Raw genomic sequence first — 451,710 nt, 5'->3', positions numbered from 1 at the left:
AGTACATAATAAAAATGTTAGCCAGCTGAGGTAACAAATGTAGATAGGAAACTGCACTTAAGTTAGATGCACTTGCTTTACCAGAGTCCTGTGACATGGGAGACCTAGCTGCATGGAAGCTAAAGCAGCTTCCTGCCTTTGAGGTTGACCTGTATTTCCTAACCAGTGGGACCAGTGACTGCACAACATCTGCCGGCAGGGGCCTATAGTCTGCCGCTGCTGTACACACATCGCAGCAATAGCTGCCACCTGAATCACCTCCTCCATCGAGTATTGTCCTTCCAATGACGGATCCATGATCCGCACAACTTTCTCTCTATCCGTCAAGTGGGGGTAGTGCCTGTTGCACAGACGGTCAAATCTAACAAGGGCAATTTGCAGCTTTACAAATCTGATTTTGTGGTTAGATGTCCAGTTAAAGCATACCTGATGTGCAGTACACAAAAATAAATCACTCTTCATTCACTATTACCATTGAAAGAAGCACCGTATGATATAGATATAAACTCAATGAACATAGCATAATATTTACTGTCAAATGTCAAAGTAAACTAGAAAATAAAGGTTTCAAATATGAAATATAATCAGAGCTCGGAGTTAGTTCATACTCAGGATCAACATATCCCTGAGTGCCCAACACTCGAGTTGAAACATGCCCACCAGTCTTTTCCGATCCAAGCTTGGCCAGGCCAAGATCAGAGATTTTGGCATCGAAGTCTTTGTCCAACAGGATGTTGCCGCTTTTAAAATCTCTATGAATTGTTGGGGGGGCTAACATGTTGATGGAGATGTTCCAAACCCTTTGGAGCTTCAAGAGCTATTCGCAACCTAGTCCCTAGTCTAATTTTGAAGTAAGTGAAATAGAACCTACATATGTACAATCAAAGATAAAAGTCACCTATCCCGCAAAAATTTTCATGTAGAAACTCATAGAAGTGACGGTGCTGCAGTTTATCACACATGATCCATTAGCAGCTCCTTTATCGTTTCCTTTGTGGGAACTCTCCTATTTACGTGGCAAGCTGCTTTCTGTTTCAAGAAACTTTTGGCTCTATACGGTACAGTATAAAGTAGTATAAACTTATCTTTAATATTTTTTGAAGAGAGGGCATCAATAATTATTAGTTTGGGCATCACTTCATGGAACAAGAGAAATATTTTCAAGATGGGAACAGAAACCAAGTGAGGGATCAATTCTCATTTGCTTGATGAAAGACATTTCCAAGACTATGAGGGGAGGGGAATCGACACCAAGGTCAAATACTATCACTTGCCACTTCTCTATAAAAGTATTTTTTAAAATTTCCATCAGTATATGCATTTGAGGAACTAGTTATTGAGCATAGGAATAAAATATAATGTTTCATGCAATGTATGTACACATTATCATGCTAATACGGTTAGCAAAAGCATCCAATATATAGAAGGGAACAGATGTATGGGTTTGCAATCTAGCTGTTTTCTAGGGAGAGAAAAAAAGAATCAGCTCGTAGTGAGATGACTTTTCTTTAAGTTTTAACTCTCGGAATGTTTCATGTGATTTATTGAAGTAATCATTGAAATCAAAAGAACAAAGAAATGAGACTTCCGGTGTTGAGGGAATTGCACTTATAGAGATTCATAGAAAAAAGGGCGAGTACATAACCATTATACTAGCACAGTCAATTCTAAAATGACCAATGAACTACACCAAATGATTTAATTTTACATGCAATGAAATATACCCCAAAATAAAAACCAAAATCAGATAGTGAGATTAGACCTCCATTTTGAATTCCTCCTCTCCTTGCTTCCCGGCTTGATCCATGAACTCGATTGCAACTTTCCTCCGATCACTGAGCACTCCTTGGTATACTAACCCAAACGCACCATTTCCAATCATATTTGACTAAGTGAACCCCACCAGTGGCTGTGTGGGCTTGAAAGTGAACACCTGAAGCCCCTTCTCTTTATCAACTTGCACATAGCAAATCCACCTTTGTGCCCATGATTAACCTCTCCAAGCACAGTTCAATCATCAAGAATATGTCAACTAGTGTTCCATCAGATTTGTTATAACCTCCTACCCAAACTTTCCCAGCAACCAAATACTTCTTAGACTGTGTAAGTGAGATCATAATAACTACAGAGGTTATAACCTTAAGGCAATACCAACAATAAATAGCAGAATGAAAAAAAAAAAAAAAAAAAAAAAAAACCATTCCAGTTCTTGGAGCGGAGGCCTAGTAGCGAAACCGCAAACTCTAACAATGCTAAGTAAATAAAAAATTTCACGAAAAAAATAATTGAAACTTTGGAGATAAACCTTTACTCCGACTTTCAAGATCAAGACCAGGGAAGACAAAACACTTTCAAGATCCAGAAAACGGCAAAAATTACAAAAATAAAAAACGAGAATGTATACGCGACCTTTCGTTGCAGAGTCTCGGAAACCAAACAGGGGATTGAAAACGCAATGCATAATAATTGCAGTAATGAAATATGAAAGTGAGGCACTCTTTTTGTTCTTTAAGCGCTTGGCGACCTTGTTGCGTATGTAGCAGTAGTAACTAAATGCGACCAGCAAAGAAACCACCGCCAGTGAAGCGAGCACTACAATGGCCACCAGTGCAGTGCGCTCTTTCCTTCTATAATCATCGTCGCTCACCATTTTCAGTTTCAGGAGAAACTATCCTAACCCTAGAAAGTTGTAGCGAGGAAGCAATTCCGACGAAAGAGAGGTTTAAGCTCTGGAGTTCCGAGTCCTCCCTCTCGTGGACTTGTCTTGCACTCTTGCGACGCGGGGAATAGTTGAAGTGGCAGCGCATTTTTTGCAATTCGGTCCCTATAAATAGCGGAAACAAATCTCTGTATCTCTACTTCTTGCTAATTTCATAACTGGTAAGAATTAAAATAGTGCAATGTATTTACATATTATTAATCTCGGGCTGCGGGCCCATGGGCTCAACTCGGCCCATGTAACACAGAACAAGGACCCTGTTACGGTCGACCTACCTACCAATTCCTCCAAATGGTGCACTCTTCCAATAATTTTTTGGTGTCTTACGGGTCATGGTTTTGCTCTTCCTCGTTGGGCTAACTGCTAAGCCACATTTAGTCAGTTTAAAACAAAAGTTCAAATCATTCAAAATATTGTACAAGACAAATATTTTCAAGAATAAGTGAGTCTACCCGACTCAACATACATGACCACGAACTTTAAATAAGCAATGCAAAATCCAACTTATTATATTGAATACTACAAAAATGCTTAGACAAACCAGCCAATTACAACAGAGGTGAATCCTAGAAAGCATATAACTAACACCAAAATCTTGGTATTTAGGGGTGGAGGGCAGGTAAAAGACTAAATTTCAAAAACCTCGCGATGAGGAAAGGATGGGCGTCACTAGAAAAGAAGAATTGATGCATTCTCAACTCGTCGTAAAGCCACATCACTTCATATGAGCTTTTTTGTGTAGTGATCTACAGCCTTGGACAATGATTGTATTGAAATTGAATATCCAGGACCCAGCTGCATAGAATCAAACAAGGTAAACTTGGGGTAAGTATAAAAATGGTGTACAGAATAATAAACCTATGCATGCATTAAGCATTCAATTACATATGCATGCATTAAGCATTCAATTACATATTTACATGTAAGGGTATTACCAACATTTTTGCCCAAGTGCCAACCAACAATGCAAGATTCAGTAGGTAATCAGTAGAACGAAAACGCTGTCGTGTTGCCATGACAGGCCATTGACATTGGGTTTTGATCTTTGAGGCAAAGGTCACAAGAATACTAGTAATGTGGACAGCAAGAGGAGGCAATTTTTGCCTGATGTGATGTAAAAGTTAAAAAAAAAAAGGTATTACTCATCTGTTTAATCAAGGAAATATTTTATCCTAAATCATTGGGAAGCTTTTATCCCCTCCAATTTCAACTTGGATCTAGTGGGTCAATTCTGTGTCCCTGCTAAAGAGAGAGTCATCTTAGTCTATGCTTTGCTGGACATAATGCTGCCACCAGCATGCAAAGATGTGCTGCAGCAGAAGTTGCTTAGCAAATTCAGCATTGCCCCTTTTTTTTTTTTATCTTGTCTGGTATATTATTAATATTAGCCCTTCATATCATTTCAAATGGCCTAAACGAGAGTTTCATAGTAAAACTAAGTAGCAAAATAAAGTCCCACGGAGCACCACATCAGCATTGTCAGTTGAAAGTCACAGGCACGTGACAAACATGAAATGCAAAGTTGTAAACATAAATCAAATAAAATGTACAAAATAACTGCTTTAACTGCAACAAGGACTGGAAGCTTACCGTGCTACATATATGAAAGGAGTTCACGTACCCAGCATATTTGGAAGCTGCAAAAAAAAGTTAGCAGACGATTACTATTTCAATTTCCAAATTCCTTGCCCTTATTTTCTCCCCATTTATTCTTCAACTAAGCAAATCAATTGACTCAAATCAATTAGCATTATCACTCATTAGTTGTACTACCTGGTTATCCAAGACTACCAACCACCACTGGGAACAATCTCTTAACTGTACACAACCATTACCGATAAGCTAACTCACTATACAGTACCATGGCTGCATTATCACCATTGTACTTGGATTAGTTAGTCATATCTACCAGATGTCAGAAGATATTCTTTCATGAAAATTACTATATCAGCAAAAAAACAGAGCCTTAATGTCATTTTACGTTTCATCTTAATTCATTCGAGCTAACGATTACAAATTGGAAAAAAAACTTGTACATCACGAAAGCTACTTACTCTTCTTTAAGCCTGCAGGCTTTGCTTGCAAAAGAGCATTCATAAATGCACCTATATTCTGGCGCAAATGATCCTCTGAAAGATTCACCTGTAAATGGTAAGGTAGTAACGTAAGAAAGATAAGTACTAAGAAACCAATTTGGATTATTGAGTACCTTTCAAAATGAAATCTTATTTTGTGGATTAAGAAAATGATACCTTTCCAACTCCAACATGCACAATCGCTGTCCTATCCATTTTAAATTGAATGTGGCCCTCTTTGGCTCTCTTTACTGCAGTAGCAACATCCCTTGTCACAGTACCTTGCTAAACAGGATATGTGTGCAACTGTGAGAGAATTGTGAATAATCATACACTGGCAATCAATTAATTTAGAAATAGTATGTAAACTTACTTTGTTGTTTGGCATCAAACCAAGAGAATTGAGAGTCTTTGATATCTGCAAAGCAAAAATTAAAGTTCCTCTAAAAATTCATTAGCATTTAGTGTACCTTACACAAATTCACGAAACCTTTCTCAAATTCCCAAACCTTAAAAAGACGGCGCATGATTTGTGGAGTTGCATAACATTCATCGAAATCAATTTTTCCACCATCTGCTCAGATATAATATCAAATGAAATAATTAACTCCTGAAATGATATTTGAGCAATCGTTATGAGTGTTTAATGAAACAGCTTTCAGTTTAACCTACACAGCAAATTGTCTTCCATGTGCATACCAGTATAAACATATTAGCATTCCTTAACAAATATCAACTCTGGAGATAGAGAAATAACCTAATAATAACTAGTGGAAGGTCATCTTGAGCAAAATAAATATTTGTCCAGGAGGGTTTAGCAAAGTATTTTTATTCCCAATCCTTCATTCTCAGATTAACACCCTATATATTTATGAAGTGATAAAAAGACAGGGGGACTGACCAGAAGAGGAAAATTGACCATAAATGGATAGGTTAGAAAAAAGAAAAAAGAATAAAAGGTAAAAAAAAAGGGGAAAAGTGTTAGGGATACATCCATTCAGGAAAAGTTCCCGATTCATCTATAAACCGTATCCAGGTCACCTGACTAAATATGTCATATTTCTGACCATTCTCCTAAGCCTAATTAATACTAAGATGACAATGGAGTATCATTAAACTCAAGTTGTAACAACCACAAGATCTTGGATCAGTTAAACTTTTTGTGTGTATATATATAATTTAACATGGATTTTTTTGTAGACCAATCAACTATAACAAAGCGGTATCAAGATTTGTTCATACTTGCAATTTCTTCAATGAACTCATCGCTGCCAACAATATCAGCACCTGCAGCTCTTGCTTCATCTGCATCTGCCCCTTCAGCAAAGACTGCCACCCTGATAACCTGATCAATAAAAATGATCGTAGTAGTAATATTACTGAAGAGGAACACTAGTCCGAGTGGTCGAATTCCTCACCACTCTATGTAAGGGCAGGAATTTGAATTCCTTAGAAAAGTGAGTTATTACATACTAAGTTACCAAGCACAACCCCCTGATTTACCATCAATTCCCGTAAGTACCTTCTGAGAGCCATGAGGCAGTTTCATGGTACCACGAACTATCTGCAATAAAGTTCAGAGAGCATTAACTATAAACCAATTCATTCATTGAAGAACTGGATAAAAATGATGCCCTCTGATGCTGTTCAAAAAAATGATGATATGTGGGAGCAAAAGAGTCAATGATCAAAAAAGAGAAGAATTGATGAGAACTTTCATGTTTTTCCTTCTGCCTAGTAACTGTGTTTGCTTTTTGAGAAGATCATGTAACCCATACACATCCCTCCATATGGAAGATTCAATTGCATGTAATGTGAAGCAGTCAATAATTAACAAGAATAGACAGTGGTTCAAATGCATTAAGCAATTAGAAATTGTAAAATGGCATACATTACTGCACAATGAATCTATATAAAACTCTGCATATCTCCTTGGATAGAATTCATATCATGCATAGCGCACATAATCCTACCCAGAGAGGTCCTTTGTTATCAACAAAACCTCTCAAACAAATAGCACATAGAGAAAAGAATAAATAAAACTAATTTGAAATTCAGGCTCATGAAGCCTATCAGATTCTACCTCAACTTGCAAGATAAAGAACAAAGCATGAACAACAAACAAGGTTAACTGAAATATTTTTTGAGTGGAAGCTTAACCGAAATATACCAGATCAGATCGGCTTTTATCAATGCCCAATCTTACATGTGCTTCAACAGTCTCGACAAAGTTCGATTTGGCATTAGCCTGAGATGTTACAAGAAATAAACCAAATAAATTAGCAATAACTAAAAAGAGACATCATAAGATGCATTATTCCAAAAACATGGTGCTTATAATAAAGAATAGTGACACACTGTGAACAAGGCCCACTGACCCAGCCTTTAAACCAGTTAAAAAGTATATCTAGAAAGTAAAAGACTAAATAAAAACGATCACGTAGAAGAGGGAGATGAAGAGATTGAAATTCAACAAGAGCTAAAATTTCAATTTGGCTGACAAGGCAATGACCCCAGGAATAAGACTATTTCATAACCAATAGACAGCCAACCTATTCAAAAAAAATAAATTAATCAGTGACAATATTTGAAATTTAAGCGCTTAATCCTGGTTCACTTCATTCTAAAACCTTAAAAATGTGTAGTAGCTCGGAGACATAAATAATATCCATCAGCTCATAAAGTATCTAAAATAAATTCAGGTTAAGATAATCTCCATCTGATCTTAGAGTACATAAAATGAAACCATGGTATGATAAAAGATTAAAAGCAAAATAAAAAATAGAAAAATGAAGACAACCAGATTATAGCTTCGGCTCATCCACAAAATGGTGATGATTTAAGAATAACAAAACTACTCTGATGCTTAACCCAAGAATTATCCAAGATAGAGAAGAAGGGGCACAGATACACAAGCAGACATGTGAGCTCGATGTCTTGCCAATACCTATTGTAAAGCATTTTACACAATGCTTATCTCCCAGAATGGTCCTTACTAGAGAGGAAAACTTTGAAAAGTAAAGGACAGATCGTTGCTTCTACATTGCCTATGTCTGGGAGGGTCTCAGAGTAGATATTGGACTAGCTTTAGGTGGATAACATGAGAAGCTAAGGCCTCAATTGTCCTATCGATTTCAGCTTAACATGAAATCTTATTGAGCAAAGGGCATAATAATTTATCACTTGTGTATCCGGTCAAAGAATCGAAGAGTTCTCTTGCCAAGCTGAGTCCATTATGCCTTAATCTGATTGATACATTAATGGCTTCATCATAACTCTGAAAACTATTGTTAAGGGTACCTCATCTAGTAAACGGCACAACTTACACTCTCTAATTCTGTTGAAATGTCAATTAAAAGTCTTTATCACCACCTACTAAAATTGATGTAAGTATTCATGGAGACCAATATCCAGTCACACGCAGAAGAGGACAGCCAAACACCAATATGATCTTATAAACAAAGACACCTTCACAATTGAAATTACGAATTCTCCAAAACAATAAAAAGAAATGCAAAACATTCCTATTAGGCCAACTTCCTACGAACTATTTGTCCAGAGATGTATAGCCGATTATACATAGTAACTAGGAAACGGTACTGAATAGTCTCCTAAGAAACCTCAGGCAAAGTCCTCGATTAAACCATTTCATTCAAGCACATTCAAGCATTGAAAAAAAAAAAAAAGCATTCACACTGACCTTGACTTCGTGGATAGCGTCCATCAGATCAAATACCTGCCTCCCCTCCTTCTTCTCCGACTTGACCAATGTAGGGAACGGCACCACCACCTTCTCCTCCGCCTCCGCAATCCTAAAAGCCCTTCGGCCTCTTTCCCTAGCATCTACCCTCCTCCTCTCCCTCAGCATCTCCTCGCTCTCTTCCTTCACACTCTCTTCAACCGAATCCGAAGCTTTATCCTCGGGAAGCGGCGCAACACGCAAGGGATAAGAGACGGGCGCTATCGAGGGCACATCCTTGACATAACGAACGTCTTCCCGAGTCCAAGCAGTCCGAGTTTCCTGACTCGGCAAGTCTCGTGGCCTTCGAGGAGGCAGCGTTTGCTGTTGTTGATGTTCTGACTGTTGCGCTTGAGACTGGGGATTCTCAATTTCGGCTGTCGGATTCGGCTCCTTGGGTTTGACAGCGTAGGAGACCGGCTGGATGGGAACGGGTTCAGAGGGCCTTCTCGGGGCATTATAGGGAGGGGCTTCGGGGCTTGGTTCCGAGTTTGAATCAGAGGAGAAGGATCTCTGAAGGCATAGAAATGGAGGGGAATGGAGGGTCGATTGGTTTTTCGCGAGGCACTGGCGGCGAGCTTGAGATAGAAGAAGCTTCAAAGCTGCCATTGTGAGAGTCTGGAGCGTCTGGTTGTGATGTGGGCTTTTAGGAGGGTTTAACGCGACCGGGAAGGGAATTGATGGAAGCTCTCTCTCTGACTGAATCCTGCTTGCTTTTTCGAAAATAATTTCAATTAAATTTTCCCTAAAACTAATTTCACGAGGCTTTTTTCCCCCAGCCCACTGGGCTATATCCTTGAAAAATGGGCTGCGTCGGGCGTTTTACTTATTTAATGGGCCAACATAATGGGATCATTATTCACAGGAATAAAAGAAAAAGAGACCCTCAAGATGGCCCAAAAGATACCCCTCGGGCTCGGAGGTTCCTCTTCACTCTGTATCACGTGACCAATGGGACCGTGAATCTAATTGGATCGGCTACATCGCTGTAACCTCTGATGAGACTAGTCAAGTGACAGGGTAGAATGGAGGAGAGGAGTTTGAGTTGAGAGGAAGAAGAGTCATGCTTTGGTCAACAAATCATGTGAGTTTTTGAAGGACGAGTACAGACTACAGTCAGAGTGCCTGGTTCATGGTTATGGTGGGTGGTGAAGAACAAAAGAACGATGAGAGGTGAAGATGGAGAGTGGTTTTTGGGTCCAGAAGATGAGGATCTACCTGCCACTGAATTTTGAGAGGAGGTTCTCAATTATCTTCAGGTAGCATTCTCAATCATCGACTTCCAAAATTACAATATTGGTTGTACAGTGGGCCCAAATCATTGCTTTGATCTGAGAAGATGTGGTTTGTTGTTGATGTTTCTTGTTTGCCATACAAAAAAAAAAAAAAAAAGAGGTTTCTCGATTGGTCATCTCTGAAGTACCCGTTTTCTTCCTGCAAATTCTCGTGGATCAGCGATCACCAACCACAGCATGCAATTGAACTCTTGGCTTGAAATCTCGATAGAAAGGTGTAGAATGAAATAAAAATGCGAAGTGTGCGACGCTAGCTTATGCACCTGTCTGGGAGCAGGCAAAGACAGAGAATCATAATTTCACATGCAATGTCAAAAACACAGATTCTCGTTTCTCAAACAAGAAACAAAAGGAGGGACTCTAGAGTGGCGACTCCAGGAACTTTTCTTACAACAACGCAACTTTACTACGACACATTATTATATTGCAATTCATCAAGGTCTACAAGAAAGATCCAATCCACGATCAGGTAACTCATAATCTATATACAAGGATTCTTCTATTTTTTCCCACGCAATTTCACTCCAAGAGCCCTCTCCAGCTTGCCAATTATCTGTTGATTTGGAATAGCTTTTCCCGATTCATATTCCTGGATGACTTGAGGCTTCTCATTGATTATCTGCCAAAAGAAAATCTTAAATATTTACGACCGCTGCCCCATGAACGAGTATATGGAAAAACAAAACATCAAGGATTGAACCAGAGATGGAGCCAGCGAAAGACATTTAACCTGAGCAAGTTGAGCCTGTGTTAGCTTCTTATCCAGTCGAGCTTGCATAATGCTTTTCTTCAGCTCAGTGGGCACACGATCATCTGCACTCAAAACACAAATGCAAAGCAATAGACTCAGAATCGCTTTGGCATACGCATATTACAAGGGAGGAGGGACTGCCCAAGACAATCCACACAGTGTAATCTCCAAGGTAGAAAAGAGAAATAAGACAATAACAACAAGTAATCAGGACTAAACCTGACAGAGGAATGGAAATATAATCTCACTCATTGAGACAAATGGATATTTACTTAACCCTTCAACAATCAACACCAGACCATGAACTATAGACCAACTTGCCGAATGGCAAATCAGGTAGTTGTCACCAAAAAGTATGGCGGCAGAATCACAAACACAACATGACTGCAAGCATTTGATATGCAGCTCACAGATTGGACTCACGGCATTATTTACACATAGTAGTTGACTCACTTGACATGTTCGCAACCGACTTTCTTGCATATACTCTTCTTTCATTTCTTTATGCTTTTAAAAAAAATCTGTCAAGCATGTTATTAAAGGCTATTTGCACAATGGTGTACGCAGTGAACAAAGTATTTTGAGGAAAAGAAACCACTCAAAGGGGGATGGGCAGAGCAAAAAGGTAGCAGTTACAAAATATCAAACTGAATGTTTAGACATTTTGCCCTATCCATATGCTTACAATGACTTAAATATACCCTTGCATAGCTAAAAAGCATACTTTTTCTCAACAATTGAATCAGATTCGCCACTTCACTGAGGCATCAACATTCCTCTTTTTGAAAACTAAACTAATTAGCGAACGTATAATCAAGTGAATTCATTAATAAACAAAGTAATAAAAACAAGCACACAGAGCAAGGAGTGTTTTTTTTTTTTTTGAGAAGCAGAGCAGGGATGGTTCAGGAAGAGAGAGAGAGAGAGGGAGAAAGATTCTATAAAGCACTTCACATAAGTAATAATTTTATACAGACCACTTGTCCAAAGAAGAATTCATAAACAAAAGGTGAAGAAATTTGGTCTAAAAAATGCTGAGCTGACGGAATTGAAATATAAACTGGAGAGCACAAATTAAAATATTAAATAACATTATATTGAAAAATGTAAAAGATCATATGCACGTACGAGCAAGATTCTCTGTTTCATCGTCCAGCTTTCTCGTGTTCAAAGTAGTGCTGCTAGATGCTGCTTTGTTTCTCCCAGCAGTGGCTAGAACCAACACCAATAATCATCAGATTCAACCGTCCAGGATTATGTGCATTAATCACAATAAGAAGAAACTTTCAAACACATATGGTTTAATGCATTGAAATAATTTGGTAAATTACCTACACCAAAAGATAAGTATTAAAGCTTTTTTCAGCAACAGAAGATTTAGTAGATTTAGTCAGAAACGATAAATAAAATCTTAATTGGGATCTTTTATCAAAAGAAGAAAACCATGAGTCCAATCTCATGTCTTTTGGACTTTTAAGAGATCCCAAGAAACAGGGCTTCTGTTACCCCCAGAAAAGAATATTCAGCATGATCAAAAATTTCCGAACAGAATGCCTGAGAATGTCTAGGCCAAATTGGACAACACTAAATGGGATGAGAAGTTATTGACTATAACTACCTAAACGAATCCTAATATTGAAGAGTAATTAACAGTAATGAAGTCCAATAGCCTATGCTCGAACAAAGCAATTCTGACTCCTAGTCTGTCAATTCCAATCACAATAATAATTAAGGACAAATGAACAATCCTGACATGCCGTGCAAGCATTATTAATTTACCAGAACTCAATGGATATACTACGGAATTATTTTAACGATGTCAATGCTGGGACGTATTGACATGTGCTCCAATGCGACTATGTACTGATGAGAGAGTTAACCATACAACTTCTTGAACCGGGAGACCCTGTTACAACTTCCATTCAAATTCCCCCTAAAAGTTATCACTCAATATTCACAGTTCCCTCAATTGAACCGAAAGTCAGTACACTAGAATGAGAGATCTTTCATTTCTTGAACTCGTACATTAAATCATTGCTCTACTGGTAAATGAAGGCAAAAGCACCAATCGCTACACTACCGAACAGATCAACAACTTCAAAAGCGCAATTACATCAAAAAAAAAAATACTATCAAACAAAAATCCGTAGGACCGATTCCTTTTCTAGCATTCAAATGGCTCCATCTCACAAACGTCAATTCCTAAAAATTAATAATTACACACTCGAAAACGGCAAAACCTCATAAATCGATCAAAGATGATTACTCCAAAAGATTTTCGAATAAATAAAACTAACCCTTCTTGACGGTCTCGATTTCAGCTCCGGAGCGGCGAGCGGCGTTCACAGCTTTCTCGTCCTTCTTGGCAGCGGCGTTTGGGGCCTTCTTGCGGAGCACCACCGGTTCCCAGTCCTGCGAGATCGGTCCAGCCATTCTCTGCTTCCCGAGTGTGCTCTTTTGGTCTTGATCGTTTTCTAGGGTTTGTGATCCTTTGGATAACTCGTGTAGGAGACAACGTTGATGCGTCCTGCTCACGCTGGTTTATTGGTTTATTTTATAGACTTCTTTTTTCTCATATCGGATCCTTTTTCGGGTCGAAATTGGTGGGGGTTGCTTCCGGGATTTTTTACCCCGTTAAAAAATTGTTAATCAAAAAAATTCGAAAAGAAAGGGTTGTATGCTGTATTATCTTTAATATTACTACTCCGCATTGGTAGTACAGAGCTTTGGTGAATGGTAGAATTCGGACTCATACCTTATTAAATGGATGATTCCTTATATATAATATGATTGTCGTTCAACGAATGATTCACTTGTGGATTTGTAGTATTAACCATCTCATAGTTTTCAATGACAGAGTGTCTTTCTATAATTTTATTATTAAAACCATACCCTATAATTTTACCCAATATGTAACATTACGTGTATATTAGGCCTAAAACGTCTATCATATTAATACAAAACCAACCTGAATGAACATAGAGCTCACAATGCAATGATGACATATTATATTGATCACTTGAGCGATAGCTTAGTGGTGAATCTCTTTGAGATTGACTTCAATTCTCATTGAAGCAATCGGTGATGCTAGAGGTGTTTGGTGAGATTTTATTAGGGATTGTTGGTTTTGAGTGCTCTTGGAGTAGTGGTCCTCCAAGGGTTAGGGTGTTGTTGGTTTCCTCCGCAGCTGAGAGAACGGGTGAGGAAGAAGAGATTTTGTAAGAGAAAGAGTGAGAGGAGGAGAAAGGAGAGAGTAGGAAAGTAATAAGAGATGGAGAGGTCTAGTAAGAATTTGATTTGATGAAGAAGGTTGAAGTGATAGATGGAGAGGGAGAGAAGGGGATGGAAATAGGAGAGAGGAGGTTCACTTAGATTTTTTCCAATTGTAATCTGTTCTGAATTTTAAAAAAAAAAAAGAGTTAATTTTGATCATTAGATTAATCTTAGGGCTAGGAGTGATTCACTAGAGGGATCCGATGTTTTTTGACACTGAACCTCCCCTCAATCTTACTACAGCTCTATAAGGTTCTACTCTCGAAACTAATGTTTTAAAATACCGGTTCAATAGAAAATCGGAGGGGTCACCGTTATTATTTAATAAAATATCGATGAAATTTTGATTCAATTGGATGGTTTTCGGTATAAATATCAGTTGTTCGGTTTGAAAAATTGAAAATTGAGAATTTTTTGATAAAAAATAACAAAATATGAAATAAATAAGTTTTAAAAAAAACACAAGAGTAAAAGTTGAACCTAATTGAGATTTAAATGGTTATGTTGGATTTGGACTTTTATAATTTATATAATTATGTTGGACTTTCTTATAAGAATGTTTGTTAATTTGAGATTGAATTTGATAATATTGTGTTTAACTGAGATTGAGAGTATTATTATTGTGTTTATTATTGTATTTGGATGGATTTTAATTTATAATATATTTTTTTACTAATAATTTATAGGTTTTTATAATTTATTATGAATTATCAAAAAATTTACTTAATTAAATCAAACCGGTCGAATAATCAAACCGGATTATCGGTGGCCTACTGGCACGATTCGAAATCCGATTTTTAAAACATTGTTTGAACTTTGAAACGCTTACTACTTAATTGTGTCTAGTGAGTTTGAATTATGGATCCGCCGCCGCTACATTATTCTCTATATTAGTTATCTTTTCTAGCCGAATAAATAAAGATTAAAATATTTTATAATTTCTAAGCATATAAATACGTAGATGGAAATGACGGGTCCCCCACCCCACCAATACCGTCTTCTTCTGCCTCGCGTGGCTTGGTAGCTCGCTCGGTCCTTTCTTTGCTTGTTCTAGCTCCATAGTTCTGCTCCATCGCAATATTAGCGATCTCTACCTCTCTCTGTGTGCGAACCGCAGGTCCAGGTACATTCCATAACCTTTCAGCTTTCTCTCTCACACACACACGCAGACACACTGAGAAAAATACACTTTCTGATTCCCTTGATCTCATCAAGGGATTCCAGACCTTGATCGAAATTGGCTGTCAAAAGGTTATAGGTATTCTTCAAATTCCGTCAACGGTTCGTTTAATTTTTCCTTGTCAGTTATTTTTTTCGATTAAGATTTTGTTAATACGCGTGTGCGGATTTTTTTTTGATTAGCTGCGTGGTTTTAATTTTGCAAAATAGTGCTCTACTGCTCTATGCTTTCGTTTATTTGTTTAGCAGAAAAATTGATGGAATTGGAGGACAGTTTGGATGATTGTAGACTAGTTTCAGTGACGTAGTAACTAGTATGTAAAAATTATAGCACAGATGGAGCATGTGAATTTAGGTGCCTTACGGTATTGCAATTGAATGATATGATAAACTTCTCAAAATTCCATCTGATTTGGTGGTTAATATTTCCTCGTTTCTGTCCAATAGGCACTGGAAAATAAGAGTAACTGAGAGGGATGAGATAACTGCCATGCAGATTCATTAACCACAGCTGAATTCTATGGATAAGTGCCAGTCATTTTGGATTTGTATCTTTTATCGTGGACTCAGTTGATTTGTCCTGGAGGCGTTGACAGCTTACTGATACCAATCTGTTCCATTTAGTTGGTACCCAGAATTACACCATGCCATATTATATTCAAAGACTTTACAACACCTGCAGAGCGTCTTTTTCGCCAGAAGGACCCATATCAGAAGAGGCCCTCGAAAAAGTTCATGTTAAGTTAGGTTAGCAACGATCCTTGCTTATCAATTCTTATGTTGTTTTGAGCTTACGTAAATTCCTTGTGCCCGATCATTGATTGTGCATTCTGTTACCTTTTTGGATATTCAAGATGTAGCAATTATTTCATAAGAATAGCCAATATGATTTTTTGAGAATGTTGAAACTCTCCTAGGTTGGACCACATTGGACCCAACCCTGTAGGTTCAAACTCAGGCACTAGTACTCACACATAAACCACTACCATCATTTCAAATCTGATGCACCACATGAGATTCAAACCCCAAACATTTGAACTTTAGCTCTGGTTCTATAGTTCCATTTCCTTTCCACCATGCTACCCTATTCACTTTGTTAACAACGTTGCTATTACTGCTTATAGTTGTCTGATGAATCATTTTGAAATCCATCTGCCTGCGTCAGTTACTCGTTAATGTCCCTTTACTTTACTCTACTTTCTTCGATTCTTATTCACTTCACTTTATCATGGAAGAGTTATCAGAGAATGTCCAAGTTTACTTTATCAGAAAGGCAGACTTGACATTCATTTCTAGTTTCTGGCCCTCATTGAGATATTTACTTGTATATGCAACAAGAACAGGAGTGTTCTGATAGTTACTTGATTTACAATGTTGGACTGAGTATTCAATAGATACGTTCCAAAAGCTACAAGCCTACAACTATTCAGGTGTTGTATTAGAAGTTCTTTCCAGGCTTTCAAATCTCGTTTGTCCTTTTTTCCAGTACCATATTATAATATCATGTTTCTATCTTCTCCCCACTTATCTTTTGCTTTTGTTGCCTTTATATTTACAATTTGCTACTATGTATTATCTTGTAGCTTCAATAAGTATGGTCAGGCTATTATGTTGAAGACTTATTCAGTGTCCCCTTCATCACTATTTAGAAATTCTAATTTCTAAAAGCTGTCATGATCTGATCTGAACTTTAAAATTTATGCCTTACCGGCATAAATCCTTACATAAATATTTATATCCCAAGCCACTTAAGTTATATAGATATTTGGATGAGTTCATATATAATTAAGAGCCTAAAAGCTAGCTATTTAGTGCCTTTCTTTGTCATGGTAGTTGAAAATCTCATTAATTAAAATTTGTGCTAAACTATTTTTAAAAGAAAAATGCTAAATTAGAAAATAAAAGTTGACTAACGTATTTTGCAACAAACAAGGGAAAAAGAACTTTTAGTTAGAAAATCTCCACAAAAAATACGACTAAAAGCTTCATGAAAAGCTCTCATTGCCGAAGCTTTTTAGTGTTAAGTACTTCACATCAACTCCCACAATACAAAATCGGCCCTTGGTTTGTTTTTTCGTGTTGGGAGGAATTGGGGTGAGATTCCCAATGATGTTACTATTTCATTTGACATGGGATAACCAATTTTAAGAACTTTGCAATGCATTCATGTTTGAAGTTCGAATTATTAGCTTTAACTTGAATAATTGTGAAATTCTATATTATACTTGCTAATTAGGGTTCTTGACTTCAACTCTTTTTTTTGTTGTCCAAACCCCAACCCCTTTTTCCTGGTGCTTGCATGAATTTAAGCTCTCGTTGTGTCATCGCTGCCTCCTTATTGTAGCTCGCATATGACTTTTATTGCAGAGAAAATGAAGCCCTCTGATGTAGGTCTTGAACAGGAGGCACAAATAGTTCGTGATTGGGCTGTTCGTGAACGTAATGGAAGCCATCAGACATTGCCACCGATTAAATACCTGCATTTGCATGAGTGTGACAGCTTCTCTGTATGTGCATGCTTTATCTTTTTGTTGATCACAACCTTTTTGGTTTTCTAGGCTTGAAGTTTAACTGTGGTTTCAAAATTCAATGGCATTTACAATATCAATATTTCTTTGGTAAAATTTCCATTGAATAATTAGAACTGTAAAAACTTACCACAGAAGTTTTGGTTGCGGTTCAATTAATAGTGCTACTAATTTTTTTATTTTTCTCCACAGATGGGGATTTTCTGCATGCCACCCTCATCTATCATACCGCTTCATAACCATCCTGGAATGACTGTTTTGAGCAAGCTTATCTATGGATCATTGCATGTGAAGTCATACGACTGGATTGATTTACCTGCTCCTGACGACCCATTGGAAGGTTTGTCTTTCTGTTTTATATGTTTTTTCAACTCGATTATTGATGCAGATGACCTTGGAAGTTTTTGGGTTGAGGGTTTGCATTGTTTTGTTCTAGATGGGCCTTAGTATTCTTAATATTCACTATGTAAAGGTGTATGAACCGGACACTATCTGGTAGGGAGCTGAGAGTCCTAGGTAAGTGAAGACGAGGGAGATAGCATAAATTTTGTGGTATTAGATATTGACTCATTCTTGATAATTAAGGCAGGAATAATGCAATCCTAGTTATTCTAAGTAACAATTCTCAAATATTAAGTAAACAACCACCGCTAACACTGAATCCAACCACTTGTAATGTCACCAAGCAACACAGAAATATGGGAAATGGTCAATGAGAGAAGAGGTGAGAGAAGTAGCAACAATAAAGTGGTGTAGCTATGGCCATGAAAACAATTAGTAGTAATGCAGCAGGAGCTGAAGGCCTATAATTAACAGCAAAGGAGAGACCAAACTATAAGAGAGATTTACAACTGGGGGAAATTAGGAATTAAGTTGTCTATCATCTTTTCCATCCTCTCCCAAAAGTCAGCATCTAGGTTTATGTGGAAGGATAGGAATTAACCATAATTCCCTTGCTTAGTGTTGGCTACCTCAATTCACCTGAGTGGCCATGAGCTAGGATGTGACCGCAAATTATCAAGTGAGTAAGTGATCATATGGCTAGTATGTGAGCATAAGAAAGATCTGTGCATCCCCTGCGGCATAAGCTAAATGCCTAAATATAACATCACAAAAGTAATATTGACGGAATAAAAAATAGTAAGACCTAAAATAAACAAAACTGCATCGGATAGGTAGAAGCTAGGAAATGATAAGCTTATACGTGTTTGTGTGTGTGTGGGAGAGAGAATGTCTTTTGTAGTGTTACACAAATTGCTTAATTCATTTATGGTGGGCCTATGGAATGTGTGTGAAATGAGGATGTTTTGCCAGATGGATGGCATGTGTTAGAATGCCAAACATAGAAAGTTATGCATTTTCTGGAACATAGTGCATAATAACAGCGTTAGGTAGAGATGATTTCTTAATTGAGATTCTCTTTATTTAGGATTTTTTAAAAAAATTTCCTGCTACATGCGTAATGGTTTGTGCAGCTCCTGCTTCAATGCCAGATTGCAACATAATGGGACCTCCCAGCCTTGTGGGCGGTGGAGCATGGCAAGGATTTTTTTTTGGGTGTGAGGAGGTGTTAATTGTCTGATAAATTTGTTGAAAGTTTGGGTGAAAAAGATTTCCGCACTTGTGTGCCACATTCTTCATTCATTATTCATTATTTCCAACATTCTTAGCCAGGTTTCATTTCCATCTGGAGTTGTTCTCTGTCTTCAACGCGGACTATTTTATAGCCAATTGTTAGTGTGGTTATCTCTAATTAGTCTCTTAAGTGTTTTGATCGGTGGTTTGCAGCAAGACCTGCAAAGCTTGTAAAAGACACTGATATGACGGCTCCATCTGGGACAACAATTCTTTATCCAAACAGGGGAGGCAACATCCATTGTTTCAGAGCCATAACACCGTGTGCTATTTTTGATATCCTGTCTCCACCTTACTCTTCAGAGCTTGGACGACACTGCACTTATTTTGGAAGGTCCCCACGAAGGGATCTACCTGGTAGTAGAGTTTATTTGCATTTCTTCTTTACTGTGATTAGCGTTAAATTGCTTTTAAATTAAATGATGATTCTAGCACTAATTTTGTTCCCCTTTTATCTCATTGTCTAAATGAAGGTGAACTTGAAGTGAATGGTGAGACAATTTCTGGTGTTACTTGGCTAGAAGAGTTTCAACCCCCTGATGATTTTGTGATACGCAGAGGGCTATACAAGGGTCCTGTTATTAGAAAATGAGAGATGTAGAAGTGGTGTATCGTTCATTCGAAATGAGATTGGGTCTTCATTAGAAAAATATATTTAAAAGGAATATGGACCAGAATTTGCCAATAATCTTGATATGGATTTGAGTTTTTGATGAACTTTGGCAATAATTGATGGTTTTGCATATATGAAAGTTAGGCATGTGGCTGCTTGTACATGTTATTGTGCAGTCTGATTTAGTGGCCTCACTGTTAATAGTGAGAGAGCTGCTGGTAGTTTAGAATGCCTGTACGTATTATTTTACGGTCCTTTGATTTACTGACCTCACTGTTAAATAGTGAGAGAGCAACTGATCTATAATTGAATGGAAATAAATACTGGCTTAGACCCATCTTTGTGCTTGGTTTTATAACTAATCTGTTGCGAGGTATGGTGTTAGGTTGATCTATGGTTTTTAAATGGTACAATGCTTTTCTTATCTATGGTTCACAGGCAATCTTTGTCTTTTCTTTTCAACCTGAATTGCTATTATTGGCGAAATACCTTCGCTATCATAAGAAGCTGGGACCCTGCCCAAAGACTAACTGTGAACGTGTCTGATATTTTATCCCACTCTGTTCTATTAATTACCTGGTATGGAGTTTTAAGCTGCAATCACTTTGAAACAACTGCTTTGCTAATCAGTGAAAGCAAGAAAGATAATAGTTTTCTTATTACTACAATGATTGACAGCAAAATAGGTTATTTTGCTAATCAAGACACTAGGGGAGGTCGGAGACAGATAGGATGTACGCAGATATCTCACATGATATGTGTGGAGAGCCGGAGATTGTTTTTAGAAATTGACCATTGGGTCACATATTTCTACAGTTACACCAGTGGGTCATATGTTCCCATGTTAAACGGTGGACAACTAAATTAAGATGCGACAAGAAGGCACATGGGGATGAAGGAAGATGGTTCACGGGTGGTACTTCCATTGCTGCTACTTGACAATAATACACCTCCCTCCTCCCTCCCTCTCCCTCTGCGTCTCCTCGTGTGCCAAGAAAACAAAAGATTCACACACAAATAGGGAAGCACCACACATATACACCAGTTTTATTTACTCCAAAGTTTATAGCTAAGGATTTCATCAGTCCCCACCTCCATCACCACCTCCTCTTCCTCCACAACCACCACCCCCACCGTCACCTCCCTCGTCACCCCCGCCACCATCACCTCCATCAGATGATCTCTTGCGTTATTGTCACCACAAGCAAATATGACCATAGAAATAATTAAGAGCGAAACAACAACCATGCCAAGCATTAACAGTCCCCCAAAGTTGGCCATCATGAGACAAAGGGTCACCATTTGGCCCGCGGGACTAGGCTCAACCCGAGCCAGGCCCTGGTCATTTCTTGGGCCGAGGCTGGCCCAAAGCCCGACACCTCGGGTCGGCCGGAGCCCGAAGCCTGACCCGAGGCCCAATCAATGTTCTACATGTATATGTATATATATAATATATGTGTGTGTTTGTGTGTGTATATATATATGTTCTTCATGTATATATATGTTCTGTGTGTGTATATATATGTTTTGCGTGTGTATACATATCACACACACACATATATATCTACAGATATATATATATAGTTCATGGCATCTGCATTAAAAAAAATTAAAAAAAAAATGAAAGAGTATATCTAAAAAAAAAATTAAAACAATTAAAAAAAATGAAAGAGTATATCTAAAATTTTTTTTTAAAAATAGTTTAAGGCCCGAGCCCGGCTCGAAGGCCTGAGCTTTATGGGCTTGGGCTGCATTTTCCCGATAACCCAGTCCGAAGCCCGATGATCAATACCGAGCTTGGGCCTGGGCCTGAAAAAGTCTTTCCAGTCCGGCTCGGCCCGATGCCGAACCCTACATGAGACCTTTTGAATGTCTAGTATTGGAAGCCACCAACAATCGTGCCATTATTTGCCATTATTATTTTATTTCTTGGATAAGTTTTCTTGCAAGACCATATATATGCAAATTGTAGAAGACTACATAAATAAACAGACTGTTTAAATCATCTAGAATTTGAAAGACCTTCATTGCTCATGTCACACTTTTGACGTTTCAAAGTTCAAATTCCGTGTTGTATACGGATGGAAGTTTGTTTTTTAGTCAATTCATTCTTAAAACAATTTCGGAATACATTTATTTGCATAAGGAATTAAGTTGGCTAGTCTTAATTATTACATTTTTGAATATATAAAAACAACTGGCGAATTCAGACAATTGGATATATTTTATCGTCTGTTAAAGACACAATATCCCACATCGACATAGTGCTTCCAATGGTTTATATGTGCAAAGCCCCTCCGTACTTGATAACTAGCTAGGCATTTTCACGGGGTTAAGCGACTTGGGTCATGACCCAATTGTTGAGTCTATGAGGAACAAATTCATGAGGGTAATCTAATGGCAAAAAGATACTTTTCATCCCTCAACTATGGGGCGAGTTTCATTTTTGTCCCTAAGCTTTTTTTTCTCCCATTTGCGTCCCTCAACTATTGAAAAGTATCATTTTCGTCCTTTCAAGTGAGATTGAAGTTGGGAAAAATCTGATCTGACGAACGATATGATGCCACGTAGGATTTTTCAATGGCCGGATTTATTCGAGGGACAAACATGGTACTTTCCCATAGTTGGGGGACGAAAAAGGGAAAAAAAAAAGTTAAGGGACGAAAATGAAACCCGACCAATAGTTGAGGGATGAAAAGTACTCTTTTGCCGTAATCTAATGTATCCACGAAAATCAAACCTCCAAAGCGGACAATATAATTCGTATGTATGGGGTGTGGATTTCTAATATTATACAAGTTTAGTCTTATCACTTATGAGTTATGAGCACTATGATAAGAATATTTCTTTTTTCAATATACAAATAGGTGGACAGGAGGGTCGTGTTTGAAAATTCAATCCAAACACTACAAATGAATAACAATCCTTTGTTTAATTTTTCGCACTAAACAAACACTGAAATTAAAATACATATGAGGAGCTTGTTTAGTATAAAAAAAATTGTACAAAGGCTTGTTTCAACCTTTTATCCTTTTCAACACCTATCCCAATTGTTCTAGCCATTTAGTCAAGCAATTGAGATCAGACATCGAAAGTAAAACAACATATGTAGAGTGTAAACAGAAAATATTTACAGACAAAAGTACATATTATTATCTGATCTTTCTAAGTGCATATATATGATGTGTAATATAGATTTAGCAACAATATTTATTCTCTCCATAATCGCAACCATCTCAACCTCCACCTCCCCCGCCACAACCTCCACCTCCAGCAACGGCGCCCCCACCTCCACCTCCACCTCCACCTCCGCGACGTTTGTTAGGGACGTCATTATTAACCCCACAAGCGAATATGACCATAGAAAAAATCGTAAGTGACACGAGAACCACACCAAGCAAGGACAAGCACTCAAGCCTTCCCATCACAAAACCTTCTGTCTGTTGGCCACCAAAAAACACCAATTCTCTTGCCATTTGTTTTGGTATCCATTTTCGTTGCCATTGGTCTACCTTAATAGCTTCGAATTCAAAGAAAAGCCAAAATATAGTTACGATTGCTCCAATGTTTAATCTTTTATTTAATGAAAAAAGAAAAAGAAAAAATTATAGCGTCGACTACACCAATGTTTCAAACGAGATATCTCGTATTATTAATTTTGTATTTACCTAAGAAACAAAAAAAATATATTCTTAATTGTCGTTTGAAAGGACAATTGACACTAACCCCAAAATGCGAACCGGGCTTGTGATGTAGGACAACGTGATGAAAAGGACGTTCTACTTAAACTTCTTAAATTGGACTCGTGAATACCAGATTCAATCAATACTTTGTTAGATTTTAAAAGAATATCAAAATAATTAGAATTCAAAGACGACTCATTCTTAATTTTTTTTCAACTCAAAAACTGTTTTGCCTCAAGGAGGGTTAAAAACTTTAATAGTAAACTCTAAACCAAATCTTAAATTTTTTTTTTCTCCTCCTCTCTTTTTCAGTATGGAAGAAATCACGTACAGACTGGTAAACATAAATGCATCATCTGAAAGGAATTAAAATAAATAAATAATGAAACGGAGACCGAAAGTTAAATTCGCCATAAATAACAAAGGAATCTCTATTTATAAATTTATAATAAAAATGACAAATAAAATACTTAAATAGTAAACTGCACACTGAAAGTTAAATTCGCCATAAGTAACAAAGGAATCTTTATTTATAAATTTATAATAAAAATGACAAATAAAATATCTTAATTCATCTTCAAAATACAAAAGATAATTAAATTAGCGTGTTGAATCTAGTTGTTAAATTATCTAATTCGCTGACTTCTGGGTAAACTGAAGACTATATATATATGCAGTAGTGTCACTGAAAAATCCAAAACTTAAAAATTTGCAAAATTCAATACGTGTTGATTAGTGTAGATTCCCGTTAATTATGGGCAATGAAATGAGCTGGATAGGGTGTGCTGCCATCCTTACATTGCCGTTTACATTAATTTCTTGTACAAAATACTGCAAATTCTGATGAAAGAGTGGACCTGGCACATGATAAGTTCGTTAATCTGAATTTGGATCCCCACAATTGGTATCCACTTATTCCAGTAATTAATATCTCAGATTCTCAGTTATCATAGCTGCTAAATTAAATGCACAGAATTCAAGTGAATTCGTAACGAACAAACAAACATACCAAACATTAGTAATCCAAAATGTTCAATTTCTACTGGTCTTGTATGATAAAAATTGTAATTAAGCAAGCTAATAGATGTGGAAAGTAAAATATGTATAGTAGTGAATCATAATCTATATATATATATATATATAGTGATTACGTGATATACAAATCAAGATAAATGGTACGAAAGTACGCATACATATAACCATATGACGATCTCAACATCCACCACCTCCTCCACCACAACCGCCGCCACCCCCTCCACAACCTCCACCACCACCACCACCACCGCAACCCCCACCCCCAGCCATAACCCCAACCCCTCCTCCACCTCCACCTCCACCTCCACTTCCACCAGATTCATTATCATCTCCACAGGCGAAGATGACCATAGAAATAATTGAGAGTGAAACAAAAACCATGCCAAGCATGATCATTAGTCCACCGAAGTTGCCCACCATGAAAGCATCCGAATGGCCACCGGAAACCACCAACGCTCTCGCCATTTCTTTGTATATTAGTTTGGTTGCTCAGTTGCCGGCTTTGGGCGAATCCATCACCACTATTTATATTAGTCGGTGTCTTTGAATAATCCATAGTTGGAGTATTGGATAAGATTCGTGTCTCAGTCTGTAGACACTAAAATCTACAATCAATTTGTTGTCGATTGAGGCCTATGACAACCCTGCAAGATCAGAAAAGGTTGACCGTGAAACTTGAACACCGGTGTGGTGTCGACCGAACAAGCTCCGACGGTCAAGTCAGTCAACTGTTGGAAATATTTTTAGTGAGGGAAGTGAAGGGCTTTTTAGAGAGAGAAAGAGATAGATACCTGGTGGTCCAGAGAGCGTAATGAGGAGGACCCCTCCTCTATTTATAGTGTGCTCAATCACGTGTTCATCACATGCTAAACAGTACGGATTAGCTCCTTTGATGGGCTATTATTGGGCTTTTGATCCCATCTGATAATTACTGGACCCCATGGCACTGAGGTGCTTTTATACCCCATCCAAATATGGGCTTTGAGTGTTGCTAGGATTTGCAGATCAGACAGGCCCAGGAATGCACATCTGGGCTGATCTGTAATTGAAGTTTACGCTGGGCTTTTACTCGTGTCGGAATATTTCGGGCCAACGATTTTTGGCCCATACAGTTTGTCCCCCACTCTCGGAGTCAAGTTTCTTGACTCTGAGAGTAGTCAGGTCGTCGTTCACGGATCGCATGTTAAACTATCATGGTCTGGTTCGTTCTTACCAGATTTTCTGCCTCTTAGGCTTACTCGTTCGGACGAAAGTCCTTAACCTCTTGGGGCTGAACGTTAGACTCTCACGGGTCTAGTTGTTCGTTCGGACGAAAGTCCTTAACCGCTTGGGGCTGAACGTTAAACTCTCACGGGTCTAGTTGTTCGTTCGGACGAAAGTCCTTAACCTCTTGGGCCTGAACGTTAGACTCTCACGGGTCTAGTTGTTCGTTCGGACGAAAATCCTTAACCGCTTGGGGCTGAACGTTAAACTCTCACGGGTCTAGTTGTTCGTTCGGACGAAAGTCCTTAACCTCTTGGGCCTGAACATTAGACTCTCACGGGTCTAGTTGTTCGTTCGGACGAAAGTCCTTAACCGCTTGGGCCTGAACGTTAGACTCTCACGGTTCTAGTTGTTCGTTCGGACGAAAGTCCTTAACCGCTTGGGCCTGAACGTTAGACTCTCACGGGTCTAGTTGTTCGTTCGGACGAAAGTCCTTAACCTCTTGGGCCTGAACGTTAGACTCTCACGGGTCCAGTTGTTCGTTCGGACGAAAGTCCTTAACCGCTTGGGGCTGAACGTTAGACTCTCACGGGTCTAGTTGTTCGTTCGGACGAAAGTTCCTTGGCACGTGTCCGACGTATCTGATAGGATCTCTTGCATTGATTGTAGCTGCCAACTGTCTGACTTTTGGTCTACCGAAGGTACGCCTTTTAGGGTTTCGGGGCATTAAATGTATTCCCCCTTCGCACGTTTCTTGGGTTCTCAGTCTTTCTATGACGGCTGACGGTTCTTTCGTCAGTCATTAATGCCGTGTAATGATGTCCCTTGGTTTTCGTGTTTATCTTCTACATACACAACAATTTTTCGTTATCTTCACCAACTCCCCCATCAGAGATCTCCTTCTCCTCTTTTCTTGCTTGCAGGTTCTTTCTTCTCCAAGTTCAGGTGACTCCTAAAGTCTCTCTTCGACTTTTCTTTCTGTTTCTAGTTTCTTTCTTGCTTGCGTTCTCTCTGGTTGCTTTCTTTGATTTTTGCCCATCATTTGGCCGGTTTTTGTTTTTCCGGCGGTTTCCTGGTCTTTGTCTCCGCCGCGCCTTTGGTCCCCGGTGGGGCTCTCCGGTAAAGGTTTCCTATGGCTTCTGCTTCCCATTTGGAAGAAATCGCCAATCTTAGGGAATCTGATTTAGACGAAGTAAGTGGCGCGCGGTTTGGTGATGAAAGGGAAGAAGAGTCCGGACAACATCTGTTGGTTAATAAGTGCGTTACCGCGACCGGGGAAATTGATGAGCGAAGTGCTTCAAGTCGGCCCGCTCCTTTGAAAGTGGTTCGTCTTCCGAGGAGGACTTATCACGAGTCAGGGGTGCGTTTTGCGGAGCCTGTCGAGGAGGCTGGTACAAGTGATCATCAGTCTCTTCCACCCATCGGTATTGAAACGATCGAAGCGGACGGCCGGCCCTTGAACTTTCTGACGAAGACGGATGCTTCGGCTCTGAAAGGGAATGAACTTCTGAGGTTGAAGTATTGTTATAAATTTCCGTCCGGAGTGGAAGTGAAAGCTGCGACTTTTTATCAGAGAGTTGATTGGGATGTTCCGGGATGGGTGGCAATGTATGAAGCTCCGTTCAAACTGGGTCTACGTTTTCCGATGCCTACGTTAGTACGGGACGTTTTGCGTTACTTCCGCATTGCCCCAACGCAGCTCATGCCGAACGGTTGGAGGCTTCTCTTAGCAGTTGAATGTTTGAGTGAGAGGCTGGGACGTCCGTTCGGGTATCGGGAGCTGTTAAACTGCTATTATTTGAAGGAACATCCAGGAGACCCTGGCCGATATACTTTCAATTTGTTTAGAAAGAAACAGGGCCATCCGGTATTAAACTTGACAACAGCTGACCGAGGGTGGAAACCCTATTTCTTCTGGGTTCGAGGGGAGATGGTATTCGGTCCCGGCGGATCGGACGGAGTTCCTCTTTCTTGGAAGAAAGCTAGTAAGTATAGTATATTGTTCATTCCGTTCGCGATTGACTGACCCAGACTTATATTTTCCTTTTTGCAGGAAATTTGAGCATGAAGCCTGCTTGTGATAACTACGAGCGAGCTTTTAACAATTTCGTTGGGGACCTTACTGCCAAGGAGAGAGATTGGAAGGACATTTTGAAAGAAGCAAACCTCCGTAGGAGCTCTTTGTGGTCGCACGTACAAGACTTGCAAGAAGGTACTCCCGTACCTAAACTTAGAGATTTAAGTACTGTTTTGTGCGCTACAAGGTCGTTCGAACTATTAGGATACCAATTTTCTTTTATGCGAAATTTGAATTTAGAAGAAAGAGGGTTATCGGACGATACAATGGCTGGCCCGGTTGATGTTAAAAGTGCTGGTGAAGCCTTTGAGCGAAGGAAGAAAGCTGCTCAGGAAGCCAAAAAGAAGTCGTCCAGAGGAAAGTCTGGAAAGAAAGCAACAGATAAAACGAAAGACACTGTGGAACCGACCGATGGTGGCGTCGCAGAAGTCGAGCTTCCTCCTTCTCCCAGAGAGGCTAGACCAAAAAGGAGAGGAAAAGATTTGGAGGATTCGTCGGGTGCAGTCGTCTTTACCTTTCCCGAGGGGACGTCTGCTTTTGGCGACCCGGCCGCATTTATGAGTGCTGCGAGCGGTCTCGTATTCCCGGCTGACGTTGAAGAGTTTACAGATTTTACTACTGAGAGCATCGCGGACTTTAGTGCCACCCGTGCCTTTCAGGTATGTCTCTATCGGTCGAGACTTTGAGCATTTTCAAACCTCTATACGTAGGTTTTCCATGTTTTATATACACGAAGATTTAACAATATTTCTGTTGCAGGTTTTCGAGGGTTGTCTCTATATGCGTGAGCAGTACGGCGTGATGAAGCAAAAATATGTTAGCGCTTCGCTCAAACAGCGGGAACTCTCGGCCGAAATTTCATTAAGAAAGAAGAGAGAGTCCCTCGCGGTAGCCAATGCCAAGGCTTTGGAAGAGAAGATTGCGTCGTTCGAGAAGGAAATTGAGGATCTTAAAGCCCAGGTTCAGTCCTTGAACGTTAGTCACAAGTCTTCAGAGGATGAAATTGCGGATTTGAAGAAGCAACTGGAGTCCGCTGTTGACGACGCCGTTATTTGTACGACTGGGAATCTAATGAGGGAATTCAAGGAGGGGAAGTCCTCCGAGTGGGATGTTGACCTACATATCCGCAACCACGAGGAGTACCTCAAAATGTTTACTGAAGACGAAGAAGAAGCTGATGGTGATGAGATTGATGATGTGAATGATGGGAATTGCGATGCTCCCCCTTCGGCCTGAATGTTACATGGCCTTCATGTCACACCTTGCTGTCGTCCGGCTTTTGGAAATGTAATTTTTGGCCAATTAAGTGGTAATGTAGTTTTTGGTGATGAAACTTTGGACGTCGGTTCATTTTGTTAATATTAGTTTCGACCGTATTGATAATAGTGGTTGTACGTTTATTTTAATAGTTTGAACGAGATTTTAACAAAAGCAGGGACTTTATTTAGTTAAAAATGATACAATTTGAGATGGATAGCGTTCCAACTGTTGTTCAATTCCCGCCCGTCTTTGGCTGTCAGTTTGTATGCTCCTCGTCCGACAACTTCCCTAATCTGGTACGGTCCTTCCCAAGTTTGTCCGAGTTTTCCTGCCCCATGCTCTTTGGTGTTCTGAAAGACCTTTCTAAGTACGAAGTCTCCGACTCGAAATATTCGGGTTCTAACATTTTTGTTGTAGTGACGCGCCACTTTTTGCTGATAGATTGTCGTCCGAATCCTTGCCTCTTCTCTGAGTTCGTCAATCGTGTCTAAATTCTTTTCTAGTAATTCATCATTCGTGCTCTGGCTAATCCACTGACATCTGGCTGAGGGGAGACCGATCTCGACGGGAATGACCGCTTCCGACCCATATACGAGCGAAAAAGGAGTTTCCCCTGTTGGAGTTTTTGCCGTCGTTCGATAGGACCACAGTACTCCAGGTATAGTTCCTCCGCCCATTTTCCTTTGGCGTCCTCAAGCCTTTTCTTCAAAGTGTTCATGATAGTTTTGTTGGAGGACTCAGCCTGTCCGTTCGACTGGGGATTGCGCGGAGTGGAGTAGTGCAGATCGATTCCATATTTGTTGCAAAAAACTTGAAATTGATGGCTCAAGAATTGGGAGCCATTGTCGGTCGTTATCTTTTTTGGAATGCCGAACCTACAGATAATGTTTTTCCATATAAACGTCTTCACCTCATGGTCACGAATTTGCTTAAAAGCTTCTGCCTCGACCCATTTTGTGAAGTAATCCGTTAGGACGAGGACGTATACCCTTTGTCCGGAGGCGACCGGCAATTTACCAACGATATCCATTCCCCAGTGCATGAAAGGCCATGGTGCTAGCGTGGGATGAAGCTTCTCAGGATGAAGATGAGAAACTTGGGCGAATCGTTGACACTTATCGCATAATCGGACGAAGTTCGCAGCGTCTGCACGCATCGTAGGCCAAAAGTATCCGCTCGTTAGTGTTCGATTGGCCAGACTTCTTCCGCCCGAATGGTTTCCACACTCTCCCTCGTGTAATTCTGAAAGAATGTCTCCACCTTGCCTAGTAGTTACGCAGCGGAGCAGCGGACCCGAATACGATTTCCTGTAAAGCTGACTTTCATAAGTGGTGAACCGAACCGCTCCAGCCCTGAGTCTTCGGGCAGCATTCTTGTCAAGCGGCAATTCTCCTTTGTCAATGTATTTGATCAAGGGGGTCATCCAGCTATCTTCGGCAGAAATTGTTAGGACTTCATTAACGTCTTTGGTTGCCGGGGCCTCAAGGTGTACAACCGGTATCATTTGTGGCTCGTTTGTCTGTAGGGCAGATCCCAGATTGGCCAGTGCATCCGCATGTGAGTTTTCAAGACGTGGTACTTGAGCTATAACGAATTCCTCGAACGAGTCTCGAAGTCTTTTTGCCAACTCCAAATAAATAATCATGTTCGCTCCGCGAGCCTGATAAGATCCGAGCAGTTGGTTGACTACCAATTGTGAATCCGATCGAACAGAGATCTTTCTTACCTTGAGTTTTTTTGCGAGCTCCAATCCAGAAATAAGAGCTTCGTATTCGGCTTCATTGTTGGTAGCTCGGAACCCACAATGGATGGATTGCTGCAATATTTCCCCAGAGGGTGAAATGAGAACGATCCCGAGCCCGCTTCCGTTCACGTTGCTGGAACCATCAACCGAGAGAGACCACGTCCCTTCCGGATGCTTCGCTATATATAACAACTCGTGCTTCGCTTGGGCCTCTATTGGTTGAGTAAAGTCAGCTACGAAGTCGGCCAACACCTGAGACTTCATCGCCGTCCGGGGTTGGAATATAATGTCATGTTCACTGAGTTCCACGGCCCATTTTGTTAATCGGCCCGACAACTCGGGTTTGTGGAGTATGTTACGCAAAGGGAAGGTTGTGACAACCACGATCGGGTGGCATTGAAAATATGGACGTAATTTCCGGGCGGCTACCATAAGAGCCAAGGCTAACTTTTCAAGTTGGGAGTACCTCGTTTCTGCATCAAGCAGGCTTTTGCTGATATAGTAGACAGGCAACTGTCGACCATTTTCATCTCTGACTAAAACAGCGCTAACTGCTGTTTCTGAAACTGCAAGGTATAACAGAAGTGACTCACCCTGTTTTGGCTTGGAAAGTAGCGGTGCTGATACCAAATAGTGCTTCAATTGTTGTAAGGCTTCTTCCGACTCGACTGACCATTCAAAGTCCTTGCTTTTGCGTAGAATGTCGAAAAAGCTGTGGCATCGATCGGATGACCGAGAGATGAATTTGCTTAGCGCCGCTATTCTTTCGGTCAGCTTTTGCACGTCCTTCCTGCATCTTGGCGATGGGATATGGAGGACCGACCGAATTTGCTCCGGATTTGCTTCAATTCCCCTTTGAGTCACCATGAAACCGAGGAACTTTCCGGCCGACACGCCAAAAGAACATTTTGTTGGGTTAAGTTTCATATTGTATTTTCGAAGCACCTCGAATGCCTCTCGCAGGTGCCCCAGATGGGATTCAGCTTTCAGAGATTTTACCAGCATATCATCAATGTAGACTTCCATAGTTTTGCCCAGCATTGCGGCAAACATTTTGTTGACCAACCTTTGGTATGTTGATCCTGCATTTTTTAAACCGAACGGCATAACTTTATAACAAAAAATACCTCTTTCAGTTATGAATGATGTCTTCTCCTGATCATCTGGATGCATGAGAATTTGATTGTAGCCTGAGAAGGCATCCATGAAGCTGAGGAGTTCATGCCCGGCAGTCGAATCAACTAGCATATCGATGTGTGGGAGAGGGAAAGGATCCTTTGGGCATGCTTTGTTCAGATCAGTGAAGTCGATACAAACTCTCCATTTTCCGTTTTTCTTTTTAACAACCACCACATTTGCCAACCAATCCGGATATTGAACCTCACGAACAGAACCTACATCGATAAGCTTTTGAACTTCATCGTTTATAATACGATTGCGTTCGGCCGCAAACTTCCTTCTTTTCTGTCTGACGGGCTCGTGGTTCGGATCGACCTGGAGCCGATGGACAACAACTTCTGGATCTATCCCCACCATATCGGCATGTGACCATGCGAAGCAATCCTGATTTTCTGTAAGAAATTCGATGAGCTTCGTTCGAACATCATATTCGAGACGTGTACCAATCTGTACTTTACGATCGGGATAGTCCGGATGAATCTGAATGTCATCTAATTCTTCCATATCTGGCGAACCTTGGTCGACTATAGCAGCCTTGTCTGCCGGGGCTGTTAGTTGCTGTAATTGCTATAAGTCATTTGTTTTCCCTTTCAAGGCACTGGTGTAACAGTTCCGTGAAGCAAGTTGTTCTCCCCTAATCTCTTTGACTCCCCATTTCGTAGGGAAACGTATCAGTTGATGGTACGTCGAAGGGATTGCTTTCATCTCGTGGATCCATGGTCGACCGAGTATGATGTTATACGGCGAAGAGCCTTTTAACACTACGAAGTTAGTGTTGAGATTTATTCCTTCGGTATAAACCGGCAGAGCGATCTCCCCCAGACTGTATACCTGCTCCCCGCTGAACCCAAGGAGTATTGTTGACCGGCCAATGATATGGGATTCATCGATTTCCATTGCCTTGAGACAACCTAGGAATAGGACATTCGTCGAGCTGCCATTGTCAACCAAGACACGTTTAATAGTGTAATTAGCAACAAGAATAGATATTACCAAAGCGTCGTGATGTGGATTGAGTAATTGCGTGGCTTCATCATCAATAAAACTTATCATTTGTCCGGACGGTGGTACGACAAGTTCGGTGGATCGTAGGATTGGATTCACAGCCTTCCGGGCATTTCTCTTTGCAGCTGAATGCGATATGCCGCTGATCTCAGAACCACCGATAATGACTCCGACTGACCCTTTTGGCTTCGGGTGAGTCGGTGGTGTCAGCTCTCGATCAATCCTTCTGGCCATGGTTTCTTTACCCTTTGCGGTCAACACGTCTTTGAGGTGCCCACGGTTCAACAACTCGATAACTTCATCGTGTAAACCTCGACAATCCCGAGTGGTGTGGCCATGGTCTTGGTGGAAATCGCACCACTTCGATGAGTCCCGACGGTCAGCTGGGGACCTCATTTTGCTAGGCCACTGCACCTTGTTCCCCAAGCTCTTAAGAGTGGAGATCATCTCGGTCGGTTCAATGTTAAATGCGTATTCCGGCTTCGAAAACTGGACGATGCAGATCTAGATCGATCGTATTGTCGTCTATCATGGCGTGATCGATCCGACCCTCGAGGTCGATGATCTTGGCATTGATCCTTGCCGACCCCAGTGTGTCCGACGCTCCTCCCGGCCGGGGGTTGCTGTTGATTGCTTTCATCCTCGTCCCATTTAACCTGGGCCCACGCGCGCGCCAGCGCGTCTTCCATGTTGGTACACGGAAACTTCGTCAACTCTTTATAGAGTTCGTCGGAGGGTGACAGACCCTTTCTGAAAGCTGTGACAGCTGTCTCCACGTTACAGCTAGGGATCAGCACCTTCTCCGCCAGGAAGCGACCAATATAAGAGCGAAGAGATTCCTCCGACCCGCGTCTGATTTTGTAGAGATCGTCCGAAGCTTTGGGTAACCTCCTGCTGCTAGCAAACTGCTCTATGAAAAGATCTGTCAGTTGGGCGAACGAACTGATCGAGGCATTGGGGAGGTTAATGAACCATTGTAATGCTGGACCGGTGAGGCAACATCCGAACGCTTTGCACATGCATGCTTCACGAGATTCCCTTGACACGGTGAGGGTGAGCATTCTTTGTCTATACTGGGCCATATGGTCGTCCGGGTCGCTGGTGCCATCGAAGGAGCGCATGTTGGGAAGATGGAATTTCTTCGGCATTTCCACCGAAACGATGCGATCGGAGAACGGAGAGTCAGAATAACTGTCGGGTAGGCTTTTCCGGATTGGCACCGGTACTCCGGGAAGTCGTCTGAGGAATGTTTCGACTTCGGTTAGTCTCTGCGCGTCGGTTAAACCCTTGTCATAGGACAGCCCGACATTGGTTGTCATGGCCGAACGAGTTGGTGGGGGCGGAAGATCCCTATGATAGGCATTAGATTGCTCGCCGACCGATAAAGGTAGGTGTGGGACATTGAATGACTGAGATCGCGGCTGACAAGAAGTTTCAGCTGGATTAGGAGAGTCCAGTGACTGCATCGAGCCGATATTGAGACGACCTGTGAGGTCGGGGGCGGTGTGGAAAGCTGAGCCAACAACTGCTCTACTTTACCCCTCAAGGCAATGTTTTCTGCCCGGACGGAGGCACTTTCGGCCTTTGCTGCAGCCTTGTCCTCCGCCATTTGAGCCTTCAACGCTGCCAGTTGAGTAGCAAAATCATTTGAATCGTCCGAAGACATGATGGAGAGTCGTCCGGAAATGACTGATCTAGCCGAATGATTGTCAAGGCCCCACGGTGGGCGCCAAATTGTAGACACTAAAATCTACAATCAATTTGTTGTCGATTGAGGCCTATGACAACCCTGCAAGATCAGAAAAGGTTGACCGTGAAACTTGAACACCGGTGTGGTGTCGACCGAACAAGCTCCGACGGTCAAGTCAGTCAACTGTTGGAAATATTTTTAGTGAGGGAAGTGAAGGGCTTTTTAGAGAGAGAAAGAGATAGATACCTGGTGGTCCAGAGAGCGTAATGAGGAGGACCCCTCCTCTATTTATAGTGTGCTCAATCACGTGTTCAGCACATGCTAAACAGTACGGATTAGCTCCTTTGATGGGCTGTTATTGGGCTTTTGATCCCATCTGATAATTACTGGACCCCATGGCACTGAGGTGCTTTTATACCCCATCCAAATATGGGCTTTGAGTGTTGCTAGGATTTGCAGATCAGACAGGCCCAGGAATGCACATCTGGGCTGATCTGTAATTGAAGTTTACGCTGGGCTTTTACTCGTGTCGGAATATTTCGGGCCAACGATTTTTGGCCCATACACAGTCACAGTTTGATTTTTCAAAGTTTTAGTTTGTGTTGATTATTCGAATTACATAATGTTTATTTTAAAAGATTTTATTCTAAAATAATGAATAATAAATAACAAAACAAATTTTATAAGCATAACAAATAACAAATTGAGAGAGACAAAATTTGAGTTAGGTCTGATTTTATCAAAATTAAGGGCTATTAGATTGTCCTTAAAAATATCAGTGGATTTAAATAAATGTGAGATAATTATTATCTTTTAAGCTATGTATTCTACCTGTAACTAGAGATAGAGATTATTCTTTGTCTTGCAAAATCCAAATCATGCGTTTTTGCATTGAATCTCTTGCTTTGAAAACATTGATAATTGTTAGAAAATTCAATCCAAACATATATATGAAGGTGATATTATCTGTTTTGCATCAAACACATGGATTTATTCTCCTGAGTTGTCTCCGAAATATTTAGTCTCAAGAAACGCGTCACAAGTGTGAGAAGTGTTCAACCTTTTCTCTTATTCGTCTCACTTGAATTCGATATGAGATTACAAATCTTAACAATGAAGTGAAAGCATTATTTTATTTGAATTTAAAAATCATAGTTGTCTTGTTGCTATTTTTATAAATTTGACATGTTAATTTAAAGTTGACGAGATGGTGTTGAACGTTAGTAGCGCTGTAGCCATCCCATTGGTTTATGCTTTACAGCTGGGAATGGAAAGAAAAATCAACTTTCTTATTATTGGACCAAACAAATTGAAGAGAAATCTGATATTATTAATTGGGTCTATTACAAATTGGAGAAAAGACAGCTTTATTATTTATTGATCGCTCCTCCTAATTTTTTCGAAGTGAGATCTTATCAATAGTTCAAAACACGGAAAACAAACCCGCCACCGAGAAAAAATCTAGCAGGGCAAGAAACATTTCAACCGACCCACCCGGAACCAAACCAGACAACATGTTTGGCAAAGCTCACAAGTAAATTGGCTTTTCTGAATATATGACCAGCCCTCCAAGAGGAGGGGCATTTTTGTAAAGCTCTAGATAGGCCTGGTAGGATTATTCAAAGCTTCAATAACTTACAAAATATCACCCTCCACAACCACCCAACCTTATCCCATTCTTCAGCCTTAAGCCAATCCGTAGCTAAAGAAAATGCCATATCCATAAAAATTTGGATTGTACGTGAAAAGGAGCAACCCTCCTCTTGTTTCATTTTTGAGGTGTAAAATATTTTTAAAAAAATCTAAAAAAATAGAAAATATCTAAGATTCGGCAATAATAATTGCATCATGCATTCAACTTTGTAGGGGTGATTATGGTCAGTTTTCTCATATAAATTTAGTCGATCGATCGATCTGTTATTAATTATCGATTATTTCGATTTTTCAGTTTTCGATCGATTCTTTAAAGAAATATGTAAATTTTATTTGAAAATAACCGATCGATGAATTCGAGTATCGATAGATTCAGTTATTTGATTTAGTTTTTAATAGCACTTGCCCAATGCTCTATTTTTGTCCTTTTGGCTGTATAACCACAAAAAAAAAAAGTTTAATAGTTTCCGGATACTGTATTTTATTTTCGTTAGTTTGTATCTTTTAAATATCATGTATATTCGGTTTTGTCCAAGCATATCTGCTGGTGTCACAGCCCTGGAAATCTATTTCTAAAGGGCGAACAGGCTGGACTTTTTTAAACTATTGACCCGATCTCGCATCTACTAGCTTCTATTTCGACTCAATATTATTATTCGCATTTCAATAACTAACAAGTCACGTTATCATCGGCGACTTGTTATCATCGGCCCAAGTCGCCAATGAAATGTGTGGAAATAATTAAAACAACAATTTTACGGATCATTCTTTTTTTCATCCCATTTATATTAAATGTTGAGATGGACGTATAAGATTTCATATGGATCGTGCGGGGGGCCAGATTTCACATGGACTATATAGGGGATAGCTTAGACAAAAAAAAGAAGAAGAAGAGATGCTTAGCATTTTCATAGTTAAAAACCAGTTTATCATGTTAACTCACTACACAAAAAATTGAAAAGATAAAAAGAATTTTTAAAGAAAGAGGACTTTATTGCACATGAAAGATAGACTAATAAGCAAAACAAAACCAGGATTGCTGAACTACAAACTGTTAAAGATATTACCTTAGAGTCTGCAAAATAAGGAGATTGAATAGTAAATTGAAACCGGTGGCTTGAGTCACGAACTAGATCGCTCTTTTTAAGACGATTCGTGGCTCTGCCACTGGTGTGCAAGCAGTAAATCGACTACGTCGTCCCCAGGATAAAACAAGCCCAGAATACTCTCTCTGTAATAGCGATCTGTGCACATTCAGAACACTGTTTGAAATTTGTTGTGTTTCTTTTTTGTCTTTCTTTCTCAAAAACGACATATATAAAACCAGAGCTTTCACCTTGATATATATTAAAAAAAATAACGTTGGAATATATTTTTCAGTAAATCTGGGAAACGTTCACCATTAAGGAGAGAATCAACGTGTTTCAGTTATTGACAAAGTCAAATTAGAAAAAATAATTAAAGTAAAAATTAACACAAGTTAGGAGATTATATCAAAGACCTCAAGGCCCATCTTTGACCTATACATATATATATTGTAAGTACTGGGAACTTGGGTTGTCCTTAGGATAGTCCAAAACCTTTACCATTCTACTACCCTTCAACCTTTGTACATATAACACATAAAATTTGTAAGAAGATCAACACAAACAAAAACATTAACCCTCACAAAACAACAACAATAACTGCTGAAAATTTGCTCTGAAAATTTTCTTGATCAAAAATGGTAACGGTGGTAGCTCCAGCATTTGCGCGCGGCGGAGGTAGCAGCGTCACCATCATTGCGACCACCCTTTCTGTGTTCTCTGCTAGGTTTATCACCATCATCACCACAAGCAAATATAACCATTGAAATGATTGAGAGCGTCATCAAAATTGTTAGCAAGCAAACCAGGATCATCTGCCTTCCCCAAAACCACCACCACCTCCAAGAATTTTGAACTCTCTCGCCATGCTTAGATGCTTCAGTAATAGCCAATATATACCTGAAAACCAAATTTAACAACCTTATATATAAAAAAGATTAATCATGTGTGGGATATGTTAGTTAGTTAGTTAAAATAACCAAGCTTGCTTTATAGGTGATGACCTTTCTAAGGTAGAAATTAGAAAGCAATTTGTCGTTTTTTTGGCTGTGCTATAAATCAGTGAAACTTGTATCACTGCCTCTTGTAAGCAACCGGAGATTTTGATGGGAAAAATCATATATGTCTCAATTTCAGTCAAATACGAAAACATTCAGTCTTATCTTAAGTAACCCATCAAAATCATCGTGTTCGTGAGTTGGATTCATATCCAAATTCATCATAACAATTAAATAAGGTGTGCAACAGCGCTCAACAAAATAAATCCGAAAATTAGAAGTTTGACTTATTTTAGGAGTTTTCTTTGAGGTTTACGTGTTTTTTTATTATTGAAGGAAACCCTAGGAGGTTGGGGAGAGTTTCAAACATATATAAATACCTCATTACAAGTCAAAAAGGAGATCTTTGGAGGTTGACGGTAGAAAAAAAGAAGAAGAAGGGATTTCGGCAATCGGGTTCCATCATTCTTGTGTTTTCTTTCCTAGATTTCCATGGATTCTATTAGTTTTATTTTCTTTTGTTTTATCGCCTAAGTAGCTAAACCTTTTGCAAGGGGGACGAAGTAGCCTCTTTGATTGTGCTTAATGAATTTGGTTTGATTAATTATTAGTTTCTTTTTGCTATGCCAAGTGTTGATTGTTGTGCTTAATTGATGATTGAACCGTGATGCTTAGCTACCATCTAGGTGTGATTATTCTAATGCAATTCGTAGTAGACGCCATGCTCAGATTGGGAATAGCTTCTTGCAATTTAACACCATGACTACCTAGACATAGACGCCATATGCTAGGATTCATGTGATCGCTACATAAGTTTCCATAGATCCAATTGCGTTCTTGTTTGTTAAACTAGTCTAGAGGCCATGGATAGTTGCAAATTAAGAATAGACGTAGTAAGTTAGACGCCATGACTACTACATGAATCAAGGGACTTGGTATTTGACATACATGAAGGAATTGATAATTGACAACTAAAGGATTTAAGTACAATAAAGATAATGAAATCGGAACCCCAACTCACCCATTTATTTGTTCTTGCATGCTTCTTATAATTTTCTCTTTTAATTTCATAATTTTTCAATCATAAATAATATTTTGTTTTTATTCGGTGATGTCTATAGTGAATTTTAGAATTATGATAAAGTAATACTCAATTCTCGTGGATTCGGCACTTGTATTTGCTAAACTATACTACTATTGATTCGTGCATTTACAAGTATAAACTGAGTTTTGAATCGCTATAATTTTAGTGGTTCGAAATCTCACATCAGCGTGCTTTGGGCGAATCCATCACTACTATTTATATTAGTCAGAGTCTTCATGTGGTCCCCACACAAGCCAACAAAGTCCTGCAAAATAAACATTAACTTTTTAATCAATTTCAACAGATAGAAATAATTGAGAGACACAAAAACAACGCCAATCTGTTAAGAGTATTAAACTGGATTCTGACAGAGCATTTCGTGTGAAGCAATGCGAGAACCAGGATGAATCAATGCTGGGCTTCTATCTTAGTTCACCCTCTGGTTTCTCTGAACATTCATAGTTTTTTCAACTCGCTTATTGATGCAGATGACCTTGGAAGTTTTTGGGTTGAGGGTTTGCATTAATTGTTTAGTTCTATTATTGCTACGTGGGCGAGAATCACTGCTACCATCACCATAGACGAACATCATGATAGAAATAATTGAGATAGACACAAAATCAACGCCAATCAAAATCATAACCCCAAAGTCGCCCACTGGAAATTACTAATTCTCTCGCCATTATTTGGAATCTTGGATATCTAATTCGCTGACTTCAGGGAAAACTGAAGACTATATATATATAGCAGTGTCACTGAAAAATCCAAAACTTAAAATTTGCAAAATTCAATACGTGTTGATTAGTGTAGATTCTCGTTAATTATGGGCAATGAAATGAGCTGGAGACGGTGTGTTGTCATCCTTACATTGTCGTTTACATTAATTTCTTATACAAAATACTGCAAATTCTGATGAAAGAGTAGACCTGGCACATGATAACTTCGTTAATTTGAATTTGGATCCCCACAGCCGGTATCCACTTATTTCAGTAGTTAATATCCTAGTTATCACAGTTGCTGAATTAGATGCATAGAATTCAAGTGAATTCGTAACGAACAAACAAACATACCAAACAATAGAAATCCAAAATGTTCAATTTCTACTGGTCTTGTATGATAAAAAATTGTAATTAAGCAAGCTACTAGATGTGGAAAGTAAAATATGTATAGTGAATCTTAATCTATATATCTAGTGATTACATGATATACAAATCAAGATAAATGGTATGAAAGTACGCATACATATAACCATATGACAATCTCAACATCCACCACCTCCTCCACAACCGCCGCCACCCCCTCCACCCCCTCCACCACCACCACCGCAACCCCCACCCCCACCTCCACCTCCATGAAACCTACTCCTGCGCCGTTTGCCAGATTCATTATCATCTCCACAAGCGAAGATGACCATAGAAATAATTGAGATTGAAACAAAAACCATGCCAAGCATGATCATTAGTCCACCGAAATTGCCCACCATGAAAGCATCCGAATGGCCACCGGAAACCACCAACGCTCTCGCCATTTCTTTGTCTATTAGTTTGGTTGCTCAGTTGCCGGCTTTGGGCGAATCCATCACCACTATTTATATTAGTCAGTGTCTTTGAATAATCCATAGTTGGAGTATTGGAGAAGATTCGTGGTTTCTGTTACAGTTTGACTTTTCAAAGTTTTAGTTTGTGTTGATTATTCGAATTACATAATGTTTATTTTAAAAGATTTTATTGTAAAATAATGAATAATAAATAACAAATTGATAGATACAAAATTTGAGGTAGGTCTGATTATATCAAAATAAAGGACTATTAGATTTTCCTTAAAAAAGATTAGTGGATTTAAATAAATATGAGATAATTATTTTCTTTTAAGCTATGTATTCTACCTGTAACTAGGGGTTATTCTTTGTCTTGCAAAATCCAAATCATGGATTTCATTGTAAGATTTGTGTTTTTTTGTTTCTTTTGTACCTATTTTGATTGCATTAAAACTCTTGTTTTAAAAAAAAAAGACGATTCTTAGAAAATTAAACCCAAACATATGAAAGTGATATTATCCGTTCTAGGTCAAAAGCATATATTTGTTTTTCTGAGTCGTCTTCGAAGTATTTAGTCCCAAAAAATATATCATAAATATGAGACGTGTTCAGCCTTTTCTCTTATTCTACTCACCTAAATTCGATATGAGATTACAAGTCTTCACAATGAAGTGAAAGTATTATTTTACTTGAATTTAAAAATCATAGTTGTCATGTTGTTATTTTTAAAAATTTGACACGTTAATTTAAAGTTGACGAGATGGGGTTGAAGGTTAGTAGAGCTGTAGCCATCCCATTGGTTTATACTTTATAGCTGGGGGAATGGAAAGAAAAATCAACTTTGTTATTATTGGACCAAACAAATTGAAGAGAAGTCTGATATTATTAATTGGGTTTATTACAACTTGAAGAAATGTCAACTTCCTCATTTATTGTTCCTCCTCTCTTAATGTTCTCAATGTGCGATGTTATCAGTCTTCCAAAATACGAAAACAAAGCCGCCACCGAAAAAAAAATCCACTTGCCCAATGCCCAATGCTTTATTTATGCCCTTATTGCATTATAACCACAAAAAATAGTTTAATAGTTTTTGAATTTTATTTTCGTTATTTCATGTCTTTTAAATAGCATGCATACTCTATTTTGTCCAAGCATATCTGCTCGTGTCACAGCCCTGAAAATCTGTTTCTAACGGGTTAACAGGCTAGGCTTTTTCAAACTATTGGGCCGATCTCGCATCCACTAGATTTTTATTTGGACTCAATATTGTGATTCACATTTCAATAAGTAACAAGTCAGGTTATCATCGGCCCAAGTTGCCTCAATATTGTTTTAATTATGTGTGGATATAATTAAAACAACAATTTTACTTACCAAGTGTTTTTTTATCTTCTTTATGTCAAATGTTGAGATGCACGCATAAGATTTCATATGGATCATAAGAGATCAGATTTCACACGGACCATGTACGAAATAGCTTAGACAAAAAAAAAAACTGAGATTCTTAACATTTTCATTGTTAAAAATCAGTTTATCATGTTAACTCACTTCACAAAAAAATTGAAAAGGTTCGTAATTTTTAAAGGAATTGGACTTTATTGCACATGAAAGATTGAAGAACAAGCAAAACAAAACCAGGATTGCTGAACTAGAAACAGAAACATTAACCCTCACAAAACAACGACAATAACTGGTGAAAATTTGCTCTGAATATTTTATTGATCAGCAAACGGTAACGGTAGTAGTTCCAGCATTTGTCACGGAGGTAGCAGAGACAGAAGCAGCATTACCATCATTGCGGTCATGACGACCGCCTTTTCTGTGTTTTCTGCGAGGTTTATCACCATCATCACCACAACCAAATATAACCATTGAAATGATTGAGAGCGTCACCACAATTGCTAGCAAGCAAACCAGGATCATCTGCCCTTCCCAAAACCACCACCATGCACCTCCAAGAATTTTGAACTCTCGATCTCTCCATGCTTAGATGCTTCAGTAATAGCAAATTTATACCTCAAAACCAAATTTAACAATCTTATATATAAAAAAAAGATTAATCATGGATTGGATATGTTAGTCAATTAAAATAATCAAGCTTGCTATAATTTATAGGTGATGACCTTTCTAAGGTAGAAATTAGAAAGCAATTTGTTGTTTTCTTGGCTGTGCTATAAATCAGTGACACTTGTTCCACTACCTCTTGTAAGCAGCCGGTGATTTTGATATGGATATGAGAAAATCATATATGTCCTAATTTCAGTCAAATACAAAAACATTCAGTCTTATCTTAAGTAACCCATCAAACCAACTAGAGGTGGTTCAATTGACGATTACCTGGATTATATATATATGTGTGTCAAGGTTGCATTCTAAACAATATTTTTCTACGATATTTTTTTTATGAAAAAAAATCCATCAAAATCATCGGTGTTCTCGTGAATTGGATTCATATATATCCAAATTCATCATAACAATTAAATAAGGTGTTCTTTCTTATTACAATGTGCATTATCTCTCCGATTCAATGCTTGCATTAGTTATAACTTTTAAGGCATACAGAAAAATGCAGATTTAATTTGGACAGAGGTCTAGAAATTTGAAAGAAAATACTAATTACAAAAGACACCGAGAAAATATTATCAAAAACCACCCCCGCCACACCCGGCACCACCACCACCACTATCAAAACTATGACTATGGTGGCTGAATCCCCCGCCATGATCACTACTGTGGCTCTGATGATAGCCGCCGCCGCCGTCACCGCTGTAATAACTACTAACAAGGCCATGTTGATGGTGGCTGCCTCCGCCACCTCCTGAAGCACTACCATGGCTGTGATGGTCGCCAGCACCTGCACCTCCTCCTCCGGAAGCACCACCGTGGCAGTGATGATGGTGGTGGCCGCCGTCGAGGCCATATAGGATCAGTTGAGACGATGCCAGTTTAGTCGCATCTGAAGTCTTGTTCCAAGCATCTTCATATTCCGCTTTACAACGACGACGAGTGTAAGTGGCCCCGGCCGTCCCTGAACCCTTCTTGATCTTCTTCTCTCTTGCTAGACGTACGAGATTCATTACGCCCACCACAAACTAAAAGAGCCGCACCCATTTTGACGCTTATGGTTTTTCACCAACACCGATGATGGAGAATTTTCAGTTCCTCGCAATAAAACGCAAAAGCCTCTGAGTAAGAATATGAAGTATCAAGCATGTCATCTAGTCATATATATATATGTATGTATGTATACAAAGGTTCTAACTTGTAATTCAAATAGGATTCTCACGCGTAAAGGAAGGAAGTTTGTTAGGTTCCGGATAATCGACTCATATATCCAATGCAAAAACCAGTCAATCTTCTTAATTGGATATTATTGAATGTTGTAGCCTTATCTAAAATTTAAGTTTTAAGACAAGAATTAATTGATCATAAGAGCTAAATGAGTTTGATTGAGTCAATTAACATTTATTAAATATAATCATTCATTCATTTAATTTTGAATTGTTAAAAGAAGATTCGAATTATTTTTTTTCCCATTGTGTACACATGTAGGCCATCTAGTCTTATTCTAGATGAGTAGATGGCCTACATGTTTGCGACTTATTGTGAATCAAAACGGTGCGTTTAAATGATGCTGTTGATGGCACGAATTGGGTAATCTTCCTTTGCTTTGCAATTTGTATGCGATTGTTAGTTTTTGTTTAGGTTTTGATATTGTTTGGATCGTTCGTTCTATGTATATTTCCGTTCATACAATTTGGTTGATCCATAAGGTGTGAACTTTTCCCAATTTTGTGAATCTGATTGTGATTTGTGAGTCGTCTGGCCAACTATTGCTTCGTTGGACAAAAGTATTAGAATAAGTTCAATCCAAATTGAACTCAACAGGCCTAACCCTAGTAGACCTAGAACTAGTTAAGTCCTATTTATATTTCACACACAGGCCACCCACTCATGATTTCGCTTCCTTCTCCACTTCTTCCTCTCAAGTCGAAGCGCCTCCAGTTTGCGGAGAGTTGCGTTGGCTTGAGTTCCTTCCTTGGCTGCATGCATGGCTTCCTTCCTTGGCTGCATGGCTGATTCCGTGTTTCATATTTATACAAACTTAGGGGATTATCTGTCTTGGAGCAAGAGTCCATCTCCATCTTCCTTCATCAAGCAACGCTTGCTCAATGAAGTAAGTGATGACCATCGGACATGTTGGGAAGACCTACCAGATGACATAGTGAGGAATATCTTCCAGCGCTTATCGAATTTCGATCGCATCCGGGTGAGCTCTGTCAACAAGTCTTGCTTTTGGCTTGTTAAAACCATCCCTCCAGCCCCTCAATTCCCATTGTTAGTGACTGATGATGAAACCAAATTTTTCGACTTGTGCGATGGCAGAATTGGTTACCTTAAAATAAACAAAAGATTCAAGACGCCAGGATTGCTCGTCGGAATTTCAAAAGGTTGGTTGGTTTATGCCCCAAGAAGCTTTACCTACCTCCCATGGAGTCTGATATGCAAAGCCAAGGACTTTATAGAGACCAAATTTCCTTCTCTCACTTTTTTTTTTTTTTGATAGAATGATTGATTTTATTGATAAGCATGGCACAAAAACAATACAACCAAGTATAACAGAGTCCTAAAACACCAAAGCAATCATTGTAACCAAGCTACAAACATGTCACTCCTTAGAGCCCCCTGTTTTGCAAGACTATCAGCTACAGAATTAGCCTCTCTACACACATGATTGTATGTAATGGAAGAGTTTACTTTCCCAAATCAGTGGACCAGATATCGAAACCGACATCATTCTCTTCAATCCAATTACGAAGGCCTTACACCAACTCCCTTCCCTGTCAACCATCCCCAATTACCAACACCAGGAACATTCCTACTCAATATACTGCGATCGCAGTTGTTCTTTTAGGTATCTTACCGTGTCTTCTTCCGACATATCACAACTTATTGTTGCTGCTGAAATTAATATTAATAATACCACTAATTTTGTCCAAACATTGGCATTGTGTCGACCGGGAGACAAGCAATGGACCGTCATCAATGCTTATCAAGGCGAGAGGTTCCTTCACATATGTTTTTATAGAAGAACATTGTGTGTGTTATATTTTGCTAAGGTTCCTGTCAATAATTTTGAACGTGGAACTATGGAGTTAGAGTTAGGAGAAGGTGAAGTAGTAAGTATAATCTTTATTCGTTATAACAGATTTTACTCACAAGTGAAAAAACGTCGTCGGGCAGGAGTTATGGCCGCTAATGTTGTTCCATATTTGGTCGAATCAATGGCAGTTAAGGCCTCTCACGTTTCATATTTGGTGGAATCAATAGGGGGAGGGTTGCTTATTATTACCAAACTAATGTTCATTCTGGATGAAGATGAAGACCACAGGAAAACAGGTGGGTTTTATATATTCAAGATCGATATTGACACGGGTGATTATGAAAGGGTAGATAATATCGATAACGAATTGATATTTTTGAGTCGTGGTGGTTCTCAATCATTATCAACCAAAGGTCTACAGGGAATACGAGGAAACTGCATTTACTTTATAGAAGATTGGTTTCAGACTCGTGAATCGGGAATATATTACTTGGATAGTCGAAAACTTGAACGTTGTTTTCCCGTTCAGGATTTTCCATTTCCATGGCAAGTGGACCACCCATTTTGGTTCGTTCCAAATTCTTAGTCTCTTACTTTCTTATTTATAATTTCTGGTAACTTACATACAAATTTATGTAATTTTTGATTCATTTTAATGAGCGCAACATATCTCATTAAAAGAATTCAAATTTCGTTGATTAGACAATGTGCACCTTTGATTTGAAAATTTGCATTAGAGATTAACTTTTGATTGTATTGTTTTTGGGATAAGTAAGTACCCATGTACTTTTCAAAAGGTTCAATTATGTATGTTCAATTACGCATTCAGGTTTTGTTTTTTGCATGTGGGTTAAACGTGCCTCTCCTACTCAATAGGGTTATAACACTTTATAAAAAGTTCAATTAAGTTTTCTTCAGACTCTTGTTTTTTGCATGTTGGGTTAAACGTCAATCTCGTACTCAATTTTTTTTTATTTTTTTTTTAAAGAAACCAGAAAATCTCGTACTCAATTAGGTTATAATACTTTATTAGGTTTGGGAACACTATTCAAAGCAGGGTACATATTTTACATAGACAATTTTGAAATTAAACTAAAAGGAATTTTTTTTTTCTTTTTTGTGTTCCTTTATTGGAAATTAGTTAGGTCTGCTTAAATTGTCTACTTGGCTCTCAAGTCACGAGGTGATATGCCGGTTTTCTATAAACCATTGAGGGATTTAGGGAGAATGAAAGAGATGGGAAAGGGAAGGAAGAGAAGAAAAGAGAATGAAAGGGAAAATACATTTACATCTCTCATGTTTGGATATATAAAAAAAATAAAAATATATCTGGATGAAAGCTGATTCTGAATCGTCTGGCCAACTTTTCTTCATTGGACTAAAGTAGGAAAAAGTCCAATCCAAATTGAACTCAACGTACAGCCCTATCCCTACTAGAATTAGAAGTTAGAACTACTAGTTAACGCAGGGAAGTAGTCAGAGTCCTATATGTAGTATCTTTGCCAAAGGCCATCTACACCGATGTTCTTTTTACATCGTATATGCAGTATATATCTTTCTTTGCAAAAGTCGTACAAGAGAGTTCAAATTTAACCAAGAAAACAAAATATTCACACACAAATAGGAAAGCACCACATCCACCGACACCAGTGCTCTTTTATTTACTCCAAAGTTGTCGCTAAGCACTTCATCAGCCACCATAGTCGCCTGATCCTACGATTGTTGACTAGTTAACTTTGGTGATGTGGGTCCGCTGTCAGGACATGTTGTGGATGTCAGATTGTACGATACTTGACTTGGGTGGTTGGTGGGTCATGGGCCTTGGTCTTTGATGGACCTACAAAAATAAGTAAAGGTATTGGGCTTGAGCCCATGCTGATGGGCTGAAGGCTCTAAGTCTTCATGGACTTGTTCCGTTACTTTGAACTTTGAATATGTTGGGATTGGGCCCACGATTTTAGAGGCTAGTGCGACCAACCTATTTTTGGCCACTACCACCATCACCAACACCTCCACAACCATCCCCACCATCACCATCACCACTGCCTCCATCGCTATCCGCACCCCAATCATCATCTTAATTGGATCTTCTGTTACGACTTTTTTGAAGTTTGTATCGTCACCACAAACAAATACGACCATGGAAATAATTAAAAGCGAAACGAACAAAAACCATGCCAAGCATTAACAGTCCCCCAAAGTTACACACCATGCGACCTTCTGAATGCCCAGCACCATAAGCCACCAACAATCGTGCCATTACTATTTCTTGGACAAGCTTTGTTGCAAGACTTTATGCAAATTGTAACGACTACATAGATAAACAGAGTGTTTAAATCATTTAGAATTTGAGAGCCCTTCCTTGCTCATGTCACACTATTGACTTTTCATTGTTTTATAGGGTTGGAAGTTTGTTGCATAGTCAATTCATTCTTAGACACTTTGAGGATACATTTACAAGTAAGCTGGCTTGTCTTATGACATCTTTATAATAAAGCTAATGAATTCAGACAATTGGATGTATATATATATATATATGTGAGATGTACTTTCCTTGCATCATCCCTATCATTCCAGAGGCAGATTATTCTGATAGGATCCAATCTCTCACCAGTGGATTGGCTAAGATAGGTCCTTTCCATAGTCTACAAGGGCTGGCACATAGGGACATGGCTTTAACTCAATAGCTAACTCATCCCATTGGCTAGCGAGCTCATAAGGGGATGGCTGATGTGAGAGCCGGAATGAGAGTGCTTTGACTAGAAGGGCATAGCTGATGTGAGAGACCTTTTTCAATAAGCATAAGAAAAAGGAAAAGATATGGCGGGAGGGGCGCCCCCTGTCTAATCATCCTTGCTTACCATAATTGCCCCCTACCAAAGATATCACTCTTACATATTAAAAGAAAATTAGTGTTTCAATTTATACACAATTGTTTAAAACATTTTAATTTGATCATTCAATAATAAAATTATTTCAATGATAGCTTTTCTCACTTTGGGGCAGTTAAACTGCACATGTGGCAATCAATATTTGGGCAATCAACGTGTCACATGTGCAGTTTGCCTACCTCAAAGTGAGAAAATCTATCCGAGAGACCAAGTTGAAACAATTTTTGTCATTGGGTGACCAAATTGAAACATTTTAAACAACAATGTGTAAATTGAAACACTGACTATCTTTTAGTGTATAAATTTAACCTAATCATTTTATGCACTATGATAGAGTTTTTTTTTTTTTTCAATATACAAACAGGTGGCAGTAGGGATGGATGACAATTCTACTTACTATCAAATTCATATCTAACGGTGTATAAATAATATGATAGAATGATGTGACGTAGAAAGATCTCTCAAAGTGCTGTGACATACTTTCTCAATCGTTGGATGCAAATTTCAAACTACGAGAATTGAGGAATTGCATAGCCTTCAAATCCGGACAACAACGTCAAGTATTGCAATCTCGGTCCCTTAGGTGATATTCAATTTTAGTTATAACTAGGTGCGAAACCCGCGCTTTGCGCGGTCAGTGATAAAGAATTTCACTATCTCATATTAATCAACTAACATATATTGAGGAATTTGAGAAAGATCAATAAGTAAGACCAATAATGAATGGAAAGAAATGCATACCAAAGAAAATTAAGTGAAATATAAAATAGCATACAATAGGGATCACAAAGAAAAAATCACACCCAAAAAATAAGTTCTATAAATCCTCATCTAAATGAGCAATAGTTTGTTCAATCTTCACCATTACTCTGGCAAACACAATAATTCTATAAACCCTCGTCTACATGAGCCTCCTAGTAATATCATCTTCAATCATCACTGACCTGACAGTCCAAAAGAACCATATCAAGCATTATCAACTCGCCCGACTTTAGCTTTATCGACTCAGCCCCTCAACCTGTTTTGCAACCCCCTTCGCCGATGACATCTCTTCTGGTACCGTTGAATCCAGTTGCTTCATCTCTGATCGGCAACATGCACCCATCAATCCTCTGCTTGAATACAGAACAAAAGGCAAAAGAGGGACCTCAATCACATAGATCCCAAGTGTCTTGTCACAAAGCTAATTTGAAACGACGATAATGAGAAATCATATATAACTTTTCTGAGTCCCTTAATACTAATTACTAACGATAACTTTTCAATAAACTCACAATAATAGTTTGTACAAAATTAATTCTCATATATTTTAAAGCAAATTCCACTAACACCTCTTAGTGGGAATGCAAACCGTTAAATGTGAACGGCAGTTAAGATAAATTTAATATGATTTAATTTTATTTAAAACAATAAATAAATAAACGTATGCGAGCCGTTAAGTGTGAACGACAGTTAAGATAAATTTAATATGATTTAATTTGATTTAAAACAATAAATTTATAAACTTTATTTGTGTATGTAGGTAAAACTTGATTTTTATTTAGTATAATCTTTACCATAAATCCAAGTGACAATCATAGAGCTAATTGAGGAGACGTGACAGCACCAAAATCATTTACTTATTGTTGAAAGAGCAAGCCCGTCACCGCTGATTATTATTATAAAGTATTTACAGATTATCATATTGACATTTTAAGTATTGCCACCTCAAGAGAATATCAACAGTACCCCCAAAATGGGATCTGGGCTGACCGGCTGATGGGCTTGCATGTTGATTATTGCAGTAGATTTTGGGCCCGGGAAATGGGCTTGAAAGTTATAGTAAATGAGTAAATATTTTCTCACAATTCTTCTTTTCTTCTCTTCCTTTCTTTTTTAGTATGGATGAAATCACGGGCTTCGTAAAGCTTCACATTTTTCTCATTTCAGAATCAGCGTAAATGATAAATGCATCATCTGAGAGGAATTAAAAATAAATAATAAAACGGAGAAATACAATGAAAGAATTCTATATCAAAATATGGGGAAAGTTAAATAAACCGTTGTTTTTGTTAAATACAATACAACAAAATGTTGGAATTTTTTGGATAATAATATCACTTTACAAAATGGATAAAAAAAAATACATACTCAAATTTTAATATAAAAACAATGTTTGATGTTGTTAAATACAACCCTAAAGAGTTCTATTACTGCTAATGGGCAGTCGTGTACTCTCTTTTCTCCGTTGAAACTTTATATTGCATGTCATCATATGCGTTTTTTTTTTTCTTTTTTATAGACAATGAGATGCTTACATACTGGTGTCCTTGTTTTTTTTACATTTAACTTTCATGAGACTGCTGGTTTTATGCTTATTTTACAATGACCTCTTTGTTGTGGCCTCTCCAAACAAGATGCTGAGGATTTAAAGTCAATCGTAGAGCAAAAGTGATTATAGTCGAAGTATACTTGCGGTTATTACAATAAATATTGAGGTGTCAATCCCAGGAGGAAGTGTTTAGGGTAACACAAAATACAACACTCAAATGTAATTAAAAATAAGAAAAATGGATTACAAAAATTGTGTATGAAGCTTAGCTTAATTTTGAGAAAATGAATATGAAAAATTGAAAAGGCGTCGGGAATCCCTTTTAAGCTTCGTTATACCATTTCCACTTTGATTCGAAATTATAACTCAATTAAATGCTTCACATCCCAAGTAAATAATCGGAAGAAACTTGGCATGCAATTGGGCCGTATGAATGGTTGTTGGGCTTGAAATGAGATGGGTAGCAAGACATGGGCTTGGAAATGGCAAATTTCACATTGACATGGCTAATGGCGGTGGACTTCACAAAGATGGCTTTAAGTCTTTAACACATGCCGGTTCAATAAGAAAATCCATGTTCTTTAAATCACCAGTTCTAGGACTTCAACCGGACCGGGCAAGTGCCTGGTCACCGGTTGGACCGGTCTATCCGGTCCGGTTATATGTTCATATTTTGTGTAAATTTCCCCTCCCGCCCGATCGTCCGTCTTTCAGTTTGTTACTCGCTCTCTTCTTCTTCCTTCTCTGAGTTCTTCTCCTCCGATTCTTGCATCGTCAAAATATGAAATTCCATCTCCTCCTTTTCTTCTTGATCAGTGCATCATTCTTTGGTATCAAATGGAAGAAAAGCAAGGGTCAGCCTGACTCTCCCATTCATGCGGACGAAAACTCATTTGAGTTACTGCGGAAAGATGAAAACAATGACGACTCCGATGATGAAAATGAAAATCAAGATCCTTCCCCGGTCAATTTACCAGCTCCCGTGGAACACCTACATACCAAATATATGACCTATGCTCATGATCCCTCCGATTTTTACACATCCCCTCCACCTCCACCAGAACCCCAGCCCAAGAAACCCCAACCCAATTCACAAGGCGGACCGGTCTCCAAGAAAACCCATTCAAAACCGTCCAAAACTAAGGAAGAATCTTCCAAGAAAACCCATTCAAAACCGTCCAAAACTAAGAAAGAATCTTCCATTCCTGTTTCTTCCACCTCCGGCAGACGGCGGCGGTGGATCGGTACGATTTCACTTCTTATCATCATCTTGGGAGGATTTCACTCCTTATCATCATCAAGAGGTAAGCAATTAATGGAATAAAAATGGTTTTTGATGGACCAAAGGTCTTCCTTAGTACATGGGTTAGCTGTATCTACTCGACAATTACTTTTCAGTTTTCACCCCATTTAGTGTTCTCCAATTTGGCCTAGACATTCTTAGGCATTCGTCATGGCATTTTGTTCGGAAAATTTTGATTATGGGGAGTTTTCTTTTCAGGGAAAATAGAAGTCCTGTTTCTTGGCATCTCTTAAAAGTCAAAACTGCATGATTGGATTCATGTTTTTCTTTTTCTTTTGAAAATAGATCTCAGTTAGGATTTTATTTATCGTGTCTGACTAGATCTTCTACTGCTGGAAAAAAAGCTTTAATACTTATTGTTTTGGTGTTGGTAATTTACCAAATTATTTCAAATTATTTACCATATGTGTTTGAAAGTTGCCTCTTATTGTCATTAATGCATATAATCCTGGATGGTTTAATCTGATGATTACTGTTGTTGGTTCTAGCCACTGCTGGGAGAAACGAAGCAGCATCTAGCAGCACTACTTTGAACATGAGAAAGCTGGATGATGAAACAGAGAATCTTGCTCGTACGTGCATGTGATATTTAAATACGAAGTGATTTTAGAATCTCTCCCTCCCTCCCTACTTTGCTTCTCAAAAAAAAATATCCTTGCTATGTGTAAATAATGCCGTGTGTTCAATTTGTTAGCTGCATATTGAATGCCTGCGGTGTTGTGTTTGTGAGTCTGCTGCCATACTTTTTGGCTTCCATGACCTGATGCCATAGAGCAAATTAATCTATAGTTCATGGTCTGGTGTTGAAGGGTTAAGTAAATATTTATTTGTCTCGATGAATGAGATTATATTTCCATTACTCTGTCAGGTTTAACTTTGATTACTTCTTGTTATTGTCTTATTTCTTTTTTCTACCTTGAAGATTACATTGTGTGGATTGTCTTGTGCAGTCCCTCCTCCCTTGTAATATGCCAAAGCGATTCCGAGTCTATTGCTTTGCATTTGTGTTTTGAGTGCAGATGATCGCGTGCCCACTGAGCTGAAGAAAATCATTATGCATGCTCTACTGGATAAGAAGCCAACACAGGCTCAACTCGCTCAGGTAAAATGTTCTCTCTGGTTCGATCCTTTTTTTTTTCTTCCCCTCTTTACAGCCTTACCTTGATGTTTTGTTTGCCTTATACTCATTCATGGGACAGCGGTTATTAATATGTAGGATTTTTCTTTTGGCAGATAATCAATGAGAAGCCTCAAGTGATCCAGGAATATGAATCGGGAAAAGCTAGTCCAAATCAACAGATAATTGGCAAGCCCACTGAGCTGAAGAAAAACATTATGCAAGCTCGACTGGATAAGAAGCTAACACAGGCTCAACTTGCTCAGGTTAAATGTCTTTCGCTGGCTCTATCTCTGGTTCAATCCTTGATGTTTTGTTTTTCCTTATACTCGTTCATGGGGCAGGCAGCGGTTGTAAATATTAAGATTTTCTTTTGGCAGATAATCAATGAGAAGCCTCAAGTGATCCAGGAATATGAATCGGGAAAAGCTATTCCAAATCAACAGATAATTGGCAAGCCCATTGAGCTGAAGAAAATCATTATGCAAGCACGACTGGATAAGAAGCTAACACAGGCTCAACTTGCTCAGGTTAAATGTCTTTCGCTGGCTCTGTCTCTGGTTCAATCCTTGATGTCTTGTTTTTCGTTCATGGGGCAGGCAACAGTCGTAAATATTTAAGATTTTTCTTTTGGCAGATGATCAATGAGAAGCCTCAAGTGATCCAGGAATATGAATCGGGAAAAGCTATTCCCAATCAACAGATAATTGGCAAGCTGGAGAGGGCTCTTGGAGTGAAAATTGCGTGAGAAAAAATAAAATAATCCTTGTATATAGATGATCGTGCATGGGTTGGAACTTTCTTGTAGACCTTGGAATCTAATAACGTGTCATAGTAAGGTTGCGTTGTTGTAAGAAAAGTTCTGGAGTCGCCCACTCTAGAGTCTCTCCTTTTCTTTCTTGTTTGAGAAATGACAATCTGTGTTATTACCCTGCATGTGAGATTGTGCATAAGCTAGCGTCATAGTATTTGCTTGAGAATATATCTGATTTCCCACTTGATTGGTCTCATCATAGGGTACAGCCAGCGATGTAGCCGGTCCAATTAGACTCATGGTCCCATTGGCCCATTAAAACTAAATAAATGCCTGACGGCTGACGCAGCTCACTTGTCAAGGAGATTGGTCCATTGGGCTGAGGAAAAAGCCTCATGAAATTAGCAGCCCATTTGTCAAGGAGTAGGCTCATTGGGCTGAGGGAAAAAGCCTGAATTGAAATTATTTTCGAAAAACAGGCAGGATTCATAGTGATGAATATCAACCATCCCCAATTACCAACACTTTGAACATTCCTACTCAACAAACTGCACTCGCAGATGTTCTTTTACAGTGTCTTCTTCCGACATATCACAACTTATCGTTGCTGCCGAAATTGATACTAATAATATCACTAATTCTGTGCAAACATTGGCATTGTGTCGACCGGGAGACGAGCAATGGACCGCCATCAATGCTTATCAGGGCGAGATTTTCCTGCACATATATTTTTATGGAGGAACATTGTGTGTGCTACATCATGCTGTGACAAATCGTGCTAATTTTGAGCGTGGGACAATTGAATTAGAGTTGGGAGAAGGTGAAGCAGTCAGGATTATCTTTATTCCTTATAACAATCAAACTACATGTTCAAGTGCGAAACCAACTTTCAGCAGGAGTTAAGTCCGGTCACGCTCCATATCTGGCCGAATCAACAGCAGGGGAGTTGTTAGTTATTACCAAAGTAATGTTCATTGTGAATGAACCCCATCTGAAAACTGACAAATTAGGTGGGTTTTACATATTCAAGATCGATATTGATTCGGGTGATTATGAAAGGATATATAATATAGGTGATGATGAATTGATATTTCTGTGTTTTGGTGGTTCTCAATCATATTATCAACCAGAGGTCTACAAGGAATACGAGGAAACTGCATTACCTTTACAGCAGATTGGCGTCAGAGTAGTGAATCTGGAATATATTACTTGGATAGTGGCAAACTTGAGCGTTGTTTTCCTATTCAGAACTTTCCATAGCATGGGGAACCATTTTGGTTCGTGCCAAATTCATAGCTAATTTAATGTTAATTTCAGCAGCAGTGGGGATAAGCATGGCTCATGGGTTAGTTTACCATATCAAGAACAATAAGGTATCTAACTTTTCTAAAAAAATGATTCAATCATCATTTATACATACATACATATATATATACATACATATATATATACATATATATATATATACATATATATATATATATATATACAGAAATTCTCCTATGTGGACCAAAAGTGTGGACCAAGTTTGTGGACTTGTTTTTCAACCATAGATGTGGTGGGTCCCATAATAAATGTGTGGCCCCCACTTATGTTGTGATTGATTACAACCATTGGATTTTGGTCAACAAACTTGGTCCACACTTTTTGGTCCACATAGGAGAATTCCTCTATATATATATGCATGACAGTTCATATACATGGCTCAAATGAACTCTTCTTATAATACAGCTTAGCTTCCTTTATTTTCTTTCCAGACAATCACCACATATGAACGACTTGCTCAAAGATTTACAAGTAAATATATATATATATATATATATGCATGACAGTTCATATACATGGCTCAAATGAACTCTTTTTATAATACAGCTTAGCTTCCTTTATTTTCTTTCCAGACAATCACCACATATGAACGACTTGCCCAGAGATTTACAAGTAAACAACTGCTGTATAAAAAAGATGGGCATGTAGATTTACAGTTACCCGATTGTATAGTTGATTACAGCAACCGCAAAAAGATAGAACTGAAATGGATAGTCCAGCCAAAGCTACTGCTTGAGCCTATAGACTGAAGATGAAGATTTTAAGGCTTCTAAGCTTCTGGTATAGGAGCAAGTATTTCCTGATGCAATAATGATCAGAAGTTTGGTTAAGCATTAAGTAATCACAAATAGTAGATATAAGCAATGAAGAAGAGAATAGTAAAATTACCTCGGTATGTCGCAAATGCCCAAGCTGTACATTTTTAGTTCTAACAATCATTTCCCACTTGGGATCCAGAGCGGGTGTCTTGGAAGCCTGAGCTTTAGAGTGAAAATTCATACCAATGTGGGACCGTGATTGTAAAGATGAATTCCGCGAGGAAACAGTAGGCAGAGTACGCTTTAGCCATGACTCTGTTGGAGGTAAAGGAGGAGGAAGAGGAAGATCAAAACAACTTTCTTGTTTACGTAATTTAACTGCAAGCTGGTGTTCCAGATCGATCTTCCCATCATCTGTTGACATGATACATTCATGGTTGATAATCTGATTACTTTGCGGTTTATCTGATTTCCTGTGAAGTTGACTTTCTGAATCAATCTTCTCTTCTTCAGTCATTTTTTCACTTGCGATTGTGATAGAATCCTGCATAAGATCCTGCTTAGGAACATCCATTTGTACCTCATGAATGGATTTATCTGAAGAAGATTGGAAACAAGTGTCGACAGACTCCAAACTTTCAGGCTGCAGCTTTGCCTTTCCGCCCACCACATTCAGTTTTTCAATATCTTTAAAGAATGAATTCACCATAGAATTCTCATCACTCTCCCGACTTTTGAATGGCATCTGAGCATCATAACCTTGGTAATCAATGAGCCCCTTCATATCTGAAGAATTTGAACTTGAAACAGGAGATTTTACTTTATGTACAGAATCCACGTATAGAGTTTTCTCAACTAAAGGACTAGCCGAATCTGATTCCCATTTAGAGCTATCACAGGCCAACAATTCTCGAAAATTACGTGCACCTTTAGAGGATCTATCAGAGCTGCTCACTCCAGGATCCTTAGAATCTTCAGAAAGTGCAAGAGAACCTTTGTCGTCATGGTGGCAAGGTGATCCACCATCGCCTTGCAAGAGGTTGTACATAGATGACCTGTCCAGCTTCCGCGAATCACTTCCATACCTGATCTGGCTTAATTCTTCCCTCAGCTCAGTTGTAGTTGAGCATTGCACAAAACCAGAACCCTTACCATGCTGTAGGAAATGACAAAACAAACAAATGCTAGTATTAAGGCTGGAGTAATTAAAAGATAGCGATGAAAAAACGAATTGGTGAAATCAATGAAGATTATTGGAAAATAAAGAAAAGATGATGCCAATACCTCACTCTCACTTTCAGCACAAGAAGTGGCATATGAAGATTTAGCTCGTGCTCTGCGGACAGAAAATACAGGTCCATGGGTGTGCTTTTTCAGCCCGGGTACCGGGTTCAACTGCAAGCAAAACCGAGGAAGTAATCCACAAACCTTAATGGATGAACTCCTAGGTGCATTATAATCCTCATCCTCATCTTCACTTTCTTCCACTACATTTCTTTGCATGTAATGTGCCATATTATTTGGCCTATTCTGATTCAATGGACGCCGCTTTTCCACACTTACTAACTGTTTCATCTGCCTTGGTTGTTGCTCTCGTGCAACAGGTTGCTTCCTAAAGGTATACTGAGGCGATTCTGAAGCCATTGCCTTTGCTGCAGGCAAGAATCGACCCATCATTAGATCCCGAGTCTGAGGGTCAGTTGAGAAAATCCCATGGGGTTTCATATCTGGACCATCCAAACCACTCACTCCACTTACACTACAGTTAAAGAAAGATGATTCAGTCTGAGAAAGAGTATCAAGTGCATCAACATAGGCTTCATCACCATCATCTGAACTGGAACTCGTTGTCTCCTCCATTTCATTCTTTGAATTTCCATACTTAGCAACACTCTCATCCAAATAGGACGCATTTCCAGAACTGGATATGGTAGTGTCCCTATGGGATTGAGTAGCAGTTTTACCATCAGAACCTGTATTAGAAGTTTGTTGTTTAGCATAAAAAATCCGCCCTGGAGGACGTTGAAGAGCATGAGTTTGCAATTTTCTTTCATCCTTGGGTTTTCCTGGGGTTTTCTCCCATAAGAAAGGAACAGTTCCTGGGTTCCTTATTGGACCCGATTTCAATTCTGATCTGTAGGCAGGAAGAGACGGTATTTTAGGCTTCGAATTGTCTCTTTTCCTATTGTTCTTGGCTTCTGAGGAGGCAACTGTTGATGTGAACCGCCTTACTGATAGAAATGGTTGATTAAAATCCAATTGCTTCTCTTCCATCAGATTCTTTAGTAACATGCATTTGTCTGGCAAATACCACTATTGAATTAAACCACTTTGGAGTGAGCAATATTCAAGAACAGTAAACATGCATTTAGGACCAAAGAGTTCAATGTTACCTAAATAGATATAGCCAGAATCAATTTAAGCATCAGTTGAAGTACAGGCCTACAGGTACAAGTTTGAGTTCAAAGCTCAAAGTAATGCAAAGAAAACGAATTTGATTCAGAAAACCAATTTGATTGCTTTCTTGATTCATGGATTAGAGAACAAAACAAAACTTAGTCTTTTAATGCCTGAGAGGTTTAAAGCAATAATTTTTGGCTTGCTTGATTCAAAATCTCATCTATTGAAATTTCCGATCCTAAGAGCAGTTTCCCTTGTTTTCTCCGCCAATAGAGATAATCAAAGGACACAGTTTGCTTGCCCAACTGATTCCAGAAGCTCAAAGAAACAGAGCTTTCATTCATCAAGAGAAATTAAAATCTAATCAAAACCCAAAAACCCTCAATTTAATCTTTGACCAATACCCACTAGAGAAAACAACGGATTGAGCGACAAAGACTTGAATAGCTGTATAAATTTCTTTATTTAGAGTAAATGGGTATACAAAAGAACGTTTTTCCACAAGAAAGAAGCCCAATTTCCTGCTACAATAGCACCAATAACACAGAACAACAAGACACAGATCGCATTCTATTCTCTCTACCCAAATACAACAGCAATACCAGTAAGAAAGAGAGAGTACCGGAGAGATATGGCCGATCCAAAAACCAATTCAACGTGTCCTTGCAGAAGTTGAGTCAATCAATTAAAGCTGTCAAATTAGGCGCACAGAGGAGCGAGAGAATCAATGGCAAATCATAGACTAAAAGCTCAAGCGAGAATAAAGAATAGAGAGAAAGACAGAGTAGGGAGAGCAAGTGAAGGATAATCTATTTTGTACGCTTCTGCTTACTTGGCTGTGTAGTTGAAGGAGAGCTTACCCGCCTTTCATGGAAAATCTGCAATTCTTTTTTTTTTCTTTAAGAAAAGGAACTTTTGTATGAAGAACCATACGTTACTTGAATGAATGAATGAATGAAAAATGTCTCCTTTTTGTGAATATTTTTATGAGTCACTTGTTGGTTGGATCATGTGCTGACATCTATAAAGAAAGCTACTTTGGGTCCTTTGAAGTCATGATCATTGGATTATTGGATTATGAAAGCCGTTGGAACATTTTCTTTCTTTTATTTTCAATCATTGACGATATAAGTATTGAATGTTTTCTTTTAGGCCAAATTGGATTGATTTGTTTGGAAATATTGGGTATCAATTAAAATCAAAATAAAACATTAAATATCTTTTATTAAGAAATTAACCCGATAGTATTATAATTATAATTTTTTTTTTTCATTATGAGACTTTTTTAGTAACAGAGGATAACAACATACAAGTTTATCTTTTGAACTCCAATATGAGTCTAAAACTCGGGTTATCTTACTCACGTGTATAAAAATTTATCACTTAACGACATTATAAATTGGGTGGTGAAAACTCGATAAATCATCACTATGCTATTATCACTACGTTATTACCCAAGTGATTTCATTTACACACATTGCATACACATGGAATACAACTCATACTTGCTCTGCCAAATACCTAATCCTTATAAAGGCTACACTCAGTACCTATTTACATTAACTTAAGACGTGATCATAACATCAACTAATTAGTAAATCTTCCCCTTTTTGCTAAAATTACGAGTGTCCCACATCAATCTTACAATCAAATGATGCCTCCTTGATTCTAAGATTGAAGTGTGAAAAATGCATTGCATGCCTGATACCTCCCCGAAAACAAAAAATCTGTCTGGTGCGTGGGTGCGTGTGTCGGTGCTTCCGAGATCTCTCCTTAAAGTCTTCCAACGAAGTCACAGTTTGTGTGTGTAAAGCAACCTCTCCAGCCTGGTAGCTGGAGCCCACATAACAAAGGTCTAGTCATATTAGACAGCTCATTGGCATTGCTCCTATTCAAGAGTCAAGCCCAACCCTATAGGCCTTCTCTTTCAGCCCATGAAAATTATAATAAAGGTTCAACTTCAACACGCCTAGCCCAGGCCCATATGATAAAACGAATATTATTTTCGCTTTGTTATTAATCAACATTCAACAGCCCATTGTCGATTAATCCATTTAAAAGTGAAAGTCTTAATATAGATGCTCTCACTAATGAGAGGTGGCTCGGTTGAAAATCGATTGGGTTAAACATATGTATGTCTAATGTTCGATTTAAAAAAAAAATATATATATATATATATGGGTGCTCTCTTTTTCAAAAAATATATACAGAGATGCAATATCATGGTCAGGGGCAGATGCAGCTAAGGCCCATAGCCTACCCTCAAATTTTGAGAAAAAATTATCATATATGCTTCTAAATACCCAAATCTTAAATTAAATTCACTTGTTTAGATTTATTTAATAACTATATATATGTATGGTTAATTTAATAATTATTGATTGATACATGCACACTCATACATGATAGAAGATTTCCGCTCAATGAAAAATCATCTAGCACAATTTAAACGATTCTTATTCCCAATCATTGTTCAATATATAGATTTTGATGTGTAATTTAATGACTACATAAATATTTACTTAATGTAATAACTACGTAGATATTTGTTCATCTCCAGTCACTTTTCAGTAAATGTTCTAAAAAAATTTCGGAGACGTTGCCCCCGAACCCTGGTCAACCTTCAGCTTTCTTCTTATAAATTCCTACATCCCAACTAACTAAGCCGACCCTAAATTCATTTTCTAAATCCGCCCCTAATCATGGTGACACATGTAGCTTAGTACCTAAACATTCGAATATTGGGGGATCGAATTTAAACGTGTCAAACATGTCTAATATTTCAGTAACTAAAAGTTGCACCGTAGAACTACATATATGGATTTGGATGGTGATTTTATTGGAAGTGATGTAATCAATGGGGTTCCGAAAATGCAATGTAGTTGGTAGAGCTGCTTGATTCAACCACACAGGCAGGCAGGCATATATACATTGTAATCAAATTGGAATTATCTCCCATTTTGACTACTTTCTTTCTTCTTCTTTTTTTTTACTGATACTAGGCCAGTTGGCCTCATTCAATATGAATCGATTCTTTTAGCAATTAACCGGCCCACTGAACTCCAACGAGACGAAGGGGTGTGTGGATGTTGGTGAGACACCCTAATTGCCAGCTGGCTGTCGGAGAGAGGTCCCCAGATCAGATCCCCCAAAACCCCCGTGCCGCACGTGACTCTCCCCCGCTTAAATATTAAAAAACCTTCCTTCATTTTCTTTTTCTTGCTTGCTTGCTTTCATCTACCTTTAACCATAATTAATTAATTTCGATCCAAAAATTGAATCCATCTCCCTCTCTCACTTTAGGTACTATTACATATTCGGTTTTTATTTTCTCTCTCTTTCTCTCTGCAGTCTGCACTCGCTCTTTCTGACCTTGTCTCTTTCTCACTCTTTCTCGCTCGCATATGTTTGTTTTGATTTCTTCAATGGAGACCTGCTTCGAGATTCAAATGCTGTTGAATTGAAGGATTTGCTGCACTTTTGGATATTTGGATCTGCTGGTGGTGAGCCCTCTGATTTGTCTCGTTGCGATTGTTTATTTCAATTCTTGTCTTTCTTGATTCCAATTTTAGGTGCTTTTTTGGTTTCTTGTTTTGCTTCCCTGTTTCTTTGACTGTTGTTGGATTGGATCATTAGTCTTTGATATGCGGATTGGTTTGGCGTTGGATCTTTAGGTTAATTAACCATTTATTAGTAAAACGCAACTGCCGAATTTTCAAGTTTAATGACTGTTTTATTAGTGTGATTTAGGAATGCTTTATTCAGGAGATTTTGAGCTTCCAACGTTTTGGATTTCGTACCTGAACACCGGAATTCGATCCCAATTTGCTTTCCCTGGATTTTACTGATTTGAATGCAACTATCATTGGGAACCGAATTGCCTTGATAAGTAATAAAATAAACGTGACGAGATATTATAATGAAGTGTCTAGTGAATCATAATTTGTTGCAAGTATTTTAGGAGACAATTTAGTTATTTGGGTTTAGTTGCTATACCATCTCGGTAAGAGTAAGTTGCGTTAGGAGAAAATCTTTTGAACATTTATGTTATTCTTGTGCTGTGTTCGAAAATGGCTACCCTATGAAATCACTAGTTAACTTGCCTTTGATTCATTTACTTGCTGCTTCTGAGTTCTGACCAATTTAAGTATTTAGAAGAAACTACGGAAGATCTGAAGGACCTTCGGAAGTGGCATAGAGTATAACAAACAATTACGTAGTTAGTGCCTCGCTGAAAACATTCTACCATGTCAATGTTCTTGTGTTGACAAGCAGAAGTAATTTATTTTCATTTTCTTTATTAAGGAACCAGAGGAAGAGGAACTGAAAAATCTGGAGAAAACTGTTATGTTCTATTTTGTTCCTATCTCAACTTATACAATTGTTTCCTCAGCATCATCTCTTTCACTAAAGGTTTCCGAGTAGGCAGGAAAATGAGATTTGCCTTGTGAACATCAGACTTTGTCAAAATTTAGTCAACTTAATTGTGTAATTTTAAGAGCAGAAGTCCAGTGTATCTACTCTTCATATTGTTTATTTATTGAACTTCCTTATGTATTTAGTTTTTTGCATTGTTGCTTCTTTTTAGAAGGAATCTTGTGCTTCCATAATGGTCTGTCTCTGGTATTGGTAAATGAAGTTTAACCTCTTATTTTGGTAATTGTAGGTTAGATGACCTCCAGCCAAAAGAAGTTGGGCCACAAGGAGTTAGCGGTACAAAAATTTTTGTTGTCTAAGAACTACGTAGACGCTGAAAATGATTTTTGTGGGTTAAGAAGTAGTGGAAAATGGTTTCAGATTTGAAATATTCGACATGGAGGGGACAAGAGATGATGCAGGACCTGCCGAGCAAGGCCCTTCTAATTCTACATGGTGGCCTTCAGATTTTATGGAGAAATTTGGGTCTGTTTCATTCGGTTCTCAAGAAGAGAGTTTGAGTAATAGAGAATCACCTAGAAATTCTGAAGAAGATGGGAGTTTATCACGGGCAGCATCACAAGTACTTTGGAGCACAGGAATCCTTTCTGAGCCTATTCCCAATGGTTTCTATTCTGTCATTCCGGTAAGATTTGTTTGTTAAATATTTTAAATTGGTGTATATTCTTGTTATAATTGATGGCTTGCTGCAAGATTTATGCCAATCTAATTATTGCTGGATTTGTAGCACTCTGAGGGTTATATGACTGATTCCTTCCCCATTTGTAATTAAGCGTGCCTTCTAACTTGTCATCTGGTGCTGTTTGGTTGGATTCCACTTAGAAAGCAATAATTTTCTTCTTGTTATGATTTGATTGACAGTTTTTGTGATTGTGCACAGGATAAACGGCTCAAGGAACATTTTGATAGTATTCCTACTTTAGATGAGCTTTATGCATTGGGAGAAGGTTTCAAGGCTGATATCATTCTCGTAGATGCCAAGCGGGATAAAAAGCTATCTATGCTTAAGCAATTGATTGTGACACTGGTGAAAGGATTGAACTCAAATCCTGCTGCAGTGATAAAAAAGATTGCTGGATTGGTGAGAATCCTTGTATGACATTTTCTTTGTTCTTTATCTATATTTTATCGTCTTCTAATTGCGATTACTTGATTCACATTGGTGATGTGACTCCTAGAAAATCCTTTCCTTTTTGCCTGGGGATGGATATCTAATGGGCTTGTTTGTACATATTGTACATTTCCATACTTGTCTATGGAAGCAGGCTGACAAAACTGTTGATTCAATACTTTCAACTTTCAAGGCATGGGTTTCTATCTCATACAGCATATTCTATATGCCATCTAATGGGGTTGGTTTCCTTGTGTACTATTATTGTATTAGTAGTAGGTTGGAAGTTGTGCCAATAAGTTTCTATTTTGCAAGTGTTAAATTCGCGATTGCTCCAGGGTGGAACCAAACCCTTGATCTTGGAATTTACAAGTGATTCTGAAACCCTTCCCTTAACATTCTTACCTTAAAATCTCACTCCCGAAATAGGACTTTGCAGAAGATGAAACCAAAAAACAGGATGCTACTGCACTGTTTCTTAAACACTATCAAAATCAAATGTAATCCTTTCTCACCACAAACACCACATCTGAAGAATAGGTGGCAGTCTAACATTGCTCTACCTTAAGCCCACGCCTTAACACAACCGCACTCTACTACAGAAATTACGGTTTGTCTTACCTTTTGGATTTGAAAACAAGAAAAAACCATGCAACAACAGTCTTTGATAACTGTATATTGAAGCCATTGCATCTCTCTGCATTCATTTAGTGCTTAAACAATGAATATTAATTGCTTTCTTCATACTTCATTTAACATCCAAAATATAAGAAATGTTTTTTCCCCTCGACTTTATAATACCTCTTCTTTTTTTCACAAAATATCTACTTGGATATTGATTCTTGCTACTCTTAAAACAGGTGGCCGATTTTTACAAACGGCCAAATTCGGAAAGTCCAGCAAAAGCTGCACTAGAGGAAACCTCCCACATATTTGAGAATCGGGCTGTCCAGCTACTGGGCCAAATAAGACATGGATCATGCCGTTCTCGAGCGATCTTGTTCAAAGTTTTAGCTGATACTGTGGGGCTTGAAAGTAGGCTCATGGTGGTAGGCTTCTTCACTTGACAGCTTGAAAATGTTATTTATGTTTTCTTTTCCTATGGATGACAACATTATCTGGATCAAAAGAAGATGGTTCAATGTACTTTTTTTTTTGTTGCTCATCATGTATTTTATTTGAATGGCTTTGCTTTTTTTTTTCCTTTCTGCCTTAGGGTTTGCCAAGTGACGGAAATGTTGAGTGCCCAGACTCATATAAACATCTGTCTGTGATTGTTGTACTGAATTCTATGGAATTGCTGGTTGATCTTATGAAGTTTCCTGGTCAGTTGCTACCTCGAACAACCAAATCAATCTTTATGACCCATGTTTCAGCTGCAGGGGAGAGCGATTCTGCAGAAAATGACTCTTGTGACTCACCATTGGAGCCAAACAGTCCTCTGTACGGATTTTCTGAGAGATTGGATCCCGACAGGTTAGCTAATGGTGTTAGAAACATGTTAAAAGTTCAAACTGCTTGTATCGGTCACTTTTTAAACTTTTTTAATGTGATGTCTCTAGGTAAGAGATTTGTTATTTCCTTCAGTTTGTTTCTGTTCTTTTTCTTTGGTCCCTGCCCTGGTCCCTTTTGGTGTTATCGGACTTTCAATTATTTTATTAATGTCATTTATCTTCTCCTTGTCTGTTTGGCCACAGTGCGGAGAAAGATGAGAGTCAACAGTTACATAGGAAGCTAGAAGCTTCTTCAAATGTATCAGGCCTTTCACTGCGAAATATGATGTTACGATCGAACTCCTCTGTCGACAGGAAATTAAGGTAACACTTATCTTCATAAACTTTTTGTTACGGTGCCTTTTGGGGAAAAGTGCTTTCTCTTCATGAACTTGTAACTAGTTTTCATTTTATTTCACTAGTCTATCACATAGTGAACCAAATATTGCGAATACATTCTGGCGACGTGGCAGAAGAAAAGTTATTGCAGAACAACGGACTGCTAGTTCGAGGTTCCTCTTAATCCTTATTTTTGGTTTTGGATCAACATTTTTACTGAAATTACATCATATTATGTTACAAGTTTAAGTTTTCCTATTATTGATGGGAACTTTTACATCTTTGTCGCATTTTCCATGTTATGTTTCAAGTTACTAAAATTTTAAATTTTCCATACCGAGTTTTTTTCTTTTCCAAAGAAAGTTCTCTATCCGTCTATCAGAAGAAAGAAACATGGCCTATAATGTTAATTCTGTGTTCTTTAACCTTGCACCCCCTTAGTTGTTAGCGAAAATGTTTCTGTTGCATCGCTATTGATGAGTTAAGCGTGTTGGATATGTAAGTGGTATATTATCTACGAGCTTCAATGAGTCTATCTAAGAACTTGGAGTTTGCTGTCCATGTTCTGTTCAAGAAGAAACAGTCTGAAAAATGCCAAAAGTCATAGTCTTGAAAATCATTCACAAATCATTGTAAATACTTTCTCTGATGCTTTAGATACTGGTTGCTCTTTCATTGCTTTATCTACTCCATGAAATATCACTGATCAGGCTACTAGCATTGCAAAACTAGGAATTCAGCATGTTAATCTCAGGTTAGTTTATAGTTTACCATTTTTTTAATGATGGACAATGAATTTTTTTTATGAAGATGTGCCATGTTGCATATTAATGTCATACCAGACAATCTCCAGCTGGGTTTTGGGGGTGTAGGAGGTGGTTTACATGCTAGATAATGTAATATATCTAGGGAAGGAAATAGATGTTCAAAATGCATTTCTTGTTATCTCAAATTTCTTAGGTTGTAAGCTTAAAAGTATTTGTTGTATACCAATATCGCGACACTATTTGTTTGATTTGCTTCTTTGAATGCTCACAATTGTTTTGAATTGTGTTTTATATTCTGACTGATGCCTTAGATCTTGTGTGCTTTGCCTTTTATATTTATGCAATTTTTTAGATTTTTATCATTATTGCTTTTGCTTTTCTACAGCCCAGAGCATCCTTCATTCCGAGCACGTGGTCGGTCCATGCTTAGTGGGGATAGGAACTCAATGAGAGATTTTGGCGAAGATGTAGCTACATCAAGGTTCTTACCTCTTTAACCTTGCTACTGTCTGATTTTATATAATTGTAATGAGCGTTTACTTTCTTTCAAGTTTCAACATATTAATACCGGCAACAACCGTCTGTAGTTGGTTCATTAAATAGTTTGGATAATTCATTTCTGACTTGGATTTCATGGATAAATGTTGGTTTTGATGATAGACTGATTTGATGTGCTATCTCTCAAACCTTTTGCAATCTTAAACATGATGAAGTTGATTGACGGATTAAATTTAGTAAAACTTCCTGGGAATCATGATCATCTTGTTGATGATTCCAAATGATATCTTATGGTGATGTTTTCCTTCCTGTCTGTGAAACATCTGAATTTGAATCTTATTGAGACGCACAGCCATTCAGTATTGACGCAGGGAGGATCTATGTTACCTAATTTAGATGGAAAATTTGAGTAGAAAAGCCGCATGAGGTTAGGGCCGTTAGGCAAATATTTAAACTTTGGATATCAATATGTTGTATTGGATTAACCCCAAATGGCATGTTTGCTAGTGAGTATGTGATAATTTTTGGTTTCGACTGATTTTAAATTCCCGATGTATGAACTATTCGGAAAATTGCTTTACAGAGTCCCTTTAAATAGAACCTTTAACCCAGTTTCTTGATGTTATAAATGCCTAGCAAGGAAAGAAAAAACTGAACACTGCAAAAATACAAATAATTTTCGAGTTCATGACATCTGGCTCATCAGATAATCTTTTTAATCTGTTTCATTTTTCTAGTGGAATAGAGGATATTTGTAGTTACTCCAATCCTCTGATATATTACTTATGCTACTCTATCTTGATCGGGGGATTCCTGCTCGCTCAATGGAGCTATGTGGAATGATCTCCTCAATCTTTGTGCCACCCACATTCGAGACCACTCTTGTGATCTAATTTCTGTTTAAATAGACCACAGTAATTGGCTTTCTGACTTTATAAGTTATGTGCCCCTTTTGACATCTAATGATTCTTACATAAAATGAAATTTCGGAAGCTTCCTGAGGGTTCATGATGATTAAAAAAAATTTGGACTTTGTGAAACGATGCCACTGAATATTTGATATTGAAACCACCTTCACTGTGGTCTAGTAGTAAAATGACCATTCTTAGGGTTTAGGATATATGGAATACCTTCTGCCTATAGTAGCTATAAATTATATGCAGTGCGTAATCAGAGAAGCGTCTTCTATTTTGGCAATTACTTGGAGACTTGAACTGACATAGCTCAAGTTGATTTTAACTAAATTTCTATTTACTTGACGTTTGTCTTGCACATGAGCTATAATTTCTTACCTTGAGATTTTAGATGATGTCTTTGGTCTTGCAATTGTTTGCCGAGCCTAATGTGCTGTACTTTGACAGCGCTAATAATATAATCTTTATTGTTTAGGATACTGTTTTATTGTCATTGTGCGTGTATTCATGAGTGTTCTCATGTCAATTGCATCAGTCGTGGTTGGCTCTATGACATGGATTTTGAATAAATGTGGTGTTCGTTTTAGCTTTGATTGCTGATGGCTGTATGTAGCTGACTTTAATCTAGTAATTGTGTTTGTCTCTTCAAAAAGAAGAACTCCCATCCATAAATTGTGTTTGGTCAATATAATATTTTCTAAAAAAATATGTACAGTTCTTTTTATTTGTTTAGTTTTTAATTTTCTTTATAGTTGCAGGTCAGATGGTGCATCAACATTGGATGCTCGTAGAATAAGAAGAAGAAGCATAAGCATTACACCGGAGATTGGTGATGATATCGTAAGGTTGAATCTTGTTTCATTATGTATTGTAATGGCATTTCATTAATGTTTAATGCTCGACTAATGTTACAATTTTACGCATATCTTGTCATTTAAGCTACAGTTATTTTCCTTGAGTAATTATGTTTTAGAGAACGATTTTTGGTGAAAAATGCTGATGATGGAAATAACTTAATTGGCATGAAAAATGCTGGCAGACTGGTGGAAAAATGTTAGCTACCAAAATAACCCATACTCAGTAAACACCAGATGCTTGCAAACAATGCTTGAAACATGGAACACCTCCAATTTTACCCAACAATGTTTTGGAGTGGATGGGCTCAGACTTGGTTTTTCGCATGAAAACTGCCTACAAAACCACTATTGTCGCTCTAATCTCACTTTTAATGAATTAATGGACCGAATAGTCATACATGTGCTTTTCTTGTTTATTTTGTAGTTTTTTCCTCCCTTATTTCTTCTTCATTTTGTTTCTTTATATTGTTTTTGCTATTTTTTGGTGGGAGAAAGGGAGAGGGAGAAAAAGTGAAAATTTGAGCATTTTGGACTTTGGGGATATATATTTGTTTTGGAGCGGATGGGCTGAGACTTGGGTTTTGGCATGAAAACTGCCTACAAAACTATTATGTATGCAATTTGGAATCTGGGACCTGTCCGTTCCTTTTCTTGGAGGATTCAAGACTTAATGTCTACTTGATTTCTCTTGCCTTGTCCCTCCGGGCTGTAGTTTATGATGGATCAACTGGCCTTCATTCTGACATCTGCTCTTTGTACTACTAGACTGGGTTATAACTTGTTTGAATCGTGCACTGATGACTTCTCTAAGCCTGTCCTATCTAGATCTTGAAAAAAACCAGTGCGGATTAGATTTTGAATTATCATTTGTTCTTGTAGTGCTTGTACTATCCTGGCCATAAATATGCTAATCCTATTTCCAGTTAGTATTTTTGGCAGAACGTTTAGTGAAGTGTGTTTGGATCTGATAAATTTTGAACTTGGGTGCAAATAATTGTTCCTATGTGCACAATAATTCTGAGTATCATCAACTCTTACAGGGCTGTGCGGGCAATGAATGAAACATTGAAGCAAAACCGTCTTTTGAAGAAAAGGGGAGAGAATAGTTCTTTCAATCAATCTTCAAATGACAGGAATATTGGTTCAGATCTTCACAAAAGTGTATGCTTCTTCTCTTGTGGATTTGACGGTGTTTTTACTTGATTATTAGTTCTGGTCTGGATATACAGTTGATTCATTGAGCATGTTTGGCCAAGTATAGCATTTGTGAATCATAATACTTTATATTTGCCTTGATGCATGTCTTTTCTACTGTATTTGACATATTTCAAGGGAGCAGTTGTGTTGTGTCCCAATATTGAAATATAAACAAAGGGATGCATTTCGATTTTCTTGTGACATAGACTTTTTCCTTCTTTTGTTAAAGAGCTTTTTGTAATTTTCTGATAATTGTTTGATTTTATTTTAACCTGTTTTGTCATTGGTTTTGAATATGATTGCATTGATGGCCAAGCTAGGCAGCTTGTGCTCTTGGCTTGACTGATCTGGTGGATATGGTTTCCTCTTCAGTACAGTGGATGAACAAATTTCCACAAATACCTAGCTAGTCCTTTTTATGCAATGAAATGAAACTTGGATTTGGATATGAATACAGCATTGCAGCTATGCAACCTGAGTATGCAAAATCAAAATCCAAGCTGTCAAAATAGTTTGGAAGGACCACTATATGATGCAATTATACAAGTCTGGGGCTTTCGAGTTCCAGCGTGCCCTAGACCCTAGTAGAATAGTTTTACTCTTCATCTGCCAAGTTTAAGTATTGTAGACCAATGAGAGTTGGGATTGGATAATGAAACTCCTCAGGACACTACTGCCCAATTGTGACTGATTTTTTTCCAAGCGACACAAACTGTTAGATTTTTTATGTATTCATGTTTCTGAGTTTTTGTAGAATTGCTCATACTTGTGTGACATGAAACTATACCTCAATACTTTTTTATGTTCCGCATATTTGGCTCACAAAATTTCGCCCTTTTGAAGTTAAAAATTTATTGCCACTCTAAAGACATGGTTTTCTGTGACTGGTGTTGTTTTTAACTGGAGAGTTTTCTAATGATATAAATCATGAATGTTTCGCCTCATGTATAAAGTCCTTTTGTGGGGTGCTAAACAGCTACTACGACCAAGGCTTTTTTCCTGTTAAATTAAAGTGTTAAGTTCATTTGCAAAATCCATCTTCCTTGCATTATTTGCAATTATTAATTTTTGCTGCATTAATTCAGGTATCAAATCTCCATCTTGACGGTCACGATGAAATATCTGGTGGAAGATCTGCTTCATATAGTCATTCTAGGGACCAAATAAACTCTCAAAAAGCAGTCTCTTTGCCCTCATCTCCACATGAATATAGGAGTCAAACTCTTGAGAGAACTGATCCTTCAGACTATGCAGTAAACAATGAGTTGGTCTCAACATGGAATAAAGTTCTTGAGTCTCCTATGTTCCATAATCAGCCTTTGTTACCATTCAAAGAGTGGGATATTGAATTCTCTGAATTAACTGTTGGGACTCGTGTCGGGATTGGTAAGCACATCGTTATGATTCGCTCTATAATTGTAACCATCAAAATACATTCACCTTTCTTTTATATCCTTCTACTGAAGGTATAGGCAGTGTGTTTCTTATTTCACAGAATTTTTGTTTTCCACATTCTTGTTGATTGAATAGCCTCCTATTTGCAAATTGCATATTAGCATAATGGATGCGACCATGGAGCGCTACTTCAAAATTCTTGTCGGGAGTTTTTTTTTTCCTATAGCTTCTTCTTTAGAGCTCTTTTGTTTCTTTCTTTGCAGAGTACAGTATAGTTCTTATTACTACAAAAGAACAAAAGTGAACAAGAGAGAAATTTGAAATTGAATACTGCTCCTTCATTCTAATTGTTGGTTCACTTCCTGTTTCACTGTTATCAGCTGTTGTATTGCACCCCTATATATGACATATTCATCAATGTGTAAATTTAACCTCTAAACTTCTTGCTGCCATGAGAAACCTGTCGCTGATCATGATTGGTTTGCATGTTCAAGAATAATGTTTTACTCTGGTGTCAGTTTTGATTCAGACTATGGGGATTCACAGCATTAGTCGTACTGAAGAATATGGTGTTTTTGTAGACACCAGGCTTTGTCCAAATGACTCCTATAGAAAGATCAGTTGTTTTGGATTCTTTTGTTTCCTCCACTGACATTTGTTCAATGATAAATTCTAAGAACCCTGGAAGAATGCCCAACCTCTAACATTAAAGAATGTGAAGGTTTGACATCGAACTTAATGGATGCAACTTTTGATGCTTGTCCAGAAATTCAAGAATCAAGACCACACATTATGCGTTCTTCTTCTGGATGTCGCTTCAGCTTACAAATGCTGCAGTTGCTGCTTTATTGAGCTTTGCAAAGCAATGGGCATCCCTTTTGTTTTAAAGATATTTTTTCTGATTTATTTTATCTTCAAATTTGCATTTTCAAGTTTGTTTGTTTTATCGGTTATTCTCATGTGCTTGAAATTCATGAAATATTAGTTCCATTTGTTGCCTCTCTCTTCTTTCTAATGCTTAGATAGTGCTTTAAGTTAAGGTCCATGCTTATTTCAAGCCTTTTAAACCTTTGTTGAGTTGAGATATGTTTAATACCTTTTGCATCTAGGGTTCTTTGGAGAAGTTTTCCGTGGTGTCTGGAATGGAACAGAGGTCGCAATTAAGGTCTTCCTCGAGCAAGATCTGACGGCTGAAAACATGGAAGACTTCTGCAATGAGATATCCATTCTTAGGTATCTTGTTGTTTATTTGATTATCTTCTTAACTCTATGTTCTTGATCATTTTGCTGACTTAGTTTATATTGTGTTTTGTATGGCTATGTGTTCCATCAAAGCCGTCTTCGACATCCTAATGGTACTTCCCTTCACCTGCTACCTCCCTCTTAATTTTTTTTTTTGTAATATTTTACGTCCAATGTTGATGCAGAGTAGAAAAGTATTCTGTCAAACCATACTTTTTATTTGAGCTTCTCGAGTTCTCTCTCTCGTAAATTATGTAGCTATTGGGACTCAGTTTGGCTGGGATTGTTAGGAAATGAGCAGAATAGAAACTGATGGTGTAGCTATCAAATCATTTGAATTTCTTGGCTGTTAGTACATTGACCATTATTGGTTCTTGCAGTTATATTGTTTTTGGGTGCATGCACAAAGCCTCCACGCTTGTCAATGGTTACTGAATATATGGAAATGGGATCATTGTATTATTTGATCCATTTGAGTGGCCAGAAGAAGAAGCTTAGTTGGCGGAGGAGACTAAAGATGTTGCGTGATATATGCAGGTGTGTTTGATCTCTTAACTCGAGGATTTTTTTTATCACTTGGGTGGGAGTTTGGGAGGAGGGAAGGTGAACTTTGGGATCTACATTCTACTGTAATCCACACTTGCACCTGAAATGAGTAATTAGTACTTTTGGATGTTGAGACCGTCCTTCATTTGTTTTATTCAGATTTTCACTTCATCTCCTTGTTTAGGTTGCTTTGTGGTTCATATGTTCAAATGTGAATGGCATTATCGGGTAACTGAGATATACCCCTGTATTCTAGTTCGGACAGCCCCCCTTGTTGCCTGAAAAAGGTGCCAAAGATGGAGCAAAGCTAGATAAAGGAGGTTTGATATTATTGGTGAGGTGCTAAAGATGAAAGGATGTTTGAACATAGAGTAAATATAAGCCACTTGATCGTTGGGTTTTTTTTGACATATTGTTAGCAAATAGCTCATACCTATCAATCATAAGGTTGGCTCCAGTTCATCTCCATGATTTCATTGAAAATGACAACTACCAATAGGTGGTGGAACGAAAGGGACTTTGGTTATACTTTCTTTTTCCTGTGAGATATGAGCAAGATTATCAATTGTTTACTGGATAATAGTGGATGGCATAGCAATTGGTCTGAAGGTTAGAGATTGATGATATGCATACTTGTTATAACTAGACTCAAATGGTAGTCTTTATATTCACTTTTCAGTAATTGTTTGTACAAGTTTATTTTTGATCTCTTTGTAAGAAGATTTGAAACTGTTCGCTTATTGAAAGATATTTTTCTGGTGAGAAAGGGGGTTGATGTGCATGCATCGGATGAAGATAGTCCATCGTGACCTGAAAAGTGCAAACTGTCTTGTGAATAAGCATTGGACTGTCAAGATCTGCGATTTTGGGCTCTCCAGAATAATGACAGAGACACCCATAAGAGACTCTTCTTCTGCAGGAACTCCTGAGTGGATGGCTCCAGAACTTATTCGTAATGAACCCTTCAATGAAAAGTGTGATATTTTTAGCCTTGGGGTGATCATTTGGGAGCTATGCACTTTGAATAGACCCTGGGAAGGTGTACCACCAGAGAGGGTACGCTGACTGCATCTCCCCCTTCTCCAACTCTTTTTGCTGTGTCAATACTGAATGGTCCCTTGGGCTCAGTACAATTTCTCCTGTTCTGTAAATATTTAGTTACATTTTTTTGCTTGCATTTCAGGTGGTTTATGCTGTTGCCAACGAGGGATCACGTTTGGAGATTCCTGAAGGTCCCCTAGGCAGGCTAATTTCAGGTATCATCGCAAAAGATTAGGAATGAACTTTCAAAGATCTTTATTGCGATGTGTATGTCAGGCCTGAAATAACATTTTGTAATGCTTTAATTGCAGATTGTTGGGCAGAATCGCATGAACGGCCAAGCTGCGAGGAGATACTCTCTCGCTTGCTCGACTGCGAGTATTCTCTCTGCTAATATTCTGCTTCTTTTGTATAGTGAAAAAAATGGTAGAGGTGTCGCGATGTATTCTCGGCTTGTTATGTTGTGAACAGTCCATGAATTTTTTTCTGGGCACTGCATAAACGTAGAGTGGTTCGGAGTTCCAGTTTTTGATGAAACTATTCCATTTTTGTGCAATGAAAAAGAAATGTTGTGTAATTCTTGTCAATGGGAACGAAAACATCTATATTCTTTTTCCTTGATGGAATTTGCATATGCATATGATCTTAGCACTGGAAACCTGACTACCCTCGTCTCTACTCATGTCGATGGATACCGGGAATGGTTGAGGCCCAAGTGAATTGCTTCTTGATTCTGCATGTCCAACTGTGGCCCATGAACTAAATTACAAATAAATTTTTTATTGGATAGGTCCATTGTTCATTGGACCTATTGGGCTGGACTTCTCCCTAGTGGCCAGTTTTCATTTTTTAAGATTTTTATTTTGCCTCCAATTATCTATGTGTTTATCTTCTTTCGTACCAATCAATTTGGTTTTTATTAGAGAAGCTGTTTATTATCATCAACATTTGTATGTCAAGTGGACTGAATTTTCTCAATTATTTACAAACCAATCATAAAAGGAAGAAAAAAACATTGGTAGTTTGATAGATTTATGTATGTATTAAAGTTTTATATTATATTTTTGAAAAAGAAAACGGAGCCCGTATTGACTATTGGATCCTCGCCAAACCGTTTATAAGAACACAGGCAAAAAACCCGAGAGCCTCACCGTCGACGATTTTTGTACATGCACACCTCACGCCACCGCTTCCAACTCGCATTCCTATTCGCAAGTCGCAACCCAAACACGCCAACCCTTACCGACACTTCTATCAGCGACTGAGAGCCTACCATTTCAGCGCCGCTACCGATAATGGGTCCAGTCTACGGAGCTCTTCCGCTCCGGGAGGACTTGTGGAGTGAGGACGCCACACACACGCTCATCGAGGCATGGGGAGAACGTTATATCGCCGTAAACCGCGGCAACCTTCGTCAGAACCAGTGGCAGGAGATCGCCGACGCCGTTAACAATTACGTTAGCAGTTGCCGCAGTCGCAAAGTCATCGTCACCACGAAAGAGACGCCTCGTACGGACGTCCAGTGCAAGAACCGCATCGATACCCTCAAGAAGAAGTACAAGACGGAGAAGGCTAGGGTTCTTGACTCCAACGGAGCGTATATCAGCCAATGGCCTTTCTTCGAGAGCCTCGACGATCTCCTTCGGACTAGTTTCCAGGCCAATTCAACGCCGTCAACCGACCGGAGCCCGTTGCGGGCGGCGTGGTCATTTTCTCCGGTTCCTGTCGGCCCAAGGTCGGCGACTAAGAAACGGACGGCTCCGACGAAAATTCCGGCGGGCTGTGCTGACGATGGCTCGCTCTTCCTCCGGAATTTCTCAACGTTCAGTGCCTTCGCGTCGGCGGCGATCGAGGCGGAAGGTTCGGATGGGTGGAGGTCGAGGACAGGAAGTCGGAGAAAGGAGAAGACGCTAGGCACAGGTAATTGCAAGAAAGATGGGTACGGGGAGCTTGCAGAAGCCATAGAGAAGCTTGGCGACATGTACGAGAGAGTAGAGAGAGAGAAGCAGAGACAGATGATAGAGTTGGAGAAGCACAGGATGCTGTTTGCTAAGGAACTGGAGGTCCATAGAATGCAGCTTTTTGTGGACGCCCAGGTTCAGTTTCAGAAGATTAAGCGACATAAACGAGACAACGGAGTCGGTGAGAGTCTCTTCCATGACCAAATTTTGATCCTCTCTAACTTCATTTCGGATTATCTGCCTTCGTTGTCTCTTTGAATTTGTTGGTGATTTCACAGATAGATAGACTTTGGTTTCTCAAGTGTTCTGCATATGTGATATTATCTGGATGGATTGGCTTGGTATTAGTGGAGGAGGGCTCATATTTTCCTGCCTTTTGTTATTATATAATTTGAGGATAAAGGGATTCTTTTAATTGTAAATACATGAATATGCATGCAAACAGGACCCATTTGTTTCTAAGGGAATGTAAATGTCTATGATCTTTGCATTTGAATGTACTACTTTTGCTTATTCTTTCGATTATATGTTGCCTGTGAGATGGTAAAAATGCGACACAGCCTTCTAATTTCATAATTTTGATAGAGGTGCTTCTTAGAGGAAGAATGTAGCTACATTTCTTCACTTTGATCAACATATAACTTGTTAAACAGTCACTTGCTGTTTTTTGTTCCTGTAGACTTGTCGGGTGGCACCTTTCTCATATGCTGTTGGTGTATATTATACCCCTGTTCTTTTTAAATGAAATGGCCCATTTTCTACTTTTTATGGTGTATCCCCAATTATTTGGTTTTATTCTGTCTTTCCTTTCATTCTTTCCTTTTGGTTGTTATGATTTTCACTAGCCCATTTTCTACTTGGAGTTGGGGGCCTTCTTAAATTTTGAATGGGGGAACGTTCTTGAGTAGGCCTAAATTGTTTCTGTAGGGTTTTGTGGATATTTTAGACAGTCAGAATGTGTAGATCATTCCATTCGTTGATAGGCTGCAAATTGATATCACGCATCAGGGCCTGGCTGTTGAGACCATAGCCTTGTAGATGCTTGATCCTTTTGTGAATTTTAATTATTTTCCTTTGATAAGCCACACTGGCCTTTTTTTTCCCTGCTTTGAATTAGTTTCAGAGTGCTTGTCATCTGATTCCTTAATATGAATATTTTTGTTTTTTTTTTTGTCCCAGTACAATTTGCAGTAGAACAAGATGTAATGTCCCTAACTTTGTGGAGCTGTCATATTGGGCACTTCATCTCTTTGCTGATTATCAAATTTGATTTCATAATGTAGAAGAAAATTTTTCGTGGTTTTTTTATGAACTCTACCTCTCTCCTCTGGTATGGAATAATTCTGGAAGTTTTCCTGTAGTTGATAACTTATGCCTTTTTTTTGTTGACTAGTTTAATGTATTTTAGCTTTGGAAACATGTGCAGATGCTATGTTCTTTTCAAGTTACATTTACTCAATAGCCTTATCCATGTTATAGAGAACATTTTAGAGCTGTGAATTATGTTATTCTTGTGGTCGAGACTATAAATGGCAATATTGTGAATGGGGGTTAAGTTAGTTTGGTTTCTGTTTATTTTCAGCAAGGGTGGTCATTTTTCAAGTCGTTTAGATGACAAAGGCCATTCTCGAATACCAAGAAGTGGATCTGTAGCCTATACTATGTCAAATATGTTGTTACTCAAGAATTGCCCATACTGTCAGCATAGGTGGGTCAAACTTGTTTCTATCGAGTGGCAATATGAAAGGCAAGAAATGAAGCATTCATCCGTGACTGGGTTAAACACTGAGAGGCAGAGTGATTTTTATGTTCTGGGATTACTTTATTTACTCTTCTTTTTCCCTTACTGAGAGATGCCAATGGCAAAGGCCTTTCAATAAAGTGAAAATGAAGCCCTAGGTTTTGGAAAATGGCAAAAATGGAATCATGTGGCTGAGATGAGGCAGTTCATGAAATGAGAAAAGCTCATTATGGACATGCTCATGGAATGTTTATAAGTTCATTGAGACATCAGTAAACTAGTTGATATCATACTGATAAAAGACTCTTTAATTGTTTTGAAGTGTATGGTAATGATTTGTTTCTTGTTTCTTCGAAGCCTAATTGATGATTGTATTAATGATAATGAGCATTCATATGTTTTTCAATTGAAGAGCATTCATAGGCTGTTTGTCTGTTATAGGTACAGTGACTCAAATACTCTTCTCAAGAGAAGAAAAATGTTGCATTTCAAATACAAACATGTAATTCATTTTGTTACTAGTATTCACTTCACCGTTGCATTATACATCCATTGAACCTTCAACCTTTTGATGTGAGCTCTTAAAAGTAGTCAAGCATGTGTTTGAGTATTGAGTAAATTGTTGTTCTAACCAACTATTGATATTGAAAGTTATGGCCTTTAGACACTTTTGTTTTGGGAATTCATTTGTGCTTTTGCTTTTACTCTTGGAGGACCAAATGGGATACATCAAGTTACTAGGAATCATGGTTTTGTGAGTGGTACATTTGATATGTTAATGCTTGACCTAGATGTAGAGCTTCTCATGCACAATCAACTTAATCATACTTCTGGTGTTTCATTTTGCTTTATGACATCCTCGTTCTAGTTAGCAATTCCTGACCTGAACTTTTCTCTTTTTACAGCAGAACTACTCTACCCGTGGCAAATGCTGTAGATGGCCCCTGCCAAATATCAAGTTTGGTTTTCTGAGGTATAGGACAAACTTTAGGTTCAGCTTTAGATTCCAAATAGTATATGATTACAGCTTGTTTTGGTTAAAAGTGTATATATTGGCAGGGGTTCTTCAGAAGTAATCTCCTCAGTCAAATATTTCCTTTATTGTGGGAAGGTAGTTTATATATGTACATTCCATCAAAGTGGTATGGATGATGTGGTATTTTACACTCTTTTTTTTCCTTTTTTAACATAAGTGAAGAAAAGTTTTCTTAGAATTTTTTCACTTTTTCTCTCTTTTTTCTTTTTTTAAATTTGAAAGTTGAAAGTTGAAACCAATTCTCCAATCTCCATCCTTTTGGAATGTTGGTTGTTTGATAATGGGCTCAGAAGTGGCTTGGGCCTTGCCAGTCAAGTAAGTGGCTTTTGGACCGAGCTAAATTGTCCAAATACTGGGCCTGAGCAAGTTTGAGGCCGTTTTGAAATCGGGCTGGGCTTTGGATTGCCGGATTTTAGCGCTCCTGGACTGGGACTGGATAAATGGGTTATAAACTTACAAGGTTCTGCTAGCATCAGTCATCGTAACGGTTTGCCCTCATGATTGGGGTCGAATTTGGTGTTCATTCTTTTATTATTATTATTATTAATATTTAGTTTAATTTTAATCTTTTTCGCTGGAGTTTATGCTTAAAAGATATTAAAATAATGCAAAAATGAACACTCGAGAAAAGCAACGCAAACTTTTGGAAACTCACCTCAGAAAAACCACTCTCACGTAAAGTTGCCAGAGTATGATTTTTCTCTGGATTTGAAATCATTATTGCTTATATATACCTAGCATTGGTCATAATTCACAAGAATGTCATGTAGTCTTAGTAAGATGGGGAAGGATTAAGGATTTACCATGTGTGAGATATCATATTGTTCGAGCTCGAACCCTATCGGCGTAACAGATCGTCAACAAGGATTTGGCAATCGGTATAGGCAGCATGTGAAGCCCAAATTTGATACAAGTGACAAGAATGAAAGAGGTGTTTATATATGAAGACCAAACTTCAGGGCCGGTATTGAAGCAGGTTCTTGTGCACATTGTGGTTCCCATCCTTGCGGCTGAAGAGGTCTCCCTGTGTCTCGCATTTTGACAAAAAACAATAGTCAGTTGGTGTGAAAACAAGTTACAATAATATCTTCCAAATTATTTTCTGTCACCAATCGATCGGAGATTCGGAGTCAACAAAAGCAAAACAAAATAAAAAATGTCTTACCTTTTGCGATCCATAATGAGGCATTACAAACTTTATCCCTGTGAAGAATCTCTTTTGGTAGATTAAACAGAAAGAAGAAGAAAGAGAGGATCAATGAAGGCCCAATTATAGCCAATTGTGAATAAGGAGGGAGCTATAGGGTGGGGGTCCTTGTCTAGCAAAGTTGCATAAGAGAATTCATATTGATGCTCACCAACAGACCAACAATAAACCCCCCCACTCCCCCACCTATATTTGTAGGCCAGTAATGTTAAAGAAATTGAGGTGCCTCTTTTGTTTTGTGGGGTAAACTAGAGAGTAGAGACTCTCCACTTTCACTATCAACAAAAAAGAAAGAATTATGGGTCAGGTGCCCCTCCCCAAATACACCCACCAACAGCCCTATTTTTGTGAAAACAAAAGGGAACCACTTAACCCCATTTTAAAGTGTCCCTTTTTAGCTTTCTTGGCCCTTCCTTAGTAGGTAGGATTATGACAATACACACACCAAAACCAAAACCAAAACGAAAATGCTTTAGTATCTCACTATTTTTATCCTAATTATTATCGATGTTGAGATGAACGCACATGTTTAATGTGAAATCGTGAGTCCCACAAGATTCATATGAAAATCGTAAGTGTGCATCCATCTAACTGGGATAAAAAACATTGAGATCCGTAAGATTGCTTAAACCAAAATTTATGTGTTGCTACTCATCCAAGAGTGACCTTGCTAATAATTATTTGCAAATCTAGTTCTATTTTACCTTTCTTTCTGACAAAAGAGGGGCTGTTATATATATATTATTGCAGGCAAACAATAGCAGAAAAAGAAAAGGCAACCGAAATACTATCATATTATTGCCAATAGTGATATTTAAGGTTGATGAAAAGGTTGGTGTCATTTTCATAAAGAATTCTATGCATTTTCCCCTTAATCTCTTTTTGTTGAGAATTTTATACTCTCATAAAGCAATATCCTCTATTCTTTATTTTTTTTTCTAATTTTTAAGGCTTCCATCATCATTATTTTATCATTTAATTTGTGACATATATGTATTTAGATTAAAATTCAATAACCTACTTTCCATAAATCTGATTGCTTAACTTGAATATCAGGGAAATCAGGAGTAATTGGGGGGTTTTGAATGACTTTATATTGCCGACGATCGATTCATTTTGCTTTTCAAAGGGAAACAGAACCAAAAAAAATGATTAAAAATTGTTGTTCAAGTTTTAGCCTTTGGAATTCACTATACTTGGATGTTAATATGATTAGATTCCTTTCAACACCAATCTCAATTGTCGCCCAAAGTTAGAACCTGATTTTCACTAATTAGGTTTAGAGTACCCAGTACGTAAACTATAACGTATCATACAAGCATCGCATAAAGTTGAAATTCTCAGAGACTGACGTATGATCAGTAATCACACTATGAAGATTGATAGTTTGTAAAAGACGATTATTAGACAAGTATCGCATAAAGTTGATATTCTCAGAGACTGACGTATGATTAGTAATCGCACTATGAAGATTGATAGTTTGTAAAAGACGATTATTAGACAAGTATCGCATAAAGTTGATATTCTCAGAGACTGACGTATGATTAGTAATCGCACTATGAAGATTGATAGTTTGTAAAAGACGATTATTAGAAAAATATCGCATAAAGTTGAGATTCACATAGATGTGTGATTAGTAACCGCACTATGAAGATTGATATATAGTTTGTAAAAGACGATTATTAGACTAGTATCGCATAAAGTTGAGATTCACATAGATGTGTGATTTGTAAAAGACAGTAATTTTATTTTTCTTTTTAACAATAGACAATAACCCCCAATCACTGAGAAAAAATAAAATGATAACGATGACAACGATGATGATGATGATAATGTGAGACCAATATTAAAGCTACCACTAGTGCCTTCTCTCTAGCTCTAGGGTTCGAAAAGCCCTTAAATTGATAACTTCTATCATCGGGGTGCGCCGGACCGCCGACGAATAAGAGGTACCCCCACCCCAGGCAGAGTTAGTGAGCCGTGTAATAGGCGACCATTTCGCGCGGTTCGGGGGGCACTTTAGTCCGCCGCCGGCCAAAATATATTCTTCATTGTGCATTATTTACTTGGCATATGGGATGGACACATTTTGGTGCAATCACCCTAGTGAATTTTTATTTTATTTTTTTTGTCAAACTTATGGATTTACTATTCATCTTAATTAAGTCAAACAAGTTGCGTCTCAATTATTCTTGTCCTTCTAATACAATAATCAATATATATATATACAAGAAAATTAGGAAGATTACTGGTTGTTAGCAACTAAAATTACTTAATCAAATATATATTTTTGGGGAAAACCCTCACAAAACTTTTCCACATTAGAGGCAGCAAAAGTTCTCAAATTCTCTAAAACTGGGAGAAAAAAATAAATAAAAGCATAAATCCTGGTAAAGTAAATAGTACACCTGCATGATAAAAGGCACCAAAGTGAAAAACCTAGAAAACATCAAAGGAAAAAAGAAAAGGAGAATTTTCTCAATCATGTCCTAATAGCTCCAAAAGATTACAAAAAGAAAAAAGACCAGAGAGGAGCCAGAATTTTCAACTAGTAATTGTTGCTTGAATTATAAGAACTCAATATAAAAAGAAAATTAATTATTGTTTCACATGTTAGCCAATCTTGCCGACCATATATTATTTATACCGACAATGATTCGGTAGGTTGCAATCAAACCCTAAATCAATTTTCTTAATTTTTTTTTCTTTCTGTTCCACTTATAATTAATCGCTTGAGTTTCAATCTTGATTTGATCTCGGCAAGTAAGAATGAAAGAGAGATTTTTCTTGTTTAAATAGGGTGTTAAATTAATTTAGCTAATTTGATTCTCATCATTGAAATAGTAATTAATGACAGTGCTAGAGTAAGATTAATTAATGCTAAATGTATGAATAAAAAGTGATTTTATTCCAAAATTTAAGACACAGAAACAATAATATCATGATCGTATATAATAGAGCTATATATGCTTAGCTGTGTAACTCTGGGACTAATTAGAATCCCATATAATTATGGCTTGTTGAGTACAGAATAAAAAGAAGGAGAGGACGTGGCAATAGAGTAAGATTCTGACAGAAGGAAAATATATGCATATATATATACTTATTTTGGAATTTAGCTCTCATTATAATATGCCACCTAAACAACAGAACATCTTGAATTTTTTCCGCCAACATACACAGTAAATTGCAATATTGTAGGTAGATACATGAACTTTTAGTCTATTAATTGCAGAGACAGAAAGACTAGTTCAAGTTAGAATCTGAACTCACAAGAAGATTGAAATGATAATGACATATGTCAAAGTAGTCACAGTATCATATACATATACATACATATATATATACTTGTGTGTGTGAATATTGCTAAGTATACTTGCTACCTAGGGTTTGGTCCAGTTGTCTTGCTAGTTGCTAGTATCATCTCACATGGCATGATTTGATTTGCATCAGCATGAATTGTACGGCAGTTGAAGCTGCATGTGGAGACCAAGAACCAAAATAGCATATGTGAAGACATCATTAATTTCCCAAAAAAACTCAGACAAAATGCTAGTTTCTGGCAACCCTTCTGTCATAATTGTAAGAAAGTTGGATGAAAAAGGGGAAAAAATTGATCAAAAGGGACAAGAGATTGCCAATAATACACTATTATATTGGAATCTTTCATGTACTATCAACATTTTCAATGTGGGCAAACCCTCTTGTTCATCATAAATACTCATATTTTTTCGCCAAATTGGAAAGCATACACTCTCCCAACTTGAATTTGTTAAAACAAAGTTGTTTATAACAAAGTTACAAAACACCAAATATCAAGGTCAAAAACATATGTACGTATATATTGTTGAAATCCTCAGCTTAAACACATTGAAATTATTGTTCGCTCTAGGTTACGGGTCAATACATGTTTATTCTTCATGAACCGTCGTCATTAATTGGAAAGCATATACTCTCCCAACTTAATTTTTTTTTAATACAATTACAAATATAATATACGACACACCATCAGATCAAGCCTATGAAAGTACAGGTGTCAACAGGCCCTACATAGGAGGTACAAATCAAGCCCACACAGGGATAAACTATCAAGCCCACGCAGGGGTAGAGTAAGCCCACACACCTCCTTATAAATATTCGGAGGAGGTGAGACTAGAACTCATTACCTCAATCAGGGATATGCAAAGTCATTATCACTCAACCAATGACTCAAATGATGTTCACCCTCTTTGTTTACAATATTATAGGAGGAGGAGGAGGAATTGAAGGTTGATTAATAATGGGGTTGGCACTGTTGGTTTGAAAAAAGTGGATGATCACGACGGTAAGTCTTATAGGATGTCGACGGATCTCCACTTCCTTCTTGGGGGTATCTTCATCGTGGGACCCAATGAGATGGGTCGCCTATCAACTCTTCCATCAAATTTGACGTGTACCTCAGGTTTCCTATCCCTCGATCTCAAAACTAATAATCATGGCCACTAAGAATTCAATTGGTAATGTGTGTGCACAATGAACCGACTACATTTCCTAGTTTTATTGCAATATCACATGCTAACCTAATCCCATTTTTTTATTTTGAGCCAAAAAAATCAATTTATACTGTCTATTATGAGTCACAAACCTGCACGGATTTATTTTTTTGGGCCATCACATTGGTTTTTGGATTTAGAAAACACGTCAATTGTGTGAGAGGAGTTGAAAATTTTCTTATAATTAAATCATTCGATAGAATTATGTCAATCCGATATATGATATTAATTAGTCTCGACGATTATTACGAACTGCTTGTAATATGTCAAACGACCGATGGGAAAAAAAATCCTGAATCCACCATGACCTAGAGTCAAGTTAAACTAGATTTGAATTCTAACAAAGAATAATTGATCAAACTGATAATGTTTTCACACTATATTTATAGCAACTTGAACGTACATAAACATTACATATGTGATGTCATTTTTATAATGAACATTAATAGATGCATGCACCAAAGAAATAAGAGAGAGAGAGAGAAAAAAAAACAAGAAGGGGCCACTGGTTTTTGGCGTGCATGTTATTGTGCCTCCAAAAACCTGACATTGAAAGTATGAGTTATAGAGGAACTGGCTAGCTAGCTTCCTGAGGTTTGTATTTTAGGGTTTTATATATATATATATATATATATATATATATAAATTCTCCAATAAATACATAAAATAAGGACCTAAAATAAGTATAACTATTTTCATCATTGATTTAAGTGAAATGACTAGTGAGATCCACTATTATGATCCCATATATTTTAAATCAATGATGAAAAATATGTATATTTATTTTAGGTTTTTATTTTGTGTATTTATAGGCCAATATATATATATATTCCAGTTATCTCACCTTGAGAACGACAACCAAATACATAAATATTTATAGCAAACGTCAGATCTCAACAGTAGATCTCATTCACATCTACTTCTCTCTACCCATCTTTTATATATTCAATGAGTCAAATTATATATGGAAGAAATTTCACCATTCATAGTCTCCTCATCATAATAAGTCAAACTGCAACTCATTTTACTGAACAATAATTCTACTACCATGAAAATGACAAAAACAGTATTAATTTCTTGATATAAGCAGGAAAAAAAGAAGAAAGAAGTAATGATGACAAAAAAAATAATTTCAGGAGCTCTTGTGATCTACTAACAAGGACAAAAACAGTACTTTTTAGTATTCGGATGAATCTAATCGAGAATTATTTTAAAAAATTTGATAACCGAGAACGATATCATATAAATTTTCTCTTTGGATATTTGATATAGGTCTAAACTTGAGCTCTCAAACTCTGATGCACATAAGAGGAGACATATCATATCAAAATTAATTACAAGACAAATTAGCTAAGATGTAAAGAAGCAAATAAACCCTAAGCCCTAAGCCCTAAACCTAAATTGATGCGGTTGAGATCTAACATGATTTCCCACATCTATTGTTTCAAATGTGTGTGTGTAATATATAAGTCTAGTAAACCAAACATCTTTTTGCCCTTAGGGGCGACGTTTGGTTAGCTAGGTTTATTGTCCTGTGTGTGTGTTTGCTTCAAAAAAACTAACAATTGTGTTGTCCTAGTGTGTGTGAGTCTGTTATGATTGCTTAAACCCCTTGATGCGGTTGAGATCTAACATGAACTCCCACATCGGTTGTTTTCAAATGTGTGTGTAGTATATAAATCTAGTAAACCAAACATCTTTTTACTCTTAGGAGCGGTGTTTGATTAGTTAGGTTTATTGCTCGGTGTGTGTTTGCTTCAAAAGAAAAGTAAGAACCTACACTATGACTAGGTTTTATATATGTGGGCATGCGCTAGGGAGTAGGGATTACTAAATATAGCCTATTTGTAGCCAAATATTGTACTATTTGAAATGAATGAATGACAAAGGTTTGACAAAAAAGGACATACAATTATTGGATGTTTATTAGGGCACTTGTAATGGTAAAGTGTTATTGGACCAACAAAGATGTTGTCTTTTATTGATATTGTTGTATTGAGAAACATATTTTACTTATGTGGTTGTATTGGGAGAAGTGTTTTGCGAATGTCGATGTATTGGTATTTTGTATTTTAGTGTAGTTTTGTTGTGGATAATATGGAGGAATGGAATGTTGTTGGCCTCCATGTTGGGTGGGAAGAGAAAGTGTATAAAAATTTGTGTTTTGCTGATGTGGCTGTATTGGAAGATATCTTTTGCTGATGTGATTGTATTATAATATGTGTTGATTTGACTTTATGTGTAATAGAGATGAGACCCTGGATTAATTTTGTTGGAGACATTAACACTTGCATCATTGCAAGTGCCCTTATAGCCAAATGGATCGCGGCCAGGATCCTTTCTGACAGCATTTCTAATCATTTTCTTCCGATGATACAATTATGATTGGATACCAAACATGAGTCTACTGATCATTGTTTTAGTATTTCTCCTTTTTAGCTTGGCTTCTGTTTGTTTGTGCCTCTTAAAAAAATACATAAATTATTGTATGTTTATAGGAGGGGAAAACGTATAGTGAATGTTAATGGACACCCCAATTTAAAAAAAAGAAAAAAAAATAGAGTAAAAGAGAAGCAAAGAAAGCTACTCTAATATATATGCATGGCCCCATTGAATTTCAAATCTTCTCTCATCTATGATATGGTCTTGATGGTCATGATCATCTCATCCTCCACTCTCTCTAAAATTTATTCACACCTACTATTCCTTTCACCCTCTCTTCGCCCCCAAATTTCTTGCCTTATATAGCAAATCAAAAAAAACCCTCTTCAATCAATCTTTACAATCACACCATGTCAAGTGAAAGAGGTAAGGACATAGCAGAAGAATCAAGTGATCATCAACAGTCGGTGACACCGAGCCGATATGAGTCACAAAAGAGAAGGGATTGGAACACTTTTGGTCAGTACTTGAAGAACCAGAGGCCTCCAGTGGCACTCTCACAGTGCAATAGCAATCATGTGCTGGATTTCCTAAGGTACCTTGATCAGTTTGGAAAGACTAAGGTTCATGTACAAGGTTGTATGTTCTATGGACAACCCGACCCGCCCGCCCCGTGTACTTGCCCTTTAAGACAAGCTTGGGGAAGCCTTGATGCACTTATTGGAAGGCTTAGAGCTGCCTATGAAGAAAATGGAGGATCACCAGAGACTAATCCCTTCGCCAGTGGCGCTATTCGGGTTTATTTAAGGGAAGTGAGAGATTGTCAAGCTAAAGCAAGAGGGATTCCTTATAAGAAGAAGAAGAAGAAACCAACTAGTAGTCAAGGCAAAGGGAGTACTGCAGATGAATCAAGCTCCACAATGCACTTCTCTTGATCCATTAAAATATGGTACGTACGTAATTACTAATCAAACTTCATTAATTACATATATGATCTATTAATTTCTTTTGAATGTCTTAGTTCTTCCTGATCTGTCAATTAAACGGATAATTAACTAATTAATTAAGCAGTTCTTATACATTTACATGGAGTACTGTCAAATTGTGTTTGTACTCGAAACGTACATAAATTGTGTGTGGATAATTAACCATAGACTTCAAACAAACTAAGCATTTTTTAAGGACATGTAGAGTACTGGCCAGGGAGATTTGGGAATTCAATCATTAAGTATTGAGACAGATTCGATTGACTTGATAGATAATTTAATTAGAATCAGCATCTTGCACAATACGAGAACCCTAAAATTGCATAGCCACTCATGAAAATTATCTTGACTTTTTTTTGGTTCATATAATTCAAGCATTAATTTTATACGATTCAGGGCCAACAATCCCTCAGCTGAGGTGATTAAGGCATATACTCGAATTGAGTGATATTCAAGTTCGAGTCTCCACTCTCGCTTATCTATCCAAAAAAATCGATGTAGGCTTTACATTTAGGTATAATTGGAAATATTAATCAGTTGATTAATTACTTCAAACACTATAATTAGAGCAAACCACATGCAGTGCCACATAACACTGCAGCCACACTCACAGACAAACATGCAAATAGACTAATAGAGGGAGAAATCATTCAGGATTAACACTAACTACTATGTATTATATACTAATTAATTGTTCTCAGCTAAGTCTTTTAAGATTCTGCAAATACACAAATGATTGAGATTCCATGACGACTCTTCAAGGTTTAAGGTTTTAATTAGTTGTTGCTTAATTAGTCAAGTAGTATTTTAATGTTCATGCATGCTTTATCTGTAATTTAATATAACAAAGACATGATTGAGAATCTCTTGGATGATGAACTAATGCCAATATCATTCTTCTTTGATAATTTGCAACAAAACCCATATGAAGTTAATGCCCCACTGATTGGGTTTTCTTTAGCAGTACTGAAGATCTCTGTAGGGGCAGTTTTGAATTTTGTGTCTTCACTTTTTGTTGCCATTTTAGATTTCATGTTTTCCAGTCTCAGATTTTGTGGGACAGCACGTTCTATATTCCCATTTTACTGACAGTGCTTTTGATTAGCACTTCAAATCAGGTGAACCCTGAGAATAGGAGATAGCCTGATTGGTCAAGTTGTTTGCCCAGGACCTTGAGGTCCAGAGTTTTATTCTCATAAGGGGGTTGGGATTTGGGTAGTTTTCATCCGATGTGGTGGCCTTCATACCCCTCGGGCATGGATTAGCGTGTGTGTGGCCTATGGGCCTTTCAACAAATCAGGTGAACCCTAGCATTTATTCTACGTGTACATACACACACACACATATGGGGTTTATTGATACTTTATTCTTACTTTTCTGCATATATTACCTGGGCTCATAACCGTACCACGTCACGTGTTATTGTTTGTCTTCTGTTTTTTTTTAATCGAGAACAACCCAGCGGGCTCCATATCTTTTGGACAGTTCACTAAACCCAAATTTGAGCTAGGCTAAGCATGTACAAACCCGCTCGACAGGTTAGTGGGACCAATGCCTAGTGCAAAACACTTGAAAATAGATGTGTCAGCTTGGAATCGAACTCTCATCTTGGGTGAGATCCTTTACGACCTAAGTACGGAGAGATCGATAACCAACTAGACTATCGCCAAATATATGATTGTGCTATTGTCTCTCCTCTAATGATTTAAAGAAGACTTATCTTTATTAACATATGTCCCTGTGTGTGTGGTATGTATTAGGTTATTCATACAGATATTTATGTGTGTGGTATGTGTTATGTTAGCATAGATAACATACGTGTTTGTGGGCAATGTATGTCACAATCTGTTTGTGTTATAGAATTCTAGGTAGAGGCAGCAGGATTTGAACCCAGATCAAGATTAAATATACAGTATATACTAATCTTTTGCATTGGGGTTTGATTTGCTGATTAGTGTTACTCTTCTCTGCAGGATTCCTAGATAAAGTAACAAGTTTCCTAGTTCGACCTTCAGTAGGCAGAGCAAACTCCATTTATGAGTGTAAATTATATATATATATATATATATATATATATATATATATATATATATATATATATATATATATATATATACTTCTTAATCGAAAAGATGTGTTTAATAGTCCAAGCGCGCTACTGCATGTTCCATACGTACGTATAGCTTAGATTACATTTTCTTGACTGATTCCATTATGGTTTTATAACAAGTGGAGAGGTAGACTTACCTAGCTACATGCACAGCCAAAGTACTGGTATATATAAATGTCCCCTTTGATCGAGAGGTATGCATGCTTGAACTCGGAGAGGATCTGAATTAATGATCAAATTAAGGCTCTGATACCATGTGTTCTGGTATTTTATTTTATTTTTATATTTTCTATCTGGATGCTCTAAGATATCTAGAGAGGACAAATATTTATGAACTCCCACTGCTTCTTTGCTTTGAACTACTTCTTCATTTTAAAATGTACGTCAAGTCATTTACACTGTTTATTTTTTTTAAGAAATGTTTGATCTTCATTATTCTTACATGGTATGGTGACTAATGATGTTTGTTTATGCTGTCTTGCAGGATCATGCATTTTCATAAAAGTTGAACGATTTCATGCCTGTTTTCCTATTTTCAATATCCTGCCAACCCCATATATATATATATATATATATATATATATATATATATATAAACTGTGCACATGTCAAATATTAAACTGCACTTTTTGAATGCTTATATAAATATATATGAGTTTGTTTTTACATTTTTGTTTGAATAATTGAATGGAGCGTTTTATATATGGCTTCTCTCGTTGGTTCATCTCCATGCACAGGCCCTTATTAAATTCCATTCACAGAAGCTCGCATCACGGCAAGATACAGCTACTAGCCCAACCGTACTGGACTGGGTTGAGTCACAGAACTGGGCCTCTTTATTTTGGGTTTTAGAGAAGGCCCGCAAACTAATACGTACCCAGGCCGTTGGCCCACATGAATATGGCCTGATGTTTTATGGACGTAATCTTAATGGGCTTTTAACATGTATGCTATCTCAAAGTGAAAGCCTATAATAAGCCCAATGGTTAATATAAAGCAAATTAAAATAATTTGGATATATACGTCACATAAAATTGCATGCGCCACCCTAATCTTCTCATGTACTTATGTTCATCGTTAACAAGTCCTTTTTAATTAATTAATTAAAGCATAACTAATGCATATATAAATTTTAGTTTTTAGTTTTTTTGATAAGCTTCTGAGTGCGTATCTCATTTAGTAATTTAATTTGATTCTCATCTTTTTAACCCCTTTCCATATATGATATATATCATTGTTCTATATTGATTCTTTTATTAGCTAATCAAGCATATTCCATATGTTTTAGAGCTTATTCTTGCTTCTGGTTAAGTTTAGATTCGATTACATAAGTATATGCTTTATATGTTCTTTATTTGACATCAATTTAGATTACAAAGAAACAAAAGCTTGGTGTGTTTTAAGAAATTCCAACCCAAATAACTTGTTGAGATATTGTTCGATTTAGACCTCAAGGCCCGCAAGATTTTGTCCTTAAAAGGGTCATATACAATTGAGAGGTGCTAAATCTTATCTTATAAAGCACTTTGTTTTACCTCAACTTTCAGATGTGCTACTTTTATCTTAACACTCCCTCGCACTTGTAGGTTCGGTTATACGAGACTCAACAAGTGAACTACACGATTTAGGGTCCTATCACATATGGTTGGTTCATCCATTGGACGTCCGAAAAACTCTACAAATGCACATACGAGATTGAGGCACCCCTCACTCGTAAGTGATCCGTCTATAAAAACATCCGAAAGGCTCAACAAATGGAGGTAAGTGAATCTAAATTCGTAATTAGATCCTGCTCTAATACCATGTAATAAAAATCTAATCCAGATAATTTATAGATGTATTGTATTGTCTGCATTATACCTCAAATCACGCAAACACTTTGATTTCCCCTCACCAATACGGAATGATTTTTATGGACTCTATTGTTGATTGGATTCAATGAACAAGACTTTTAAATTTTCTCACATTTTTTATAAAAGATTACTTACTTTCTATTATGACATCCGATGCCATGGGCACCCGGAAGTCTTGGAGGACATTCATGTCATTGTTGATCCTGCAAGTGATGACATGATGGAACATGCGAGCTCCCAAAGTCAAAAGTCAACACAAAAAACTGTATTAATTATTATTGAAAAATAAATAGAAGGTCATTAATGTAAACGAATATTCCATTACCAATTCCATTTATTTCAAGTAACTCTACAGTACCAGGGAAAAAAGTAACTCTACAGTAATTTAAATATTTCATAAAAAAACACATTTGTAAATTAAGAAATAAAAAACAAAAAAAGATAATTACGTGCCGAGTATCACTTGTTGACTTCAAAGAATTATATATTTTATTTTCCTCTTTTTTTCAAACCACAAGTTTTTAATAAAAAAATATGACCATCCTACTCCTATCTCTATAAATAAATTCAGGAAGCCACGAGAGAGCTTCACAACTTCAGAGCCGTCTGTCTCTTTTTTTTCTGATCGAATCCGGAGATTTACTTTTGTCACTTTCTCGTGGTGGAGATCATAAGGTCCCCATTTCTCTTCACGAACCCGACCGCTCGATTTCTTCTTCTCCTTCTTCTGTGTATCACGAGATTCATTTCTCTTCGTTACTCACCTTTTGTTTTGTAATTAATATTGCTTTCGGATTTCAATTCCGTCTTCCTCTCAATTGGGTTTTAATCTCTTTTTGCTAATAACAATTTTAGCCCAAAAGAAGAACCTTTTTTTTTTCAAATACCCAGCACGGGAGAAGGTTAAAAAAACAGAGTGATAGTGATAGTGATTGTGTGAGTATTTGAGACAAAACAGGGAGAGAGATGGCCAGGAACTTTGAGAAAATGGCATCAATAGATGCCCAACTGAGGCTACTAGCGCCAAGGAAGGTGTCTGAGGATGACAAGTTGGTCGAGTATGATGCGTTGCTGTTGGATCGATTTCTTGATATAGTGCAGGATCTACATGGAGAGGGTATCAGAGAAACGGTAATGCTGCATCTGTTTGTTTTTTTCATTTTTCCTCTGTTTCTTTGTGGAATATATTCTTTACCGTGACTATTAATACGTCAATGATCAAAATTGTTATGATAATTTTTTTTTATGCGAACTTGGTTTCAATTATATTAAGTTTATGTTCCATGATGTTCAAGAACACTCAATTCCATTCAAAAAGAACGTCTTTTTGTTACTTTGTTGGTTTCGATCAAGTGCTATTGGTTTATGACTTGCTTGACTTTGTGAGTATCGTATCGGTTGGGTTCATCCATCTTATACGCTAGGCTTAGCTTCATTTCCTCATAATCGTCAAATACGAATAAGAATTTTGGTTGACTGAATTGAAGCTGATGGATTACAATTTGTAAAGGTACATGCGGAGTTTTCTATTCGGAGGTAGTTTTGTTAATGATGGGAATAGCTCATTTGCTTTACTAATAACTCTGGATTAGGTACAAGAATGTTACGAACTCTCCGCTGAGTATGAAGGGAAGCGTGACACTCAAAAGCTGGAGGAGCTTGGGAAGGTTCTAACAAGTTTGGATCCTGGCGATTCTATCGTTCTTTCCAAATCATTTTCCAATATGCTTAACTTGGCTAACTTGGCTGAGGAGGTTCAAATTGCTTACCGGCGTAGGATAAAGTTGAAGAAGGGGAATCTTGCTGATGAGAGTTCAGCAACAACTGAATCCGATATTGAAGAGACGATTAAGAGGCTTGTGGTTGATTTGAAGAAATCCCCTGAAGAAGTTTTCGATGCTTTGAAGAACCAGACTGTGGATTTAGTCTTCACTGCACATCCCACGCAATCTGTTCGCAGATCTTTGCTGCAAAAGCATGCAAGGTGTGTTCCCCAATTACGTTATGGTTCAATGATCTTTCACAATAGAAATTTTTTGAAGCCACATATAACAGGAATTTGTGAGGATGTGTATTTTGTTTTGCCAATGCTGTGATAATTAATTAGCAAGCGGAAACATAACTGCTTTTTAGCGATTTGTAGTTGTTAAGATACAATCTGCAGGGGGTTAGTTGTTCCCAAGTATCAGTTCATCTACTAATCGTGTTTTGTTCTTTGTCAGGGTACGGGATTGCTTGACTCAGTTGTATGCGAAGGACATTACTCCTGATGATAAGCAAGAACTTGACGAGGCTCTACAGAGAGAGGTATATGGATGCTGATGAAAATATTGTTTACGACGAGCTTGGATCATTTATTGTGTCTGTCTTGTATTATGCAGATTCAAGCTTGTTTTCGTACTGATGAAATCCGGAGGGCGCCTCCTACTCCACAAGATGAAATGAGAGCAGGAATGAGCTACTTCCATGAGACAATCTGGAAAGGCGTACCAAAATTCTTGCGCCGTGTTGATACTGCTCTGAAGAACATAGGGATAAATGAACGTATTCCTTACAATGCTCCCCTCATTCAATTCTCTTCTTGGATGGGTGGGGATCGTGATGGTATGCACTAATGATCAAGAATTCTTGCTATCTTTAGCTTCCGTTTGTTCTGAGCATCAGAACCTTTATTCTTTCTGATTTTTGTCACAGGTAACCCCAGAGTAACTCCTGAAGTTACACGGGATGTTTGTTTATTAGCTAGAATGATGGCCGCTAACTTGTACTTCTCCCAGATAGAGGATCTCATGTTTGAGGTATTGAGAAGATCATTTCAATCTGTAGAGACCATGGTCTTTTAATCTTTAGATATCTGCCATTGCTGTCTTTGGTTTCCAATTTTGCATCAATCTTAATTATATTGTGATATTATTTGCAGTTGTCCATGTGGCGCTGCAATGAAGAGCTCCGTGCTCGTGCTGATGAACTTCATAGGTCTTCAAAGAGAGATGCAAAACACTACATAGGTATGTAATGTTGGTTTTAATAGCATCTGCTTCGGACCTTGCTATTTAAGGTCTTGAATCTTCCAGAAATCTGTTTCCATTGGAATGTGAATTAATCGTTAATGATTTCGCAGAAAATTTACTTGGTTTTTTGAATTGTGGGGATAATGATGTGCTAGGGAGTTATCCATTAGTGTCGACATTGGTGATTGATACATATCTTGCATTTTGCTTGATTTTCATGTGTGCATATGTTCTATGCTGGATGCAGAATTCTGGAAACAGGTCCCCCCGAGTGAGCCTTATCGTGTTGTTCTTGGTGATGTGAGGGACAAGCTGTATAATACACGTGAACGTTCTCGTCAGTTGTTATCAAACGGGATTTCTGAGGTCCCCGAGGATGCAACTTTCACTGACATTGAGCAGGTCTTCCTTTTCGCTTTGGAAAATCTTGAAAAACTAATTATTATAAGTCTAATTAATAAGTATGATAAAGTTGTGTCAGTACTAATTGGTTTTCTGTGTTTCATGTAGTTCCTGGAGCCACTCGAGCTTTGCTACCGATCACTATGTGCTTGTGGTGATCGTCCAATAGCTGATGGAAGCCTTCTTGATTTTCTGCGACAAGTTTCTACTTTTGGCCTTTCACTTGTGAGACTTGATATTCGCCAAGAATCTGATAGGCATACTGATGTCATTGATGCGATCACAAAGCACCTGGGCATTGGATCTTATCGAGAATGGTCAGAGGAAAAGAGGCAGGAATGGCTCTTGGCTGAGCTCAGAGGCAAGCGCCCTCTTTTTGGCCATGATCTTCCCAAGACTGAAGAAATTGCTGATGTCCTAGACACATTCCATGTCCTCTCGGAGCTCCCTGCTGACAATTTTGGTGCGTATATAATCTCAATGGCAACAGCACCATCCGATGTACTTGCTGTCGAGCTTCTACAACGTGAATGTCATGTGAAGCAGGCATTAAGGGTTGTTCCATTGTTCGAAAAACTAGCTGATCTTGATGCTGCTCCTGCTGCTGTGGCTCGTCTCTTCTCAATAGATTGGTACAGGAATAGAATCAATGGGAAGCAAGAAGTTATGATAGGGTACTCTGACTCTGGAAAAGATGCTGGCCGTCTATCTGCAGCTTGGCAGTTATATAAGGCTCAAGAGGAGCTTATAAAGGTTGCAAAGCAGTATGGAGTTAAGCTGACAATGTTCCATGGCCGGGGAGGTACAGTTGGCAGAGGAGGAGGACCCACCCATCTCGCCATATTGTCTCAGCCACCCGACACAATTAACGGATCACTTCGCGTGACTGTTCAAGGTGAAGTTATTGAGCAGTCCTTTGGGGAGGAGCACTTGTGCTTTAGAACACTCCAGCGTTATACAGCTGCTACGCTAGAGCATGGAATGCATCCTCCCATCTCACCAAAGTCAGAATGGCGAGCACTCATGGATGAGATGGCCATTGCTGCAACGAAGGAATACCGTTCCATAGTATTCCAAGAGCCCCGATTTGTTGAATATTTCCGCCTTGTAAGTATTACACACATCCTTTGTTCTGTTCTCTGAATCTCCTTTAACTCTTGCAATTTGAATGTCGCAGGCAACACCAGAGTTGGAGTATGGTCGAATGAACATTGGCAGCCGTCCATCAAAAAGGAAGCCGAGTGGTGGCATTGAATCACTCCGTGCAATACCATGGATCTTCGCATGGACTCAGACCAGGTTCCATCTACCAGTATGGCTTGGCGTTGGCGCTGCTTTCAAGTATGCCATTGAGAAGGATAGCAAGAACCTTCCTATGCTTCAAGAGATGTACAATCAATGGCCGTTCTTCAGGGTCACAATTGACTTACTTGAGATGGTTTTTGCCAAGGGAGACCCAGGAATTGCAGCTTTATATGACCAACTTTTAGTGTCCAAGGACTTATGGTCGCTTGGAGAGCGCTTGAGGGCCAACTACGACGAAACCCGGTGCCTTCTTCTCCAGGTAATTTGTTGCAGGGCTTGCAATCTTGTTGAAGAGCATGTTTTAGACCAGTTTTTGTTACAGTAACACAAATTTTATCGTCCTTTCTTGCAGGTAGCTGGGCATAGAGATCTTCTTGAAGGAGATCCATACTTGAAGCAGAGGCTCAGTCTTCGTGATCCATACATCACCACCCTTAATGTTTGCCAAGTATACACTCTGAAGAGGATTCGGGACCCAAACTACAATGTGGAGGTGCGGCCGCACTTGTCAAAGGAGTACATGGAGTCTAAGGCAGCTGCAGAGCTCTTACAACTTAACCCTTCTAGCGAGTATGCTCCAGGTTTGGAAGACACCCTCATTTTGACCATGAAAGGCATTGCTGCTGGTCTGCAGAACACTGGTTAAGGGACTTGTCCAGTGCAGATTTAAAATACGGACTACTGAATCTCTGTTGATAAACAGTAGGTCCACTTATCATTTCTCGCATTTTAAATACTTTTATATTCGCACTTTAAGTCTACCTGTATGGAGAATTTATATATATATATATATTCAATAAATGCACTAGACAATCATCTGATAGATCTTCTCAGAATTTTTTCTCTGGGATTTTCATGGATATACGCTTTGGGACTTTGATGATGTTCTTTCTTAAGAGAGTATCAATGTTGTTAGGAGTTCCATCGCTCTCTCCGATCGAATAGAGTTACTAGCAGACTAGTTTTATCACTTGGATGATTCTCATACAGAGGTGCAACAATGATGACTTGATGAAAAATCATCACCCACTACACAAGGGTTATGAAAATTCATTACATTGGTAAGGGAAAAAGGTTGAAGGTTCATTCACCAGCATCACCCTTTTTAACCTTTAGAAGTTCCCATGAATAAAACATTTGAAACATATTCTAAGTTGAATGTGTCTCCTCAATCAAATTTTTACTATGAAGATGTCCTTGTAGATTATTTTTTTCCAATCTGAAAACCAAAATAAAATTCATTAGAGAATCTGCACAAGTCTTTAAGAGGGAAGTTTACATCAGCTGTGAAGATAAAATACCTTAAGCTTCCGACTTATTCCCGAGATCAGCGAATGTGTCTTCTAAAGCTTGAAAGAAAGTAGCAATTTTGTATGTGAAAAAACCGACTAACATTGGTATCAAATCCAAGTGCATAAATCCGTATTCCGGAACAAGGATCCTGCATCCATACACAAGTATGAAACTAGGGAGAGGAACTGCAGCTAAAATTGACAATATTTTTATAATAATGTAAATTAATAACCCATAGCAACTTTAGTTATACACCAATTTGCTTAAGATTACAAATTATCATCGGTACAGTAAAATACTCTGGGATAGTGCAAAAAACATTGTGGAATATTCTGAAATATATGACACCAGAATGGATAATCAAATTTATGCAAAACAAGACCTTAACTTGTTCCCGCTGTTACTTTAAAGCATATGTGTGGGACGAGAAAGTCCAAGCAGTGACTTGGACATGCTCATTGACGGTAAAAGAATGAATATATATATGACCTGCTCGTCAATATTTGTCAATTCAGGAAAAAAAATTCAAATCACATGTCCAAAATGTTCAGACCAAGGAGGCCCAACGAGAACTTTGGTCTTCATTATATAAAGGGGTGCAAATATATTGACAGCATTGTAACATGAAACCGGGCAGGGAAGCAAACCAGATTTGCGAGGGATTTATATACATAACCTAGCAAGTAAAAACTTGAAGAATTGAAAAGATTGATTAGTTTTAGCGAAACCATTTGATGAAATTTGTGAGAAATGTACAAAGAAGAGTAAACTACAGAAGTGCTTACCCATTCCACCGGTTAAAGACCATGACCAAGGCAACTGGAACAAGTAGTCTTGGTTGTGCAGCTGCTCCCCTGCAAGCACAATTCAATCAGCTACAAGCTGAAATCCAGTGTCCAGAGATTAATAGAGGACATACTAATAAGACATAACACCAGGTTCATCAGGTTTAACCTAGATAGAAAATAAGCTGATGAGAAAACAGATCTCCCAGCAGCCATGATCATTTAAGCTTTGACTTCAACCCCCACATTGAATTTCCAATAAGCGTCACACACTAAAAATGTTATTTCACAATAATTTATGTTTGCTAGTAGGATTTATAAAACCATCACAGCCTAGAACAAGGCATGATATCAGCATCTATAATATGTAGATATTAAACTTTTCTACAAAAATATCAGCAATAAGACTTATTGCTAAGGTGGAAGAAAAAAGTGAGAATTTAGTCATAAACTATTTCTTTTAGTTTGCTGTGCCGAATACTCATGACATTATGCTAGTCAATAACCCTAACCTATAAATAAGAAATCAACGTGAAAGACATCAATGATGTCAGGTACCAAACACACTGAGAGTCCAAGATTATCGATTGCACATATAAGGGGACATCATGAAAAAAGAAGAAAGTTAACTTCTGAGATAAAAGGATCAATATACTACATACTTGACGAGCCCCTTGGCTCCATCTGCCATGGAATCCACACTGTTTCCCAGCATACGCATATATGCTAAAGATCCAAGCAACCCCACACCAAAGCTGTGCAGAAAAAAAAAATCAGAGTTGAACTTACAAGAAGAAAGAAGAAGCTTTAGTCTTCCATACGTGTGTGAAAATATTTTGGATACTCTCAATCAGACTATTCCATGTTTCAAGCATGGAGGTACCTAGCTGCAACTTCAGGAGAGTAAGAGACATAAGCTGAGACTAATCCTACACCACCTATCCCCAGAGTGAGCATGTGCAACTTATTCTTTAACTGCTGACACAAAAAGGATTGAAAAAGAAAAAGTTTGTTACACTGGGAACATGAGTAGCAAAATGATGAGAAAAACAGAACTAAAAATATATTGCAATGAATACCTTAAAATATTGCGCCCTTGATTGAGCAGCCAACACTTCAGGGTCTCCTCTAGGCTGCCTAATTTCCCGAAACATCACATCCTATGCACCAGAGCTACATCAGGATATCAAACAGAGAACATCCCTCCAACAATATTGAGAAAATCCATTTTCTGTTAATTTTTACCAAGAAAATATCCAAGTCGATTTATGTGTCAACAGAAATGATGATGCAAGGCTAATAATTTAACAGCCACTGAAGTAAAGGAGATACATAGGTAGTTATGCACCTGTGAAATTCAAAAATTGTTCTGTATGATAATGCAAATGACTTACACTGCCCCCAGTAGCAGCCTTAGTTGCTTTATCCCACTTATCTTGTTCACGTCGTGTAGGTACAAATTTCCATTTTGTTGATGAGCTTGTTCTGCTCTGGATTATGTTTATGTCGACAAAAGAATAAGAAAATATGCAATACCATAACTATCCAAAGATCAAGAAATTCTGACTGTAAATGAAAAACCATTCTTACCTGACTTGCATCATCAGCTGGTTGTTCTAGCAGAGGCTTGGGGGATGCCATAAGCTCTTTGCTCAAATCAATTTCTAGACTATATGTATTAATGTATGTCAAACAAACTTTGGTAAGAAATATATAACACGTGCTTGAGGAAGAGAATGTAATTGAATGTAGTAACATCACAAGGAAATGAGAAGAAACCTGCCGAGGCTCATAACTCTATTCAAGCTCAGAAATCCTGAAGACTCTTCCTGCCAATACAAACGCATGGGAGATTAGTTTCAAACTAAGTCGGCAAACCTCTGAAATTCCTTCAATACATTTTTTGTTCAAGCCTATGCTTGGTGACAAAAAGAAAGTCTAAAAATGGAATACAAGGTTTCACTTCTTCACCGGTCAATTTCACAAAACACAAAATCCTGGTCTAACAGCATATGAACCATTTGATTTCAATAAAAAGGACAATTACCATTAAAATTGGTTAAAGCTCATCAACATTCAACGGTAACCAAGTTAAGACGGTAGCAAATTTGACAAACAAAAGCACCTTTTACCATGCTAGAATAGTTTGGTACATTAGAGTTCAGTGGCCAATACATTAAAATTGAGAATCAAGATGCATTTGAATTCTACAGCTAAAACATTAAAAGTCACGGCAAAACCACGCAATTAAGCAAAAAATTCGAGTTATACCGAGAAAAAAACCCATTTGAATTTATCACCACAACTCCAGAATTCAAAATCGAGAACACAAAATCAAGCAAAATAACACAAATAAACACGAAACAAGAGAACCCCATAAAGAAAAATTAATCTATGAGTCAAACTGAACCTTAACCGAAGCGGGTTCAGGGGAATCCTCAGGGTCTTGGATCAGTCTCTTCATCCTGTCCATGAAATCATTGTTCCAAATAAATTCGTCAGAGGTTATCGGGTCCTCTTTTTCACCTCCCCAGTACTTGCGCAGCTTGGTAGTCGTAGGAGGGCCTCCATACTCCCCTGGTGCCATCCCTGTCGACCATTTCAAAGGCTTATCCTTCGGCAAGATGATCTTGGTTGGTCTTGGGTTTGGCACTGATGGCGGTAAAGAGTCTGGAGAGATGGGTGTAGCTGATGAGATCACCGATATGTAGCTTAGAATTGCCATTGCTGGAATGTTGTGGTGTTAATTGAAAATGGTGATGTTGCAGTGACTGATAACAGAGAAACGAATATCTGCTCTTGTTTGTGTACAACAATTTTCCAACTTCTGGGTGTCAAATGGGCCTCAAGTCCGTCTGGGGCCGGGCAGCACGGCCCGTTGGCCGAGGTCAACATGCCATGCTGGGCCCGGCACAGAACCTCTTTGTGGGCTGGGCTGGGCTGAGGTTCACTCCATCTTCTACACATATACATACACACACAAGAAAGGCGCCATATATAGAACAATTTCAACCATGCATAGTTTTCAATGAACTGCTGTTAATAATAAGATGCTAACAATATCTAGAAAGATCCGAGTTAGGATTAAACATCCCACGAAAGACGACAATAACTAATCAAATAAAAGAAATTACTAAACCCTAAACTCCAAACCCTAAACACTTAGCAATAACTCATATAAGTAGCATATGTCGTCCTTGACATGTGTACGAGCAGCAAATTTTATACGTAGTTACTTTTCTGCAAGCGTGTTGCTGCTACTGCGCTCTCCAATGGCTTCTACGGTTTCTTCCAGCGAGCCACTGCTAGGAATCTCTGCAACGAGTTGAGAAGATGAGCTGGCGCCCTTTCCATTGGCTTCAGTAGATGAGCTACTACTACCACCCTTTCCTTTGGATTTTTCAACAATGACAAATGCAAAATGGAGTTTTCCATCAACTCGGAAAGAATATAACTGTATTAGATCCTCTGCCGACAATTTATTATTAAGCGCAAAATCGTTCCACTTGCTGCCCAATACATATGAAGGGCTGGATTTTCCAACCATCCATCTCTTGAACTTAATTTCACTCTCTTTAAGCTCCTTTGGTCCTATTATTTTTGCGCTTATGGTATTCACGAACCCATTCTTATATATCTCCAGCTCTGCCTTCTCGTCGTCGCTGATGAAATCCTGGCTCTTGACTTGATTCAGTGGTATCAACAGGCGAGATTGACCTAGATCTACATCAGAAGGCTTCAATCTCTTCTGTATAATTAACTTGCAATCATGAGTTGAGCCGTTCATCTCCCTTATAAGGTTCTTGTACGCTTGAGGCATATCAGGAATTGGCTCCTCATTAACTCTCACCTTGATCTTCTTTTGTTTCTTCGCGTATGGAACCTTCTTCTCTTCACTGTTGTCATCGCTTCTGTTTCTTCGCCTTCCGCCTGAATTACTGCCATTTTGTATCTGGAATTGCCGATGATCAATCTTCATGGGTTTCTTTAGGGCCTTTTCCCTTTCTAGTCTTTCCCTTTTCACTGTGTCAATATTCAAAAGCTCTGTCTCGTCATTTCTGCCATCTCCATGCAGAGGAGACTCGGTTATGGAAGGCCATAGAGAATGATGTTTCTTCAATAAATCATCAGCTTCCTTTGACCAACATTCATGAGAAGTGTTGTTGATCAGCAACAATGACGAAGGCTGCTTCTCCTTCAAACCATTAGGATTCCTTAAGAAATTTCTTTCCTTTGTTGATAAATTAGACGTATCCGTTGTCAAAGATGGCAGCGGCTTCTCCTTCAACTCATCATCTCGCAGCGCCAAACGATGGCTCCTTGGCATCAATATTGTCCCCTCCGACCGCCCATCAGCTCCCACCGGAGAAACAGGCGACAACGATGGAGACGGATTCTCACTAGTCCATAAGAGTTGTGGGGTCTTGCATGTGCCCCTGGATTTACTAGTCAGTTGTTGCGGGGTCTTACATGTGCCCCGAGGTTTACCAATCAGTTGGTCGGTGAGCAGCTGGTTGGGTTCCACATTATCAAAAAACGATGTAGACTGCTTCTCCTTCAAACCATTAGCATTCTTTAAGAAATTTCTTTCCTTTGCTGATAAAGACGTATTGATTGTCAAAGAAGGCAGCTGCTGCTCCTTCAATTCATCATCATCTCGCAGCACCAAACGATGATTAATTGGCATCAATTTCCCCTTGGACCTCCCATCAGTTCCCACCGGAGAAACAGGCTGTTCCGACCTTGACTTCTCGCCGGCCACAGAGCAAGCCTCTGTCAAGATATCAAGATTGTTCAACCCTTTCTTCACCTCCCCCCGCATCAACCTTTCCTTTTCCTCCGCCACAGAACAAACCTCCGCCAGGATATCAAGTTTGCTCCACCCTTTTTTCACCAGCCTCCCCTCAAAATCCTCCATTGACAACATCTTTAATTCACTATATATTATCAAAAACAACCCTTTCTTTTATCACTCTGTTTGTTTCTCTCCTTTTACAACGTCTTTTCCAGAAATTGGAGAAGAATAAATAAAAGAAAACTCCATTACTTGTGTTATATATAATGCGAATTTATCTCCGAATTGGATTTGAATTCCTTACGGCCAGCGCGCTGCAGGTGTGTATCTATTGGAGGACAATGTATAACTAAGTACTACCACTATAGTGGCATTTAATGAATTATATTTATGCATGTCAAAGGCTTTTCAGGTATTATAATATTAATTAACTATTACCTATATTTGTGGTAATTGGAGTCTTATTAGGTTTAGGTAAGTATTTGGGTGTAATAGGGACTTTATTCCTACTAAATCTCTAAAAGATACGAAAAGCCATCACTTGGATGTGTATGCATGTCTGTATTTCTGGAAAGAAAATTACAATTCTGGTCATAATTCCCATATGTTTAGAGAGCTTGCCCAATGTAAATTGGATTGAATTTTCATGATTTTGAAACTTGAAAATTCAAGAATAGAAACTAATGACAACGTTTATATATGTAAATTATATATCGGCTCTAATAAATTCCTGAAATGCATTCTATAAATATCGTAAATTGAAATATAAAACATCATATGTATATCATGTAACTTTTCAAAAGCCTTGAGAGAACCCACCCAAGAGTCGGTTTACCCCAAGACCCACTTCTGCATGGTGAAATGTCAATTATATTCATATAATTGTGCATCATTTTACATGAAATCTTGCATTGTTTAAGAGTTGTTTTGGACTATATGCTGCTGAAAGAGTGTTATGTGCGCATTTCAGGTGTCGGGGCACAAATGGAAGAAAAGCAGCTGAATGGATAGGAAAAAGCCAAATTATGGAGACAGAGAGAAAATCCGATCGATTAGCCTGATGGTCTGATTGATCGGACGCCATTGAAGCTGAATCAGACAGAGTTGAAGTCCGATCGATCGGACGTCTGTCCGATCGATCGGCCAGAATCGCGAAAGGATTTTGAAGTTTTGTAAAATGCCGATCTAGCTCTAAACTTAAATGGTCCCACTCAAAACGGCACAGACTTATTAGACAGAACGACTGAAGAGTTGTTAGGAGTATATAAGCTTAGATTTCTAGGGTTTTAGTGACTTTTCACTTTTTGAGCAAAACCAAGGGTTTTGGGAGGTTTCTCTACTGCAGCCATTGACGCAAGCGCAAGGGGGTTAAGGGGTTTTCCTTCTTTTCTTCTTTAATCTTGTATTTAATGTTTGCTATTTTGGATCTTGTGTTGTATTCCTTAGTTATGAGGAACTAATCCTTTAACTAAGGGTCCTAATGGAACCCTTCTTTGAAGATTAAATGAAATTGGTTTATTGTTCTTGAATCTCTTTTTATGTTGTTGATTTTCTGTGGATATGCTTATTGCTTTCAAATGCTTGATCATCATTTGAATGATTTCTAGTCTAGGTTGAGACCGGAAGGATAAACCTAGGGTTGCAAGAGTCCATAGAAAACCTAGGCTGTATGAACCATAGGAATATAGGTTCATGACTTATGCAATCATTAATTGATTTTCATTATGCTTAAGGGATTTTTGATATGAAACCGAATGTTAGGAATAACAGGGATTCTATTGAAAATACTTTCAGTGTATCTAGGAATAGAACATTGGATAGTTCGGGAAATCGATTGTCAACAACTAAATTGAGAAGTGAGAATTAATGAACCAATGGAGTTTAGTCGGATAAGAAGTGGTGACATTAGGAGCCTTAGTGTTTACTTTGCTTGAAACAAAATTTTCGGTTTGTTGCTTTGTTAATTATTCAATTTGTTATTTACTTAGTATCCTTTTAAATTACTTTTTTAGCGTTAGGTAAAACCAAATCAACGATTCGCTTGCCATTTTAGTGTGCTAATTGCTTATATTGTCATTGAGTTGAAATTGTCAAAACATCATTGTGGGACGATACTCTATTCACTCTTTATTACTTGCGCGATTTTGTCCGCTTGCGAATACATGGTAAACTCCAGAGACACGATACGTCCCAATACATATCTCAATTCAACCTTGAATATAATATCAAGCAGATAATCGAACCCGGATACGTGCGCCTAACCCACACCTACCAAGAGGCGTCTTACCATCCAAGCTACTCCAAGGAAACGAGTTTAAAACCAACTCCATAGTGTTTATATCTATTATTCGGATTTGGAGGCTTCGCAATTCGTTTAAAATTGTAGAGTCTACAAATGGTTTGGCAAGTGTGTCACATCATAACATATTTTTGTTTTTCTATTTTTAAAAATTACCTTACTTTTTCTCCATCATTAGATATGAATTGTAGATTTAGGGAATTGCAGAGTTCTCAAATCCCTATTATTCACTAATTATATGTGCGTCAATAGTCCGCTCTTTAATTTGTTGAGCTACTATAACAAAGAACTTATGATTATAATGTATCTGTTTAGTGTTTTCACCATGCATAACCTTGGTTTTTATTTGAGCAACTAAAATTTATCTTGGTCCAAACAAGTACTTCCATTAATTCGTTGAATTGTATCCTATTTTTGGAAATAAAAATGAAAAATCCACCATGAAATTGGCAATTGTCCTCGTAGAGTGAAAGAAGCTCCACCATGTCTCCTCCCCTCATTTTCAACCAATCAAAGTCTCCTCCTACTTCGGTGGCAAAGACTAGTTCACTAGCCTTCCATACAAATATAGATACATATAACCCTTTCAAATCCACTTATACTCTATATAAACTCAGCCTTTGAATCCCCTCTTCATCAACTAACTAATCTCCATCTTTGCCAAAAATGACTACTCTCAAGAAGCAAGAGGCATCGCTTATTTTCTTCTTCACATTCTTTGCTCTTTTCTCGAATATCTACTCCTTTAACATTACCAACACGCTTAGCCAATACAGTGATTTCAGCTCCTTTAGCGACTACTTGACCAAAACCCAACTCGTCTCCGAAATCAACAGCCGGAAAACCATCACCGTCCTCGCCGTCGACAATGGCAACATCTCCCCTATCTCAGGACAACCAACGGATACCATGAAGAAAATCTTGAGCCTACACGTGATCCTTGATTACTACGATGTCCAAAAGCTTCAAAAGTTATCAAACAAAACTGCCAAGCTCACCACATTGTTTCAAGCCAGTGGTCAGGCCACGGACCAACTTGGGTTCTTGAATGTAACCATTATGAGCGGTAACACGGTTGCGTTCGGATCAGCTGTTAAGGGTTCGAGCCTTGGATCTAATTTGGTTAAATCGGTTACTTCTCAGCCTTATAACATCTCCATCTTGCAAGTTAGCAGTGTAATAATGCCACCGGGAATTGGTAATTCGAATTCGACCTCGAAATCACCACCGCCACCTTCCCAAGCACCAAGCGATGCACCACCGTCTAAGGCTCCAACGCCATCAAAAGCACCGTCACCTAAGAAGTCCCCACCAAGCGAGGCTCCTTCACCATCTGATGATGCGGACGCACCTTCCGATGATGCGAATGCTCCAACCGCTGATTCTCCTGCCGGGACGCCTCCTGCTGAAGCTGATGGCCCCGCTGCGGATACTCCGGCAGCAGCGGATGGTCCGGCGGCGGACGCTGATGGTAAATCAGCTGCCAATGCTGTTGGGGCTAAAATTGGTGGTTTGTTGTCGATCTTTTTGTTCACATTTTATGCTGCCGTTACCATGACGTGATTCAAGAGTTAGGGGCGCTAGAGGGTCTCGTGCATTTTTGAATTTTGTGATTGAAATCGCTTTGCTAATAGTGATGAGTTGCATGCATGTACGTGTAAGACATGGTTCTAATAACTTTTATGTTATTTAGGGGGCATTCTGGTGTCTCTACTACAAGCCTGAACTGGGCCCTGTATACAGGGCTTTGTTTGGAATAATGTTGCAAGCAACTCATCTAATGGGCTAAGCCCAACATAAACGTGTAATAGAATGATCATGCATCCAATAAATATCTTCTTCAAAAGAAATATATGAAAAAAATAGGGCATTCCATCATGATGAAGCTGAAACGGTCCACCTTCTATGGGCCTAGTGAATATTATCCACTTTTGATCGGCCTATACTAACCCACATAGATTTATTCTCGTGGGCCCTTTGGCCATGAAAATGCGTTCACGAAGTTGGGAGATATGATATATTATATTATACACTTCACTTCTTCTCCTCATCGATGTGAGATTTAGAGCACCGTTCGCTACTCAATAGCTCATCCGCGCCATCAAACTTGATATTTTAGAGATTAGTGGTTCCACCCACTTGATTCGGGTGCTACAAAAATGACCCAATTGAATTATTTGTAAGTGAGACATTGATGAATATCATTTATTTCGAAAGTATAAATCATGGCACTGACCTCGCTGGTCTAACATGTGCAGTTGCAAAATCCTCAACTCCCTCTCCAACTTTCAATTGTGTCAATGATAGTGATACTATAAATTTTCTAATAGAGAATCACGTACATGATAAGTGATTAAATAACTACGAAGCACAAAGTCAAAGCCCCATGTTGATGGATTATACATTTACACTACCATTGCAGCCATGAATTCCCATGCAAGCAAGGCTTTATTCTATATAAATTCCCCCCCTTGCCTTTACTTCAAGATCCAATCTCATAATTTCGAAGAATTTTAGAATAGATAGTCGGTGAATTAAATCATAAACAATGCACAAACTATGGACTAATACATTTAATTAATTAACTAATGATCTATATATTGGCCCATACTTCTGTTACATGATCATATTCATAAATACACCAGTTTATACATCTTCGATTCAATTGTTCAATCCCTTCATTGATAAAGATCTTAATTTTAACACTTTGGGCGATCAAGATGACGGTTAGAAAAATCTCTCTTCTTCAATACTAGTACATTTTATTTAAAGTATTTGATGATGCTTAATTAATCTTATAATAAAGCATATATATTTTATCAAAACTAATGAATTACTCATTGATATAAACATATCTCAGGTCACAGAGATGAGAGTGCATATGGATTGTGCAGGATGTGAAAGCCGGGTGAAGAGTTCTCTTCAGAAACTAAATGGTACATATATGAAGAGCAATCTTATACGGATCCCAGCGTTTTTAATTTGTCTCAGTTATCTCAAATGCTGAGATGAACGCATACGATTTTATATGGATCTATCATGTGGGGGCGCATGATTTTATATGGATCATGTAGATCCATCTCATTATTTGAAATAGTTGGGACAAAAAACATTGGTATCTTTAGTATTTTTTATGTATTAAAGCCACATTAGTCAAATTGATCGTAACCTTAATTTGTTTCTTTTATGCTTTTGTTCATAATCTGATCAAATTAGGTTTTGATTGCAAATGCAGGTGTGGATGACATTGACATAGACATGGCTATGCAAAAGGTGACAGTCACCGGCTGGGCGGACCAGAAAAAGGTCCTCAAAACTGTCCGGAAAACCGGCCGGAGGGCGGAGCTATGGCAATTACCATACAATCCAGAGCATCAAATTTTGACAAATCAGTATTACAGTCTCCATCAATGTAATGGTCCATTGACATACCATGCACCCCAACCTTCATCTTCTTACAATTACTATAAGCATGGTTATGATAGCAGTGATCCTGGGTATTATCGCTACCCTGCACACTCTACAATCTTTAGCAGTCAGACTGGTTCAGCATTCAGCGATGAGAACCCTCATGGATGTTCTATAATGTGAAGCTATTGAAAAATTAGGCTTGGTTTTCAATGTACTTTCATTTTCTTCCCTTTGTGGTTTGGGAGAGATTGATCAACTGTACTTCAATTTCCTTACGCTCTAATATATTGGCAATTCATTACATTTTCCTTATGGTGTGTTTTTTTTTTTTTTTTCTCCTTTCTTATTATTACCTCATAATAAATTTTTAAATCAGGCATTGTAGTGGCTCTGCCACTGTGTCGTTTGAAAATAAAGTAAAATATTGATTGTGTGACACATCGTATTTTGGACATCTCTGCCACTGTGTCGTTTGAAAATAAAGTAAAATATTGATTGTGTGACACATCGTATTTTGGACATTTGTGATATTAATTTTTGAGATCTCTATTGATCAAATAATGAATCATCTTGATAAAAAGTATCATTCTTTAGGGTCTGATTGGTTACCCTTGTATTATAATGATAAATTGTATTCACATTATATAATAATGTTTAGTTTAATTTTAACTTTTTATTTTTAATAATCACATTATCAATAGCTGACATATGTTATAAAACTTGTAATCACAATACCTGTCAAAATTTCGTATTCTGATTTATATTGTAATTGTATCAACCAAACGAGACCTTAGTGCATTGGGGGTTGGTTATTATGGGTCCTGGGCCACACTGTTTGGACGAGAGAAGTAGTATTGGGCCCCAATTTCATGATTACGAATGGGCCGTAGTAGGTCGGGATTGGACCAGGTCCAAATAAGGCAATACCATTATACCAACCGCGTACTGACTTTCGTGTACCCATGATCGCGATGTTTAACGAAAAAAGACGACGTTTAATTCCATTTTAGCTGCCAAAACGTAATACGTGGCAGGCATTAATTCGCAGCAAAAACCAGGAGTTTGTTTTTTTTTTGTTCCGTGTTTTTTTTTGGGTTTTCTTCTCTCACTGTGGAGCAAGAGCGAGTGTGAATCTGTTTAAGACCACAGAACCCTCACTGTTAAATAGTAAAACACTGACTTACCCTTCTTGCTCAGGGATCGTCGTCGTCTTCATCGGCCATGGCCTACAACGAACGTGACAGCTTCGTCTACCTCGCTAAGCTTTCCGAGCAGGCTGAGCGCTACGATGGTTAGAATCTTGCGATATACGCGTATATGTTTAGTTTTCTGTCTTTATATGCTGATATTCTTTATATGCTGATATGATGTTTTGAAGTTTGATTTCTGAGTTTTTGTTATATTTTGCTGCGGTGATTGATGACGGATTTCCTTCTTTTTTGGTTCGATTAGATGTGTTGAGGTGAATTTGACTTTCTTGAGCTAGTATATTAGCGAGTTTTTGAAAATTTACTTGGATTATTATCATAGACTAGTTGTTTTGACTATGATTTGTCTGTCTGTCATAGTACTTTGATCGATTAACTTTCCTGGAAATTTTACACTGAGAATTAGTTTTTCGTGGAAGTTCGTCTAGAGCCATGTTAACGTTAAGATAATTGGTGGATTTATATTCTCGTGATTGGAAGATTTGGTCGGAATGTCGATATTGTTAATGTTTTTGAGGGAATAAGCAAAGTTAACAAAGTTTACCGTTGTCTGTGTGCTGAATTCACTTCTGGTCCCACTAATTTTGACAGAGATGGTGGATGCAATGAAGAAGGTTGCCAAGCTTGATGTCGAATTGACTGTTGAAGAGAGGAACTTGCTCTCTGTTGGATACAAGAATGTGATTGGGGCTCGCAGGGCCTCGTGGAGGATCCTCTCCTCCATAGAGCAGAAGGAAGAAGCAAAAGGGAATGATGTAAATGCAAAGAGGATCAAGGAGTACAGGCAAAAGGTTGAAGCAGAGCTCTCGAACATTTGTAGTGATATTATGACAGTGGTTGATGAACATCTCATCCCTTCTGCCTCTGCTGGTGAATCAGCAGTCTTCTTCTACAAGATGTGAGCAATTGTTTTTTTTACTAGCCAGTGTTTGCACAATTAGATATATGAATTTAAGTTTTTGGAAGTTACTGATTGCAGGAAGGGAGATTACTACCGTTATCTCGCTGAATTCAAGTCTGGCAATGAGAGGGAAGAGGCAGCTGATAATTCAATGAAAGCATATGAGGTAGCTTTTTTCTTTCCATTTTTATGTGTTTATCTTACTCATTTTTATGAATTGTCTTTTCTCCTTTTATTTGTTGATGATATGTTGTGATGGGTCTCTCATTGAGAATTATATACGTAACTCAAGCCCTTGATATTATGGATCTATTATACTTGGCCAGTGTGCCTCGCTGACAGTCTCGGTGATTGTTCATGATCATGATACTTACGATGTGTATTGAATTTTTTAATCAAACTATGTTACTAACCTGAGTTTAAAAAGCCTCCTGAAAATATGGAATCCAGTGATTTGTAGACGTAGGCACGTAGCCTTGTTCTTGGGTGAACCACGTAAAACTTTTCTCTTGATCTTTATTTTCTGGTCTTGATACTGTCATATTCCAAACACTATTTGCAGACAGCTACAAGGGCTTCAGAGGCTGAATTGCCTCCTACACATCCCATTCGGCTGGGCTTGGCTTTGAATTTCTCTGTCTTCTATTATGAGATAATGAATTCACCTGAAAGGTTTGTTGGGTTTTTTTGAGGGGTGCTAATAGTTTTGAACTCTGTTCTCGTGTATTTCTGACTTGCCAAATCTTATTTGTTTCTACCCTCTTCAGGGCATGCCACCTTGCCAAGCAAGCATTTGACGAAGCAATCGCTGAGCTTGACAACCTCAACGAAGAGTCATACAAAGATAGCACCTTAATTATGCAGCTTCTTAGGGACAACCTAACCTTGTGGACTTCCGACATCCCAGAGGATGGAGGTGATACAGACCTTAGACATTCAGCTAGAGTATAATTTTATAATTGCTTTTGAGGATTGGCCTGGTTGTTACATCAAAATTGGATTCTGGCGGCATTTTTATTGCAGTGCTATTTTAGTTGCATGTTAGTCATCATTTCACATGGATTTGAAACCTGGTTTTATTATAATTGTTTGGAATGTCTGCTTGGATTTGACTGTCTGCGTATATCCTCCTCGTCTTTTTCAAAAAAGAAAATAAATTGAAATGCATGACATGGGGCTCTTAAAGCTTTCCTCGACTGAATTCACCCGTATGATAATTTATTAAATGGTGGCATCATTTTGTTAGGAGATATTGGCATCCATATGAGTGCATAAGTTTAGTTGCAATCTCATAGAAGACAACCTCAATAGAATTGTACGTGCTGATATTAGCTAAATAATAACGTTGCATTGCAAGTTAATTAACTCCAATCCCTTGGCTCCTTTTGATAGCCTGCCCCATATCGCTAACCTTCTTTTTCTTTCTCACTTGTATCCATGTTCTTACGTACATTTTTTAAGTAAACCCTTGGTGATGAACTTATTTTGTTTTAGTTTTTCTTTTTCCTCAACCCATGGAATTAGGTTTATAGTGCCATACCTAGAATCTGAAGAGTTTCCATATCCTTTTTTATTGGAACGAACAATCACTGTGAGTATAAAATCATGTTTCTACAGTTCATTTTGCTCACAAAAAGCTTTAGAAAACACGCTAAGTTAACTTTTAAAGTTAATGATAATTTATGAGAAGTCCAAAACCTAGATTTAATTTGCAATCTGAAAAGAAAACAGTTTCCAAATTTTCTGATTATTGGGCATTTACAAGCCAAGTTGTCTGTCTGCATTTTCCGTGCAAAATATTTTATTTATCCTCTTAAGGGTCTTGGGAAAGAGATATATATTTTAAAGGAGATGTTATAAATTTTCCCACATGAGTATTTTGTCCCATGTTGGGAGTTACTTGTACGAGGGATCCTTTCAAGATATGCGTAGTACACTCCACTTTTTATTGAACCATTAACACTGTTGATCTTGGCATAGTGACTGTTCTTTCTTCCAAGCAATTGTTTTCTTTTGCTTATACCTTCTTGCTGAAACAGAAGATGCCCAGAAGACAAACGGCATTGCAAAGTTTGGTGCAGGAGAGGATGCTGAGGTAGTTTATCATTAATTATTGGCCTTGGTATTAAGATGTTTTGTTTCTTTGCTGATTGTTATCTGGTACTTCTACAGTGAAGCTGATATGGCCTGGGGATTTCCAACTGTCCAGGGAAACAAGGGCCTAATGGGACCTGATAGTCTGTCTTGGTTTTAGTTGAGGATAGAGTTCATTTGGGTTTATTTTGGTGTATGTTTTTATTTCTTAAGTACCATACTTTATTGTGCATTCTCATAGCGTGCGTGTCTGTGAACATTCTTGGCGCTATTAAGAGTCATTCCTGTTATAGTGGATGGATTGTAGAGCATTGGCATGATTGCCAAGGGTCGTTCATACTTTGAGATTTAAATGTCACACCTCTTGAGGAGGAATTCTGTTTGTCCGGTCTTCCTCTTTAATTAAAACCTGAATCTCATATTATTTGGTTGCTTGTCTTCTTTCTTCATCCTCTCTACCGCAGTGATTATCTTCTTCATTTCTGCATCTGCCTGGGTGATGATGACTAGTCACCATGAGGTAAAGCTGATTTGTGAACTTTTTTTTTAATAAAAAGAGAGTTGTGTTTAGCATGTTGTACTGCAAGGTTATGGATAGGATGCGAGCTACGGATGCATTTCCTATTTCGGAGGGCATTTGAAGCCAGTGCATTCCAATGTGCGAGAGCGAGACTATGAGTCCAGTGCACAGACCCGTATTCTAAGCAGAGCAATTTGATTGAGTTGTTTGTCAATGCCTTTTGGGTTAGTCTGAAAGGACTTGGATACTTTAGCTTGGCTTTAGATTATTTTTTTTAAGTGCTAGTTAACGTAGCTTTGTGCATTGAGTGTCATTTTCCATCACATATCAAGTTTCTGGTATATGACAAATTTTAAGGTTGCCATTCTCCACCACTAGTAAATGTATGATTCAGCTTCTCCTGGCTGCTACTTATCAAGATCTATTTTGCTATTTTTGTAGCAAATATGTATAATTGATAGATGGTTGTCGTGACAAATTGATGGTGCCTGTATTAGGCTTCACTTTTAGGCCAAGTTTGGTAGGAAAGTTGACATTAGTTAGAGAGGGGATGGTTTGAGATGGTTATCATAAATCTTACATATTTTTTTACGAGAACCTTCCTCAATTGTTAACTAACAAGTTTAGTCAGATATCTAAAACACAATAAATAGAGTATCATTTTTATGGACAAAATTCTCTGTTTTTTTTTTTATCCAATTTCGACACTTTTAACATCGTTTTGGTACGGAAAAGACCCTCCTCCCAAACTTAATTTTATTGAGTTTGGTAATTTACTGAGATGGTGACATTGCCTTGCACATTTTTGAACTTGAATATGTATTGTCTTATCCCACCATGATGGTCAAAATTCTTTGAATTTGCCATTTTTGTTGGCATAAATTCAAACATAATAAAATCAACTTTCATTGAACTATCATAACCTTCCTTCTATTGGCTATAATAAGTCTAAACAAGAATCTGTTCTCTGTCTCTCACATATGAAAAGCTTCCACTTGCCCATTTGCAATTGCAATCTCTATTTCTTTAGAAAGACGAAAAATAATAATAATCTTATTTGAAAATTCGAACCCGTGAAATATTTCTATAAAACTTTTATTTCTGCCTTGTTTCTATTGGTCATTCACCAATATTAGGTAAACAGGCTGTGATCGAAAAGTTTTCTCAATTCATGTATATTATGAACCGAACCGAATAATTGGCTCGACAACGAAAAAGAAGAATTGAAGTGGGTTTTGGCTTTTAAACGCTTTCTTCTTTTTCGACTGAGAGTCAATGGCGAACAGCAATCTTCCTCGAAGAATTATCAAGGTAACAGCCATGATCTCTCTATCTTGATCTCGCCTATTTTGGTTCCCGTATCATTAAGTTGGTTTGATTTTTGATTTTTGTGTTATTTATTGCCCAGGAAACGCAGAGGCTTCTCAGTGAACCCGGTCTCTCTCTTTCTCTCTATATTCGTCTTCTCTCGATGTTTTAGTTTTGGTTGTTTACTGATTTTATGGCCGTCGTTGCTTCGCTATGTAGTTTTAGCGGATGAATTTTGTCGACTTTGATTTAAGCTTCGCCTAGTGTGATTTTGAAATCGTAGCATAGACTGGAGATTTAGGTATTGTTGAAGTCATAAACAAGAAAAATTGAACGAACTGCACACTCTCGTGAGAGGAGGGAAGGGGTTAGAGGGCTAGCTGATATGCTGAGATCCTCGGGTCCCAAAATTTCCTTGTCACGCGAAATATTTTGTGTGTTTTAGCCTTCTACCAACGAGAGAGGTTCTGATTCATGAACTGCAGATATGTATTTTAGTGTCATTGTGACTTCTCATGATTTTAAATCGCCAGTGTTCCCTTTTCAGTATCTTTAGGTCACTACAGTTGTGACTTTTCATTATTTTTTTTTCATATGTTGTTTGAGTTGTTCATTGATCATATAGATTAGTTGCATAGAAATGTAGGGTATAGAAGCACTTTCAATACAAATTAATTTGCCTTGTGGCTATCGCATTTATATCCACGTTTTAAACATCTTAGTTTCACCGTGCTTATTAGATTCTAAAGATGAATTGTATTCTTTAAATGCAGCGCCAGGAATTAGTGCTTCTCCTTCAGAAGACAATATGCGGTACTTTAATGTAATGATCCTTGGTCCGTCCCAGTCTCCATATGAAGGTAACTAACTAACAACTTTGACTCCTACGTCGAAGAACTGAAAAGATTGTCTGTTCATTGAATGCACCAATGAGTAATTACTGTTGTGACTTACTAGTAAACGTTATTTTCATTGTCTACAAGTAAGTGCTCTTGGATTTGTAGATTTGGGATGTTTGGCAATGAGACTGTTGATGATAGGTATGGTGATGAATTTCTCATGGAAGTTTTTTAGATACTGTGGATTTTTTAGAATAACTTGAAGTGAAAGGCAAAGGTGAGTTGGATATGTATATTGGAGGAAAAAAATTTGTAGCGGATATTCTTATGGTTTTCTATAGGATTGTTTGGAAAGATCAGAATGAAAGTGCTTTTGAGAGACAAAAGCCTTCCTTAGGAGATCTGAAGACTTGATGGCTTAGTTGTTTATCTACTTGATGCATTATCGCGTTTTATTGAGAATTTGTGATACATATCAAAACTGGGAAAGACATTATAATGTTTCCTATTACCTGGCAGGCATTGGACAATCAGGGGTGGTAAGGTTGTGCCACTGCACATAAAAACGATTTTCCTTGAGACACTTAAAATTAATCTGAAACACTAGGTAGCAGGACATTGAAAGATCAAACTAATTATCAGATTTCATTCCTTTGTCAGTTGTCCTGCAAATATGGTAAGATGGTCTTCTTAGGTTGAGTTGCATTGGACATATTTATTGTGATACTTTGTCATTGAATTAAGAATTTTCCTTTTAAGGATATATATAGCATCTCTTATTTTCATGTTATTATGCTTTATAGCTGGATAGAGCAGTTTTCTTTGGTTTACCGTAAATGTATGTTGTTGGGAGAGTTTGAATCTCTTTTGGAATGTGATTTGCTTGATTGGTGGTGCCTGGTGTATACCTTGTTGTGACCATGTCTGTCATGAGCCACATGTCAACAAGGTTTTTTCCCCAGGGGAGTAGGGGACAGTGTGTCTGCTGGAGGAATTATGATAGTTTTTTACTTTTTGACTCGCCAATGACTAATCTATGTAGAATTTTTTTATGATCATATTTTATATCCTTATCTGATGAAGCAGTTTTTGTTTCTCGTGCCTTCACTAGTTGGATTATATGATGACATGATTTTTTTTTCACATTTGTTTAGGAGGGGTTTTCAAGTTGGAACTATTTTTGCCTGAGGAATACCCAATGGCAGCTCCCAAGGTACCCTGAAGCTCCTGTCAATTTTTTTTCCTTCACACATTATAATTATTGGTTGAACACCCGCTAATCAGTAGTTAACTGCGAATGTTTGCGGAAATCAAGACTATTTTGTAGATTGTTTCAGATAGTTTCTTTGTTCGAAGATGCACTTCCAGAATCATTTCCATGTATATTATACCTGTCCAATTGAAGACAGAGAGGAAGTAGAATGTTAATAAATGGCAGTCATGATAATTTGTCCAAATTACCTTTCTTATCTTTGTTTTTTTTTCAGCTTCACACGACTAGCATTACTTTTAACCATGGTTCTCTAACCTTCATTATTTCCTCCCTAAAAGGTTGCTTGAAGCTTACACTCCTTTTATTTATTTGGTTTTTCTGAGTAAGAACTGTTCTATTATACAAAGTGGTCGATTTGAAACTCTTATTCCCATCATATCCATTTCGCCAATTAACAGATTGCTAAAAGGGGATCAGATTTAATAGAAATGGCTGTCAAGTTTATATTTTTATGCAAAAGAGGAATCAGTAATCGAGGAATTATGTTTCCCTATTTAAATTCATGGTGGTGTTATTGATTATACCCGTAAGGAACCGATGATTGGTTACGTGTTAGGGACTTTTTAGCTTGACTGTTAATCAGCCATCATCCTATTGCTCTGCTGGACAGTCACACGGTTTTAGTTTAACTACTGGTTTTCCATCACAATCTTCATTTTTATTCATGCTTTCGGCACACTCATATTGAACGTCTATAATCTTTTGTTTCATCTATTTAGTTGAACCTCTATAATCTTTTGTTTAATCTATTTAGTTGCTTTCTTCTCAATATACCTGCTTATAAATGTCAAAAAGAAGCTAAGATTCTCAATGTACATGCTTATACATGAGTTGCGGCTACTGAATATTATTATGACATAAAAACTTATTATGATTTACCATATCTTTGTTTATTTGATGTCTAACACATGACGTTGACTTCTGGCCCCGCTTTTGTTGTCCTATTCTATATTTACTTGTTTCAGGTTCGCTTCTTGACCAAAATTTATCATCCCAACATTGATAAGGCAAGTTGTATTTGTTGCATTTCCATATATCTTGCTTTCAAAATGTTGTTTGTTTTTCCTTAGTCAATTGTCCTTTTGCAGCTTGGAAGAATATGCCTTGATATTCTGAAAGATAAATGGAGCCCTGCCCTCCAAATCCGAACAGTCTTGTTAAGGTGACGTTCTGTATCTCGCAATCACACAACATTTGATCACAATAACAAAGAATTTTAAATTGAAGTTCAAAATTGTTTATGGTTGTCTGGTTAGTATTAAAGCATCTTATCAGACTGGGTCTTATATGATCTTGTATAAACTGCATATCAAGCATTGGATATACTAAAAGCCTGTGTTTCAGTTGTATTACTTGGAGCAACATGAATTGAAAGTAATGAGCATATTGCATGATTTGTTGACTCAGCATCCAAGCACTGTTGAGCGCTCCAAACCCTGATGATCCACTCTCGGAGAACATTGCAAAACATTGGAAGACCAATGAAGCTGAGGCTGTGGAAACAGGTTCTCTTATAATTTGACTTCTTGTGCATTTTCATACGTCCTCAGCCGTCCATCCTTCATGCTTGTTATTACTTAGACGTCTAATTTGTTCTTTTGCATTGACTCTATTCCCTGAAAATTACTCATATATTTAATCTGATCGATATGTTAAGCCCATAAATATTTTCTACTTTCTAGGCTCACAATTGTGTTTTACTGATTTATATTTCTTAACTGAATCTTGCAGCCAAGGAATGGACTCGTTTGTACGCTACTGGTGCATGATAATGAGAGTGTTGGTTTCTCACAAGTATCATTTCTGCTACATATCAATGCCAGAGCAAGTGTCTATGTTGGGTCTAAAATTAGAAACGAAAAAGAACAAAAAAAAATGAAAGACAAATTGTCGAAGTTCAATATTTCTGGAGTAGACATTGTCGAAGTTATGCTGGAGTTGTAATTTTGTCTAACAGTTCAAAACTGCTGGCTGATAATGGTTTTCATCTCTTGAAAGACCATCCTTTGAGAATTGTATGATAAATGCGTGTTTAATTAGCTCCGTCTGTGTGCCCTTTCAAGCAGTTTGACATGCTGAGAATGTGTTCCATCTCATGGTGTTGAATTTTTATTTTTTTGAACCGATTAGGCGATAACTCAATAGGCGTGTCTTTTGGAAAGTGTTTACACACACTTACTTATATAGAACTTATTTATATAAACTTGCACGCTGTCCTATAGTTGTTTTTGTGAAGACCCTCCTCTTTTCTTTTTTGGGTCTTAAATTCAATTAGATATTAACGTAAATAAACCATAATTGTGCAGCCCTACTCCTAAATAACGTGTCCTTTTACTAACGGTAAAAAATTCAAGGGAATTGACAAGGGCTGGGGGGTACATTCCATGCAAAGCGAAGAATGTTTCCAACCTTATCCTCTTGAACGATGGGGGTGTATTCAATTAAGCAAATCAGAAATGTACGAAACTAGAAGTCTCTCAAGAACAACCACCATAGAAGATGCCACAGGGCAGTACGTACAAAAAGGTAATTCCTAGCTACAAAACAGCGTTGCAACTAGAAAAACACATAAGAAATAAGACCTTGCACCAGATCAAAATCGCAGATCCATTCCAAATGCCCGGCAATATTGAAAATAAAAGTAGCAAGAAACACTTTCAGTGCTGAACGAGAAACGATCAAGGAAAGAATTCTTACCCGTTGAATTCAACTTGATCCAAGAGATACAAATCTTTGCTGCTTCTCTTCGTCTTTGGCCTCAGTTTCCCTGCTTGCTTAGTTAAGTTTCCAGAAGCCTGATGTGATGATGAAGCAACTGCAGCAGATCCATCAACGCCACTGCCAGCAACTATCGATTGCAAGTGTGGAGGATCGATACCTTGGGGAATGGAATTCCGAGCGTAAGAGTAAGAGACGTTATGTGCTTTCCACGAGCTTAGGGTTTGGATCGAAGACACACAGCATTCTTGCCACTTGATCTCGTTGAGGTCTGCAATTGCGTCCTCTAGAGAGATGAATCCGTACGGCGAGATGTTTTCTTCAAGTGTGGAGCGACATGGAGCGATTAGATCGATCGTTTCCAGGGCTTCAGTTAAATGCATCTGTAGATAGACCTGATTAGAACCTTGTTTGCAAAGATAAGCAGGACAAATATGATTATACGAATCACAACAAAAATTCACAAAAACATTGGCTGAGTTCGAGCTAAACAGCATCCAATGTATGATTCGTTAGCAACTCATAGAAGTTGAGACTTGAGAGAGAGAGGATATGTTTGGTCGCTCTAGAAAAACCAGGAAAAACAAGAGAAAATTCATGGAAGCAAACAGATTCCTAAAGTGAAGTGAAAACGGATGGCCATATGAATTTCTGAAAGCAACAGAGTAAGAGAAGCAGAAACTACGTAACATCAATAATAACTAATGAAAGTTTCTGGTTTCCTTCTTTTTTTTCTCGGAAACCGAACAGAGAATGGAAGTCTGATATCACCTTGGGTTTGTGCAGCTTCCTGAACCCGTGCATCCATATGATCTGAAATAACAACATCGAAACAACACAATCAGAAGCCGATGAACTTGAATTCGCGAGCTGAAATTCGAAAACTAGATCTAACCTGATTGAGCTGAATTACGGTTAGATTGGTTTGCTTGTGAGAGCGAAGGAAGTTGAGGTAGTCTTCCAGAGAGATCTCTTTTCGCGCTCTCATTTTTTGCGCTCTGTGTTTCAAACTCTTTGAATACCGTGAGGCCAGTCACTGTTTTTGGCATTTATAGTTGAGGCTTGACATGCGATGGAGAATTAGAGTTAGAGGTCATCGAGCGCGTCCTGAGTTTGTTATACGGTTAGTTGCCACGTCAGCAGCCTTTTTTTGAGCTCACTCTTTTACGCGTATATAAGAATTTGAAACTCACGTACATTTTGGACCTTGAGAGCCCATATCACATGGGCCTAAAATTGGACTTACAAGGCAAGTTGTGGGTGGCCCATTCTTGCTAACAAAAGTACAAAACCATGGCTTGTCAATTGGATCTAAACACTTGCCTTTCATCATTACCGGCCTGTTGTGGAACTTCACCATACGGCCCTATCCCTATAACCTCTGCTCCGATATCATGTAGACATTTTCGACCTAGGAGAGAGTCTATATTAGACCGTTCAAAAATAATGGCTTACAAGGCAAATGAATAGTGGGGTCAACGTAAATATAATCAATATTATCATGACAATAAAGCATGAGCTTTACCCGCTGAATACAATGACACCCTGTGCACAGTACATCCACAGAGCCGTTAACATGACCATCTCTTTGGTTATGTTTGCCAAGCATTTTGGTTTCCAATGAGAATCTTGAGGAAGTTCCCAGTGCCTCATATGGCTCTATCCTAATAATCCATGCCCACCAACCATGAAACTTCATATTCAAAACCTATAAGGCCTGCAAGCTACATACCCTGCCATAATTTGTCACACCACCTTGGACCTCATCTTTAGGAACGAGACAGTACCCGTCTTTTGAGATCTTTTTTGGTCACTTCAGACAAGAATGGCTGAATGGGTAACATTTGTCCGTACAATGGGTAATGTCCAACTTTGACATGTACATAAAAAGAAATATGTTGCATATAAAGTTTTTCTTCTAAATGATAAAAAGGAATGGAATGGCAACTTATTTGAAACAAATCCAAAGATGGAGTGATAATTTGAAGAATATGAATTGAAAAAGAAAAATCTACCTCTGCCATTGCTTCTCTGCTTTGAAAGTCTAAAAACTATTTGTGTAGTGGATTATGTAATAGGTAAAACTTATAATCTTGCGACGACCTGACGACTGAAGGTGAACACTCAGGTACTGTCAACTCCGTGGATTTGGGGTGGGATAGAATGTGCATTTATAGGCAATAACTCCTGACTGAATCTTCCAAGAACTGATGACTAGGGCAAATCATCTCCTTCACCTTGTTTCCATTCCTGTAAATCTTAAATGCTGGAACATCTCGTATGCTCTCCACTTTTACTAATGCTGAGATTTCATCCACATCAACCTTCAAAATAATTACAAAATGGAAACTGGTTAAAGAAAATAGCTAAGGATTCCATAATACAAGTTTACATATATACTACTTGCGCCAAAGATCAGTCCAATTCCATTTCATTCACAATGCCATCAAAGGTTGGTTCTTCATCATGTAAAAGAAATTAAGGAACAGAGTTAAGTCGAATCAGGTAAACTTACGCAAAACCATTTCAAGTATTGCGTAGGTGAAACGAAAGTATCAATTCAGGGAAAATAAGGGCATTAAGTTACATACCTTAAAGAAACTAACAGATGGATACCGAATAGATAGTATATTTAAGAATGGAGATATATCTTGGCATTGTTCATTTGATGCCACTTTAAACTGAACTATTGAAACACCTGGAAGTTTGAAGTTCTCGCTTAGCAAATGAAGCGGAAGGAAGAAATAAATGGATAGTTCTATATCAAGACATATGCATCAAGCTCACCAGATGACGATATTGCAGCTTTAAACTTATCTATGGTACGAATTTCCTCTACTTCACCACAAACTTTCATGTTATTCACATCCACTCCACAAGTTTTCTTCGATGCAATTTGTGCACGTCGTAATGATCCAGTGACCTCGTTGTCTCCAGGAAGCTCCTTCCTCAAGACCTCGTAATCTCTCACAGCTTCTGCCCAATGTTCAAGCTATAGTCCCACAAAATAAAGAGGGGCAAAAAGTTACATAAGCATCAGCTCATAAAAACATAGAAAATGAGTGTAGGTAGACAAGCAGAACAAATCATACAATTGGAAATTCACCTTTTCGTTTGAGACTGCCCTCCGAAGAAGTGCCTTGGTGTAGTTGTGATGGATTCTAAGGGCTTGATCACAATCCTCTATTGATTTCTCCCACATTCCGAGCTTAGACCAACAAACAGCTCTATTGCAATAAAGCACAGAGTTAAAAATATCATATTTGAGGCCTTCCCCATATGCTGAGCATGCTTCAGCATATCTTCCAGCATTGAACAGATCATTGCCACTGGTACGGGCTATCGCCACCATTTTAACATTGTTCAACACCTTTGCGATTTCTATATTGCTGTAATCGATTTGCCAGGCCTTCTCAGCCGCTGAAACTGCATTCTCAAATCTGCACCATATCATAATTGCATTCTCACAACACTAGAAAAAAATTGCAAATTGGAGATTGGGTTTCATGATTGAGACCTCACCTTCCAAGTGCCATCTCAACCTGGGCTCGGACATATAGCACATAAGCTTCGGGAACCATGCCAAAGAACTTGGTCTGTGCCGGAGGATAGGGTTCAAGTTTTGGAATGTTTGATAAAGTGGACTCTGCCTCTTCAATTTGATGAAGCTTCAAAAAGGCTTCAGCTTTGCAAGCAACAATCTGTAGATAAAATTCCAATAAGTTCAGACAATCCGAGATTAAAAATAGGAGTCAGAGCCAGTTGCATACCTGAGGAGAATAATCCGCACCAATTGTAATGGCTGCATCACCTTCCCTCATGTCACTCTTCCAATCCCCAATCTTCCTCGCATCAGCACATCGTTTCAGATGTTTCTCCAAAGACTGTAACTTATGCAGCTCTTCTGTATCTGGCTGTTGCCCATGAAAACAGAAATGGCGTCGTGCATCTTCTACCCAACCCAACCTAAATAGAAAGGAATCACAATCACTAGTTATGAACTGTACAATGTGAAACACCTTGAGAAAAATACAAGATACTTTGCATAATCACAAACGCTCAATGCAAAAAAGCTTATAAATAACTCAAAAAACTTATGATGAATCAAAGAATATCCAGACAGACAGATACTGAAACTATTGAATAAAGTAGCTTGAAGCACATAGATCCTGTCATCACTAGGTTCAGTGATAAATAGAACGAAATCTTTCAACAAAACCAGTAATTTGGGAAGAGAACGTCGAAACAGCACAGACCGATCTAATTCTTTCAAGAAACTGGAATACGAGAGCAAAACAGAAGAAGAGAGAATCACCAACTCACCTGAGATAAAGAGAGCCCAATCTCTGGTGTGCCCTGCCATAAGAAGGGTCCAACTTTACCGCCTCCTCACACTCCCTCACGGCCTCACCCAACCTCCCAAGAGCCGTTAATGCCGCCGCCCTATTGCTCCTGTATGTCGCGTTCTCTGGGAAGAGCAATATTGTCTTATCATACAAGGCCAATGCTTCTACAAAGTCTCCCTTTTTGTACATCTCGTTCCCTGCTCTCTTCAACTCCTCTGCATCGCCTCCTAAATTTCCTCCACTCCCCAATTTAGCTCTGCCGCCGCCGCCACGTATTATGCTGCCATGTCCGTAGTTCCCTGTGCCCGTACCCAACGTGTCCGTCCTGCTTTGGAGCCGACTCGCCAAGCCAGTCTTCAGGATCTTGCCAGATGGGCAAATGTTGCCACTAGGCAGTAAATTAGCGCCCGAATTTGCGTGAGCCGAAGTGGCGCCACTACAATGGCTGCCGCTAACGACACCGAAGCTTGAACCCGAATAGATCAACGGGGCTCCCGCAGAGACGGATCTCCGATGACCCGGTTTCAAATTGCGGGTATTCGCGCCGGATCGGGAAGCTTCGGGTGCTGCTGGACTGGTTTCAGACATGCCCGAGAGCTCCCCAAAATGGGTTATTGCGCCATCGTCGGGTCGTTTGGGCAATTGGGTGTTATTGCTGGATTTTCCTGAGACTGAAACGGACGAGCCCGAGCTGCTGCCGGAGCTGGTAACGCCATTGTTGACCGAAGCACGAGTCTTTAATGTAGATACCGGTGAACCACCCAGATCGAGTTCTCTATAGTCCGGTCTGTTCTTTTCATATACATTGTTGTCGTCCTCCTCCAGCTTGCAACTCAGTGAGCTGCGGAATCGAAGGGCTAAAGAATCGTACGTTGTTTCATCCTCTGCGGACGTTTCAGTACGTAACATTTTTCCGATGTTAATTTTTTTTGTCTCTTCAACCTTCCTTTCTTTCTCACCTTGTATCAAAAATGAGCTTAAGCCAAAACTGCAAGAAATGAAAGTAGAACCGGAGAATTTTAGATGAAGATATGCAGAGAGAGAATAGATAAAGATCTCGTGAAGAATCAAAGAAGAATAGATGTCCTCTCTGGATTTCTTGTTTGCTTCACGAGAGACACCTCTTCATCTCCATACCACTCTGTCTCTACTCTCTACGGCTCTCACTTACTCATCTTTCAAAGTCGACCTATTTCTAAAGTTTTTGTTACTACACTTGCGGTCAAAGTAGATGTCATTGATTGGGCTTGTTTGGGAATGTTGTGAGGTGTGATGCTATGAGTTATAAAACTGTGGTGTTGTAAGGTGAGTCGAAACGTAAAAAGTTGTTTGACGCATCACTTTTAAAATTGTGGTGCGGTGCGATGAGGTGCGTTTGACGTATCTAAATTACGGTTATATTAGATGACTAATAATATTAATATAAAATCACTTAAGGTTTACATTGTACATTAATCTAAAATAAAATAATTGACCTTATTTGATTACGTATGACAATTCAACATATATTGTAAGCGTTTGGGAGTGTTGTGAGATGTGGTGAGGTAAAAAGCTGTGGTGCTGTGAGGTGAATTGGAACGCAAAAACTGTTTGACGTGTCACAAAAGACTATAGTGCTGTGAGGTGCTGCCAAACTCATACAATATATCACAACTTCAAATGCCTTATGCCATGTCACTCTTGAGTGTATTTGGATGAATTTTGTGATCTTTGAAGCATTGATGGATCTTGCTATGGACATTCTTTCCAATTGAGTTGTTCCTATCTTGAAAATTGTTTTGTCCATTGGGCCTTTGTGAATATGGAACACTTGATTGTGGGGTATGAAATATGACTTGACTTTGGCATTTGTGGTTGTTTGAGATCAATTTGATTCTAAGTAGCACTACTTGAGCAATGAAAAAGAGAAAAAAAATATATATAGAAAAGAGAAAAGAAATAGAAAAGAGAAGAAATTGTATTTATAAATAAATGGTTTCTTTCATAAGTTTTCTGCTGAGTAACCGGGCCTCTTGCCTAGCAAGCAATGAGTTTCGCGTAAAAAGGTAGGAAATGAATGTTAGAGTACCTTGGTGACTAGTTTAACCTCGTAGCCTTTTTGACTTGGGTAATTAGATCCGTTGGGGTGTCTTAACACCTAGTGCCCTAAGCCAACTGGATTGGGAGTCATTGGTCGAAAGCTCGTTACATGAGTCATTAAGAAAGCTTAAGGAGGTTGAACATTGCACAAGTCACCTTTGAGAAGAAAAAGAAAGGAAAAAAAAATGTGAATAAGAATGAAGTTTGAATAAATGCTCATTGTATTTGTTTTTTGATTCTTATTGTTCTTGGAAGACTACATGGCCATTGTTTAGGTCACTTTGAAGCCAAATATCAAGTGAAATCCATTATGTGCATCAATTCTTGAATTTATAAGCAAAGTGGATGAGATAAGATTCTTGAAGGAATGCTTTTATTGGTTTGAATGTCCTAATGTTTGGTTTGTTAGTGTGGATAGGGTTGCAATTGTGAGTTCATTTTATACTCTTGTTGATGGCATGAATTTTGGCATTGAAGTTGTTTAATGTTTGTGTGTATCATTCTGGTAAACCCTCAGGAGACACAACTCCTCCTACTAGGGGCACCTAGGGGTTTAAAGGCTTGTGGCACATGCTAAGTGTCATCGTGAGCCCTACGAAAGTGACATAGATTAGTTGCTTATTTAGAGTAGGTCTTAGTTGTTTTATTTTTCATTTGAGCTTAACAGAAAATACTCTTTCCCTCCTTTATTCATTCTCAATTTGCTCGAGGACGAGCAAAGGTTAAGTGTGGGGGTGTTTGATGTGCCAAATATATTCATACATTTGCACATCCTTTACACATAAGTTCATCCCATTTTGAGTTGATTAAGAGTTGATATTGCCTAAGAAAACTATATTTGTATATTGTAGGTGCTAAGGCAAAAAATGGAGGAAAAGAGTGCAAAATGAAGATTTGAACTCCAGAACTGATTTCCGATCGATCAGAGCCATTCCCGATCAATCGGACCTGCCAAAACACTAAAAAACTCGTGGAGGCAGATTGTATTTCTGATCGATCGGAACAGTGTCCGATCGATCGGAGGTACTATTCACAGCACGCGCAGTTTCGCGAAAAAGTTCCGAATTCACGTGTTTTTAAGCCAAAACGACCCCAACTTGTTTTGAAAACGACATAAGAGTTTGGGGAAGTATAAAAGGGCATAAAATAGGGTTTTGGGGGAGTTTTTGGAGCTGAATTTCATTCTACCACCATTGGAGAGCTTGGAGGCCACCATTGGAGCTTGGAGAAGAAGAGGGTGTACAAGAGGGTTTTCTCTCTCCTTTTCTATCCTAGTTTCTATGGTTGATTTCCTTTGTTTAATGATGTATTTTGCTTCCATGAGTGGCTAGATTTCTTACTAGGGTCTTAATGTAACCAAACCTTGAAGATTCAATAAACTTGGTTTCCTTATTTCTTGATTTCTCTCTCTCTATTGATTGTCTATGGGTGTGATTAATGCTTTTGAATGTTTGGCCATCATTCAATTGATTTGCTGCCTAGATTGAGACCGGAAGGAGATATCTAGGGTTTGCCTCAAGCCATAGATGACATAGGGTGCATGAACCATAGGAATATAGGTTTGTGGCTTATGCAATCGCTAAATGATTTCCATAATTCTTAAAGGGTTTTTGATATATTAATCCGATTGTTAGGAATAACAGGGATTTATGTTGAAAATACGTTTGATGTATCTAGGAATAGAACATTGAATAGGTTAGGAAATCGATTGTCATTATAAAGAGAGGAATTAGGGATTAAGAGACCAAGGGAATTGAATTGGATAGGTGAGGTGACATTAAGTACCCTAGTGCTTTCCATCCTTGACTTCACACTTGTGTTTGATTTGTCTTTGTTCTTTTTAATTAATTTAGTTAAAAATCAAAACAAACCGCAAAATCGTTCCCCAATTTGCATAGTTGTTACTAGTTTGACATTGATCTTGATTGCCAACACATCCCTAGTGGAAACGATAATTTACTCATCTCTTTATTACTTGTACGATTTGTGCGCTTGCAATTAAATCCATATCATAAGCGTTTGGGAGTGCTGTGAGATGTGGTGAGGTGCTGTGAGGTAAAAAGTTGTGGTGCTGTGAGGTGAATTGGAACGCAAAAACTGTTTAACGTGTCACAAAAAACTATGGTACTGTGAGGTGCTGCCAAACTCATACAATATATCACAACTTCATAAACATTAAATAATGACATTCAATTTTAGTAATAGTGTAAATGAATTAAACCCTATCTAATATGTATCATCAACCTCTAATTGTTACACAATCCAACCTCAAACACTACAAATTAATATTCGATTTATTCTTTCTTGAAGCGTCAAAAAAATATGTTGGCATACGAAAGTGACTGAACATTTGCTTATATAATACTCGATTAGGTTATGCTAATAAAATGCGAGATAAATTCTTAACTCTTAACACAAATAACTGGTCAAAAAAAACTTGAGTCAACACCAATAACTATGAGAAATCAATTTGGTTTTCCATAATAGACATCTCTCCATTAATTTCAACTAGAGGCTACATGGTGTTGTGGTCTTTAAATAGAAATAACAAACTAGGGTTTGTAAGTTTCATTAAGACAATATTACTACTTTTATGCATGTACTTGTATATAGGTATTGATAATAATAGCCTCCACTACAAGGTGTTTATCCCAACAAAATCCAAATCGAGGCATTCAATTCCCCTTTTGAAGGTTGTGCTGGGACATTGGGGCTAATGCTTCGAGGCCTACACTCTCCATATGGAGTAATTAGGTTGCTAATTATGTGTGCTTACATGTAACTTTATTTAATTAAACATTTCCCTCTTCACGCCCTTCCATAGATTCTGTACTTGCCTATGTTTTTACGAGGATGACTCTTCTCTGTTAAATTACTAACTCACCCCAACCCCCTAGTTCCGTAAATTAATCTTTTTTTTTTTTTTTTTTGAACCTTAAATCGAGCTAATTAATTTGTAATTTGTAATTTGATTGCCTTTTCTTTCCTAAAAACTATATCGGGGTATTTTAGTATTTTTCGATCTTAACATGGTTATTGTCAAGAATGTGCTCAAGAAGAGTTGAAACATTTCCTAATTTGGAATTAATACTATGTAATTGATTTTTTTTGCTTGGAGAAAACCCAACACAATTATTCTCAGGAACAAATCAAATATTCGTTTATATAAAATAAAATTCACAATTACTTCAATTAGACAACCAACCCTAATATTCTAATGGTTAATGCTAATGGAATCCCATGTTTCCTATTATAATATTTTTAAGGATTATGATGGGCCGATGTAGATAAACAATGGCCTACCCTAACATATGCAAAGCTCTCTCTATATTGAACCTTAGAAATAATGTACAGTGAAGTGTCCTGCTCATGAATTTTTAGTTCATCAATCTTAATTTACTCTGCACAGCAATCCATGCATGTGAAAATAAGACTCCTAACTCCGCTTTGAAAGTGATCCGAAAGCCCACAAGATTAAAAAAAAGATCTAGATAATACTCCTAATTGGTTCAAAATTCTCAACCTTGACGACATGTATTTTTCTTAGGCTTAGAGATATAACCAACTGAGCTATTGCTTTGTGGTTATGAAAATTTTACTGTTGTACCTTCTACTATGAATGCATTTTAACATATAGAGATGTTTATATAACGGAACCAATTAGTTCTTTCATCTTTTACATTGACAGGGTCAAAGTTACCCATAGCAAGTGTGCATGTGATGAAAAGTTTCAGCCAGATTAAGTTAATTCTATAATACTGAAACTAAGTATTTGAAGAAATCAGCTACAAGTATGGAAGTCAAGTCGGAATGCTTTAAACATTCACGAATATTAAGCAAATTAAGCCTCCCCCGACCACAACTCCAAAACAGCATGCATTGAAGTAGGACAATACTTGACCTATATATATATATATATATATATAACTAGTTCCAGAGTTATCCTACCACTTCAACACTTCCTTGCAACAACAAGAATCATTGTCTCGACAACCTTTGCTGATACAAATGGAATACTTGAGAAACATGTGTTTGGTTTTGATCTTGATTTTGGGAACCTGGGCTTCTCTCGCCGGGTCTCGCACTCTCCAAGATACATCCATGCTTGAGCAATACCAACAATGGATGTCTCAGCATGGACGAGTGTATAAAACTGATGCGGAGAAGGAGCAACGCTTCAAGATTTTCAGCGAAAACGTAGCTCGTATTGAAGCTTTCAACATGGCTGGAAACAAATCTTACAGGCTTGGCATCAATCAGTTTGCAGATCTCACAAATGAAGAGTTTAGGACATCAAGAAACAGATTCAGAGGTCATTTGGTGTCCTCCAAGGATGTTGTTTCATTCAAGTATCAGAATGTCACTGCAATTCCATCTGCAATGGACTGGAGAAGGAAAGGAGCTGTAACGCCTGTCAAGAATCAAGACAAATGTGGTACGTACATATATATATATATATACAATCAAAATTTTATGTGAATTTATACGATACATGAAATTAATCGTCTTCTCGATCATTTCTTGGATTGAAATAATGCAGGATGTTGCTGGGCTTTTTCGGCTGTTGCAGCAGTGGAAGGGATTACTAAGCTTAGAACTGAAAAACTGATCTCTCTTTCTGAGCAAGAGTTGGTGGATTGTGACGTCAAGGGTGAGGATAAAGGTTGCAACGGTGGATTAATGGACGATGCCTTCAAGTTCATCATCAAAAACCATGGTCTCACCACCGAAAGAAACTATCCTTACAAGGGAGCTGATGGCAAATGCAACACCAGAAGGGCAGCCAACCCCGCTGTCAAGATAAAAGGTTATCAAAACGTTCCTGCAAACAATGAGAATGCATTGCTGAATGCTGTCGCCCACCAACCAGTCTCCGTAGCCATTGATGCCGGAGGCTTTGAGTTTCAATTTTACTTTGGTGGAATCTTCAAAGGAGTCTGTGGGAATCAATTAAACCATGGAGTGGCTGCTGTGGGTTATGGGGTCACCGAGGACGGAACCAAGTACTGGCTGGTGAAGAACTCATGGGGACCAGAATGGGGTGAGAAAGGCTACATAAGGATGCAAAGAGATGTGGGACATGAGGGAGGCCTATGTGGCATTGCTATGATGGCCTCTTATCCTACTGCTTAGAATTCAATCTCTTCTATATGCCTTTTGATCTCAGTAGAGTCAAGAGTATAGCTGCTAATGTAGAGAAAAGCTTGTTTTCCAAATTCATTTGAATAAGATGGCCTCCAATTTTCAATCCAGTAGTGCTGATTTAAAATCAAACACAAGAAAAACGGCGAAGACAAGAAATCACTAGTACTGATACAGAGCCTACCAGGAATGATTATAAAACAAAAAAAAAAAGAAAAGAAAAAGCGGAGAGTATGACAGATATCAAAAACTCTTACCATTACTGCCATTATTCATGGTTCAAAACCTTCTTCCCAGTTTCCAACTTAACTAAAGACAGAGGGGCTTCAGAGCAAAAGACACGCAATTTGTCACGTTACAAATACAACTGGATAAACTGGACCCATAGTTTTGTAAGCTACGGCATTCAAGAAAACTACATTCTCCATGGTAAAGCATAGTATGATTAGCTCAAGCTAAAGGTTTTTAATGACCTTTAACCGCTGGATTGACGCAACTCAGGACGCACGAAATCAGCATCAGGGGGAACTGATATGTCCACTGTAGGTCTCAACTGGGCACAGACTTCAATGGCTCCATGCACCTGATCTGATAAGAAGTTGCTAATGAGATCACCGTTAACAGGGGTACCACTGTCCACAGCCACCATGGCTTGTTGGGTAAGGATGTAATCGAAGCGTGGAGCCCATTTCCTCGATCCCAATCTTGCTGTTGTTGAGCAGTTGTCGACCATAAAAGAAAGCCCACGAGCATGCATAAAAGGATTCAAAGAGTCCACCGACTCGATCACACTTTCATTGATGATCTCAGAATATGAATGACCTTTCTTTCTTAAGATCTCAATCTGATATAGAAACAGAAAACGAAAACTCAGGCAGGAGTAAAAAACAAATATTTTTTTTTAACTTCAACATGCACAAACCTTCTTGTTCCAACCAATTCTTAGAGGGAATTCTTTCTTACGACAGGGATTTCCATTCCTATGGCTCAAGGTGAACTGCTTAGTTCTTCAAAAAGGTTACAACATTTTGTGCCCCTTATAATTTATAACTGCCTGGTTATTCCAATTTCAAATTTAATTAAGCCCAAATGATTTCGAAAACCCCCAGAAACTGGTGAAAGAGTCCGGAGATGTACATCATTTTTTAGCACTAACAAAATAATTACATTAGAAGTCACCAAGTGGCTACATCATTTATGTAGTGTATGTTTACTTAGCATCACAATACCCTTTTAGTTGTTTACCAGAGACAGTCCAACATACCTGGGCCATCATTAGCGCCACATAGACTCCAGCTGTGAAGGGGTGCAATGGCCCCAGATCACCTGCTGGCCGTACTGATCTGACTCGTTCACCAACTTTCCACATTCTTGTCTGATCGATCTTCCCCATTGGAAAGGCTGGAAGACCATCCTTTTCCTGTAAGAGAAAGGTATAATCCAAGTAAGCAGCCAACATTTCGTAAGATTTATGATCTAGAGGCAAGATAAAGACAATCTGTATATATCAAGCAATGAGCAATCCAAATAGTACAATACTATCAGTAGCAAGAAACAACAGGACACTAATGGAAACCAGAGCAAGACATACATAAAAGCGGCGCCCTGCTAGTACAACACTGCGGATCTCACTACCACAAGCTACATCTTCATAGCACTCGTACAAGATGTCCATGAGTGGATAATATGATGCACTGTACGCAATCTCAAAATCCCTCTTCCCCTCTTCTGACAAGGAATTGTAAACAGCCAACATGCCCTGTTGGGGAAACACACATGATTAAGAAACCCGGGAGAAGTAACATGCAATGAGACAAAATCATAGAATTTGATCATAACGCAACCTGAGTTGAGATGGTCCTTGATATATTTCCCGTTATGCATTCAACAGTGTTCTTGTAAGCCGTTTCTTCACTCATTCCATGTTCAGTGAATCTTCTGAATAATGACTCCACAATTCCATGAACAGCACCAAGTAAAATGCCTACAGAAAATACCAGTGTAGGTAATGAGTCAGATTCAATCACTAAATACAGGGGTAGGGGGGGGGGGGGGGGCCCGCCCCCAAGATGGCATGGAGAGCTACACTCACCCCGCTCCCCAAAGATGTCACTCTTGTACTCCTGCTCCAGTGTAGTCGCAAATGTAAAAGGAGAACCAAGGGCCACCGACCACCCCAAGGCAACATCTGTAGCTCTACCATCTACATCCTGTATGCAATGTCAATATTCACCATCTTAGATCTAGTGCAAAGAGCCCAAGAATATTTGAGGGATATTGGGAAAGAGTGAGCAGAGAGAGGAAGGGGAGAGACGGAAAGAGAAACCTGGTGGACAGCAAAACTGGCATTGATTCCCGCACCATTGATCTCTTTGCCTTGAACGTAAAGCCTCCTCACAGATGGACCCATTCCCTTGGGACACACAGCGATAACACTAATATTCTTCGGGAAATCCAGTCCTATTGACTGTAAATGCCCAAGAAGAAATCCATGAGAAAGCCCAAGTATGCTTTTCGGCTTCATGTGGGAAAATATTTTTTCATAGTTATCAGCCTGCAGCACCAAAAAAAGAATTATCACAAAATTAAAAACCATTGAAAAAGGAAAATGGAAAATTGAATATAACTAGTGAGTAACTCTGACTGGACGAATGGAACTTCACAGCAAGAGACGAAGGCATGGAGAAAAAGTACAGAACTTATTACCTTGAAAAGTAGCCAATGTATTCAAGAGGGAAAAATTGAAGTACATAACCAACCAACCTGTGCAGCATCAGAGATCAACAGCAACACAAGATCACTGCCAGAAACAGTTTCCCAGATGTCACCCAAAGTCCCATTTTCTTCAGTAAAACCAGCAGCACGAGCATCAGCAAATGAACGAGAGCCCTTTCTTAGTCCAATCTAAGTCAAGAAAAGCACCCACAATAAATAAATATATAATCACATAAATTGATCAACCAAGTATAAGCAAGATGCCAAATTGCTAAAGACTCGGAAACAAAACAAAAATGTCCAACTGTGTGCACACTGCACATGTGTACATATATTTTAAAAAGGAAAAGAAAAAAAATATACCTTCACAACAACATCGGACTTAGCCTCAGCGAGAGAATCCCTTAAGTTCTGGGCTTGAGCAGGTCCCTAAAGCAACTCAAAAACAATCATATTCAAGGGGAACATGAACGCTACTCAATGAAAAGACTATTAGGTGTTACAGTAAGAATTAGAAGTCCATACAGCTACTTTTAGAAATTGGCATACATATTATCCCCTACTCATAATTCATAAGTTCTATATTTAGTCACGAAGACTAGATTGTTTTTTCCCCAAAAAGAGTTATTAAAATACTAATTCAACCAGAAACCATAATTAATGGGCTTGTTTGTTACACAATCCCTCGCATAAAGTTATTGGATCAGTTGATTGAGCTGGTAGAAATAAAGAGACAACGTACTTAATTACAAAATCAGAGCAAAGCCACAAAACTGAATTAGAACCAAAAGGAACAACTCAATATAAGGCCATGAATGTAAACATCCAAAAACCATAGTTAAGACATTCACCTGGGAACCCCAACCAATAACTCCAATCTGCTTAATCCCCTTCAATGCATCTGGCAGCAAAGGGAATAAATCCCTCCCTCCCCTCACAATGTACTGAAATTAATCACTAAAAATCATTAACAAATATACTTTATAGAAAGATCTAAAATTTACAGGAGAACAATATGTTAAGCAAAAAGAAATACACTAGGCTAAATGTAATAGCTTAAAGGAAAGTGAAAGTAACTTTTTTTAGTCTTTTAACAATATCATATCATACAAAGAAAAGGCCGAAAATTTCCAGTTCTGTTCTCCTCATCTCGGATATACTGTACATAGGCATACCTCGTCATGACCGGAAAGGGTGACCTTCTCTTTCTTAAATACAGAGGTCTCGAAGTCCAGCGAAGTCAATGGCTTCACGGAAGCAGGTACAGACACCATGAGAGCCGATCCGTTTCCCCCTCCAACGCAGTGGCTTGCTCTCAGTGGTTTCAAGGCCCTGGAACTCGAGGCAAGGGACCTCAAACTGACGGCACCAAGACTGGCTGGGCCTTTTAAGGCCTTGGATTTGGATGATGAAGATCGAGCAATAGAGATGGCAGGAGAGATAGAAGAGGTTGCTGCCGTCATTTAAGTCGGTACCAGAGGATATGACGGAAGCGGAGGAGAAGTGTTGGTACGGTTTTTATAGTGACGTTGGGCCATGGGCCAGCATTTCGGCCTTGTAGCGAGGAGGGACTGATCGAGTCCGGGCTCTTTAGTCTTTACATAGTTAAACAACAACAAGATTGGCATTGGGCCATGGACCGGCCTCTTTACATAGTTTATGAATTGACCCCCTCAAATTACATCTTTAACCCCCCTTAAATAAATGCCTAACCTGGTAGTTTTGCCATAAATAATTGCTATAACACACTTGCAGCAAGAAATTAATCAGTAACCAACTTTAATTGAATATGGAATTACACCATGTGAAGCAATTAATACGTATTCCATATATTTGACTCTCATTCATTAACTTATATTTGACAGTTACATGAATTTTGAGGTTCTGTAATTCTATATAGTTTACAATTCGTATTTAATGGTGGAGAAAAAAGTCAGACCAGTTTTTAAAATGAAAAAACAAAATTGTGGTGTGGAGTGGTGTGATGTGTCATACTTCTTAAACCATTTGATTTAAATAGTAAACTCTACAATTTAAAACGAATTGTGAAATCCTCATATCTTAGTGACGACACCACCCCTAAGCTGCTGCTTTTCCACTTAAATAGAATGGTGAAATAGATTTGGTCCAACCAAACTAATGAATTTCCCATAACTTTCATGCGATTTCTGCTTAGATTAATTGAAAGTTCACAAGAAAGAGGGTATACATCAGGTTTGCTTTGATATGGTTTACATGCATGTGAAAAAGACAAAATACAAATAGAATGTTCCCACTCCTAAACCGTTGTGCTACAGCGTCTTCTATCAACTTATTTGCTAAATATAAATACAAATACGTTACTATGGCCAAGTGGCAATTCCTAGAAGAAACAGGGTGTCGGCAAGCCATCTTGCCTCACCCGTTCTAAGGTAGGAGTATAGATAGAATACCTGCGCAATTAAGAAGGATGTGAAATTTGAGTAACCCTAAACCTGAACCCCCGCTTGGCTTGGCCTCTTCCGAGTCCTACATATGGATATAGCCACTTCTGGCGAAGAAAACTGAAGGAGATTTAGAGTGTGTTTGGATTGAGGGATTTGGGGGGAAGGGAAGGGAAGGGAAGAGAAGGGAGGGGAGGGGGAGAGAAGGGAAGGGAGGGGGAGGGGGACTATTTTTCCCTCTCCCATGTTTGGATAGATAAAAAAAAGAAGGAAAAAAAATTTGTTTAATTTACAAATTTATCCTTATTTTTATGTCAAAATATTATGTACAAGGGTAAAATAGATATTTAACTTACAAATGACTTAATTAGTAATTTCTTCCCTCCAAATGACTCCATTTTGGAGAGAAAGAATTTTAACAAAAATTTAATGAAATCTTCCTCCCAAATCCCCTCAAATCCCTCCCCTTAATTTTTAATAAACTATCCAAACAAGGGAATTGGAAGGAAACTCTATTTCCCTTCCTTTCCCTTCCCTCCAAATCCCTCAATCCAAACACACTCTTAGTAGCAAAATAAAATTGCCAATAAAATCGCTATTTTAAGGATTTCAATGACTCTGTCCGCGTATGGCAGTGATCTTGAGATGGAGGCGATTCCACCATTATTCTGCTCGGAACATATAGACTGGGCATTGGCTTCAATGGCTCCATGCACATGATCTGATAAGAACTTGCTAATGAGAGAACCGTCAACAGGGGTACCATTGTCCACGGCCACCAAGGCTTGTTCAGTAAGGATGTAATCGAAACGTCGAGCCCACTTCCCCGATCCCAATCTTGTTGTTGTTGAGCAGTTGTCATCCATAAAAGAAAGCCCACGAGCATGCATAAAAGGACTCAAAGAGTCCACCGACTCGATCACACTCTCATTGATGATCTCAGGATATGAATGGCCTTTCTTTCTTAAGATCTCAATCTGATATACAAACAGAAAACGATAAATCAATCAACAGTATACAAACAAGTATATTTTTCAATTTAACATGAACAAACCTTCTACTTATTCCAACCAATTCTTAGAAAGAATTCTTTCTAACAACAGGGATTTCGATTCCTATGGCTCAAGGTGAACTGCTTAGTTCTTCAAAAAGGTTACAGTGTAGTGTATGTTTACAAGTATATGTAATGTAGTGTATGTTTACTTAGCATCACAATTCCCTTTTAGTTTTTTACCAGGGACAGCGCAACATACCTGAGCCATCATTAGCGCCACATAGACTCCAGCTGTGAAGGGGTACAATGGCCCCAGATCACCTGCTGGCCGTACTGATCTGACTCGTTGACCAACTTCCCACATTCTTGTCTCATCGATCTTCTGCATTCGGAAAGCTGGAAGACCATCCTTTTCCTGTAAGAGAAAGGTATAATCCAAGTGAGCAGCCAAAATTTAGTAAGATTTATGATCTAGAGGCAAGAAAAAGACAAAAACTATGAACATCAAGCAATGAGCAATCCAAATAGTAGAATAATATCAGCAGCAAGAAACAACAGAACACTAATGGAAACCAGAGCAAGACATACATAAAAGCGGCGTCCGGCTAGTACAACACTGCGGATCTCACTACCACAAGCTATATCTTCATAGCACTCGTACAAGGTGTCCATAAGTGGATAATATGATGCACTGTACACAATCTCAAAATCCCTCTTCCCTTCTTCTGACAACGAATTGTAAACAGCCAACATGCCCTGTTGGGGAAACACACATGATTACGAAAAGAGGGAGAAGTAACATGCAATGAGACAAAGTCATAGAATTTGATCATAACGCAACCTGAGTTGAGATGGTCCTTGATATACTTCCCGTTATGCATTCAACAGTGTTCTTGTAAGCCATTTCTTCACTCATTCCATGTTCAGTGAATCTTCTGAATAATGATTCCACAATTCCATCAACAGCACCAAGTAAAATGCCGACATAAATTCCACCGCTCGTAACGAGTCAGGTTCAAGCAATAAATATATACAGGGAAAAATGGCATGGGCAACTACACTCACCCCGCTCCCCAAAAATGTCACTCTTGTACTCCTGCTCCAATGTAGTCGCAAATGTAAAAGGAGAACCAAGGGCCACTGACCACCCCAAGGCGACATCTGTAGCTCTACCATCTACATCCTGTATGCAATGTTGATATTCACTATCTCAGATCTAGTGCAAACTGCAAAGAGCCCTAGCATAATCGAGGGATATTGGGAAAGGATGAGTGGAAAGAGGAAGGGAGGGAGGCAGAAAGAGAAACCTTGTGGACTGCAAAACTGGCATTGATTCCCGCACCATTGATCTCTTTGTCTTGAACGTAAAGCCTCCTCACAGATGGACCCATTCCCATGGGACACACAGTGATAACACTAATATTCTTCGGGAAATCCAGTCCTATTGACTGTAAATGCCAAATAAGAAATCCATGGGAAAGCCCAAGTATGCTATTCGGCTTCATGTGGGAGAATACTTTTCCATAGTTATCAGCCTGCAGCATAAAAAAATCAGCATAAAATTAAACCATTGAAAAAGGAGAATGGTAAATGGGATGAATAAGAAAATATATACCTCGGACATATGAGCAGAAAACAAATGTCAAAACAAAGGAGCAAGCAAACAAAAAATAAAGAAGTTGCTTGGTAACCTATCAAGTTCAGAATTTTTTGCTCAGCATGCTTATTTTATGGAACAAAAAACAGTCTCACATATTATGTGAGGTAAGGTCTGTGTACGGGTGTTGTTTACCATGCCTATTTATAGGGGAAAAAAATTAACCACCCTTTGCTTCTTGAAAAGAAATTTGAAAAAGAAAATACTGAAATACTGTATGCTAGAGTAATTCACAGTGAACACACGGTACACAGTGCAAAATATACAGAGCATGACAGACAATGGTGAAAGTTATTAATGCTTGGCTTCACTTCAACCTTCTATCAAAATTTTCACTCTTCCATAAATCAAACTTGCATATTTGCACAGACAAGAGACAAGAAAAATAAGCAATGCAAGTTCTCTGGATAATGTTTCAATTCTAAACAAGTTAACATTACAAGCAGCAAGATGGTAAATTGAATATAATTGGTGAGTATATCTGACAGGAAGCATGCAACTTCACATTAAGAGACAAAGGCATGGACAAAAGTTGCAGACTTATGACCTTGAAAAGTAGCCAATGTATTCAAGAGCGGAAAATTATAGTACATAATCAACCAACCTGTGCAGCATCAGAGTTCAACAGCAACACAAGATCACTTCCAGAAATAGTTTCCCAGATGTCACCCAAAGTCCCATTTTCTTCAGTAAAACCAGCAGCACAAGCATCAGCAAATGAACGCGAGCCCTTTCTTAGTCCAATCTAAGTCAAGAAAAGCACATATAATCACCGAAATTGATCAACCAAGTATAAGCAAGGAGCCAAATTGCTAAAGACTCAGAAACAACATAAAAATGTACAACTGTGTGCACACTGCACATGTGTAGATATATTTAAAAAGGAAAAAAAGATACCTTCACAATAACATCAGACTTAGCCTCAGCAAGAGAATCCCTTAAGTTCTGGGCTTGAGCAGGTCCCTAAATAAAAGGTGGTAACATCAACTTGATATGCTAAGCAACTCAAAAACAATCATAGTCAAGGGGAACATGAACACTACTCAATGAAAAGACTATTAGGTATTAAAGTATGAAATTAGAAGTCGAAAAGGCTACTTTTATAAATTGGTTAAATAAGATGTCATCCCCTGCTACTCATAAATTCTATAATTATTCGGGAACACTAAAAAAAAATTTTCCCCAAAAAAGAGTTATTCAAATACTAATTCAATCAGAAACAATAATTAATGGGCTTTTTTGTTACATAATCCCTCTTATGTTATAACAGAAAGCATAAAGTTAATGGATGATGGATCAGTTTATTGAGCTAGAAATTTGCGCATAATCTGTAAGAATGAAAAGATAACGTACTCAATTCAAAAAACAGAGCAAAATCACAAAACTGAATTAGAACCAAAAGGAACAACTCAACATAAAACCATGAATGTAAACTCCAAACACCATAGTTAAAACACTCACCTGGGAACCCCAACCAATAACTCCAATCTGCTTAATCCCCTTGAATGCATCTGGCAGCAAAGGGAATAAATCCCTCCCTCCCCTCACAATGTACTGCAATTAAGCATCAAACTGCATTAACTAATACACTTTATTGAAAGATCTAAAATTTTCAAGAAACAACTGCAGCGCGGGAGCTCGCTAATCACATATACTAATACTATTCCGAACAATTTTGAGTTAAGTGTAAATTGCAAAAATAGAAAACGAATACTAAATACAGGTATACCTCGTCATGACCGGCAAGGGTGACCTTCTCTTTCTTAAATACAGAGGTCTCGAAGTCCAGCGAAGTCAGTGGCTTCGCCTTCACGGAATCAGTTGTCATGCTGACTCTGAGGGCCGAGCCATTTCCACCTCCAACGCAGCAGCTTGCTCTCAGGGGTTTCAAGGGCTTGAAGCTCGAGGAGAGGGACCCCAAACTGACGCCAGCAGGAGTAGCTGGGCCTTTTAAGGTTAAGGCATTGAATTTGAATGATGAAAATCGAGCAGTAGAGGTATAAGAGGTAGCCGCCGCCATTGCAGTGTTGAAGGAAGCGGATCAATGCAAATTTGGTAAGTGTCGCCTTGTTGGGATCGTTTTTATATGGAATGTTGTTATATGTGTCAGAGGTGCCTGTTAGGCGGCTTCTTCAGGCTATTTCTTACATTGGACTATCCGCGATCGCGTGGTCGCGCCCCGTCTGACGAACGAGAACGTAAACGTGGTGTTGGATCATGGTTTCAGCCCAATTTATGCTGACGTGGTGCACATGACCGTTGAATATTTAACACGTGGAAAATATCCCAGTAAAATGGCTCTCTGCAAATAAATAAATGTGACTGGAATTAAATAAATCTCATATATTTCTCTTCTTCTCTACAAATCTGGAGATATTCAGTCGGAGTAGGGTCGCCATATATGTATAGATCTTCACTCTTCAGTTGGAGTGTCGCCAGATTTGTAGAGATCTTAAGTCGCCATAGGTTTCTCTTCTAACTGGGATTAAATATATCCCATAGATTTGTAGAGATCTTCAGTCGAAGCGTCCTCACCGGAGACATTACTCCTGGTCGTCGCCAGATTTGTAGAGATTCGTCCCTATCACAGCCACTACGCCTGGTCATCACTGTCCTCAGCTCATCGGCAGAGCTCGGTCTCATCGAGACCTACAGAGGCTGCTCCGTCTGGCTCCGCCTTTTCTGTTCCGATCTATCAAATCAGAGGATGCAGCTTTTTTCGTTAAGACAATTGTGAAAAAGGACAAAATCAGTAAGATTTGTTCCAATAAAAACGCCTGAAAGAAAAATTGAAGAATAAAGACATAAAATTTTAAATTATTTATGTAAACCCATCTTATTTTGAAAAAATTATTTAAAAAAGACTGGTTCATTTCTCTCAACTTCAGTATTCGACTCTTTTTTTCCTTAAACAAAACTTTAAAATGATTTTCTGTCATAATAAATAATGAATTTTTTAAAAAATTACATATTTTAATTCAACATAAAAAGTCTTTCAAATAAGATTACTCATCGATATAATTTGAAATGGAAAAAATATCATCCATTCCAAAATATGAGTATATAGCATAGAATATATGTGCACTTAAGAATGATGTAAAATTTGAGTAACCCTAAAACAAACTCCAAAAAATATGTGGAGTGATACAACACTCCAACACTTAAGTTTGTTGCTAATGAGTCCTTTTTGAAAATAAGGCCTTGTAGGGATGGATAAGCCACGATATAAGACGCAATTTGTAGCTAACGCCTAATGGTTTCATGCAACTAGAGAGAGTCAAGCTTTGGAGGCTAAATTAAAATATGTTAAACCACATATCCCACATAAGTTGGGAATGTCCTAACCGAAGGGTATATATGGGCAAGCCTCTCCCTTACTAATCAATAATGTTTTTTTTTAACCTAAATGAGTTGGACTTTGATCCATATTAATTGAGTTTTGACATAGTGAATTAGGATTCGACCATTAATAGTTGGGTTAAGAAATCACAAAGTCATATTCACGTGAATCGAATAATCTAAAAGAGAGAATATTTTCGTTTATAAGTTGTTACTTTAAATAATATGTTTGTATGGTGATTGGTGAGTGGTGAGTGATGAGAACAAGGTTTTTTTTGAAACTAAAAGAGACGAAAGAGCATATACGATAACAAGGCATGGAGGCTCTAGATGCCAAATTAATCGAACCAAAAGACGATTCAAACGCTTGCGTTTATTTCTTGTCTTCTAGTGAGAGTTTGGGGAAAAATTGAGGGCAGAAAGCAATCAAAAAAATCCAGTGGGATTAAGTTGGCTTCCTTCCCATCCACGTGTAAGTATTTTATTGGTTAACCTTAGATACTACTGTATGACGTGGCGATAGAGAATTGACTTCATCACCTCAGCCGGCATCTCCGTCCCCAACCGCTCTACTCTAGTCTCTAGACCTGCTTACCTGGTTGTCTCCGAAGCTTCAATGGCCTTGTCTGTACAAGCCCAAAGTCTCTCTTATTTATCTACAGTAAAAATTACTCCTAACATCCATGAAAGAACAGTATCAAGAAGAAGAGATTCAGTGGTTGTTAGGATGGCTGCGACTTCTTCTGAGGTGGCTGGAGGTTATGAAGAGGGACAGCTTGAACGGCCCAAGTGGGCTGGTGAGACACCTCTCTCTCGCTTTGTTCAAGCTCTCATTTCCTTCAAGCCTCTTTATTCTATACTCAAGTTTGGTTCCAGACAAGTTTTTATCAGGTTCCCTTCTTTTCCCTTTACCCTTTGCACTTAAATGCCTGAGAAGTTATAGTGTTTGACTGAATGTCTATGTGGATCTGTGTGTTATTTTTGTCGAGGAAATTTGAAAGGATTTGTGGGTTTTGGAATTTTGACTAGAAATAATTTGGTGTGTGGAACAGTACAGCAGAGAAGAAGGACATTCCATGGAGAGACATGACAAGGGAGATTCTGGAATCTGATGTTTATAAGGAGTTAGAGAGTGTGCAGAACCCTTCAGTTATATACCCAGATTGTAAATTCTCTTGAACTTCTCTTCAAAATAATAAGAAGAATTCAATTTCAGATTGAGAAAATGGAACAATGGTCTTTCTGCTGTTATCTTTATAAGTCGCGTGGAATTTATGAATTAACGGCTTGTTTGCAGATTATCTAAATCCTTTTCATGCATATGAAGAGGGCAACCTCTCATGGCTGGTAAGCAGATGTCTTCTTTCTCAATTCTGTTGAATTTGCATTTGACATGTATTTCAGCAAAACAATAAAATTATTTTGCAGGTGAAGATTCTCTTCAATTAACCTGCATCTTTAACATTTAATAATGGTAGATGTATTTTCCATGGAAGTTTTAAGAAACAATGTGTAATGTGTAAGTAATTGTAATGGAGTCTGGAATTTATAGAGTATTGTTTATGAGAAAGAATGTTCTATGCATGTGTTACGGCAGGCTGCAGCAGAAGCAGAGGTTGCAACAATGTCGATGGCGATGCGAGCAATACCTGATGCTTCTTCACTGGACGAAGCCAATCAGATAGTGCGTGGGAATTGGCTTCAAGCAATCGATCAACACCATTTACAGTATTCAGGGAATTCTGGGATCAAAGATATTTTAGATATTGGATGCTCTGTTGGTGTGAGCACTAGATTTCTTGCTGACAAATTTCCTTCTGCTAAAGTAACTGTGAGTCCAAATTGATTTTTAGTTCACTGATTGGACTATCCTAAAATTTTATGATGAGATGTATACCACTGATATATTCTGTTTCTCAATACCATTGCTCTAGGGCTTGGATCTATCACCTTACTTTCTTTCCGTAGCGCAATTCAAGGAAAAAAGAGCCACGAGAGAGAATCCAATTACCTGGATACATGCCAATGGCGAAGACACAGGCCTTCTGTCCAAATCATTTGACCTTGTCTCCATTGCTCTAGTGGTATGCAATCTCATCTAATATGGTATTCCTCTTGAAGTTATTGAAAAGATTCAATGAACTGATCATTTTGTACTCTTAAAGAGCTATTTTGGGCAGTAAATGAGAGTCCAGCATCATGCTTAACACTGCTAGATACATTGGCAAATACTCATGCAATGTCTCAGGAGTCAGGGCTATTAAATCTCTCTGTAACATAGCTTAAAGAACTATTTAACTATGGCTGAACTTCTTGGCATACGTAAAATTTTCACTGACGTGTTTTCTGTGAGAACTCTTACTGCGAAATATCCTTCTCCTTAATTTATATGCAGTTTCATGAATGTCCTGAAAGAGCAATTGTTAGTATCCTAAAGGAAGCATATCGCCTGCTTCGACCTGGAGGCACTATTGCTTTGACAGATAATTCGGTAAAATACCATACCTGTTTAGTTCAATAATAATAACAGTATTTTCCGGTGCACTGACACTAACACCAACACCATTTATGTTGATTTTGCTCACACTTTTGCAGCCCAAATCAAAAATCCTTCAGGTACGGGTTCCTGTATACTCTACCATTAACATATTGGACTTAATCAACAATTGGAATAAATTAGAAGAGCATATTGATTAAAGTAAGGAAAACATTGATTCATTTTAAGATTATGAAGAGAATGTGAAGTTCAAACTTCTAATTGTTTCCAAAACATTGATTCTCTTTTAGAAGTTATCGATATTGCATTGACCTTCAAAGCATCATCACATATTAAGCTACCATTAGTGTATTATTTCTTTTTAGTATTATGCTTTTATTCTAACTGCTGTGTTTTTGATTACCATATTTTGTAGGAATTGTCACCAGTTCTGTTTACCTTAATGAAGAGTACGGAGCCATTCCTTGATGAATACTATTTGACTGATCTAGAAGGAAGAATGAAAGAAATTGGCTTTGCCAACATACACACAATGCTTACAGACCCAAGACACAGAACTGTGACTGCAACTGCTCCTCATTAACTTTTTCATTATCTGCTGAGCTTAAAAACTCCACTTGCTCTAAAAGATTACCAACTTAAGTTGTATTTCAGCGATGGAAAAGAATTTTTCTTCAATTTATCTGGGTCAGTGCACCCTAAACTTGAGTCCCACTAGTCTACTATTTGGTGTAAATATTACCGAGGTTTGCAAATTGCAATTGCATGCTCAACCATACTAACAAGTCCTCCAGATGATTTGGCCACTATGGTTGCTTTTGAGGATCTGTTTCTAATGAATTTCATGGACTACTGTGTTAGTTTTAAACAAATCTGTTTGTTAAAAATACTTCATGGAGAAAAACAAGATGATATTTTATTGCCATGTGTGTGCTTGGGAAAACACAAATGGGAATGTCTAATTTCTGTAGAGAGCCTGTCACTGCTTAATAGTTTGAATTACTGGATGACTAGTTCAAAAGGAGCTTTGGTTGAAAGGAATCATGGATATTGATCAATCATATGGGGCGTAGTTGGTGACGCAATGGGCACTTACGTTAGGCTTTGATCCAATTTATCTTGTTGTAAAGTGAGAAATTTCTCTATGCACGGGGCATGATGGCTTGAGTTTGAGTTTATGTCGATAAATTTATATAGTGTTATTCTCGATTAAAAAAATAAAAATTATAGATTAAAATTGGTTTTCGAACGTCCAGAGTTTTGTTAGGAATCAGGAAGTAACAAAAAAAAAAGGCTCTGTTTGGTGATGGATTTACCTGACAAATGATACCACCACTTCCTAAGCATATTCCCAACGAACTATTCCTTACAATTCAAGCAACACGTACACCAAATTCCAACCGCTCATACTAGCAATAAGTCCATAGTACACCTAATTCCAATCGCTCGCGCTAGGCAAGCCGTTCATCTTGTTGACTTAATGAATGGTGCAACCAATCATTGCCGTCCATTACATCTTTTCTACTACTAAACGCGTATATTTTCAAGCTACCATCGGCCCTTAACGAATAAAGAAGTAATCTAATCGGACGGCTCCAAATGGTTAACGAACGATGAAACAATTCTTCACGTCTCCAAACACTACATCCTCGTCCAGTGCAAAGAGAGGAAGCAACCGAATCCCCAATTCCCTGAAAAACCCAATTTTTTTTTTGCTAAATCCCATTAACTGCAAGCTCAGTGAAGCCTGTTTCAGTGTTTCAGATTGAAAGATTCTGCTTTCTCCTTGACTTTTCTGATCCAAATCCAAGTTGTAGATCATGGAGAAAGAGCATAAGGTGCCAGATGATCAGGAGAGCGATGAAATTGAGGCTCTAGAGATCGTTCTATTTCAAGTTTCTGAATGTTATGTCTATTTGGTAAGTATCCATCCAAATAGTTGATTTGTGGATTTGTATTTTTCCATTAATGGGTTTTGTGGTTCGTTCTGAATTTTTAGTGCTCTTTTATTTTGATTGATAACGAGTTGAAAAATCAAACAAGAATGGAAAGGCTTTCAATTTCTGGTATATAGTTGTGCATATGAACCTTGTGAGAGCGTTTTTTTGATAAGCAGACCTTTGTGAGATCAGTTGGTGTGTAAATATTTATTATGTGGCGGCATGTAAGTTTCAGCTGTATTTATCATTTTTTTTTGTAGATTAATGCAGAACTCAATGGAAATTACACCGATTGCAATCAATATAGCTGAGCTTCTTGGTTGTATAACTTGTATGTTCACTGTTGCAACCTTGTTCTTCTTGAAGGAGAAGACCAAGTAATGGCTGATGTTCTTTCTGGTCAAATTGGTTTCCGACGTGATTTTAATATAATTTTATATTACAAAGCCAAACTTCTATATTATGTATAAGGATGTCGTGTATTGCTGAGATTGGAAGAGTTAAATCATAAATATATGGTCCTTTGCATGAATGTTTAAATTACTCTGAGGTACATACACTGCATCATGTGGTTAGAAAGTTTAATGTCTTCCCAGATGAGTTTTTTGGTTTTGTACTTTCGATGTGATGTTCTGGTCATACGAGGCAAATGTAGTCTTCTCAGTCTTCGCATTGCGATTTTCCTATCACGGTAATGTCTTGCTTATTTTGCTTGTTACTTTTGCAGATCCCACCCAGGAAAAGTTCTGCATCTTACAGGTTTTTTTCTTTATTTCTTTTCTCGACTTGTCAAATATGATGCTTGATGTAATGATGTGCATAAGGCAGTAAATGGCATATTAGATTTATATCAACTCCTTCACTGCATTTTGTGCTTGACTCAAATACGAAGTTTGGTTGCCGTTTCTTTTATTTTTGCATCAGATGCTATATATCCGGAGAATCCATCGTCTTCTAAGCATCTTTTACTTTCTACTTCTTCGCAATTTTCTTTCTCTTCTTGGGGATCCAAAGAATTTCCTCTGCCTTGATGTGTTAATTCTTTGCAAGTTATAGCAACACTGAAATGCAGGGCCTGAGGCCTCTCTGGATATAGATGTGTGATGACAATCATTATTTTGAGGTTGAAGAATTATGTTTGTGGTTTGTAAAGAAGAGGGTGAATATATGGCTGGCGGAGAGTTATGTTTGTGTCACAAAGCTGACTGTTTCTGTTTGACAGTTTTTTCCCCTTGTCCTCCGATGATGCAACAGGTTAGGACGTAGGTTGTTGACTTCTTTTACATATAAATTTGATGCGGGCATCTTTCCCTTAATGCGTTGTTTTATTGTGGAAAGCTGTCTTTTGCTGCATATGCACCAAATGCTTGAGGTAATGGCAGTAAATAGTTTCTGGTAGAAGCTTTATTTGGTCCATTATGCTTTAGAATCATAAAAAGCATTGTGTTTATTTTATAAGATGAAGTATGAGTACCATGAAGGAATCTCTATTGTACAACCTGCTTGGTAAAATTTTCACAGCTCAGCTTTCCCTTCCACCCCCTCCCGTGACAAAATCTGTGTTTTTTAACCGAGACATGTTTTGAAAGTACATTTGATACTGATTTGTGATGTGTAAAAATCCTTTTGTCTATGCTCGATGTTGAAACTTTACTTTTCACATATTGTGGATGATTATTTGTATCACATGTTTTTTTAGGGCTGATGAGTGGAATGTCAACAAATGGGCATGGGAGGGAACATTAAAAGTCATTAGCAAAGGAGAAGAATGCATTATTAGGCTTGACGATAAAACTACTGGTGAGCTGTATGCACGGGCTTTTTTGAGGGAAGGAGAGCCGCATCCAGTGGAACCTGTAATAGATAGCAGCAGGTTGAGCTTATTTCTCATTGAAAGCATTCGCACTAATGTTTGAACATGACATAAACAGCAAAACAGAATCAAAATTCAAATTATAGTGTAACTTGTGTCAATTTTGCGTGAGAGTGTTTCTTGGCTTTCGATCATTATTGTTAAAACGCGATTTGTTTATGAATCTTCTTTTTGTGGCAGGTATTTTGTTCTTCGAATAGAGGAGAGCTTTGGTGAGCTACTGTGTCCATCTCTTGTTTTAAGTATTGTTTTCTGGAATGATGATTCCTCCAAAGATTCAAACCAAAATATCATAAATTTGAGAGAAGGGAAAGTCCTAACCATGTAATTGAGAATAGATGGATTGAATATCCTAGTTTCTAGTGCTCAGGGATTTCTAATGCTGATGAAAATCATCCTCCTCATGTAATTGACCTCTTACCTCTGTGATTAGTTCCCTCTTTGTACTTTTTTAAAGAACTTTCTTTTGCTTGAAAAAAACAATTGAGAGTTTCTGTCTATTGCAATGGTAAAAGTCTTGCTGGTGTTCAAGTATTAGAGCGGCCACTTCATGAAAAGAGGCTCAAGTGTGGGATTGTTCTTAAAAAAGGTTTGAATAAAGTCATTTACACATATATATTCCCTGGCTGCTATCTACTTCCTTCTTAATCTCAAACTAGGCACAATCTACTTGAGTTTTTGCATCCCACCTCTCCATATGCATACAATTTTTGACACAATGCATTTGTGGATTCATTTTTACTGCTTTTGTGATCCCCCCCCCCCCCAAAATACCTTTATAGGAACTGTAATTTTGGTTATGATGCGTGATTTATACTTCTGCTTGACTTTCTTTTGAATGGTATGTTTCCAACTTTTGTACTCATTAGTTTGGGAGTCATGCAGATGGTCGCATTCGCCATGCATTTATTGGAATTGGTTTTCGAGAAAGAACAGAGGCATATGACTTCCAAGCGGCTTTGCATGACCATATGAAGTACGTACACTATATGTCCCTCTCTATCCATGTTTTGTATTCCGCAAGTACTTAGTTGTTGCTACATCTGATAATATTCACTCAATGATGAAGTTTCCATCAATAAACTCCTTGTCAATAACTTTTTGTCTATGCATAAAAGATACCTGGACAAGAAGAAAACTGCTGAAGAGATGGAACAACATTTTCAGCATACATCCTCTGCTGACTATAGTTTGAAAGAAGGGGAAACCCTCGTGCTTCAGTTAAAAACTGTATGCTTATTTACTTTTCGTTTTAATCGTCTAGTTACCTGTGCTAAGACACTGGTATCTAAATATGATTTCCCTTTTCGATGCAAACAGAAAAGTGGCCGCAGCACAAAGTCAAAGTTTTGTGAGCAGGAAATGAGCAATCTCTCGTTGGAAGAGAAGGGTGACCGCAAAGAGCCTGTAATTAGTATCAAACCACCACCACCTCCTCCAGGACCACTTTCTCCCGCTGCCGCACAAGATTCTCCGTCCAAAGTGCCAGCGGAAGACAGTGCACCAGATGCAAGCAAGGAAGGCTCTATAGAACAACGTCCTCTTGAGAACAAACTAGATATACCAGATGACGATTTCGGGGATTTTCAAGCGGCAGGCTGATGCCTATTCTTTATAATCATACGCGGCTGAGTTTTTTCATTTTCTTTGTTTGTATCAACGTCCATACAAGAAAGAACTCAATGTCCAATGTGTCTGCATTATTGTGACAAACTTGCAAAGGTTAGACATGGTTCGGCAGAAACAATAGAGGACAAAGAATGTATTGGTATGGTTGATATGGATTTCAAAAAAAAATTATTTTAATTATTTCATTATGTGATTTCTATTCATAACATTAGTTGACGCTTTAGAAGCCTGCAACCATTTAGCAATAATCTAGCTGGTTATCTCTTGTAACTTATGACGTAAAAATCTCGTCCGAGATCGGGAGTTCAATTCTATGTCGGCGCCTCCTACTAATACAAATTTTTATAGTTGTTGCGGTATTTTTTCAACTTGAGAATTGAAATGCTGAATTCTTCAATTCATTGCGAGCTTTTTGGGTTGGGCTGCATTGCTTCAGTACGAGCATACTCATGAAGCCCAAATACACATACCAACTTCAAAATAAGGGCCGCAACGGCCCACTCACCAAAAAAGCAAGATAAACCTTGGGACCCACTTAAAGAATCCGTATAGATTGCCAAGTGTCAGTCAATGAGACACCGAAGAATACAAGTCCACTGTATCTTTACGTTACCTTTTTGGTTTTGGTTTTGGTTTACTTGGTTGGTTTTCTTCAGAGTCCTCTTCATCAAAGCTCAACTGAATTGGTTTATGTGCAGGACTCTTCAAAGCTTTCGCTTCTGGGTATGCACGCGATCATCTTCTACACCACGTTACTAGCTTAGCTTTCGAATTTAGCTTTTATTCTACGAAGAGGGTTCTCTGGCTTTTGTGCAAAAAGGGGTTTTTTGCTTTCTGCTTTATTTTATTTCGAATTTTTGTTGGGAGAGCTGCCAAAATTTCTTTTGGAGGAAACGTAAGTGTTAGAGAGAGAATTTTTATGCATTCATGTGGATAAATCATGGCTATGGTGAAACTTTTTCTTTGAAATTCTGCTTAAATGTAAACTTTTGAATTTGAGTCTGTGGCTTTTGTCTCAGTCGGGAATTTCAGGGGCTAAGTTTATTTTTTTAGTGATCTTATGCTGTTCTACGTGAAAAAATAATTTCCTTTTTCCTCTTTTGGATGCCATGAATACTTGGTGGTCTGATTGACTTGGCGAAAACTACGAATTTGTTAATTTTTTTTGATTAGGAGTAGTTCTTTGTTGAGGATCAGGCGATGATTTGGAGATCCCCATGGTCTTTGGTTTTAATTAGGTATTGACAGTGAGGTGAAATGTTTTTCATTCACTAAGGAGTGATTCATGTTTGGTTTTCATGAGCATATCCACTTCAATTTAAAGTTTTTCCGATGTAGTTTCTGAACGCTATATTGTTGCAGCAAGTAATAACTAATAAGGATGTTGCATATGTGTTGAGTCTGCAATAGAGATGATGCTGGAAATTGAACTAGTCGATCTAGAGTGTTGAGAGTATTGGGTGTGAAGTACTTTAATGAAGGTGATTTTTCATTCAATACATTACGGGTCCTATAATAGTAAACTGATATATTTTTTTCATTTGTTGGTGAACTTGTAAAACCAATTGGAATGGAAATCTGTTTGTTGTCTGCTGTGTATGGGTCAGGATTCTGAAACGATTGCTACTCTGATTTTAGGATTTTTCTTTCAATAGAAAAATACAAAAATTTATAACAATCTGGTTGAAAGTTCATAATACATTTTCCAGTACCAATGTCTTTTTCAGTTACTATATACATTTTCCCTATCCAGCATATTATAATGTCCCGAAACAGCAATTTTGAGATTGTTTCTTTTGATCCTTCACTGGTTTTAGTTTAATTTCCTGCATGACTAGTATTATTTTGGTGCAGGATTTGAAGTATTCTAATTTCTAAACGTACTCAAGAAAGAAAGACATCCAGCTTGTTTGGCAGGGGTGAACTTATGCTCACCATGGATCTAAAAGGGATAACTTGGGTTGGACATGTATACCAGAAGTTTGAATCTATGTGCTTGGAAATGGAAGAAGCTATGTATCAGGTATGTTCATTGATGTCTTTAGTCTTCAGTTATGAACTATCCCAACTTTTGGAGATTTTAGTTCCCCAAAGGACTTGTTTCTTATTCCAAGATAATGAGTTCTATACTGGGTCCACTAGACCAGTAAATCATTGATGGGCTTCTTTGGAGTTGCGGGGATGAATCCGTGTGGAGTTTGGCCGATGTGCCACATCAATAACAGATTAAATTGAGCCATTTCCTTGGCCTCAAAGAAAAACAAATGGAAAATAGAATTTATCTGCTGCTGATTGACATGGAATGGTCTCACATACTATCATCACCACCAAGGTTGAGAATCCAAATGATGGTCCTGGCTGAAACTTTGTAAATTCTAGATACAGGACCAGTCAATTCCATCTCCTTGGGCTACTATCAGCATATATTATGATTGTGGTGACTTGGTGGGATACTCTTCTTGTTCTACCATCAACCCATTTCTGCTTTTTTCAGGGAGGTGATATGCGATCATCTGAAGCATCAAGCATACGGTTAAATATGTACTTTTACATGATCTCATAGTTTCCCAATTCCCACTAGCAACTTATGATGTTATTCTTTTGGACAGGATACGGTTAAATATGTAGAAAATCAGGTGCAGACAGTTGGCGCTAATGTTAAAAGGTTCTATTCAGATGTCATGCAAGATTTGCTTCCTTCATCTGAGATGGATCCTGTGAAAGTGCCTGTGTCTGACTTGGCTGTTGGACAAAAAGCTGATATAGAGAAGAATCCGAAGCTAAATATAGATATGAAACAAGAGTGTGTGAGAGGTTACACTGAGAAATTTCTTAAGGATTCAAAAATGTTAACTAATCCCGTCAAAGTTGAAGGACAGCCAGCCTCTTCTGAAGGACTTTGTAGTGCAAAAGAATATTTTCCATCATCTGAAAGGGGTTCTATGGAAGGCGCATGCTCTGACTTGTGCGCAAAGCGATATTGTGATGGAAGTGACTATAAAAAACCGAATCTGGATCTTAAAGAAGAAAACTCTTGGATAGAGAATCATAAAGCTCCCATGGAGAAGGATTTCAATAAAGCATCCTTGCACACACTTTCTGTTGAAGATCGTGAAGCATTATGGGATCAGCAAGCTACAAATTCAACTCCAGAGTTTACCGAAGTTTCAGGACGTGACTTCATCTACAATAGTACTGAGATTGAAAACTCATGCAAGCACATGACCGCAAATGACAACCTGTCAACCGGTGCAACTACTTTGGTGGAATGTGACTGTTTTCAAAAGGTGGAGATGAACCCTTCTGCATGTCCTGATTCATCAACTGACTCAAATGGTAATTATTCACCAGGTGTGATTTTTGTTCTCTCTTATCTGTTGCCTTTTTACCTTTGCTGATTATTATCTGATTACTCATGTTGGCAGCTGCAGATGTTTGTACGGACACCAGAGCTTTTTCTCTTGTCGAATCTTTGGATGGAAATGAAAACGACAAATTTGCTGATCAGGAAGACTATTTGTCCCATCTAGGTATCAATTTATTCTACAGTATAGGTTGATGCTGGTAAACATCACTGTCATATGCCAGTGTTGTTTAGGAATAGATGAATCACGAATCTTTAGCTGCTCCTTTTTGTTTCTTTTTCTTGAATTCTCGTTTTCTTTGTAAGATATTGGAATTCGCTCCTAGAAATATAAAGAGTCACATTTAATTCACTGTGCCTAACTTATTGAATCATGAGTTGATTCAGAAGTAGGACTTGGTAGTTAGGTTCGGGCATCTAGAATATGGGTGTGTAGAATTTAAAATTTATTTAGTGAGTTTTCAGGTAATGCAAACAAGAGTAAGAAGTAGATGTAGAAAATGACAATCTTGCCTTAAGAACTTGTTAAAAAGAGTTTTCTACGTTGAAGTCACTGTCCAGAAGATTAAGCCAAGATACCTAAACCTTGGAGTTGCCCTAAGGGCACTGGCATTTCTATAGTTGACTTTTCTGTTCTCTTCTTCTGAGTACTCTATTTTCTTTTTCTACAGTGAAGGTTATGAATCTTATCCTACTTGTTTGTATACGTATACTTGCTCGCAGGGTCACTAGTTGTTTAATCTTGTGTTTGTATGTAGAATTAGAACTGGTACTTCATTGCTGATATAGACACCAATCTGAATGCAATTTTGCAGGAAGATCAGATGACACTAGCATGGATGAGATCAATGGTGATATTGCTTTCAAACAAGGAACGGGGACCATTCAGTTCCCAGGTAAATTGAAGCTCGAGGAAAGTTGTGTTTTGGTGGATAATGGTGAACCTTACTTTGCTTCTCAAAAAGAACAGAATCGCAAATCTTGCACGGTACTCTGCTGCTCCCTCTTGTATACACAAAGCCACTTTTGTCAAGCCTTTTTCACTTCATTTGATTGTATGTGCCTTTGAATGTTATTTTCAGAGAAAGATTAGGAATGCTCTCTCTTCGAGAATTAGGTCGACAAGGAAGCACGAATATAAACAGCTTGCACTAAGGTATGGAGGAGCTGACCCACAAATTATCAAGGAGAGTTCAGAAAATCCAACATCACCTCCCATGAAGGGTACAAAGACATTAACAAGTCCTGATTTCTGTGAATCTGAATGGGAGCTTCTTTAAATTCCAGTTAACAAGGTTGGGAAACTAGGTTGCTGCCCCGTATTTAAGTCGAATGAGTATAGCCAATATATATAATGCCTTTTATCCAGGCTCAAATAATTTATTACATGTGAAATATGCCTTGTGCACTGGAATGCAGGTTGAATTTCTTTTCTGGAAGGATATGATCCAACCCCATTTACAGAAACTTTGCCTTTTACTGTATACATAGAATTTTGTGGTGGCTGCATACTTGATATATCAGACATGATATAAAGTCCAAAGATTATATATATATACAAGTTAAAACAAAAAATCGTTTACTTTAAAAGAATATTGCCGATTATTATAAATTCAGTCCCTGTTTTGGATTTGTAGGTTGAAAAATGAACGTTATGTATATTCACTCTACCTCGCAGTTAGGGGTGAAAAAATTCTCTCCCATTCGGATGGCGGAATTTGTTTGACTCGGATTAAATCAAATTTGAATGTCAGTTATATATCCGAAATTTAAGTCCAAAAACAAATTTAACACAAAAATGTGTGGATGTCCACATATTCTTATATTAATCCCCCTGCTTCACACTTTCAACACATGCACACACTTCACAAACTTTACTATCCTTCCCCTCTATCTCTCCCTCCTTTCAACACATGCACACACTTCACAAACTTTACTATCCTTCCCCTCTATCTCTCCCTCTCCCTCTCCCTCCACTCCTTCCGCCTCCTCACTGATTAAACAAGAACTTTTCCAACTCTCCCTCTCCTGTTCACAATGTCTTCCCAGCACTATAGCTTCATATGTGTATTTCTCCTTGTAATTTGGGCTTCACAAGCTAGCCCACTTTCATCATCCGAAAGACATGAAAAATGGATTGTGAAGCATGGGGGTTGGTGTTCGAGAATGCGGAGGAGAAAGACACGCGACTCGATGTCTTTAGAGACAATGTCGCTTTCATCGAATCCTTCAATGCCGCTCTCGAGTAAAACTAAAAAAAATTAAGTTTGAAAGCGTTTACTCATCAAACAAATGAGGAGTTTAAGGTTTGGTGTAGATGAACTCACAGACAAAATGCGCCAACTTCAGTCGGAGCAACAACATTTAAATATGAAAATGTGATTCCACTTGCTAGCATAAACTGGAGGAAGAATGCTTTTACAATGTCTTCCCAGTACTATAGCTTGACTTGTTTAGTTTCCTTTACAATTGAAGTTTCACAAGCTAGCCCACTTTCATTATCTGAAAAATATGAAAACTGAATTGTGAAGTATGGGTTCGTGCTCGAAAATGGGAAGGAGAAGGACACACGACTCGATATCTTTAGAGGCAATGTCACATTCAGCGAGTCCTTCAATGCCGATCAGAGTAAAACTTACAAATTAAATTTGAATGCCTTTTGTTATTCATCAAACAAACAAGGAGTTTCAAGTTTGGGGTAGAGTAACTAACAGACAAAATGCGTCAATTTCAGTCGGAACAACCGCATTTAAATATGAAAACGTAATCCTTCGAAAAGATGAAAACCAGTGTTCTGCCAAGGCATCTCTTCTGTTCATCACCAGTAAGCTTAAACCACTCTTCTTTACACATCTTAGTTCTAGAAAGATATATAGGAAGCCCAAATCAATAGATTGGGCGCAGCCCAAGCCCGCCTGACATTTTGAGATGGTCCGGTCAAATCCCTTGAAAGACATTAGCCATGCAACTATTTGGGAGTGACTAGTCAAAAAGAAGCCACGTGTCCAAAACTTCTTCTATTCATAAACTTGTCGGAAAAATAATAATAAAAGCCCAAAATCTAATGTCTATCCCGGACTCCCATCTGTGTCCATTAATAAACAGCTTGAAAAGCTGAGTCACCTCCTTGACTCCCCGTGACCGACACGTGTCAAAAAATCACCCAACACATGTCCACTCCATGCACCCACGTCTATCTCGTCGAACCGCTGTTTCCTTCTTATAACACAAATCTCCTGCTTCCTTCTACCTCCCATCAAACGTCAAAACACAAAAACACAAATCTTCACAAAAATGGCTTCTGATAAACAACAAACCAGCAAAGACAACAAGGACATTGGAAGAGGAGGAGTAATCGGCCAACAGGAACACATTGTGCCCACAATGACAACCCATTTTGAGTCCTTCGCGATGGAAGGAAAAGATTCTAAGAACAGAGCCAAAGCAGAGGAATCAAGTGTTGGTGGCCAAGAAGGTCAGGAAGAGAGGGAGAGTCAGCAACCTTCATTTGAAGAGACAACGAAGCTCAGACAAACAGCGCAACAGAATTCTGCGGAGGCAATAAGAGCTGCGGAAGAGCGATATAATCAAGCCAAGGAAACAGCGGTTCAAAAAGCTCAACAAGCCAAGGAAACAGCGACTCACAAGGCTCAGCAGGTTAAGGAATTGGCTGCTCAAAAGGGTCAAGAGACCAAGGAAACGGCGGCTCAAAAGGCTCAACAAGCCAAGGAATTGGCAGCTCAAAAGGCTCAAGAGATCAAAGAAACTACGGCAGAGAAGACTGAACAAGTAAAGGGGACAGTTTCGCAAGCCAAGGAGTATGTTGTGGAGCAGGCAGTGGCGGCAAAAGATGCGACGGCGGAAAAGGCTGAGGTAGCCAAGGACAAGGCTGCTGCAACTGGTTGGACGGCGGCTCATTACACGACTGAGAAAACAGTGGACGGGACAAAGGCGGCTGCCGAGGCAGTTAAAGGGGCGGTTGAATATGTAGGTAGTAAGGCTGCAGAGTTAGTAAGCAAACCCCTGGGCGCTGCAAAGGAGGCTGCTGTCTCAACCGGTGAGAGCATGAAAGAGTACACGGCAAGGAAGAAAGAAGAGGCCGAGAGAGAGTTGGAGGCCAAGCAAGGCTCAACAACTGAATCACAGGTATATATCTACACATTCTGATATCAGTTATGATAAGAATCAGAACCCTAACAGCTGGTATCCAGTTATCCAATTGTCTTATGCATACAAAATTTGCAGATATTTTGTTTTGTAACCTAAAAATTTAGCATGTGAGATCGGTCTATTTATCTCATTATTTTTTGTTTTTTGTTGTTCAATTGAGGGCACTGAGAGGAGTTACTGGGAAGGAGAAGAGAAAGAAGAAGAAAGAGGAAGCAGAGGAAGGGAAAGTATCACCGAGGAGTACTTCGAGCATGGCCAAGATGAGCAACAACGCAATGCAAAGGGAGGAGGGGTTCTTGAGGCGATTGGCGAAACTATAGCCGAGATAGCACAGACAACGAAAGAGTTCGTCATCGGAAAGAGCAAAAATGTTTCAGGGGAGCAAGGTGGGGATGAATATGAACACAATGTGAACAAGTAGTAAATGTCTGGTCTTGAATAAGAACATAATATTATTAATTTGATCGTTTTGTTTCAGTTGTTTTCTTGAGAAGGGAATGAATAACTAGGGGTGGTTGTATGTATTTTGGTTTTAATAAGAGTTTGGATTAATTCTGGTCTTGGTATACAACATCAATGCATGTTTTGGTATGAGGATTTTTGTTTTGTTTTGTTTTGTTTTTGTCGTCAGAACCCTTCCTTCACTTCATTGATAGAAATTCTGATATATATACAACAGAATTTTGTACAGGCATCCTCTTAGGGAGCTATTAGGTTCACGTACAAGCTTGAAATAGATAAACATATAATCCATGGTAGTTTTGTAGTTTAGACAGTAGGGTAAGAGGAATCCATGGCAATGCCACACAGACCCTCCTTGGCATCAACATCTCTCTGCATTCTTATATATCCTTCCTCGCCCCATTCGGTTCCCCATGAATTCTTCACAATCCAATACTTGGTGCCATTAGTAGTAGTTCCATAGCCAACAGCTGTGACACCATGGTCGAGCATAGTTCCACACGCTCCACTGAAAACACCACTGGAGTAGAACTGGAAGGCAGAACCACTAGCGTCAATGGAGACCGACACTGGCTGGTTTGCCACTGCCTTCAGCAATGATGCCTCGCTGTTTGCAGGAACTTGTTCATATCCAGTGATACTGACATCGTGAGAAGCCTCTTCCTTCTTGTTACAAGAGTCATCTGTTGCTTTATAAGGGTATTTGGCTTCGGTGGTGATGCCCTTGTTGTGTATTATGAACTCAAATCCATCCTCCATTAGACCTCCCATGCATCCTTGATCTTCTCCTTGAGTGTCGCAGTCTACAAGCTCTTGCTCGGATAAGGAGATGAGTGTGCCTGCGTTGATTTGGTGGATTCCCTCCGTTGCTGCTATTGTTGAAAAGGCCCAGCAGCTGCCTATTTTTTCCTCGGGAAACAAACACAATTAGTCAAGAAATTTAAGGGTTGAGGTAGAAGGACAGTATATCTAGAATTGGTAATTGAAACTTACCACACTGGCCTTGGTCCTTGATGGGTGTAACAGCACCCTTCTTCCTCCAATCTAAGCTAGCAGGCACTGCAGTCACGTCTGCATACTTAAACGGTGTTGTTTTCACCGAACTTGGCGCATTTGTTCTCTTAAGTCCATTACGTGAAGCTCTGAACTCTTTGTTAGTTTGATCAGCAAATGCATTCATGCTTAGCTTGTAAAGTTTGTTCGGGTTAGCATTGAATGAATCTATGAACTGCACATTGTCTTTAAAGACATTGAACCGCCTATCCTTCTCCGCAGCATTCTCATACACCCGCCCATACTTGGCCATCCATTGTTCATGCCTCTCGGACATTGAAAGCTCTTGAAGCTTCCGTGAGCTGGTCTGCGAAGCCCAGATTGCCAAAACTAGGAAGAGAGCTAAGAGGAATTGCTTTTGGGAAGCCATTGTTTAGCAGACGGTTCTGATATGGAGTGTTTTCTAAGTTGAGTTGGTATTGCATTAAACACCTGGTTACAGTGACTTATATAGCACAGAGAACATGGGTTTGATCTCTTAATCTTCATGACTTTTTAGTAAAAACAAGACAATTATTAGCCTAAGAACTCATGGAGTGCCCGGCAATTTTATTGTGATTTGATATGCAAACAATTTTCCGTGTAATCTGCTCTGTTATGAAGTTCAGAACTCATTTTTAAAGCCAATTTGAATCTTCTTTTGTTGGCATTTTCTGAAACAGCAATGTCAGGTCATAGCTGACTCCATTATAGCTAGCTCAATATAAGGGTAATATTTCAGAACATTTTTTTAACTCACATGAACTAAAATAAGAGGGTAGAGTACATTGGCTGGTCCATGCAAGGACAAAGGAAAGATCCTTCATTGCCTTTTCTTTTTCCATCTCTGGAAGTGTCATTGTCTACCGTTACTTCAACGCTCAAACGAAAGCAAAAAGGGACGGTCTCTCTCAGTACTGATTCTATATCTGAGATTCCAGTTACAGGTTTATGATCCCACAAAGTATACTGGTATGGAGATTATAGACTTTGCAATTTCAATTGATCTTGGAGTCGAACTATTATTATCTTTCTGGAAAACGAAAAATATCTATTTCTTTGTCAGTTCCATTCCAGGCTTCCAGCACTACATACTGACTCCTGAACTTATCAAGCTTATTAAACACTTCTGTTATAGGTTAAATTGTTGAGTGATCATAGTTATCCAATTTAAACAGGACAGCCTCTGTTTCGCTCTGTTATTTGTCCTTTTCTTTTGGCGGAAAAAGAGAACTATACTACTAGGTCTAGGTGGTTGGTTGTTCCATGTTAATTTCTTCCAGTTTGCAGTGGTTGCTTTAACTACGTTGTTTTCGCTTCAGGGAGAAAATCAAAGCAATCAGAAATCATAATAACTTGTGATGAAATCAGAAAAAGTTTAACAGAAGCTATGCCAGCACATCCAACACAATATATGGTTTTGCTTGTTGAACCAGTGGAGTTCTTTTGTGTCCTGAAAAATGGACAGAATTGCTACAAATGAGTAGGTCATTAGCACAAAAAAGAAGAAGAAGATGTCAGATCAGAACCCTTCATTTCATTGATAGAAATTCTGATAAATACACAAGTACAACAGATATTTGTACAATCATCCTCTTAGGGAGCTATTAGGTTCACGTACAAGCTTGAAATAGACGGTATATAATAGGAGGAAGTCTTGTAGTTTAGGCAGTAGGGTAAGAAGAATCCATGGCAATGCCACACAGGCCTTCCTTGGCATCAATATCTCTCTGCATTCTTATATATCCTTCTTCACCCCATTCAGTTCCCCATGAATTCTTCACAATCCAATACTTGGTGCCATTAGTAGTAGTTCCGTATCCAACAGCTGTGACTCCATGGTCAAGCATAGTCCCACACGCTCCGCTGAAAACACCACTGGAGTAGAACTGGAAGGCAGAACCACTAGCGTCAATGGAGACCGACACTGGCTGGTTTGCCACTGCCTTCAACAATGCCTCCTCGCTGTTTGCAGGAACTTGTTCATATCCAGTGATACTGGCATCGTGAGAAGCCTCTTCCTTCTTGTTACAAGAGTCATCTGTTGCATTATAAGGGTATTTGGCTTCAGTGGTGATGCCCTTGTTGTGTATTATGAACTCAAATCCATCCTCCATTAGACCTCCCATGCATCCATGATCTTCTCCTTGAGTGTCGCAGTCTACAAGTTCTTGCTCAGATAAGGAGAGGAGTTTGCCTGTTTTGATTTGGTGGATTCCCTCCGTTGCTGCTATTGTTGAAAAGGCCCAGCAGCTGCCTATTTTTTTTCCCCGGGAAACAAACACAATTAGTCAAGAAATTCAAGTGTTGAGGTAAAAGGACAGTATGTCTAGAATTCGTATTTGAAACTTACCACATTGGCCTTGGTTCTTGATGGGTGTAACAGCACCCTTCTTCCTCCAATCTAAGCTAGCAGGCGCTGCAGTCACGTCTGCATACTTAAACGGTGTTGTTTTCACTGAACTTGGCGCATTTGTTCTCTTAAGTCCATTACGCGAAGCTCTGAACTCTTCATTAGTCTGATCGGCAAATGCATTCACGCTTAGCTTGTAAGGTTTGTTCACATCAGCATTGAATGACTCTATGAATTCCACATTGTCTTTAAATACATTGAACCGCCTATCCTTCTCCACAGCATTCTCGTACACCCGTCCATATTTGGTCATCCATTGTTCAAGTTTATCAGACATTGAAAGCTCTCGAAGCTTCCGCGAGCTAGTCTGCGAAGCCCAGATTGCCAAAATCAGGAATAAAGCCAAGAGGAATTGCTTTTGGGAAGCCATTGTTTAGGAGTTGGTTCTGATATGAAGTCTTCTCTAAGTTGAGTTAGTATTGCATTAAACACCTGGTTCCAGTGACTTATATAGCACAGAGAACATGGAGGTAATCCCTGAATCTTCATGACTTTTTAGTAAAAACAGGACAATTAGCCCTAAGAATTCATGGAGTACCCGGCAATCTGATTTTGATTTGATAAGCAAACTATTTTCCGTGTAATCTGCTCTGCTATGAAGTTCAGAACTCATTTCTAAAGCCAATTTGAATCTTCCATTGGCATTTTCTCAAACATCAATGTGAAGTCATAACAGACTCCATTATATAGCTCAATATAAGACGAAAGAAAGGTCCGTAGTTCAACATATTAAAGCTTCCAAGTACTGAGTTCTTAGAGCCTTTTCTTCATCCTTTGGAAGTGTCATCGTCTACCGTTACTTTCACGCTCAAACAAAAGCAAAAAAGGGAAGGTCTCTCTCAGCACTGATTCTATATCCACTGGGATTCCAACAGATTATACTGGTATGAGTTTACAGGCTTTGCAATTTAAATTGTTTAAATCTCTGTTTCTTTGTTAGTTCCAGCACTATATACTGGATTATCAGCATATCAAGCTTATTAAGCACTTCTGCACTTGTATTTTAGGTTAAAGTGTCAAGTGATCATAATTATCCAATATATAAGGAAGATTGCATAAAGCTCATGCTAGCTTTATGTGTCCATTCTAGAGCACTTGGTTCCATTGAGAGTAGTACTCTTGTGATCACGTGCTAAACTTTGTACCAACTTACCCTATCGTCTTGTACTCTAGAAGGCTTTAATATGTTGGACTCAGCATTGTTCTTACAACCTTCAATATATTGAACTAAGCACAATTAACAGTTCTCAAGTCCTCAAAACACTTTGTACTATCTTACGTAAAAATAAACACAGCCATCGTTCAAATGTTTGCCTATAACATACGGAGGAAACTCTTAGATCCTCTAGATATCTCCAATATGGAGATATGACTCAAGTAATGTACTCGATTGAAGACCACTTCTCCCGGGCTGGTTTAGCCATAGCAAATGCTTACAAGCATAGAACCCTTAAACAGTAAATACAAAGGAGGAAAAGCATATGGTAATCCATTACTATTTTCTCCTCCAACCCAAAAAAAAAAAAAAAAAAAGCGAAGAGAAAGTTGCGAAAAGAAATCATCTCTAATCGCGGAAGAAACATACTTTGAACGATATCGCTTCCATCATTATTTCATTTCAATGTAATGTCACAATCATCAAGAGAAACAAAAGGAGGAATGCAAAACCATTATACATGTTGTGTCAGAAAATTCACAACGACAGATCAACCAGGGAAAGATATACACAAGAATCATAGCCAGAAGAGTCCCAAAATTAGCGACAAAAGACAATCAACTCTATATGTGAAAATCCATAATAAACAGAAAGACCATGAAAATGAATCAACAGGGGATCTGAGAAGTGAACCACTCCATGACATGAATGGGTGCCTTGATCAGCTCCAAAGCCAGCTCCACTATTATTGTCACACACAGACAACAAGGACATATGCATGTCAGCAACAATCTGCACAAATCCCAACACAAGAATCAATCAAATCAATCCTGAAAGCAACTGAATTTAGTAAAGACAGACAAAAATGACAGTAGAATATCAAAAAACTTTCAATATGTGTCATCCCCAATCAAAACTTTCACTATAAAATTTAAGGAATTCAGAACACCCAGAAATTCTAATGTTCTAAAGATTGCTTCTATATACTAAAAAAATGATCCTTGTTATTCTCAAAATTCACAAATTCCAGTATAAGCTAAGAAGTTCTTAATATCCAGACCAGCGAAGCATTCAAGATTGCATCTTTACCCTAAATCTATATCAAGAAAAAAATATTCAAAAATAGCAGGCCAGAGAGAAAAAAGAGAGGAAACTAACCCGACGATCCAGACGACAACGCCAACGATGGAGATCAGAAGAGCAAGAAAAGCAAAGGGAAGTCCCAGAAGAAACCCAAGTGGCCTGCACTCGCCGTCTCCACAGCACATGATCGCTACTCACAATATCGCCTTCTTTGTTGCTCGAGTCTTTATTCTCGGATATGCTACAACCTAGAAGTTGTTCTGTTGGTTATGGCTAACTCTGATAAGTGCTTTTACTTTAAAATTGTTTTTCTTTTCTGGGAATCTCCTACTCCGATGATTGTATAATAAAAGACGACACACGTTCGCTGGCTTTTGCTTCAAAGCAAAGCTTGTGAATCCGAAAGTTCAGAAAAGGCCAAACCTTTTATCAAGATGATCCTCTGCTAATATCCTATCAAAAGGACTGAATTGCCACTGTCTCATAATATATTTACACATATAGCCACTTCCTCAGTAGGATGAATTGCAACGCAAGGTCAAAATTGGGAAATTCATCCTTTGTCGTTTAGACCAACAGGGTCAACTACATAGCGTAGACGATTCTTTAGATGATCTAAACAAGCTGTCTGAGTTCTGCTCATGATAAAAAAACAAACCCAATAACGCATAAGTAAATAGTAAGCAGCAAGTGAGCAAAATTATGAAGATCAGTGATGCAGCTTTTCATGATTTGGCCATTTTGCCCAATCCCATATATAATTATCCATGAAAGCTCCCAACAATACTAGAAATCCATCAATAGGCAGATCATAATCACAGAATTTCAATCAAACTGGATTGTTAGGGTGCTTGCAGAAGCATTCTAATAAAACTAAAATCTTACAGACTCTGTTAAGTTGAACAAGTAAGCAATAGTATTTATACAAGTGAATATAATGTATATAAAAATAATCTCCCAATGAACAGAGTGCCACAAAGTTCACCATCCTTCGATAGAATTTGTTGAAAAAGAAGTCGAAACTGCAGATTGGTAAAGCCCAGTGGTGCCAGAAACCTCTTCTCATCTGGGCTTCAGAATTTTCACAAGTGCATCGCGGCTGTTGTTAACCAACACAATTCACCATTAATTGTAATGGAAGCAACCAAACAGATAATTTTCGTCGGAGTTTTGCCTTACTGAGAAAAACATCGACATCACACAGGAGGCCTCAAACTCGAGTTCTCACTCTCCATGGAAATGATAGAAACAAGCCTTTCATAAACCTGTACCAATAGTAAAAAGAACTTCAGTATATATATGCTGGAAATATGAAATGTGACCTACATAACTATTATCTGTGTATATTCATTCAGAAAAGAAAAGGTGAAAGCCTCTCGTTTCACCATGTTTCAACACATGCAAAAAGGTAAATAAGTTTCAGTGTTTCACACTTCATACAGAAGTCTGGCATTTATTTTTATGATGCCATATCATTTGTTCTCTTGGTATATAAGAGTGAAATCATTAACCTTTAAGCATAAAGCAAATAGAGAAACTTCTTTCAGTGCCTGGAAAATGGCCAAACCCTTTTACTGCATCAGTTAGGTTGCTATTCGATCTGGAGCATCACCAAGTTGTGGTCTTCTAAGAACAGAGCGCAACAGCTTATTACCATGCTTTCCGATAGCAGAGGCATTACATATTCATTGAATGTCCACGATAACTGCCTCAACCCATATGTCAGCACCAATCCTTTCCAACTCTTCAATCTGTGGCCACCATCAGAGAGAAAAAGACTAAGCACTCCACATCCATTAATAATGTGTTCCAAGTTAACTAGAAGTAAATGGAACAAAAAAAATCCCAACTCAAAAGAGAGAGAAAAACAGATGTACTAGCTTCTACTGTTAGTATGCCAGCTGATAAGGAAAGAAAGGATTAGCAGAGTTTTTGAGGGGTCAAAAACTAGCTTAGTTGTAATTTGGTAGAGATGTTTGTATAAGCTTTGCTTTTTGGCTCAATGAAAAGTTGGTGTAAAACGAGCTTATACACTTTAGTATCTATTTTGCACTTTGTAATTGGTTTTGGCAGCCCCTTGGTGCTTTTATTTATGTTATCAAAAAACAAAAACAAAAAAAAACACACACACACACCCACACATCCCAGAACATCCATCTTTTGGGTCATATGACAATCTATACAGGGGTGGTAGCTAGGAGTATTCACAAGAAACTAAAAGGAACAGTCCTGCTGGAACAGCAAAAAGTCAGGGCATCATTACAAGTAAGAGTAAGTGCAAATTTCCACAATAACATTTTTTCAATCCATTACAATATGCTTTGAATCTGGCAACATATGAGCTACCAAACAAGGATCAAACTGTCAAAGAGACAAAGGAATTAGAGGTGCACGACAAATTTGATATATCAAGATAGTACATAATTAGGAAAGAAAACAAATTGAAATACATGAAGGAAAAATACTACATATGTGAACTTTGAGGAAAGCATAAAAGGATATCACTCTACCTGATCAGAATATGTCAAGTCCTAGGTGAATGCGCTGCATCAGACTCAGATGCTGAGGAGCTGTCGCTATCAGAATCTGGAATATTTATACATAGAAGTAATGAAGTATATTTCAGAAAAAGGAGATGGCAAAGACCTCAACTCAACATTTGATGTTATTACTTAAATAAAAAGATATGATGAACAAAACTAGATAGGAACTCAAGACTGTAGCAATTACCACTTGAAGAAGATCCAGTATCACTGCTAGAGCTGCTTGAACTACTTGAATTATCCCCTCCTTTCCCCCCTTGAACAGGTAAGGAAGAGGAACCATTCCTTCCATCTGCCGGGAAAAAATCAACAATCCAATTTAAAAGGCTACTCACAGTCTCAATTACATATTTATTCTCGTGTTCTGAAGACATTACCTATTTCCATTTCTTTTGGTGCCTCCGCCACAGCCGGGGCTGGGGGCTGAAAAGAAAAAATCACAAAAATACATTCAGTAACTACTCGGGAAATGATTTAGAATTAGAATATATGACTTAAGGCTTTACTTGTTGTCGGGCATTCTGCTCAGCCTCTGCTATTGCTTGTATGGCAAGTTCAGCCCTTCTCTTCTTCTTGCTCAAACTCTTTTTGTAGTTGGTTACTAACCTGTCAAGTTCCCATAGAGTCTCAGCATCAACACTATCAATATCAACTTCAATTTCATCATCATGTTGAGATAGTGTTGAATTCCTCTTCTTAATGATCTGTACAATGTTGTCCAGCTTCTCTGACGGTAAACTCTCAAGGTTTGTGCTAAGCTTCTGCTTCTCCTCATATGTCATATCCCTCTTATGTGGATCCTTTGCCTTTGGCTTCTTCGGGGCAGGAGTCCTAACTGAAGGAAGGGGAGGAGGATGTGTCATTGATTCTGATCTATCCAAGATCCTCCTCATATCAAGTGGAGGTGGCCGAGACGGAGGGGCCTTTCTTGAAGTTGGTGCATGAATTCCCATTGCATAATCAACACTAAGCAGCTTCATCTCACGATTATAATCTGACACTATAACAGCCCATTTCTCCTCAAATATCTTCGACAATTGCTCTGCCATTATGTGGACATCTTGCCCTTTTGAGTTATATGTCATTGCATTGCTAAATGTAAGCCTTACATCCTCTGCAAATTCTCTTGGTGAGTTATACCAGTTCTTATTCAGGTTCGACTTCACCGTGCCCAAGTCCATTGGATGCTTAATAATAGCGAAATAGTCATGTAAACCCAGAGATTTCACATCAACAGGCGTATTAAACACCCAACCATGCTTATGCTTCATCAATCTCTCAAGCAAAGCACTACATTTCTTAAAAACCTTACTACCAGGACTAAATCCATGTCCCACTTTCCCTCCTCCCTGCTTCTTCCCATTCAATTTCGCCCTTTTGTTGCTCTCAGCTGGAGGAAACTTGTCTTTTGCCAGCGAAAACTCTGAATTCCCATAGAACCGATTAGCATTTGGAAATCTCTTCTCTTTCTCCACATTTTCAACTGCATCCTGACTATTCTCCAACGTTGGTATACTCAATTGATTCAAGGACTTAGACTGCCCAGGAGTAACCCCCTCAACTGGAACTCCAACTGAGGCCACCTTAGAATGAACCCTATTCACTCCATGAATGGACCCAACATCCCCGCCACTATCACCACCCACAAAGACAACACCACCAATAGGCCCTTTTTTCTCTTCAACCTTCTTTGCCAAACTCCTCACCACATCCAACTCACCCTCCAGCTTCATCCTTAACTCCCGCACCTCATTCTTGGACAAAGAAGGCACATTTACTTTCCATCGATCCTCTGAGTCCTCCTTCACGGCCCCATTCTCTGAAGGTTGCTCACACGCGACAGGTGCCACCTCTTGCTGCCTGTTAAGGCTCGAAGTGTCATCCGACGCCTCATCTAGACGTGAAATATTGATCCACTGCTGGGAGGAATCCGCTCCCCGAGTGGTTAGGTCTTGGCGAAGTTCTTGAATCGAGTCACTCTTCTTCTTCTCGTCATTGTCGATGCTACCATCTTCACTGCTGATTTTATGGTTGTCCTCGTTGTTGTTCGCAGTATTGGCAGTGAAGCTGTTGTTGTTGTCAGCGTTCGCGTCGGTCGCAGTAGTCGGGGCAGCGGTGTTGTTCTTCTTGAGACCTTTAAAGGCCTTCCTCGTGTACACCTTGCTCTCCGTATAGCGCTGCTTCTCTTTGTTGCCTTCAGTTCCTTCTCCAACTATTGTCGCCGACGCCATACATGTGCCCCAAGAAAACCCTAACCCCCTCACTTTTCCTTGCACTAAAAAACAAATCTTTTAGGGCTTTTGTCTTTCCACCAAACCCCTAAAAAGTAAAAACCCTGATTTCACCAAGAATCGAAATTTCAATATGGGGTTTCTTTCCCTAAGCAGACCCTATATAGATAAAACGTCTCTCTCGAATCTTCCACAATTCACTGAATCTCGACCTCTACAACACAGATGGACAAAGAACTAGCTATATGTACAACCAATATATATAGAAGATACAGAACGATATAAGGTATTCCCAGGAAGAACACTGTAGTGCTTAGTTGTTGTTTTTTTTTAAATTAAATTCTATTTTATTATCAGGCACAACAGATATTACTGCGCGTGCATGCAATTCCCGGTGCCGGAGAGAATGGTCCGCACTCTGCAGTCATGCGGAGCGTGGGTCGTCGACGGGCTCTTGATTTCCAATCTAGGCCCAAACATTATTAAGCCCAATATATGATACCGTAGTACACTATTATGAACGACAGCGTATGGAGGATGCCATCCTCTCATCCTCCAACTTAAAACATCATCCATTTTTGTAGCTACTATTTCAGCCTTGCAATTTCTTGGTAGAATACGTTTCTTTGTTTGTTAAAAAGTTAACCACTCACTACAAATCAATTGTACACTCTAGGTCTGAGCCAAACAATGTTTACCGTTGCCTTTGATACTTAAGCTTAGTAAATACCGAACAGCTCCGATACCATTGATAAGAACCAAGCTCCTTCCCATACCTGGAAAAAGGGAGAACCAAGAAGGCCAGGTTCTTGAAAATTGTGTGTTTTACAGCTGCGAGGAGTGTAATTTTAACCTTCATGTGAATTGTGCATACTTACCTCGCACGGTTAAGCATGAAAGTCACATGGATACCCGTCACATGGATGCCCTCAGCCTCGCAGATTCCTCGCCAAATGGTGATCCAGATGCTGACGAGGTTTACTGTGATACTTGTGAGAAGAAAAGAGACCCAAAAGCGTGGATTTACCATTGCACAGAATGCTTCTTCATATCACATATAGAATGCGCTCTTGAAGAAAAGATGGCCAGCCCGTATACAGATGCTAATGAAGAAAAGGAGGATGAGAAAGAAGAAAATGAGTGTGAAAATGAAGAAAGTGAGAATGAAGTGGAGGATGACGAAGGAGAGGACGAATTTCCGTTGTTGGACGATAACGAGAGTGACTATATTGATACCCAGATAAGTTCTGCGATTTTCCGTTTAACGGAAAAGATTAACAGTCTGTCCAATGCAGAATAACTTTCTTTGGTTGGCTGTATGTACAAGATCGATGCTGCTAATCTTGTAAAAACCTTGTTTTAGGCAGCTTTGGTAGTTTTTTCATTGACAGGTAACTTGAGAATATATGTCTGGAAATGGTGGTACCTTGTTGTCTTTTTTTTGTGAATTAGTCGTTTTGTAAACATGATTGTAATGAATAATTAGTTACTCCTATCATTCTGTAATAAACACCAAAAAGATATATATGTTTTGTGTTCAAAGTCCAATAGGATCCACTCTAATACTTGGTTCAGTCAGATTTTTTTCTCAAGCATTCAAGTCGCTGGATATCAGAACTTGAAGAAGTGTTCTGTAACTTCTTGATATTTTATTTCTTGTTGAACATATTCTATATGATATTTTGTAACCATGTAGGTTCCACCTAACTGCCTTGGCCAGTTGTTCTAGCCTTTTAGAGAACTCTAAAGTCTTTGGTTTGACATTTCAAATAAACTAAATGCAGCCCTTAGTATTCCAACGATAAAAGGATTGAAGTCAACTTTATGTTTGGTCACTGAGGAAATAGAAAAAGACAAGGTCATAAGGACTTAGGATTTAACTAAGGTGGGCATGAACTTGTTGACAGGGTCACTGCAGGAAACTGTGTGTGATGTTTCTTGATTTCTTCAAAATACTTGTAAGGAATGCACTGATCAAATAATCAAGGCATCAGTGACCAAGGATGCCAAGGGCCTATTAGTAGCTGCTAGTATAATTGTTGTTATTTTAATAGTCGTTGGGTTTTAAGTCTTTACTTGTTTCTTTGTGGTGTTCCTAGTATTTTCCTAGTACTTGGAAACCCTTCCTTTTGCCTTATCTGAGGTCACGAAAGAGTGGGAGGGGTTGGTGGATGTTCACAGCTGCGGCAGTGTGTCCAATTGGGAAGCTCCTAGGGTCACTTCTGGCGTGGTGTTGCTATATCTCCAGAGTCCTTAACTAGTACCAAATTGTACTCTTGTATCTCAGGAAGGGGATCTTCTTGGATGGTGAGTTGGTCTGAACTTCAGGAGGTTGTTAGCAACCTGTTAACCTTGATTGTTTGTACTTTTGGATGTTATGTGGATGATCAATTTTATCGACTGGAACTTGGAACTGTTCTAATTACTTGTTGAACCCCATTGTTCCGGCATCAATCAGAGAATCAGAAGATCGAATCAAGTATTGAACGTTATCGCTGCCATCTTCACGACCTTCCAGGTAATTCATAGATGTAGAATTCCCAAAGTTTCCTTTCCTCTATATATAAATATACACATCATACATACATACATACATATATATATACACTGAGGTGTTTATTTTCATATTTTATTGTTGAATCAGTTTACTTTTGATGATGGAGGAAATATTGAAAGATGAAGAATCATTTGTAAAATTGTCAGAATCTATCAGATCGAAGCTTACAGAACTGTTTCCAATAACTTCAAAGTGGAGCATTTACAGGGTAAATGACAATCTTAGATCTGTAAACAACGATGCCTACAGCCCTCATATCATCTCCATAGGGCCTCTTCACCATGGAAAGGAAAACTTGGTAGTTATGGAAGAACAAAAGCTGAGGTACATGCAGTCCTTTCTTCAAAGAACAGAGGATCCAGAGAAAAGTTTGGAATATTGTGTGGAGACCATTCTAGGCTTCGGTGAAGAAGCCCGTGCCTGCTATTCGGGACCTATCACCGATTACAATGATGTTGAGCTTGGAGAAATGTTGTTGCTTGATGGTTGTTTTATAGTCGAATTATTTCTTAGGAACTCATATGATTCAGAAGAGAAACTTAATGATCCTATATTTACATCAGCTTGGATGATTCCAAGTCTGCAGCGCGACTTAGCGCTTCTTGAGAACCAAATTCCTTTCTTTGTTCTTGAATTTTTGTTTCAGGTCATAAGAAGGAAGAAACTTGATGATTACCTGATCACGCTTGTACTTCATTTCTTTAAGCCGATTTTGTGTATCAGTGAAGAAATGTTCATGAGAAAACGTTCACTGATCTCCACCAACAGCAGACATTTACTTGACGTAATACACTACAGCTTCCTCCCCCTAGACGACGATGATCTGAAGAAGAGACGGAGGAGGAATGGAGGATCCTGGGAACTCATACATTCCGCGACAGCTCTTAGGGAGGCTGGAATCAGATTCGAGAAGAAGAAAACAAACAATCTATTCGACTTCAAGTTCAGAAATGGTGTCTTCAAAATCCCACCGCTGCACGTCCACGTCTCAACAGATTCTCTATTCAGAAACATGATTGCTTTCGAACAATGTTGCCATGACCGATCATACATTGCCTCGTACTGCATCCTAATGGACCGACTCATCGATACTGCAAAAGATGTGGAGTTGCTTGAGCACCAGCAGATCATAGAAAATGGTTTAGGTGCCTGTGAAGATGTTGCTACACTCTTTAACAATATAAGCAAGCATGTGACGCTGAAAGAGTTCTATTTTGCTGGACTTTGTGATCAGGTTTATGAATACTATGACACTCCCTGGTACAGATACAAAGCAGCTTTGAGAAGAGATTATTTTACGAATCCATGGAGCATCATCTCATTCATTGCAGCCATTGTTCTTCTTTTTCTTACTGCATTGCAGTCAGCATATTCTGTATTTTCTTATTACCATCGATGATCAATTTTGACTTTTTTTCCGATGATAAAACCATAGATTACATGCAATAGCCCCAAACTACATGAATCAACTAAATCCTAGGTCGAAACCTAATGCGAAAATAATGTCAGACGCGCATCAAAGTGAATGTTAGAACTTGCGAGGCTGTGACCTCCTACGTATATGTGATAAGAGATTCAAACAACTAACTTAATCATACGATTGTTATCTCTTCTCAAAGCTGCTTTGTATTGACACTTGATGCACAAATCTGAAAAAGTAAAAAAGCTTGCAGTCTCAAAATAATAGTTTGGTCAAAGTCAACTAGGAAGCATTCTAGTCAAAGTCTTAATGCAAAAGCATTCAAAGTGTTTGCTTGACTATTTTTGCTTCTGAAACTTGGTTGTGAGATTTGCTATTTTGATCTTTATTGGAGTAATCCCATGAATTCAGATTTATGGTATTTTCAAATTATTAAATCACAAACTTTCTTTTTGAGAATAAAAAAAAGAAAGAACGCTTTCAAATGATTTCTTCGCAAGTTCGTATCAGTAATGTACTAATGGTTGTCTGCAATTGTTAATATTTAAAAAACAACCAGGGAATTCAACCTGTAGCGTTTGGATCATGTTGCCGTCCGAATCAACGACTCCCAATACGCATCCCATGAATCCAAACTCCTCCTTCTCCGGTTGGTCTCTCTGTTTGTCTCGTTATGCTCTGTCTGTGTCTCTGACTGCTATCTTTTTCTATTCTCTTTCAATAACTATCAAACTATAACTACAGCAAAGCCAGTCCTAATCTCAATTGAACAAAAAGATTGGCTCTTTCTTGTGTTAGTGTTCCTGGGTTTTGTTTGTTTTAGCATTTTTTGTTATTTGTTTGCAGTGATGAAAAGGTACAGGAATGGTGAAATCTGGGATTTTGAGCATGAAATGGCTGTGGCCAGTAATAGGCAAGTGATCCTAGGATTGGACGGCGGAACCACTAGCACTGTCTGTGTTTGTATGCCGATTTTTCCCTTCAAAGGACCCCTCCCCGACCCTCTTCCTGTACTGGCTCGTGCTACTGCCGGGTGCTCCAACCACAATAGTGTTGGCGGTAATCTCTGAGCTCCCCTTTTTCTTAACCTTTTTTCTTTACTCTTTCTTCTCAATTGTGTGGTTGATTGTAGATTGATTCACAATTTCTGTAATTTTTTTTTTAATTTCAAACTTACATAGTTTTTGGTGCATGGGATTGTGGAGAGTGAGTTAAACTTTTGGGGTTTGATGTTTTAGACTGATGAATGCAACAGTGGTGAGGTCCATACTTATTTTGATTGTCACAACTCACAAGTGTGCTTCATATGACATTGCTTACATAGTCACTCCAAGCTGTGGGTTTCTGCTGGTTGTTTTCTTTTGATTTTCAATTCCTGGTTTTTGGATTGATTTACGTCGGGTATTGGATTTTTTTGTTTGCTTGGGATATACTGAAAATGAATGGTAGTAATGAACTTGATTGTGTTTTGTGTACTGCTTTAGCTTGAGTTCTTGTTATACTACAACGAATTAATAAACATTTTTTTTGATTTCTTGTTATACTACAGAAATTGCTGCAAGGGAGACATTAGAGCAAGTTATGGCAGATGCACTAGCAAAGTCAAATTCGAATCGATTTGCGGTTCAAGCTGTTTGTCTTGCAGTATCGGGTGTTAACCATCCAAAAGATCAGCAAAGAATACTAAATTGGCTCAGGTTCACCCTCTATTTTAGTTTGAGCATAGTGACAATTTGCAGCTAGGATATTTATCTGTATGGCATATTATACTATGGGAGGTACCCTTTGGTGCCCTTTTCAGTAAATTTATTTTACTTCTAACAAAAGGGTGGTGAAAAAAACTTTACCTTGTGAACTTATGAACAGTGTAGAAGCTTCCAAGATCCGATGATTCATCATCATCGTAATCTTTATTCCAAACCATGTTGGAGTCGACTACACAAACCCATACGAGAAATGCTGAAGATTCCCGTGTTACATTGCTAAATTAAAGCGTTCTCCATAATATGTCAGATTTTTATGGCATGGTTTAGAAAACTCTTGTCAATTATTTCTAGAACAAGTTTCTGGCTCTGTATTACCTTTTATTTAATCTCTATTTTTCCCATATAGACGAACATGTGACCCCATGGTAGAGTTGCAAGGTGCAACCTAGAGGTAATAAGTTCAATTCCATAAACAGTCTCTCCACTCCCTGACCCCACCCATTGTGGAAGCCTTGTGCACTGTAGGTGTTTACTTTTTACAAGCGAACTTGTGATCCAGTAATAGTAATAGAGTTGCAGGGGTGCAACCTAGAGGTTACAGGTTCAATTCCTGTAAAGAGCCTCTACACATATTATGTGGGGTAAGGTTTGCGTTCATCCTACATGTCCCCGACCTCGCCCACCGCGGGAGTCTTGTACACGGGAGTTATTTACTTTTTTCATCTCAATTTTTCTCAACTACTCTAGCATTCTGACTTGCTTTTCATCAGCTGCTGCTTATCTGCCTATGTTACTTTGCTTGATTCCTTCGTCTGGTTCCAACATATGCTTCAAGCCACCCCTCTTCTCCCCCTCTTAAAGAAAATAGATTCCTAACTCACTCTCTTTGAACAGGAATGTTTAATTTAATCTGCTTTATGTTGATTCACACAGAGATATATTCCCCAGCCATGTAAGGCTGTACGTTCAGAATGATGCTGTGGCAGCTTTGGCATGTGGAACATTGGGAAAGCTTCATGGATGCGTATTAATAGCTGGTACAGGGACCATTGCATATGGATTCACTGAAGATGGCAGAGAAGCTCGGGCTGCTGGTGCAGGTCCTATATTAGGTGATTGGGGAAGGTATATACTTAAAGTCCTGTTCATGTTTTGTGTGCCCCCGTTTTTCTTGGTTCTTTTTAAAATTCATAGGATGTATGGGGGCAAATAAAAACATTGTAATGGTCATATTCAATCCAGTATTGCAATGTCTTTGGTATTTCTTACTTCTTATTTCTTAACGAGTGTTCTATTTGTTTTTCTGGTGTATTCTGCGAAATCTATATGACGGTGAAGTTTGTTACTGCAGTGGATATGGAATAGCTGCACAGGCATTAACTGCAGTAGTAAGGGCCTATGACGGTCGTGGTCCGCAGACGAACCTTACGACTAGTATGTTACAAAGGCTTGGTCTTTCTTCTCCAGATGAACTCATCGGGTAATGAAATAAACTTGTATTGTGATCTCCAGATATGTCCTTAAAGTTTTTCATTAGCAGTTTTGGGATTTTAGAGTCTGGACTTATTCTTTTTTATAAAAGTAGCCTACAGTTGTGATTTTTTCTTTTTTTAAGAACTATGTGTTGAGAAATTAAGAATTTAATAAACGAATAGTTTTGGGAGCTGCAGTTGGTGCAATTGGTTATTATTTGATTGGATGTTTGGTCTTCTTCTTATTTGACTTCAGGTGGACATATTTTGATCCATCTTGGGCACGCGTTGCGGCACTAGTTCCAGTTGTTGTATCTTGTGCAGAAGCAGGTGATCAGGTTGCAAATAAGGTTTTGCATGATTCAGTTGAGGAGCTAGCGTTAAGTGTGAAAGCTGTTGTTCAAAGACTCAATTTATGTGGTGAAGGTGTGTTATTTCGAATTAAAATTAGAAAGAAGGTGAATTGTGTTTCTCTGGCTTGTCTGAATGTGAAAATGTGGGGCTTGGCACCATATACATCAATTGATTTGGCGGTTTTGTTATTATTGATACTTCTAAAGTTGATTTGGTACTTGTTATAAGACTAAGAATATGATGGTTTGAACATGTTTGGCATAATTAATTCCATGATATGAGCATGTATTTGATAAGCTGATTATGGGCTGTAGAAGGAATTATTTTCTTGTCTTGTGGTGAAATATACTAATTTTATGTTTATTTTTCCATGGCTGCTACAAAAATACCGCCTGCATGGTCGATTTGATGACTTCTTTTGCTATGTGATTATCGTGACAATCTGATGTTGTGGAAGTAGCTTGTACAATTCAATGCATTTCTGGCTCACAAGAATGGCATTATTTCATTTCATACACTGATGCAATTACGAGTGAATAACTGGAATTTTTTTTTCCTGCTTGATGGCTCTTGCAGAGATATTCTTCAAATATTTTGACAGATTTTCATGTGTTGATGAAAAATATCATGCAGATGGTGAAAATCCCTTTCCTCTTGTCATGGTTGGGGGTGTTCTTGAAGCCAATAAGAGATGGGATATTGGTGAAGAAGTCATAAAGTGCATCTCTAGGGACTACCCTGGGGCGTTAGCTATTCATCCGAAGGTAAGTGCATTTTACTCTTTTCCACATTGCTGATTCTGTGAGTTATCCAATCACTTGATATAAGAGAGTATATTTTGTTCTTCTTGAGCTCTTGGTGTGTGACACTACTCATCCGCTCGCGTTCACTAATTAGCTTATGTGGTAACAAAATACGGTTTAGGTAATAATTTTGTTTCGAGGGGTGTGTATACAAATCCAAATTCACATTCTTTTCATAATCATTCAATGTCTTATATTAGTTTTGATGAAATTACAGCTTTTCTATCAATTTCAGGTGGAGCCTGCGGTCGGTGCAGCACTACTGGCTTGGAATTTCTTGATGACAGAATCCCAAAACTAAGCTTATAGAAGTTGTCTAGTTGCAACTCATTCTTCAATTGTATAGTGGCAAGGACATGAAGCTTTCTTCTTTAAGTCAACTATATGTCTTAACCACCTCAACTGAGAGGTTATTGGCACGTGAGGCTTACTTGGTAAAGCATAAATTGTTACGGTAGCCTAGTGTTTAGCAGGCCTTTTTCTTTGTTTTTTGTTGGAGATAATTTTCTTATTGAATCCAGAGAGTGTTCAATACTTGCGCTAGCATCTGCGTTTAACTTGTATACAATTTCCATGATTTATAGTGAAAAGCTCGGTTGCAGCTTGTCTTGCAATGCAGATCAAAGTGTGCTTAGTAGATTTGGATTGCACTTGTCCCTTTTTGAGATCTAACACTCTTTGATACGCATGTTAAGTCTTGAATTAGAAACAACACAGCTCAACCACCTTCAGTTACTTCCATTGAAAAGATTTTCTCCGAATTGACACCTATTATGGAAAAAGCTTCCCTACTACATTGACATGTATACAAACAAAGGGAGTAGGAAGCCATCAATGCACAAAAGAAATAGGACTCCTACTAACCCCTCCCTCGAAGTGGATAAACCCATGAAACCATAAATATTCCAAAGAAATACTTATGATTGGTTCGAACGCCAAAACCTTAACCTGACGTCCATGGTGAAGCCTTGGCAGGGCTTGAGTTGTATGCAGATTGAGTCAATATTGGTTCCATTCATGCCTTAGGAGCCTGCAGTCCTCTACTCCCACCACCAGGGCATAGATAGAGCCTGGTGCCGCCAGCCAGAGCCAGCTACCTAAGAAGTGGGGGCGCATGAGAAGCAAGATCTCACAGAAGGGCCCCTCCCCCTCATTCGAAGAGAAACAAGAGAATATGGAAAAATAAACTTTAGCCCATATCCTAAGAATCTGAATCCAAGATCTCAAATTCATAATTTTTTTTTCTTCATATATATGCATATATACAAACTCAAAATATTAAAAACTAAACCCTAATCTTCTTCACTCCATCATTATTAATTTATTATTACAAGTTGGATATACCTAACATTATTTTGGGGATATTTTGGCACGTGGCTTGCATACACTATTTATAGAAAACAGTTGATTCTGATTGGAGGGGTAGAGTAGAATAGATCTCAGCTAAGATTTGAGTTAGTAGGTCCCACATGGTAGCTTAATATCATGGATCAAGTGATCAAGATCTATGGTGAGTATGGTAGGTGAGACTGGAGAATACTAGAGTATCACCACCTGCAACTTCAGAACTTCCTTCCATTCCATCCTCTCTCTTCTGTCTCTCCCATTTTCCATTTCAAAGAAAAAAGAAAAAGAAAAGAAAAGGTGATTAAATAAACTATAGGAAAAAGCCATAAATAATGACCACTGTCTTTAATTGATTGATCTCAGTAAGACCAGACCAAGAAAGCACTTTCAAAGACTCTCTCTGTGGCTCAAAGCTCAGCATCTGCTTTCTCACTCCAATAAAAAAAATTCTTAAAAAACACACGAAATAAAATCCTTCTCAAGCTGTCATTTTCACGGCAGTGAGCTCCACCCATTTCTCTTTTCGCACTCTCAAAGCAACATTTTTCCTAATAGGATCAGTTTTTGGGATCTGGGTTAATTTAGGGTTTGTGTAAAGTTTTGAGCTTTTTTGGGAATTGTTGAGAGTTGGGGTCAGTGATTGATTTTTGGGTTGAATGCAGTGTTTCTTTCAGGGGGCTTTGTGGGTGGAGAAGATCTAAGCTGCATGAGGTTGAGGTGGATTATATGTTGTAGTGGCTTTGGATGAGATATTTTCTAGGTTTTCTTGGGAACTCTTTTGCTTTTGGGTGGGTGGGTGGGTTGGTTTTCATGCAATTTTGCGGTTATGGGTGTCAAAAATTTAGTGTTTAATGTGCTCGAGTAAGGAGGAGGGTGGCAATTGAAGATATTTGATTTCTGGGCTTTTTAGGGTAAGGGTGGTGTGGTCTTAGCTTGTCAAAAGTAGTTCTAATTTAGAGGATGAGACTTTCTCCAGCTGGGTTCAATCAGCAAACTCAGGAAGGTAAGCTCTTTGTTACTTCTAAATTTGGTTAGTTCTGTACGCATTATGTATGTCTTTTATGTAATAGTTCAGTTGGGCCTATTCTCTTAGTTAATGAATTACTTTGTGGAAGTTTGTTGCCATTTAGGTGTAGGTCGTTACCAATTTAGCATTTTTTAATGTTCGAAGAGGAATGCTTAAGGTGATCCGGGGCCATGTTGTAGGCTGTCTTTGCTAATCGCTTGCATGTATAAATGAACATGTTTTAAGGGTTTAGAGGTTAAGTTTGAGTAGTTTCGTGCCACATTATGTGTTGGAAATGGTTGAGCTCCAGGTTCAATTGAAATTAGAAAATCCATCAGTTTAAGACATTTTCTTGTGATAACGTATTTCTAACTTGAATATTGGTGCTGATGTATTGTAATTGTAGTTTTCTTTTGATTGGTTGGGGGGAGGGGGGTGTTCAAAGTCTAAATCCTTAATGTTGTAAACGTCAGGTGTTATGCGAATTCACATGGTTCTAAAAGTGTTTGTGTAGGGGAGAAGAAATGTTTGAATTCGGAGCTATGGCATGCATGTGCGGGTCCTCTTGTTTCTCTACCTCCTGTTGGAAGCCGCGTTGTATACTTTCCCCAGGGACACAGCGAACAGGTGAGTATCTGCTTGCTTGCCTCTTAGTGACAGTGTACTCAGTCTTGGACTATTGGGTATGTTTGAGATATAAGTAGAAGCGTAAGCTGACTCATTGTCGCTGTAGAACACTTAAGACCATACATGTGTATGTTTGAGACAGAATCGGGTTTTGGCTGCAAACTAATCTTTTTCAAGAGTGAAGTGTTTGGTGTGCTGCACCATATTCTGTGCCTTGAATTATACTACCCGCTCTCTTTCTATAAATATTTTCGATTGGTCTCGTCTTTTGTTGCTTGTCGGGGATAGAGCCAAACACCAAGTAGGCGGTCTAAAGCCCCTTGCGTAGGTTGGGGCTATGAATATTTCATTATTATTGTTAGAAGGAGAAGAAGCCCTTTCAGTTTTCAATTCTTGATGCAGGTTGCTGCGTCAACCAACAAGGAAGTAGATGCTCATATCCCTAACTACCCTAACTTACCTCCGCAACTTATCTGCCAGCTTCACAATGTGACTATGCATGTAAGTATCTGTTTAAATTGTATTTATGGATCACAGCATTTATGTGCTATTCCTTAGAGTGTAAACTGTTGAAAGTGCAGGCTGATGTGGAAACAGATGAAGTATATGCTCAAATGACCTTGCAACCATTGAGTCTGGTACTTATATTGCTTTTACATCTTAATCTATCATACTTGTGCTTTCCATTGTGTTTTAATTTAGACTTTCTTGCAGCAAGAGCAAAAAGATGTGTACCTGCTTCCTGCTGAACTGGGAACTTACAGCAAACAGCCAACCAACTATTTTTGTAAAACATTAACTGCTAGCGATACAAGTACTCATGGAGGATTCTCTGTTCCTCGCCGGGCAGCTGAGAAAGTCTTCCCTCCTCTTGTAGGTTGATTTGTGTTGAATGTGTTTAATTGATCAGTTTTATGCCGCTGATCAAATGTGGAATGGGAAGCCAGGTGGTTTTATTCTTAATTTTTTTTCCTTCAAATGCTTCAGGATTATTCCTTGCAACCTCCGGCTCAAGAACTTATAGCTAGAGATCTTCATGATAACGAATGGAAATTCAGACACATATTCCGCGGTGGGTTTTGAACTTATTCAGAAATTATGGTCTAGTTAGTATCCTTTGCTCAATTTATCTACTATGTCAGTTAATTAGCACTTGTACTGCTTGATTTTTATGCCCCATTTTTAAGTAACAGGTGAGGGATTATGTGTAAACGTGCGGGCTCTATTTGTTTTTACAATTCCTTTTTCCTTCTGGATAAATGGGGGCAGTGAGAGACTAACTATTACTTGTTATTGATTATGCTAACAATTAGACTTCAATTTATGCAAGCCCAGCATACTCGAATGAATGAACTTTCTTAAGATAGGGAGAATGATAGTGTGAGGGAAGTGTATAGTTCTGCCTTTGACTTGTACAGCCAAGTTGTGAATATGTAAGGAATGTCTTCCCGTCTCTAAAATGGTTTCCTTGTTTGCACATGCATGCAGGCCAGCCCAAGAGGCATCTGCTCACGACAGGATGGAGTGTGTTTGTTAGTGCAAAACGTCTTGTTGCCGGTGATGCTGTCCTTTTTATCTGGTAAATGGACACTTTTCTTTTACTGGATTATATTCGACTTCTCTTCTACTATAAGTTTCTGGTTTTAGATGGTGCATTGATTAAAAAAAAAAACCTAGCCAGAATATGCTGAGAATTCTAAATTTCCAGCTAAATGATTCTGCATGTCCATGGACTCTCTGATTTCTATTCAAGTTGGAAAGAGAGAAAAGTGCTCAAGTAAAAATAAGATTTCTTTTCTTTTCACACAATGTGTTGCATTTGTACCATTTGTGCATGTGTGGTACTTTTTTGAGGCCAGGTCTTCCCTTTGAGTCCCTTACCATTTCGAATCAATTAATTATGGAAAACAGCTGTACTAATCTTGTCTCTCTTATATGTTCTGTTGCGTTAGGAATGAAAAGAATCAATTGCTTTTGGGTATTCGGCGTGCGAATCGTCCGCAAACAGTCATGCCTTCATCAGTTTTATCAAGTGACAGCATGCACATTGGTCTTCTTGCTGCGGCTGCTCATGCAGCTGCCACAAATAGCCGCTTTACGATATTTTATAACCCAAGGTGGAAATTTAGGTCCTCTGTGGATTTGAAAAACTACTGTGGATATTATGTTATGTACATTTCATTTTAACATATATCTCATGTTTACATTGAACAATTCCAGGGCAAGCCCTTCGGAGTTTGTCATTCCCCTGGCAAAGTATGTTAAAGCAGTATATCATACTCGGGTTTCTGTGGGAATGCGATTTAGGATGCTTTTTGAGACAGAAGAGTCGAGTGTTCGGCGGTTAGTCTCTGATCACTTTGCAATTCAACATTTCTGTGTTATTCACTTAATTCTAGTTTAGTGGTCATCATAGCTACATTCAAAAAGATTCCATTCAAAGAAGGTTTTTAAAGTTACTGGCTCACTCTCAAAAGATGAAAATTTTGAGTGCAGAAAGGTAGTAGTCTGCATTGGAGAAATTTGCTAAGACCTTCAAAAAAGGTATCATGGGGGCTTTGGGCTACCCGCGTCATTGGTAGTTATCTCCCAGCTGGTAATCTGTGGTGAACTTATGGTAGAGAATTTCAATGGCATAATTCTATATGTCCCTATATTCTCTCATTATGGTACGGAGTTTACTCCATTCGCACTATTAGAATTGGCTTGTTGGTGTTCAAATTGACCTTTTCCTAGTTTAATGACTGAGGTTTTCTTTGTTGTCTGTTGTGAATTGGTGTAATACACAAACAATCAACTTTTATAGTGTGACGTAGTGTCTTACTTTGTTTTCCTTTCTTTTATTTTTTGAGTAAAAATTGACCGGTCCAAGTAAATGGTATATAGATTTACTACTAACCAGGGTATGTTTGCATCCAGGTACATGGGTACAATAACAGGCATTAGTGATTTGGATCCTGTTCGCTGGCCGAACTCACATTGGCGCTCTGTTAAGGTTCGCTGGAGTGTTTGCCTGCACTGATAGTTTATGCTACTGCTGCTGTTTTATGTATATTTTGCTTGAGCAATTATTACGACATGGTAGCGATAACTGTTCTCTGATGGTGCAGGTTGGCTGGGATGAATCCACTGCAGGTGAGAGGCAGCCAAGAGTATCCTTATGGGAAATTGAACCCTTAACAACGTTTCCTATGTATCCATCCCCCTTTCCCCTGCGACTAAAGCGACCATGGCCATCTGGACTGCCCTCATTCCACGGTATGCTTGTACATTGCTCTATATGGTGGAAAGCCTTGATATGTTTTCTCTATCCCTTTGCTAAAATTTGGTCATACATTATGTAGAATGAGTTTCATCTTTTTTGCTCAGGTTTCAAAGATGGTGATCTGAACATTAGTAGTCCTCTGATGTGGCTTCAAGGAGGTGTAGGAGATCATGGAATTCAATCTTTGAACTTTCCAGGCTTTGGGGTTTCACCTTGGATGCAGCCAAGGTTTGATGGTTCTATGTCTGGTCTTCAGCCTGATGTATACCAAGCCATGGCAGCTGCTGCTCTTCAGGAAATGCGGGCAGTTGATCCTTCCAAAATGGCTTCGCAATCGCTTCTGCAGTTTCAACAATCTCAAAATGCATCCAGTGGATCTGGCGCTTTGAGCCAGAGGCAGATGTTACAGCAGCAGTCCCATTCTCACAACAACTTTCCTCGGAGTTTCCAAGAAAACCAGGCGTTGGCTCAAACTCAGGCTCAGCTTCTGCAACAGCAGTTGCAGCGTCAGCAGTCGTATAATGATCAGCGGCAACAACACCATCCACAGCAGCAGGAACAGCAACCTCAGCAACTACATCAGTTACCTATGCAGCAGCAAATCCCGAGTTTCATCTCGGCTCTGCCGCATATGGCATCATCCACCCAGTCCCAGTCTGCAGCATTGCAGGCCATTCCTTCACAGTGCCAACAACAGACTTTTGGTGATTCTGTTGGGAGCACTGTAGCCACGGCAGATGTGTCCTCTATGCATAGTATCTTAGGTTCATTATCTCAGGAGGGAGCTTCCCATTTACTTAATATAAATGGATCAAACCCTGTCAATTCTTCTAGCTTGTTACCCAAGCAAGTTCCCATTGAATCTCAGCTTCTTTCTGGAGCTGTGAATTGTGTACTTCCCCAAGTGAAACAGTTGGGAACATCTCAGTCAAATGTCTCTGACCTCTCCAGTATGTTGCCTCCATTTCCAGAAAGGGATTACTCTGCTTACCAAGGTGCTACTGATCCACAAAACAATCTTTTCTTCAGGGTTAACAATGATTCCTCATCCCTTATGCTGCAGCATGGGATGTCAAACCTAAGAAACATTGGCAGTGAAAATGATCCATTGGCTATGCCGTTCACTGCTGCAAATTTTCCAAATGCTACTGGGAATGATTTTCCTCTTAATTCAGACATGACAACACCAAGTTGTGTAGATGAATCGGGTTTTTTGCAGTCTTCTGAAAATGTGGACCAAGTAAACCCTTCATCTGGAACCTTTGTCAAGGTAAATATCATTCTACTCGCATGCTTTTTACAAGCATCTCATGATTTTGGTTGTGGCACGAACATGCCTTACACTAGTCCATAATAAGTAAGAGAAATGAGTTGTAATCCACTATATGGATTCTCATATTTTTTGGCGCTGTTTGTGTAATCTCATCCCTGTATAATTTGAATTCCAATGATCACGAATGTATTTTGGACATCCTTCTCCTGTTCTTTTCTCCTGGCTTCTTATGTCCTGAAGCTCTTCGAATCCCATGCTTTCAATGTTGGCTGTGTAAATCTTGCTTTCATCTTTGATACTTTATTGGACATGATCTTTTGGATTAAATTTTTTGTTGGTAATGAAAGTTCTCCAGACATGTTCTATTTGGTTTGTTCAAATTTTTTGAGATACCGTGAACAGTCGAACACTTATTTTTCATACTTATTTACCTTTCCAAGTGGCTTAGGGAACCAACTTGTCTTATATACCCCAGTGTAATCATTTGGCAGCTATGTTAGTCTTTTCTTTTCACTTCACAGTTTCCTTATTCTGGCTCTACCTGTCTTGTTCCCTTCCAAATAAATATGAATACACCCATAGGCCCAACTTGGATTTAAACCATGGACCTAGCTCTCCGTTTCCTCTTATGGTCTAAAGAAGTTCCCTTAGGCTACAATGCATTGGCTAGATTTCTACTGTTCTTGTAAGTGTGATCTGTCCTATGTTTATGGCTTTGTACTGTAGGGCGCTATTACATGGCCTCCCATCTTTGGGCTGTTGATTTAATACTCTGTTTCTTACAGGTTCACAAATCTGGGTCCTTTGGGCGATCACTGGATATATCCAAGTTCAGCAGCTATGATGAGCTGCGCAGTGAGCTCGCACGCATGTTTGTCCTTGAAGGCCAATTGGAGGACCCTCAGAGATCAGGCTGGCAGCTTGTATTTGTTGACCGGGAGAATGATGTTCTTCTCCTCGGTGACGACCCTTGGCAGTAAGTTTCAACCTTGTTCATGCAGTTTTGTTTATTTTTGTTAACATTTAGAAGGATCTTAGGGGGAGCCCATGTTAAGGGGCCTAACATATGGTTTATCAAGCATTGGATGGTAGCCCACATATCTCAAAAACTCATGGCTCACGAGTCCAGGTCTGCCCAATGCCTTATAAACCATTCACAACTCTTGTTAATTTTCCATGTGGAACTTGTGTGGAGGCCTATGTCTCCAGCAATATTGTTAACTGTGATGCTTTACACCTGCTACTGTCAGTGCTACTATATTTACATCTTTCGTTTGGTTTTGTAAATCGGAAATTTTTGGTTATTTCTTTCATACTTGATTATTTTATTCATGCGAGTCTTTCCCTTTTGTCCTATGCAATGAGATAGTGCTCGTTATTGTTACACATCCATAACATGCTGGCTGTTTAACCCTTGGTTGCTAGCAGGTAAGTAAGACTGCAAACGAATACCAAAAAACTGCGGAGTCAAAGAAACCCTGTGCAGTTTGTTCAGTGGCGTAGATGTCTGATATTTGAGTTTTATATCCTGGTCTGCGTGCTAGTAAATGATTTTTTAAGCTTAGATAACCAACCATCTTTCTATGATTCTCTAGGATGGGCTTAACATGACTAAACATAGAGCTTTTTGTGTGTGCATTTTTAGTATATTGTCCAACTTTGGCTACACTGGATGTGTGATTGGAGGAAGATGTCTAATCTACTTTTGTTGATAATCCAGGGAGTTTGTGAACAATGTGTGGTATATCAAGATACTATCACCTTTGGAAGTACAACAAATGGGCAAAGAAGGCCTCAATCCTGCAGCTTCTGCCTCGACCCAAAGGCACACCAACAGCAGCTACAACTGTGATGGCTACATGAGTAGACGGGACGTGAGAAATTCGAGCAACGGAATTGCATCCATGGGGTCTATCGACTACTGATGAAGTGGAAATGACAATTGGCCGCTGATGGAAGTGTATAAATATCAGTTATGCATGTTAGCATTCTTTCTTTCGCTTTTGTTGGCACCCGAGTAAGCTTATCTAGACAACTGTATTTCATTTGTACTATTATAAGTTCTAGTAGGAGACTTCCCTTAACTGTCACTATAATAGTCAGAACAGAACAACAGGGATCCACTAGGAGAGGTGTCTTTTATCGTATAGGATGATATAAGATTTTCAAGTTATATGGACTCAAATGTGACCTTCCATGTTTAGATTATGGACGAGTTATATGCTTTGAAGCTAGACGTCTTATCTGAAGCTAATCTTTTTAGTTATATGGACTTCAAGATCTTGTTTTTAAGCAGTCATGATATTGACGGCTGTGTTTGATACTGGATGTTTTGAATGCTGAATGTCCATACTGATTTAGGCTTCTGGGTGATCCGAGTGGATGGAAGGATATATGATGGAACTCGGGCATTAAGAAATTGGGTTGTGTCAGTATCTCTTGCTTTCCTTTCCCTAGCTGGTTTGTCAAGGAAAGTTATCGTTTGCTTGGATGGAAGAAAAAAAATAATGTCAGCTGGTCTTCGGCCTGGTTAGGCGCTTGACTTGTGTGTGCGCAGGGTTCAAACCTAGATGTTTGCAATCTCTTGGTGGCCACCTGCGTTTGTGGGCTTGCTAATGGGTTTAGGTCTGCTAGCGGGTCTTAGTGCATTGGGCCTTAGCCCAGGATTTACTTTGTTGGCATGTGTGAAATTTGTGTGCGCGTTGGTTTGTCAGCTCGAGATTTATGTCCAATGGGGTAGGACATGTTAGTAGGCTGGGTGGTTGCTTGGTTATAAGAAAAGGAAAGGAATAATATTCAACCAACCTTCCTGATACTGCTAGCTGTATGTGGCAGAGGAAATAACTCTTGTTGAGAATACATTAACTCTCGTCTGTTTTCTTGGAAAATACATGAACCTAAACCGTTTTATATTGCATATTGAAAAAGATGGGTCGAAATAAAGAAGTTCAATGGACTTTTCAACTGCTGTTGAGCCTTCCCTTTCAGGAAAAACAGCAAGTTGCATCTAGAATCATGGCCTGCGGTTGGGCATCTATTACTCAATTATCTGCAGGAGTCTTGAATTCTTGATTTTCACCTCATCTGAGCTTTCGATCATTAATTACTCGAATGTAATTTTTTTTTTTAAAAAAAAAGAAAGAGTCAAATATGAGAGCTATAAAAGTATTGTTTATTGACTAAGACTATCCAAAATATCTATGAATTTTTAAATGGTTTTATAGGGTCTTGGTCAGATAGTTTTGTTTTTCTTCCTTACAAGCTTCTTGACCTGGTTCTATGTTTGCAGTCGTTGAAACGCTTGGGGAATCAAAGAGGGTACAAAGCAATATCAACTTCTTCCCCTTTAGATTCTCAACTGTCATTTGCTTTGCTTTCCTCTGCAATTCAAAATATTCAGGGAAGATGAGAGAAGAAACAACGATGGCGCTATTGGTTTTTCTGATGATGATTATGTTCACTTGGCCGATGCGTTCATCAGCGCAAGTAACATCTTGTCCATCCAGCTGTGGAAATGTTGAAATTCCATTCCCTTTTGGGGTTGGAGCTTCTTGTTCTGTTGACGATTACTGGTTCAAGATTGATTGCAAAGACAATAAGCCATTACTGGAAAGCATTGACCTTGAAGTTTTGGAGATTTCATTAGAAGGTACAATTCGAGTCAATCATCCGATATTCTCTGCGTGCCGTGACAGAACATCCAGCAATGTGAACTTGGAGGAGAGCCCATTTTCCTTCAGCCAGAATGCGACTAGATTCACTGGAATTGGCTGCAACAACCTTGCTTTCATGAGTTCAATAAACTCTGTCATCGGTGGATGCATGTCTATCTGCGACCAACGGAGTAGTTCTGACACTACTGAAGTAAATGGTTGCTATGGCATCAAATGCTGCCAAACTACAGTCCCTTCTTATCTCAAGCTGTTCAATGCAACTGTAAGTAGAATTAACGAAAATGAATCTAATGATGGGTGCCAATATGCCTTCTTGGTAGAACAGGAATGGTTCCAGCGGAACTTAATGAATCGCCAGGAAGCTCTCCAAAACATGACGCACGTTCCTGCTGTTTTGGATTGGGGGATATATGACTATGCATTTAATTTGTATGCAAGGAACAAATCAACTGCCTATAATGGTACCTCCAGCTGTGAGATTTATGTCGATGCTCGCCTTACCAATAATAACATTTCAATCCTGCGATGTTCCTGCAATCAGGGTTATCGAGGGAATCCCTATCTTCTGGAAGGCTGCCAAGGTGCACTTCTCTTGCAAAACAGTTTCTCTTCTGTTTTTTATCAGTTTCCATTACTAAATTCAGTTTTTTGTCTTTGTTTACCAGATATTGATGAATGTAAAGAGGGAAAGTGCCCGCCACATATGGCCTGTGAAAATTTTCCAGGATTCTACTACTGCTATGCAAAAAATCCCAAGAAAAATTATCTGGTTACTGTTTTTTCAGGTTTAATCTCTTTTTATTCTCATACTAAAGGATCATATACTGCAATATTATCCTATTTGATAACTAAAAGATCAGTTTTCCAAAACTTTTTTATGCAGTTGTTGGTGGAATACTTGGACTTCTGCTGATTCTTTTTGGATCTTTGTGGTCATACAAAGTAGTGAAGAAAAAAAGGATAATGAAACAAAAGGAGAAGTTCTTTAAGCAGAATGGTGGATTACTGCTACAGCAACAACTCTCTTCAGGCGAAGCCAATGTCGAAAAGATCAACATGTTTAACTCGAAGGAGTTGGAGAAGGCGACGAATTCCTTTAGCGTCGACAGAATGCTTGGTCAAGGAGGGCAAGGAACCGTTTACAAAGGAATGTTGGCAGACGGACGAATTGTAGCAGTGAAGAAGTCCAAAGTAGTTGATGAAGGACAAGTAGATCAATTCATCAATGAGGTTGTAATTCTTTCACAAACTAGTCATAGGAATGTGGTTAGGCTATTAGGTTGTTGCTTGGAGACTGAAGTTCCTTTATTAGTCTACGAATTCGTCCCCAACGGAACACTCTATCAGTATATCCATGACCAAAATGATGAGTTCCCGCTTACTTGGGAAAGGCGGCTACAAATTGCGACAGAAGTTGCAGGGGCTCTCTCCTATTTACATTCGTCAGTATCCTTGCCGATTTACCATCGAGATATTAAATCTTCTAACATTCTGTTAGATGATAAGTACAGAGCAAAAATTGCAGATTTTGGAACTTCAAGAACAGTAGCTCTTGATCAAACACATGTAACAACAAGAGTACAAGGCACATTTGGATATTTAGATCCAGAGTACTTCCAGTCCAATCAATTCACGGACAAGAGCGATGTGTACAGCTTTGGAGTGGTGCTTGTTGAGCTCTTAACGGGGAAAAAAGCCGTCCAGTCGATTCAATCACAAGAGTACAAGAGTTTGGTGTCACTGTTCATTCTTTCACTGGAGGAGAACAATCTGTTCGACATTCTTGATGCTCAAGTAATAAAACAAGGTCAGAAAGAGCATATAACAGCAGTTGCTGACCTTGCAAGAAGATGCTTGTACCTAAATGGCAAAAGACGTCCGACGATGAAAGAGGTCACGAAGGAGCTGGAGGGGATTCAAGCAAGCCAGAATCCTTCTGGTGTTCCAAATGATTATGATGAGCGTCCGGTGGCCGAAATGGTTGAGGTCTGGGATAGTTTTCCTGCATCAATAACTTCTAGTCTGGATAGTTCTGGTGTAGCCTCATCATCGGAAAAATCACCATTCCTATTTACTACCTAGCTCTTAGAGAAGCATTTGCGTAAGTAGAGATTCGATTCCTTAAACCAATGTTTCGTTGTTGTTTTCCCATTGAAAAAGTAGAAGGTATCGGGAGTCTGCTGCAGACTGCAGTGTTTTGTTTTGTTTAAGCTTTGTAGACAATTTAAAAATAAAAATTATAGAGGTATTGTAATAAGCAAGGTTATGAAAATCGAATCGGCCGGTCTGATCGGTCGACCGGTAACTGGCCCATTTGCCCGTTCTATTTTGTGGCATTTGAATTGAAATGATAGAAATCCTTGGTGGGCTAAGTTGAGTCTTTCGTCGAGGCCCATGTTCTAATCTGTTAGACGGTTACAGGGTTACTTCCTTCGAATGCTTTTTGACTAAGGCCCATCAACAAAGCCCACCAAGGCCCGGTTGAATACTCTGTTCCGTTGCGGCTGAACTAAACGACTAGTCAGTTTACCGGTCAGTTGAGGGTTCGTACTTCTTCCTCTTCGCAGCCTCAATGGCTATCTCGAAAACGAATTCCAAAATTATCTGGTTTGCGCCGAAATCCTTGGATTCCAGAGCCTCAGCGACGGTGAGATGACTCGGTTCATTTTCGCCTGCCATTGCAATTTTCGAAAACTCCTTCGGACTTGCTTCGCAGGTCTCTTCTTCATCTGATCAACTTAATATTATGTTTTGTTCGTTTCTGTCTGTATCTATTTACTTTGATAATTTAATTTTGTCTTCCTTTGTTGATTGAAAATGTGATCAAGTGTTGACATTTTTGCTGCATTGAGCAAAGCTTGCTTGTTCATGTTATTCTTTGTCAAAATATGTACAGATTGATCGAACCCCATAAAAAACAATAACCAGATAAGAGGACTTCCAGGTAAAACTATATTGTCAGTTATAATCAAAGCTGAGAAAGGCCTAGGGTCTCTGAAATTTGCAACCAACTAGCATCCCAAAGAAGCCAAAAGCTCCAGCTTTAATTCGATCAACAGTCCTTGAAAAACCATTCAGAAGTGAATTTGATAAATTATACTCTTAGTACATTTAGAAACACAAGTGTGATTAATTTTTAGACTGAGTACAGCAGTGGTTTTAAGTTTGTTGATGAATAGAGAAGCTCTCCATACCTGATGATTTTGTACTCGAAGTGGAAAGATTCTTCCAAGCCTTACTTGTTTCACCTCCTGCGTTTTTAAACTCTTGCTGATCATTATGATGTTGTGGAATTCTTGAAGTTGTTTGTTGTATTTGGATCTTTTCTAACCCAAGTCCGACTTCTTTCATTGTTGGTCTATTCTTCCCATTTAGGCTCAAGCATTTTTTTGCAAGATGAGCAACTGTCATTATATCTTCCTTCACTGGATGATTTAGAACTTGGGAGTCAATAATACTAAAGAGACTATCTTCTTCTATTGATGAATTGAATAATGCGACTAAACTTTCAGCCTCTTCAGATGTTGAAATGACTACTTTCTTTCCTGTTAGGAACTCAACAAGAACAACCCCAAAACTATAGACATCGCTCTTTTCTGTGAACTGGCTTGATTGGAAGTACTCAGGATCCACGTATCCAAAAGTGCCTTGCACTTTTGTGGTCACAAGAGTTTGATCAATGGCAAAGGATCTTGAAATTCCAAAATCCGCAATTTTGGCTTTATATTTATCATCTAAGAGAATGTTTGAAGATTTAATATCTCGGTGATAAATGGGTAAAGATGCTGCTGAGTGTAGATACGAGAGAGCCCCTGCAACGTCTATGGCAACCCCCAAACGCATCTCCCATGTAAATGGAAACTCATCATTTTGAGTATGTAAGTATTCATAGAGTGTTCCATTTGGAATGAATTCATAAACAAGTAAGGGAACTTCGGTCTCCAAGCAGCATCCCCGCACCTTAACCGCATTCATATGGAAAATCTGTGAAAGAATGGCAACCTCATTAATGAACTCTCTCACCTTTGTTTCGCCTACTACTTTTGACTTCTTCACGGCCACGATTCTTCCATCTGCCAATATTCCTTTATAAACAGCTCCTTGACCTCCCTGACCAAGCATCCTTTCTTTGCTGAAATTTTCTGTAGCCTTCTCTAACTCCTTTGAACCAAATATTTTTATCTCCTCCACATTGACTTGACTTGATGTTAGTTGTTGTTGTAAAAGTACACCACCATTTCGCTTGAAGTTCTTCTCCTTCAGCTTGGCCTTATTTCTTTTTTTCAATGCTTTATGAAAACACCATGACCCAAGAAGTGCAAATACAAGACCTGCACCTGCTCCAATACCTATATGCAATTGAATCAAATATAAAACATGTTACTTTTGCAATTAATTAAAAATTGACTGTCAAAAAAGAGATAATACCATGCAAAACTGTATAATCCCGTGATTCTCCAGTCTTAATGCTATAACATGTATAAGCCCCTGGAAGGTTCTTGCAAACCATTGAGGACGAGCAGATTGGAGGATATTGATTGCATTCATCTATATCTGATATATAGACACAAACAGAATAATTAGATATAATGTAGTCAAACTCCTATCAAATAGAGAAGAAATAATTGATTTGAATACTTGTGTATGTTTTATGTTTAGAATGTGTAAGAGTTTGGTCTGATTACAGATTTGTAGTAACAACAAAAATCTATGTGGATCAAGTTCCCTAAATTGCAATGGCCATATCAGTATATATGATAAATGTCTCCTGGTTTGAGTTAAGTAATAAGTCATTTGAATTTTCAACTGACATGGCTATATTCCAACATGCAGCATAAAGAGTTCTGGATCAAGTGTACTTACCTTGACAGCCTTCTAGAAGATACGGATTCCCCTTAGAGCCCTGGTGGCAAGAACATTGAATCATTGTGGACTCATTGTGATACGTGGGAAAAAATCTGCATCCTGAGGTTGAATTATATGCTCTGGATTTGATCTTCTCATATGATTTGAAAGGAGCATAGTAAAGACCTCAATCCAGCACCACCGGAACGTGTGTCATGTTAGGTTCAAGTTATTCTTTGTCAAAAAAAAAATTTTCCGCTGTCGTCTGGTTTATGTTTGCTTTAATATTTGGTGATTCAGCTCATTCTTCACTCCAGCAATGAATCTTTCTGCTCAATCACTCTACCAGAAGGCTCCGAAGCATCTCTCCCTAAAATTTAAGGTTCGTATGTTCGTTACAGTTTTTCTTTCTTTCTTTATTTTTTTCATTTTCCGAGAAGTATGTTCTTTACTGTCTTATACTTAGGTTTGATGCCTATTTAAGTTGCACACTAATCAAAGCTAGTTCAAGCACTTTCCCACAAAAGGCTCCCAACTTAATTAGAATTATAATACAACTTGAACTGCAGTTGAGCGATGAATTGAAAACTACAATCCAATTACTTACGATTAGAAAAAACAATTATGATTAATTTTACATTGTGTATGAAAATGGTTTGACATTCCAGGATGAATAAACACTGTCGTCCGAACTTGATCTCCTTGAAGTAGAGTCTTCCTCCCAACTCTTGCTCGTTTCACTTCCTATGTCTCGAAACTCTTCATCGTAATGTAGTGGAACACATGAACCTGTTTGCCACTGCCTGATGCTTTCCAAGTCCTGTGTGACCTCTTTCATTGTTGGTCTTTGCTTCCCATTTAGGTTCACACATTTTTTCGCAAGTTGAGCAACTGCAGCCATCTCTTCCTTCACATGATGTGAATTCAAAACTTGAGCATCCATAATATCAGAGAGAGTGTCTTCCTCCATAGATGAAAGGAACAAGGTTACTAAACTTAGACTTTCTTCTGATATTCTACTGATTGGTTTCTTCCCTGTCAAGAGCTCAACAAGAACTACTCCAAAACTATACACATCGCTCTTTTCCGTGAATTGGCTTGATTGAAAGTATTCAGGATCCAAGTATCCAAAAGTGCCTTGCACTCTTGTTGTCACATGAGTTTTATCAGGGGAAAACGATTTAGAAGTTCCGAAATCTGCAATCTTGGCTCTGTATTTATCATCTAGCAAAATGTTCGAAGACTTAATATCTCGGTGATAAATGGGAAAAGAGGCTGCTGTCAAGTGTAGGTACGTCAAAGCTCCTGCAACTTCCATGGCGATCCTCAAGCGCATCTCCCATGTAAATGGGAACTCATCATTTGGAGTATGTAAGTATTCGTAGAGCGTTCCATTCGGGATGAATTCATAAACAAGTAAGGGGACCTCTGTCTCCAAGCAACATCCCCATAGTTTAACCACATTCCTATGGCTAATCTGCGACAAAATGACAACTTCATTGATAAATTCTCTGATTTTTCTTTCGTCAACGATTTTGGATTTCTTTACTGCAACGATTCTTCCATCTCTCAACATTCCTTTATAAACAGTTCCTTGCCCTCCTCGACCAAGCATTCTTGCCATGTTGAAATTATCAGTAGCCTTTGCCAACTCCTTTGAATTGAAGATTTTGATCTTGTCAACATTGACTTCAATTGATGATAGTTGTTGCCGTAAAAGTAATCCGCCATTCTGCTTGAAGTTCTTCTCTTTTAGCTGCTGCTCCTTTCTTTTCTTCAATGCTTTGTGTAGCCACCATGCTCCGAGAAGTGCAAAGACAAGTCCAAGACCCCCTCCAATGCCTTTTCAATTGAAGGGAAATCTTTTTGGTGAAATTGACACAAGACTGAATGCTATCGCCGGTTAAATGCTTAAATGCTCCTATATAATAAATTAAACAGAAAACTAAACTTCAAGGTTTTACCTAATACCTGTCAAAATCACAGACTTTCGTGGAACTCTAGGCACATTGTAACCAGAACACTTGTACGTCCCGGGAAGGTTTTCACAGATCATTGACGACGGGCACACATCGATGTTTGGGGGCTGTTGATTACATTCATCTACATCTGATAGATTGAAAACAAAAACTCGTTCATAAGTCACACAAAACAACTAAACATTGATTCGTTTCTAAAAAAAAAAAGGAATAAGAGTTTTGCTTCATATATTTATTGTATCCTGTAGCTCTACCACCGGGCTACATGTTCGCCTGTATAATTTAGAATATAACTTTCAATAATATATGTATTATAAAGAAGACACTAGGGCAACGCCACAATAATAAACTTAAATTATTACATTTATTAAAGTAATTTCACTTTGTACTAACATCCATTAAGAATTTTGATGTATATTAATTAATTAATATCGATAAACTTTTTAAAGTTGGAGTCCTTTGAACCAAGTTTTATTACTGGCTTAGTGTAAAGTTTATATTTTGTGAGCGTCTAACTCTTTCATATGTGTACTTTTTGAGTGTTTAATTGTCCCGTGCCTTAAACCAATTAAAAATAATTAATTAAACATGATAAGTTTAATTTATAAAAGTAGTTTGAATACATTTTTAGTACTCAAAATTTGTTAACCATTTCTTTCTTCTTTTTTGTTTGTATTTTTTTTACTTATAAATAATTAATTATTTTTTAAAAAAAATCATGTAAAGAGATTAAAAAGGACATTAGACAAAGGCAACAATAATTATTTTGAATTACTAAATTCACATGCAACCGGACTAAACAGTCTAAACTGCAGGAAACATGCAGGTATAAACTAATCGCACATACCTTGACAGCCTTTGAGAAGGTATGGATTTCCCACATAGCCTTGTCTGCAAGAACATTGAATGATTGATAAAGAACTCCGGAACTGGTCAGAATTTCCACATTTGGAGGTGAAATTATATGCTTTGGATTTGCTACTCTCATACAGTCCAAACGATTGATAATATACCCCCCAATCGAGCGTCACTGGAACTTCTGTTGTGTAAGAAATTATTCGCATACGATTATTCATATATGTTTGGAACCAATTCTGTTGTACCAAGAAGCTGTACCTGCAACCTCGCTTGCAACTTTCGCTCATAGAGACCATAGTCGCATTAAACACCTTTAGATGTCGTGGGATTCTGGTTTGGCAGCAGTTGATACCAAAGCAGCCAACTTCTTCACTTTCATCTTTGTCACACTGAGACATACAACCTGCGATAGGTTCCTGATCTATTGTCATGAAGGCTGCATTGTTGCTACCTACTCCGGTGAATCTATTCTTCATTTGATTGAACTGGAAAGGACTTCCTTCCAGGTCTGTACTTGGATATGATCGTTTCTCTGGGTCCTCATTATCGTCGATATCACAATCGGAAAATATTGGATGGTTTACTAGCATAGTACCTTCTTCAAGTGAAATGCCGAGAACCTCCAAGCCAATCCCTTTGATGAAAGGTTTACTTCCATTTCTGCATTCGATCGCGTACCATTCATCGATTGAACAACCTGCTCCGACCCCAAAAGGAAATGGGATCTCGACGTCTCCACATTGGGTAGAACAACCAGGTTTTGCTAGAGGCGGTGGTGGTGCTTGTGCCAATACATAAACTGACCTTGTTAGCAAAATGAGCAAAGAAACCAATTGTGCAATCATGTTTCTTTTTTCTTTCTTTCTTTCTTCGGTTTTAATTGAATTTTCACATCTTCTCTTTTACTGCATAACATTTTATATATATAAATATGAAACTAGCTTGGTCATACCTTGTTTGCATGGTTGATGCTTCTTATGTTGCATGGTTTTTTAATTGTTTTTCAGCCGGATCCAGACCTGGATATGTATCACAAGAATGATAGGACTTAAGTTCCAATTCTCTGCCGTCGCTACAAGTAATTCTGAGTTTGTCGTAGGTGTGCAACTATTGGAAAGATGATGCTTCTTTCTAGGTTTTGACAAGAAGTAAATTCGAAACGCAACTAGACATAGTTGTCCTTCTTAGATATCTTTTCATTCTGAGAGGACATTTCTAGGGTACACAATCTCATTTGTTCATGTGTTTAGACTTTTCGGGTTAATTGTTCACTGTCGAGAATTAGATTCTAAAATATCTTGTCAAGTTATATTTGTAATCTTGATATGAATTTATGCGTTGCTCAACAATATCAGGGTGTTGCAAATGAGTCATTGGTTGAGTGGCAATGACTTTGCATGTCCCTGACTTCAGGTCATGGGTTCTAGTCTCACCTCCTCCGAATATTTATAAGGAGGTGTGTGAGTTTAGTCTGCCCCTGCGCGGGCATGGGACAGGTTAACACCTGTACTTTCATAGGTTTGATCTGGTGGTGTGTCGTATATTGTATTTGTATTTGTACTGAAAAAAAAAACAATATCATGGTGTCGTGTCAAGAATAAAAACCTCACATCGGTGTGATGAATGGTTTATAAGCAAAGCCCAACTTCTCTCACATTATAGACGCGTTTTCATGGACCTGAGTAGGGTTGTCCAAAAAAATAGTGTCAAACCGAACTGACCGTTTGGTCAGTTATTGTCAAATGTATATTAGTAAGGATCGATCAAAAAACCGACTAAACCGCCAATAATCGACTTGGGATCTGTTGACACCTGTACTTTCATAGGCTTGATCTGGTGGTGTGTCGTATATTGTATTTGTATTTGTACTAAAAAAAAAACAATATCATGGTGTCGTGTCAAGAATAAAAACCTCACATCGGTGTGATGAATGGTTTATAAGCAAAGCCCAACTTCTCTCACATTATAGACGCGTTTTCATAGACCTGAGTAGGGTTGTCCAAAAAAATAGTGTCAAACTGAACCAACCGTTTGGTCAGTTATTGTCAAATGTATGTTAGTAAGGATCGATCAAAAAACCAACTAAACCGTCAATAATCGACTGAACAATCAGTTAAATAACCGACTGAACAGTCGATTAAATTTATGTCAAACAATTGACAAAAATTGGCTAAAATCTACCGTTTACATCTCTAGGCCTTAGTACCAATGACGACAATCCATGAAAAATAAATTCGTACGGATTCGTGGCCCAGAGCAGACAATCTAGGCACATTTGACTATTTAGGGCATACACACATTTTAGACATCATGTCAACAATACTACGTCTAATGTATCTTTTGACTTTTTCGTCATGAATTGTTGCATGATTATTTAATTTTATGCTTTCCTCTAGAATTTTGTAGTTATTTTCTCTTTCTCTCTTCTACCAGTCCATCCAACTCTTCTTCCACATGATGAAGGATTGGGTACCTAACCTTCTCTTCCAAATGAAAGCGACCTGACTTTTTTGTTGACCCCTTAAATTTTTACAACGTACAGCAGCGCGCGGCCCTAAATTCTTTCTTTCTCAAAGGACAATCAAATATATTATATAGATCTTTTTTCATATATATTTTATTGGGTATATAATATAGAAAACCTAGGAGGATTGACACTTCTTACATAAAAAAAGAACATAAAAAGATTTTGACAAAGATTAGGTACACGTGCAAACCTAACTACAAAAGAAGACAACACACACTTTTCATGTGGATCTCGCATGACATATGTAGGCGGCCTGAGTTACCTCAACTAACTCCTCCAGAAGTATTTTAACAATCAATGGTTTTCCTCTTGATTTAAAACAGTTAGACAAAGTGGGAAAGTTGGCTTCAGCTACTAATCTTTGTTTTTTGTCGCTTGTAACTGCTACTATCTGTAGAATGGTAGATGAAAATTTTTAAGACATCCTCGCAAACACGAAAACAGATATATAATGAACTGTCCAAGGCTAAGCCTCTTTCAAATAGGACATTATATACTAAGGGACTGATATCTAGCACTCGATCAAGTTTGTGGCAAAAGAATCATGGGTTCAGCAGAGTACAGGCCACTACTACTTGGGCTAAGCTCACATTCTCAGATTTCAGATCTGTCATCCGCTGTGATCGAGGAGTTTTTGGAGAATAGGCCAGTGGCACTCCGATGGTGGCCGCGGCTTGTTGCCTGGGAGTCTAGGCTCCTCTGGCGCCTATCGGGGGCATCTATCACTGCCTCCATCTTTAATTACATGCTTAGCTTTGTGACTTTCATATTTTGTGGACATTTAGGGGCATTGGAACTTGCGGGCGCTTCTATTGCTAATGTTGGAATTCAAGGACTTGCTTATGGAATCATGGTATAACCCCCAGTATTTAAACTTGATGCAACTGAACAGTAATGATTACATTTTGTGGAGCCTTTGATTCATAATTGTTGTTCTTTTTATGTAGTTGGGCATGGCTAGTGCAGTGCAAACAGTTTGTGGGCAAGCCTATGGGGCCAAGAAATACTCAGCTATGGGCATTATATGCCAGAGAGCAATCATCTTACACTTGGGAGCAGCAATCCTCCTCTCATTTGTGTATTGGTTTTCTGGACCAATACTCAAAGCAATAGGACAAACAGATAGCATAGCCATGCAAGGCCAAATCTTTGCTCATGGATTGATCCCTCAACTTTTTGCATTTGCATTAAGCTGCCCAATGCAGAGGTTTCTCCAAGCACAGAACATTGTAAACCCTTTGGCATACATGGCTGTTGGGGTGCTCTTTTTGCACACTCTTCTGTCATGGATTGTTGTGTATGTCCTGGATTATGGACTTGTGGGAGCAGCTCTAACACTGAGTCTCTCTTGGTGGCTTCTTGTTATTTTAAACGGGCTCTACATTGTTCTGAGCCCATCTTGTAAGGAAACTTGGACTGGCTTATCTGTCAGAGCTTTTTCAGGGATTTGGCCTTATTTTAAGCTTACAGTTGCCTCTGCTGTCATGCTATGGTATGCACAATCTCTCTCTCTCTCAAGGTGTTTATTTGCTTTGAATGAAATCTATAGTGAGACAATTATACAAATACTTTCGTCAATGTAGTCTGGAGATATGGTACAATCAAGGATTGGTTCTTATCTCAGGCCTTTTGAGTAACCCAACTATCGCACTAGACTCCATTTCCATTTGGTATGTTAAAACCATCCCAAAATTCTTATTACATTTCCACATTTTCTTCTCTCCATTGAAAGCCTAATGTGAGTGCATTTCAGTATGAATTATTGGAACTGGACTCTGCAATTTATGTTGGGACTAAGCGCAGCTGCCAGGTTTGCTACAGATGATTTTTCTTATCATAAATTCTTTAAGATTGACATCATGTGTTGGTTTTGCTCTTCTTCGTATAATATAGCTGGGTTTTTTTTTTTTTTTGGCTAATTGCAGCGTAAGGGTTAGTAATGAGCTAGGGGCAGGCCGCCCAAGAGTCGCCAAATTTTCAGTGTTTGTAGTGACTGGAACAAGCATCCTGATAAGCATAGTTTTCAGCGCAATTATACTGATTTTCCGGGTTGACTTAGGCAAGATCTTCACAAGCGACGAGGAAGTTATGGCTGCAGTTACCAGTCTGAGTCCATTGCTTGCAATTTCTGTTTTCTTGAATGGCATTCAACCCATACTCTCAGGTAACAGTAGTGGTCAATTTATCTAAGTTCATTGTGATGGATGAGAAAGACTTGAAATGTATTATATCAATTTGCAGGTGTGGCTATTGGCAGTGGGTGGCAAGCTTTGGTGGCTTATGTTAACCTAACCACTTACTATATCATTGGTCTTCCCATTGGATGTGTTCTTGGCTTCAAAACCAGTTTAGGAGTAGCAGTAAGTCTCTCTTCCTCACTCTCCCATAGACATATATAACCACACATGAAGATGTTTCAAACTCTCAATGCTAATGAAATGTTGGCTTTTTATTCAGGGGATTTGGTGGGGGATGACCCTTGGAGTTTTCTTGCAAACAATTACTTTAATTATTCTTACAGCCAGAACAAATTGGGATGCTGAGGTAAATTTGATATGTCAAAAAAAAAAAGGGTAAATTAACTAAATGGAGTTGGACACTTTGTGTTATTGATAATTGTTTTTATAGGTTGTTAAGGCAACAGAGCGCATGCAGAAATCTGCAAATGAAGAGACCATTGATTTGGTGACCAGTGTGTGAAAAAAAAAAAACAGAGGACATCGGGGAATCAAAGGCAGAGAAGACCTACAATTCTTCAGTCATTAGAATAATTCATGGGCTGGGCTTCAGACTCGTTTCTTTGGGCTGTTGTTAAAGGGTAAGTTGAGCTTTTTAGGTCAGTTGGGTGGGCTCAAAAGACCCAACTTTTTCTCCTATTTGCAACATTTTCTTTATAGAGGATCACTCTCTTATTGTTTTTTCAAGTTGTCATCAGATGTAAAAATAATTTATTTTTGATTATGGAAGGTCACCATATATGAAATTATAATATTATTAAACCTTTCAATATATAATTACATATCTAATTGAATCAATACTAAATAGGGAAAAAAAAATTATGTCTTGGCTCTGTTTTAGTTATGATTATGAAATCAAAAAACAAGGTGCATTTTGAGAAAGACACTGCCAATGATTGATTAGATCAAGTGTCTGTGTAGGTAACAAAAAAATCAATTCAACCTTCAATTTATCAAATTGGTGTTACCGATAATGAAGATTGTAAGCATTGACCAAGCAGTAGAATTTTTCATTTTCTAGTGAATCTCTCAGGAACCAAACCCTAGATTAGGGAGGTTTTGAGTTTGATTTTCACTTGGAGTGATATCTTTGTGGTTACGAATTTACCCTGTCATCATGTGAGAAATTTATGTGTGCACAGGCCGAACTTAAGCTCACATCATATGTTGAAAGTATAAACTTGTATCATATCGTTATCAATTTAAAAAAAAAAACATATATATATTTGTTATTTTGATAAATTCCAACTTGATAGACATCAAGGCAACATGTGGCAATATCAACATTTATTTGTTGGACCCACATGTGGACATCAATTTTTTCCATCTCCAAGCATCAGGAAAAAGATTGGGGGAAGAAAAGAGAAGACAAAACAAATAATTATAATAATAACATCAAGTTACCTGTCAAACACACATAACCACCACCACATTTCAATGGCTCCTATTTAATATGTTATCTTGTTTTCCTTAGATCTCCTGTGGGTCTCTTTGTAATTACTCTCTCTCTCTCTCTCTAATATTGCAACTTGCCTTGAAAGAAATAATTTGGTTGAAGAGAGCTCACCAATATATTTATCTGCAAACAGTACATCAGTATCGTCTTATGTGGGAATGATGGTAAGGGAGAATATGTATGGAGTAGGGAATGATGTGATCTTTGATAAAGGTGGATTATTATTCTTTTTCTTTTTTCAAAAGTGCAACTTGAACAAAAAGTTCATAATTTGGTCCAAAAAATGAACACCAAATGATTAGTCTAAACTCAAAACAATTAGTTATTAATTCAAACATTAATTGCACTCCTGGCTAATTGGATTGTACTTGAACTGAATTAGTTTAAAATCAATGACAAGAATTCTTCCTTTTGATCACTGTGTGAAGAATGTGCACTATCATATTCAAAGGCTTTTGGATGACCAAAACTTCACTATCAAAAGAAACCACAATAAAGAAACAGTGCCCACAAGTGGTGGTTTCTGTCTTGAGGTGCAATGGACGAAGGCAACATCATCCCCAAGGCAAGCATAGGCACTACTGCACTAGGCAGGTGGGTTTGGTTGGGTAGCTTTAGTTCTGATGCCTTAGGACCATTGAGAATGTCAAGCCAATTGCACTTGTGAACCATACACAACAAGATAGAGGAACTGATAGAGAAGTAGAAATTCAAAATTCCTTCTCATCTCAAACTTTTTCAAGCCAAAGAGTTGTTTGCTGCTATTGATTCAACTTTCCCAATATTCTTTTAGTTGAAGCACCAAAGTTAAGTAAAAGGCATGCATAGTATGGCAAGAGTAAGAATATGTAGTTATTCATTTATATGATAATGAAAACAACTGCAAATGCTGCATTATTTTGGCAGATACAGAGAAACAGTTCCAAGTAACTGAATTGGTACTCTTGTTTCATCCTTGCAGTGTCGATAACATTTGAATCAAGAATCGATCACCGGGTTTCAGTAAAGTAGAATGCTTTTACATGGATATATATACGTAATTAGAGATACACGTCGTCTTCATTGGCATTGCTTGTACGCTGTCACAGATTCAAGATGGTTCAAAGACTCACCAAGAAGAACCTAATGGCTTCAACAATGTTGTAATGGTCCCATCTTTCTATGTGTCTAGGGACCATTGAGTTATAGATAACTATGACTGCGTCGTGGTTAACCTGTGAACATCAGAAAAAGAAAAGAAAAATGCTAAAATATGAAAATGATTGATGGCAGCACTTTGTGGCATCAGAGGAGCAGAACCAGAGAAACAAATTTAAATATTCGGACAGTATAATGCTCAAGAAATGCATGTTGACCATAGTAATGTTTTTAAGGACATCAGGAACGTGGCATTAAAAGATCCTCACAAGAGGGTCTTGGACCATTGGCTATTTGGCTGCTTTAAAGAGCAGCGGCTAAAGATTAAGAACAAGTTCATTCACTTGTTTCATTTAATTCTAATTAATGAATTTAATTTGACATCTACAATGCTTATGGGTTCAGGGAGCAGTAGATATTACGTTGAATCGGAGAGGCTCACCTACATTGCAGCATGAGAGGTGTCGCCATTTGCCACTCCACGGTCAAAGGGTCCAATGCTGCCACCCGGTGCTGCCATCATTTGACTTTGTTGCATTGGTTGGGAATTAGGTCTCGCCATATTCATGGGCTGTAAGGAGAAAAACCAATGCAAATTATTATACATCAATGCAGGGTAAAGGCAGCTCACAATTGCCCTTTCAAAAATAAAAAAAGCTGATAACTTTGTCATCATACACAAACCTGAGAGGCGGTCTGCAAGTGGTGGGAGGCCATGAACTGCGCATATTGGTCTGGAAAAGAGGGATTTTGCATCTGATGTTGACAGTTAACTGGATTAAACAATGGAGTTTGGCACATTGCAGCCTGGTTTTGTGCTGGAGCCATGGATATGGATTGAGGATCAACAAGTGGAACACGAGACAAATGTAGAGGATTTTGCATGGATGGGAAAGGAGGTGACCCCATTCCCACACTCATACGAGAAAGATAATGCTGAACCCCTGGAAAAACCATTGGGGCCATTCCGCTAGCCATCCACATTACCTGAAACACCAGCAGAGTGAAGACTGTTTTCATAGGCTTGAATGGCAAATGAAGACATTGATATTTAAATTAAGAAACTAAGATTCATACCTGAAGTTGCAACTGAAGAGACTTCAAGTATTCAATGGCCTCGTCTAGCATTGATGCTTTGTCTGTCTGCAACATTAGGACTAATTCTGTTGAGAATATCACAAAACTGAACTCTGAATTACAAACACTATGCAGATCAATTTAGCTAAACAATGGTGAAAAATACCTTGTTACAGTGTGGTATGAGCTCTTGCAATGCCTTCATTTTCTCATTGATCCTATCCCTCCGTCTCTGCACAGAATCACAAGAGAGGTTTAGTAAAAAAAAAAAAAAAAACAACATAATCAGCAACTTTGAAATGGTAGGAGTTCCTAATATTACTCTCTCTGAAAGATTATGCACTTCAGCCGCCCGGTTCCTGCGTGCAGCTGTTGATTTACGAGCAGACTTGTTTCCCGCAGCAGATTCAAGCTCAGCATCCTAAAACATTTACACATTACACGTCAAAAAAAAAGTTCGAAGGCATAGCAAGCCGGCAAGAAAGAGAGAGATATTAAATAACCTTGCTTTGGCACTCTGATTCTTCAGCATCTCTGCCCTTCCTCTTCTGACCGCTGACCCCAGAAAACTGATTGTCTGTTTTCCCAAAACTACTACCTGATCCACCCGATGATGAAGTAACAGCTGGCCCAAGTGTCTCTGCTTCCTCTCTGTCACTCTGAGGAACTACTTTCCTAGCTGTGTATTGCAAAGGACCAGCAGATAACCCATTAGTGCCAAAACCATTGCTCAAAGCTCGGCTAGTATCCAGATCATTTGGAATTTGATTGCTACCACAGTGGCTTGACCCAAGTGTCATCACCGAGCACTCTCTAAGCTCTCCTTGCTTAACATTCCCTGACATTTTACCTCTGAATTGTCCTCTAGGGGAATTTGACTCGCCCTTGATCGGCACTGCTACATGAGATGATTTTACAAAACCTCCTATATTATTATTATGCTGCGATTGAATGGGAATTTGCATTTTCGGAGGGGGCATAGAATTTCCAGTAAATGCAGGACCAACCGGATGCTTTATCTTTGTAGAATCAGAAGCACCAAACTTAAGAAAATTTTCATCATCAACTTGCCTGATTGATTTATCCATCTCTATAGGATCGACAGATGTCAATTCGGATAAAAAATTGGAACAGAACTCTTTATCAAAGGAATCATCAAGTGGGTATTGGATCCATGACACAGTCTCATCATCTTGAATCAAAGTAGTTGAATTCGCATACGAAGAGGTGTTATTACCTCTTAATGATGATTGATGATCAGGTTTGAGGACTTGTCTAGGCTCATTGGCACTTGGTTTTCTATGTGTTTGACTGTTGAAAACTACTTGTCCATTTCTCCATAGCAGCTCTATAAGCTCATTGTCTGGCCTGAAAATGTTGGCCAAATAAATCAAGATTAGTCAGATATGTTAAACAACTATATATAAAGAAAGAACAGATTAGATAGAGAGAAAGAGAGAAATACAGACCCCATAGCTTTCTTTTGATTGGAGATGGGGACATCACCCTCAAAATTCCAATCAGAAACATAATCATTCATGGCGGCTGTACTAAGCTAAGAAGAAACAGACTGATTCCCTGTAAATTCAAAAAAAAAAAAACACAGAAACAGCAAGTACTGATTATTATAAAGGGATTAATGATTACTAATCATGAGTGAGATATACTTAGCATCATAATTCATAAACTGAGCATAATAACAACCTACTATCAAAAGATTCCAAACCCACATTTAAGTTAGTGAATAATTAATTGGGTAAACAATAAAATAAATAGACCAACAGATTTAAATATCCTAAGTACTAAAAAAAGAAGTGACAATACATAATAAAAGTCTATTGAAAATTAAAAAAGCAATCTTAGATTTTAGCTTTAATTTAATGATCTATCATTTGGCAATGCAAGTTTGACGAAAATTAAAGAAACCCATTTTTAGAACTTTCTTAGACCATCAAAAGAATTGAAAATTACTCTTAGCAGAGATAAAAGAAGAACAGATTGCAAAAAAGAGCCCCTTTTTGTACATTCTCAGAACTGCACAAGCAAATTAAAGCAAACAAACCAGAAAAAAAAACCCAAAAACCAAATATAGATCAAACCCACAAAATTTTTCCGAAAATGAAAAAGAACCCATGATTTTTTTTAGCAATAGTAGCAAGGGAAAAACCAAAGGGAAGGTCTTTAAAAGGAAAATGGAAGTGAAGAATGAAAAAGCGAAGCACACCTGACTTTAAGCAAAAAGCCTCCAGAACTCTTTCTCATACAAGAAACTTAACGAAACCCATAACGCTCTCTCTTTCTCTTTTCTCTTTGAAAAGCTGTTTTTAAGTGTGAAAATGGGAGATTTCAGAGAAAAATACCCGAGAGAGAGAGAGAGAGAGTCTGCTTGAGGTCCAGTTGCAAAGACAGGGACGAGGTATGATTCTGTAGTGACAGTGTACATAGTGATTGTCCACGTGGCAGCTGATTAGAGACATGCCCAGGTCAAGTTGTGAATACTGTTTGATAGTGTGAGTTCTTTTTTTGGGGGGGGGGTTGACTGATGTTATTTTATTTTTCTTCATTTTGTAAAGAGTTAGGAAATCTAGAACTACATGGTCAGGGAAAGTAGGATCTGAATGTTCAAGAAAGTGGTGCCACCTGGAAGATGGCAGCCTTCTTTGTTGGGAACAAGATTGTCAGAGCATAGTGTTTTTGACAACTCATCCACAGAGTGGCCAATTAAGGCACAAAGATTTGCCATTTGGGTGTCTGTCTATGGGAAGTTGGGTTCTCATGGAAGAAGGGAAAAGTGTTAAAATGGTCCTCAAACTTTCATAAACGGATAAATTAAGCCTCTAAACTTTTTTTTTGGGTTATTTGAGCCCTTCAATTTATAATTTTGGCTCACGTTAGCCCTTACGGACATTTTCTGTTAAAAATTATTTATGTGGCAACTTTTTTGTAACATGGCTATGAAATTAAGAAAATAAAAAAAAAATTTGTGGAAATTATATGGTCCATAGACATAGAGCCATTGAAGGTATTATTAAAAAATAAAAACCTAAATACAATCAAACCCTAAAATTCCAAAATCGTTCTGTGCCGAACATTCCAATAAGAACAAAACTTCTTCTCGCGATAAACCAGTGCAACAAATCTTCTTCTCACGATCAACACTTGCAAACCGAAGGTGTGTTTTGGGTTGATTTTGAGTTGGATTCGGGGATTTTCTTAGGATATTTGTTTGATTTTGGGTTGGGTTAACTTATTTGAGTTGGGATTTGATGTGGGTTTCGATTCTGTTTTGATTTGGGTTTCGATTATGTTTTGACTTGGGTTTCGATTCACGTTTATGACCTTCCTTATAGACTATTTTCTTGGTTGCGATTCGAGTTAGGGTTTTAGTTGGGGTTTGATGTGGGTTTCGTTTACTGACATTGAATGTATTTTTCACATGTAGGACGGATTTTGTTGTATAATGTCTACCTCTGAAAGTGTGGACATCGATGACAGCAATGATGTCTTAGATGAGGAAGTGCCCCAGGAAGACAATTCATCAGAAGAAGATGAGGAAGTTCTTGTTGCTACACAGAAACTACGAACACACAGTAGGGGTTGGAGGGGTGTTGCACTACTGCAAGGTAGTGATTCAGAAGAGGATGAGGGATTGAATATACCCGATGCTGATATCAACGCAGAAGAGGATGAGGGATTGAATATCCCTGCTGCTGAAAACACTGCTGAAAATGAACATGATGGTCCAACTAGTGACTACTTTGACTCTTCTGAACCTGGGAGTTACAGAGATAGCATTGATGAAGACACGGACTTGAAAGAAGATGCAAAGAGAAAGAGAAGCAGGTTTCCAATGTATGTGAACCAGAAAGGTATCCCTAATTTTGAACTTAGCATGTTGTTCAACACAAATGCAAAATTTAAAGAAGCAGTGACCAGGCAAAAGGGATTAGTTGTTGTTGTTGCATATGTTTGGCCCAAAGTTGAGCATAGATTTTGTGCTAGACACTACTATGCAAATTGGTGCAAAACCTATAGTGGCAGACACTTGAAAACCCTATTCTGGAGCATAGCAAAATCAACAAATAAAGCTAATTTTGACATGAACTACAAGGAGCTGGAGAGAGTACATGTTGTTGCAGCCAAGGACCTAATGACTATTGATCCAAGGTTTTGGTGCAGAACATTCTTTAAACCAACCTCTAAATGTGACTCAGTGGATAACAATTTATGTGAAGCTTTTAATGGCACAATAGTGGAAGCTAGGAGTAAATCAATTATTTCAATGCTTGAAGACATAAGGAGAGCAATGATGAGAAGAATTAGAAACAAGAAAGTAGGTGTGAATACATGGAAGAATGACTATGGTCCACTTATTCAGAAAAAGATTAAAAAAATGTGAGGGAGAGTCATATGTGGGCATGTGAGTGGAATGGAGGTGGGAGTTATGAAGTCAAGTGTGAGAGAAATCAATATGTTGTCAAATTGAGAGAAGGGATATGCTCTTGTGGTGCTTGGGAATTGTCTGGTATCCCCTGCCTCCATGCAATGCGCGCAATACATGACTCTAGAGGCAAACCTGAAGACTACCTAGACTTATGGTACAAAACTCATACTTATTTAAGGGCCTATCAAATGCCAATTGAGCCAATTCGTGGAGAAAATATGTGGCCAAGAAGTGAGAATGATGTTGTACTTCCACCAAAGCTAAGAAATATGCCAGGGAAACCCAAAAAGAAGAGAAAGAGAGAACACCATGAAGCCATACTGAAGACCAAGATGACAAGGGAATGGAAGATTATGACTTGTCGTGTCTATAAAGGCAAGGGACATAATTCAAGGAACATGAATTGTCCTGGAAAAAGTGGCTCAAGCAACACTGGTATAGCTACAAGTGATGTTACTACCACTTCATCATTGGTGGCAGGGAGGGCACCTACACAGGCTTCCCAGACATCAGTGTCCTTGCCAACAAAGAGGAGATTTGACAAACAAGTTGCAGTAAGATGAAGATCACTACTGGTGGATGCAAGAAAAGGAAAGGAACAACAACCAGTCAGTAGTGGAGTAAACCCTAAATATGTGAGCCCTTACCATGCAGAGTGCAGGCCTAAGAGCAAGCAATACAAGGGGACAATGCTACATGGTCTTGGACTATACATTAATCCAGAAACTGGAAGATCCATCCTCAATGTAAGTTTTTCAAGTATATGTTCATGAGTCATGAAGCAAATGTATTATGACTAATGCAATTTTTTAAATTTGTTTTGTAGCCTGGAACTTCAATTTCTAGAGTCGTTGATCGAGGAACTACAAAGAAGAAGAAACCTTCTCAAGACGGACAAAGTGAGCAACAAGAGTAGCACGTAGTTTGCATTATGCCTATGTACTTCTAGATGATGTTTATGTGATATGTAATATTTTGGATCTTATTTGGGATTTATTTGGGATTTGCTTGATGTGCTGATGTTTGTTATGGATATCATTTTGTTATGGATATGCTGAATTTTGTTTTAGATATTGTGGATGTGCTAATGGATTTTTTGGTTGTTACGGTTCAGAGTATGTAAGGGCCTTTTTGAACCATTTTGTCAAACATCAGAGGCTTAAATGATTCATTTTCTAAAGTACGGGGTTATCTTTGAACTAAAATTGATGGAATAGTACAACATTAATAAGCGTACTTTATTTTATTATTAATAAATGACACGTGTCATCATCTAAATAGTAACTACAACTTAATTTCCACGTCAGATATTGTAAAAAAAATAAAAAGCCACATAATACACTTAACGGCATAATATTGCCACATAAGCACTTTTTAACAGAAAATGTTCGTAAAGGCTAACGTGAGCCAAAATTGTAAGTTAGAGGGCTCAAATAACCCAAAAAAAGTTCAAGGGCTTAATCGACCTGTTTGTGAAAGTTTGAGGGCCATTTTAGCACTTTTCCCCATGGAAGAATGAAGGGGTGAGGTCCATTTAAATTCTCACCAATTCACTTAAATTGGTCCATTGAATCAAAATTCAATAGAATAAGGTCACCTGTACCCAAAAAAATGGCCACAAAGATCTTAAATTGTGCAAGCACAAATAGACATAATTTCCCTCTCTAGTGCTTGGTGTCATGGCCCAATTTGGAACTAGATGCGTCACGCTCTTCACTAGCCGTGTGGTAACAAAACTTGTGCCAAGCAACAAACCAATGATTCTGTTTAGAGGTAAACGGAGCAGGGCCGTCGGCCCAGAATGGCCAAATATAGGGTAACGGCATATAAAGACCGACGGAGATTCTCTACCGACATGATAAATTGGGTCAAAACCCAACATGTCGACGTGTGACTGCAAGATATATGATTTACTATTACCTTAATGTCATAGTAATTTCAACAACATGCTTACATGCATAAAATTAAAACTACAAAAATTGTTGATGCAAATTAATAAATGTATATCCACGAGAATGGATGACACTAACAGGCTTGCTTTGCCTAATCAAAGTAGTATGCTAACCCCTTTTTGCCTAAGCAACTTATATGAGAGTCTCTTGCACTATTGTAAAACCAAACCCAAAGTGACCCAGTGAAGTGACAATGGATTCCAAGCTTCCAAAAACGAAATCAGTTCCTTTTCTTCATAAATTGAAGGGGCCAAGATCGAAGAGTAAGTCTAATAAAGACATCAAAAAAGCAAAGGAAGAAGCACCAACTAATTCAGACAAGAAGAATGAATTGTTAAACAAACCATGGATGTCTGAGATCAAGATTACAGAGCCAATTCCATCCGGCATCCTGGAACCCAGTCCGGGTATTAGTTACCTGAACAAGGATTTCTTGAAAGACATGCCGGATGGTTGAACTACTAACTAACAATAATGCTTTTGATGAAAATAGCAACTATTCCTTGATTCTTATATTGTTTTTCAATTTATTTAACTTGTGAATATGAATTTTACAATAAGATGGACCTTTTAAGGTATGAGGCAATTGCCAGTACAATTTCTCTATATTTTCAGTGCCATTAAAAGGAGCCTAATTCCTCAACCATCTATATCTTCTATCTAGATTAGTGTGTAGTGTACATACAGTTTAGAATTATAATCTCTCAACCGGGAAACCAATCGGTTGTCCTGCCTCGGACGCCAATGAGCGCAGCTCATTGATCTCGTCATCGGTTAATTGCCACCCAAGAACACCAGCGAATTCCTCTGCCTGTTGAGGAGTTTTAGCTCCAGGGATTGGTAGAACATTATCCTGGGATATGAGCCAGTTGAGAACGACCTGTAGACAGGAAAACCATATCCTCTAAGTCCAAGCAGAACAACATGTTTGATGAAGTTGTCACAATCTGGTGCAAGCCTTGGCTTCTTTATGTATGTAGTCGCATATACAAAAAAGCAACACTAACAAAAAAAAATGGTTTCACGGATTTGGAACTTCTATACTATAATTGAAAGGACTGTGCTAAGCAAGGAACGATGATAAACCTGTGTGTTACTTTTACCGTATTCCTCTCCTATTTCCCCAATTCTGTTTATCAGAGGTTGGAGCTACACAGCCAAACAAAGGGTTCAGTCATAGACTTGAAAAACTCGGGTTTTTCATGACTTTCCAACAGTCACTACCTTTATTAGATACTCAGGTGTGTAAATCCGGCCTCGAGGACCAGTTGGTGGATTTTCTGGTGTATATTTTCCCGTAAGAGCACCTGCATAAGTGAAAGAGTTCATAAGTCAGTCCCCACCCATGAGGAAAAGATAAGTGTCATATGACTCATATCAAACTGTATTTTTATTCAGTTCTGTCGTAGAAATTCACTAGGCTGCCTCTATCAGGTATTTATATATAATATTTGACGCTTCATTCCATAAATTTTATGGTTGGTCTATGTGTTGATTATATATCCATCTTTCTTGGTCAGAAGCCTTGTGTATTATAATAGAATAGACCGTTCTTTCTTCTAGCTCATCTTTGGTTGATTATTTATAAGTAGATGCTTTAAGTTTCAGTGATGAAGAAAAATGAACTGTGTGATGCAAAAGTGAGAACAGTAAAGCAAACATCGAATGATATTGGTTTTCACCTTGAGCAATGGGTGAATATGCTATCAAAGTCACCCCAAGTTCATCACAGGCTGCCTTTACCCCATTCTGCTCTGGAGCCCTGTAGATTAGGCTGTAATTCACTTGGTTCGAAGCAAGTGGGATACCTCTCTTCTTGAGCTTTTCATAAGCATCACGGAGTCGTTTCTCTGATCAAGGAACTCAGCATGTTATCATATACTATTGAGAGAGAGGTAAGAACCCGTGAACAAATATAAGAAATGGCCAAACATCATGTATGTACTTTCATAATTTTGAAGCAAGAAAAAAGTGTACCGCTGTAGTTTGAAACACCAACAGCTTGCACAAGCCCCTGCTCAAAAGCATCCCCAAGACCATCGAGATACCCTGAAAAAAAAATTATCAATGAAGTGACATCCTTCATAATCTGAATGCGACTTCAATAAAATTTTATATTCCAACATCTTTTGCTCAATGTAATGATAGTTTTAGGAATCAACAACCTTCATTTCCCCATAATCCAGGCCTGAAAATCAGCATAAACTTTCCACTTAGCAAATTTCAACAGATACTAATAGCAACAAAAGACCAGATAATAAAAAGCTCACAAAGCATACCAATGGAGTTGATATAGGTCTACTGAAGAAATTCCAAGGCGACACAAGGAATCCTTGAGGGCTTTTACGACACTTCCACGGCCAAGCCTCCATGGCAATGCTGCAAACTTGGTTGCAACAGCAACCTCCACATTAGGATCCATTTCTTTACGTTCCTTGATGAATCTTAAAGGAAATCAAAAGAATCGGACTTTAACCATAATGAGAATTTTTTTAAAATTGTCCTTGAAAAGTTATAATTAGAAATGTAATCAGTAGATGAATTCTGTAATCATACCTTCCTAGCAGAGTTTCAGAACTTTCGGCACCCAACGCAAGCTGCAATTATTCCATAAAGAAAATATCTTTCAGACTAAAACTGAGCAAAAATTTATGAAGATGAGGAGCAGAACAAAATGTCATATGCCTCTCACCCTAGAGCCATAGACTTCAGCAGTATCAAAGAAAGTTATACCAAGATCAATACTGACATCGAAAGCAGCCTTAGCAGCTTTCATTTTCCTATCTGTAATCATTGAAAAACAAGATTAGGTTTTTTTCTCAAACATTATGCAGCAATTCACACATTTGTGTTCTCATTTCATTCTACTGGATTTTTATCACACGGTTCTCCAATTTGCACCAGCAAATATGAATGCTATACAATAACTGGAAAGTGGAAACTTCACAAATAAAATAAAATAAACCCACAAATTATCATCTCACCTATCCTTTTCACTGGTCAATTAAACATCCAAGAATGATAACCAGAATAAATATAAAATTGAGTAAAAATTACAAATGGGTTCCATTCTTACCATCCCAATCAAAGTCATTCCAGTAGCTGGTGTCACCCCAAGACCAAGCTCCAATTCCAAGCCTTGTGACCCTCAATTCAGAACCTCCCAACTTGACCTTGTTCGCTTCCTCAGGTTTCACAGCAGCGAAATCTTCAGAGGCAACAGCTCTCACTCTAAAAACTTTCCTTTGACAGCTAAAAGCAGGGAGGCATGAACTGCTGACAAGCAAGGCCAAGGCCATGATTAACTACTCCTTAGATTTCTGAAACTCAGAGGAGACCAAAACGAATGACCCAGTTCAATAAGTGAAATGGGTCTTTGAGTTGAAGATTTTCTGGTCGAAACTCCTCAGTCAGAACTCCAAAATCTGTGGCAGGGATGAAGATAAAAAAAAAAATGTCTTTTGAGGGAAAGGAAAGGGATGAAAGCGTGCCGCACGTAGAGCCTGTGGGGATGGTAAAGCTGTTTTTTTGGATTAATGGGCTTAACCCAAAAAATGATAAAATGGGCCATAAAAAGCACACGGGCGGGACGATTCCCAATAATACGTTATCCAAGTCCAACCCACTATGATTGTTTCTTTTCTTTCTTTCTTTTCTTTTCTTCTTTTTTTTTTTTTCCCCTCTTTTCAATAAAATTTCTTACTAAAAAAATAACACTAAATAAACTCAAAGCTCAAACTATGGAAAACTAATATATGATGTTGAACTGTAAAAATGTACTTTTTGTTCCTCAATTATAGGGTGAGTTTCATTTTCGTTCCTAAACTTTTTTTTCTTCCATTTTTGTTTCTCAACTATTGAAAAGTACCATTTTCATCATTTCAAGTGAGATTGAGGTCAGAAAATACTTACATGACACCTATGTGGCACGCCGGAGAAATCTGATATGACGAACAATAGAATGTCACGTTGGATTTTTTCGTTACTGGATTTATTCGAGGACAAACGGTGTACTTTTTCATAATTGGGAGACGAAAAAGGGAGGAAAAAAAAGAGTTAAGGGACGAAAATGAAACTCGACCAATAATTAAGGGATAAAAAGTACATTTTTGCCGATGTTCAACCCATGACTCCATATGGTCAAAGAGATTAATTAAAGAAAGCTAATTAAGCCTCAAAGCCCACGGCTTACAGTAGATCATTAATTAAAGAAGTTAAACTTTCTTCTTGTTTTTGTAAATTTATTTCCAGTGCTCAAGGATGAAGTACAATCGGAATCAAAATAAAACCCTAGTCGGGACTCAGGAAGACTCCTCCGTACACAATGTGAGAAACAAAGTCTAAGAACATCCACAATGGTTTAAAATTTAACATCGTTAACAACACTTTTTGGAAAAATATAGTGTTATACCATCACAATGGATAGAATGGAGTGTATTTCAAGTACTTGAAATACGCTGTGGATGCTCTAAGCTATTGAGAATGCAGTTCACAAAGAGCACGGCCCATTGACCTAAATATAGGTCCTCCCCCATTACGTTTAAGAAGCAATTAATCAACCAAATTGATTCCAATTGGCATAAGATTACATAAAATTAAAGAAAAATACACAAAGGTTTAGGCTCTAAATCACTGAGTTTGCAAGAGAGGCTATCGTTGATGATCTGAGTTGTTTGTGCATGAATGAACCATGCGTTAGAGAGGATGAAAGACCAAGCCAAACCACAAACAACATACACCCACCCAAGTAGAATCATCCACCATTTGGATCTAGATCGGAAGATACCGAACCCAAGAGTACCAAATCCAAACACAATTAGCAATGGAGAAATTTTGGTACTCATTTTCCCACCTCTACGATGTCATGGATTTTAGTGGAGGAGATTGGAACAGTTTCTAAAGTAAATTCACAATGCCTTAACATTGGTACTGGTACATATGTCGCATGTAATCCTCATAAAGAGACCAAAGCTTCACCTCACATGGAAAGAGCTAGGCAAAGGGACACCAAAACATTTATTCCACAACAGTGTGTGGGGGTCTTAAAACGAAGTATGAAAGAAAGACTGAAAAGAAATGAAACTTATAACCATATATGGGAGAATAGTTAGGGTTTCGAGTACAATGATCGTGAAGCTGACCTCGACAGCTTGATCAATATATATATATATATATGATCCATGTATTTATATTGAGGTAATATGACATAATTTAATATAAAAAAACGATGACGACCGTTAATTAATAAAAAAAAAATAGAGATGACGATGTATATAATATTGCATAATTAACATTAGAACTAACTATTCATGGTCTCAAAATATATATAGAAACTCTGCCTTTAATAAAATATATTATTTCATTTCAGTAGCAACATACACATATACATATACACACACGCACATATACATATATATATAGAGCTTCGGCTTAAAATTCTAGGGTTCATCTCATGATCCTTCCCTAGTATTTATATATATATAGCAGAATTTTCATCCCCTAACACACACTCTAGCCAGAGAGCTCGCAAAAACACTCCATAAAACTATACTTTCTAATGATACTGATGGGGATTAGGGATCTCTCTCTCTCTCTCTCTCTCTCTAGATATATTCAAAAATGGGTTATGCTGCTGGTGCTACATCGCCAGAATCATCGTCGTCGTCGTCGTCCCCATCTTCTTCACGGACGTAAGCCCTTATCACAATCTGGTCTTGTGCGGTACTGACCAGCAATCCAGGTTTGAGCAGGAAATCAACATCAGGTTTTTTGCTCCCCACAATCACCATTTTTCAAATGACCAAAAAAACCCAACTCAACTAATAGGCTTATGCAGCAAAGAATGTGTATGCTTGGTGTTAGTTTCTGACCAACCAATCGATGTGCATTCTCCTATTTATAGTATAGTTGTAGTGATATCTTGCCAATTGATTCTGAAAGGAAAAAAAAAATCTCATGATTATGAACTTTGATAATGTGCTTTCCTTTTCTGAATTCCATTACAATTTTTCTGTGAATTGGAATTAATGGATGAAAAAGAGGAAAGTGGGTGACATGGTGGAGTTAGTCTCCATACATTTGTCCAAAATGGCACACTTGGGTTTGCCTCATGGATGTTGTCCGCATTTCACATTCTGCACGTGGATGGAGCAGCCAATGCACACTCTTAAAGTTCTATTGCTCGTGCACCTCTTTTGCCACCCTGGCTACTTATATATATATGTGTGTGTATATATGTAAATAATTTGGTTCAAGTGTATACATATCTCTCCACCTTTTTTGCACTCTTTTTGCAATTTAAGATAATGGGTGAGGCCCCAAATCAATGTCGGATAATAAGTAATGTGCGACAAAATGACATGTTACAACAAGTTTCTCAACTTGCATGATTAAGCTGTGTACTTATATATACATGAAATCATTACCAAAATCACTAATTCACAAGCCCGTTCTCAGAATGTACAATTCTCATTCAATGGTTTGTTCGATTGTGCTACATCATCAATTTTTTTTTGTTTTCTCCACCAGATTTATTCTTCATTATTGGATGAGAATTATTAACTCTATGGAATTTTAGAATTCCCTCATCTCGCCGCGGATATTGAATGTGTGTTACGTGACAGGTTTGATTTTTTGCTTTGGATTGAATATATATAGTGACTAATTTGAGTGCGTGTTGGAGGCGCACCAATCTCACTCTCCAATTTATCATGGAAATGTGTCTCCGAGTTGAATTGGGATCCCCTAGCTCTAATTCTTTTTCACCTCCAATTCTTTCCAATTGCACTACAACTACTTGTATGACTTCTTCACTCCATTACTGATATGGCTAGCATTAATAGTTTAATACCATTAAATGTATAATTGAAAATAACTAGAGGTGATAAGAATTGGAGGGAATCCGAATCAATAGGGATGACAGTGGGTCGAGGTCGACTTGCAGGGACGAAGCCAAAATTTTTTTGTAGCAGGGTCAAAAGAAAATTAAACTTAATAATTCTTCAACAATCAACAAGTATCAAAACCAATTAACCAAACTAATCAAAGTTCAAACGCCTATGCCTTAGGTACTTAGCCTGTTAGCCCCTGCATTTGAGGAGATCAAACTAGGATTAAAATGGATATGTAACCTATCTAGTCATATTATCATAATTGAAATAAAAATTGAAAAAATATACCTGGCTACAGTTGCACTTGGCGTTGTCTCATTGTCTGAAACCGTTGAATGATAGTTTCATTATCAATCCCATCCAAAATATCTTTCTCAATATATGCGACCAAACAAGCATTAAGCCACTCATCTCCAACACGACTATGCATCCGATTCTTGATAATTTTTATTGCAGAAAATGCTCTCTCTACGCTTGCAGTTGAGACTGGAAGAGTCAATGCCAAAGTAATCAACATATACACCAATGGGTATATCGTATGTTTTCGTGTTTGCACCATTTTATTTGCAAGGCCAATTATTCCCTCTACAATGAGAATTTAGAATTTTCACAAGGGTGTAACCAATAAACCAAATAATCAATTACCATTCAACTAGACAGCTATCAAGATTCAAGAACATGATTTTCTACAAATAACAGCTTAACAAGTTACATATCAAATAATTAAGAACTATTGAAATTTTAACCAAGTACAATAAATGAATCAAAGAATTACCTAAAGAATGACCCAATTTGAGGCTTTGAGCAAATTGGTTGATCTTTGATTGAGCCTTAATAATCATATGAATCAATAAGCACAAAATTGAACAAGAAATAGAGTGATTCCTACTTTACAAGGCTAGTTGACAGTTGGCGCATGCGACTCACTAACCACTTGTGTAGACTGTGAGTTGTGTTCTCGTCTTCTCGATTCACCTTGATGGGTGGTGTTCTCGTCTACACGTCTATGGAGTATTGACTGGGTTTTTTCCAACTTTACTTTTGCTTCTCTCGTGTTAGATATTGTAAATGTATATGACAACTTCAATTGGGCTTGTCGTTAAACATTTGAGTTGGACTTTTGACTTCTACTTAACCTAATTAAGGCCCATATTTTTAAACACATGAATTCATAACTTATTCACTTGGGCTTTTATTTAAACACATAAATTGATCAACTCTAAAAGCCCATATTAGTCACAATAATCATATTTAGACTACATATATATATGTATATTATATTTATTTTTTTACTTTTCCATGGGGGTCAATTGACCCCCAAGCCATAGCCTAGCTTCGTTCTTGTCGACTTCTATGATAAAAGAGCCGAGCTCGGGCCTATTTTGAAGCCCATTCATTTAAATGGGTTGAGTCCGAGCTTGAAGAAATTAACCCAGTTTGTAGGCCCTAGGGCCTAATATACATTAATATGTACATATATGTAACATCATTCTCAAGCGCGGACATCCATAACATGTAAATTATGGATGCCCGCTTAATTTCAAATCTGAAAAAGTGAACAAGAATGAGGCCCACTCTTTCGAGCCCAGTTGCTACAAATAAGAAACCAGCATCCGAACATCCATATAAGAGCAACGCTCCATATATGTGTGTATATATAACATAAGATTAACAACCAACCGCACTTTAGCTTAAGAATCAAGCCCAACTGTCCCAAGCCCACTAATTGTTAGCCACATATACATGGACCCTCCAAAAACAAAAAAGGAAAATGTCAAAATATAGAAGAAAATCAAGAAACTGTGAATTAGCTATTCCCGTTCTGAAAATTGAAGGAAGCAAACATGGATTTGCATGGCTGTGATAACGACCGGACCACCAACCTTCTTGTTATTCATATCGTATAACTATAGTACTCATGATTGATGATTGTGAACTTTGTTAAAACCCTTGAAATCTTGGTTATTGTTTACTTTGATTTTTGATTTACTTGACTATTTTTTTTTTGGTTCACAAGAGGGATCTAAATCGGCGCCCGAGAGATTTTTCATGAGTGGATTAAACGGGGCTCGATAATTTTTCTTTTTTTAACCTATCGATCTCGGGACCACTATAAAAGCAATGAGCCGAGCCTAGGACCCATCAAAGCCCAACTTAGCTAAGCCTGCTTTCATCACCAATCCAAAAGCAACAACCTTTTCTTATAAATGCTTAATTTCCAAAGATGCATTGATAAATATATATATATATATATATATATAAACATTTTCTTATTTTACTGAGAAAACAAAAAAGAAAATTTCTCATGCATCCATTATTGTCAATTTACAAGCTATTTTTAATTTGGCTACCAGCTCAACATTAATACATAAGGGAATCTTTAATAAATTACAATAAACTGTTTACTTGCAAACTCAGTTAACTAAAAGATTTGGCCAAGCCAATTCGATCCATAAATGGTTCATCTACTCATGCTTCTTACCCTTGAGCTTCCCCTTGGGAATCTTGCTTAGAACACCAGCATCCAGCTTCTGATAGTTATGTCGAAGCTGGTCAAAGACCTTGTATGCAAAGTCATCAACTTGGTCTTCATACTTCTCATACAGGACCGGTAACGTATGCGCAGCAACAAAACCTTTCAGGAATATCATAAGACCAGACCAGAGAGAATTAATATATATCACAACAATCAGCTGTCATTCATACTGCTTAGACACATATCGTAATTCGTAAAGGTATCTACCAAATGCTCCATCAATCTTGTTACCTAGCTTTATTCATCTATTTAGGATCAATGAGATCCATGATTCAGCCAGGACAAGCATAGCATAGCTTTACAAATGACCGATATTCAATTTTTCTTTCAACAGATATTCCACGTATTAACTCTACAATATCTAGAATCATGACCGATATGTCAGCAGCAACAATTTCAAAAGAAAAGGGAATGGCGTCTTACCAACGTACAGAACAGTCAGAAAATTGCACCAGCTTCCAATGATAGCGGCCACCCATAAGCTTACTAAAGCCTGGAAGTATTTACAGAATGAAGAAGTCTCAGAAAACTAAAGAGGTAAACTTTCCAGTATTCCAAATAATATCTACTGTCATTCTCCAAACACCCAGTGTTAATACTTAGTGTTGATGAGAAATGTAACAGTATAAGTTTACCAATTTAAACATACCACAAGAAAATGTTTCAAATTTCCTTCACAAGCCACATCCTGAAGAAAGCCCAAAGCTCTGTTAACTTCAGTGCTAACTGCTATGCCAATGTTGGCAAATATCTCATCAGGCAAAACAAGGCGAGGGACTTTAGATGGTGACCTGTTTCCATGGAGGCTATGTCATCACAACCGTACATCATATCATTGAAAAGATAGAAGAAGAGAAAATACGTCAAACCCACCTATTTAATAAACCTGAAGCGTTTGTCCAAACAAACTGAGCAAGCATACCGAAAATCAATGCAAAGCATACAAGGCTCAGAAAATTGTAATTTAGCCATTCAAAAAGCACCCAGATAGCTGTTGCACCAGTTAGAACACTGGCTGAAATTTTCTTGTTCCTCCACAATAGAACATCAGCGGCTACATGATTTCGGGTGAGATTAGTAAGCGCAAGAACAACAGTAACAAGAGTAAGGGAGGAGGGAAAACTAGAGAAAGAGAGTAGGTCAGGACATTCTTACATTTTCCACCCCCTAAAAGATGGTGTACAGGCTTCTGGCGCCCAAACAGTCGATTTAAACGAGGTGTGACCTTTTCGTCATCAAAAAATGATACAGATTTCTGCTTTGGAACATTTTCAGCAATGGTTTCTACCAGGTTGTTCAGTAAGTTCTGGGCTGTTATTTTCTCAGACATTGCTACTACAAATCCAGAATGAGTAAGAAATTTTTTGTCAGAAAAAACTAAAATGCTCAGGAATGCACATCCATAAAGTAGCATGCTAATAGATACGACTTAAAGAAAAACATATTTCTTGAATAGCAGGTCAAAGAGATCATAGGGCCACTATGAACTTCCATTAATTACTTGAATCCAATTAACCAAAATCAAATACCTTCAAAAATAAAGGAAAAGATCAATAGAAAAAGACAATCGCAGCAGTTTTATTGGCAAATAAACACATTTATTATTAGAAAAAAATTAAAATAAAAACAAAAGCAGAGTAAATGGAAATAAAAATTGTCTAAAGCAACTTAGATGCAATTGTTTATCTAATACTTCAAGCTTCCAAAGCTCTCCATCCAATATATATATATATATATATATAAGGAAACAACTCCCATACACAAGGCTCCCGCAATGGACAAGGTCAAGGAAAGATGAGATATACGCAAACCTTACACACACCCTCCCTCCACATAATATGTGAAGAGGTTAACTCTAGGTTGCACCCTTACAACTCTCCATCCAAGATACATTGAAAAGTAGAGAAACTAAAAGAACAATAATAGTAAAAAGGGTACAAAGAACCCATCTTGAAAGAAACAGATTGAGGATTCAATTCTTGTTAAGTATCCATTACTGGATATAGCCAAAACCCATGTATGAATTAGTCATGACTAATTTCCAGACGCCAATCTTCAGAAAGTGAAACAACCCAGAAATGAATTTTCCAAAAATTAGCCTTAAATCTTTCCTTAAAAGTAACTTTTACTATTGTTTACAAAGGGAAGCAAAACACAACTCATCAAAAAATCTTCCAAAGTAGAATACATAGCATCAAATCCGTAGAAGCGGATCATACCAATATAGGAGAGAGAGAATTGAAAATCAAAATCTAAGAAGAAATTAGAACAACCCAGAAACTAAAAACTCGCAAGTTTGAAATCAAAAAATCGAGAAACTCGAACAATAATATAATAAATAAAGAAAACCAAGCAGATATAGATAAAGAATGTTCATTCGTTAACAGTACATAGCATCAAAATCTTATCTTGCAAGTATCAACGTGCAAAAGAGGAAAGATTGAACATGAGGAGAAAGAGAATCAGAGAAAGACCCGTACCAGGAAGGGAAGATAGAAAGTTGAAGCTGAGAGGAATCAAATTCTGCGAGAAGAGAAAGTGGTTGGTTGGGGTCCTATAAATTCCAGTTATTGTCGCTTTTTATTCATTTCCCAATTTTTTTTTAATTTATTTTCCTAGTGTAAGAAACCAAAACGACTTTCTTTGAAAATAACTCCCAATTAAAAACAAAGCATGATCTAGGGATGACAACGGGTCGGGTACCCTTCAAATTAGGAAATACCAAAACCGTTTTCATTTAAGATACTCTTACCAAAACCGTTCCAAAACCATTTAAAAAATCATTTAAATTTCCAAACCTGGAACCATTCCATAACCGTTTATCATCGGGTACCCATTTACCATTTAACTTTTAATATTTTTATTTTTTTCTTTGATGATTATATTAATATAAATTAATATTGAGTATGATTTATATTAATTATGATTTTATAATTCAAATTAGTCTAATTTATAGTTTTATTAATATGCTTCTATAAATATATACGTTTTAATATGCTTTATCATGTTACAATTTAGTATCCTAATAGTATACCTTTTATACATGATTTATAATATTATTACTATAATGAATATTTTTATTAAACGGTTCGGATACCCTAAACCCTGCATCAAAAACCAAACCCGACCCTAAACCATGACGGGTTTGAAAACCAAAATCAAAACAGTTTCCAAAACCTATAGGATCGGTTTTCGGGTTTTAAACGGATTGGATACCCCAATGATAGTGCTCGGATCGATTTTTTTTGCCATCCCTAGCATGATCTAATTAAACACCTTATTATGCATGAATTTGGAACTTAATCACAAAATTTCGGTCAAAATAATCGCCACATATTAAACCAAGCTACAAGCTAAACATAATTATTGGACGAGCATTAATTTGACCATTTATGATTTCTTGGACTCCATTATTTAATTATTTTCAATTGGAAAACATCTTTGTTTCTTCTAAGAATTTTTTTTTTATTTAGGCGTATGAATTTTGAAAACTAAAATAGATTCTAGAAAATTAGGGTAAAAAAAAAAAAAAAGTCCAAGCAATACCAAAATAGACATTCAAACGTGTTACTTGTGAAATTTGATGAAGTGGTGGTTTTTCTTTCTCACCCAATCACCTTAACTATGTAGGTCCCCTAATTTCTCATTTTGGATCCATAAAATATTTCTAAAAAATTTATAAAAATAATATAGGAAAATGATAAGCATTTTTTTTTTTAATGTGGGAACTCTCCAAGGTGGACCATCGAGTAAACCTCGAACTTGTGCATCGTATTTTCAAAGATATCCTTACATGAGATTGGACTACTTTGTTGACATTTTATCAAGAGAAATGGTCCCAAAGTGTTACAAGATGTTTCAAATCTAGGATCCATGAGTTTAACTGAAATATTAGGAATTAACTCGGTCAATCCTTGGTGTTAATAATAAATTACAGGATTTTGAACATTGATCATGTGATCAAAAGTTAATTATTGGGAAAAAAAAACATAATATACACTCTGCATCTCACAATTCAAAACAACTCAAATTTATTATATTTTTCTATGAAATTTTTTTTCTTAGAAAAATAAAATATCTATGGATTCATAATCTTGCATGCATGCTTATCATTTATTTATTTTTTAAAATTTCTTTTAAAAAATTGAATATCAAAATGATGAGCCCTCATCAATTATGGCGGCTAGCAATAAATATAAGAACAATTATTACTTGTGAGTTGTGAAAAATAAAACTAGTTTTACACAACATGAAATGGTAGGAGTGCTATCATTTTCAACATTTATTAAATTAATAATCTGAAATTGAAAGAGATATACAATATATATATATATATATATATATATATATATATATTTGTGAAACTTGGATAACCAACAAGTCAAACATCAAACAGCAAGTCAAAAACCTGGTGCATTCATATATAAATAGGTAGGATTAACTAAAACACAATCAAATTAAGCTCAATTATATAATTATAACCAATACTATAACATCAAAATAAAAACCAAAAACCAAAAAGCCAACTAATATCCAAATATAAAGTGATTACTTAAGCAAAGCCAGACCCAATAATAATAATGTGAACTTATATGGGTGCAGTTGGGCCGCAGCATTCGGGTGATAGAAGGTGAATCCGGGAGGATACTGGTACCCGCCTGCTCCACCTGGAGGACACTCCGGCGGACCTTGAAACGTAGAAGGAGAAGGAGGCGGAGGAGAAAGAGTAGGAGTCTTGGGCTGCTGAGGAGGAGGAGGAGGAGGAGAAGTGTTGGTTTGAGGGGCTGAGTTGGTGACTTTAATAGCCATCTTGAGTCCGCTAGAGCAATGTCCGGGGAAGCCGCAGATGAAGAAGAAGGTTCCGGGAGTGTTGAAGATGAAGCCGTCGTTTCCGGTGGTGAAGGTGGCCTTCGGATGAGTGGTGCTGCATTTTACGTAGTCATCCTTGTCTACTTGCATCACATTGTGCAATTGTGGGTTGTAAGTAAAAACTGCCATTTTTAGTAAGAAATACAAAGGCATAATTAGCTCACTCACACTTAATTAAAACATAACAAAATTAATGATTGAAGACTTGTTGAATTACTATACGAAGGTATATTTACCCAGACACTACTCTCCACTCACGGTTTTATTTCATAAAATAATCTTATATCCCTAACTCGAATCCATAAACTCTTTAGTTTTGAAGGGTGAGTAAGGAATGCCCTTAGACGTATCCATTGTAGACAATACCATTAGATGCGAAAAAAAAAAACCATCCACAATACTTATAGAGAATTTATCAATATGAATTGAAAGCATATTAATTGTGTAACAAAACTAGAGGGAGGAGGAGGAGGAGATTAATCACCAATAGAGTCACCGACTTGCATATTCATAGAAGCAGCCCAACCATTATAATCAAAACTACCCAGACTGCTCCAACCGGTAGAATCTCCCACGTTATAAACAGAACCCAAAGAGTCTCCAAACAAAGCCATCACCAAGAACAAACCTAAACCAACCTTACTAGCAATAGCCATGGCACAACACATCATGAACAGAGAGAGAGACTAGTGTTAGACTTGACAAAATTTACCCTAGTTGACGCTTATATTTTTACATGTATTTAATATTCATAGGAGAATCACTCGTTAAGAAAGTAAAGAAATCAAATTACAATCTCAAATTATAGTTTGCAGAATGGGAAACAAACAAATTGGTTAAACATTGATTGCGGGCGTCTTTTGCAGGCCCATTTGGAAATTAATGCACAAAACTGGGCCAGAAACCGGCCCAGTAATGATGCCATTGTTTCAGGAAATGGGACGTTTGTCAAGAACAATTCAATTCAGAGGAGGGGTTAATACAATAAAGATAAAATCTTTTAAAATGAAATGAAAGTAAATTTATTATCGGAATGTTACTGCAAAATTCACATGCTTGTTTGAGGAATGCCAACCTGCAGTAGAGAAGATAAAAAGGTATTTACATAAAAGCGTTGACCAAAGGAGGAGGTATTTAACAGAAGATCCAATGTCTGTAGTTTTGTCCTAAGTTCCTCCATTGCAATAGTGGACACCATTGCCATGAGTATCCTTGCGCTTTATATGCAGATCATTTAAGCCCCATATCCGAATGGTACGATCATCACTGGCTGATGCCAACATGTGAGGGTTCGCTGGATTCCAGCTCACACAGTTAACAGCTCCAGAATGACCTGGCAACGCCTCTATGACCTCCCCGGAGCCTCTATGCCAAATATAAACCTGCATTTACATGTCAATTCACACTTGCAAATAAGCTAACAACAATAGTATCTTTAAAATGCAGGAACAATAAAGCACTGATGAAGATGAAGATGAAGCACAAAGCAACTTATCTGGAGGTATCAACCAGAAAACTCCCAACAGTTTTTATATAAAAGATAGATTATTTTTTTTTATATAAAAGATAGATTACACCAGAACAACAAATATAATAAGTATATGGAAACGCATAAAAACACCCGAAGCATATAATAAGGGCAAGAATATGGGGGCTTGACTCTAAGCCATTCGATAACTAGTATGCTTAAAACTATTTCTTGACTAACCCCTCAAGGTAACAAAGTGAGAAGTATGCAAAGTCAAGGATGGCACAACAATTGAACTGAAGAAGAGGGATGGTAGTTAAGGTCAAAGGCAAACTAGTTTCTTTATCACTTATTCAAGAACAAGAATCAGAGGGATGTAAAACTGACACGTACTTGGTATTATAATTTAGTTGTCTGGTTTAAAGGTTCTGTAGATTATGATTATAATTTGAAGGAGTTTGTGTTTTGACACGTTTATAGGGTAATTTTTGGCACCAACTTGGTGCGTGTTCAATGAAATTTTATTTTTTTAATTTAAAAGAAAACAGTGCAAATGTTATACAATTCAAAACAGTATTTATAAAGAGGGAATTTTCAGCGAGAGCCATCAGAGAATATGATGCATATTCCAAAGAATTACAAATGGCTTTACTCCTTTTATATTATGAAATCAAGAGTAAAGCGGAATTTGTACCTGTGAGTCCTCACTGCCACTGGCAACAAAAGCTTGCTTAAGTCCACCAAAACAAGACCTAATAATAAACCGGGAGCGCCTGTGACCTTTGTACTTGGCAATGAGCTTAATATCACCATCTATGCTCCAAAGGTGGATCTCTTGGTTCAGAAGGTTGACCAGCAAGAACCTATTATCCCCAGATAAAACAAATGAAGTTATTATTTGATCCTCTTCAATCAATCTCTCAACTTTTGCTTCCCTGTCAAGTAATAGTATGGCAGTTTCTCTGCAGATACTTATAATTTGCTTCCCATCACTAGTTATTTCCAAATCAGAAATCTTCAACGTTCGTTGCCCCTTCCAAGACTCCAGCTCTTTACCTTCCAATTCCCACATGCAGATACTCCTATCACTAACACCAGAGAATATCGATTTCCCATCTGGAAACCATCCACAAGATACCAGGCCAAGACCTGGCTTTTCGTAAACATGAAGGCATTCACCTGAGGCAACATCCCACCGCCTAACAGCCTCCTCCACCCCACAGGTTAGGAGTTGGCAGTCATCAGGACTCCATGAAACAGCACAGACAGGCTTTTGATGACCAGAAAGTCTATGCTTTAAAAAGACCCCACCATTCACATCAACCTAGGAAAAATTAGACCAAGTACCACTTATTACCGAAAGATATTCACCTGCACAAACTCTTAAGAAACAAAACAAAGAATTAAAAACAACCATCCTACATCTTCTCCTCTAACATGCCAGAGAAAATGCCAACAAAATATTTTTTTCTCTAGACCCCTCCATCCAACATTGAGAATTGAGGTTCACTTTGTGCCACCAAGAGGCAGCTTTCAACTTGAGTATTTATATGTCAGGCGATACGTGGAAGCAGCTTCACCGCAACATTGCAGAGAGGCTGTTCTCAGGATTTGAAAACATGACCCCTAAATTGCCATCAAGAAACTTTGCCAATAGGCCACTTGTTCACCCTGATAAACATCTATCGGCAGAATTAATTTCTTAGAGGTTGTCTATTATTAGAATTCTTCACTCCACAGACAAATGAAGAAAGCATCTTTAATTGCTCCTTTTGGCTATCAAAGCTCCATCCGCAGAAGTCTTTTTTACCTACCTCACTGGCTTAATTTAGGAATACTAAGGAAAAAAGAAACAAGAAAAAGGAAAAGGACCTTGAATATAACTCCCTTCCCTTTCCTACAATCCTCAATGTCCAAATTTGGTTTAACCCTGTGAATGGTATAACAAACAATTGCAGAAAAATTTTACTTGCCAATCTAAGGAAAAAGCATGTCAACCAATCAAATCAATTGAAAAATATATGATACCTCACCACTCCTAATTTTCCAGCCACATTGACTAAAACAGGAAATTGTGCTATCAAGTGACCGAAATGAGACATGCATTACCCAAAGAACGTTACGTGATAAAACAATTGGAAATCATTCCAAGTTAAAAAAATACCTCCCACATAATTGCTGACCAATCATTGGATGACGAAGCTAAGTATTTTCCATTATGTGAAAATTGCAGAAACCAAACCTCATCTGTATGGGCTTGTAATATCTATACCACCAAAAATGAAAACAACCTGTAAGATATTGATTCCAGTAAAATATGATACCAGAGTACATTAAAGAAAGCTTTCTATTGAAGGCAAATAAAATTGCAAAGGTAGAAATCAAAGTTTTAGAATCTTTAGAAAAATAGATATTTTTTTAACGGCTAAAAGTTAATTAACGCACCAAGGGTTGCAACCCAAAGAATTACAAGGTAGCTGGGATAAATGCCTCTTTAGAAAAATATAATGACATATATAGGTGAAAGAAGGTAGGGCACTGTCCACTGAGAAAGAACATAGTTAAACCTGTAAAGTTCGAGAGGGAATCTGATCTCTTCCACAGTGATGATCAGCATATAATGACATATCCTTATCCATGGAGTTGTGAAACATGCAAGCCTCTCGTTGCAAGGAAAGTGCCTGTTCAACTAAATGCTCCAGTCTTCTCTCAGGTATCATAACTGTAGGAGGAAGCAATCTCTGCAATTCCTCCAGCAGCCTAGGCCGAGACTTTTCCCTCACAATGTCTTGATTGGATGACCCCACTAAAGAATATTGTCCACAGAACACAATGCATGAAGAAAGCTCACGAACCCTACCATTATTGATGTTAAGAGGTGCAATCTCTGTCCTCAATGTTTTCAAAGCATCCATCACCTTCTCTCCATCCAAAAGTTCGAAAAACTTTTGCTCCAATATTAGAAAAGAGGCCGACTTTACAATGCTGTCATCAGATAAAACAATGTTATGTAATGTGGCCACACTTTCATCCCACTTACCATCAAGAATTTGCTGCATGAATAAATTTACTACAGAAGAATGTAAGGGTATTCCTGACTCCTCCTCTAGATGTGCACCACTCTTCTTATAACCCAGAGAATATAAGGCCTTCGCAATTATTTGAACGAATTCAACTTTTTTAATAACTCCTTTTGAACCAATAACCCCATCGTCCCCTTCAGATGGTAGGGGGCAAGCCATCAAGTCTCCAGAAGACCCAGCTATGGGCGACAAAGACGAACCGTTAGAAAGATCTCTCAATCCTCCAGAGGCAAATTTCAAGCGTTTTGAGGCTGGTTCATCATCCTCTAAACCTCCCATGAAATGTGCAGCTCAGCCCATATATTATAACAGTTGTAGAAAGACACTAAGAGGGATAGTTCTATAAGCTTCAACAAAAAATACGAGATAATTTCCTGCATAACATGGCAAAGCCAGGATTGAGGATTGAAAAATAGAAATGAACTCTTGAGACAAGACAAAGAACTTAACAGAGATGCTAAATGACAATGTCACCAACAAATACTATAAGAAATAAATAAATCAGAACCCGGCCAAAAAGCATGTCCTATCTTTTGTTAATTTAAATTTAGCAGTATCAAGGCTGATTTTAGATTGATTGTACAAGTAACCTTCCACAACCATTGTCTTATTTTTAGTCACACAAACTGGTCATGAACATGTACTAATAGAGATTTTTCTTAAATGTGTCAATCTCATTGAGTGTCTTCTCAAAATGTACAAGAGCATCTTTTAGAGTGAAAGGTTGACTGAACTTTCCTTATTAATCACAAAACACTCTGGCATTGATTACACTCCTTTTATTTTCTAGAAACTACAGCTTTCCATAACTAGTTAGACCTTGTCTTTCGACTTTCGAAGAGGAAAAAGATTTATCACAGCACCAAGATGGTACAAAAAGGAATCACAACAAGGCTACGCAAATGGCCTCAGAAGTGTTGTTACATATCTAAATAGGCTCTACTTCATCAGCTAGATATTGAGTTTCCCGTCATCAAAAGTGGCGTCACATAGGAGCAAAAAGTTAATCTAGTACCATTTCTGAGTTCAATACTGAGTTCTACAAGAATACATGCCACATATAAGTTCTCAAAATCCCACAAAGCACCATTATTTTCCAAACCAAGTCAAGCTAGGGAATTCAATCTCCCTTCCCAAATCAAAGAACATAGAAGGAGCATATGTCTCCAAAAAGATATACACCCAACCTAAAAGGTCTAATAAGATTGTGCAATTCATTTATGTATCTTTGAGTGCATATAAAAGACTATGAAGCTCTTAACTGTTTTAGGATGTGCAAACAAAGGCAAGAATGCACACAACAAAGAAAAGAAGCAGTATTAGCTATAAACAATTACGTAAAAAAAAAGAAAAGAAAACTATAAAAAATTTCCTAGGTAAGCCTCTGTGATGTTCTCATGCTAATTTATACAAAAACTGATCTTGTGAATATTTATTTCCATTCAAAAAACTGATTGCATTTAGAAAAAAATCTAATGTTAAACAGTCTAATGCCAAGACATCATAGTTGTTTTCAAGTCCATGGCTTTAGAATCAAGTGCCCATTTGATTGCTAAATTGTTGATACGACAAAATTGAAAAAATCCAAATGCAATTCAATAAACTAAATAACTCAATGAACCTACCCAAACAAACAATGCCCAATTTTAGATCCTTACGAGGAACACCGTAGACTAAGAGCAACGATAATTCAACAAGATAAACTAGCCGAACTTAAAATTTTCAGATTGAAAGGTACCCAAAAATTATCCATGGAGGTGAATAAGAAGGCTAAACTCATATGACACAACAGTTAAAACCCACCAGCACTTAGAATCAGTAATACATAATTGAACACACCCACACAAAGTACTGCAAGAAAACCGTAGCAGTAAAGCAAGATATCAGAACAGGACATACAACAACATCAATGAAAAAAGAAAGAAAAAAACATAATCAGATGAAGATTGGGGCAAAATAGCAATAAACAGAGCAGAATCGGAAACACCCAGAGCCAGATTTTCACTTATGGGGCCCGATTCAGATCAGAAGAAAATGAACCCACCACAGAAACCGATTGTTTAATCAAATATCAGAAATGGGTAAAGGTGAAAACAGCATTAAAGAGTCCGAAAAGAAGCCACACCGACTTCCACTGCATCTCATTTGTTAAAGCATAACAGCACTCCGGGCAGGCAAGCACTCTATTCAACCCAAATATAGTGATTAAATTAAATTAAATTAAAATACTGGTGTGAACAGCGAAAGGCATGAACAATTACTCATATTCAGGCACTCTATGGTCGAAAAGGTTGATTGTATAGGCAAGGGAAATGAAGGGAAAAAGGGTTTGATACCTTCGAGAGAGAGACGGAGAGAGCAAACCGAGTTATCTTTGCGTGGAGGAAACCAACTCAATTGGGAGGGTGGGTTATGTACTAGAGAGGGGGAAAGAGGTGCTGTGGTTACTGTCTTCTTCTTGCTGAGGCTTCACATGGGCTTGAAGTGGAACAACCAACATTAAGCCCATCTAACTGCTTACGCCATTTAGCCCAATTAGTCCAGCGATGAACTGGGCTGGCTAAAATGGCCCATCTTTATATTATGTAAGGATAACTTTAGTCACACCCCTGTTTTTTCTAAAGACACCCCAATCTAAGTTGACCATCCCTTGTAAAAATCAGTTGACGGGATGTCTTTAGAAAAAACCGAGGTGTGACTAGCTACCCATTATGTAATTTATGTACTACCATATTCAAAGGCCCAAAAAGGGCATATTCCGTGACCGATACAAAAGGATTCATCGGCACTCAAACATTAAGGACCGCTTATTTTTTTTTAAAAAAAAAAATTGTGATATGAAACCCACTCAAGTGCTCATCCAATTAGTAAATCTCAAACCAAATGAAAGAGCCCGCAACCCCATGAACCAATTGAAACATAGACCAAGACCCAACATGAGAAGATAGCCATCCACTGAACAACTAATTAATAAACCGTAGGTCACATGAAAATCCCCACAACTCTAATAAACCAGTTGAGACTTGGATCGAAACCCAATACAGAAAGATAATATATGATGACATTTGCACACTTTGAACTGAGCAAGAATTCATCTCACAAATTGCAACAATGAAAACACATAAAACTTCCACTTATGACCTCCCGCTTGGCTGATAACATAATGTGCTAGCATTGGACCCTATTTGTAACCTAGCTTATGATAAGCATCGGTACATCCTTCATGCTCCTCTCCAACATGCTGACTTGACAATTTACCGAACTGTAGGAAAATATGCACAGCTACATAATACATACACAGTTCAGTGTATGTAAAAGGTTCAGTTGTGATTCAACATGCACTAGATAACTGATTAAAACGGAGACGATGTGCTTACAATTAAGCTTGAATATATCACCATATCCATTCATGGAATGAAAATAAAACACAGCAGTTCTCAACCAGAACCATAACAAATCTGTCACTGAGTAGCATCTATTCAAAAAGACGTCCAAATGCAGCAACGGAAAACAAGTCTTCTGAGAATAATAGCAACTCTAAAACACTCAAAATTCCCTAGATTCAATATCAATAAGCAACATAGTCGGTCCATCTCGACTCAGTTTGACTTCAAGTGCTCCTGGACTACATTTAAAGCAGGAGTCTCTTCTCCAAAATCCTGCAACCAATCAGGTTTCAATATGAAATCAACTTTAAAAAAATTAAAATACTACAACATGCTATTAATTCATGTGGACTCATCATACCTTCACGACAACACAGGAACAACCAACCACCTTCCTGGCTTTTCCTTCAGAATCAATCTTACACAACTATATGATGACAGCACCCAAATATATTAGAAAAAATTTTACTCACCAACACCAATGTGATTACAAAATAATTATAAATGACACTTGATCAATCCCCAAAATAAAATCAAGCCAAAGAGGCAAGTTTTCATAAAGCACAACAAACTAATCAGGAACACATGATTAAATTAAACATGAAAACTGATCAAACTAATACAGTTCTTTTACTGCAATACAACTGACAATAAAGAAGCAAGCAGAGTTAAATTAAACAGTCAAACTTGAAGCAAAAGCAAAGAAGTCCAGAGAGAAAAGGCAACGTAGGAACCACCAATACCAAGCATGATAGTAAGAAGGCCATAATTAACCATTTGGCATTGCATTTGAGCATACATAAAGCACAACAGAACTAATCAAAGTCTTTTTTAATACTTACAGCAAAAAGATTATAAAAGAAATAAAATTGCATGGCAACAACAGAAACACTTACACCAGCCCATTCACCAAGGGTCTTAGCATCTTCGACAGTTAACAAGTGCACATTGTGATCAGCACAAAGTGCCTTGACCAGTTTGACATAGTCAGGCTGGTCACAACTCTCCGCCAGCACACACAGCTGGGCTGTATGCTTCTCGATCACTTTTGCACCTTCATGAAGACCCCTAGCAAGACCACCATGAGCAAGTGATTTCCTAAGCACAAGCTGCAAGGCTGTCATCAAGTCCATCGGCTCACCAAGAGCCGCTACTGGGGCCTCAGCAACTGGAGCAACTTCTTCACTGTAAATGCAGCAGATAAACCAAATGAGCATCGCAAATGCTTCCATCTAATTAGAAACAACAAACTCACCCACACCGGCACACCCCCAAAGCATCAAAAAACAAATAATTCAAAGGAAACCATACAAAACCACAGGCATTGATATCGCAAACTGGTCAATTCCTACCTACTAACATGCATTAATTCCTTGACCAAAAAACAATATAAAGCATGTGCATGCCACTATGGATTATCACATTTATCAGTCAAACATTCTCTTTCTTTAAGTGCCTTATTTAAAAATGAGGTCTAGAAAAATACACAAGGATCAGTGCTTCCTTTTCCCCCAACTATTGCAGATTGAAACTCCCTTTATGTCTATTTAATAGACAAACTTGCACTGTGCCAGAATTCATTGTTTAGGACTAGCTGTGAGAAGTAAAACTACCAACAACAACATGAGACCGCAACTTTGTTAGAAGCATCAAAAAACTGGATCTCCATTCAACATCAATTTTAAAAACGGGGTTTTACACTAATAGCTTTACTTTTCTTGGCTCAAATCACCTATTCGACCAAATCTAGAATAACCCCCAAAAAAAGTTCCTTAATTTCATACAAGTAGTATTTTTCTAATCATAAAGCTGGGTAAGAAAACAAATAACTATAAGCAATAAGCATCTTATTCGTTCAAACCAATTACTAACGTTGCACTAAAACTGGCAACTTTACAAAAAAGACTACCATAGAATTGAAATTTTGAAGGGATTGATCGATCAAACAATCAAAGAGTTACATACCCTGACATTATTGCTGTTGATGCGCAAGTACTTCCCTACAAAAGCAAAAACGATAAAATACCAATCAGATCCCGATTTTTGTGCGCTGTATATGGATGAATCGTCTGTGTATACAGGCAGACAGACGACGGAAAGATACCTGGAAGCTAAGAAGCAGAACAGCCTCTACGTGCGAGTGTCTGCGAAGCTAGTGCGAGAACCAGAAATAGGGCGACTTGCGATGTTTATATTATAAATTTATAATGCTCTAAAACCCTAATTCCCTATTCTGAACCACAATTACAGGTTTGTCCCTAATTTGGGCCTAGAATCTGTTAATGGATAGCCCAGCAGATGGTTGATTATTGGTATAGGCCCATTTTCTTTCCTGTATCCAAATTGCAGGTTTGAGTGTTTTTCCCTACTTTTAGGCCAACGATCGGTTAACGGACAGCCCAGCAGACGGTTTTCCAATTGCTACAGGCCCATTTTTCTTTACCTTTTTTTTTTTGTTTAAATCGATTTAATTGTTTTTTTTCCCATTTCTTTAACACAAGTAAATAATTTTCATATTATTTGCTTCATCTTTCATCTACTATTGCTTTTCTTTTTTTTTTTTTTTTTTGTAAGACAAGATTTTATTAAGCAAAAAGGGAAATTATGGAGACTACTCCTTACAAAAGTCCATACATTTTGTATTTTCAACGGATAATTAGTTCATTAAACCAATGCGGCCCATTTTGAATGAACATGAGCCAAATTGTTTCTTGATCTATGAATCTTCATGGCTTGCAATCCTTTTTAAAAAAAAAAAAAAAAACTAATGGATAAGAAAATTTCATAATGGAGACTAAATACGAACTCCACTTTGCTCTTTTTGTTTTTGATGTATATCAACCCCCCCCCCCCCCCCCTGTTTAGGTAATTAGGTGTCTGTACCAACTTCACTCTTCAATACCATTACCTCCCTTATACAAAGTAAGAAGCTTGACCATTTGAAGTACTACTGGTGGTGCTCATCAACCTCTGCCACTTCGCCACCGTCTTCTTCAATCCCTTGATGCTTGTCCAATACAGGGTCAAGTTCAAGACAAACTCTAGTAAAAGTAGCCCAAAAGTATGTGATCTCTTCACCTGTTCAACAAATAATAAAGTTCCACATTACAACCTAGACATCTCTTAGCATAAGAAATAAAACAATTCACTGCAGTTACCAGATGTTCATTATTACAGAATTACCCACAGAATTGTGAAGATATTGTCTGGTAAGGAAAATAATTCAATTCTTCCTGTTAATGACATGAACCACATAGAATTTGAGATCCTACACAAAGCAATATGAGACCCTAGAAAGCACATATTCCATAAATACAACATTGATCGACGTTCCTACAATTGCAGCGGTCTATGAAACGCCAGTTGTTTATATGCAACCTAATCTATGCATTTGGAGAAGCTGCTGCCATCAAAGTTTGAACTCGTGTCACGTCATGATGCAATAAAGTAAAAAGACAATGGCAAGCTAATTGTTGTATGCCAAGTAAACAAGTTTGGGTTTAATAGTTCTGATAATTATTAACTTTGCTACACCTGCCATTAAAATTAGATCATTATTTGCAACTGTAGTCATTACCCGTTCATAATCCACGTAGACACGGACAAACAGGTACATGGAAAAGAAGATTTGGGCAACCTGCAAAGAGTTCCATGCTTTAGTGAACATTTCTGACTTGCAGAAGGCATCTTCCACAAACAAGAGAATAGACAAATGAAAGAACGTAATTTTATAAATTCAATCCATTTAACCTACCAGGCTAAACAAGTATGCGAGAAGCTCCAGTACCACCGATGCATTTAACAACCTTAAACTCTTCATCTCAGCAGTGTCTAGATACCTTCACCAATCCAAGTTAGCTTAAAGTATGGAAAAACATGATCATGAAAATAAAACTGACAACTCCATCCATACCAACAAATCAAAATTGGTCATTTGTCATTTACTTAAAAAACCCAAATTTCCATATCAGCTTAACAATTAACCATCATACAAGTGCTACCACACAGAATTATCAATAAAACATCCACATCCACAGTCTATTTCATTAATCTGCATTTATCTAAAGTCAGCAACTAGAAATGGAACTATGACATATTTCCCCTTTCCCCAGGAAATTTTCAAATTCCAAAAAAACTACTACCTATTACAGAGAAAATAAAGCAGTATCCCCATTATATAGCAATCTTGAAACTGATCTTTACACTAGTGCTCCAACTTACCATCACTACTCAAAGATTTCTCCACATCCATACAAAAAGAAAGTATTTTTTGATTTCTCTATTCATTCAAGGGTAATTTTCTAAATCACACTATACAAGGAATTGCTAAACATGGTATATTATACATTCATACCATTGACTACTTCATACAAAAAGTAATTTAAGAAATACCTATCAAATAAGCAATGAATCTTAAGCATGAAATCAAACGTTCACATACCCTTTCATTTTATTTAGAAAAATAAAAACCATATCCTTTCATTTTTGCTGTTGATGTTCAAAATATTTGCAGAGAGAGATCGATGGAGAGACCTGGCAGTCGTTGAGAAGCAGAGAGGGATCTCTCTGTATGAGAGTATGAGTGCTTGCGAAGCAAGTTATGAGGGAATGAAGGGCGAGAGGAGATGAGAAGTATAAAAGCCCTAATTTTTTCTTTTGAAAAGGAAACTACGCGCATGTTTGTCTCCTATTTGGACCTGGATTATTACATGCTCGGCCCAGCCCATCACATGTTCCCTGATTCAAGCCCATTTGGTGCTATATCCTCAGACGACACTCTTTTAAGTTGGGTGGTTTGAAACCACTCAGTGGCTCAGCAAAAGATTGTTCTTGACCTCTCGAGAGGAGGAGGAGATGCCAACCTTGAATTTGTACACCAATGTGCCAGTAGATGCAGTGATAGCCTCTGATATTCTCAAGGATGCCACCAAAGCTGTTGCTAAAATCATTGGAAAACCTGAATCTGTAAGGCACTCTTTATCTGCGGCGCACAATTACATTCGGCTTTTGTTGTTCTGACTTGGTTGCATGTTTTTTTCCCTTTTTCATAATGACTTTCAACTCTTTGAAGAGTTTAATTGAATTTCATTTATGTTGAAAGTTGTTGGTCTAGAGGAAAGAGTTTGTTATTATTGTTGTTGTCTGGCGGTATGGTTTCCTTTTATATTGACCATCAGCTGTTTGAAGAATTTTCCATGTGAATACTTGTTGAATGTTGATGGTTGGTTCGGACACTAAAGTTGAAGATTCTAGGAAAGGCTGTATCTTTTTCTTAGCGTTCCTTCATACTTCGAATTGGACCCATTAATTTAATGAAGCAATTGGTTTACAACTTAGTTCTTCATTGGAGCTATGAAATTTTTATTCTATCTTTTGCTCATCAAGACAAGATCAAGTGATTGATTTAAGTCGAGTGATTATTTTAGAACTTGTTTCTGCAAAGTGAGCTCGGATTTTGGAAATTCTATTTTGCTCATAGGGAATGGATGTAATAATCTGAAATGTTTGGATATGAAATGGAAGGTTATTTCTTTCTCTATATCATGAATCTTTCCCCAATGAGAAAGTGAGCACCCCATTGTTAGGAACCGTGCAGTGCACAAGTATTCGAGCTAAAGACCAGTTCTTGGGTTGTATTTCCTAGATTGGGAGATAAGGCATACACGGCAATCTCTTTGGCAGACCTTTGCATTGAAGTATGAGATCCACGTAATGATAGCATGATTTTTTCGTTTTATAAGTGGTCGACTGGTTGTGCTGTTTTGTTGTCTGTTCATTTAGAGTATCGTTTGCCCTTTCGTCTTGTTCTTACGTTATTTCGATCTTCATCTGTATCACAATACTTGGTATGAGTTGATAAATGGAGTTCAAGAGTATGTACATGTCTTAGGTTAATAAAAAAGTTTTCTGTTTGCTTTTTATGATTTATTGAATATGAGCAGCATAACTGAGGTTGGTCGATTTTTCTTTTTCTTTTTCATTCTGTTATTTCTTCTTCCTTTTTTTCAAATGTTTTGAGCGACAATATTTTCACTGGCAAAGGCGCGTGTTTACTTCATCAGCCTACAAAATGATGGAGCGTTGGAAACTGAACAGAAGTATTATATTGAGTCCTGCGTGTTGTTTCTATTTGTTTTATATTTGGCAGGTTGTGTTCATACGCTTTCTTATTTAATCTTCTTATCTTCAGTATGTCATGGTTTTGCTAAATGGGGGAGTGCCTATCGCATTTGGGGGCACCGAGGCACCAGCTGCATATGGAGAATTGATTTCTATTGGGGGCCTTGGACCGAGTGTTAATGGAAAACTGAGTTCGACCATTGCAGATATACTTCAAACGAAGCTTTCGATTGATAGTTCCCGCTTTTATATCAAATTTTATGATGTTCAGGTAAGTACTTGGTTGGTTCTGTTAAAAACTTTTTTTGTTTTGTGCGTTAACTTTCCCGAGAACCATTTCCTTTTAGAGTTGGGCATGATCTGATTGCTGTTTAGAATAGGGCATTCACTTATAGTTCTTGTCCAAGCTTACATAATGAACTACTATACAGTTTCTTGATAAAAAGTTGTAGGCTTGGATTTTAATTCGGAAATGTTTCCGATTATAACCTCATTTATCAAGGTGAGAAGTCAAAGTCTCCACTCTGTTTCATTTGAAATAAACTTGGTTATTGGGTTTTATCAATCACATACACGAGTATTTCTCGCTTGCGCTGCATGTAAATGTAATAGATTGGCATTCTGCATTTCCTTTGATAATTGATTCCCTTCATTATTCAGGAAGTTTAATACTCAGTTCCAACATTTCTCGTTTGCCCTGAGTGGCTGACTCCACCTTATTATGGTGGAGTAGGCAGAGTTCAAAGGGTTTTAACAAATAATTAGTCAACATCTGAATCCTTGTGAGCATCTTTTCTCTGCGCTAGAAAAAAGGGGAAGAAAGAAAAGCTACATCAGTTTTGTGGCAATAATTTATGATTGCATATTAGTGATACTTAATACTATTGGCTTTGGTGCAGCGTCCATTCTTTGGGTTTAATGGCTCAACTTTCTGACCGGCTACAGATCCCGAATGCTCCTCTACTGGAACCATCGCAAGATGAAGTGATGCAGGTGAATGGATTATCATTCATCCCTAAAGTGGCACTTCACTTGTACCCCTTTTAAAAAGAAAAAACATGATTAGACCAATTTTACTGTTATTTCTGGATTGTAACAGAGTGTTGTATATTATGTGAAGTATTGTCGTTGTTTCTATTTCGATATTGACTTCTGTTTTAACCTTCTGCGATCCTACTCCTGTTATTGACCTGTGTTCCTTTGAGCATTTGCTGAGTTTTCGAGGATCACAGTGGAAGGCATTTCATGGAACTTAAGACGAAGTGGATAAACTATTCTACAAGGATATATGGCCGGTAATGGTGATTGAACATAAAAAGAAAAGCTAATAGGCTCTAAAAAAATAAGCTTCAAATTGAAGTTTATTTTAGAGTTTATGTTTGTTTTTTTCCATTTTTTTTGGTTTTTCTTTTTTATTAAGATAACATTATATATAATTATAAAAAAATTTATTTTATCTTTTTAATTAAATTTAAATAGACCTTTTTTTAGAGTTTTTAAGTTAGCCTATCTTATAAATTTCGTCAAACGCCTAACAATTTATCTCACATTTTATAAGTTAGTTAGTTTATTTTTTACAGTTTAAAAGCTAACTTATTTTGACAGTAAATAAACTCTACCAAATAGAATCATAAGTGATCAAATATAGGTCTCGTTTTAAAGTGATTTTAAATGATTTCCCCTTAAAAAAGAGGAAGGCTATTTCACTTCTTTCTCGTTCTAGAATTATAATTATTTGTATTAAATAAATATTTCTTTAACTATGTATTTTTTTTAACTATCCATTGATTCTTTGCCTTGTTTTGTCTCAAAACCTTAATTAATTTATTGAATGAAATTAACTAAATTAGATTAAAGTACATTATTATAGAAAATAAAAACTAAGAATAAGAGGAAAAAAACAACTATAAAAGCCGCACCAAGTCACCATCTTTCCCTCTACAAGGTTCACCTGATTTTCCCTCAACTCCCGGGTGCTTCAGGTGAGCGCCTCGTTAACCCTTTTGCCTGTCAATATCAAAATCATTATATTTTCTTTTTGGGTTTCTGTGTGTTTTCTTCCGCGTAGAGAGCCAATATTGTATAATTGTAGTTGGCTCTCGAGCTGTTGGTTTCCGGTCTTAAACAGTGCTCTTACTGGGTTTTTGGGTGTTTACGATTGAGAATAATGGCTTTTCTTCTTTACTTCGGATACCTTTTTTGTGGCGGTTGAGGAAGCAAATATCTAGTATTGTTTGTTTCTGTTGTGGCTTTTTCTGGATTGCTTTGCTTCATTGATTGTATAGGTCTGTGTGCTTATGTTTATCTGTGTCTTGAGGATACAATAATTCGCGGGTTTCATTTCGGGTTTTGAGTTTTTTTATGTGCGGCTGGTCAAATTGGTTGGTTCTCTCTCTTTGGACATGAGGTTTAGTAGTTGTCGATTATGGAAGTCATGATTATGGTAGTGTAAGATAAAGAATCGAAGAACAGCTGTCTTCGTAGGATATTGGAGATATGGATTTTTTTTTGTATCATGTATGTGGGGTTGTTGGAGTTCCTCTTCCAATAATTTCTGGGTAGCACATACAATACAAGCATGGAATTTGTCTTTCTCCAGGAGAAGAAGACCTTACATTTTCTCCAAATGTGCACGTTGTTTTCTTTACTTCATCCATGCGTCTTTGTCACATTTAGATTCACTTGAATTGATTTTACTGTTACTACGTGCTTACCTTCTGCTTTTCGAAGGTTTTTTTTTTTCAAGTCTTTTAATGTGATCTTTTCTTCGGTTGGATGATCAATGCTAGGATTACGACAATCAGGCATTGAAAGACTCTTCAACAGTTTTTGGTTAAGGATAATGCTGTATGCTGGTTTCTGACCAAAACACAATGGCAATGAAATCTTACCAAAATCAGGCAGAGGTGTTCTTAAATGGCTATTTACTCAATGATTCTTTTGTGCCATACATGTCTACTATTGGTGGCATTTTTGCGTGCAAGCTGGTGAGTTATCGCATCTCATATGTTTCATATTATTACACTTTCCATGTCCGTTCACTTACCGTGCCTTTCTTTTAAGGTTTACGATCTCACGCAGTTAATGAGTACTATTTACTTTAAAAGCTATTCCAACCTCACAAAAATCCAGCGAGTTGAGTGGAATAACAGGTGGTTGCAGATTTAAATCAATTAATTTATTTGTCTCTTCTTTTTCCATGTGAGTTATTGATATTATCTAACCTATTATTGCAGGGCCATATCAACTATACATGCCCTGTTCATCACAACCTTGTCGTTATACTTTGTCTTCATCTCAGATCTGTTTTCTGAAGAAAGACTGGCTGGACTTATTACACTTCGAAGTTCGGCGCTGTCTACATTTGCACTGGGAGTAAGAAAAATTTAGTTCTCTGCCCCCTCCAAATTATGATATGGGACTTGAGATAGTATTGATTAGAGTGCCTTTTTGTTCATTTCTCATCCATCTTTGAAAACACAGAAGCTTTTGTACTAGACATGCATACGTATGACTTAGGCTGTGGTCTTCTAGCCATTTATCATTTGTACACAGAAGAAAATTTTCCCTGTGTCTAAAATATCATTGATTGTGTTTTGATGGCCTCAAATTTCTTTCACACTCAAAATGATGAACACTTATAGCTTATACGAATTCCAACTTTGGCTTGCCAACAAAAAATTGCTGTTGAGGGCATTATTCTCTGAACATATGGCTACCTTCTATTTTACACTATTCAAGTATGTGTGGAATTTATTTGTAGAGGGGGCATCTAAGGATGTTGTTTCTTAGTGACTTTATGGTCCAGTTATAGAGAGTCCGGACTCCGGAACCTGTGCTCTGTTCCAATAATCTCTTAAGTCATGTTTTGCATGTGGAATTAATGGGGGGATTGGAGTACTTCCCCAACCTCCCATTTGGCAAGTACTGGGATATAGATTAGGGGTCATTTAATTGCTTTTGCGTAAATAATCCTCCAAAAAGGGGACTATTCAATCCCACCAAAATGATTGAGATTGTAATCTAGAGGATAAGTATAAAATCGTACTGGACTTTTATAAACATGGGCTCTCTCATTTCGCTGTTCACACAACTTTACTCAACTCCATCGCCGTCTATGCTCGCTCATTAAGTACCCATTCTTTTGTCGCTTGTCGTATCTTTCTGGTCAATTGTCATATTTCAGGACCGACTATCTGCTTCATGGTCATTTCTCGGTCATTTTTGCTGCAACTGGAGGATTCCATGGATTTGCCAAACAAGAATACTGTTTATATTTATAGACATAAAAAAAAGATACTGTTTCTGATGAATTTTATGGCCTAGGTGGAGAGAGTCCAGACTCCAGAACCCAATACCCTTTTGGCATCTCTTATCTGTTTTAATAATCTCTTATGGAAAAATTTAGGGGTGATTTTATGTTTTCTCTAGGTAGAAAATCAATCCTAAAAGCTACCATAGCTACAGACCATGCCACCGTGTTTCTTGAAATCTTTTCAATATTTTAATGTTTGCTCACAATTATGCCACCGTGTTGGAATTCCTATCGGCATTGTTTCCTCTTTTCCTCATTTCCTTCTCTTGTATTAGATATATGAATAATGCTGACAGATGTTATTATTGCCTTCTGGTGCATTTCTTTTTTGTTGGGAAATATTCTATTATTAGTCTTGCAGGTGTTCATTGTCTTCAGTCTTTTCTGCATTTTTGTAATCAAGAAATTTTACATCCCAGTCTTCTATACAATTTGACAGATTTCTGTTGGTTACTTCATTGCGGACATTGGGATGATCATTTGGTTTTATCCTTCTCTTGGTGGAATGGAGTATGTAAGTTCATTTCTGTAGGATGAAGAGTGTCAAATGAATTATGATGCTTTCTTTTTCTTTTTCTTTCTTTCTCTTCATTACGGTACTACTTTTTTTGTTAATTGGATATGTCCTCACTATTTCAGGTTATTCATCATTTACTATCTATGGCAGCTGTAGCTTATGCTATGTTGACAGGGGAAGGACAACTTTACACCTACATGGTTCTTATATCTGAGACAACCACCCCTGGTGTCAATCTGAGATGGTAATTTCATATCACCTAAGCAAGTTAATTTTTGGAATCATGTCATTTCCATTGTTTATGCTTATCTTGTATTTCATAGGTATCTGGACGCTGCTGGAATGAAGAAGTCTAAGACATACATTATTAACGGGGTAGTCATGTTCATTGCTTGGCTGGTAAGTAAAATGATTTCTGAAAATTTTCATTTTTCGATGCTCTTGTTTGTGGAAGATGCCTAAGGAAGATCTTACATTAATTTGTCTATTTATCTTGGATATGTTTACTAAAATATAAAACCGTTTGCAGGTTGCCAGAATACTCCTTTTCATGTACATGTTTTACCATGTCTACCTGCACTACGATCAGGTAGTGACTACATGCAAAATTAATGCTACGTAATTTGAACAACAGAAAGAAATTGTTATATTTTGTAGGCGTCGATGTCTTAAGTCGGCATGTTACTGTTTGGTTTTTTGGGAACAGGTGAAGGTATTGCATGGTTTTGGGCGGCTTCTGGTATTTGTGGTGCCTTTGGTGCTATCCATAATGAACTTGACGTGGCTTTGGAAGATTGTCAGGGGATTGAAGAAGACTTTAGCGAAGCGGCAGTGAAGATTGAGATAGAAAGTGTCATAAAAACTGGTGTTGATCTCCATGCAGTGTAAATTACACAAGAGTATAAAATAGTTGAAAACTGGTGGATCAACCATGGTTACTGAATCCAATATGATTCAGATGCAATGCAAAGATACATTTACACCCAGATTATGGGAACAGCATTTTGGCTGGAAATACCAAGGTTGAGTTTGGATTTTCATATGTTGGTTGCTAGTATACCAATGTTTGCAGGTTATTAAAGCAGAGTCGGGAAGCCACTTCCTGATGCTGCTAGTATGACTACCTGATACGTAGGGAAGACCCAGCGAGTCTTGGACTTGGTAAGAGGTGTTCTTAAGGTGAGAGAGAAAGTAACACTTTTTATTCCATGTTTACCCCTTTTTTAAGCCTTAAAATGAGATTATTGAGATAAAGAATAGTATTTAAGTAATATCTCACTTTATTCTCAATCAAGCACCAGAAATTTAAGAATCCAGCTTTATCGCAAAACAAGAAATGACTGGCAAAGTAAGGGTAAGCGGATCCATGGAGCTTCTACAATTATTACAACCCCAAAGCCAGTGTTTACACTGTGTCATCATTATAACTGGCAAGAGGTTGACTGCCAGAAGCAGCAGCAGCAGCAATCCCAGCCTCATCATGCCTTACTGGAGAACAATATTATATATATATATATACATTCTCCTGTAATTAATTAAAATAAAATAAAGATAATTAATTAATTTATAAAATAAATATAATTAATTTGTAAAATGGAAATTACAATACAATACACATGACAAAATAGGTATAAATGTGGAAATGCTATTGAAATGCTACAAAAAGCTCCCGGATTACATGTTCGGATATGCTCGTTTGACTAGCTGGTAAATTGTTTATCAAACGCAGCCTTAGTTTCTAACTAAATTTTAGTTGTAAATTATTTTTTTATTGACAAATTGCAAATTATTGTTTTGTTCTCCATCATTCAAAGAACCTGTGATTGTGTGACTCCCTTTCTCCCTAACAACAAACAACGAAACTGAATTAGTTATTTTAGGGTTTTGTATTTTAATGAGAAAAACTTGTAAACTTATTTATCTTCATATTTTTCTCTCTTGAGATCGCTCAACATTCCTTTTTTTTTTTTTTTTTTTTTTGCTCCACATGCTATTATAATTAGCAAAAGAAGATAAAAGATGATAGAATGTACATCATGCAAGAAATGAATTTGATACGAACGATAATTGTTTCAATTAAAGATGCACATCGGTTTTGTTCTCAATCATCATAAATCCACTAAAACGTAACTTAAAGCATGGTATTTACAGACTCTCCTAATTTAGAAGAAACCATGAAAAGTGACTGGAAAGCTTCAATTCCTCGCAAGCTTAGACAGTTTTGAAGGACCCATCAATGATCTGACATAAGCTACAGGCAACGATGCTAGTTTCTTTGATTTTTCTACGTATGCTCGCTTCGTGAAGTTGTTGTAACCATTTGCCTCAATGGAGTCTAATATTTGGCGATACAGAATCAAAGATGACCATACTGGCCATTTACTAGCTTGATTAAGCTCCGAAACACCCTTTTCGGACATGTCAAAGAACATCCGAGCACGTTTTATCTGTCCTTTCATGAAACTTCTCCATTTGTCTGTCACTTCTCCCCTGAAAATGTCTTCATCAGATAGTCCTGCTTGTGCTAGCTCGTCCTGTGGGAGGTAAATTCTTCCCCTCCGTGCACTGCATGAATCAAATCTTGTTACGGTCTCTCCTTACTCGCTTTACTCAAACACTAAACGAATTTCATAACAAACTCAAACTAAAATTTGTGGCAGTAAAAAACTTACTCTTCTCCGACGTCTCGGAGAATGTTTGTTAGTTGATTAGCAATGCCAAGAGCTAAAGCAGCATTGTAAACGCTTTCAGTCGAAGCCTTAGATTCTGGTGCAATCCCCATTACAGGAACACTCATTAATCCAACTGTTCCAGCAACATAGTAGCAGTAGAGATATAGCTCATCGAAGTTGTTATATCTTGTCTTATTCAAGTCTAATTTCATCCCTTGAATCATGTCTCTGAAAGGCTGTTCAAAGAGAGAGTAATTATTGAGTTGACAAGAAGCTAAGACTACAGAAAGTGATTATATAAGCTTGGGTTGTTGTTCATTTTACCTGGATGTCGACAGGGTACTTTGAGACAATATCAGATAGAGCAGCATCAAACATGTCGTAAGGTCGGCCTTCGAAAAGATCATTCAACCTTTCCTCCCATCTGTCAAGAGCTTTCGGTGTGATGTGGGATGCATTGGGTCCATCCACCAGTTCATCAGTCCTCCTGCACCATACTGTCACAGAAAATAATATTATTCTTCAAATGCCACAACAAAGATAAACTTGATAATCATTTCCAATCTTGCATCAGCTCCTATCTACTACTTTTTGGTATGCCATGTGTTCTTGTTCTGCATACCTGATTTGCCTATAAAGTACTTCACATATAATCGCCCAACACCCAAATATTGCATTTGCAGCCCGAGTTAATAGGCTCACAAGCATTGGACGGTGTTGGAGATAGGCAGACCTTACCCCAGACCTTACCCCACATAATATGTAGAGAGATACTACTTACTGGGTCACATGTAATCTGCCAAACAAGGCATCCCATTCAGAGCAAAAGTGGTAACAGAAGAAATGTGCTTGGAAAGTTGGATCAAACATATACCATAGATTGCCCAGACAGCTCTCCTCCTTTCAGGTGTCATGAGTAAAGTGCCTGAAACATTCAACCAATGATATCTTAATTGGTAATTGCTCAGTAATATAAAATTGATAATAATTAAAGGGTATATTGGTATGCTTCAGCGGAATTATACTTTTCTTTCTTTCCTCTGCAGCTCTGCTCAAGCGACCAAACAGAATCAGCAATTTGTCAAACAGAAAGCAAACAAGAAAAGAAGAGAAAATTAAATTACCCAAGTAGAAAGTCTTGGCATACTCAGCACAAACCTCACCACACCTTTCATATGCCTCATTCAAGATATCCCAACTGGATAAACCCTTGACAGCATCTACAGGTTCATCTACTTTCTTCTTCTTCTTAACCCACAAATCCCTCTCCCTCACCAAAGCCGCCTGCTTCAACACCACTTCATACACCCTCTCCTCTGAAGTCCTTGCTGGATTTGCAACAGCACTTGACAGAGCAGCAAAAGAACCACCATAAAAATCCAATCTTTTTGAAGAATAACAAAATCTGGACCTGCTCTCCCTCTTACTAATACTCCTGGGTATTAATATACTGCCTGCTGCAGCATTATCAAGTACACCTGCACCCATCTGCTTTCTTTCGGCCTCTTTTGGGACTCAAAAGTTTCAAGAGAGAAAATTAAGGTCGGTGAGTTGTGTGTTCTTAATAAAGGGTGGGATGAACCCATGGATTCATATATGTATGGAAGTGGAGATTCTTCTTAATTACCATATGCGAAAAAGACGAGCCTTTTGGAATATGCTTTAGGTACTTTTTCTTACCTCATCTTGACAGTTGGGTGTTTGTGTGGATGGTTTTGAAAGCTGATTGGACAACACCATATTTTCTCATGATCTCATCCAATACCAATAATTACCTTACTACCATTTCAGTTAAAACAAATACCATTGTTTAATAATAAAATATTAGGAAAAGAATGATTAGAAAAAGAAAAGTAAATATATAGTAAGTTGTTTTCAGATAGCAATTTAAAAATAAATTACTTTAATAAATTATGATTCTTTTGGGTACAACATGGATTTATTTTATCCAACTCATCCTATAAGTTTCTCAGCGACATCATAAATCGGATCGTACAAAGATGTTGCTCTTAATCAAAATCTCTCGAGTACAGATGATTTGACCTCAAAGAGATTCGTCAATTAAAATATCACCCAAATAGTTCAAGCTTCCTATATCTTGCTTCCATAGGAATTAGGCTAACTCTTTATCTATTGTCCAATCAAAACCTGGGTGGGTGAAGAAGAAAAGAAAGCTGAATTTACATTTTTGGGGAAAAACATAAGGCAACTAGTTAGAGATTGTTTTGGCAAATAAAAGCTCAAGCATAAGAAAGACAAAGAAATAGTGACAAAGACGTGACCAAAATTTCCCACGTGAGGGTGTTTCCTCCAAATGGAAAAAAAAAAAAAAAAAAAAAAGAGCGATCAGATACTACCACGTCCATTAAATGAGTGATAGGTATTGAGTGTTGAAAGCTTGACACACAAGTGGACGTGGTATTGTGCATCAAAACCAGGCAGCCGTAAAATGATGAGTGAACCTCCCTCCATCTCCATGTCTTTTCATGTCACTTTAGGTTTTGGTGGCCCTTCCCTTCCTCCATTCTGGAACATGCTATTGGATTTGGACCTGGTTTATTTTCTTTTTGCTTTTCGATTTGGACGTGCATGTATATTCTTTCTGCTAGATTTATACTGGTCTTTTTGTTTGTAATTAGGGTATTGGATTTGGACCTAGCGAAGTTTATCGGGCCTGGTTTCTGGCCCAGTTTTATTCTTTGCATAATTAAGAAGCCCGCAATCAATGTTAGAAGGAAGTAAATATTTGGTTTCTCTTCCCTTCTTCCAAACAATATTGTTGGTTTCTTTCCTTTCCTTTCCTAATTTCTTGAGCAGTTAAATCTTAGAATAATGTTGAAGGAAGTAAATGTTTGGTTTCCCTCTCTCCAAGCATAGTTTGAGTTTGTAATTTGATTTTCTTTCCTTTCTTGAGAAGTTGAATCATCCCTAGGACTACACACACACACATATATATAGAGTGAACTAGCTAGGTTAAACTAACTTTGTCACATCAACACCAGACTCTCTATTCTCTCTTGCTCTTGCTCTGCCGTTGGGTTCGGTGGTCGATTAAACATGCATAAACTAGCCATGTGTTCTGCGAATAACAAGGCTGCATTGAGTTTGGGTTTGGTGATTTGTTTGTTTGGAGTGTGTTTGGGTGCAGTTTATAATGTGGGAGACACTGTTGGTTGGACTAGTGTTGGTGGTGTCGATTACAACAATTGGGCTGCTTCAAAGAACTTTCAACTCGGTGACTCTATTGGTAATATATACATACCTTCTACATCATCATCATCATCATCTTCCTTATGGTTATTTAGAATTTTCAGTTAAATCGATCAGTTGTTCTTAAGGAAAATCTAAATATCTTCCTGTTGTCACATGCTATATATATATATATATATATATGCACGATGATTGATCATATATGAGTTGTCTAATATTGGTGTTTGACCATGTAACAGTATTTAATTACAACCCAAAATTCCACAACGTGAAGCAAGTAGACAGCAATGCCTACCAAGCCTGCGACGCAAGCCGTCCGATCGCCAGCTTGGCCTCCGGCAACGACAAGTTCATGCTGACGAATCCCGGAACATTCTTCTTCATATGTGGCGTCCCTGGACATTGCTCTAACGGACTCAAGATGGCTCTCAATGTCATAGGCTCAGCACCTCAAACCCGGCCTCAGACTCCTCCTCCTCCTCCATCTACGTATCAAACCCCGCCTCAGACTCCTCCTCCTCCTCCATCTACGTATCAAACCCCGCCTCAGACTCCTCCTCCTCCATCTACCTATCAAACTCCGCCGGATTGTCCCCCTGGTGGGTCCCAAAGTCATCCTGCTGGCAGCGGCGGGTCCCCATTGCCTCCCGGCTTCCAATATCCGCCTGCAGCGTTCAATTTATATCCCTTTGGAAATCAGATGAATGCTGCCGCGGAGCTGCACTACTCCTCCTATAAGCTTGCATGTCTTTTTCTTGCTCTAATTGCTCTTTAATTAGGATTAGCTTACATTGTATTCTTAGTTAATTTTTGGGTAATAGGTTATTTTTGGATATGATGTAATTATGAATTGATTAATACATAATTAATCCTAATTCTTATGCCTTTTTAGTTAATTTTCTAGCTAAATATTTGAAAATTTCATCATCAGCTCAATTCAAGGCCATTATAATATATATATATATACACACACACACACTTGTTGATTCAATGAACTAAAAAAAGAAAGACAAGAGACGAAGGTGATGAAAACAAATTAATGATTTGTTAATTTCTTGCCCCAGTAAAAACATGTATCATTGCAGCAGGCTTGCATTATCACTGGCACATTAATTAATATTAATTATATATCTCCAAAAATAGTATTAATATATGCTTATGATTTTGATATGATTGACCATATATATATATATATAATTATTATTTGGTACATGCAAACCACTCCATCAGATATGGATATATTTTATACTTTATATTGCAAGTAATAAACATAAATATATTTCTTTTGTAAGTGAAAAATAATATTTGTGTAAAGAATATTTGTGAAAATGAGGCCTTGTCAGGATTTCGACACAACAGCGCTCTGTATCTTACTCGGTCTCTATCTCGCGCGCTCTCTCTCTCTCTAATCTCTTGAAATAGGTAAAAAGAAAGGAAAGGGGGGAGAGAGAGAGAGAGGGTGGGTCGATGATATGCGCATTGTTGAATCGCGGGTTTGGGTTTGTTTGGAGATCGATTGTGAGGTTTCTTAGCAGCTCATTTTTCAGAGCCATGAACTTTTTCCTAGGTTGCTTCCGTGTCAGGGACAGTCGCCGCCGTCGAGGAGGCGTGATCGGCTCCGATTCTGTTTCTGCTCGATCGAAATCCACTGTACGTCATTCTCTCTCTCTTTCTTTCTGTTTGGTTGACGAGAGAAAAAGTAGAGAATTTTGTTTCTTATTTTCTTTTTCCGTAAAAAAGATATCAAAATGGAAGCTTTGTGCTTTCGTTTTCACGCCACGTCTGTTTGGCTTTATCATTGATTGCCAAGAAAATCCAAGTGAAGAAAATTGTTTTTCTTAGTATTTTTCCCCCTTTTAAGTAGAAGAAATGGATAAAGGTGGTGTCTTTTTGTTAAAGCGTTAGGAAATGTTTCTGTATTCTCTGGATCATTTGAAATCGAGACTGTCATGATTTTGGGCCTTCCATGTTTGGCTGTTGAGATTAGCTAAATTTGTTGAAGAAGAGAAAATTGAGCTTATGAGTAGAAATCGCTGTACACTCCTTCTTTTGCTGAGAAAATATAAACCAAAGATGAGAGAAATTATGTTTCTTTTTGGCCTTTTTGATATGGATAATCGGGAAATGGAGCTTCTTATGCGTGTATCCACACAAAAGAATTGGCCTTTGAGATATTTAAAACGAGGTGAAGAAACCACAATTGAGCCATGCAGATAACTTTGTTCAGTTAATATTAGCCAATCGAACATTCCAAGAGACGATTACAGCTGAAATTAAGAGATTTTGTGGTCATTTTCTGTTTGATTGTTTGAAAAGCTAGCAAAATATTGGACAAGCATTGGCTTGAGTTTCTGAGTTTTCTTTCCTTTGAAAAAAAACAGGAAGTGAGTTCTTGCGATTGCTTTCAACTTTTGAATAGATAACCAACCTAATTCTGCTTCCTGTTGAATTTTCTTGGTTGTATCATTTTTGAGGTTGCTTGAAATTCCAAGATGTGTATTTGTTTATACACAGTTACTTACTGCATAATGGAATTCATTTACTTATTTTGTGTCGAACTTGGTGATTCAGGAGACTGTTGTTTCAAAGAATCGCCTATCATCATTATTTTTATCAGAAGGTATAAATATTGATATTCCTATATCGTTATTTATGTTCTGATTTTGTTGGACCATATGTGAAATTTTGTCCTTATTTTTTTTGATCGTTCATAATGCTGCTTAATGGAATTTGTTTCTGTAGAGAGAGACGATTCTCCTGGCAGTAAAAGGGGAAATTTTTATTTGGAGTCTCTACAGATTGACAAGGAACTCAAGGAAGAGGTATTTAATCATGTTTCGGGAGTAATTTTCTTTGGAACATTTGTGCAAGTATTGGTCATCAGAAGGTTTGTAAATTGTTGTAATTTTAAGGTTGAACCAGACCTTATATTGAATTTTATCACATTTTATACTCCAAAGAGTGAATTGCTAAATATAAAAAAGAAGAACACTGTTTATTTCTTGGTTATTATACCTTATAATTTAACAGTATTATCAATAATGTTATTTTTCACTCGATTTTTCTTAAGCATTATCAATTTAAACTTGCAAGCTGAAATCTTTCTTCTTGATTATGCTTCTGTAGGCCAAGTTTCTCAAGGCTTGTGGTACATTGCCAGAGACTCCTGCTGAAATCCGAAAAGCCTCTGAAAGGTTGAAAGGTTCTTCTGTTTGCCACAGAGATTCAGAGCCTTTAGAGTTCCATTCTTGGCTACCCGACTCATCAATCCAGAAGCTGCAGTCGGACGAGCAACTCGATCTGCCCCCTACTCCTATTAAGCTTGGTGAAGAGCTGAGAAAGGACTTGGAATCTTTGGAGCACACACCTAGGAGGTTGGAATTTTTACCTTAGTAACTGTTATCAACTAATTGCTGCACATTATATTACGCATCCAGGGCACATGACATGGAATGAGTTAGTGGCGTTGATCAATCTAGTCTACCCTAAGTTGTATTACCTGTTAGCTCAGGAAACTAACTGAGGCCACCTAACTAAAAGTCTTTTTTGTCTTGGAAAATGAAGAATGTATCAAATTGTTAAATATGCTGCCCCTCTGGATTTTGGTGTAGTGGGGTCTCATAGAGATCTGAATACTTTGTCTGCATCTTTCATGGATGTTCTTACTTTTTAATTTGCCTTAATTTTTTTCCAACAATCACACAACTGCCTGATGTTTGCTTCATGTCTTTCTTTCTTTTTTTCTCTTTTTTTTTTTTTTTTTTTTTTTTTTTGTATATGCATATCCAGTGTGGAGAACACCAGGACTTCTATCAATTCTACCCAGGTCACTGAGACCCCGAGTACTAATGTTTTAAAGGCTGCTGCAGATCAGCTTGATACTATTCAGCGTGGGAACAAGTCTGTGCATTTTGAATGTGATATTGACGTATCATCCTCTAAAGGTTCCTCATCTGAAAATTATAGTCAATATTTTAGGGGACCTGGGTCTCCAGGTGATCTGAGTGTATCAAAGCCTTTACCTAATCCAACCCCATTGAAGCTTTCAGATGATTTGCAAATTCCTGGAACTGTTTTTCCTGCAAACCTAGAAAATTTAGCTGATGGCAAGCCTCGGATCAGATCACAGTATGTCTATTCAGTCTTAAACCCAGTTGAGAATGTATCTAAGTCGAAGGAACTGAAGAAAGGTGATCCTAACTTCCCTCAACTTTCAGGCGAGATAAGAGAATTTATTGAGCAGCCCGAGCACGCAACAACTACGTCAGAAGTGACTTCAAAAGACCCATCAGTCGACAATGATATGAAGGTAGATTCAAGCTCGTCTTCATGGCTTAAGCCGCCTTCTAACAGAGAGACTTGCTTCGGTAGAACTCTTGGGGACCGGCCTATCATTGGGCTTGTTGGTGCTCATTGGAATGAGAATGAGCAACCTCAAATCTCACCCAAGTGGTGGGATGGGAATGGAATCCCGAATTCAACTAACAAGTACAAGGAAGTATGTTTCAGGGCTTTCTTTATTCCCCTATTGTTGGCCTCTTGGAAACTGCATTTATGACATCTGCTTTTGTTGCAGGATCAGAAAGTTAGGTGGCATGCAACACCATTTGAGGAGAGGTTAGAAAAGGCACTGTCTGAAGAGAGCTTCATTTCTCAAAGGTATGCTTGCTGCCGTGTGCGCTGTTTTTGGATTAAGATGTTACTTTAGGTTGCTAGCAGTAGAAGCTAAGGTTGCTCTTTCTCCAAAAGATTATACTTTATACTTTATTCACTGAAACCGTATTGCAATTTTGCTCCATTTTCGCATATGATATTTGAAATGTAGCGAAATCTATGTTCGTAAATATATATATAGAGTTGCGTAACTTGCGTTGAAACTGCTACCCAATCATATACATCCAAATGCACGCCTTCATGTTGTTGACCTCAGACCTCATAGCTGGAGGATTAGGCTAAGGAGTGATCCGTTAGTTAAAAATAACCACTTGGGACCCATACTCTCGTGTCAATCTATTTAGTAGTGAGTAGGATTAGGAATGCAATTTTTTAGGCATTGTTCCAAGTAAAATTGTCAACGAAAGTAGGGTCAATTTCTATTAGTTTGCTGGTATCAGTTTGTTTTTATTTCCACTGTATGCACTCTGACTATAGTTTGTGAAATACAGGAAGCATGTCAATGGGAGACCCATGCTGTTTGAGGATTGTGATGAAAATGACACTGCTGTTTCTCAGTTGCAGCAACCTTCAACGCATTCTAAATCAGTTGTATCATTCTGAAGAATCAGTGGAAGGACTGCTGCCGAAACTGCATGAGGTTTGTTTCACCACCATTGGATGATGGGGAAGAATGTAGTCATGTTCCTTTAAACATGGAATGAAACCTTTGGGTGTTAATATTTGATGGACTGTGAGGAACCCTTGAATGAGAAATCCCATTCCAAAAGGGTCTGTGTGATAAGCAGGGTGTGTAAACTTGTTGAGCCGAGTTTCTTATAAAATATGTACACTTACCATGTGAATCTTGGATGCATATATTGAAAGGTCTTTTGATTGATTGATCATTCAATATATGCATATTATGTATGTTGTAGGATATTTTGTCTTTCTTGACTGAAAGATAACTCTCTTATCTATTTTGTCACAAAGTGCGACGAGGATAAACAGATTTTGTAGCATTGTTCATGGGAGGAAAGCTCCAATATTGGAATTAAAGCATACAGCTTCTTGCATCATTGAAGTTGGAGATTACTACAGGGCCAAGTAACTGTCGTGTTGCAAAGTTAACACGTGCAGCTCATGCAAATAGGGGAAACTCTTCAAAGACTGCGGATTATGTAGTTTTGTTCATCGAAGCAAAGTTCCAGCTTTGGGGTCAAAGGTACATCTCATTGTTGAAGATTTTTACAAGGATAGTGTACTTACTTCTGCCCCTCTCTCTCTCTCTCTCTCTCTCTCTCTCTCTCTCTCTAATTTGACTATGGTGACGGTGCAAGAGCATCTGCATCATATTAGAAAATGTTACTATTCTCTAGGTTATAGATTTTTTATGCAACCAATACTGCATCAGCGTACCCAAATGTAGTAGTTAGTTAAAATAAGTAATGTATGGCCCAAATGTGGTAGTTAGTTAAAATAGGTAATGTATGGGTAATCTGATGCGCATCTTATTGTAAATTAGTTCTTTATATTTGTTCTCTAAAATAAGAAAAGAATCATTTATAGGTAATCTAATGTGAATCCTCTAACACCCATACAATTTTAGGTTCATTCCCCCTAGCACAATTTTCTTTGTTACCATGACAAAAACGTTCATTTGGCTCGCCGCTCACAAATAGTAGAAGGGGCACGCCTCTACGACTACGAGGCATTATATAAGGAGAACCAACATAGACCCACTTGGAATATATCATTTGAAAGAGAGCGTGTGAGAAAAAAGAAAAAAGATGGTGGTGAAGGTCTATGGTCCTAATTATGCTTCACCCAAAAGGGTGATTGTGTGCCTTATTGAGAAGGGTATTGAATTTGAGACTGTACCAGTTGATCTCTTCAAGGGAGAAAACAAAAGCCCTGAATATCTCGAGTTACAGGTCGGTTTAATTCTTCTTCTTACTTTGCTTGATATTTAATCTGTTGAATGACCGATAACTTTTGAATCTGCTAAATATGCAGCCTTTTGGAGAGCTTCCTGTGATTCAGGATGGAGATTACATTTTATTTGGTATTCAATTAAGCCTTTTGCTGTCTGTTTCCTTTATTCTAATGTCCCAGATCATATTGATGATATATGGGTATTGAATATTTTTCTCAGAATCAAGAGCAATCATAAGGTACTATGCAGAGAAATACAAGTCCCAGGGAACTGATTTGCTTGGGAAGACAATAGAAGAGAAGGGTCTAGTGGATCAGTGGCTAGAAGTTGAGGCACACAAGTACCAGCCACCACTGTACGACATGGTGGTCCAGATCCTGTTTTTCCCCAAAATGGGAATTCCCAAAGACGAAAATAAGATGAAAGAGAATGAAGAGAAGTTGTCAAAAGTGCTGGATGTGTATGAGGAGAGGCTGTCAAAGAGCAAATACTTGGCTGGTGATTTCTTTAGCCTTGCAGATCTTAGTTACCTGCCATTCACTCAGTACTTGGTTGGTCCAATGGAGAAAGGGTATATGATAAGGAATAGGAAGCATGTGAGTGCTTGGTGGGATGATATTAGCAGCAGACCATCCTGGCAGAAGGTCCTCTCCTTCAACTTCAACCCTTAGATTCCTTATGGGGCTTGGTGGTGGTGGTTGTGGGTGTGTGTTTACTATGTTTTTTGTCTTGTAATAATCCCCTCCATTGTCTGGAAACACTTGCTTTGTGTTGCAGACACTAGTGGGGTTTGGTTGGAGTTTTGAAAAGTATGCATCACGGGGTTATAAATAAAGTTGTCGTTTTTCTTCTCTTATTTTTGTCCCTAATGAACATATGGTCTTCATAGCCCATGGGAGGAAGATGCGTATCAAATTTTGATTACGCTACTAAAATACACTTGAAAACGACAAAAAACCCTTGACCCCACACTACAGATAGGAATGTTCTTGTCATGTGAATTGGACCTAAACTTGGGCTTGAAATAAAGCAGGGCGTTTAAATGAACTCTAATTGGGCTTGATCCATTTACATATTGCATGCCTATCAGGACAACAGGACAAGACATCATCAAGTTAATTGGGCTTGGCTTCTATACTTAAATGCATCATATTATGTTTTTGAAGAATTCATAAGCCCATTGAATTGAATTGAATTGAATTATTTGAGAAAGAAAAAGGGCAAAAAAAGATATTTTCTTGAAAGTGTTAGGCAAAAGGCGCTGGAAAGAAAATGAACCTCCTTTACTTGGAAAATTCTGTGAGAGGAATGAATGAATATATTCATACCTGTGTGTGTTTGTTTTCTTCTTGTTCACATGGGTGTGTTGTGAAGTGCATACATGATACATGTACTGTAATTAAAACCCAACCCCCCAGGATTTATTCGGTGGATTATTATTATATTATAGCATGCATTAATAACATTATCTAAATTAGTTTTGGTGTGTACACACACATATATTATACGTAAGTCAACGTTTTTGGTTAATTAATCAACATCATTCTCGATTATTAAAAAAAAAATAACAATCAAGGGATTCATTTCATCTAAAGGTAGTCTCTTTTTTTTTTTTTTTTTTTCATCTGAAAGTAGTCTCTTAATTACCATACCGACAAAGGCAGGGGTAAATCGAAGAGAGAGTGAGTCAAATTTGTGTATTAAGACCTAATTATGCGCATGAAAATGACGTCAACAATTAATCATAATTAATTTAGACAAAGAGAGATTAGGACATTTGGTAACCCCAGATTATCGATGGAAATCCTACATTTTATTACAAAATCATGACAAATGAAAGTGAGAGTTTTGTTTTACAGCTGCCATTGATGTAAATAATAATAATATTCAAGAGGGATAGATACTTTGTATATGGCCAACTAACAACCCAACTTTAACTTTGGAAAGTGAAAGGGATTCATCTTGAACTTATTAACTTTCGCAATCGGCCTTACAATACCAACTTCTCTCAACTCCGACCCATTCGAGCTTTCAAATTTCCTACAACTTCTCTCAACTCCTTACGATATATTTCTCATCTCCTTCTTTATGCACTTTTCTCAACTCCTCCTGATCTTCGATTATCCACATTTTTTTTATGTGTTCTGACTACTTATATTTGGTTCATAGTGATGACACTCTCAAATCTGAGGGAGATCGGATTTTCTTGTTAAAGGGAAAGTCAAGATCCTTGATTTAGAACTATGATGTTGGTTGTTTGATATTTTTTTTGTTCAGTCTATGTAACTCAGTGTAGTCTGATGGAGTATGGTGTCATCTAGCGATGGCTATGGTTTGCATTTTCCTTTTTTTAGTTCTCCTGTAATCCATCTATATGATGGCTCGAGTGATTTAGAGACTCAAATTCTCTTATCCTTTGAGTAAATGACTACAATCTGATCCACGACCTTTTAAAAAAAAGAAGAAGAAACTTTCGCAATCATATATATATATATGATCAGATCTCGCCGGCCCCATTTTACTTTTGATTTATACGTACAGACATATGAAGAAGATGAATAGAATATATATATATATATATATATATATATATGTTGAAAATGACATGGAAATATTATATGCATGTTTAGTTTTTCTAGACATGGATCAATTTGTAAAGCATGGATCACAATACAATAGTGCTTATAGTAGCTTTCCTTACACGTACGTGTTACATGACTTACTATTTTTTCACACATGATGTTGCTCTTAATTAATTAATTAATAATCGCAATTACGTTAATTAATTGTTTAGTAGTTGTTGGGAAAAAAGAAGAAGGTTCGATCGCATTTCGTATAGACTTTGACAAATATTAGTCTGCCTCATCATATCATATCATATCAAAGACTTGACCTTTTCCTCCAAATTTGTTTTCAAAATTTTAATTTAATTTATCAAGAAAATTAATTTTCCTTACTTGGTTGACTACAAAATCATTTGTGGCCATAAAATTCCAACACCTGGACTATCTTTTTGCGAAATACTTTGGACCACCTTTAATTACAAGTTCTTCTTTTGTTTTTTCAAAAGGAATTAATTATATGTGGGGTCTAAAATATAATTCAAAGAAAATTATTTTCTTGGTGAATTTGGTGGGCAATAGCAATTAGCAATCATCAATGCATGCTTTTAGTTTTAGGATCTCAGTCCACACATGACACATGCATGCAAGGTTTGACAGACTTACCTCTATTTTTTTTTTCTTCTATTTTCTTGTTTGGATTTCACATATTTATTTATGAAATCATAGCTAGGTTATCAATTAAATTAATTTTCCAACATTGAGTTTTATTTTCTTTCAATTTGGAGAGATAATTAAGAGTTTGAAGAAAAAGGAGCAATGAAATTATTCACTGACAAACTATGTATATGTGTATATATATATATATAGAACCAACAAGTGAGAATGGAACAAGATCCTAATTATATGTGTAAATTCTTGTTTGTCATGATAACCAAATTAGTCATCTCATATATATATATATATATGTAACCATATGGAATTGGAAGTCATGGGCTTTTGTGTCAAAACTTTCAGCCTCTCATGATGAAATTTCCCTCATCTTGCGTATAGCAAGGAAAATAAAAAGAACAGAACAGAACATATATGTATGTGTGTATATATATATTCTCTTATGCGGATGTCCGCAACTTAATAATTTATACACTTTATTTTATTTATATATATATATATATAGACCATCTAGAGGATGATATATACAATGAACTGCAGCTTTGAGATTGAAATAAAATATTAAATTATTTGGACCTCTAGCTTGCTTATCCATCGATGACAATGATTAATAGTCCAATTAATATGAGACGTGGGCTAAATTGTTAGTCTAGCTAGCTACCTAATTAAGCCCAATAATCTTATCTTTAATTTTATTTTATTTATTATACTTCTTTTGAAAAATTGGTCGTCTGAATCATATCGATATATAGGCCTGGTCTTATAAGGGTTACATCAACATATGAACACTCAATATTAATCATGCTAAAAGACTTCAAGACTCGGATGTATATGAACTTCATTCTACAAAGATTCACGTTGATATGTTGGGATTTATTTATAATCGTTGTTAGCTAGCTACCTAATCAGTTGAGATATTATAGTTAATTATCTTGGTGCAATTCATTAGAAACTAAATAAGAACATACAAATAGCGATGAAGAGTTTTTTGGCCAAGGTAGTGTTCTTTTCTAAAATATATATGAGCTCGAGATGGTGGGTTCGAATCCAAATCAATGGGTTGTGGGGATGGTGAGCTTGTCATCGAGTCAATCATTTCGTTGATAGCCTAGTTAATTGGTGAATCTTTATGGGATCAAATTATATGGTCTTGGGAGGTTATGAGTTCGATTTTTATGCGAGTAATACTCTTGTGGTCATTTGTTGAGCTTTAGCCCAATTTAAAACTACATGTGAGAAATTTATATACGCACGGGCATGACAATCCGAGTTTATATCCATATCGAATGTTCAAATGACAAGTTTGTATGATATCATTATCGGTTATAGGAAAAAAAAAATGTTCGTTGAGTCAAGTCTTAAAACCTAATACGTACGTCTAGTGTTCACATGATCTTTAGAAAAAAAAAACTTAAAGTAATTAAGAAATTCCCTATCGCATAATTAAGCATTGGACGGAACCCCAACTCTCTTACTATATCTAAATGTTATGTATGTATGTATATCTAACCAATTGATGATCAAGAAATTAAGTAAGAGTAAAACTAATTTTGCTTTCGAGTTGAAATTAATAACCCCTAGGTCCCTAGTCCATAAAGGAGGCTAAATTTGGCACCTTTTGGTCATTGCCTAGCTAGCTCATGTTTTATGGATCTGGACCCCCATCTTTTTCCCCGATCGATATGTGTCATTTGAAAGCTTCTTCTTTGAATCTCTTTCCATACAAAAAAGTTAGCTAGGCTTGTTTAAGTCAAAGCTGGGGCCCATTTCAGGCTGACTATTATATATTTAAGTTTCAAGCTTATATAAGTCTCTATTTATCATCACATGTAAAGACTTTTTTCTGCTGGCTCTAGCTTACAGCTTTATATATACATAAATATCTTTAATCTATAACTATACATAAATACATATATGTACGAAGCTTCCATTTTTAAGCCCTAGAGAGAGATCATAGAGATCAAGAGAGAGATGGAGGCGGCAAAATTGATCAGTAGTAGAATTGAAGAGAAGAAGAAGGATGATCAAGAAGAAGAGATGCTTCCAGGGTTTCGATTCCATCCGACGGACGAAGAACTTGTCGGGTTTTATCTCCGGCGAAAGGTGGACAAGAAACCCATTAGTATTGAACTCATCAAACAAGTTGACATCTACAAATATGATCCATGGGATCTTCCAAGTAAGATTTCATTAATTCGATCGATCGGTTCCTTAATTATTTAGTATCTTTTATTTTATTTATTCATGCAATCTCTATCTTCTTTTATATAGTTTCAGTTCGGACTCACTGCAACTAATTAAGTCTAGAAAAAAAATAATTAAAGTTGATGAACATGAAGATCCAGTTATTGGATTATAAGAAATGAACAATATATACGAAAAAAATAAAAAAAAAAACGTTTATATCTTTCTATTTTAATGTCTTCAAAAAAGTAAGCTTAATTGACTTGATCCACTTTATACAGCTGCTATGAATGAAATTATATATTTCAATAATAATAATATATATGCCGACCTATAACTATAACTATAACTATATATCTTCATTCTCACCCAAGCATGCATGTGTAGATAAGATTAATTGCCGTATAATTTTTTCATAACCAGCGGATACGGTTTTTTCATATATATTTGATGCGCATGAACATACGTAATCTATTGTAGTGAATAGTGATGCTTATTGACTGTGCCTTAATTTCTTGGTTTGATTTTTGTTGTGGCAATGAAGAAGTAAGTAGTAGTGTTGGAGACAAGGAGTGCTACTTTTTTTGCATAAGAGGGAGGAAGTACAGGAACAGCATAAGGCCTAATAGGGTTACAGGATCCGGATTTTGGAAGGCCACCGGCATCGACAAGCCTATACATTCACTCAAAGATCCCCATGATTGCATTGGCCTCAAGAAATCCTTGGTCTACTATAGTGGAAGCGCCGGAAAAGGCACGAAAACCGATTGGATGATGCACGAGTTTCGACTCCCACCAAATGGGAAGAATATTAATGCCAATATTGTCTCTACCCCTCCTCATCATGTTAAGAACAATATTGCTGCTCAAGAAGCTGTAAGAATACAATATCCATCTCCTCATTTTTACCTTCTTTCAGCCTTAATTAATATGGTTTTTTGCTCATCACTTCTTAATCCTGAACTATACATACATACATATATATTCATATTTTGCAGGAAGTATGGACCTTGTGTAGAATCTTCAAGAGGATCTCATCTTACAAAAAGTACACACCCCACTGGAGAGAAACAGCAGCACCACATACTACAACTGATTCGAGTTCAAAAACATGCAGCCTTGAATCTGACCAAAACAGTTTTGGAGATTCTTCTTATAATAATAATGTTCTTAACTATGAAAGGAAACCTGCAGCTTTTACAGACCAAGTGATGAGTACTACTGATGTTCATCAGCGAAACCACAACTTTCTGATGAGTCATTTGGCAGCAGCACAAGCACAAGCTTCACATACTAATGCTACAATGGCGGCTTACACAAGCTTCTGCAATAACAACATTAATAATCCAACCAGTAATGATGGTTTCTTTGGGGAAGGAAATTGGGATGAGCTGAGTTCAGTTGTTGAGTTGGCGGTTGATCCATCTCAAGCTTATTATTGATGCAGATAATTACTTTCTTTTTGAAGTTAAAAATGAACACTAAATATATATAGCTTAGTTGGGCTGTTAGTTATTTTTTTTTCCCTTTCTTTAAAGGTTTCCTAGCTGGGGTTTACATTTTTGGTATAGTAACTGACAGAACTGATCTCTCTTTAATTTACAGATGCTATATATGTATATACCCCAACTGATAAATATATATTTTTTAATCTTATTATTGAGATTATTTCGCTAATATGTCCTATTAGTAATGTTACATACCTCCAAAATATGAATCCTATTTTACCCCAAATGAATATACCATCTAAATAGCTATTGATTATAAACATATATATAGGTTACGATTTAGTTTTGCAGGTTGGGCTTGCTCCATACTACATATTACAGGCCTCACTGATTTCAAAAAGCCCAGCTCAGGCAAAGAACCAAACCTGGAAATAATTGAGCATCAGATGTGGTCTATCCACCCAAGTTGGTTTAATTGCTGATTGGGAATATTGAAGGACGCAAAGCCCAAAACCCCTTCCTGGATTGGCCAAGTGGGTAATCGAGTTGGAGGCATTCCCAGTCATTATTTAGTATTTACACTCCCTGTAATGGTGGCTTGATAGCCATCACAACCTGCTGATCATGCTTTTCAAGGTTTACTCAAACACATGTATTTGCAGTTAGCACAAGTCCATTGAATTTCCATAAACATGGAAGTCAGACTGACATAACAACATAACAGGACTGGATGAAACCGTATACAATCAAAACGTGTGAATTGCTTTTACAATTTATCAATGCCAGATAACATGTAATTACACTCTGAATAAGTATCATAAACAGTTTATTCTGAGCCTATCAAAATACACTCGAGAAGGTAATCAAATTTCCATTCAACATGGAAGGACATACCAGCAACACTGATTCCAAATCAGCCTGTCAGTTACTTGATGCGGGGGAAAAAAGTAAAGTAAGTTTATAAATCTCCTCTAATTTGGCCAAATAAAAGAACACTTTTAATAGTGTGCCACTCCCTAGAGTTGATTTCCTTTGAACTCTGAAGTATCAAGTTTCATATTATGGCTGATGAAAGGCATTGCCTCCTTGGTCCTGGTGACTATTTACTGGTGAGCTAACAACAGGAATATCCAGGCTGCTTCCCTCTGTCTCTGGCGCAATTTCTCTTACATCAGCTATCGTAGCATCCGTGGCCTCAATATCACTCCATTCACCTTCGCTTATCATTCGGCGGTTGACCTGATCTGTTGCCATATGGACTACACTCTCTCCAGAGACTGAGACTTCTTTAGATACGCTAAGACAAGCTTTATCAACATTCTCTTCTGACAAGTCTACATCCTTTGTCTGGGGAAGATTGCCACCAACATTTGATGACTCACTCTTCTCCTCAAAAACTTGTTTTGTGTCAATCTGCTGTCTGCAAAATTCAGTCAGAACATGTGTCAAATCCCACAAGTAACAAGGACGTACTGTTCCTTCGATCTATGAAAAAAAATTGCTCTCTTCTATAGGTCTTTTCTATTTTTTTTTCTTTTCATTGAATGAGGGTACCTTGGGAAATTGTTCACCTCCAATGTCAAACAGGAAACGTTGGCAGCTAGATACTTAAAAAAATATTCATATATGAAGGCTCACTTTTTCTCCATATTTCTACTTAAAACATTCTCACAATACTCAATCTAATCATAATAATTTTCCAGTGTGTGTCCTCCATGCAAAGGATACTTGCATCCCAAAGCACTCTGATCTAGAACAAAAGTTGCAAGAATTACAAAAGGCATGAACATCCCTGTAAAGCTAAGTGGGGCAAGATGTTAAACCTTTGAAGCTGTGCTTGCAGCATATTTACATAGGCCAGAAGCTCTTGCTTGTCCTTCACTGTGGCAGCCTCTTTCTGCGCAGCCTCTTTGGTTCTAGCTTCAGCATCTGCCTCCACTACCCTGACCTTCTCCTCTGCTCTCACAACAGCAGCTTCTAATATGACAACACGCTCTCTAGCTTTTGCAAGCTCAGAACGCCATAAATGTGCCTCTTGGAAAGCGGAATCTCTCTGCTTAATAAGTTGTTCTTTGTCTTTACTTAGAGCCATCACCTTCTCTTCAGACTCCTTTAGCTAAGAAAATAGATACCTCAAATAAACAAGAAGCGCAAAACTATTGATAAAGCAGCAGTTCACTAAACTAAACTTCCTAATCTGTTAAGAAAATTACATTTGTTAAAGAATGGCAATAGATAATGAGTGAACATAAGGAAAACATATACTGGAAGTATCGAATTATATCTATAATGTGAATCAAGGATCCTTTTAATGAAACATCTTAAATTCAAATGCAAAATATTGCAAATATACACCCAGACCCCTTAGGAGGGTGACAATTTATCATTACCTTCAGCTTGGATGAATCCATCAGTTTCTCAGATTCTTTTGTCAAGCGCTCAATCTCAGCACAAGCGACCCTCCTTTGTTCATCCATTGTATGAGCTGCAGATGCGGCGGCCTCAGCAGCTTCAGCTGTCTCTGATAGTTTTTCTGCAATCGCTCTTATTGTTGAATCCCGAGCACGGAGATCCCGAGCCAAATTCTGCAGTTCCTCATCTTTTACTCTTAGTGTTTCCTGCAAGTAGGTTACTCAGAAAACTAAGGATATTGAACTAAGGAGATTTTCAATGCGCATAAAAATAGACTTCAAATTGACATAAGTAGCATGGACAGCCACAATGCACAGATGGATGTTACTAGCTTCAGCACAAGAATATCATTTAACATGGAAACAAGTAAACACCAAATAAATGAAAGAGATATCAGTATATTCAACCCTGTAAGTCTCAAGCCACGCTAAAGCATGAAATCATAGGTCATGACGATCAAAAATCTAAATTGCACAGGTAGAACCAGTATCAGCCACATTGTAACAACAAGGACAGTAAGTTCTGGTGTAAAAATAAAATAGATTAAAATAAAACAACAAATTCACTAAAAGACAAAGCAGCAGTTGGTGTATACCTTCATAATTGTCATGTCATCCATCGGACCATCATTTATTCTATTCGGCATCATTCCCAAAGCATTTCTCAAAGAAATTTGCATTGCTGCTTCAATTTCTTTAGAACACTCGAGGGCTGTCGAATTGGCAGCAGCAACTACAGTTGCAACGGTTCCTGTTCTTGAGGAACCATTTCCACTTAGGGAATTCACAGCCTCTTTATGGGCCTTTAGAACCAATTGTGTCGCACTGGTTATTAAAAGGAAAAACCAAGACAAGCATCAGAACAAATCAAATGGTCATGATTCCCAAATTAATGAATGCATCTTGCATGAAAGAACAAGAGTTCTACCAATTAGTACCTGTTCTAATTGTGGATGCGCGTCTATGAATGTTCTTATTTAGCTTATACAATTAGACTAGTTGGGTTATTAATTAATACATTGTTATAATATAGACTGCATGACGTGTTAACAAATGTTTTGCTAACTCGTTTTTCCATTACTATTAATTCATTTTAACAAGTTAATTTCTCAAATTCAGTATATGTTCTTGAATGACATGTTAGCACAGAATTACTTACCAAAAAAAAAACAGTATTTGGAATCGTCAGGGACGTTGAAAAATTCAAGGAACATGACCAAAATGAACTGGGATAACCATATCCTGCATCACATGTAATAAGTAGCAGATGACTTACTTTAAAGTTGCTACCCACGCTCTAGCCGCACCAGGAGTCTCCGCACAGAGAAAGTAGTCCTTTTTCAGAGGAGTACCAATATCTAAGGTTATGTAGTTAAGAAGCATTGAATCACACTAATAACAAAGGAACAATGTTGCCTAACAGGACAAACTTAAGAGGTTCTCACAATGCCAAATAAATATAATAGAAGGGCTTAATGTGGATACAGAAACAGCATCCATCATACTTGGGAAGTCCACTGGAACACAGTAAATTGGATAATGATGTTAGCAGTCGTTCAAATCAAGTATAAACAAGACAAACTCCTGGACGAAAATTTAAATTAGGTATGAATTAAACATTGATCTTACTGAAAATTGACAGGAGATAATGTAATTGTGCTATTTTCGTCAAATATAATAGATCCCTTGATAGTTGGCTCATTTCTCCTAGTCCTGAAACAAGTAAAAAAGTGGGGGACATTGAAGATTATGTGTTCTAACCATGTCATATGAAATTAGAGATTGATGCTGAGAAAAAAAAGAACATTAAATTATCCATATATTTCGATTATCTGCTCACTTGTAATCCATTTTCCCTGTCGTCGGGTCTAATATCACCCATCGTTCATTCCATTTCCTCAGCTGTTAAAATGAGTACAACACGGCTCGTCATCAGTATGATTTAAGAGAAAAAAGTGAATTAAGATAGTAACATACAACATATAAACATAAATATGCATCATTTGTAAACCGTCTGAAAATTTATGATATTTTGTTGCCTAAATTTTTTATCTTTTAAAGTTGCAATTCACAAGAACCATGTTACATAAAGGTGGCCCACATAGGGTAATGTTCTTTTTCAATTTCCTACGTTCTTGCCGAGCAAATCTAAATTCATAGTGCAGTTTCTGCCAAATAAAAATAACAATCTCTTTTGCACATGACCAGATCATGCTGTTTGATCTTTACTTCTCAATAACAATAATAACGCACACAGCTCTCTTAAAACATTCAAATACTTGAAGTAAACAAAACAGGAGATTAAGAACAATCTCTTTTACTTCGCATGATATATAGATGCTCTAGAATCAGGCCAAATCAGGGCAGACGCCAAAGAGCACTACGAAATTCTCTCCTTGCAGCTACAAGCCTACAATGATCTTCTTCAGTGATACTCCTCTAAAACTCCTATGAAATTTCATTGAACGCAGGCAATAGGCAATGTTAATTCTCTATCGAAGCTGTGGAGAATTTAGGGGTCAATCTTGAAAGCCAAATACTGACGTTGTGCTTGTAAGTAACAAGTTACACAAAATCCATCCGAGTGCTAATCCCGAAATCAACTCATTCGAACATCAAAATTTTAAAAATAAAGGAAGGGATATAGAGAAAATGATAGAATCATACTGTTTCAGATCTCTTAAGAAGTGGGCCCTGCAACAAGTTCTTTCCAGAACTTGACGCCAGCTGCCGTTTGATCTTCTCCAAGCTGTTTTGCATACCCGCAACTATCTATTGATACACAAATCAACAGTTCAATTGACTCATCGTGAAATCAAAACCCTTCTCGTTAAATTTGAACAAAGAAGGAGAAATACGTAAATCCAAGAAAAGAAGTGAGATGGATAATTGACTTACTGTGGAAGAACCATTGGAGGCCATGATCGATAGAATTAGGGCTTCTTCTTCGTCTTCAGGAAATGCTGGAGAGTACTTTGATTGGTTTTATGTGAAGAGAAGGCTGTTAGGTCTGTTAAACATTTGGACTTGTAGGTGTTGATGTTGCGGTTTGCGGAGGCTTCATCACGACTTTTAATTTGTTTTTCTTTTATTTATTTATTCCTATTTAGTACCTAATATGGTACCCGATCCGACCCGACCCGACCCGACCCGCGGTCGAGTTATATTCCCGTTCTCTGTTCGCCGTATACAAATTTGAAAAACCCTCGACAGATAGGACTTGGAAGAATTAGGAATGGCGGGGATTTTCAAGGGAGCGACAGGGGCGTTTGCGATGACGCCTCACAAGGTGTCGGTCTGTATAATGTTACAGATCTACGCCACCCCGGCGCAGATCACCGTGCCATTCCCTTTCTCCTCCGTCGCTCAGCATAACCGCCTCGGCCTCTACTTGTTGGCTCTCACTAAGGTACCCTCAATTACTATGCAAACTTTGATTCTGCTTTTCTTCTTAGTTTTAAGGTAACTTTGCTTTGTTGTGGCAGTCGTGTGATGATATTTTGGAGCCGAAGCTGGAAGATCTCTTAAATCAACTGAGGGATATTGGGGGTTCTTTAGATCATTGGTTGATGGATCACTTAACGAGCAGGCTATCGGCTTTATCTTCACCTGACGATTTGTTCAATTTCTTTAGTGAGATGCGCGGTGAGTAGTTAATTAGTTGTACATGTAGTTGCTGCCCTGTTTAGTTAACACTTCTCATTTGTGATTATATTTTAATGATCTTCTTTTCGCAAAACTTGTTCAGGAATTCTTGGAGGCTCTGATTATGGTGTTGTGGATGACGACCAAGTTATTTTGGACTCAAACAGCAATCTCGGGATGTTTCTCCGACGATGTGTACTTGCTTTTAACCTATTATCTTTTGAGGTATTGTATTTTCCCTTTCTTCTCATAGTTACAATCTGGTCTATGAGTTGTACCATCTGTGTTTGGTCAATAAGTAATTGCTTATGGGGTTAATACATTTTCTTCTGTAGTCACCTAATAAGAGCATTGAGCTACACAGCACAAAGTTGATGCATGAAAATTGAAGTATATGATGTATGCTGTACAGTAACTTCTAAACTTTAATGCAGGCCGTTTGCCATCTTTTAACAAATATAGGGATCTACTGTAAAGACGCTCTCTCGAGTTGCTCATCTTATGAGTTGCGTCGTTTAGATGATTCTAGTCACAATATGGAGACATTAACAGAGTATGAAAATATGGATCTCGAGAATTTCGTCTTTGAGAGAGTTACTGAAGAAATTGAAGCAAGAAAAAAGGCCAATGAAAAGGTTACTTTTCACCTTCATGCACCCAAAACCCTTTCTGGTTTGGTTGAAGGTATGATTATTCTATTCTTGTAAACCAGTAATAGATATCTGGATTCTCTTCATGCTCTGTTATTCATGACTGAGCAGACCCCTTTTGCAATATTTTTTTCAGAATATGGGCCAGATAATTAGATATCTGGAATCTCTTCATGCTCTGTTATTCATGACCGAGCAGACCCCTTTTGCATTATTGTTTCAGAATATGTGCCAGATAATAGATATCTGGAATCCCTTCATGCTCTGTTATTCATGAACTAGCAGACCCCTTTTGCAATATTGTTTCAGAATATGTGGCAGAACCATTGAAGCAATTGTGAATATTGGTTTACTATTAGGGTTTGTGAAGTTCCTCTGATGTCAAATGTGTAATTTATGTGTGTATGCTTTATCCTGCCTTGGGATTTGGAAGCTCTCGTTCACTGTCTCTAGTTTTGCTGGGACTCTATTGACAGTTGAAATAGGCATAACCACATAGTCTTATCTCTAAGCTCTTTTTTTGACAACGATACTCTTTTATTTACGTTTTGGCTTCTCAAATTATACCACTGTAAATTGTTTAGTTACCATTCGTGCCATTTTGGGTATTTATTTCATACACTATCAATGTAGCTTTATCCTTGTTGTAATCTTTCTCCTAAATTACTTGAAGGTGTTTTCGTTTATTAAATTTGGAATTAATTATGGTTTTTTACACGTGTTATTGTGTATGTACAATTTATTTGGTCTTAAATTTCTTGTGATATTTCCTTTCTGATGGAGATCATAATTTTACTGTTTGGAATGTTAGTCGAAATATTATTTCAATGACAAACTGGCTTTGTGTTGTGGAATGCGAACTAAACCTGCAGATTTAGGGGTTCCTGCTGACCCCCAATCCAGACTTGGTGACAAAGGCAGAGAACATCATTCAAATCCCCCTTGTGATGTATTGAGAGATATTGACTGCGAAAGTGGGGTATTCTTACGCACAATTTGGCAGGTGCAAGGCTATTTAATGGAGCAAGCTGATGCAATAGAGAAGTGAGTTTCTCATAGACTTGTTTGTATTCCCTCGTGCACTTTTTTCTTGGCTTGGCATAAATTTTTTATCTGTTAAACTGAATCTCAAGTAATTTTTGGGGCAGGCATGGCAGTTCTTTCTCTCTAAATGCCTTTGAACTTATTCTAAAGCAGCTTCAAAAGTTGGCCCCTGAACTACATCGAGTAAGTTAGACATGCTTTTTATGGTTACTCTCCTGTCCAAATCTGTCCATCCCCACCACCTTTCTCTACTCCCTATTTGCATTAGAAATGTGACTAGTTTTGACATCTGTTGTGACTAGTTTTGACATCTGTACCTTTTCCTTTCTTACATGTTGTTTCATAATGCAGGTTCACTACTTACGTTATCTGAATAGCCTTTATCACAATGATTATTTTTCTGCTTTGGAGAATCTTCACTGCTATTTTGATTACTGGTAAAGAAAAACTCTTGGTCTATGTTTGATTCCTGAGTGTTTCTCCCAGTGAACTGATGTTGTTAGTCACTTTACTTGCTTTTTGAAAAGTTCCTCAAACTACTGAGATATAATATGATTGGGATGGGTACATTTTGCAATTCTTTTGCTCTGTGGATCTTGTGTCTCAGAATTATCATGCTTTGGGAGCAATTTCTACCTGGAGTCTATAAACTAAAATTTTATGCTCTGGTTGCAATTCATGCTCCCCAAATCACAATTAATTTCAAAACTTGAATGAATTTCTTCATTTGTGGCCATTTCAACTTTCAAGCTGAAGCAATTTGTTGAGCCATGAAAAGCTAGGATTCTTTCGACTGATCTTGATGTCTTTTGTTTATGCTACCAAAACCAAGTGATATTGTCACATGATTACTCACATTATAATGCCTGGTTTGAAGTATTTTGTTTCATTTCTTCTTTTATCTTTGGATATCTTACAAGAAAGTGTAATCTTTCGATTAAAAAGTGTTCACCACTTCAACTCTGTGATTTATGATCCTTTTTCTTTTGGGTCTTAACTTTCAAAAATATTGTTTGCATGATGAAGCCTTATGATTTGAGAAGCAATTACTGGAACTGATTGGATGAATGTTGGCATAAAAGTGCAGGGACAGAAGGATTTGATTTTATTCCACCTGCTTCTGGATGCAATAGTTTTGGAAGATATGAGATCGCTTTACTTTGTTTGGGAATGTTGCATTTCCACTTTGGTCATCCTAGACAAGCTTTGGAGGTAATCATGTTAGGTCTCTGTCTCTCTTCCCCTATCCCCACACAAAAAAAAAGGAAATGGGATGGCAGAACAAGATATTTGTTTCTACTACATATTAATATTTTCAATTGGGTTGAGCTAGCCCATAGTGTTAGGCCAACATTTGTGGGTCGGGCACTTGATGAGTCAAACCTGGGTTGAGTTTTATCATAGGGTTCGGTTGGGTATGACACTCACTGCTTGTAATTCGATCTAAAATTATTTAATTGCTTATTGGATTTATTCTACCTCCTCTACAGTGGCCTAGTCTTGGGACTTATCAACTTGCTTTATTGGATAGTGATAAGGACCAGCCCACCAACTCATTATACCAAGGGCCCAACCCCCACCCACGCATGGGCTGGGCTGTTCCCATAGGCCAACAGGCCCACGGGCCAAAGATACCATCAGGTATCTTCCAGTGGGCTAAGCCCCCCATCAGAAAACCCTTGGTTCATGGGGGAAGGTGGCGGCCACGCTTATAAGCTGTATCATCTTGCCCACATCTTTCGATGTGGTACTTATCAATACCGCCCCCTTTGAAACCAACGCCCACGTTGGTCGAGCACCATGGTCGACATTGGGACGCATCCCGTCGAACCCCATGGCCGGCCACTCCGCAGGAGCGGCTCAAAGGGAAGGATCGACAATGCTCCGATCCCACTGATAAGGACCAGCCCACCAACTCATTATACCAAGGGCCCAACCCCCACCCACGCATGGGCTGGGCTGTTCCCATAGGCCAACAGGCCCACGGGCCAAAGATACCATCAGGTATCTTCCAGTGGGCGAAGCCCCCCATCCGATAAACCCTTGGTACAGGGGGAAGGTGGCGGCCACGCTTATAAGCTGTATCATCCTGCCCACATCTTTCGATGTGGTACTTATCAATACCGCCCCCTTTGAAACCAACGCCCACGTTGGTCGAGCACCATGGTCGACATTGGGACGCATCCCGTCGAACCCCATGGCCGGCCACTCCGCAGGAGCGGCTCAAAGGGAAGGATCGACAATGCTCCGATACCACTGATAAGGACCAGCCCACCAACTCATTATACCAAGGGCCCAACCCCCACCCACGCATGGGCTGGGCTGGGCTGTTCCCATAGGCCAACAGGCCCACGGGCCAAAGATACCATCAGGTATCTTCCAGTGGGCTAAGCCCCCCATCAGAAAACCCTTGGTACAGGGGGAAGGTGGCGGCCACGCTTATAAGCTGTATCATCCTGCCCACATCTTTCGATGTGGTACTTATCAATACCGCCCCCTTTGAAACCAACGCCCACGTTGGTCGAGCACCATGGTCGACATTGGGACGCATCCCGTCGAACCCCATGGCCGGCCACTCCGCAAGAGCGGCTCAAAGGGAAGGATCGACAATGCTCCGATACCACTGATAAGGACCAGCCCACCAACTCATTATACCAAGGGCCCAACCCCCACCCACGCATGGGCTGGGTGGGGGTATTGATAAGTACCACATCGAAAGATGTGGGCAGGATGATACAGCTTATAAGCGTGGCCGCCACCTTCCCCCTGTACCAAGGGTTTTCTGATGGGGGGCTTAGCCCACTGGAAGATACCTGATGGTATCTTTGGCCCGTGGGCCTGTTGGCCTATGGGAACAGCCCAGCCCATGCGTGGGTGGGGGTTGGGCCCTTGGTATAATGAGTTGGTGGGCTGGTCCTTATCAGTGGTATCGGAGCATTGTCGATCCTTCCCTTTGAGCCGCTCCTGCGGAGTGGCCGGCCATGGGGTTCGACGGGATGCGTCCCAATGTCGACCATGGTGCTTGACCAACGTGGGCGTTGGTTTCAAAGGGGGCGGTATTGATAAGTACCACATCGAAAGATGTGGGCAGGATGATACAGCTTATAAGCGTGGCCGCCACCTCCCCCATGTACCAAGGGTTTTCTGATGGGGGGCTTAGCCCACTGGAAGATACCTGATGGTATCTTTGGCCCGTTGGCCTATGCGAACAGCCCAGCCCAGCCCATGCGTGGGTGGGGGTTGGGCCCTTGGTATAATGAGTTGGTGGGCTGGTCCTTATCAGATAGTTAGCTTGAGAGAGTCTTAGGCGGAGTTTACAGAGAAATGGCTTGGCTTAGTCCCAGAATTACTGACACATATGGCATCCATCCTCGTAACACATGCTACCTTATTTAATCTATGCTTTCATTTACTGAAAAAAGTGTTTTTTTTATTGTGTTCAGGTTTTAACTGAAGCAGTTCGTGTCTCTCAACAGGTGATTTCCTTATTTTATCATTTTTACTTTTTTGCAAAAAATTTAATTTTCATAGTCGTGCACACCTTCATTCTTCCGAATGCCAGGCTTATGGTTTTGTGGGGAATCTTGTTTATATGGTTATTTCAATGAAGTTAAATAAGAGGTGTGTATTAAGCTTTATGGCTTAAATAGACTAGCAGTGGAACATATTCTTTTATTCTCCTGGAAAATAGTGCGACATAAGTATATATGTGTTATATGTATTGTAACCCTCAACGTTATGATGAGACTGTTTTGAGTATGGCCTTGATATTATTAATTTCCTGGGTCTAAAATTGTGGGAGAGTCCTCTCAGTGCCAGGTTCTTGGAGGAGAGCTCTTGTGCTCCATATGCTTTTTATTGTCTTAGATGATGTAGATGTTTGTCTTCATATCCTTGCTCTTTTATTTTCTGCTTAGTTATTGTGATAATTGGTTCTTATTTATTTATCCAATGTCTGATTCTTTCCTTTTTTTGCAGCACAGTAATGACACTTGTCTTGCATACACTCTAGCAGCTATCTGTCACTTGTTGTCTGAGATGGGTATCTCAAGTACATCTGGAATACTTGGAAGATCATACTCTCCTATGACCAACATAGGCACCTCTCTCTCTGTAAAGCAACAATTGTTTGTTCTCTTAAAAGGCTCACTAAAAAGAGCTGAAAATTTAAAGTTGAAACGATTGGTGGCTTCAAATCATCTTGCCATGGCCAAATTTAATTTAACGGTAAGGTGGGAAAAGCAAAATTTATTTCTAAAGTTTCATTGATTGTTTCTTCTCTTGAAGACTAAAGTGGCGGTGCATTTATTCCCTTCACGATGGAAATGGATTTATCTTGAATGGAATGATTTTTTGAACCACCAGTGCTCCTATTTTTCCATCTACTTTCATTTTGGTAATGTTTTTGCAATGTTTTTCCCCTTTTGTAGAAACGTTGAATTTGTTGTATTATAATGTGCAGCATGTGCAAAGGCCCCTGCTGTCATTTGGTCCCAAAGCTTCCATGAAGCTTAGAACATGTCCCATCAATGTTTGCAAGGTTAGTTTTTGTCTTTGATGATTCTGTGGTACACTTCGTTCTCATAAAAATGGCATTGGAATTATTTTATGGTTTGCTGCTAATTCTTTTTGTTTCCTGTAAACTATGCTTTTGGCAGGAAATAAGATTATGTTCTCGTTTAATTGGTGACTTTGACTCCGAAAGCGGTTTGATGACAACTGAAGGGGCCCTTAGTGCCGTATGGCTTAAGAATCTGCAGAAACCAGTGGGTTCACTAGTTTTAACCCAAGAGAATGGATCTGGAGTCAATTATAATTCTTTCCAGTTCTGTGGGCAGCAAAGTTCAATTCCTGGATCTGTGTTGCAATTAGTAGGTTCTTCGTATTTACTACGTGCCACTGCTTGGGAGATATATGGAAGGTGACCTTTAACAAGGATCTGTAGTTTTGTTTGTTCTTTAGTAGGCGAACTTAACCCTTGCAGCTTTTTGTTGCTGCTTGTATTATTTTATGTTCAAACAGCATCATGCAGGCTGTCTGATATTTGTTTCCTTTCTAATGAATATCTATAGCATTTCTTTTTAACTTTTACTTTAAACAACAAAAAAAAAAATCAAAATGAGTCATGTGCAGCTAAACTTCTTTATTTGCCTTTTCAGACTGTCTTATTTGATTGATTTTTTCCCTTCCCTTCCTCTCCTCTATCAGTGCCCCTCTTGCTCGAATAAATGCACTGCTTTATGCGACTTGCTTTGCTGATGCTTCAAGGTAATTGTTAGCTACATTACTCAAAGGCACTGTTCTATTTTGTTACTGATTTGACATGGAGTATTTTGCTCTTTGCATGCGAGTCTAATGTAAAATGAAATTGAACTCTTCTTGTTCCTCTTAGTTCATCTGATGCTGCATTGGTGCACATGAAGCTCATCCAACATTTGGCAATATCTAAAGGTTATAGAGGTGAGCTTCAGACAAATGCTTTAGTAATTTTCTCAGCCTTACACTGTATTCTTCAAAGATTGTTTAATGTTAAACGTCAACAAACAAAAGAAATGCCATTGACATATTATTAGTTACATATCTTTTTTATAATTAATGTTGGTAGATGATGCATCTAGCTTTACTTTTCTTTAAAAATCCAGGGTTGATCTTGTCATGATCACTCAAATGCCGAGATCCGATTATTCTTACTTGACTTGTGTTTTTTCTTCTTTTTCTATTTTTTTTTCATTCTACTTCCAGAGGCCTTTGCAGCTTTTCAAGTAGCAGAAGAGAAGTTTTTATCGGTCTCAAAATCAAGAATGTTGCTTCTAAAACTGCAGCTGCTCCATGAGTGTGCTTTACATAGGTTGGGTTGCTGAAGAAGTATTTATATCTCCCTTTAATTAATAAGATCATTCATCATTTTTAGAACACTGGTGATCTTTCAAACTACCTTTTTTCCCTGTCTTATAGAGGGCATTTAAAGCTTGCCCAACAAGTATGTGAGGAGCTTGGAGTTTTAGCATCCCCTGTTACTGGTGTCGACATGGAACTGAAGACAGAAGCCAGCCTTCGCCGTGCTCGCACATTGCTCGCTGCAAACCAGTTCAGCCAGGTTTTTGACGTGCCAAACTATTCTGTCAAGTTAATTTGCTCCATTTGCTATCCGGAAGAACGTTTTTGGGTTCTTCATACTGGTGGTTGTTGGAATTGAGAAATAATTAAAATACACATTTGTGATAAATAAACAACCAATTCGTCGTAATTTATATGTTATGCGATAGAAGTTGCTTATTTTTGTCAACTTTGTGATATTATGTACAAAGATACTATGATGTGCCGATAGACATGTCTTTAGGTAAGATTATGAGAATAATGTGCGAACTATTATGGCTTACATCCACAATTTGGGATTTTTTTGGGTATAGTATGGATGAGCTCGCAAGTATTATTATGTTCATAACTTGTGGGTGGATATTGGTAACTGAAGGGAGAAGCTAGGTTGGATTTCTACTAATTATGCTGCTCAGATACAAGGAGAATTTAGATGCATGTTTTAAGAACAAAAAAAATCATAATTCTTTGGAGCTAATATTAACTATTTATGACATTTCTGTTGATTAAATGATCCTGTGTCTAATTGATTGCTGGTGGCATGGCTCAAAATGCTGTATTCTATTGCCCAGCATTTCCTATTTCAATTTGTTGCTACATTCTTTGCAGGCCGCGGCTGTTGCACAATCGCTCTTTTGTATGTGTTACAAATACAATCTGCAGGTTGAGAATGCCACTGTGCTTCTTCTGCTTGCCGAAATTCATAAGGTATAATGTAACACTTGGTTTACCATGCTTGGAGATTACTCTACCTTGTAATCAAGTTGGCTATGTTTGATTGTTGTTGAATAAGTTACCCCCCCCCCCCCCTCTTCTCTCTCTCAAGAAGTGGGTGTGCTTAAGAGTCCCGTAATTTGATACTCTTATTTATTTATTAGTGTAGGATTGGATCTTTTGACTATGTGGCTGTGCATTATACAGTCTTCATTAAACAAAAAAGTTAAAAATGCAATAATGTGCTGCTAGCTAAAGATTTTCTATATGTTGTCACCAGAAATCTGGCAACGCGGTTTTAGGCCTTCCGTATGCTTTGGCCTGCCTCTCGTTTTGTCAATCATTGAACCTGGATCTTCTAAAAGCATCAGCAACCCTTACCCTTGCTGAGTTGTGGCTTTCGCTTGGCTCAAACCATGCAAAAAGGGCTCTAACCCTTGTACATGAGGCTCTGCCATTGGTTCTTGGTCATGGAGGTCTTGAACTTCGTGCAAGGGCATTTATTGTCGAAGTAAAATGTTATCTTTCAGATCCAAGCTTTTCAGGTACAAGTTCAACCTCCTCCCCATGATTTATATTCCCCATTCTCAAAAGCACAATTCTGTTTTTGTTCAAAGAGGTGGCATTACTTGTTAGGCTTTTAGGTATACTCAGGTTTGTAGTTGGGGATTACCTATGCTTTTTTGTTTATATATATATATATATATATATATTTAATTGGACTTCGGCTGTATACTTGGTTGTGTGGTCATGATGAAAATGTTACAACCTACAAAGACCATAGGTTGTTGGTAGGTCTTGGATTCAGTTTGGGACTAGCAAAGTTATGGTTTATCATTGCCATTATTCTTTTTGACGTTTGTAATTTAGGATCGTTTATATTATGTTCTGACCAAGCACTTGTTGACCCCTTCTTATGTTTACGTATTTATGCTTCTTTACCAATGTATTTATAAATTTTCATATGGAAACATGAATGAGGTTTTACCAAATTGAGCCTTTATTTATAATATCTGTTGAATTTTTCTTTTCAGTTTCTGAAGAGTTTGATATTGTGTTGGATCCTTTACAGCAAGCTTTAGAGGATCTCCAGGTTTTGGAGGTAAGTACTAATCCAAGTGGTTGGATAGCTGTTTTGTTGTTCAAGATTGCATGCATAGATATTGGATATTGTGAAGCGATGTTTTGTTCGAATTTTATGGTCGTCTTCCTTGGAAGTGTGCATTTCTTCATTCTTGATGTGATGTTTAGACTAGGCATAGGAGCAAGTGCTTTTGATTTGTTGTATAACTGCATAGGATTTTGGTATTATGGTATTTAAACCTATGTATTCTCTGTTCCGCTATATTTTTAGTTTCATTAGGTTTCTGGAGAAGCATATTTGCTAAAAAATAACTTTCCTATTAAAGTTAACAATCTTGATCGTGGTCTGGTGGTAAAGGTAGTTACCACTCGCACCTTCATGTTGAAATTCCCCTACATAAGAAAATGGAAGAGTACTAAAAAACGTTGAAAAAAAAATCCTATAACAGTTTTAACTACTTCCTGTGTCCAAGGCCATTGCAGTGGAGATGAATTGAGAAAAGGCAAGATCATGTAATGGAAGAGTACAAAAAAAATTCAAAAAATAAAAATAAAAAACCCTATCACAGTTTTAACTACTCCCTATGTCCAAGGCTATTGCAGTGGAGATGAGTTGAGAAAAAGGCAAGTTGTATGCAGTATTACACTAGCTTTTTGGAGAGGGCATATCTAAGCTAAGAACCCCTGGTCCCTAAGTTGCCTAACATACACCTTGTTGCCCCTTATTGTTCATCTATCTTTTATCATTTAAAGAGAAGGTGAGGCCTGAGGCTTCCCAGTCTTGAAATGGCAACATGCGTACTTTTGTCCACAATGTTTGCTATGTAAAATAAGTTTGCTCATCTTCTGTTGCTATCAGGCTGTGGCTTTGCTTTTTTCACTTGATTTGATAACTCTATTCCTACGTAACATGGTTTGTCTCAGATGTTCTGGATGAATTGTAGTGGTGTTATGATTATAAATTTTGATGGATATTGGCTCTGTTTGACAGTATCATGAATTGGCTGTTGAAGCCTTCTATTTAATGGCCATTATATACGATAAATTGGGACAACATGAGAAAAGAGAAGAAGCTGCTGCATCATTCAGGAAACACATTACCGCTCTGGAGAATCCAGAGAATAATGAAGATCATCTCCTCAATATGTTATGAAGATGATTCAAGTTGCATTTTCTTTTGCAATTCGTGCATATTATCGGATGGTGGCTGCTTTTACCCCAGTTTTGGTTGGATGTAAATCTTAATTTCGACTTTCTTCAGTTCTTGTCAAATCCCTAAGAGAATATGGCCACCTTGTGATCCGTTTTAAACTTGGCATGGTGATCCCGTGCGCACAGCAGACTATCAATTTAGTGCTGAGCCTAAAAGTCCAAGTTCGGTAATGTATCACAAATGTAATGTTGTACCAAGAAGTTGTAATTTGTGTATTATCCCTTGTATATCAAGGATTCTTTGGGACTCTAATTTCTTCTAATCGTGATTTTTTTTTTATTAATTATCCTAAGATAAGCATGATTAACCAAAAAAAAAAAGATAAGCATGGTTATGATAAACGTGACTAGTCAGCATGGCCGTTCGTCTTATCCATGGCAAGAAAGACGTGCGTATTCCGCTCTCACATGTGATCTTCGCCACGTGGTGGCTGATGCAAGAGTCCACTCAATTTAGCTCTGCTTCTCTCTCCTTCTCTCTCTCTTTCCTTTGGTTTATCTTCTACTACTCAACTGCAGCCGGAGACACACTGAAAGAGCGAGGGAGAACGATGGGCACAATAGGGAATGCCGTGTCACAGGAATCGGGGTTCAAGCTAGTCGGATTCTCCAACTTTGTGCGGACGAATCCTCGATCGGACCGTTTCAAGGTGAAGAGGTTCCACCACGTAGAGTTCTGGTGCTCGGATGCCACCAACACAGCTCGTCGCTTCGCGTGGGGCCTGGGCATGCCGATTGTCGCCAAGTCCGATCTTTCTACTGGTAACCTCACCCACGCCTCCTACCTCATTCGCTCCGGTGACCTCTGCTTCCTCTTCACTGCCCCTTACTCACCTTCCATCTCCGCTGCTGACAATCTGCCTCCTTCCGCCACTGCTTCTATCCCTACCTTTGATCGTGCCTCCTGCTGCGCCTTCTCCGCCACTCACGGCCTCGCCGTCCGTACTATTGCAATTGAGGTCGAGGACGCCGAGACTGCCTTCCGCACCAGCGTGTCCCATGGCGCGAAGCCCAGAGCAGAACCTGTACTTCTTGAAAATCGCGCTGTCATCGCCGAGGTTCAACTCTACGGCGATGTCGTCCTGCGCTATGTTAGCTACAAAAGTACTAGCAACGTTACAGCTGATAGTCCTGATTCGTGGTTTCTTCCTCGTTTTGAAGCCGTGGATGAATCGTCATCGTTTCCGCTAGATTACGGGATCCGCCGATTAGACCACGCCGTTGGGAACGTGCCGGAGTTGGCTCAGGTTGTCTCCTATGTGAAGCAATTCACTGGATTTCACGAATTTGCTGAATTTACGGCGGAGGATGTTGGGACCAGCGATAGCGGGCTGAATTCTGTGGTGTTAGCAAATAATGACGAAATGGTTTTGCTACCAATGAATGAGCCCGTGTTCGGGACTAAAAGGAAGAGTCAGATACAGACGTACTTGGAGCACAATGAGGGTCCAGGGCTGCAGCACTTAGCGCTGGTGAGCGAGGACATCTTCAGAACATTGAGGGAGATGAGGAAGTGTAGCTTTGTAGGTGGGTTCGAGTTCATGCCGTCTCCCCCACCTACTTACTACAAGAATCTGAAGAATCGAACAGGGGACGTGTTGAGTGATGAGCAGATAAAGGAATGCGAAGAGTTGGGGATTTTGGTGGATAGGGATGACCAGGGAACCTTGTTGCAGATATTCACTAAGCCAGTGGGAGATAGGTATGCTTACAGTTCTAATTATTGGTCCTTTATATGTTTTCTGGGTTCCTAATGATCTGCTCATTCGATAATTGACATGTATATTCATGCACTCCTTGTTGGTATAGGCTGAAATATTTTGGCTTTGAACTTGTTTTAGTCATTGGGATATCATGTGTGTTTCACCGGATTTGTAAAATTTGATGTTTCCTAATGTGTTGTAGTTTGGTTTGCTAATAGGCTATTGTTTATGGCATTAAAACTCGGGTGTTAATATGTAATATAACATGTTGAAAAGATAGTTTTGTAATAATTGAGGATGTTAAGTGGAGGTTTGGCAAAACAAGAGAGGCAGGTTAAGAAGCAAAGATATATAAGATGCTGCATGTTTGAACAAGATACTTTAAGAAGAAAATATTTTAAGAAGGGGTAACTCGTATAGTCATGTATTGTTTTCACCTTCTTTGGTGCCTGTGCAATAAAAATTTCTTGTCCATTAAGAAAGAAGTTTTTGTCCCTTCAGTCATCCGATAAAATTGGAACGATAAAGAAAGCAGCAGTTTTGTTTAAAGATTCTTGAAGCTCGTCCTTATTTTGAGATTGAAGCTTGTTTTCTTGCAGTCAACTTCAGAATAAAGTTTGTGAACTAATTGATTGTGTGGGAGCTTTGATGATTAATGAGGTCACCTTGCATGGGAAGATATTTATTGCGGGGAAACATCTTTTAGATCCTCATATTGCTACCATTTATGAGTTTCACTCATGTTTTCGCAGGCCAACTATTTTTATAGAGATTATCCAGAGAGTAGGTTGCATGCTCAGAGATGAACAAGGCAAGGTATACCAGAAGGGTGGATGTGGAGGGTTTGGAAAGGGAAACTTCTCAGAGCTCTTCAAGTCCATCGAAGAATATGAGAAGACACTTGAAGCCAAACGAGTTTCCCAACCAACAACTATGTGACGAGTGGATCATTTCTCTTGCTGCCGTGCATAAAATGTCTCTTGCTGCCTCCATAAAATAAGGTAGTTACTAGAACCAGGTAAGTTTAAATGCTTAAAGATTCTATGAATACAAGAGAGAATAAAGCACAGAATGATCATTGTGATAAACAGGAAGTCATAGTGCCTCTCATTAGCTTTGTTAACTTTTTTAAGTACAATGATCTTCTAAACTAGTTGATGGCTATGTGAATTGTTTGCCTATTCTCGGCAGCTTCTCTCAATCTCTCCACATATGCAGATTCTTACTATTCTTTATAGTGTTTCTTTGTTCTCATTCTGTTGATGCTCCTTAATTGTGTAGTAAAATTTTAGTAGCACCTGGTTAGGTACTCGTCACCCTATTATGAGGGCGTGGGTTCAAATCAACGAGACTAGTCAGTCCAAAAGGGGAAAAAAATAGTGTATTGAAATTATAGCATCTATTTTTTTTTTCCTTCTGGGAATTGAAACTTAAAATAAAATTTGTGAGAATGAACATGGCCCACCGGACATATTCTCTAGCCTAACTTGTTCCCTTTCCCTTTGGATGCTCCATGATAGAAGGGAAACTTATAAGCCCTTTGTTTTTGTTTTAATTACTTGTACTTGGGACAAAGATTCTGATGATGATTGGCTATGTGTGTTCGCAAGTAAACATATGGCCTAATAGTAGAGTTGCAAGTGCAACATATAGGTTAAAGGTTCAATTCCCGGGAGCAGTTTACCTTTTTATTGGTGATGTGTGGTTGTCACTTGTACCTTTTTATTGGTGATGTGTGATTGTCACTTGTTATTCTTTGAAGACTTTGTGGGAGGATATGAACGATGGCCATTGCCACTCTGTGAAATTATACTTGGGATGACATAGGGGCTGTTTATTGAGCTGCAGACTGCCCTGATACTTATTTAACATTCTTTGCCTAGAACCCGAAGTCTCAATTATGAGGAGATTCAGTTGGATATATCAGAAATCTTCATCTGTATTCATGACCTTCCTATTCAAATGCAATGATCCAGCTCAAGTATGATAAAACGTACAAAGTTTTGAGCTGAAAGTGGATGAATTGGTGGTAGAAAGATGAAGTTGCCTTGTGATTTTGGGTGAACAATGTACCTCTTGATTGGCTGGAAACGAAGTTTTTATATGTTGGTTTCTTCTTTCTTAAAAAATAAGTTTCAATGGTTGCCTTGCCTTAAAGGTCATTCAAGATTTGCCGATGATGATAAGCCGGAGATTCCATATGATTCCGACCAGTTATTCTAAGTTATATTTGTCGTCTTCTTTTCAAGGTCTTTCATTTCTTTTTGGTATCAATTCAATATAGACAACATTAGGTACAAGTTGTTTTCAATATGAGTCACAACTCACAAGCAAGCGACGTTGAAATGACAACATAAGTGGACCAGTGTTTACTTGTATAGGGATTCACCTGCCACCACCCATGAAAGAAAAATCATGGACAATTGATAAGGTTCACCACAGGCTGCTATTGCCACTCTTTGTCCATTGATCTACACCAAACATTTGTTTGATGCATAAAAAAAGAAGGATCATTCGAAGCAAGATGACCCCGAACACAATTTCCTTGATGTCTTTCCTTTTAAGTTTAAAGATTGGACCAAACTCCGCCATTTCAACCTCATCATCAACATCAACCGAGTCTTTATCTTAAAAATTTGAGGTCGGCTACATGAGTATATGAGAACATCATCGGAAATTCACGCCCCAATGATATTCTCATTTAGACTCGTGTTCATAAGTTTGACAAATCATGACTAGGAATCCACACCCCAATGAACATCACCGCAACCCTTATCCTTTATCCGGGCTTGAGATCAACAACAAGTCCAGGCGGATTTGTAAGTCATGGACAAGGGACCACCCCAAAACGCAAAAAATTGCATCTTTTGCTGATAAGGTGTAATGCCGTGAGAAGATGGGATAAGCAGGGACCTTGTCATCTTTTTGATAAGCTTTATGTGATCTTTTCATGGAGACTCGTATGTGGTTTGTATTGTTCATTTTTTCAGCAAAATTAGGTACCTGTAATTCTCCAACTTGATGCTCATACATCCTCGTGACCAAATAGCTACCATCACTTGTATGGGCGTACAAAAAAAAAAAGAATAAATGGACCATGCCTACTCCATGCACTATATATACAACTCCATATCTATATATATATACCTTATCCTTCTATCTTGTAATTAAGTACTGGTTTCCATAACCTTCCACCTTTCTTTCTTTCTTTGTTTCTTTTCTACAGCTCCAATCAATGTCTTTGGATTCCTTAGAGGGTGGTTCAAGCTATCAAATCGATGAACCGGAAGACCTAGAACTCACAGAAATTTGATGGTGCACTTCTGAGAGACTTACTTGAAGAGGAAGATGAAGAACCTTCTCTGGAAGTGCTGAAGAATGAGAACATGACAGCAACATATGAGCAGGAGTGGTTCAACTTGGAAGATAAGACTAGTATGGAAGAAAATAGCTTTTTTGATATGATGGAGATGATGAACCCAACACTGCCCAGCAATGAAGCAATGGCTTACATGTATATAGATGAGATGGTTGGATTTGGTTTTGTAGGAGATAGTTCAGAGTTGTTCAGTACTGGAGTTTCTGCTGATTCAAATACTACTAGTTACTGCTGCTTGTGGCAGGATTAGGTATATTGGTTATGGTGTCAAACAGGAATGTAACAGCAACAAGGGATGTTGTTCATTGCTTCATAATGGGAATATAAAACTTGCAAGTTCATAAAAACTCGCAAAAATCATTGAATTATCTCGGAGATATCAAAATTAATAAAATTGTAAATATTTAAATAAAAAAAAAACTCAAAAAGATAGAAAATTTGTCAATCAATATCACATTGAAGTGACGCCCGAGCCATTAATTAGAGTAGTAAGAATTATCTGTATCATCTTGATTAGTGATGACCATGATTGCTTCGAATATCCCTCCTTCCCTGTTTAAAAAAAAATCACATTGAAGTGGACCATCGCGGCCCAAATTTGAAATTCCCATTGAAGTGGGCTCAACCATCATTTGTGCAAGTAGAAGCCCACCCATTGGCTGTTGGTATTTCCGCCAACAGATGCCATGTCAGTTGTTTGTTTCTTGTTTCCTCCATTACTGAATAAAAAATTCCAGAGCAAGAAAATCGGCTCCATCGCCACATCAAAGACACGGACAAAAGATGATACTTCGAATGAATTTGAATCGACTCTCCATCTGCACTCACTCGCTCTCGCCAAGAATTTCTTCGTGGACTACGAGCTCTCTAGCGGCAAAGACAGGCTACCTGAAATCACCATCGCGAATGGCGTATTCTGCTCCATCTGGTGCTGCCTATACGACGTCTTCAGGGGAGGCGTCGCCTTTGAAGGATAATAAGCTCTTGTTTCGTCAACTGTTCGAGAAGGAATCGTCTACCTACACGTATTTGCTGGCAGACGTGGCTCACCCCGATAAGCCTGCTCTGGTTAGGGTCTATTGTATTGCAACCAAAATTTATCTTTTAGTCTTTCGCTTAATGCTTTTAATGGATTTGATTGCTGAGAAAGCAGGAGGAAATTGAAACAACGTGGAAATCAATTTGCGTTGACTATGTGAAAATTATTGTTCTTTCTTTGTTATTCTGATCTTTATTGAAAAATTGATTGACCAGTTGAGAAGACAGTGTGATCGTCTTATCTGTTTTTGTTGCTGAGAATTCCGGAAAAAAAGGAAAGAATTGGAATTGAGGTTGTGCTGAGAGAGTCTGCTTAATATTAATTTTCTTTTTTTTTTGTATCATTAACTATAATTACTATATTTGGTTGTGAAGTTGATTGATCCAGTTGACAAGACTGTAGAGAGGGACCTCTCCCTCGTGAAAGAGCTAGGATTGAAGCTAATTTATGCTATAAACACTCATGTTCATGCTGACCATGTCACTGGTACTGGTCTGTTGAAGGTTTGGAATTTCTTCCATATATGTTTCCATATTTCCTCTTTTGATGTCATATGACCGCAAATTGATTTGTTGCAGACTAAGTTTCCTGGTGTAAAATCTGTGATATCAAGAGCTAGCAATTCAAAAGCTGATCTTCATATTGAAGCTGGTGATAAAATATATTTTGGTGGTCTGTTTCTTGAGGTATGTGTCCGTTCCCTTTAGAATAGAGCAGAGAAAGTTTGTGTACTTTTTGTTGATGTCTTTAAACTGCATTAGCAATTCAGCAGTTGTTTTATGTATTGTTTAGAACTTTTGAATTCAATGTTTTTTTTTTTTTTTGTAAGGTTCGTGCTACTCCTGGACATACTCTAGGTTGTGTGACATATGTTACTGGAGATGGCCCTGATCAGCCCCAACCAAGGATGGCTTTCACGGGTGATGCCTTACTGATACGTGGGTGCGGGAGAACTGATTTTCAGGTTTAGCATATGCAGAGCTGTAGATTCAATTTTTCTTCAAAAAAAAAGGGTTGTGGATTATATCTTGATATGTTCAAAACGGATTTTTTTATAAAATGAGAATCATTGGTGAATAATCTTTCTAATTGTCAGAGCTTCAGTAATGGAATTAATACATTTACGGAGGCAATTCTTTCAAAGGAAATTGTAAATTGACAGTATTTTTAATCTCATTAATTTACTTGCAGGGAGGAAGTTCTGAGCAACTCTATAAATCAGTGCATTCGCAGGCAAGAACAATATCATGCTATACTTTCTAGTAGAAGATACAATTTGCACATTGTGATCTCCAGATATTTATTCTCTCTATTATGGACTCAGATTTTCACGCTGCCCAAGGATACTTTCATCTTTCCTGCTCATGATTACAAGGGATTCACCGTATGGTCTAATTTCTTTTATTTCGTAAGATTGTGAAATTGATTCAATCAGCAGCTAATGCCGTTTCTATCTGAGACCCAGGTTAGCACCGTAGGTGAGGAGATACTGTATAATCCAAGGCTTACAAAGGATGGGGTAATTGTCTTTTCACCTTACACGTGATAATCATACTCGTAAATTCATGTAACATTCATCTTGAATTGTTGAATATCGATGATCAATACATTGGAATTGTAACTTGAAATTTTTATGTTTGTTGTTTATTTTTTTCTTAATATTTCTCTGATGTGAAAATATATCTGAACTGTTTTATGCAGGAAACATTCAAGAATATCATGGAAAGTAAGTATACTTTTACGTAACTTGAAATTTTTTTCATGTGAACTGTCTTACTGAGGACTGAGTTTTTTGATATGTTTCTATGAACTTTTAGATGTGAACTAATTATTGTTATTATTTACAGATCTAAACCTCCCGTATCCAAAAATGATTGATGTAGCTGTTCCTGCAAATATGGTTTGTGGGCTGCAAGATCTGTCAGCTAAGAATGTTGAGGCCATGGCAAATTAGATATGGAAAGGTACAGTATTGGTGGCATTTTGAAGGAGGGATGCCTAACTTGCCTAAAATACAAAGTATTAAACATTCATGATATATATTGATTGCTCAAACATATATGTGATTTGAATGAGTTGAGAACGCATTTATCTAGAGCTCCATTTGTTTCCTATTAGCTATTTTTCATTTCTGATGGTATTAGAAGTATGTCAGTTTATTGGAGTATCTTAGTTGTTGGAAGTTTCTAGGACGCGTACTAGTTATTGGGTGTTACTTGTTCAAATAGTTAGCTAGAGTGTCTTTGTAAATCTTTTTCTTTTTCTTTGTTTTTTTTTCTGGACAACTGTGAATAACTCCCACATTCATATACTCCAAACGAACCCTTAATAGTTAGTAGTATTTGAAGCAATGATATTGCATATTGTGTGGTATCTTTGATTCTTTATACTTAAATCCAAATAGTCAAGTACGTATAGTCTGTATCATCTAATGGCCTTTCTTATTTGCAGGCAGATGTTCTCATTTCACTCACTGCCAAATTCTCTTATGTTATTTTGTGTGTCGTGAACTTACTCAGCAGATAGAAGAAAATAACACTCGTGGAATAAGAGAATAATTGAGCTAGTTACCATCTGGCATCAACGATGAACAATAGATATTTCATACCATGTAAACTTTACATTCACAATGTACCATGTAAGTAAGGCTGGCTACCCAGGGGGGCTCTTGCTACATACCACTGTGTATGAGTTTGAAGTTTGAATCCAATAAATTTGAGCTTGGTCACCGAGGGATCCTGATGATTTGATCTTGAATTTTTCTCTGTGCTACACCCTGGCCAGTTGGCTAGCCAGGAAATTTCTTGGGAAACATGTTGACCTTCTTTATAATATGATTTGAATCTTATAAATCTGATCACACTATTCTCTTAATATATAAATCTAGTTGAAAAGAGATTTTGGCATGAGCAGGAGTATGTTGTTATGATGTGAATTATTGTGAAATATACAATTCAATGCAGCCTTTGTTCAGCATCATTTGATTTCGCAGCTTGATTGATGTATTCTCAAGGTAAGGAGATAAGAGGAGTTGAAAACAATGTGAAGAAGAGTTTAAATGATCCAAGCAATAATGTATTGGATTTCCAAAGTCCATGGCATGTATTTATATTACATTGTATCTGTCTGTAAAGAAACAAATGCAAGGAGACAAGAGTTGCAATTGAAATTCTCAAAACCATGCATATTTTCCTTGAAAAATCTTTTGCTTCTCCGAAGAAACAACCAAGCATGCAATTGTTTATGTTATGAGATTGAGAGGCAAACCTAACGTGATTGCGTGTTCCGTTGGGGAATGCCACCTACTTTCCCCTCTTTTGTGTGTCAAACCTAAACAATTGGAAGAAAACCCCCCCCCCCCCCCCTCTCTGCTCAATAAGCTTATCTTTCTATTGCAATAATGTCAAAATATTTAACCTAAGTTGGGCTAGGGCTAGGGTTTCCACATACTAGAAGATAAAATAATAATAATAAAAAGCAGCTCTTGAATCCCTGAAATCATTCAACAAAACCCAGAAATCCTGTTCCCATTAACCCTCTTTCTATTTGGACTTCCGTTGTTTGCACAGAATGTAGGCACCCATTTCCACTTCCAAAGCCTAATATTTGGTCCAACATATTTTATTGCCATCATTTCTGGGAGTCAACAAAACACCATAATTCAATGGCCAAGTGGCCAACTGATAAAGGATAACTCTCTCTCTCTCTATATGCACACACACACATATCAAAGATAGCACTAAAAAGTTGATGGCGGCAACGGCATGTTTGTCTGCCTAGAAAGTAGAATCTCTGCCAATGCCTTTGAAATTTGTTATTTATACACATACACATACACACACTTTGTGTTGTTGTTATTTAGTTAATGTGTGTAATAATATTCATACACTATTGCGATTTGAAAATGTCCTAAACTATCTTTCTTTCTTGTGGTTAGGTGAAGATGATATCTATATTCATATTAAACTATATATATAGAATATATTGTAGTTGAACATCACATTATCAAACCCTAACACCATTATTTGGATTTTGGAAGAGACCTCTGAGTCAAAGCATCGTCACTCTTGATCATATTTTTTAGCGTTATATCAACACCTTACACCTGTCTCCAATAAATGCACAGAACAAATTAATATGGTTTTCTTGTAAGGAAATTTTCTGGGTCATTTCTAAAAAAAAGAGTTTAACGGGTCAAAATCTTGATTAAGAAAGTAAATTAAACAACACTTGATGAAATAGTGTTGCAAAAAGTCCAAAAAAAATTTTGGTTTTTCTTTTCCTTGGACAATCAAGTAAAGAAAATTTAACTTGTAATATCCGCCTCATATATGTATATATAACTATGGTTTTCATCGCTAATATATGTTTTTTTTCCAAGTGGTAATGAAAAAATTAGCTAGTAGAACATTTCACAGAGAAAAAAAATAAATAGTGCTTTCATAAAAGTTGTATATAAACATATTATGAATAGTTGAATTTGCAAGAAATTAATTCAAATTGAAATACTTTACAAATTAAAAATATTTTCTCTGTGTTAGTCTATTATATATTATTTTGATAGTCAATACTATTGACTGGGGAAAAGCAAGGCCAGAAACAGAACATATATAAAGACCAGCTAAGAAACCTTTTACCGAGTAAAAGAGTAAAGAAAAGTTGGAAAACCCCATTAGGACAGGGACTGGGGGAGGAATGGAACAGGAAACAGAGACGAAGATACTAAGCAGCACAAAGACCAGGTAAAAATCCACCATCTTCGCGCACATGCTGCGACTAGCAAAATTAATTTTGAAGTCAACTTTCCTTCTCATCCTTTTTTGTATTGAATTATATTACTCTCAACTGCATTACTTACTATTTTATCATGAAACCGCGTCTGAACCAGTGACTTTTCTTTGAATCACTGGCGTTCAAACTTCAAAGTCGAAGGCTTTGATTCCAACGAGAGGAAAAAACGCAATACCCAAATCAAAAGGCGTCTTCTTTACCATGGTTTCGCTTCCTTCTTTCGATATCTATTGAAAGAAAGACTCTTCTTTCGCATCAAGAACTGCGCTTCTCTATTTTTCTTAAGCTTTCTTGGGTTTTTTTTTTTTAATCTCCGTGATAGCAAATTGGGTTGCTTTTTCTGTTTCTGGGTTCGTCTCGTGATATCCTTCGTACATTTCCTTATCCCCTTTCTCCTCAAGTGCATTCATTTGTTGTTTGTTGTTTGTTGTAAAGACACTTCTTCCTCTCATTTTTTCCCCTCACTTCCCAGAAAATCCACTTCTCCAAGCCCTTAATTTGGTTTCTCTTTCTGGGGTTTTTGTGTTTGAAAGAATTAGATTGATTTTTCTGTTTCTGAGTTTTCCCTTCACGAGTTCTTTTGGACGTGGGGAGTTCTTGATTTTTGTTTCCCAAAGTACTTTATATCGTTTTTCTCTAGGAGAGATAACTGCTATGTGTTACAAGGTTTATCTCCTTTTGGTTCTTCTTTTTGCTGCCTCTGGAACATTTGAAGCCACTGGCAGCATCCATGACCATACAAGGAATCTCGATTCCAATTTCTCCTCTCTTGCTGGAATTGAGTTACCTGATCAGATATTCAATGCAGTTTCTTCTTCAACAAGCACCGGTTGCAGTCTCAAGTCCTCGAAGAAATCCAAGATAGTAGAAATTACTAGTCTTTCTAAAGAAGATAATGTCAACGAAGAAACTGATCGAGAGAATGCAATATCAGAGGAAAGCAATAAACAAACAGTGAGGCTGCACTTGAAGCACCGACCAATTGGGAAAAAATCGGAGGCTAAAGGTTCTGTGGCTGAGTCCACAGTAAGAGACCTGACTAGAATTGAGACTCTTCATACAAGGATCACAGAGAAGAAGAACCAAAACACCATTTCAAGGCTAAAAAAGGGTATGAAGCAGCCAGAAAAGGATATTAAGCGAGTGGTTGCCCCAGCAGGCTCACCAGAACGTAGTGGATTCTCTGGGCAGCTCATGGCCACTTTGGGGTCAGGTGTGAGCCTTGGCTCTGGAGAGTACTTCATGGATGTCTTTGTGGGTACACCTCCTAAGCACTTTTCTCTGATTCTTGATACTGGCAGTGACCTTAATTGGATTCAATGTGTGCCTTGTTATGATTGCTTTGAGCAGAATGGACCTTATTATGATCCTAAGGATTCCAATTCATTTAGGAACATAGGCTGCAATGATTCGAGGTGCCATTTGGTTTCATCACCTGATCCTCCTCAGCCTTGCAAAGCTGAGAATCAAACTTGTCCTTATTTTTATTGGTATGGCGATAGTTCTAATACAACTGGGGAATTTGCTCTGGAGACGTTTACAGTTAATCTCACGTCTTCTACTGGAAAATCCAAGTTCACGAGGGTCGAGAATGTGATGTTTGGTTGTGGTCACTGGAATAGAGGGCTATTTCATGGAGCTGCTGGTTTGTTAGGACTTGGGAGAGGGCCTCTCTCATTTTCCTCTCAGCTTCAGTCACTATATGGTCACTCCTTCTCATATTGTTTGGTGGATAGAAATAGTGATGCCAATGTCACTAGTAAGCTGATTTTTGGAGAGGACAAGGACCTCTTGAACCACCCAGAATTGAATTTCACTTCATTGGTTTCTGGGAAAGAAAACCCAGTTGATACATTCTATTATGTCCAGATAAAATCAATCATGGTTGGTGGAGAGGCTCTCAAGATACCAGAGGAGACTTGGCAGTTATCTGCTGATGGTAGTGGTGGAACTATCATTGATTCGGGTACTACACTGAGTTATTTTGCAAAACCAGCTTATGAGAAAATCAAGGAGGCCTTCTTGAAGAAGGTGAAAGGCTATCCATTGCTAAAAGACTTTCCTATTCTTGAACCTTGTTACAATGTATCAGGAGTTGAGAAGATGGAGGTGCCCGATTTTGGGATACTGTTTGCAGATGGAGCAGTGTGGAATTTTCCAGTGGAAAACTACTTTATCCGGCTGGACAAGGATGTTGTTTGCTTGGCGATTATGGCAACTCCACAATCTCCTCTTTCGATAATTGGCAATTATCAGCAGCAAAACTTTCACATCTTGTATGACACTAAGAAGTCAAGGCTGGGATATGCACCAGCAAATTGTGCTGACATTTGACATTGTTGAAGGGCTCAAAAGTGGTAGGAGGGAACCCGTAAACACAGTGTTTCGGTAGGGATATATATATATATATATTCTTTGGTTTTTCTTTTAAGATAGAGGTGAAATACACAGATTAGATTCATTGTTTTTCTTTCTTTTGAGGTTAATGACTCGTGTATTGACAAAGGATGCAGCAATTTTCAACTGCATTTGTATGCATAATTTACCTCTTCATTTTGTTACTAGCAAAGAAAACAGGGTTAAGTAATAAATCCCAAATTGCAAATGCTCTTCTATGCATTGCTTTGCCATTGTTGTTCAATTCTGTATTATTTCAACCAGGCATCGATCTGGGTTTCCTACATTGATCATGTTTTGCATGGTCTGTATCCTTATTGTGTTCACCATTTTCAAAATCCTAATGTAGTAATGTGTTCCATCATCGTCATCATTATGGTGATTGTTATTGAAGACGACATTCTGCTGGTTGTTTTCATTTCCTTATTGCCACAAATTAAAAACAGATCAACTGTTAGGCGTGCTCCTCATTTTGTGTATAATTACAGGAAGCGAGTAAGTTAAGTAATGAGAATCCTATGTTCTTTTCTTTTGTATGCACTCTGTCCTTTTTCCTTCCTTAAAAATTAGAATGACAGATTGTTGAATAACAATGAAAAACGGCCGGTAAATTTCCTTTTTTCCTTGTAACAGGCAGTTGTTTCAGCAATACCAGCAGAGTTGAATCGATTACAGCTTTATTATTATTTAGACTTTTTGTATTGATGTCGACTTAGTAGTTAATGCAAAGATGACATTAGCAAATTTGCTGTGACTCAGAAGCTTTTCCTGGTTTGCTGCCTCAAGATGCTTGTCTTTTACTACATTTATTACAGAATCATTTGAAATAATTATGATTCTAAACCAGTTCAGTATTATCCTAGACACCCTCTAAAACCCTTAAGAAGCATCTAAATTTCAACTTGCTGGATTACAATCAGAATTTAAACTTATTGCTTTAGCATTCAAGGCAAGGTTTGCTTGCTTTCATGATTCAAGGCAAGCCATTTCCGAGCTTCAACTTGGAAAGTTGAGTTAGGGCCTTGGAACATTTTCGGCCTTTAGAGAGTTCGTATCCATAAGCTAAAGCGAGTATTAAGATACATTTGGTTGGTTTGTTTTTTTCATTTCAGAGATTGGAAAACAAAAATGTCTATTTTTCGTTTTTTTATTTTCAAGTAATTTTAGTTATTTTTATATTTATTGTGTTTTCTAAAATGGACAACCAAACCTATTTTCAAGATTCTCTTATGTTTTTGTATAGAAAACAACGAAAATGATTTGTGTCCCTAAATTTCTCATCCATAAACTTACATAATCTATGTGGCTGTCCAACTCAACATGCCACATAGATATTCAATTAAAAAAAATATAATACTAACACATGATTTTCTTTGTTCTCTATCATCAGGGTTTTGTTTTTGTCTTATTCTTAATTTTCTCAACGCTGTCGCAACGTTTACCACATCATATGCGAACTAGGTTTAGCTCATATGTAGATCCAAGTTCAAAGTACTCATTCGCAGCAGATCACATGGCCTCACCCTTTTCCCATTCAAAGTACTCATTCGCACGACTCAGCTTTATGCAAGTGGGCTTCTTCCATGGCTTTCTATCTAATTTCAAAAGTCAAGCTTCTAAAGTTTCCTTATGCTCCAATTGGTTGATTCCCTTATTTTTCAGCCTCTTCAGCCCGAGACTCAAGCCCCTAAGCCATTTTTTTTTCCCTCTTTGCGGCATCCTCAACAGCATGAGGATAATTGTCAGCATCATCATAAGGCTCAACAGAGACTTAGAGAGGCTTAAAACATGGTTGATTGGAGATCAATGAGTCCTCCCAAATCTTTGTATTTGATATTGTTATGATTTGTGCCCCACACTATAAAATATGCCTGGAATGTACTAGATTTCCTCAAAACCAAGTGTCTGATGCTATAATTAAATCCAAAAAAATACATATCATCCCAAACTTAACGATATAAAGTCCATGACTACCAGTCAATGGCTAATTACATTGTGAAAATAGCACAATATAATAAATTATGTGAACAATGCAATTATTTACACGGTACAAACTCACAATGTAATTAACCCCTGGCTCATATCTATATAGACAACCACAATGGAATGTTCCTATTAAGCTGTTCAATTATCCACAAGTGGCTTATTACATTAATAGCGTAACTAATTACATTCAAAGTGTAATAAGCCCATGTCAAGCTTACTAAGACACCAATGCCAAGTTTAATCACAATACCAAGTTGACTAAGACACCAAGGTGTATAAAATGCAGAGTTTCATTGAATATTCAAGGTGAGCCTTGTCATGTTGGACAATTATGTCAACGTAACTTATTATATTGACAGCATAACTAATTACATTCAAAGTGTAATAAGTCCCTGTCATCGCCTTCGCCTTCTACTTGGGTCTGGTTCGAGACTACAAAGATGATGGAGAGCTATGTCATTGTTAAAACTTCTTCATTCGGTGGGTGTTTGTCATTGATTGATGTACCAAACAGAAACTTGTTTCACTATCATTCAGGATTACTATTCAACGCAAGAAAGAGGCACATATTTCTAATAAAAAAATGCATATTCCCTAGTTGGGAGCAACTGCTTGGACTGGATGTACGCCTTTAAAGAAAGAAAGTAGATAAAAGCTACCACTTCAGAGTGTAAGGCTATCTCTCAGTAAACAAAGTTCGTCGAAAGTCGAGTACCAAAATCCTCCATCTAGATTTTAATTCATCTAGATCCATTTTATTAATTAAGAGTGTAGGATAAAGTTTGTTGATGCCATAGATCTTGAGTAGAAGATCGTTGATGCCATGGATCTTGAGGAGGAGGGGGAGAGGTGGAGAGAGAAGAGACAGAATAAGGGGATTGGTGGAGGATAGGGAGAGAGGCAAGAGTGAGACACGAAGAGAGAGAAATTATTTTAAATTTTTTCTTTTGCTTTTATTCTATTTTTCTTTTACAGGTAACCTATTCAAATTTTTTTAAAATTGTTTTGTCATCATGTCTAGATGACATGCCACCTAGTTATCTAAGTTTAGGGATGTATATTTTAGGGATGTGTAGTACTACCGAGAAAACAAACATATCGGGTTAATACAACATATAGTCACTGAAAGATCATCACTTTTCCAATTTCATCACTGAATGTTAAAATGTTTCAAGTTGGTAACCCAAAGTTTGTATTTGTTCCAAACAGATCATTCGGGCAGATTTTGGTGATTTAGGTCAGTCAACTGGCCACGTGGCCAGTTGACCGTTAAATACACAAATCGTTATGTCAACGTGGCTAACGGCGTGTCAAAAAATAAGCGGGATTGAGTTTACCCTAAACCCAAATCCCTCTCTTTTCTTCGAAAAGAACAAAGATATTTTCTTTTAAGCTTCGATCACCAACACAAGTAACCCAACAAATCATCATATATGTTTTGCTCTGGTTTGCTATGAAACCCCACACTATTGAGTCATCGTGACTTCATACTTGGATCATTGGATTGCGATTTCAAACCCATTGCAAGGTGAGTTTTGAAGCGATTTATGATTTTGCAAGGTTTCATGGATGATTTTTTGAGTTTTCAGACTTGGATCGTTGCTTGTATTGCTTGTTTGTAGGTTATCTTTGTACTGTTATATTTTTCAGGTAATATTTGGTAGAATGACACCTGCTCCAAGGAGACCACTGACTAGGGCAAGCAATAGATTGAGAAGATCAATGCAGAGTTCTGGATTTTCAGGTATAGTTACAATTGATGATGATGATGATGAGATTCTGGCCTCATTCATGACTAGTTTGGAAGAAGATGTTAGTGGGTATGTCGCTGAAAACAACCAGACTGTTGATGGGCATGGTGATGGGTTAGATGGGGAATTGGGTGATATTGGAGGTGATGATGGTTTTCTTGCAGGTGATAGGATTGAAGGTGAGGGAGAAGTTGATGGGGGTAACACTGATTATGTTATGGGGGATGATCCAGATTTCAAAGAAGTGTATGAATCTGAAAATGAAGATATATTGTTGTATGAACATGACAGCGACGATGAAGTTAGGATGAAAAAGGGTGGAAATCCTAAATACAATCCAAAGATAAGTATTGAACAGTATGTTTTCGAACTTGGAATGGAGTTTAACTCAATTAAAGAGTTTAAGGAAGCTATTAGAAGTTACGCAATAGATGGGGGTTACCAAATTCATCTTACTAGGAATGAAAAAGAGCGTTGCCAAGCTAAATGTGATATTGGCTATCCATGGATGATATGGTGTTCCAAAATAAGTGGTGAGAAGACATTTCAGATAAAAACATATGAGAGGAGACATATGTGTAGTCGGAGGATGGATAATAAGCAAGCCAACAGCTCTTGGCTTGCACTTAGGTTAGTGGACAAAGTAAGGGGTGAACCAAAAGTGAGTGCAGGTAATCTGGTGACATTTGCAAAGGATAATATGTCTTTGGATATCTCAAGGACACATGCTTATAGAGCAAAGAAGAAAGCACTAGAAATCATCGATGGGAAGCATCAAGAACAATATGGTAAATTAAGAAGTTATATGGCTGAGGTTTTGAGGACTAATGTAGGCAGCACATGCAACATTCTAGTGGATAGGAATAGACATGAAGACCCTGCTGTGTTCAAAAGAATATACATGTGCTTGGCCCCTCTTAGAGATGGTTTTCTAGCTGGATGTAGACCTTTAATTGGTTTAGATGGCTGTTTTTTGAAAACATCATATGGAGGACAGCTCTTAACTACAGTTTCTCAAGATAGTTGCAATGGATAGACATGTGAAACTTAGGATAAAGATGGAAAGTAAACAAGGAAGGATTGTGCCAGAAGTACATGATAGGTTGGATAAGGAATTTCTCAAAAGTAGAACGTGGACAGCGAAATGGACTGGAGATGCTCGACAAGTTGTGTTCCAGGTAATTCCATTCATGTTTTAATGCATCTCTGGTAACAATGCTATGTTATGCAATATTGACTTATGTTTTAGCATTTGTCAGGTGTCCAAAAAACCATGGCAGTATGTTGTCAATTTAGATGATCATTCATGTACGTGTAGGGCATGAGACTTATCAGGGATACCATGCACACACGCTGTGGCAGCAATTAGTTTCTTACACAAAAATCCTGAGTATTATGTACATGAAGCTTATACAAGGGAAACTTACCTACGGATATATCAACACAATGTGGAACCAACTAATGGAGAAAATCTGTGGTTATCTACTGGAGGTGACAAAGTTCTTCCTCCTCCAATTCAAGTTGCCACTGTTGGTAGACCAACCACCAAAAGAAGAAGAGAACATGATGAGCCTAGAAGCAGCAGTAGATTGAGGAGGAGGTATCCTAAGATTAGGTGTACCAAATGTGGAGGACTAGGGCACAATAAAAGGGGTTGCAAGAATCCACCAATGGCCGAGGTAATATATTTTCTGCATTGGAACAAATATTATTTAATAATGTGTACTTATGACTTTATTATTCTGTAATTGTTTGCAGCAACCCAATGATAGTGTTAATGGCAGAGGAGGAGGTAGGATAGGGAATGCTGCAAGAGGGGTTGCTGCAAGAGGGGGTTCTGCAAGAGGGGGTGCAAGCAAAATGCCAGTACGGAGACGTGTTCTGCCACAAGGAATGGGTGGTTGTAGTCTCATTGAAAACAACCCTGAAGTTGGCTTTGAGAGGAGTTTCCATGAAAATACGTCACAGCCCTGTGTTGTTGGAATAAGTAAAAGTCCAGCAAAAGTACGTGCCATTAGAAGGATGCCAAACATAGGTTCAACAATTCAAGGGGCAACTTCGAGTTCCAGGTACATGTCAATGTTGAATGCTACACAAGAATCAGTGGCAAATACAAGCAAGAATATATAAATAGGCTTCAACTGTCTGTCACGTTTTGTTTTAGAGTTGGAGTAGCAAAGATGTAGTTATGTCTGCCATATTTTGTTTTAGTGTAGGTTTAGTAATGAAGTAGTTATCCTTTTTTGGCAGAATGGTATTTTGGGATGCTTTGGCATGTTTTATCCAATGTTTTGGACAATGTAAGATATTACCTTATTATCTACTTATTTGGGTATATATTTTTCTTTGCTATATGGTTTGAGGGGCAACATGAAACAATTAAGGTTTTTTAAGTGATTGATTTGGAACATATGTATATGTTGTATGCATTTAACGGTAAATAAAGGTGTATGGCCTTTATTTTGCCATATGTACTTATTATTTCAAAAAAAATTGTAAATTCCAACTATGAATTTTCTTTCCACGTCAAATCGTGTATTTAACGGTCAACTGGCCACGTGGCCAGTTGACTGACCTAAATCACCAAAATCTGCCCGAATGATCTGTTTGGAACAAATACAAACTTTGGGTTACCAACTTGAAACATTTTAACATTCAGTGATGAAATTGGAAAAGTGATGATCTTTCAGTGACTATATGTTGTATTAACCCCAAACATATCTAATAGAATTTAAAACCGCCACTTTTTTCAACTAGAAACTTTTTTCAACTAGAAAGGGAGATCGAGAGGGCTAGTCACCAAGCGACTCTCTCAGATAATAAAGATGGTTGTTTTTAAAGTAAATACGTCTATTTTTCACTTTTCTTATTTGTTTCTTCTATTAAAAATGTTATCGGAGGGCACCTTTTTTTTCCTCCTTTTTTGGTTTTCAATTAATTGTTAAATTTTGAGATATTGATTTTCAAAGAGTTATGATGAAAACTAATAATAATGAAGGCTAAACTCTATCTCGATCCAATGGATATTTTGATAAAGCATACCACGATTAGCAAAATCTAAAGATCTAAATACCATGTTTTCAACTGAAATTATTATTTTAATTAATCGATGGTGTATATCACTTAGTGACCATGTTCCAATCCCTCTTACCCGTTTAAAAAAAAAAAAAAAAGAAGATAACCAATTTCGAAACACAAATAGTTATGATTTATTCTATAAACAAACATAAAATGTCCAAGTGTGAGGCCTAATCGTGCCCCAGGCCCGCGCCACGCACAGGCTTAATTGGATTTGCATCGTCAGCGTTAAACACCTGATTCTGGTGCTGTAGGTCGGTAACTAAATGGTGGTGTGAGAACTCTGGCTGTGTGTCGGTGGGGTGGAGTTGGTAGCTATAACGACCCGAAATGACTCCACAGGTGGAGAGCGTGGAAAGAGGTGGTGGTAGGTACATCAAATAACATCAAACTTTGAAGTTTAAACTATTACTCGAGCTTACCAACCAGCCAACCCTGCAACTGCTTTTCCGTTACTGGTTCTGCATAAGACCCACCTAGTCTTCATTTCGACTTACATTTCTCCTGGAAGTTCAGTTGTTCGTTTCCTTTTCAATTTTGTTGGAATCCGTGGCATTTCTTCATTGTTGGGTATATATCTTTGTTTTACAAGTTTCTTACTACTGTTTTGACTATCAAGCTTGTAACTTTTGGTTCTGATTTCTGAGAGATTGAATGCACGGCTCTTTACTTAATTACCTAGAACTATATCTTTGCGCAGATAGTTGGTTAAGGATCGATTTATTTGTTTATCAATTCAATGGCTCAAGAAGTTGTGAACCCAGAAGAGCAGGTAACCTGATCTTCATGTGTTACTGTTGTTTTATCCTTTTCTGTGTTTCCCCTTTCTATGCCTCTTTTTATTTATTCTTCCAATTACACTGGTTATCTTCCCAAATGGGTTCAGAAAAAAAATTATACCTTTTAATTACATTATGGGTTCTTTTGTGAATATTGTTTAGGTTGTTCTCGGGGAAGAAATAGACAATATCGTGAGGATAATTACTTTGAACCGGTCTCGTCAACTGAATGTGATCAATTCAAAAGTGGTATGTCTGGATGATATCAAACTGGGTTTTCCCATGTTGCAGCTTAATTTAAGTACCTAGAATCATTTTGGATATGTAACTAACTTTTCCTTTTATTCCGATCAGGTTTATCTACTAGCTGAATACTTGGAAAAATGGGAGAGGGATGACAAAGCTAAGCTTATATTAGTCAAAGTTAGTTTTCGAAGATTCTTTGGAATTTCAAGTTGTTATTGGTGATTTAGGTTTTTTGCTTCCCTTTTTCATGATATAAATTGAATTAGATTGACTTATGGATGATGTTATGTAATTACTAAATTTGATGGTCTTGTGCAGGGAGCTGGCCGAGCTTTTTCTGCTGGAGGGGATTTGAAAATGTTCTATGATGGAAAAACAATAAGTAAATGCACTACCCTAAAATAGAAATTTTGAATTTCTGTTATTTGCACGATGTTCATTATGATCTTTCCATCCACAGACGACAATGCACATGTTGAACACCTCTCTGAGACATTATGATTTATGACATTGCTTTATTGGTTAGTAGCAAGGCTAAAATTTGTATTTGAATTAACTTTTGCAGAGGATTCTTGCCTTGAAGTGGTGTACAGAATGTATTGGCTATGCTATCACATCCATACATACAAGAAAACCCAGGCAACGTCCTGAAACCTCATCCTATTGTCCCACAATCTTCGTAGATTACAAGTTTCTGCTTCTTACAAAATGTTTTCTGCAGTAGACATTTACAATTGGCCGTTTGATTAACAGGTTGCCCTGGTTAATGGAATTGCAATGGGAGGAGGAGCGTCGTTGATGACTCCAATGAAATTTTCAGTTGTCACTGAGAAAACTGTGGGCATTCAATTCTTATTTTATTATTTCTCAACATGATCATTTGTTCTGGAAGGTTTACATGCAAGACTGATTTGGCATATACTTACTAGTTGCAATGTCTTTAATGTATTTATTTTATAGGTTTTTGCAACTCCAGAAGCAAGTATCGGGTTTCATGTTGATTGTGGCTTTTCGTACATTCTTTCCCATCTGCCTGGTCATTTGGGTAAGCATGCAATAGCCGATGGGTAGGAAACATGATTTTATAAATTAGAACGATTGAAGAGGAGAAACAACTATAGTTGTTGAAAACATCAAATCTATAATAATCTAACCAGAAATCATTGTCCTGCGTTGAATTGAACTAAAGAAAATAATTCACGTATCAGATTCCCTCTAGTTTTGAATCGAACTTGTTGGCTTCAGTTGAGTACTTGAGTATGATTTGCCTTACTTCTTATTTACTTTTGCAGGTGCCTAATATGTTGTTACTTGTTAGATTGAAGTCTTTCCAATTTAAATTTAGTCTTGTTCAGTACAAGAGCGAAGAGAATACTCTTCATGATGCCAAGCATTAAATTGATATGAGATGGATTTTCGTGCAGGGGAATACTTAGCCTTAACTGGGTCAAGGCTTAATGGTAAGGAACTGGTTGCAACCGGACTGGCAACCCATTTTGTCTCTTCTGAGGTGAGCTTGAACTTTTGCTTGCTTATAGTTCCCTTGCTAAATTACATAATCTTGTGTGGATGACGTTGTGTCTGTCGGTCAAAAATCCGTGCTTTTATATACTAGATGAAGAGCTGAACTGCTGGTTGGTGCTAGTCGTAAAAACTGCAATTTTTTAGCTCAATACTGGAACTGCAAAGGGTGATCTCTCTATTGAATAGGTTACATGTCAGACAATTACATATTCACTGTCTTCTATTTATCAGAAAATGGCAGATCTGGAGAAGTATCTGATTAAATTGAACTCTGGTGATGAGAGTGCAATCAAGTCTGCAATCGAAGAATTCTCCTGTGAAGTTCAGCCCAATGAAGACAGTGTTCTAAACAAGTAATAATCTGAACTGGGATACCTATTTACTTTTCCGTTAGCACCATTAAGCTTCATAACATTAAGACCATACATGCTTATCTATCAGGAAGTCGATAATTGATGAGTGCTTTTCCAAGGATACTGTGGAGGATATTATCAAATCATTTGTGAGTCCTTACTTGTTTTGTTCGTTGTAAATAGCATATATTTATATCTTCAGACCACAAGTTGGGTGAATGAGTGTGTACTCTACTCTACAGGATACCGAGGCAAGGAAAGAAGGAAATGAATGGGTAGGACCAGTCCTCAAGGGGTTGAAAAGATCATCTCCTATTGCACTGAAAATAACGCTAAGATCGGTATAGAAATCTTATTTTATTAGCACAACAGTTTCCATACAGAGTACATATGATCATAAGTTTACTAGATCTGGTGATAACCTCAAATGGACATACTTCAAGGCTTCTTCACCTAAATGGCTAATGTTTATGAAAACATATCATGTGCGTTATGGCTTGGTTTCTGGACGGACTGCATATACTGCCTCTTATTGGACTTTCTACTACATATTTACAGATTCGTGATGGAAGGAAGCAAACACTGGCTGAATGTCTGAAGAAAGAATTCAGGCTAACGATGAACATATTGCGAACCACAGTCTCGGCAGATGTGTATGAGGTAGAGTTCGAGTTACTAATAGGAATAGCAAGTGATAGAATTTTGGAGACACAATTTCCCCGCATATTAAATGAAGTTTTTGTTTTCTGATGAAGGGTATCAGAGCACTCACTATTGATAAGGGTACTGCTCCTAAGGTACTCTCTACTCCCTCTATGCGTGCATATGTGTGAAACTCCTATCATATCATTGGTGAAGTTGGGTTAGTTCAAGTTGAGTGTCAAATATTATCTTTTTTATGTGTCCTAATGAAATCTGACAGCTTGTGGTAAATAGAATTAGTTCAAAGTTTTGTCTCTGGCATGGTTTGACCTCATGCTTTTCCAATGTAATTGAGTTTTATTCCCGTTTTTTCGTGTATATTGAATAAAAGTTGAAACACCTTTCTTCTTTATCATATTCTATTATAGTTGCCTTGGTGATGCATTATCTACTTCTGACGCAGTGGGATCCACCAACGTTCGACCAAGTGGAAGAGGGGATGGTGGACTTGGTATTTCAGCCATTTGGAGAGGATCTGGAGCTCCAGCTACCAGAAAAGGAGGACTGCAGGTTAGTTTAGGTTTCAAAAGTTCTATATTCATAGTTGGATGCTCCATATAATTTGGTTCTTACTTTTTTCTTCTTCTTTTTTTTTGTTTTCTCCCCTGGTTTTGTTGAACCACATGACAGGTGGGATGGTAAGTACGAGTACTCCCCTTATGCAACGAAGGTGAGAGATGAAGAAAAGTAAACTTCTTTGTTGGAAATTAAGCTTTTTTATGAACCTGAACGGTTGTAGCTCTACGCAGCAGTAATGTGCACTTCAGCTGGCTTTTCTTTGCTCAGTTTTTCCTTCGTGTATTTAATGGAGTTGGTGTTTGCTAATAAAATTACTGCCTTAATCCTACAGACTCTTAACAATTATTGCACAAACCACAAGCTACAAAGCATTTACTCAAAATGACACAGAATTTTGTAAAACAAAACATTCTATTGAAACTGTTACATGATGTTACAACGCATTCACTCGCCAAAGGGGTACATATACAGAGGATATGATTGGCACAACCTTAAGCAATACAGAGGAGAAAGTTCTTTGCCCGTACACTACTACTTATCTTTCTATGAACTCAGGATATGCATACAGCACAATTTTATGAATTGTATGAGGACTATGAAACGCCTTGGGGAAGAATAGAAATGTTGCTTCAAAGTGAGTCATTTGGGCATAACCAAACTTGAGGAAGAATAGAAGTCCCACACTGGGTAATTAGGTGAACCAAGTCAACCAACTCTTGTATATGAGAGTGAGGTTTGAACTTATAGTTTGAGCTCCCAAGCTTTTGTGGAAAGAATGCACATTTTGAAAAAGTAACACACGTCGCCGCCCCCGCCTGATTCGGTTTGCATGTGTGTGGTGGGCCCAGTATAGGTCCTTTTTTTTGGCTCACAGACCAACGGACATCTCTTTACTCTAACTGTTCATTTTTGGTAATGTATTTTCAACTTGTTTATGTATGTTCATCTTTGGTGATAATGTATTTCCAACTTGTGTGGTGTGCGGTTGGCCATTCTAGTGAGTACGTAATCATGGATTCATGACTACGTAGACGTGGTTTAGAGCCCAGCCCACCCATTGCATGAAACAGCACTCCCTGCACTTTAGGCAGCATTTTTTCAGCATTTCAATCAAGTAGCAAGAAGACATTAGCGTTAGTTAGAGAGTTTTAATCCAAAGGAACCTTCTCTAAACACACCTAACTACTTGATTACAGTTTAAAGTCAATGTTGTCATAGAAATTCTCATATGATTGATGAGAATTAGTCTATCAAACAATCAATAGATTTGAAAATGTACTAATCTACTATAGTTTCACCATAGGAGAAAACTAGGGCAGCTTCCTCCTAGCTTAGGGCATCTCCAACAATGATATGTAAAATGAGTTTCCAAATGTGTACTATGCATACTTCAAAATGGTTTACATACTCATTTACAAACTTTGAAAAACTCTGCACTCCAACAATGATTCCCAAATTAACTAAGTCACTTTTACTCTCTAAAAAATATGCATACTCACTCTCTCTCCTCTTTGGGTTTGTATATTTGGGAACTCATTTGAGAAAATGTAAATTTACATATTGTGATGAGAACCCTGTTGGAATGATAAAAACTAAAAAATGAGAACGCATATTAACGGTTAGGATTTTACATACTCACATGCATCCTTTGTTGGAGTTGCCCTTCTGAATAAGATTTGCAATCAAGTTTCATGGGTATTTATGGAAAACATGTAATTACAGGTGAGATTAGTACATAAATGGTTTTCCAAACAGCAATCATGGAAAACATTGAATGAATCAAATTGTGATAAGAGAAAGGACCACATGCACATGCAGCTTTTTGTTTCAATTAACAGTATTAGATTTGTGTACAACTAAAAAGTAGCATGAGTGTTGTTGTTTCAGTATTGGGACTACTACTACAAATTTCTTCCTCCATTGAAAGTCTGACCTCTTTTTGCTCTAAGCATCCACTTTCTCCTCCATTGACCCCAAAAAAGCTTGTTTGAGTGAACCCCACATGGTTGGAAGGCAATCTATGCCCATCCCCCACCACCTTTCAATTCATACTCAAATCTTTTCACGTAAGTACCATATATACTGTATCAAGTTATCCATTCAATTATATGTATAACAAGTATGGCTTCTTTAAACTAAGTAAAGAAAGTTCATGATACACACTAAACTGCCACTTTTCAACATTCTTGTCATTCTGTTGGGTGTATGCTTGTTTTCTTGAGAGAGGAAAAATGCAGGTTCTGCTGAAGTTGATTTCTTTTGCAATTCATGCGAGTCTTATTACGCTTGTTTCACCATCAGTTGATTCTTCTCAAGAGAATTCGAAAACAATAAGCAATAATACAAGCAACAGCAGCATTCATAAGGTATATATAATTCAATTTTTATCATTCAGATTTTGATTTTATTTTCCAGTGTTTTTGTTAACTCTTTCTCATCTCTGCAAGCTTTTCCATAAAGTATGTGATATCCTAAGAGACTGGATTTTGATTACAGTTGAGTCCTAAGCTGCTATTTGAGATTACAGTTCATGGGTTTCTGCTCTGGGCTTCAGTGGGATTTCTGATGCCTGTTGGGATACTCATTATCAGAATGTCAAACAGAGAAGAATGTGGAAGAAGGCTCAAGATTCTGTTCTATCTTCATACAATTTCACAGGCGTGTTTCCTTCTCTCTCTCTTCCTCCTCCTGTTCTGCTGTGACATCTTGATGTTTTTCAAGAATCAAGATGGCCAGTGAGAATTTCTTTCTTATTGAAGCTTTTTAATTTGTTTATTAGGGGAAGTAAGATGCCCACTTTCTCATCATGAATACTTGAGAGGCAAGAAAAGTTATGAGCATAAGATATATAGAACATTATTATGAAGTTAGGTGTTGCAATCACAAATTACAGTTAAAACAGGTAAAACAAAGATCTGGGTCAGTTACCAGATCTAATTTAATTACCAAATGACTGCTATCTTTATAGTATATAATTAGTACTTTTTTCTTGTTGAACAGATGCTATCTGTACTTCTTGCGACGGCAGGAGCAGTAATGTCCATCAAAAACTTCAACAATTCCTTCAATAATAATCACCAGAGAATTGGGGTTGCACTCTATGGCATCATGTGGTTTCAAGCCCTGATGGGGTTTTTACGGCCACAAAGGTAAAGCCTTAAAGTTCATCACACTAAAGGCTTTTTTTAAGCCAACTGAATCAAAATCACAAAGAATAGATGCTCTTTAGAGTTTTAGATTATAAAGTTTGCTCATGAGCATAGGGTCTCTATTTCCATTATCTACAGGGGATCCAGAGGAAGAAGTGTATGGTTTTTTGTGCACTGGCTACTTGGAACTGCTATATCTCTGCTAGGAACCATCGACATATACACAGGATTGCAAGTCTATCATGAGAAAACATCAAAAAGTATAAGGCTATGGACAACAATTTTCACTATAGAAATCTCTCTCATTGCCTTCTTTTACCTGTTCCAGGAAAAATGGGTGTATATACAGAAGCAAGGAGTGATTTTGGGTGATGAACCAATACGACCCTCCAATAATGTGATTTCTCCACAAGACAGAAAGGAATTGGTGACTGCATCTTGTTAAGAAAGCAGAAGAAACAAATGACTGAATTTTTTTATTATTTTTTTGAATTCTATATATCATACATTTAGGAGAGTTGGTGTCTGGAATACAAGCTTCATTAATAAGATGAGTAATATATGACTCGGTTTAATATTACGTTAGAGAGCTAAGCTAGCTTAGTTAGTGAAGCAGTAAGCAGTAAGTGCTTAGATAGAGAGAGGTGTTGCTGAGAGCAGTTATGACTGAAGTTTCATTGTGCAAGAAACTTCCTAAAAGCAGAATTCTCAAAGAACAATTTTTGTTTGTTTTGAGATATGCTAGTAAAACACAGTGGCATCTACTCGTCAACTTTCTATATCAAGGTTCTGTACAAAATGATTTTCACAGCAGTAGAATCCAGTAAATACTTTCAAAAGATCGATACGATAATGATTTATGACAAAATATGAGAAGTAACTAAGTACATAATCTATACAAGCCCTATAGTTTCCGACGATTCTCTATAATGATGTAGTAAATAAATGTCATGGAAAAAGCTGCACATAACCAGTAATTATAGCAATTCCTAATATTATAAAAGGGGGAAGGATAACAAATGCTCCAATAGTAGCAAAGAAAACTGAGTCATTCCTTTGAGACACTTCATCTAGGTAGGCTTGTCTTCTGATATTTCTCTTTTGTGATATAGTCAAGAATTTGGCACTAACCTTCTTCAAATCCTTTCCCAAAGGAATGCTGAAGTCGCCTTCTCTTTCTCCAACTAGCTGCGCTAGCTGTTCTCGAATTGTAAGGTTTCGAGAAAGGCCATGGCCATCACTCTCATAACCTCCTGCTCATGCAAATAGTGGAATTCAGCTTCAATATGTAAGATGGTTTGCCCTTTTCGATTTGATATTTCTTAGTTCTTACTAGGAAAGAAATGTGTATGTGCAGTCATTATACTATTACTACTGACTTACCATCAACTGATGAACTAGTAGAAGTGAGTTGCTCCAAGAGATCTAACCGAGTTCGCACGGAAGAGAGAGTCCCTGTGAAGATAAACAGAAGTTCTACATTCAACAATAAGCTCCAAACTTCAAATTAAGCTTATCTAACAATTGAATAATATAAGACCTTCCCTTTTGAAGGGAAAAAAGAAAGGTAAGATTTCTGGCAACAGGATGCAGAAAGTGTGAAACAACTCATTTGTTCTTTTATCAATAGCTAGTGAAACTCAAACAAACCGATTTGATATGTTGATACTTTCTATCTGATTCATGTTAAAAAAAACTTCTATCAGAAGTGAACAAAGAGAGGAGAATTCTACTAGTAAATCCCTTTTTACTCACGTATACAAACCCATGAAATCAAAGCCAAAAAATTGAAAAATTTTCGGATCGATTTTGCATTGCACACCAGAAAAGGCAGCAGAAGATTCCTCCTCCGTTACTCCGCCTTGGGTCCTCTCAGACTGCGCGGATGCTCTATATGAAGAAGAAGAAGAAGAAGAAGAAAAAGAAGATAGCCTGGACTGGTGCTTGTGTTTTGGAATCAGACATGGAGGAAGAGGAAGACTGAGATTCAATGCCATGACACTATAATTCCAACAATCTGTGAGTTTTGAGGGTTTCAATTCTCATTGCTTCTTGTCTTCTGTTAATTTAGTTGAAATCTAAAAAAATTGAGTGGAATTGCATTTTTTTTAGAAAAACAAAATAAATACACCTAAAAATAGCTCCTCCACAAATAATAATAATATTCCCCAAATATTAGGTAAAAAATTATATTTTTTTAAGGATGTGATAATCTCATGCGGCTCAACCCACTAGCTACTATGGATGGACCACATGATTGGATTTGCAATGAAAAGGCTAAAAGATTCATGCTTTTCTGTTCACTTTCAACGCCAATTTTATTTTTTTATTTTCTGTAGTGTATTTTGTCCAATAAAAACAAGTGACTCATTACACCGGATTTCAAATACACTACTTTGTTGTTGAAGAGCATGATACGTTGTTGAAGAAGTTTAGGCATAAAGAAGCACTGGTTTCGGTGTTGACTGCAAAGAATCCGGAGAACGTAGGGATTTTTTTACATCCCTAGGATAGGAAGCTGGAAGCACAATGGATTGATGGAAGGACAGTGTTGTCATTCTACAAAATATGACCGTTAACAAAAGCCAAGCGATTTGTTGTTATTTTAATGCTTTAATTCGAAGACTTTATAGGAGGATGAAAATCCCCTACCAATGACGACCACCGAATCCGATACTGTGTAAAAGCTTCCACAGTCTTATAACCAAAAAGTGATAAAGTTGGGAAAGCGAATACTAAGAAGAGAAGAAGATTTGCTTATGGCAAAGCGAGGGGCAGATGAGATAACAAAGGAAGAGGTGATGGTGGAGAAGGAGGAAGCTCACCCATATGCATTTCACGTCTCTGGCCCTCGAAATGTTGCCTCTCCTACCTGGAAAGACCTCATCTATTCTAGTTGGTCAGTGCCCTGGACATCTAATTTCATCGTTCTGTTTTCAATTCGTTCAATTTTGTACCAGGTTCTGTGTCTCTTTTTGGGTGTCAGGGTTTTTTTTTTTTTTCCTTTCTCTAGTGTTGTTCGACTTGAGAATTATGTACCCATCTGCGACTGCAAAGATTTCACTGAGATATAAACTTGGTTTTGTTGAAGTTTTGTGCTTGGGCTCGGTTCGGTGCTCTGAGGTTTGAGTGATTAATCAAGCGATTATCTAGTAAACAGAGACATGAACTAGATTCGATATGGGAAGTTATTTGTTGGTTTATTTGTGTTTTATGACGAGCTTGACAAATTAGGAAATTGTGGCTTGGACGAGATCTGGGACTGATGATTTGTTTTGTGAAGTGGGTTTATGGAATGAATGATCTGTAAACTAGAGGGCGTAAGCAAGGAATTTTTTTGGTATTTCTGTGGAAATTAATTTATGGGTTTCTTGTGTTTGATGACAAGATTGATAATTGGGCGACGGCGTTTTTGAAGTCAAAGATCGGAGATCTGAGTGGACGGGGTTTGCTTTAGTTATATTTGGTAATTTTCCTGCTGAATGTATTTATGGAAATTGGGTTTCTGCTCTTTAAACCAATTAATCAAAGTGGCACTCTGCTGTCAATGATTATGTCAGTTTCTCATTTAACTTTATTGGGTTCTTATGTGTTTCCCTGTTGTGCTTTCTCTGCTTGTTTTTGTTTGGACCTTCACGTTTTTTACTCTCGTAGTAGCATTACTCAGTCATTTAGGGTCTGGAAAACGGTGTATGGTTGTAGTAGTTCCAATTTCTTATTAATTCATGATAGTTTTTTTTTTTTTTTAATCTAATTAGGCAAACGTCTAATTTTGTTATACTCTGTAATTTCTAGTGATTAATCTGTTCAACAGGAAGGATGCAAACTACAAGAGAACCGCTATGTCCTGCTTCATACAAGCAGTTTACTTGCTTGAACTTGACAGACAAGAAAACAGAACAGCAGAAAATGCCCTGGCTCCAGCATGGTGGATGATCTTCAAGTACAAGCTGGTTCAAATATTAATTGATGAAAGAGATGGATCTATATTTGGTGCAGTACTAGAATGGGATAGACCTGCAGCATTGGCTGATATGGTACTTATCAGACCCAGCGGAGCACCTAAGGCTGTTTTGGCACTTCGGGGGACTTTACTCAATCGCCCAACCATCCGAAGAGATATTGAAGATGACCTCCGGTTTCTAGCCTGGGAAAGCCTGAAGGGCTCTGTTAGGTTCAAAGGAGCATTTGAGGCTTTAAAATCCATGGCTGAAAGGTATGGGAGCCACAATATATGTGTTGCCGGTCATTCACTGGGTGCTGGCTTTGCTCTCCAAGTGGGCAAAGCATTAGCAAAAGAAGGGCTATATGTAGATGCACATTTATTTAACCCTCCTTCTGTTTCATTGGCTATGAGCTTGAAGAACATTGGGGAAAAAGCTGGCTTTGCTTGGAAGAGAATTAAATTGATGCTTCCTTCAACTAATGAAGCTCAGGGCATCGGTGATGAGGTGGAGAAGAATTCCACTGTTGGGTTAAAGAACTGGTTATTGAATTTTTATGGTGAGAAGTCTCCTGTGCAATTAAATAAATGGGTACCTCATTTATATGTGAACAATAGTGACTATATCTGTTGCTCTTATAATGATCCCGATCAACCGGAAGACAAAAGTGCAGAGAAGAAGAATATGGGTCCTACGAACGGGCAAGTAGCAGCAAAGCTTTTTGTGAAGTCCAAGGGAAAACAGAGGTTTCTCGAGGCCCATGGATTAGAACAGTGGTGGTCGGACGACTTGGAACTTCGACTAGCTCTCCATAATAGTAAGGTGATAAGCAGGCAGTTGAAGTCCCTGTATAGCCTCCCAGCTTCACAACAACCACTGGGAAAGCCACAATGACAAGGTTGTTGCTTTCTTTGCTTACCAAATAATCATTTCCTTTCCTTTTCTCAGATATCCTATTAACCAAAGTCCTCATATAGAGACTAATAAGCGTTCTCATTTACCAGAAGAAGAAATATCCTTTTATCTCTCTCAATCTATCTTCTTCATGGACTGTTCAAGGGCAAATGCTACGGCTTGTATTTACGTATAGAATGTGTAAAACCTGGTGAAAAAAGTTGCTGCTTTCAGGAATAAAAGTGAGAATTTTAAATAGTATTAGCTAATCTGCCTGTCTTTATCTCTTTGTTCTCTTCTGAGTTTCATCTATTTGATTTCTGGCTTTGAGTCATAGGGTTGTTATATAGTAGTGTCTCAGCGGTCCATGCTAGTCAAACCAAAATATGATACTTTTACTCTCTTTCTGTCCACTTTTACTCACTTTTGAAGGGGACAGGAATCGGATATTATATTCAATCAGTGCATTTTCTAAACAAATTATGTGAAAACTCCCCTTCCCTTGGAACTTTTTTACACTCATGCTCAGCAATGAAATTGGGCATCAGGCGGTATTGTAATAAACAAACTCAAAATGCTAAGTAATGTGAAAGTCTAGGAATCAAATTTCTACGATGTCTAAGAAGTCAGAATTAAATTTATGCTGGGTTAAAAAGTAATGTCAGAAATTTGTAGTTGACCTGCCGATAAATGATGGAGTGTCAGAAATTTGCAGTTGGCCTGCAGATAAATGATGGAGTGAGAGGATAGCAATACATACAGTCGATGAATGTTTTTCTGTACCTCTAAATTACATTACTTTTTTGAATCCACATGAACAATGTCCATGCATAAACTATTCTTATACATGAAGACTTGCTCATAGTGAGTGATCGAATAATTTCATATCAGCCCTGATAACTCATACTCGTATACGCTGATCTCCTGCTCAACCTGAGAAAAGGATGCATAACCGGTATAGAAAGAATTTGGTTCTGTCTCTAAGAGCCATGACTCCAGATCCCAATCGTTGAACAGACTCTCTAGCTGCATTGGTGATGATAAGTCACATGTCGTGCTGTTAATATTCATTTGATTATTTACCACATTTATCTCTTCGTTTGGAATCACTTGGTTGCAGGCATTAAATGGATTGAAAGATGCATTCACTGATTCCTCTGTGCTACTTTGAGGGTCTTCAATGTCTATGACTGGGATTGATGTCTCTATTGTTTGGGATGGCATGATTTGAGGTGGGGCTGAAGAAGTCGTGCTTCCATTGCCAGTAAGCTCTTGAACAAGTCTCTTGAAGTTACAACCGTCAGTGATGTACACCTTTGGCTTCAAAACTTTGATCAAACCATTGAATTGCTTCTTCTCATTCTTAGAAATCTCCATGGATGCTTGACTTGCTTTCTTCACCATAGTTTCAAAATCTTTAAATTGGTTGATTTGTTGCCCCCCTGACTAAATTTTGCCATGTTTATATAAGCAGAGGGTGAAGGTGATAGAAAAGAAACAAGTTAAAAGACATAAAGATGCTTAAAATGATGTTGATTCACCAATTAGGCTCACAATAGTAGTCCATGCCCACCAACTCCCTACCTTTCCATGACATATCTCTTCCTCTCTCTCTTCTTTTGATTTTAAAGCATGCATGATCATTTGAAGAATATGCTAAGGTTTGTAGTTACATGGATTTTTGTCACATTAAGTTGGTCAAGCTCTGAAGTTACATTCAGGAATAAAAATATATTTTATACCCTAAAAGTGAATGTTCAATGAGGGAAAAGGGCATGCAAACAACAAAGTCATGTTGAGAATCATAAAGCTTTCTAGGATCCTCTCAATTCATTATGTGAGTTGATTTTTTTCTTCTTTAGATTCCTTAGCTTATTCAATAAGATAAGCACCTTTAATGTTCTACTTTCTTATCATAACATGTTATCCCTCTTCAGCTCTCTCAATTCCTCTCTCTCTCTCATTGACTGTTCAAGGGAAAATGCTAAGGCTCGTAGTTACATGAAAAATGTGGAAACTTGTCAAGATTATACCTGCCTGTCTTTATCTCCCTGTTCTCTTCTGATTAAGTTAAATTAATAATTCAAAGTATAGCAATATTGTTGTTTTATTGTTAGAATGCTTTAGCAGATCTTTATAAGGAAGAAATTCAAAATCTATATTCAACTCAAGATGCAACTTTTTGGGTTATGTAGACCTTGAACTTTATCTTTTTAAGCTATAAAATATTGTCTGACATGGTGTGGAACTGATTATTCATAAGTGTTAAAAATACTGGACATGCATTAGGGATGTGTTTTCTTATTTTGGTCAAATGTTGATAGGAATTTATCTAAAAAGACACCAAGAGTTCGGCTGACAGTTTTTGATGTTCTACATTTCATCGTCATCAAAGTCTTACTTCCAAATTTTTGGGATCAGCTTTATGAATCTTTATTTATGTTAGTTTAAATGAACCTGGTATGAAACAGGGTTTGCTCTGCTATCATTTTTTTGTTACTCATTCATACTGAACTTTTCTATTTTGACTCATATTTCGATGAAGGGATTGAGCTTATATGAGTCTTGACCCAATTTAAAAGGTTTGGGCAGGGTTCCATTTTAGAAGAAACCTATTATTATTATTATTGGAAGTTATAGAGACAAAGACATTGCTCAATAAGGCAATACTCTGCTTTCCTGAAGAATTCACTTTGATTTCTTTCATTAATTTTCTAGTTTATTTTTTATTTTAAGTAAACCCATAAGTTGATTGCAATTCTGGGCAATCGCCAGTTAGCTACCCCACTACCTCAGGTTATATTAATATTTTCCTAAGCAAGTATTATGCATTTTCTTATGCATGGGGATAGAAAATCAATATATGAGACAAGCAGATATCAGAAAACCCAAAAGTCATAGTTCCACCAGTGCAAAATATACAAGAGTAGAGCAGCTAATTCTATACAGAGTATTTACATGGGACTATGTAACCCTTTTTTCTCCTATAATTATATATGTATATGTAGAGCAAAAACCACTCCTGGGTTTTGCTTCCTGTTATAAGTACTGGGGAAGAAACACCCCTCACATCAAGCCATGAAACCCATAATCATGAATGTTGATCCCTTGCTGTATTTGAGAAAAATCATCATAGACAGGAGATGGGTCCATGTCTAATAGCCATGACTCCAGCTCCAACAAGTCCACTTGTTGATTCACTGATAGAATTCCTGATATATGATCATACCCATGATTTGATTCTTCATTGAAAGATTCTTGGTTGCAGAACTCAAATGAATCAAAGGATGCATCAAGGGAACCTTCCATGCTACTTTCAGGTTCTTCTTGATATCCTAAATTGGTGAGCTCTTGATTCGCCTGTTGATTCATCGATAGAACTCCTGATATCTGACCATAGCCATGACTTGGTTCCTCATGGAAAGATACTTGGTTGCAGAACTCAAAGGAATCAGTGGATGCATCAATTGACCCTTCAATGCTAGTTTCAGGCTCTACCACTACTGGAACATACTCTGGCACTGTTTCTGCTATTGGAGATGATGTTGTGTTTCCTCCATTGCCTGTTAGCTCTTGAACAAGCCTCTTAAAGCTTGAGCTGTCTATGATATAAACTTTTGGCTTCAAAACCTTTATCAAACTGTTGAACTGTTTCTTCTGGGCACTATTCTTTGATATTCTGAAAGATTTTTGATTTACTTTCCTTCCCATTTTCTTGTGAATCTCCAGCTGTCTTTTGTTTGGATTCAATCTCCCCTTTCTACTTGCTTGAAATAAGTTAGCCTCCCCAATAGCCTATTTATATATTGAGCTTAATGAAATGACAAATTAATTCTGATTAATTGTTTTTTTAGTTGATGACGGACTAAACCCTTAAAAGATGCTGAAATGGATGTGTATTTCTACATATTAAAATGTTTACACAGGAATCCTTACCTTCTGAACAACCTATCCTATATTAAAATCTCTGTTTATCTTTCTCTCTATCATTTATCTCATTTTCTAAGTGTGAAACAGGGGAAATGCTAAGGTTTGTATTTACATGGAAGTTAATTAACAATTAGTCAATTAATGAAAGAGAGGTCTTACTGTCTAAGGTATCATAAAAAAACATTTAAATAGTATGGGGTAGGAGGGTTTTCAAGGCACGCAGATTTTACTATTGAAAATGCTGTCTTCTTCTGTTTGTTTGCACGTCATAGAGAAGAGAAGGAAAATGTAAAGAAAGAAGTACTTGTAAAGAGTGGGTGTCTGTACAGTACTTACCATGAAATACATACATATATTCCTATAACTTTCTGTTTATATGATGAAAAGTTTCTGGAACTTGAAGAACAAATGGAAATTATGTTGCTGTATACTAAAGGCATTCGTGTGGAAAGAAACAGGGGAGAAAAAGGAAGAGACGGTGAATAGGGAAAAAAGAGTCACCCTTCTTACAGGTTGGAGCTTTTTTTGCACATGATATCAGAGTTTTAAAGTTAACACTCGTTGGGTTGGGTCTCCCAAACAAAAGAGACAAAGTTGGGCTCAGTGAGGGAGGAGTGTGTGTTTTCACATGATATCAGAGTTTTAAAGTCTCAACACTTGTTGGGTTGAGTCTCCCAAAAGAGACAAAGTTGGGCTCAGTGAGGGAGGAGTATTAGAAACAAAAAATGTATTTGGTCCTTGAACGAAATCAGGCGAAAATGACAGTATAGAGATAGATGGTATGGAATGTATGTTGATTGGTATGCAAAAGAATTATTAAAAAGGTATAATCCATCACATTCATTCCAATATGTTACTTTCCATGTCCGCTGTCACAAATCAAAATAAATATCAAAAAGAGTTTTGGAGTTGGCTGTCTTCTTGAGAGTGAGAGGTATTAAGCCCATCAAGTTAAGTTAGTTAATTCAGACATCCTTAATCAAGTTAAGTTAGTTAATTTCTCCCACAGTCCCACCTCGACTGCTCTTGTTTGTTGGCAATTCTTAAAAAAAAAAATAAACGAAAAAGAGGGGATACTAAAATGAGCATAGATTTTGGACCGAACATGTCTAGTCTTGAGTCTACAATAAAATCGACATCGCATATTGGGTCTAAAATTTGGCCCACTGCCCTTTTGGGCCCACTAATGGTGTATCAGGCAGGCAGTATTAAATAAGGGGAATTCCATTTCCATCATGTTGTTTTTGATTGGGATTATGGGGTGGGTAGTCTTTGATATTATTAGATGACCCAATTAGAATCATCCCATGTCATATTCCAGAATCAAGCATGCATGGGACCATATCATACTGAAAATGGTGTAATGAAACACTTGGAGGCATGAAGGGTCACACAAATACATATACCAACATTTCACTCACATTAAAATCCACACAAAATTACAAATCTCTCTCTCTCTCTCACACACACACACACAAAAAAAAAAAAAGTGATAACTATGCATTAACCGTGAGCTACTTGCTTTTTCTTGACTTGTATTTTCATTTGATCTCACCATCGCCGCGTCCATGATTTCCCAATAACTATCTATCTATCTTTTTTATTTATATTATATTTTCATTTTTGTTTTGTGGTCTCTTAAGCATGTGTCAAATTAATAGGATATTTATATAGTAAAATGGGTAATTTAAGTAGTATATGTGTCAACTTGCCCCCTTGAGTAGAGTAATGGGCATGGGTTATGTCCATATATCACCACTCAACTCTCAGTGTTATTTTCTCTTCATGTCTAACACTATGGATGTATTGTACGTACTGTCCGATGATAAAATACCACAAATCTGAGTTTCCATCCCATTGAAAACAATCTAGTTATGTTGTTGTCAAACCATCAGTTTTTTTTTTTCTTCTAACATTCAAATTCATGAGTGGTCTTAAATCTTGATTTGCATGCACATTTAGACTATTCCGATCCATTTTTAATAAAAGCACAAGATATTATTATATCATGATATTCAAATCATACTCATACATTTAAGTCTTTAGAGAATCAACAAAAAGCAGTGGCCTCCATTTAGGTCTTAATCCACACTCCTTCTCAAACAAAAAAAAAAATAAAGGTCTTAATCCACACTAGTAATTGGGATTTTACTCACTACAGTATTATTTTCAATTACAATTTTATTAGGAAAATGAAAACTTCTTTTAAAACTATGGCAAGTGACAGGGCAAGTGGAGCCTATTGCCAAATAAAAAAAATACACACACATATATATATATATAAGTATAATAAACCACTAGAATAGAATATAGATTATAGAATATACAATATAGATTATAGAATAGTACTACGTACCAACCATCTTCCATCTACAAGAACTCAAAAAGTAGAAGGACTAAAAAGTCAATTTATTTTCTTAAAAAAATGATGAAAAACCCTCGTGACTCGTGATAACTACCACTATTTACTAATTACATCTCCCGTCTCCGCTGTCTGCAGTCTTTACACCCATAACCCAAGCAATCGCCTTCGTTACATACATACATACACACATAAACACCAAAAACCACAGTCCGCCATAAACACCCTCCATTCCCCCTTCCTCTCTATCACTTTATGTCTTTCTTGGTTTCTTTTCCCTTTCATGTTTCTATTCAGATAATTACCAAGATTTATTGATATTTGTTACTATAGAAACCAAAAGATGGGTCTTGGAGTCACCTGCTATCCCTTGGACTTGCTAGCTGTGAATATCTCTCTCGCATGCATTGATGCTCTTCTCACTTCAATTGCATTCTATCAGGTTTGTTTTTCATGCCCTTTTTCGATTCCTTCTTTTTTGTATCTGGGTATTCGATTCTGCTCGCTCGTCATTAGATTCCAATTTGACGATTTCGTCATGACGCAATTGGTAAATCCTTTTTGTTTTTGAGGGAATTTCGACGCTGTTTCTAGGCATTCAAGTATGACGATCGGATTGGATGTATGAATCGTGGCGGGGCATTTGTCCCGAGTTTGGTTTCCAAGTACATGTACGGAAAGATTCTTTTTTTTTTTCCCCACTGTGTTGAGAAAATTGACGATACCAATTAAATTAAAAGATGACCATCAATTAATTATAATTCACAGTACTTGGGTTGCGCCCCCCCATTGATTCTGTTAAGATTTAGCCTAGAAGTTGATCTGTCACCCGTTCACTAATGATAATGTCTTTATCGGCTACACTTAATTTTGTATTACAATTTGGCAGTTTAAATGCAGCTCCAAAATAGAGTTGGCAATTTGTACATTTTTGAGAAGTGCAAAAACAAGATAGCCATGTAAAGAACAGATTTAAGCATTTTGTTTGCTAGAATTGATAAATCTGCATGTTCCATTAATTCTATTGACAAAGAGATTATTTTGTTCCTTTGGTTTAACTGATCAAAAACTTGGAAGATAACATTTCAATGTAGTTTCTGGAAAATGTAGTTCTTTTTTTTTTCCATTTCTCTGCACTTACAACAATTCTGTTGTCAGCTAATAAGGATTCACATGGTAAATCGGCAAATTGGATGGACTCGCCAAAAAGTAAGTGGCATCTCCTCTTTGGTCATTATTAGTTTTTGCCAAATGATGAAAAAAATGGACAGTAGATTAAATTGAATCTTGAGAGTAATATTATATTAGCGGTTAAATTTACAAACACAAAATTCGTCTATGTATTACGATGTTCATAATTCCTAGTATGTTTATACGAACTCTTTGGGCACTATTGCAAGGATGTTGGCTTGGATAATCTGTTCACATTGTATATTCATCTTCAACTTTTTTTTTGTTTTGAGCCAAATTTATTATTTTTCGACTTGCTTTGGCTGTTTCTTATATCAAGGTAGAAATGCATATAATTATCAATCTACAAGTTGTATATTTAAGGTTTTTCGCTTTAAGATGCTATTCTACTCTTTATTTGTGGCATTGAGGTTTGAGGCTTCTCGTGGCTTTAAATCTTTGATATGTATAGCTCTCATCAAAATAATTGGTACTAGTATGTAAATCCCCTATTATATATATCCATTGACGAGATTGAATATCATTTCAGGTGCTTCATCTCATGATTGGCTCTTCCAATTTGGGTATGCTAACTTGCTAAGTGTGATGATTCTTGTTGTAAAGATTTCCCTTGCGTTGCATATAATGGGAGTTAAAATCATGACTGTTTTGACAGGTTACTTTGTTTATGTTTTATCTACTCTTGTTGCGACTTGTAATGGATGGCTTTGCTGGTCTAATGCATGTGGCTTTATCCTGATGGGTAGGTTTCCTCAAGCTAGGATAATAGATGTGACTCCATTTCTAGTTCCTGGGGTTTTTCTTTGAAGATCCTAATTATGAGATTTTGTTTCAGCCTTCCCTGAAATTCTGTTTCTTGCGGCATTTCTGCTGCTTCTATCTTTCTGGTATGTTCTGGCATGCTTTCAGTCTTAATATGTATGTCTTGGTTATGTATTCCTTTTATTCCCACTGCAATACTATTTACTTCTTAAACCTCTTACTAGTTGAGTAATGAAGTTGCTAACTATGTAATGCTCCTATAACTGTACCAGTTTATTTGATACCGACATACCGTAGTTATGTCAATGTCAACTTTAGCGTACGATGGAATCAGTTATCAGCCAACACTTTATTGAGTAATTACCACCAGTGTACAAATAGCGCTTGGCTGGGGTAGACTCTGTGGCAATGTAAATACACATGGCCGTGATTGAGTGCATATAACAGGCACTTAGTGTCTATATTACTGATAATTTTGACTTGTTTACCCATAACTAAATGTGGCTGTCAATGTAATCTTCTAGAGATATTCTAGGCTTACTTACCAATAGGTTTCAAGTGGTATTTTATATTTGATCAAACAATGACCATAAAAAAGATCACAGAAAACCAAATCTCGAAGTGTTCCCGTGTTATACTATACTTCTTTCTTATTCAAAAGTATGGAAATCTCACGTTTTCGTCCCTCCCTTTCTGTTTTTCGAAGTGTTCCCTTTCTGTGTTTGAACCATCATGATTACGTAGTCATCTCTTACGGTTCATAAAAATGAGATTTTGTCAATCTTCAATTAAATTAACTTATTGACATCATGATCTTAAGTTTTGAAAGAAGAGAGAAACTAAAAGGTGGCCGGGTTAGTTTGTGTTGAGAAATTCTCATTACTGCTGCTGAATGTACCTAAAAATCATCCGTTCATGTTTTTGTATGAGATATTTTATATTGTATAGTGCAATAAATTTTTTAAAATATATGTAGCATTTATGGCATTGAATCTATAGGGTCGACCTTTGCCATCAGACAAATGATGAAGAGGATGATGATGAAGAAAATACTACGCAACATCCTCTGTTGGAAAATTCCAAGAATCAACTGGCCTCTTCAAATGCGGATGGTCGTTGGAAATGTTGTTCACTTCAAGGTGTTCATGTTGGTAGCCGACAAAAATTTGTTATTGTGGTGCGAGACATAGAAGTATTTTGTTGATTCTCTTTTATAGTTGTTATTTGCACACTTGCTTTGTATGAAATATTGTTTCCTATTCTCTTTCATGATCATTTTATTTTGTGATTTTATATTTCTTTTGTCCTCAGGTTGTTGTGCTGATCTTCACATTAATGACATCTTTTGCTGTCGTTATCTGGATTGGTGCGGGGAAGAATCCAATTGATTCTTCCCTTGTTGCTCAGGTATGAATGTTTTCCTTCCCCCCACGCATGTAAAAATTTTGCTATAACCTGACAAAATACCTTCATTATCTAACCACCTATTTTGTTAACATCTCGTCTTCTTATTGTAACAATTCTGAAGATTAAATAGTTGTTAAAAGAGGACAAAATCTCCCTGAAACTCTACTACGAGCTTTCATCCAAGCCTCAATTTGTTGTTGCACAGGTATACGTCGATTTTTTTGCCATAGCATTGCTCTTATTGGGAGGAGCTCTAGGTTGCTATGGTGAGCGGCTGCTTTTTCTTTAGTTTGTTCGGTAGCATGTTATTTATGTCTTTTAATCTGGTGCTTGGTGCTGTACACCATATTCCCATATTAGTTGTTCTCATCCCTCTTCAGTCTACCATCTTTCTATGAAACTGACCTGTGCTTCAGCTCCTGTGAAATTCTCAAATTTATCTTATGTTAAGCTTATTTTTATGTGGAATTGGTTTAAATTTTGTGGAAGAACTCAATGTATGAAAATCTATTATCTATTTACCAGTTGTACTGGCGTCACATATCCCGCTAGAGCTACTGGGATGAAATTTCTTTGTGTAATTCGGAGGCTTGAGTTTTCTAGATCCTTTTAGCAGTTTATATGTGCAATTCTTGGGGCAAAGCAGCTTTGGCCTTTGTGCTTTGCATTAATGCTTTAAGTCTTTGTATGTGAAAGAAGGCAGGGTCATGCATTCTTGCAGTTCTATTTTTTTTTTCAGAAAAGTATCGTTTGCATGCAACAATGTGACTTATATTTTATATGTTGTAATTTTCCCCTTAATTTTTACTTGAATTTTCAGGTTTCATATTGTTTTCTAAATTGAGCAAAGTCAGATCTGAGAAAGGTTCATCAGAGAAGTGGAAGGTATTTACCTGGTAATTTTTTTAAAAAAATATTTATATTATTGTTTTTGACAAGTATTTCTTCACGATCTTCATTTTTATGCTCAACGACTTTTAAACTTATGGAATTTTTCCACCATATGTAGGTTGCTGGTTTAGCAATTGTTTCTGTTTTGTGTTTCATGTCAAGTGCTTTGGTAGCTCTTCTTACGAATATACCTGTAAGTGGAGTGGACAATGGCTCCAGATCTCACTAATTATCTATATGAATATTGAATAGGATTCTTTTTGTCTAGTATGGGTATTTCCTTTCTTATTATGCCTTATTTTCTTTCCGCAGCTTTTCTACCACTGGAATATGGAGAAAATAAATGGACTGAAGGCATTAGTTCTTCTGATTTTGTACTATTTTATAGGTACCTCATCTGTTGCAATATCATTTCTATGAAATTCAGATCATCTTCTTTCCTCATTTACAAGTTTTCTCATCTTAGTTATGTCCCAACAAGATGCGAGCTTGTTGCCTCTATATGGATGTGTTCTGCTAAGTGGCCCTGCTTAATGTTTTATACATCTTCATCTACAGTGATTATCTCAATCGCAGAATTCGGAGCCAACATAGTTTACTTTTTCTTAGTTGGAAAATAATGCACATAATGGAATAGGAACTTCTAATGCAAAGGATTTGCCAATGACAGAATGGGATTTAACTAGTCGAAGGACTGACTGATAACCAAAGCTACATGATTTATGATTTTATTGGGAGCAAGGCCTTTTATTGATCTAGTTTATGCTTTGTATGATTTGATTTGCTCTTTATGTGTCTTCTGGTTTGGTTTTGAATGAGTAGTGTTCCCTCTCTCTCCATCTCTCGTTCTCGCATCATCATCACTATCATGATGGAAGTTCACTAAGTTTTTCATCAAGTGTTGAGACCTGTGTTTATGAATTTGTCTCTTAAATTTTATAATATTATCGGTTCTTATGCTACTGCAGGTTCATCTGTGCCCTCAGCTTTTGTATTATGGTTCGTGAGAGAATTGCCTGCCCCAACTCCTACTAATAGACAAATACAGTCTAGAGAAGTAACTTTTATCAGCTATGGGACGGCAGAGGCACATTATCCTCGGCATTGGGCTGCTACGACAAGTTCAAAGAACCAGGTTTGTACAATGTATTTATATTTTCTTCAATATTCTATTTGATGCAAGTCACTTCCCAAATTTATCTTTAATTGCTTTAATAAATTCATGCATTTTGATCTGGGCCAAATTTACTCGACTACAGTGGACAAAAAATGTTTGGGGTCTGGAGTGGTGGTCAGTTGGGGGGGGGGGGGGGGGGTGGGTTGGGTTTTAAAAGGCATGGTTTTGTTTACTTTATTGAAGTTTTTGGACTCATCCAGTTAAAACTTACTGCAAAATAATTTTCATAGGTGTGAACTGATGATTTCTTGGATGGAACTTGCAATTTAGATGGGGGTTTCCCTGATTTTGACCAACCTGTGAATACAAACTGACCGGTGATCCTTGATGTTTTTGGTAATACAACTCCAAAATGCAGCAGAATTAGAACACCTTTGTCAAATGTGACAATTGTCAGTCATTATTGTCAGCAAGAGTTGGTCTAAAAGTTAGCTAGTGGCCTTTTTGGTTGCAGTCGCAGGTATCAAGAGCAAGTCCCATATAAGTTTGGCATCAGTTTTGGAGGATGGGCTATTTTCTCTGTGCTTTGTTTGTTGTTGGATGGAAGAAGGGACCAGGTCAGGTCAGGGTCCAGACGAGGAACGGGTGGCCTCAGATCTTTTTTGTGCAGGCATTTGAGTTGCATGCCATTTGATTTGATTTCATAGGTGTCTGCTGCATGTGAAAATATACTTAGTTAGAAAGGAAAAAGGATTCCACTTTATTGCAATGGAATCTCAAAGTTTGCTTTAGCATAATGTTGCTTGATAATACATACCCTTTCCTATATAATAAAAAAAAAAAAAATCGTTTAGATTTCCAGGAGTGATTCATATATATAAGTTTGGTTATATATGAACCACTCCTAGCAAGAGCTCGTGCTCTAAATTCTACAATTACTACACTTGCGTGTACAAATTGATTATGGATTTATGTACCAGAACTTTAATCTCAATGAGCCTAGCTTGTTCGTTAATGGATTCTATTTTTCTGAAACTTTGACTCAAATTGGAGAACAGTCCGGTCCCGACTTTTGTAATTGGATTTGGATGGTCGATGAAGAAACATTTTTAAATCGACGGGGCGGGTTTAACATTGACAAGTACTTACTTCCTCATTGGCAGAAAGAGAGTCCCTTTTGAGACTACTAATGAGAAACATTGGGGTCTTTGTTTGGTGAAATGTCATGAGTCGATTGGAAGGTGGCAAGCCACGGGTTGAACATCCGGAAGGTCAAGAGATTGGTCTTGGGTTGGCACATTCGGAAGCCTAGTAGGTGGTTAAAAAGAAGAATGAAATGAATGTGACCAGTTTGTTTGTGCAGACTTCAGTTCATACAAGTAGGAGGAAAAGGAAAGACGGCGTTATCATGGCCCAGTCCAACTGGAAGCCCATATTCGATAGGAAGACCCGTCAAGAGGATGATCCATATAGAAAAAAGATTAGGCCGGGAAGCAACTTGGAGTTCGAGGAGTTTGGGTTCTTACAAGCTTCAGACTTTGAGGGAAGAAGATTTTTCTCTTGAAGCTTCTCTTCATCTTCTGTGTCTCGAAGAATGAATGTGCAACAACAGCAGCAGCAGCAGCATAATCAATCGAATGCGAAAGTTCTCTCTTTTGATGACATCTCAAAATATTTCTCTCTGCCACTTTCTGACGCCGCTTCCAATCTCGGTACGTAAACCTCGGCCTTCTCTCTCTCTCTCTGCATATATGAATCAAGGGATTGACAATTTTGTGTGTATATTCTCGATTTCATCCACCTGAGTTTTCTTGCTTCTTCTTATTATTCTTCCCTGTCTGATGAATTATCCAACCGGGTTTTATACGAGTGGGGTTTCCCCTCCTCCTTCTCCTTCCGGTCTTCAGCAGAAACTGATGGATTATCTACTTCGCTTGGCATGAAAATTCAGTGGTGCTACTTTGTTTTGTATCTCAGTGTCAATACTGGGTCGTTGATATTGAACGAAGATGTGTCCAGTTGGGTTGTGTTTCTTCTCCATTCTCTTCCATGTAGTGTCCCATAGGGTTTTTGGCATGTAAATTCATTACCGATGCGTTTATATAATATCTCAGTTTCAGCCTTGTGTCATTTATATTAAATGGCAGTGGTGGTGCTCTTATATTCTACTTAAGTGGGTCTTCCTGCTTCTTTTTGTGAACTACCTAACTGGTTGTTAGCCCGCAAATTCATTTTTTCTACTTAAATAGCTTATTGTTGTCGATATCCCATTGAAATTGTATAAAATAGCTAGGTGGTCAGCCCATTCTATTCTATCCATATGGTTTTCCTTAGTCTTCTTATTAATGTTTAATGTCTTGGGTATATCCCATTGATAGTTTAGAAGATAGCTTAGCAGCTTGCATGTTCTATGTGTCCAACTTTTTTTTTCCCTTCGATTTTTTTATGGATAGTTTTGTTATGGTTATTGAAATTTGCTGTTTATTTTAACTGCTACTTATTGCTTTTTAGGTCAGGAATTAAGAGTATTTTAAGTGATTAGTAATTTAGTTAACAATGAATTAGTTTGACTTGATTTCCGTATTAAAGCGTTTCCCTAGTTCAATAAAATTACCAAAAAGAATCAATTAACCAAACTTATATTTGTTAATAACCTAAAAAAACTCGATAGCTTTCAAATTGATCGCCCGTCATGATTTTGTTTGTAACAACTTGAATTGGTTATCAGCATCGAATTCCGATTCACTGCTTGTTTTATGCCTCACGGTCAAGTCTGGATAATTCTGTATTCTGGATGAAGTAGCCATCAAGGTGGTGATGCCATTGCCCATTGGTGTTGGTGTGTTGCTTAATGTTTCCTTATTGCAGGTGTATGTGTAAGTGTTCTGAAGAAAATCTGTCGTGATAATGGACTTGATAGGTGGCCTTATCGGAAGGTAGGCTTTAAACCCCCCACCCCGAAATGTACTATTTTGACATCTTTTGACTTTTGAAAGTACAAAACGATATTTATTTTGCCTTTTTGTTATTGGTTCTTTATGACTCTAGTTTTTAGCTGGAAAGAGCATTGAAGAAATCAAAAGGCATGCTGCTAGAGAAAAGGCAAAAGAGCGTATTGCACTGGCAAAGGCCCTTAGACAGAGGTATTGAAAGTTCTACTGTTTTTTGAACCTGCAACTTGGTGAAAATCTTGTAGTCAACGCATACTTTTTCAAAGGTACAGTGATATTAGGTTCAGGTAACCTAGATGATGGCTCACAGCTGCCTAGGCACTAGATCTTCTGGCACGGTTGTGTTTTCATTTCTAAACTCTCATATGGAAACTGGATATTTTACTGCTGTTGATTGGCGAATTATCCTACGGAATGGATCAAGTCATTGTAGTAAATCTAAATAGGAAATTATCTTGGTGTTAAGAAGCATATTTGACTTATGCCAATGCAGTACATTAGAAGATAAAAGGGCTGGTGGAAAATGAAAAACTAATGGAAGTGCTGTAGTCAAAGAATTGAAAGGATCAGGTTACTGTCATGCATAATAGCAATTCAGTTAAAGAAGCAAGACGTGATGGAATCTACCTCTATTATCTTACTTACAGATTTAAATATTCATATTGAATCATTCTTGAAGAAACAGGGGGGACTGGATGAACTCATGGTTTAATTTAAGAATCATTCAGATTTCATCCAGCCTTTACTAAGAAGTATGAACCCTACCAAATATTGAATCTGTTGATTTATAGCGCAATGTTATTTTACTTTTCAACCTGAAAACATCTCGGTGCAACTGAAGAACAGGCAAGTGGAAAAAGGAAAGTGAAAAAAAAGGGCGAAGAGGCATGGATCACCAATGGGAGTTGGTTTTGATTTTGACCATTGGACCTCTGCTACTGTAGTATATTCATTTTTGTTTCATATGCCTTGTGCAGTTGATTTTCCTTATGGTAGTTTTTCAATGTGGGTAGTAAACTTTTTGTGCTGATGTAGTTTGTCATGTGGAAAATGGACACCTTTGTCGTTGATTATTTTGGTGACCCACTATGCTCTGTTTCTTTTTTCCCTTCTCTAAGTTCTCTTTCAAGTTGCTTAAGATATTATGGTCTTCTAGGCGGCATAAATTTTCAGCAATGGAAGTTTAATTGACACCTGGGTCCTTTGTTCACTGTCTCTTCTAACGCTTGTGATTTGTGGACAGTGGCTCAGAGTACCAAAACAATGATGTTTCCAAGTTACAGGGTATATCCTCTCCACCTCGTAAGCTTCCACAACCAGGAAGCAAGGAAATTCAAATTGGAAGGCCCCAAGTCTTAACTAAGGGGATGTCAACATTGGATGAATTCAAGCATGGATTCCCATCAGATGGGTTATCAAGTGTTACATACAAATGGTGGGGCAGCAGCAGTCCTCAGCGTGACGAGGGGATTGACAGCAGTGAAGCAAAATCTGATGAGCTAGAAAAACCTCAATCTGAAGGCAAGGCAGATACTGGTGCCTCATCAGTGAAAATGGATGAAGAAAAGCCTGGAAAAGGGGGTGTCAAGGTCCATAGTGGTTTGGAAGGGACTGGTTTATTGACAGCTGTTAGAAAAAAAGCTGCAGAAGAAGGAAGAGAAACACTTAAGCTTCATGTTCGTAGGAAATATGGCGTAAACAAGCTTGGCAGGAAAGATAGACGACTGTTGATTCGAATATTTGACTCTTCGTTGCCAAAAGGGTGGATTAATGGCCTTTGAAAATTTTTGGGCACTCTGATAATGTACAGGAACCTATCTTATGAAGATGGAGATTGTGTAGGATCGTTCTAAGTGGTCAGTCAATTCAATTACCAATTTTCAGTTCCTTGAGGATATGACCTCTCTTTGGGTTCTCTATTTTTGGAACACTATGGCTGTTGTTGCTGATTATCTATCGAATTTCTTGTACCAGGAAGAGATTCAATATGCAATTGTAATGTGCCTAGTTAGTAGTTGAGGTGTTAAGATTCTGGTTTGGAGTTTTATGGCTGATGTCTTTTTGCATATGAGTTACAACATGCCCTGTGTTCACATGATTGAGATATAACTCGTCTCTCCAAGCATTGGATTGGGTATGTTGACGCCAGGTTTCAAAGTACATTGAGAAAATGCCAGGTTTCGACTGCCGATGAGCTGCTATACTGCACCGAAATGCGTAGACAATGGCAAAACTGGGAAGAAATATATTTCTTGCAGTAAAGAAGAGTCACCAATTTGAACCTTTCTGCCACGAGTCTTAAATTTCCCTCACCGGGTTTATTCAACCTTGATCACTGACAATTTCCGGGCAAGGCAATGTTCATCTTTTCACTTTCCACACGCACTAGAGGAAAAAAGTAATCACGAAATGCATTTAACCTTCATTAGGAGATTCAATAGCCATGACACAATCCAATATAAAACTATTGCCTAGCCAAGGGTAATGCAAGAACAGTATGATCTTTCACCGCCCCTACATTATGTCCAATGACTGGGCAACTTTAAGAGAGTTTTACAGGAGTTTCTCCAAACATAACCATGTGCCTAAATCAGGCTTGAAAATCAAAGTGTTTAATGTAAAACAACATCAAATCACCCTAGAATACAACAGTATCAAGCATGGTTCCGAGGGTCTGAACTATATTTGAAGACATCAAGTTCGACACATGCTCTTCCAGATGCTTCTTAGCATCTTGCCTCCCAACATTTGCAATAGCAAGTTTCTCTGGGGACAATTCATCTTCTTCTTGAACTGCCTTGTTATATTTGATGGCCAAGTTGAGCATGTCCTGATTTCAATCAATAATCAAATTAGAATTAAGATTCTACTCAAGTAGAAATAAAACTCATGAAACCAGAGTGAAAAGGTTGGGAAAATGGAGCTCTGATCTAAGAAACAATAGTCAAAATATATAAACCAAACAGAACCACATTGAGGATGTCTTGGATCTCTCACAGAAGCTTATGAGGTAGAAAGCACAACTACATGAGGTACATAGATTGATAGATACATTAAGCACGAGCTTGCTAAAATGCAATAGTGGTACAAAACTATGAAAGGCCAATAACTCTTTGACCAGAATTCCAGCCAAGTAAAAAATAACATAGTAAAGCATATAGTTCGCCAGGTAAGGTCCAAATGCTAAGCTGGGACAGGAAACTCAGTGGAATTGGGAACCAAAAATACGAGTTGGCTTGGTTCAAAAAATGAAGCTTTACCGGTGTTTTTTTTTTTTTGAATGGAAAACTTTTATTAAATGAAGCAACAAAGGGGTGCAACCCCCAAATCACAAAGAAGAACAGTTTAAAAGATCAAACACACTTCCAGGGAGATAATAAGTCCAAACAATACTCCAGAAGAAGATATAATTTTGTAATCAAAGCAGAGTTCCTATGACTGAATCATGTTATGCTCACCAATTATTGGTTCATTAAAATTCCTCGACCTAGATTCAACAGTGACCCTCTAAGACATAATATATGCTTCAGCCTCTAATTCAATGACAGCCAAGACAGAGTGACAGCATCAGGCTCAACATTGGGAGGTGTTTCTTAAGGAAGAGAGAGTGATTTTGAGCGTGATATAAACTCAAACCAACATTGACAGAATGCTTACAGCCTTAAACCAACCACTCACCTGCACAGTTTGCTCATTTGTTTTAGAATGGGTATCAAATCGACGCAGGGTCAAGCCATCAGTCCACTTCTTCTTATGCAGGTTCAGAAGCATCTTCTCCTCAAGTTCATTTTTTCTATAGTTTATGGCTATGGAGTAGTAATGCCTGTTCAGCCCATGAATCAAAGCCTGACAAAGGGATAGGACATAAGGCATGAAATATGAAACATAATTAGATACATATTATTTTCATTTATTGCAGACACCCAAACCTGAATCGATGGTTTGTTCAGATGCCCAAGATTAGACGTTGTTTGACGTGGTTCTTGGCCGAGCATCATTGTTTGAGGGTTGATGAGACGGAATGCATCAATAACTACTTTCCCTTTAACACTCTGAATTGGATCGACCACCACAGCAACAGCTCTTTGATTCAATGCCTCAAAACTCTGAAAATAACACCACAATGATGAAACATGAATCAAAACATTCTCCAAGCATTTAAAAAATATCCAGAATGGATCTGGGATGGATATCAGGCTCATAGTAAAAATATAACTTCATTACAATGAACCGTACCAAACAAGGTTGTGATCAAAGCAGTATGTTTCAATCGGAAGGAATATTAAAATAAAAATTGACAGAGAGTAAACACTAAGGATTGCAAAATAGATGTATGTAATTCGAGCCTAAGATTCCCTTCCAATAACAATGCCACATCCCAAAAAATTCATCAATGGCATGACAGGCTACTGCTGTAGGTGAACAAAAGAAGAGATGAACAAAATAATTGTCCTAAATCAACACAACCACAGCATCCACGAGGTTCACTCTGAGACAAGAAGGTAGATACTATTGTACCACTCTCGAAAAGCCTTCATAATGCTCACACTTTAGTATTCTCCAAGAAGTGTATCAAAAGTAGTATTTTTGTGCAAATATTTATAGAATTTGAGAGCCTGTGTTAACTTTGGTACAGACATAAGACATTGCACATCCCAGCAGGCTACCACCAAAGTTACGCAACCCCATTATTTAACTGGTGCAGGAAAGTTTTGAATAACATCTCAACCAGGGAGGACCACCAAAACAAAGTTAAAGAACAATTATAACAATCAGAGGAAATTAGCAAAGAGAACATCCAGTCCATGGTATATTACCTGCTGAGTGTTTATATCAACACCAGAAAGCCAGCAACCAAATCCGGGATGTGAATGGTACCAACCAACAACCATCTCTGGTCTGCCATAGGAGAAATTACAAAGTAATTAATAAGCATAAAATTACAAGAGAACAGAATACGGGAGAAGTTTTGCATGAAAAGTAGAACCATCAACTATCATCTGGAAGAAAGTAACAGTTTGACAAGTAACAAAAAAGCCCTAATGCCAACTCTGTTAAACTAGGGCATTACCAGAAATATATAAAGGTTAGCTTCGGTAAAGCTTCAGAATTTGCAATTTAGGATTCTCAGCTGTCAGTATATGGAACACAACAGAAAATTAAATGAAATAGCTTGCCAAGATTTGAGTGGGCAGATGCAGTAAAATCGAAAGATTATTACAACCCCAATATCACACAAGATAAATTGGAAAGGACGGACCTGCCAGTCTGCTTGAGCATGTCAAGCATATCGGTCTGGAAGACGTGGTCGACGGCCTCGACACTAACGCCGGTACCGCTCTGGGGCATGGCGAAGACATCGACGACTCTGACAGTATACTCGTCGACGAACTCTCCAAGCATGAGGCCCATGACCTCCATCGGAACCCCGGCCCTCCCATGCTTCAGCATCTTGAGGAGCGCCAGCGACGATATGTAGACTTGCTCCGAGGAGTCGAGCAGCGGAGAATCGGGATGCGGCTGACCCATCCCTCCCATTCCTCCGCCAAATATCCTCTGCAATCTCTCCATCTTCTCTCTTTGTCTGCTGCTTCGATTGAGAGATTAATTGATTAGCAAGAAAGGTTGCCGAGATCTTGCTCCACCTTCAATTTTTTTAAATAGGGAGAACGGTGATGAGACGGGTCGGATGGAGGTTTTGGTAGATCGGAATGAAAACTTCCTGCGGCCCACTTGTGTAGGCCATTCTCTAAATAAATGGCCCATTTGTGTAGGCCATTCTCTAAATATATGGCCCATTTGTGTCGGTCATACTCTAAATAAATGGGCCAAGAATATCGTATTATTGGGTCACCAAATATCGGGCGAGGCATAAAAGGTCCAGAGCAGAAATGATAAACAAACAAAGAAATTAACAAGAAAGAGATGGCTTGGCCTTGATTGGTGAAGTTGAGGGCTAACAAGAAGCCACTAGCAGTGACTTGGAAAAAGAAGGTATCTTCACAGTGATTCATGTGCGCTGCATTTGGATGGGTGTTAAAGCCAAAGGCATATTTTACTTATTATGAAGTGGCTTTTGAAGAAAGAGTGCCATTTCATTCTAGTTCCTACTGCCTTTTGTTCATAATCTACGTAAAAATTATCAGTCAAAGTCAGGACGATAAGTTGAATGAAACTTGACTTAATTTTTGTGGACATAAAATAGCCCTATAGAGCATGGAGGAATTTATAATTGAGATATGATGTATAATTAATAAAAGTTTTACGGATTAGATTAGATTTTAAGAAAGAAAGAGGAGGGTGTTATTTTCAAGGAATAGCAAGATACCCAATGCAACCTCTGTTCACCTCATCTTTTTGCTTTTCCTTTACTGTTTCTCACACAATCTCTCTCCCTCTCTCTCGCTCTGGTTTCCTCCATTGCAAACCAAGCTTCCTTTCCAGCTTTCTGAGAGGTCCCTTTCTTCTCCACACACTCAAGACCCACCAACCATTTCACCCACCTTTGCTTTTCGTTCCCTCAAACCTCACCATTTTGACATATATTGATTTAATATACAGGTAACTCACCATTTTCCCTTTAAAGATTAGGTTTTTATCTGGCTTTCATTGCAATTTCTTTCTGTGGAATTTTTTTGGCCCACTAAAGGCTAACTTCTGCTTCTAAACTACTCCTTTCTGACACTCTGCCTTTCGGGGGCTACTGGGGTTTTGGTCGGATTGTGTTATTTTAGGTCTATGTTGGCCTATCTATGCTCATTGGGTCTCTCTTGGTTCCAAAAAGAGACGCCCTTTCTTTGCTCTTGTGGCTGCTCAGGGAAGAAGATCGAGGAGGTTAGCATAGATCACTGCAGAGGTAAATGGTTTCTTTTCTGCTAGACTTTTTTTTTTTACTCTGGAGATTCACATTATATATTTCTTGCGTCATAAGTGATGCTTTTTATACCCTTTTTCTGGAGTTCGATTTGTGATGCCCAAGCATCTGACTCATGGGTTTATGAATGTTGAATTTATGATCGTGTTTTGAAATATTATGAAACTTAATTATAGGGCACTTAGGATTTTCGTATTGAATTCACTATTTGTTCATATGGAACTGTCGATGTTAAAGTATCTGAACTTATTAGACTATTAATCCGATTCAATTTTACGCCCCTATTGTTCCATGCTTGTTTTAATCTTTTGAGTTGGTTTTGATGAAGTCAGGAATCTAACTAATACATTATTCTATAATAGAGATAGGCCACCTTTTGTTTTTTTTCCCCTATTTAATATTTATTTGAGTGTTGCTATTGGATATGTATGGTTTTTAGGTGTTAGGAAACTTGTGCCGTTCGCATTAGGATTCTCTCAAATTTTACTGCAATAGTTGAAATCATACGTCTTAGAACTTTAGACTTTGAGATGCTTGTTTGCCATTATAATTTTTATGGATTTTCATGACAAGGTTCTACTTCCCAGGCTGGAATGTGTTGATTGTGTGGCGCTTGAAGTAGGACCAAGTACAAGATCAAATTTTGATCTGGGAATATCAGCAATGTCTGAGAATTCCCTGAACAAGGATTTATCAAAGAAGACATCTATTTTGGGTCTAAAACTATGGGTTCTGATAGGAATTTCAGTTTGTGCATTTATAGTTGTGATTCTTTGTATCTTATCTGTGTGGTTTACATATCGGAGGAAAACCAGAAGATCAGTGGACAAGTTATCAATACCAAATGTTTCAAAAGATATCAAGGTCGACATGGTTGGGGCGCAGGGTTTGTATGATCATCCTGAAAGTGTATCTCTTACAGTCAATGATAAATTGAGTGACAAAAACTCGGAGAAGGTGCTAGCTCATCTGGGAATTAGTAAATCAACTGATGCTGATAACACCAGTCAGTGCAGCTCTATTTATCATCATGAGAGGGCGTGTAGTTCGCAGTCAGTTGAGGAGGGAAGCTCTGGGACTGTTCAGAAGCAATCTTCATTGTCACATGCAGGACTTGTTACTGCCTCCCCCTTGATTAGCTTGCCTGAAATTTCGGATCTTGGATGGGGCTATTGGTTTACTCTCAGAGATCTTCAATTTGCTACAAACCGTTTTGCTGCTGAAAATGTGCTTGGCGAGGGGGGATATGGTGTTGTATACAAGGGTATGCTGAGCAATGGAACTGAGATAGCTGTGAAGAAGCTTCTTAATAATCTGTAAGGCTATGCCAATGCACAATCCTTTACTGTTTTGGCCCTTATTTTTTCTTCTAATAAATTATATATTGAGGTTTTAGGGGACAGGCGGAAAAAGAATTTCGGGTCGAGGTGGAGGCTATAGGACATGTTCGACATAAGAATCTTGTTCGGCTTCTGGGGTACTGCATAGAAGGAGTTCACAGGTAGCTTCATTCTGCAAATATTTGTGTATTTATCACGTCATAGCATGTTATGTTTGTGAAGTTTCTAATATTTCCTTGTAATCCTTCTACATTAATTATTTCCCTGAAGAAGTTAGACTACCATTTTGGGTAAGAGCTTTGCAAAATGATATTTCACTGGCCTTTTGTATAGGATGTTGGTGTATGAATATGTGAATAATGGAAACTTAGAGCAATGGCTGCATGGTGCCATGCGGCAGCATGGTAGCCTTACATGGGAAGCTCGCATGAAGGTTCTTCTTGGTACTGCTAGGGCGTAAGTTCATTTATCTACTCAAAAGTGTTAATATTCAAAATCATACTTCTAAATTATTTTCAATTTGGACAAGAAGTCACTGTTTATGAGGGTTCCTTGTTAAAACTTGAAAATTTGGACATATAATGAATACTAAATGGAAATTGTTAACCTTCTCTATTTTTTTTTTTAGAATTTATGCTGGAACTGAAGGTTTAGCAGATTTTGCTATGTTTAGTTCATTAAAAGAAATGGTTTTTCATGCTTGGGTGGCAGGCTTGCTTATTTGCATGAAGCAATAGAACCAAAAGTTGTTCACCGAGATATTAAATCGAGCAACATCTTGATTGATGATAAGTTCAGCGCCAAAGTTTCTGATTTTGGATTGGCCAAGCTCCTGGGATCGGGAGAGAGTCACATCACAACCCGTGTTATGGGAACATTTGGGTATGTCTGGATATCGACTCCATCCATCAGTGGTTTCTAATTGAAGTATCTTCTGACAGGAGTCTCTCTTTCTTGAAATGCAGTTATGTTGCTCCAGAATATGCCAATACCGGCTTGCTAAATGAAAAGAGTGACATTTACAGCTTTGGAGTTCTCCTGCTTGAAGCAGTGACTGGAAGGGACCCTGTGGACTATGGTCGCCCAGCTAATGAGGTGCTTAACTATTCTTTTTTTTTTTATTGCTGCCTCTTGATATATGCTTATTTCTGTATTTGGTGGGTTGAATCTCACTTAATACAAAAGTAGATGGGTGGAGGATTTTTTTTTTTTTTTGTGAATAGGATATGTATCTTGTATTCAAGCCAATGGTGCTGGTCTTTGTGCTGCTCCGATTGTTTCCCTGGTCAACTCATTCACACCATTGAAACCGTAGCGTATTGGAATTATGTGAAAATCTAGAGGAGCAGAATTTTAATTTATTTGCTGGTGTTGATGACTTGATGCTGGTTACTTCTTTCTGCATGTGAACAGAAGGTGACTTCATCTAGGAAGAAATTCTAGTAACAACTTCATATTCATATGGCAGGTCAATCTTGTTGAATGGTTAAAGATGATGGTTGGGACGAAAAGAGCTGAGGAAGTAGTGGACCCGAATCTCGAAATCAAACCAGCAACACGTGCCCTGAAACGTGCCCTTCTGGTTGCGCTTAGATGTGTTGACCCAGATGCAGAAAAGAGACCGAAAATGAGTCATGTCGTACGAATGCTTGAAGCTGATGAGTATCCATATCGGGAGGTATCGACTTTCTCCCAGGATAATAGGACTGTTTACCAAAACTGACTTTTATGACTTTTATGAGTCCGGTGTCCTTAGATGGCATTTTTATCTGGTCTGATAAATGCCTTGTATCTCTTTAGATGGCTTAAAGCCATAGAGTTGAAGATGTTTACTCTTTCAATAAGGCAAGACCTTTTGTCTCTTGCATGGCTATTGTTTTGTCCTTTTAGCCGATGAGACTGACTTGTTTCAAGTTATGCAAATGTCTTCACAATTAAGAATTCAGAATCTTTTACCATGTTTATGGAGAAGTCCGTCCTCCATAGTTTAGCATCTTTTTCTTCTTACTCTCTCTCTTTTTTTTTAAATTTGAAGGATCGGAGGAATAGAAAGAGCCGAACAGCAAGTATGGAGCAGGAGCTTGAATGTATGAAAGAAACAAGAGACTTGGAGAACAAGGTAGGCGGTTCAGAGAGTAATGCATGAGTGACTGAAAAATGACGTTAGGACTGACAAAGACGAGATGGCCGGGAGAATAATATCTCACCCAGCTTAGACTCATTGATTATACATAATTGTGAGAAAGTTTGTTGCATGTTTATCTATGTAAGGGACTGAGGGAGGAATTTGATTGAGGATGGCCCATTTTTGGTTGGCGAGTAATTGACTTGTGAGGCATATGGATGAAGAGAGGTAGAGTTTCTTGTACAGGGAGGGTGGGAGGGATCAGTGACAGTGGGCTATCCTTTATTGGTTGGTCTTTGTTGTTTGTTTTTCACTTGATCATTATTCGTACTCATGGCCATGGCCATGGGTGAATTACTCGTTTGGTTTCACTATCCCATTTATGGATGTATCAAAATTCAATGATGGTTCTTGGTTTTCTTTGAATTTTCCTGTCTCTGTCTGTGTCTTTGTTGGAGTTTGATTTGAATTGATTTGAGTTACTCCCACTCCCACTCCCACTCCCACTACGGCACTACCACTAATGTAGTTTCAGTTAATTACCATTTGACCAATGGTATGGGTGTCATATTTTGTGGCGCACCCGCAGTGCAGACAACTTCTTTGTGAGTGATTGTCATCCTCTCACATTTTCTTTGATGGGTTCAAGCTTATGTTTAGCTCAAAGGCCAAAGCCCACTTCCCCGGCCCAAGACGAGCGAGGGCTTCCTGTCCCCTTGGGCTATTTTGGAGGACCAATATTTATTTGTGAATCGGAAGTGCGAAGAAGGATTCAAGTTCCAACCAAAAGGCAATGTAGTAATACATCCTGATGTGCTGTAGTCTGTAGAAATAGAATCATCCAGAATTATTAACAAAAAAATAAAAATAAAAAGAATGACTTTAATAACAAAGACTCGTTGCATGTTTAACAATTAATTGTATCAGGCAGTCTAGAGATTGAGATTCATTGAAAATATTTGATTTGCGTCCGTATAGTATATTAACGCCAAAAAAAAAAACGAACTAATTAATTTCATTATATATGATTTAAGGTTGTGACAAACAAAGTTATCATCTCTCTCAAAGCTAAGGTCTCCAAACTCTCTCAACTTGTGAAGCTATTTTTTCAAGGTAAGGGGAGGAGGATGGCGACGAGTCTAGCTCCTACCTTTCCTCCTCCTCCCCTATCATAAATCTACCATTCCCTTGTATGGATATGTCGTTTTTTCACCACATCGTCTTCATGAAGGTGAAATATGAATCTTCTCATCCATTTATCGTGGATTCCTCACCACACCGGTTCTTCTGGTGTGTTTCAAAGACACATATTTGATCTTTTTTTATAAAGGGGAAGTATATATAAGAACCTAGATCCAATCCATGTGTGTTGTGTCCAAGACAATGTTGTCTGGTGATTTTTTTTTGTTCTTAGTCTTTTAGTGCCTACTTTCCTTGGCTTCGGTTTGTAATTTCCTATGCCACTTTACGGCACTAGGTGTAACTTTGTTATCATGAAATGAATTGTTGGGGTTTATACTTTTTTTTAAAAAAAAAAAACAAAGTTATCATATTTAAAGGAATATCTCGTCTACAACTGGAGATTGTCTTTTGTTTTAGTGTCATCGAGAAGTTGGATGATAATTTACGGGTCATTTGATTCATAATTGAATGAGTGTGAGTGTGAGCATGTTCAATATGAAATAAAGAGTAAAATAGTCTTTTACATATCAAAACTTATTCTCTCGTGGAGAATAGTCATTCTCACAATCTCACCGTTTTGGTGAGCTTGACTATTCTCCAAAAAGGGATAATAGATGGTGGAAATGTGGAATGAGTTTGGGATTCCACCCTTTCAAAATCAACCAAACAAGAGAATTGACGTTGATTCTCATTTGACCCTCTAAATACCAACATATAAATATATATTTGTTATTCAGCTCTAGCTCGATCCTCCATATGTCAACAATATTCATATATTGCAAGAGGAGTAGGTGGATGGGAAATAGAATATTGATCATGCAATCAATCAAGTAGTAGGATACGGATCAAGGGAGAGAGATGACAATTAATGTCCATGATATGTATTTCACATAAAAGCTTAAGCAGGCGTGCCTAATAAGGCTCATCCCCATACAGTCACTATCAAAGTGGTATAAAAAATCCTTGAAAGGAAACCTTGAGAGCACTCACTTTTTTGACAGAAGTGGGTTTTCAATTGCCAAAGAGAAAGACTACACCATCATCCATGAATGCATATATATCAAGTGAAATATAACAAGTCAAGGATATATACGCATTGAATGGCATGTGTGAGCCATACTGGCAGGCATTAGTTCATGCATCATCATCCATGAAATAATTAGTGAGTGACATACATACATATAAATATGAAAACTCACTATAAATAGGTACCTAATTCTCTAGTTATGGCTCCTGGGGGAGAAAGAGGGAACTAAATCCTGCAACAAGCCATAGTCAGGAGGAAAATAGAGCTGTCCTTCATGTTGATGTTGATGATGGGCCATAGTAGTATTGTTTTGGTACAGCATGGTGGAAGTAGTGGGAACAGCTGCAGCTCGGTTTGGAAACAAGCGAGTGAGGAGGAGTTGTTGGGGAAAGGCCCTATGCCTGGAGGCGGCGAGAAGAGAAGGGGACAGCATTGGCATTGCTGCGTTGCCACGGAGAGTTGCGGGACAATGGTGGTTGTGCTGGCCTTCGTAAGTGGTGATCACAGTTGATGGGTCTTGGTATGATCTCTCTACTCTTTTCTTCACCCTGCACTTCTGGCTGGTGCATCTGTAGTAACTTCTGCAATTTGAATTTTATAATTAATTAATCAATTAAGACAACATATATACCATAGAGGAGGATAGGAGATCATGCATAATGCTAATTGGACTAATTAACTTGGCATATATCGGCCTCTGAAATCTCAAACTAAGCTACTTGCAACTGTACATCATATCCTTTTAGTAAATATTTAACCAATTCTCAATTGAACTCATCTTCGACCGAAAACAACACAAGGTTTCCAAGGTGAGGGGTTCATATATATACATAGCTTGGTGTGAATCCATCTATAGCAAGTGTGGATATTGTCCTCATCCTTCTTTTATTGTTATTTACTCACCAAAGTTTAGTGGTGATCCTTCAAACAAACATCTATAATTTGGACAACAAGATACAAGGAAAACTAGCAATCAAAGATGGATGTTTGAAACATTAATCTGTAGTCTATTGTTTAGTACGTACCTATCTATACACATATATACCAAACACAAACACAATAAGTAAAAAATGAATTATACCTTGGATAAGGGCTATTCTTGACAGCCTTTTGTCCATATTTTCTCCATCTGTAACCATCATCCAGATTATCAATCTCGCTCTTGGTCTGAAATGCAAATCGAGGCTCCCTCGGCCTTTTCTCTTTCTTTTTAGCATTGTTTTTCCTGACAAACATTCCAAAATCAAGGTCAGTATCAAAATTAATCTTGTAATCTGAAATACATATTCAACAGCGGACAGCCCCAAATAGATGGACATTAAACGCCTCTACGGGTGTGTATATATATATTAGGGTTTGAAACTCAGAGGCTAGTTCTATGGCATTTCAAGGAAATAATATTTGTTGATAAGAATCATTGGAAGGTAGTGGAAGTAGTCTTCTGACCTAGGAAAATAGTCATTGGAGAGATTTTGAGAAAGTCTACCTTGAAAATTAAACAGACAAAACCCTATTGAGCAAGTCCTCTCAAAATTAATTAAGCTTGTTTGAAAAGAAAAAAATTAAAGCAAATAATTAAAAAGCCCAAACACTTTCTTAGATTTGTCATCTGCTGCATCTTCATGAGTATTAATCTCTCTGGGATGCTTGTCCTTGATCTTGTCTGAATCATCTTCAGGTCCGGCCTCGTTGGAAGAGGAAGAGACTGATGAATTTGGAGTTGAAGGTGGGATTTGATCCCCAACAGCAAATCTCTTCAAGTTAGCATCTTCTTCAACATTGGGATCAGTGATAACATCAGATGAAGAGCAAGACATGTCAAAGGCTCTTGAGAGGGTGTTGTAGTCCATGGAAAGACTTAAGGAGTCAGTGAAGCTCGTGTTTGAGGGGGGAGCCACCGAAGGATCGAACCCTGCAGCTGCAGGTTGTATGTGATTTTGTGTGGGTGTGATGTTGAAGAATGGAAAGACTGACGAATCATTATAGTAAAAAGGATCATAATTATGAAATGGATCTTGTTTTTGATCATTATTTGACATGGATCAAGGAGGAGGAGGAGAAGAAGAGGAGGAGGAGGATGAAGAAGAAAAAGCTTAAGGTGTTAGGTGTGTGTGAGATGTGAAAGAAAGCTAGTTTGAATTATGGTCTTGAATTTGTTCTTACAAGAAAAAAGACTTTTTCTAGTGATTGTGTGTGTGATAGAGAGAGAGAGAGAGAGAGAGAGAGAGATTTAGATGGTAGGTTTTGGCTAGTTCACTGTGTTTTTGTTCTTTTGCAGTAAAATATGTCAAACTTGTCCTATAAACACCTACATCTACATACATGTATACATATATATTATCATCGGTTAATTATTACGTCAACGTTTAAATTTGAAAGCTATATAGTAATTGCATTAGTAGCTAGGTTTAATGAATATTTTGTTTTCCCCAACATTTGATTAGTTATTGGTTTTCAAAGTTGACATACATTTGATATGTTGTATCCATAACTAGCAAGTAGCAACCTTCATATATAGTCCAATAGCATATTTAATAACTTATGTTTGGATTCCATATATAAAACTACAATATTTTGGCTTTTTAATAATATATAATTAAAAGGGGAATGAAGGAGAATAGGAAATTGGAGGAGAATTATAATCACGAGTGGTGGTCAATGTATTATTCCAACTTTACGGTTTCTTTCAAGTCTATATATAATGATAGTCGAGATTACACACGTGTCCAGTATTGACAGTAACAGGCACGTGGGATTCTCATACATCATCGCCGTTACAATACATATTGGCGTAGTTTGCGGCAAACTTTGTGTGTTTCATGAAAAAGCAATTAAGCAAAGCTTAATTGGTCAAACATTAACATCCTCTTCCATCCAAACAAAAGCTTGGTTATATAACTCCATTTGACATATATGCATCTCGTCTCTACTCTCATGATCAGTCGTCTCCTGTTGTTTTTCTTCTTCCGTTTTGTCTTTTTGACCTAGCTTAGCTAGCACCTTTTTTGTTACCCTTTGTACATGATGTTCGGCATTCTGCACACCTGTACCTGTACATAATCGATACAAATACACCATTTCACCACAAGAAATATATCATCCCCACACATGCATACTATTTACGTGTAGCTTTCTGAGGTTAATTAGGATTGGGCATGTTTCCACCACGACCCATATTATGATGGGCGAATCCGGCCGCCCTCGGGATGTAGACCCATTATAAATATTCTCATTGTGAAATCCTAAACAAAAGAATGAATATGTATTCAGAGAGAATTCGTGAGAAATAGCTTGTAATTTCATCAATGATATTTATCATCATTGCTCATGTATGTAAGTAAGATTGGTCGACCCACGTAAATTTATTTATCTCTTTGTGTCCGATTGATCTTGATTTTTTTCAAAAGCTCTATTTTTCCGCATCGACTATTTGCTAATCATATTCATATATGGTGAACGTTTGTTTCCGCATAAGATAAGATGAAGTAGTAGTACTCTAATGGTGTCTCTCAAAAACACGCGCGCCGAAAGTAGGACAATTGATAAGACACAAACATACCCACACACACACACACATATATATATAGATGAGATAGTGGCATGATTTGGGGTCGGCATCACTTACAATCATGGAGATGATAATAGTCGACGTACAGAAAACCTGCAAGATGAAGAGGGTATAAATGAAGTGGGAATAATTAATAGCATTCTCGGGTAAAATAAATTTGTCATATCCATATCCCACCGTACGTTAAGGTTTTTTTTTGACAGTAAACCATAAATATTTACTAGTTAACAATTTGAAGCCTTTCTAAGCACTGTCTAACAAGTTAATTAACATGCATGCATGCTAGCTGTTAAGTCATTAAAATGATCATATGAAGCTTTATTTATTAGAAATGTTATTTACTAGCTAATGGATCCATGAATTGCAAGGATGGTTGATTTGTGGTTTACATGAGAGGCTCACCATCATGTCATATGGCATGGCATGCTCCATGTACGATCTCAATCACGAGTCCAATTAAAAATGGACAGCTTTATGTCTATATATAATGGTACAGTTAGAGCTGAGGTAGATGATAGCAAGGCGGGATGAGTGGGTCTCATACGGAATTTGATGATCCACGTCTGTATATATGTATGGCTGTAGGGTGTGAAGACTTTTTCTCTTTTTGCGCGAAAACAATTATTATAACCCCACCAATGAAGAGCTTGATATTGTTGACTTTGCATGCAATTTATATATATATAATAGTATATATGGTTCTATGTATTAATTATTATTAATATTTAAGTGGTCTAGTGTGATAGATAGTTAATGGAGAGCAGGTTGTTTTGTTAGGTCCAATTAAGAAATTACATGAAGAATCTTTTATAGTCGTGTAGGTGTATACATCACACAGAAACAGAATGTGATGGAGATGTTTCTAAAAACAAAAACAAAAAAGAAGTAGAAAATAAAAATCAGCATTTTGACGATATTCCATTTTGACAAATCAGAGAGAGAGAGAGAGAGAGAGAGTAATAATTAATATATATGTAATCAACAATCCCCTGCGCGCTAATAATTGTAAGATTTTGAAGAATATATACTCGATCTCTCTGAGTCTCTAACTAATATATAAGGCTTTGAATCATTATTGGCTTTGGCTGTTTAATTCCAACCACTGAAGTAGAAGTCCTTAGTGGAATCATCAAGCACTCAACGTAAGCCTTTTTTATTAATCAAAATATTGATACATGTTAAACAGTATGTAATAGTTTTATGATGGATCCTGATGTGAATGTCGACCCAGTTGCAATTTCTAGGTTTTTATCAAGGACTTGACTACATATATATACACTTGATGTTTCTCTCTCTCTCTATATATATTTTTAATAAACTAGAGGCTTGCAGAAACTAATTAAGGCCAAAGTAGTTCACTTATGAATTGAATCATTTGATTGCTTAATTAATTAATTTATTTTTGTCAGTTTTGAAGCTGCATGCATGTTTATCTCGTTAATTAGTTTATTTTTTTTAAAAAAAAAATTGAAAACTAATTAAGTAGTTATGCAGCATATGATATGAGCTAACAAAGCAAGCAATAGCAGATGTGAAGTCAACCCTAAGGCCTAAACCTGAATTTCTTTCAATACAAGACAAAACTAATTGTGTCTGTCAACCGCAAACAATAAAGATAGGTTTTCCTTTCCTTGGCCTTGGAGATTACCTACTTGATGTCTTACTCTCAACAACTACGTCTACGTACAAATTCATTACTATTTGACAACAATATTTCAACAATTATATATATATATATATATATAATCTCATTGCTAGGCGATAGCTCTTGTGTATGAATTACAGAATTAGGATATTGTCAAAATCAAATTGATTTTAAATTTTTAATAATGAGAATGAGAAGGAGAATTGAGAATTGAGAATTGCTAGCTGTTGGTCATTTAGATTAGATGCAGTCATGGGCTCAAAATCTTATTCGTGTCCTTTCATGTGGGCCCGAGATTTGATAGCTTCATCTTACCAAAGCCCATAAAAGGAGAGACGTATTTAATAATTTAATTACAAATGGCCCCACACAACCACGAGCCACGCCAACGTCAAGTTTTCCTTTCCACATCAAAACAAACTACTCCAATAAATAGAAATAGTTTGGTATCAGTCTAATAATTACTAACACACAGGACGCTCAAAACGTCACATTTTGATTTTGTGGGGTTCATTTCATCTTCAGGCCTTTACAACATACATACATATATCCATTCTTTTTCTTTTCCGTGGAATAGGCGAATAGCCAAATCATGTTAGAATGGGCCGGGTTGGCTCTCCACTCTTTTCACATGTGCCCAGCCTACTAACTCCTGCTTTTGGGCCCTTATGGGCTTGCCTTGCCAACTTCAAAGGCCTCTTCTTCCTAAGAGATTGAGACAGACGGACGGACGGACAGGGTGGGAGGAGAGATGAGCATCAAGTGTGGTAGTATTGCTATGGTGGCATCGTCGAGGCCTGTACTGAGACCCATGTTCGTGGCTTCCAATACCAAGACTAACACAGAGCAGCTTCGAACCCAACTCGATCAACTTCACACAGAAGCACAGACCACCAGAGCCAAAGGTAAATCAACTCTATTCGTTTGCTCTTTCCACTGCAAAATCACTTTACTAGTCTAAGGCTCTAAGCTTAATTTGGAAAAATATATTCTTTTTGCTGTTGACACTGATATTTTTGTGTGGATGGGCTTGAGGGTGTGTGCCACTGTAAGGGAAGCTGGAAAGGATACAACTTTAATGTTGAGTATTGGAGAATAGATTGATTAAAATATGATAAATCTCTATTGCCGAGCTCCAAGAGGCTTAATAACCAGTTTTTCCTTCTAAATTCAACTTTCTTAATGTTGGAAAATGTCACGTAAGAAATGGGCTTCATTGTTGTTTCATTGATTTGATATGACTGACTTAGAAGACTCTCAGATATGCATTTATCCTTGAATCTTTTTGTTTTTGGTTTTCCAACTATTTTTCTTTAGTATTCATTTAGCATATTTAACCTTTCTCATTCAGCAGATCCAAAATGTTTTGGAACAAGTTTTTGATGATGATGTTTGTGGTTATTTGTTGCAACTGTTGGTTCAGAATTTCCAGGTTGATGATGAACTTTTGTTTTAACTATTCCAATCCAATGCTCTGCCATTGCTTAGATTTGTCCAAGTGAGAATATTTTCTTTTTCTTTCCTTTTCTTTTGGGGTGGGGGGGTTGTGGAAGTCTACAGAGTTGGGTTGGTTTGGAAGATGTGTTGGGTTGTTTCTGCCATTTTTTTAGATGATCGTAACTCTTTCTTGTCCATTCAGCAAACAATGCAAGAATGAGACTTTTGCGATTGTCAGAGGCAGCAGAAAAGCTTAAACGTCAAGCAGTTGTCAGTGTCCATACTGGGAATGAAGATGATGCGAGGGAGCTACTTTTTCAGAAGAAGAAGATTATGCAGTCTATGGAAAGATCAAAGAGTCGCATTGAATTGCTTGATAAACTTTCTGCAAAACTTACTGAGGTATATGAATGGTGTGGTGATAATTTGTGCCGACTTTTATGACTCAAAGCTTGATCGATTCATCTCTCAAATATATACTTTGAATTGCTACAATGAAATTATGTAATTACTTGCAATTCCATCTCTAAATAAACTTTTTGTTAATCTACAAAAAGGTAGGAATCATTATGCGAACTTTATAACTCTTACAAAGAAATCATAGCAGTTCAAGGCGAAGAATAAGCTTTCACATGTGAAGTATGAGATTTCCAAATGATACAGTAATTAGCTCCACTGGCTCAAGACAATCATTTTTGCATCTAAGTGTATAATTTCACTCACAGTTCAATTTTACCGAATTAGACTCTGTAGCATCAGCAGTGTAGAGGATGCAAGGTTGTTGGAAACTTTAAAGCTTCATTCATGTTTTTGAAGGTTATCCCTTTGTTAAGTGAATGTTTGTTCAACCATTTCTTATTCTCAGTTGAAAGATGTGGGATTATTTTATCACATCACTCCCCATTATTTCTTGTTGTGAACATTTAGATATCCTATGAAAATTGAATTGACTGTAGGACAATGAATCTGTCCTCGGCCGTTTAAAATACACTTTGTACAGTTGAAATGGTGCTAGGGAGGAAAATGGGCATCCTTCCTGCTGTATTTCCTACAGTCATACAATCTATTCACCAATCACGGCTGGAGAAAGGTAAAGTTTGAAACAACTGTCTTGTTCATTTTTTAGGGCCTGAAAATGCAATTTATGTGGCAGTGAAGTGATGCAGGAAAATGAGGCTATATATCTTTTGGTTCGTGCTCTAAGTGAAGCACACCATTTCTCATTTTATATTTACTTTTGGTTTCTACTTTCAAATGTGTCATTGAATCCAGTTGAGAAATTAATGTTAAAGCTTATCATATGATCAGAAGCCAAATTTGGTTTCAGGCAATTTCCGTGAAAGAGACTCAACTAATTGGGAATGTAGCTTTAGATCTTGAAGTGGACAGAGAAGACTCTTCTGGTCCAATTCGAGTTGTGTCTCCGAAGGAAGATTTTATAGATGACAGAGACGATGCCGAAGAATTTGGTCCCAAGAGCCTGAAACTTGAAAATGATGACTTGCAGTTCCATTCAGATGATGAAGCAAACCCGCCTGTAGCCAAGGAGAGAGAGGATTTTGGGGGATATCTTAGGAGGTCAATTGGTAATGAAGAAGGAAGCATAATCAGTAGCTTGAAGGGAATATCCTCTTATGGAGATTTCTTGGAGCATGTGGATCAACAACTCAACAAAATTGAAGTAGAACTTGTCACTGTTTTGAATGTATCAACCTTGGTGATGAATGATAAAGAGAAGCCCAAAATTTAAAGGTGCAACAGACCATGGAACTTCTTGAGAACATCTGTAGCATTAGGCAGAGGTAATTATGAAAAAAAATCGTGTTGATTTTGTGTATGTATGTAGTTGGAATTTCATGGTTGAAGATCCTCTCTTGACAGGATTGCAGGAATCACACGGGAAACGGTGAAGTCCATATAAAGCTTCATTATTAAGTATCATGATCGTCACAAGGTGATGCTTTACATTCTGCGTGAAATCCACGTATTGCAGCTAATATGTTACTCAATTTCAATGAACGTTCAGTTTTTCCACAGCAAGCAATCATAAATTCGTATACAACTTCCCCCTCCCTTTTCTTCACCCCTAACTTGTACTGCAACTATTCAAATTGCAGGTGAAAGGAGGAATCTTTTGGGACACCTTGTTTACACATATATCAGCATAAAGCTCCCTAGAATTAATCCAGATTGATTGTATACTTCATTCAATCTGTCATGGGTTCAGATTGAGGTCATCATAGGCAGAATCTAAACGATTAGGTGCACTGAGGAAGCTTCAGTGGAGTCTGTGCCCGCCTTCTTGAGCTTACATTCAACACATTCAGTTTAACTGCAACACTAGTGATGAAATTTGCATTTATCATCTCATGCAGTCCATTGCATCAGAATGTAGAGAAAATTGCAGGTGGAAGAAGGAATCTTAATGTTTGTTTGTCTTGTACATCTATTATCAAATTTTTATTTTTTTTGATATGTTAAATTTATGTTTAAGTGATGTAACCATGAGAGAGCTTTTTCCTCAGAAAGTAGAGGCAATCTACCCTCTCCATGCCGTAGTGAAAAGCTGATTCCTTTAGAAAATCAGCCATTGACTGAACAAATAACATAAAGTGAAATGAGATACATATTTCCAGAGAAGCTTTGGCAACTTTATATGCAAATTTGTTGACTTTGGGTGTGAAATAAACAATGGTAATGAAATCATATGTCCTCTCCAATAGTGATAAAAATTAGAGTCCATCTGCCTTCTTCTATATTTAGAAGAAAATGCAGAATCAATTTTTGTTTTAGACAAATTCGAGTTGAAGTCATTTCTGAGCCAACACCGGGAAGCCTCATGCAAGTCAAGCACTTCCCATAAGATCAGCAAGAGTGATTTTACCATGATTGCTGTTGTCTATTGAATCAAATTGCTTGCATATCTCCAAGATATCTTTCTCTGCTATCTTTCCCATCTCCCTGAGCTTGAATATAACGAATTCAGATTTACTGCCACAACGAACGAAGTTAACAATGTAGTCTCACGTAGTCAATTGAGAGTGGATAAAATATTGAAGCTTGTTGAAGTAAAATGTAAAACACCAAAAGTGAAAGTTGCAGACACTTTATGAACTTCTATGGTAACTAGATTTAAAATCTCTTATATTCTTCATTATAAGCAAGCTATATTGCATACCGGCTATATTTAGAACATCAATCAAACTATCAAATTTTTAATCACTATGGATGTACCTGATGCATCCATCATTATCAAGGTCTGCAGCTACCAAATCCCCCAGAGTCATTTTCTTCTGAAGAACCCATTGTGCGATCCTGCGATTCCGCCTGTCGCTCCTAAGCTCAGCTAAGTATAGAAAGGCCCTGGCCACAGCCAGAGTGCTAACTAATAGCCATATAATGGCAAAACATCTCCCTGTTAATGTTGTGAAAGCATAATCCCCATAACCTACAGTTGTCACAGAAGTAACAGAAAGGTAAAAGCTATCAACCCAATTTAAATCCTCCAGGAAATGCACCATTACCGTACCTACAGCAATGCAGCCAATGACAACTGCCAATGCTAAACCCACTTTCATTCTAATCCTCATCCTTCCTTTTGCTTTATCGATCATATATGTTTGCATCATTGTGTTGAATCGATTCTCATCGACAGTACTCAACAGAACAGCCTCTTGCCTATCACAAATGTATGTGACCAACCCATTAAGCAAGATATCAATGAATCCGAAACCCACCAAGATAAAAGCACAAGTAAAGAGCTTGGTGAATGTTGTGTCTGGAACAATGTCTCCGTAGCCAATAGTGCAGAGTGTGACCACACTGAAGTAGGCGGCATCCACTGGCTTGAATGTGGTAGTACCTTTGAAGCTTCCACTAGTCAAGTAAAATACAATACCTGCAATTATGTATAAGATCACAACGACGAATGCTTGCCGTACAATCCAAGGAGTTGATTTAGGAGGTGCTCTCTGATCCAAGTCATCCGAAAAGGCCTCTTGTTTGATGTCAGTGAATACTGATGGAGCTGAGTGTGACCTGCGGGTGAGTGTTCCCTTTCTATTCTTGCTCAAGTTGCCTATAAGGTTTACAAAGGAAGCTGAAGACTTTGGTGTTGTGATGATAGGGATAATTGCATCGTTTGTGATGAAATCAAGGTAACCCGGAGGGAATTCTCTTCGTGGTGATGGTCTGCTAGATTCTGCTTCAAATCCTGTACTCTTGGAGAGAAAGAGTTCATCCATCTCGATTCTCGACTCACCATTATTGTTTCCAAAGAAGAAGGAAACTAGTCAATATCTGCCTGCACTTGAGTTATTGGGTATTAGCTAGCTTAATATGTCATATGCCATCTATCAGTCAATGTGCTCCAGATCGAGTGGGAGTAGGGCTTTGATTGGTGGTTCATCTAATGGTCAGTAATTATTAACGTGATAAAAAGTAAGCATAACTGACATATATATATATATATATGCTGCTGATATATGTTTGTTTTTTTTTTTTTTTTTCGGGAAGAATATGCTGATATATGTTTTGATAAAAAGGATCACAGTCACAGATATGTCGTCATTCATGCATATGTTTGAGAAAAAGGATATCCTTTGTGATATATTCTCTTGCCTCTTCATTTCATTGCTCACGGCTATTGGACGATCACCACCCCATTACTCCGATATTGCCTTGAACTAGAAAGAAAGACAAAGGAAGTAACTGTTTAGATTTTCATCAAAAAAAAGAAGAAGAAAGTGATGCATACACAGATCATCATCAAATAACAGAACATACCAGAACCAGGATAGTAAACGCCATGTCAATAAATTTAGCCTAGAGCATCTCTATCTCTATCAATATCAAGGTGAACTAGTCAACATGGTTTTTTTCTTTTATTTACTCGATCGAGAATTCGAGATCGATCGATCTTATCGAACCGGGCCGTGAGAAAAAAGGCAATGAACTGGGCTGATAAAGTGGGCTGATATTGGCCCAAAATAGAATTATTTAATAAAAAATATAGCACAGTATTTGTTAATATCCCCGCGACTGACGTAGCATAATCCCAACTGACTGACTTTGTTATTACTATTCAGTCCACGCCAGGAAAGGAAAGGAAAGGAAAGAGAAAACAAGAGAAGAAGGAGAATTCCATCCTCATTTTCATTTTCTTTTTTTAATTAATTTTTTTTTAGGTTTAATTGTTTGGATTTTATAATGTGGCAAATCCTGAAGCAGTGACTCACTCACCCACCGAGAGCCGCAGAGAGAAAAGAGAGCGAGAGATGGGTAGCGAGAGAAGGAATGTCGGTGGTGGAGGGGGATTGGAGGTACCTGCGGCGGAGAGGAAACTCGTACACACCGTCAGAGAAGTATTGAACAAGAACTCTACGGATTCCGAGATCTACTCTGTTCTTCGCGACTGTAATATGGACCCAAACGAAGCCGTTCAACGCCTCCTTTCTCAAGGTTGTCCCTCTTTCGTTTCTTGCCCCGATTACCTTCTGCTCTCGCTTTTCATTTCCCTTCTTATACATTTACATGTTGGCTTGCTTGTAAAACAAACTGTGGCTACCAAAATGGCGGCTTATGTTTTTTCTTTTTATTGTGCACTATTGATAAGTTCCAACATTTCTGAATTTCTTATGATAAAGGCCTTGTCTTGTTCTTTTCTTCGTCCTTCTATGAATAAGGTGATGACTTTTGCCAGTGGAACATCGTTTCCTTATACATTCTGTTTCTGTTGTCTACAAAGTTGAGACTAAAACTGAACTCTTATCTTTACTTTTCAGTTTTCCTGTGTGAGTTATTACAGGGTATGAGCAAATTGGATGACCTCTGTCTCCTTGAATTTCCTTAAATGCTTTATTAGGTACATGGTGGGATTTTTTCTGGGTTTCGGTCGACCACATACGTATTTTATTGTTTGCATCTTGTTCTTTTACTGATCAAACATATTTGTTTTCTTTTCTTTTCTTGGCTAGTTTACACTTGCCTAGTGTAGTCCAGTTTCACATCTAACAAATAAAACTTTGATTGTTCCCCCACTTATTTCCATAGTCACAGGATAAGGGTTGTCATTAAACTAGTATTATTCAATTTTGTAGATACTTTTCAAGAAGTGAAGAGCAAACGTGAAAGAAGAAAAGAGGTACCCTAGTAAAAATCTGCCTAATATTCCTATTTCCTTGGGTCTAATTTTTACTATTTTCGTTTTTTAAGCCTTAATATTATTTTCATCTAGGTTTTATTTACCCTGGGTGTTCTCCATGTCTTAACTTTGGGTTAGAAGTTTTGTTTAGCAATTTTTCTCTGTAGTTTTCAAGAAAATTTTTCTTTTGTGATCGTGTGTTTTGACTTTATAAGATGAAAGAGATGCAAGACTCGAGGCCTCGAGGTCACCACAATGGTTCTCTGGGGGTTAGAGTTGGCGGTGAGCATGATGTTAGATGTGGTGGAACATCTCCACTCAGTTATAATGGTATATTTATTTAACTTTAACCTTGTAATTCCAGATGTTTTGCTACTTGAATTTCATTTTTGAATGGAATATTTACTTGGAATTTTACGTTGTAATTCGGCTGGATAATTTTTTTTTTCTCTTTTGGTAGAGGATAATGAAGCTGCATATAAATATAAGGGAGAGGATGAGACAGTTGACCCTTCATTATCTTCTTTTTCGACTTCTGAAACGACCTTTACAGGAAAATCTACGAACGAGCAGTCTTTACCTCTAAGGTTAGTTCTTTAACAATACTTAAGTGTTTATGTTTTTTTCCTCTCTTTTTACAAAATACTAGTAGCTTTATATCTTTGACTCATTCTTCACCTTACTTATAGCTTTTCCTTACCTGGTAAGATTTTATGAAAGGGTGAAGTTGTGGGTCTGATTCTTCCGTTCTGCATCTGATCCTTGTTTGGTTCTGTGATATACTTTTGTGATAGAAAGCAGAATTAAAGAATTACAGATTCAGTTGAAGCCCTGCTGTTCTTTTTTTTTTTCCCCTTAGGTTCTTGTATGCCTTTGTACATTTCATTCTACGTTTTCTATTTGTTAATCCTTTTTCATGGAGCTAGCTTATTCTAGGTTTCTTAGGGCACTTGCAATGGTGCAAGTGCTAATGTCCCCAACAAAATTAATCTTGGGTCCCACCTCTATTACACAAAAAGTCTAGTCAAACACGTATTCTAATACAGCCACATCAGCAAAAGACATATTTCAATATAGCCACATCAACAAAACACAAATTTCTATAAACTTTCTCTTCCCACCCAACATAGAAGCCAACAACATTCCATTCCTCCATATTATCCACAACAAAACTACACCAAAACACAAAATACCAATACATCCACATCAACAAAACATTTCTCCCAATACAACCACATAAGCAAAACACGTTTCACAATACAACCACAACAGCTAAAGACAACATCTTTGTTGGCCCAATAACACTTTACCATTGCAAGTGCCCTAGATGTGGGAGATAATATTTACATATTTTGCCTCACACCATCTAAGACCCAATAATATATGACAGCATACTGTGGTGGAGTGAGAAAGGGAAAATGCCATATTGCCATATAATCGTCGATAATGTCTTTACTTTCCTTAATTCCAATGTATTCCTGTCATGAAGAACTTAGCAAGTGAAATCCCCAGCCCCAAGTATAGGAAAGAGTGAAATTTTGCTTTTGTTGTTGTAGAGACCTGGTGCTTAGGTGATTGGGCTATGGGTGTCTATGCTCCATGGGTACCGATGAAATTTTCCTATGAGTAGCATATTGGTTTGGAAACCTCTTATGAATGTATGATGATGTACACTGCTGTTGAAATTTCTGGTTTTGATTTTCGGTTTTTGCAAGTAATGAATGCAATTTTGATTATTCCTATGATGCAAAATTGCAAACTCTGTGAGTTTGTTGCCTAGTCAAATGTCTAATTGTTCATTGTGAGATATTTCAAACTCTGCTGCAGCTATTCTTTTAATGCTGACAACCGGAGACAGTCAATAGAAACGGGTGTCACTGTGTCTTCATCTGGGCAACGGTCTCCAGGACTTCAACCTGCTTGGTTAAGAGCTGCCACAGATCATATGTCTATGGCTGATATTGTTAGGATGGGTGGGCTAAAAGTAAAGAGTTCAGAAATGTTAACCCCTCTGGATGCAGTGGCTCCATATTTGTCTGACGACAGTACCAAACTTCCTGTTTCTGCACCTATGCTATCCGAATTGCACAGAGATTTACACTCTCAGCACTCTTCTAATGTGAAAGAGGTGATTCATGAATGCATTAACGCTGGCCGGCAAAATTTCTATAACGAATGGAATTTAAGTGGGTTGCGTGATGCTACTGATGGGATGTCTGAATTAGATGCATATGATGGCTTAGAGCCTAACACATGTTCTAAGCAGTCTTATGGGCATAATAAAAGAGCCAACTGGTCTGATAACTGGCATTCAGATGAGGTCCCTGTTCCAAAGGGGGATGTGGCTGCTGATAATGTAAATATTGACTGCAGTGTGTCTTCTGCATCTTCTCAAGCAATCACCACAAGTTGTGATGGCTCACTGAAGGGTATTGGTTTCTATGATTCTCATACGTGCATGTTTGAGCAGCAGGAAGGTAACTTTTCATGTTATTCATTTGATGTATTTGATTAGAAAATAAAGAATTGCTGTATATATTGCTTGAGCGATCACAAGGATTTTCTGTTCCCTTAATATTTTGCTTTACATGTAGCCGATATACTTCCAGCTATGATTAAGTTTATTCTTTTTTTTATTTTTCTCAGTTGACTGTTGTTTTGTACCAGGGAGAAGTTTCCATGCATTTATATTATGATTGATATCCTTGTCTTTTATCCTCCTAATCAGGGGTAGTTAGTGTATCAAATTTATCTTCTCTGGCTGATTTGGTGTCTTTGATGGTGTCAACTCAGCATTATCATCAGATACTGCAAACGAGCATTGTGTAAATCTTGAAAAGGAGCAAACTAGGCCTCCAAAAGAGGATGGAAATTCTGTTGTGCTTCCACATTATTTGCGAGAACAAGTTGCTGACTGCTCACATTTGAGTTTTGGAACATATAAACCTGGAAATGCTGCAAATTTTGGATTGCTGGCATCAAACCACTTAAAAAATGATGTAGCAGAGGCCTCTGCATCAGTATATGGTTCATCTGCTGGGCATGGGGACAGAAGGCATGATTCTTTCTGCTTAGATCTTGAATACATTACATTGTTGTTTTTCATGGCTCATATTACTTCTTTATGCACAGAAGTTTGGGGTACACTGGTGAGCAGCTTGGATCCATGCATGATGCTAAGAATGCAATGGCTCATGCTAGAAATTATGATGGGCCTCTATCTTCACAGCCAGAGGGATCAAAACTTAATATTTCTGGACAACTTCATGAGAATGAATACATCTCACTGTCATCAATATGTGATTCCAAATTTAACAATATCCAGCACCTGAGTTCTGCATTGTCGTTTGTGACAGATCCAAATGCTAGAAATCATTCTCTTCATCCAAGCGAAGAGGTAAAATATCACAACTCCCATGCTTTTGTTATTCATGTTCTAGCTACTGTTCACTTATGGTTACAAGTTTACAACCAGTTCTTTCATTGCTTATAGTGAACTGGGTTATTGCTTGCTAGTCATTGCACAGTTAGTTCACAATTTACTTCTTTGTTTCTCTTGAACTTTGAGCTGTTGTCATATGTTTTGGCCTGGAAGCTGATTTTTTGAATTTTTTACAGCATGCATACACCACTTCTGTACCCCTTGATTTTTTGGCGACAAATGTTCAATCTTCTAGAGATTTTGATCATCTCCATTCACCTTTCTTTGCACCAACAGAATCTGCAAGGTACAATAGTGCCCTTTCATCCCTAAGCAGTCAAAGTATTGCCATATCAGAGGTATGTAATGAAGGATCGATAAAGTTCTGTACCTGATAGATCTTGTATGATAAAGTTTTTTCATCTGTCTGTTTGAGTACATTAGAAGCCATTTTTGTATTTGAAGCCACCATGCAAGTTAAAAATATTCCGGATTAATAATTTCATAATCTTGATGTATTGCTGAAATCATCCAGGTTTTGAATTCTGGTACCTTCGCTACACCTCATTCATCCTCACAATCCATGTCTGGCACCAGTCGTATCATGAGACCTATACTTCCCCAGCAACTGTCAGCATATTCATACTCCCAGCCCTCACATCCATCTGCGGAATTAGAAAATTTGGTTGGCTATTCTGCCATGCGTCAAAACAACACGTACATGCCACATGCAACACAACAAGTATATCCAGATGGCAATGCATTATATGATTCTTTGTCAGACCTGAGGGACAGCCTTCCACAATATGAAAGTGGTGCCTCTAGGAGTAACTTGCTTCCGTCCAATGCTGGGGCATCTGGTTATGGAGGTTTTAGGAGGGGTTCTCTTGCTCCTGGAAGCTTTCGGCATAGCCTACCGCCTACTGGCCCGATTGGTACTGGAGTTGGTTATGATGATGTACTACACTCTCAGTACAAAGAGAGAAGTAATTTAATGATGCTTCAACAGGTGAAGTAACTGTTTATAAAGTTTTCGAGTTTTTCTGCTCTTACAATTAGGAAAATAGTAATCAGCATTTGCTTTTTGGTATTTATATAATCATTCCTGTTGTGCTTGATGACATATGATATACCACTATTGTATTGTAAAGGTGGTGAAGTAATATGGTATTTGAGGTTAATGACCATCCTACTTCCTTTTCAAAATCGTGGAAAAGTGGTGGATGCTCTCCTTTTCCAAGGGTTGATTTTGTTATACTACTTTGATCATATTGTCTGAGAGTGGAGTTTGAAACTTGACGTCACAAGTTCTTCCATGAAAGGATGTCTAAATGTTGAAATTAGTCAGATTATTTTTTTTATTCTTTGGTTTTCTGTTCAGATTTTTAGCCCAAATATATTAAAATTTTGGGAGTCTTAAGTCCCTAGGTTTTTTTTTTTTCGGTCTTCTGAACATATGTTTATCTGCTCATTGTTTTATTACCAGAGTGGTAGCTCTTCCGCATGGGATTATGCTCCAGGTTCAAGGATGATGCCAAATGATTTGGAGAGCAGATATTCGAGCTTCATGGGACAAAATCAACAGCTTTCTGCATATCAACAAGGCCAGCAGTCTTCAGAGTCTTATGGAGGAAGTGCAGGTTACCTGAATTTGTGTCCTTCTCAAACAGAAATTGCACAGGAACAGAAACTACAGAAATTGAGGGATTTTATATTACATGGTAATCAAGAACCATCTTCACAAGAAGTCGGCCAATTTTTGCAGCGAAAACATTAAATCTCATAATCCTTCATCCAATCAACTCCTCCTAATTTTGGCTAATGATTTTCAGTTGTGGACTATGTGATCAATGACACCAAACTTGGTTGCATAGTTGCTGATGTTGGATATGTCTTCCTTCCCATTTTGTTAAGAGAGTTTTAAAGCGGCAACTTAGATTTTGGCGTGTGTAGTAAAGGGGATCAGATTTAATGATTGTTACGAGTGTTTGGCTTTGTCCAACTGACCTGTACTTACTTGAGAAGAGATATCGAGTGTGTTCTGGCTGGGCCTCAGTGCTGAAGTTTTATTGTATAATGTATTGAGGCACCGCATGGTGTATGAAATAGGTGTGTTGGTTGGATGATAGAATGCAGTTTTTAACATCTTCTTAGGTATTTCAAGCTAAGTTTAATAGAGGTGGGCTGGGCTGGGCGGGTTCTGCTGTGAAGGGTATTCACTTCAAATTCAGATTGCATGATTGTACCTTTCTTTAATATGTTGGGTTGGGTATTCTGCATTCATTTAGTACCCAAACAAACTATGGCCATCTACGCAATTTAAACTTTGCTTTGCTTGGGGCTAAATTCACATTTACTCTGTTTCCTTCCCGCTAGCAGCGCAGCGACGGAAGTCTGTATTATTATTATGTAATTAATTGTCCGAGTAATAAGTGCCTGAATGCTGAAGTTTCCTTTGGGTGGTACGCATCTATGCGACGCTTTATTTAAAAAAAAAAACTGAAAACCGGCATAACTTGAATAAAGTTTTTATACTCTCCGTCTCTCTCTCTCTCTCTCTCTCTCTAGTCGGAACAGAGAATTTTCCTCACTGCTCTGCTCTCGTCCTCTATCTCGATCTCTCGCTGGGCCTCTCTCTCGAACGCGCGCTCTTTTCTCTGTCTCTAGGCGATTCGTATATTTAGGTATGTGATCACTGTTTCAGATTGTTTGCGATTCATTGTTATATTTGTAATCATGATTTTAAATTTAGTTCTGGTTTGAGTGTTGGTGTGCGTGGACTTAGATTTAGGTTTTGTTTGAGAGTTGATTATATTTCCAATCGATTCGTCTTTACTCTTATGGTTCAGATTGTGGGTAGATGTCGGATCTCTGTGCTTTTCTCTCTCAGTTGAAGCAATTTAGTTACACATGGTGATATGCATCTAGATTTTAGGCATAGCATAACATGGATAGTAATTACCTGTTTTAATTGTGTTCTTTTCTGAATTCATAGATGTTATCTTTTTGTGTTCAAATTAGTGCATACAATTTCTGTGTTCTAAATACCTTACTGGGGGTATATTTCCTAGCCCTATTTGTGGAGATTAGTGAATGCCCCCGACCTGATCCTTTTGATATTTTTCGCTTTTGGGTTCAGATATAGATAAAGATGTCGGGCCAAAGTCAGCGCTTGAATGTAGTTCCTACTGCTACGATGCTGGGAGTCGTGAAAGCTCGCTTTGTTGGCGCTACAAGAGGTCATGCCCCTTTGAAAAAGACGAATGATGCCCTTACTGTCAGTTCCGTCAAATTCTCAAGAAGATCGTTTCGACAAAGGAATCCATGGGAGAGATCATGAAAGCATCATCTTTCGCACTAACTGAAGCAAAGTATGCTGCTGGGGAGAACATCAAGCATAGTGTTCTTGAGAATGTTCATGATGCCTCTCTGAAGGTTCGCTCTCGACAGGAGAATGTTGCTGGCGTGAAGCTTCCTAAGTTTGAGTATTTCACTGAGGGCGATACAAAAAATGCCCTGACGGGATTAGCCAGAGGTGGGCAACAGGTGCAGCAATGTCGTGCTGCTTATGTAAAAGCAATTGAGGTTCTAGTTGAGCTTGCTTCATTGCAGACATCTTTTCTAACACTCGATGAAGCCATAAAGACCACAAATCGCAGAGTCAATGCTTTGGAGAATGTTGTGAAGCCGAGGTTGGAGAACACAATAAGTTATATCAAAGGAGAGTTGGATGAGCTTGAGAGGGAGGACTTCTTCTGGTTAAAGAAGATCCAAGGCTATAAGAAGAGGGAAATTGAAAGGCAGACTGCAGCTGCTAAGGAGTTTGCTGAGGAGAAGTTTGTAGAGAAGGTGTCTTTGCAGAAGGCTATTTCACTAAATTCAGCACACAATTTGTTGTCTGCTGGTATGGAGAAGGATGAGGATATAATTTTCTGATGTGGAGTAAGGCTGATTTGTTCTTAGGATGGGTGGCTTTGTGGCTGTTTTCCATGACAAGTTGCAATTATTTAAATGGCGATCCTGTGATTCAAATAAAAGTTTCAGAATGCTTTCTATTTATTTTGTATTAATTGGATGGGAGTTTTTCATCATTTCAGAGATTTTAGTAGCTGTTGCCTCCACAGCTTTGTTTGATCAATTAAATATGTTATATTGGATTGGTTCTTGAGTAGTATGCTCTTTGGTGTTGCAAAATAGTAATACTATGATTTTGTCTTGTCAAACTGTTTTAGGAAAAGTTGCGTATTACAGGAAGAAGATTGGTTTCCCCTTTACTTTTTTTTTCCCATAAGTTTGGCTATGTGCCTTTACCTCTATGAAACCCCAAATGATAGCATCTCGAGCATTGAAGTAAATAATGCATGGGAGCTGTGTCGCTTGGGCAAGTATCATCAACATTATTTCCAGTCACAGTTAAAATGCTAGAAATGCTTATATCACTCAGACACAAGTGAAATTACGGAAGAATGTTCTTCTTGTCCTTTCACTTGAACAATAAGAAGAGACCAGCCTCTAAATTGAGGACATCAATTCCTATCTTTATGAAATAAAACTAGAGGAGTATTCATTGACTTGAAAGCTCAAAGAGCTTTAACAACCAATGGGATAATCATCATTCCCATCTTCAGGAGTTCTTTTTCCTTACTATTATTATTTGCAATTATACAGCCCATCTGATTTCAAAATGATGATGTCAAATTATAACAATCTGCAGTTGCTTTCTCCACGGCAGGAAGACTGGCAAAAGCATGCTATTAAGATCTCCCATGTCGAGATGTTGAAGCTAAATTCTTCACAGCCAACCCACCTGGTTTTATCATTGGAGATGTGCTGTAAAGGAAGCCACAGATAATATTATGGATCAAAGAAAAATGGCAATAGTAATTTGGACAAACAATTATAATACAAATTATGAATACTACCGACTATTTCTTTGCACGGCATTGTTCCTCATGGCTGCAATATTTTTCACTTCTCGGCTGTTCAGAAGGACAAAAAGAAAACAACCCTGTTATTAGCAAACATCCGGAGGGAGTTTAATCTATTTCAGGAAGGAACTGCAAGCGTAAAAACTCTGCTGCACATTATAAGAGCTACATTTACCTGTTAAGGAATTCCAACTTTGATTTCCTCATCAAGTTGCTCTACACATTGGAAAGATTGCCAGGTCCACTCCCTACAGATTAATATCAAGAGTAAAACAACTCAAGCACATACCATGATGCATCCTCACTGTGGAGGGCTGGAAGTTGCTCAAATACGCAACAGAATACTGGACAAGGTTGAAGTTGAACCATGAGAGAATCCATCACAAGGATTAAAACAAAAACCTTACCTCCATAAAATCTTCTTTTATTATTAGGAGGAACTTTTGAACAAAGCTGAATAGTTCGCTTTTGCTTTCCTACAAAAGTTTTAACACTAAGTAAGAATTATGTTTAGACTCAGAGCTGTTACATTACCCTGTTCACGGAACTGAATTGCTGAAAATATTGAACCGTAAGGTAATTGTTAGAGTAACCACAAAGTAAGATTTAACTCTGCAAAGGAATAAAACTGGACTAACACATGCAAGTTGCCAACACAAAGTTTTTTTTACTTTCTCCTTCCCTTTGTTGCAGAAGCCCATTTGTCATATTACGTATGGAAAGATTGCTGACAAAATATTCATTTCCCTCATTTGGATTCATAATTTTTTCTTGAGAAATAAAAGTCGCCATATGCATCCCATTAAAACACTCGTTAAATTACTCATAACTGTTGTTCTTTTTTGAACATATGAAAACAGACAATCCAGTGCACACATAAGAACTCAGTCATTGAAAAGACATGATTATATGATAGCAAGACTCATGTAAAATTTTCCAAATCAAGTATAATGTGAATACTCCAGAAACACAGCAGCTGCAACTATCATTTGAAGAGGCCCCCATCACAACACCGTCACCACTACAGGCTATGGAAGTCAGATATGGAAATGGTCTTTTCATCAAATATCTCTAGGTTTTACTAACCAAGGATAGTCCTCCTGGGGAATTGAGGCAGACAGAGACTGGAAATAAATTGCTTATGAAACTCAATTTGCACGGACTAGACATGCCCACGTATGATCCAGTAGCAATCATAGGCCACTGCTTAATGGTTCTACAAAAGCGATACCCAGGTAGGTGTTTAGGAGATGATGGTCTCAACCTTCAGCTCATTTTGTAGATGCTTGGTAGAGTGGGACTTATATGTAGCACAGATAATGCCATGGCAACGGGGATTTAATCAGAGAATATATCAAATGCATGGTTGAGTACTCTAGTGAAAAAATTCCATAAGGCAGAATAAATCAAAAGGCCAGAGTCCATGAAACATATGCTCTTTGAGATTTTTGGATAAAGAACATACGAGCATCTTCATTCTTGTACAGTTGCTTAAGTCGATCAACTGATTTATCTATAGCCTCGGTCATATTCTTCATTTTGGCCTACAATAAGATCACTCTAGTTAGTGGGGCAGTTGATAATCCACTTTCTAGTTTTTAAAAAAAGTAAGGTTGATCATTTCCCAATAAAAAATACACAATGACCAAAATAAATATAAAATTCAATGAATACAAGAGAGAAAGAGGTCGAGAAAAGTTTACCTCATATAATTGTATCCATCTAAATGACACATTCTTCTGCTTCATCCTCTCAACCACAAGGTCTGTGCTCTCATGACCAAACTGTCGTTCATAGAATTTCTTCCACAGCTTATCGGTCACTGGACCTAAATCTCTTCCCTAAAAAGAATTGTCGACGTTGAAATTTTTTTACTTGAACAAAATCCACATACCCAATTGGTGTAATTTAAAACACAAAATGTGTGTGAAAAAGAACAATCAAAACATGCAATTCAAGATAACCACAAGAGCTTAGCCGAAACAAGTAATTATAGAACACAAAATTAGCGTCTTACTACTGTATTCTTCTCCACATGCATCAACTGGTCAAGCGTACAATGTGGCAGAATACGGTCAAGAAGATCCGCATCAGTTTCTCCAACATCCCCTAGATACCTTACATTATCTATAGCCGTAAAAATACAAAGATCTAACAATGAGGGAGCTTTCTCTTTGGCATGATACTTATGTTGTGCATGTTCATTGATCTCTTGTTATCCATTTCTCTTCTGTTATGCTAATACACTGTTAAAGGAAATACAAAAAGAATACGCAATTAGTTTCTTCAAAATCAAGAATGGTAAACATCATTAAATCTTCGGGAACTTAGATGAATAATTGTTCAGGACCTAAAGCATGAGCATCCAAGCAAACTTCGGATAATAAAACAAAATTTAACCATATTCAATTCAGATAAGTTCAGCTTTGTCGTAGCGCCAGTACAAATATCCGAAGAAGTTGACTCTTCTTTGGAGAAGCAAAAGAATTTATCAAATAAGGCACCAAGGGGGTGCCACCCAACAATACCATTTTTTTTTAATTATTGTGTACAATGTGTATCAATAAATGTAGGCGAGTATATCCCTAATATAGAAATGTAATTGAGATATCGCTGATATATACCCGGATATGGATGGCGACTTGGCCAGCTTATACTTGATGTCAACTACTCAGGCAACATCATTGTATAAATATTCATCGACAAAACTTATATGTCTTGAAACTGGCAAATTACATGAAATAGATAAATTTGTTATTTTTTTTTTACTTCTTGTCAATGAACATGGTATTGGAGCTCAGTTTATGATCTGACGCCACAAACCAAGTGAATCGGCGGCATTTGGAAGCTAAGACCTCTGTCCAATACCTTTTCGAAATTGCCAACCCAATATTACTTGTAACTATCTTGGTGCCTAAATAGCCGATGACTGAACCTCAGCCTCTCCAGACAAGACATAGTTTGTGGAACTGTTAATATGCAATACCTTTCCCCTTAATCCAGATGCAGGCATTTATACAAAAGGCACATCTCCCTGGGCATTTTGAGATTCAGTTAAAACTCAAGTTGTTTAAGCTCTCCCAAATTAGGTTTCAGAGGGATATTAATGTCTATCATTAAACATAGGTGTTTACGGCATTAATGTAGCCGTGTAGTTAAGATACACTGACAAATAGTTGAGATATTGCCAGCGTTGGCTGGGATATGGACATCACAACTATATCAAGAAACATCCATGATTATACATAGACTGTTATAGTTAAGAAATATAAAATTTGACTTCAATCAGCTTAGGCTTTTGGGTTATATGGTGTTTCACATGGCATTGGAACAAGTTAAAACATTTAATTTTTTGGCAAATGCTTGCCATGGGAACGGTGGCCATTTAATCATTAAAAACTTCCCTAAGTTTGTAACATGGGACTTGTGCATGTTGAAATTTGAAATAGGCAAAAAAACATACAATATAAAATCTTCTCCAGTCTATTCGCTTCTTTTTCATACATTAACATTTGAGTTTAAAAGAACATAAACAGGAAAACAATGAAGTTTATCTCAGTTTTCTCAGCAACCACACAATATAATGAAGTTTATATCAGTTTCCTCAGCAACCAAACAATATCAGCAAAATTTAAAATCCATGTCAAATCATATACAACAGTATAAGAAATTTTTCCAATCATGGAGGCAAAAAAAATCGGTGCTACTTATCACATGAAAATACCATCGAACTAAGAATAGATAAATCCATAGAAATCAGATTCAACAACTTGATTGCTTTAATCAAAGCATCTCGTGATAGGAAAAAAAAAACCCCTCCAAAACATTTAATCAATAACTATACTTTCAATTATATGTATTGAAATAGACAAAATTTAGATGGGGATTTGAAAAGATTGGAACTTCACTCATACGTGATAAAAAATAAACGAAATTCAGATTAAAATTCGAAAAGACTAAAGCTTTGGCTTTGGAGAGAATTACCCTGGCGTTATCGGAGACCGATTCGACGGAGTCCAATGTAATCGGAATATTCCAATAGCCTCTGCTTCTATGATGACAGGGCCATCCCGCTTCTATGATTATGCCTATGCTAACCTGCGCAAGGGCAAGGATGACAGCTGCGGGTTTTTCGTGTCTTCGCTCGCAACCACCACGTCACCGCTTGCCATGTCAGGCTCTCAGCATTACGTGTACACAAAATACTCTTTTTTTTTTTTTTAAATGGTTGAAATCATCCTCTGTAGAGCATGCTAGGAAATTACAAACACGGAACTATAGAACTACAACTTAAAACTATACTTAATTTATTTTTGTTAAAGAAAAAATTATGCCAAAAAAATATGACATATAGACGAGTAAAATCATGAGATATAAGGTCTTCCTAAGAGTCAATGGAGGAGGAAAGACGCATGCCGTGCAAGTAATGAGTAGAACGTGGAATCAATTGCATGACCTCACGTCTAAGCTAGAGGATCGATCATAATCCCACGTTCAAGCTAAGGGATTGGCCATAATCACACATTCAAGCTAGGGGATCGGCCGTAAGGGATTGGTCAGTTAAATCTAAATCTTGATATCATAGAGTAAATCTCGCAATCAGTTATTAATGGAATAATAAATCCCTTTATTTAAGGAGAATGAGTATACTATAAATAGTATAAGAAAACTCAAGGTATGGTATTCTTTTTCTATTTATAAAAATATTCACACTTATAATAATTGGAGAAACTCAAGGTATGGTATTCTTTTTCTATTTATAAAAATATTCACACTTATAATAATTGGAGTCTGACTTGAACATCGGAACATCCATGACCATCATGGTGACCATTAGACCCACGGACTTGTCATTGTTGTAGGAGGTCAACGTTTGACGACAAGCTTTTCTTACTTGGTGGAAGGATTCAAGCTCGAGAACCCATTTTACATCGGGCCCAAGAAGATAAAATTATTGTTCCACTGCATAGCGCTTTTTTTTTTTTTTTTTTTTTTTGTAAATTATGAGGGATTTCGGGAGCTTCTCATGGTTTTTATGTAATGTATCTATTTCTTTCTCTCCCCGTGAATCATATGTTTAAGGTTTGCTGTGAAAGGTATTCAATTCTTGCATTATCACTTCAAATTCAGATTGCATGCTTGCACCTTTAATATTAGTACCCAAACTATGGCCATCCACGCATTTAAACTTTGCTTTGGCTAAATATTTGTATAAGATATTGCATCTGTTGGAGAAGCCAATTGACATGAAGGAGGCAAGTTGGGAGGAAGTAGGAAGCATAAAAATACTAGTGTTATTTTGAAGTTTGGTAACACTTAACTGCCGCCTACTCTTCAATCATTCTTTCTGGTTTTTGTAATAAAATTATTGGCACAACTCCGCTACTTAAAGCACACATGCTGAATAGAATTCATCATATATTCCTGTGAGTTGTTTGTGAACAACTGGATTAGCAGGTGCTCTAGCAAGTGAATCAATGACTGGAGGTGGTGACCTAACTGTTCCTCAAGTTGGCATGAAAAAGATAATATTGGACCGCAACCAAGAAGCAGATCAGAAATTTAATCACCATAAGGCTGCGCCACCAGTTTCATCAGCAGCTGAGGGTGAGAGCATTAGACGCCCCCGTGGCAGGCCAGCCGGCTCTAAAAATAAGCCAAAGCCACCCATTATTGTCACTAGAGACAGTGCAAATGCCCTCAGGGCTCATACCATGGAAGTGAGCTCAGGCTGTGATGTGGGCGAGAGTCTAGTGAACTTTGCTAGAAGAAAGCTAAGAGGCATTTGTGTCCTTGCTGGAACTGGGTTTGTAACCAACGTTACCCTACGGCAACCTGCCTCGCAGGGGGGTGTTGTGACCCTCCATGGCCGGTTCGAGATTCTGTCGTTGCTTGGATCAATCTTGCCCCCACCAGCCCCACCAGGAATCACAGGTTTAACCATTTACTTGGCAGGGGGTCAGGGGCAGGTGGTTGGTGGTGGTGTTGTCGGTGCACTCATTGCTTCAGGCCCTGTTGTGATCATGGCTGCATCTTTCATGAATGCAACTTTTGATCGTTTGCCATTGGCTGATGATGATATTATTGCCGCAGCTGTGCAGAATCAGCATTATCAGAATGGTCGTCACCACCATCTTGACATTTCAGATTTATGTGGGATGCCCCAGAACTTGCTCACTAATGGCACTGTGCCTCATGAGATACATAGTTGGGCTCCAGGACGAACCATGTCAAAATCCTGATCTGTTTTTCATCAAAATGATTAGTCTCTGTTATTTCAGGGTCTTCATATTTAATTAATTTTCTCTGAGAGCATTAGCTTTGTAGCTTCACTTGCCTAATCCACTTGAAAAACACTGGATATAATTTCTCTTTGTAAAAGAATTTTGCATTGTAAATTCTGATATACGTAGAGTGTGTATATTACATAAAATTCAGGCCCTGAAGGCATCCACACAAACATAAGGTTTGCAGCCTTCACTCTTTTCGTGATTTGAACTGATTATACCAAACGTCAGCTAACCAATTAATGAATTCAAGGGCATAAGAATTTCTTTGGGGCCTTCAAACATCATTAAGCAGATGGTAAATCTCTTGGGCTTTAGAATTCAATCTTCCTCCAGCTATAAGCTCCTGAACTTCTCCACCCACTTCAATCAAACTACATCCAGGCTCTCTCTATCTGCTTCTCTTTCAAGTAAATTTTTCAGATTCAATGATCAATCCGGTTTTCAAAATCTTGATGGGGTCTTCCATGTAACCTAGGGTTTACCAGTCAGTTGTCTGGTAAACAAACTTAAAAATGTTTCACAACTCTCCCATGAAGCTGCGCTCCAACGTATGGGCTAGACCAATTGGGCATTGTAGTGGATAAAAATGGTTTAGGTCCAATAACTCATATATGACCAAACTCAGTCAACTATTCTGGCTAACATGCCCAGAGCCCATAATTGACGCAGGCACACAGTCCAACATGTTGATTTTCAGCCTTTGCCACGAATTCAACACAGGGACCGAGCCTATAGTTTGTCTCACTTATGACAGCTAAGACTCCAACCTTTTTTCGTTTGCATTACGTGCATGTCAGATCCTTTTGTCCAAAACCACCGAATTCAAACAACTTGCCACCCAACTTTCCCTCATCATTCATTTTGGCCTTGATCCCTCTAGGTTCAACCAATCACAGCTCACTCTTGAGTCGTGAGATTGTTTTGGTCACCTACTCCAAACAACCTCGAAACTTGCACCCACCCTATCTCAGAGTACGAGTCGTGATAAAGGACTTATTCCTTCATTCACCAATTACATCCGCCCCCTTTTTTAACACATGCCATTTACAAATCATTCATTTCTAAATCATCGTTGAGATATGTCCCCACATGGTGTGATGTCATCCCAATTTTTACCTTACATAAACTATAAATAATCCTTCTTTGAGGAACTAAATTCTCAATTTAATAAAATCACGAATGAGTTGTTTATATGTGTTTTATGTCTAAACTCATTTGACTAATTAAAATCAAAAGTAGATTCATCTTACCCAATTTTATTCAAAAGATTTCTCTAAATAGAATTTTTGACACTTTCAAATCAACTTAATATTTTTGTTATCTAAAAAAAATCTGGAGATGTCAGAACTTTGTCTCCCTTGCGATAAAATCATGCGTCTATTGTTGGTGTGTTTTTATCTTTATCTCTCTATCTATAATTAAATCATCGGGTATCAAGATCTATATCATTCATCCTTACGAGCACATGAATCGTATGGTAAGACTTGATTTTTTTTTTTCTGTCTCACCACTTGGCCGGCCCTACATGAATGTGATACGTCATTTCTCCTGTTCCATGTTTTTAAAAATATATATATGTAATATTATCTAGTTGAAGTGCTGAAAATTCTTGCTTTAATGATACTCCTTTATGGATAATCAACCCCTCTTATCCACCACCACCGTCACAGCCACAACCACCATAATATTTCAAGACGGTAACAATAGTACTAATAATAATTCAGGTGGCATCCTTTTGCGGTTTCTCCTAATAATTTCCGTGGGAATAATCTCCCTATGGGCAAACTACGAAGCATCTAAAGGCTTTGACATTGCAATCATCAACGACGCCGGAGACTCTCCCGCAGGAAAACGATTCAAGCTCTTCTACACATCCAATGACAAAGCCGTATGACCGACACCAAAATGTGTGTGTACTTACCCCAAGTGTAGGGTATCGTCAAGTAATAAACCGGTGAGTCCGGTATCGATCCACGAGGAAGCAATGCAAATTTGAAGTGAATGATATGCAAATGACTAGCTAACACTAATAAACACAATGAATATCAAATAAAAGCAAGTAAAAGAAATGGGCTGAATGACTCGGTAGCATGAGCGATTTTGTAATCAAAGTAAGCACAAATTGGATTTAAAACAATTAATTAAAAACCTAGTCTCTAATCCGTCCCGGTGGTTACTCGGTTCTCATACTCAAGGTATCATTGCAAACACACACAACCATACACAATGCATTGTGTGATACTATCAATCATGCATATGCAAAGAGAATTGGGTTATAAGACTTCAATTCATACATGTAGGTCATCGGGTCTCTTAATCTACGATGAACGCAAAGGGATAAACACCTAATATTATGAATTAATATTCCCCCTTGGGGCTTGGCTTGGCTTGGCTAACACCCTAGTTTCACACTCAAAGATCAATTAACCATAACTCTCCCATGCACATTCCTAATTTAACCCAAAACCCCATCATCAATACACATAATTAATAGCTATGCAATGAAAAACTCAATTAATTAAGGAAATCATGCAATGGGTTTAACAATTCTCAATCGAACGCATTAGATGCAATCCCTAGACTAGACAATCCAAGAATACAAGCAAATATGTCATTCCCATAGATCCAATCACACAACTATCACGAAATTAAAAGAGAGAAATCGAAGCTACGATTCTTTGAGCATACCTTAAGTAATCGAAACCGAGTACCCACCGTTTGGGACTAGAAACTAGAAAGAGAACTTAGCCACTCATGATTGTTGCAAAAAACATCCAATCTATTGTCATCTAAATCAGAGTTTATACAAAATCAAGAGAAAGCACCAAAAACAACAAAGAAAACTTCGAGATAGAAAACTAGATCTACACTACTCCTATGGTGGCTTCCTCTTGGAGAAGTCAATGAATTATTCTGGAAGCCAACCAAATCTTAGGGTTTTCTTCTCTTTTTACAATAGAAAATACCTAACTACCCTTATAAAATCGTTTCCCATTGGTTACATACATGATTTACCCCAAATGCCCTTGAAATTTCGGTGCAGAAAATTGCAGATTCGCCGTAGGTGTCCGGACGGGGGTCCGGACGCTTCATGCCTCCAACTTTGTGAGAACAAGGTCTGATTCCAAGCTCTTGTGATTTCCACCATTGGATCTTTTTCCATCTTCAAATCTCGACCTTCAATTACATGTGCAAATCTTGACCATTGAATGAATAGATCATTAAATCTCAACCTTGCAATATGTAGCCGTTGCACTTGCATTATTTTCCAAGTCTAGCTTTGCAAGATTTGAGTTGTCATGTGCACTTGCAGCCATCTTTGACCATTTGATTAAACTTGCACCAAATCTTGACCTTGGTATCTCCAACAATTTTGTCATCTTTGACAATTTGATCAAACTTGCACCAAATCTTGGCATTGGTATCTTCAACAATTTCCTTTTAAATGTGTAGCAACTTGCAGCCATCTTTGACTCCAAAAATCAAGTAAGATCTTCTTTTAAGTCAAAAATTGCAAGCAAGAATGTTGTCTTATGCACAACCATTGGATTCACCTTTAAATGATCATCTTAACCCTTCAAGTCTTGTTGTAATCTAATACATTCATAATTCAAAACAATTCAATCTCGGCCATAGATTAGTGTACCGTTGGAGCTTGTAGTCTTCAAGAATATCTTCATAATCTAAGTCCCGACACCTCACAGCAAAAAGTGCCCAAAAAGTGCTCCAACTTGCCCAATTCAGTCATTTAAGCCCGATTTCCTGCAGAATCAACGGGAAACATGTATAAGGGTAAAATTACTTTATTTAAACACAAATGAATTACTATAAGCACTAGAACCTCCTAATTAGATAGTATTAGGACCTCAAAATAGAGGTCCGGTCACCGTACGCATACTCCAAGACGCCAGTACTGTTGTCCAAACCGTTCTCTACACAAACAATAAGATCCGGCCACCACCGCCGCAACACGTCACCCTCAGGCTGCTTCCTACCGATGAGTTGAAGTTGAACAACACGGTGACGGTGGAGCCCATAGAAAACAATGGTTTAATGTTCAGTATTAATATAAGCCCATCCATGCTATCAATGGAGGGCCGTGATGATGGTGCTTTCATCAGGACCGTTCAACGGGGGATGGCTCGCGTGTGGGTATTGTATTTGTATTCCAGGGCTCCGTCGTGGGCGGTTGATGGTATGGTGGAGTATGTAAGTATGATGGGTGGTTTTGGTAGTACTGTTGGGGAGTTCCTGCATTAATTATTAATTATTGTGATCGATCAGGGTTTGTCAAATGTCAATCCAAGGGTTGATGGATGGTTTGGATGATCGGACAGTAGAAGATAAAGTATGTGAGGCACAGGCACGGCCATGATGTACTTCGCTGGCATATACATATATACATGTTATATGTATTGTGTAATGTCTGTAGATCTGTCCCTTCCCTTCGCCACGTGGAAGAGAATGGTTTTAAATAGATAAGGACTACTACGCCAATAATCAATATCATTTACATGGATTCTTTTTAATTTTTTTGTAAATATATACCAGGCATTTGTTGTTTTCTTAAATTTTAAAATAATATTTTCGAATTCAAATAGCTAGGCTTTATATGGACAATAAAATCCCTTATTTATTGCGAGAGAAAAGAAAAAAAAAAGCACCAACTGTTTGGAGCCTTGTAACTGTATGGGGAATAGCCTAATAGGAATAGGAGTTTTTTTTAACTTTTTTTAAATGTCATGACCAACTGATTATATTCATTTACTCAAAGATTAAGAGAATCCGTCTCTCAAAGAGTAAGAGAATCTGAAGCGGTTAGATGGATTACAAGAGAACTAAAAAAAGAAAAATACAAACAATGGACATCGCCGCCGCCAAACACTCTTGAACAATGACAATGTTCTCTACTGGACTACGCCAAATTATATAGACTGAATGAAAAAAAAATCAAATAAACAACATAATGGTTCTAGATCAAGGATTTTGGTTTTTCCTTCAACAAGAGATGTTGATATTTCTCAGATCTAGGAGTCTTATCACTATGGATCAAATATATATCGTCGGAACAAACTAGAAACACTAGTGATCGAAGATTCACGACAGATGGAGGAGATTTAGAACTGAAGAGAAGAAACCATGAATCAAACTCAAAACATGAAAGAAGTGCATAAAGAATGAGATCGGAAACAATAGCAGGGAAAGAGGAAGTGGAGAAGAATGATCTCACCCCTCCTTAAACATATCTAGAGGAGTTGAGAGGTTTTTTTAGAGAGAGAAGAAGTGTTAATAGGAATAGGATTGAGTAATTATGTTGGACAAAAAGCAACTTTTAGTGCCTCAAATATGGGTCGGGTTTCACTTTCGTCCCTAAGCTTTTTTTTTTCCCCTTTTTAGTGCCCCAACTATTGAAAAGTACCCCAGTTGTCCTTTAGTTAGATCCAGCCACCGGAAAAGCTAATGTGTCATATGACCTGGATTTTGGTTTCCATTATTTATGTACGTGTAAATTCCACATAAGATATATTATACACGTGGCTAGTAAATGACTATTATAACCCTAAGAGAGATGAAATTAGGCCTGAGCTTCTCATCCCCTTCTCATTCGAACCTTGCACACTCCATTGTAGCCGCTGAGAGAGAGACACCATCTTCAACCTCTTATTCATTTTCGAAGCAGCTCGCATTACTCTAATCTTGAAGATCGCACATCACAGTTCTCGGTTTATCAAGTCTTCTGTTCGAGGACGAAAGGTATGTTAGGTTTCCAAACTTCTAGTTTTTGTTTCCCCTTCTCCCTTAAATTTTTGCCCCAATTTCTGTTAGTGTTAGATGTTGAGGTCACATGTAACTTCTGGGTAATGTAGAAATCGACCCAATTCGTTTATTCTTCATGTGATCCCGATTCAATGTGAAAAGTAGGTTATGCAATTGTTCTTGCAGATGGTGAAAACACGTGCTTCCAGAAAAAGGTCTGCTACATTATCTACTAGTGATGAAGCTGAAAACACTAGACAGAATGCAAATATTGATGATGAGGTTGAAAGCGATGATTGCTCTGATTCTGATAATGATGACGGTATCATGAATGTGAGGTTCAATGACAGTGATGAAGACAACATGGATGATGATTTGTTCACGAGGTACACTAATGAGGGAGTTGAGGGTGATCAAGGTGGGCAAGATAGGAGTTATGAGTTGAATTTTACGTCTAATGAAGATGCAATTTTCAGTGATGCAGAGTACGCCTCAGACTCATTACAGAGTTATGATGGCTCTATTGAAGAGGAACAAGGTGAGAAAAGGGAATCTCATCCACTATTTAAGCCCATTAAGAACATGGACAGTTACAAGTGGCATATTGGTATCAGATTTCCATGCAGAGATTCGTTTAAGGATGTAGTTGCTACGTATGCAATTCAAGGAGGATGGTCTCTGAAATGGATCAAGTTTGACAATGTGAGAGCATGGGTAGGTTATGTGGATGGGTGTAACTTCTTGCGATTTTGTTCCAAGCTTAGTGGGGTGACAACTTGGGAGTTGAAGACTGTTTTGACTGAGCATTCTTGTGAGAGGACAAATGGGAACAAGATGTTAAATTCAAAGTGGCTTGCGAATAGATTGGTGGACAAAATGAGAAGAAACCCAAAAATGAAGCTTGTGGAGATAATGCAAAAGGTGCGAGACAAGTACACAATAGACATTAGCAAGACTGTGGCATCTAGAGCTAGGAAAAGGGCTTTAGAGGTGGTTTATGGAAGTTACTCAGAACAATACAAAAGGTTGAATGATTTTTGTGCTGAAATATTAAGATCAAATCCTGGCAGCACATGAATGGTGAAGGTAGATAGACCACCAGAATATGCAATGGAGGTGGAGAATCCTACACCTTCAAGGGTGTTGAATCCGAAGTTTGACAGATTGTATATGTGTCTGGACGCAAGTAAGAAGACATTTCTATCTGCTTGTAGGCCAAGTTGGACTGGATGGTTGCTTTCTTAAAGGTATGTATCGTGGCCAATTGCTAGCAGCTGTAAGGAGAGATCCTAATGATGGGATGCTACCAATTACAATTGCAGTTGTGAGGGTGGAGAACACAGAGACATGGGACTAGTTTATGACAAGGTTGTTGGAAGACATTGGTTCCAAAGGGAAGATAACTTTCATAAGTGACAGACAGAAGCATGGGAAAACGACATGAAGGAGATCGAAAAGGTTAATCCTGGTGCATATGCAGAACTGAATGGAATTGATCCTAGATTGTGGTGTAAGTCACATTTTAGTGGTTATGCCAAGTGTGATACCTTGTTGAACAATATGTCAGAGACCTTCAACTCAACCATCATGAAATTCAGAGAGAAATCAATAGCAACAATGTTGGATGAGATCAAAGGATACTTCATGACAAGGTGGGCAGAGAATAGGATCAAGATCAATAGGTATCAAGGCAATGTCCTGCCAAAGATAAAGAAGAAATTAGAGATTGAGCATAAAGAATGTGGGAAGTGGTTGCCAAAATGGGTAGGAGATATGAAATTTGAGGTCATTTGCATGCAACAGAAGTTTATGGTTGATCTTGATGCCATGTATTGTAGTTGTAGGAAATGGGATCTAACAGGAATACCATGTAGGCATGATGTTAGCTGCATATATAGTAGAAGGAGGAAGATTGAGGAGTTCATGCCTGATGGTTTCAAAGGGAGGCATTTAATCTATGCTATTCTTATCTGATATACCCAACAGAAGGGCCAAAGAGATGGCCAAAAACATAACACGATGATATTCTGCCCACATCTGTACAGAAGGCTATTGGGAGGCCTAAAAAGAAGAGGAGAAGAGAAGTTGGTGAACCATTGAATGGGAAAGCATCAAAGGCTGGCATGAAGATGAGGTGCAGCAAATGTGGTGGTGATAAGCACAATGCAAAGACATGTAGTGTTGTTATAGTTCTGCCTCAAACTGTGAATCCTATTGCAGGTGTACCTCCAGTGGGAGTTAATACTGCTGGAAATAGTGTGAGGTCTAGGGTAACTGTACCTCCAATCTCTCCAATTAGTGCTGCAAATAATGTGAGGCCTAGGGTAGGTACACATGCATTGGCTTTTACTGGTGCTGGAAAGAGTCTGAGGCCTAGGGTAGGTTTACCACCAGTGAGAGGAATTGCTGCTGCCACCAGTGTGAGGCTTGGGGCAATAATACCTCCAGTGGCAGGAGTTAGACCTGATAGGCCACTTACCAGGCAAGCTGCCGAACAATGGAGGCCATTTAGCACTATTGGTGGTGATGGTAAAACTAGATACTTTGTGAAACCCACTAGAAGGAGCAACATGCAACCTGCTGTACCAAAAATCCCTGTTTTTAGGCCTCAGACAAGGTCAACCAAATACTGTGGCCCTAACACTTACACCGTCAAGGATCCACGTATTGGGGCTGTAAGTTTTATTCAAGGTCCAAGTTATTCAGAAAGTATGGTCTCTGCCACAACAAAATAGGTACTATTGTATGCAATTGTTATGCATTTAAGCACTTTTGATTGAAGTATGCCATTGACTCATAAACTTATCATAGGCTTCTACTATAGCATATGAGAAGGGCAATGCTGCTAGATCGTCTTCGAGATCCACAACTGGCACTCAACAATCTGTGAACAAGTGAGGAGCTTTGCAGATTTGGAGGGTCTTCGATTTGTAGTGTTTTATGTTCTTGTTCGAAGCAGCTATTGAATTCAATGCATGTTGTTGTTAACTAGGTTTGTCGTGACTTTTGTTATGGTGTGTAATGTTTGCACTATTTCTATTTTTTATGTTATGTGCTATTGGATCTCGTTACTTGTGGAATCTGAATTGCAATGCAGTTTGTTTTAAATATACACTGCAAATTGTGCATTGATTTGCAGGTCGAAAGTTTATGTGAACAGGGACAAAGCAGAAATTTCTCAGAAAGGTCGGGGACGAAAAGTCACTAACTTAAATATTTTAGGGACATATCGTTCATATGTTCAATAGTTGGTCACATAGTATATCTCCGATCCACCACATAGGCGCCACGTCAGATTTTTCAGACTTCAATCCCACTTTAAGGATAAAAGTGGTACTTTTCAATAGTGTTGGCACTAAAAAAAAAAAAAAAAAGCTTAGGGATGAAAGTGAAACTCGGCCTATAGTTGAGGGACTAAAAGTTGTTTTTTTACCAATTATGTTGTGTTGTGGCAGTTTTAGGCCCATCTCAGACACTAGTTGCTTTTCTAAATTGGTAAAAGTCCAATACACCGTCCAGTCCGACTTCAAGTTGTTTAATGTTTAGTTGTGTTAGATGGGCTTAGACTTTTGCTCAGTTGGGGCCATTTCCATTTACTTGGTAGGCCTTCCCCCGGGCTAGATTTGGTCCATCTTTTGTGCAATGTGCATGTGCATGTGCAGTGTGTATATACGACATGACATGCGATGCGGGAGGGCTCAAGATTTGACTCCAATGCACATTAAAATCTTGTGTAGAGACTAGAGAGAGAATGAACAAGACAGAGACTGGATTTTTCCCAAGCCTTCATTAATTAATTAATTAACAAATGTATATATATATAGCAGTATACAATACATACAGGCATACAGCATGATCTTCCTATATATATTAAATTATTCTTTAATTAATTACCAGAAGAAATTAATAAAATTCTGAGAGAAAATAAATTTCAAGTGTCAGCACTCAGCACTGAGTAGGAGCTGCACTGCACCATCATGTGTAGATATCCCCCACCCTCACCCTATTAAAAGCTTCCATCCATCCTTGAATGCTCAAACCGCCATCACCAATTGACCATGCCTGTATGTATTATGTACACATTACTTGCGTTCTCCAAGCAACCTATTCAATTCTTAACATTACTCCATACCTTGTCACTGCTCATAAATTATTATTAAGTAAATACCTCATATATATATATATATATATATATATATATCTATCTCATGGCGTAGAAAAATTAAATAACCATCACTGAAAAATTAAATGGTTAATTAAGAATCTTTTAGGGGAAAAAGAAGGATTCATAAAATTAATGGGATCGATATTAGACGAGTAATTAACACTTTCTCTCACGATGTTTGTTGGACAATCCCTTCATGACCTGCTAGCATCAAGTACTTGTCCTTCCTAGTAAGATTGGTGCACTCAAATCCCAAAGTAAGACCCAGTTGTTTTTGGATGTAGTTTGCTACTTCACAGCTTGATTTTCCACCAGCACATGTCAACCGTCTAGGGACCTTCCCAAGGATTTGAACATGGTAGGAAGGTCTTGGATTCATCAAGAAGAAGATTGGATCCAAGCATTTAAACCCACTTGCTGTTGTCCCATAGAACATGCTCACTTGTGTGTTCATTGCCACTGGGACTATCTCCTCTGCCAATTCTGCAAATAGAGAGCTGAATCTCAACAAATATGGCTCTCTACATGTTGTTCCTTCTGGACACACCACCAAATCTCCCTCACCAAGCAGCCTCTCCATTGTCTCTCCATCTTTCTTTCTGTCCCTTGTAAGCCTCACCGTTCTAATAGGAGCTATGATTTCAGACATTTTGCTCAGACTGTATGTGACTGCAGTTAATGGTTTCCCCAAGGAAGTGCTTAGAAAAACTGGGTCTAGGAGTGTTCTGTGAGTGCAAACATAGAGGACTCCCTTTTTGGAAGTTTTTGAAGGGTTCAGTTTGCAGCCTTTGACACATATTCTCACACCACTCAATGTAGCCAAAAAGTTGGCTAAGTTGTATGGAAGGAAGATTCCCACGAAGAGTCTGAATATGGAAAGGATTATTCCAATGGGAAGCCACATGAACATTGCTAGTGTTGCCAAGGGAGTAGGCAAGAATGCAAGCCTTCCATCATGGAATACAAGAGGCTTTGGGTACTTGTGCCTTGGCATTGCTGAATTGATTTTGCCATCCTCCTTGTTTATCACATAACCTTCCTGTTAATATTTATATATCAACAGTATTAGTATAGATTATCACTTAATTAAAAGGATATATACTTAATCAGTTCTTAATCAAAGTCATGTGCATGCAAGAAACATAGATTTAAAGACAGAGAATGAAGGAATATTCTTAGGGCCGGGGTTTTATTTAGAAGGCAGCCTCGATTGAAATCTAAAATCCATAAGATGATAAGAGTCATAGAGGAAATTAATGATAACCAAAATTGGAATAAATCACAAATGGGTCAGTTAACTGAAATGTAAGGCAGAATTATTTTTTTCTTCTTTAATCATCCACATTGGTGGGCAAAAGAAATTAAGAGAAATATTTTATTAAGCTGAAACCTGAGAGGATGAATACCTTGCATAGTGAGAGAAAGAGGAGGTCATGTTGGCTTGAACATCCAAGTCCAATATCAGGCTTTTTGTCTCCAAAATGCTCCTTAACTGCTGTGTGCTTCGAAAGTAAACCAGAACCAGAAACCAAACCAGTAAACAGGTGCCCAAGAGTGTGCAACTCAGTGCCTATAACCTTATTAACACTTAAATATTCCTTAAGAAATCCTTCAACCATTATTTTTGGAACATTGGTGACTACAACTTTAGAACCAGCAGAAGCCAAAAGCTCATAGGCTTGAAGATTGAGATTCTCAAGATAAAACTTAGGCAAAACAGCCCTGCTAACACTTTTCATGTCCTTGACTCTAAGCCCACAGAAGGTAATAAAGATCATGACTTTCAATTGAAGCTCATTGTTCAAAACCCACAAAAAAGAACACGACAACAACAGCAAAAATGCCCTCAAAATGCAACCACCTTCAAAGGCAACTAGCATGAAATAAGGGAAGAAAGATTTGTTTCTCAACAGAACACCAGGAATGTCACATACTAGTATTTTATCAGCAGACCCTCTACCCTCCAAACTACACTTGGTAACACTCGGAAAACAATTCTGCTGTGACAGTTGTGATGATTTAAAAGATGGGTTTTTGAGAAAGAAACCATAGCTTCTCATCTTTGTTGCAGCTCTGTAACATGAGTTGGCTAAGAGTTGGTACAATACCCACTCTGCTAGTTTCAGAAGCACCATTGGGAACACCATCTTTTTTGTTTGTTTTACTTCAATCTTGGGGAAGGAAAGACAGAGTGAGAGACAGGGGAAGGAAAGGATTAATTGCGGATGAGAAGAAGAAAAGATGCAGGTCAATATTTATAGAGGAAGAGCCCAGAATGGTTGACCATATCACACATGCACCGTTTGCATTAACTACTAGTAATAACAATTATCTCTTATTTTCCATTTCTGGGTTTCTTTCTTTTTTAATAATTAATAGTTTTTTCTTGATTAGTGCTCTGTTCATGGATATTGGGTATAACAGTATTTCATTCAATTAGCTAGAAGTAGGTGAAATTGTTGGTGTACTGGTGACCGTCTCAGTGTGATCTCTGTGACCTGTGTTTGAAAATGGAGGTTTAGGAACGTGTGCACTTTTTTCTTTGTTCAAAGTATATTACTATATCGCCATATGCATATACATCTATTAAAGTGTATATATTCACACAAAACAGCCTGTCGTTAACGAGGGGGGCTTCATCAACGTTGATTTTTAATGAGAGTTCAATTTGTATACACTATAAAGAGCAATCCAGAGTTAGATTACCCATACCCATCTCACTAACGTGGACTTTTAAAGGATTCTGTAATGGGTCAAGTAACATGCATAGTAATGACTTTTCCTTCTTGATTGATTGATCTCTCACTCACTATGTCCAATGATCATCTCTCTAAAGCTGTCAGTCAAGGAACTCTGTTTCATTGGTGAAAATATAGGCAGTTCTTTGTTTTGTCTGGTGGGTTGTTAAGATCTCAACAGTATATGGTTCACCAACAATAATATTAGGACTTCTAGTTTGCTGGGTTTTTTTCTCTGATTAATGTGAGATGACCCACAAGCCCAATCCACATCATTTTGGTAAAGAATCTAGAAAGTTTTGTTTTGTGTGGGTTATAATTGTGATGATATGGAAGTTAAGATCATGCAAACATTGCTAATGGGGTTTGGTAGAGTTTCAATCATTTGATATCTATGTTTAGATTGTCATGCCTATAATGTTTGCATGGTAAATTTGAACATTCATACCTAACCCGGTCAATGGAATGATTGTGCATCTCTTAATTAAATTGAGTCGTCTTACTCTTGCATTTACATATCTGGTCCATTTTAATATTGTTTCCAACCCTCAATATGGTATTATGGTGTACTAATGAGACTCGAGCCTGGGAAGAAATAACACAAGCACCAGCCTTACAGATAGATAGCAAAGATATTTAGTAAATCCAAATGTAGATATATCATATATAGGCATTAATTGATAAAAAGTGACCCATGTCACTAATGTGTTCCCCATATCCAATGAAATATATATGCAGTAGTCAGTCGAATAAGTAAGCGATGGGTCTCACTACTTGATCATTTTGATAGCAACTCCTCACTCAGCATGCCCCATACATCCTCCAGTCCCTTCACAAATCACACACCTGTACCCTCTCTTTTTTTCTTCTCTTTTTGATACTATGGCATGAAATCACATGATCATCAAGTTTAATATTGATGATACCAAAATGACCTCCTCTCAAAACCTGTCACGTGTCTTCACACCTGGCACAAAGAGTGAACACTAAAGGATGAGCATCCAAGAAAATGAGGATGAGATCTCCTCGGCAAGACCAAAGAGCCACACCCTCGGTGTGTCATCCGAGCACACATGCTCAATATCCCAAAAACCAAGAATCCCCAAGAGCATCAAAGTAGGGTGAGGAGGAGAGCTCTTTGCATGATTGATCGAAGAGCCACCCTTGGTACCCCACCAACACACATGCTTGATTTAATGAAGATGCCATGTCCCGATGTGAAAGGGCCCACAAGAAGAAAGGAATCAATAAATCATGGATCCACTCACCCACGATCTCAGCATTAACAAGGAGAGACCCATGATATTCCATAACGGACTCTCTTCTAGCTCATATAAAATGCCCCCGCCTCAGGTTAACATTCTAAGCTCAAGTTGAAAGGTTGAATCCCAACTCATGCAGTGTAGCACACTTACTTCCTTAGCGGATCCGCTTCTACTTCCGCTCTGCCAAACAGCACAGCGGAACCAGCGAATTCGCTGACGCAAAAGAAGCTCCCTTAGGGATCTTCTTTTCCAGCGGGAATTCCACTGTAGCTTTTTATTTTGTTTTAATTTTTTAAAGTGTGGGTCCCACACTTTTATATAAAATATTATTATTTAATGATTTAAATATAATTATATTTTAATAAAAAATATAAATTATTTATAATTATGCATTTATAATTATTATAACAATAAATTTAATATTGAAATAAAATAATTAAAATTTGAAAATACAAATAAAATATCTATACTTTAAGACTTTTAATTTAATACATAATGATAAATTAAAAAATGCAATAAATGTAACAAAATTTATTGATTAATTAAATATAAATTAAAAAATACAATAAATGTAAGTTTAATTAATTTGATTAATTAAAAAAATACTTAAAATTAATTTTAAATATAAATTATATTTGATTAATTAAATTAATACTTAAAATTAATTTTAATAAGAATTATATTTATTAGATTAATTTTAATATAAAAATAAAAATAATATTATAATACTTTATTTCAACAGTTTTTCCGCTAGCGTCAGTTTTTCCGCTAGCGTCAGTTTTTCCGCTCTGCCAAACAGAGCCTTAATAGCAGATTGAGAGAAGAGAGCTCCGAGGACCGAGTACTCTCCCTTTTTGACTATTTACCCACTTGAGCGTCAAAGAGGTTCTCCGAACACACCCTCGGGGCCCTCCATAGCTTATATACTTTTTGTGTAGATCAGCTTTTGGTGCGACCAAGATGATCCTGACTTCAACCCTACCATCGATGACCCGCTCAAATATGGTTATTCAAATGTTTTATCATGGTATTTGGAATTTGCTTCCCAAAACAAAATGTTCACTAAAAACATAACTTGGCGTAGAGTTTATATAGACTTTCACTTTGTTGTTAAAAATCAAAAAGAAATACTATAAACCGATAAAAGTAATGTGAAATGCATTATATATGACTTTATACATTTTCGTAGATGGAGGCAGTAAATATATCATAGGATAATGCTTGAGATCCCAAAAAATTACCCCAAAAGACCCCATTTAATATGGAATGTTGAATGTGAAGTGGGTCCTACAGGTGTGTTTTTAATCAATGGTCATTTTAATGCCATATAGATAATTTGAGGAACTTTTGGGGGTCACATTTTTTTGGGTCTCTTGCATTGTCCATATCTCATAGTACTTGTTTAGGGATTTTATTTTCCTCTTCGATCTTCTTCTCAGTCAATCCCAGGCCTTCCGACCTCGATCGCGTTTGATAGCATCAACACCATCATCGCCACTCAAGCGATTCGTCTTCCACACAGACACAGCGCATGCATCCTTAAATTAATACTATTGTGTTTTTGTATAATCTTAAAAAGAATTATAGAGACGTTCCTTAATTTGTTATATATATAGACGCGCCTACTTAAAGAATGATATAGGCAAATACATACATACATACATACATGATGAACATATTTATATATACTGGACTTGGGATCCTTATTTCGTCTCATGCACCCATGGCCATATCATACAAATTAAGAAGAAATTAAAGCTTCTTGGTTAATTTGATGATGTTCATGCAATCATGCATGCTATTACAATATCACTCAATTCATTTAAGGACCGGGATTACTATATAATCGTATTTGCTAACTCACAAGGCTAAGGATAATGACTTTTGATGTAGTGTTCATTTTTAGATGACATATGCCAAACTAATACATGCATGAATGAATACAATTTGTATAGTGAAATCGACCACCCCACCCAAGAAGCAAACACAACCAACAATTCCCAGTCAACAAAGTCAAGAGCCATAGTCAATCAGTCAACCTAGACTTTTGCATAATCTTTACCTGAAACAAAATCTTTATACGTTCAAAACCAAGTCTAACTGAAAAGAAGAATCGAAACGTTTCTTTGGGGGCACAAAGATCGTTGCTTTATGAGTATACACGTTTCGGAGAAAACTCTTGCAAGTCCAAAAAGACCACGCTTTGGTTTGATTCCCCGTAAGAGAAGGACCAGAAGAGAAGGGATTTGATTGGTTCCAATTGAAGAGATGCAATCATAGCCGTTCACTTAAAGGATGTGATGTCATGCCTTTCTCAATTCGATTATTTATCAGCCACAGCCGGCAGGGATATCCTATCAGGGGATAAGACCATCACCGTCCCGATAACCAAACAGAACCCAAACATTTTACTACATTTACTACTCCAATTGAGAATTGAGACATTCGCTACTGTTTTTGTCCCCTCTCCCTAAATCCCTTTCCTCTTCTCCGACTCCGAATATCATATTCAAACAAACATCTTCCGTCTGTCTGCGACTGAAAAGAGGAAAGTGAAAAGTTAATTCAAGAATGGAGAAAGGGAAGAAGCAAGTGCGTCTCTTCTACTGCGTAGAGTGCGAAGAGCTTGCTCGCAAAGTCGCCGCACATTCCGAGCTTATCACTCTCCAGTCAATCAATTGGAGGTCTGCCTCTCTCTGTCTCCGTTTCTCTATATGCTCTACTATATACATATAGATGCACAAAGGTGATTGCTTGTTCGTTTTTACATATAATTGTCATTGTGTTTTTAGTTGAATTATCTTCAAGGGCTCTTGTTTTTATGGCTTGGTGTTCCTCCTTTTTCTGTTTCTCCCTGCTTTCGCTCCACCATGAACTATTCGAGAACGAGCTAGTTTAATTGAAATGCTTCCCAAATCCCAAATGATTTTGTGTATCATGTTGCAAATGCTCTATCCTTGGAGCATGGAGGGCATTGAATACTAACTGTTGTCAACATCTAAAAATTAAATCTTGATTCAGACTGTCTTCTTTACCAAGTTGCTGAACATCCTGTGTTGCCAAGTTACCCGTTGTTTTAAGATTCATAGTTCAGTTGGGATTTCTTGGTTTATTTTTTTCGTGGTCAAATCTTCATGCTTTGAGGTTGGTTATAATCTAATTAGGGGTGGGTTCTATGGGAAGAGCGATTCCACTTGTATGAGTTACAAATAAGCTTGCAAACATGTGCAATTAACTCGGCTACAATTCCTTCACAATTTTTTTTTTCTTTGTACTGTAAATGATTATTTCACTCTGAAAGACCAATTGAAATTTCACTGGAAGTTTGAACTCCAAATTCTGCTGTCCACTGGCTTGTTCAATGATTTAGATTTTGGAAAACCTCTTCAATACTATTCATTTTCCCCTGATAAGAAAGTAGCTAACTAACTAGATATGCTGATACATAAACTCAAATTTATTGGCAATTAACATCCTTTGTTTAGAGGGAGATTGAATGATGATCTCTTTTTTGATTTATCAGGAGCTTTGATGATGGATTTCCAAATCTCTATATAAACAATGCAGAGGATATCCGAGGTCAACATGTTGCCTTTCTTGCATCCTTTAGTTCCCCAGGAGTTATATTTGAACAGCTTTCAGTCATATATGCCCTCCCGCGTCTTTTCGTGGCTTCCTTCACATTGATTTTTCCTTTCTTTCCTACTGGCTCCTTTGAGCGCATGGAAGAAGAAGGAGATGTAGCAACTGCATTTACCATGGCAAGAATACTGTCCAACATTCCCATATCAAGGGGTGGTCCAACTAGTCTAGTCATCTATGACATACATGCTTTACAGGTTTGATTTGCTTTGAGGCAGTGACAATAGTAGTTATTTGGTTATTTGATTTCTTTTTAAAGACTTATATTCTCACTTTTCAACAAAGTATGACCTCTGGTTCGACTGTATGCGTATGTTTGAAAATATATTTTTACAGTTGCTTTGCACTCTTATTGTCACATTCGTACATCAGCCACAAGGAATTGATCTCTTTTTCCGAATTTTCCCTCTTATACCAGGAAAGATTCTACTTTGGAGACCATGTCTTGCCTCTATTTGAGACTGGGATTCCTCTGCTAAAGCAACGGCTTCACCAGCTTCCTGTTGATGATAAAGTATTATCTGCATTTATCATCAAAATATTCGACCAGCTTGCATCAGCTTAATTTCCAGCCCATTATAACCTCTTCAATTTAATCATTGCCATATTTCAGATAATTGTTGCATTTCCTGATGATGGAGCCTGGAAGCGATTCCACAAACAGTTGGACCATTTTCCAACGGTACGGAGTTCTTTTTAAATGTATTTGTTATTATACTCGGTGTTCATTCTTTTCTGTCATTTTTTGTGATAAATTGTGTGGTTATATTATTAATTTTTTTGAGGGATTGGAGAATCGTACATTGCACCCTGTGCAACTTATAAGGAGTAAGCCAACCCTTGCCCCTTACACAAGTTCATTCTTATGTTTGTTACTGTGTGTCATTGAATGGCAGGTGGTATGTACAAAGGTTCGCGAAGGTGATAAGAGGATAGTCCGGCTGAAGGAGGGAAATCCTGCTGGTTGTCATGTTGTTATCGTTGATGATTTGGTTCAATCTGGTGGAACCCTTATTGAATGCCAGGTATTGATTATACACTAAATAAGTCCAACCCAACTGTAGACGATGTAAAAATCCTACATGTGGACTTTCTTATGGGCTTTCTTGGCCTGGGGGGGGGGGGGGGGGGGGCTGTTGAGACCGATGTAAAGGGTTTTAGTATTTTTGAAACCCAAAAGCCCATGTTGGATATTTCGCAAATGGCTCGATAGTCAATACTATATATGTGTAAGCTCGTTTTTGAGGTCTTTGTTGTTTCAGAAAGTGTTGGCAGCTCATGGTGCTGCGAAGGTGAGTGCTTATGTTACCCATGGCGTGTTTCCAAAGCGTTCTTGGGAGCGGTTCCTTCACAATGGTAAATACCTTTGAGTTCTTTTTCCTTGTCTTTTCCCCTAATATGGGTGTTGTGTGGCTAAATTCCTTATTATTCAGGCTCGGAGAAGGCATTTGAATACTTTTGGATCACTGATTCTTGTCCTACCACGGTCAAGGCAGTAGCAAATAAAGGTCCTTTTGAAGTTCTGAGTCTCGCTGGATCCATTGCCAGTGCTCTACAAATTTGAGGGAATAGTTTTAGCCTGAGGTTCTCAATATGTGTTCTCACATTGTTGGGGAAATATTGTTTGCATCGCGTTCTGTTGTTGAAGACCACTAAATTGATCATTCATTCCAGCCAATTATTTATTGTATCATTGGACCTCTCTTTTTAGAGGTTGCACTGAAGAAATTAGTTGTGATGATGTTTGAATGTGATACTTACAATAGAGAGGAATGGTTAGTTTGTCTGCTTGTGGTTGCCAACTTGCCATCTGCATAAACATTTTGGCATGGCCCTTGTTGGTTATTATCCTTATTATATTATGTATTAACTTTGGCATATTCATTGACCGGATTTTAATGCAGACTTTTGAAGTGCTCACTTGTGGCATCTACAATCTCACTAGTTTACCAACCAATGCGACTCTTAATTTTAATTTAACAAGTCCTTTTAAGGCCGACATGCATACATGAATATGATATATCATATATCTATCTAGCTATTTGGCTCTCTGTGTTTTTTTTTTTTTTGTGATAAAAATAACGTGGTTATGCCGTTGACCTTTCAATTGGCATGTCATGGAAATGTTTGGAATTTGGATTACTACCTAAAATTAAATACTCGTCAATTCATCATCCATTGCAATTATAGTAAAAAATATATACATTTATTCTAAGATTAATGGATTTGTTTATTGGGTGTAATTATTCTTCATTTCATGATAGAACAGAACAATTCAATAATACTCCATTAGATTATATTTAGAATTTAGATGGATGAAAAGAAGATGAGAAATGAAGTGGAGGTGAGTCTTTAAGTTTGAACAAATAAGAATGAGGAGGACCACGATTTCAATAGAGAGAGAGAGAGAGAGAGCCAGAGAGGAGGTTGGCAAGTCAGGCTTCACTTGAAGCCGAAGATGGTGTACTACTTCTCACCAACCCAATTACCCCAGTACCCAACCCTTCCCTTCGCTTGTATCAAATCTATCAATCCTTAATTGCTTTAAACTTTAAACACAACACAATATATTTATAATTATATATATATATATATCTATCACGTTGACAACATGCTTTTTTATTCTTTTACAAAATTTAATTAATTAATAACACCAAACCCCACCCTTGCAACCTGCCCTACCGTAATTGATAACCTGCCGTTATTTCCCAAGCAGAGCTACAAAAAAACAAAAACAAAAATCCAACCCAAGATTCATTTAATTGATAATTGAAATCCAACCATGGCCATGGGATATTGGGATCAACAGTTTTACCATTCCACCCCTACAACTGTATCATTTCCACAACACTGCCACTTCTCTATCTACCTACGTTTCTGGCCCCAAGCCCCACTATATTCCTGCCGCTCTCCCTTCTCTGTCTCTCCCCCCCCCCTCTCTCTCTCTCTCTCTCTCTCTCTCATTTTCCTATCTGTCTGTTGGTGTTCAGATCTTGCAGCTTCTACACTCCACAGCCTCAGCCACACCTCTGTCTAGGTTGCTTCAAGATCCAACCACCGCACACAACAACACCCTCCCCATATTACTCTCTCAAAGTTTCGTCTTTTTTTCCCCTTTCCATTGAACCAATCGATGCCCCGGCTCTGGTTGGTTTATGATACCTGTTTGCGTTGTTGTTGAGCTGAGCGAGGGAGATTGCAAGGAAGGAGGGTGCATGAGTAGGGATTTCATCTGGAGCTTACGTTCAAGGTGGGATTGCGCCTTTGTCATCCGGAGCAGGGGTAGATGGGGCAAATGTGGCTAATCATCCCATCCTCATTTTGTCTCCTCAAATACTAACTTGTCTTCTTCACCTAATCAAATCGGCTCTTCTCCCTGTTGTTTACTGAGTTTGTTGTGTTTGGGGATTATTGAAGACTATGCACCAGGATCATCAGAAGAAGGTGATTTTATCATCCCAGATTGGAGTCCTAATTGTTTTCGTATACGTTCACCATCATCTGATTAATACGTGTGGATTCGCACTGTTTCGTGGCTAGCTTAGCTGAAATCATATGTATGTACTGTGTATGTGTTTTGGGGGTATTTTGATGCCTTTTATGCGTTCGATTGAGTTTAGAATTTAATTATCTTCGTTATGCGTAATGGGGAGTGAATAACGCCGCTATTCAATGCGGACTCTTTTTTTTTTTTCCCTTTTCTTTTAGGGGAAGTGGATTTCATTCTGGTTATGGAATGCTATCCATGGAAGTTAGTGCGTTTTAGCTATGCTCCTTCATTTTTCATTTTATGTCACTTGTCAGATCTGATTCTTTTACTTGTTATGTTATGCCTATTTGTCTTTCGATTTTCTGCTGGTGGAAATGGGTGAACTGTCTGTTTCTTAGATTCTAAATTAAGCGGATGGCATAGATTATATGGCTGTTCTGCTAGTCAGATAGGCAATTTGAGGTACTCTTGGCCTTCAGAGTTGTAGCTTTTGTTGAAGAATTATGTCATTCAATAGTGCCGACGAATCATTTGCTTTTTTTTTGTGTTCATTCTGGTTCTTTGTTTCCATGAATTCACTAATTTACCACATGATCCTCCTACTCCCCCTTGATTCCTTAATCACAAATGGCTTGGTGTCAGTTACTTGTTTCTATAAAATAATAATTCATCTTATGATATGACTTTTAAAAAAGAATAATTCATCTTGTGATGTTACTTTTATAATCTTCTATCCTGTTGGTTTGTGTCTCAATTTGAGAGGAAACTGTGATAATTGATTAAATTTTCTTATTTGGATGTATCTATCATGTGTACATGTACATTACACGTCTGTATTTCTGAATGACAATGTTCTAGACTGACCGCTGTAGGCTTCTAGGGAATCTTCAGGGTTTTTTTTAAAAAAAATATTCTTACTGTGTCTATACCATACAGAGCTCGACAGAGATGGACTTCTTCTCTGAATATGGTGATGCTAATCGGTATAAAATCCAGGAAGTTATTGGGAAAGGCAGCTATGGCGTTGTTTGTTCAGCCATTGATACTCGCACTGGGGAAAAAGTGGCAATTAAAAAGATACATGATATTTTTGAACACATATCTGATGCTGCCCGTATCCTTCGTGAGATAAAGCTGCTTAGACTTCTACGACATCCAGATATTGTTGAAATAAAACATATTATGCTACCACCTTCGAGAAGGGACTTTAAAGATATTTATGTCGTCTTTGAGCTCATGGAGTCTGATCTTCATCAAGTCATCAAAGCCAATGATGACTTAACTCGAGAGCACTACCAATTTTTTCTTTACCAACTGCTTCGGGCGTTAAAATATATTCACACAGGTACCTATAATTTCTTTAGCTGACATTTGAGAGTTTATTGAGTTAATATCAAATGTAGTAGGATTGCTCACCATCTTAATCCTGAATGGCATGTATTGTAGTGAATACTGTCATATAATTCTTTGTCTAGTCTATCTATTTTAGGCTAATGATAGTTTTATAGTTTATGCTAAATAGTACCCATTTTTGGGCAATGCCTGTTTTTTACACTAGAGTTGCTGGTTACTAACTACTGTCAATGTTATTCTTTTTCCCTTTTCTTGCTTTTCCCCTATCTCTCAAGTCTCTCTTCTTATGGAGGGTGGGAGGGGGTTTTAGTTTCTTTTCGATGTTTCCGTGGGTTGGGGAATTTATTGGATTCTTTTATGATTGGTTGTAGCGAATGTCTATCATCGTGATTTGAAACCTAAGAATATATTGGCAAATGCGAACTGCAAACTTAAGATCTGCGATTTCGGGCTGGCGAGAGTTGCTTTCAGTGATACGCCAACCACAATCTTTTGGACGGTAATTCATTCTCATAGAACGGGACAACACATTTGCATCATTGTTTTGCATTTATGCTCTATAAATCTCTTAATATTATGAAGCTGACACTTATTGGAATTTTATGATACATTCACAGGACTATGTTGCTACAAGATGGTATAGAGCTCCTGAACTCTGTGGATCATTTTTCTCAAAGGTATGGTATTGCATGCGTTGTGGTTGAGCTGAGTTTACTTGAGGTTTATGAGAACTTAACATAAGCTGCTTATCTACTTCAGTCCTTAAATATATGAAGATTGTAAGATCCTGCTTGCATATATGAGCTTGATTCTTATAACATATCAGTATATCACGTTTAGCAGTGTATCTGTATCATGCCTACTTTTTTGTTTGGGGCCAAAACCGCTGTGCACGCCCTTTGGTGTCTTTTTAATATTTGGATCTCCCTCCCAAGATGCTGACTTCTCCATACCAAAAAATCTATATAAGCTCGTTTCATATTTGCATTATCTTCTAGATTGTTTGTGAGTGAATTAGTAGGTTGATGTGGTAAGTGAGACATTTAACCTTTTTGGCAGTTTGCATGGTATGCTAAAAGGACAGCCTCTAAGGCCTCAAAATGATTGTCAGTTTCCTTTTTCTAGCTGAATGGTTATCTAATGAAAGCTCCCATGATAGTTCCAGTTCATTAGTTCTGTGCTTCGGTGCTGTTACTTTACGTCATATTCCTTCCATAGTTCCATATGTCATTATGTCGTTGACTCAATTTTTTATGCAACTGCTAAGCTATGAGATGAGAACTTCGCTGTTGAGCTCCTCTTCCATTACAAACTCGTGATAATGGATGATGCTGCTCTGCTTATGTATTACAAATACTTCCTTTTCTTGAAATGAGGGAAACCTGGTGCTATGAGAAGGAACCTGGTCATGAAAAATTTGGAAGTAATAATTTTAATTCTGTCCATTCAAAAAAAAATATATGTCTAGTGATGTAAAGTTTATGTATTCTCAAGCAATCTCATACCAAAAAGAATACATCTTATTGCAAAAGAGAATTTACTGGAAAAGTGAGAAATGATTGCATTTTCTGTCTCAGTTTTGTTACGTGATAATCGTAGTTGCAGTTGTATTGTGTTCTTTGTTGTAAATGTTATTCTCCATCTTGAGCGTATAGCAATCTTTGTTGGCATCTGGATGCAGTATACACCTGCAATTGACATATGGAGTATTGGCTGCATCTTTGCTGAAGCACTAACAGGGAAACCTCTATTTCCTGGAAAGAATGTTGTTCACCAGCTGGATTTAATGACGGATCTACTTGGGACACCTTCATTAGATACAATCTCCCGGGTAGGTCAATAGTGCTAACCTTTTCATGCAGAATAGGGTCATATTACTCATGTTTGAGTTTTGACCTAGAATTTCCCTCTCCCTGTCCCTCTCTTATTTTCTTTCCTATTCTAGGTTCGAAATGAGAAGGCAAGACGATACTTAACAACCATGAGGAAGAAACAGCTGGTGCCCTTTGCACACAAATTTCCAAATGCTGATCCGTTAGCCCTGCGACTCTTGGAAAGGTTGCTTGCGTTTGATCCGAAAGACCGACCTACTGCTCAGGAGGTTTGTCTTGGTGTACAAATTCACCTCCGTATTCCTCAAGTTATAATGCTGATATCACTTTTCTCTTCACTGGGTTTGACCTTTTTGATTAAGTATGATTAATTTAGGCTATGCAGTCTTGACCTGTTTTTTGTTTTAAATTAGGCATTGGCAGATCCTTACTTCAAGGGATTGTCGAAAGTTGAGAGGGAACCTTCCTGTCAGCCAATTACAAAAATGGAGTTTGAGTTTGAGAGACGAAGGGTTACTAAGGAGGACATAAGAGAGCTAATTTTTCGTGAGATCCTTGAATACCATCCCCAGCTGCTCAAAGACTATATGAATGGAACTGAGAGGACTAATTTCCTTTACCCTAGGTTCTGCTTGGTTCTGCTTTCTTGGTTTAGGGATTAGTTAATGATATTGCGCTGCCACTTCGTCCTGACTTTCTAACTTCTATTCTGTACGCAGTGCTGTTGATCAATTTAGAAAGCAATTTGCGCATCTTGAGGAAAATGGTGGTAAAAGTGGTCCAGTTATTCCGCTAGAAAGGAAGCATGTTTCTCTTCCTAGGTATTGATTTTGTTTTTCACCTATTATCTTTTTTATTTAATCTTTATTTTTTTGCTTTCTTGGTTCTTGTTCTTCGTGTGCACTTGCGAACGAACAACACACTCCTACTATAGTTCTCTGCTATTGGTACAAGTCAAATAATGATAGAAATATTTAGTTGTGACTCGTGAGTATGCTACTAGCTACTCATTAGAGAAAATTATAGTTCTTTTGCATGGCAAAGAGTTGATGTTGTTCTCATTATCGCCCTGCACGTATAAATGATTTGCTTTTCCATCCAATGACATCTGTAGGTCTACGATAGTACATTCCAATACAGTCCCTCCAAAAGAGCAAGCAAATGTCACTTCTTTCAAAGATCGGCAAGTTGCTGAAGATCTGTACCACAGAAATTCTAGAGATGCAGTGGGAATTTCCGTAAATCCGTCTAGAGCTTTGCATGTGGCCCAAAGAATTCCACTTGGTACTTTTGATGTTTTTGCAGCCAATTCTCTTTTATTGTTTCATTTCTTCCTTTTGGATTTACTTGTTTTCCTTTTCAGCCAAACCTGGAAAAGTTGTGGGACCAGTTGCTCCATATGAGAATGGAAGCATTATGAAGGATAGTTATGATCCAAGAGCATTTGGTAGAAGCACAGTCCACCCTCCTAATGCTGTTCCTCCCACTTATTGGCATCACAAGTCTAGCTATGTCAAGCAGGAGAAGTCCGTAACAGAAGCTGAGAGGAACTAGTCCTCTCAAGCAAAATAAGTCAATGTGGTGTGGCAAACAAATTTGCTCCTGATGTAGCCGTCAACATAGACTCGAACCCTTTTTTCATGACACGTGCTGGGATTAACAAGGCAGAACATGTGAATGATCGTGTAACAGTCTATGCAAAATTGTTGCAGGCGGCTAAGTAACTGTATAGTGGTCTAGGTGTTGCGGCCAGTGCTGCAGCAACTGCAGCTGCTCATCGAAAAATTGGGAGCGTGCAGTGTTGCGTGACAATTGACAAGGATGTATCAAGGAAAAAAGGGTTTTATGGTTGTTGGCTGAGTCAAGTAACCTATGTGGAGATAAGGGGGCTCTTTCTAGAAAATCAATTGCCCCTTTCCTTGGTGTGTACTGCAGAAGAAGAGGGGTAAAGGAGGAAGGAAAAGAAGGTTTAAACTCTCAAGATTCGAGAGCCGCCAGCAAAGCTCAGGTTATGTAAACAATTGCGGCCATCAAATTATACTTTCATTTTTAACACAAAGGATTTTTTTTACTTTCATCCCCAGAATAGTATGTGATTGGATAATTGGAGATGATGTCTGGAGAATGTTTATATTTGATAGGCTATCTTGTGAGATAAATAAAATAACCTGCAATACGTAGTATGTGTGTTATACGAGAAATCCTATACATAAGTGGATGAATATTGTTGTCTTGGAACTTGGTGGCTTCATCCACTGCCTGCAACCCTTATGAGAAATCCTATACAGTATACACTGAGTCTCTTAGCTTGACCTATTATCGTGTCTATCCATCCATTTACCCAAACTTCAATGACACGCATAAAACCAGAGAGAAAATTCACATCCATAAAAGGGGGGCGAGATTGCTGGAGTCGAAAAAACACATGAGATTTAATGATGTTTGAGTGAGGTGAGTATAAGGCAGTCACCTACCTGAGTCATTAGGGCCCTCGAGCAAAATCTTAAAAATAAATTTTAAATGTGGGCCATCTTGGGGAAAAAAAAAATTTAGTGTCATCCATTACTTAAAAATATGAATTTTTTAACGTTTTGAAATGTAAAATCACCTATTATGTTGGTTCAATCAATTTGTTCCGTCAAATCAGTTTTAATAGACAATATAACTAACTTATTTAACATTTCATGTGATTATTATATTATTAATAGTATGATATTTTTCAAAAATATAAGGTCCTGGGCAACCGCCCGTCTCGCCCACCTCCAAAGACACCGTTGGTATATGGAGTTTAGCATAATGATTAGTAAGGATTAGAGAGCCTTCCCTTTCTATATAGCACACATGAGTAGTAATTGTTTTTTCAATAGGGAAGTCTATGAGTTTTTTTTTTTAAAAAAGAATGAAGTATATATAATTATTATATATGGGTTTTTTTTTGATAAGGAGATGGGGGATTCAAACTCAGGTGATCAAGATGATACACACCATCTTTATCATGCAAATTAATCGTGGAAATTCTCGAAAATGCAGAGCAGTTAAAACTATAAATATGTCTGAAATATTTTATTCGTAGTGTATTATCTTGATTTTCAAGAATATAAAGAAAAATATATATATTTATAAAAAATGCGGGGCACAAAACCGATACGACGTACCTATTTCGAGCACGTGCTATCATTGGGGTGCAAGTGCAACCCGATCGTCGTTAACCATTCGTTTCTAGTATATTTGAAGAAAAACCCTAATCTCATCAAAATCGGATTTACGCACACCAGAAAGAAAGGAAAGGAGAGGAAAGGAAAGGAAGGAAGGAAGGAAGAAAGGTGTGGTCTTTTTCGTCCCTTTCCTCTTTACTTAATTGTCCAAAAAATTCTCCATAGACATCTTCCAAGGTTGAACCTAGTAACTTCACTGTTTGGCTGCCGATCCCTTCATTTCTTTCTCCCAATCTCACGCTTGCCTGCCTATCAGACAGACTGTATGTCACTCACTAAGTTTTTGCTTTTGTTATTATTGATTCCGTTTTTGATTCGCACTTGACTCTAATTTGTAGACTAAAGCAATGGCAGAGAAGACGATCAATAACGGCGTGGCATCGGACGCTGAAGATCAGGCCGCGGAAAACTTTTATGATATCAACGACACTAACAACGGCGACACCAAAGTTTCCGAGATGACGCGGAAGATCGAAGCTTTGGAGAACGAGAAGCTCCGGCTGGTTCGTGACAACGGGGAAATCAAGGACCAAATCACCAACCTTACATCTGAGATTGAAGGATTAAGTACCGAGAATGAGCAATTGAGGAACCGATTGGGAGAATTGGAGGGACAAGTGGCTGAATCAGAACAAGGGAAAAGGGCTCTCGAATCAATTGCTGCGAGAGCCGTGGATCTCGAAACAGAGGTTTCCAGGCTTCAGCATGATCTTATCTCTGCGATGAGTGATGGAGAGGAAGCCAATTCCGAGTTAGCAGAGTTAAAGAAGGTTTTGGGAGAGAAAGAAAGCAAACTTGAGGGTTTGGAGTCGGAGGTGGAGAGTTTGAAGAAAGCAAATGCTGAGAGCGAAAAGAAAGTGAGAGAATTGGAGAGGAAGATCGGGATTTTGGAGGTGAAGGAGATTGAGGAGAAGAGCAAAAAAATTAGGGGGGAGGAGGAGATGAGAGAGAAAATCAAAGAAAAAGAGAGCGAAATCAGTGGTTTCAAGAAAAAAATTGAGGACTTGGAGTATGGAGTCGCCCAAAATGGGGTGGAATTGGAGAAGATTACGGTAGATAAGAAGGTTTTAGAGGAGGCGCTGAGGGAGTCAGAGGAAAAGGTGAAGGCAATGGAACTGAAGATGGTGGAGCTGCAAAGCGAGGCTGAGGAGGCTGGAAAGGTGATCAGTGGCTTGAAAGAGAGCACAATCCAGGCTGTTAATGGGACTGCTTCTGAGATATTAGAGAATGGAGAAGGTGGAGAGAAGGGATACAAGGGATTGAAGGTGCAGTGGCCAGTGGTTGCCTTGGGTTCTACAGGAGCTATCGCTGCTACAGCTGCTGTGCTCTATGTTTGCTATGCTAGGCGGAGATAGAGATGAGGTTGGGTTCTAATTATGACTTTAGTTTTGTTGGATAAGTCTCTTGGCATTGTTTTTGAGCCTACGGGCTCTAGTTTACTATGATTTTGGCATGTCTGTGTTGTTTGCTTGCTAAGCTTTGTAAGCTTTGTAGTTTTTCATTGGGAAACCTGAATGACTTATATACTTACTTACTTAGACAAGTGTTGCTGAAGTTTGGCCTTTTGTTGCTTTTGAGATACTGGATATGCTAGTTCTCTAATGTGTATTGGCTGTCAAATAAATGTGGTTTGATAACGCAAGCTAGGGCATGAAAGATACCGGATATGCTAGTTGAATGGTTCATTATGTTTCCCATTCATTATGCAATCCTGCCTTCATGAGGATGCAAATGAATAACATATTTAGATTTTTGTTTCATTAAGATCTTTTGGCATCTAAAGCAAATTTTATATTTCATAAGCAGCTTGGGGGGGGGGGGGGGGTGGTTGAGTAAGTAGATGATTGTGTAACCTTAGCACAATTATGAAATTGATAAGCAGCTGCGACCATTTCTACCGGGTTGCATCACTATTTGCTTGCTTATGATTGGCTGGTTTGTAGTATTATCTAGAATGCTAATAAACTCGACTTATTTTTCCTCATCCTTGTGTTTGTTTTTGACAATTTCCTTGGTATTCTTAGTACAAAGTTGCTCCCCCGTTTTGTTTCTTTCTTCGTCCTCAAAAATACTTGGGGTTGAGGGGGTTTACTACAAACATAAAGTATAATCAGACACCAAAGGTCAATGTCATGAAATAGGGGATGAGACTGGCGCGACTGCAACGTTGTTTGGGATGAAGGCTTTGTTGTTGATGATGATTGGCATGTCTGGTGGCAGTACTCTATTATGATATTATCTTACATTTTCCATTCCATGTGATTATTCCAACTAAATCATGTCGTTAATTTTGATGGTTGTTTAACATTCTCTTTTCCTTCAAAACATAAGATATTTTGTTTCCTGCATGTGGTTGGATCTTGATTCCGAAGTATTGGTTTGTTTCCTATGGATTAGGATCATGGAACTGTACAAGACAACCATTCGTACTTCTTTTGACATGTTGCAGCTCTGAATGAATTTTCATTCTTTTACAGAGTTCTTTAGATGATAGTCGGTCTTAAAGTTGGCCATGGCTTGCAACCTGGTGTTTGTTGGGCTGTTTAGCCAGCAAACAGCTTAACACACCAGTTGGACACGGTAAAAACTTATCTATACAGAAAGGAAAAGAAAAAAGTCCATTTCAAATTAGGATGATACTCAGCAATACTATTGGGAAATGATACTTGTGTAAAATGCACTTTTCTGTTTCGCTTACAAACATCAGAATCGAATTTAAGATTTGTTTCAAACAATGCATATGATGTACAAAATGCAACAAATAAAGCAGCACAATCTGTAACACAACGAATTCTGAGTCACGAATAGCAAGGATTATCTTCTACTGCTGTAAGCCAGGCGAAGAGGGGGAATAGACGAGTTACATATAATTCCTCTTTCAACTAAAAAGTGGGTGGATGCAAACAAAATGCTAAAGCGTTTTCCCAAACCAAAACCAAACGCAAGTAAACAACAATAAGGAATATGCAGATAGTGATACTTTTTCTCAGCTTTAGGATCGTCGTAAAACTTGTAGAAGTCCACAGCAGCTCCTCCAAGAAGTAGAAGTTGGTCGCAGAGTGCGTTGAGTTAGAGATATAACAGGCTGTCATCAACAATATCCCAACTTGGTAGATGTTTCATGCTGTTAAAAAGAATCACTAAGGATTGAAGTCTAGGGATTACTTACAGAATTTTCTGATCTTTCAGTGATTTTGGCCTTGTCATCCTGATCACCACCATCAGCGCTTCCCACACCAGGAATATCTGCCGATTGGTTTAATAATAAAGCATCAGCATTGTTTACAGCTTCCTCGTCAAAAATGGCTGATGACTCTCCAGTGCTCGCAACAACAGCTGTGCGTTCTGCTTCTCTGACTCCCTTTGGAGGACTCTCACCATTTTCTTTCTCCTCAATTCCCCTTGGCGTCTCATCTGCTATATCTGAAGGAGTGCTTCCGTATTCATCTGCCGCAGTTGGAGCGGTTTTTGCCTTCTCATCTGAAGCTGCTTGTGTGGTCCCGTCAATACCATTCATTCCCACATCTGGATTTGCAATTGAAGATTTCCCTACTTTCTCTTCTGGATATGGTAAAGTCTTGTCTTCCACTCCCTTGTTTGCAACTTCAATAGTTGCATCTGGCTCCACTGATTTGGCGACTGCTTCAGGCAGAGACATAAGAGGCTCCACAACTGACTTAACATCCTCTTTCTCCGCCTCCAGTGCCACTGAATCCTCTGCTTGATGACTCTTCTCATCAGATTCCTTGTCTTCCTCTGAAATTTTCACTTGTTGGGCATCAGACATACCATCATCTACAACAGAATTGAACTCCTTAACATCCCCAAGACTCAGCTTCTTGTCATGATTCTGTGACGGTTCCATATCTTGGGTCTTCTCGACTATGCCATTTAATTGGGAGTCCTCCATTGATACCACAGTTGCTGAATATGTCTCTTTTATCTTCCTCCTCTGGCTAAATTTTTAATGGAAAACAACCCAATAAGTGGAGGACAGAAAAATAAAGGAAAGAAGCAAGTCAAAGATGAGAAAATAAATATAAACCCATCAGAGGGGGAAATGTAAGCAAATAATTGAATTGAATGTTAGGTGGGGAATGGGAGATGGGAGTGTTCTTTCTTTTTGGTTCTTCTTTGAAAGCAGGGGAGACACTATTTGACTTGCTGTTGTGCTTGATACACAAAGAATGGTAGATAATTACAGAATGGTAGACACTTCTTCCATTCTCGGGTTTTATGACAATGGCAATGGTTGTTGTTAGAGTTCATATTTTGGAATCTTCCATCGAGCGGGGTTCGACTGCTTAATGCTTATCATATACTTGCTACTAAGAAAAAAAATACAGATAATGAGAAAAAGAAAAAAGAAAAACGAATTTGTGGCTTTTTTTAGAAGGATTTGTGGTTAATGGAGTTTACTAGACTCGTAATAATGCTAAGCTAGAAAATTGGGAAAATTTCAAGCCAATACCACTTGTGAAATATTTGGATACTTACGTTCAGTTCAAAAAACTTTATCCTTCTAACATATCACTAGTATGCTAATTATTTTTTTTACATTTATCTTCTTCCTCCAACAACAACTACACTTCTCTTCTTCTTCTCTCTCATTACTGTTGTCCGTTGGTATCCAACCTAAACTGAAACTCACATCACCATGTACATACTCCGATCGACCTTCCATCACCACCAATGGCTTTTCCATTTGGTTGGAAAACGATTGGAAAGTCGAGACCACCGCAAGACAAAAGCCTTAGATCTGGCCGATTCTGGAGACGGTTCGCTACACCATCACTATCGTTGGACTCCCCTCACTGAGACGCATAATGCCCAGCCAGATATGACCCAAAACAATCACCGGATATAATTGTTTTAAAACAGTAACATTGATTGGTTGATATTACTATTTCAAAACAATGACATTGGTCGGCCAATGTTACTATTTGGAAAAAACTTCAGATCCAGTCAATTTTGGCAACAGTTTGCCATACCATCATCATTATTGGACTCCTCTCATTAAAGCACACAATGCCTAGTCATATACGGTCCAAAACGACCACTAGATATGCTCGTTTTAAAATAGTAACCTTGGTCGGCTAACATTACTATTTGAAAAACTTCAAATTTGACTGATTCCGATGACAATTCGCAACACCACCATCACCGTTGGACTCCCCTCACAGAGACGCATAATGCACAGTCATGTTTAGACCAAAATGATAGGTATGAAAAAAGATGAGAGAGAGAGAAAGATGTAGTAATGAGAGAGATGTAGCAAAGAAAGAGAGATGCAACAGGAGAGAAAAAATTGTTATGATGAGAGAGAGATGCAGTAGAGAGAGAAGATGCAATGAGATAAGAGAGATGTAGCATATAGAGACTAAGAAGAGAAATAAAGCATATTAAATCTAATCCTTTTTGAGAAAAGGGCAAAAAAGAAATCAAATAAAATTTAAATGATTTAAATATTATAAAAAATAAAAATGGATTTATGAGGGATAAAATTTTTTAGAGTGGACTCCAATAATTTTGAAAGTGGTATTAATATGTCACTTTCCATAGAAAATTTACAACAATAATAATAATTTTTTTTCAAAAAAAGGAGTAACAAGACCACAAACATTGAGCCGCAGTGGGCCTAACTGCCAAGCCCACACAGTCTTGTAAAACGGCAAAACCTCACCCGCTTGGCCTTTGTTTTATTGTTTATGCTTAAACCCTAGAACTGCTTGTCTATCTTCTTCGCCTCTCTCGGTAGCAGCTTCGATGGCCGCCACCAATCCACCTACGTCTTCGACGCTCTCTAAGGCGAGTCCCAGAGTTTTAGAGAAAGCTGTCAATGCGCTTATCAGGTGGAGAGATTCCAAATTGAAGACACAGAAACCTCAACTCCTCGAACATGACGAGTTTGTATACCTGATTCTGACGCTCAAGAAGATCCCACAGAAAAGCCGCACCAATGCTCACAAAATTCCCCTCCCTCATCCTCTCACCGACCCCGCCATCTCGGAGCTCTGCCTCATCATTGACGATCGCTCCAAATCCAATCTCACCAAGGAATCGGCCCTGAAGAAGATCAAGGGCGAGAATATCCCCATCTCCAAGGTCTTGAAGCTTTCTAAGCTTAAGACCGATTACCGACCTTTCGAGGCCAAGCGGAAGCTCTGTGATTCGTACGACATTTTCTTTGCGGATAAGAGGGTGATTCCCTTGTTGCCTAGGCTGCTGGGGAAGCAGTTCTTTAAGAAGAAAAAGATTCCAGTGCCGGTGGAATTGAAGCACCAGAACTGGAAAGAGCAGATTGAGAAGTCATGTGCTTCTGCAATGCTGTATTTGAGTACAGGAACTTGTAGTGTCGTGAAGGTGGCTAGGCTGTCGATGGGGAAAGAGGAAATTGTGGAGAATTTGGTGGCTGCCGTTAATGGGATTGCTGAAACTGTGCCGAAAAAGTGGGGAAATGTGAGGTCTTTCCATTTGAAGTTGCTTGAGAGCGTGGCATTGCCTATATATCAGGCTGCCCCAGGCATTGATGATATCAAGCTGAAGATTGAGGGAGTGAAGGATCAAGAAGAGGATTTCAAAGAGGAAGAGGGTGGAGAAGATAAGAAAGTGGAGATGAAGAAGAAAAAGAAGGGGAGGATACACGAGGTCAGGTACATGGATAGGAATGTTGGCGACATTTTTAATGAGGATGAATTGGGTAGTGATGTTGAGGGCGAGGATGGTATGGATGATGTGAATGGTGAGATGGGTGGTAGTGAATTAGTGAGTAAGAAGAGAAAGGCAGATAAGGGGAGTGTTGTGGATGGTAAAGTAGCAAGGAAGGCAGTTAAGGTGGAGAAAGATGGGTTGCCCATTAATGTGGAGAGTGAGGATCGCATCAAACATAAGAAACAGAAAAAAGGCGGGTTTTCATTGAAGACTGAGGAAGTGAAGGACAAGGAAAAGAAGAAGAAGAAAAAAGTTTAATGCCTTGATGATTTTGTCTCTTCTCTGGGGCATTCTAGAGGAGCTTATCATGGTAACTGCTAAACAGTGTTTTTTTTGGTTGCTTGTTATATTTATGAAATTGAGTTGGCCGATTACTTTATCTTGTTACTTGATTGGGAGATATTGTAGAAACAGGCCGCTTTGGTTGCTTGTTATATTTATGAAATTGACTTGGCGGATTAACTTGATTTTGAGATTGTCCTATCAATAATTTCCTTGCCTGGTTGCATCCTAAACACAATCTCACGTTTTTCTGCTTAGGTCTTTGTCTCTTTAAGAATTTAAGTGAATTGATCTTTAACATGATAAAGTCTTGTACTGAGTATGGCAGATTGATATTCTGTTGAAGGAATGACGGCAAGAGTTGCCTGGTCAACCTGTTAGTATTAGGATTTGGAAATTCAATCTCAGCTCGTCGTTTGTGCAGCATATGACATAAATCTCCATTTATTTACTGGCACTTTGAAGCCAAAAAGAATATTTGTTTGGTGTATAATGTTGGGATTTAAGACCTTACTAACAGATGAACTGCCTTAAATTTTCCAGTGGTTGCTTCTGCTGTGCATTTTCCTATGATTTCTGATTAATCAGTTGAGACTTCAAATTTCATACTGACTTTACTCGGATCTTTCTCATTTTCTTTTGGAAGTTTGGAAAATCTGTAGAAAGCTCATGAGTTTCCTTGTTTACCACAAATCTTAAGTTCAAGTACCTGTTGTGCATTTGTCCCACATTGCTTAGATGTGGGAGTTAAGTGCGATTTATAAGGCGGGTTAATGCCTTCCTTACTTAGTCCATAAGTTTTAGGCCTGTTGGTTACAGTTGGGTCGGGCCTGGGCGTAGGTCTATGCTGGGCTTGTTGGTTGGGCTAGGGGTATTGGTCCTTAACCTTATCAGTTGGTATCGGAGCGAGGCCCATGCTGATGACATAGATGCATGTGGGTTCATGGGGTGGACCATCACACGTGGGACACGTGTTTTTTTGGGAGGGAGGGAATTGACGCAGTGTGCTAGTCGTTCCCTTATCCCACATCAGGTAGGTTTTTTTGGGAGGGAGAGAATTGGCGCAGTGTGTTAGTCGTTCCCTTATCCCACATCAGGTAGGTGAAGTGCTTTATATGGGTGGGGCAATCCTCAACCTTGCAAGCCACGTGTTTTTTGGGGTTTTTTTGGGAGGGAGGGAATTGACGCAGTGCGCTAGTCGTTCCCTTATCCCACATCGGGTAGGTGAAGTGCTTTATATGGGTGGGGCAATCCTCAACCTTGCAAGCCACGTGTTTTTTGGGGAGGGAGGGAATTGACGCAGTGCGTTGGTCGTTCCCTTATCCCATATCGGGTAGGTGAAGTGCTTTATATGGGTGTGGCAATCCTCAACCTTGCAAGCCACGTGTTTTTTGGGGAGAGAGGGAATTGATGCAGTGCGCTGGTCGTTCCCGAGGGAATTGACGCGGTGCGCTAGTCGTTCCCTTATCCCACATCAGATAGGTGAAGTGCTTTATATGGGTGGGGCAATCCTCAACCTTGCAAGCCACGTGTTTTTTGGGGAGGGAGGGAATTGATGCAGTGCGCCGGTCGTTCCCGAGGGAATTGACGCAGTGCGCTAGTCGTTCCCTTATCCCACATCGGGTAGGTGAAGTGCTTTATATGGGTGGGGCAATCCTCAACCTTGCAAGCCACGTGTTTTTTGGGGAGGGAGGGAATTGACGCAGTGCGCTGGTCGTTCCCTTATCCCACATCGGGTAGGTGAAGTGCTTTATATGGGTGTGGCAATCCTCAACCTTGCAAGCCACGTGTTTTTTGGGGAGGGAGGGAATTGATGTAGTGCGCTGGTCGTTCCCGAGGGAATTGACGCAGTGCGCTAGTCGTTCCTTTATCCCACATTGGGTAGGTGAAGTGCTTTATATGGGTGGGGCAATCCTCAACCTTGCAAGCCACATGTTTTTTGGGGAGGGAGGGAATTGATGCAGTGCGCTGGTCGTTCCCTTGTCCCACATTGCGTAGGTGGGAGCCCTTATCCCACATCGGGTAGGTGGAAGTGAGTGAAGTGTTTTATATGGGTGGGGCAATCCTCTACCTTGCAAACCGGTTATGGATGGTTCAATTGGTGGTGTGCTAGTTGGGTTCAATTGGTGGTGTGCTAGTTGCCGTTCATTATTCCTTTCTAGTGTTGTCATGTACTCTTCTTTTAGTGGTCAGTTATCATCTTATTGTGTCTTAGGTGTGCCCAAGTTTCATGGGTTAGTGGTGTGGGTAAGTTATTTGTTCAGTTATCATCTTATTGTGTCTTAGGTGTGCCCAAGTTTCATGGGTTAGTGGTGTGGGTAAGTTATTTGTTCAGTTATCATCTTATTGTGTCTTAGGTGTGCCCAAGTTTCATGGGTTAGTGGTGTGGGTAAGTTATTTGTTTGGCAGAGGTTATGGTCACGTTGGATGGCTGCAATTTCTCAAACTGTTACGTATTTAAGTTCATGCGAAGGTGAATGAGATAATCAAAAAATTGCTTGGCACTTGTGTCTTATGGAGGCTTGGTTTTCTTGAATTAAACCTACTTATCTTTGTCTTTGAATTCACAAAATTGGGAAACACAAAAATCACAACTCCAAAAGGGACTTGTGTTCCTCCAATAGACCAATTACAAGATGAATCACCCCAGGTTCCATCAGTAGGGTGCCGGGGCTCTGCTGTAAAAAAATTACAGCAGGCCCCGCTGTAATAACAATTTGAGACGAAATTTTTTTTTTATTTTAAAAAAATTATAGATGTGTAGTTTATGATCTAACGAATCCAACGATATATTTTTTGTTCAAAACAAAAATCATATGCTACATGAAAAATGCTTAACAATTTTAGACCGTCGGATATAAACTCAAAACATTCGATGTCTGGATCACGATGAATTTGATTTTTGTTTCTAACAAAAAATATATCGTTGGATTTGTTAGATCATAAACTGCACATTTATAATTTTTTCAAAATAAAATAAAAAATTTTAAGGATCCAAATTACCTACAGTGAGATCTATTGTAGTTTTTACTACAGCAGACCACTGCCACCTCCATCAGTACCCCTGTTTTTATTTTCTTGTTCTCTCTTTTAGAACTTCAATCTTCTAGGGCTGAACAACGCACATGCATTTTGTGACCTTCAAAATAAGTTAGCATTTTATTCAATCAACGTCTTCTTGCTCCGCAACTCCAAAGAGGTAGTCATGACGAGACGCTGGATAAAGAGAAACAGAGGAGGGAGAATCCACAGAGCTGGCCAGGTCAAGTCTGGAGTTTTCTTAATATAGAGGCAGTTGCTTGAGCTATGACATTTCTATTCAACAGAAAACTGATTACCTCCTTGATTAGCAAAAAGTTAATTAGACAAGGATTTACTTATCCATGTCTGTCAATCGATTAACAATAATTGTGTGCAAGTGTTGGGTGGCCATTGACTCGTCGGAGTAATATGCTTATATCAATGAAACTAATCTTTTTCTTTTGGAAAGAAAATAAGAGAAACAGAAAAAGCTATGACCGCTTGACACTGAAGTTTTTTCTCCTCGTCTTCGGTGAGGCCAAGTGCAGAGGCAGAACACAAGGGAAACAAAACAAAAAACCAAGGCATGAGCATGAAGGAGCGAGTGCTACTGTGCCAGTCTCAACAGAGGAAGATGGCCTTCCAATAATCTCTGGAATATGCAAAATTGCAAACAATATTTTAATGTGAAAAGAAAAGGAATAAAGGCAGTGAATCTAGTATTCTCTTCTTCTTTTGGCAAATCTAGTATTCTTTTGCAAATTGCAGAGCTATTGCCAGGGAAGTAACAATGCTTCCTAGCGTAGGACAATTACTGGTAAAGTAAACTAGCAAAGAGAAATGCTCTCATTTAAAATAAGAAAAAATAAAAAGGAAAGAAAATACAGATCCTGCTCCTACTCTTTTTTTAAAAAGTACTATTAGAAAATTTAAAATTAAAAAAAAACAAAACAAAACCGAAGCTTGGAAATGCAGTCCGCCTCCGTTACTTCCTTGCAGAGCTACTGCCACTGCATCGTCTCCAACCCTTTTCGTCAACCCGGCCGCAAGAGTCGAAGCCCCACTTCCGTTACACTTCCCAACTATCAAACTCATCTTGGACACGTATGCTCTTTCGTTCTCCTCGCCACAAACAACTTGAGCAAACAACGCCACACAAACCAAAACATTGCGCACCCAAATCGCATACCCCCAGCATTTCAACACCACTTCCGCTTTTCTTCCGACTCCAATACATCCAACAACCAAACCCCAGAAATCCAACCCCAAGGAGGACAGCTAAGAACAGAGAGCAGCGCCACAAGGGTTTGTGAACCTTCTGCAAGCATGTGGTGGCCGGACTTGAAAGCGGCGTTGGGCCAAAGAATCAATATTGAGGGCATCGTTTCTTCAGTGACAGTGTTCGCTAAAGATCGACACTTGGCTCTACCTCATGTTGCAGTACCCGATATAAGGCACGTTGATTGGGCTGAGCTGCATAGACGGGGTTTTAAGGGTGTTGTGTTTGATAAAGATAACACCCTTACGGCACCTTACTCGTTGACACTCTGGGATCCTCTTGGGTCTTCGATTGAGCGGTGCAAATCGGTGTTTGGGCACAATATCGCGGTGTTTAGTAACTCTGCTGGTAATTTTTGTCCGACCCAATTGCAACTCAATTTTACTTCTGTTGTTGGTATGGTGTTGTTTCTTCTCCTTTTTCATGTTACGACGTTCTTTGGTGCTAATAAATTAGGTCTTTTTGAGTACGATCATGATGGTTCAAGAGCCAGGGCGCTTGAGGCAACAATTGGTATTAAAGTGATAAGGCATAGTGAGTGTTTATTGCTTGGAGCTTTTTATTCTATACTAAAATCGTTAGAAAGTCCTATGACCAAAGTGATTTGTGCTCTAATTTGAAAACGCTAAATTAGCAGCATTTGAGTAACTCTTGTTGAGCTGGTTAAGGCATATCCTCAACTTGGTGTACCCAAGTTCCAGTCCCCCACCCCGCTTACTTAACAAAAAGAACAGTAACTCTTGTTGCCTTCAAATTTGTGCTAAAAATGATTCCTTTGATTAGCATTGATGTGAGTATTTGCACGTTGTGCTCTAGGGGTGAAAAAACCAGCTGGGGTAGCAGAAGAAATAGAGCAGCATTTTGGCTGTGAATCCTCACAGCTTATAATGGTAAATGAGGTTTTTCCGATCCAGTTTTGAATGGTTTTATCTTGGGTTGAAGGGATGACATGGTTATGGTTGTGGCAGGTGGGTGATCGGCCTTTCACTGACATTGTTTATGGTAATCGAAATGGGTTTCTGACTATACTAACTGCACCGTTGAGTCTTGCTGGGGAGCCATTCGTCGTCAGACAGGTTGGTCTTCTTTATCTTCATTTTCTACTATGTGAATTCTTTTTTGCCATTCATTCAAGTTTTTTTACTACCCTCGTATTGGTGTTAAGCAGTACATTATACATATTCCAGAGAGATAATCTTCCAGTTCTTACTATCCTCATATTTATTCCGCCTCTTGCAGAGTAGACGCCAGATGAAAATACTCTTAATTGCTTTGTTTTGTGAACTCTTTTCTTTTAAGTACATCAAACTCATTTAGTCATTCTTAAGTGATCCAACATCAGTGAAACTTAAGTCGCCTCCTGTTATCTTTCAAATTGGCGATATCCGAGATGTTGTGTACTGTTATAGGTTCATTCCCTTTGCATATACAAAAGACGAGGTCAAGATCCTATTCCACTTTGGAGACATACGTAGGAGGAAGGGTATTTATATTTTTCTTAAGGAAGGTTATTTGTGTTAACAAAGATATTGTAACTACTAGCAAAATGCTCAGCTGGAAAATGGTTCCTATCTCTTTTTTATTAATAGAAAAATATTATATAACTAGCACCAAGGGGATGCAATCCAAACTAGAATTACAAATTAGAGATATTCAGGCTTTAAAAAAAATTGGAACTAGTTCCATTTGACCACTGCTTAAGTACAGTAAGCCAGCCATCCAAAAAGACTAAAGTCGAACATTCTTTTTCCTGAAAAATTCTAGAATTGCGTTCTTTCCAAATTAACCAACAAGTGGCCCTAAGGGTCAAAACCAAAAATTTTTGCCTGGATTTGTCATGCCTCCACCTCTGAGTTCAGGTTCCTAGAAGGCACCCAGTTAACACCCATCAAATTCCAAATCTCACCCCAAACCTGAGTGGAGATGTAATCTTATAAAAAGGTAAACAACTCCCGTGTCAAATATTCTCGTAATGGACGGCGTTGGGGACATACATGTTACTATTATTGGTTCATTTCCTTTGCATATCCAAAAGACAAGGTGAACATCATATTCCACTTTGGATACATAGGTAGGAGGATGGTTATTTATATTTTTCTTAAGGAAGGTTATTTGTGTTAACAAAGATATGGTAACTACTACCAAAATGCTCAACTGGAAAATGGTTACTATCTCACTACTTTAGAGGGGGGATGTAATCTTATGAAGCGATAAAGAACTCCCGAGCACAAAGTTCCTGCAGTGGAGGGGTCGGGGACATATAGGATGTACGCTTACCTTACCCCCCGCATAATATATCTGTGACCTTTTAGTTGCACCACTACAACTCTACGGCTGGGCACATGTTCGATTATTGGACTACTTCCTTGCACAGAATATTGAGGGACGATGCAATGAGGAACGACATAAAATATAAGTTTGTGTTGTAGAATAAAATTCTTAATAAATGCCCTTGTCTTTTCTACCTTAAAATGATGTAGATAATAATTGGACTTGGTCGACTGTTGTCATAGATATGGGTGTCTTACCTATGAAGACTATTGATTTTATGCTGGTATTTTTATCAAAAAGAAAAAGAGTTAATGGCTTGCCAATATTTTTGTTCATCTGTAATAGCTTTGCTTTTATGTTGGTGATACAATGGATGTTCTTCTGTTGCTTCACTCTGTCACTTGATTATTCGTGATGTTAATATGTTTGCAGGTTCGGTGTGTGGAAGTAGCCATCGTGAAACATTGGTTTGAGAGAGGTTTGACACCAATCGGTCATAAGCTAATTTCAGATCCCCAGCTCTGTGCTAAAGATCCATCTTCTCCGTAAAACTTTTGTTGTTGCAAAGTGATTATAGCTGTAACTATCAACAAAATTTTGGTTACCATTATAGGGAACTGAATGGCCATTTATTTGTTTACTCATCAAGGTCTCTTAGATTCAGTAAAATTAATCAACATTTTGGACTAAAGTGTTCACTGAGAGTGGAGAAAGTTGAGTCTCTCAATGTTTCATTGGTGGTGTCGTCCTCCTGCTCTGTTGGATTGCATTTGTAGGGTACAGTTGTTTCGTCCTTAAAATCAAACCTAGAAGTTAGAATGACTGGTGGTGCTATGAAGTAGTTACACCCGTATGATTCTCCCTGGATTAAATGGAATCTATATGTTTTTAGTGTCACGAAAACAAGTGTGCATAATGAGACATGTTTCTTTATTCTTTTGTTTAATTAACTCTGCATCATCTTGTGAAAATGCTCATTACATGCAGAGCCAGAAAAATTTTGTTTGCTCAATTGTGAAGATTTTTTTTTTTTTTTTTTTAAATCTGGATGCTTAGTCATGCTTCTAACTTGAGCAGCACCACTAGTTGAAGTGGTCAAACTCCGCACCATCCTATTAGGGCATTTGCAATGGTATATAATTATTGGGCCAACAAAGATGTTGTCTTTTATTGTGAAACGTGTTTTGCTTATGTGACTGTATTGAGAGAAGTGTTTTTCTGATGTGGATGTATTGGTATTTGGTGTTTTGGTGTAGTTTTGTTGTGAATAATATGGAGAAATGAAACGTTGTTGGCCTCCATGTTAGGTGGGAAGAGAAAATGTATAAAAATTTGTGTTTTATTGATGTGGCTGTATTGAAATATGTGTTTCGCTGATGTGGTTGTATTAGAATACGTGTTTGATTTGATTTTTCGTGTAATAGAGATGATACCCAAAATTAATTTTGTTGGGGGCATTAGCACTTGCACATTGCAAGTGCCCTTAAATGGCAGGAATTTGGATCCCCAACCCTGTCGAATAATCGGCAAAAGTTATGCTTTCTATTCCTGTCAACACACTTGAGAGGTAAATATCAGATAAATATAGCTTCTTGGTGTGTGTGCGCGCTTTTACGTCTGCATCAAACCACACACGAACTTCTGTTTTTTTTTTTTTTCTTTTGTGGCACACACGAACTTCTGTTATTCTAGCTGGATAACACCTAATTTTTTAGACAATATTTCTTGCCAAATTGTGTTTCCGTCAGTAACAAATATGCTGAATGCGTAGCGGATTGTTGGCTTGCCTTTCCTCCTGAACTATTTTCTCTTAACAGAAGATACTAAGATGTACATCATTGTAGAGTTTTCACATTCGAATTGGATAACAGTATTGTCTGAAGAACTACTTAAGCCTTGCTTGTTTCAGCAGTAATGTGTATAAAATCTGTAGTTTGAGTGTGTAAAAGGGAAGTGTGTTAATACTATTACAACTTGGAAGAGATCTTGATGGGCATTCCAAGGGAGGGAAATGGGAGAGGATCTTTGGTAATTTCCTCATCTGGATGCAGCAAGGACCAATTGTATCGAGTGACAACATGGTGCACAAAAATGAGGATATTGAGCTTGGCCAGTTGATGTCCTACACAAAGCCGTGGTCCTCCTCCAAATGGAAGGTAAGCATATTGGGGAACAGGCTCCTCAAACCTATTTGGATTGAAGCTTAATGGATCCTGGAAATACTCTTTACTATAGTGAGTTCCATATGCCGTCCACAGAACCTGTACAAATGTACCACAGCAAGTTGTTCTTATATGTCAGGAAAAAAAAAAGGCACTTGGATTGGTTAAAGTATAGAACAGACGATGTGATATTCACCTTCCATCCTTTCGGGATGGTGAAGCCACCATATTGGATGTCAGCAATTGCTTTCCTGAAGGAGCCGAAGATGGGAGGGAAGAGACGCATGCTTTCACGTGCAACTTGCCAGGTATAGTTCATCTTCTTCATGTCTTCTAATGTTAGATTTTCACCAGCTCTTTTCTTGCTGTTTATATCAAACTGTTCTGTTGGTAATGATATAATTTCTGTTGACTAGATTGCTAAAACTGAATGAAATTGAGGAGCATAATTAGATGCAGTGAGAAGGTACCTTGGATCAGGAGAGAGTGGCAGTTTGGGTGGTGAGCCAACATTTTGAATGTCATGGCAATGGCGAAAGAAGTGGTGTCGTGAGCTGCAAATACAAGCAAAACCACATTGTCAATAACCTCTTCTTCACTAATCTCTCCTCGGATCATCCCAGCCACCAACCGCGTTAGCAGCGACCCTTCCTTCTCATCCGTTAGCACATTTTCCATCTCTTTTCGCTTATCCCTCACTATTATAGCCAACATATTCTCTATCTGCTGCCTTGCTTTCTTGGCTCTTGAAAATCTAGAGCCAGGAAGTTTGACTGGTGCTGCAAATACCCCTTGCAGAACTCTTTCAAAAATACTCAGCATTCCAGGCTCCACTTTGATTCCTAGTAGGCACTCGAAAACTATGGTAAATGTCACTACTTTTGTTGAACGATAAAGGCTTACCATTTCTTGGCCATCCCAATTAGTATCCAAGTGCAATTGTACTGACTCGCACATCTTGGGGACTAAAGCCTCTAGTCCTGCATGGCTTAGAGAGGTGGCTATGAGGCCCCGGAGACAGCGGTGCTGCTCCCCTTGCTTTTCCATGATAGAGTTCTTCCCCATGAGCTGAACTGAAGCTGCAGGCCAAGAGCTTATCACCAACTTGAACTCGTTGGATAAGAAGAACCGATTAGCCTCGGCTCCATTCACCACAACTGTTGGTGAACCCATTAGCCTTGTTTTGAAGATGTTTCCGTAGTTGGATATCCGAGGTTGAACAAAGTCCTCAAATAATCGGTCCTTGTGTTGAGCTTTGTAGAACTCCATTGTTTCTCCAATCCAAGGAAGTCCCATTTCCCCTGGTGGTAGCATATTCTTTGTTCTATTGCGGCTTTTCTTGTTCTTCAGCACGAGGAGGAATGCCAGTGCGGCCAGGAAAAGGAAAACCCAAGAGAGAACAACTTTGACCTCCGTGGCCATCTTTATGAAGGTGGGAGTTGAAGATACAGATTAAGAAGTTAAATTGGTTGCTAGAATATGTTGTTTTGGCCTTGTATCAGGTGACTAGTGTTGAGATGCATACATAGATGTGGAATGAAGATGGTTATTTTAAAGTGCAAAGAATGTTAATATTTGTATAAAGTCAAAGCCAATAATGTGTTAATTTATATATAAGAGCATGATGGAAGAGCTGACTTTGAGTGAAGAATGGCATCGGTAAGGTATTTATCAATAATAACAGTGATGTTGCATGTGGGCACTAGGGGTGATAATTTATTTTTGGTTGCCGACCTAATACTAACACCAACACTAAAGGCCCGTTTGGTTCAATATATGCCGATAGTAATTGTAATTCATTTACAAGTAATTCAATTGTGGTAATGTGATTACAATGTAATCCTATTAAAGTGTTTGGTTTATAAAAGGAAAATGTATTCCATTTTTTAGTGTTTTCCAAAATTACCTTCATATACCTTTACATATTTTAAAAATATTATTGAAAAAAATCAAGAGCTAGTTCTGATGCCTAGCCTGGGCTCGATCCTAGACCCCGACATGACCCAGACTCGATCCTAGACCCCCGCATGACCCCGACCCCTATCCCGATCCCAATCACGACCTGACCCTAGTTCGATCCAGATCCTCGACCTAATCCGGTCTCAATCCTAGACCCCGACATGACCTGGGCTCGATCCTAATCCTAAACCTGACCCGGGTCCGATCCTGAATCTCGGGCCTGACCATAGCCCGAGACCCTGATCGGAACTGGGTTCGATCTCGGATCCCGATATGACCCGAAATCAATCCCAGACCCCGGCTTGATTGGACCCTATCCCAGCAGGCTCAATCATGTATCCTGGGCATGATCCCGGATCCTTGCCCCTATCCCGGATCTCAACCTCGATCCTTGATCCCGGGTTTGATCTCGGATCCCAGCCTCAATCCTAAATCTTGGGTTCGATCTTAGATTCCGGATCCCAGGTCCGATCCGGGCCTTGATCCTAGATCCCGGCCCCGATCCCGGCCCCGTAGTTCGATCTCAGATTTCAACCCGGATCCCAGATCTCGAGTCCGATCCTGGATCTCGGTCTCGATCCCGAATCCCAGGTTCGATCTCTGGTTCGGGCCCCGATCCTCGATCCAAGGTCCGATCCCAGATCCCAGGTTTGATCCCGGATCCTGGGTTGAATCTCGAGTTCGATCTCGGATTCCGACCCCTATCCCTGACCCCTGCCCCCATCTCATATCTCGGATCCCAAGCCCGATCCAGGGTCCCAACATCAATCTAGGATCCCAGCCTCGATCCAGGATCTCGACTTCTATCCCGTATCCTGAGCCCGATCGCGACCTCGATCCCTAATCCCGGACACAACCAAACTCTATTTTGATGCCCGACCCAGGCTTGAGGAGTTTAATATGTAAGGATCCCGACTTAATATGTAAGGATACAATTGTAAATAATTTATAATTATTGGGGATATATTTGTTTGAGGAATAAATATTTTATTTTGTAATCACAATACCAAATTTTAGATGGTATTTGGATTACTTGTTTTTGTAAGGAACTCAATTACCAAGTAATTGGATTACATTACATTTTTAAATTAATGGATACCAAACATTGTAATGTAATGTGAATTATTACCATTATATTACATAGGTAACTGAACTAGCTCTAAGAGATTGTAATAGAAAGCAATCGTCATTTTTTTCTTTCTTTATTAGAGTTTGAAAGATATTCTCATGGTCATGGTCATGGTCATGGGTATCCCTAAAAATCTGCTGTGTTTCATTTCTTTTATAGAAAGTCAAAAATCTATACCGAAATGAAATCTTTTTCCCACTAATCCTGCTTTGCTGATGGCCACAAGTCTTATTAGTATATAAACTACAGGAGCAGCCATGTTGATTAGGCAGCAAGATTTGTGGATCTGCATTCTCCACCGCCACAACAGGATTATTTATAATGGTTTTTTTTTTTCCTGACAGACGAGTAGTTCATCCATATTCCTTTCCTTTGCAAACAATCAAGTGAGTCATGGCTGTTCTTGGACAGCAAACAAAATTTTATTCGGTGTTTTAGTTGGGTCTAAATTAACCTTACTAGTAAGTGTACTAGTCGGCGACTACAACACAATGATAAGCAAGGGTCGAATCCACAGGGACGGTGTTATGTTTAATTCAAATGTCTATTTGTATGTATATATGGACAATGCAATCAAAAGTAAAATTCAACTCAAGATTGTTTGGTTTGGTAATTAAACTAAAACAAGCAAAGAGCAAAGTGTTTTTGGTATTTTCTTAGAATTAGGATGCAACTAATGCAAATGAGATGATTTAACAAATATGAGATGAACACCAAGGCTTCGGAATCCCCCTTGGGAAATGACTTGGAATGACATAAATTCACACACATATTTGCTAATTCGGGCATAACGAATCCGTACCTAAGTCGGTTTTAGCGCACTTAAGCCAAATCTCCCTAAAATCGATTACTAGCCATCTTATTGGTCTAGGTCGGATATTCCTAAATACATTCTAGCCATCTTATTGGTCTAAACATGCATAGGAATTTATGGAGTTCTATGGAGATTAGGATTCATACAAAATTGTCACCTAATTAAAGGGAGACACATTCATAATCAAGTGTTTCAAGAAGCATAATCTACTTGACATATTATTGTCTAAGCAAATTCTCCAAACAATTTCATCCAAAAACCTAAAGTGTTGGCCAAACACCACAAGCATGAAGAAATTGCAATCAAACATAGAAACACAAGATTTATACCCAAATCAACTCATATATATGTAAATCAAGTCATAAACAAAGTCATCAAACCCAAGCCTTCATCCTAGCCTTGGCACAAGAGATTTAGTTACACATAATGAGAGAAAAACACAAAAGGAGAGATGAGAAAATCATGAATAAACCCAATTAGTTGAGTAGATCCAAGTTGAGCTGAAGAATCTCTCCTCCTAGCTCCAAGAATCGCCTTCCCCCTCTGGTTTCGCTCCCCAGAAAATCAGTTCTAGGTTCAAAAGTGTCCTGCGGCTCGGCAAGTTCGCGAATTAAAACATCCCAAAAAACTGTCTTGTGCGCCTAGGCGCGTTGTATTCACGCCTAGCCATGTTGATTAGGCAGCAAGATTTGTGGATCTGCATTCTCCACCGCCACAACAGGATTATTTATAATGGTTTTTTTTTTTCCTGACAGACGAGTAGTTCATCCATATTCCTTTCCTTTGCAAACAATCAAGTGAGTCATGGCTGTTCTTGGACAGCAAACAAAATTCTATTCGGTGTTTTAGATGTTTCAAAAGATAGGGTTGTTTCGTGTATGTGAAGTTCTCAGACGACAAAAATAATTTGAAAAATAGCAGTGACTTCCAATTGATTATTGATGCAAACGTCCACTGCATCTAGACTAGACGGTGGAAATATTATCAGAATAACTTGTGTCAAATCAAATGTCGGCATCTCTTCTTTTTTATCAGATAAACAGGGCGCATCATCATGTTAAAGCTTAAAACTTGAAAGAGCAGGGGATTAATGAGGCTTCTGACGCCGCTGCATCAACGAAAAAGTAGTTGTGATATATACATTCAAGAGCCAAAAAAAAAAATTATTTTAAAAAAATAAGAATTAGTTGAATTTCAGAGTTTGGGATTAAGAGCATGTCCAATGAACACTTGATAACACATTTTCAAGTGTTGAAAAGTGAATTTTATGAAAAATTTAGAGTGCTGGAGTTCTACAATGGAAGAAAATGAACACTTGAAAACACAATTTCTTGATAATGACACTTGAAATATAGGTTGTTGTTACAAATGACACTTGAAATATGAAGTATGTATATAGTTGACGAATAGTGAAGAGAGATGATAAAAAGAAAGAGAGAGATGATGAAAAGTAAAAAAGAGATGATAAAAAGTAAGAGAGAGAAAATAAAGAAGATGAGTATGAAGTGTTGAAAAGTATGAAGTGTTGATGAATAATGTATATTGTAAGACCCATTCACCCAATTAAATTATGCCACATACGAGAGAGTAGAAGAGAGAGAATGATTTTGAAGTGCTTGATATAGTTTTTACCACTGGAGTTGCTCTTACTGATGAACATGTGAAAACAGGGACAAACACACGATTTTTGGTGTTATTGTTTTCTTCTTCGTCTATGTGTTGGTACATATACAAGTAAGGTCATGATGGCCTACACTTGTAGACATTTCCTAGTCTAAAATGACGGTCATGATGGCCTACACATGTGGACATTTCCTAGTCTAAAATGACGGCTTAATGTGGACATTTCCTAGTCTAAAATGACGGCCATGATGGCCTACACATGTAGACATTTCCTAGTCTAAAATGACGGCCATGATGGCCTACACATGTGGACAAATCAATGTCATGACAAACATATCTTAGTCAACTTTGTGTGTCCGGATTATTCTACTTGACATCCTGAATATCTGCTCTAACATCCTTGACATCTGTTTTAACACTCCCCCTCAAGTGGGAATAAATGTTGATGATTCCCAACTTGTTAATCAAGGCCAAGAATTGTGAAATCCCTACTGATTTGGTAAAAATATCTGCCGGCTGTTTCAAAGTTGGAACATGGAAAGTTTTGATCAATCCAGCTTGAATCTTCTCTCTCACAAGGTGGCAGTCAATTTCTATGTGTTTGGTTCGCTCGTGGAACACAGGGTTTGATGCAATGTGTAGGGCTGCCTGGTTGTCACAATGCAGCCTAGCTGGTTGTGAATGTTTAATACCAAGGTCATGTAAAATATATCGTACCCAAGTTATCTCACAGCATGCTGATGCCATCGAGCGATATTCCGCTTCTGCGCTTGATCGTGAAACCGTGTGTTGTTTCTTGGTTTTCCAAGAGATTAGTGAATGTCCAAGGAAGACACAATATCCCGTAGTTGAGCGTCTTGTGTCACGACACCTTGCCCAATCTGAATCACAATAAGCATTAATCTGCATGAGACTGGTTGCCGAAAATAGAATTCCTTGTCCTGGTGCCTGCTTGATGTAACGTAACACTCGGTGAGTTGCTTCCAGATGAGGAGTACGTGGTTTGTCCATGTACTGACTAAGTATATGAACAGCATATACCAGATCCGGTCGAGTAATCGTCAAGTATATCAATCTTCCAACTAGTCTTCGGTAGGAAGTGGGATCACTGATGTACTCTCCTTCATTCTTGCTAAGTGACAAATTATGTTCCATAGGAGTATTAACTGGCTTGGCACCAAGGTAACCTGCATCTTCCAGTAACTCAAGGGCATATTTACGCTGTGAAATTGCAATCCCTTTGTTGGAGCGAGCAATTTCTATTCCTAGAAAATACTTCAATGCACCGAGATTCTTGAGTTTGAACTGTCTCATGAGATCGGTTGTGGTCTCTTCGATGTCTTGTAAGCTGCTTCCTGTGAGGATTATGTCATCAACGTAAACAAGCAAAGCAGTAAAGCTTCTACCTCGGGTTCGGATGAATAATTAGTGATCTGATTTAGATTGAGAGAAACCAGCCAATTTGAGTGCAGTAGTCAACTTAATAAACCATTGACGAGAGGCCTGCTTCAATCCGTATAAAGATTTGTGTAATTTACATACTCGAGTCTCCCCCTTTCGTCCGAATCCCGGAGGTAAAGACATGTAAACTTCTTCCTCGAGATCACCATGAAGAAAGGCGTTGTTGATATCAAGTTGGCGAAGATGCCAGTGTTGGGTGGCTGCCACAGCGAGGAGAATGCGGACTGTAACAAGTTTGGCAACTGGGGCAAAGGTCTCACGGTAGTCAAAGCCGACAACTTGATTGTACCCTTTGGCAACCAATCGGGCTTTGTAGCGTTCAACAGTACCATCAGGATTAAGTTTGATCTTGTAGACCCATTTGCATCCAATGGCTTTCTTGTGTGGGGGAAGGGATTGTAGAGACCATGTGTTGTTGTCTTGAAGGGCCCGAAGTTCTTGATCCATAGCTTGACGCCATTGAGGATCCTGAACTGCTTGGGAGAAGGTGTTTGGTGTTTTGATGGCAGAGATGGAAGTAACAAAAGCTCTGTACAAGGGAGACAACTGATTATAGGAAACAACATGAGAAAGAGAGTGATAAATACCTGCATGTCCAGCCAATGAAGAGGTTGATGTTGGTGGAGATCGAGCGGGCAATGAAGCTTCTACATGGTAGTCTTGGAGATAGCTGGGTACACGAGTTGGGCGTTGTGATCGAGTGGAAGGCAGAGACTGTAGGGAAGTAGATTCTGATGTGGTGGTGTTGGGTGGAATAGGTTCAGGTGTAGGAGAGGAATGTAGTTGTTGCTCATGAATAGGAAGTGTCGGTGGCTGGATGTTTGCATGAGAAGGATGGGGTTCTTGGTAAGTATCGGATGAAGAAGGAAATAAAGGTGAAGTAGTGGGAGGAATGGCAGCGGAAGTGGAATGAGGGAATATTTGTTCATAGAATATGACATCCCGAGAGATAAAAAACTTTCCAGTTTCTAAGTTATAGACTCGGTACCCCTTTGTCCCATATGGATATCCAAGAAATATGCAACGGATGGAACGGACATCAAATTTAGTAGGGCGATGGTGATGTGTGGAGGCAAAGCATAGGCAATCGAATACGCGCAGATGCATATAGGAGGGTGGTTTCTTGAAGAGAATTTCATATGGCGTTTTACCTTGAAGGACAGCAGTGGGTGTCCGATTGATAAGGTAAGCAGCTGTAAGAATGGAATCCCCCCAAAATGTTTTGGGAAGTTGGGCTTGAAACAAGAGTGCACGGGCAACATTTAGAAGGTGGCGATGCTTGCGCTCGGCGACTCCATTTTGTTGTGGAGTGAAAACGCAACTGGTTTGATGTAAGATTCCCTTGTTAGAAAAAAAATCTTGCATTGAAAATTCTGGGCCATTGTCACTACGGATAATTTTGATGCAAGATGAGAATTGTGTTTCAACAAAATTGATGAATGAAACAAGGAATTTCCGTGCATCTGATTTGGCATGCAAAAGGTAAACCCATGTGCAGCGAGAAAAATCGTCAACAATGGTAAGGAAATATTTGTCTCCATTGAATGTTGGAATGTGATAGCCCCCCCAAATATCAACATGGATTAACTCGAATGGTATTTTTGTAGTAATAGAACTTAAATGAAAAGGTTTACGAGTTTGTTTGGCAAGGGGACAAATAACACAATCATCAATAGAGCAAAAATCAATATTCTTGGTAGACAAGGAAATAGCATGTAGGCTTTTATTGGACAAATGACCTAAACGTTGATGCCAGAAATTGGAGGAAGTTGAGGCTGCTTTGGAGACAGAGTGACACCCAGATATCTTCGAAACGTCCAAATAGTAAAGCCCATTGTGCTCAGTTCCCATCCCAATCATCTTCCCCGATCGTTGGTCCTGAACAAAACAAGATGTATCAGAAAACGTTGCACAACATAAGGAGGTCTTAGCAAGTTTGGCTACGGAAATTAAATTCAGTTTGAATGAAGGAACACAGAGTACATTATAGAGAACGAATGTATCTGAAAGGCGGATGGTCCCGATGTGTGTTACAAGAGCAAGTGCATGGTTGGGTAGATGTACATGTTGGTTAAGGACTGGTGTCTTGGTGGTCAGAAAGGTCGGTGAACATACCATGTGATCGGTTGCCCCTGTGTCAAAAATCCATTGGGTATCTGGAGTAAAATTGTTTGCACAAACTTTGTTACCTGACATGTTGCTCATGGTGGTGGCTGCACTCACTTGACTTGCCATGTTTCCAATTTTGTTTTGATTTATGAGGGCAATGAGATCATGATATTGTTCTGCCGTGAGATTGTAAGGAGTGGATGGTGTATCAGTTCTTTCTGATTGGGAATCAACATGATGTGCCTTTGAGCGGAAATTGGAATTGACATTGGATTGGTTGTTCCTATCACCGTGATTATTGGCTCGCTTCAACTTTCGACAAATATCAACAGTGTGTCCTTTGTGACCACAGTATTCACACTTGAGGTGTGCACGACAGTCTTCAGCAGTGTGCCCTATGAGATTGCAGCGGTGGCAACGCACATTGTTGTTTTGCTTCGAGAATCTCTTTTCAGCCGAACTGAAACTATTCCTTGCAGCAAAGGCTGCTGCTTCCGGTGTCTTTCCCAAGACTTGGGATGATACAACTCGCTGTTTTTCATCCTGGTTAATGAGGGAAAACACTTTGTTGACTGGAGGTAAAGGTTCCATGAGTAAAATCTGTCCACGTGCGGCTGCGTAGACCTCATTGAGTCCCATGAGGAACTTGATGGAACGTTGTGTTTGTTGGTACTGCAGCAGTGTCTTGGCGATATCTCCACTGCAAGATGGCATAGGACATAGAGCATCTCGCTTATCCCATAAACTTTTCAATTTAGTATAGTACTCGCCAATGGTCATGTTACCTTGTAGGCAATCATGAATTTGTTGTTCAATTTGAAATAAGTATACACTGTTGGAAAGGCCAAGTCGATCCTTCAACTCATTCCAAAGATCATGCGCGTCTTCATTATACATGACGTTTTGTCCAATGTCAGGTGATATTGTGTTGAGGATCCATCCTTTGACAAGAAGGTTGCATCGAATCCATTGTTTCATCTCCACTACGGACTCTGCAGGTGGTTTAGTCACAGTCCCATCAATGAAACCATCCTTGTTCTTTGCAATGAGAGCCATGAGCATCGCATGACTCCAAAGAGAGTAGTTGTCTTGATTTAGTGTTTGATTCACTAGGACAAGACCAGGTTGATCCGAGTGATGAAGATAGAGAGGATTGCTTGGGTCGTCATACTTGTGTGATTGAACTTTGGTCATCTCAGATTTTTCTGGAGTGCCGTCGTTGTTCTTGGCCATTGGTGCTGTTGGCAGTGATGGAAGAAGATGGTTTGTTGCTGGTTTTGTTTATGTGGTGTGTTCTTGAACCTGCTCCGATACCATGTGAAAACAGGGACAAACACACGATTTTTGGTGTTATTGTTTTCTTCTTCGTCTATGTGCTGGTACATATACAAGTAAGGTCATGATGGCTTACACTTGTAGACATTTCCTAGTCTAAAATGACGGCCATGATGGCCTACACATGTGGACATTTCCTAGTCTAAAATGACGGCTTAATGTGGACATTTCCTAGTCTAAAATGACGGCCATGATGGCCTACACATGTAGACATTTCCTAGTCTAAAATGACGGCCATGAGCCTACACATGTGGACAAATCAATGTCATGACAAACATATCTTAATCAACTTTGTGTGTCCGGATTATTCTCCTTGACATCCTGAATATCTGCTCTAACATCCTTGACATCTGTTTTAACAGAACATCATGACCGAGGTAGGCTCTTGAAAAATGCGTACAATCGGACAAGGAGAGCAAAGATCAAGGAGGCCAAGGAAAGGGATCCATATCAACCTGGTTTCTTGCAAACCCAATAAATAAATCCACAAATAGATATATACATACGTTAAAAACAAATGAATGAAACCCATGAATTTTGTTCAAAAATTTGCCCTCCTTGGGATGTCTTTAAAAACAAAAGAAAAATGGTCAAAAAGAGTTTCGACAGACAGATCAAATGGCCAGGCTTTTGCTGTCTTCCTTAACTCCTCCATTTGATACCTCCGCCTACTTCCCTGTCGAGTTCATTTATGTTTTCTTTGAGATAGCATTTGCAACATTGCAGAATTAATTACGGGTCCCCTCTATCCAATGCTTGCCAGCTCTCACGTTTCTCTTTGTTTTACTTCAATTTCGTTATCATTCACCGCATGCATGGACCATTTATTATTGTGGGCAAATCAGAAACTCATTTTACATCCCCGTATTTCATTTTCTTTGTATAAGAAGAAGGTTAGAAGATTGAAAAAATTTCCAACTTTATTGTTGTCATCGGAACAAAGAGAGATTGAAACTGGAACCTCGCCCTAGTAAATAGTTTCTCCATCTCGTGAAGGACATATAAGCAGACCAGACTACCTCTGTGGTGATCAGCTGAGTCTTTCAAGCTTCGTTGACCATCATCTTCTGAGGCCAAGAAACAACAGATATGGGGCATTAGGATTTATGGTTGCGCCAGCAGGCCCAACTACATGTCAGAAATAAAGTGATCAACTATATATATAATGTTTTTCCTGACGTAACATTAAAACTTTAACCATCAATGTTTCCTGCAATCACTCCACTCCTCTACCTCACAGTGTGCATGTGCCAATGCCATGCATATTTTTCTTTTTCTTTTTTATCTAAACTAATCAATCCACTACCGTAAGAACTAAGAATGATTTTCTCATGATTTGAAAAACTTGTCCATCACAATCAAAATGTTTCAAACATTTGCTCTCAGGTCTCTTAACAATTCAAATCTGCATTAATCTTCCAAAGGTTAGACCCTCTCAAATTCTCAACATGATTTTATTATGTAGATAGGCCTTCAAAAGATAAGAGAAGAATGAATGATTTGGCACAAACTTAAACAGCTCCTAATCATGCCTAGTCATGATGGAAACAAAACTAAGAAATCTGAATAAGATGACAGACATGAGATGAGGGAAACAACTAGCTAGCGCCTAGCAGCAAGGGTACGTAGAGATTCGACAAAGTTCATGTGTAGAGTGTGCCAATCTCGACTATGGTATTATTGCTACAGTGTGGGGTAATTAATAGGATATATAAATGCTCCTGAAACATGCTAACTAACCACATACCCCTCTACCTGCTTTATTTACTTCACCTCCTCTTATATTCCCCCTCCCCCTCCCCCTGGTTCCTCCACTTGAGGCACATATATAGCTTTCTTTCCTCCTCCTCCTTATTCATTTTTTTGTTTTTGAGTCCAAACAAAAAAACAAGAGAGATGAGGAACAAGCAGGAAGGATCCGTGTTGATATGGTTTTTGGTTGTGGGGTTGCTTGCCCAGAACTTGGCTGTTCCTGTTATGTCTCGAAGCTTTGAGAATCAAAAGAACTACTACTCTCCCCCAGACCCACATTCAGGAACTCCACCAAGTGGTTTCTCTTTCTCTCTCTGTCTGTCTCTCTCTCTCTCTCACAGACACACTAAAACACACACCATTGCTTCACTGCACTTTATACAGTGAATTTGTAGCTAAAGATGGCCAACTTTTTCTTGAGTTACTTGGTTTAGCATTGTAACAGTCTTTCCATAACTGTGGGAAGTGATCAACCATTTCTCCCACCTTTAGTAGCGGTAGTCCAAACTAAATACCTCAAACTATTTTCACTCAAAAAAATGACTCACTGCGCATAACTCTCCCATCATTGTCCGCAAGTGTGGCCTAGAGAGACAACTATGCACAATCATATGCAAAAGTCAAGTGCTAACCCTTGTTTTTTGGCCTAAATCAGGTTCTCATGGCAGTTCACCACACGGAACCACTCCCTCACATGGTTCGGGATCACATGGTTCGGGTTCACATGGTTCAGGATGCAGCTCTGGGGGCACACCACCCTCCCATGGAGGATGCGATCCAACACCAACACCAGCATCTCCACCTCCTTCAAGTAGCAACTGTGGAACTCCACCTAGCGTGCCTACACCATCCAGGCCATCTCACAACCCCCCTCCTTCAGGAGGTGGCGGGAGCTACTACCCTCCCCCAACTTCAAGCGGAGGTAGTCCCCCAACCCCAGTCATCGTAAGCCCCCCAACCACTCCAAGTATCGTTCCCAGTCCACCTTTCATCCCAGATCCAAACACACCCTTCGGTGGTACATGCAAGTGAGTTGAAATTTAAAACTTTCACGTCCATCGGACCACGAAGCAAGAGATCTAACATATTGTTATTATCATGAACTGGTCTTGTTAAATACCTTCTCTGCTTGTGCAGTTACTGGAGTACTCATCCGACGGTTGTCTGGGGTCTGTTGGGATGGTGGTGCACGTTGGGAAGTGCCTTCGGAGTGCCTAGCGTTCCGGTCGTTGGCCCGAGCATGAATGTCTTGCAAGCACTTTCAAATACACGTGCAGATGGGCTTGGAGCTCTCTACAGAGAAGGGACAGCTTCACTGCTCAACTCCATGGTGAATAGCAGGTTCCCTTTCACCACTAAGCAAGTCAGGGACAACTTCATCACTGCACTTGGCTCAAACAAGGCTGCAGCAGCTCAGGCCAGGGTCTTCAAGCTGGCCAATGAAGGCCACCTCAAGCCCAGAACCTGAAAGTGGTCATCAACTTTATTTGGTCTCAGAATTTCATGAAAGCATTTTATCTGCTTGTGTGTGCTACTTAATTAGGGTTTTATGTGATTCTTCGTATCTTATTGTGATATCTCTCATGCTACATTATATATTAAATGTTTTTAAACATTATTGGCGTTAAATAAGATTTGCATGTTTCCTTAAAGTTTGAAATCTTCATGTTTCCTTAGCCGGTAAAGGAAATAGATGTCCCCTATAAAGAACCTTCAACGGGAAGGAAACGGTGGAACATCAACTGTTCCCTCTTCAAGGACTTGTCTAACTAAAATTTTAACAATTCAGAACATCTCGCTCGTCCCAAATAATCAGATCAAGTCACTGTTTGTGCAAATTAATAGCGAAATTGGCTAGTTTAGAAAAAGGACTGCTTTTAAAAACGTGTTATCATACCATTTTGAGTAATTATTACATTTAACACAGAAAAGTAAAGTACAACTATCTTCGACAATGGAACATATAATCGAACACTAATCATTTCAAATAATTCTACTTTCTCACTTCAAATATATATGATATCAAAATACCGAAAGCACCTTCTTCATATTCAGAAGTTTGTGAAAATTTTTGGGTCCTAGACACATTCGCCAGGATATTAAAGTAAAACGGCACAACCTAAAGCAAATAAAAAGCGAGGCTGATTAAGAAACAACTTCAGAAGCAGAGATAAGACACAACTATAAAAAACTGTACAGCATCACAAAAAGAAGACGAAGTAACTGCACAGAAAACCCTAAAAAAATACATGGCCTTCTATTGTGATAACCATTATTTATGACTATAGAACCTGCAACTCTATCTCCATTCTGAATTTCACTTGTAACACTCTTCAATTTACTGATCACATTTCCATCTTGGTAAACTACAATGTAAATCATATCCAATTAATTAATAGCATGTGGAGAGAATAAAAAATAACAGGGTTCGTGTGAAACATCATGTATATACTGCATATTTAAAATGCTTCAATTATTCAAATTTAGGAAGTATAGGCTAGAATTAGAGACAAACCATGTACATCGTGGGGAACGTATGCGACACATGATGAAGTCCTTGAGTAGCTTTGAATCCCCGATTAGCTCATATGAGACTCAAACCATTTAAAGATCTGGTCTGATTGCATCTTGTCATTTCTTGGTACGCAAAAGCAAGATTTAATTAGCTCCTCCTGAACATGATGGAACAAACTCGTATCCACCAAAAGATTCTTATTTTCAAGGAGAGACTCCCTCCAACGTGTTGCACATCCATCCTTCTTCATGTACCCTTTCTCATCGAAAAAGCCCTAGTGTCGGAATGGCTCAAACAACTGAGCAGAGTCCGTTCGATCCAGACCCGGGATTCTTTCGGCCAAGAAATTTGGCAACAAGGGAAATTCGATGCATTCAACTTCAGCAACATCAATCCCTCTATTCCTTAGAACTTCCCTGCATTCACTTATCTTTAGCTGCCTATACAGATCTTTGGCCATGTGACTGAAAAGGATAGGTGGATAATCCATGGTAATATCTATTTGATCGAACATCCCTTCGGCAATCATGAGTGTAATGCTACTAAACCACAAAACAGTTGCAAGCACAGACAAAGTATCCACCAAAAGAAGCTCCTAAAGCCACAAGAGGGAGCTTTTCAAGTTGTTTTTTTTTTTTGCAACCCACCATTTAATGATGTCTCTAACCAGACAATTCCTTCCCAAATGTCCAGCATCTGCAAACGTTAGATATGGTAACAACAGAAAATTTCCGAGCAAGGGTGTAACGAACTAGAAGCCTTTCCTAAGGTAAGCCAATGCACTCTGGGAAGCTAGGGGATCGATCCCTGAAGTCAACAGCTCTACCATTACATCTATGAGCAACCAACAGAAGTGCCTTAAGAGAATCAGGTATTTGCCATATCAATTTTATCCCATTCCTCAACTCTACTGGTTGGGTTAAATTGCATCGGAGAGTCGAAATTTTCCGGCTTCTCCCCCGGAATTGAGGGCAAAGAAGTAAGATTTTGTCCGTTATTGTGAAAGAAGAAAATCAAAACTACAAGGCTTAGAATCACATAAATGATAAGATCTGTGAACCTGCTGCTTTGAATTGCATGCGGCGCCTTTGATTTATTCACACGCTTCATCATTACTGTAACTGAGAAAATAACTCCTGTTAGAGGAAAAATTCTTCTCCTACTGATATTGAATTGTGTAAATAGTAAATACGGATCGATTCTTGAGTTTCTATCTGGACAAAATTCATTTTCTTTGGTTTCCCGTCAAACCAACCAGACCCAGAGGGGAAAAGGGGGCTGCAATGTACATTGCAGCATTTATTAGAAATTGTTTTAAGCTTAACCATTCATTTCATCCAATGATTAATATTAAACAAGGTAAATAACACTGAAAAAAAAAATGCTCCTTTTCTCTTTCCGCTTTATCTCTTCCCTCTTCCTTTCCATTATTTGAAATCCTTGGCTTGACATCGTCAATAACCCATTCCACTGACGAAAGACCTCAGGCACTTTCTTCCCCTGAAGTGTTGCTCTTTCTAATGTGTTTTTTTTCTTTAAATAATTTTGATATAACTGAATTCCACCGTGAGCTTTTGTGACTTCAAAGGACTTGGGCATTTCTAATACAGCTTGATAATAAGCATTATTTTTAGAGTCGTTTTGAGTTTGTCTCATATTCTCCAATGATTGTAAACATTTTCGATGATGATATTACAGGTTTAAGCCTATGGAACAGAAGGGGAGAGGGAGGAGACGGAAGGATCTGTATCTGATTTTTTTTTTAGACAAGTTTAATCTTAACCATTGGATGAAAGGAATGGTTGAGATTAAAACAATTTATAGTAAATGCTGCAATCCACATTGCAGCCCCCCTATCCCGACCCAGAGACGAATTCGTAAAATGACGTAGAACTCCTAATTTTCATAAAACCATCATTGATTCATAAAAAAAAAAAACAATTATTCATAGCTCAAGATCAAAGCTTTCAACATATTGAATTGCTTAATTTGATCCATAGGAGTAAGGACTAGTGTGGGTAGAGCTCGAAGAGTTCAGTGTATCAGAGCAGAAAGAAACGGCTACGGTGACATATAGCCGTGGCGGTTTTTAATGAGTTATTAAAGCATTCAATTATCTGATTTCCTATTTTACCTATTTAAATATTCTATATTCAAGAACAATTAGTGTACGCAAATGAGCCATTGGTTGAGTGACAATGACTTTGCATGTCCCTGACTAAGGTCATGGGTTCTAGTCTCACCTCCTCCGAATATTTATAAGGAGGTGTGTGGGCTTAGTCATGGGTTCTAGTCTCACATCTTCCGAATATTTATAAGTCTGCCCCTACGTGGGCTTGATTTGTGCCTCCTGCGTGGGGCCTGTTGACACCTGTACTTTCATAGGCTTGATCTGCTGGTGTGTCGTATATTGTATTTGTACTTGTATTCAAAAAAAAAAAAAACAATTAGTGTACCATAATATTAAAAACTATTAATTTCTTCTTATTTATTATTACAATATTATTTGATTTCAATTAAAAATTAAAGTGTTTTCGACATATATTCTAATTTATATATTAATTTAAGAAAAATAATTAAATTGAATTATAAATAAAAATTAATTTGTAAAAAATTAATTTATAATTAACTAAAATTATATATTAATTTATAATAAACTAAAAACAAATATTCCCAATAATTATATTTTAAAAACATAAATTCTTAACTGTTACATTTGAAAAGTAAAGATTCTCACCGAACATTGAAGACCTATATGATCAGGCTGAAGATGGTCTTCTTACACCTCTACTAGAACACTTACAAACTCATGGGTTTCGAGAATTTATTGATCAATACATCCGCATCCAAGATATATAGAGAAATACTTACTCAACTTCAAGTTGATCTTGTGGAGTATTTATGGAACATTCATAGCAATGTCTGGTAATGTTGTTGTTCGATATATTTATTTTCACAAATGTCATTATTTGAATGGATGTTCCATGCGTGTAAGTAAAAAATTATTTGATTTTATTCCAGCAATTTCACCCCATCTCCACCATCTAATGCAAAAATATATTGATTTGACAACACTATACTTAATGCATTCAATGGTGGAGATGAGGTGAAATTACTGGAATCATTCCAGCAAATCCCTTTCCAAATTTGACAAGGAAACAAATGAAAACAAATGCATTAAATGATATTATTTACATCCGTGTCAAATTATATATTAATAAATAATAAATTAAAATTGTTGATGCAGGTTTTTGTTCGCCTGGCATCAACGCCTCCGTGCGTCGAACCCTTGATCTCGATGATGTGGGGGAGAGACACTACCACCACACCAGCTTGATATGAAAATAACACAATAATTATTAATTGAAAAAAACACAATAACAATCAAGAAACAACAATGATATGAAAAGCACAGAAATAAATATTTCAAAAGAAGCCGGGCATATTTATAAATAGCCTCCCCCGCACTTCCCTCCTCACAGATCTCTGATCTCTCGCTCACCCTTGCGCACACTTTCTCTGTGATCTCTTTGTTCCTCCTCTTGTCTCAAATGCCTAAAACCCAACAAACCCATTAAAGCTTGGAGGAGAAGGAATAAGAAGCGCATTTGTCTCTAACAATACCAAGATCCAGGGACTGCAGCCGTACAACATCCTGTGAGTTTTTCTCTCTCAAATATGGCAAATTTCACTTCTAATATCTCCTCGTAATCATGATTTTCCGTTAAATTCTTCAAATGTTGAGGTAGATCTCGATAAAGTTGTAATCTTTAATTTAATCTAGTTACGATTTTGTGTTTTTATCACTCAACGTGGTTGCTTAATGCTTGGGATTGCGGATGCAATGAATTGGTTTTACATATTTACTTATCCGATTCCTTGCATGCCAGAGATCTGGCTTGTTTTGGCTCCAGTTTTGAAGATCTGGCGATGGGCGGAATAATTGTTTTCATTTTATTTACTTGATTTTTCTTAATATTTATTTGGAATCGAATGAATTTTTAATTGTTAGTCTCTTTGCAATTTTTAAAAGGAAGATAGTGTTAATAACAGATATCTCTGAGAAAAAAAGAATCCTTATGTGTAATCTCACTTTGTGTTGTAACGGGATTACAAGATAGAGCTTCATATTTTTGGTGGACCGTTCTTATCAGGTACTAATATGGAAGCTAATTGGATTTTAACTAATATGAAAGCAAAGATTTTTTATATATATATACTATTGTCAAATGAAGCCAATTGAACTCAAATATGTTCACTCTGATCTTTATCATGTAACTCTTGGGGAAGAAATATGTGTTCATTTTCTTGTCGTTCCTTTTTGTTTTAAACAGAAATTACCTCCATCTTTGGAGGTTTGGAATTGATTTGATATTTTGTGTCCTACTCGCTAGTGATGTTTTATTTTGGCCTTGTTCATATGAAAACTTGTTTCCCCAAGGCTATTGGAGATGCTTTGTTCAGTAGTATTTGCTTTCAAATTTTTGTCTACTGTTCAAGTGTTCAGTTTTTTTTCTTTTTCTTTTTTTTCCCCAAATCTCTACTCCCTTATCTTCAAGTTCTTGGTTAATGTGCTCTCTGGTGGAAATACAAAAGGTGTAGATGGCTGCTCCATACACACCAAAGAACATCCTCATCACAGGAGCTGCTGGCTTCATTGCATCCCATGTATGCAACCGGCTCATCCGTAACTACCCCGGCTACAAGATTGTTGTCCTCGACAAACTTGATTACTGTTCAGGCCTGAAGAATCTCAACCCCTCACAATCATCTCCCAACTTCAAGTTTATTAAGGGTGACATAGGCAGCGTTGACCTGGTCAATTTCATCCTTCTGACTGAGTCCATTGACACAATTATGCATTTTGCAGCTCAGACTCATGTTGATAACTCCTTTGGCAACAGCTTTGAGTTCACCAAGAACAATATCTATGGCACTCACATTCTCTTGGAAGCATGCAAAGTCACTGGCCAAGTCAAGAGGTTCATCCACGTGAGCACGGATGAGGTTTACGGGGAGACAGACGAGGATGCCATTGTTGGAGACCATGAGGCTTCCCAGCTGCTGCTAACAAATCCATATTCTGCCACTAAAGCTGGGGCAGAGATGCTTGTTATGGCATATGGGCGTTCCTATGGGCTGCCTGTGATAACCACCCGAGGAAACAATGTTTATGGACCCAATCAATTTCCTGAAAAGCTTATTCCAAAATTCATCCTTTTGGCAATGAAGGGAAGGCCTCTTCCAATTCATGGGGATGGTTCAAATGTATGGAGTTATCTCTATTGTGAGGATGTTGCAGAGGCATTTGAAACTGTTCTCCACAGAGGCGAAGTTGATCATGTATACAATATCGGAACGAAGAAAGAGAGGAGAGTGATTGATGTGGCCAAGGATATATGCAAACTTTTCTCCTTGAAGCCAGATACAAATATTAAGTTTGTGGAGAACAGGCCATTTAATGACCAGAGATATTTCTTGGATGATCAGAGGCTGAAGAACTTGGGATGGTTTGAACGGACTTCATGGGAGGAGGGTCTAAGGAAGACAATGGAATGGTATGTTAGCAATCCTAATTGGTGGGGAGATGTCTCTGGAGCACTGCTTCCTCATCCAAGAATGTTAATGGTTCCTGGAATTGAAAAAAAATCTGTTGGTTCTGATATAAGCAATTCTGGTTCCTCCTTTTCCAAGGATAATTTGAGCCAGAGTCGGGTGATGGTTCCAGCTTCCAAGAACAATTCTTCACCTCAAAAACCTTCTCTGAAGTTCTTAATTTATGGTAGGACGGGTTGGATAGGAGGCCTCCTCGGAAAGATTTGTTCGAAGCAAGGGATACCCTTTGCTTATGGAAAGGGGCGTTTGGAGGAACGATCCCAGCTGCTAGCAGATATCAAGACCGTTAAGCCAACTCATGTTTTCAATGCTGCTGGGGTGACTGGTAGACCTAATATAGATTGGTGTGAAAGTCACAAAACACAGACAATACGCACAAATGTTGTAGGTACATTGACCTTGGCAGATGTTTGTAGAGAGCATGGCCTCTTAATGATGAACTACGCTACTGGTTGTATTTTTGAGTATGATGCCACACATTCATTAGGGTCGGAAATTGGGTTCAAAGAGGAAGACAAACCCAACTTCGCTGGCTCTTTCTATTCTAAGACCAAAGCCATGGTAATTGATGCTAAGTAGTAATTCTCTTTTGACTTCTGTTTCCATCTAGTAACACTGCAGATTTTTTTTTTTGCTGCCATACTGTAACTTTTTAGTCTTCTGTATGCTAGGTTGAAGAGCTGTTGAAGGAATATGATAACGTGTGCATGCTCAGAGTGTGAATGCCGATATCGTCTGATCTCAGCAACCAGCGCAACTTTATCACGAAGATTGCTCGATACGATAAAGTGGTTAACATCCCAAACAGCATGACTATCTTGGATGAGCTTCTGCCCATTTCAATAGAGATGGCCAAAAGGAACTTGAAGGGTATTTGGAACTTTACGAATCCTGGGTTGTGAGTCACAATGAGATCTTGGAGATGTATAATAAGTACATTAACCACGATTTCAAGTGGACTAATTTTACTCTGGAAGAACAGGCAAAGGTTATAGTCGCCCCAAGAAGCAACAATGAAATGGATGCATCAAAGTTGGGAAAAGAGTTCCCTGATATGCTGCCAATTAAGGACTATCTGATCAAATATGTCTTTGAACCCAACAATAACAGCTATGCTGGTGGAGCGGCAGAATAAGCAATTAGAGAGATGAAGAACACAATAAGGATTTAACGCTTAACGCAAGTTTCTCTGGTCTGAAGGTTGGTAGCACTTTGGTATCATCACCATTCTTTGTTATGATTCATCTACTTTATTCCCGTCAGCTATATTATTTTATTTTGATAGATAGCACTTAGCAGCATCCTCCTGTAGGTTGTTAGTTTCCATTTTTTACATGGATGAATTTGCATGGCAGGCTAACGATCATGTATTGTTGTATTGCTATGTTTTTAAGATTATGAAACTATTGATCTCAATAAAGATTGTTTACAATATTTTTGAGTCCTATAATCCCTCTATACAGATATATCCGTCCACATCAATCCCTTGCTCCGTAGTTTATGTTGATAATAAACCAGCAATATGGATGGATCTGAGTTCTTTTTGCCATTTTCTTTGCATAGAAATTATTTTTGTAGATTTGCAAGTTGATATTAGAATATTATACTTGAAGATTCAAAAAGTATAAAATGATATATGTCATAAATCACATATATTTAAGAATGAGCACGAAGAAAGAAAACATTGAGAAGACGGTGTTTCGTGTACATGTAATGGGCTAGTTTGGTAGAGCATTTGTAAAGTAGCAGATATGTCAGTAGAAATGGTGATAACAGAAATGCTAGACAATTTTAGTAGCAGATATGCTGCTTGAATGCTGGATAGGTGTTTGGTTAAACTTTTACTGTTGACATTTGTGCTGTATAACATATTGGATAAATTACGTACAGGGGTATTATGCATTTTAGTGTAACATGCACATATAAATGTAAACAAAAAATTTATAAAATAAAGCTAAATAAAGATTATTATTTACAAATAAATTTACTCCATTTATAATAATTATCATAAACATTTTAATGTCCATAAATATTAAAGATTATTATTTAAAATATCATATATAAGAGAAAAAAAGAGAAGATAAACCCAAACAAAAAAGACCAAGGAGGAGACTCATTTCACCAACAGGTTTCGACTAAATTGTCCCATTTCATCGGGCCTTGTGGACAATCTTCTCAATGTTCTCTTCGACTTGCTTGTCTCATTTCACCAGTTGGTTCCCGAAAATCGACCCACATCCCATTGTAATTTGGTGTCATTTGCCATTTCGTGTCGGGGAGGAAGTGTAAGAAGTCGGGGTGATGCAGCGGTGGGAATAGGCGGTGGTGACTGGTTGCTCATCCAGATGGCGATGGGAGTAGGATCGGCGATGGTGACTAGTCGCTCATCCAGATGGCGGTGGGAGTAGGACCGATAGTGGTGATTGGTTGCTCAACCAGATGGCAGTGGGATAGCTTGCAGGGTATTTTTCGGAATTCCATTAATTTGGTGAGGACAATATGGGGATAAATGTTAAATGCTAGTAAAATTATCCCAAGAGGAGGGAGCATTTTGAAAAAAGAGCTTCAAAACGCTAGAGAAATTGCCTTGGAATTGATGTCCGGAAATGGTTGTTTGACATACCCAAAGCATTTATATTAAAAAGTAGTAGAAATGCTCCCCAAAAAGCTATACCAAACTGACCCAATATGTCTAAACTAAATAGATTAAATCTACAAAAAAAAAAATTGTCTATTATTAGTTTTTTTTTTTTTGAAAGCAACAAGACTAGCTAAACAAACACCTCCCTAAGAGCAAAAAGATGTTTGGTTTACTAGACTTATATACAACACACACTTGAAACAAACAATGTGGGATTTTTACTTTGGCTTTTTAAGTGGAAACCTAAACAATTTTGGAATCACACACACCGGATGAGACAGGTTTTTAGTTTTTTTGAAAGCAATAAGACTAGCTAGCCAAACACTGCCCCTAAGGGCAAAAAGATGTTTGGTTTACTAGATTTATATACAACACACACACTTGAAACAAACGATGTGGGATTTTTACCCAGGCTTTTTAATTGGAACACCTAAATAATTTTGGAATCACACACACTTAAGTGAAACACCTAAACAATTTTGGAATCACACACCGGACGAGACAAGTTTTTAGTTTTTTCAAAAGCAATAAGACTAGCTAACCAAACATTGCCCCTAAGGGCAAAAAGATGTTTGGTTTTCTAGACTTATATACAACACAAACACTTGAAACAAATGATGTAGGACTTTTACCCAGGCTTTTTAAGTGTAACATCTAAACAATTTTGGAATCACACACACCGGACGAGACAGGTTTTTAGTTTTTTTGAAAGCAATAAGACTAGTTAACCAAACACCGTCCCTAAGGGCAAAAAGATGTTTGGTTTACTAAACTTATATACAACACACACACTTGAAACAAACGATGTGGAATTTTTACCCAGGCTTTTTAAGTGGGACACCTAAACAATTTTGGAATCACACACACCGGACAAGACATGTTTTTAGTTTTTTTGAAAGCAATAAGACTAACTAACCAAACACCGCCCCTAAGGGCAAAAAGATGTTTGGTTTACTAGACTTATATATACAACACACACTTTAAACAAACGATGTGGGATTTTTACCCAAGCTTTTTAAGTGGAACTCCTAAACAATTTTGGAATCACACACACCGGACGAGACAGATTTTTAGTTTTTTTGAAAGCAATAAGACTAGCTAACCAAACACCACCCCTAAGAGCAAAAAAATATTTGGTTTACTGGACTTATATACAACACACACTTGAAACAAACGATGTGAGATTTTTACCCAAGCTTTTTAAGTGTTTTTTAAGTGTTGGAGATTGAAAGGCCACTAATATACAAATATGCAGACGGCATGGATTGGTGGGGGCACAGGCAGTAGTAGCAAATCCTTCAATATATGAAGATTTTGACAAATATTGATCAACGGGGTTTGCCATATGAATCATGTTATGTGATACAGTTTGTGTTAATAATCTTTGCAAATGTAATATGGATGTACCGTGAAGAAACTCAGAGAAGAGCTTACAAGAGCACTGTTAAGAGGCAAACGAAGACAGCATTAATCGATAATGGATTGGAGAAGGATACTGAACAGATACTACTTGTGCAGGAGAAGACGTCAAAACGACAAGACAGACCACTAACACTCACTTCACCACTCCTATTTTTGTCTCCATACAGAGTTCTTTTCACCCTTATCTTAATTCTGTTTCTTGCAGAAATGGAGGTATGATCCTGTCCAACTAGCTACGGGTCTATAGGACTTGAAGAAAGGACCCCATGCCTAGGCTGTCATCAGGCAAATATATATCAGTCACCAAACACAATTCCTCCATAGAGACCCCATATAATCTTAAATCTAACTACTAACAATCAATCTTTCACGGTCTGACAGTTTGCAGACGAAGAACCAAACTCTGGACAGTTTGCTGGAGAACCAAACTCGATTTCCAGTGACAACATTGACTCGCCAACAGCATAGAATGAATCGGACCAAAAAAAAAAAAAACAGCATAGAATGAATCAAAAAAAAAAAATCTGAATTGTCTAAATGTATACACATCAACTGGGAAAAATCAAAACTACTTACATGAATAAAAACAATTAGAGGATGGTTAAAAATAGAAACAACAGGGGGCCCTGCAATGCAACTGACTCACTACGCTGTGAATAGGGTAACGCTGGCTGGTTTGAGCAGATAAATCAACTTCCGACTTCAGTCAAGTACGGATCTCAACAATACTACCCAAATGGACAAGCAAGCAAAAAAATTGTTCAACCTTCCAGTTCGCTCCTTATCCAATCTTGTGAACACATCAAAGCTTGCACTGTAGTTGAAGACAGCGAACTCCACTCACGATCAAGCACTCTTCCTCTAGTGCTAAAAGCACATTCGAATGGAGCTTTTGACATTGGAACCCCTAAAATATTGCGTGCCATCATGGATAGAATAGGATATCTTGGAGTATGAACTTTCCACCAATTTAATATGTTAAAATCAACAACGCGAGGAAAGAGCGGTTCTTCCAAGTACTTGTCCAAATCAGACTTTGTGCCTTGACCCTTGGAAGTTTCATGGAGGTACTTATCAAATCCCATCAACCTATCCCTCGAGTCCTTTACAGAGGAAGGTAAGCCGCCAGCACTACCATTCATTTCCCAAGCTAACCCCTGGTCAAGAGAAGCTAACGGGGATCCAATGGAGTGTTCATTGTATAGTGCCTTGATGCACTCAGCAACATCATCAATGAGCTCAGCAGCGCTATTACCATGCAATTGTGTGTAGTAATACTCCAAAAGCTTCATTTTAAATCGAGGGTCCAACATGGCTGCGACTGCCAAACCCGTGCTGCATTTCCCCCAATATTCATCAAACTTGATTCTCATCTTTGTAGCCAAAGAACTCAAAAAATCATCAGCATTCTTGCACCATTCAATAAGTTGCAAGTGAAATTCACAGACCTCAGAAAAATATATATTTGCAGTCGGATACTTGCTCCTTGTGAAAACATTAGTAACTTCAACAAATTGCTTTAAGTAGCTAGTAACAGAGCGTGTTCTCTCCCATTCTAGATCAGATGGAAACATCATGAAGCCAGGATCCTGTTCTCTTAGAAGAGAGAATGCTCCCCTGTACTCTAAAGCAGTTTCAAGCATCATGTATGTTGAGTTCCATTGCAACGAATTATCAAGACATAAGCATTTTTCACTTGAGACACCAGCATGTTTGGCAATCTCATTGAACTTCGCCAGTGTTGCTTGCGAACTTTGAACACATCGTATGCTTTCGCGAATTTTTTGCGTTACTTCAAACAATGCTTCCAAAGCATCATGAACCATAAGATTAAGAACATTTGAAACACATCGTACATCAAACAATTGGCCATTGCAATAAAGGAACCTATTCAGGGACAGCCGATCTCTGATTCTGTTGACAATACCGTCGTTTGTCAAACCATTATCAAATGTCATAGAGAACAGTTTGCGGTCTATATCCCAATCCATTAAACATGTCATGACAACTTCTGCATGCGAGTCTTCCGTTTGAGAAGGATCAATCATTATGAAACTCAAAATCTTTTTTCTCAGATGCCACGTGTCATCGGTGTAGTACGCTGTCAAACACAAGTACTCGGCATTATCTAAAGCAGCCCACACATCAGCAGCAATGCTGATTTTACCAGGTAGTTTATCCAGCACTTCATAAACTTTCTGTTTCTCCTTGGCAAAGATTTCCATACAATCAGCCTCGACTCTGTTTAGTGATACGAGTTCAAATGATGGCTGCAGATTTTTCACAAATACTCTGAATCCAACATCTTCAACCATAGCCAGTGGGTAGCCATGTAAAATAATCATTCTTGCAAGATCATATCGGCTTCGCCTTTGATCCAAGTTGTTATTTGCAATGCTGAAGATGTCATCTTTCATCTGTTCATGATCAAATTTATAATTAGCTATGCTAACCACTTCATCTTTTCTCTGATCTTGATCAGGATTTATATTTGCAAGAGCTAGGCTGTTTTCCTTTTTCTTATCCCTTGCTGAAAAAAATTGAGCAATGCCATGATTAGATCTTTTCTGACACCTGATTAAATGGTTCCTCAAATGTGATGTTCCACTAGTACTCGATCCACTAAGTTTCTTTTTACAGTGCCTACAAATAGCCACACAAGTGTCGCCTTTTTTCACCCTATCAAAATCATTCCAGACAACAGATTTCAATCTGCTAGATTTGACTATGACTGCATCGGAGAAATCCATTGCAAGAGTTTTATAGTATCACCAAATATCTGCGCATCATCAATTTATCCAGTCATTGTTACAAAAGAAAACCAAGTGTAAATAATACAACTTATTTAGAGCTACAAACCACACCCACAAATAACCAAGGTAAGGACTAGTCAAAATGGAGTTCAAGAAAGAAATCCAGAGGTCGTAAGCCTTCTCCAGCATTTCACACAAGTGACAAAATGTCCACCAAATGCACTTAAAAGTTAAAACCAACCATAGAAATCGGAACAAATTCACAAAGGCATCTACAGCTTCTGTGCAACCAACGACAGACAATTAAATGACACTTAAATCCTCAAGTGTTAAAAACAGTTGACCAATTTCGTCAAAGTTTGAACATGGGTAGCACACAGAATTCATGAGTTGGCGGAGTGGACAAGCTAACTAAACTCCGCCCCAGTGATTTTCTTTTCAATGTATGAAATCATTAGAAGACCTTAAAAATAATATGAGAATCACGCCCCAAGCAAAATTAGGAATTTCTTAACTTAATTGTATATAGAACCATCTACACAATGTGCAACTAGAAACCCCAAGTAAAACATAAGCTTTTATATTAGATTCAATATATTTAACCCACCTATGTTTGTGAGACAGTGACGAAATATGAGTATAATTGCATTAGTGTAAAATCATAGAGGAACCTGAGTAATAAAAAAACCATGACCAAAAGCTATGTCAAAGAAAAGACACTTGATCCAGTTCAATGGATTGTCGCCGCTGACCAAAAATTATGTCACGAGAAAACTTCATTTCACAGGAATTCTTCGAGAAACACATGATGAATGACACTAACACTAAAAATATTTCTAAAACACGTCCCTTGATCCATTGTGCAAATGTGAGCAATTTGGCCTAGCTTCAAAAATACAAGCTTAAAGGTTCATTTCTAGTAGTCCATCCCTTGTTCTTCTTCTCGCCCACGCAAAATTAAATACAACCTGACGCATAACATTCCTCTTGCAATTTAGTGTCTACACGGTTATACTTAAATGCGTACATAATTACTGAAAGGGAAACCAATATAGAACACCGGGCACTCAATAATTTTTCACCAACCCAATTCGCAGCTAAAATGGAACAACAGTAAAACACTCAAAAAATACACAAATTAGAGAAACCACCCAAATGAACAAGACATCAAATTTAATCCGGAAGGGTATATATTTGAAACAATATGAAAATAAATCATAGTTTTGGGTTAAATAATAACGAAATTTCTGGTGTTCAGACCCAGAACGAGGTCCATCATTCCCGAACCCAGAAAAGGCCTCGTAACAAGGAAGGAACAAACTAGCAAAGTGGTACAGGCGGACCCGTTAAATTTGGGTTAAACATGATGAGCCGAGCCCCATGTTCGGCGGTTCAAAACAACCCGCCTTACAAGAACGGGTGCGAACTGATCGGGTCAAAAGAGCAAACCAGAACCCGACGGGTTTCGGATCGGAATCGCGATACATAAATAGAAGGCTGATACCTAATTAACTAAACACGAAATAGAATCCGGATTCGAAGCCTGCATCAGCATAGTTAGTAATTAGAGAGAGAAAAAAGAGGAATAGGGTAGAGGAGCTCACAGTGAGGGAGGGAGCTGAAGTTGCACCCAAGTGGAGACCGCGGGTACTTGGATTAGGGTTTGGTTACAGAGCCATCGAGATAAAAAGATATGGAAACGGGTGGGAATCTGGTAAGAGGTGCGTAAAGGAGTTTTGGAGAAACCGGGTGTGAAAGTACTATTGCACCCTTTCGGTTTCCCCAAATCCACGAAATGGGACCTTCTTAAATGCGAATATATATATAGTCATAAATAAAAGGCACGCCCTTCTCAAAAAAAATAAATAAATAAATAAAAGGCACGCATCTATAAACTATAATAGTATAATCCATTGAGCGAAATTCTTAAAATTAATTACAGAAGAAAATATTTAAATCAGGCATGCACTTGCTTATATATATGTATATTATTCGGATTATTAAACCAATTAAGTTATGTATTTGAGTTTTTTTTTTTTTCGTCTCTTGCAGGACAGAAAGAATAGCTAGAGAGTTGGTTTCGTTCGGCACAAGAGCCCGTGAATATTGGAGCACCTATGGGTTTTCTAGGAGCAGTTCTAAGTATTGTGATTCAATTATTCGGGTATTATTATGCACATATGTCATATTTTAAGTCATATATATTTATTCTCAAAATTGAATTTCCCATCTGCATACATATCTAATTTTATATATATATGTATGTATGTATATATGTTTACTATTATGCACATATGAGTTGCTTCTTTCTTTTGTTTTGCTTTTCTCATCCTCATATTAATGTGTTCATTATTTCAGTTTACACAAGTTTTAATTAACTTGGATGATATATTGTTGCTTCTTTCTCCTTTTTTTTTAAACCAGGACTGCAGTGATGCTTGTTTATCCTCTGTAAGTAAATTATATTAATTCTCTTTTTTTGAAATTTTATTTTAGAAAATAGCTATAGTGAAGCTCCATGGGATGATGGATTAATGATCGATTGAACATGCATGCACATATGCAGATGTGCATCAATAAAAGCAATTGAGACAAGGTCAGAGAGAGAGATGGTGCAGTGGGTATCATATTGGATCATATACTCATTCATAGCCTTATTCGAGCTATTATTTTGGGACATCCTTGTTTGGTTTCCGTTGTGGCCATTGACAAAGCTCGCTATTTGCTGCTGGTTGGTGCTGCCAGGTTTTCATGGAGCAACTTATGTCTACAGGAATTTGTTGCCACGCTTTGTCAAGGACAAGCTTAATTAGTTGCCTATTCAATGTTTAACTGGATATTTATTTATTGTAATGTTATATATATATATGCGTGTGATTTTACCTCTATCAACTATTAGCATAAGGTATTAAGGATCTATCTATATTCTATCACCACCTCTATAAATGATATTTTCTCCTTCAAAGGAGTAGTACATATATATATATATATATATATATATATAAATTAGTATTGGTACAGACTACAGAAGATGCATGCACGTGTGTCTGTCAGTCGAGAATGTTGTATGTACTGAAGTTACAATATCTATATATATATATCTATAACTGTCTCATTATTCATGTCCCATGCACGTCATGTATCTATATAACTGTACTAAATTCATCAAAAAAACAAAAATCAATATCTGTCTTGTGTCCTCAATTATTGAGACAGATTTCTCTTTTCTCGTTTAGATTTCTTCACGTGATGGCATCGTACTTCATACATAATCCCATGCATGTCATGTATCTTTAAATTATAATAACCAGGTCCATGCGTGCATACATACGTGATATCACTAATTAAGAAACAATACAGAATACATCATGTGATAATTTTATCTATCCAATGATAGACGAAACTCATGAAAACAAACTAAACCCTATCGGTGTCAACGGACACCAAATGTATACAAACAGAGATCTCTTGTCTTCACACTGAGGTATGATTAAAACAATAAAGTTGCATCTACATAACCAAATCTTTCAGCTTGAAGCCGCATCCAAGATAGATATGACAATTTGAGACAGCATCAAAGCAGATATGAAAACAGAAGCAGATCTGAGGTTATATCAGAAGAAATCGACCATCATCATCATCTTCTTCTTCATTGTCGCAATAATGTTGTCAATCGTTAAATCCACAGGTAGAACACTAAGAGAACTTAAATTATTCGACAAGCATAATAAGGCTGCCCCACGAGAAACAAAGAAAACAAAGGGGGAGGAGGTGGAGAAGAAGGTTCTCCACCCCCTCCAATTCAGATTGTCGGTTTGGAGAGTTTGGAGAAGCTGAGAGAGCTTTTGAGAAATTGAGGAATGTTTTGAGAAGTTGAGAGAACTTTTTTATTTTTATTTTTTTTTTCTGATTGCAAAACGTTTGGATGCATTGTTGGGAAAATATTACAATATTGTCCTTGTTTTTCTTTGATCATTTAATTTGCAGAGTTTAAAATAGAAATGCTAAAAATGATAGGGATCCTAAATTTATGGTTTCCCAAATATGATTTGTCAAATAATTAATGAGTGAATTTGTCTAGGCTCTTGCATTTAAGTTTAAACCAATCATTGTGTGACATGTAATATTTGGGATACTTGGAATATTAATTTTTGGGATCTTTTATTATTACTTGTTAAATGCTTGTGGTACATCGTCCTCTATATATGTATGAATAGAACATTAATTAGTTTGCTTTCAATGATGAATTATATATGAGCAGATATGCATAACTGCGAGCCATTGAAAGACCGTCAACCCTAGATGAGCAGCAATGGCTAACTTAATGGATTATAGACCCAAGCTTGATACCTCTCTTGGAGTTGGAGCTATATATATAGATATAGATCCTGTTACAAGATACTAGTTTGGTTTTCATTGTGGGGGTACATGAAGCTGCTGTTGTGGTTGGTGCTTCAAGGAGGCAGCTAGCTTATATCTACGAGAAGCGCGTCAGGAGAGGAGATACGTCGTCAAAAGTTATATTACTAATTATTGGATTCGGTGGGAGACTCAGACTAGTCGTGTCATCATCATCGTCCGCTGCTTACTCCGATCGAGAACCAAAGGAAACTTCTTCAGATGATGACTTTCGACGCAAGAAAAGCTGTTGTTCAATACGTTGATTGATAAGTATGGACGAGAGAGTCTGTTGAACGAGCTATCAAAGCCGTAAGAACACACAATCTCTCTACCTGATCTACCTCTCTCTCTCTCTCTCTCTCTCTCTCTCTCTCTCTCTCTATATATATATATATATATATAGATATATATAATGTATTTATTATTACAATCATATATGTACACTAACTAATACTATATTCATTTATAATTTCATTAATTGATAATGTTTGTAATTCGTTTGGCTTTTGTGAACATTTCTCATCAGGTTGAAAGAGAAACCAAGAAGCACTTAAGCTCCGCCTCTTCAACCTACTAATTTCATGTCATCATCGTGTATGTATTAATGTACGTATATATACATAACATAGAGCCATTCTCCATTTCTCTCTTATCTATAAGTACACACACATGCACATAGAAGACAGGCAGAGAGAGATATAGGGATAGGCATCTGTAAACATCAAATAGAAAATTAAGTAAGCTTCAACGGTGTTTGCAATTACTATGAATCATCAATACATTTTATATTTTTGACAAATTGATGTTCATTACATATATAGAAAATGGGTGTATATAAGTCTATAATATGATGTGAAAATTTAACACGCATACAAATATGACTAGACAAAACTCGGATTCAGAAATGCCGTTACTCTCTTTTTTTTGCTTCTATTCCTACTATTTGTTTGATCCGAGCCACACAATACTTATCTAATGGTTTCAAAATAATATAACTTATCAAATCAACTTTAACTCAAAATATATTCATTTTCCCTCGAAAGTTCTCATTGGTTACACAATATAACTACTCTTCAACAATTACACTCATGACTACTAAGGAAAAAAGAAACTAATTAAATTTTTTCAAAAAAATACTCTATGAAATAGTTGTAAACACCAACTTGAAAGTGAAATAACCATTAAAACTTTGGTCGTTTCCACGCACACAAAATCAGATCTCGGGTGCTGTGGAGAATCCAAATATATATCAATTACTCCCGTAGACCAGTCGAAAAAAAGAGTTATTTTGTCATCTCATTGCCTCGTGAAGGGGCCAAAAACCCATGACGTAAAGCATAGACAAGATGAAAAATCCACACCCACACATATGTATCTATATTAGTTTATTGAAAAATCTGTAAGAGTAAAGCTTCTAAAAAGAAAAGGGTAAGAGCAAGGAGTGAAGTTGCCAGAGGGAGTAGGCGGCTTGATGATCACTTTTGCATGCCTTTATTTTATGAGAGAGTTTTATCAGGAAAAAAAAAAGAAAAAAAAAACGCCACAAGTTAGAAAGAGAAGGTGATGCCAAAAACATTACATGAAACAACTTGCATATATAGTCACAACATACTACACCAAAAAGAACAGAAATTAGCGTAGACGACCTCATGTCGCGGATCCAAGCCATTGGCCAAAGCCTAAAAACAATTATTACAAATGCCTGCCTCTTCAACTGCAAATTCACCACCAGCAATACTGAAAGCAGAAACACCTGGACATATTACAATGCGATGCTTAATTTCTTTGAATTCCAAAACAAGAGCTCTTGGACTTGAGTAGTCTTCGATCCTGTCATGTTCATACATGCATGATTGTGTCAGTAATTAATTAGTTTACATTTCACATGCAGCAGAAATTATATACACCTACACAGTTACTGAATTAAATACTCACTCCTAAAATCTGAAAATTTTGCCTCTTTTGTTCTGGGGTTCGAAGAAGCTACCACCATCAGTGACTGAAACAATGGGGACAGTTGAATAGGTTGGATTGCCAACATCCTCATCCATACTCAGACTGGGCTTCAGAATGTGCTTTGCTCCTGCACTAAGTTTAATAGGACCTGGCCCGCTTCCTGCATTATCTGCTGCTCTAGACGAATCAATGACAGGTAAAGTTCTAAGCTGATCATGTTGAGTCCCATTTAAGTGGCATCGTTCACCACATGCTTCATTTCTGCATGACTTGATTGCCGGAACGTCTACGTTACACTGCAATTTACTGCTAAATTGTCCTCTTTTCGACCATGACATGGCACTTCCGTTTGGTAACTTTGTGGGCCTTGCTGAATCATCCGGTTTAGCTGCAGCTCTCTTCTTGGCTTTTAGGCGGCGATCAAAACCTTCAACATCAAGATCTTTGCTCCTCATTTTTTCTTTAGCTGTGACTGTGTTTCTGCAGTCGAGGGAAGTCATTTTGGCTACTGGAATGACTTTAGCAAGTGTAGGATGGACGTTCGGTACCGGACCAAGTGAACTCTTCACATATGACTCAGAAATTGCCAGATTTTGAGGGAGTGAAACTACTGAAAATGGATCCATGCAATAGGGATATTGTTTACCATCCACATCAGGAAAAGGTTGAGTAGTCATTGATATGGTTTCCGATTGCCTAGCACATACCAACCACGGTGGCAGATTCTTAGCAGAGCTGGAAAACCAAAATGGCAATTCTTGTTCTGTACAGTGTGGATACAAGAAAGGGAAGCCAATTACTGATCTTGCGGAATGAGGTAGGTTCTGTACGGGATTGAGTTCAACTGGGATTTCACCTATTTGCCGATAGGTACTCTGAGAAGTTAACACTAGTGGTAGCTGAGAGCTGACCCTTGGACCATCTGATCTAGAAGGAAAAGGCCCGCAGAAGTTGTTGACCTTGCAATTAGGCATTGCAGGATAACTGTGAGGATGAGAAAAGGGGGGTAAACTAAGATCACAATTCCTCTTAAAGGAAAGGCTGAAACTTTGTTCTCCAGCATCAGTGTGCTGGTTGCCTTGCATTCCTAATGGCTGCACTTGAGCTCTTCTAGGAATTCCGTCTGATGGGTTAAAAAGCTGCTCCAGTTGAAAATGTGCTTTCGCTAAAGAATTTTCTATGGCATCTTTTGGAAGATGATCCACTACGATTTCCTTATCAGTCCAAATGCTATTGTCCTCAAATTCTTGCATTTCTCTCCTACTGCCACTGACCACAACATCCTTCCCCATTAATCGCATTGTCAGTTGAGACATGTTTAGCATTGTGTGATCTATGTTTTCTGTTGGCAGAACCAATCCATTTTGCCGTTGGTTAGGAACCGGGTCACATTGCCTACTTCCATTGAGAGGGAAGTTTGTCAAATTCAGGTCGGAATTCAAAGGGTGGCTGGAGTAGTTCATTCCCCTCCTAGACTCAGGACTCTTAACGCCTTCTCTTCGAGCACTTTTTTTGGTAAGTTCTCTTGGAGCACTCGACTCAGTACAGCCTGTTTTACTGGGCATGTGCATGTTTACGATCTCTTTCAAATGATTATGAGCAGAAAAAGAATTGATCAGATCTTTCTTAGGCACTCTGTCAGTAAATTGCTCCATCTCCACACTTGAATGATCTCTCATACTTCGCTGATGAAGTAGTTCGTGCAAAGGAAATTTATAGTGAGAAGCTGTATTCAAGCTCTTATGCAGATGGGTACACCCACCGCTAGTCCTGGAATTAAGACGGATCAGCTCTCCTTGCGAATTGAGAGGCAAACCAAAATATTCCTCATTGGCACACTGTTCTCTTGAGTTCATTGCTCGTTTCCAGTCTGGAAATTGAAAAAAACTACTCAATACTTCCCCAGGTGACAGAAGATTCCCCGAAGCATTATTGACATTATCCATGGAAGCTTCAGTCGAAAATGGAACTGTCCAATTTGGATTTCCTTTTATTGCAAACTCATATGACAAGGCAAGCGGAAATGCAGGCCTGTAACCTGTTGCAGCAGCCCCACGCCTGTGATATTGAAAATAATCAATTAAATTTTTATTGGAATTGGAATCTCTACGATCATTACCATCTACAGCAAAGCTCAAGCAGGGAATATCATTTGCTTCTGGAACTGCAGAACTGGATTTTCCAGAGCCGGTATATGAGGGCCTATATGCTGTACTTTGGTTCCTCGAACTAAACAAACACAATTTATCATTAAAAGAATCTTGACCTTGGCATACAGGTTGATTGCAGAAATGCCTCGCTTTTTCTTGACAACTGTTATGGGGCTTCAGAAAAGTTGGCACCCCAACATGACCACAGATATCAGGCAAGTGATTCTTTTCAATAACGGACTGTATCTCACTTCCCATTTCCTGACTAATGGAAACATGATCAGCTGTTCCATTTGCATCCATAATCACTAGTTCCTTATCAAGTTCAGCAGACTTGGCATTCTCTAGTGTAGGAATGGGGACATCTGGACATAATTGGCCTGCTCTTTGGTCAGAGAAAGAAATATTTCTCTTTGCAGGACCGCAAATGTCATCCTCACCTAAGAACCTAGCATGCCTATCCAAATGTTGAATGTCACAATCATTTACCTGTCGACCATCATGCACATCATGAACAGCAAATTTCCGTCCTGAAGTAACTCTCACATTCTTTTTAACAACACCTTGAACAGGAAGTACTGTTTTTTGTTTCTTCGCAATCATTTTGCTTCTTTGAGCATTCTTCGGCTTCTTTGGTGCAGATAAGCATTTCACACCTGATTTCGTTCTTACAATACAACTATCATCTGAAACATTCTTCACAAATCCTGAACTGCATGATGAATCGTTCACGTTTCTGATAAAACTGGCTGGATTTGGCAGTTTTAGCTTATGATTATTTTCCTGGAATATACTAGAAGGTTATAACACCAATATGCATGCCATAAAATGCTTTGAACGTAAAGAAATCAATAATTCATAAATTACTCCATGAGTTTTGAAAGAAAAAGGTAGAATTCAAGCATAAATACCACTAGCCATCATACTAAAGGAATTTTTATAAATGTATAAACCAAAGATTAGCATTGCTCTAATATTTCTAACCGCAAAAGATGTGAAACAAATGTACCGACACATTTTTCCACATATACATACATACATACATACATACATACACACATACATACATACACACATATACATATACATATACACACACACAAATATATATATATATATATATATATATATGACAATATGGAAATTTTGCTAGATTATGTGGAGTTGAGGGAAAATAGAGAGACCAAATAAAACTAGTCCTAAGTACATATATTGATAGCTCGATTCATAAATCCAAAAGTTTGAAACTTAGAATTAATGAACCCTAATTTCTTAGCTTTGTTGTACTTAGGCAGTAAAAGTTGACCATCACAAAACAGGTTGGACTCCTGTGTTAGTTTCATTCACATACTGCTACCATACAGTACCAAGTATTATCATGCCTTATATATTATTATGAAAATTAACCTAGCCAATTAATTAACATGAAAGTATACACACTACGTAATTTTCCAAAATAGTTGAACACCAATAGTGAAGCAGCATTATATGTCTATCAGGAATTAAAACCAACTCTGGGACTTGTATTCTCAATTGGTTAACATATTTCTTCCTTTTTCTAACAATTTTTGACACACTTTAGTGTTCTTATAGAATAATCACAAAAGGAGGGTTTTTGCAGCAAATTTCACACTTTAAAACACAGTCAGCATAGCCTAGGACGGAATTTTCATAAGTATCATTTTTATTACTGTATCTGAAAAATGAGGGGAAGGAAAAAAAGAAGAAAGGGAAGAAAAAGGAATTTGATAGCTAAAGCTTCCTATATTAAGAAATAAAAAAGTTAAAACCAAATGAAACAGAATAAAGCAAGCATTGAGAAGAGATTGGCGAAAAAGATTGAAACCCCAGTCATCCAAACATCATCTTGATATGCATATAGACACTGTTTTGCATCATAAATGACATCTAATTAAGTAATAAGAAAAATGAAACAGACTTGCATGAGATTCAGATAACACCGAGAAACATCAATGTAGGGATGGACATCCCTCAAACACAGCACATACAGCCAATTTCCATATTATGAGCTTATAATAGTATAAATGTTTCATCCAAGGATTTAATCATCTATTGCGAAAAAAAAAAACTAGCAAGGCAATGATTATTTATTAAAGACACTGGTCCTTCTAGGAATCTAGGAATAATTATCAACAAAAATGTAATGAAATGAGCAGCAATTAGCTACTTAATTATCATCTGAAATTGTTTATCAGTCCATCAAAATTCAAAACATAGACATCGATCTGACATACAACTAGTCCATGTGTGATTAAACACAAAAGTAGGTGTCTCGTGTTAAATATTTGGAAAGAACAATGCGCTAATTAAGTAGATGATGGTAATTGAGAAAGAAATAGAGTAGTACATGCATGTAGCGCATAATTGTAGGATTATGGGTTAGATGGAAATGATGGGGATCCAAACTTGAAGACTCCCAAACATGCATGTACACCCACGTAATTATAATTACATTGTTGAAGAGTCCCAAACTAGCTAGAACAAGTTTTGGTTGGGTGAGTGGAGTTAATTAGTAATGGGGGTTTGGTGCGAGTGTTGAGGAGTGGACAGCTTTTTGAGAGGTAATTTTACAAGCAGACAGCGTTAAAAAAGATACATAGCAGAACCCCACCCCATATTTACCGTACTACTGAGTACTGGAGAACTGTTGCTTTTGCTCAAAATCGTAATCATTAGCTAGCATCAGCTATGGATGGTATCAAATTTCACAAGCCAGCAGTTGTCAATATAGTTTCAAGAATAAATCAAAACTAAATATTGTTTTATATATGTAATATATATTTTTAAACGTAAATTAACTAGTTAGTTAGGTACCTTGGTAGCAATTGATTCTTGGGGAGGCTTGTTCTTATTGTTGTTGTTGATCTTCTTGTTGATGAGGAAGTAGTTGTGCTTTTTCTTCATAGTCTTAGTCTTATTAATGGAAATTTGATCAACTTTCTCCTCCATCATCTTCGAGTGGTTGTTGTTTCTGTTGACTGAATGGTTTTCGATCTTGGGGGAGACAGCGAAAATGTCAAGGATGGATCTTTTCTTGGTGGGTCTGGGCAGAGGCCTCCTCCTCTTCCTCAGCTGGGGGCGGGAAGTAGTGGTAGCAGTACCCATAGTAGTCTGTGTCTGTGAGTCCAGTTTGGGTTTGGGGTCGTCCTCCTCATCGAGGTGGTGACGTGGCAGCGGATATGCATGGTCGGACCACCAGCGGAACTTGGGGGCGGCCATGGGAGGCAGGATGGACTCTTCTGGGTCTCCACTGAAAGGCCAGCACTTCCCCACGTCCACAGCCCTCATCTTGGATACGTAATCCCTAAAACCAAATTAATTAAACACAACCCAGACCAAACTACTTAACTTTATCTCATATACATTCCATTAAAGATAAAGATTCAAGAAGAGCAGGAAAGAAAGAAGATACATACCTGATGGAGAAGCCCCCAAAGGCAGCCATGTTTACAACCCTTTGGAGAAACCCCAACCCACAACGCCCACTGAGTGTGTGAGAGAGAGAGAGAGAGAGAGAGAGGGGGGGGGGATGTGTTGGTGATGGTGCTTTTTCCCGCTTTGGGACAGTGAAGGCCACCTCCTTTTCTCTTAATTTATGACTGACAGCGACTTATGACACCTCCCTCCACCCAAACCCCACATCACATTTCTCTCTCCCTTTTTTTTTCCTCATTCTCTAAATATTTATCTTCTACTTCTGTTATTCATTATTATTATTTATTTAATTATCATCACAGGATGATACTACTATTTGTTCTAGTTTTATTTTATCTTCTTGTCAGATATTGTAATTATGCAGTGTTGTGGTCCACCCTACTTGTCGGCTCATTATATAATAATCCAACCAATTAAGAGAGTTCTTTGCATAAATAAAATATTAACACTTGATTATCCTCCCACTCCAAATCCCATGCAGCAATAGAATGGCGTGTTGTATTAGTATACTTGTGCATTTAAAGACGTTTTTAAAGCTATGGGATAAGTAGAGAAGATACAAGTCTGTCCGGTTATGAGGCCAATTAACACTATTCACTATTGTTTCATATAAAACTAATAATATTTGAAAAACAAATGAGGAATAAAATTTTCATGTTATTTCTTTCAAGTTAATTTTATTATGTAAATACTTATTTAAGAATTGGTTCTTAACATAAGTGGTATGGTATATGGATGGACTGTGGAGAAACATAAAAGGCAGAGTTTATGATGAGTTGAAGTACGTGGCCGGGGTTTGTGAATTAATGAGGTTCACCACTTTGTTTTTAATTTACTAACTTGGGACGTGTATGCATCATACGATGCATGCATCATCATCTTTCATGCATTTATATTTTTTTTTAACATGGAGCCCACTCAATTACCCATCAAACATTTAACTGATAAATCCTCGATTACATGAAAGACCTCGTAATCCCATGAATCAATTGAAACACATGGGACACATATCGTTGAATAAGGGTCCATCTCGTAAATAACGATATTGAAAATATCCATGGGACTTGAGCTCCCAACCTCCAACTTGTGCTAAGAATTATATATTTATATACCGTGATCAAGTTCACCATCTCCATTAATGACCCGTTGTTTCATGCATTCATATGGCTTATTGGGTTTTTTTTTTTTTTTTGTCAATGGTTCAAATTTCAAATTTTCAAACACACTAGTTGCATACATGACTTATATGTAATTCATATGGTAAATACATGTAGAAGAAAATATGTTGAAATAATCTCGTTAGTCTCTCTCCATCAGATAT

At 38.0% G+C, this 451,710-nt stretch overlaps 84 protein-coding genes, 1 long non-coding RNA gene and 3 pseudogenes across 142 annotated transcripts; 51 read left to right on the top strand and 37 right to left on the bottom strand.

Annotated features, from left to right (window-relative positions):
- Positions 1 to 3,101: 3,101 nt before the first annotated feature.
- On the bottom strand, positions 3,102 to 9,250 carry LOC119982765 (50S ribosomal protein L1). The gene is made up of 10 exons (XM_038826308.1): positions 8,495 to 9,250; positions 6,965 to 7,042; positions 6,317 to 6,358; positions 6,037 to 6,139; positions 5,304 to 5,368; positions 5,168 to 5,212; positions 4,972 to 5,079; positions 4,774 to 4,861; positions 4,310 to 4,356; positions 3,102 to 3,514 (listed from the first exon to the last, which is right to left on the bottom strand). Exons 1-10 carry the CDS (start codon positions 9,140 to 9,142, stop codon positions 3,440 to 3,442), a joined length of 1,299 nt encoding a protein of 432 aa, XP_038682236.1. The 5' UTR covers positions 9,143 to 9,250; the 3' UTR covers positions 3,102 to 3,439.
- Positions 9,251 to 10,083: 833 nt separating this feature from the next.
- On the bottom strand, positions 10,084 to 13,116 carry LOC119982766 (multiprotein-bridging factor 1b-like). Its single transcript, XM_038826309.1, has 4 exons — positions 12,877 to 13,116; positions 11,708 to 11,791; positions 10,559 to 10,641; positions 10,084 to 10,447 (listed from the first exon to the last, which is right to left on the bottom strand). Exons 1-4 carry the CDS (start codon positions 13,010 to 13,012, stop codon positions 10,328 to 10,330), a joined length of 423 nt encoding a protein of 140 aa, XP_038682237.1. The 5' UTR covers positions 13,013 to 13,116; the 3' UTR covers positions 10,084 to 10,327.
- A 1,705-nt stretch (positions 13,117 to 14,821) lies between these two features.
- LOC119981661 (plant cysteine oxidase 5-like) lies at positions 14,822 to 20,144 on the top strand. Of its 3 annotated transcripts, XM_038824745.1 has the most exons (7): positions 14,839 to 14,975; positions 15,077 to 15,110; positions 15,479 to 15,778; positions 17,399 to 17,538; positions 17,752 to 17,899; positions 19,348 to 19,551; positions 19,668 to 20,144. In XM_038824745.1, the coding sequence occupies exons 3-7, from the start codon at positions 15,676 to 15,678 to the stop codon at positions 19,784 to 19,786; spliced, it is 714 nt and encodes a 237-aa protein (XP_038680673.1). In that variant the 5' UTR covers positions 14,839 to 14,975; positions 15,077 to 15,110; positions 15,479 to 15,675; the 3' UTR covers positions 19,787 to 20,144. The 3 variants fall into 3 exon arrangements, with proteins under 3 accessions (XP_038680671.1, XP_038680673.1, XP_038680672.1); XM_038824743.1 differs by lacking the exon at positions 15,077 to 15,110 and having other exon boundaries at positions 14,822 to 14,975; XM_038824744.1 differs by lacking the exons at positions 14,839 to 14,975; positions 15,077 to 15,110 and adding an exon at positions 15,111 to 15,133.
- Positions 20,145 to 23,043: 2,899 nt separating this feature from the next.
- Positions 23,044 to 24,990, bottom strand: LOC119982625 (ctenidin-1-like). Its single transcript, XM_038826106.1, has 2 exons — positions 24,708 to 24,990; positions 23,044 to 23,327 (listed from the first exon to the last, which is right to left on the bottom strand). Exons 1-2 carry the CDS (start codon positions 24,988 to 24,990, stop codon positions 23,044 to 23,046), a joined length of 567 nt encoding a protein of 188 aa, XP_038682034.1.
- Positions 24,991 to 26,860: 1,870 nt separating this feature from the next.
- LOC119982624 lies at positions 26,861 to 29,041 on the top strand. The gene is made up of 4 exons (XM_038826105.1): positions 26,861 to 27,713; positions 27,782 to 27,940; positions 28,046 to 28,464; positions 28,565 to 29,041. The coding sequence occupies exons 1-4, from the start codon at positions 26,861 to 26,863 to the stop codon at positions 29,039 to 29,041; spliced, it is 1,908 nt and encodes a 635-aa protein (XP_038682033.1).
- A 3,514-nt stretch (positions 29,042 to 32,555) lies between these two features.
- On the bottom strand, positions 32,556 to 33,440 carry LOC119982623. The gene has a single exon (XM_038826103.1). It carries the CDS (start codon positions 33,438 to 33,440, stop codon positions 32,556 to 32,558), a length of 885 nt encoding a protein of 294 aa, XP_038682031.1.
- A 9,519-nt stretch (positions 33,441 to 42,959) lies between these two features.
- Positions 42,960 to 44,117, bottom strand: LOC119982622 (RNA-binding protein cabeza-like). The gene is made up of 2 exons (XM_038826102.1): positions 43,705 to 44,117; positions 42,960 to 43,077 (listed from the first exon to the last, which is right to left on the bottom strand). The coding sequence occupies exons 1-2, from the start codon at positions 44,115 to 44,117 to the stop codon at positions 42,960 to 42,962; spliced, it is 531 nt and encodes a 176-aa protein (XP_038682030.1).
- Positions 44,118 to 52,127: 8,010 nt separating this feature from the next.
- On the top strand, positions 52,128 to 54,756 carry LOC119982621. Its single transcript, XM_038826101.1, has 6 exons — positions 52,128 to 52,650; positions 53,138 to 53,221; positions 53,669 to 53,751; positions 53,883 to 54,032; positions 54,147 to 54,296; positions 54,404 to 54,756. Exons 1-6 carry the CDS (start codon positions 52,128 to 52,130, stop codon positions 54,512 to 54,514), a joined length of 1,101 nt encoding a protein of 366 aa, XP_038682029.1. The 3' UTR covers positions 54,515 to 54,756.
- A 1,606-nt stretch (positions 54,757 to 56,362) lies between these two features.
- On the bottom strand, positions 56,363 to 59,995 carry LOC119983053. Of its 3 annotated transcripts, XM_038826709.1 has the most exons (6): positions 59,837 to 59,995; positions 59,627 to 59,695; positions 58,998 to 59,046; positions 57,889 to 58,904; positions 56,735 to 57,760; positions 56,363 to 56,645 (listed from the first exon to the last, which is right to left on the bottom strand). In XM_038826709.1, the coding sequence occupies exons 4-6, from the start codon at positions 58,894 to 58,896 to the stop codon at positions 56,616 to 56,618; spliced, it is 2,064 nt and encodes a 687-aa protein (XP_038682637.1). In that variant the 5' UTR covers positions 58,897 to 58,904; positions 58,998 to 59,046; positions 59,627 to 59,695; positions 59,837 to 59,995; the 3' UTR covers positions 56,363 to 56,615. The 3 variants fall into 3 exon arrangements, with proteins under 3 accessions (XP_038682637.1, XP_038682636.1, XP_038682638.1); XM_038826708.1 differs by lacking the exon at positions 58,998 to 59,046; XM_038826710.1 differs by lacking the exon at positions 58,998 to 59,046 and having other exon boundaries at positions 59,865 to 59,940.
- A 2,314-nt stretch (positions 59,996 to 62,309) lies between these two features.
- On the top strand, positions 62,310 to 75,460 carry LOC119982842 (serine/threonine-protein kinase EDR1-like). Of its 3 annotated transcripts, XM_038826419.1 has the most exons (18): positions 62,325 to 62,507; positions 63,671 to 63,717; positions 63,802 to 64,066; positions 64,322 to 64,522; positions 65,413 to 65,601; positions 65,769 to 66,028; positions 66,250 to 66,369; positions 66,468 to 66,557; positions 67,537 to 67,632; positions 69,316 to 69,408; positions 70,461 to 70,581; positions 71,703 to 72,003; positions 73,122 to 73,245; positions 73,348 to 73,367; positions 73,635 to 73,791; positions 74,568 to 74,856; positions 74,984 to 75,056; positions 75,153 to 75,460. In XM_038826419.1, the coding sequence occupies exons 3-18, from the start codon at positions 63,818 to 63,820 to the stop codon at positions 75,233 to 75,235; spliced, it is 2,466 nt and encodes an 821-aa protein (XP_038682347.1). In that variant the 5' UTR covers positions 62,325 to 62,507; positions 63,671 to 63,717; positions 63,802 to 63,817; the 3' UTR covers positions 75,236 to 75,460. The 3 variants fall into 3 exon arrangements, with proteins under 3 accessions (XP_038682349.1, XP_038682347.1, XP_038682348.1); XM_038826420.1 differs by having other exon boundaries at positions 62,330 to 62,507; positions 63,671 to 64,066; positions 69,322 to 69,408; XM_038826421.1 differs by lacking the exons at positions 74,568 to 74,856; positions 74,984 to 75,056; positions 75,153 to 75,460 and adding an exon at positions 73,985 to 74,556 and having other exon boundaries at positions 62,310 to 62,507; positions 63,671 to 64,066.
- A 466-nt stretch (positions 75,461 to 75,926) lies between these two features.
- On the top strand, positions 75,927 to 79,757 carry LOC119982010 (trihelix transcription factor ASIL1-like). 6 transcript variants are annotated; one of them, XR_005464259.1, is made up of 3 exons: positions 75,929 to 76,983; positions 78,385 to 78,510; positions 79,452 to 79,757. XR_005464259.1 is itself a non-coding variant. In XM_038825156.1 (2 exons), the coding sequence occupies exons 1-2, from the start codon at positions 76,137 to 76,139 to the stop codon at positions 78,083 to 78,085; spliced, it is 951 nt and encodes a 316-aa protein (XP_038681084.1). In that variant the 5' UTR covers positions 75,927 to 76,136; the 3' UTR covers positions 78,086 to 78,321. The 6 variants fall into 6 exon arrangements, 4 of the variants coding, with proteins under 4 accessions (XP_038681084.1, XP_038681088.1, XP_038681086.1 ...); XR_005464258.1 differs by having other exon boundaries at positions 79,449 to 79,757; XM_038825156.1 differs by lacking the exons at positions 78,385 to 78,510; positions 79,452 to 79,757 and adding an exon at positions 77,982 to 78,321 and having other exon boundaries at positions 75,927 to 76,983.
- A 449-nt stretch (positions 79,758 to 80,206) lies between these two features.
- Positions 80,207 to 80,937, bottom strand: LOC119981704. Of its 2 annotated transcripts, none has more exons than XR_005464226.1 (2): positions 80,745 to 80,937; positions 80,207 to 80,609 (listed from the first exon to the last, which is right to left on the bottom strand). It is a non-coding gene; the product is annotated as an uncharacterized LOC119981704 (long non-coding RNA). The 2 variants fall into 2 exon arrangements; XR_005464227.1 differs by having other exon boundaries at positions 80,207 to 80,603.
- A 7,014-nt stretch (positions 80,938 to 87,951) lies between these two features.
- On the top strand, positions 87,952 to 91,462 carry LOC119982016 (protein LIGHT-DEPENDENT SHORT HYPOCOTYLS 10-like). Of its 2 annotated transcripts, XR_005464261.1 has the most exons (3): positions 87,952 to 88,649; positions 90,660 to 90,735; positions 90,782 to 91,232. XR_005464261.1 is itself a non-coding variant. In XM_038825164.1 (2 exons), the coding sequence occupies exon 1, from the start codon at positions 88,111 to 88,113 to the stop codon at positions 88,633 to 88,635; it is 525 nt and encodes a 174-aa protein (XP_038681092.1). In that variant the 5' UTR covers positions 87,953 to 88,110; the 3' UTR covers positions 88,636 to 88,649; positions 91,281 to 91,462. The 2 variants fall into 2 exon arrangements, 1 of the variants encoding a protein (XP_038681092.1); XM_038825164.1 differs by lacking the exons at positions 90,660 to 90,735; positions 90,782 to 91,232 and adding an exon at positions 91,281 to 91,462 and having other exon boundaries at positions 87,953 to 88,649.
- Positions 91,463 to 93,230: 1,768 nt separating this feature from the next.
- On the top strand, positions 93,231 to 98,183 carry LOC119982176 (phosphoenolpyruvate carboxylase-like). The gene is made up of 10 exons (XM_038825411.1): positions 93,231 to 93,780; positions 94,242 to 94,633; positions 94,872 to 94,956; positions 95,031 to 95,253; positions 95,344 to 95,447; positions 95,570 to 95,657; positions 95,908 to 96,062; positions 96,171 to 97,169; positions 97,240 to 97,626; positions 97,720 to 98,183. Exons 1-10 carry the CDS (start codon positions 93,616 to 93,618, stop codon positions 98,011 to 98,013), a joined length of 2,892 nt encoding a protein of 963 aa, XP_038681339.1. The 5' UTR covers positions 93,231 to 93,615; the 3' UTR covers positions 98,014 to 98,183.
- Positions 98,184 to 98,334: 151 nt separating this feature from the next.
- LOC119982177 (protein CONSERVED ONLY IN THE GREEN LINEAGE 160, chloroplastic) lies at positions 98,335 to 102,211 on the bottom strand. 2 transcript variants are annotated; one of them, XM_038825412.1, is made up of 10 exons: positions 101,856 to 102,211; positions 101,225 to 101,274; positions 101,036 to 101,114; positions 100,840 to 100,935; positions 100,525 to 100,605; positions 100,329 to 100,420; positions 100,108 to 100,200; positions 99,446 to 99,514; positions 98,669 to 98,808; positions 98,335 to 98,586 (listed from the first exon to the last, which is right to left on the bottom strand). In XM_038825412.1, the coding sequence occupies exons 1-9, from the start codon at positions 102,168 to 102,170 to the stop codon at positions 98,670 to 98,672; spliced, it is 1,014 nt and encodes a 337-aa protein (XP_038681340.1). In that variant the 5' UTR covers positions 102,171 to 102,211; the 3' UTR covers positions 98,335 to 98,586; position 98,669. The 2 variants fall into 2 exon arrangements, with proteins under 2 accessions (XP_038681340.1, XP_038681341.1); XM_038825413.1 differs by lacking the exons at positions 98,335 to 98,586; positions 98,669 to 98,808 and adding an exon at positions 98,829 to 99,350.
- Positions 102,212 to 107,205: 4,994 nt separating this feature from the next.
- On the top strand, positions 107,206 to 108,103 carry LOC119982620 (fasciclin-like arabinogalactan protein 14). The gene has a single exon (XM_038826100.1). It carries the CDS (start codon positions 107,206 to 107,208, stop codon positions 108,100 to 108,102), a length of 897 nt encoding a protein of 298 aa, XP_038682028.1. The 3' UTR covers position 108,103.
- A 1,293-nt stretch (positions 108,104 to 109,396) lies between these two features.
- Positions 109,397 to 110,130, top strand: LOC119981735 (heavy metal-associated isoprenylated plant protein 28). The gene is made up of 2 exons (XM_038824848.1): positions 109,397 to 109,475; positions 109,775 to 110,130. The coding sequence occupies exons 1-2, from the start codon at positions 109,409 to 109,411 to the stop codon at positions 110,128 to 110,130; spliced, it is 423 nt and encodes a 140-aa protein (XP_038680776.1). The 5' UTR covers positions 109,397 to 109,408.
- Positions 110,131 to 111,039: 909 nt separating this feature from the next.
- LOC119982238 (14-3-3-like protein D) lies at positions 111,040 to 114,587 on the top strand. Of its 2 annotated transcripts, none has more exons than XM_038825509.1 (7): positions 111,040 to 111,241; positions 111,750 to 112,056; positions 112,138 to 112,225; positions 112,622 to 112,731; positions 112,827 to 112,975; positions 114,102 to 114,154; positions 114,232 to 114,587. In XM_038825509.1, the coding sequence occupies exons 1-7, from the start codon at positions 111,172 to 111,174 to the stop codon at positions 114,232 to 114,234; spliced, it is 780 nt and encodes a 259-aa protein (XP_038681437.1). In that variant the 5' UTR covers positions 111,040 to 111,171; the 3' UTR covers positions 114,235 to 114,587. The 2 variants fall into 2 exon arrangements, with proteins under 2 accessions (XP_038681437.1, XP_038681436.1); XM_038825508.1 differs by having other exon boundaries at positions 111,042 to 111,241; positions 114,099 to 114,154.
- A 1,258-nt stretch (positions 114,588 to 115,845) lies between these two features.
- LOC119982240 (ubiquitin-conjugating enzyme E2 36-like) lies at positions 115,846 to 120,134 on the top strand. Its single transcript, XM_038825511.1, has 8 exons — positions 115,846 to 115,984; positions 116,082 to 116,109; positions 116,755 to 116,841; positions 117,975 to 118,033; positions 119,059 to 119,100; positions 119,182 to 119,255; positions 119,501 to 119,598; positions 119,825 to 120,134. The coding sequence occupies exons 1-8, from the start codon at positions 115,949 to 115,951 to the stop codon at positions 119,860 to 119,862; spliced, it is 462 nt and encodes a 153-aa protein (XP_038681439.1). The 5' UTR covers positions 115,846 to 115,948; the 3' UTR covers positions 119,863 to 120,134.
- Positions 120,135 to 120,570: 436 nt separating this feature from the next.
- On the bottom strand, positions 120,571 to 121,894 carry LOC119982239. The gene is made up of 3 exons (XM_038825510.1): positions 121,707 to 121,894; positions 121,583 to 121,624; positions 120,571 to 121,194 (listed from the first exon to the last, which is right to left on the bottom strand). The coding sequence occupies exons 1-3, from the start codon at positions 121,797 to 121,799 to the stop codon at positions 120,787 to 120,789; spliced, it is 543 nt and encodes a 180-aa protein (XP_038681438.1). The 5' UTR covers positions 121,800 to 121,894; the 3' UTR covers positions 120,571 to 120,786.
- An 815-nt stretch (positions 121,895 to 122,709) lies between these two features.
- On the bottom strand, positions 122,710 to 126,332 carry LOC119982412 (inactive TPR repeat-containing thioredoxin TTL3-like). 2 transcript variants are annotated; one of them, XM_038825771.1, is made up of 7 exons: positions 125,135 to 126,331; positions 124,582 to 124,777; positions 124,334 to 124,512; positions 123,918 to 124,251; positions 123,599 to 123,803; positions 123,403 to 123,509; positions 122,710 to 123,135 (listed from the first exon to the last, which is right to left on the bottom strand). In XM_038825771.1, exons 1-7 carry the CDS (start codon positions 126,064 to 126,066, stop codon positions 122,983 to 122,985), a joined length of 2,106 nt encoding a protein of 701 aa, XP_038681699.1. In that variant the 5' UTR covers positions 126,067 to 126,331; the 3' UTR covers positions 122,710 to 122,982. The 2 variants fall into 2 exon arrangements, with proteins under 2 accessions (XP_038681699.1, XP_038681700.1); XM_038825772.1 differs by lacking the exon at positions 123,403 to 123,509 and having other exon boundaries at positions 123,004 to 123,135; positions 125,135 to 126,332.
- A 4,842-nt stretch (positions 126,333 to 131,174) lies between these two features.
- LOC119982414 (senescence-specific cysteine protease SAG39-like) lies at positions 131,175 to 132,472 on the top strand. The gene is made up of 2 exons (XM_038825774.1): positions 131,175 to 131,671; positions 131,777 to 132,472. The coding sequence occupies exons 1-2, from the start codon at positions 131,245 to 131,247 to the stop codon at positions 132,367 to 132,369; spliced, it is 1,020 nt and encodes a 339-aa protein (XP_038681702.1). The 5' UTR covers positions 131,175 to 131,244; the 3' UTR covers positions 132,370 to 132,472.
- A 145-nt stretch (positions 132,473 to 132,617) lies between these two features.
- LOC119982413 (ketol-acid reductoisomerase, chloroplastic-like) lies at positions 132,618 to 136,587 on the bottom strand. Its single transcript, XM_038825773.1, has 10 exons — positions 136,269 to 136,587; positions 135,945 to 136,037; positions 135,457 to 135,522; positions 135,142 to 135,282; positions 134,705 to 134,932; positions 134,471 to 134,588; positions 134,223 to 134,362; positions 133,970 to 134,137; positions 133,643 to 133,798; positions 132,618 to 133,222 (listed from the first exon to the last, which is right to left on the bottom strand). The coding sequence occupies exons 1-10, from the start codon at positions 136,554 to 136,556 to the stop codon at positions 132,854 to 132,856; spliced, it is 1,767 nt and encodes a 588-aa protein (XP_038681701.1). The 5' UTR covers positions 136,557 to 136,587; the 3' UTR covers positions 132,618 to 132,853.
- A 650-nt stretch (positions 136,588 to 137,237) lies between these two features.
- LOC119982089 (ketol-acid reductoisomerase, chloroplastic-like) lies at positions 137,238 to 143,034 on the bottom strand. Of its 2 annotated transcripts, none has more exons than XM_038825280.1 (11): positions 141,897 to 143,034; positions 141,629 to 141,721; positions 141,065 to 141,130; positions 140,772 to 140,912; positions 139,818 to 140,045; positions 139,577 to 139,693; positions 139,352 to 139,492; positions 139,099 to 139,266; positions 138,770 to 138,925; positions 138,080 to 138,493; positions 137,238 to 137,647 (listed from the first exon to the last, which is right to left on the bottom strand). In XM_038825280.1, the coding sequence occupies exons 1-10, from the start codon at positions 142,185 to 142,187 to the stop codon at positions 138,080 to 138,082; spliced, it is 1,815 nt and encodes a 604-aa protein (XP_038681208.1). In that variant the 5' UTR covers positions 142,188 to 143,034; the 3' UTR covers positions 137,238 to 137,647. The 2 variants fall into 2 exon arrangements, with proteins under 2 accessions (XP_038681208.1, XP_038681209.1); XM_038825281.1 differs by having other exon boundaries at positions 137,238 to 137,651; positions 138,084 to 138,493.
- A 1,030-nt stretch (positions 143,035 to 144,064) lies between these two features.
- Positions 144,065 to 151,653, top strand: LOC119982769. The gene is made up of 14 exons (XM_038826322.1): positions 144,065 to 144,397; positions 144,559 to 144,671; positions 144,804 to 144,853; positions 145,104 to 145,337; positions 145,441 to 145,590; positions 145,902 to 145,997; positions 146,102 to 146,122; positions 147,821 to 147,922; positions 148,671 to 148,702; positions 149,643 to 149,816; positions 149,997 to 150,028; positions 150,702 to 150,792; positions 150,935 to 151,046; positions 151,137 to 151,653. Exons 1-14 carry the CDS (start codon positions 144,123 to 144,125, stop codon positions 151,416 to 151,418), a joined length of 1,764 nt encoding a protein of 587 aa, XP_038682250.1. The 5' UTR covers positions 144,065 to 144,122; the 3' UTR covers positions 151,419 to 151,653.
- A 378-nt stretch (positions 151,654 to 152,031) lies between these two features.
- LOC119983154 lies at positions 152,032 to 156,276 on the top strand. 7 transcript variants are annotated; one of them, XM_038826845.1, is made up of 7 exons: positions 152,032 to 152,168; positions 153,300 to 153,468; positions 153,593 to 153,943; positions 154,055 to 154,796; positions 154,871 to 154,975; positions 155,625 to 155,797; positions 155,892 to 156,276. In XM_038826845.1, the coding sequence occupies exons 4-7, from the start codon at positions 154,127 to 154,129 to the stop codon at positions 156,087 to 156,089; spliced, it is 1,146 nt and encodes a 381-aa protein (XP_038682773.1). In that variant the 5' UTR covers positions 152,032 to 152,168; positions 153,300 to 153,468; positions 153,593 to 153,943; positions 154,055 to 154,126; the 3' UTR covers positions 156,090 to 156,276. The 7 variants fall into 7 exon arrangements, with proteins under 7 accessions (XP_038682773.1, XP_038682772.1, XP_038682771.1 ...); XM_038826844.1 differs by having other exon boundaries at positions 153,588 to 153,943; XM_038826843.1 differs by lacking the exon at positions 153,593 to 153,943 and having other exon boundaries at positions 154,055 to 154,781; positions 154,877 to 154,975.
- Positions 156,277 to 158,086: 1,810 nt separating this feature from the next.
- Positions 158,087 to 159,555, top strand: LOC119983188 (seed biotin-containing protein SBP65). Its single transcript, XM_038826893.1, has 2 exons — positions 158,087 to 158,955; positions 159,140 to 159,555. Exons 1-2 carry the CDS (start codon positions 158,104 to 158,106, stop codon positions 159,398 to 159,400), a joined length of 1,113 nt encoding a protein of 370 aa, XP_038682821.1. The 5' UTR covers positions 158,087 to 158,103; the 3' UTR covers positions 159,401 to 159,555.
- A 66-nt stretch (positions 159,556 to 159,621) lies between these two features.
- LOC119982255 (senescence-specific cysteine protease SAG39-like) lies at positions 159,622 to 160,868 on the bottom strand. The gene is made up of 2 exons (XM_038825545.1): positions 160,435 to 160,868; positions 159,622 to 160,340 (listed from the first exon to the last, which is right to left on the bottom strand). The coding sequence occupies exons 1-2, from the start codon at positions 160,862 to 160,864 to the stop codon at positions 159,748 to 159,750; spliced, it is 1,023 nt and encodes a 340-aa protein (XP_038681473.1). The 5' UTR covers positions 160,865 to 160,868; the 3' UTR covers positions 159,622 to 159,747.
- Positions 160,869 to 161,990: 1,122 nt separating this feature from the next.
- On the bottom strand, positions 161,991 to 163,735 carry LOC119982254 (senescence-specific cysteine protease SAG39-like). Its single transcript, XM_038825544.1, has 2 exons — positions 162,827 to 163,735; positions 161,991 to 162,730 (listed from the first exon to the last, which is right to left on the bottom strand). Exons 1-2 carry the CDS (start codon positions 163,254 to 163,256, stop codon positions 162,138 to 162,140), a joined length of 1,023 nt encoding a protein of 340 aa, XP_038681472.1. The 5' UTR covers positions 163,257 to 163,735; the 3' UTR covers positions 161,991 to 162,137.
- A 733-nt stretch (positions 163,736 to 164,468) lies between these two features.
- On the bottom strand, positions 164,469 to 165,553 carry LOC119982791 (signaling peptide TAXIMIN 1). The gene is made up of 2 exons (XM_038826353.1): positions 165,201 to 165,553; positions 164,469 to 164,834 (listed from the first exon to the last, which is right to left on the bottom strand). Exons 1-2 carry the CDS (start codon positions 165,308 to 165,310, stop codon positions 164,711 to 164,713), a joined length of 234 nt encoding a protein of 77 aa, XP_038682281.1. The 5' UTR covers positions 165,311 to 165,553; the 3' UTR covers positions 164,469 to 164,710.
- Positions 165,554 to 165,994: 441 nt separating this feature from the next.
- On the bottom strand, positions 165,995 to 170,181 carry LOC119982790 (transcription factor GTE4-like). Of its 3 annotated transcripts, XM_038826351.1 has the most exons (7): positions 168,175 to 170,181; positions 168,046 to 168,091; positions 167,856 to 167,960; positions 167,636 to 167,711; positions 166,637 to 166,876; positions 166,305 to 166,390; positions 165,995 to 166,224 (listed from the first exon to the last, which is right to left on the bottom strand). In XM_038826351.1, exons 1-4 carry the CDS (start codon positions 169,897 to 169,899, stop codon positions 167,650 to 167,652), a joined length of 1,938 nt encoding a protein of 645 aa, XP_038682279.1. In that variant the 5' UTR covers positions 169,900 to 170,181; the 3' UTR covers positions 165,995 to 166,224; positions 166,305 to 166,390; positions 166,637 to 166,876; positions 167,636 to 167,649. The 3 variants fall into 3 exon arrangements, with proteins under 3 accessions (XP_038682279.1, XP_038682277.1, XP_038682278.1); XM_038826349.1 differs by having other exon boundaries at positions 165,995 to 166,390; XM_038826350.1 differs by having other exon boundaries at positions 165,995 to 166,390; positions 166,693 to 166,876.
- Positions 170,125 to 171,390, top strand: LOC119982616. The gene is made up of 3 exons (XM_038826094.1): positions 170,125 to 170,146; positions 170,257 to 170,334; positions 170,637 to 171,390. Exons 1-3 carry the CDS (start codon positions 170,125 to 170,127, stop codon positions 171,197 to 171,199), a joined length of 663 nt encoding a protein of 220 aa, XP_038682022.1. The 3' UTR covers positions 171,200 to 171,390.
- A 469-nt stretch (positions 171,391 to 171,859) lies between these two features.
- Positions 171,860 to 173,877, top strand: LOC119982871 (UPF0481 protein At3g47200-like). 2 transcript variants are annotated; one of them, XM_038826460.1, is made up of 3 exons: positions 171,860 to 172,206; positions 172,358 to 172,417; positions 172,544 to 173,877. In XM_038826460.1, the coding sequence occupies exon 3, from the start codon at positions 172,554 to 172,556 to the stop codon at positions 173,853 to 173,855; it is 1,302 nt and encodes a 433-aa protein (XP_038682388.1). In that variant the 5' UTR covers positions 171,860 to 172,206; positions 172,358 to 172,417; positions 172,544 to 172,553; the 3' UTR covers positions 173,856 to 173,877. The 2 variants fall into 2 exon arrangements, with proteins under 2 accessions (XP_038682388.1, XP_038682387.1); XM_038826459.1 differs by having other exon boundaries at positions 171,860 to 172,417.
- Positions 173,878 to 174,299: 422 nt separating this feature from the next.
- LOC119982121 (N-acetyl-D-glucosamine kinase-like) lies at positions 174,300 to 178,836 on the top strand. Its single transcript, XM_038825328.1, has 8 exons — positions 174,300 to 174,525; positions 174,723 to 174,935; positions 175,426 to 175,573; positions 176,516 to 176,707; positions 176,934 to 177,062; positions 177,311 to 177,480; positions 178,042 to 178,172; positions 178,447 to 178,836. The coding sequence occupies exons 1-8, from the start codon at positions 174,462 to 174,464 to the stop codon at positions 178,510 to 178,512; spliced, it is 1,113 nt and encodes a 370-aa protein (XP_038681256.1). The 5' UTR covers positions 174,300 to 174,461; the 3' UTR covers positions 178,513 to 178,836.
- A 1,072-nt stretch (positions 178,837 to 179,908) lies between these two features.
- On the top strand, positions 179,909 to 187,999 carry LOC119982650 (auxin response factor 6-like). The gene is made up of 14 exons (XM_038826132.1): positions 179,909 to 180,561; positions 181,079 to 181,191; positions 181,594 to 181,692; positions 181,773 to 181,829; positions 181,906 to 182,064; positions 182,179 to 182,263; positions 182,680 to 182,770; positions 183,144 to 183,308; positions 183,412 to 183,534; positions 184,111 to 184,186; positions 184,302 to 184,449; positions 184,561 to 185,726; positions 186,515 to 186,705; positions 187,450 to 187,999. The coding sequence occupies exons 1-14, from the start codon at positions 180,519 to 180,521 to the stop codon at positions 187,652 to 187,654; spliced, it is 2,721 nt and encodes a 906-aa protein (XP_038682060.1). The 5' UTR covers positions 179,909 to 180,518; the 3' UTR covers positions 187,655 to 187,999.
- Positions 188,000 to 188,752: 753 nt separating this feature from the next.
- LOC119982651 (wall-associated receptor kinase-like 8) lies at positions 188,753 to 194,354 on the top strand. Its single transcript, XM_038826133.1, has 4 exons — positions 188,753 to 189,984; positions 190,069 to 190,188; positions 190,287 to 192,119; positions 194,237 to 194,354. Exons 1-3 carry the CDS (start codon positions 189,009 to 189,011, stop codon positions 191,483 to 191,485), a joined length of 2,295 nt encoding a protein of 764 aa, XP_038682061.1. The 5' UTR covers positions 188,753 to 189,008; the 3' UTR covers positions 191,486 to 192,119; positions 194,237 to 194,354.
- On the bottom strand, positions 192,303 to 194,330 carry LOC119982614 (putative wall-associated receptor kinase-like 11). Its single transcript, XM_038826093.1, has 3 exons — positions 194,267 to 194,330; positions 193,832 to 193,957; positions 192,303 to 193,773 (listed from the first exon to the last, which is right to left on the bottom strand). The coding sequence occupies exons 1-3, from the start codon at positions 194,328 to 194,330 to the stop codon at positions 192,563 to 192,565; spliced, it is 1,401 nt and encodes a 466-aa protein (XP_038682021.1). The 3' UTR covers positions 192,303 to 192,562.
- Positions 194,355 to 194,695: 341 nt separating the features above from the next.
- Positions 194,696 to 198,493, bottom strand: LOC119982652 (wall-associated receptor kinase-like 1). Of its 2 annotated transcripts, XM_038826135.1 has the most exons (4): positions 198,038 to 198,493; positions 197,075 to 197,866; positions 196,220 to 196,357; positions 194,696 to 196,090 (listed from the first exon to the last, which is right to left on the bottom strand). In XM_038826135.1, the coding sequence occupies exons 1-4, from the start codon at positions 198,069 to 198,071 to the stop codon at positions 194,883 to 194,885; spliced, it is 2,172 nt and encodes a 723-aa protein (XP_038682063.1). In that variant the 5' UTR covers positions 198,072 to 198,493; the 3' UTR covers positions 194,696 to 194,882. The 2 variants fall into 2 exon arrangements, with proteins under 2 accessions (XP_038682063.1, XP_038682062.1); XM_038826134.1 differs by lacking the exon at positions 198,038 to 198,493 and having other exon boundaries at positions 194,698 to 196,090; positions 197,075 to 198,031.
- Positions 198,494 to 200,088: 1,595 nt separating this feature from the next.
- On the top strand, positions 200,089 to 202,606 carry LOC119982654 (protein DETOXIFICATION 41-like). The gene is made up of 8 exons (XM_038826136.1): positions 200,089 to 200,465; positions 200,560 to 201,104; positions 201,196 to 201,282; positions 201,366 to 201,422; positions 201,538 to 201,776; positions 201,854 to 201,972; positions 202,070 to 202,156; positions 202,241 to 202,606. The coding sequence occupies exons 1-8, from the start codon at positions 200,157 to 200,159 to the stop codon at positions 202,310 to 202,312; spliced, it is 1,515 nt and encodes a 504-aa protein (XP_038682064.1). The 5' UTR covers positions 200,089 to 200,156; the 3' UTR covers positions 202,313 to 202,606.
- A 1,529-nt stretch (positions 202,607 to 204,135) lies between these two features.
- On the bottom strand, positions 204,136 to 207,909 carry LOC119981743 (transcription factor PIF4-like). 2 transcript variants are annotated; one of them, XM_038824857.1, is made up of 9 exons: positions 207,744 to 207,909; positions 206,989 to 207,097; positions 206,023 to 206,887; positions 205,842 to 205,940; positions 205,686 to 205,751; positions 205,520 to 205,585; positions 205,127 to 205,429; positions 204,885 to 205,013; positions 204,136 to 204,519 (listed from the first exon to the last, which is right to left on the bottom strand). In XM_038824857.1, the coding sequence occupies exons 2-8, from the start codon at positions 207,057 to 207,059 to the stop codon at positions 204,885 to 204,887; spliced, it is 1,599 nt and encodes a 532-aa protein (XP_038680785.1). In that variant the 5' UTR covers positions 207,060 to 207,097; positions 207,744 to 207,909; the 3' UTR covers positions 204,136 to 204,519. The 2 variants fall into 2 exon arrangements, with proteins under 2 accessions (XP_038680785.1, XP_038680784.1); XM_038824856.1 differs by having other exon boundaries at positions 204,889 to 205,013.
- Positions 207,910 to 212,418: 4,509 nt separating this feature from the next.
- LOC119982135 (uncharacterized oxidoreductase At1g06690, chloroplastic-like) lies at positions 212,419 to 215,397 on the bottom strand. The gene is made up of 10 exons (XM_038825342.1): positions 214,992 to 215,397; positions 214,608 to 214,699; positions 214,472 to 214,512; positions 214,195 to 214,359; positions 214,081 to 214,103; positions 213,893 to 213,964; positions 213,598 to 213,765; positions 213,140 to 213,222; positions 213,002 to 213,064; positions 212,419 to 212,795 (listed from the first exon to the last, which is right to left on the bottom strand). The coding sequence occupies exons 1-10, from the start codon at positions 215,212 to 215,214 to the stop codon at positions 212,610 to 212,612; spliced, it is 1,116 nt and encodes a 371-aa protein (XP_038681270.1). The 5' UTR covers positions 215,215 to 215,397; the 3' UTR covers positions 212,419 to 212,609.
- Positions 215,398 to 221,062: 5,665 nt separating this feature from the next.
- LOC119982105 (reticulon-like protein B8) lies at positions 221,063 to 223,977 on the bottom strand. 2 transcript variants are annotated; one of them, XM_038825307.1, is made up of 6 exons: positions 223,822 to 223,977; positions 222,497 to 222,676; positions 222,215 to 222,395; positions 221,991 to 222,132; positions 221,765 to 221,834; positions 221,063 to 221,440 (listed from the first exon to the last, which is right to left on the bottom strand). In XM_038825307.1, the coding sequence occupies exons 2-6, from the start codon at positions 222,669 to 222,671 to the stop codon at positions 221,271 to 221,273; spliced, it is 738 nt and encodes a 245-aa protein (XP_038681235.1). In that variant the 5' UTR covers positions 222,672 to 222,676; positions 223,822 to 223,977; the 3' UTR covers positions 221,063 to 221,270. The 2 variants fall into 2 exon arrangements, with proteins under 2 accessions (XP_038681235.1, XP_038681236.1); XM_038825308.1 differs by having other exon boundaries at positions 222,497 to 222,673; positions 223,822 to 223,944.
- Positions 223,978 to 225,829: 1,852 nt separating this feature from the next.
- LOC119981663 (mavicyanin-like) lies at positions 225,830 to 226,834 on the bottom strand. Its single transcript, XM_038824747.1, has 2 exons — positions 226,695 to 226,834; positions 225,830 to 226,332 (listed from the first exon to the last, which is right to left on the bottom strand). The coding sequence occupies exons 1-2, from the start codon at positions 226,822 to 226,824 to the stop codon at positions 225,890 to 225,892; spliced, it is 573 nt and encodes a 190-aa protein (XP_038680675.1). The 5' UTR covers positions 226,825 to 226,834; the 3' UTR covers positions 225,830 to 225,889.
- Positions 226,835 to 227,203: 369 nt separating this feature from the next.
- On the bottom strand, positions 227,204 to 233,219 carry LOC119982750 (WD repeat-containing protein 26 homolog). Of its 3 annotated transcripts, none has more exons than XM_038826280.1 (5): positions 233,098 to 233,219; positions 230,246 to 231,135; positions 229,843 to 229,944; positions 228,373 to 229,002; positions 227,204 to 227,592 (listed from the first exon to the last, which is right to left on the bottom strand). In XM_038826280.1, the coding sequence occupies exons 2-5, from the start codon at positions 231,038 to 231,040 to the stop codon at positions 227,377 to 227,379; spliced, it is 1,743 nt and encodes a 580-aa protein (XP_038682208.1). In that variant the 5' UTR covers positions 231,041 to 231,135; positions 233,098 to 233,219; the 3' UTR covers positions 227,204 to 227,376. The 3 variants fall into 3 exon arrangements, with proteins under 3 accessions (XP_038682208.1, XP_038682209.1, XP_038682210.1); XM_038826281.1 differs by lacking the exon at positions 233,098 to 233,219 and adding an exon at positions 232,887 to 233,008; XM_038826282.1 differs by lacking the exon at positions 233,098 to 233,219 and adding an exon at positions 232,806 to 232,826.
- An 866-nt stretch (positions 233,220 to 234,085) lies between these two features.
- On the bottom strand, positions 234,086 to 236,370 carry LOC119981686 (40S ribosomal protein S12-like). Its single transcript, XM_038824776.1, has 5 exons — positions 236,252 to 236,370; positions 236,113 to 236,147; positions 235,044 to 235,332; positions 234,509 to 234,574; positions 234,086 to 234,420 (listed from the first exon to the last, which is right to left on the bottom strand). Exons 2-5 carry the CDS (start codon positions 236,118 to 236,120, stop codon positions 234,361 to 234,363), a joined length of 423 nt encoding a protein of 140 aa, XP_038680704.1. The 5' UTR covers positions 236,121 to 236,147; positions 236,252 to 236,370; the 3' UTR covers positions 234,086 to 234,360.
- Positions 236,371 to 236,982: 612 nt separating this feature from the next.
- Positions 236,983 to 238,777, bottom strand: LOC119983041. 3 transcript variants are annotated; one of them, XM_038826698.1, is made up of 4 exons: positions 238,589 to 238,777; positions 237,902 to 237,978; positions 237,725 to 237,784; positions 236,983 to 237,225 (listed from the first exon to the last, which is right to left on the bottom strand). In XM_038826698.1, exons 2-4 carry the CDS (start codon positions 237,965 to 237,967, stop codon positions 237,061 to 237,063), a joined length of 291 nt encoding a protein of 96 aa, XP_038682626.1. In that variant the 5' UTR covers positions 237,968 to 237,978; positions 238,589 to 238,777; the 3' UTR covers positions 236,983 to 237,060. The 3 variants fall into 3 exon arrangements, with proteins under 3 accessions (XP_038682626.1, XP_038682625.1, XP_038682624.1); XM_038826697.1 differs by having other exon boundaries at positions 237,902 to 237,986; positions 238,681 to 238,757; XM_038826696.1 differs by having other exon boundaries at positions 236,984 to 237,225; positions 237,902 to 237,986.
- Positions 238,778 to 238,941: 164 nt separating this feature from the next.
- On the top strand, positions 238,942 to 241,438 carry LOC119981986 (macrophage migration inhibitory factor homolog). The gene is made up of 3 exons (XM_038825126.1): positions 238,942 to 239,112; positions 240,338 to 240,538; positions 241,167 to 241,438. The coding sequence occupies exons 1-3, from the start codon at positions 239,002 to 239,004 to the stop codon at positions 241,200 to 241,202; spliced, it is 348 nt and encodes a 115-aa protein (XP_038681054.1). The 5' UTR covers positions 238,942 to 239,001; the 3' UTR covers positions 241,203 to 241,438.
- Positions 241,439 to 242,124: 686 nt separating this feature from the next.
- On the top strand, positions 242,125 to 246,141 carry LOC119981985 (TLC domain-containing protein 4-B-like). 2 transcript variants are annotated; one of them, XM_038825124.1, is made up of 9 exons: positions 242,125 to 242,249; positions 243,057 to 243,254; positions 243,331 to 243,419; positions 243,504 to 243,642; positions 245,022 to 245,096; positions 245,222 to 245,343; positions 245,423 to 245,498; positions 245,629 to 245,688; positions 245,806 to 245,997. In XM_038825124.1, the coding sequence occupies exons 2-9, from the start codon at positions 243,117 to 243,119 to the stop codon at positions 245,932 to 245,934; spliced, it is 828 nt and encodes a 275-aa protein (XP_038681052.1). In that variant the 5' UTR covers positions 242,125 to 242,249; positions 243,057 to 243,116; the 3' UTR covers positions 245,935 to 245,997. The 2 variants fall into 2 exon arrangements, with proteins under 2 accessions (XP_038681052.1, XP_038681053.1); XM_038825125.1 differs by lacking the exon at positions 242,125 to 242,249 and having other exon boundaries at positions 243,117 to 243,254; positions 245,806 to 246,141.
- Positions 246,142 to 247,133: 992 nt separating this feature from the next.
- On the bottom strand, positions 247,134 to 249,384 carry LOC119982279 (phytoene synthase 2, chloroplastic-like). Its single transcript, XM_038825580.1, has 5 exons — positions 248,896 to 249,384; positions 248,646 to 248,696; positions 248,096 to 248,268; positions 247,772 to 248,007; positions 247,134 to 247,664 (listed from the first exon to the last, which is right to left on the bottom strand). Exons 1-5 carry the CDS (start codon positions 249,257 to 249,259, stop codon positions 247,295 to 247,297), a joined length of 1,194 nt encoding a protein of 397 aa, XP_038681508.1. The 5' UTR covers positions 249,260 to 249,384; the 3' UTR covers positions 247,134 to 247,294.
- An 836-nt stretch (positions 249,385 to 250,220) lies between these two features.
- Positions 250,221 to 251,756, top strand: LOC119982608 (uclacyanin-3-like). Its single transcript, XM_038826080.1, has 3 exons — positions 250,221 to 250,362; positions 250,920 to 251,018; positions 251,221 to 251,756. The coding sequence occupies exons 1-3, from the start codon at positions 250,221 to 250,223 to the stop codon at positions 251,754 to 251,756; spliced, it is 777 nt and encodes a 258-aa protein (XP_038682008.1).
- Positions 251,757 to 252,335: 579 nt separating this feature from the next.
- On the top strand, positions 252,336 to 256,608 carry LOC119982563 (protein JASON-like). Its single transcript, XM_038826019.1, has 7 exons — positions 252,336 to 252,631; positions 253,553 to 253,601; positions 253,724 to 253,803; positions 254,108 to 254,355; positions 254,771 to 255,479; positions 255,558 to 255,640; positions 256,147 to 256,608. The coding sequence occupies exons 1-7, from the start codon at positions 252,449 to 252,451 to the stop codon at positions 256,256 to 256,258; spliced, it is 1,464 nt and encodes a 487-aa protein (XP_038681947.1). The 5' UTR covers positions 252,336 to 252,448; the 3' UTR covers positions 256,259 to 256,608.
- Positions 256,609 to 257,383: 775 nt separating this feature from the next.
- Positions 257,384 to 258,426, top strand: LOC119982564 (glutathione S-transferase F9-like). The gene is made up of 3 exons (XM_038826020.1): positions 257,384 to 257,568; positions 257,651 to 257,699; positions 257,790 to 258,426. The coding sequence occupies exons 1-3, from the start codon at positions 257,425 to 257,427 to the stop codon at positions 258,239 to 258,241; spliced, it is 645 nt and encodes a 214-aa protein (XP_038681948.1). The 5' UTR covers positions 257,384 to 257,424; the 3' UTR covers positions 258,242 to 258,426.
- Positions 258,427 to 262,631: 4,205 nt separating this feature from the next.
- Positions 262,632 to 264,685, top strand: LOC119981766 (transcription factor JUNGBRUNNEN 1-like). 2 transcript variants are annotated; one of them, XM_038824887.1, is made up of 3 exons: positions 262,632 to 262,982; positions 263,535 to 263,863; positions 263,986 to 264,685. In XM_038824887.1, the coding sequence occupies exons 1-3, from the start codon at positions 262,775 to 262,777 to the stop codon at positions 264,427 to 264,429; spliced, it is 981 nt and encodes a 326-aa protein (XP_038680815.1). In that variant the 5' UTR covers positions 262,632 to 262,774; the 3' UTR covers positions 264,430 to 264,685. The 2 variants fall into 2 exon arrangements, with proteins under 2 accessions (XP_038680815.1, XP_038680814.1); XM_038824886.1 differs by having other exon boundaries at positions 263,532 to 263,863; positions 263,986 to 264,666.
- A 483-nt stretch (positions 264,686 to 265,168) lies between these two features.
- LOC119981764 (switch-associated protein 70) lies at positions 265,169 to 269,905 on the bottom strand. 2 transcript variants are annotated; one of them, XM_038824884.1, is made up of 10 exons: positions 269,745 to 269,905; positions 269,514 to 269,618; positions 268,687 to 268,748; positions 268,476 to 268,559; positions 268,332 to 268,363; positions 268,123 to 268,204; positions 267,443 to 267,671; positions 266,826 to 267,053; positions 266,259 to 266,551; positions 265,169 to 265,855 (listed from the first exon to the last, which is right to left on the bottom strand). In XM_038824884.1, exons 1-10 carry the CDS (start codon positions 269,766 to 269,768, stop codon positions 265,495 to 265,497), a joined length of 1,500 nt encoding a protein of 499 aa, XP_038680812.1. In that variant the 5' UTR covers positions 269,769 to 269,905; the 3' UTR covers positions 265,169 to 265,494. The 2 variants fall into 2 exon arrangements, with proteins under 2 accessions (XP_038680812.1, XP_038680813.1); XM_038824885.1 differs by having other exon boundaries at positions 266,259 to 266,545.
- A 140-nt stretch (positions 269,906 to 270,045) lies between these two features.
- On the top strand, positions 270,046 to 281,572 carry LOC119981762 (anaphase-promoting complex subunit 5). The gene is made up of 20 exons (XM_038824882.1): positions 270,046 to 270,255; positions 270,332 to 270,491; positions 270,595 to 270,716; positions 270,926 to 271,175; positions 272,014 to 272,185; positions 272,290 to 272,368; positions 272,537 to 272,622; positions 273,268 to 273,397; positions 275,629 to 275,661; positions 276,164 to 276,412; positions 276,648 to 276,725; positions 276,844 to 277,106; positions 277,394 to 277,453; positions 277,578 to 277,645; positions 277,928 to 278,033; positions 278,141 to 278,282; positions 278,891 to 278,989; positions 279,276 to 279,540; positions 280,030 to 280,097; positions 281,070 to 281,572. Exons 1-20 carry the CDS (start codon positions 270,082 to 270,084, stop codon positions 281,229 to 281,231), a joined length of 2,766 nt encoding a protein of 921 aa, XP_038680810.1. The 5' UTR covers positions 270,046 to 270,081; the 3' UTR covers positions 281,232 to 281,572.
- Positions 281,573 to 281,631: 59 nt separating this feature from the next.
- On the top strand, positions 281,632 to 284,221 carry LOC119981763 (4-hydroxyphenylpyruvate dioxygenase). Its single transcript, XM_038824883.1, has 2 exons — positions 281,632 to 282,992; positions 283,746 to 284,221. The coding sequence occupies exons 1-2, from the start codon at positions 281,647 to 281,649 to the stop codon at positions 283,930 to 283,932; spliced, it is 1,533 nt and encodes a 510-aa protein (XP_038680811.1). The 5' UTR covers positions 281,632 to 281,646; the 3' UTR covers positions 283,933 to 284,221.
- Positions 284,222 to 287,068: 2,847 nt separating this feature from the next.
- Positions 287,069 to 290,263, top strand: LOC119981767 (persulfide dioxygenase ETHE1 homolog, mitochondrial-like). Of its 2 annotated transcripts, none has more exons than XM_038824889.1 (10): positions 287,069 to 287,440; positions 287,786 to 287,914; positions 287,990 to 288,097; positions 288,241 to 288,375; positions 288,603 to 288,644; positions 288,736 to 288,795; positions 288,877 to 288,930; positions 289,113 to 289,137; positions 289,259 to 289,375; positions 289,867 to 290,263. In XM_038824889.1, the coding sequence occupies exons 1-9, from the start codon at positions 287,156 to 287,158 to the stop codon at positions 289,363 to 289,365; spliced, it is 945 nt and encodes a 314-aa protein (XP_038680817.1). In that variant the 5' UTR covers positions 287,069 to 287,155; the 3' UTR covers positions 289,366 to 289,375; positions 289,867 to 290,263. The 2 variants fall into 2 exon arrangements, with proteins under 2 accessions (XP_038680817.1, XP_038680816.1); XM_038824888.1 differs by having other exon boundaries at positions 287,070 to 287,440; positions 289,863 to 290,263.
- A 1,952-nt stretch (positions 290,264 to 292,215) lies between these two features.
- Positions 292,216 to 294,830, top strand: LOC119982657 (aspartyl protease family protein 2-like). The gene has a single exon (XM_038826140.1). It carries the CDS (start codon positions 292,857 to 292,859, stop codon positions 294,534 to 294,536), a length of 1,680 nt encoding a protein of 559 aa, XP_038682068.1. The 5' UTR covers positions 292,216 to 292,856; the 3' UTR covers positions 294,537 to 294,830.
- A 2,865-nt stretch (positions 294,831 to 297,695) lies between these two features.
- LOC119982974 lies at positions 297,696 to 300,688 on the top strand. 4 transcript variants are annotated; one of them, XM_038826599.1, is made up of 4 exons: positions 297,696 to 298,113; positions 298,236 to 299,514; positions 299,596 to 300,015; positions 300,121 to 300,688. In XM_038826599.1, the coding sequence occupies exon 2, from the start codon at positions 298,251 to 298,253 to the stop codon at positions 299,370 to 299,372; it is 1,122 nt and encodes a 373-aa protein (XP_038682527.1). In that variant the 5' UTR covers positions 297,696 to 298,113; positions 298,236 to 298,250; the 3' UTR covers positions 299,373 to 299,514; positions 299,596 to 300,015; positions 300,121 to 300,688. The 4 variants fall into 4 exon arrangements, with proteins under 4 accessions (XP_038682527.1, XP_038682526.1, XP_038682524.1 ...); XM_038826598.1 differs by having other exon boundaries at positions 300,109 to 300,688; XM_038826596.1 differs by having other exon boundaries at positions 300,095 to 300,688.
- A 923-nt stretch (positions 300,689 to 301,611) lies between these two features.
- LOC119982328 (3-hydroxyisobutyryl-CoA hydrolase-like protein 5) lies at positions 301,612 to 305,865 on the top strand. Of its 4 annotated transcripts, none has more exons than XM_038825641.1 (16): positions 301,612 to 301,785; positions 302,115 to 302,186; positions 302,356 to 302,442; positions 302,548 to 302,616; positions 302,758 to 302,821; positions 303,005 to 303,078; positions 303,193 to 303,276; positions 303,400 to 303,484; positions 303,864 to 303,949; positions 304,195 to 304,316; positions 304,405 to 304,465; positions 304,559 to 304,657; positions 304,875 to 304,976; positions 305,072 to 305,113; positions 305,422 to 305,528; positions 305,649 to 305,865. In XM_038825641.1, exons 2-16 carry the CDS (start codon positions 302,154 to 302,156, stop codon positions 305,707 to 305,709), a joined length of 1,176 nt encoding a protein of 391 aa, XP_038681569.1. In that variant the 5' UTR covers positions 301,612 to 301,785; positions 302,115 to 302,153; the 3' UTR covers positions 305,710 to 305,865. The 4 variants fall into 4 exon arrangements, with proteins under 4 accessions (XP_038681569.1, XP_038681570.1, XP_038681568.1 ...); XM_038825640.1 differs by having other exon boundaries at positions 301,775 to 301,984; XM_038825642.1 differs by lacking the exon at positions 305,649 to 305,865 and having other exon boundaries at positions 301,771 to 301,984; positions 305,387 to 305,515.
- Positions 305,866 to 306,284: 419 nt separating this feature from the next.
- Positions 306,285 to 309,341, top strand: LOC119982331 (cytochrome b561 domain-containing protein At2g30890-like). The gene is made up of 4 exons (XM_038825646.1): positions 306,285 to 307,903; positions 308,034 to 308,195; positions 308,538 to 308,686; positions 308,825 to 309,341. Exons 1-4 carry the CDS (start codon positions 307,769 to 307,771, stop codon positions 309,129 to 309,131), a joined length of 753 nt encoding a protein of 250 aa, XP_038681574.1. The 5' UTR covers positions 306,285 to 307,768; the 3' UTR covers positions 309,132 to 309,341.
- A 159-nt stretch (positions 309,342 to 309,500) lies between these two features.
- On the bottom strand, positions 309,501 to 310,891 carry LOC119982332. The gene is made up of 3 exons (XM_038825647.1): positions 310,509 to 310,891; positions 310,070 to 310,141; positions 309,501 to 309,939 (listed from the first exon to the last, which is right to left on the bottom strand). Exons 1-3 carry the CDS (start codon positions 310,681 to 310,683, stop codon positions 309,635 to 309,637), a joined length of 552 nt encoding a protein of 183 aa, XP_038681575.1. The 5' UTR covers positions 310,684 to 310,891; the 3' UTR covers positions 309,501 to 309,634.
- Positions 310,892 to 311,326: 435 nt separating this feature from the next.
- LOC119982330 (GDSL esterase/lipase At4g10955-like) lies at positions 311,327 to 313,785 on the top strand. Of its 2 annotated transcripts, none has more exons than XM_038825644.1 (2): positions 311,327 to 311,585; positions 312,501 to 313,785. In XM_038825644.1, the coding sequence occupies exons 1-2, from the start codon at positions 311,446 to 311,448 to the stop codon at positions 313,522 to 313,524; spliced, it is 1,164 nt and encodes a 387-aa protein (XP_038681572.1). In that variant the 5' UTR covers positions 311,327 to 311,445; the 3' UTR covers positions 313,525 to 313,785. The 2 variants fall into 2 exon arrangements, with proteins under 2 accessions (XP_038681572.1, XP_038681573.1); XM_038825645.1 differs by having other exon boundaries at positions 311,447 to 311,585; positions 312,482 to 313,785.
- A 6,153-nt stretch (positions 313,786 to 319,938) lies between these two features.
- LOC119982334 (tobamovirus multiplication protein 1) lies at positions 319,939 to 326,042 on the top strand. Of its 3 annotated transcripts, none has more exons than XM_038825650.1 (13): positions 319,939 to 320,258; positions 320,975 to 321,025; positions 321,537 to 321,570; positions 321,663 to 321,749; positions 321,843 to 321,894; positions 322,769 to 322,946; positions 323,081 to 323,176; positions 323,382 to 323,442; positions 323,997 to 324,061; positions 324,186 to 324,260; positions 324,380 to 324,455; positions 325,036 to 325,202; positions 325,699 to 326,042. In XM_038825650.1, the coding sequence occupies exons 1-13, from the start codon at positions 320,160 to 320,162 to the stop codon at positions 325,726 to 325,728; spliced, it is 1,071 nt and encodes a 356-aa protein (XP_038681578.1). In that variant the 5' UTR covers positions 319,939 to 320,159; the 3' UTR covers positions 325,729 to 326,042. The 3 variants fall into 3 exon arrangements, with proteins under 3 accessions (XP_038681578.1, XP_038681577.1, XP_038681579.1); XM_038825649.1 differs by having other exon boundaries at positions 322,769 to 322,961; XM_038825651.1 differs by having other exon boundaries at positions 322,769 to 322,961; positions 325,475 to 326,042.
- A 145-nt stretch (positions 326,043 to 326,187) lies between these two features.
- On the top strand, positions 326,188 to 330,201 carry LOC119982336. Its single transcript, XM_038825653.1, has 4 exons — positions 326,188 to 326,896; positions 328,053 to 328,120; positions 328,233 to 328,327; positions 329,379 to 330,201. The coding sequence occupies exons 1-4, from the start codon at positions 326,779 to 326,781 to the stop codon at positions 329,914 to 329,916; spliced, it is 819 nt and encodes a 272-aa protein (XP_038681581.1). The 5' UTR covers positions 326,188 to 326,778; the 3' UTR covers positions 329,917 to 330,201.
- Positions 330,202 to 330,527: 326 nt separating this feature from the next.
- Positions 330,528 to 333,794, bottom strand: LOC119982335 (26S proteasome non-ATPase regulatory subunit 14 homolog). The gene is made up of 5 exons (XM_038825652.1): positions 333,396 to 333,794; positions 332,953 to 333,034; positions 332,065 to 332,241; positions 331,814 to 331,981; positions 330,528 to 330,965 (listed from the first exon to the last, which is right to left on the bottom strand). The coding sequence occupies exons 1-5, from the start codon at positions 333,704 to 333,706 to the stop codon at positions 330,774 to 330,776; spliced, it is 930 nt and encodes a 309-aa protein (XP_038681580.1). The 5' UTR covers positions 333,707 to 333,794; the 3' UTR covers positions 330,528 to 330,773.
- A 653-nt stretch (positions 333,795 to 334,447) lies between these two features.
- On the top strand, positions 334,448 to 338,900 carry LOC119982460 (probable receptor-like protein kinase At2g42960). 2 transcript variants are annotated; one of them, XM_038825841.1, is made up of 9 exons: positions 334,448 to 334,696; positions 334,870 to 334,991; positions 335,597 to 336,325; positions 336,406 to 336,510; positions 336,683 to 336,805; positions 337,061 to 337,231; positions 337,315 to 337,444; positions 337,818 to 338,027; positions 338,385 to 338,900. In XM_038825841.1, the coding sequence occupies exons 3-9, from the start codon at positions 335,673 to 335,675 to the stop codon at positions 338,493 to 338,495; spliced, it is 1,503 nt and encodes a 500-aa protein (XP_038681769.1). In that variant the 5' UTR covers positions 334,448 to 334,696; positions 334,870 to 334,991; positions 335,597 to 335,672; the 3' UTR covers positions 338,496 to 338,900. The 2 variants fall into 2 exon arrangements, with proteins under 2 accessions (XP_038681769.1, XP_038681770.1); XM_038825842.1 differs by having other exon boundaries at positions 335,583 to 336,325.
- Positions 338,901 to 340,517: 1,617 nt separating this feature from the next.
- On the bottom strand, positions 340,518 to 342,896 carry LOC119982461 (WRKY transcription factor 71-like). The gene is made up of 3 exons (XM_038825843.1): positions 342,280 to 342,896; positions 341,765 to 341,908; positions 340,518 to 341,264 (listed from the first exon to the last, which is right to left on the bottom strand). The coding sequence occupies exons 1-3, from the start codon at positions 342,720 to 342,722 to the stop codon at positions 340,877 to 340,879; spliced, it is 975 nt and encodes a 324-aa protein (XP_038681771.1). The 5' UTR covers positions 342,723 to 342,896; the 3' UTR covers positions 340,518 to 340,876.
- Positions 342,897 to 346,451: 3,555 nt separating this feature from the next.
- Positions 346,452 to 349,806, top strand: LOC119981627. The gene is given in 6 exon segments (XM_038824701.1): positions 346,452 to 346,801; positions 347,536 to 347,735; positions 348,661 to 349,072; positions 349,075 to 349,135; positions 349,215 to 349,317; positions 349,451 to 349,806. Coding segments are annotated over 5 exon segments (867 nt in total). The 5' UTR covers positions 346,452 to 346,647; the 3' UTR covers positions 349,255 to 349,317; positions 349,451 to 349,806.
- A 153-nt stretch (positions 349,807 to 349,959) lies between these two features.
- LOC119981624 (two-pore potassium channel 3-like) lies at positions 349,960 to 352,179 on the bottom strand. 3 transcript variants are annotated; one of them, XM_038824700.1, is made up of 4 exons: positions 352,119 to 352,179; positions 350,863 to 352,018; positions 350,568 to 350,781; positions 349,960 to 350,324 (listed from the first exon to the last, which is right to left on the bottom strand). In XM_038824700.1, exons 2-4 carry the CDS (start codon positions 351,575 to 351,577, stop codon positions 350,180 to 350,182), a joined length of 1,074 nt encoding a protein of 357 aa, XP_038680628.1. In that variant the 5' UTR covers positions 351,578 to 352,018; positions 352,119 to 352,179; the 3' UTR covers positions 349,960 to 350,179. The 3 variants fall into 3 exon arrangements, with proteins under 3 accessions (XP_038680628.1, XP_038680626.1, XP_038680627.1); XM_038824698.1 differs by having other exon boundaries at positions 350,568 to 352,018; XM_038824699.1 differs by lacking the exon at positions 352,119 to 352,179 and having other exon boundaries at positions 350,568 to 352,023.
- Positions 352,180 to 352,416: 237 nt separating this feature from the next.
- LOC119982388 lies at positions 352,417 to 359,041 on the top strand. The gene is made up of 10 exons (XM_038825726.1): positions 352,417 to 352,793; positions 353,432 to 353,475; positions 353,691 to 353,805; positions 353,936 to 354,062; positions 355,303 to 355,952; positions 356,269 to 356,530; positions 356,608 to 356,872; positions 357,094 to 357,255; positions 357,432 to 357,905; positions 358,383 to 359,041. Exons 1-10 carry the CDS (start codon positions 352,610 to 352,612, stop codon positions 358,671 to 358,673), a joined length of 2,574 nt encoding a protein of 857 aa, XP_038681654.1. The 5' UTR covers positions 352,417 to 352,609; the 3' UTR covers positions 358,674 to 359,041.
- A 376-nt stretch (positions 359,042 to 359,417) lies between these two features.
- On the top strand, positions 359,418 to 361,092 carry LOC119982389 (annotated as a pseudogene).
- Positions 361,093 to 361,352: 260 nt separating this feature from the next.
- LOC119982390 lies at positions 361,353 to 364,039 on the bottom strand (annotated as a pseudogene).
- A 3,262-nt stretch (positions 364,040 to 367,301) lies between these two features.
- LOC119983133 (AT-hook motif nuclear-localized protein 16-like) lies at positions 367,302 to 368,066 on the top strand. The gene has a single exon (XM_038826814.1). It carries the CDS (start codon positions 367,302 to 367,304, stop codon positions 368,064 to 368,066), a length of 765 nt encoding a protein of 254 aa, XP_038682742.1.
- A 1,662-nt stretch (positions 368,067 to 369,728) lies between these two features.
- On the top strand, positions 369,729 to 372,837 carry LOC119983055. Of its 2 annotated transcripts, none has more exons than XM_038826712.1 (2): positions 369,729 to 370,000; positions 372,001 to 372,837. In XM_038826712.1, exons 1-2 carry the CDS (start codon positions 369,745 to 369,747, stop codon positions 372,372 to 372,374), a joined length of 630 nt encoding a protein of 209 aa, XP_038682640.1. In that variant the 5' UTR covers positions 369,729 to 369,744; the 3' UTR covers positions 372,375 to 372,837. The 2 variants fall into 2 exon arrangements, with proteins under 2 accessions (XP_038682640.1, XP_038682639.1); XM_038826711.1 differs by having other exon boundaries at positions 369,729 to 370,005; positions 372,006 to 372,837.
- A 1,220-nt stretch (positions 372,838 to 374,057) lies between these two features.
- Positions 374,058 to 374,948, top strand: LOC119982604. The gene has a single exon (XM_038826071.1). It carries the CDS (start codon positions 374,058 to 374,060, stop codon positions 374,946 to 374,948), a length of 891 nt encoding a protein of 296 aa, XP_038681999.1.
- Positions 374,949 to 377,689: 2,741 nt separating this feature from the next.
- On the bottom strand, positions 377,690 to 380,243 carry LOC119982053 (glycerol-3-phosphate acyltransferase 1). The gene is made up of 2 exons (XM_038825226.1): positions 379,443 to 380,243; positions 377,690 to 379,075 (listed from the first exon to the last, which is right to left on the bottom strand). Exons 1-2 carry the CDS (start codon positions 380,181 to 380,183, stop codon positions 378,206 to 378,208), a joined length of 1,611 nt encoding a protein of 536 aa, XP_038681154.1. The 5' UTR covers positions 380,184 to 380,243; the 3' UTR covers positions 377,690 to 378,205.
- Positions 380,244 to 384,408: 4,165 nt separating this feature from the next.
- On the top strand, positions 384,409 to 387,565 carry LOC119982054 (ribose-phosphate pyrophosphokinase 4-like). Its single transcript, XM_038825227.1, has 7 exons — positions 384,409 to 384,723; positions 385,563 to 385,878; positions 386,100 to 386,195; positions 386,295 to 386,363; positions 386,578 to 386,706; positions 386,944 to 387,037; positions 387,115 to 387,565. The coding sequence occupies exons 1-7, from the start codon at positions 384,611 to 384,613 to the stop codon at positions 387,243 to 387,245; spliced, it is 948 nt and encodes a 315-aa protein (XP_038681155.1). The 5' UTR covers positions 384,409 to 384,610; the 3' UTR covers positions 387,246 to 387,565.
- Positions 387,566 to 388,590: 1,025 nt separating this feature from the next.
- LOC119982601 (mitogen-activated protein kinase 10) lies at positions 388,591 to 394,594 on the top strand. The gene is made up of 10 exons (XM_038826069.1): positions 388,591 to 389,125; positions 390,108 to 390,516; positions 390,896 to 391,023; positions 391,142 to 391,201; positions 392,206 to 392,355; positions 392,470 to 392,625; positions 392,770 to 392,981; positions 393,076 to 393,177; positions 393,471 to 393,640; positions 393,720 to 394,594. The coding sequence occupies exons 1-10, from the start codon at positions 389,102 to 389,104 to the stop codon at positions 393,908 to 393,910; spliced, it is 1,602 nt and encodes a 533-aa protein (XP_038681997.1). The 5' UTR covers positions 388,591 to 389,101; the 3' UTR covers positions 393,911 to 394,594.
- Positions 394,595 to 395,505: 911 nt separating this feature from the next.
- Positions 395,506 to 397,173, top strand: LOC119982935 (peroxisomal and mitochondrial division factor 1-like). 6 transcript variants are annotated; one of them, XM_038826541.1, is made up of 2 exons: positions 395,506 to 395,834; positions 395,917 to 397,173. In XM_038826541.1, exon 2 carries the CDS (start codon positions 395,919 to 395,921, stop codon positions 396,924 to 396,926), a length of 1,008 nt encoding a protein of 335 aa, XP_038682469.1. In that variant the 5' UTR covers positions 395,506 to 395,834; positions 395,917 to 395,918; the 3' UTR covers positions 396,927 to 397,173. The 6 variants fall into 6 exon arrangements, with proteins under 6 accessions (XP_038682469.1, XP_038682467.1, XP_038682468.1 ...); XM_038826539.1 differs by having other exon boundaries at positions 395,519 to 395,663; positions 395,910 to 397,173; XM_038826540.1 differs by having other exon boundaries at positions 395,532 to 395,679; positions 395,910 to 397,173.
- Positions 397,174 to 398,199: 1,026 nt separating this feature from the next.
- On the bottom strand, positions 398,200 to 399,578 carry LOC119981781. The gene is made up of 2 exons (XM_038824911.1): positions 398,741 to 399,578; positions 398,200 to 398,656 (listed from the first exon to the last, which is right to left on the bottom strand). Exons 1-2 carry the CDS (start codon positions 399,479 to 399,481, stop codon positions 398,564 to 398,566), a joined length of 834 nt encoding a protein of 277 aa, XP_038680839.1. The 5' UTR covers positions 399,482 to 399,578; the 3' UTR covers positions 398,200 to 398,563.
- A 1,696-nt stretch (positions 399,579 to 401,274) lies between these two features.
- Positions 401,275 to 402,755, top strand: LOC119983090 (ribosomal L1 domain-containing protein 1-like). The gene has a single exon (XM_038826755.1). It carries the CDS (start codon positions 401,338 to 401,340, stop codon positions 402,538 to 402,540), a length of 1,203 nt encoding a protein of 400 aa, XP_038682683.1. The 5' UTR covers positions 401,275 to 401,337; the 3' UTR covers positions 402,541 to 402,755.
- A 3,753-nt stretch (positions 402,756 to 406,508) lies between these two features.
- Positions 406,509 to 409,869, top strand: LOC119982052 (phosphatidylglycerophosphate phosphatase 1, chloroplastic). 2 transcript variants are annotated; one of them, XM_038825224.1, is made up of 5 exons: positions 406,511 to 407,212; positions 407,321 to 407,398; positions 407,681 to 407,754; positions 407,833 to 407,940; positions 409,568 to 409,869. In XM_038825224.1, the coding sequence occupies exons 1-5, from the start codon at positions 406,555 to 406,557 to the stop codon at positions 409,682 to 409,684; spliced, it is 1,035 nt and encodes a 344-aa protein (XP_038681152.1). In that variant the 5' UTR covers positions 406,511 to 406,554; the 3' UTR covers positions 409,685 to 409,869. The 2 variants fall into 2 exon arrangements, with proteins under 2 accessions (XP_038681153.1, XP_038681152.1); XM_038825225.1 differs by lacking the exon at positions 407,321 to 407,398 and having other exon boundaries at positions 406,509 to 407,212.
- A 910-nt stretch (positions 409,870 to 410,779) lies between these two features.
- On the bottom strand, positions 410,780 to 412,967 carry LOC119982090 (taxadiene 5-alpha hydroxylase). Its single transcript, XM_038825282.1, has 3 exons — positions 411,768 to 412,967; positions 411,494 to 411,681; positions 410,780 to 411,396 (listed from the first exon to the last, which is right to left on the bottom strand). The coding sequence occupies exons 1-3, from the start codon at positions 412,717 to 412,719 to the stop codon at positions 411,103 to 411,105; spliced, it is 1,434 nt and encodes a 477-aa protein (XP_038681210.1). The 5' UTR covers positions 412,720 to 412,967; the 3' UTR covers positions 410,780 to 411,102.
- Positions 412,968 to 423,483: 10,516 nt separating this feature from the next.
- On the top strand, positions 423,484 to 425,101 carry LOC119983071 (protodermal factor 1-like). 2 transcript variants are annotated; one of them, XM_038826729.1, is made up of 3 exons: positions 423,484 to 423,774; positions 424,135 to 424,507; positions 424,617 to 425,101. In XM_038826729.1, exons 1-3 carry the CDS (start codon positions 423,624 to 423,626, stop codon positions 424,945 to 424,947), a joined length of 855 nt encoding a protein of 284 aa, XP_038682657.1. In that variant the 5' UTR covers positions 423,484 to 423,623; the 3' UTR covers positions 424,948 to 425,101. The 2 variants fall into 2 exon arrangements, with proteins under 2 accessions (XP_038682657.1, XP_038682656.1); XM_038826728.1 differs by having other exon boundaries at positions 423,487 to 423,777.
- Positions 425,102 to 429,417: 4,316 nt separating this feature from the next.
- LOC119982941 lies at positions 429,418 to 433,060 on the top strand (annotated as a pseudogene).
- Positions 433,061 to 436,184: 3,124 nt separating this feature from the next.
- LOC119982919 (zinc finger BED domain-containing protein RICESLEEPER 1-like) lies at positions 436,185 to 440,186 on the bottom strand. The gene is made up of 2 exons (XM_038826520.1): positions 440,031 to 440,186; positions 436,185 to 438,452 (listed from the first exon to the last, which is right to left on the bottom strand). The coding sequence occupies exon 2, from the start codon at positions 438,421 to 438,423 to the stop codon at positions 436,435 to 436,437; it is 1,989 nt and encodes a 662-aa protein (XP_038682448.1). The 5' UTR covers positions 438,424 to 438,452; positions 440,031 to 440,186; the 3' UTR covers positions 436,185 to 436,434.
- Positions 440,187 to 444,388: 4,202 nt separating this feature from the next.
- LOC119981734 lies at positions 444,389 to 450,503 on the bottom strand. The gene is made up of 4 exons (XM_038824847.1): positions 450,371 to 450,503; positions 449,769 to 450,258; positions 444,763 to 447,716; positions 444,389 to 444,657 (listed from the first exon to the last, which is right to left on the bottom strand). The coding sequence occupies exons 1-3, from the start codon at positions 450,397 to 450,399 to the stop codon at positions 444,765 to 444,767; spliced, it is 3,471 nt and encodes a 1,156-aa protein (XP_038680775.1). The 5' UTR covers positions 450,400 to 450,503; the 3' UTR covers positions 444,389 to 444,657; positions 444,763 to 444,764.
- Between the last annotated feature and the right edge of the window lie 1,207 nt (positions 450,504 to 451,710).

The sequence above is a fragment of the Tripterygium wilfordii genome, chromosome 17 (genome assembly GCF_013401445.1).
Source record: "Tripterygium wilfordii isolate XIE 37 chromosome 17, ASM1340144v1, whole genome shotgun sequence".
Taxonomy (NCBI): Eukaryota; Viridiplantae; Streptophyta; class Magnoliopsida; order Celastrales; family Celastraceae; genus Tripterygium; species Tripterygium wilfordii.
This window is presented reverse-complemented; position numbering and strand designations above follow the sequence as displayed.

Bases quoted from the DNA above. Each gene is read 5' to 3' on its own strand.
- LOC119982765 (XM_038826308.1), bottom strand. From the start codon at position 9,142: ATGGCAGCTTTGAAGCTTCTTCTATCTCAAGCTCGCCGCCAGTGCCTC. The intron at 7,043-8,494 runs GTCAGTGTGAAT...GTAACATCTCAG, and splicing joins ACGCTATCCACGAAGTCAAG to GCTAATGCCAAATCGAACTT. The intron at 5,080-5,167 runs GTAAGTTTACAT...TATCCTGTTTAG, and splicing joins GTTTGATGCCAAACAACAAA to CAAGGTACTGTGACAAGGGA.
- LOC119982766 (XM_038826309.1), bottom strand. From the start codon at position 13,012: ATGGCTGGACCGATCTCGCAGGACTGGGAACCGGTGGTGCTCCGCAAG. The intron at 10,642-11,707 runs GTACGTGCATAT...TTTTGAGTGCAG, and splicing joins TGAAACAGAGAATCTTGCTC to ATGATCGTGTGCCCACTGAG. The intron at 10,448-10,558 runs GTTAAATGTCTT...TTCTTTTGGCAG, and splicing joins CACAGGCTCAACTTGCTCAG to ATAATCAATGAGAAGCCTCA.
- LOC119981661 (XM_038824743.1), top strand. From the start codon at position 15,676: ATGCCATATTATATTCAAAGACTTTACAACACCTGCAGAGCGTCTTTT. The intron at 15,779-17,398 runs GTTAGCAACGAT...CTTTTATTGCAG, and splicing joins AAAAGTTCATGTTAAGTTAG to AGAAAATGAAGCCCTCTGAT. The intron at 17,539-17,751 runs GTATGTGCATGC...TTTTCTCCACAG, and splicing joins ATGAGTGTGACAGCTTCTCT to ATGGGGATTTTCTGCATGCC.
- LOC119982625 (XM_038826106.1), bottom strand. From the start codon at position 24,990: ATGGCGAGAGCGTTGGTGGTTTCCGGTGGCCATTCGGATGCTTTCATG. The intron at 23,328-24,707 runs GTTGAGATCGTC...TTGAATTCGAAG, and splicing joins TGGTGGAGGAGGTGGTGGAT to CTATTAAGGTAGACCAATGG.
- LOC119982624 (XM_038826105.1), top strand. From the start codon at position 26,861: ATGGCTTCTGCTTCCCATTTGGAAGAAATCGCCAATCTTAGGGAATCT. The intron at 27,714-27,781 runs GTAAGTATAGTA...TCCTTTTTGCAG, and splicing joins TCTTTCTTGGAAGAAAGCTA to GAAATTTGAGCATGAAGCCT. The intron at 28,465-28,564 runs GTATGTCTCTAT...TTTCTGTTGCAG, and splicing joins GTGCCACCCGTGCCTTTCAG to GTTTTCGAGGGTTGTCTCTA.
- LOC119982623 (XM_038826103.1), bottom strand. From the start codon at position 33,440: ATGATCTCCACTCTTAAGAGCTTGGGGAACAAGGTGCAGTGGCCTAGC.
- LOC119982622 (XM_038826102.1), bottom strand. From the start codon at position 44,117: ATGAATCTCGTACGTCTAGCAAGAGAGAAGAAGATCAAGAAGGGTTCA. The intron at 43,078-43,704 runs GTGTGGCGGGGG...TTTATATATAAG, and splicing joins AGTGGTGGTGGTGGTGCCGG to ATTGTTAAATTTGGTTTTGA.
- LOC119982621 (XM_038826101.1), top strand. From the start codon at position 52,128: ATGAAATTCCATCTCCTCCTTTTCTTCTTGATCAGTGCATCATTCTTT. The intron at 52,651-53,137 runs GTAAGCAATTAA...TGTTGGTTCTAG, and splicing joins CTCCTTATCATCATCAAGAG to CCACTGCTGGGAGAAACGAA. The intron at 54,033-54,146 runs GTTAAATGTCTT...TTCTTTTGGCAG, and splicing joins CACAGGCTCAACTTGCTCAG to ATAATCAATGAGAAGCCTCA.
- LOC119983053 (XM_038826709.1), bottom strand. From the start codon at position 58,896: ATGTTACTAAAGAATCTGATGGAAGAGAAGCAATTGGATTTTAATCAA. The intron at 57,761-57,888 runs GTATTGGCATCA...CATTTCCTACAG, and splicing joins GTGCTGAAAGTGAGAGTGAG to CATGGTAAGGGTTCTGGTTT. The intron at 56,646-56,734 runs GTAATTTTACTA...TTATTGCATCAG, and splicing joins GGCATTTGCGACATACCGAG to GAAATACTTGCTCCTATACC.
- LOC119982842 (XM_038826419.1), top strand. From the start codon at position 63,818: ATGGAGGGGACAAGAGATGATGCAGGACCTGCCGAGCAAGGCCCTTCT. The intron at 64,523-65,412 runs GTGAGAATCCTT...CTCTTAAAACAG, and splicing joins TAAAAAAGATTGCTGGATTG to GTGGCCGATTTTTACAAACG. The intron at 65,602-65,768 runs GTAGGCTTCTTC...TTTCTGCCTTAG, and splicing joins TTGAAAGTAGGCTCATGGTG to GGTTTGCCAAGTGACGGAAA.
- LOC119982010 (XM_038825156.1), top strand. From the start codon at position 76,137: ATGGGTCCAGTCTACGGAGCTCTTCCGCTCCGGGAGGACTTGTGGAGT. The intron at 76,984-77,981 runs GTGAGAGTCTCT...TTTTTGTCCCAG, and splicing joins TAAACGAGACAACGGAGTCG to TACAATTTGCAGTAGAACAA.
- LOC119982016 (XM_038825164.1), top strand. From the start codon at position 88,111: ATGTCAAGTGAAAGAGGTAAGGACATAGCAGAAGAATCAAGTGATCAT.
- LOC119982176 (XM_038825411.1), top strand. From the start codon at position 93,616: ATGGCCAGGAACTTTGAGAAAATGGCATCAATAGATGCCCAACTGAGG. The intron at 95,254-95,343 runs GTATGCACTAAT...TTTTTGTCACAG, and splicing joins GATGGGTGGGGATCGTGATG to GTAACCCCAGAGTAACTCCT. The intron at 97,170-97,239 runs GTAAGTATTACA...TGAATGTCGCAG, and splicing joins TTGTTGAATATTTCCGCCTT to GCAACACCAGAGTTGGAGTA.
- LOC119982177 (XM_038825412.1), bottom strand. From the start codon at position 102,170: ATGGCAATTCTAAGCTACATATCGGTGATCTCATCAGCTACACCCATC. The intron at 100,606-100,839 runs GTAAGTCATTTG...TCTGGTGCATAG, and splicing joins AGGCTGCTACTGGGGGCAGT to GATGTGATGTTTCGGGAAAT. The intron at 99,515-100,107 runs GTATGTAGTATA...TTGTGCTTGCAG, and splicing joins GGAGCCAAGGGGCTCGTCAA to GGGAGCAGCTGCACAACCAA.
- LOC119982620 (XM_038826100.1), top strand. From the start codon at position 107,206: ATGACTACTCTCAAGAAGCAAGAGGCATCGCTTATTTTCTTCTTCACA.
- LOC119981735 (XM_038824848.1), top strand. From the start codon at position 109,409: ATGAGAGTGCATATGGATTGTGCAGGATGTGAAAGCCGGGTGAAGAGT. The intron at 109,476-109,774 runs GTACATATATGA...TTGCAAATGCAG, and splicing joins TTCTCTTCAGAAACTAAATG to GTGTGGATGACATTGACATA.
- LOC119982238 (XM_038825508.1), top strand. From the start codon at position 111,172: ATGGCCTACAACGAACGTGACAGCTTCGTCTACCTCGCTAAGCTTTCC. The intron at 112,057-112,137 runs GTGAGCAATTGT...TACTGATTGCAG, and splicing joins GCAGTCTTCTTCTACAAGAT to GAAGGGAGATTACTACCGTT. The intron at 112,732-112,826 runs GTTTGTTGGGTT...TACCCTCTTCAG, and splicing joins ATAATGAATTCACCTGAAAG to GGCATGCCACCTTGCCAAGC.
- LOC119982240 (XM_038825511.1), top strand. From the start codon at position 115,949: ATGGCGAACAGCAATCTTCCTCGAAGAATTATCAAG. The intron at 115,985-116,081 runs GTAACAGCCATG...TTTATTGCCCAG, and splicing joins TTCCTCGAAGAATTATCAAG to GAAACGCAGAGGCTTCTCAG. The intron at 116,110-116,754 runs GTCTCTCTCTTT...CTTTAAATGCAG, and splicing joins GAGGCTTCTCAGTGAACCCG to CGCCAGGAATTAGTGCTTCT.
- LOC119982239 (XM_038825510.1), bottom strand. From the start codon at position 121,799: ATGAGAGCGCGAAAAGAGATCTCTCTGGAAGACTACCTCAACTTCCTT. The intron at 121,625-121,706 runs GTTAGATCTAGT...TTGTTATTTCAG, and splicing joins CCGTAATTCAGCTCAATCAG to ATCATATGGATGCACGGGTT. The intron at 121,195-121,582 runs GTGATATCAGAC...GTCTATCTACAG, and splicing joins GGAAGCTGCACAAACCCAAG to ATGCATTTAACTGAAGCCCT.
- LOC119982412 (XM_038825771.1), bottom strand. From the start codon at position 126,066: ATGTTACGTACTGAAACGTCCGCAGAGGATGAAACAACGTACGATTCT. The intron at 124,778-125,134 runs GTGAGTTGGTGA...CTTTCTATTTAG, and splicing joins TTGGGCTCTCTTTATCTCAG to GTTGGGTTGGGTAGAAGATG. The intron at 123,804-123,917 runs GTGAATTTCCAA...GTGGGACTATAG, and splicing joins GGGCAGTCTCAAACGAAAAG to CTTGAACATTGGGCAGAAGC.
- LOC119982414 (XM_038825774.1), top strand. From the start codon at position 131,245: ATGGAATACTTGAGAAACATGTGTTTGGTTTTGATCTTGATTTTGGGA. The intron at 131,672-131,776 runs GTACGTACATAT...GAAATAATGCAG, and splicing joins CAAGAATCAAGACAAATGTG to GATGTTGCTGGGCTTTTTCG.
- LOC119982413 (XM_038825773.1), bottom strand. From the start codon at position 136,556: ATGACGGCAGCAACCTCTTCTATCTCTCCTGCCATCTCTATTGCTCGA. The intron at 133,799-133,969 runs GTATGTCTTGCT...TTTCTCTTACAG, and splicing joins TAGCAGGGCGCCGCTTTTAT to GAAAAGGATGGTCTTCCAGC. The intron at 133,223-133,642 runs GTATGTTGGACT...TTTCTATATCAG, and splicing joins TGGCGCTAATGATGGCCCAG to ATTGAGATCTTAAGAAAGAA.
- LOC119982089 (XM_038825280.1), bottom strand. From the start codon at position 142,187: ATGGCGGCGGCTACCTCTTATACCTCTACTGCTCGATTTTCATCATTC. The intron at 141,722-141,896 runs GTATACCTGTAT...GCTTAATTGCAG, and splicing joins CCCTTGCCGGTCATGACGAG to TACATTGTGAGGGGAGGGAG. The intron at 138,494-138,769 runs GTATGTTGCGCT...TTTGTATATCAG, and splicing joins TGGCGCTAATGATGGCTCAG to ATTGAGATCTTAAGAAAGAA.
- LOC119982769 (XM_038826322.1), top strand. From the start codon at position 144,123: ATGGCCTTGTCTGTACAAGCCCAAAGTCTCTCTTATTTATCTACAGTA. The intron at 146,123-147,820 runs GTACGGGTTCCT...TCCAAGTTGTAG, and splicing joins CCAAATCAAAAATCCTTCAG to ATCATGGAGAAAGAGCATAA. The intron at 150,029-150,701 runs GTGAGCTACTGT...GGAGTCATGCAG, and splicing joins TCGAATAGAGGAGAGCTTTG to ATGGTCGCATTCGCCATGCA.
- LOC119983154 (XM_038826839.1), top strand. From the start codon at position 153,373: ATGCTCACCATGGATCTAAAAGGGATAACTTGGGTTGGACATGTATAC. The intron at 153,469-154,054 runs GTATGTTCATTG...TCTTTTGGACAG, and splicing joins TGGAAGAAGCTATGTATCAG to GATACGGTTAAATATGTAGA. The intron at 155,798-155,891 runs GTACTCTGCTGC...TGTTATTTTCAG, and splicing joins AGAATCGCAAATCTTGCACG to AGAAAGATTAGGAATGCTCT.
- LOC119983188 (XM_038826893.1), top strand. From the start codon at position 158,104: ATGGCTTCTGATAAACAACAAACCAGCAAAGACAACAAGGACATTGGA. The intron at 158,956-159,139 runs GTATATATCTAC...TGTTCAATTGAG, and splicing joins GCTCAACAACTGAATCACAG to GGCACTGAGAGGAGTTACTG.
- LOC119982255 (XM_038825545.1), bottom strand. From the start codon at position 160,864: ATGGCTTCCCAAAAGCAATTCCTCTTAGCTCTCTTCCTAGTTTTGGCA. The intron at 160,341-160,434 runs GTAAGTTTCAAT...AGGAAAAAATAG, and splicing joins CAAGGACCAAGGCCAGTGTG to GCAGCTGCTGGGCCTTTTCA.
- LOC119982254 (XM_038825544.1), bottom strand. From the start codon at position 163,256: ATGGCTTCCCAAAAGCAATTCCTCTTGGCTTTATTCCTGATTTTGGCA. The intron at 162,731-162,826 runs GTAAGTTTCAAA...GAAAAAAAATAG, and splicing joins CAAGAACCAAGGCCAATGTG to GCAGCTGCTGGGCCTTTTCA.
- LOC119982791 (XM_038826353.1), bottom strand. From the start codon at position 165,310: ATGTGCTGTGGAGACGGCGAGTGCAGGCCACTTGGGTTTCTTCTGGGA. The intron at 164,835-165,200 runs GTTAGTTTCCTC...GGATTTGTGCAG, and splicing joins GTTGTCGTCTGGATCGTCGG to ATTGTTGCTGACATGCATAT.
- LOC119982790 (XM_038826349.1), bottom strand. From the start codon at position 169,899: ATGGCGTCGGCGACAATAGTTGGAGAAGGAACTGAAGGCAACAAAGAG. The intron at 168,092-168,174 runs GTAAAGCCTTAA...TTTTCTTTTCAG, and splicing joins AGCAGAATGCCCGACAACAA to CCCCCAGCCCCGGCTGTGGC. The intron at 167,712-167,855 runs GTAATTGCTACA...TAAATATTCCAG, and splicing joins TACTGGATCTTCTTCAAGTG to ATTCTGATAGCGACAGCTCC.
- LOC119982616 (XM_038826094.1), top strand. From the start codon at position 170,125: ATGGACAAAGAACTAGCTATAT. The intron at 170,147-170,256 runs GTACAACCAATA...TTTTATTATCAG, and splicing joins GGACAAAGAACTAGCTATAT to GCACAACAGATATTACTGCG. The intron at 170,335-170,636 runs GTGGGTCGTCGA...AATACCGAACAG, and splicing joins ACTCTGCAGTCATGCGGAGC to CTCCGATACCATTGATAAGA.
- LOC119982871 (XM_038826460.1), top strand. From the start codon at position 172,554: ATGATGGAGGAAATATTGAAAGATGAAGAATCATTTGTAAAATTGTCA.
- LOC119982121 (XM_038825328.1), top strand. From the start codon at position 174,462: ATGTTGCCGTCCGAATCAACGACTCCCAATACGCATCCCATGAATCCA. The intron at 175,574-176,515 runs GTTCACCCTCTA...TGATTCACACAG, and splicing joins AGAATACTAAATTGGCTCAG to AGATATATTCCCCAGCCATG. The intron at 177,481-178,041 runs GTGTGTTATTTC...AATATCATGCAG, and splicing joins ACTCAATTTATGTGGTGAAG to ATGGTGAAAATCCCTTTCCT.
- LOC119982650 (XM_038826132.1), top strand. From the start codon at position 180,519: ATGAGACTTTCTCCAGCTGGGTTCAATCAGCAAACTCAGGAAG. The intron at 180,562-181,078 runs GTAAGCTCTTTG...GTGTTTGTGTAG, and splicing joins CAATCAGCAAACTCAGGAAG to GGGAGAAGAAATGTTTGAAT. The intron at 183,535-184,110 runs GTTAGTCTCTGA...GTTTGCATCCAG, and splicing joins GAAGAGTCGAGTGTTCGGCG to GTACATGGGTACAATAACAG.
- LOC119982651 (XM_038826133.1), top strand. From the start codon at position 189,009: ATGTTTGCAGTCGTTGAAACGCTTGGGGAATCAAAGAGGGTACAAAGC. The intron at 189,985-190,068 runs GTGCACTTCTCT...TTTGTTTACCAG, and splicing joins TCTTCTGGAAGGCTGCCAAG to ATATTGATGAATGTAAAGAG. The intron at 190,189-190,286 runs GTTTAATCTCTT...TTTTTTATGCAG, and splicing joins TCTGGTTACTGTTTTTTCAG to TTGTTGGTGGAATACTTGGA.
- LOC119982614 (XM_038826093.1), bottom strand. From the start codon at position 194,330: ATGATTCAATGTTCTTGCCACCAGGGCTCTAAGGGGAATCCGTATCTT. The intron at 193,958-194,266 runs GTAAGTACACTT...TCTATATATCAG, and splicing joins TCTTCTAGAAGGCTGTCAAG to ATATAGATGAATGCAATCAA. The intron at 193,774-193,831 runs GTATTATCTCTT...AACATGTTTTAT, and splicing joins GGATTATACAGTTTTGCATG to ATTTGATTCAATTGCATATA.
- LOC119982652 (XM_038826134.1), bottom strand. From the start codon at position 197,930: ATGATTGCACAATTGGTTTCTTTGCTCATTTTGCTAACAAGGTCAGTT. The intron at 196,358-197,074 runs GTATGTGCGATT...TCAATCTATCAG, and splicing joins CCTTCTCAAAGGCTGTCAAG to ATGTAGATGAATGTAATCAA. The intron at 196,091-196,219 runs GTATTAGGTAAA...TCAATTGAAAAG, and splicing joins AAAGTCTGTGATTTTGACAG to GCATTGGAGGGGGTCTTGGA.
- LOC119982654 (XM_038826136.1), top strand. From the start codon at position 200,157: ATGGGTTCAGCAGAGTACAGGCCACTACTACTTGGGCTAAGCTCACAT. The intron at 200,466-200,559 runs GTATAACCCCCA...CTTTTTATGTAG, and splicing joins GACTTGCTTATGGAATCATG to TTGGGCATGGCTAGTGCAGT. The intron at 201,973-202,069 runs GTAAGTCTCTCT...CTTTTTATTCAG, and splicing joins AAACCAGTTTAGGAGTAGCA to GGGATTTGGTGGGGGATGAC.
- LOC119981743 (XM_038824856.1), bottom strand. From the start codon at position 207,059: ATGAATGATTATGTTTCTGATTGGAATTTTGAGGGTGATGTCCCCATC. The intron at 205,941-206,022 runs GTTATTTAATAT...TAAATGTTTTAG, and splicing joins AATCAGAGTGCCAAAGCAAG to GATGCTGAGCTTGAATCTGC. The intron at 205,014-205,126 runs GTTTGTGTATGA...TTCTCCTTACAG, and splicing joins ACTTGCAGACCGCCTCTCAG to CCCATGAATATGGCGAGACC.
- LOC119982135 (XM_038825342.1), bottom strand. From the start codon at position 215,214: ATGGCCTTGGCCTTGCTTGTCAGCAGTTCATGCCTCCCTGCTTTTAGC. The intron at 214,700-214,991 runs GTAAGAATGGAA...CAATGATTACAG, and splicing joins GAATGACTTTGATTGGGATG to ATAGGAAAATGAAAGCTGCT. The intron at 213,766-213,892 runs GTACACTTTTTT...TTCCTTGATCAG, and splicing joins TGGTGTTTCAAACTACAGCG to AGAAACGACTCCGTGATGCT.
- LOC119982105 (XM_038825307.1), bottom strand. From the start codon at position 222,671: ATGTCTGAGAAAATAACAGCCCAGAACTTACTGAACAACCTGGTAGAA. The intron at 222,133-222,214 runs GTGGGTTTGACG...CCATGGAAACAG, and splicing joins GCTTCAGGTTTATTAAATAG to GTCACCATCTAAAGTCCCTC. The intron at 221,441-221,764 runs GTAAGACGCCAT...TATTCCTGAAAG, and splicing joins TCTGACTGTTCTGTACGTTG to GTTTTGTTGCTGCGCATACG.
- LOC119981663 (XM_038824747.1), bottom strand. From the start codon at position 226,824: ATGGCTTTGTTTGGAGACTCTTTGGGTTCTGTTTATAACGTGGGAGAT. The intron at 226,333-226,694 runs GTGATTAATCTC...TAAAAATGGCAG, and splicing joins GCAAGTCGGTGACTCTATTG to TTTTTACTTACAACCCACAA.
- LOC119982750 (XM_038826280.1), bottom strand. From the start codon at position 231,040: ATGGGAGGTTTAGAGGATGATGAACCAGCCTCAAAACGCTTGAAATTT. The intron at 229,945-230,245 runs GTTTAACTATGT...TTGGTGGTATAG, and splicing joins TTCCCTCTCGAACTTTACAG to ATATTACAAGCCCATACAGA. The intron at 229,003-229,842 runs GTATTTTTTTAA...AATTTTTCCTAG, and splicing joins GGTCAGCAATTATGTGGGAG to GTTGATGTGAATGGTGGGGT.
- LOC119981686 (XM_038824776.1), bottom strand. The intron at 234,575-235,043 runs GTAAGTGTTTCT...GTCATCATATAG, and splicing joins CCCTTGGTGAATGGGCTGGT to TTGTGTAAGATTGATTCTGA. The intron at 234,421-234,508 runs GTATGATGAGTC...GATTGGTTGCAG, and splicing joins GTTCCTGTGTTGTCGTGAAG to GATTTTGGAGAAGAGACTCC.
- LOC119983041 (XM_038826696.1), bottom strand. From the start codon at position 238,620: ATGGTTTTTATTTTTCTAAATAAAATGAAAGG. The intron at 237,987-238,588 runs GTATGTGAACGT...GGATTGGTGAAG, and splicing joins TTTCTAAATAAAATGAAAGG to GTATCTAGACACTGCTGAGA. The intron at 237,785-237,901 runs GTAGGTTAAATG...AACTCTTTGCAG, and splicing joins TCGCATACTTGTTTAGCCTG to GTTGCCCAAATCTTCTTTTC.
- LOC119981986 (XM_038825126.1), top strand. From the start codon at position 239,002: ATGCCAACCTTGAATTTGTACACCAATGTGCCAGTAGATGCAGTGATA. The intron at 239,113-240,337 runs GTAAGGCACTCT...TCTTATCTTCAG, and splicing joins TCATTGGAAAACCTGAATCT to TATGTCATGGTTTTGCTAAA. The intron at 240,539-241,166 runs GTAAGTACTTGG...GCTTTGGTGCAG, and splicing joins TCAAATTTTATGATGTTCAG to CGTCCATTCTTTGGGTTTAA.
- LOC119981985 (XM_038825125.1), top strand. From the start codon at position 243,117: ATGCTGGTTTCTGACCAAAACACAATGGCAATGAAATCTTACCAAAAT. The intron at 243,643-245,021 runs GTAAGAAAAATT...ACAATTTGACAG, and splicing joins TGTCTACATTTGCACTGGGA to ATTTCTGTTGGTTACTTCAT. The intron at 245,344-245,422 runs GTAATTTCATAT...TGTATTTCATAG, and splicing joins CCTGGTGTCAATCTGAGATG to GTATCTGGACGCTGCTGGAA.
- LOC119982279 (XM_038825580.1), bottom strand. From the start codon at position 249,259: ATGGGTGCAGGTGTACTTGATAATGCTGCAGCAGGCAGTATATTAATA. The intron at 248,697-248,895 runs GTAATTTAATTT...TGAATGTTTCAG, and splicing joins TGCCAAGACTTTCTACTTGG to GCACTTTACTCATGACACCT. The intron at 247,665-247,771 runs GTAAGTTTTTTA...TGATTCATGCAG, and splicing joins CTCCGAGACGTCGGAGAAGA to TGCACGGAGGGGAAGAATTT.
- LOC119982608 (XM_038826080.1), top strand. From the start codon at position 250,221: ATGATGAGTGAACCTCCCTCCATCTCCATGTCTTTTCATGTCACTTTA. The intron at 250,363-250,919 runs GTATATTCTTTC...GTTTGGGTGCAG, and splicing joins TTTTCGATTTGGACGTGCAT to TTTATAATGTGGGAGACACT. The intron at 251,019-251,220 runs GTAATATATACA...ACCATGTAACAG, and splicing joins TCAACTCGGTGACTCTATTG to TATTTAATTACAACCCAAAA.
- LOC119982563 (XM_038826019.1), top strand. From the start codon at position 252,449: ATGATATGCGCATTGTTGAATCGCGGGTTTGGGTTTGTTTGGAGATCG. The intron at 252,632-253,552 runs GTACGTCATTCT...TTGGTGATTCAG, and splicing joins CTGCTCGATCGAAATCCACT to GAGACTGTTGTTTCAAAGAA. The intron at 255,641-256,146 runs GTATGCTTGCTG...TGTGAAATACAG, and splicing joins GAGAGCTTCATTTCTCAAAG to GAAGCATGTCAATGGGAGAC.
- LOC119982564 (XM_038826020.1), top strand. From the start codon at position 257,425: ATGGTGGTGAAGGTCTATGGTCCTAATTATGCTTCACCCAAAAGGGTG. The intron at 257,569-257,650 runs GTCGGTTTAATT...CTAAATATGCAG, and splicing joins CTGAATATCTCGAGTTACAG to CCTTTTGGAGAGCTTCCTGT. The intron at 257,700-257,789 runs GTATTCAATTAA...TATTTTTCTCAG, and splicing joins TGGAGATTACATTTTATTTG to AATCAAGAGCAATCATAAGG.
- LOC119981766 (XM_038824886.1), top strand. From the start codon at position 262,775: ATGGAGGCGGCAAAATTGATCAGTAGTAGAATTGAAGAGAAGAAGAAG. The intron at 262,983-263,531 runs GTAAGATTTCAT...GTGGCAATGAAG, and splicing joins TGATCCATGGGATCTTCCAA to AAGTAAGTAGTAGTGTTGGA. The intron at 263,864-263,985 runs GTAAGAATACAA...CATATTTTGCAG, and splicing joins ATATTGCTGCTCAAGAAGCT to GAAGTATGGACCTTGTGTAG.
- LOC119981764 (XM_038824884.1), bottom strand. From the start codon at position 269,768: ATGGCCTCCAATGGTTCTTCCACA. The intron at 268,205-268,331 runs GTATCCACATTA...ACATAACCTTAG, and splicing joins GTATGATGGATGCTGTTTCT to ATATTGGTACTCCTCTGAAA. The intron at 267,672-268,122 runs GTAAGTCATCTG...TTTAATAACCAG, and splicing joins GCGTGGGTAGCAACTTTAAA to TGCGACACAATTGGTTCTAA.
- LOC119981762 (XM_038824882.1), top strand. From the start codon at position 270,082: ATGGCGGGGATTTTCAAGGGAGCGACAGGGGCGTTTGCGATGACGCCT. The intron at 276,413-276,647 runs GTAAGGTGGGAA...TATAATGTGCAG, and splicing joins TGGCCAAATTTAATTTAACG to CATGTGCAAAGGCCCCTGCT. The intron at 277,646-277,927 runs GTGAGCTTCAGA...TTCTACTTCCAG, and splicing joins AATATCTAAAGGTTATAGAG to AGGCCTTTGCAGCTTTTCAA.
- LOC119981763 (XM_038824883.1), top strand. From the start codon at position 281,647: ATGGCCGTTCGTCTTATCCATGGCAAGAAAGACGTGCGTATTCCGCTC. The intron at 282,993-283,745 runs GTATGCTTACAG...ATGTTTTCGCAG, and splicing joins ACTAAGCCAGTGGGAGATAG to GCCAACTATTTTTATAGAGA.
- LOC119981767 (XM_038824889.1), top strand. From the start codon at position 287,156: ATGATACTTCGAATGAATTTGAATCGACTCTCCATCTGCACTCACTCG. The intron at 287,915-287,989 runs GTTTGGAATTTC...GATTTGTTGCAG, and splicing joins CTGGTACTGGTCTGTTGAAG to ACTAAGTTTCCTGGTGTAAA. The intron at 289,138-289,258 runs GTAAGTATACTT...TATTATTTACAG, and splicing joins ATTCAAGAATATCATGGAAA to ATCTAAACCTCCCGTATCCA.
- LOC119982657 (XM_038826140.1), top strand. From the start codon at position 292,857: ATGTGTTACAAGGTTTATCTCCTTTTGGTTCTTCTTTTTGCTGCCTCT.
- LOC119982974 (XM_038826599.1), top strand. From the start codon at position 298,251: ATGACACCTGCTCCAAGGAGACCACTGACTAGGGCAAGCAATAGATTG.
- LOC119982328 (XM_038825641.1), top strand. From the start codon at position 302,154: ATGGCTCAAGAAGTTGTGAACCCAGAAGAGCAG. The intron at 304,658-304,874 runs GTATAGAAATCT...ACATATTTACAG, and splicing joins TGAAAATAACGCTAAGATCG to ATTCGTGATGGAAGGAAGCA. The intron at 305,529-305,648 runs GTTAGTTTAGGT...ACCACATGACAG, and splicing joins CCAGAAAAGGAGGACTGCAG to GTGGGATGGTAAGTACGAGT.
- LOC119982331 (XM_038825646.1), top strand. From the start codon at position 307,769: ATGCAGGTTCTGCTGAAGTTGATTTCTTTTGCAATTCATGCGAGTCTT. The intron at 307,904-308,033 runs GTATATATAATT...TTTTGATTACAG, and splicing joins GCAACAGCAGCATTCATAAG to TTGAGTCCTAAGCTGCTATT. The intron at 308,196-308,537 runs GCGTGTTTCCTT...CTTGTTGAACAG, and splicing joins ATCTTCATACAATTTCACAG to ATGCTATCTGTACTTCTTGC.
- LOC119982332 (XM_038825647.1), bottom strand. From the start codon at position 310,683: ATGGCATTGAATCTCAGTCTTCCTCTTCCTCCATGTCTGATTCCAAAA. The intron at 310,142-310,508 runs GTGTGCAATGCA...TTATCTTCACAG, and splicing joins ATCTTCTGCTGCCTTTTCTG to GGACTCTCTCTTCCGTGCGA. The intron at 309,940-310,069 runs GTAAGTCAGTAG...TTGCATGAGCAG, and splicing joins TACTAGTTCATCAGTTGATG to GAGGTTATGAGAGTGATGGC.
- LOC119982330 (XM_038825644.1), top strand. From the start codon at position 311,446: ATGGCAAAGCGAGGGGCAGATGAGATAACAAAGGAAGAGGTGATGGTG. The intron at 311,586-312,500 runs GTCAGTGCCCTG...TCTGTTCAACAG, and splicing joins GACCTCATCTATTCTAGTTG to GAAGGATGCAAACTACAAGA.
- LOC119982334 (XM_038825649.1), top strand. From the start codon at position 320,160: ATGGGTCTTGGAGTCACCTGCTATCCCTTGGACTTGCTAGCTGTGAAT. The intron at 321,895-322,768 runs GTATGTTCTGGC...TTGAATCTATAG, and splicing joins CTGCTGCTTCTATCTTTCTG to GGTCGACCTTTGCCATCAGA. The intron at 323,443-323,996 runs GTGAGCGGCTGC...TTGAATTTTCAG, and splicing joins AGGAGCTCTAGGTTGCTATG to GTTTCATATTGTTTTCTAAA.
- LOC119982336 (XM_038825653.1), top strand. From the start codon at position 326,779: ATGAATGTGCAACAACAGCAGCAGCAGCAGCATAATCAATCGAATGCG. The intron at 326,897-328,052 runs GTACGTAAACCT...TCCTTATTGCAG, and splicing joins TGACGCCGCTTCCAATCTCG to GTGTATGTGTAAGTGTTCTG. The intron at 328,328-329,378 runs GTATTGAAAGTT...ATTTGTGGACAG, and splicing joins GCAAAGGCCCTTAGACAGAG to TGGCTCAGAGTACCAAAACA.
- LOC119982335 (XM_038825652.1), bottom strand. From the start codon at position 333,706: ATGGAGAGATTGCAGAGGATATTTGGCGGAGGAATGGGAGGGATGGGT. The intron at 333,035-333,395 runs GTCCGTCCTTTC...CTCCTATGGCAG, and splicing joins ATGCTCAAGCAGACTGGCAG to ACCAGAGATGGTTGTTGGTT. The intron at 331,982-332,064 runs GTTTGGGTGTCT...TCCCTTTGTCAG, and splicing joins TGAACAAACCATCGATTCAG to GCTTTGATTCATGGGCTGAA.
- LOC119982460 (XM_038825841.1), top strand. From the start codon at position 335,673: ATGTCTGAGAATTCCCTGAACAAGGATTTATCAAAGAAGACATCTATT. The intron at 336,326-336,405 runs GTAAGGCTATGC...TTGAGGTTTTAG, and splicing joins AAGAAGCTTCTTAATAATCT to GGGACAGGCGGAAAAAGAAT. The intron at 336,511-336,682 runs GTAGCTTCATTC...CCTTTTGTATAG, and splicing joins TGCATAGAAGGAGTTCACAG to GATGTTGGTGTATGAATATG.
- LOC119982461 (XM_038825843.1), bottom strand. From the start codon at position 342,722: ATGTCAAATAATGATCAAAAACAAGATCCATTTCATAATTATGATCCT. The intron at 341,909-342,279 runs GAAAGTGTTTGG...AATGTTTGTCAG, and splicing joins GCAGCAGATGACAAATCTAA to GAAAAACAATGCTAAAAAGA. The intron at 341,265-341,764 runs GTATAATTCATT...TTCAAATTGCAG, and splicing joins AAGAATAGCCCTTATCCAAG to AAGTTACTACAGATGCACCA.
- LOC119981624 (XM_038824698.1), bottom strand. From the start codon at position 351,577: ATGGATGAACTCTTTCTCTCCAAGAGTACAGGATTTGAAGCAGAATCT. The intron at 350,325-350,567 runs GTACATCCATAG...TCGTTGTGGCAG, and splicing joins GATAATGATGGATGCATCAG to TAAATCTGAATTCGTTATAT.
- LOC119982388 (XM_038825726.1), top strand. From the start codon at position 352,610: ATGGGTAGCGAGAGAAGGAATGTCGGTGGTGGAGGGGGATTGGAGGTA. The intron at 353,476-353,690 runs GTACCCTAGTAA...TGACTTTATAAG, and splicing joins AACGTGAAAGAAGAAAAGAG to ATGAAAGAGATGCAAGACTC. The intron at 357,906-358,382 runs GTGAAGTAACTG...TTTTATTACCAG, and splicing joins ATTTAATGATGCTTCAACAG to AGTGGTAGCTCTTCCGCATG.
- LOC119983133 (XM_038826814.1), top strand. From the start codon at position 367,302: ATGACTGGAGGTGGTGACCTAACTGTTCCTCAAGTTGGCATGAAAAAG.
- LOC119983055 (XM_038826712.1), top strand. From the start codon at position 369,745: ATGGATAATCAACCCCTCTTATCCACCACCACCGTCACAGCCACAACC. The intron at 370,001-372,000 runs CCGTATGACCGA...GAGGTCCGGTCA, and splicing joins CTACACATCCAATGACAAAG to CCGTACGCATACTCCAAGAC.
- LOC119982604 (XM_038826071.1), top strand. From the start codon at position 374,058: ATGGTGAAAACACGTGCTTCCAGAAAAAGGTCTGCTACATTATCTACT.
- LOC119982053 (XM_038825226.1), bottom strand. From the start codon at position 380,183: ATGGTGTTCCCAATGGTGCTTCTGAAACTAGCAGAGTGGGTATTGTAC. The intron at 379,076-379,442 runs GTATTCATCCTC...AAATATTAACAG, and splicing joins TCTTTCTCTCACTATGCAAG to GAAGGTTATGTGATAAACAA.
- LOC119982054 (XM_038825227.1), top strand. From the start codon at position 384,611: ATGGAGAAAGGGAAGAAGCAAGTGCGTCTCTTCTACTGCGTAGAGTGC. The intron at 385,879-386,099 runs GTTTGATTTGCT...CTCTTATACCAG, and splicing joins ATGACATACATGCTTTACAG to GAAAGATTCTACTTTGGAGA. The intron at 386,364-386,577 runs GTACGGAGTTCT...ATTGAATGGCAG, and splicing joins AGTTGGACCATTTTCCAACG to GTGGTATGTACAAAGGTTCG.
- LOC119982601 (XM_038826069.1), top strand. From the start codon at position 389,102: ATGCACCAGGATCATCAGAAGAAG. The intron at 389,126-390,107 runs GTGATTTTATCA...TATACCATACAG, and splicing joins ACCAGGATCATCAGAAGAAG to AGCTCGACAGAGATGGACTT. The intron at 390,517-390,895 runs GTACCTATAATT...GATTGGTTGTAG, and splicing joins GTTAAAATATATTCACACAG to CGAATGTCTATCATCGTGAT.
- LOC119982935 (XM_038826541.1), top strand. From the start codon at position 395,919: ATGGCAGAGAAGACGATCAATAACGGCGTGGCATCGGACGCTGAAGAT.
- LOC119981781 (XM_038824911.1), bottom strand. From the start codon at position 399,481: ATGGAGGACTCCCAATTAAATGGCATAGTCGAGAAGACCCAAGATATG. The intron at 398,657-398,740 runs GTAAGTAATCCC...TGTTGATGACAG, and splicing joins CTGAAAGATCAGAAAATTCT to CCTGTTATATCTCTAACTCA.
- LOC119983090 (XM_038826755.1), top strand. From the start codon at position 401,338: ATGGCCGCCACCAATCCACCTACGTCTTCGACGCTCTCTAAGGCGAGT.
- LOC119982052 (XM_038825224.1), top strand. From the start codon at position 406,555: ATGCAGTCCGCCTCCGTTACTTCCTTGCAGAGCTACTGCCACTGCATC. The intron at 407,399-407,680 runs GTGAGTGTTTAT...GTTGTGCTCTAG, and splicing joins TATTAAAGTGATAAGGCATA to GGGTGAAAAAACCAGCTGGG. The intron at 407,755-407,832 runs GTAAATGAGGTT...TGGTTGTGGCAG, and splicing joins AATCCTCACAGCTTATAATG to GTGGGTGATCGGCCTTTCAC.
- LOC119982090 (XM_038825282.1), bottom strand. From the start codon at position 412,719: ATGGCCACGGAGGTCAAAGTTGTTCTCTCTTGGGTTTTCCTTTTCCTG. The intron at 411,682-411,767 runs GTACCTTCTCAC...CATTACCAACAG, and splicing joins CCACTCTCTCCTGATCCAAG to AACAGTTTGATATAAACAGC. The intron at 411,397-411,493 runs GTGAATATCACA...ACATTTGTACAG, and splicing joins CCATCCCGAAAGGATGGAAG to GTTCTGTGGACGGCATATGG.
- LOC119983071 (XM_038826728.1), top strand. From the start codon at position 423,624: ATGAGGAACAAGCAGGAAGGATCCGTGTTGATATGGTTTTTGGTTGTG. The intron at 423,778-424,134 runs GTTTCTCTTTCT...GGCCTAAATCAG, and splicing joins TTCAGGAACTCCACCAAGTG to GTTCTCATGGCAGTTCACCA. The intron at 424,508-424,616 runs GTGAGTTGAAAT...CTGCTTGTGCAG, and splicing joins CCCTTCGGTGGTACATGCAA to TTACTGGAGTACTCATCCGA.
- LOC119982919 (XM_038826520.1), bottom strand. From the start codon at position 438,423: ATGGATTTCTCCGATGCAGTCATAGTCAAATCTAGCAGATTGAAATCT.
- LOC119981734 (XM_038824847.1), bottom strand. From the start codon at position 450,399: ATGGCTGCCTTTGGGGGCTTCTCCATCAG. The intron at 450,259-450,370 runs GTATGTATCTTC...ATTTGGTTTTAG, and splicing joins TTTGGGGGCTTCTCCATCAG to GGATTACGTATCCAAGATGA. The intron at 447,717-449,768 runs GTACCTAACTAA...AGTATATTCCAG, and splicing joins AAGAATCAATTGCTACCAAG to GAAAATAATCATAAGCTAAA.